The sequence below is a fragment of the Haematobia irritans genome, chromosome 2, assembly GCF_050003625.1.
Source record: "Haematobia irritans isolate KBUSLIRL chromosome 2, ASM5000362v1, whole genome shotgun sequence".
In the NCBI taxonomy this organism is placed as follows: Eukaryota; Metazoa; Arthropoda; class Insecta; order Diptera; family Muscidae; genus Haematobia; species Haematobia irritans.
In genome coordinates this window covers 95208364-95640626 of record NC_134398.1, presented here as the reverse complement: position 1 = coordinate 95640626, position 432263 = coordinate 95208364, and the positions used below count along the sequence as shown (strand labels likewise).

Genomic DNA, 432263 nt, shown 5'->3' with positions numbered 1-432263 from the left:
ACCTTTTTTTTTAACTTATTTTAATGGTATTAACTGAAAAATAAAGAAAATTTATCCTAACATAGCTTCCCTGATTTGATCCAAGAAAACATGCTACTCTAACCCACTGTGCGGCGGTTCTAAGTCGATCTATATTTATATCTAGCGGCTTAGGAAGAAACTTTCTGGCAAGTATATATTGAATTAGGTTCTGTAGTTTGACCATATAATAACAATCTGATAACCATCTGCCATTGGTGTACAAAAGTATCCCTATAAAAATAGAGAAACATTATTTCATGCCTTTGTAAATTGATCTCACATATAGATCAAAAGCCTTTGATGTTGGCACCTTTTGTATTTATTTTCGTAGTTTATTATGATTGTAAATCGTGCAATGTATTTATAAAATCTCAATATATTCTGCCCTTTCATTTAATATTGGAATTTGATTAGGGTAATAATAAAGAACGGTTGCACCAACAAACCAAACAATATGAGATTGCGACAACTAATGCAAAGTTGATCCAACATACTACCATGCAGTTACAATTGACAAGTGTTAGTTGTGCTGACAGATATCATTGATAGTTGATGGAACAACCTGCTTTCGGTTGGCAAATAATCCAGTTGAGGCAACGAATTTGTTTTCTGGGTGTAGAAATAAAATTTTGGTAGATTATTTTTGGCGATATGGACCAATTTTTGTGTGATTGGCGATCGGCTATATGGACCAATTTTTGCATGGCTGTTATACTAGCGCAATGTACCAAATTTCAACCGAATGGGATGAATTTTGCTCCTCCAAGAGGTTCCGAAGGTCAAATCTGGGGATCGATTTATATGTGGGCTATATAAAATTATGGACCGATATGGACCAATTTTTGCATGGTTGGTAGAGACTACACCCAAAGAAAAGCAGATTTCTAAAGTTAAGTTTCAAATTCTTATTTTTAGCCTTAATTCGTACTTAAAATTTTAAGTACGCAAATACTAAGTTTTGCTCATATTAAGTACAGAATATGCTTATTTGTGCAATTCAAGTACTTAAAGTTTGATTTAATCTTGTTTTGAGTTAAAACAAGAAAATTGTTACTTAATTCGTCTGTGAGAGTTAGGTGCTGAGAGCACAAAAGAGAGTTTTTTCTCCTCGATGCTCTCATCGAACCCCCGAGCATCGTGCGTGTGTGCTTACTGTTTGGCGTGCATTTGATTTGCTATCTTAAGCCGACTTGGCTTAAAATAAGAAAACTTTTACTTGACATTCATTTATGAGCCAATTGGAATGCAAAATAAAGTTTTGCTCTCCTTGTTACTCGCACAGATGTTTAACCTCCAAAAACTGGTTTTTTGATTGCATTTTGTTTGTCAAATTCTTTTAGTATTATTGTGTACTTAGAACCTAAGTGACATGAAAGCGAGAAGAACGAAAATTTATAAATATAAAGAAGTGAATGCATCACACAAATATTTAAAAGGTAAGTAAAAATAAAGTTTATTTTTTTAAACAATTAAATTCCGTTCCCTCATCTTTAAAGGAGTGCTTGAATTGAGTGTCGTTGGATTTGGCCGCCATAGTTGAATTTTATGTATTTTTCTTTTCATTACAAATGTATATATTGATATAAAAAAGAATAATAACAAATATTTTAAAAATATATGAACATATTTTTATTTTTATGGGATTTAAGCGCACATTGAGATTAAAACAAGTACAAATTACACTAAAATCAAGCCCATATAACATAATATTAAATACGGTAAAAGGTAAGTAAAAATAAAGTTTATTTTTTTAAATAATTAAATATATATATATTTAATTTCAATTCCGTTCCCTCAGCTTTAAAGGAGTGCTTGAATTGAGTGTCATTGGATTTGGCCGCCATAGTTGAATTTTATGTATTTTTCTTTTAATTACAAATGTATATATTGACATAAAAAAGAATAATAAGAAATATTTTAAAAATATATGAACCTATTTTTATTTTTATGGGAATTAAGCGCACATTGAGATTAAAACAAGTACAAATTAACTAAACTCAAGCCCATATAAAATAATATTATATACGGTTCGGGATTAAATTAAGAACAGATCGAACAAGCACATTATTGATCATTGAAAAATTCTAAAATTAAGAAATCTGTACTTAATATTTCCGGGATTAAATTAAGAATTTTCTTCTTGGATTTAGAAAATCCGTACTTACCGTACTCTTGACACCGCTACGGCTTAAATCAAGTAAACTTTTCTCCATTATTTTTTTGGGTGTATATACTAACACCACGTACCAATTTTCAACCGGATCGCATGAAATTTGCTCCTCCAAGAGGCTCCGGAGCTCAAATCAAATAACAACTACTTGTGCCAAGTTTCAAGTCGATAGCTTGTTTCGTTCGGAAGTTAGCGTGATTTCCACAGACGGACGGACAGATCGACTCAAAATTTCACCACGACCCAGAATATATACTTTATGGGGTCTTAGACCAATATTTCGATGTGTTACAAACGGAATGACAAAGTTAATACGAGTATATCCCCATCCTATGGTGGAGGGTATAGAAATATTTTAAAAATATATGAACAAATTTTTACTTTATGGGCATTAAGCGCACATTGAGATTAAAACAAGTGCAAACATACTCAAAGCAAGCGCATATAAAACAACATCGAATACGGTTCGGGATTAAATCAAGTACAGATGGTTCACCCAGAAAAAAGTGAAAAAGGAGACACACTTGTTAAAATATAGGAAATTTTCCTATATATCTTTTATCTGCCTGTAATCGATACCTGTCATCGATGTAATCGATATGTTTGCACGTGGGTTGTTTTTTTATACCCACCACCATAGAATGGTGACGGGGGTATAATAAGTTTGTCATTCCGTTTGTAACACATCGAAATATCGATTTCCGACTATATAAAGTATATATATTCTTGATCAGGGAGAAATTCTAAGACGATATAACGATGTCCGTCTGTCTGTCTGTCTGTCTGTCTGTCTGTTGTAATCACGCTAAAGTCTTCAATAATGAAGCAATCGTGCTGAAATTTTGCGCAGACTCGTATTTTGTCTGCAGGCAGGTCAAGTTCGAAGATGGGTTATATCGGTCCAGGTTTTGATATAGTCCCCATATAAACCGACCTCCCGATTTGGGGTCTTGGGCTTATAGAAATCGTAGTTTTTATCCAATTTGCCTGAAATTGGAAATCTAGAGGTATTGTAGGACCACAAATACGTGTGCTAAAAATTGTGAGTATCGATCCATATTTTGGTATAGCCCCCATATAGACCGAGCTCCCGATTTTACTTCTTGGGCTTATATAAACTGCAGTTTTTATCCAATTTGCCTGAAATTGGAAATCTAGAGGTATTTTATGACCATAAAGAGGCGTGCCAAAAATGGTGAGTATCGGCCCATAGTTTGGTATAGCCCCCATATAGACCGATCTCCCGATTTTACTTCTTGGGCTTATAGAAACCGCAGTTTTTATCCAATTTTCCTGAAATTTGAAATCTAGAAGTATTTTATGACCATAAAGAGGTGTGCCAAAAATGGTGAGTATCGGTAGATGTTTTGGTATAGCCCCCATATAGACCGATCTCCCGATTTTACTTGTTGGACTTACAGAAACCGCAGTTTTTATTCAATTTATCTGAAATTGGAAATCTAGAGGTATTGTAGGACCACAAATACGTGTGCCAAAAATTGTGAGTATAGATCCATATTTTGGTATAGCCCCCATATAGACCGATCTCCCGATTTTACTTCTTGGGCTTATAGAAATCGTAGTTTTTATCTGATTTGCCTGAAATTCTAAATATTCTGGTATTTGAGGCTCACAAAAACGTGTATCGGATTAAGTTTTTATCGGTCCATTTGGTAATGCCTCCATATAGACCGACTTCACTTCTTGAGGGTGTAAAAGGCCAAATGATCATGAAAATTTCTTGGAACTTAATGTAAAATTACCTTCTGTTTTCTTTTTGTAAATTCAAGCTCGAGCTCAGAGTTTTATTTTCTGTTTTATTTTTATACTTTTATACTGTGGTAACAGCAACAGAAATGAGAGGACAACACCAGTGACATAGGTTTTAATTGTATTTATTTATTTTATTCCCGTCGATGATTTCCGAAGGAGATCGAAATATCGAAGTATAAAAATAAAACAGAAAATAAAACTCTGACCTCGAGCTTGAATTTACAAAAAGAAAACAGAAGGTAATAAACAAAAAGGTCAAAAAAACAAAAACAACAAACGTACACTTAATGTAAAATTTCCAAATTTTACTTCTCGGGTGAAAATCTACAGATTTAAGATTTCAAATCACGACGTTATTTTATAATTTTCTTGCACACTTACAAGAGATGTTAATAATTCCTCTAAAACTCAAACAAAAATGGTTCTTATATATCCAGAATCTGATATAGTCCTCATAGATGAAATCTTTAAATTTATCTTCCGGAAGTGTCCTCAAGCCCTTTTGAAATTTCAAAGGAAACCTTAATATTTGTTTCATGGTGGTGGGTATTTAAGATTCGGCCCGGCCGAACTTACTGCTGTATATACTTGTTTTTAGTTGGAATCGCGTTGTTATGGTATAAGGAGAGATTGTTAAAAAATAATATAGTAAAATAATATAATAAATAACAAATAAAATATAAAATATTTGTTATTTTAAATTTGTGATAAAATTGTTCGTTTTTTTTTCAAAATTATTGAACATAAATAACAAACAATAAATCTATCAATGTTCGTGATGGTGTATAAAGAAAGAAAACGCCAACAGAATAACAATCCCTTCATTCGTCTTCATTTTGGGATCTTCAATTATCAGGTAACATTCATACAGTCACGCTAACCTTTGGTGAACAAATTGGTTTATGATTTTTTATATATTTTTAGGTATTGAAATTGTAAAAGGAGGACAAAATCGTTACGTAGCATCTTATTAAAAGTGAAAGGAACAAGAATTACGTTTTTACAGTTGGTTACATTACATGGAAATTGGAAATAGTGGAATAATAAAATAATATTTCAAGGCCAGTCGATGCTGTTGATTCTTAATAAATATATTTAATATATTAATAAAACATGTCTTTTATTGAAGAAAAAAAACTACATATATAAATAAATAAAATTGTATTTAAAAACGAAGGTAAGCAGTTCCAATTTTGAAGTAAAAGGTTTACCACAAATATGTAAGATTTGTCCAAATGAATGAAAAAAGTTCAATAAAATTATTCCATATATGAATTCAATTCAGTTAAATTTTTTCATTCTGTAGTATAGTGGTACATAATTTCTACGAAAATCACATCGTTCAAACAAATAAAAATGTCTTTGGCGCTATACGAAGTTCAACTTTCTTCACAATGAGTTCATTTTACCTTAAGGAAGTGGTCACTTTTTTCTGGGTGTTCCTGAATCAAATATAGTAGGATTATATTCAAAAATAAAAAAGATTCAAGCCTTGATTCCGCTTAAAACAAGTTAATTTTGGCTCAAGTTAAGCGCCATTGGATTTAATGTAAGCTTAAATGCGAATTGAATCAAGTACAGATTAGGATTAAATAGAGCTTCACTACGAATCAAGCACTTCCCGTAATTAAAGGAAGCACAAACACGATTGAAAATCTGTTCTTAATATTTTCAGGATTAAATTAAGAATTTTGTTCTTGGATTTAGAAAATCTGTACTTACCGTGCTTTTGACACCGCTGCGGCTTGAATCAAGTAAACTTTTCTCTATAAATTTTTTGGGTGAAGGTTGGGCATACACAGAAAAAAAGTAAACTAAAAATGAACTATCTCGTGCGAAAATTGTATTCCAAATTTTGAGATTCATTAAATTAATAAAATTTTGCCGAAATTTTTGGATTTTTAATTACCTTTTACGGAATGCATTTTTCTCGAGATTACCATTTTAACCACGCTGTAGTTCATTCGTACTATTTTTGACAATGTACGAAAAACTTCTTCTGTTTTAGTTAGAATTGAACTAATTTGTACGTCATTGAAATTTTACTGCCATTTAGTTCATAAAATTTTTGAGACATAGTATGAATAAAAAAAAACGTTGGGGTGGGGAAAACTTCTTACAAAATTGTGAAAATAAACTAAAACAAAATAAAATATTTGCAATTTCATTTTTAGCATCAGTTCTACAACAGACTTTTTTTTTGTATACTGGACAATTTTGTTATATAGGACCTACATATAAACCGATCCGAAACTATCATGTCTGGCGTTGCCAAAACCAGTGTTCGAAATGGCTCCGTAGCTCCGGCTCAGCACTTTTAAAACAAAAAGGCTGTTCTGTTTAAAAAAATGTTGTAAAGGGGGATTGGCGACGCACAGTGGGTTAGAGTAGCATGTTTTCTTGGATCAAATCAGGGAAGCTATGTTAGGATAAATTTTCTTTATTTTTCAGTTAATACCATTAAAATAAGTTAAAAAAAGGTTTTCTAAGTATATTTGAGTATAATTTTATTAAGTAATCCCAAATATCAGTGTAGGTATATAGTGCAAGGAGTACAGTATGAGAACTTAAACATTGCATTTTATACATCTTAAAGTTAATCATCCACATCATCCTCATTATCATCATCATCATTATCGTTATCATCATTATCATCATCCGCAGCATCAGCAACTTCAACATCACTGAAATAGTTCTTGTTCGGAGCTTCAGGTACAATTAAATCAATTGCCTCCTCTGGCAATCACTATTTGTCAAAACAAAGATTATTATTAAAATAAACAAAAACAAAATATTATTGTAACAAAGAATATTATTAAAAGAAACAAAAATAACAACATTAATATACGGAAAAGAAGAGCACAAATAAATAGAAAAAGTAACATGAAAAACAACAAAACACAACAACAGCACCAGTCGCGATATCAATGTGACTTTTAGCTAATTTGACTGCTGCAACACTTGTATTAAACAATGCATGGCTTCTAAAAAGCACAAAAGGGCAGCGTAAAATTTTGCAATATAACACAGATTTATGTCCTCTTTAATATAAACTACAAATTATGACACGACTGTGGACGAATAATAACCCCCATATTCATAAAAGTTAACGTAAATTTTAAACCTACTATTACCATACAAATTCCTTCGATAAACTGTCTGTAAATTATTATGAATATGGTATAACTATATATCCATTTAAAATATAAAATATTAATTTTTTGGCATTTTCAATATAAATAACTACATCTAAATCACTTCCACACATAATTTGAGATACAATTGTTAACGACGTATTTGCAAAATAACCTGAGCTTGATGGTTCCATTGAAAAATGTTCAACTTTTACAATACTTTTTAAAATAAATAAAATTTTCAACGGGAACGTTTTCACTTTTTTTCAGCCTTTTTTGCACAAAAATTTCTATGAAGTTTGACTTTGGAGTTTCACTACAAAAACACCAGACCACTTGTGACATTTATTTTAACGACAAGTGATGTAGAATTTTATATACTGTAACCATGTGCAAACAATTTTAACGATACTTAATTTTTGTTTTTTTAATTAATCCAAGAAAACAGGCTATTCTAACCCTGTGTGCGTCGTTGACTCGTCCTATGTGCTTAATACAATAAAAAAGCTCGCTTACCGTAACAAGTATTTGTGTTTGTTGGTGTATGAAGCCTGCAATTTTTATGGAAACTCTTACAATATTGTGTTTTTACTAAGTCGATACTATACTTACCTTAAGCCAAATTCTAGTTTACACTTGGTAATGGGAACATTATTACTCAATTTATTGCGGACTATTAAAAAGTAAATTTAGTGACGCTGTTCCCCGTTTTGTAAATTTTGTAGCGTCATACCATCTAAATTGTCAATGTTGATATTACTATTTACTTGTTGCACCAACTACCTTACGTACGTCCCATGATTGAACTAAAATTCGTTTAGTATACTCAACTTTTGATTATACTAACCATTTGTTGATTCCCTTGCTGTAGGTCGCACTGGTGGTTTGCTCAACAACATAAAACTAAATTGATCAGCATTGGTTATTGTAACCAATTTAATAGTTATAGGAATTGTTCTTGTAACAAAAATAGGTTACTGTTATTATCCCCTTATTGTAATGATCGAATTTCAACCAACCCTTTCTCTGGGTGTATAGAAAATGTTATCAAAATTTTATATCTATAGAAAATTTTGTCAAAATTTTATTTCTATAGAAAATTTTGTCAAACTGAATTATATACGTATTTAATCGACCTTTTTTGTTTAATATATACTCCGTATGGACTAACTTACAATTTAGAAGACGGTGTTACGAAGTTTTAAAATACCTTGCCATCGGCAAGTGTTACCGCAACCCAAGTAATTCGATTGTGGATGACAGTCTTAGGATACGTTTCTACGCAATCCATGGTGGAGGGTACATAAGATTCGGCCTGTCCGAACTTACGGCCGTATATACTTGTTTATTATTCTTTTTTTATATCGATACATACATTTGTAATGAAATAAAAAAAAATACGTAAAATAAGAAAATGCATTATACACATAATACACCTAGGTGAAGAAGTAGTTACATAGATTTATAATATATGTAATTGGTTCAAGTACAAAATACATGTTATTTGTTAATGCTTGAGCTCGTTTGCTCAGCGTATATTCTGGTGGTACACCAGAAAAAAAATGTTTATTGGTCGTCCTAGCCGGGTTTAAGATTCTTTACTAGGTGGTACACCAAGCTAAATAATCACATTAATTTATTCTGCATTATATACTAATAGTAAATACAAAGAAAGTAATAATAACAACAAAAAATAAAATAAAATATATAAAAAGAAAATAGTCGAATTATGTTTTGGCCGGAATTGCTTATACTGCAGTTGAACTCTTTTCCATATGAAGCCAATGACCGCTGTTGAATTTCATACTGTTGGGCTGGTAGCTTGAATAGCACACTGTTAGAAAAATATGTTTTTCATATGTTCCGATATAAACAAAATATGTTTCGGGCACAATTTTTAAACACAATATATTTAAGTGCAAGCATTTAATGTTCCTATACTAACACTAAATATTTGGGACACATATGTTAATATGTTAGAATATATTATGTTTTGGGCATGAATGTTTCATAAAAATAATATGTGTGAATGTAAACATATAAAACTTTACAAATTTCGAGTAGACATATATATGTTGTGATATGTTATTCGGAACCAAGAGAATAGACCAAGAGGAGTTGACGGACACCTTCAAGTAGAAAAGCAGACATTAAGTTCGAGTTTTGCAGCTAAAACAATTGAAAAAGATTATTTTCTTTAAAATGAATTATTAAAGAAAAGCAAAAGGCAAAACATTTCCATTTTAGAGTGATAATGCCAACTTAATACCGGCCTTAAAGGTAAAAATGAAATTATGTACAAATGTGTAAATTAAAAAAAAATTTAAAAAAATTTAATTTCTTCAACATTATTTGTATTACACAAAAAGGTGCCAAGAACTAAAAAATTTCGTGGAAGTGAAAATTATGTGAGGGTGCAACGCAAGGTAAATTTTCTTGCGTTTGCCATTCAATACTTGACGTATGAGTTACCACCTTTTGATTGGCTGAAATATGGGAAGAATGGGAATGAAATGGGAAGAAGATTTGAAATTCAATTTTTATTCTATTTGAGATTTATTTTATTTTGCCAAACAAAATAAACAAAATTATAGAGAATAAACATATTACGGCCCCTAGGGGGTCGTGAATAATTTCGAAAGGCTCGCATAAGCTAATTCCGGTTACGTAGAAGTTTTGAGTTAGGATGGGTCCACTGAAGTGTCTCATGTTGATCTTGGAGCAGGCTGTGGTGCTATACGCATGTTGGCTCTTTTCTTAAAAATGCATTTTAGTAATAAGACCACAACAACGATTGAAATAAGTTTCGTTGTTTGTGAGATTCATGAGTCTGCTGAGTTTAAAGTTTATTTTTTCAAAACTCTCCTGATTGCTTCATAAGGTTAAGGGTAGAGTCCAGAAATGAGGTTTGGTTTCGGAGTAGGCCTTGCAGTGGAGCTTCATCGGTTTAAATAATATTGATTGTGTCTGACATTTTCTCAGCATATTTTGAGTCCAGAACACCAAATAATGAATTTGCTACGTTGCCGACTATATCTATTGCCCCTCGTTTCTTACGTATAACGAGATTTTCGCGACTGGCCGGCAAATCTTTCTGGATATTGTAGAAATGGGTTTTTCGATCAATGTAGTGACCTGATCGCGGAAGTGTGAGTGATTGCATGTTTTCGCTAAGGCATTGGTTCCGTTGATCAAGAGATGCAGTTCTTTATGAAGAGGTGCTAGCTCGAAATATATCAGCAGTTTCCATTCTGATAGAATTGGCTTAATATTACCAATACACTCAAAATGTATAACCCTGGTATTAATCTGAGTATAAGAAACTTGTTGGCACATCACTAGTGAGAGGAATAATGCTAGGATCACTAGCATGCAGGTTGTGGTGAGGTTAGCATATTTTGGAGGTGGTGAACCATTGTAAAGGGTGATTTGTTAAGAACTTGATAACTTTTAAAAAAAAAAAAACGCATAAAATTTGCAAAATCTCATCGGTTCTTTATTTGAAACGTTAGATTGGTCCATGACATTTACTTTTTGAAGATAATTTCATTTAAATGTTGACCGCGGCTGCGTCTTAGGTGGTCCATTCGGAAAGTCCAATTTTGGGCAACGTTTTCGAGCATTTCGGCCGGAATAGCCCGAATTTCTTCGGAAATGTTGTCTTCCAAAGCTGGAATAGTTGCTGGCTTATTTCTGTAGACTTTAGACTTGACGTAGCCCCACAAAAAATAGTCTAAAGGCGTCAAATCGCATGATCTTGGTGGCCAACTTACCGGTCCATTTCTTGAGATGAATTGTTCTCCGAAGTTTTCCCTCAAAATGGCCATAGAATCGCGAGCTGTGTGGCATGTAGCGCCATCTTGTTGAAACCACATGTCAACCAAGTTCAGTTCTTCCATTTTTGGCAACAAAAAGTTTGTTAGCATCGAACGATAGCGATCGCCATTCACCGTAACGTTGCGTCCAACAGCATCTTTGAAAAAATACGGTCCAATGATTCCACCAGCGTACAAACCACACCAAACAGTGCATTTTTCGGGATGCATGTACAGTTCTTGAACGGCTTCTGATTGCTCTTCACTCCAAATGCGGCAATTTTGCTTATTTACGTAGCCATTCAACCAGAAATGAGCCTCATCGCTGAACAAAATTTGTCGATAAAAAAGCGGATTTTCTGCCACTGATTTTGGTAATAAAATTCAATGATTTGCAAGCGTTGCTCGTTAGTAAGTCTATTCATGATGAAATGTCAAAGCATACTGAGCATCTTTCTCTTTGACACCATGTCTGAAATCCCACGTGATCTGTCAAATACTAATGCATGAAAATCCTAACCTCAAAAGAATCACCCTTTATTTGTCGATGGATGCGGCGCTTTGGTTGAGCGAAAAGCGAATTATCTCCTCTTTCGTCATTAGGTTGTTCTAGAGGGAGAGGAGCGACTAGGTGGATGGCTCGCTTAATGATATCGGTTGATGTTTTTACCGCAGCTGTCCTGACGAAACCATCTGATCCTGGAAAGTTTTAATGACTTTACCAAGTCGTCAGTTCATGACAGGCAAGTTATCTTTAATTACGACTATAGTTATCTCTAATTACGACATTCAACCGTCGAACGGAACGGACGTGTTTTTTTTAACAGACTAACTCATCGTAATAAGTACCTACTACGAATTTCAAGTGTGGTGGCATATTAAGCCACCATGCAGCGAAATTCGAATTCATCGACGGGGTTGCTAACTTCAGGGCCCAGTATCGACTGGAGTTATAAATTTGGGCAATGACCAAGAGTTAGGCCCAATTAGTCGACCTGTAGACGGGTCGACAGGTGGCGACACTTTGAGAAGTTGAACCTTTTCTAAGGTAACGACATAAAAAGGAGGTAATCCCTCATGGAAGAGATTCAAGGAACGCAGAAATGCTTTGTTTATCCTAAAAAGTGGATGGACCAAGATGGCATGCAGTGTTTCTATCGAATACTCAGTCTTTGCCACATCTAGCAAAGTCCCAGGGCCGTGTATGTTATGGCTTTCGTTATATCGAAATGAAGGTATATAAAAACGATCAGCTGAAGGATTCGGAAATGGACAAGTCTCTGTCTGAATCAGAAATAAGCGGATCCTCTTTCGAAGTCAAGGGAGATACCAAAGATGCAGACATGGATAGACTCCATATGCGAGAGTAGGTTTCTACAGCCTCAAAACTCACCGAAGTAGAACCTATGGTTATTACGAGAGTCATCGAAATCTCCGAAGAGGACATTCTTGATGACTCGATTGAAGCGGCTGATGTGACGGTTGTTGAAAATCTCGATGGTCCTACGGATCCTCCAGATAAATTTCCACCATTGTAAGGCTGCATGTGCTGCCTTAAAAGTTCTCCTGATGAAAGGGGACATAGATATATGTAGTTCTTATTCAAGAACCATATGTTTATAGAAACGAAATATGTGAATTAAGTACTCCGGTGTTCAAACTATTACAGTATAGTGGTAATGATGTAAATCGAGCCTGTATAATTGCTAAAACGAGCTCAACTTGTTTCTGCTTCCTTCAATGTGCAATACTGGCACTGTCGTTGCCAGTTTAGAATTAGCCAAATGCAAATATTGGGTACCTTCGGTCTACATGGGACATTATAGGGAGATGCTTCCATGTGCCGTTAACACCTTAGTTGAGGTAGGAAAGCTGATTGGAATAGGTAAGGGAATCGTTCAATATGATGATACCGGAAATACCAGACACAAATATGAGCACTGTGCAAGACATCGAACATGCAGTGGAGAGGATTACTAAGGCCTTCAACATCTCACTGAAAGCTGCATGCCCTAGAGGGAAGCCGAGGGGAAAAATCTACTACGGAAGGTACTAGCAATTGGACAACGTCCAGTGAGGAGACGCTGGAGGTACTATTGGACACACATTTTCCTGGAAATCAGACGGTCGAACCATGTTCAGGCGGTGCCACAGGGGCTTAGCAGTCGTTTCCTATCGAGGAATTTGTATCGGAATCTAGAATAAAATGGGCGTTAAATTGCTTTGGACCATTCAAATCCCCCGGACGTGATGGAATTACTCCGGTTGTAGGCGATATATGTAGGATGTATCAACTTAGCATATATCCCAGGAAAGTGGAGGAAAACAAAAGTCGTTTTCATACCTAAAGCGGGAAAAACCTCTCACTCGAGTGCGAAGGATTTCCGACCAATCAGCTTATCCTATTCCTACTTAAGACTCGGGAGAGGATGATAGATATTTATCTTAGAACTAGCGTCGATTCAAGTTTGCACTCGAAACGGTAGCATGCATACTCCAAGGTAAGGTCTACTGAGGCCGCATTAAAGGGTGATACGGTCAAAATTTGGTCAATAAAAACTTGACGTATTTCTTTCAATTTTCCATTTAAAAAACCTGAACACCCCTCATTTTGAAGGTGTGTGTGTGTAGAATGTTGCTCCTATTTTGATTTTGGAATTCACTCTTCAGTTGTCAAAATGCTGTCCAAGCAAGAAGAGCATCGTATCAAAATTTTGCTCGCGCATCGCGAAAATCCGAGCTACTCGCACGCAAAGCTGGCAAAATCGCTAAAAGTTGCCAAATCAACCGTTACACATGTAATTAAAGTGTTTGGGGAACGTTTGTCGGCAGCCAGGAATCTGGAAAACCGGAAGCCGCTGAGACGACAAAGAGAGTTGCCGGTAGTTTCAAGCGAAACCCTAACCTCTCTCTCCGAGATGCCGCAAATAAGCTGGGTGTATCGTCTACAACCGTGCATCGAGCCAAAAAACGAGCCGGACTATCGACTTACAAGAAGGTAGTGACTCCAAATCGCGATGATAAACAAAATACGACGGCCAAAGCGCGATCCCGGAGGCTGTACACGACGATGCTGACGAAGTTTGACTGCGTGGTAATGGACGAGAAAACCTACCCCAAAGCCGACTACAAGTTTTAAGTAGTTTTATACGGCAAAAGGAAGGGGAAAGGTAGCAGATATTTGCAAGCACATAAAACTGTCAAAGTTCGCAAAGAAATATCTGGTTTGGCAAGCCATCTGTACCTGTGACTTTAAAAGCAGCATTTTCATAGCTTCCAGGACTGTCAACCAAGAAATTTACGTGAAAGAGTGTTTGAATAAACGTCAGCTGCCTTTCCTGAAGAAACACGGTTGTTCCGTACTGTTTTGGCCGGATTTGGCATCTTGCTATTACGGTAAAAAGGCCATGGAGTGGTACGCCGCCAACAACGTGCAGGTGGTTCCCAAGGACAAGAACCCTCCCAACACGCCAGAGCTCCGCCCAATTGAGAAATACTGGGCTATTGTCAAGCGGAACCTAAAGAAGACCAAAGAAATTGCTAAGGACGAGCAGCAGTTCAAGGCAAACTGGCTTTCTGCGGCGAAGAAGATGGACAAGGTGGTTGTACAAAATCTGATGGCAGGTGTCAAGCGTGAGGCCCGACAATTCGGATTTGGAAAAGCGAAAGCCTAACTGAATATTTTTCCTGACCGTATCACCCTTTATATGAACTAGTCAGCTTTATTAAAAGCACACTATCTGCCAAAGAATACACAATCGTGGCGTTTCTAGACATCAAAGGGGCGTTCAACAACATCCATCCGAGCTCGATTTTAAATGGACTGACAACTCTGAATGTTGATCCAGGTATACTTAGGCTGTTAGACGAACTTCTCACAAAGAGACGTATTTCAGCCATACTAGGTCACTATCTAGACCGATATATCAGGCTCACTTAGACTATTCAGTCCATTGTGACACCACAGTGGTGAACTTCTCTCTTATCACTGAGTGCTGCCCGATTCCATGTTAAGCTCAATGACAAGGACCTCCTTTTTATAGCCGAGTCCGAACGGCGTTCCATATTGCAGTGAAACCACTTAGAGAAGCTTTGAAACACTTAGAAATGTCACCAGCATTACTGAGGTGGGATAATCCACCGCTGAAAATCTTTTTGGTGTTCGGTCGAAGCAGGAATCGAACCCACGACCTTGTGTATGCAAGGCGGGCATGCTAACCATTGCACCACGGTGGCTCCCTGGTATTAATATGTACTCAGACAGTCAACCTGCAATAAAATCCTTGGACTCTGTGTTCCTTAACTCGAAAACGGCCATCTACTGCCGCAAATCTCTCAATGAGATTGCTGCGCAGCACAATATTCACCTAATATGGGTGCCTGACCATAGGAACATACCAGGAACTGCGAAGCATATGAGCTAGCAAGGCTAGGAACTACCTTACATATTCCAGGGGAACTAGAATCTGTTGGTATGCCTCTGGCTACCTGCAAGCTCTTACTGCGTGAGAAGGCTGTCATGATGGCAAATGTTCGATGGGAGAATATCAGGGGTTGTAACGACACCAAGCAAATATGGCCCCATTTAAACTTAAACCGCACAATAGATATGCTAGTATTCTCGAGACGCCAGATATCACTCCTGATATCTGTTATAACGGGTCGTTGCCTGATACGCGATTTTGCAAATACTATTGGCGCAAAGTATAATGACTATTGTTTGAGCTGTCATGATGCGGAGGAAAATCAATTAAACACCTCTTGTGTGCGTGTCAGTAATCTATAGCTTTAGATTACTGGCGGACCTGGAAAACATTAACTTAAGCAGTCTTCTAATGTTTTTGGAACAATCTGGTTTGTTCAACAGAAGAAAATAATCGAGAAGGTTAAGCGGTTAAAACTAGAAGTGTCCATATGTAATAGGTAGTTTTAGTTAATGTGGTATCACAATGGACTGAATAGTCTAAGTGATCCTGAATCTTAATCGGGCCGCCACTTTAACCTAACCAATAGTGCCCAATTGCTGATTTTGGGACTTAGTTTGCCATTTATTACGCTGCTGGAGTTCATTGAGATATTCCTGCGACCATCTGTTCTAGAATTGGTGTTTTATTCGGGATACTAACTCCCATCGTTTTGCCAAGGTTGATGATATTGCTTGGGCTGTGACGTCTACTTGAGCAGTTAGAGGTTCTCCTATCATAAAATGGCCCGGAGTCAATGCAGCGGAGTCATTAGGATTATTTGGTAGTGGTGTTGTGGCCTAGAGTTTAGTATTGCTTCAACCTCTATGACAATGGTTCCCATTTCTTCATAAGTCAAGCATGCGCTCCATATTTCCTTTATCAGAAGACCTTTAGCGGATTTTACAGCTGCTTTCCAAAGTCCACCGAAATGAGGAGATCGCGGAGGTATAAAGTGGTTGCGCATTCTCGTTGTATTTTTTCTTGAGCTGTCGTTGAGAATAACAAGGTTGAAAGTTCTGCGAGTTGATTTTTTGCTCCCATGAAGTTGGTAGCGTTATCACAATATAGGTTTTGGCAATAGCCCCTTCGACCAATGAATCTTTTCAACGCCCCAATGAAGGCATCGGTTGTAAGTTCCGTCACAAGTTCTAAGTGAACCGCCTTTGTTGAAAGGCAGCAAAATACCGCAACACCCCTCATTTTGAAGGTGTGTGTGTGTAGAATGTTGCTCCTATTTTGATTTTGGAATTCACTCTTCAGTTGTCAAAATGCTGTCCAAGCAAGAAGAGCATCGTATCAAAATTTTGCTCGCGCATCGCGAAAATCCGAGCTACTCGCACGCAAAGCTGGCAAAATCGCTAAAAGTTGCCAAATCAACCGTTACACATGTAATTAAAGTGTTTGGGGAACGTTTGTCGGCAGCCAGGAATCTGGAAAACCGGAAGCCGCTGAGACGACAAAGAGAGTTGCCGGTAGTTTCAAGCGAAACCCTAACCTCTCTCTCCGAGATGCCGCAAATAAGCTGGGTGTATCGTCTACAACCGTGCATCGAGCCAAAAAACGAGCCGGACTATCGACTTACAAGAAGGTAGTGACTCCAAATCGCGATGATAAACAAAATACGACGGCCAAAGCGCGATCCCGGAGGCTGTACACGACGATGCTGACGAAGTTTGACTGCGTGGTAATGGACGAGAAAACCTACCCCAAAGCCGACTACAAGTTTTAAGTAGTTTTATACGGCAAAAGGAAGGGGAAAGGTAGCAGATATTTGCAAGCACATAAAACTGTCAAAGTTCGCAAAGAAATATCTGGTTTGGCAAGCCATCTGTACCTGTGACTTTAAAAGCAGCATTTTCATAGCTTCCAGGACTGTCAACCAAGAAATTTACGTGAAAGAGTGTTTGAATAAACGTCAGCTGCCTTTCCTGAAGAAACACGGTTGTTCCGTACTGTTTTGGCCGGATTTGGCATCTTGCTATTACGGTAAAAAGGCCATGGAGTGGTACGCCGCCAACAACGTGCAGGTGGTTCCCAAGGACAAGAACCCTCCCAACACGCCAGAGCTCCGCCCAATTGAGAAATACTAGGCTATTGTCAAGCGGAACCTAAAGAAGACCAAAGAAACTGCTAAGGACGAGCAGCAGTTCAAGGCAAACTGGCTTTCTGCGGCGAAGAAGATGGACAAGGTGGTTGTACAAAATCTGATGGCAGGTGTCAAGCGTGAGGCCCGGCAATTCGGATTTGGAAAAGCGAAAGCCTAACTGAATATTTTTCCTGACCGTATCACCCTTTATATGAACTAGTCAGCTTTATTAAAAGCACACTATCTGCCAAAGAATACACAATCGTGGCGTTTCTAGACATCAAAGGGGCGTTCAACAACATCCATCCGAGCTCGATTTTAAATGGACTGACAACTCTGAATGTTGATCCAGGTATACTTAGGCTGTTAGACGAACTTCTCACAAAGAGACGTATTTCAGCCATACTAGGTCACTATCTAGACCGATATATCAGGCTCACTTAGACTATTCAGTCCATTGTGACACCACAGTGGTGAACTTCTCTCTTATCACTGAGTGCTGCCCGATTCCATGTTAAGCTCAATGACAAGGACCTCCTTTTTATAGCCGAGTCCGAACGGCGTTCCATATTGCAGTGAAACCACTTAGAGAAGCTTTGAAACACTTAGAAATGTCACCAGCATTACTGAGGTGGGATAATCCACCGCTGAAAATCTTTTTGGTGTTCGGTCGAAGCAGGAATCGAACCCACGACCTTGTGTATGCAAGGCGGGCATGCTAACCATTGCACCACGGTGGCTCCCTGGTATTAATATGTACTCAGACAGTCAACCTGCAATAAAATCCTTGGACTCTGTGTTCCTTAACTCGAAAACGGCCATCTACTGCCGCAAATCTCTCAATGAGATTGCTGCGCAGCACAATATTCACCTAATATGGGTGCCTGACCATAGGAACATACCAGAAACTGCGAAGCATATGAGCTAGCAAGGCTAGGAACTACCTTACATATTCCAGGGGAACTAGAATCTGTTGGTATGTCTCTGGCTACCTGCAAGCTCTTACTGCGTGAGAAGGCTGTCATGATGGCAAATGTTCGATGGGAGAATATCAGGGGTTGTAACGACACCAAGCAAATATGGCCCCATTTAAACTTAAACCGCACAATAGATATGCTAGTATTCTCGAGACGCCAGATATCACTCCTGATATCTGTTATAACGGGTCGTTGCCTGATACGCGATTTTGCAAATACTATTGGCGCAAAGTATAATGACTATTGTTTGAGCTGTCATGATGCGGAGGAAAATCAATTAAACACCTCTTGTGTGCGTGTCAGTAATCTATAGCTTTAGATTACTGGCGGACCTGGAAAACATTAACTTAAGCAGTCTTCTAATGTTTTTGGAACAATCTGGTTTGTTCAACAGAAGAAAATAATCGAGAAGGTTAAGCGGTTAAAACTAGAAGTGTCCATATGTAATAGGTAGTTTTAGTTAATGTGGTATCACAATGGACTGAATAGTCTAAGTGATCCTGAATCTTAATCGGGCCGCCACTTTAACCTAACCAATAGTGCCCAATTGCTGATTTTGGGACTTAGTTTGCCATTTATTACGCTGCTGGAGTTCATTGAGATATTCCTGCGACCATCTGTTCTAGAATTGGTGTTTTATTCGGGATACTAACTCCCATCGTTTTGCCAAGGTTGATGATATTGCTTGGGCTGTGACGTCTACTTGAGCAGTTAGAGGTTCTCCTATCATAAAATGGCCCGGAGTCAATGCAGCGGAGTCATTAGGATTATTTGGTAGTGGTGTTGTGGCCTAGAGTTTAGTATTGCTTCAACCTCTATGACAATGGTTCCCATTTCTTCATAAGTCAAGCATGCGCTCCATATTTCCTTTATCAGAAGACCTTTAGCGGATTTTACAGCTGCTTTCCAAAGTCCACCGAAATGAGGAGATCGCGGAGGTATAAAGTGGTTGCGCATTCTCGTTGTATTTTTTCTTGAGCTGTCGTTGAGAATAACAAGGTTGAAAGTTCTGCGAGTTGATTTTTTGCTCCCATGAAGTTGGTAGCGTTATCACAATATAGGTTTTGGCAATAGCCCCTTCGACCAATGAATCTTTTCAACGCCCCAATGAAGGCATCGGTTGTAAGTTCCGTCACAAGTTCTAAGTGAACCGCCTTTGTTGAAAGGCAGCAAAATACCGCAAGGTATGCTTTCTGAGGTCGTTTTCCTCTTGTTTTGAAATGTACCCAGATTGGTCCGCAATAATCTACCCCTGCGTCTATGAAGGACCTTGCAGGCGTTACTCTTGTTTCTGGCAAATTTCCCATAATTTGTTTCAGAAGCTTTGGTTTTGATCTTGCGCATTGTATACATTTGTGAACAGTTTCCCGAGCCAAATGCTTTCCTTTGATGGGCCAAAAGCGTTGTCTCACCATAGCAAGGAGAGCGGTAGGGCCGCAATGCTTATTTTCCTTATGTAACGATTCGAAAATTAATCGACTTATTGGGTCGTTGAATGGCAAAAGCATGGGATGTTTAGCATTAAAACTAAAAGTCGATTCTTCTAGTCTATCTCCAACTTTTAAAATTGTAGTTTCATCCAAGAACGGTGACAAACTTTTGATTTGGCTTGAACCTTTAAGTTCTCTATGCTTCTCCAGTTGTTGAACGTCTTCTTTGAAGTTAGAATGCTGTGCGATAAGAACTATGACGATAAATAATCTAAATATCAGTACATAAGCAACAATTCGTTGGAGTGTCTTAAAGGAATTCCTATGGTTTATTCTGTACAAGAAGTTTTCTGCTTCAACGACCAACATTAGGTTGTGTAAGTTCTGCTTTCTTTCAGTGATGATCGAATCAGGAGATGGAAGAAACGCAGGAGCCAATGTTTCTCGTCTCCATGAAGAAAGAATGGTCCGTGCACCATTGAGTTGTTTGTGGTAACTGATGTTGTTGTGGTAACTAATCCCCTTGATATGATGTCTGCTGAGTTATCCTTGGAACTAACGAGTCTCCATTGTTCAGGCGTCGTGTTATCTTGAACTGAAACTATACGATTAGCAACAAAGGTGTGAAAAAAGGATGATCTTGAGTTGATCTAATTCAACACCATTGTAGAATCAGCCTAATAAAATGTTGGTACTGTCATCATGTCTAAATCGTGCTCAACTTTAACCGCCAAGTTAGTTCCCAGCTGTGCAGCACACAATTCTAGCCTTGGAAGCGTTTATTGTTTAAGGGGTGCTACTTGGGATTTCGCGCAAAGGAGGTTTACAAGTATAATCATATTTGGTAAGATTGTTCTAAAGTATACCCAACAAAAAAAGCGTCGCCAAAAAAGTAGTGAAAATGTTCTTTTTGGATCCTGAAGTGGTGCAAAATTGGCGCAGAAGCGATTAATTTAACATGGGCCTGTCATAGGACGGATGTCCACCATTTCAACAGCCGTTGCACTGAATTTGCATCACTTCTTAAGGTGTTATGCGAATTTAGTGTTTTGGATGTGAATTAAGAAATTTTGCGATATTTTGACAAATAAAAAATTTTAATTTTTTTTATGATTTTTAAAGCATTCTAACGTTTATCTGAAATGTTTGACATCAAGTATTTTCAAAAACTCGCAAGTTTTCGAGAATGGATTCAAAATTTTTTTTTGGCAAAATTTAAGTAATTTGTATCATTTTATAAACTCTTGGTCTGTTTTTAATCAATTTGAAATAAAAAATTTAAAATTCCCATTAAAAATATGAAAAAAGCGAGTTTTAAAAAATTGACTCAAATGAACTTCCTGTGCAGTTAAAATAAAGAACTTCTTTGGGATAACATTTCTGGAAGTGCTTTTAAAGTTGTGCCTTTAGAAGAACTTCCACATTTTTTTTTGCTGGGATACTGCCGCCCCATATGCCTTTTCTGATGCGTCGCTGAAGATGTGAAGTTGAGTGTTTTGAGAAATATGTTCCTTATAGACATGTCGTTGAACGGGAAAGGTTTCAAGTGACTTGAGGTTATCTCTAAATTTCCGCCATCGATAATCGAATTCTGAAGGTACAGTTTCATCCCTTGAGAGATTTAGATTCCACAGTTCTTGGACAAATATTTTCGCCCTGACGACTACAGGAGACCGTCCTTGTGGTCACTGACTTGATCGGCCCTACACACAAATTTTTTTTTATTTCAATCACGAAAATCGCGGATTCAATCATTTTTTTTAATTGAAATGGCTTCAATCACAAAAATGATAGTATCAATCTCTCATCTTGATTGAAAACCAACACGATTTATACTTAAAAATATAATTGACTTTTGTCACGGAATCAATTAATTGTGTGATATAATCAATTAAAAACGTGATTGATTTTTAACATAAAATTCATCAATTAAAATTTTAATTAATTTCGCGACAAAAATCAATCAACTATTTGATTCATTCAATTAAATAATTAATTGAAATTGGCTATACATTTTAATCAAAAAATTACATATTGCGACCCCAAAATCGTATTTAGTTTTATTTGAAATAAAAGGAAATATGTGTTTCTTATAAAACATATTCAACATTTTATTATTTTTGGAATTATTTGTGTGTTTTGTTCTAAAACAACTTACACATACAATTACTATCAATAACAACTATAGGGTGAAAAAATAAACTATATAAATCATTATTTTCCTTATCATAATAACCATGTTCCTTCTAATATGTAGATGCGCCTAGATTTCCAATAAATCAGCAGCCTGTAAGTTAACCCGAATTGTGCTGTAATTATTTTTTCGAATTTTGAAATGTCAATGGTATGTTTATCAGCGATCAACACGAGAAGATTTAGTGATGGTCTAATGTATGTGACCATATGGTCACGCTAGGACAGCCCGGGTTAAATTAGTTTTTCTGAAAGTAAACAGAATAATTCGAATTTAATTTTGTTCAACTAAAACTTAATTTTTTTTAAACATTACCTGCATAGGATATGAAGCTCAATTCTTAGTTTCAGGTTGCAGATTTATACTCTTCTTTTGCAGTTGTAGTCTTTTAGCATAAAAAGGTGTATTAAGGAGCTCAGTAATTTAATATTAGTAACAATTCCTTTCCAAAATTTCCACACATTGAAATCGTCTATTAAAATTTTAACCAATCAAAGACAAAAAATGGCAAAGCAATGTTATATTTGGTGTTATATTGATGATACTTTGCAAATTCTGGAAATAGAAAAAATATAAATATAAAATACATATTTTATTATTTTCAGATATTTTTCATATTTTAAAATCCAAAAAAAAGAACTTTTTTACCATTACATAATTCAGCTCATTAGTTTATATATCAGATATACTGCTCTCTACCTGGGTTCAAATTGAAAAAGGCAAGTAAAACAAAAATGCAATTTAATGGCAACGCTACTTCGCAACTTCAAGGTGAATCTTCCAACAAACCCATACCGCTCTTGGTTTTAAGAAAACTAGGAGTGAAAAAAATTTATAATTTTAAAAGATCAATACGGTACCCAACTTTTGATTGGAAACATATTCTTATATTCTTATATATTTGATAAAATTATGGAGTTGATGGGATTGATTGGTAAATTTCACGAAATAAAATTGGTCACTAAAAGAAATGAATAAAAAATATATTATTTTAGTCCGTTTAATGTAAACAGGATTCAATGGAAAACGGTATTCACATTTCACAATTTCTTACAGTGTTGCCAACTCCCCAAGGCCAAAAAGCACCAAAAATATATTATAAATTCTAACATACCACCTTCCATCACAAAATCGAAAATTAAACGCTCTACTAAAAAAAAAAAAACTTCCGAAGATGTATTACTTTTGTGAATTGAATTTTAAGAAGTTAACGTGGGTATTAAGATCGAGTTTAGCTGCTAAAATTACCATTTTTCATAATTACTTTTCTTAAGTAATTCATTTTAAGGAATACAAACTTTGTGAAAATTTGCTTTTGGCTATTCCCCATCAAGTTCTAATAAAATTTGCAGCAAATATGCATAATTTTATGCCTTGTTTACTGATATAGTTTTCACATTAGCGGCAAAACTCGAACTTAGTACTCACCATTATGAACCGCTATACAAGTATACACTGTGATCAGTTTTAATGCTTTCGTCCAATTCATTTTGATCAGTGATGTTTTTCAACTTTCAAAATATTAATAAAGGGTGATTCTTTTGAGGTTAGGATTTTCATGCATTAGTATTTGACAGATCACGTGGGATTTCAGACATGGTGTCAAAGAGAAAGATGCTCAGTATGCTTTGACATTTCATCATGAATAGCCGAACGATCTGCCACAACGTCGAATTTTCAGTGAATGGGCCCTAGAAAAGTTGGCAGAAAATCCGCTTTTTTATCGACAAATTTTGTTCAGCGATGAGGCTCATTTCTGGTTGAATGGCTACGTAAATAAGCAAAATTGCCGCATTTGGAGTGAAGAGCAACCAGAAGCCGTTCAAGAACTGCCCATGCATCCCGAAAAATGCACTGTTTGGTGTGGTTTGTACGCTGGTGGAATCATTGGACCGTATTTTTTCAAAGATGCTGTTGGACGCAACGTTACGGTGAATGGCGATCGCTATCGTTCGATGCTAACAAACTTTTTGTTGCCAAAAATGGAAGAACTGAACTTGGTTGACATGTGGTTTCAACAAGATGGCGCTACATGCCACACAGCTCGCGATTCTATGGCCATTTTGAGGGAAAACTTCGGAGAACAATTCATCTCAAGAAATGGACCGGTAAGCTGGCCACCAAGATCATGCGATTTGACGCCTTTAGACTATTTTTTGTGGGGCTACGTCAAGTCTAAAGTCTACAGAAATAAGCCAGCAACTATTCCAGCTTTGGAAGACAACATTTCCGAAGAAATTCGGGCTATTCCGGCCGAAATGCTCGAAAAAGTTGCCCAAAATTGGACTTTCCGAATGGACCACCTAAGACGCAGCCGCGGTCAACATTTAAATGAAATTATCTTCAAAAAGTAAATGTCATGGACCAATCTAACGTTTCAAATAAAGAACCGATGAGATTTTGCAAATTTTATGCGTTTTTTTTTTTTAAAAGTTATCAAGCTCTTAACAAATCACCCTTTATATGGAAGGAGTCTATTGCTTATTTCAGTTGTACGTTTTTAATGACATCTTTACCAAATTCAAAAATTCGACACTCATCGCTCGACTTTCCTACAGAATACCCTAAATAACAATATTAATTAAAAAATAATCAATACCAACTTCATAACAATCAAATTCTATATTTGGCAATAAATTTGAGTTTTTTCGGCTCTTGAAAGTCTAATCAAAATTTTTGTATCAATTAAACTAATACTGTTCAAAATAAAAAAAGCACTAAATGAAAATGCCAGAAAGCACCAAGTTGGTGCTTTTTTTGAAAAGGCACCAAAAAGGCAATTTGGTGCGTTTTAGAAATCAAAAAGCACTAAATTTGGTGCTAAAAGCACCAAATTGGCAACACTGATTTCTTACCTTCAATAAACGTAGATTATTTTCCATTTTTACAATACCACAAAAAAGAGGTAATTTCAAATGCGTTCTGTCATATATTTTTTCAAACCTTTACCACGTGGCCATTTGTTGTTGCACACTTTATTTATTTCAACCCTTTGCTATGATTTGTAGTTGCGTTCAAAATATTTATGCACACATTTTGAATGCAGCAGACAGAATGTCGCCAATCATGTTTTTCAATTTACGCGAAAAACAAACAACCAACCGTTCGTTAAGAGTTACTTCCCCAGACTGATCTCTCCATCATACATTGTTGAATAGATACCCATTCTCTTGTTCTCTTTTCGCTCACTCCATAGCTCACAATTATAAGGTGATTGGATCAATCACATGTGTAATTGGAAACGGAAAAATTTTCAATCACGTTTGTAATTGAAAATTATTTCCGAATTGATTAACAAATTGATTGAATCAATTAATATTTTAATTGGAAACGTAACAAATATTAATCATTTTTTTAATTGTTTTTTCGGATTTGATTAAATAATTAATTGAATCAATTAACATATTAATTGAATCTGTTTCCAAATTAAATTAAGTGATTAATTGAAAAAAGTCAAGGCTAACTTCTTGGTCACACTAGCAGCTTGATATGATTGGCACTCCACTTTCGTAAATTAAATCCGTATCGCGCCATGACTTGTTGCAATTGGCGCTGGATTTCCAAGGCTGTATTCAAGCTGTTTGCTCCGCCCAGACCATCATCCACCTAGAAGTTCTTTTCCAAAAAACTGGCTGCTAAAGGAAAATGTCTCTTATTTTCCCGGTCTGTGGTAAACACGAAACGTGGCAATCTGAAGCGTAGCAAAATAGCAAACAGATCATTCTGTAGTGGTGGGCCAGTATGCAAAACATCGTTCAGTGACTTTCCAGGTGATGTTTTTGTTGAAGCATCGAATACAACTCGAAGTTTAGAGGTGCTGCTTTCGGGTCGTATAACGCAGTGGTGGGGAATAGAATATTGTTACGAATTTGATAATTATAGATATAAGTTTATTTAAATTGGTTTCCGTTAATTTAAAATTTCAAATTGTAACGATAAAATTTTGCTATCACTTGTTGGAATCATCTATTCATTTTCTAGTATTTTCCTGAATTTCTTTTATGTTCTTTTGTTTGCTTACCGAAATGTTAGTTCTTACTCTCTCATAGAATAGCAACCCCTTTGCTTTGTTATTCTGCATTCTCATTTCATCTCATTGTCTATTGTCATTATTGTTGTTGTTGTAGTAATGCGAGCATATATCTATTTGAGTGTGTATGTGTTTGGCAGCCACCAGGTAAACAACTTAATGGTCGTAGATCCTTCTAGCATATCTGGCGTTGCCAGAATATTGTAGTGCTACCAGAATGTTCTCGTATTGCCACACCGTGATATATAAAAGCGCTCGCATGCTGCTAACGAGTCAGTCTTAATTAAAGCGTCAAACGAATAACTTCAGTGTGAACGAATTGTAAAGTGTGAAGTCATAGTAAATAAATTGTAGATTGCCGTTATTTAAAAGAACTAGAAAACTGGAAGCAAATTCTCTAAAAATGGAAGAAAATTCTAGAAAATTGCTGGAAGAAAACGCTCTAAAAATGCAAGAAAATTCTAGAAAAATGATGGAAGAAAATTCTCTTCTTTTGGTGGAGAAATTTGACGAAAATTCTAGAATTCTTAATGAAAAGTTACAACAACTTTCTGAAGGTATGGAGAAACGCGTAGACCACATTGAAAGTCAAATTGTGGAATTGGATAAGAAATTTGTGGTTCACGATGAAAAATTTCTACACCTTGAGAAAAAAATGTCAGAACTAGAAATGAAAGGTGGTCCAGTGCGCGTAATCGAGGGCCCAAAAACCAAAACTCCTGTTTTTGATGGCTCATCTTCATTTGATGTTTTCAAATTCCAATTTGAGACGGTGGCATCCAGAAACATGTGGAATGACAACGACAGAGCAATTGAACTTCTGTTGGCATTGAAGGGTAATGCTGCCGATGTAATACAAAGTATCCCAACTTCTTCCAGAAATAACTATAAGGAAGTAATAGCTGCGCTACAACGCAAGTACGGTGGAGAACATAAGCAAGACATCTTCAGAATGGAATTAAGAGGAAGAGTCCAGAAATCAAATGAGACTCTACAAGATTTTGCAACAGAAGTTGAGCGGTTGGTGCTATTGGCATACCCAGGAGAGAGTCACCCACTTGTGGACCGCATCAAAATTGAGACCTTTGTGAATGGCATTCGAGACCCAGACATAAAATGTGCAACATATGCGTCACAAAAAGCTACATTTGTGGAAACTGTAACATTTGCCCTTACACAAGAGACAGCGAGGGTACTAGCACGTCCTCAAATTCACAAAGTACGTAAGGTGGAGACCGAGAATGACGAATCAAATTCCGTGATTGATTCAGTGAAAGAAGCCGTTAAGCAGGCAATGCAAGAAATGAAGCAAGAGGCAAATAAATCCCGGATCAAATGCTATAACTGTGATAAGCCGGGACATCTAGCTCGAGAATGCAAAGCACGACGCAAACGGTCAAGGTCCACATCACCATCTCCATTAAACAATAGCCATAAGAAGGTGACCCCACAGTCAAGTGAGTCACCTTTAAACTAAATCGAGCTAGTTCAGCGGGGCAAGAGCTGGCTCCCACAGACGATGGCCCCACCATCTCCATAGCAATAGTTCAACAGAAAAATAACAATTTAACTATTGCGGGTGTTATTAATGGCGACAAGCGTACTCTGACGTTGGATACTGGTGCATCAAAGTCTATCATTAGATCTGATTTAGTAAAAGGAAAAATTACACCACTGATTGGAGTCAAGCTACGCACGGCTACAGGGGAACCCGCAACCGTATATGGAAAGGTCGCCGTAAAATTAACTATTGCTAACAAATCCGTTACTTATGATTTCATTGTGGCCGATATAGTAGACGAAGTTATAATTGGAGCGGATTTCATGATTGCTTTTGGCCTCAATCTGGATATGAAGCGTCGTGTAATGACATGGTGCGATGCCGAAATAACGGTAAACGTGGGATACGACGAGAATACACCTGTCAGACGTTTGACAACGAGCCAGTCAGAGTCTATACCACCGAATGCCGAAGCAATTATATGGGTTTCTATGAATGGAGATTGTGAAGTCGGCCAATTGTGGGTTGTTGAACCAGCAGAAAATAAAAGCAACAACATCTTGATAGCAAATGCCCTGGTAACAACGAACGAAGAGAGACTAATACCAGTTCGTGTCTTGAACTTGTCTGACAATCATGAGCAAATTGTAAAATTTTCTGATATTGGAAAATGTACACCAGCCGAGGCAATAGTCAATTTGGAAGGCAACTCATCAAAGACACATGGAGCAGTGAGAAAACACCTAGAAGGGTATTTCGAGGCTTGGACACGTCATCTATCGCCGTCAGAGAGAAATAAAGCCAAGCAATTGTTGTGGAAAAACGCCTCTGCTTTTGCTTCTGAAAAGGGAAATCAAGGAAGAACATCTGTAGTGAAACATGAAATTAAAACCGCAGAAGAAAGGCCCATAAAACAGGCACCACGAAGTGTTCCCCTGGCAAAAAGAGACGAAGTTCAAAAGCTCATAAAGGAAATGGCGGAGAGTGGAGTGATCGAGCCATCATCAAGTCCTTGGTGTTCCCCAGTTGTGCTGGTCAAAAAGAAAGATGGAAGTACCCGATTCTGCGTGGACTACAGAAAACTGAATGATGTCACCAAAAAGGACAGTTATCCGCTTCCACGCATTGATGACACGTTGGACACACTAGCCGGAACAACATGGTTTTCCACGCTTGATTTGCAGAGTGGATATTGGCAAGTAGAGATCGCTGAGAAAGACAAGGAAAAGACGGCTTTTGGCGTTAATGGCGGTCTCTGGCAATTCAATGTAATGCCGTTCGGGCTCTGCAACGCTCCGGCTACCTTCGAAAGATTGATGGAGCGGGTACTGAAGGGGTTGCACTGGAAGTCGTGCTTGATATACTTGGACGACATCATAGTGATGGGCAAAACATTTGACGAGCACCTTAAGAACTTGAAAGACGTTATCCAGCAATTGTCAGCCGCTGGTCTACGCCTTAACGCAAAGAAATGCTCCCTTTTCCAGCGGGAAGTTAAATACCTGGGTCATCATGTGACTGCAGAGGGCATATCCACCGATGAAGACAAAATCCAAGCTGTCAGAGATTGGCCACGACCCCAAAATCTCCACGAATTAAGAAGTTTCCTTGGGTTATGTACATATTACCGACGATTCGTCCCAAACTTCGCCAGCATCGCCGCTAGTCTCCATAAATTGACGCAAAAAGGTCAGAAGTTCCAGTGGAGCGACGAACAGGAGGATTCATTCCAACATTTAAAAGAACTTTTATGTTCAGCTCCTGTTCTAGCGTATCCTATTCCGGGCGAAAAATTTGTTTTGGATACAGATGCTAGCGCGCATGGTATTGGAGGTGTGCTATCCCAATAGATAGACGGCAAGGAGAAGGTCATCGGATATTTCAGCCGAACGTTGTCCAAGCCCGAAAAGAACTACTGTGTAACTCGACGAGAGCTGCTAGCCGTCATAGAGGGTGTAAAACATTATCATAAATATTTGTATGGACAACACTTCTTGCTCAGGACTGATCACTCAGCTCTACGATGGTTGCTCCAATTCAAGAATCCGGAAGCTCAGCTGGCACGTTGGATCGAGAGGCTCCAAAGCTTTGATTTCAGTATCGAGCATAGAAAAGGTGGAAAACACGGTAACGCTGACGCTTTGTCACGTCGACCTTGCAGAATAGAATGCAAGCACTGCTCGAAAGCTGAACATAAGGAGGAGATTGTTGATATTCGGCTGTTACACATCGAATCTGGAGTGGACTGGCCAACAGAACAGCGTAAAGATCCCATTTTGAACAAAATTATTTCGGCAAAGGAAGAGAACAAGAAGCCCAGTAAGAAAGACATAGCAGCCGAAAGTCCACTTATGAAATCATACTGGGCTCAATGGGATAGTTTAGTTGTAGTCAATGGATCCCTGCAACGTAAATGGGAAAGCGAAGATGGCAAGAGCAGCCGAAATTTGATCATCGTTCCAGATTCCAAAATAAGAGACGTTTTGGCGGAGTTCCATAATGGTCCCAGTGGAGGTCATCTGGGAATAACCAAAACCGCCGAGAAAGTGAAGCAACGATTCTACTGGGTTGGATGCCAGAAATCAATTGCTGAATGGGTAGCCAATTGCGAGAAGTGCATGAAGGCGAGAGGTCCAACAAGGAAAAGTCGAGGTCCTATGCAAGAATATAGACCAGGAGCCCCGTTTGAAAGAATAGCAATGGACGTGGCAGGCCCTTTCCCAGTAAGTGATTCTGGAAACCGTTATGTCCTTGTGGTCATGGATTACTTCAGCAAATGGCCGGAGGTGTATGCAATTCCAAACCAAGAGGCAAAAACGATTGTGGATGTGGTCAACAAAAACTGGATATGTCGCTACGGTGTGCCGTCCGAGATTCACTCAGACCAGGGAAGAAATTTTGAATCGGCCATATTCAAAGAGATGTGTGAATCCCTTGGTATCAAGAAAACGAGGACCACGCCATTACATCCACAATCCGATGGCATGGTAGAAAGGTTTAATCGCACTCTGGAGGAACATCTTCGAAAAGTAGTGGACAACGGCCAGAGGGACTGGGACGAGCATATACCAAAGTTTTTGCTGTCGTATAGATCTGCCATTCATGATTCCACCTCTCGAACACCGGCCAATGTTCTATTCGGAACTGAGTTGAAGTTGCCTGGAGATCTGATATTCGGCGCTAAACCTAATGAGCTCGCCATGGAAGAAAACAGAAACGACATCCCAAACACTTTCGGTGAAGTTCACGAATCAGTGCGCAACAAAATAAAAATGGTCAGCAACAGAATGAAGGCGAGATACGATCGTGCTGTAAATACTGAGGGCTTCCAAGAAGAAGAATTGGTTCTGCTATTTAACCCGCAACGAAAGAAAGGATTGTGTCCTAAACTGCAAACACAGTGGGAAGGCCCATACAAAGTCATCAAGAAGATCAATGATGTTGTATACCGGATTCAGAAGGACGACAGCCCTAGATCAAAGATGAAAGTTGTACATCTGGAACGATTGGCTCCTTACGGAACAGGTTCTGTGCCTGTTCGGGACGAACAGGCTTAAGCGGGAGGCAGTGTTACGAATTTGATAATTATAGATATAAGTTTATTTAAATTGGTTTCCGTTAATTTAAAATTTCAAATTGTAACGATAAAATTTTGCTATCACTTGTTGGAATCATCTATTCATTTTCTAGTATTTTCCTGAATTTCTTTTATGTTCTTTTGTTTGCTTACCGAAATGTTAGTTCTTACTCTCTCATAGAATAGCAACCCCTTTGCTTTGTTATTCTGCATTCTCATTTCATCTCATTGTCTATTGTCATTATTGTTGTTGTTGTAGTAATGCGAGCATATATCTATGTGAGTGTGTATGTGTTTGGCAGCCACCAGGTAAACAACTTAATGGTCGTAGATCCTTCTAGCATATCTGGCGTTGCCAGAATATTGTAGTGCTACCAGAATGTTCTCGTATTGCCACACCGTGATATATAAAAGCGCTCGCATGCTGCTAACGAGTCAGTCTTAATTAAAGCGTCAAACGAATAACTTCAGTGTGAACGAATTGTAAAGTGTGAAGTCATAGTAAATAAATTGTAGATTGCCGTTATTTAAAAGAACTGTGTTTTAATTGTCGGGTAATTAAAAACGCCTAAATATAAAAACGTAACAATATTTTACTCCTGTCACATTGTCCATGTTGACTTTAGTCATATGGTCTAGTACTTCGTGTTCCTCCATAAATTGTGTATATTGTTGTTTTAAGGTACTGTCTTTGGATAATCGCCGTTCCAATGACAGGAAACGGTTGAAAACTATACTGTGTGACTCTACTAAATAGCTTGGTTCGGCACAAAATGGGAGCCTTACGATGAATCTTCCCTCTTTGTCACGTCCAGTATGCTGATTAAAGTGAGCTTCGCACTGTGCGTCATACATCGATAATTGTTTCTGTGTATTATGGACTTCTTCCAGTTTCCAGAATCGTTCGATTGTCTGGTTCATGATGTCTTCTTCAGTTAGTATCCCACATATTGATGTTTACAAATGTTGATCAGATACCTTCCCTGATGCTATCCACCCAAGTATTTTGTTTTGCAAGATTGGAGGGTTGTCTCCTAGTTGGATTTGTCCGATAGCGACTGATGATAATATTCTGCGCCTAATAGGATGTCAATTTTGCCCGGACGGTTGAAGGAAGGGTCTGCCAGCGTTACATTGATGGGAATTAGCCATTTATCAATGTGAATAAATTGAGCAGGTTGGGGAGTAATTATTTGTGGTAGTACGAATGCCTCCAAGCGCGTTGAGAAATTGTTGGATCTCGATTGGAGCGAAATGTTCACTTTGTGTTGAACCTTAGGTTAGGTTAAAGTGGCAGCCCGATTAAGATTCAGGCTCACTTAGACTATTCAATCCATTGTGATACCACATTAACTAAAACTACCTATTACATATGGGCACTTCTAGTTTTATCCGCTGAGCCTTCTGGATTATTTTCTTCTGTTGAACAAACCAGATTGTTCCAAAAACATTAGCAGACTCCTTAAGTTAACGTTTTCCAGGTCCGCCAGTAATCTGAAGCTATATGCCCCTAAAATTTGCTTACGCCTTACACAAAATGCAGGACACTCACAAGAGGTGTTTTATTGATTCCTTTTCCTCCGCATCATGACAGCTCATACAATAGTCATTATACTTTGCGCCAATAGTTTTGGCCTATCAGGCAGCGACACGTTATAGCAGATATCAGGAGTGATATCTGGCGTCTCGAGAATACTAGCATATCTAATGTGCGGTTTAAGTTTAAATGGGGCTATATTTGCTTGCAATTCTCGCATCGAACATTTGCCATCATGTCAGACTTCTCACGCAGTAAGAGCTTGCAGGTAGCCAGAGGCATACCAACAGATTCTAGTTCACCTGGAATATGTAAGGTAGTTCCTAGTCTTGCTAGCTCATCTGCTTCGCAGTTCCCCGGTATGTTCCTATGGTCAGGCACCCATATTATGTGAATATGAATATTGCTGCTCAGCCATCTCATTGAGAGATTTGCGTCAGTCGATGACCGTTTTCGAGTTGAGGAACACAGAGTCCAAGGATTTTATTGTAGGTTGACTGTTTGAGTATATATTAATGCCAATAATGCTAATATTTCAGCCTGAAAAACACTACAGTGATCAGATAATCTTTTCGCTATTCGAATTTCCAGATCTTTAGAATATACTCCGAAACCCATCCAATTTGGAGCCGTCAGTGTAGAAATCTATATATATTTTATTCCCCCTGTGTCTGTGTACACCACGCCTCACTATTGGGGATTAGAGTTTCAAACTTGTTGTCGAAAAGTGGTTTCGCCAGAGTGTAATCCACTACGTTAGGCACATCTGGCACTATTTTGAGGACCGAACCGTAACTTTTTTCCGACCACAGCGATAGCTCGCGCAACCGCATAGCCGTTGTTGCAGCTGACTGTTTGGCCAAAATGTCTAAAGGCAATAGATGCAGTATGACATTAAGGGAATCTGTTCTTGTTTTACTGAATGCGCCTGAGAAACACAAGCAAGCCATACGCTGAACTATATCTAAACTTGTCGGTTGCTGAAGTGCCAGCCACTAGACTATAAAACCATATAGCATTATAGGTCTAACCACTACCGTGTATAGCCAATGCACAATTTTCGGTTTTAGTCCACACTTTTTTCCTATTGCCTTTTTGCACGAGTACAAAGATATCGTGGCTTTTATCGCCCTTTCTTCAATATTAAGCCTAAAGGTCAGCTTCCTGTCTAGAATATCGCCAAGGTATTTTGCACACTCACCAAACGGAATTTCAATACCCCCTAAGAATATGGGCTTAACCGTGGGAGTTTTGCGATCTTTGCAGGATTTACTCCGTGACCATTCTCTTTCGCCCATTTCTCGGTCATACGGAGGGCTCTCTGCATAACATCTCTGATTGTGGATGGCAATTTTATCCTGACTGCTATAGCCACATCGTATGTGTATGCCACCACTTTTATCCTTTCTTTTTCTAGGGAAACCAGAAGGTTGTTTATAGCAACATTCCAAAGAAGAGGTGATAGAACTCCTCCTTGGGGAGTGCCTATGTTCACATACCTTTGTATGTTTTCTTGTCCTAGTGTGGCGGAAATACGTCTCCTCATTAGCAGTTCGTCTAGCAGCCTAAGTATTCAACATTCAGAGTTGCAAGTCCATTTAATATCGAGCTCGGATGGACGTTATTGAATGCCCCCTCGATGTTTAGAAACGCCACGATTGTTTATTCATTGACAGATAGTGAGCTTTCAATAAAGCTGACTAGTTCATGCAAAGCGGTCTCAGTAGACCTGCTCTTCGAGTATGCCAGCTGTCGTTTCGAGAGCAAACTTGAATCGATGCTAATTCTAAGATAAATGTTTATCATCTTCTCCAGAGTCTTAAGCTTAGTATTAAGTTCGAGTTTAGCCGCTAAAATCGCTAAAGTGAAAACTAAATCAGTAAGAAAAAGGCATAATATTATACAAATTTGTTGCAAAGTTTTTTATAACTTGATGGGGAATAGTCCAAAGCAAATTTTCACAAAGTTTGTATTCCTTAAAATGGATTATTAAAGGAAAGCAATCGTGAAAAAATGACGATTTTAGCGGCTAAACTTGAACTTAATGCCCACCTTTAAGTAGGAATGAGGATAAGCTGATTGGTCGGAAATCCTTCGCACTCGAGTGAGACTTTCCAGGAATATATGTTAAGTTTATACATCCTTTATATATCAAAGTCAACCAGGGAATAATTTCTTTCAGTCACTGCTTGTACTCCGCCGGAGTAATTCCATCAGGACCGTGGGATTTGAAGGGCCCAAAGCTATTTAACGCCAATTTTAACAGGTTGGCTGATACTTATCCCCCGGTCTGACACATAGATGGCGTCGCTAGTATTAAATGCATATTATTTTTATATAGTACCAACCTTCAAATGATTCGTGTCAAAATTTGACGTCTGTAGTCAATTAGTTTGTGAGATAGAGCGTCTTTTGTGAAGCAACTTTTGTTATTGTGAAAAAAAAATGGAAAAAAGGAATTTCGTGTTTTGATAAAATACAGTTTTCTGAAGGGAAAAAATACGGTGGAAGCAGAAACATGGCTTGATAATGAGTTTCCGGACTCTGCCCCAGGGAAATCAACAATAATTGATTGGTATGCAAAATTCAAGCGTGGTGCAATGAGCACGGAGGACGGTGAACGCAGTGGACGCCCGAAAGAGGCGGTTACCGACGAAAACATCAAAAAAATCCACAAAATGATTTTGAATGACCGTAAAATGAAGTTGATCGAGATAGCAGAGGCCTTAAAGATATCAAAGGAACGTGTTGATCATATCATTCATCAATATTTGGATATGCGGAAGCTCTGTGCAAAATGGGTGCCGCGCGAGCTCACATTTGACCAAAAACAACAACGTGTTGATGATTGTGTGCGGTATTTGCAGCTGATAACTCGTAATACACCCGAGTTTTTCCGTCGATATGTGACAATGGATGAAACATGGCTCCATTACTACACTCCTGAGTCCAATCGACAGTCAGCTGAGTGGACAGCGACCGGTGAACCGTCTCCGAAGCGTGTAAAGACTCCGCTGGCAAAGTAATGGCGTCTCACAGTGCCGTGTTTTCATATAAACGGCGGCCAAAAATAGAAGGAGTTATCGTAGAAGAATGAAAATTGGTACACATTATTATTATAAGTAGGAAAGGAAAAAAACGAAGTTTTGCGAAAATCGGCCCAAGGACTCGCGCACCTCCCATATATCCTGAAATGAAAAAACCTTATATTTTCCAAAATTGTTCTTGGAATTGAACCAAATTTGGCTCGATTTATCTCTGATATATTACTGATAACTGTGGTGAGTTATATGAAATTATCTCAAAGGACACGCCCACCTCCCATATATCCTGAAATGAAAAAACCTTATATTTTCCAAAATTGTTCTTGGAATTGCACCAAATTTGGCTCGATTTATCTCTGATATATTACTGATAACTGTGATGAGTTATATGAAATTATCTCAAAGGACACGCCCACCTCCCATATATCCTGAAATCAACAAAAAATTATATTTTCCAAAATTGTTGTTGGAATTGAACCAAAGTTGGCTTGATTTGTCCTTGATGAATTTTTGATTAGTATATTTAATTTCATTTAATTATCTTACAAAATACGTCTACATCCCATATGTCCTTGATACCAAATAAGAACATCATTTTCTATATTATAAATATATTTATTTTTTTTTTTTCATTTGCGAATTACTATTATTATATTTAATAAGAGAGAGGAAACAGATATTTTTCAAATTCATTATTATTGATTAACAAAATATTAAGGAAATGATTAAATAAATAAAACTAAATATTTTTCCTTATTCACTAAAGCTGTCATAATCACTCGATTCGTACTGACTCAAAAAATTTCCTGCAATTATAGTTTCAGAACATTCCTCAGTATTGGATTCACTTTGGATAAGAAATTGAGTTATTTCATTATAATTCTTAGCCTTCTTATTATTTGCTTTTCTATGAATAGTAATATTTGGTTCAGACTGCAAAATCATTCTTTCAATTAAATCCTTATTGGTTGACTCACGACTATTTTTTCTGGTATGATTTAATCGGGTCTTTCTAAAAACTTTATGAGTTGCTTCTATAGCTTCCTCCGACAGCATTCCAACAGGTATTTTTGAATGTTTTATGAACTCTACACCATGAACAAGAATTTTATGAACTGTGTCTGGCATGTAATACCAAGCGTACTTTGTCGAATTTCCACCTGTCTCGACACTGAAAATTTAAAGAATAAATGAAAGGGGGATGAACGGGGACGCGAAACTAAATTTTTTATACTCTACACACTTACCCAAATATTATATTAAAAACGTGTTTTTGGTGTTTTTTCCTTACACTCCACTGAACTTGAATGTTTTTAACAAACTTCGATTTTCGCTTTTTGTTTACATTCGGTGTAACGGTAAACCCCATATGATCCACTAAACGAGCCAAAATAGCGAGTTGCCATATCATTATATTCTAACACGTTTATCCAATCCTAAATTATACTGCCTTACCGACAATTTTTATTTTAAATTACCGAATTAAATTTGGGTAATTTTTATAATTTATATATAACGATATTTTTTTACTAGAACTATTAACTTTGAATGCTCATAACTTTTTGGAAATATAACATTTTTTAAAAATTCCTTTTGATTTAACATAAATGAAGTGTTGTTTGTAAAACGAAATCAACCTTGTTTAAAAACTAGTATAGTGATATTTTTGATTTTTGGCCGCCCTCACGACACTGTGCGTCTGTTTTTTTGGGATGCGCATGGAATAATTTGTATCGATTATCTTGAGAAGGGAAAAACCATCAACAGTGACTATTATATGGCTTTATTGGAGCGTTTGAAGGTCGAAATCGCGGCAAAACGGCCTCATATGAAGATGAAAAAAGTGTTGTTCCACCAAGACAACGCACCGTGCCACAAGTCATTGAGAACGATGGCAAAAATTCATGAATTGGGCTTTGAATTGCTTCCCCACCCACCGTATTCTACAGATCTGGCTTCCAGCGACTTTTTCTTGTTCTCAGACCTCAAAAGGATGGTCGCACGGAAAAAATTTGGCTACAATGAAGAGGGAGCCACCGTAGTGCAAAGGTTAGCATGCCCGCCTTGCATACACAAGGTCGTGGGTTCGATTCCTGCTTCGACCGAACACCAAAAAGTTTTTCAGCGGTGGATTATCCCACCTCAGTAATGTTGGTGACATTTCTGAGGGTTTCAAAGCATCTCTAAGTGGTTTCAGTGCAATTTGGAACGCCGTTCGGACTCGGCTATAAAAAGAAGGTCCCTTGTCATTGAGCTTAACATGAAATCGGGCAGCACTCAGTGATAAGAGAGAAGTTCACCAATATGGTATCACAATGGACTGAATAGTCTATGTGAGCCTGATACATCGGGCTGCCACCTAACCTAACCTAAGAGGTGATCGCCGAAACTGAGGCCTATTTGGAGGCAAAACCGATGGAGTACTACTGGTATCAAAAAATTGGAAGGTCACTACAATCGTTGTATCGCGTTTGAAGGGAACTATGTTGAATAATAAAAACGAATTTTGACAAAAAAAAATGTGTATTTCTTTATTAGACCGGGGACTTATCAGCCAACCTGTTATTCTAGATTCCGATACAATTTCCTCGATAGGAAATGACCGCTAAACCACTGTGGCACCATCAGAACATGGTTCAACCGTCTGATTTCCAGGAAAATGTGTGTTCAATAGTAGTACCTGCAGCGTCTCTTCACTGGACGTTGTCCAATTGCCTTTCGATATTTTAATGAAACCTGGAGCGGAGTTAGTGGATGCTAGTACCTTCCGTAGTCTGGAAGCCCCGGACGTATTCTCAATACTGCCGCAGTAAACATTCCAAGAGTTATGCTGAGCCTTTCTCAGTTCTCGCTTGTATCTTCTCAGATTCTTCTTGTAAGCGTCCCAATCCTTAGGAGCTCTGGTGGACTTTGCTTTACTAAAGAGCCTCCTGCAGGATTTCCTCATATTACTTAACTCCGTAGACCACCATGGTGGTCGATTTTCCCCTTTGGCTTCGCTCTAGGGCATGCAGCTTTCAGTGAGATGTTGACAGCCTTAGTAATTCGCTCCACTGCGTGTTCGATATCTTGCACAGTGCTCATATTTGTCTCTGGTATTTCCGATATCCTCATATTGAACGACTCCCTATACCTATTCCAATCAGCTTTCCTAACATTTGGCGGAAATATGGTCCTTGAAGTACGAACAGCCATTATGAAACTGATGTAGCGACTATCTGAGAAGCTATGTTCTCTCAAAACTTGCCACTCAGATATCTTATCATTCAGTTCCAGAGAGGCCAATGTGACTTCCAAAACCTCTTGCAGTTTTGGTGACGAAGGTTGGTACATCTCCCTTATTGCAAACTACCAGCTTAGTACGCAAAATAAACTCTATTAGCGACTCTCCCCTTGCATTAGTATCACTACTTCCGCAAATACTATGATTTGCATTTGCATCGCATCCCATAATGAGTTTTGTATTTGTTTTCAGTGACTCCTCAACTAAGGTCTTAACGGCACATGGAGGCATCTCCCTATCAGGTCCCATGTAGACCGAAGATACCCAATATTTGCATTTGGATATCTCTTGACTGGCTACGACAGTGTCTGCATTGCTCAATGAAGGAAGCAGAAACAAGTTTAGTTCATTTTTTGGCAATTATACATGCTCGATTTATATCTTTACCGGTATTATGCAAAAGTTTGAAACCCGGAGTGTTTAATTCACAGATCTTATTCTTATATACATATGGTTCTTGAATTAGAAATATATTTATGAGTTCTTTCATCAAGAGAACTTTTAAGGCAGCATAAGCGGCCTTACAATGGTGAAGATTTATCTGGAGGAACCGTAGATCCATCCAAATTTTCAACCACCGTCACATCAGCCGCTTCAAGTGAGTCATCAAGGGCTTCCTCTTCACAGATATCGGTAACTCTCCCAACAATCCGCGGTTAAGCTTTGGTGAGGTTTGAGCCTATATGGACTTCCCGCATACGATGTTCGTCAATGCAGTTTTTATGTCTCCTTCGGCTTCGCAAGATTTTTCTTCTTCTGACTCTACCGGAGGCTTGTCCGTTTCATGAAAGCCATAACTTACACGTCCTTGGACCTGGGCTAGATATGGCAGCGACTCAATGTTCAATATAAACACCGCATGTCGTCTTGGTCCATCCACCTCATCCAAACGACCAACCTTCCAATCGGCGGTTGGAAGATCTGGGTTACATTCCTTTAGTGTGTTTAGTATTGACTCAGTAGCAGGTGGGTTTGCAGGTATCCATGCATGTTCTCTAGGTTTAGCCGGTATGTCTCCAAAGCGGCTCCTTCCCAAACGTCACCAGTTAGCATCAAAGCTGCTTTAAATCAATCCATAGACCTCTGGTCCGCAAATGCTATTAACTTATATCGTCCTTGATACCATCCAGCATCTTGCCGTCGAGGACTTGGTCCGGGAAACTTTTTCGCACCTCTGAGGAGACCCCAGACATCGCGTTCTCAATTTCCCCCCATTTTTGCTTTGGAACCATACCGTCCAATGCTCCTTTATTATTGATAGCCATCACATGGCTGTCTTTTGCAACTGAGGCAAACGATCTTTGATCCCGTTTAGAGGATGGCAGTTAATGCGGTTATCGTTCCCTTTTGCCAGCTTCAAGAATTCCTTGAACCCATTTTAAGGAATCGCTTTGCTTAGCCGACAACGTGCTTGGGTCGACAGATCCCAATTTCTTTAGGATAAACAAAGCATTTCTGCGTTCTTTAAATCTCTGTCGTGAGGGATTACCTCCTTTTGATGTCGTTACCTTAGAAAAGGTTCGACATGCCAAAGTGTCGCCAACGGTCGACCCGTCTACAGGTCGACTAATTGAGCCTGACTCTTGGTCATTGCCCAAATTTATAATTTCAGTCGATGCCTGTCCACTGAGCCCTGAAGTTAGCAACTTTGAATTTCGCTGCATGGTGGTTTAATATTCCACCACACGTGAAATTCGTACTAAGTACTTATTGCGATGAAATAATCCGTTATAAAAAAACACGTCCGTCCCGTTCGACGGTTGAATAATGATTTGGATAACGAAACGAAACAGACTCCTAAGAGTAAGTCCGAGACTGGTTCATGAGGACCTGTCTATGGGGTGCTACTACTATAATGTCCCAGGACGTGTCCTTACACACAAAAAAATATTTTTTCTGATTCAATCACGAAATTAATTGATCCAATTAATTTTTTAATTGAAATGTCTTCAATCACGAAAATGATAGTATCAATCACAGTTTTAATTGGGCATAGAAAAAATCCTTGATTAAAAAATTAATTGATGTCATTAGCAATTTTCAATTAATTTTTTAATTGATTCAATTAAAAATTTAATTGATTTTGAATGCAAACCCCAATTAATTTTTTATTTAAAAAGGTAACTATTTTCAACTACTTTCTGAATTGGCTTAGAATTTTTATTTTGATTAAGAAATGTTCATCACTTTTTTTAAATGACTTCGTCTTCTGAATTTGATTAAAAAGTTAATTCTATCAATTAATTTTTTGATTAAAAATTTTACAATTTTCAATCATTGACTTAATTAACCTAATGTTTCTACCTTGATTAAAAAGTTAATTGTATCAATTAATTTATTAATTGAAAAAACATTCAACTTCAATTAACTTTTTAATTGGAAATATTCTGGTGATATTTTTTTCTGTGTAGGAACGAGTCCAAGACGTGTTCTAAAGTATAAATTTAACCCGGCAATGACTAACCCATGTTAAAGTGACCCGTCCCTTCTATAGGTCTTGACCAGAACTAGGACTGTTCCATACACACCAGGGACTAGTCCTGTATCGGTCCTGTGGTTGAACCATTTTCAATAGGGTATATTGAGTTTAAAACAGTCAGTCCGAAATACATTTTATTTACATTGGAACATATGAAAAACATATTTTTTATCCGTGCAGACATGTTATGTTTCTCACTAAGCATATCTTTGTCTAAGGTACCAAATGGTTAATTCCAGTTTCTAAACATTTGTTGGCTTGCAGCAAAATATTTTACAATATAGTCGTGTTCGAATACAAATAAGACATATGTTTGTAATTTATTTGAATATTATACCCAAAATATTTATTTATGTAAAAAATATGTAAATATGTTGTAATCAAATTTGCAGTTTTAACATATATTCCCCAATGTATTCTGTTTCAAGCATATGTATTTTCAGAATTTGTTAAAAAATTGTGTGTACTGTGCAAACATGTTTCTCCCTAAGCATATCTTTGTTTAAGGTTCCAAATAGTTAATTCCAGTTTCTAAACAGATTGCAACAAATTTTTTTAAGTATAATTGTGTTGGAATAAAATAAAGACGTATGTTTGTAATTTAGTTGAATATTACAACCCAAATATTTATTTATATACAAAATATGTACACATGTGGTCAAATTAATAAGTACAGTAGAGATTTTTTATGTTCCTTGGTAAATTTAAAAAATATATTTATTGAAAAGCTAAATAAAGTCTATAATACATATTAATGACATATATTTAACTTAAAGGTAAATAACTTTCTGGAAAATACAAGTGAAATGAAAAGCTAATCCATTTAAGGCAAAGTAAGAGTCAAAAATGAATGAACAAATAATAAGTACATCTACTAAATCGTGAAATATTCAGGTATACTTAAATTTTTTTTGTTTAAATTAAACATAATTGTGTTACATTATCAATAACCTGTGTATCCAACTTTATTTTGATAACATTTTATACTCGCTTTGACATACTGCTTACAAGCTTCCGACTGGTTTCATCTGAGTTCACATACCATGTTATCTGTTTAAGTTGTTGTTTATTTTTAAATGTTACATTCCCAATTCTGTGTTTTAACTCTCCCCAATGAGTTTAGGGTCTGGTGACTGAGTAGGCCAATATAGAAGGGTTATGTCATTGTCTTGGAACCAATTTTTAACAAAGCGAGAAGTTTGTTTAGAATCGTTGTCTTGTTGAAACACTCACCGTAAAGGTATGTTTTCTTCTGCGTACGGCAGCATTGTGTTCTCCAATATATTTGGCTCATTTTATAAATAATGCAATAAATTCGACCTGGGCCATACCAGAAACACAACCCCCTACCACTATGTTCCCGCTCCCATGCTTGGTCGTCATTTTTGTGAAGCGCATAAGAAACTCTTTTCCCTGGGGTCGACGAACATTACGACTACTACCATTTCGGAATATTTTTTTTAGTTTCCACAAGATATTGCGCAATTTTCTCACACTTACCGTTCCTAACCACCTATAATGTTTTCTGGCGAAGCATAGTCTCATCTTATACATTTTTTTCCGTGACATAGGAACTTTTCTGACTGTTCGGCCGGGTAATTTGGCATGCATTAATCACCGCCAAATAGATCGTGCAGATATCACATTGCCTATTTCAGCAAAAAATTTTCTGGATGATTTGAAAGGGTCTTTTTTTGGGAGAGTGACAAAAAGATTATCCCTTTTTCGAAGTGTCTTGCTGGGTTTTCCACGTGTTTTCGCAGAACTCTTCTTTTTAGGGCATTTTAGACACAAAGTAACGATTATTGAATTGTATAGTTTATTGAAGTGAGGTAAACTCAGTACATGAAAAATGTGTATAGCTATTTGGAGTAATTTAAAATACAAAGGTTGCTTACAAATATTGATTATTTAAACATATACTTCAACACTTCCCCTTATTTAAATGATTAATATTTAGAAGATGTATGAAGTGGTTCAAACGAATTTTTAACGGTTTGGTCATCGCGTCTGCAATTTGATTTTCAGTTGAGATTTGAGATACCAATATATCGCCTTCAATTACTTTTACCCTAACCAAGAAGTGCTTTAAGGAGATATGTTTTGTTCGTTTGTGAAACTCTGGATTTTGAGACAATCGTTTGTTGTTGTTGAAGAGTATACACGCGTTTTATTGTGGCTCCTGAATAACCTGTTGGTTTGCGAGATATAACCATCTTCACTGCTCGAAATTATAAAGAACACACTTCTTAACACTTATTGTTGTGATATTATTAAGTAGTGTCGTATTTTCGATAATAAATTTGAAGTTACAATTTATAAATATATGAAAACATTGGAAAGTTGAACGCAAAACTCTGTTAACCGATTAAAACACTTCACTCCGAAGAATAACAAAAGATAAATAAATTACCAAACAGCTGTGGATAAAAGTGTTAATTTACTCTGCGTTGCCAACGTAGATCCAACTATCACAACCTGTGTCAATTGATAACTATTAGTTTAGAAGAAAACAACTAGTTACAAAGGTTGTTAGTAGATGGCAGCAGTGTCGTGAGCTGACTACAGAACCAAAATAATTCTTAAAGTAATATAAAACTGTGTGAGCTACTTCGAGAAAGATACAAATAAATGAAGATGAATAAAAACAAATCAAAACAACAACGAAAGAGCGCGAGAAAAAGAGAGAGAAACTCCAATATCTCACAAGAGCAAATCGCCAAAAATTTTGCAATTATTAGAGCTTAAATTTGCAAAACAAAATGAACTGATGTTAGCTACACGCAAAAAAATAATTCTTTCCTCCCAAACGAAATTTTAGACAAACAAAGTTCGTTTCTCATTTGCTTTTCGCTGTAAGGAAGTGTATTTGGAAGAAAAGTATATACTTTTTGTGATAAACGTTTATTCTTTTCCAGGATGTAAAAACAATTTCATAAAGACTAACTCAAAAAAAAATTTTTTTCTGGCTAATTGCATTTTCCCTCACATCTTTCTCACTTCCACGATGATTTTTAGTTCTTAGCACCTTTTTCTGTAATACAAACAATGTAGAAGAAATTATACGATTTTATAAATTTTTAAATTTTTTTTACCTTTCGCCTGGACGGAGAATCGAACCGCGGACCATGCACTTTGTAAGCCAACACACTAACCACTGAGCTATGTACCTGTTATGGTCATCAAGAGATAAATATCCATATAAGTTATATTTATATAGTATAGCTTGCGGCGCCCACGAACCGAATAAACAAAGTTTATTTAACAGAAACAAACATTTAGTTTGGCACCGTGGAGCAGTGGTTGCTACGTCTGACTCTCATGCCAAGGGTCGTGGGTTCGATCCCTGCTTCGACCAAAGTTTTTTTTTTTTTTTTTTTACATACATTCTACATATGTTCGGAAGATTCCGAAAAAAATGTTCAACATTACATTGTACTATATTAAATTTTGAACTGTAAAATGTGTTTTATTAAAGACCAAAAGTCAGAAAAGAAGAGTGTTTGATATAAACGAAATGGACTCTGTTGTTGTTTCAAAAATAACTTTTTTTATTGAAAAAATAAAAACTTTGTAACAAACGAATTTTTTTGGTGATAAAAGTTTAAAATTTTCGTAGCAATTCAAAAAACTCTAACAAAAGAAAAACGTTTTCGGTACACGTTTTCCAAACGTTTTTTTTCTTTGCGTGTACCATTCAACAATGCGTCAAAGAAAGTGCCAGTGAAGCGTTAAGTGGGTTAGAAGAAAAGATCATGACATTGACTGATAAATGCAACGTACTCTCTGAGAGGCTTAAAAAAGTGGAAAGTATTCTACCACTATTTAATGATATGGAAAATGAAATAAAAACCTTAAAATCGAAATTAGGCTACCAAGAAAATATTAACGTATCTTCAAACCTGCGATTCGCTGGTATACCTTCTTATGATAACGAGAATTTGCACGAACTGTTTTCAAACTTTTGTTCAACTATGAATATGAAACAACTTTTTGTCAGTACAATACGTAGGCTGAACAATAAACGAGACCCCAATAACCTTGATGGTGTCATCCTTATAAAATTCATGTCTTCAGAAGACAGAAATTATGTATTGCGCTCTATTGCTAAATATAAGAGCGAAAATAAATCACCGATTACCCTGAATTGCTTCGGCTTTAGGTCAAATAAGCCTTGTTATATCAACGAAGACCTAACAAGTAACAATTATAAAATACTACAAGCAGCACTGAAATACAAGCGAAACAAACGACTGGCAGCCGCCTTTACATTACGCGGGCACGTACATGTTAGGCCAATTAACAGCGATCGAACAATACGAATGATGTCCTTAAAGGAATTAGATGAGTTTTTTCTGCGGAATGATATGTCGAATAATGATAAAAATTGTAGCGTTGCCACTGAATGTAATGCTTAGCCCACAGAGAGAAAAAATGTACTCAATATATTTCAAATTATTATCAGTAATAATATCATATTATTTAATATTTATTCTTTTACAACACTCTTAATTTATGTTAAACTCCTTTTACTAAAACCTCTCCATACAAAATTTGATAATTATATATCATTGCGTTGCTATATTTCCTGTGATAATTCTGCTGTGATAGCTGTTTACTTATGATCTGTGATAATAGTTTTAGACAGTACTTATAACATGATAAGAGTTTTATCGAAACAAAAACAAGGTCTAAAAATTGTACATTTAAACGCACAAAGCTTAAATAATAAGTTTGATGAACTTAAGCATATTTTTGTCTCATCTGGCGTAGATCTAATCTGTATATCTGAAACTTGGTTTCATGAGTCTACTAGTGACAGTATGTACAAATTGTCGGGTTACAGTTTGGTGCGTGCAGACAGGAAGACACATGGGGGAGGCGTAAGTATCTTTGTCAGAAATGGTATTAAATACAGCCTTATTACAAAATCTGATGCCGACAGTCAAATCGAATTTATATTCCTGCAGCTAAAATCATCTGAGAATAACAGAATACTTGTTGGTTGTGTGTACAGACCTAATCGTACTGTAAATATAGATAATCTAATGAATACTTTGGAAATAAGCACAATTGAATTCCAAGATGTAATTATAGCTGGAGATTTTAATAGCAACATCTTTAAAGAAAATATTTTACTTGATGCCATGCAAACTGTTGACTTGTATCCTGTGAATATTAATATGCCAACACATTATTTTAACACTGCAAATACATTATTATATCTTTTTTTTGTAAATAATCGATCAAAAGTCCTGCTGTATGATCAATTATCTGGTGCAATGTTCTCAAGAAATGATATTATTATATTAACTTATGACTTTAAAAACAAAACTGACACTGAGGCAATCAGCTGCAGAGACTACAAATCCACAAATTATAATCTTTTGCAGAATCTTATTTGCGATACTAATTGGAACTCTGTTTATGAATATGAATCTATTTTTGAGCAAATATCTTTCATAGAAAGCAATATTAATCGCATATTTGAGCTGTGTGTTCCTCTTAAACATAAAAGAGTCAAACATAATAATCAACCATGGTTCAGTGACTCAATTAAAATACTTATTAACAATCGTGATGATGCATACCAAGATGGAAAAAGTTTAAGACACCGGAACTACATGCTACTTACAAATATTATCGCCAAAATGTTGTAAAGCACATTGCAGATGCAAAAACCGCTTATTACAAGAACAAATTTTCTTCTGCTTAAAATAGTAAATCCAAATGGCGTGTAATTAGAAACATCGGCATTGGAAAAGGTCATTGCACTGATAGTCACCCAGAAATCGATTTGAATGAATTAAATGATTGTTTTGTTGGGGACCATAATATAAAACTTAGAGATAATGTATACAAACAATACTGCAATGTTCCTATTGAAAACATGTTTACCTTTCGTTGTGTTGGAGCAGATGAAGTTTGGAATAATCTGTTAGCAATAAAATCGAATGCCACTGGAATGGATCAAATAAACCCAAGATTTCTAAAAATGATACTACCAACACTCATACCGTATATTGCGTATATCTTCAACAATATAATAACCAAATCTACTTTTCCCTTATCATGGAAAACTACAAAGGTAATTCCAATACCAAAAGCTAACAAAGATTTCGCCCTATTTCAATATTACCTTTTATGTCAAAGGCACTTGACAAATTGTTGTACTCTCAAATTGAAAGTTTTCTCGTCCAGAAAAACTTATTATCGACATGGCAATCCGGTTTCAGACCTAAAAGAAGTTGTACAACTGCGCTCATTCAAGTTACTGAAGAAATCAGGAAAGATATTGACAAAAACTTAATAACATATTTGGTTCTACTTGATCATAGCAAGGCGTTTGACACGGTTAACCACTCCATACTTCTTACAAAACTTGAAAAGTTTTTCTTTTTCTCGTCTTCTGCATGCCGTCTCATTGTATCGTACCTGAATAACCGATCTCAAGCCGTTTGTTTAAATCACAACTTTTCAGATACTAGAGCAGTAACAAGAGGAGTTCCACAAGGTTCTACTTTGGGTCCTCTGCTTTTCTGCATATACATAAATGATTTACCAGATGTACTCAAACACTGCAAAATCCATGTGTACGCTGACGATGTCCAGCTATACCGTAGTGATACTGCTGATAATTGTTCTATGATTGTTGATTCTATAAACGAGGACTTAGAATGTATCAATACATGCGATTGTGAAGTAAAGCTAAATGGCAACACTATAAAATATGTGCCCTCATCTACTAACCTTGGAATAATAGTCAATGAAAAACTTAATTGGTCTAATCACATTAACTCAGTAGCTGGGAAAGTGTATGGGATGTTAAGAAATCCTTGGATCGTTCAATCTAATACCAACATTACTTTATGGTGCTGAAGTATTTTCTAATTGTAGCTACGCCGATTTCACTAAATTAAAAACTAAAGGGTGATTCTTTTGAGGTTAGGATTTTCATGCATTAGTATTTGACAGATCACGTGGGATTTCAGACATGGTGTCAAAGAGAAAGATGCTCAGTATGCTTTGACATTTCATCATGAATAGACTTACTAACGAGCCACAACGTCGAATTTTCAGTGAATGGGCCCTAGAAAAGTTGGCAGAAAATCCGCTTTTTTATCGACAAATTTTGTTCAGCGATGAGGCTCATTTCTGGTTGAATGGCTACGTAAATAAGCAAAATTGCCGCATTTGGAGTGAAGAGCATCCAGAAGCCGTTCAAGAACTGCCCATGCATCCCGAAAAATGCACTGTTTGGTGTGGTTTGTACGCTGGTGGAATCATTGGACCGTATTTTTTCAAAGATGCTGTTGGACGCAACGTTACGGTGAATGGCGATCGCTATCGTTCGATGCTAACAAACTTTTTGTTGCCAAAAATGGAAGAACTGAACTTGGTTGACATGTGGTTTCAACAAGATGGCGCTACATGCCACACAGCTCGCGATTCTATGGCCATTTTGAGGGAAAACTTCGGAGAACAATTCATCTCAAGAAATGGACCGGTAAGTTGGCCACCAAGATCATGCGATTTGACGCCTTTAGACTATTTTTTGTGGGGCTACGTCAAGTCTAAAGTCTACAGAAATAAGCCAGCAACTATTCCAGCTTTGGAAGACAACATTTCCGAAGAAATTCGGGCTATTCCGGCCGAAATGCTCGAAAAAGTTGCCCAAAATTGGACTTTCCGAATGGACCACCTAAGACGCAGCCGCGGTCAACATTTAAATGAAATTATCTTCAAAAAGTAAATGTCATGGACCAATCTAACGTTTCAAATAAAGAACCGATGAGATTTTGCAAATTTTATGCGTTTTTTTTTAAAAAAAAGTTATCAAGCTCTTAACAAATCACCCTTTACCTACAACAATATTACGCGATATGTATTTAACAAGAAGAAACATGAAAGAATCTCTCAATTCGCATTCAAAATATTCAACATTAGTTTTGAAAACTTGCTGCTACATAAACTAATTTATACCAAAGAACCTGGAAATCTATATGAAAAATTATCATTTGCCAGATCAAACAGAGGAAAGAAGATTATACAAACAAAATTTAAAAGTCTAATATCTGAAAGACAATTGTTCATTCCAACCATACGTCTATGGAACAATCTACCTCACCATATACAAACAATTAGCAACGTTTCTATATTTAAAAAGGAGTTAACTTAAATTTTTGATTAAAATTTTCAATTAATATTAATTTTCATAATAGATAGATAGCTATAATTTAATATTACGTTTATAAAATCCACCGATTGTAATTGTTATTGTTTAATCTGCAAATTACCCTAGCACATATCTGATAAGATTTAGTTCTTGTTGTGTTAGGTTTACAAATAAATAAATAAATAGCAGCTTTATTATCAGTGTGTAAAACGTGGACGCTGTTGTAATTATTTAAATCCTCACTTGCAGCTATGATTTCGGCTTCGGTTGTTGAGGTAGATACACACAAATTTTTTTTTTTTTGATTTCAATCACGAAAATCGCGGATTCAATCATTTTTTTTAATTGAAATGTCTTCAATCACGAAAATGATAGTATCAATCGCCCATTTTGATTGAAAACCAACACGATTTTTAATTAAAAATTTAATTGACTTTTGTCACGGAATCAATTGATTGTGTGATTGAATCAATTAAAAACGTGATTGATTTTTAACATAAAATTCAATCACAGTTTTAATTGAATCAATTAAAATTTTAATTAATTTCGCGACAAAAATCTATTTGATTCATTCAATTAAATAATTAATTGAAATTGGCTATAAATTTCGATCAAAAAATTAATATATTGCGACCCCAAAATCGTATTTAGTTTTTTTTTTCTTTTGAAATAAAAGAAAATATGTGTTTCTTATAAAACATATTTAATATTTTATTATTTTTTGAATTATGCAATAGACAAATAAATTTGGTTCTTGTCATTTGTGTTTTGTTCTAACATAACTTACAAATACAACTACTATCAATAACAACTATAGGGTGAAAAAATAAATTATATAAATCATTATCTTCCTTATAATAATAACCATGTCAGCATGTTCCTTCTAATATGTAGATGCGCCTAGATTTCCAATAAATCAGCAGCCTGTAAGCTAAATTTATTTTTCTGAAAGTAAACAGAATAATTCGAATTTAATTTTGTTCAATTAAAAGTTAATTTTGTTAAACATTACCTGCATAGAATATCAAGTTCAATTCTTAGTTCCAGGTTGCAGATTTATAATCTTCTTTTGCAGTTGTAGTCTTTTAGCATCAAAAGGTGTATTAAGGAGCTCGGTAATTTAATTTTAGTAACAATTCCTTTCCAAAATTTCCACACATTAAAATCGTCTATTAAAATTTGAACCAATCAAAGACAAAAATAATGGGAAAGCAATGTAATATTTGGTATTATATTGATGATACTTTGCAAATTCTGGAAATAGAAAAAAATATAAATGGAAAATACATATTATTATTATTTTCGGATATTTTTCATATTTTTAAATCCAAAAGAAAGAACTTTTTTATCATTACATAATTCAGCTCATTAGTTTATATACCAGATATACTGCTCTCTACTTGGGTTTAAACTGAAAAAGGCAGGTAAAACAAAAATACAATTTAATGCCAACGCTACTTCGCAACTTCAAGGTGAATCTTCCAACAAACCCATACCTCTCTTGGTTTTACGAAAACTAGGACTGAACATTTAAAAGATCAATACGGTACCCACTTTTTTATTGCAAACATATTATTATATATTTGATAAAATGATGGAGTTGATGGGATTGATTGGTCAATTTCACGAAATAAAATTGGTCACTAAAAGAAATGAATAAAAAATATATTATTTTAGTCCGTTTAATGTAAACAGGCTTCAATGGAAACGGTATTCACATTTCACAATTTATTACCTTCAATAAACGTAGATTGTTTTCCATTTTTACAATACCACAAAACACAAACACAGGTAATTTCAAATGCGTTCTGTCATATATTTTTTTCAAACCTTTACCACGTGACCGTTTGTTGTTGCACACTTTATTTATTTCAACCCTTTGCTATGATTTGTTGTTGCGTTCAAAATATTTATGCATACATTTTGAATGCAGCAGACAGAATGTCGCCAATCATGTTTTTCAATTTACGCGAAAAACAAAAACCTTACGAGTTACTCCCACAGACTGATCTCTCCATCATACATTGTTGAATAAATACCCATTCTCTTGTTCTCTTTTCGCTCTTTCCATTGCTCAAAATTATTCAGTTTCAATCACAAAGGTGATTGGATCAATCACATGTGTAATTGGAAACGGAAAAAATTCAATCACGTTTGTAATTGAAAATTATTTCCGAATTGATTAACAAATTGATTGAATCAATTAATATTTTAATTGGAAACGTAACAAATATCAATCATTTGTTTAATTGGTGTTTATTCGGATTTGATTAAATAATTAATTGAATCAATTAACATATTAATTGAATCCGTTTCCAAATTCAATTAAGTGTTTAATTGAAAAAATTTTGGTGATAATTTTTTGTGTGTACAGTTGCTTGTCTCTGACTAATCCATGATATTGGACCGTCGGCATAACATGCTACTACTCCAGTTGTAGATCGTCCTGTACTCATTAATCCTCCATAATCTGCATCGCTATAGCATTCAAGTTTCTTTATTCCACTATTTTTGTAAGTTCTCGTATTTCATAATCTAGTGTACCAGCAATATAACGAAAAACTCGTTTAATTCTTTGAATGTCTTCAATTGTATGGGATTCAATAAACCTTGAGAGCAAACCTACGCAAAAAGCCAGGTCAGGCCTAGCTCCCAACATTAAATACATTATAGCTTCAATTGCTCGTCGATATGGAAAATTATTTTCAGATTTTCGACTTTCTGCACTGGATGTTACATTTTCCATTGGTGTTGATACTGCTCTACACTCCGAGAAATTAAATTCCGCTAAAATTTTCTTGGCATATGATTTTTGGCTCATTTTTACATATTCCTTCGACTTTTCAATTTCTAATCCAAGAAACTAATTGGCGTCTTTGTGCGTAATTTTGAATTCGGGTTTAAGTTCGTCTAGAAAGATTTTCAAATCGTTCATCTCAGATGCAACAACTAAACCAACATTTACATAAAGAGCTAGAATTACTTTCTTTCCTTGTTTCTCTCTAATGTATAAACAACTATTAGCAGAACTTATCTTAAATTGCAATTTTGTTAAAAGATTTCGCATTCTGGTATTCCAACACCTTGGTGCTTGCGTAAGTCCATACAAACTCCTTTACATACTTTGTTTGTCCCATCATCAAATCCTTTAGGCTGTTTCATGTAAATTGTTTCATTCAGCTCCACATAAAGGAAAGCAATTGAAACATCAAACTGTGCCAAATGCATCCTTTCTGTTGCAGCAACGCTCAACAGCGATCGAATTGTGGACAGCCTTGCTACAGGACTAAAAGTTTGGTCGTAATCATGGCCTTTTGTCTGATTATATCCCTTGATAACAAACCTTGCCTTGTACTTATCCACACTGCCATCCGCAGTTGTTTTTACTTTGTAGACCCATTTTGATGGAAGTACCTTTGCACCCCTCTGAAGTTCGGTAAGCATTTAATGTTTTCATTTAATGAATTAATTTCCTTTTCCATGGCAGCTAACCACTCTGATCTTTGCTCACATCTTGTAGCTTAAGAATACGAATTTGGGGTGTGTATGCTATTACCAAACTCATGGGATTTTCAATTTTTTTTCATGATAAATCAGCTATGATATTCATCATGAGAAAAAATTTGAAATTAGTACTCTTTTATTTCTTAATTGCCTTCAATTGTTAATTTCTCCATCAGATTCTTGTATGTTGTTTCCTTCTGATAAAGCATATTCGAATCGTTCAAAATCATTGTCAGAATTTGCATTTGTTTCTGAAGTATTTTCCTGATTGTTGTCTGTTACATTCTGTTCCTCTATATTTGCAAATCTTCTGGTAGTTGATAATCTTGTAGATCCATATTTTGACCAATCTGCTCGTTTAGATCATTTTGAATTTCGTCATCTCTAAAGATATCATTTACACGTTCGATTGTTGACAAATCGAAGGTGTGAGAACTACTGTTAGCATTTTGACTTAATTTAATTGGTGATTTTTCAACGATATGATTGTTTCACATCTCTCGAAATATGAACGGATCTTTTATCTGGAATATATACGATATCGTTCGTCTCCATCATATCCTACCAAGTATCCTTATTCAGCTTTTTTGTCAATTTTCTTCATTTTTTGACTTGGAATGTGCATATAACAAACAGACGAAATGATTTGCAAGTGTTTAATTCTTGGTTTCTTGCCGTACCATTTTTCAAATGGGCTTAAATGAGCTTCTGAAGACTTTCCTGTTCTGTTTAGTATATAAATTGCTGACTTTACAAATTGGCACCATAAAGATTCCTGAAATTTGATTTCTTTATTTGCGTACTTCTTGCCATTTCTTCTAGGTTCTTGCCATTTCTACGATTGTTCTATTCTCTCTTTCAGCACATCCATTTTGTTGTGGAGTATATGGAGAAGTTAACTTATGATCGACTCCTTGCTGAGCAAGAATTTTTCTTACTTCCTCATTTTTAAATTCACCACCGTTGCCACTAATTAGAGTTTTGACTTGGTGTCCTTGACATTTGGCATGCGTTAGCATTTCTTTTATTGAATCTTTGGCTTCAGATTTTTGTCTCAAAAATACTAAAAGATACCTGTATGAAGGGCGGAAAGCACCGCATAGACCGTATAACTGTATCAATGATTTCTCCTCAAGTAATGAAATATTCTGTGTATGTGACAATGGGCGAAAATTTAACTTGTACAATGTCCCATTGACTTCTCGTTGGCCCTGTACTGCAAGTTCTCCATTAACAAACAACTTGCATTCATTTGAGGTAGATGTAAATTTGTTATTTGGATTTCTGTCGTGTGTAGGTTAGGTTAGGTTAAAGTGGCAGCCCGATTAAGATTCAGGCTCACTTAGACTATTCAGTCCATTGTGATACCACATTAACTAAAAGTACCTATTACATATGGGCACTTCTAATTTTAACCGTTGAACAACCAGATTGTTCCAAAAACATTAGCAGACTGCTTAAGTTAACGTTTTCCAGGTCCGCCAGTAATCTGAAGCTATATGCCCCTAAAATTAGCTTACGCTTTACACAAAATGCAGGACATTCACACAAGAGGTGTTTTATTGATTCCTTTTCCTCCGCATCATGACAGCTTATACAATAGTCATTATACTTCGCACCAATAGTTTTTTCAAAATCGCCTATCAGGCAGCGACCCGTTATAGCAGATATCAGGAGTGATATCTGGCGTCTCGAGAACACTAGCATATCTAGTGTGCGGTTTAAGTTTAAATGGGGCCATATTTGCTTGGTGTCGTTACAACCCTTACAATTCTCCCATCGAACATTTGCCATCATGACAGCCTTCTTACGCAATAAAAGCTTGCAGGTAGCCAGAGGCACACCAACAGATTCTAGTTCCCCTGGAATATGTAAGGTAGTTCCTAGCCTTGCTAGCTCATCTGCTTCGCAGTTCCCCGGTATGTTCCTGTGACCAGATACCCATATTAGGTGAATATTGTGCTGCTCAGCCATCTCATTGAGAGATTTGCGGCAGTCGATGGCCGTTTTCGAGTTGAGGAACACAGAGTCCAAGGATTTTATTGCAGGTTGACTGTCTGAGTATATATTAATGCCAATATTGCTTGGAGCATTACTTCTCAGCCAATTCACCACTTCTCTTATTGCTAATATTTCAGCCTGAAAAACACTACAGTGATTAGGTAATCTTTTCGCTATTCGAAGTTCCAGATCTTTAGAATATACTCCGAAACCCACTTGGCCATCCAACTTGGAGCCATCAGTGTAGAAATCTATATATCTTTTATTCCCCGGGGTCCGTGTACACCACGCCTCACTGTTGGGAATTAGAGTCTCAAACTTTTTGTCGAAAAGTGGACTCGCCAAAGTGAAATCCACTACGTTAGGCACATCTGGCATTATTTTGAGGACCGAACTGTGACCGTAACTCTTCTCCGACCACAGCGATAGCTCGCGCAACCGCACAGCCGTTGTTGCAGCTGACTGTTTTGCCAAAATGTCTAAAGGCAATAGATGCAGTATGACATTAAGGGAGTTTGTTCCTGTCTTGCTGAATGCACCTGAGATACACAAGCACGCCATACGCTGAACTTTGTCTAAACTTGTAGGCTGGTGAAGTGCCGGCCACCAGACTACAACACCATATAGCATTATAGGTCTAACCACTGCCGTGTATAGCCAATGTACAATTTTTGGTTTTAGTCCCCACTTTTTCCCTATTGCCTTTTTATACGAGTATAAAGCTACCGTTGCTTTCCTCGCCCTTTCTTCAATAGTAAGCTTAAAGTTCAGCTTCCTGTCTAAAATAACGCCAAGGTATTTTGCACACTCCCTAAAGGGAAATTCAATACCCCCTAAGGAAATGGGCCTAACCGTGGGAGTTTTGCGATCTTTGCAGTACATGACTAGTTCTGTCTTTGCAGGATTTACCCCAAGACCATTATCTTTCGCCCATTTTTCAGTCATCCGGAGGGCTCTCTGTATAATATCTCTAACTGTTGATGGGAATTTTCCCTGACTGCTAGCGCCACATCATCTGCGTATGCCACCACTTGTATCCTTTCTTTTTCTAGGGAAACCAGAAGGTCGTTTATAGCAACATTCCAAAGAAGAGGTGATAGAACTCCTCCTTGAGGAGTGCCTCTGTTCACATACCTTTGTATGTTTGCTTGTCCTAGTGTGGCTGAAATGCGTCTCTTCCTTAGAAGTTCGTCTAACAGCCTAAGTATACCTGGATCAACATTCAGAGTTGTCAGTCCATTTAATATCGAGCTCGGATGGACGTTATTGAACGCCCCTTCGATGTCTAGAAATGCCACGATTGTGTATTCTTTGACAGATAGTGAGCTTTCAATAAAGCTGACTAGTTCATGTAATGCGGTCTCAGTAGACCTGCCCTTCGAGTATGCATGTTGTCGTTTCGAGAGCAAACTTGAATCGACGCTAGTTCTAAGATTAATATCTATCATCCTCTCCAGAGTCTTAAGTAGGAATGATGATAAGCTGATTGGTCGGAAATCCTTCGCATTCGAGTGATAGGCTTTTCCCGCTTTAGGTATGAAAACGACTTTTGATTCTCTCCACATTCGTGGAATATATGCTAAGTTGATACATCCTATATATATCGCCGACAACCAGGGGATAATTCTGTCAGCCACCGCTTGTAACTCCGCCGGAGTAATTCCATCAGGTCCGGGGGATTTGAATGATCCAAAGCTATTTAGTGCCCATTTTATTCTAGATTCTGATACAATTTCCTCGATAGGAAACGACCGCTGAGCCACTGTGGCACCGCCAGTGCATGGTTCAACCGTCTGCCCTCCGATGTTTTAATGAAACCTGGAGCGGAGCTCGTGGATGCTAGCACATTCCGTAGTCTGGAAGCCTCGGACGTATTTTTAATGCTGCTGCAGTAATCATTCCAAGAGTTATGCTGAGCCTTTCTCAGTTCTCGCTTGTATCCTCTCAGATTCTTCTTGTAAGATTCCCAATCCACAGGAGCTCTGGTGGACTTTGCTTTGTTAAAGAGCTTCCTGCACGATTTCCTCATATTACTTAATTCCGTAGACCACCATGGTGGTCGATTTTTCCCCCTTGGCTTCCCTTTAGGGCATGCAGCTTTCAGTGAAATGTTGAAGGCCCTAATAATCCTCTCCACTGCGTGTTCGATAACTTGCACAGTGCTCATATTTGTCTCTGGTATTTCCGGTATCATCATATTGAACGATTCCCTATACCTATTCCAGTCAGCTTTCCTAACATATCATCATATTGAACGATTCCCTATACCTATTCCAGTCAGCTTTCCTAACAGTTGGCGGAAATATGGTCTAGGTGGTATGAACATCAAATTTGAAACTGATGTAGCGATGATCTGAGAAGCTGTGTTCACTTAAAACATGCCACTCAGATATCATTTCATTCAGTTCTTGCGAGGCCAAGGTGATATCCAAAACCTCTTGCATGTTTTTAGTGACAAAGGTTGGGGCATCTCCCTTGTTGCAAACTACCAGATTATTACGCAAAATAAACTCTATTAGCGACTCTCCCCTTGCATTAGTATCACTACTTCCCCATATACTATGATGTGCATTCGCATCGCATCCCATAATAAGTTTCGTCTTTGTTTTCAGTGACTCCTCAACTAATGTCTTAACGGCACATGGAGGCATCTCCCTGTCATGTCCCATATAGACCGAAGATACCCAATATTTGCATTTGGCTATTTCTAAATTGGCAACGACAGTGTCTGCATTGCACACTGAAGGAAGCAGAAACAAGTTAAGCTCGTTTTTAGCAATTATACAGGCTCGAATTACATCATTACCAATATACTGCAATAGTTTTAACCCCGGAGTACTTAATTCACATATTTTGTTTCTATAAACATATGGTTCTTGAATAAGAACTATGTCTATGTCCCCTTTCATCAGGAGAACTTTTAAGGCAGCACATGCAGCCTTACGATGATGAAGATTTATCTGGAGGATCCGTAGGACCATCGAGATTTTCAACAACCGTCACATCAGCCGCTTCAATCGAGTCATCAAGAATGTCCTCTTCAGAGATATCGATGACTCTCGCAATAACCATAGGTTCAACTTTGGTGAGTTCTGAGGCAGTAGAAGCCTCCTCACGCATACGGTATCTATCCATGTCTTCAACTTTGGTATCTCCCTCGATTTCGCAAGAGGATCCGCTTACTTCTGATTCAGACAGAGGCTTGTCCATTTCTGAATCCTTTAGCTGATCGTTTTTATACACCTTTATTTGGATATAATGAAAGCCATAACATACAAGGCCCTGAGACTTTGCTAGATGTGGCAAAGACTGAGTGTTCAATATAAACACTGCATGCCGTCTTGGCCCATCCACTTCATCCAAACGGCCAACCAAACGGCATTGTTTCAGTCTATTTAAAATAGATTCAGGGTCAGGAGGGTTTGCAGGTATCCACGCATGTGCTCTTGGTCTAGCCGGTATGTCTTTCTTCTCGACTAACTCTAGAGCAGCTCCTTCCCAAACTTCACCAATTAGTATCAGAGCAGCTTTAAAACATTCTATAGACCTCTGGTCCTCAAATGCGACTAGCTTAAATCGTCCTTGATACCAACCAGCCTCTTGGTGTCGAGGATCTGGGCCGGGAAACTTTTCCAGCACCTGCGAGTAGACGCCAGACAAAACATTCTCAATTTCCCCCCATTTTTGCTTTGGAACCATACCGTCCAGTGCTCCTTTATTTATGATAGCCATCACAAGGCTGTCTTTAGCAACTGAGGCAAACGATCGTTGATCCCTTTTGGAGGATGGCAGCTCATCCGGTCATCGTTCCCTTTTTCCAGCCTCAAGAATTCCTTGAGCCCATTTTAAGGAATCGCTTTATTTAGCCGACAACGTGCTTGGGTCGACTGATCCTAATTTCTTTAGGATAAACAAAGCATTTCTGCGTTCCTTGAATCTCTTTCGTGAGGGATTACCTCCTTTTGATGCCATTACCTTGGAAAAGGTTCGACTTGTCAAATTCTCGCCACCTGTCGACCCGTCTGCAGGTCGATTAATTGGGCCTAACTGTTGGTCATTGCCCATATTTATAACTCCAGTCGATACCCGTCCACTGGGCCCTGAAGTTAGCAACCCAGTGGATGTCTTTGAATTTCTCTGCATGGTGGCCTAATATCCCACCACACTTGAAATTCGTAGTAGGTACTTATTACGATGATTTTATCCGCTATTAAAAACCACGTCCGTTCCGTTCGACGGTGTGTAGCCAAAATTGAAAAAGGAGTTCGCGATATTGTTGGAACATACCACACGTCGTTCAGCGTTACAACTCTTTCCTATTTACCGATTTTTGCTACTAGTTCTATCATTCCTTTGTCAATTGCTCTTAAGCATTCTTTTCCTGCAGAATGTATGGAGTTAGGTTGATCAAATTCTTCATATTCAACTAAATATTTGTCTGAATTGGTCACATGCTTTGTTGCGCCGTTATCAATCCACCATTCCACACCTGAGTCTGCCATATTTATTACATTTTCCATCGTATTCCATGCAGCCTTACAATGATGAAGATTTATCTGGAGGATCCGTAGGACCATCGAGATTTTCAACAACCGTCACATCAGACGCTTCAATCGAGTCATCAAGAATGTCCTCTTCAGAGATATCGATGACTCTCGCAATAACCATAGGTTCAACTTTGGTGAGTTCTGAGGCAGTAGAAGCCTCCTCACGCATACGGTATCTATCCATGTCTTCAACTTTGGTATCTCCCTCGATTTCGCAAGAGGATCCGCTTACTTCTGATTCAGACAGAGGCTTGTCCATTTCTGAATCCTTTAGCTGATCGTTTTTATACACCTTTATTTGGATATAATGAAAGCCATAACATACAAGGCCCTGAGACTTTGCTAGATGTGGCAAAGACTGAGTGTTCAATATAAACACTGCATGCCGTCTTGGCCCATCCACTTCATCCAAACGGCCAACCAAACGGCATTGTTTCAGTCTATTTAAAATAGACTCAGGGTCAGGAGGGTTTGCAGGTATCCACGCATGTGCTCTTGGTCTAGCCGGTATGTCTTTCTTCTCGACTAACTCTAGAGCAGCTCCTTCCCAAACTTCACCAATTAGTATCAGAGCAGCTTTAAAACATTCTATAGACCTCTGGTCCTCAAATGCGACTAGCTTAAATCGTCCTTGATACCAACCAGCCTCTTGGTGTCGAGGATCTGGGCCGGGAAACTTTTCCAGCACCTGTGAGTAGACGCCAGACAAAACATTCTCAATTTCCCCCCATTTTTGCTTTGGAACCATACCGTCCAGTGCTCCTTTATTTATGATAGCCATCACAAGGCTGTCTTTAGCAACTGAGGCAAACGATCGTTGATCCCTTTTGGAGGATGGCAGCTCATCCGGTGATCGTTCCCTTTTTCCAGCCTCAAGAATTCCTTGAGCCCATTTTAAGGAATCGCTTTATTTAGCCGACAACGTGCTTTGGTCGACTGATCCTAATTTCTTTAGGATAAACAAAGCATTTCTGCGTTCCTTGAATCTCTTTCGTGAGGGATTACCTCCTTTTGATGCCGTTACCTTGGAAAAGGTTCGACTTGTCAACTTCTCGCCACCTGTCGACCCGTCTACAGGTCGATTAATTGGGCCTAACTGTTGGTCATTGCCCAAATTTATAACTCCAGTCGATACCCGTCCACTGGGCCCTGAAGTTAGCAACCCAGTGGATGTCTTTGAATTTCTCTGCATGGTGGCCTAATATCCCACCACACTTGAAATTCGTAGTAGGTACTTATTACGATGATTTTATCCGCTATTAAAAACCACGTCCGTTCCGTTCGACGGTGTGTAGCCAAACGTGCGAAAACGTCGTTCAGCGTTACAACTCTTTCCTATTTACCGATTTTTGCTACTAGTTCTATCATTCCTTTGTCAATTGCTCTTAAGCATTCTTTTCCTGCAGAATGTATGGAGTTAGGTTGATCAAATTCTTCATATTCAACTAAATATTTGTCTGAATTGGTCACATGCTTTGTTGCGCCGTTATCAATCCACCATTCCACACCTGAGTCTGCCATATTTATTACATTTTCCATCGTATGTAATGCTACGTTTGTATGATCCGTATTTGGTTTCGACTTTGAAGGATTTCCGTCTGCAATTCAACATTCTCGGTCTTCTTGAAATTCCGTTCATATAAACAAAGTTAAGTTCGTCTAACGACTTGTCCTCATCTCTACACACAACATTTTTTTTTTATTTCAATCACGAAAATCGCGGATTCAATCATTTTTTTAATTGAAATGTCTTCAATCACGAAAATGATAGTATTATTCACCCAATTGTTCTTCAACCGTCGAACTGAACGGACGTGTTTTTTAATAGCGGAGTATTTCATCGTAATAAGTACTTATTACGAATTTCACGTGTGGTGGAAATAATAAACCACCATGCAGCGAAATTCAAAGTCATCCACTGGGTTGCTAACTTCAGGGCCCAGTGGACGGGTAACGACTGAAGTTATAAATTTGGGCATCGACCAAGAGTCAGGCCCAATTAGTCGACCTGTAGACGGGTCGACTGGCGGTGACACTTTGGCAAGTCGAACCTTTTCTAAGGTGACGACATCAAAAGGAGGCAATCCCTCTCGAAAGAGATTCAAGGAACGAAGAAATGCTTTGTTTATCCTAAAGAAATTAGGATCAGTCGACCCAAGCACGTTGTCGGCTAAGCAAAGCGATTCATTAAAATGGGCTCAAGGAATTCTTGAAGCTGGAAAAAGGGAACGATCACCGGATGAGCTACCATCCTCTAAACAGGATCAAAGATCGTTTGCCTCAGTTGCAAAAGACAGCCTTGTGATGGCTATTATTAATAAAGGAGCATTGGACGGTATGATTCCAAGGCAAAAATGGGGGGAAATTGAGAACGCGATGTCTGGTGTCTACTCAGAGGTGCGAAAAAAGTTTCCCGGACCAAGTCCTCGACGGCAAGATGCTGGATGGTATCAAGGACGATATAAGTTAATAGCTTTTGCAGACCAGAGGTCTATGGATTGCTTTAAAGCTGCATTGATGCTAATTGGTGAAGTTTGGGAAGGAGCCGCTTTGGAGTTAGTCGATAAAAAAGACATACCGGCTAAACCTAGAGCACATGCATGGATACCGGCAAACCCTCCTGATCCTGAATCAATACTAGAGAGACTAAAAGAATGTAACCCAGATCTTCCAACCGCCGATTGGAAGGTTGGTCGTTTGGATGAGGTGGATGGACCAAGACGGCATGCGGTATTTATATTAAACATAGAGTCGCTGCCACATCTAGCCCAGACCCAAGGACGCGTAAGTTATGGCTTTCATGATATCCATATGAAGGTATACAAAAGCGATCAGCCAAAGGATTCCGAAACGGACAAGCCTCCGGTAGAGTCAGCAGTGGAAAAATCTCCTAGCGAAGCCGAAGGAGACATAAAACCTGTAGGCTATGGCGAAAATCATATGCGGGAAGTTTCTACAGGCTCAAGCCTCACCAAAACTGAACCGCGGATTGTTGCGAGAGTCACCGAGATCTGTGAAGAGGAAGCCCTTGATGACTCAATTGAAGCGGCTGATGTGACGGTGGTTGAAAATTTGGATGGTTCTACGGTTCCTCCAGATAAATCTTCACCATTGTAAATCCGCTTGTGCTGCCTTAAAAGTTCTCCTGATGAAAGGAGACATAGATATAGTTCTTATTCAAGAACCATACATATATATGAACAAGATCTGTGAATTAAGCACTCCGGGTTTCAAACTTTTGCATAATACCGGTACCGATATAAATCGAGCATGTATAATTGCTAAAAACGAACTAAACTTGTTTCTGCTTCCTTCATTGAGCAATGCAGACACTGTCGTAGCCAGTCTAGAGATATCCACATGCAAATATTGGGTATCTTCGGTCTACATGGGACATGATAGGGAGATGCCACCCTGTGCCGTTAAGACCTTAGTTGAGGAGTCACTAAAAACAAAGACAAAACTCATTATGGGATGCGATGCAAATGCACATCATAGTATTTGGGGAAGTAGTGATACTAATGCAAGGGGAGAGTCGCTAATAGAGTTTATTTTGCGTACTAACCTGGTAGTTTGCAATAAGGGAGATGCACCAACCTTCGTCACCAGGAACAGACAAGAGGTTTTGGACGTAACGTTGACCTCTCCGGAACTGAATGATAAGATATCTGAGTGGCAAGTTTTGAGGGAACATAGCTTCTCAGATCATCGCTACATCAGTTTCAGATTGGCTGTTCGTACTTCAAAGACCATATTTCCGCCAAATGTTAGGAAAGCTGATTGGAATAGGTATAGGGAATCGTTCAATTCGATGATACCGGAAATGCCGGAGACAAATATGAGCACTGTGCAAGATATCGAACACGCAGTGGAGCGGATTACTAAGGCCTTCAACATTTCACTGAAAGCTGCTTGCCCTAGAGGAAAGCCAAGGGGAAAAAATCGACCGCCATGGTGGACTACGGAGTTAAGTAATATGAGGAAATCCTGCAGGAAGCTCTTTAACAAAGCAAAGTCCACAAGAGCTCCGGAGGATTGGGACACTTACAAGATGAATCTGAGAGAATATAAACGAGAACTGAGAAGGTCTCAAAAAAACTCTTGGGATGATTACTGTAGCAGTATTGAGAATACGTCAGAGGCTTCCAGACTACGGAAGGTACTAGCATCCACTAACACCGCTCCAGGTTTCATTAAAACATCGGAGGGAAATTGGACAACGTCCAGTGAGGAGACGTTGGAGGTACTTTTGGACACACACTTCCCTGGAAATCAGACGGTTGAACCATGTTCCGGCGGTGTAACAGAGGCTCAGCGATCATTTCCTATCGAGGAAATTGTGTCGGAATCTAGAATAAAATGGGCTTTAAATAGCTTTGGACCATTCAAATCCCCCGGACCTGATGGAATTACTCCGGCGGAGTTACAGGCAGTGGCTGAAAGAGTTATCCCCTGGTTGACGGTGATATATAAACGATGTGTAAACTTAGCATATATTCCAGAAAAGTGGAGGGAAACAAAAGTCGTCTTCATACCTAAAGCAGGAAAAGCATCTCACTCGAGTGCGAAGGATTTCCGACCAATCAGCTTATCCTCATTCCTACTTAAGACCCTGGAGAGGATGATAGACATGTATCTTAGAACTAGCGTGGATTCAAGTTTGCTCTCGAAACGACAGCATGCATACTCGAAGGGCAGGTCTACTGAGACCGCATTGCATGAACTAGTCAGCTTTATTGAAAGCTCACTATCTGTCAAAGAATACACAATCGTGGCGTTTCTAGACATCGAAGGGGCGTTCAATAATGTCCATCCGAGCTCGATATTAAATGGACTGACAACTCTGAATGTTGATCCAGGTATACTTAGGCTGTTAGACGAACTTCTAATAAAGAGACGTATTTCAGCCACACTAGGGCAAGCAAACATACAAAGGTATGTGAACAGAGGCACTCCACAAGGAGGAGTTCTATCACCTCTTCTTTGGAATGTTGCTATAAACAACCTTCTGGTTTCCCTAGAAAAAGAAAGGATAAAAGTGGTGGCATACGCAGATGATGTGGCGCTAGCAGTCAGGGGAAAATTCCCATCCACAATCAGAGATATTATACAGAGAGCTCTCCGGATGACTGAGAAATGGGCGAAAGATAATGGTCTTGGTGTAAATCCAGCAAAGACAGAACTAGTCATGTACTGCAAAGATCGTAAAACTCCCACGGTTAGGCCCATTTCCTTAGGGGGTACTGAAATTCCCTTTGGTGAGTGTGCAAAATACCTTGGCGTTATTTTGGACAGGAAGCTGAATTTTAGGCTTAATATTGAAGAGAGGGCGAGAAAAGCCACGGTAGCTTTGTACTCGTGCAAAAAGGCAATAGGGAAAAAGTGGGGACTAAAACCAAAAATTGTGCATTGGCTATACACTGCAGTAGTTAGACCTATAATGCTATATGGTGTTGTAGTCTGGTGGCCGGCACTTCAGAAACCGACTTGTTTAGATAAAGTTCAGCGTATGGCGAGCTTATGTATCTCAGGCGCATTTAGTAAGACAGGAACAGACTCCCTTAATGTCATGCTACATCTATTGCCTTTAGACATTTTGGCCAAACAGTCAGCTGCAACAACGGCTGTGCGGTTGCGCGAGCTATCGCTGTGGTCGGAAAAAATGTACGGTCATAGTTCGGTCCTCAAAATAATGCCAGATGTGCCTAACGTAGTGGATTATACCCTGGCAAAACCACTTTTCGACAAAAAGTTTGAAACTCTAATTCCCAACAGTGAGGCGTGGTGTACACAGACCCCGGGGAATAAAAGATATATAGATTTCTATACTGATGGCTCCAAATTGAATGGACAAGTGGGGTTCGGAGTATATTCTAAAGATCTGGAAATTCGAATAGCGAAAAGATTACCTAATCACTGTAGTGTTTTTCAGGCTGAAATATTAGCAATAAGAGAGGTGGCGAATTGGCTGAGAAGTAATGTTCCAACAAATATTGGCATTAATATATACTCAGACAGTCAACCTGCAATAAAATCCTTGGACTCTGTGTTCCTCAACTCGAAAACGGCCATCGACTGCCGCAAATCTCTCAATGAGATGGCTGAGCAGTACAATATTCACCTAATATGGGTGCCTGGCCATAGGAACATACCGGGGAACTGCGAAGCGGATGAGTTGGCAAGGCTAGGGACTACCTTACATATTCCAGGGGAACTGGAATTTGTTGGTATGCCCCTAGCTACCTGCAAGCTCATGCTGCGTGAGAAGGCTGTTAGGATGGCAAATGTTCGATGGGAGAATTGCAAGGGTTGTAACGACACCAAGCAAATATGGCCCCATTTCAACTTAAACCGCACACTAGATATGCTAATGTTCTCGAGACGTCAGATATCACTCCTGATATCTGCTATAACGGGTCGCTGCCTGATAGGAGATTTTGCAAAAACTATTGGCGCGAAGTATAATGACTATTGTATGAGCTGTCATGATGCGGAGGAAAAAGAATCAATTAAACACCTCTTGTGTGAGTGTCCTGCATTTTGTGTAAAGCGCAAGCAACTTTTAGGAGCATATAGCTTCAGATTACTGGCGCATCTGGAAAACGTTAACTTAAGCAGTCTGCTAATGTTTTTGGAACAATCTGGTTGGTTCAACAAAGAAAAATAATCAAGAAGGTTCAGCGGTTAAAACTAGAAGTGCCCATATGTAATAGGTACTTATAGTTAATGTGGTATCACAATGGACTGAATAGTCTAAGTGAGCCTGAATCTTAATCGGGCTGCCACTTTAACCTAACCTAACCTAACCTTCACCCATTTTGATTAAAAACCAACACGATTTTCAATTAAAAATTTAATTGACTTTTGTCACGGAATCAATTAATTGTGCGATTGAATCAATTAAAAACGTGATTGATTTTTAACATAAAATTCAATCACAGTTTTAATTGAATCAATTAAAATTTTAATTAATTTCGCGACAAAAATCAATCAACTATTTGATTCATTCAATTAAATAATTAATTGAAATTGGCTATAAATTTCAATCAAAAAATTTATATATTGCGACCCCAAAATCGTATTTAGTTTTATTTGAAATAAAAGAAAATATGTGTTTCTTATAAAACATATTTAATATATTATTATTTTTTGAATTATGCAATAGACAAGTGGATTTGGTTCTTGTCATTTGTGTTTTGTTCTAACATAACTTACAAATACAATTATTATCAATAACAACTATAGGGTGAAAAATAAATTATATAAATCATTATCTTCCTTATAATAATAACCATGTCAGCATGTTCCTTCTAATATGTAGATGCGCCTAGATTTCCAATAAATCAGCAGCCTGTAAGCTAAATTAGGTTTTCTGAAAGTAAACAGAATAATTCGAATTTAATTTTGTTCAATTAAAAGTTAATTTTGTTAAACATCACCTGCATAGAATATCAAATTCAATTCTTAGTTCCAGGTTGCAGATTGATAATCTTCTTTTGCAGTTGTAGTCGTTTAGCATAAAAAGGTGTATTAAGGAGCTCAGTAATTTAATATTAGTAACAATTCCTTTCCAAAATATCCACACATTTAAATCGTCTATTAAAATTTGAACCAATCAAAGACAAAAATAATGGGAAAGCAATGTTATATTTGATATTATATTGATGATACTTTGCAAATTCTGGAAATAGAAAAAAATATAAATGGAAAATACATATTTTTATTATTTTCGTATATTTTTCATATTTTTAAATCCAAAAGAAAGAACTTTTTTACCATTACATAATTCAGCTCATTAGTTTATATACCAGATATACTGCTCTCTACTTGGGTTCAAACTGAAAAAGGCAGGTAAAACAAAAATGCAATTTAATGCCAACGCCACTTCGCAACTTCAAGGTGAATCTTCCAACAAACCCATACCGCTCTTGGTTTTAAGAAAACTAGGAGTGAAAAAAATTATAATTTTAAAAGATCAATACGGTACCCACTTTTTTATTGCAAACATATTCTTATATATTTGATAAAATGATGGAGTTGATGGGATTGATTGGTCAATTTCACGAAATAAAATTGGTCACTAAAAGAAATGAATAAAAAATATATTATTTTAGTCCGTTTAATGTAAACATGCTTCAATGGAAAACGTTATTCACATTTCACAATTTCTTACCTTTAATAAACGTAGATTGTTTTCCATTTTTACAATACCACAAAACACAAACACAGGTAATTTCAAATGCGTTCTCTCATATATTTTTTTCAAACCTTTACCACGTGGCCGTTTGTTGTTGCACACTTTATTTATTTCAACCCTTTGCTATGATTTGTTGTTGCGTTCAAAATATTTATGCACACATTTTGAATGCAGCAGACAGAATGTCGCCAGTCATGTTTTTCAATTTACGCGAAAAACAAAAACCCAACCGTTCGTTACGAGTTACTTCCACAGACTGATCTATCCATCATACATTGTTGAATAAATACATATTCTCTTGTTCTCTTTTCGCTCTTTCCATTGCTCAAAATTATTCAGTTTCAATCACAAAGGTGATTTGATCAATCACATGTGTAATTGGAAACGGAAAAAATTTCAATCACGTTTGTAATTAAAAATTATTTCCGAATTGATTAACAAATTGATTGAATCAATTAATATTTTAATTGGAAACGTAACAAATATCAATCATTTTTTTAATTGGGTTTTATTCGGATTTGATTAAATAATTAATTGAATCAATTAACATATTAATTGATTCCGTTTCCAAATTCAATTAAGTGTTTAATTGAACAAATTTTGGTGATAATTTTTTGTGTGTAGTTAACATCATCCAACTTGATTTGAACATTTTAAAGGATGGTGGTAGCACGTGCAGAGTTTTACAAATTAAAAGCAGTTCTGGAAGTTTCTGATTACCTTCTAATTCTAAACCAACATTAATTTCTGTGGAAACGTCCAAATCCTCTACCCACACAAACGAAAAAAAGTTCTGTGCACATCTTAAAAAGTTGGTCCTTGGATGTTGCTTGAAATTGTTGGTTCAATGCTTCCCAAACATCAGCAGCCGATTCTTTGTCCATAACCTTGACATATATTTCATCAGATATTGTGCTGGTAATTAGCGTTTTGGCAAGACTGTTGGTTTTCCTATAAAATTCGTACTTAGTGTTGTGATCTCTTATATGGGCATCCGAGGTTCCTTCTCTTAAAGGTTCTGGCTCTTTGATTTTTCTTGAAACCACATCCAGAGCACCTTCATAAAAGTCTAATACGGCGTTCTCACCAAGCATGTTTCGGGGTTTGAAATGTTTTCCCTTTATAAGCACTTCAAAACGAGTCGTTTTCGCCATACTAAAAAACAAGTTCAAAACACAATTTTTCCTCCAAAACACGTCAATTTTAGAATGTGAACCCACCTAATTTGGAATATACCCCGAATAACATACCCTATTCAAAATATATGTCAAAATATTAAAATAAGTTTCATAGAAAAAAGGAATAAACAAAGGATTATTATTCATTCAACCGTCGAACGGAACGGACGTGTTTTTTAATAGCGGATAAAATCATCGTAATAAGTACCTACTACGAATTTCAAGTGTGGTGGGATATTAGGCCACCATGCAGAGAAATTCAAAGACATCCACTGGGTTGCTAACTTCAGGGCCCAGTGGACGGGAATCGACTGCAGTTATAAATTTGGGCAATGACCAAGGGTTAGGCCCAATTAGTCGACTTGTAGACGGGTCGACAGGTGGCGACAATTTGACAAGTCGAACCTTTTCCAAGGTATCGGCATCAAAAGGAGGTAATCCCTCACGAAAGAGATTCAAGGAACGCAGAAATGCTTTGTTTATCCTAAAGAAATTAGGATCAGTCGACCCAAGCACGTTGTCGGCTAAACAAAGCGATTCCTTAAAATGGGCTCAAGGAATTCTTGACACTGGAAAAAGGGAACGATCACCGGATGAGCTGCCATCCTCCAAAAGGGATCAACGATCGTTTGCCTCAGTTGCTAAAGACAGCCTTGTGATGGCTATCATAAATAAAGAAGCATTGGACGGTATTTTCACAAAAGTTTATATTCCTTAAAATGGATTATTAAAGAAAAGTAATCGTGAAAAAATTACGATTTTAAGGTCATTTTTTTACGATTACTTTTCTTTAATAATCCATTTTAAGGAATACAAACTTTGTGAAAATTTGCTTTGGGCTATTCCCCATCAAGATATAATAAAATTTGCAACAAATGTGTATAATATTATGCCTTTTTCTTACTGATTTAGTTTTCACTTTAGCGATTTTAGCGGCTAAACTCGAACTTAATACTCACCTTTAGCGGCTAAACTCGAACTTAATACCCACCTTTAGGTGAAAGTGCTCCGTCATATGCAACAGTAAAAAATTGGGTTGCTGAATTTAAACGTGGTCGTACAAGCATTGAAGATGAACCACGTAGTGGACGTCCAAAAACAGCAACAACAGAAATTGTAGCCATAGTGCATGATATGGTACTAAATGATCGACGAATAAAAGTGCGTGAAATTAGGGATGTCAGATTTTGAAGAGGCAAAAAAGAGCACATTCAGTTTAAAAAAGAGCACACTTTTTCAAATAAAATAAAAACATTTAATTCCATAATAATTCATTTAAACATAAAAAAAGGTTCATAACATATACATAAAATAAACCACTTTCAACTCAAGCTAATTTTCTTACAATACTTTGTAAGTCATTTGTTTGGTGTTTTTTTGAAAAACGTTATTGAAAGAAGTTTGTTCGCATTTAGAACAGAGTACAAAGTGAAGAAGCAACATCGGCGTGCTATTCTTCGACTCTGATATATAAAGTAAAACCCCTGTCGTACATGTAGTTAACTTTAAAATAATTTAAAGCTAGCTGTTTCTCAATTAGTAGTGTATGAAACTTGGATTGATTTTATATGGACTCAACTAACTATTTTAACATGGCGATGCCCAACTCTGCACTACTTTTAATTAGCTTAGATTTACGTTAATTTAAAGTTAGTTAGTTTTTAATCAATTAAAGTTAGTTTACTAAAAGTTGTCCCTAAAATCTCTATTTTTCAGCTATCTACACTCATAGAAAAAAGTCTGCTAAAAACGGCAGTCGATGTCTGCTGTTATATTTTTGTACTTCAGGGCGTAATGAACAACAATTTATAAAATTTTTAGGTTATAAAATTTTCCCAAAGCCTATTTAAGAACCAAAAGTAGTTTTTGGTATATTTTTGCACTGTAATATACTTAGAAGCTCCTAAATACGATCAGCAAACATTTTGTTTGCTGTTATGCCTCAATTCGATAAATATTCAGATTTTTGGTCAAATACTATAGATATTCATAAAATATTGTGTTAATTATGTTAGGAGAGCTCCTAAGTTGACATTTTTATTTGTTTTAGCCAAAATAAAACATGTTTTAGTGTAATCGAGCTTAAAAAATAGCAGGAAATGTTTGCTATTTCAGCCAACAGTGACTACTGTCCCTTTTTCAGCAGACTTTCTGCTGTTTTAGCACACTTTTCTGCTGTCCCTACTAACAAATTTCTTTGGGTGTACAATAAAAGGGGATTTAAAAATGTATATTTTAATAAAACAAACATTTATTCATATACAAATTAAATAAGACACTTCAACTTCAAAATATAACGATACAGTTTTTTAGAGTACAGAACCCTTTCTTTCTTAAAAAGCCTTCTCCAATGCCGTTTGCTAACACCCTTCGTGTTCTTTTGTAAGAAATATTCAAATAACCACACACAATAATTTTAAATATATTTTAGTTATTAAAACACTTTATACTTTTTCAGTAATTCTCTATTTTAAGAAACAATTTTTTAACCCGGTATTGTTTTTCTAATGAGTTTAGCAAAAAACGACGATGTCTGCAATCGGAAGGCATCGGTTGCCGTTAGCAAAGTGTTCTATACACTTTTATTAATGTAATTTCTGCATTGCATAGTAGTTAGGTTAAAGTTGGTCTATACAAGCGAATTTAAAGTTAATGTTTTTGGTAATCAGCTACTCATTTGACGACAGGGACACTATTTAATTAGAAAATAACGGCATAGGAAAATCTCGTAGTGTAACATTTACGTATGTTCAGTTTACTTTTACCCCAAAGAAGAAAACAAGGAAGTGCCCCAAAGAAGGCAAAAACAATTCAATCGGCTGGTAAGGTTATGGCAACGGTTTTGTGGAATTTCAAAGGTATTTCATTGATTGACTATCTGCAAAAGGGTAAAACAATAAATTCAGAGTACTATTGCAACCTTTTGGATCAATTAAATGTACAAATTCCAGAAAAAAACATCCTCCCAGTCAGAAATTTACGATAGTTATAAATAGTGAGCGTTGTAACAGCGTTGGAAGCCAACGTTGAAACAACGCTTGCTACACTCAAAAAAAAGTGAACTCTCTATTTCACTAAAGCCTATTTAACTTTATTTTAGTTCATGGAATTATTATGTTTGGAGAAAGTTTCATTTATTCTAATAATTTTTTGCGTACGTTAGTTAAATGAACTAAAAAACGGGAAAAAAAATTATACTCAAATTAAACAAAAAGATTTACTAAATTCGGGCTTCCCACAAAATAGTTCATTATTTCTTTAAATTTGTAAATTTTACCAAAAATGCGTTCATAATGAACTTCGTATGTCACTAAAAACATTCTTGCATTTTTTTAACTCCAAGTTTTTCCTCCAAACTACAAAATTTGCTTTGACAAGTGAAAGAAATTAATTATACCTAATAAATTTTCTTGCATTTGTCGAAAAATATTTACTTATTTTTGTGACATCGGCAACATGTCAGCGTTTGTAATACTGTTTAGTTAAAATTTTCTAAAAATATTCATAATTTTCTAAAATTAACCCAAAATTTTCTTCCCGGTGGGTTCACTGTTTTTTCAGTGTAAACAAATTAATTGACGGTTTTTAAATAGTAAATTTAGTAAAATTGTCGTTGAAAATGCATGTTCCATCAATGTCCAATGGTTTTTAATGAGTAATGGAGGTATTATTGTTGATAGCAATTGATTTATAATAAGATAATGCTCCTTTATCATATAAAGTGAATATGTACATTAACAGTGAAACCACTAGGAACAACAATTTTGGTTAATTGTGCAAATGAGGCAATTGTAGAAAGTTTTAACTAAACTAAACGGTGACATCACGCCAAAACCCAAATATAAGTACTTATTTATCGACTAATTGAAGAAATTTTGTTAGACAAAATTACTTTTTTTCACATGTTAAGGTTAGTATTAACTTCGAGTTTAGCTGCTTAATTCGCTAAAGTGAAAACTAAATCAGTAAGAAAAATGCATAAAATTATACATATTTGTTGCAAATTTTATTATAACTTGATGGGGAAAAGCCCAAAGCAAATTTTCACATAGTTTGTATTCCTTAAAGTGGATTATTAAAGTAATCGTGAACAATTTGCGATTTTAGCGGCTAGTCATATGCCTTTATTATTTCCTATAGGTACACTGTTAGAAAAATATGTTTTTCATATGTTCCGATGTAAACAAAATGTGTTTCGGGCACAATTTTAAAACACAATATATTTAAGTGGGACATCTATGTTTGGGACATCTATGTTAATATTTTTTTTTTAATTAATATTTATTAATGCTATTTATCTTATCTAGATATTTACATTATTTAAGGCATTATTCTAAATAATTAATGGCATTTACCCATTGGCAAATCCATATTGTAAACAATTTTCAAGCATTTAATGACTTAGTGGAGTTTATGTAATATTGATAATTATTTATAATTATATTAAATCTTGCGGTGCTCTGCGTTTGAGTCTTCTAAGGGTTTCAGTGTTGGTCATTAGAATTGACGCTAATGGATTTGGATGGGCTTCAATTCTGGATTTGTATGCTGTTATTTGAGCCGTAATCTCCTCTTTTATTGTTGGAATATTTAGATCCTTGTGTAGTCGTTGGTTAGTTATATAGGTTGGAGCAGTGGCGATTTGTCGCAATGTTTTTGATTGAAATTGTTGCAAAAGTTTTATATTTGTGTTTGATGCAGTCCCCCATAACTGAATTCCATACGTCCATATAGGCTTTATAATACATTTGTAGATTAGAAGCTTATTCTCTAGAGAAAGTTTCGACTGGCGGCCAATTAGAAATTTCATTCTGTTTGACTGGATGCTTAGTGCTTTTCTTTTAGTCTCAATATGTTTTTTCCAAGTCAACTTTCTGTCAAGATAAATTCCTAGATACTTTGCTTCATTTTGCTGAGGAATTTGGATTTGATTCATGTACACCGGCGGACATGTACCTTTCTTGAGACTGAAAGTCACTTGAATTGATTTTTTTTCGTTAGATCTTATACGCCATTTCAAAAGCCATGATGATAACGAATTTAAATAGTTTTGAAGGATATCACTAGCTCCATTTACAGTTTTATTTACAGCCATTACTGCTGTATCATCAGCGAAAGTACCTATCAAAACTGTTTGAGATACTGGGAGGTCTGCGGTAAAAAGAACATATAATAAAGGGCCAAGTACGCTTCCTTGAGGTACACCTGCACGTATGTTTTTCAATTGGCTCATTTCACCATTTTCTTGGACGAAGAAATTTCGTCCTGATATATATGACTTAATGAACAAGTAAAAGTTTATTGGTAAAAGTTTTTTGATTTTGTAAAGAAGTCCATCATGCCAAACTGTATCAAAGGCTTGGGATATATCCAAGAATGCTGCAGTACAGTACTGCTTTGACTCAAATGCTGTGTTTATTGTTTCAACAAGACGATGTATTTGTTCTATTGTGCCATGGCGTTTTCTAAATCCAAACTGATGATGTGGAATAATTTCGTTTTGGTCAATGAGCGGCATTAATCGTTGCAGAAATAATAGTTCAAGAACTTTTGAAAGTACAGGCAAGAGACTTATTGGTCTGTAAGATTTTGCTTGGTCCGCTGGCTTACCAGGTTTAAGAATCATTGTAATTTGTGCTATTTTCCATTGAGGGGGAACAAAGCAATGTACCAAACACGCATTGAATATAAATGTAATGAGGTCAATTCCTTCTTTAGGTAATTCTTTTAGAATCTTCGGAGTAATAAGGTCATAACCAGGTGACTTCTTTAAGTTTAAGTCTTTAATAACTTTTTTTACTTCAGATTTTGTGAATTTCTTAATTGGTAAATCCAATTGATGGGTTTCATTCAGGAAGTCATAAATAAGGTTTGGCAAACTTTCATCAGAATTTGGTGTGAACACACTATGTAAATAGTTTGCAAACTCTTTTGCTTTTTCGAGGTTGGTTTTGGTCCATGAGTTATCGGCCCTTCTGATTGGGTGGTTTGTTTTTGGATTTTGGCTTAAGGTCTTTGACATTTTCCACAGAGAGTAATCAGTTGAAGCATCTGGACCAAGGTTTCGTATTTCTCTTTCAATTTTTGAGTTTCGAATATCTTGTAACAGTTTTTGCAGCGTTTTTGTAGCCTTATTTAACAGCCTTTTATCTTCAGGTGATTTACTTATTTGCCATCGTTTTTTTTGGCCTTTCGTTTTTCAGAAATTTTTTCCAATATATCTTTAGAGCATTTTGGAGGACACACAAGACTATTTTTCGGCGTTGAATTCCACGAAGCTTGTTGTATGGTCCGAGTTAAATATTCTACACTTTCTATAATTTCCTGTTCCGTTTTCAAGCTAATTTTTGTATTTAAGGTGGTTTTAATTAAATATCGAAAATAGTGCCAATTGGTCTTTTTACTATGAAGCTTACATATTGTTTCTTGGGGTATATGCTGAGAATTTAGTGTTAAAATGACTGGTGAATGATCCGAAGATAGTTCTAGACTTGTAGTGCATTTTTGTGAGCCAGGAGATATGCCTTTGCATACACAAAAATCGATCAGATCTGGTATTTTTTGGGTATCAGTCGGCCAATAAGTTGGTGTGTGTGGTGAGATTACATGAAGACGAAGTTCTTTAATGGCCCAGTTTAATTGTCTACCTTTTGGAGTTGTTAAACGAGATCCCCAATTAGTATGTTTGGCGTTATAGTCCCCACATGCTATGAACTTGTCCCCTAGTGTTTTGAAGAAATTTATGTAGAATTCTTTTTTGATATTGTGCCTTGGCGGACTATATACAGACGATATGATTAGAGAACCTTGCCAGTCCTCCACAATGACATTTGTCGCTTGTATTTCTTCAGAACAGTAGTGGTTTCCTGGATAGTGCTTTATTTTTTTCCTAATAAGAATTCCAGAACCTCCGCGTGCCTTTCCGCTAGGATGCATCACGTGGTAGAAATCGTAATCAGGGATACTGAAATAACTCTTTTGAGTGAAGTGAGTCTCTGAAATCAATAAAATGTCTATTTGGTTTAATCGAAGAAATTCTGTAATTTCCAAAGTGTGTTGAGATAAGCCATTGGCATTCCAGAAAACTATCTTAAGGTCTCTCATTTAAAGGAGTTTGAGTAAGCTTTGAAGTTATATTCAATAAAAGAGTTGTCATTTGTTGCATTAAATTGTTGAGATTGTTAAGCATATCATGTAGCTCCCCTGTTTGGGGAGTTTGAAATACAGAAATGTGTGGCTGATTATTTGTTAATTGTTGGCTCTGTTGCTGGATTACATTTGAGTTTTGTATTACTTGGGAGTATGTGGCATTTGTTGTTCGGGATGGTGCGTTTTCAGTTTGGAGTACGTTCGGTTGATTGTTTGTTCTGGGAGGATAGTGGGTTTTATAGATTTGTTTGTAAATAGTGCAACCTTTGTAATTTGCTGGATGATTTCCATTGCATAAGGCACATTTTACCTCATCTGCCCAGTTTTTACGATGACATGATTTAGATTCATGTTCTCCCGCACATTTAATGCAGATGGATTTTCGTTTGCAGTATTTTTTTGTGTGTCCGTATTGTTGACAATTTGAACATTGTGGAACAGTCTTTTTTGGACGAGGTGGTTCGAAAGATACCACGCTCGAAACTAGACGGGTTACTGAGTAAATCTCTTTGTTGTTGGGTTTAGTAGATAACTCGATTTCAAAGAGTGGGAGAGGCTCCTTAGTACGCTGATGTTTAATGTTCCAAATGTTTACTACATCATGGCCATGGCTGGAAAGTTCGTCCTTAAGCATTTGCGTATCTACAGTGGAGTGCATATTTCTCAGGATAACTTTAAACCCTCTTTCATGTTTTGGTCGGTAAGTATGATACTCAGTATTTTTCTTATCTAGCTCTTCTACAAATTTTTTATACGTGTCATGAGTCTTTGACATTATTTTGACTTGTTCGTTTCGCAGAACTTTAATTTCAAACTGTTGTGGAACACACTCATTTAGCAGAGACATTAATGGCTGGATGTTAGAAACTTTATCAACAAAGATAGATGGTGGTTTTACATTTTGATCCAAAGTATTAGTATTAGTAATTTCTTCTGTTTCAGTTTGAGAACTCAAAGCCGCAAATCGGTTTGACTGCGTGTTCGAATTAGGTTCTTTGCTAAGCCAATATTTATTCACAATTGCTTGTTTCTTGTTAGCACTTGAATTATTAGGACTAGCTCTGGGGCGTTTTTTGCGTTTAGCAATTTGCCACTCATTATTTGGAGTTGTATTTTGAGTTATTGTTTGATTACAGTCTATTGAGGTTACATCAAAGCATCCAACTTCTCTGTTGAGTTCATCTTCATCAGTTTCAAATGATTGATTATTCAGTTTCGACTTCAACAATTCAATATCTCTTTGCAATTGCAAACAAAGTATCTCATACTTTTGGTTTTTTTCAGTAAGCTCAGCATTTGCCTTTTCAAGTTGTTGCAGCTTGTTGATTCTCAGTGAACCAATGCTGTTTCTGGGTGTCATGACTGTATTCTCAGCCATTTGTTCTCCAACCATACTAATATAATTAGTCAATCATGCAGTACTAGTGCGTATTGTGAGTACGCACCATCATTAACTGCATTACCGACACCGTATATTGTATAGTACTATTTGGAGCAACTCTGTTGATCTCAACCACTATTTGAGAGACAAGACCAGCTGATACTGTCAGAATTTGTGATCAATATTCAGCAGCACAAGTGATTTTGCCGTCTCTATCTGGCTTTGAGTGTTTTTTAATAGTTTTCTTTTAAGATTCTTCAAATCTTAAATGTGTTAAATTAAAAATATTACACTTACTCAGTGTCACAAGTGAAATTTTTTTCAATGAGAGGATGCTGTGGATATGCCAATTTTAATCCAACACCCAATCAGATGGCCAAATTCAATGTAAACAAACGAAATTTTAGTTTTTCCTGGGAGCAACTATAAACACAGCCGTCGCAGTAGGAGTGCTAAAACGCCATATGGTAATATGTTAGAATATATTATGTTTGTGGCATGAATGTTTCATAAAAATCATATGTGCACGCACAGAAAAAAGATGTTTTGGCATGGTTGCCGCATCCATTTAATGCTTATTTAGAGTATGTAATTGTCGCGAAAACCATGTATTTTGTCTTTGTAAAAATAATTTTCGAGCGGAGAAAAATATATGTTGGCAATAAGCATTTAAATGGTTCTCAAATGCCGCAAACATGTTGTATTATTTAAATGATAGAATTTGACACCATTATATGGTCAGGAAAATCATGTACCTGACCATTCAATTTTTTTTTACTTTTTTGCAGTTACACACGATTTTCATTTTGCGCGTCAGTCGTGTGTTGATTGTTTCTTGGAATGGACGGAGAATACGGAATTATTGTGTTTTGTGTTAATTTATTTATTCAGAAATGGCACGTGGATTTATGTGAATACAAAAAAGGAAAGTGTAATTGAAAAGAATGTACCTGGTTTTTGTTCTGCATTTTGATATATGGTATAATTTATTTTTATTTGCAGTCACATCATGTCTGCGTTTGTACATTTGATGGGCACGAAGTAAATATGGAATGATTACTTATTGTTGAAATTGAACCAAACTAGTGTGTAAAAATATGTGATGTTTGCTTGCACGACATTATAAATACAAATAAACAATGAATTAGTTTATAAATAAATAAAAACAAATAAATAAAGTTGATTTTGTGTTTTCTTTTCTCAAGTGGCGTCCTTTTTTCGACGACGAAAAAAGTTTTTTCATAAAAATCAAAACATTTTAGGTTGTGACCATGTTCTTTTAACTAGAAGAAAAACATTTTTGACGAATAACATAACATTTTGGATCGTGACCATTGTCTTTTAATGGAAACAAATTTCTTTTTAACAATATAATAACATTTTAGACGAGGACAATTGTATTTTTCTTAGAACTATGTTCACTGAGCCAACATGGTTGCAGGTTAAAATGTTACATGGTCGCCGCAAAAATAGCTGCTATCATATTATTTTGCTCTTCGAATATGATTGTGACAATCATGTTTCTTCTCTGCGTGTGTGAATGCAAACATATATAAATTTACAAATTTCGACTAAACATACATATGTTGTGATATTTTATTAAAACCGACAGAGAGAGTAACATATATAGAAAAAATAGAGATGGAAACCGGGAGAGTTGACAAAAGATATCAACATAACACAGCGAAAGAATCAAAAGAGAACAATTTCTGTGAAACCGCTTGTATGTTGTTTCGGAAAACTGTTTTATGATAAGGCCAAAAATTTTATATGCTTAACTCGAAATATTATTTAATTTTTTATTATTTAATGGGCACAATTTTTGCTTGGTTCGTTAAAAGAAATCAGGGGTCTTCATAAAAATAACGAAAGGGCACTATACTCTTTTTAGAGTTGGGACAGTAAAATGAAATAAGGAGGAAATAGTGAAAAATTACACAGTAAAATGTATAAAAACAAAGTTTAGTTCCTCTTTATTAATAAGTAGTCCACGAGGAGTTGACGGACACCTTCAAATATAAAAGCGGGCATTAAGTTCGAGTTTTGCAGCTAAAACAATTTAAGAAGTTTATTTTCTTCAAAATGAGTTATTAAAGAAAAATTAAAGACATTTTAGATGGTGTTAAATGCTATTAAAAAACTGTTCACGCCTAAATAAATTTATGTTTATATTATAAAATTATTTATGTATGTTTATACTCGACTCCACGTTCTTCTTTTGTTAGAGTTTTTGAATTCCTTCCAAATTTTAAAGTTTTGTACCAAAAACAGTTTTTTGTTACAAAATTGTTATTTTTGCAATAAAAAAAATAATATTTTATCAAAAATCAGTCAATTTCGTTTATATCAAGCACTGTTACTGACTATAAATCTCTAATAACCCACATTTCGAAGTTTCATTATAAAAATTTAATATAGTATAAATATAAATGTGTAAATAAAAAAAAGTGTTCGGTCCGAGGCAGGGATTGAACCCACGACCCTTTGCATGCAAGGCAGACATGCTAACCACTGCTCCACGTGGCAAACAAATGTATTTTCTTTTAAATAATGTTATGTTTGCGTGGGCTCGTGGGCGCTGCAAACTATGCTATATAAATGTAACTTATAACGATAATTATCTACTGGTGACTATAACAGCTACGTAGCCCAGTGGATAGTGTGTTGGCTTACAAACTGTATGGTCCTCTGTTCTATTCTCCGTGCAGGCGAAAGGTAAAATTTTAAAAATTTATAAAAGTGAATAATTTCTTCAACATTATTTGTATTACAGAAAAAGGTGCCAAGAACTAAAATATTTTGTGGAAGTGACAACATAATAATTCCATGAACTAAAATAAAGTTAAATTGGCTTTAGTGAAATAGAGAGTTCCCTTTTTTTTGAGTGTATTCTCTTTCATTGGAAGGCTAAGAAGTTTCTGAACAGCCCTCGTATACAACACATACTTCGTACTTCCGTTGTAAAATCTATCAACAACAAAAAATAGACTCTGTCGACGCAGACACATGTACAAAAAAAGGTGCCAAGAACTAAAATATTTCGTGGAAGTGAAAATGACGAGTATGTTGGGGAATGAGTACAATCGTCTTTGGAAAATTTCTTCCAAGCATATAATATTTTTGGGCTCAAAATGCATCCAAACATATAATATGTTCACATAAAACAAACTTATTAATGTTTCGGCAGTATCCAATAATATATGTGCTTCCTGCAAAATATGTTTGGAACATATGTTAAGGAAGCGATTTTTTTTTTGAGGGTGTAATAGTTCAAAATTCACTCTTGGAAAATTTACTAATCATTTTTTTATAGATTTTTTGTTAAACAGATTTGAAAATGAGGCTGAGGCTACAATTCCTCTACTAGAGACGGGGCTGGAGGAATATTAAGAGGTATTTGACCTTGACGTAATATGATCATTTTTGACCATATTAAAATAATTTTTTTACCAATTAGAAATGTCAATCTTAATTATGTATTTTTCCTATTAATTGTTAAGTTTTCTGATGTTCCTTTGTAAAGTGTAAAACACTAATGTTGTTTTGTTTCAATAGCGGTTTTAAGGTACTGGAAAATTATAATTCTAACCCTCCTTAAGCATTCTAGAAACAATTGGAAAGACGTATGAAATGTTGTTTTTCAGTGCTTTTTAATGGTTGTAAAAGCGTTCGTTAAACCATCGGACAAGCGTATAAAATATTGTTTTCATGACGCTTTGACGCAAAGAAAAAAAACGTTTGGAAAACGTTTTTCTGTTGTTAGAGTTTTTTGAATTGCTTCGAAAATTTTCAACCTTTATCACCAAAAAAATTCGTTTGTTACAAAATTTTTATTTTTTCAATAAAAAAAAGTTATTTTTGAAACAACAACACAGTCCATTTCGTTTATATCAAACACTGTTCTTTTCTGACTTTAGATCTTTAATAAGACACATTTTTTAGTTCAAAATTTGCTATACTACAATGTAATGTTGAACATTTTTTTCAGAATCTTCCGCACATATCTGCAATATATGTAAAAAAAAAAACTAAAAAAACTTTGGTCGAAGCAGGGATCGAACCCACGACCCTTGGCATGCAAGTCGGACGTAGCAACCACTGCTCCACGGTGCCAAACTAAATGTTTGTTTCTGTTAAATAAACTTTGTTTATTCGGTTCGTGGGCGCCGCAAGCTATGCTATATAAATATAACTTATATGGATATTTATCTATTGATGACCATAACAGGTACATAGCTCAGTGGTTAGTGTGTTGGCTTACAAAGTGCATGGTCCGCGGTTCGATTCTCCGTCCAGGCGAAAGGTAAAAAAATTTTAAAAATTTATAAAATCGTATAATTTCTTCTACATTCTTGGTATTACAGGAAAAGGTGTTAAGAACTAAAAAACCTCGTGGATGTGAGAAAGATGTGAGGGAAAATGCAATTTGCAAGAAAACAATTTTTTTTTGAGTTTGTCTTTATGAAATTGTTTTTACATCCTGGAAAAGAATAAAGGTTTATCACAAAAAGTATATACTTTTCTTCCAAATGCACCTCCTTACAGCGAAAAGCAAATGAGAAACGAAATTTGTTTGTCTAAAATTTCGTTTGGGGGGAAAGAATTATTTTTTTGTGTGTATACACCGTGGAATGATGTTATCATTTTGGGGTTGTAACAACGCTCTTTCCCACCGTGTATCAACCGTTCAAAACGCTTTTCCGATGGTTTTTTTCTGACTGGGCTGGCTTACAACACAAAAATTTTTCAACAAGACAACGCACCAGCGCACAAGTGTTTTAACAATGGCTAAAATCAACGAATTATAGTATGAGTTGCTTGACCACCCACCTTATTCTCCTGATTTAGCTCCCAGTGACTTTTACTTGTTCCCAAATCTAAAAAAAATCCTTGCTGGTAAGCGTTTTACCTCAAATGAAGATGCAATTACAGTTGTAAACCAGTATTTTGAAGACCTTGAGGAAAACTATTTTAATCAAGGGATAGAATTGCTAGAAAAGCGTTGGACTAAGTGTATTGAAGTTTCAGGAGACTATTTTGAAAAATAAAAATATGTTTGAAAAACTAACTACACTGAAAAAACAGTGAACCCACCAGTAAAAAAAGTTTTGGTTTAGACAATTTTGAATATTTGTAGAAAATTTTAACTAAACAGTATTACAAACGTTGGCATCACGCCGATATCATAAAAATAAGTAAATATTTTTCGACAAATTCAAGAAAATTTATTAGACATAACTAAGTTTTTTCACTTGTTAAAGAAAATTTTGTAGTTTGAAGGAAAAACTATAGTGATATACGAAGTTCATGATGGACGCATTTTTGGTAAAATTTACAAATTTAAAGAAATTCTGAACTATTTTGTGGAAGGTGCGAATTTAGTTAATCATTATGCTTCCTTTGAGTTTATTTTTTCCTCGGTTTTAGTTAATTTAACTAACGTAAACAAAAAATTATTAGAGTAAAGGAAACTTTCTCCAAACATAATAATTCCATGAACTAAAATAAAGTTAAATTCCCTTTTTTTTGAGTGTATTCTCTTTCATTGGTAGGCTAAGAAGTTTCTGAACAGCCCTCGTATACAACACATACTTCGTACTTCCGTTGTAAAATCTATCAACAACAAAAAATAGACTCTGACGACGCAGACACATGTAGCTATGAAGTTGTAAATTTAAATTGGAGTATTAGTGCGTACTTTTTGTGTGGGAAAGTAATAAACATGAAAAATCTGGATTTTTCACTTAATATTTTTTTTATATTTCAAATATTGTGTATCAACTAATCCTCTAACTAACATATAACCGTTTAAATGGACTAATGCGGTTACATGGTTTTTCTATAATGGTAGCGACACTAATGGGACATAATCGTCTAGGGTAAGAAAAATGGTAGACCAACACAAAAAAAGTGAGCCAATTTAACTTTATTTTAGTTTATGGAATTATTATGTTTGGAGAAAGCTTATGAGCAAAACTCCACTTTAGTTGAGTCTTATTAAATATCAAAATGTTTCAATCGTACTCGAGTATAACCGTTTATCCGGTTTCTAATCTGTAACATAATACATAACATTGCAATCGCTTTTAACGACTTTTATTTGGTTACCTACCGAGGCCAACGTGAGTAACTTTAACCTATTTGTAGTAAAACACAAGTTTTCGCTCACATGTAGGAATTGTTTGATAAGACACGTGAAGTGAACATGCGCATTGCGTGCAACTTTTTAAAATGTACAATATCTAAACTAAATACAGTGAAAACATAAAATCATAATTTAATTCTTATATTTGCTAAATGCTGGCTTCGCGACGGTAAATCATACGAAAGGACATAAGAAAAATGAATGTTGAACAAAATATCGCAAATAATTGAGTATATTTTGTAGCGTAATACCAAAGCACTCCGAAATTCGCATAAATTCGAAATGAGCATAGAACTGTGAATACATTTTTTGGTGAGGTGTACTTCAAAGCAATTCGTATGAATTAATTGTATAGATTGTTAAACGTAAGTATATTTTCCACGGCATCCCCACACATTTATGATTCGTTTTAGTTATTTACATCAGTTTCGTTGACTTGTTTAGTGGTGTGTGTTTTTCTTATGGGGTGGAATAAAAGCATATTACTGCTGATGGTATTCATTTGATGCTTTGAGTGTCCTGTGGCAGCCTTTATTTATGTTGAGTACACTTCCACAAGAACTGACCTTGTCTAATAAGTGAATGTGAATCATAAACAACATAGCGATCAGATCAGCAGCGGTTGTAAAAATGTGATAAATTGTTTGTAATTTTCTATAAAGTACGGAATATGCAAACGCATCAAGGATATATAGAATATAATAGAGAGGTAGTACAGCAAACACCAAGAGCTGAGAGCAGAGTTGGCTATGCAGCTGACATAAAAAGTTTGCAAACGTGTATTGAATGGAGTCAATGAACTAATATCGATATATCGAAGTCATAAGATTCGTTTAGTAGTTTTTTATTTTCAGCTAAAAAACAAATGTATATGCTTTAATTTTCCAAATTTATTGTTTGTTTTGGATTTTAATGGAAGTATAAACATCATGGGAACATCTCTACAATGTAAAGATTCATATATTTATTAAGTACCACGTATTTTTATGAGAGATTTAATTACATATGATAGTGAAAAGGAAGAAGAATCTTTTGACATTTAACAAGTAGAATCACACTATTACTAAAAGGGGAACACATTGAATTTAATGAAATTGGTAAACATATTGCAATCACAGAATCCAGAATTCAAGCGAAAAAAAATACTGATGAGCCTCATTTTCACCCACAAATCTGTAAACCTAGAGGAAAACACCTGAGCTTTCATACAAAGAAAATTATGTTAATATCTTTATCCGTTCAAATGTTACATAATTTTTTAAAAAGAAGAGATTTGGAACCACTGTGCATCGGTCCGTCCGTTTGTGAAAACCACACTAACATCCTAACGAAACAAGCTATTGACTTGAAACTTGGCACAAGTAGTTGTTACTGATGTAGGTCGTATTGTAGGTATAGCCCCCATATAAAGCGACCCCAATATTTGCGGAGCCTCTTGTTGGAGCATTTCATCCGATCTTCCAACAACCTTGCACAATTTGGTACATGTCGGCTCATAATTACAATGTTAGAAACACATGTTTTTCAAATGTTCAGGTATAAACAAAATGTACTTCGGGCAGAATTTTTTAAACACAATATATTTAAATGCAAAAATGTAATGTTCCTAAACTAGCATTAAATGTTTGGGACACATATGTTAATATGTTAGAATATGTTATGTTTGGGACATAAATTATTCATAAACATAATATGTGTGAATGTAAACATATATAAATGTACACATTTCGAGTAAACATATACAGTGTTGTTCAAAACAATTGCAACTAGTTAATCTAAGCTCCCATAATAATAACTATATTGTTTAGCTTCCACTTAAAAAATAATCTTTATGGAGTGATATTTCCAAATTCTTATTGGGAAAATGAATGGGCTGTTACCGAATGGTAAAGAATCGGATGATCCGACCTGTTCAAAACATTTGCAACTACCGTGCGCTCTGTAATATGACCGACAATAAGCATAATCAACATAATAAAAAGCCAAATATCACGATTTTAAAGTTGAAGTATCGCAAAAATGCATTTTTGAAGAGTACACTGTACACTGGGGTAGAAGAAAACCTAAGACTACGCCAAAACAAGATCATACAATCAAAAGAGCTATGCAGCAATTCAACCAAATATCATCTAAAGAAGTAAAAAATTAAATTCAACTGCGTATATCAATCATAACGATCAGATGTATAGCATTAGAAGTCGCAGTGCGATTATTCAAACATTTTAAAAATAACTTATTTCCAAGAAGGGGCTACCAAGCAAAAAATATTTCAGCAGTAAAATTTAGTTGCGCTTTTTGGTATACAATAAAGTAGGCAGTGCATCCACACTGCATGTATCGGCGGCAATAACGTAAACGAGTAATCAAAATAGTTTATGATCATTCGTTTACGTTATTGCAACCAATTCATGCAGTATAGATGCGCGAAAGGTAGTGCTGTTTTCCTTCATACCAATAACAATATTGCTCACATTTGAGCAATATTTCTATTAAAATGAGCAATTATATCAGCGCTATATAGAAGCTGCTCTAAATCGGGACATCTCCCACAAAAATCAGCGCTGATTCGGTTGTTTTGTAAGCAGTTGGTACTGCCTCTCTCCCTTACAATCCTGCTGAAATAGTGCTCCATTTTTTGCTGGGTATCTAATGATAGTCCCTATCATTAGATAGAGATTAGAGATGCATTTGTTTACTTAGGATCGCCATAAAATCATTGTACTAGCTGATAAGAGCGCATGTGTGTGGGATCTTAATGTAACAAAAGTGCTGTTTTCTTTTAGAACTGTATGGGCTATCCAGAACATCGTTGCACTGGTGTTCTACCCAGAACAACCCATCAGTGCAAGTCGCGCCGATGTTGCCAGATTGTATTTTGATAAAGTGACGCTTCTTTAGCAATTTATTGTGACTAATTTATCGAAAAACATAAAATTCAAAGTGGTACAGTGTCATAAATAATCACAGCAGTAAATATTTATTACTATTTGAGCATTTCATACATTCAAATGCAAGATTTCACTTATTTTCTGTGATTGTTTTTAAACAGATGATGACAGTGTTGCATATTTTTTGAGATGTCGTGGATAAACGAGTACTCTGATTTCTTTTAGTCCTTCACGGCGTAGGGTATCCAGTGCTAAAAGAAAACAGGCCTAAAATAGATAACAGATAGCTGTGTGCGACGATCAGTTGGTCTGATGCACAGGCAGTTTAATTTGTAAATGTATATATGGAAGAATATTTTGGTAAATAAATCAGTATCAAAAGTGTACTCGTCTTGTTTGGTAATTAATCCAATATTTGGTCCTTCGAGCCGGATAATTGGTTAATATAAAACTGAGTTTTCCCCCTCACTCCGATAAACTATATCAGAGAAGAAGCATTCCCGTGGCTTCAACAACGGGACAGAAAAAATAACTTTCTTCCGAGAAAAAGATCAGAGAAGGAAAACAAAAATCCAAAAGCCAAAAGGGCGGAAGGAAAATTAAAATAAAACATAAACGCCAAAAGGGCAAAAATAGAATAAACGCCAAAGGGGCACAAATAAAAATAAATGCCAAAGGGGCAAAAACAAAATAAACGCCAAGGGGGTAAAAATAAACAAAATAAAGGCCAGAAGGGCAAAAATAAAAAATAAACGCCAAAGGGACAAAAATATAAAATAACGCCAAAAACGGCAAAAATCAACTTACGTCAAAAAGGCAAAAGTAACATTAAGTAAAAGGGGCTAAATCAAGTAAAGAAAAACCAGTGGACAAGCATGGAACAAATGGCGGCGCTAACCGAAAGGATGCAGCAATGGATGAGACATTAAGTGGAAGCTCAGTCCGTCGGAATTTGAAAATTCCTTCAATGGACTGGAGAAGAAAAATGAAAGTCGAAGAAATGAGACGATCACCAAAGTATGGAGCCAAGCAGAAGAAGAATTGCAAATCAAGCTAAGGAACCAACAGCAGCTCTTGATTGACCAAGCAAGAAAAGAAGTTCTTCAAAATGAAGATCCGGATATGCTGATTTTTATGTTAATTTGGAGCGAAAGCTACTGGTGTTGAAAGAAGAAAAGGCTGATCTTTTCCATGCCAAAGAATATTGTGAAAGCCTTGCACAGCCTCTTAACGAGGTATAGAATATCAAAAAGTTAATAGATTACCTCCCGTTGAAAGTGGAAGATCTGGCTCAAACAGAAAATATACACGAGAAGAATATCTCAACATTAAGAACTCCCTTAAAAAGAAAGGAAAATCAGATGGAGTCAGATGTTAACGAATATGCAAGCAGACATCCAACTAAATATCAACCAAATATAAAAGATGATGAATTGGACATTTCTAATTTGAACAAAAATAATTGGTTGGTGGAGACTAAAGAAGAAGAACAATCACTCGAATTTGGACTAAAGCGCAGGCTCATCTCACTTGCCGCCAAAGTGATGGATATGAGGGAAGGACGGCAAAACTCCATTCGCAAAGAAGGAAGAAAATCACTCACTGCCAGAGTGAAAAGTAGAGGGATGGTGATGCGATGGCGCCGGAAAAAGAAGATCCCGAAGGAGCCTGACCGTGACGGGCGTCTATACTTTGGAGCTCGCAACAGGATGACAGCGCAAATCCTATGCTCCAAACCTTTGAGCAGTGTTGGTTCTTTAACAAGAAAGCAGACATCAGAAGTTGGCTCTACGTCAATCTGCTAAAAATAACAATAGATTATTTCATTTCATACTTTATGGAAGTAAAGTCTAGATTTGGAAACATTGTTACCACAATGATTATGTAAAGATTATTTCTAAATTAGGTATTACAAAATAATACGTTAATGATTATAGATTCATTAGAATGTAATTATATAATACAGTCCACTAACTTAAGAATATGTTATAGCCCGGCAAAGTGTTGGAAGATCTGGGCACTTAGCATTTATTTTTATTATCCTAGTATTAAAAATTCTTAATTCTTATTTAAATATATGTGACACTTAATATTAGTTGCAAATGTTTTGAACAGGTGAAAACTCTTATTTTTAAATTATTTTATAAATTATCAAAAAGTCTTTGGCGATAGTTCCCTTATTCAATTAAATCTTCAAAATTGAACTAATTAGCATTGCATTAAAAGTTTGGTTTTAGTATTTTTATTTTCATTATAATTATGATTTATTTTCAACAGGGAATGTGGTTCCAAATGTTTTGAACATCAGTGTATATGTTGGGATAATTTATTCAGAGTGCGACAGAGAGAGAGAGTATAGAGAAAGAAATAGAGATGGAAACCGGGAGTGTTGACCAAAAATATAAGCGAGAGAATCAAAAGAGAGCAATTTCTGTGAAACTGCTTATATGTTGTTTTGGAAAACTGTTTTATGAGTTCATTTGTTTTGGCTATGCCCTTGGCATATTACCCCTTTCACTACTGATGTCCACTTAGAAGGACATTCGAAAAAGACACCAAATTCTATTTTCCCACTTAGTTTCGATTTATTTCTCGATGTTAGTTTAATGTAGAGGCTTTCATCTAAATCAGCTCCATATTGGTGAGGTCTGAAATACATTTTTATAAACTTCTTTAACAAGAAACGAAAAATACGAAAATTTGAGACAATTTTTGTACTGTATGTTTCTAGTAAATGGACATTTAAGGCCGGTACTATGTTCATTCTTGCGAAAAATTTTTACGGAAACCATTATTTCGCACATAGAAAGCGGCGTTTTTTTAGGTAGCTTGGAGCGCTATTTTACAGGGAGCGATATTGGATTAAGTTGGTGGTTGTTGCTTGTTTTTACAAAATAACATTTTATTTTTCCTTGGGCAATTGATCTGCTATTCCTTTGATCCTTTGTATAGTTTCGGAACAAAAATATGGTCCGTGTTTGATTTATAAACACGCACAAATAGTTTTTAATAAATAAATTATTTCTTAATTCACATTGCAAATGGCGCCGTGCTATAAACGTCAGTTTTTCAACACGAAAAAACAAAGTATCACAAATGGAAACAATTTTGCAAATTTTTCGCATTTTTTGGTTTTGTATGGAGTTTCAACGCGAAAACCGAACAGAGTACCGGCCTTTATACAAAAACTATAGCTGATATTTTTACGGGTTCTTTTTTGTATTTTTTCTCACACTTTGGAAGATATTATAGGCCAAATAGCGCTTATTTTCATAAGGCCATTTCGTAAGGTCACAATTCAAGAATCAAGTTTTCAGAACAAGCTCATATAGCTCTTGAAGTAATTGAGGTAGGTTTTCAAAATTACAATTTTTGTTCTACATGCTGTTAGTACAAGTAAAAAAAGAAGAAAAATAAAAGTTTTTATCATTAGGTTTATTTCGGTAGTGAAAGGGTTAATAAGGTTTCACCAACAATTTGATATGCTTAAGTCTAAATATTATTTTATTTGAATATTAAAATGAGTATTCGGAGCAAAGAGAATAGACATCTGAAAAAACAGCATATATTTTTGCCTTGAGAGCATAGACCAAGAAAATATAAAGACATCATTTGATAATTCACAATGATTTTGTTTATTTGCAGTGTGCAGTCATTCCGCTCAATTGCGCAGTCAAGTGACTCAATTTATTTTTGGAAAACGAGAATTACCGTGCAAATCATGTGTAGAATTTTATATGCTTTTACAATATTTGGTGTTACACCAATAAAACAAAGGAAAGAAAACAAATTAAAGCCAAATTAAAAAATCGTTCAATTGCAGACGAAAAAAGAGCCTTCCACGGTGTGCAGACAAACTATAGCGCTGTGAATTCACTTGAGATGTCTATACCTTAATTGGTCTATGAGTCAAATAACTCAATTTCTTTTTGGAAGACAAGAATAACTGTATAAATCAATCAATTTGCATTACAAAAAATGTGTGCATGTATAGAATTTTATATTTTTTCCCAATATTTGGTGTTTCATCAAGAGAACAAAGGAAAGAAAACAAATTATATCCAAATTAAAAAATCACCCAATTGCAGACGAAAAAAGAGCCATCTACGGTGTGCAGACAAACTACAGCACTGTGAATTCACTTAAGATGGCTATTAGGGTGTCCAAAACCGAAACCGAATAATGAAAAAATCGGCATTTTCGGTTAATCGCGAAAACCGTTTTGTTTTGACCATCGGTTAACCGGTCAACGAAATTTCTCTCTATTTTTCATATATTTCTTCCAAAAGTGGAACTTTTTGCAGAGATATACTGAAGGTGATAAACAAATGACTACCCTACGGGAAATTAGTGCAAATTGCCACTAAGTGATATTAAAATCTTTTTGAATCCACACTTTTACTACAATACAACTATCAGAATTACTTTTTTGTTCAACATATTCCTTTCTGGTGCGATACGGATCGAAACAGGGTCCTAAAAGTTTATCCCAGACTGTTTCATGAGCAGTTGTCTATAAGGTAGTCCTACTAAGTTCCAGGACGTGTCCTTTGGGATGACCCCAAGTTGTGTCCTAAAGTGTACATTTTCCCAGACAATGACAAACCCATGTTAAAGAGACCGGTCCATTCCATACGCTTGGACCAGAACTGAGACTGGTGCATACACACCGGGTACTAACCCTGTACCGGTCCTTGGGTTGATCCATTTCCCGTAGGGTACTTTCAACACAGTTTTACTAAGTAAATGAAGAGATTTTAGTCAAACGACATTCAACTTAATTGTAAAGTTCTTTCTTTGAGCGCAAATCAACCCGAATTTATTAGAAGCGTTGTGACATTGCCTCAAATCTTTTTTTATTTGCTTGTAAAGGCAATGTTGTTTGTCTAATGGCGTTTTCTTTTCTTGTTAAAAATGCGCACTTTTTTTGCATTTTGCCCCGAAAATTTACTTTTTAGGTTCTTTTCTAAAAAAAACTGGCAAAAGTGCGAAAAGGCTTCGAATTCTGTTGTGAAAATAGGGCCACGCATAGAGGCAAATTACGGGCATTTTCAGCACTGCCAACAAACGAGAGTGCTGCGATTGCTCTGTTTCATTCTTCGAATTCTTTTCTGCCCGCTGAAATGATAGCATTTTTTTAGGTTGCTGGTAACATTTTAAAAATGCGCATTCTGTACAGACAAAATGAAGGCAAAGCACTTTTTTCAGAAAAGAAAACACCATAAAATGTCGGTCCTCAGAAAAGAAAAATTTTCTTTTAGAAAACTATAGTCGGATATCTAAAGGGTGATTCTTTTGAGGTTAGGATTTTCATGCATTAGTATTTGACAGATCACGTGGGATTTCAGACATGATGTCAAAGAGAAAGATGCTCAGTATGCTTTGACATTTCATCATGAATAGACTTACTAACGAGCCACAACGTCGAATTTTCAGTGAATGGGCCCTAGAAAAGTTGGCAGAAAATCCGCTTTTTTATCGACAAATTTTGTTCAGCGATGAGGCTCATTTCTGGTTGAATGGCTACGTAAATAAGCAAAATTGCCGCATTTGGAGTGAAGAGCAACCAGAAGCCGTTCAAGAACTGCCCATGCATCCCGAAAAATGCACTGTTTGGTGTGGTTTGTACGCTGGTGGAATCATTGGACCGTATTTTTTCAAAGATGTTGTTGGACGCAACGTTACGGTGAATGGCGATCGCTATCGTTCGATGCTAACAAACTTTTTGTTGCCAAAAATGGAAGAACTGAACTTGGTTGACATGTGGTTTCAACAAGATGGCGCTACATGCCACACAGCTCGCGATTCTATGGCCATTTTGAGGGAAAACTTCGGAGAACAATTCATCTCAAGAAATGGACCGGTAAGTTGGCCACCAAGATCATGCGATTTGACGCCTTTAGACTATTTTTTGTGGGGCTACGTCAAGTCTAAAGTCTACAGAAATAAGCCAGCAACTATTCCAGCTTTGGAAGACAACATTTCCGAAGAAATTCGGGCTATTCCGGCCGAAATGCTCGAAAAAGTTGCCCAAAATTGGACTTTCCGAATGGACCACCTAAGACGCAGCCGCGGTCAACATTTAAATTAAATTATCTTCAAAAAGTAAATGTCATGGACCAATCTAACGTTTCAAATAAAGAACCGATGAGATTTTGCAAATTTTATGCGTTTTTTTTAAAAAAAAGTTATCAAGCTCTTAACAAATCACCCTTTACAATCAGTCAACAAGTATTTTCAGCGCAAAAGGAGCACCTTAACGACATTCATTATTACTGTCAATGTTCTATATTAATTTTATTATTAATTTTATTACAATGAATTTGAATGAAATGAGTATTTAAAACCCATTTTCACTAATTTTTATAATTTTGGTTTTAACCGGTTTTGAACAAAATTAATAAACCGAAAATCAGATAAACCGAAACCCGTCTTTTCAAAAAAAACCGGTTATTTGGACACCCTAATGTATATACCTCCTTGAAAAACGGGAGAAATAGTGAAAAATTAAACAGTAAAATGTATAAAAACAAAGTTTAGTCCCTCTTTATTAATAAGTAGTCCAAGAAGAGTTGACGGACACTTTAAAACATAAAAGCGGGCATTAGGTTCGAGTTTTCCCGCAAAAATTATTTTTCATTTTAGCGGCAAAATTCGAATCTCTACACTGTTAGAAAAATACGTTTTTCATATGGTCCGATGTAAACAAAATGTGTTTCGGGCACAATTTTTTAAACACAATATATTTAAGTGCAAACATGTAGTGTTCCTAAACTAGCACTACAAATTTGGGACATATATGTTAATATGTTAGAATATATTATGTTTGGGACATGAATGTTTCATAAAAATAATATGTGTGAATGTAAACATATATAAATTTACAAATTTCGAGTAAACATATATATGTAGTGACATTTTATTCAGAGAGCGACAGAGAGAGAGTATAGAGAAAGAAATAGAGATGGAAACCGGGAGGGTTGGCGAAAGATATCAACATAACACAGCGAGAGAATCGAAAGGGATCAATTTCTGTGAAACTGCTTGTAGGTTGTTTCGGAAAACTGTTTTATGGGATCATTTGTTTTGGCTATGCGCTTGGCATGTTAATGAGGCTTCGCCAAATCTTTGATATGCTTCAGTCTAAATATTATTTAATTTGAATATTAGAATGAGTATTCGGAGCAAAGAGAATATGCATTCGGAACCAAGAGAATAGAAATTTGAAAAAAACAGCATGTGTTTTTGCCTTGAGAGCAGCATTTTATGTATGTGTGGACATGTGTTTTGTTTATCATCTTGCTATTATGGGCGCAATTGTTTTTCTTGGTTCGTCAAAAGAAATCGGAACGTACGACGAGTAAGTTTATTGAGACAAATGAAATAAAAAAAACAGTGGCAAATATATAAAAATTAAAAAGTGATCTTCATAAAAAAATATCTTCAGAAAAATGAAAGAAGAGGGAAACAGTGATAAATTAAACAGTAAAATGTATAAAAACAAAGTCTAGTTCCTCTTTATTAGTAGGTTAGGTTAAAGTGGCACCCCGATTAAGATTCAGGCTCACTTAGACTATTCAGTCCATTGTGATACCACACTAACTAAAAGTATCTATTACATATGGGCACTTCTAGTTCTAACCGTTGAACCTTCTCGATTATTTTCTTCTGTTGAACCAACCAGATTGTTCCAAAAACATTAGCAGACTGCTTAAGTTAACGTTTTCCAGGTCCGCCAGTAATCTGAAGCTATATGCCCCTAAAATTTGCTTACGCATTACACAAAATGCAGGACACTCACACAAGAGGTGTTTAATTGATTCCTTTTCCTCCACATCATGACAGCTCATACAATAGTCATTATACTTCGCACCAATAGTTTTTTCAAAATCGCCTATCAAGCAGCGACCCGTTATAGCAGATATCAGGAGTGATATCTGGCGTCTCGAGAACACTAGCATATCTAGTGTGCGGTTTAAGTTTAAATGGGGCCATATTTGCTTAGTGTCGTTACAACCCTTACAATTGTCCCATCGAACATTTGCCATCATGACAGCCTTCTCACGCAGTAAGTGCTTGCAGGTAGCCAGAGGCATACCAACAGATTCTAGTTCCCCTGGAATATGTAAGGTAGTTCCTAGCCTTGCTAGCTCATCTGCTTTGCAGTTCCCCGGTATGTTCCTATGGCCAGGCACCCATATTAGGTGAATATTGTGCTGCTCAGCCATCTCATTGAGAGATTTGCGGCAGTCGATGGCCGTTTTCGAGTTGCGGAACACAGAGTCCAAGGATTTTATTGCAGGTTGACTGTCTGAGTATATATTAGTGCCCACATTTTTTGGAACATTACTTCTCAGCCAATTCGCCATCTCTCTTATTGCTAATATTTCAGCCTGAAAAACACTACAGTGATCAGGTAATCTTTTCGCTATTCGAAGTTCCAGATCTTTAGAATAAACTCCGAAACCCACTTGGCCATCCTATTTGGAGCCATCAGTGTAGAAATCTATATATCTTTTATTCCCCGGGGTCCGTGTACACCACGCCTCACTGTTGGGAATTAGAGTCTCAAACTTTTTGTCGAAAAGTGGACTCGCCAAAGTGTAATCCAATACGTTAGGCACATCTGGCATTATTTTGAGGACCGAACTGTGATCGTAACTTTTTTCCGACCACAGCGATAGCTCACGCAACCGCACAGCCGTTGTTGCAGCTGACTGTTTTGCCAAAATGTCTAAAGGCAATAGATGCAGTATGACAATAAGGGAGTTTGTTCCTGTCTTGCTGAATGCACCTGAGATACACAAGCACGCCATACGCTGAACTTTGTCTAAACTTGTCGGCTGGTGAAGTGCCGGCCACCAGACTACAACACCATATAGCATTATAAGTCTAACCACTGCCGTGTATAGCCATGTAAAATTTTTGATTTTAGTCCCCACTTTTTCCCTATTGCCTTTTTGCACGAGTATAAAGCTACCGTTGCTTTCCTCGCCCTTTCTTCAATATTAAGCTTAAAGTTCAGCTTCCTGTCCAAAATAACGCCAAGGTATTTTGCACACTCCCTAAAGGGAATTTCAATACCCCCTAAGGAAATGGGCCTAACCGTGGGAGTTTTGCGATATTTGCAGTACATGACTAGTTCTGTCTTTGCAGGATTTACCCCAAGACCATTATCTTTCGCCCATTTCTCAGTCATCCGGAGTTCTATCACCTCTTCCAAAGAAGAGGTGATAGAACTCCTCCTTGAGGAGTGCCTCTGTTCACATACCTTTGTGGCTGAAATGCGTCTCTTCCTTAGAAGTTCGTCTAACAGCCTAAGTATACCTGGATCAACATTCAGAGTTGTCAGTCCATTTAATATCGAGCTCGGATGGACGTTATTGAACGCCCCTTCGATGTCTAGAAACGCCAGGATTGTGTATTCTTTGACAGATAGTGAGCTTTCAATAAAGCTGACTAGTTCATGTAATGCGGTCTCAGTAGGCCTGCCCTTCGAGTATGCATGTTGTCGTTTCTAGAGCAAACATGAATCGACGCTAGTTCTAAGATAAATATCTATCATCCTCTCCAGGGTCTTAAGTAGGAATGATGATAAGCTGATTGGTCGGAAATCCTTCACATTCGAGCGGGAAAAGCCTCTCAGCTTTAGGTATGAAAACGACTTTTGATTCCCTCCACTTTCGTGGAATATATGCTAAGTTGATACATCCTATATATATCGCCGACAACCAGGGGATAATTCTGTCAGCCACCGCTTGTAACTCCGCCGGAGTAATTCCATCAGGTCCGGGGGATTTGAATGATCCAAAGCTATTTAACGCCCATTTTATCTATTTCCTCGATAGGAAACGGCCGCTGAACCACTGTGGCACCGCCAGTGCATGGTTCAACCGTCTGATTTCCGGGAAAATGTGTGTCCAATAGTACCTCCAGCGTCTCCTCACTGGACGTTGTCCAATTTCCCTCCGATGTTTTAATGAAACCTGGAGCGGAGCTCGTGGATACTAGCACCTTCCGTAGTCTGGAAGCCTCGGACGTATTCTCAATGCTGCTGCAGTAATCATTCCAAGAGTTATGCTGAGCCTTTCTCAGTTCTCGCTTGTATCCTCTCAGATTCTTCTTGTAAGCGTCCCAATTCTCGGGAGCTCTGGTGGACTTTGCTTTGTTAAAGAGCTTCCTGCACGATTTCCTCATATTACCTAACTCCGTAGACCACCATGGTGGTCGATTTTTCCCCCTTGGCTTCCCTTTAGGGCATGCAGCTTTCAGTGAAATGTTGAAGGCCTTAGTAATCCGCTCCACTGCGTGTTCGATAACTTGCACAGTGCTCATATTTGTCTCTGGTATTTCCGGTATCATCATATTGAACGATTCCCTATACCTATTCCAGTCAGCTTTCCTAACATTTGGCGGAAATATAGTCTTGGTGGTATGAACATCAAATTTGAAACTGATGTAGCGATGATCTGAGAAGCTATGTTCACTTAAAACCTGCCACTTAGATATCATTTCATTCAGTTCTTGCGAGGCCAAGGTGATGCAAAAATCTCTTGCCTGTTTTTAGTGACAAAGGTTGGGGCATCTCCCTTGTTGCAAACTACCAGATTAGTACGCAAAATAAACTCTATTAGCGACTCTCCCCTTGCACAAGTATCACTACTTCCCCATATAATATGATGCGCATTCGCATCGCATCCCATAATGAGTTTCGTCTTTGTTTTCAGTGAATCCTCAACTAAGGTCTTAACGGCAAATGGAGGCATCTCCCTGTCATGTCCTATATAGACCGAAGATACTCAATATTTGCATTTGGCCATTTCTAAACTGGCAACGACAGTGTCTGCATTGCACATTGAAGGAAGCAGAAACAAGTTAAGCTCGTTTTTAGCAATTATACAGGCTCGAATTACATCATTACCAGTATACTGCAATAGTTTGAACCCCGGAGTACTTAATTCACATATTTTGTTTCTATAAACATATGGTTCTTTAATAAGAACTACCCAGCAAAAAAAGCGTTGCCATAAAAGTAATGAAAATGTTCTTTTTGGATCCGGAAGTGGTGCAAAATTGACGCAGAAACGATGAATTTAACATGGGCTTGTCATAGGACGGAAGTCCTCCATTTCAACAGCCGCTGCAATGAATTTGCATCACTTCTTTAGGTGTGATCCGAATTCAATGTTTTGGATGTAAATTAAAAATTTCTGTGATATTTTGTCAAATAAATAATTTTTATAATTTTTTATAATTTTTAATGGATTCTAACACTTATCGGAAACGTTTGACCTCAAATATTTTCAAAAATTCATAATATTTTCAGATTGAATTTAGTATTTTTATCGACAAATTTTAAATTATTTGTACCATTTTATGAATTCTTACCCTGTTTTTAACATATTTGAAGCAAAAAAAATTAAAATTACTCATTAAAAGTATGAAAAAACCAAGTTAAAATAAAGAACATCATTGGGAGTGCATCTTCTGGAAGTGCTTTTAAAGTTGGGCCTTTGGAAGAACTTCCAAATTTTTTTGCTGGGTATGTCTATGTACCCTTTCATCAGTAGAACTTTTATGGCAGCACATGCAGCCTTACAATGATGAAGATTTATCTGGAGGATCCGTAGGACCATCGAGATTTTCAACAACCGTCATATCAGCCGCTTCAATCGAGCCATCAAGAATGTCCTCTGCAGAGATCTCGGTGACTCTCGCAATAACCATAGGTTCAACTTTGGTGAGTTCTGATGCAGTAGAAGCCTCCTCACGCATACAGTATCTATCCATGTCTTCAACTTTGGTATCTCCCTCGACTGCAAAACTCGAATATCTAAAAGCAGAATAACATTATAACTTTTTTGGCAAATTGTAATTATAACTAACGACAAGGATTTTTGATAATTTATAAAATTATTTAAAAATAAGGATTTTCGACTGTTCAAAACATTTGCAACTAATATCATAGACGAAGAAATTTATAGACGTCTTAAACCAGTTCATAGCGCTGTGTTTTGCTTGCCCACCGTAGATGACACTTTTCGTCTGCAAATGAGTGATTTTTTAATTTGTCTTTAATTAGTTTTCTTTCATTTGTTCTTTTGATAAAACATCTAATATTGTAAAAGCTTATAAAATTCTATACATCCACACCTTTTGTTAATGCAAATTGACTGATTTGTACGGTAATTCTCGTTTTCCAAAAAGAAATTGAGTCACTTGATTGCGCAATTGAGTGAAATGACTGCGTACTGCAAATAAACAAAATCATTGTGAATTGTCAAAAGACGTCTATACCTTTCTTCGTCTATGCTAATATTAAGTGTCACATATATTAGATAAAGTTTTTGTAACATTTAATGATAAATGTTAATATGCTATACAATAGCCATGTCGTTTGACTACTTCTGCGCATAATCGTCATAATCGCGCGGCATTTCCCGAAAACATTGGTGTTGGTTTGAGGGATAAACCGCATTTCCATATTTAAGAACATTAAGGGGTAATTTTTATGGGAGTTTTGGTACAATCTGAGCAGAAATGTCTGACATTATATATTGTTGTAGCTGTAGTTGATTTTGCACCTACTGGACGCAATATTAGTTAGTATATAACTAATATTGAGTCCTTTATTAAAAAAGAGGAAATCGCTCAATTAATGTGGGTAATAAATTGAGTAAGGTAAGCTAATAAATAAGGGTTCTATGGCCAAATTTGTGAAAATCGGGCTAGACATATATATGGGAGCTATATCTAAGTCTGAACCTATATCAATGAAATTTTGCACATATTGTTAGCAGGGTTGGCCTGTCACAAACTGTGACTTTTGCGACATACATTTGCGACGGTATAATACGTATGTCGCAAATGTCGTAAACCTACTGTAGAAAACCTAATTTTGAATAGAAGAAATCCTGAACATTTTTTTAATTTAGTTTGGCAGCATTCGTTGTGAGTTTCTGCAGAAATTTGTGAAAGTTTTCCCATGGTCAAGCCTATTTTCTTAGGTGGTATCGAAATTCCCGTTGGTGAGTGTGCAAAATACATTGGGGTTATATTGGACAGGAGACTGAACTCAAAGCTAAGAAAGGACGAGAAAATCCACGGTTACGTGCAAACGGCAATAGGGAAAATGTGGGGACTAAAACCGAAAATTGTGAACATTCCCAAGAATTGAAACTTCTTCGCACATACCATCGTCTTGGATATCATCGAATTCGCTGCCTAGCTGACGCGACTAAAGTATTTTCAGTTTGCGACCTTTGTTACTTTTTCTATATTTACGACGCGTATGTGACGTTTTCGACGTTTACAACTTTGCGACAGTCGCAAACCTAAAAAAGTTTGATACAGACCATCTCTGATTGTTAGTACTATAGAAGATTATAGTAAGCCAACTTTGATTAAGATCGGTTGATAAATAAGGTTTTATGGCAAAATTTGGGAAAATCTGGCGATATATATATAAAGGGTGATTCTTTTGAGGTTAGGATTTTCATGCATTAGTATTTGACAGATCACGTGGGATTTCAGACATGGTGTCAAAGAGAAAGATGCTCAGTATGCTTTGACATTTCATCATGAATAGACTTACGATCTGCCACAACGTCGAATTTTCAGTGAATGGGCCCTAGAAAAGTTGGCAGAAAATCCGATTTTTTATCGACAAATTTTGTTCAGCGATGAGGCTCAGTTCTGGTTGAATGGCTACGTAAATAAGCAAAATTGCCGCATTTGGAGTGAAGAGCAACCAGAAGCCGTTCAAGAACTGCCCATGCATCCCGAAAAATGCACTGTTTGGTGTGGTTTGTACGCTGGTGGAATCATTGGACCGTATTTTTTCAAAGATGCTGTTGGACGCAACGTTACGGTGAATGGCGATCGCTATCGTTCGATGCTAACAAACTTTTTGTTGCCAAAAATGGAAGAACTGAACTTGGTTGACATGTGGTTTCAACAAGATGGCGCTACATGCCACACAGCTCGCGATTCTATAGCCATTTTGAGGGAAAACTTCGGAGAACAATTCATCTCAAGAAATGGACCGGTAAGTTGGCCACCAAGATCATGCGATTTGACGCCTTTAGACTATTTTTTGTGGGGCTACGTCAAGTCTAAAGTCTACAGAAATAAGCCAGCAACTATTCCAGCTTTGGAAGACAACATTTCCGAAGAAATTCGGGCTATTCCGGCCGAAATGCTCGAAAAAGTTGCCCAAAATTGGACTTTCCGAATGGACCACCTAAGACGCAGCCGCGGTCAACATTTAAATGAAATTATCTTCAAAAAGTAAATGTCATGGACCAATCTAACGTTTCAAATAAAGAACCGATGAGATTTTGCAAATTTTATGCGTTTTTAAAAAAAAAAAAGTTATCAAGCTCTTAACAAATCACCCTTTATAAAGGGTGATTCTTTTGAGGTTAGGATTTTCATGCATTAGTATTTGACAGATCACGTGGGATTTCAGACATGGTGTCAAAGAGAAAGATGCTCAGTATGCTTTGACATTTCATCATGAATAGACTTACGATCTGCCACAACGTCGAATTTTCAGTGAATGGGCCCTAGAAAAGTTGACAGAAAATCCGCTTTTTTATCGACAAATTTTGTTCAGCGATGAGGCTCATTTCTGGTTGAATGGCTACGTAAATAAGCAAAATTGCCGCATTTGGAGTGAAGAGCAACCAGAAGCCGTTCAAGAACTGCCCATGCATCCCGAAAAATGCACTGTTTGGTGTGGTTTGTACGCTGGTGGAATCATTGGACCGTATTTTTTCAAAGATGCTGTTGGACGCAACGTTACGGTGAATGGCGATCGCTATCGTTCGATGCTAACAAACTTTTTGTTGCCAAAAATGGAAGAACTGAACTTGGTTGACATGTGGTTTCAACAAGATGGCGCTACATGCCACACAGCTCGCGATTCTATGGCCATTTTGAGGGAAAACTTCGGAGAACAATTCATCTCAAGAAATGGACCGGTAAGTTGGCCACCAAGATCATGCGATTTGACGCCTTTAGACTATTTTTTGTGGGGCTACGTCAAGTCTAAAGTCTACAGAAATAAGCCAGCAACTATTCCAGCTTTGGAAGACAACATTTCCGAAGAAATTCGGGCTATTCCGGCCGAAATGCTCGAAAAAGTTGCCCAAAATTGGACTTTCCGAATGGACCACCTAAGACGCAGCCGCGGTCAACATTTAAATGAAATTATCTTCAAAAAGTAAATGTCATGGACCAATCTAACGTTTCAAATAAAGAACCGATGAGATTTTGCAAATTTTATGCGTTTTTAAAAAAAAAAAAAGTTATCAAGCTCTTAACAAATCACCCTTTATAAAGGGTGATTCTTTTGAGGTTAGGATTTTCATGCATTAGTATTTGACAGATCACGTGGGATTTCAGACATGGTGTCAAAGAGAAAGATGCTCAGTATGCTTTGACATTTCATCATGAATAGACTTACGATCTGCCACAACGTCGAATTTTCAGTGAATGGGCCCTAGAAAAGTTGACAGAAAATCCGCTTTTTTATCGACAAATTTTGTTCAGCGATGAGGCTCATTTCTGGTTGAATGGCTACGTAAATAAGCAAAATTGCCGCATTTGGAGTGAAGAGCAACCAGAAGCCGTTCAAGAACTGCCCATGCATCCCGAAAAATGCACTGTTTGGTGTGGTTTGTACGCTGGTGGAATCATTGGACCGTATTTTTTCAAAGATGCTGTTGGACGCAACGTTACGGTGAATGGCGATCGCTATCGTTCGATGCTAACAAACTTTTTGTTGCCAAAAATGGAAGAACTGAACTTGGTTGACATGTGGTTTCAACAAGATGGCGCTACATGCCACACAGCTCGCGATTCTATGGCCATTTTGAGGGAAAACTTCGGAGAACAATTCATCTCAAGAAATGGACCGGTAAGTTGGCCACCAAGATCATGCGATTTGACGCCTTTAGACTATTTTTTGTGGGGCTACGTCAAGTCTAAAGTCTACAGAAATAAGCCAGCAACTATTCCAGCTTTGGAAGACAACATTTCCGAAGAAATTCGGGCTATTCCGGCCGAAATGCTCGAAAAAGTTGCCCAAAATTGGACTTTCCGAATGGACCACCTAAGACGCAGCCGCGGTCAACATTTAAATGAAATTATCTTCAAAAAGTAAATGTCATGGACCAATCTAACGTTTCAAATAAAGAACCGATGAGATTTTGCAAATTTTATGCGTTTTTAAAAAAAAAAAGTTATCAAGCTCTTAACAAATCACCCTTTATAAAGGGTGATTCTTTTGAGGTTAGGATTTTCATGCATTAGTATTTGACAGATCACGTGGGATTTCAGACATGGTGTCAAAGAGAAAGATGCTCAGTATGCTTTGACATTTCATCATGAATAGACTTACGATCTGCCACAACGTCGAATTTTCAGTGAATGGGCCCTAGAAAAGTTGACAGAAAATCCGCTTTTTTATCGACAAATTTTGTTCAGCGATGAGGCTCATTTCTGGTTGAATGGCTACGTAAATAAGCAAAATTGCCGCATTTGGAGTGAAGAGCAACCAGAAGCCGTTCAAGAACTGCCCATGCATCCCGAAAAATGCACTGTTTGGTGTGGTTTGTACGCTGGTGGAATCATTGGACCGTATTTTTTCAAAGATGCTGTTGGACGCAACGTTACGGTGAATGGCGATCGCTATCGTTCGATGCTAACAAACTTTTTGTTGCCAAAAATGGAAGAACTGAACTTGGTTGACATGTGGTTTCAACAAGATGGCGCTACATGCCACACAGCTCGCGATTCTATGGCCATTTTGAGGGAAAACTTCGGAGAACAATTCATCTCAAGAAATGGACCGGTAAGTTGGCCACCAAGATCATGCGATTTGACGCCTTTAGACTATTTTTTGTGGGGCTACGTCAAGTCTAAAGTCTACAGAAATAAGCCAGCAACTATTCCAGCTTTGGAAGACAACATTTCCGAAGAAATTCGGGCTATTCCGGCCGAAATGCTCGAAAAAGTTGCCCAAAATTGGACTTTCCGAATGGACCACCTAAGACGCAGCCGCGGTCAACATTTAAATGAAATTATCTTCAAAAAGTAAATGTCATGGACCAATCTAACGTTTCAAATAAAGAACCGATGAGATTTTGCAAATTTTATGCGATTTTAAAAAAAAAAAAGTTATCAAGCTCTTAACAAATCACCCTTTGGGTGATTCTTTTGAGGTTAGGATTTTCATGCATTAGTATTTGACAGATCACGTGGGATTTCAGACATGGTGTCAAAGAGAAAGATGCTCAGTATGCTTTGACATTTCATCATGAATAGACTTACGATCTGCCACAACGTCGAATTTTCAGTGAATGGGCCCTAGAAAAGTTGACAGAAAATCCGCTTTTTTATCGACAAATTTTGTTCAGCGATGAGGCTCATTTCTGGTTGAATGGCTACGTAAATAAGCAAAATTGCCGCATTTGGAGTGAAGAGCAACCAGAAGCCGTTCAAGAACTGCCCATGCATCCCGAAAAATGCACTGTTTGGTGTGGTTTGTACGCTGGTGGAATCATTGGACCGTATTTTTTCAAAGATGCTGTTGGACGCAACGTTACGGTGAATGGCGATCGCTATCGTTCGATGCTAACAAACTTTTTGTTGCCAAAAATGGAAGAACTGAACTTGGTTGACATGTGGTTTCAACAAGATGGCGCTACATGCCACACAGCTCGCGATTCTATGGCCATTTTGAGGGAAAACTTCGGAGAACAATTCATCTCAAGAAATGGACCGGTAAGTTGGCCACCAAGATCATGCGATTTGACGCCTTTAGACTATTTTTTGTGGGGCTACGTCAAGTCTAAAGTCTACAGAAATAAGCCAGCAACTATTCCAGCTTTGGAAGACAACATTTCCGAAGAAATTCGGGCTATTCCGGCCGAAATGCTCGAAAAAGTTGCCCAAAATTGGACTTTCCGAATGGACCACCTAAGACGCAGCCGCGGTCAACATTTAAATGAAATTATCTTCAAAAAGTAAATGTCATGGACCAATCTAACGTTTCAAATAAAGAACCGATGAGATTTTGCAAATTTTATGCGTTTTTAAAAAAAAAAAAAGTTATCAAGCTCTTAACAAATCACCCTTTATAAAGGGTGATTCTTTTGAGGTTAGGATTTTCATGCATTAGTATTTGACAGATCACGTGGGATTTCAGACATGGTGTCAAAGAGAAAGATGCTCAGTATGCTTTGACATTTCATCATGAATAGACTTACGATCTGCCACAACGTCGAATTTTCAGTGAATGGGCCCTAGAAAAGTTGACAGAAAATCCGCTTTTTTATCGACAAATTTTGTTCAGCGATGAGGCTCATTTCTGGTTGAATGGCTACGTAAATAAGCAAAATTGCCGCATTTGGAGTGAAGAGCAACCAGAAGCCGTTCAAGAACTGCCCATGCATCCCGAAAAATGCACTGTTTGGTGTGGTTTGTACGCTGGTGGAATCATTGGACCGTATTTTTTCAAAGATGCTGTTGGACGCAACGTTACGGTGAATGGCGATCGCTATCGTTCGATGCTAACAAACTTTTTGTTGCCAAAAATGGAAGAACTGAACTTGGTTGACATGTGGTTTCAACAAGATGGCGCTACATGCCACACAGCTCGCGATTCTATGGCCATTTTGAGGGAAAACTTCGGAGAACAATTCATCTCAAGAAATGGACCGGTAAGTTGGCCACCAAGATCATGCGATTTGACGCCTTTAGACTATTTTTTGTGGGGCTACGTCAAGTCTAAAGTCTACAGAAATAAGCCAGCAACTATTCCAGCTTTGGAAGACAACATTTCCGAAGAAATTCGGGCTATTCCGGCCGAAATGCTCGAAAAAGTTGCCCAAAATTGGACTTTCCGAATGGACCACCTAAGACGCAGCCGCGGTCAACATTTAAATGAAATTATCTTCAAAAAGTAAATGTCATGGACCAATCTAACGTTTCAAATAAAGAACCGATGAGATTTTGCAAATTTTATGCGTTTTTTAAAAAAAAAAGTTATCAAGCTCTTAACAAATCACCCTTTATAAAGGGTGATTCTTTTGAGGTTAGGATTTTCATGCATTAGTATTTGACAGATCACGTGGGATTTCAGACATGGTGTCAAAGAGAAAGATGCTCAGTATGCTTTGACATTTCATCATGAATAGACTTACGATCTGCCACAACGTCGAATTTTCAGTGAATGGGCCCTAGAAAAGTTGGCAGAAAATCCGCTTTTTTATCGACAAATTTTGTTCAGCGATGAGGCTCATTTCTGGTTGAATGGCTACGTAAATAAGCAAAATTGCCGCATTTGGAGTGAAGAGCAACCAGAAGCCGTTCAAGAACTGCCCATGCATCCCGAAAAATGCACTGTTTGGTGTGGTTTGTACGCTGGTGGAATCATTGGACCGTATTTTTTCAAAGATGCTGTTGGACGCAACGTTACGGTGAATGGCGATCGCTATCGTTCGATGCTAACAAACTTTTTGTTGCCAAAAATGGAAGAACTGAACTTGGTTGACATGTGGTTTCAACAAGATGGCGCTACATGCCACACAGCTCGCGATTCTATGGCCATTTTGAGGGAAAACTTCGGAGAACAATTCATCTCAAGAAATGGACCGGTAAGTTGGCCACCAAGATCATGCGATTTGACGCCTTTAGACTATTTTTTGTGGGGCTACGTCAAGTCTAAAGTCTACAGAAATAAGCCAGCAACTATTCCAGCTTTGGAAGACAACATTTCCGAAGAAATTCGGGCTATTCCGGCCGAAATGCTCGAAAAAGTTGCCCAAAATTGGACTTTCCGAATGGACCACCTAAGACGCAGCCGCGGTCAACATTTAAATGAAATTATCTTCAAAAAGTAAATGTCATGGACCAATCTAACGTTTCAAATAAAGAACCGATGAGATTTTGCAAATTTTATGCGTTTTTTTTTTAAAAAAGTTATCAAGCTCTTAACAAATCACCCTTATATATATATATATATATATATATATATATATATATATATATATATATATATATATATATATATATATATATATATATATATATATATATATATATATATATATATATATATATATATATATATATATATATATATATATATATATATATATATATATATATATATATACACCATTTGTCGAAATCGGTACATATATATGGGAACTATATCTAAATTTGATTCGAAAAAACACCCTGTACCAAATTTCATCAAAATCGGTTAATAATTGCGACCGGAATCCTGTAAGCAACAAATACATGGACAGACAGACGGACACCAAGCGCTAGAAAGACTCAGGAGATGATTCTGAGTCGATCGGTATATATTTTATATCAATATTTCCGAATTTCTTCGAAAATTTCAAACTATTACACCAAAAACATTTCTTTGTTACAAAAGTTTTATTTTTGCAATAAAAAAATAATATTTTATTCAACAGCTCAATCCATTTCGTTTATATCAATCGCTGTTATTTTCTGACTGCACCCGCAAAAAAAATCGCTTTTCTAACATATGTTCCAAACATATTTTGCAGGAAGCACATATATTATTGATACTGCTGAAACATTAATATGTTTGTTTTATATGAATATTATATTCTTGGAAGAATTTTCCCCAAAGAAGATTGTGCTCATTCCCTCACTTAATTTTCACTTCCACGAATTTTTTTAGTTCTTGGCACCTTTTTCTGTAATACAAATTGTGTTGAAGAAATCTATTTTATATTTTTTTTTTAATTTTACCTTTCGCCTGGACGGACAATAGAACCGAGGGCCATACAGTTTGTAAGCCAACACACTATCCACTGAGCTACGTAATGGTTATCAATTGACAATTATCGTTATAAGTTATATTTATATAGCAAAGTCTGCGGCGCCCACGAGCCAATGCAAACAAAACTTTATTTAACAGAAACATACATTAGTTAGCCACGTGGACCAATGGTTAGCATGTCCGCCTTGCATACAAAGTGTGGTGGGTTCAATCCCTGCTCCGACCGAACACCAATATTTTTTTTTTTAATTTACTTACTATTAAAGATTTACAGTCAGAAACAGTGCTTGATATAAACGAAATGGACTGAGATTTTGGATAAAATATTATTTTGTTATTGCAAACATAACAATTTTGTAACAAAAATCTGTTTTTGGTATAAAAGTTTGCAATGTTGGAAGGAATTCAAAAACTCTAACAAAAGAAGAACGTGGAGTTGAGTGTAAACATACATAAATAATTTTAAAATATACACATAAATTTATTTAGGCGTGAACAGTTTTTTACTACATTTGACACCATTTTAAATGCATTTAAAACTTATTGTGTTCTGTACTTAATTTCATTTTTACCTTTAAGGCCGGTATTAAGTTGGCATTATCGCTATAAAATTACCCTGTTTTTGCCTTTTACTTTTCTTTAATAATTCATAAAATTGAAAATAAACTTTTTCAATTGTTTTAGCTGCAAAACTCGAACTTAATGCCCGCTTTTATATTTGAAGGTGTCCTCTTGGACTACTTATTAATAAAGAGGAACTAAACTTTGTCTTTATACATTTTACTGTTTAATTTTCCACTGTTTCCTCCTTTTTTCATTTTACTGTCCCAACTCTAAAAAGAGTATAGTGCCCTTTCGTTATGTTTATGAAGAACCCTTAGTAATTTTTGTATATTTCCCACCGTTTTTTTAATTTCCTTTGCCTGAATATTTTGACATACTCCTCGTACGTTCCGATTTCTTTTAACGAAGAAGAAAAAATTGTGCCCATAATGCCAAAATGATAAACAAAACATACATAAAATGGTGATCTCAAGGCGAAAAACACATGCTGTTTTTTTCAAATGTCTATTCTCTTGGTTCTGAATGTCTATTCTCATTACTCCGAACCAGCATTGCCGTTTTGGTCCGATCGGACCAAAATTGGTCCAAAAGATTTCTAATTTTTAAATTTGGTCCGATGGTCGGACCAAACGAAATTTGGCCCATTTTGGTCCATTTTCATAAATTTGGTCAAATTTATAAATTGTTTCTAGTAATTAAAATTTCTATCACATATTCAATAGTATATGTGCACTATCGTGAAGCCAAAGAGTTCATGTGCTTAAAATACGAATGCGAATTTTGATTAGCATAGGACGTATTTCTCTGAAATAAAGTTGTTTCCTTGTCCAAAAGTCTATAAACTTTTCAATGAAGTCCTTATAGTTAATTATCCTAACATGAAAGAAAATTTCGTTTTACTAAAGTAAAAATGGCATTAATATTTCTGAAAAAATCTTCAAAATTAATGAAATCGTCTTTAATATTGTTGACGTTTTGCACTTTGACTGCAAAACTAAAAGCGTTTAAAAATATGAAATTTTTTTTAACACATTATTTTAAAGTCGTTTTTTACTTGAAACATAAAATAATTTTCACTTGTAGTAAAAGAGAAATGTGACGTAAATGTGTCCTCACTTCAATTTTCTGCTTCTGAAAAAACAGTGAACCCATCAGGAAGAGAATTTTTGGTTGATTTTAGAACATTTTTAAATTTTTTAGAAAATTTTAACAAAACAGTATTACAAACGCTGGAATCACGCCAATATCACAAAAATAAGTAAATATTTTTAGACAAATTCAAGAAAATTTATTAGACATAATTATTTTTTTCATTTGTTAAAGAAAATTTTGTAGCTTGAAGGAAAAAATTGGAGTTCAAAATTGGAAGAATGTCTTTAGTGCCATAGGAAGTTCATGATTGACGCATTTGTAGTAAAATTTACAAATTTAAGAAATAAAAATAAATAATGAACTAAGTTGTTAGAAACACGAATTTAGTAAATCTTAATGCTTAACTTGTGTATAATTTTGTCCTGTTTTTAGTTAATTTAACTAATGTTAAATTGGCTTTAGTGAAATATAGAGTTCACTTTTTTTTTAGTGGAGCTCGGAATCAATACAAAAATCATTAGCGTAAAGACAAAATTTTGGAGCCGTGAAAGCTTTTTTTCAATGCGGGATTAGATACCATTGCAATCACAGAAAATCGAATAAAAATTCGCGTTGATGTCAACTAAAATTGATTTTAAAATTCAACCTTTTGAAGTTGAAAAGTGGATGTTTTGATGTCAACCACTAAATCATATCACCCCTTTCTCATTTACTATAAAATATTTTTTAAAGCCTGTTTCTTCAAAATTGGAAATTTGGTCCGCTGAGGGAATTTTGGTCCGATTTTGGAAAAATTTTGGTCCAAAATAAAATTTCGTAATGGCAACGCTGCTCCGAATACTCATTCTAATATTCAAATTAAACAATTTTTAGACTTAAGCATATCAAATGTTTGGCCTTATCATAAAACAGTTTTCTGAAACAACATACAAGCGGTTTCACAGAAATTGTTCTCTTGGAAAACCTCCCGGTTTCCATCTCTATTTCTTTCTCCATATTATATCTCTCTGTCGCTCTCTGAATAAAATATCACTACATATATATGTTTACTCGAAATTTGGAAATTAATTATTTCTAATTTTATTATTATTTATTCTCAATCTTTTGCTTTCATAAACATTATAAACAAATCACATTCGTAAAACATAACATATCACGCTGCGTTGGCATAATTAAGATGAAAAATATATATGTATATTAACAGTAATACAAAATGTCTTTGAAATAAATTGAATCGAGTATGGTTCCAATTGTTAGGCAAAATATAAGACTGTAAAGCAAATAAATCGTCAACTTAGAGATATCACAGTTCTCCAAAAACAACAAATGCCCGTTAAAAAAATAATTTGTATAGAGCTTGGCTTAAAGATAATGCAATAACTTATTAACTTGAAAAGTGGCCCTTTCAGATTACAATGGCTCGCAAAGATTTTCAATAAATATGTAATCAATGACAAATAAAGTAAAGAAGTCAATGAAAATAGGGAACATAAATCAAATGAACTCAAATCCTTCATATTTTAGATCTGTATCAATGTGCTGTGAGTCGTATATTGTTTTTCCGTGTCGAATGCTGTAATGAATGTTGTAGTTTTGCCAATCAATTCCTCTGTTTTTAATGCTACAATAATGCGATCTTCTGTACCAGGGATAAATTTAAAACTTGAAAATCCATGTGTGGACTTTGTGTTGTTGGGATCCAGAATAGTCGTTTCTAATTTCAAATTTTCATCAGCAGAAATCAAGAGGTTACAACCCATATGTTCATCACGCGTCTCGTATTTTTCTTTAGAGCACCTCCGTGGCAAGAAAAACCACTTTTTATGAATATCCGACCATACACCACTTTCGTGTATCATATAACCAGGCCATGTGATTTTATAAGCTTCTTCTCTTAACCTTTTAAAATTGTATGACCAGTCTACAGACTTAACAGCACCTGAAGCGATTTTAACAAACATAGGATTTTCGTTTTCTAAATCGCCTATTCCCGTTGTCCATTGTTTTCCCATAGATCCGACATAAAGCAATCGATCTTTGACGGTAGCCCATTCAGATTTGAATCCTTTAGCATTATTTCCATTCCCATCAAGTAATATAACCCATGGGATTGGATTTTCGTTGTTCGTCAAATACTACACCTGTGCGATCATCGAAGCTCAAAAGCCGACCGTTGAAATTTCCAACTAGGAAAGTTCCATTCCACGCCCTTTTAAAGAAAACCCCGACTCTATAGCATTAGGCTCACCCACATCCCACGTAATTACAATTTCGTTCTTCGCCGCAATATAAGAGAGATGCCCTTTTTTCAAAAAACTTCGCCAAACGGTAGTGCCGTTGACCTCCACTTTTGATTAATGGTGATTTCGTTTGGAAAAAAAGTGTTGCATACAAATGGTACAACATTTTATGGTGTTACCACAGTGTTGCCGAAACCCCTTGCAATGACAACACCGTTTGAACGACGAACAAAAAAGGTGCAACACTAATATAAAATCAAAACAAAAGAAATATGGCGGAAATTTTTCGATTATTATTAACAATTATTATTGGAATCTCGACTAACACGCAAATTTTTCTTGAACTAAGGGAAATTGTTAAAACTTTTGATTTTATATTTTTTTAATGATCTTACTTCTACTTCAGAGTACAAATTACATCCCCTGTTGGTCATCTCGTCCAAGCAATGATGTTGTAACTTCTTCCTCGTCGTCAGAAGAACTACTCTCCAATAGCGCATCTTCAATGGTGTTGGCCAAAAAAAACGCATGTGCTTTTTACATTTTGCTATTATATTAAAAATATTTAATATCGAATTTTGTTGTCGCGGTACTAAATAATTGATATGCTTGTTCTTGGTAAATTAATCAGCTGTGTTGAAGAAATTGAAAAGCAACCACAATACATGCGTCACAAACTTTCTTTAGTATTTGCAACAAAAGCGTCTTCAACATCTGATTGAAAGTGTAACCATAGACCAAGGAAGGTATAGACATCTCAAGTGAATTCACAGCGCTGTAGTTTGTCTGCACACCGTAGATGGCTCTTTTTCGTCTGCAATTGAGTGATTTTTTAATTTGGCTTTAATGTGTTTTCTTTCCTTTGTTCTCTCGTTGAAACATCAAATATTGTGAAAGTTTATAAAATACTATTCATCCCCACCTTTTTTGTAATGCAAATTGACTAATTTATACGGTTATTCTCGTTTTCCAAAAATAAATTGAGTCACTTGACTGCGCAATTGAGTGGAATGACTGCGCACTGCAAATAAACAAAACCATGGTGAATTATCAAGGTATGTCTCTATATTTTCTTGGTCTATGGTGTAACCATAGACCAAAAAAATATATGGTGTAACCATAGACCAAGAAAATATAGAGACATACCTTGATAATTCACCATGGTTTTGTTTATTTGCAGTGCGCAGTCATTCCACTCAATTGCGCAGTCAAGTGACTCAATTTATTTTTGGAAAACGAGAGTAACCGTATAAATTAGACAATTTGCATTACAAAAAAGGTGTGGATGAATAGTATTTTATAAACTTTCACAATTTTTGGTGTTTCAACGAGAGAACAAAGGAAAGAAAACAAATTAAAGCCAAATTAAAAAATCACTCAATTGCAGACGAAAAAGAGCCATCTACGGTGTGCAGACAAACTACAGCGCTGTGAATTAACTTGAGATGTCTATACCTTCCTTGGTCTATGGTGTAACCCTCTGCACCGTAGACCAGCTACGGTGTAAAATGGGTTACACTTTTGCTCTTGCGATGGGTAACACTCCGCCAATCGAACGTGCACATTTTGGGTAGGCTGCACCGAATTTTCCAATCGAACAAAAATTTTCGATTTATGGGGGTAAGATGTAAAATATGCAACATATTATTTACCAATCGAAATCACCATTAGTGTCCAAATCTGCAACCATACCTATACGATATGTAACCATTCCCGGCCTTGCAGCCACCAGAGGAGTTAAGGGATAAATACTATTATATGGTAGAGAGGAAGCATCTAATGTAGAATATTTTACATCGTTATTACCAACAACATTTGCATTGCGATGTCCACTAATTGAGCTAGCTAGTTTTATAGCCAAGCCGCATCTGATGAAGAAGTGCTGCCCCCACGCATATAATAGAAGAGAACAATCAATGCACATGCTCCCACAAAAAGCATTGCTATGTGATAGTTGAAACGTACCGTCCTATTCCCAATACAATAGGGGGAGGAGTCCGTAGCGCGGATCGCCAGTCACGGCTATACATGACTGAACGTTGCTGCGAAGTTCTATTATGAGTATGCTGTTGTGTGGACACGGAAGAATATGATGGCGTGGCGAAGATTCTGTTTGCAGTATACGTGTTCTGCTTCATTTATCAATCACACAATGCCAAGCAACCGAAATACTACACATCGTCCTTTTCTTAAAAATAATCCTTTTCTGTAATAATTCGTACAACTAATATTGTTACACTGTGGTCAGACTATTCATTGCACTTCAATACGATATAGGGGCATTCCTCGCAATTCAATTCCTAAAATTGTTGTTGAAATTTCGTAGTGCTCAAACGTGAGATTCTCAAAACACAGATTCAGATTTGTAAGGCAATTAAAAATAAAATATTTTAATTTTTATAAATCACCCAAAAACGTGTCAGAGAACAAACGTTGGGAGTATTTGCAAAATAATTGACCCTTTTGAGCGTTGTGATTTATATATGTTTACATTCACACATATTATTTTTATGAAACATTCATGCCCCAAACATAATATATTCTAACATATTAACATAAGTGTCCCAAACATTAAGTGTTAGTTTAGGAACATTATATGTTTGCACTTAAATATATTGTGTTTAAAAATTGTGCACGAAACACATTTTGTTCATATCCGAACATATGAAAAACATATTTTTCTAACAGTGTGTAAATCATTAATAATCCACATTACGAAGTTCCATTGTAGTATAGTAATATGAAATGTCGAACATGTTTTCGGAATTTTTGGAATATGTGTAAAATAAATGTAAAAAAATGATGTTCGGTCGGAGCAGGGATTGAACCCACGACTTATCGTTATAAGTTATATTTGCAAAGAAAACATTATTCAACAGAAACATATATTTGTTGGCCACGTGGAGCAGTGGTTAGCATGTCCGCCTTGCATGCAAAGAGTCCTGGGTTCAATCCCTGCTCCGACCGAACAATTTTTTTTTATTTTTGTATTTATATTTATATATTATTGAATTAAATTTTTACAATGAAACTTCCAAATGTGTGTTATTAAAGATTTACAGCCAGAAAAGTACAGTGCTTGATATAAACGAAATGGCTTGATATAAACGAAATGGACTTAATTGCAAAAATAACAATTTTGTAACAATTGTTGCTTTGGTTTTACCGCTAAAATGAACTTAATGCCCGCTTTTATGTTTGAAAGTGTACGTCAACTCATCTTGGGCTACTTATTAATAAAGAGGAACTAAAATTATTTTTTTTCTAAAGATCCCTTTGTAATTTTTATATATTTTCCACTGTTTTTTTAATTTCCTTTCTTGCTAAATATTTTGACTTACTCGTCGTACGTTCCGATTTCTTTTGACGAACCAACAAAAAAAAAATTGTGCCCATAATGCCAAAATGATAAACAAAACACATGTCCACACATACTTAAATTGCTGTTCTCAAGGCAAAAACACATGCTGTTTTTTAAATGTCTACACCCAGAAAAAAGTGCCTTCGAAACTAAAGGAAAAAATTTTCATCAATATAGTTTATCCATTTTATTTCCATTAAGGTAAATTTTTGTGAAAAATAATAAAATTTGCTCGTTTCAGTAAAAAAATCCTAAACTGTAAGCAGTTAGGAATAGTTCATTAACTAGAATAAGGCATGGCATGTTACTCATACTATTTTCTTCGCTGGGTATAAGAATTTACTACTGAAAAAGAAAATTTTATTCACCGATAACAAAGCATTCGTAAAAATAAACAAAAACCGAACTAAAACCAAGTTTCCTCAAAATTAGTAAAATTTCTTATAAAATGATAATTGCGACTTCCTTTATAATAGAAAGTTTTTCATACATACGAACAACACTTGGCATAGAAAAATATTTTAGTTCATTCGTACTAAGAAGTATGCAATCCTTTCAAAACTTAAGGAAACACATTTGTTAGAATATAGGACATTTTCCTAAATTTCTATTGTCTACCTGTAATCGATACCTGTCATCGTAATCGATGTGTTTGCGCGTGGGTGTAATCGATATATTTGCGCGTCGGTTGTTTTTTAGTTGGAATCGCGTTGTTTTGGTATACGGAGAAATTGTTAAAAAATAATATGGTAAAATAATATAATAAATAACAAATAAAATATATAAAATATTTGTTATTTTAAATGAGTGAGAAAAATTTTCGTTTTTTTAAATAAATCTATCAATGTTCGTGATAGTGTATAAAGAAAGAAAACACCAGCAGAATAACAACCCTTTCATTTGTCTTCATTTTGGAATCTTCAATTATCAGGTAATATTCAGTGACGCTAACCTTTTGCAACAAAAATGTTTTATGATTTTTTATATTTGTAGATATTGAAATTGTAAAAGGAGGACAAAATCGTTAGGCAGCAACTTATTAAAAGTGAAAAGTACAAGAAGAAGAAGAAAAAGTGCGTTTTACAGTTGATAATATCACACGGAAATTGGAAATAGTGGAATAATAAATTAATATTTCAAAGAGATTCGATGCTGTTGATTCTTAAGAAATATATTCAATATATTAATAAAACATGTCTTTTATTGAAGATAAAATTGCTTATAGAAATAAATAAAATTGTATTTAAAAACGAAGGTAAGCAGTTCTAATTATGAAGTAAAAGTTTTACCACAAATGTGTAAGATTTGTCGAAATGAATGAAAAAATTTCAATAAAATCATTCCATATATGAATTCAAATTAGTTAAATGTTTTCATTCTGTAGTATAGTGGTATATAAATATAGGAAAATGTTAACTAATATATGGAATGCATTATTCCTAATTTCTACGAAAATCACATCGTTCAAACAAATAAAAATGTCTTTGGCGCTATACGAAGTTCAACTTTCTTCACAATGAGTTCATTTTAACTTAAAGAAGGGGTCACTTTTTTCTGGGTGTATTCTCCTGGTTCCGAATGTCTATTCTCTTTAGTCCGAATACGCAATTTAATGTTCAAATTAAATAATATTTAGACTGAAGCCTTATTAACATGCCAAGCGCATAGTCAAAACAAATGAACACGTAAAACAGTTTTCCGAAACAACATACAAGCAGTTTCAAAAAATTACTCTTTTTTGATTCTCTCGCTGTGTTATGTTTATATTTTTCGTTATTAAACACGCCTCAATATAAAAACGTAACAATTGGTGTCGGAAGTGAAATAACGAAAAAAAAAAATCTACAATGAAATTTAATCAGCTTCGAGTGGAAGACTTGAAGAAGGAATTGAGCAAAATGGAGCAGCCGACTACAGGAAATAAGGCTCAATTACAAAAGCGAAGGAAGAGTTCGAGCGGCGCAGTATTGATATCGAAACACATGAGTTCGTTTATAAGGAAGCAAGGCCGTAGCCAGGATTTTAATTCGGGGGGGGTTCAACTTAAAAAAAAAATATTCATATAATCTCATGTGTAGAAAATTTTATTTATGCATAGGTATGTATACAATATTTTTATAATATTAAATTGAGCCGACGGGCTTTTTGGGCAGCAAATAAATCAATGACTTCTTCAGTCGGCACATTTATTCGGCGATGAACCGACATTAATGCCAATCCATTGAGTATACTCTCGCTAGTCGAATTTCTAAGATACGTCTTTAATTTCATCATTGTTGAAAATGAACGTTCGGATGAGCACGTAGTAACTGCAGGGATGGAAAATGCAGTACTATAGTACTTTTTTCAATACTTTTTCAACCCGGTCAGTACCGTAGATTTAGAAAAAATAAAAAATAAGATTTAAATTAATATTGAATCTTTGGATTAAGAAAAGTTGACTTGGATATGAAGATGGATATTCCTTCAATGATTTTGTTTTTGATTCCGAGCCAAAGATAAGGCTTCTTTAAAATAAGGCATGTTTTTACGGAGCTAAACTGAAAAATATATGTACGTGATATTAAAGACCACGCAACCTAAATTTTAAAATATTAACGAAATTTCCACAATATTAAGGACTAATTTCTTTAATGTAATGAAATTTTAATTAAAATAAAGTTTACTATCATGACTTTAACAAAAAGTGTTATATGTAGGACACAAATTTTGGAAATTTGAGCCAAGGCAAAACTTCTTTAAAGTAAAGAAAAACATTTTTGATTTAAAGTAATCGTCCTTATCTTTTGAATCTTTGGTTGAAAGTTTTTTTTTCCTTTAATTAAAATCATATTTTTTTACTTCGAAGTATCCGGTATAATTTTTATTATTAAATTGGCATCTGTTTGTACATGTATCAATAACAAAATCCTTAGGGGAAGTTCAAAATCTTTGGATCCAAATAAATTTTTTTTAGTGTATCTAGCTTAAGATCTAGGCCATAGGCGTAGGAACGACTGTGGGGTGGGGACTTAGACCCCCCAGAAAAATTTTAGACCCCCACCCCCCAGAATTTGAAACCCTATTTACGAGTTTCCACTGTGGTGCAAAATCTGCGAAGAAGCGTTGAATTTAACGACGAACAAGTAATGAAAAGATTTAACTTTTTTTTCATATTTTATCAAATGATATCCGATCCAAAAGCTAAAATTTCAATGCTTAGTGGGATTTAGTACCTTTTGTGTAGACATTTTTGAATGATTTAGTACCTCTTGTGTAGACATTTTTGAGTCGATATCAGATTTATGGTACAATAGCTTTGACAAAATATTTTAATATTTTGAGAAAGTCTTTATCAACCTTATTTGCTAATATTCTTTTACAAATATGGCAAAACAGATATGTTCTGTGGGAAGAAAATCTTGATTTTGTAAAAGACATAGTCAAAAACAGGATTTTATTGAACTTCAAGAATGTTTTAGTCGAAAAAAGAATGCGATTCAATATTATCGATTTTTATTTCTATATAGAATTTTTGCAAAATTTTATTTTTATAGAAAATTTTGTCAAAATTTTATTTCAATTGAAAATTTTGTAAAAATGTTATTTTTATAGGAAATTTTTGAAAAATGTTATTTCTATTAAAAAAATTTTGCAACATTTTTTTTGCAAAATTTTATTTCTATAGAAAATTTTTGCAAAATTTTATTTATATAGAAAATTTTGTAAAAATTTTATTTTCTTTAAAATTTAGTTTCTTGACAATAATCTTCCAGTGAAATTTTTGTTGAAATTTAGTAAAAAGTACCTTTCCGCCCAAAAAATACCTTTTTTGTACTTTCTTAAAAATTGTATTTTCCATCCCTGAGTAACTGGCAAAGTGACCAAAATTTTTAAAAGAATATGCACGTTTGGAAATATCACTTTATTGCACTCTCCAAGTGCTTCCATCGCTGAATTAGGCAGGTTCTTTTCGCAGGTTTTACGCCATTTCATTTACACATGTGTGTTTGGCTGTTTCGTTGTTGTTGCTATGGCCAAACAAAGCGAGTCATGTTCACAAAAAGAACCACAAACACACATAAAAAGCAGAAAGACATTTTCCAAAAATGAAATTTGTGGTGCGAGAACAAAAACAATTTTTTTTTACCGTCGTTTGACGGGCTTTTCAACTAGTATTCTATGATTTGTGCAAGTTTTATAGGTACGCGTTTTTCAAAATAAAACCTCCAGCTTTTCTTCAACATCTTCGATAAGATTTTTCTATGCAGCTAAAAATATATATTTATTTATATAAAAATATTCATTCATTTCGGGGGGGGTTTGATCCCCCTCATCCCCCCCCCCCTGAATACGGCCTTGTAAGGAAGATCTTGACGAATCAGTAGTAGCAGGCGCCTTGGAAACTCCATCTGTAGCTTCTAATGTTGTTGATTACATATCGATGGTCAATATTTTGAGCAAAATGATGGAAGAAAATTCTCTAAAAATGCAAGAGAATTCTAGAAAAATGATGGAAGCTAATTCTAGAAAATTGGAAGAAAAATTCGACGAAAATTCAAAAAAGATGGACGAAAATTCTAGAATTCTAAATGAGAATCTTCAACAAATTGCTGAAGGCACGGAAAAACGTTTGGACCATATCGAAAGCTAAATTGGGGAGCTGGATAAGAAGATTATTTCTGTGGATGAGAAAAATTATGGTTCATGATGAGAAGTTTCTACACATTGAAAGAAAAATGTAAGAGCTGGAAATTAAAGGTGGACCAGTGCGTGTTATCGAGGTCTCGAAAACCAAACCTCCTGTTTTCGATGGCACAGCTTGATTTGATGTATTCAAATTCCAATTCGAAATGGTTGCTTCTAGAAATTTATGGAACGACAATGACAAAGCAATTGAACTTCTATTGGCATTAAAGGGCAATGCCGCTGATGCGATACAAAGCATTCCCGCTGCCTCTAGAAATAATTATAATGAAGTAATAGCGGCACTTCAACGTAAGTACGGCGGAGAACATAAGCAAGACATCTTCAGAATGGAATTAAGAGGAAGAGTCCAGAAATCAAATGAGACTCTGCAAGACTTTGCAACATAGGTTGAGCGGTTGGTGCTATTGACATACCCAGGAGAGAGTCACCCACTTGTGGATCGCATCAAAATTCAGACGTTTGAGACCCAGACATAAAATGTGCAGCATATGCGTCATAAAAGGCTACATTCGCAGAAACTGTAACATTTGCACTTGCACAAGAGACTGCGAGATTGCTGGTACGACCTCAAATTCACAAGGTACGCAGAGTGGAGACCGAGCAAGATGGATCAAAATCCGTGATTGAATTGGTAAAAGAGGCTCTGAGGCAGATAATGAAAGAAATGAAGCAGCAGGCAAATAAATCTAGAATAAAATGCTATAACTGTGATAAGACTGGACATCTTTCCCGGGAATGTAAAGCGTGGCGTAAAACGTCGGGGTCAATCTCGCCATCTCCATTAAACAATAATCATAAGAAGGCGACCATAAAGCCAAGCGACTCAAATTTAAATTTTGCGGATAATAGAAAAGATGACAAACAAGTTATTGATCAAGCCTTGACACGACGGCATTGCAATATAGAAAGCACACGCTACTCGAAGGCTGAACCAAAGGAGACAGTTGTAAATGGTCAACAGAGCAACGTAAAGATCCCATTCTGAGAAAAATTATTTCGGCAAAAGAAGAAAATAAGAAACTCAGCAAGAAAGACATCGCAGCCGAAAGTCCACTAATGAAATCATACTGGGCTCAATGGGACAGTCTATGTCTGGTCAACGGAACCCTACAACGTAAGTGGGAAAGTGAAGATGGCAAGAATAGCCGCAACTTGATAATCGTGCCAGATTCCAAGGTAAGGGATGTTTTGACGGAATTCCACAATGGACCTAGTGGAGGTCACTTAGGAATAACCAAAACAGCCGAGAAAGTGAAGCAACGATTCTACTTGGTTGGATGCCAGAAATCAATTGCTGAATGGGTGGCAAATTGTGAGAGGTCTTATGCAAGAGTATAGGCCAGGAGCGTCTTTTGAAAGAATAGCAATGGACGTTGCAGGCCTTTTCCCAGTAAGTGATTCTGGAAATCGATATGTCCTTGTGGTCATGGACTACTTCAGCAAGTGGCCAGAAGTTTATGCCATTCCTAACCAAGAGGCGAGGACGATTGTAGATGTAGTCGATAAGAACTGGATATGTCGCTACGGTGTGCCGACCGAGATACACTCAGACCAAGGAAGAAATTTTGAATCGGCCATATTCAAAGAGATGTGTGACTCCCTTGGTATCAAGAAAACAAGGACTACGCCATTGCATCCACAGTCTGATGGCATGGAAGAAAGGTTTAACCGCACCCTGGAAGAACATCTTCGAAAGGTGGTAGATAACGGCCAACGAGACTGGGACGAGCATATACCAAAGTTTTTGCTGTCGTATAGATCAGCCATACACCATTCTACGTCACGAACACCGGCCCAGGTTCTATTCGGAACGGAATTGAAGTTGCCCGGAGATTTGATATTCGGCGCTACACCCAATGAGCTCGCAACGGAAGAAATGAGTAACGACATACCAAACACATTTGGTAAAGTTCACGAATCAGTGCGAAACAAAATAAAAATGGTTAGCAACAGGATGAAGGCGAGATATGATCTTGCAGCGAACACTGAGGGCTTTAAAGAAGGGCAACTGGTTCTGCTATTCAACCCGCAACGAAGGAAAGGATTATGTCCTAAACTACAAACACAGTGGAAAGGCCCATATAAAGTCATCAAGAAGATCAATGATGTTGTATACCGAATTCAAAAAGACGACAGCCCAAGGTCAAAGATGAAAGTCGTTCACCTGGAACGTTTGGCTCCATACGGGCTCCATACGGGAACTGGTTCTGTGCCTGATCGGGACGAACAGGCTTAAGCGGGAGGCAGTGTTACGAATTTGATATTGCTAGATTTAAGTTTATTCAAATTTGTTTCCGTTAATTTAAATTTCAAATTGTAACGGTCAAATTACGTCATCACTTGTCAAAATCATTTCTTTATTTTCTAGTACTTTCCTAAACATCTTTTGTGTTCTTAGTTTCCCACTCGTTCGTTTTAAAGTAACCCCTTTTTGTTTTGTTATCTTCATTGCTTATGCCTGTGCGACATCTGCCATAGAGTAGAATGTTCCAGTTGATTGTAGCCAAGACAATGAGCATAGGCCGATAAATATGTGCGATGTCGCCCGTGCGACATCTACCAGGTAGTAGATTATTCAAGAAGGTTGTAGGCCAATTAGCGAGAACATTCGAAATCGTCATATCGCGGTAGAGCCCTAGCGGAGAGAGCTGTCAAGTCAGTCGTAAGATAAAAGTGATACAGTACACATCGTAGAGCAAATAAGTGAAACCTATCACTTAAGCAAATAAATTGTAGATTGTCGTTATTTGAAAAGAACTGTGTTTTATTAACGGGTTATTAAACACGACTCAATATAAAAACGTAACAATATGTTTACTCGAAATTTGTAAATTTATAAATGTTTACATTCACACATATTAGTTATGAAACATTCTTGTCCTAAACATAATATATTCTAACATATTAACATATGTGTCCCAAACATTGAATGCTAGTTTAGAAACATTACATTTTTGCACTTAAATATATTGTGTTTAAAAATTGTGCTCGAAACTCATTTTGTTTATATCGGAACATATGAAAAATATATTTTTCTAACAGTGTATTAAGTAAAGTAAAGAAAGATGAGAGGGAATATGCAATTAAGCAGAAATATTTTTGTTTTTGGAGCACAATCTTCTTTCGGAGAAAATTCTACCAAGCATATACAGTAATACCTCGATTTACGTCGTCAAATTTTTTGTTCCATCAAACTTCGATTTACGTCGTCGATGTTTTTGCCCACTTTATCAGAAACTCCATCCATAAGTAAAATAAGTATCAACGATGATGACATCGAAACATTTTTTTTCTGAAATTCTTACTAAAATTACACGCACATACATACATAAATGGACTTAGGAGTAAGTATGAGCAATTTTTAAGTTTTACGTCGTTACGATTAATGTCGTCAAATTACAGAACCAACCAGGGCTGTGGAGTCGGAGTCTGAAGATTTTGCTGGAGTCGGAGCCGGAGTCGTAGAAAATTTGCTCGACTCCGACGAAACAAACTTTGAAAAAATCTTCCTAAAGAAATATTTCAACAAATTAGATTCCATTAGGATTTTTAATCGAACAACGGAAAACGAAGTAATGGATTTCAGGCCATTTAAAGTGTATTTATATGAGTGAAATTTCACGGTGATATAAAAAGTAGGTTTTACTAGAATATGGGCTGAATTGATCAATTGTATTGTCCATTTTTAACATATTCAAATATCGATTTTTTACCATATATGTACTCTTGATAAAGGTACAATTTTAAGGTAATATAGCAGTAGAACCTAACGTTTTAATTTTTTTGGCAGGCATGTCGAGTTCGAAGATAGGACATACCGGACAATTTTGAGATATAGCACCTTCATATAAACCCATCTTCTGATTTGTTTTAAGAAGTTTTTCCCCAGTCTAAAATTTTCATAAGATTTGTCAGAAATTTTGAGTTATTTGAGATCCATAAATAGATGCGGAAATTTCCCGTCGGCACAGAGTTTGTATATGGAGATAATTACTTGAGAAATCTCCATATACACCCGATGTCCTTGGAAGCTGTAATTTTAAATTAAACCTCTGCCAACATGCCATCTGAGCTAGTCTTTTGGGAGAATGTTTGTTTCATCAAAGCCACTCGAAATTCTTTACATTAAATTAATGGCCTCGAATGTCCATAATTGATAGACCATTTATAAATCGAAGTTTCACCATTTTATTTCTATAGAAACAATATTCGTAACTGTCCAGCTATTCCTGTTATCTGTTGTATGGTAGTGGTTATTTAAAATTCCGCCCGTCCTAATTTTTGGCAGTTTATGTTTGTTTTCTATATCCGACACAACATCTAAACTTTCTATCTGATTAACCCGACATTTTGATTTCTGTGTATTTTTCTTTTTTATATAGATTTATTTTTTATAAAATGCCTATGTTAGGTCATCGTATAAACTTTATGTTTTGTATTTTTATATATTTCAATTTTTAATTTTTTCATTTCATATTTTTAATTTATTTTACTATGTTTGTTTTTGATTTTGTTATTTTTCATTGATATTTTATTTGTTTCGTTCGATTTCGTTTATATTAATTTGTTTATTAGTTTATGTTTTACATCATTTTCGTTTATTTTTTGTCGTTTAATTATTCTCATTTATTTTCATTTCATTTCTCATATATTTATTTCGCGATATTTATTTGTGCATACCTGTTGTTTTGTTTACCTCTGCCTCTATCGATGCTTTCTCTGCTTTGGTTATCTTAAGCAGAGTAAAAGCATCGATCGAGGCAAGCATACATATTGTCATTGTTGTTGTTGTTGTCTTCTAACTGTCGCTTAGAAGGCAAACAAACGAAGCAACCAATGAAGGGCACAAACATACATATTAACATACTATTTATTTTTGATTCCCTTTTTTGTCGTCATTCCCGCATAGGTAGAATTTTAAGTAATAACAGTTTTGTAACATTGTAATCGAGCAAACAACATCTCTCGTCTTCTTATTTTCGCTTTTCGGTTTCACACTGGCCCTTAATTATTTTTGCAGAGTTTTTTAATTTAATTAATAAAAGACTTGCCGGTTAGGCAAACGCTCCTAATCGTACCGTTACAGGACAGTGTGAAAATATTACAAACAATTTATCGTTTTCGTGGGAAAGTTTTCTATTTTTTCGTCGTTTTCGTGGAAAAATTGTAAAACAATTTGGAAATAAAAACACTTTCTCGTATTATCGCGAACAAAAAACAATTAAATAATCAAGTGCAGTGTACATTTTCCCAACAAAAAATAAACCCTAGTGTAATAACTCAAATAAACTTTTTGAACTAAATCAATCAAATTTATTGAAATATTTGTCTCGATTAACTACAATCAAACTATCCCAACTATAGTGAATCAAAATCAAGTTGCAGTGGTCAACAATAAAAATTAAACAAATTTGCCATTACTAATTCTGCTCCAATTGGTGTATAAAAAAGGAACATTTTTTAAACAATCAAATTTGTGAAATATTTTCCAATAAAACTGTTTTGTCTCGCAATTTCAACAAAAGTAATTATTTCAAATTTTTCTCAAAAGTGGTACAAACATAAAAGATTGTGATTTGTTGCAAATAAGGCAAATAAAAGTGTGTTGTCCCAAATTCAAGCCTTTGATTTATTTCATATTTTTTTTGCATTGGTCAATAATTGCACTACAAAAGAATTTAAATAAATTTTTGTTGTTGTACAAGTTGCAAGCGTCGTCTCCTCACTGTTACCTAATAATTTTACATACATTTGTGCGGTAATTTCTCCATTTTGAAAAAAACATGAGTTTGGAAGAATTAAAACAACAACGTACCATAACGAAGAAAAATATTTCTCGTATAAAAACAGTGATTGAGGCAAATGCCAAAAATAAAAATCTTTCTGTCGCGGATTTGAAGTGTCGCCTTGGAATCTTAGAATCATATTTTAAGCAAATTCTTTCGACCCAAACAAAAATTGAAAGTCTTGACCCTGATGATAGTGGTCGTGGAGACATTGAAGATTTGTATTGCTATATAAAGCTATGGTCACACTAGGCAAATATTTGACCAAAATGAGTGTCAAACATTTTTCCAGATCCATTTCCAAATATCTTAATACGGTTATTGGAAAATAATGCTACAACGATGTTATGTATCCAATATGAGCTAAAAATGTCTATTGGTTTGGTTGTGGCGACGGATTCTTTTTTGATATCTGTCAAATATTTGCCCAGTCTGACCATAGCATAAGTTCTACCATACAACAACAACTTACAGATGAATGACATAACACAACATTGCCTGAATCATCATTTTCCATACCTGTACCAACAAATAAACTCCCTCGTCTAAAATTACCTAACTTTAATGGGAAATACAGTGAGTACAAAAATTTCATTACCTCTTTTAAACAAATTATCGATCGTGAACATGGGCTCTCCAACATCGAAAAATTCAACCATTTGATAAACTGCCTCCAAGGGCATGCTCTCGAAACTGTGAAAGCATTTCAAATCACCAATGAAAATTATCCCAAGGCTTTAGAACGTTTAAAATCTCGATACGACAACAATACATTGATTTTTATGGAAAATATTTCAACTCTTTTTGAACTTCCTGATGTCTCAAAGCCAAATTCTGGTCAATTAAGAAGCATTGTGGATAATGTTTCAGCGCTTTACAGTTCATTACAATCGCTTGGTTCGGATAAAGATATTGTCAACGCAATGCTGATTCATATTGTTATGCAAAAGGTTGATGGCGATACCAAACGCAAATGGAAAGACTCTCTCGACTTTAGCCAATTGCCGACTTGGGATGATTGTTCCAAGGTTCTTGAAAGAAGATATCAATATTTAGAATCACTTGACACAAACACAACTTCTCGTCGTCCGGAACACCATTCTGGAAAATCTTCGCAAAAGCAATCCAAACTAGGATATTCTTTCTCGTGTACAAAACGTGTTTGTGCCCTTTGTTCTAAATCTGATCATTATATAGCTCAATGCCAACGCTTTAAAGATATGGATGTGCCCCTTAGGTTTGAAAATGCCAAAAAACTTGGTCTTTGCATTAATTGTCTTGCTAAAGGTCATCAAGTGACTAATTGTCCATCATCGTTTAAATGCAAAACCTGTTCTCGATCGCATCACACCATGCTTCATCGGTCCCAGTTGGGTCCAAGATCCACTACTCCAGAGCCAACGCCATCCACCTCCAGCGCTGTCACTAACAATACATCTGCCTCCGTCCATACACACATGGAAGGGTCGTCTCCTCATATACTTCTCGCAACTGCAATGGTTTTCGTTAAAGACGATTCTGGCTCATATAAGTTAGGAAGGGCTCTTCTAGATTCTTGTTCACAAGTAAATTTCGTCACAGATGAATTTGCACATCGTCTGAAACTACAACGGGTTAAAAAATAAGTTGAAGTTTCTAGCATTGGAAGCACTTGTATAAAAATCAAGCATAAGTGTTTCACAACTGTTAAATCTCGGATTACTGACTATGAAGTGCCACTTTCCTTTTGTATCACACCACACATATCGTATCAACCTGATTCGGAACTGGATGTCTCAACATGGAATCTGCCTCCTAATACACAGCTTGCCGATGAAAGTTTCTTTAAATCTAAGAAAATCGATTTGCTCATTGGTACAGAAACATTCTTCGATATTTTGTCAGTTGGTGAAATCAAACTTGGCCCAGATCTACCAAAACTACAAAAAACTTTATTTGGGTGGATTGTCACTGGCAAATATAATGCTGCCAGGGACAATAACTTCAATTTATCATATTTACTTTCAACTGAAGAAGAAATTAACATTAATTTGGAACATCTTTGGAAAATTGAGGAAATCAACGACAACGTAAGCGAATTTACACCAGAACAAATGGAATGTGAGAAATTCTTTCAAAATACTGTGTCTCGTGAATCATCAGGTAGAATTGTTGTTAAGCTACCATTCAAGGAACCTTCTAATTCTCTTTGTGCCTTTCGAAATACTGCATTACAACGTTTTGCTTCTCTAGAATGGCGTCTTAACCGTGATGCAGATTTGAAAGCAAAGTATGTCTCGTTCATGAAGGAGTACGAAGATTCGGGACACATGAGCCTGGTGAAAAATCCAAAATTACATGAACCACACTATTACATTCCTCATCACTGCGTCTTCAAACCAAATAGTACGTCGACTAAACTTCGTGTCGTTTTTGACGCCTCTTGCCCCACAGCAAATCACAAATCGTTAAATGAAATTTTAATGGTTGGCCCTACAATTCAAGAAGAACTGTTTTTGCTGCTTTTACGTTTTCGCTTGTATCGTTTCGCCCTCACTGCTGATATTGTAAAAATGTATCGGCAAGTTTTGGTTGATCAGAGGGATCGTAGATTTCAATATATTTTGTGGAGATACACAGATCAAGATGAAATAAAAACATACCAGCTAAAAACTGTCAAATATGGAACTTCAGCTGCCCCTTTTCTCGCGGTTCGCTCATTGCATTATATTGCTGATGAACTTTTGGATCGTTTTGAGCTTGGCGCAAAGGCTATTAAAACTTCTTTCTATGTTGATGATTTTCTTGGAGGTGCTGAAACTATCGAAGATCTAACCGAACTGACGTACCAAGTTACTGAAATTTTGAAAATGGCTTGTTTCGAATTGGATAAATGGCATTCAAATCATAAGAGCTTGATATGATAAAACGGTTAAAGATTTGAATTTGGACGAGTCCTCAGTTACAAGTGCATTGGGCATTTCTTGGGACCAGCAAACAGACAATTTCTTATTTTCGTTCTCGCCCAAGTCTTATCCTGGATCAGTAACAAAACGCACAATTTTGTCACTCTCGTCTTCGCTTTTCGACCCTCTTGGATTTCTGGCAACTCTTATAATAAAAGCCAAAATTATCCTTCAAGAACTATGGATACTCAACATTGCCTGGGATGAATCTATTCCACAAGACTTACACACTGCTTGGATAAATTTAGTTCATGATTTCGAGTTGCTGTCGTCTCTTCAAATTTCTCGCTATTGTTTGTCACCCAATCCAATTTCCATCCAATTGCATGGGTTCTGTGATTCTTCGATTCGACCTTATGGTTGTTGTCTCTATATCAGAGTCAAAACTATGTCTGGTAAAGTGCATTCACAACTTTACACAGCTAAATCTAGAGTTGCCCCAACCAAACGAAAGTCGTTGCCGAATTTAGAACTGTGTGGAGCGCAACTTTTGTCTCGATTATATATGAAAACACGAAATATTCTTAACATTCCAAAAAGTTCTGTATTTTTGTGGACTGACTCGCAGATAGTTCTTCATTGGCTCAAGCAACATTCTTCGACACTTTCTGTATTCGTGGGGAACAGAATTTCTGAAATACAAGATTCTACGAGTGATTGTAACTGGCGCCATGTACCTTCTAGTTTGAATCCTGCTGATATTGTCTCGAGGGGATCTACTGTTCAAGAACTACAATCATCAATTTGGTTTTCTGGTCCAGATTTTCCTACTCAGGAGTCTGAGAAATGGCCTCCAAACAGGTGTGATGAAATTGACCATGAAATCGTGAACAAAGAGAAACGGAAAACTACTCTGAATCTTCAGTTACAACCCAACAGAGTTTCACAATTTGTTGAAAATTGCAGCTCATATATAAAAATTATTAGAGTTGTTGCCTGGATATTTCGCTTTTTCTACAAATTGTCGTCTTCAAAATCGACTTTTGCCACTACTGAAACCTTACAACCACAAGAACTAGATCGCGCTGTTCTGTCTATTGTGTGGAATATTCAACAAACACATTTTAAAGATGATATAAAGCGTGCATTAAAGAAACAAGACCCTGAAGGTTCCCTAAAATGTCTCAACCCGTTTATTGACTCTTCAAGTGGCATAGATATTCTGAAGGTTGGAGGTCGATTGGAATTGGCTGATATTCCTGAGGCACAAAAGCATCCAATTATTTTGCCAAAGGACAACAACTTTGTTGTTTGTTACGTTCGCCATCTTCATATCAAAAATTATCACGCTGGCCCAAAGGCTTTGGTTTCGCTGACCCGAATGCGCTACTGGATATTCAACTTACGAAGTCTTTGCCGCAAGATCGTTAACTCATGTCCCCATTGCATTCGCTATCGGCCAAAACTTCTGCAACAAGTGATGTCGAATTTGCCTGTGGATCGTCTTAACCCATCCAGAGTTTTTGCGAAATGTGCCGTGGATTTTTGTGGTCCTGTCAATACTTACCTGCGCATTCGAGGTAAAATACCGTATAAAACTTACATCGCTGTTTTTGTTTGTCTCACAACAAAAGCTGTCCACATCGAAGCTGTCTCCGATTTGTCAACAGACGCTTTCATCGCAGCGCTTAAAAGAATGATTGGTCGAAGAGTTTTACCGACGGATATCTATTGCGACAATGGCACTAATTTTGTCGGTGCGAACTCAAAAATGAAGGACCTGAAAATTTTTCTCTTTGATCAAAATCATCAAAATGAAATAGTTAACTATTGTGCCAATGAATTCGTAAATTTTCATTTCATTCCGCCACGTGCGCCCCATTTTGGCGGACTATGGGAGGCTGCCGTCAAATCAGCCAAACCCTTTGAATCGAACCCTTTCGAACGCTCGACTAACGTTTGAAGAACTTGTCACAGCACTAGTCGAAATTGAATCCATTTTAAACTCAAGGCCGATTTCCCCGATGTCATCTGACCCCAGCGATTTTGAAGCCCTCACTGCAGGCCACTTCATCACTGGCAGTGCCTTACGCTCTCTACCTGAACGTGAAGTCACATCAATCAATATTAGCAACCTGGAACACTGGGCTCAGATTACAGCAATAAAACAACGATTTTGGAAGAAATGGTCTCATGAATACATTAATGAACTGCAAGTTAGAAATAAATGGACTGCCTCTGTCTCAAACATCGCTATTGGTTCTTTGGTTTTGGTTCACGAAGATAATATTCCTCCTCAAAAATGGCTCATGGGAAGAATCATCAACGCTGTTCCTGGCCGAGACGGACGCATTCGAGTCGCCGATGTCAACACCACAAAGGGAGTTATACGCCGACCTATTCACAAACTCGCTTTGCTATTAAATTGAAAGAACCCTTTCAATGGGGCCGGCATGTTAGGTCATCGTATAAACTTTATGTTTTGTATTTTTATTTATTTCAATTTTTAATTTTTTCATTTCATATTTTTAATTTATTTTACTATGTTTGTTTTTGATTTTGTTATTTTTCATTGATATTTTATTTGTTTCGTTCGATTTCGTTTATATTAATTTGTTTATTAGTTTATGTTTTACATCATTTTCGTTTATTTTTTGTCGTTTAATTATTCTCATTTATTTTCATTTCATTTCTCATATATTTATTTCGCGATATTTATTTGTGCATACCTGTTGTTTTGTTTACCTCTGCCTCTATCGATGCTTTCTCTGCTTTGGTTATCTTAAGCAGAGTAAAAGCATCGATCGAGGCAAGTATACATATTGTCATTGTTGTTGTTGTTGTCTTCTAACTGTCGCTTAGAAGGCAAACAAACGAAGCAACCAATGAAGGGCACAAACATACATACTATTTATTTTTGATTCCCTTTTTTGTCGTCATTCCCGCATAGGTAGAATTTTAAGTAATAAAAGTTTTGTAACATTGTAATCGAGCAAACAACATCTCTCGTCTTCTTATTTTCGCTTTTCGGTTTCACACTGGCCCTTAATTATTTGTGCAGAGTTTTTTAATTTAATTAATAAAAGACTGCCGGTTAGGAAAACGCTCCTAATCGTACAGCCTATATAGATTAATCCTTTCACTACCGATGTCCACTTAGAAGGACATTCGGAAAAGACACCAAATTCGATTTTTCAACTTAGTTTCGATTTATTTCTCGATGTTATTTGTAAGTAGAGGCTTTAATCTAAATAGGCTATAAATATTTTCCATATAAGCGAGCCCTAAAATACATTTTTATAAACTTATTTAACATTAAACGAAAAATACGAAAATTTGCGACAATTTTTCTACTATATGTTTCTAGTAAATGGACATTCATACAAAAACTATAGCTGATAATACTTCGAGTTCTTTTTTGTATTTTTCCCACACTTCGAAAGATATTATAGGCCACATAGCGCCTTTTTTGTAAGACCATTTATTTGGTCATAATTCAAGAATCAAGTTTTCAGAATAAGCTCATATAGCTCTTGAAGTAATTGAGGTAGGTTCTCAAAATGACAATTTTTGTTCTACGTGCTGTTAGTACAAGTAGAAACAGAAGAAAAATTAAATTTTTTATTTCGGTAGTGAAAGGGTTAATACCAGGATTTTACTTCTTAAACTTCTGGAAGCCTAATTATTTTTTGAAAAAAAAAATTTTTATAAAAACATACTGTGGAGTTCTTTACATCCCTGAAATGTTGAGGTTTGTGTCGAGTCGTATCAAAGTTTAAAATTAGTGTTCTTTAGGACATATAAACACATATGGCAAAATATAATACTTATATCGGTTTGGAACACTACACCTTAAAATTACAATTGGAATACTGTTAAAATGAGATTTAGGTACACCACCTGGAGTCGACTCCGGAGTCGGAGTCGAGGCTAATAAGAAATGCTGGAGTCGGAGTCAAGCAAAATTGACTCGACTCCACAGCCCTGGAACCAACAACGACGTAAATACTTGAATTGGTACCTGCTGCCGGAGAATCCAACAATTTCAGCAACCCCGGTCCATAGATAACAGCCAACACCCACAACAGACGACTATAAACTCTTCTCTGTCAACCCATTCAATAATTCGGACTGTCCCGTCCACTTCTGGGAACCTGTTGAGTGGTCTCAAGATCCTACAGTGGAATTGCAATGGACTGACAAGGAAGATCACTGAAATCACGGACGAAACGAAAACCACCCGACTCGCATAACGGCCACATGCCGAAGCTCCCCTGACATCACCATGGTTAGCTCTGACCTCGTGGCACAGACCTCATGGCATGTGGACATAGCCATGAACTCCGACCACCTCCCGATCACAGTGTCTATTGACTTAGGGACTGACAACGTAATTCCAGAGTAGATAACGTTTATGAACTTTGGTAAAGCTAATTGGGAGCTTTTTACCTCGCTAACCGAGTACGAGTTTGCCACTGCCCCCTGCCAACGTCAGCGCCGGCTGGAGAGAAATTCTTCAGGGATGTCTTGAAGAGGGCGTGTAAAAGATGCATACCAGCGGGCCGGATCCCCGACATCCGTCGGAATTTCCCCATGGAAGCATCAAGGTTGGCAGATAAGAGGGACGAGATCCGGAGAATAGACCCAGCTGACCCCAGGATCCCGAGTCTCGCTAAGGAGATCGACCGACTTGTTGCCACCCATAAGCGGGAAAAGTGGCACAAGCATTTGGAGGAGTCTGATCTCGGATCCAAACGGCTGTGGTCTACGATCAGGAACCTCTCGAACCCCAAACGTAGGGATAACATTTCCATATCGTTTGGGGGCAGACTCCGAAAGACGACACGCGTGCAGCGAATGCTTTCTGCAGACAATTTGTCGAGCACCCCCAAACAGTTGATCGTGCAAGCAGGAAGCAAAGGCGAGTCTTCCGTGCCCTCAGACAGGACAGCCCCCCTATGGTCATCAGTCAGGAGAATGTTCTCCGGGCGATAAAGGCCGCCAAGAGCTCCACAGCGATTGGTCCAGATGGTCTGCTACGAGGATGCTGAAACACATTGGAGAGAATGGTGTTAGATATCTGACCCACATCTCCAATACCTGTCTCAACACCCTCGAAATACCGGACATCTGGAAAATAGGGAAGGTTGTTCCTGTTCTGAAACCAGGAAAACAGGCACACCTTGGAGACTCGTATCGACCAATTACTCTTTTGTCCCCCGTAACGAAGATTCTGGAAGCTATTTTACTGCCCTGCTTTTCAGAACACCTAATGTTGGCAGAACATCAGCATGGTTTCCGCTCGGGCAGGAGTACAACCACTGCTTTGTGCGAATTAACAGCCAACATTGCAGAGGGACTAAACAGTAAGAGGCCGCATAAACGTTCGATTCTCGTGGCACTGGACTTGTCTAAAGCGTTTGATACGGTGAACCACACCACGCTCTTGGGAGATATTCTGGGAACCACCCTTCCCAATAATCTTAAGAGATGGTTGGCGAACTACATGGCTGGCAGACAGTCCTATGTGGAATTTAGAGGAAAAAGATCAACGCCCAGGAGGAATAAACAGGGCGTACCTCAAGGCAATGTATTGTCCCCCCTCCTCTTCAATTTTTATGTGGCTGGAGCTCCCCAACCACCACCAGATGTCCTCCTGATAACCTATGCGGACGACTGTTCCATAGTGACTACAGGTAGGGACATAAGGGAGCTTGAGGTGAGGATAAATGACTACTTACCTGCACTTAGGGATTTCTTTGTCGACAGGAATCTGAAACTTTCTGCCCCCAAATCTACGGCGACCATTTTCACATCGTGGACTAAAGAGGTGAACATGGAACTCGATATCCACATTCGTGGCCAGAGTATCCCCACTTCCAAGAACCCCAAGGTTCTTGGTGTGACGTTTGATAGCCTGTTCCTCTTTGGTAAACATGCGGAAATGGTAGCTAAGAAGGTTGGGAGCAGAAACAAGATCCTGAAGGCATTGGCTGGTAGCACCTGGGGGAAAGATAAAGAGACGATACAAAAGACCTACGAGTCTATTGGTCGTCCCCTTATCGATTATGCAGCCCCTGTTTGGACTCCAAGTATTAGCGAGACCCAATGGAGAAATCTCCAGACGGTGCAAAATACTGCGTTGCGGATTGCGACTGGATGTCACTCCAAGACCCCGGAACAGCATCTGCATCATGAGTCCAAAATCGGTGAGGCAACACTGCAACCTCCTCACCCAACAGCACCTGATAAAGTGCAGAAGTGTAAACCACCCAAACCATGCCACCTCCAGGAGGGCAACGACCGAGAGGGGTAGACCCATTCGGTTCGATTTTAGGAAGGATTTGCAGTCTATAGAACATGTGATCGGCGATGACAGTGATGAGGGAATAAGGACGGCATTGAGGGCAGTGCACACGGCAGCGGTTCAGAATGCGATCAACTCCTACCAGTGCAGTGTTGTACTGGGAGGTAGGCCACCGCCGATCAATGAAGACGAGAGACGGCTTCCTAGAGAAACCAGATCGGTGCTATCCCAGCTAAGATCCGGGATCTCTAGGTACCTGAATATTTACCTCTCCATTCTGAACCCGGCAATTCAGGATGTTTGCCCGAATTGTGGACATTCGCCTCATATCACGAGGCACCTCTTCGAATGTCCAGCTAGGCCGACGGACCTGACACCTGCTTCACTTTGGACACATCCAGTTGAGGCAGCTTGCTTACTTGAACTGGATGTGGATGCTTAAATGTCTAATCCCTGTATATGTTTGTAATTGTCTATCCTTTGTTTGTCTTGTCTCTTTTTTTTCTATACTATATTCCCAGGGGCTACAACAACAACCACGACGTAAATCGTGGGATTACTGTCATATTTTTGGGCTCAAAATGCATTCAAACATATAATATGTTCACATAAAACAAACATAATAATGTTTAATATATGTGCTTCCTGCAAAATATGTTTGAACATATGTTATGTTAGAGAATCAGTTTTGTTTGAGTGCGTAGGTGTAAAATGTGTGTAATTCCATACCCATGAAATTAAATTATGTTTTTAATATTACTAATAACCATAAGCGTAGGAAGGCCTCTGGGGAGGGAGCTAGACCCCCCAGAAAAATGTCAGCCCCCCTAGAATTTAAAAACCTATTAACGACTTTGCATTATGGTAGCCGTCGTCCGATAGCAATATATAATTTTATTTCTTAACACTGTCTTCTAAATTGTAAGTTAATTTCTTCATTATAAGGTTAATTAAAAAATTTTGTGATATTTTCCCGAATAAAATTTTTTATGATTTTTAATGCATTATGACGCTTGTCTGAAACATTTGACGTCGAAAATTTTCAAAAATTATTAAAGTATTAAAATTTTCTAGAATGCATTTAGCACATTTGCGGTAAAATTTTAAAAATTTTTACCGTTTTATAAACTCTTACTCTTTTTTAACCTATTAAAAAATTACCCATTAAAAATACGAAAAAAATGAGTTATAAAAACTTGAATTTAAATTTTTTTGCTGGGAAATAGTGTGGAACTACTTTTAGTTGCTTTTTTATAAATTATTGTCGAGTTATGTTGAAGTCTGATTTTTTTTTTTCATTTTTAACATTAATTGAACCTATAACTCCAGTCTATTAATTTTTTTCTAGGGGGGCTATAGACCCCCCCCTTAGGAAAATTGTCTACCTACGCTAATGATAATAACAAAAATAAAAGACTATCACGCTAGTTCGCTAACGTGAATATTTTCGCTAACCTGAACTCTCTTGGTTTTAATTAGTTTATGTTACCGCGAGTGTACTGAATATATATTTTTATTTGTTTTTATTTTTAATATCTACTAGCGTTGCGATATTAATAATGGTTGTGTTCTTCATACTTACAGGATGTAAATTTAAAGCGGATTTCAATGGTGCTAAACTGTACCATATGCTAAGAAGACAATAGTCAATTAAATGATGCATTCTATTTTACAACAACGGCAAATTCTGCGAGGACTACTACTTATAATTGCTTTTGTTTTTATTGGTGCTTATTCAGGTGAGTTTATTTTACACATATTTGGGACGTAAGAGATCAGTCTGTGGAAGTAACTCGTAACGAACGGTTGGGTTTTTGTTTTTCGCGTAAATTGAAAAACATGACTGGCGACATTCTGTCTGCTGCATTCAAAATGTGTGCATAAATATTTTGAACGCAACAACAAATCATAGCAAAGGGTTGAAATAAATAAAGTGTGCAACAACAAACGGCCACGTGGTAAAGGTTTGAAAAAAATATATGAGAGAACGCATTTGAAATTACCTGTGTTTGTGTTTTGTGGTATTGTAAAAATGGAAAACAATCTACGTTTATTAAAGGTAAGAAATTGTGAAATGTGAATACCGTTTTCCATTGAAGCCTGTTTACATTAAACGGACTAAAATAATATATTTTTTATTCATTTCTTTTAGTGACCAATTTTATTTCGTGAAATTGACCAATCAATCCCATCAACTCCATCATTTTATCAAATATATAAGAATATGTTTGCAATAAAAAAGTGGGTACCGTATTGATCTTTTAAAATTATAATTTTTTTCACTCCTAGTTTTCTTAAAACCAAGAGCGGTATGGGTTTGTTGGAAGATTCACCTTGAAGTTGCGAAGTGGCGTTGGCATTAAATTGCATTTTTGTTTTACCTGCCTTTTTCAGTTTGAACCCAAGTAGAGAGCAGTATATCTGGTATATAAACTAATGAGCTGAATTATGTAATGGTAAAAAAGTTCTTTCTTTTGGATTTAAAAATATGAAAAATATACGAAAATAATAAAAATATGTATTTTCCATTTATATTCAATATAATATCAAATATAACATTGCTTTCCCATTATTTTTGTCTTTGATTGGTTCAAATTTTAATAGACGATTTCAATGTGTGGATATTTTGGAAAGGAATTGTTACTAATATTAAATTACTGAGCTCCTTAATACACCTTTTTATGCTAAACGACTGCAAAAGAAGATTATAAATCTGCAACCTGGAACTAAGAATTGAACTTGATATTCTATGCAGGTGATGTTTAACAAAATTAACTTTTAATTGAATAAAATTAAATTCGAATTATTCTGTTTACTTTCAGAAAACCTAATTTAGCTTACAGGCTGCTGATTTATTGGAAATCTAGGCGCATCTACATATTAGAAGGAACATGCTGACATGGTTATTATTATAAGGAAGATAATGATTTATATAATTTATTTTTTCACCCTATAGTTGTTATTGATAATAATTGAATTTGTAAGTTATGTTAGAACAAAACACAAATGACAAGAACCAAATCTACTTGTCTATTGCATAATTCAAAAAATAATAATATATTAAATATGTTTTATAAGAAACACATATTTTCTTTTATTTCAAATAAAACTAAATACGATTTTGGGGTCGCAATATATAAATTTTTTGATTGAAATTTATAGCCAATTTCAATTAATTATTTAATTGAATGAATCAAATAGATTTTTGTCGCGAAATTAATTAAGATTTTAATTGATTCAATTAAAACTGTGATTGAATTTTATGTTAAAAATCAATCACGTTTTTAATTGATTCAATCGCACAATTAATTGATTCCGTGACAAAAGTCAATTAAATTTTTAATTGAAAATCGTGTTGGTTTTCAATCAAAATGGGTGAATAATACTATCATTTTCGTGATTGAAGACATTTCAATTAAAAAATGATTGAATCCGCGATTTTCCTGATTGAAATAAAAAAAAAAATTTTGTGTGTAGTGATAGGGACCAATTCTAAGATATTTTTATTTTCGCCTTTATCGCATTCATGTTCAAAAGATATTTATTTTGAATATTCTGCCGGCCGGAGCAAATAATGTCTAATATTGCCTCTTTTTGAGCATTGTTATAAAATGAGATTTTGAGAAGTTTTAATACTAGGATAATAAAAATAAATGCTAAGTGCCCAGATCTACCAACATTCTGCCGAGCTATATTCTTAAGTTAGTGGACTGTATTATATAATTAGATTCTAGTGTTTGAGTTATATAAATTTATGATCATTAACGTATTATTTAAGAATAACCTAACTTAGGAATAATCTTTACATAATCATTGTGGTAACAATGTTTCCAAATCTATACTTTACTTCCATAAAGTGTGAAGTGGAATAATCTGTTGCTATTTTTAGCAGATTGACCGTAGTGTCAACTACTGACGTCTGCTTTGTTGTCAAACAACCAACACTGCTCAAAGGTTTGGAGCATAGGATTTGCGCTGTCATCTTGCTGCGAGCTCCAAAGTATAGACGTCCATCATAGTCGGGCTCACGGGTCCCACTGTTGATCTCACAGGTTCACACATTACTCCCAAATGAGGAGCTATTTTTTCATTGAAGCTCTCTATTATGGTTTTTATTTTTTCGTTCATCGTCCAATTCTTCAACCACTTCTTCCATCCCGTACTCTATGCAGTTTTAAATACAGCTTCTTTATGTCATAGAATTGTTTCTCCCACGTAGCCTTCCTATTTTCCAATGCGGATTTAGAAACTCCAAAGGTCTCTACCTCCATGTCATCGGGCAGTTTTGTTTTCCTCTTTCGGAATTGATACAGCAACGCATTCTTCTTATTAATTCCTTGTGTGGGAACTATCACCGCTCCTTTGACCGCTGTGAGCTCCCTTTCTCCCACAAGTTCTTCTTTCTTCTTTTCCTGCAGCATCTGCATCATCTGTTCCATTATTTGTTGTTGTTTGTCTTCTTGCTGTCTAATCCACACACAAAAAAATAATTCATTTATTTTATGAATAGTGTTTCCAAACATTTTCCAAACACGGATTTCACAAATTGTATGAAAAAAGTTCATAAATTAAAAAATACAGGTTTTCGTTGACTACAAATGTATACATAATATTAATGAAATTTTTAATATTATAAATGAAGTATCCATAATTTACGACATTGAAAAATATGTATTTTTACGTAATATATACTAAAAACGTCGTGCATTAAATGTATTTTTTCTTTTCGATTTTTTCCCTAGTTCCTAATGCCTGCATAATTGGTCAAAATATATGAACCCATTTATTAAAAACCGCATTAAAGTTCTGCGAGTTAAAAAAAATGAAAACATTTTATAATATTTTTTATTACTTATAAATATGAGGACCAATGCTTCCAGTTAACTAATAAAACTGTTTTATTTCGCCAACCTTTTTCAGCAATAAATAATCTTCGAAATCCAACGGCGACTCAAACTGAACTGAAAATACCAAACACAGCAAAGCCACGTGTTGCCTCCAAGAACGTTATGTTTGGTTTTTTCTCTTGTATTATATGCTTGTATTGTATACATATGAGAGTAACTCTATATTGTGGCTCTCTCATGCTTAGAGAAAACCAGTATTTTTGGATATTTATGTAAAGTTTCATTAATATTATGAAATAATACATGCGCATTATTAAAAATAATAACAAGTATTTACGAATAAAAAAATTACGTAAACGTACATCTATATCATGAAAGTGTCCATAAATTTTCAAAAATGTGCACATTTATGTCCAAATTCATATTTTATTTTTTTGTGTGTAATTTATTTACAAAAATATTCTTCCTTATATACACTTACAAACTAAACTGCCTGTGCATCAGACCAACTGATCGTCGCCGTTATCGCATTCATGTTCAAAGATATTTATTTTGAACATGGGTTGATTATATAGAGGTAACAGGAGTTATAACATTGGACGTTTTGAGAATATTGGCACATCATGCTTGATTATTAAATTCAGATGGGGCCGATTTAACTCGGTTTCATAACAATCCTTGCATTTCTCCCATTTGGAATTCGCCACCATAACAGCTTTATCACTGGCACATACATTCATACAGACTATTCTAGACCCATTGGAATATATAAGGTGTATATTGTTAGCAAATAAATTTCTTTTCCACAAGCGTAGTCATTCTGCCTGGCACACCGAAAGCAACATGATCACCTCAAATATGCTTCAAAAGCAAAATGGTAGTTTTGGACATTTTTGTTTTCTCCGTAACCATAAAGATGGGTGCCGAAATCAGATATATAAATTCCGAGAAATTAGTATGGTTGCGACAAACATGTTGTATGTTCCCCGTCCAAAAATAACATTTTGCTCTTGAAATACATTTGAAGTGATCATATTCCTTCTCTAGGTGAAGGGCAACTGTTATTTGTAAACAGCGTTGCCGTTTTGGTCCGATCGGACCAAAGTGGTTCAAACGATTTCTAATTTTTAAATTTGGTCCGATGGTCGGATCAAACGGAATTTTCACAAATTTGGTCAAATTTATAATTTTTTCCTAGAATTTAACATTTCTATCACAATAGTTTATGTGCAGTGACTAAAGATAAAAAGCTTAAAATATAGGCTAATACCGATTTCACACTGAAAAAATATTGACGTGAGGTCAAAGATTTCATATGCTTAAAATACGAATGCGAATTTTGCTTGGCATAGAAGACGTATTTCTCTAAAATAAAAATTTTCCCTTGTATAAACGACTATAAACTTTTCAATGAAGTCGGTTTGTCCTTATAGTTAAGAAATGAAAGAAAATTTCGTTTTAGTAAAGTCAAAATGGCCTTAATAATTCTGAAAAAAATTTCAAAATTAATGAAATCGTCTTTAAGAACATATTGTTGACTTTTTGCATCTCGACTCTAAAACTACAAAGCGTTTAAAAACAGGAGATATTTGTTAAAACTTTATTTTAAAGTTGTTTTTTACTTGAAACATATAATAATTTTCAGTTGTAGTCGAGTCTGAACTTGGAAATTTAAGTAGTCGTTCAGACGTTTCCAATGGACTTTGATAGCACACGAAGAAAAACAAATTGATATATTCAAATTTGTTTCCTAGAATCAAGTACACAAAACTCAAATTTAAAAGAGAATTGTGACGTAAATTTCTCGTCACTTCTATTCTCTGATTCTTTGGCTTGGAATCAATACCCCAATCAAAATCGTTGCTTTTGTTTCAGTGTGGAATTATATATCATTTCAATCACAGAAAATCGAATATTTCGCGTTGATATCAACCAAAATTGACTTTAAAATTCGACCTTTCAAAAAGTAAATTTTTTTAAATTAAAAAAAAGTTGAAAAGTCGATGTTTTGATGTGAAGCGCTAAATTATATCAGTCCTTTCTGATTTACTTTACTTTTATAATAAAATCACTATGTGCAAGAACAAAATACTGTTTAACGCATTTTTCTTCGAAGTTGGAAATTTGGTCCGCTGGAGGGAATTTTGGTCCGATTGTGGAAAAATTTTGGTCCAAAATAAAATTGGGTAGTGGCAACGCTGTTTGTAAATCGAAACCTAAACGTTGTACATGTTAGTGTTGTAAATTTTGATTACTTTTGGGTACTCGTTACTTTAATAAAATTAAAAGCAAAACATTTTTGGTAATTTTTAATAATTTAATACTCTTCTTTTCAAAATTTAATAGCACCGTCTTTAAGTTTTATTCAAGTGTTATAAAATTTGCTGTTTTAGATATACAAACCTCGTTACTAACAGATATCCACCAATATCATTTTTACGATGAGAGCCAATGTTGAAAGCATTCAAAGGTTTTTGAATAAGCTTTGCAGCTTCTATGAAAAAATGTTTTGATGTCAACGACGTTATTATTCATACTATTCGCATGAGACGTTGCACAGTGGTTCCAAATCGCTTTTTTGGAAACAATTCTGCAACCTTTGAACGATTAAAGATGGCAATATAATTTTCTTTGTGTAAAAGCTAAGGTGTTTACCTCTAAGTTTGCAAGTTTGTGAGTCCCTACACGGACGAAAAAGATTGTTTTTCATATGTTTGGGTGTAAAAGTTATATGCTTGGAACTCAAATTTTTAATACAATATTTTTACCAGTGTATGCCTAAATTGAAACATAATATGTTTGAACAATACAAACACTATCTTGTTTGGACAAATTCTGAATATATATGATTTAAGCAAAATGTGTTTGGGGCATATGTTACAGAAGCGATTGTTTTTGAGGGTGTAGTTGATCCACGGGCAGACCTGTAGGGGTTGAAAGTTGATCACATCGGGGGTATCAAATTTTGTTTTAGCTGACAAATTCGCCATTATAATTTTTTAATACAATATTTTTTACCAGTGTATGCCTAAGTTGAAACATAATATGTTTGAACAATACAAACAATATTTTGTTTGGACCAATCCTGAAAATATATATGCTTTAAGCAAAATGTGTTTGGGGCATATGTTACAGAAGCGATTGTTTTTGAGGGTGTAGTTGATCCACGGGCAGACCTGTGGGGGTTGAAAGTTGTTCACCTCGGGGGTTTCAAATTTTGTTTTAGCTGACAAATTCGCCATTATGAATCGATGAATTTTTCCCTCTTTGCTGGATAGAACTTGTAAAACACTTCAAAAGAGGTCACGAGCGTGCGCGAATATATTTTATAGTTTACGATATATGGACCCCACAATTTTTTTGTCTGCAAAATTTTAACAAAGTGGCATTAGCATAGCTAGACAATTTTCCTAGGGGGGGCTATAGCCCCCTATCTAAAAATTTATAGACTGAACTTATAGGTTCAATTATTGTTTTACTTCATAAACAAGAATACAAAAATAGACATCAAAATAATATATAATAAAGCAACTAAAAGTAGTTCCACACTTTTCCCAGCAAAAAATTGGGATTTGTTTTAAAGGCACAACTTTAAAAGCACTTCCAAAAATGTCCTCACAATGAAGTTAATTATATTAACTACACAGGAAGTTTTTTCCTTCAGTTTTTTTTTCATATTTTAATGCGTAATTTTTGTTTTCTTTTTTCAAGTAGTTTTTCAAGTAAAATGGTAAAAATTATTCAAATTTTGCCACAAAAATGCTAAATCCATTATAGAAAAATCGATAATTTTTGAAAATATTCAAACAATCGTTAGAATGCATTAAAAATCATAAAAAATATAAAAATGATTATAAATTAATGTTTCTTGAAGCTCGAGGTCTTTATAAATATTTATATAATTCTAACAAAAGGTCGACCAACAATCAAATAAAAAACGAATAAATCAAAATTATTTATTTGGGAAAATATCACACAATTTTTTAATTCACATTTAAAACTCTGAATTCGGATCACACCGTAAGAACGGCGGTTGAAACGGTGGACATTCGTTCTATGACGAGTTCCTATTACATTCATCGCTTCTCCGCCAATTTTGCACCACTTTCGGGCCCAAAAAGAACTATTTCACTTCTTTTTTGGCGACGCTTTTTTGCAGCATTATTAAGATATTAATTTATGATAGAATAGTTTTAATAACAATTACTTTTATTTTTTTTTAATTAAGATGACTAAACCAGACTAAACATATAATAAAGGAGCTTTACAGCCTGTTTCTGTATGTCGAATGAGCTCTGTGGATCTACTAAAATTTATAACCAAAAAACAGCTGTTTCTATGCATTTCAGTCGATCGATTGAACTCGTTCGACATACAGAAACAGGCTGTTAGCTATTCAAGGGTGTGAAGTTAAAGTTGTTTTCTAAAGTTGTTTTAGAGAAGACACAAACCACTTTAATTTTTTTTTTTAATTTTCTTTTTTGTTGCGAATTTAAGACTTTTTTGCAACAAATTAAATATATTTTGCTTCATGACACATTTTCTGAACGAAAACGCGTGTATACTTAACATAATTTTGAGCAAAAAGTTATTTAGAGTAATATAAATGAAATTCAAAAAAATATGGAAAGATGTATTTTACATTCATTGGACTTTTTCGGGCATTTCTAGGAAGAGTTAAAAAGCAAAAGTGGGTATAGGGCAATAGCTCGGAGATAGGAGAACTACCCCGCAAAGAGGGCAGAGGCGTAGGTCGTCTAGTTAATGAGATAAAGGGGGGGCAAATTCATGTAAGTTCTAATAACTATAAAACCTTTCTGGGACATAGTTTTTAAACAAATTTAACTGATTCTATTAGCTTTAAGGGCGTAGAAGACTATTCTGGAAATTCCATGAGCGTAGCTGGGCTTTAAGTCTGAGGGGGGTCAATTATATTTAGGCCAATTTTGTGGGTCGATTTTCGGGCATTTCTAGGAAGAGTTAAAAGGCAAAAGTGGGTATAGCATATTAGTCCCGAGCTAGGAGAATCCTCTCCCCCAAACGCCAGAGGGGTAGGTCATCTAGTTAACGAGATAAAAGGGGGGACATTAATGTATTTTCTAAGAGCTAAAAACATTGATGGGTCGCAGTTTTAAAAAAAAATTCTATTGAATCTATTAGCTTTAAGGGCGTAGAAGACTATTCTGGAGACTCCATGAGCGTAGCTGGGCTTTAAGTCTGAGGGGGGTCAATTATATTTAGGCCAATTTTCTGGGTCGATTTTCGGGCATTTCTAGGAAGAGTTAAAAGGCAAAAGTGGGTATAGCATATTAGCCCCGAGCTAGGAGAATCCTCTCCCCCAAACGCCAGAGGGGTAGGTCATCTAGTTAACGAGATAAAAGGGGGGACATTAATGTATTTTCTAAGAGCTAAAAACATTGATGGGTCGCAGTTTAAAAAAAAATTCTATTGAATCTATTAGCTTTAAGGGCGTAGAAGACTATTCTGGAGACTCCATGAGCGTAGCTGGGCTTTAAGTCTGAGGGGGGTCAATTATATTTAGGCCAATTTTCTGGGTCTATTTTCGGGCATTTCTAGGAAGAGTTAAAAGGCAAAAGTGGGTATAGCATATTAGCCCCGAGCTACGAGAATCATCTCCCCCAAACGCCAGAGGCGTAGGTCATCTAGTTAACGCGATAAGAGGGGGGACATTAATGTATTTTCTAAGAGCTAAAAACATTGATGGGTCGCAGTTTAAAAAAAAAATTCTATTGAATCTATTAGCTTTAAGGGCGTAGAAGACTATTCTGGAGACTCCATGAGCGTAGCTGGGCTTTAAGTCTGAGGGGGGTCAATTATATTTAGGCCAATTTTCTGGGTCGATTTTCGGGCATTTCTAGGAAGAGTTAAAAGGCAAAAGTGGGTATAGCATATTAGCCCCGAGCTAGGAGAATCCTCTCCCCCAAACGCCAGAGGCGTAGGTCATCTAGTTAACGAGATAAAAAGGGGGACATTAATGTATTTTCTAACAGCTAAGAATCATTGCTGGGGCATAGTTTTTACAAACTTTTAATTGATTCTATTAGCTTTAAGGGCGTAGAAGACTATTCTGGAGATTCCATGAGCGTAGCTGGGCTTTAAGTCTGAGGGGGGTCAATTAAAATTTTAACTTTTCAACGAAAATTCACAAAAAATCAACCAAATTTCGTCGTGATTCGTTGCTGATAGACTAAATGCAATCAAATATGAACAAATTTTGTTAATTATTTTATATTTACGACTTTAAAATAGAGTGAGTTAAAACCCAATTATATGCCTAAACTATTCAAGCCTCTTTTTGGCTATTTCTGATAGACGAGAACGAACCAAAGGGGGTACACGTTGGTAACCCCAACTGTGGAGCGTACCCCACTGAAAATCCCATGGGCGTAGGTCATCTGTGAGAGAAGAAATCAGGGGGGTTCAAGTCAACTTTTATGTCCGTTTTTGAACGCATTATGGATACAATTTCTTTTAAATTTTGAAATAAATAGAAAGTCCCGATTGACAGGAAAGCTACCGTTATATTTCCATAAACGTTGCTTATTTCAATTTTAAAAGGGGGCTAAGTAATTTTATCAAAAATTTCGATATGGATTTTCACCTATTTACAACCCACAACAACGAACTAAAGTGGGTATACGTAGAAAGCTGCACCCTTGGAGCATCCCCCAGTGAAAGCCCCATGGGCGTATCTCATCTGTGATAAGAGAAAAGTCAAGGGGGTAAAAGTACTTTCTGTTACAATTTCAACTATTTTCAACACCGATTTTCACCTATTTACACCCCACGACAACGAACTAAAGTGGGTATACGTAGGTAGCTGCACTCGTGGAACATCCCGCAGTGAACGCCCCATGAGCGTACCTCATCTGTGAACGGAGAAAAGTTAATGGGGGTAAAAGTACTTTTTGTTAGAACATCAACTATTTTCAACACCGATTTTCGCCTATTTAGACTCCACGACAACGAACTAAAGTGGGTATACGTAGGTAGCTGTAACCTTGGAGCATCCCCCAGTGAAAGCCCCATGGGCGTACCTCATCTGTGAACGGAGAAAAGTTAAGGAGCGCTTAAATATTTTTTCAGTACTCTATAGCGGCAAATTTTTTTAACAAAGGTTTCATATGTGTACCAATAATATTCGTGTTCGCTTAGTCATGATTTTATCGAATCTATATATTATTATCCTTGAATCATTTATTTAAAAAAAATTTATATATATATTGTTGAAAGCTTCATATTTCTACTCGATCATTTTTGCAAAAAATGTTCGCGAACAGAACTATTGTCACTAGAGTTCATACACGGTGTAGATGCCAAGTAAGAAGGTGATTATTAAAATTGCGCGCTTTTGATACTGCGTGAAGTTTAATATAATTTTAAGCGTAAAAGACAAGGATGGCAATATAGAGCACCATGCCGCCCTTTTTTGTTTTGTAACATTTCAATATATCCAATGTGCAAAACAAGGACGGAGGTATAATTATAGCATTTTGCCGCCCTTTACCAACCCTACATTTTAATGCGAATGCCAACCCAGTAGAATAAATATACTTTATCTTTCCTAATGAAACTAATATTGTAATATTGTTTATGTAGTTGTTTTGTATAGGACTTCTATTATGATTCAACAAAATTTCATTAGCAAAATAAGGTATGCATTTTTTATGGGCAATGGTAATTTCGCACGACATTCGACAAATCTGTGGCGTCTGAACGGCACATAGTAAATATTTGATTGTCTAAAATTTTGTCTCTTTAAGTTGGCAACACTTTTCACATGAGTGTAACCTAGGGCACAAATATGCAAAGATAATCGAATTCTACTGCAAAACACCAAAAAGCTCAAAAAATATATATTTATTTCAAGTATTCTACATAAAAAGCCAAAAATACAAGTAATTGAATTTTATATGCAGAATTATTAGCACGCGCACAGCGTTAATGCCGGTATGCACCTCTAGCGAAAAATTTCATTCCCATTAGAAATGCATTGCTATTTATGCTAACGAAATTTTCGGTAGCGTTCAATTTCGTAGGCTGGTACGCACCTCTAATGAAAATAACAGGGTTGTCAAAAGCATATTTTGGCAGCAAACATTTAATTTATTACAATCATTGTATGCGTAATGCGCTTTTCAGACTATCAGTTATTCCGGACGACAGTGCTCGTGTCGAACATATCCCATATATTGTGCACATTATAAGTTAAGTCCGAAGGCATAATCGATACTGCTGCATGTTTATGGGATCGATAACACATTTACCGATTATTTAGTCACCGCCGACAAGTCGTATCGATCCGACACACTGTAAGATTCTTTACAAACACCGACATTCCGTCCGGAATAACTGATAGTCTGTAAAGCGCATAAGAGTTTTAAAAGGTCTGTAAATAATAAACAATTTATTTGAGGAATATTTGGAACATATATAACAATTTTTAAAAACGATTACCTGGTTTAAAATTTGTGTACACAGCCCTGTTTTTTTGTTGTAGATCACATTAACAACTGACAAAATATTTATCGATTTTTTAGTCATTCTGTACAACAACATTCCGTCCTGATAAACTTATAATCTGGACGCGGTATAATGCACATGTTAATTAAAAAAGTTGTACAACTAATCTTTTAATATGAACGCTTCTTCATATACATGTTTGCCTCCGTATAATGCGCTTTATGCGTTTTACAGACTATCAGTTATTCCGGACGGAATGTCGGTGTTTGTAAAGAATCTTACAATTTGTCTGTAAGATTCTTTACAAACTGTAAGATTCTTTACAAACACCGACATTCCGTACGGAATAACTGATAATATGTAAAGCGCATAACGCTGTGCACGTGCTAATAATTCTGCATATAAAATTCAATTACTTGTATTTTTGGCTTTTTATGTAGAATACTTGAAATAAATATATATTTTTTGAGCTTTTTGGTGTTTTGCAGTAGGATTCGATTATCTTTGCATATTTGTGCCCTAGGTTACACTCATGTGAAAAGTGTTGCCAACTTAAAGAGACAAAATTTTAGACAATCAAATATTTACTATGTGCCGTTCAGACGCCACAGATTTGTCGAATGTCGTGCGAAATTACCATTGCCCATAAAAAATGCATACCTTATTTTGCTAATGAAATTTTGTTGAATCATAATAGAAGTCCTATACAAAACAACTACATAAACAATATTACAATATTAGTTTCATTAGGAAAGATAAAGTATATTTATTCTACTGGGTTGGCATTCGCATTAAAATGTAGGGTTGGTAAAGGGCGGCAAAATGCTATAATTATACCTCCGTCCTTGTTTTGCACATTGGATATATTGAAATGTTACAAAACAAAAAAGGGCGGCATGGTGCTCTATATTGCCATCTTTGTCTTTTACGCTTAAAATTATATTAAACTTCACGCAGTATCAAAAGCGCGCAATTTTAATAATCACCTTCTTACTTGGCATCTACACCGTGTATGAACTCTAGTGACAATAGTTCTGTTCGCGAACATTTTTAGCAAAAATGATCGAGTAGAAATATGAAGCTTTCAACAATATATATATAAATTTTTTTTAAATAAATGATTCAAGGATAATAATATATAGATTCGATAAAATCATGACTAAGCGAACACGAATATTATTGGTACACATATGAAACCTTTGTTAAAAAAATTTGCCGCTATAGAGTACTGAAAAAATATTTTAGCGCTCCTTAACTTTTCTCCGTTCACAGATGAGGTACGCCCATGGGGCTTTCACTGGGGGATGCTCCAAGGTTACAGCTACCTACGTATACCCACTTTAGTTCGTTGTCGTGGAGTCTAAATAGGCGAAAATCGGTGTTGAAAATAGTTGATGTTCTAACAAAAAGTACTTTTACCCCCATTAACTTTTCTCCGTTCACAGATGAGGTACGCTCATGGGGCGTTCACTGCGGGATGTTCCACGAGTGCAGCTACCTACGTATACCCACTTTAGTTCGTTGTCGTGGGGTGTAAATAGGTGAAAATCGGTGTTGAAAATAGTTGAAATTGTAACAGAAAGTACTTTTACCCCCTTGACTTTTCTCTTATCACAGATGAGATACGCCCATGGGGCTTTCACTGGGGGATGCTCCAAGGGTGCAGCTTTCTACGTATACCCACTTTAGTTCGTTGTTGTGGGTTGTAAATAGGTGAAAATCCATATCGAAATTTTTGATAAAATTACTTAGCCCCCTTTTAAAATTGAAATAAGCAACGTTTATGGAAATATAACGGTAGCTTTCCTGTCAATCGGGACTTTCTATTTATTTCAAAATTTAAAAGAAATTGTATCCATAATGCGTTCAAAAACGGACATAAAAGTTGACTTGAACCCCCCTGATTTCTTCTCTCACAGATGACCTACGCCCATGGGATTTTCAGTGGGGTACGCTCCACAGTTGGGGTTACCAACGTGTACCCCCTTTGGTTCGTTCTCGTCTATCAGAAATAGCCAAAAAGAGGCTTGAATAGTTTAGGCATATAATTGGGTTTTAACTCACTCTATTTTAAAGTCGTAAATATAAAATAATTAACAAAATTTGTTCATATTTGATTGCATTTAGTCTATCAGCAACGAATCACGACGAAATTTGGTTGATTTTTGTGAATTTTCGTTGAAAAGTTAAAATTTTAATTGACCCCCCTCAGACTTAAAGCCCAGCTACGCTCATGGAATCTCCAGAATAGTCTTCTACGCCCTTAAAGCTAATAGAATCAATTAAAAGTTTGTAAAAACTATGCCCCAGCAATGATTCTTAGCTGTTAGAAAATACATTAATGTCCCCCTTTTTATCTCGTTAACTAGATGACCTACGCCTCTGGCGTTTGGGGGAGAGGATTCTCCTAGCTCGGGGCTAATATGCTATACCCACTTTTGCCTTTTAACTCTTCCTAGAAATGCCCGAAAATCGACCCAGAAAATTGGCCTAAATATAATTGACCCCCCTCAGACTTAAAGCCCAGCAACGCTCATGGAGTCTCCAGAATAGTCTTCTACGCCCTTAAAGCTAATAGATTCAATAGAATTTTTTTTTAAACTGCGACCCATCAATGTTTTTAGCTCTTAGAAAATACATTAATGTCCCCCCTTTTATCTCGTTAACTAGATGACCTACGCCTCTGGCGTTTGGGGGAGATGATTCTCGTAGCTCGGGGCTAATATGCTATACCCACTTTTGCCTTTTAACTCTTCCTAGAAATGACCGAAAATCGACCCAGAAAATTGGCCTAAATATAATTGACCCCCCTCAGACTTAAAGCCCAGCTACGCTCATGGAGTCTCCAGAATAGTCTTCTACGCCCTTAAAGCTAATAGATTCAATAGAATTTTTTTTTTAAACTGCGACCCATCAATGTTTTTAGCTCTTAGAAAATACATTAATGTCCCCCCTTTTATCTCGTTAACTAGATGACCTACCCCTCTGGCGTTTGGGGGAGAGGATTCTCCTAGCTCGGGGCTAATATGCTATACCCACTTTTGCCTTTTAACTCTTCCTAGAAATGCCCGAAAATCGACCCAGAAAATTGGCCTAAATATAATTGACCCCCCTCAGACTTAAAGCCCAGCTACGCTCATGGAGTCTCCAGAATAGTCTTCTACGCCCTTAAAGCTAATAGATTCAATAGAATTTTTTTTTAAACTGCGACCCATCAATGTTTTTAGCTCTTAGAAAATACATTAATGTCCCCCCTCTTATCGCGTTAACTAGATGACCTACGCCTCTGGCGTTTGGGGGAGATGATTCTCGTAGCTCGGGGCTAACATGCTATACCCACTTTTGCCTTTTAACTCTTCCTAGAAATGCCCGAAAATCGACCCAGAAAATTGGCCTAAATATAATTGACGCCCCTCAGACTTAAAGCCCAGCTACGCTCATGGAGTCTCCAGAATAGTCTTCTACGCCCTTAAAGCTAATAGATTCAATAGAATTTTTTTTTAAAACTGCGACCCATCAATGTTTTTAGCTCTTAGAAAATACATTAATGTCCCCCCTTTTATCTCGTTAACTAGATGACCTACCCCTCTGGCGTTTGGGGGAGAGGATTCTCCTAGCTCGGGACTAATATGCTATACCCACTTTTGCCTTTTAACTCTTCCTAGAAATGCCCGAAAATCGACCCACAAAATTGGCCTAAATATAATTGACCCCCCTCAGACTTAAAGCCCAGCTACGCTCATGGAATTTCCAGAATAGTCTTCTACGCCCTTAAAGCTAATAGAATCAGTTAAATTTGTTTAAAAACTATGTCCCAGAAAGGTTTTATAGTTATTAGAACTTACATGAATTTGCCCCCCCCCTTTATCTCATTAACTAGACGACCTACGCCTCTGCCCTCTTTGCGGGGTAGTTCTCCTATCTCCGAGCTATTGCCCTATACCCACTTTTGCTTTTTAACTCTTCCTAGAAATGCCCGAAAAAGTCCAATGAATGTAAAATACATCTTTCCATATTTTTTTGAATTTCATTTATATTACTCTAAATAACTTTTTGCTCAAAATTATGTTAAGTATACACGCGTTTTCGTTCAGAAAATGTGTCATGAAGCAAAATATATTTAATTTGTTGCAAAAAAGTCTTAAATTCGCAACAAAAAAGAAAATTAAAAAAAAAAATTAAAGTGGTTTGTGTCTTCGCTAAAACAACTTTAGAAAACAACTTTAACTTCACACCCTTTAGTTATTCAACTAAACCATAAGTTCAATCACAGCTCTATTTCATAAATATCAGACTTCAAACATTGCCATCGGCAACTGCTACCACAACCCAAGTAATTCGATTGTGCATGAAAGTCTTTAGCGAAACTTTGTGCGGTTGTATATACTTGTTTAATTTTTATCAAAATGTAAATAGGTTTTCAAATTCTGGGGGGGCTAAATTTTTTCTGGGGGGTCTAAGCCCCCTCCCCAGAGGCCTTCCTACGCTTATGCAAAGAGGGGTCAGTATTTTAAACCTACAGGGTCCGTTTTTGCGCCGATCCTTGTTTTCTTTTATTAACTGCAATTCCTACAAAATTCTTCTAAATTTAGGAAGAAAAAGTTGAAAACTCCACAATTTAGAATTTCAAACAAAAAACAACACAGAATTGTGACCATTTTTTTCGAAACAGACGCCTACATTCTTTCTGTTGCAATTTTTTTGTATATAGTATTTCCCAATCTTTTTTGTTTGTTTGTTTTTTATTGGTTTTAAGTCTATAAATACAATATCCTTACACACAAATTTTTTTTTTGGTTTCAATCACGAAAATCTCGGATTCAATCATTTTTTAATTGAAATGTCTTCAATCACGAAAATGATAATATCAATCACCCGTTTTGATTGAAAACCAACACGATTTTCAATTAAAAATTTAATTGAATTCTGTCACGTAATCAATTAATTGTGTGATTGAATCAATTAAAAATGTGATTGATTTTTGACATAAAATTCAATCACATTTTTAATTGAATCAATTAAAATTTTAATTAATTTCGCGATTGATTCAATTAAATTATTAATTGATATGGGCAATAAATTCAATGTATATATTGCGCCCCCAATATCTTATTTAGTTTTATTTGAAATAAAAGAAAACATGCGTTTCTTATAAAAAAATCTTCAATATTTTATTTTTCTTGAATTATGCTATAGACTAAAGAATTTGGTTTTTGTTATTTATGTGTTTTGTTCTAACATAACTTAGATATACAATTATGATCAATAACAACTAAAGGTTTAAAAAAAAATAAATTATATAAATCATTATCTTCCTTATCATATTAACGATGTCAGCATGTTCTTTCTAATATTTAGATGCGCCTAGATTTCCAATAAATCAGCAGCTTGTAAGCTTATTTAGTTTTTCTGAAAGAAAATATAATAATTCGAATTTAATGTTGTTCAATTAAAAGTTAATTTTGTTACACTTTACCTGCATGGAATATCGATTTCAATTCTTACTTCCAGGTTGCAGATTTATAATCTTCTTTTGCCGTTGTACTCGTTGTACTCGTAGCATAAAAAGTGTATTAAGGAGCTCGGTAATTTAATTTTAGTAACAATTCCTTTCCAAAATGTCCACACATTGAAATCGTCTATTAAAATTTGAACCAATCAAATACAAAAATAATTTTCGGATATTTTTCATATTTTTAAATACAAAAGAAAGAACTTTTTTACCATTACATAATTCAGCTCATTAGTTTATATATCATATAGATATACTGCTCTCTACTTGGGTTCAAACTGAAACAGGCAAGTAAAACAAAAATGCAATTTAATGCCAACGCTACTTCGCAACTTCAAGGTGAATCTTCCACCAAACCCATAACGCTCTTGGTTTTAAGAAAACTAGGAGTGAAAAAAATTTATAATTTTAAAAGATCAATACGGTACCCACCTTTTGATTGCAAACATATTCAAATATATTTTATAAAAAATATATTAGTTCATTCGTACTAAGAAGTATTCAATCCTTTCAAAACTTAAGGAAACATACTTTTTAGAATATAGGAAATTTTCCTATATTTCTTTTATCTATCTGTAATCGATATGTTTGTGCGTGGCTTGTTTTTTTAGTTGGAATCGTGTTGTTATGATATACGGAGAGATAGGTAAACAAATAATTTAGTAGAATAATATAATAAATAACAAATAAAATATATAAAATATTTGTTATTTTAAATTAGTGAGAAAATACCATTCGCAAGAGATGGGCCCCACAATTATTTTTTTTTGCAAAATTTTTACAAAGTTGGGTCATTATTTTGAACCTAGAAGTTTTATTTTCGAGTTTACATTTTTGATTAAAATTAATATTATTAATATTTCGGAGCGGAGAGTTTTTTGTTTTTGAAAATGCTCCGGACTTTACAAACCCGCTCAGCTTCGACAAAAAAAGGGTTCGCTCCACTCCGGATCCCTGATTTTTAACATACTAACGAATAATTTTGTACTTAATTTTATTTTTACCTTTAAGGCCGGCACTATCGCGCTAAAAAAGCCAACGCGGTTACTTTTCTTCAATAATTCATTTTAAAGGAAACAATTGTTGTTTTGCATCATTCCCCATCAAGTTATAATACAATTTGCCAAAATTGTTTATATATGCTTTTAAAGATTTATTTTTCATTTTAGCAGGAAAACTCGAACTTAGTACCCATTTTTATTTTTGAAAATGTCTGTCTACTCCTCTTGGTCTACTTATTAACCCTTTCACTACCGAAATAAACTTAACGATAAAAAGTTTTATTTTTATCGTTAGGTTTTAGTACTAACAGCATGTAGAACAAAAATTGTCATTTTGAAGACCTACCTCAATTACTTCAAGAGCTATATGAGCTTGTCCTGAAAACTTGATTCTTGATTCTTGTAACCAAATGGCTTTACGAAAAGAAACGCTATTTGGCCTATAATATATTTCAAAGTGTGAGAAAAAATACAAAAAAAGACCCCGAAAAAGTATCAGCTATAGTTTTTGTATAAATGAACATTTACTAGAGACATACAGTAGAAAATTGTCTCAAATTTTCGTATTTTTCGTTTATTGTTAAAGAAGTTTATAAAAATGTATTTTAGACCTCCCCTATATGCACAATATTTATAGCTTATTTAGATTAAAGCCTCTACTTTAAAATAACATTGAGAAATAAATCGAAACTAAGTGGGAAAATAGAATTTGGTGTCTTTTTCGAATGTCCTTCTAAGTGGACATCGGTAGTGAAAGGGTTAATAACGAGGAACTAAACTTTGTTTTACTGTTTAATTTTTAACGGTTTTGACATTTTTCATTTTACTTCCCAGCAAAAAAATGGAAGTTGTTCACCAAACATTTCTTTTAAAGCGCATCCCGGAATCTCCTATCGATTTGTTTTCAGTTCCGATGCAATCCTTTTTGGCAAATCTTAGAAAGTACGGAATTAAGACGTTTTAAGTGAAAATTTAAGTTTGGACAATTAAATGTCGCAAAAACAGAATAGAAAAATCAATAAAAAAGTGAAAAAATAATAACTAAAAATAATCATCCCCGATGGGATTTGAACCTGCGATGTTTGACTTTTTCACTTCCATGGAAGTTCTTTTGAGAGGGTTTTGCAAATTACGATAATTTTTTAGTTTTTGTTGATTGTTAATGGAAAAAATATATTTATACAAATATACATGAAGAAACAAAATAAAAACGATGTATAACATAAAAAAAAATAATTTTTTAGAAAGATACATGTAATGTTCCTAAACTAACTCTAAATAACTGGCATGAATGTTTCATGTGTGAATGTAAACATATATACATTTACAAATTTCGAGTAAACATATTTATGTTGTGATATTTTATTCAGAGAGCGGCAGAGAGAGATAGTATAGAGAAAGAAATAGAGATGGAAACCGGGAGGGTTGACGAAAGATATCAACATAACACAGCGAGAGAATCAAAAGAGAGCAACTTGTGTGAAACCGCTTGTATGTTGTTTCGGAAAACTGTTTTATGACAAGGCCAAAAATTTGATATGCTTAAGTCTAAATATTATTTAATTTGAATATTAGAATGAGTATTCGGAGTAAAGAGAATAGACATTTGAAAAAAAAAAAACAGCATATGCTTTCGCCTTGAGAGCAGCATTTTATGTATGTGTGGACATGTGTTTTGTTTATCATTTTGTCATTATGGGCACAATTTTTTTCTTGTTCGTTAAAAGAAATCGGAACGTACGTGGACTAAGTCAAAAATATTCAGACAAAGGAAATTAAAAAGAAACGGTGAAAAATATACGAAAATTACAAAGGGATCTTCATAAAAATAACGAAAGGGAATTATACTCTTTTTAGAGTTGGGACAGTAAAATGAAAAATGGAGGAAACAGTGAAAATATAAACAGTAAAATGTATAAAAACAAAGTTTAGTTCCCCTTTATTAATAAGTAGTCCAAGAGGACTTGACGGACACCTTCAAATATAAAAGCGGACATTAAGTTCGAGTTTTGCAGCTAAAACAATTTAAGAAGTTTATTTTCTTCAAAATGAATTATTAAAGAAAAATTAAAGACATTTTAGATGGTGTTAAATGCTATTAAAAAACTGTTCACGCCTAAATAAATTTATGTGTATATTATAAAATTATTTATGTATGTTTATACTCGACTCCACGTTCTTCTTTTGTTAGAGTTTTTGGATTCCTTCCAAAATTTCAAACTTTTATACCAAAAACAGTTTTTTATTACAAAATTGTTATTTTTCCAATAAAAAAAAAATAATATTTTATCCAAAAGCTCAGTCCATTTCGTTTATATCAAGCACTGTTTCTGACTGTAAATCTTTAATAACCCACATTTCGAAGTTTCATTATAAAAATTTAATATAGTATAAATATAAATGTGTAAATTAAAAAAAAATTGGTGTACGGTCGCAGGGATTGAACCCACGACCCTTTGCATGAAAGGCGGACATGCTAACCATTGCTCCACGTGGCAAATAAATGTATGTTTCTGTTAAATAATGTTTTGTTTGCATCGGCTCGTGGGCGCTGCAGACTATGCTACATAAATATAACTTATAACGGTAATTGTCTATTGATGGCCATAACAGCTACGTAGCCCAGTGGATAGTGTGATGGCTTACAAACGGTATGGTCCTCGGTTCGATTCTCCGTCCAGGAGAATAGTAAAATTTAAAAAATTTATAAAATTGAATAATTTTTTCAACATTATTTGTATTGCAGAAAAAGGTGCCAAGAACTAAAAAATGACGTGGAAATGAAAATTATGTGAGGGAATGAGCACAATCTTCTTTGGGGAGAATTCTTCCAAGCATATAATATTTTTGGGCTCAAAATGCTTCCAAACATACAATTTGTTCACATAAAACAAACATATTAATATTCGGCAGTATCCAATAATATATATGCTTCCTGCAAAATATGTTTGGAACATATGTTAGAGAAGCGATTTTTTATGAGGGTGTATATACATATATATATATATATATATATATATATATATATATATATATATATATATATATATATATATATATATATATATATATGCTAGTGTTCTCAAGGCGTCAGATAGCACTCCTGATATCTGCTATAACGGGTCGCTGCCTGATAGGCGAAATTGCAAAAACTATAGGTGCGAAGTATAATGACTGTTGTATAAGCTGTCATGATGTGGAGGAAAAGGAATCAATTAAACACCTCTTGTGTGAGTGTCCTGCTTTTTGTGTAAGGCGTAAGCGAATTTTAGGAGCATATAGCTTTAGATTACTGGCTGACCTGGAAAACGTTAACTTAAGCAGTTTGTTAATGTTTTTGGAGCAATCTGGTTGGTTAAACAAAAGTAAATAATAGAGAAGGTTCAGTGGTTAAGACTAGAAGTGCCCATATGTAATAGGTACTTTTAGTTAAATGTGGTATCACAATGGACTGAATAGTCTAAGTGAGCCTGAAATTTAATCGGGCTGCCACTTTAACCTAACCTAACCTTGAAGCTTGCGGCGAATTCGATTGCGTTTTTCAATAAGGTATAACGACAGATGAGAGAGTTTTTTATTCCACATATGTTTTTTGGCAATAGGTACTTTACTATCAGCCATTTGCATAATATTTGTTATTTTTGACAGAATATCTTTGACATTTAACGGTGTTATAATAGCATTTTTTAGGCTTTTGGCTTCAGTGGTAACATCATGTTGTATTGTTCTCCAATTAGCTTTATGGTAAAGGCGAATTTGGGTAGGTTTTGTAATCAGTGAGCCGAACATTTTACACGTTAATGGTGTGTGATCTGATTTTAGAAGATGAGGATGTGTTTCCAGCTGGGAGAATTGTAGGCTGGAGTTCGTAAGAAGCAGATCTACAACCGACGTAAGTTGTGGTGTTTGGCGCTGTGTATATCTGGTAAAATCAGGTGGAGCATGTATAAAAATGTTTGATTTTAATTGTTGTTGGTATAATTTCTTGCCGGCAGTGTTATTGGAATAAGAGTTCCAACTCGTATGTTGTGCATTTAGATCTGCAAAAACAAAAAAGTCTTCTCCATGTCGTGTCAACATTTTTATGTCTTTAATAAAAGTTCCTGTATATCTTGGGCAATAGGCTGATGTTAGCCTGACTGGTCTTTTATTTATATGTATTAAAATTGAAACATTTTCAATCGTCGCTGTTCGAAATTTAGCGAGTCGACGATGTGGGATTGAACTTCTGATTGCTATGAGAACTCCACCTCCATGGGTCTGTCTATCTTCTCTGTTTATCGTATAATTTCGAAGTTTAAATTTATGATTTGTACATAGAAATGTTTCGTTAATTAGTGCTACGTCTACTTTTTTCTCATTTACTAAATGTTCTATTTCCAAAATAGAAGATACATTTGTTATGCCTTGAGCGTTTACGTGAATAACATGAAGTTCATTTATATTTGTCTGATTATATGACATAACGAAGCATGTTACCTAGTACGCGCATTTTGTCATATTTATTTTGACATTTTTGCAAGGCATCAATGGCTTCAAAATAAATTTCTAAAATTTTTTCATTTGAGATATCATTACTATCATTCGAGAGATTGTCAGAATTGGCTTTTGCTGCATAAGTTGGTGCTGTTGTGTGGAACGGTCTGCTATGGTCACTTGGTAGCCCATTGCTACAACTTGGTTGATTGCCAGTTTCAGTATAATAGCCTTCCGGTACATACGATCTTATTACTTTGGTTGTTTTGTTCTTTGCAGTAACTTTGGCACGTATTTCTATATATTCGTTGCGTAATGGGCAACTTCTGTCATAGGCTCTATGATTAGCATTGTTTAATCCTTTGCTTATGCAATTGTGGCATTTGTAAATAACCGGCCCATTTGATGATGTTTTGTTTAATTGGCATGTGGAGTGATTATGAGATCCACCGCACAATAAAAAAATTGGTTTTCTGTGACAATTTAAAGATCCATGCCCATACATAGCACACTTTGAACATTGAGTTGGTCAACTTTTTTGTCTTAAAGGGTTTCTCCATCTCATAATGACATCATAAAATGTTCTTATCTTTCTGATTTTTTTTTTTGCTAACTTGGCTTTTATCGAATTCAATCATATAAAGAGCGTAATCCGTACTGCTACGTTGAGTGGCGATTTCTTTCACACTAATTGGTTCAATGTTAAATTTATTTTTAAATTCTGCCATTATTGTTTCCAAACTCAATCTAGGCAAACCATATAAGACCAGTTTAAAACTTTTACCATCACTCATAGGATGCGTAAAAAAGAGTATCTTGCCTTCTTTAAACTTCTGAATGGTATTTGGAAGTAATTTTGTTCCAATTGACATCCTTTTGTACTTACATTTTTGTCCAATAAGAGCCATAATCAGGGTCAGGCTGTGGTTTTTGTCCACTACAATTGATGGAATCTTACTTCTTGATTTTGCAATCTCCACATTCTCGATACTTTCCTCATCCTCGTTTTCAGAGAATTCTTGGAATCTATTGAAACTGATAGTGGCACCAGGTCTGAGTTGTTTGAATTTCGGGTTGTTACCCCAAGTTTTCCTCGTCTTCTGGGACATTATAATAAAATTACAATTTCTCAGAATATATTTTATTCACAATGTAGATTTTTTTTTATCTCAGCTGATCACTTGTTACGTCTTTATGATCCAAATGTCAGCAAACGAATGAAACATTGAATTTCACCGTAAATGTATAAAACTAACTGTTCGCCGAATGCGAAAAGTATGGAAATATAGAGAAAAATAAAAACACGATAGTTTAATATTTTCAATATATAACAAGAGCAGAAGGTTTTATTAAGGTGTTTTCTATTATAATTAATGCACCCTCAAAAAAAATCGCTTCTTTAACATATGTTCCAAACATATTTTGCAGGAAGCACATATATTATTGGATACTGCCGAAATATTAATATGTTTGTTTTATGTGAACATATTATATGTTTGGAAGCATTTTGAGCCCAAAAATATTATATGCTTGGAAGAATTTTCCCCAAAGAAGATTGTGATCATTCCCTCACATAATTTTCACTTCCACGAAATTTTTAGTTCTTGGCACCTTTTTCTGTAATACAAATAATGTTGAAGAAATTATTCAATTTTATAATTTTTTTTTTAATTTTACCTTTCGCCTGGGCGGAGAATCGAACCGAGGCCCATACAGTTTGAAAGCCAACACACTAGCCACTGGGCTACGTAGTAGTTATAGTCACCAGTAGACAATTATCGTTACAAGTTACATTTATATAGCATACTTTGCAGCGCCCACGAGCCCATGCAAACATAACATTATTTAAAAGAAACATACATTTGTTGGCCACGTGGAGCAGTGGTTAGCATGTCTGCCTTGCATGCAAAGGGTCGTGGGTTCAATTCTTGCTCCGACCGAACCAATTTTTTTTTGCAATTTAGACATTTATACTATATTAAATTTTTATAATGAAACTTCGAAATGTGGGTTATTAAAAATTTACAGTCCCCACATACATAAAATTCTCCTCTCAAGGCGAAAACACATGCTGTTTTTTTCAAATCTCTATGCTCTTGGTTCCGAATGTCTATTCTCTTTACTCCGAATACTCATTCTAATATTCAAATTAAATAATATTTAGACTTAAGCATATAAAATTTTTGGCCTTATCATAAAGCAGTTTTCCGAAACAACATACAACCGTTTCACAGAAATTGTAAACATATATATGTTTGCTCGAAATTTGTAAATTTATATATGTTTACATTCACACATATTATTTTTATGAAACATTCATACCCCAAACATAATATATTTTAACATATTAACATATGTGTCCCAAACATTTAGTGTTAGTTTAGGAACATTACATGTTGGCACTTAAATATATTGTGTTTAAAAATTGTGCCCGAAACACATTTTGTTTATATCGGAACATATGAAAAACATATTTTTCTAACAGTGTGGTAAACAATATTACCTATAATTTCCAACGATATGGATAAATTTGCAACCGCACCAATTGGCTTATCGATAACAAGTAAAGTGAGAGATGCTCTCAACCAAGATGGCGGAAGGCGGGGCTTTTGACAAGATAAATTAATATTCAAATTATGACATTTCTACTCTGGCAGGGATGTACCAAAAAGTAGTATACAAATTCTAACGAACACTATTAAGTCCAATTAATCTTTACTCGAACTTAAACATTGCCGGCCGCCATGCAACATCAAGGTATGTTGTAACTAAAACTAAACTTAAAATACAAAATGAGGCTAAGTGCAGTGCAAAGTGAGTTTCCTTCAGTTCATTTACCATAAATCCAATTTATTAATTCATTTATCTTTTCAAATTCAACCTAAGACTAGATATTACGTAAGGTCAGAAGGGGACCTGGTAGAACCCAAAAGGGGGGCTCTCGCGACAATATATCGATGGGTCAAAAGGGGACCCGTTAGAACCCCAAAAAGGGGGCTCTCGCGAAGAGATACAATAAACGATGGCCAAAAGGGGGCCGTTAGAACCCAAAAGGGGGGCTCTCGCGCATTTACCCTAGCAGTTACACAACCCGGACAGAACCCAACCGAAGATTGTATAATGAGCCACCGGGAGACCGGGCGACGTATACACCCTATGTGTTATGATTCGCCCATACACCTCAGGACCAAAAACGATCGCAACCCGTCCCACTCGGTAAAATTGCGGATCTGCCAAAGGTAATCCCAAAAAGGATTCCTTGATCCGTTCTGGCACGGCTTCGGCGGGGGTCAACACACGACCTAGATCGTGCACACGAGCAGTAAACGTCAGTCGCTGCTCTGGATCATAAGCGGACGATACTGTCAACCGGCAAAATTGGACCCCCTCAATATTTGTAACCGGTAGCCCTAAGTTCTCGACCATAGAACGACAGATTTGGCTTTGGCGCGCGCAGTTGTCGATTACTGCACGGACCGGAACGGACACACCATGGGGGGACACGCGGACTACGAGGCTGGGCGCCAGAGTAACGACATTCTGCAGAGGCAGAACTCCGACGCCGCCAAAATCGGAATATGACCGTGCCACAGCAAGATCGGACGGACGATTCGTATGGTTCCCACTACGAATCCGCTGAGCAGACCTCGAGCTCCCATGTTCAATTCGAGGCGCCACAGCCGCAGCGTGTAACAAAACATTGTGGTCCCCGGAGCAACTGGGGCACCTACGCCGGCTAGGACAATCCTTCGACTGGTGGGTCTGTGCTAGACATCTGTAGCAATAGCGATGTCGTACCACCATACGTATCCTCTTCTCAATCGAAAGAGAGAGGAACTTCCGACACCGCCGCAATGCGTGACGACCTCCACAAACCCTGCAAACCAATTGAGCAGGAGTTCGACCAACATCAGTAGCCTCTACTACAGCAGGCGCCACCACGGGCTCATCCACAACTACCGGAGGTGGACTCTCAATTTCTTGGGGCGATAGCTGAACCTCCGGAATGGCAGGCGACGGTATCGCCATCGGCTCCTCCAACAATGCCCGTTCGACCGCCGACATATCAAGGGGGCACGCAGTATCATCATCCGATTGATCCATAATAACCTCGAAATTTTCCAAGTCGTCAGCGAAGCACGAGGTATTTTCCATGATACTGCGAGAAAATATACGAATTACAAAGAGTTCGCCGAAGTGTCGGTCAATGAGACCAACTTAGCTATAGGTCGTCTTACAACGCCATTCTCCGTACGTATATCCGCGACCCGAATGTGACCATCTACGCCCGGGTGAACCGACACGACTCGACCTAATTTCCAAGAAGTTGGTGGAAGCTGTTCATGACGAATAACGACTAGGTCATTTACCATAACATCGCGCTGAGGAAATTTCCACTTATATCTCATATGCAGATTCTTCAAATATTCCTCTTTCCAACGTACACAAAACTGTTGTGCAAGAGCCTGTACCTTACGAAACCGATTCACCAACGAAAGAGGCTGTTCGGTTATAACTGGCTCAGCAGGGGCGAGTAGAGGGGCACCTATAAGAAAATGACCCGGTGTCAAAGCGTCAAGCTCCTGCGGGTTATCCGATTGGGGACAAAGAGGTCTTGAATTCAAACAAGCCTCAATACGAGCCAACACCGTCGAAAACTCTTCAAACGTGAAACGAACATTCCCTATTTGCCTTCTGAAATGCAACTTAAAACTCTTCACCCCAGCTTCCCAAAGGCCTCCCATATGAGGCGCACCAGCTGGGATAAATCGCCACGATAGGCCCTGGTGTGCAAACTTAGAGGACACGACATCACTGCTTCCCCTCATTACATCCCGGAAATTTCGTTCAAGCTCACGCGACGCACCGACAAAATTTGTCCCATTGTCCGAGAAAATGGTCGCAGGACAACCCCGACGAGCAACAAACCTATGAAATGCCGCAAGAAAGCCGGCAGTCGACAAGTCGGAAACCGCTTCCAAATGAATCGCCCTAGTAGCAAAACACACGAAAACGCACACATAACCTTTAGTTATGCGACAATAACGTCCGGTGAACGACTTCACCTCAAAGGGGCCTGCATAGTCTACGCCAGTCGTCGTAAAAGGTCTGTCGAGAACAGTTCTTTCCGGAGGAAGAGGAGCCATCACCTGACTACAAACCCGTTTCCTCTCCAAAAGACATGGTTTACACCTATGTATAACCGAACGAGTAAGATTCCTCACCCGAGGTATCCAGTATTCTATACGAAGAATACGCAACATCAACTGATTTCCTCCATGAATGGAAATCAAATGAACAAATTCCACCAAAAGCTTCGTGAATCGACAGCTGTAGGGCAAAATTATAGGGTGCCGCTCCGAATACGAAAGAATAGGCGAGCGGCTCAAACGACCATACATCCGCATTACACCCATTTCATCAAGGAACGGGTTCAAAGAAACAAGTGAACTGCCAGTACCTAACGAAGACCTATCCATCAAGTCCTTATATTCATTACCATAATTCATTTTTTGAGCAAGCACTATCAAGCGACTTTTAGTTGCCCTAATCTCAGACGATGATAAACTGTGATCCGCATAGCTACAATCACGCCTATGAGCGGGATGCGTCCGATAAAAGAATCTCATAACATATGAAATAACACGCAGCGCTCTATCCAGAGAAGAAAATCTATCGAGAACATCCTCGTATGAATTAACGAAAGAAGCATGTGCCTTCACAGACCGAATTTCTACGTCGGTGTCAAAAGAGGAAGTGTCACGAACCGGCCATTCCGATTGACTACACGATAGCCACTGAGGCCCATGCCACCAAAGTCGAGAGGCGGCCAAATCCGAAGGGGACACACCGCGGCTGCCAAGATCAGCAGGATTATCCTCCGACCTCACATGATACCAATTCGTACCACCGACGTTCTCCTGAATGCGACATACCCTATTCGCGACAAATGTTGTCCAAGCCGAAGGCGTTTTCTTTAACCAGGCTAGTACAATAGTCGAATCCGTCCAACAATAAATTCGACCAAAATCAATACCGATTTCTCGAATGACCGTTCTTGCGAGTAAAACAGCGCCGCAAAGCTCCAAACGAGGCAAAGAAACCGATTTCAACGGAGCAACTTTCGTCTTGCACGATAGCAAATTAACGACAATCTCGCCATTCGGGGCCAAAACTCGAATATATACTACCCCCGCGTATGCCTTAACCGAGGCATCTGAAAATACGTGAAGCTCGGCCGAAGTGCACGGTGTGTAACGAATCCACCGAGGAATATTTATCGAATTGACATCCGGATAACTATCTACAAATTTTTCCCACTCGGATGCCGTTGCCGAAGGCAGTATTTCATCCCAGCCGACGCGATCAAGCCAAACCTTCTGCATGATAATCTTTGCCACAATTATCACTGGACTTAACCAACCGACAGGGTCGAATAATTTCGCGATAGCCGACAACACTTCCCGTTTAGTGTATCCACACCTTTTTGCTATAGGCTCGACCGCGAAGTAGAATGCATCCAATTGAGCATTCCATCTCACACCCAATGGTTTCGAATTGCTAGCCTCGACAAATGCCAGCAATTGAGCATCAACCAAATATTCCGGCGGTAGTGAATCTAAAATTTCTCTATAATTCGATGTCCATTTCCGCAGTTCAAATTTAGCCGTCGCAAGCGCCGCGATTAATTGATCCCGAGCCATTATCGCAGTTTCAAGGTCATGAGTTCCGGTCAAAACGTCATCAACGTACATACATTTACGTAATATATCGGCCGCGAGTGGAAACTCCTCCTCAGTGTCTTCAGCTAACTGTAACAGTGTCCGTATCGCGAGATATGGTGCACAGTTTACACCGAAGGTCACCGTTTGTAGTTCATAGTCCTGGACTGTCCTTGTCGGAGAATCCCTAAAAACAATTCTCTGCAACGGAGCATGAGAAGAGTCCACTCGAATCTGCCTATACATCTGTGTAATATCGCAGTTGAACACGTATTTAAATAGTCGCCATCGCACAATAAGAAGGACTAAGTCCTGCTGCAAAGTGGGACCTACGTGAAGGATATTTTTTATTTTTTTTTTTTTTATTATTATTTTATTTATTGTACAATTTGCTATATATCCATACAATTTTGGCCCAGCGCCACAAGGCATTATTGGGCTAGTTGGCTAACAAAAATTCATGATTGTACAAAAGTTTGCAATAGTAATTCACACAATTTAAAAAACTTATGAAATCAATTAAACTACCTTAATTTAATGTAAAAGTGTTTCAACTGTGTCGAGAATATAATTTTTGCATGATCTTTTAAAACTTGAAATACTCGTAAGTGCTTTTATTTCAGGAGGAAGATTATTGTAAGCATTTGCTCCAATAAAATCAATTCGTTGCTTGGTCCTTTCTAGTCTACAAAGGGGTACTCTCAGATTCATTCTACCTCTCGTATTTACATTACTTTGATTTTGCGTAAAAGATATTGGGTGATTTCCAATATCCTTGACACACTTGAAAACATAGACTAAAAGCCCGTATGTATGCAGTCCATTTAATGGCAAAACAGAACTCGCAAATTCTTTGAATAATGTTAATGTAGAAAAGTTACGTGGAAGATTAAAAACAGCCTTCAATGCTTTATTCTGCATTCTTTGTAAAGCCTTGAGATTTTGATTAGCATTATTATAAGCGTAACTGGCTACCATATAGTTAAGATGAGATTGTATTAAAGCATGATATATCAGAAACTTAGACTTCTGGTTTAACTTATGGCGCAGCTTATATAATATTCCAACTGCTGGTGCAATTTTCCTCTTCAACTCACTTATATGAAGATTCCAACTCAAATTACGTTGTAAAATTACACCCAAATACTTAACATGATACGATTCAGTAATACGCTCCCCATTCAAATTTATCGCGAAATTACCGCTGGAGTTGGTAATATTTGGTCTAAATCTAATAAGTCGTGTCTTTGATGCATTTATAACCAATTTGTTCAGCCTCGAGAACTCAAAAACAAGCGATGCGTCCCTTTCCATCTGAATCTGCAAAACTAGGTCATTCTTATAAGGATATAACAGACATACATCATCTGCATATATGTAGAGTCTACCGGTCAGATCAAGATTCGCCAAATCATTTAAATAAATAGTGAATAATAAAGGCCCTAAACTACTACCTTGGGGAACTCCGTGTTGTACACCACCCATAAAACTTTGACAATCGTTTATTTGAACAAATTGCCTCCTATTTGAAAAATAACTTTTAAACAACATAAGTTCTTTGCCCTGAACACCGTAATAAGAAAGTTTATGTAATAAAATTTCATGATCAACAAGCTCAAATGCCCTCGTGAAATCATAAAATATTGCTGCAACTCCAATGTAACCATCATCTAGGCCCTCGCAAATAGTCCTTATCACATTCACAACAGCATCTTCCGTGCCACATCCCCGCCTAAATCCAAATTGTTTTTCATATAAGAATCTGTTTGCCTCCATATATGATTGAAGCTTATCACACAAAATTTTTTCCAGTATTTTGTCAATAGTAGAAAGAATTGCGATCGGACGATATCTATTAATATCAGTCGTATTGATCTCTTTTGGAATCGGAACTATTTTATGTATTTTAAATTCATCGGGGTACACAGATGTTGCAATAATCTTATTAAACAATATGACAAACACTGGCACCAATTCATCTCTGCACTCCCTTATGAATTTGGGTGAAACATTATCATATCCAGGACTCTTACTAACTGCCATGTTTGCAATAGCATCCATCACTTCACTGTTGTCTATGCTATGTAAAATGAACCGTTGACGCTGGCGAGAAAGTGTTCGCAGTGAGTTGAAATTATCCAAAGGGGTGTATTCTATCAGTCTTCTTAAATTTGAGATAGATTCAATAAAATGTTTATTGAATATATCCGCCTTAATCTGATCATCCGAGACGATTCTACCCAGAGGGTCTTTAAGGCTTGCGACAGGTTTACTACTCCGACCTAACGTTTTATTGATAAATCTCCACCCTCTTTTTGGATCATTCCCAATTTCTGACAGATTATCCTCATAATATCTATCCCTACAAACTTCATTCGCCAATCGTATAACCCTACTAATACGTCTCAGCAAGTTGTTAACATTATCCCTGTTTAGCAGTTTTCTTCTCCTTCTTAGTAGTCTTTCCTTTAATTGTATTAAAGCCTGTAGGTTTCTATTTATCCAAGGAGTCAGTTCAAAACGCCTCAGCCTTCTACATTTCATCCTAACAGTTGCATGATCTATTGCCTCCTCTAAACATTTTGATACTTTCCCTGCCAGATCAGGTGCGCTAAATGAACCCGGATTATCTGGCAAAATGTCATTCAAAAATTCCTTTGCCTTACCATAATCGCAAAATATCTTTTCATAATCGACATACTTCATGCGTGGAACATTGGATTTAACCATACAATGTATCATATTATGATCTGTCAATGAACATTCTACTGAACCAACAAATACATTCGGAATACTAGTAAATACATGGTCTATACAGGTTAGGCTACGTGGTCTTGTCACCAAATTGTGCACATTTCTGCAATCGTAACTTTCAATTACTTCCTGCAAATCAAAAAACGAAGGACTGGAAAACAGGTCTATGTTCGAGTCACCAATCATTATAATTGGGCTAGAAGCGCAATCATATAAAATAGAATCAATTACTGGTAGAAAATCAGCGAATCTACATTTCTGGGATCTATAATAAGAAACAAACGTCAACGGTTTCCGATCTATCCTTAAATTGTGTAAAGACACAGCGATCATTTCAACAAAATTATGGCTCCTGCAATGTTTAATTTCATGTTGCAAATCATTCCTTATGTATAAAGAAGTCCCCCCATAGCCGTCACCCCTGCAGCAATGAATGCTAAAATACCCCTGAATGTCATACAACTGAGTTAAATCCTCCTGAAACCACGTTTCCTGCAAAGCAATTAAATTCGGCAATTCGCCGAAATTACTTATAATAGACTTAAACTCATTAAATTTTTGTATAGATGAAACACTTCTAACATTAATGCTTACTATTTTAAAAAAATCATCTTTTAAATCTTCAATGTAATTTTTAAATAGTGAAAATTTTTCAAAATATCGATTTTGCATTATATTAATAGTTTTGTTTAAATAAATCATAAAAAATTAACAAGAGGGAAAGGAAGAAAAAAAGATATTAATAAAAAGTTATTTCTGTGCCGGTGATTCATAAACAGCATCATCATCATTTTCATCATCACCATTAACTTCATTAGAAACGTCATCTTCGTTCTCGTCGTTAGAAGTTTCACCATTCACATCTCTATTTCCTCTGCTAAGTACAACAGACCTACGCTGCCAATGCTTATTAGTTGTTGCATCGAGAAGCATTTTATCTATGTCTTCCTCGCATCTGATAAGCTTTTGTTTTGAAATATTATTTTTCCTGCAGTATACATTTCCATTCCTGGCATATATATATTGGAATCCTATTGATTTCAATGATTTGGCATATGAAAGCAAACTCATTGTTTCCTTACTGTTAAAATCGTTGATAAAAACATTCTTCGAATTTTCGATTTCTTTTAGTTTACATTTTGCCATCATCAATTTATCTTTTTCTTGTTTCGTTGTAAATTTCACAACTACTATTTTGTTTTTCTTATTGGAAGTGCTTTTGCCATTCATATAATAAGCATAATCGATTGAACGTTGTTCCAAAACAACACCAACACTTTTAGTTAGACTTAAAACAGCATCTACGGGATTAACATCGTCGTCAGTATGCATGCCACGTATTATGCATTTATTCTTCACGACCTCGTTGTTAGTTTCTTTCATACATGATTTATAATTTTTTAACTCATTCTTTAACATCTTGTTTTCTTTTTCAAGTTCCTTTATCTTCTTTTTATTTTCAGCAACGTCTTTAAACACTTCATCAAACTTGGCTGACATGAAGTTTATTGATTCAGCCAGCTGATCGAGTTTTTGCAATTGTTTTCTTTGTTTTCTTAGTTCAGATGTTATTGAAGACAAGTCACTTCTAATATCTCCTTCATCTCCTTTGCATTTCTGACATTTATAGATTTCACTCTCATCATCGCAGAGTCTCTCAAACTCTCTCTTGCTCAAGCCTGAACACTGAGAGTGAAAATGTTTCTCACAGTCATCACATTGCAAGTAATTGTCTGTTTCTTCTTTGATCACTTTCGTACATCGTACACAGACCAACTTTTTATTAACTATGCTGCGTCTTTTTGCTTCTTTAGGCATATTTATTTTACAAAATTTGACACAAGGCGCAATTGTTTTGTTGTTTTTTGTAAGTTCTGTACAATTCAGTTTGTTTTGAACGTATAAAAATGATTTTTACTACGGAGCAATTAGAACACGACAAAAAGATACGTCTTTATCGGAGGGTTGCCAACTTCTTAAGACTATTCCCGTTGGACGTTTTATTAGACGCATTAAATACGACGCGAAGTTTGGAAGTCTTCTTCTCGAGGTTAATGACAGGATGATGTGGAAGATAACACGAAAGTGTATCACTTGCAGAAATGGCGGATACTGGCCTCATGTGATCCAAATGCAAATATTCTTTAACAACACTATCATAAACTGATTTCACGTCCGGCCTTTTCGATAATGACGATTCATTACGATAAAATTGCCTCAAAGCCGTTGTTCGGGACTCACCCAAATATCCACGAGGACCGAGCTCTTCCTTTAGCGGAAGTGTAACTATATATCTACCTTCCGAATCTCTGCGCGTTGTCCGAACGTAATTTTCCTCACAGAACTTATCGGAGGGGGACAAAACCCCTTTACGTGGTGTTTCCTCCAACTCCCAAAACCGTAAAAGCGTTCTATCTAAATTTTCCTCTTCATCAACCGCTATAGTCGTAGTAAATGTTTGAATTTGCGATGTAGAAATCGGACCCGTTACTAGCCAGCCGAAAACACTGTTCTGTGCTATCAATGATTGAGCCGCAATCTGCCGGCAACCTTCTAATAGTATTCTCGGGTACAAGTCAGCGCCTAGTAGAATATCGACCGGTCTCGACACGAAAAGATTCGGATCAGCTAAGCGAATATCCGGAATCTGAGACAAAACTTCCTGCGACACCGTAAAGGAAGGTAAATTCCCGGATATAGATTGGAGCACTATAGCCATAGTTTCCAACAAAACCGACGCGTTGAGTGGAGATCCGATTTTCAAATTACACATTTTACTCGATTTGGCCGAAATTGCGCTATTTACCCCCGAAATTGTAACATTAGCCGCGTGAACCGGTAGTTTCACCCGATTTCGAAAGCGTTCCGTCAGAAACGAAGATTCTGAAGCGGGGTCAATCAAAGCGCGTGCCGGATATGAAACCCCATCGTGCATGATATTAATCATCGCAGTTCCCAAAAGCACGGCCCTATTTTGCGTCGTATGAAATGCCTGGCGAGGTAGGCACGCCGACGAGGTAGAAGGTTGCGGCTGATCAACCGAAGGCATAGTTCTCGGTTGAAAACTAGCCGCTGAACTCGACAAGGTGTTGGTCGAACCCGTCGCCGAAGTCGCGCTATTAGACGGCGTAGAATCGCGATGCAATAGCGAATGATGTCTCGAATTACATTTTGCACACGAATATTGTCTTGGACAATCCTTCATCTCATGACCTTTCATTAAGCAATTCAAGCACAACCGGTTACGTTTTACCACTATGTAACGTTCCGATACCGAGAGTTTACCAAATTTAACGCAAGCCGAAAGTCTATGATTATGTTTAGGACAAATAACGCACTTAGATTCCGACGAAGCACGCGACGATTTAGAAGAAGACGCATTGGTAAAATGCGCTTTTACCTTCTTTTCCTGAGAACGCTTCGAAGACGTGTCTTCCCGCAAATCATGCAAACACATCAACGTACGAACCCTTTCGGACAAAAAAGCGTCTAAATCCGCCCACGACGAAAGGGCTGATTTGTCCCTAACACTCTGCTCCCAAAGAGTCTGTGTGAGCCGCGGCAAACGTTGAAGGCAAATAAAAACGAGTATCTGGTCCCAATTATCGGTCGAAACTTCGTACGTATTCAATGCCGAAAGACAGCCATTGATTCCACGTTGAATCGATTTCAAACCCGCACTTGTCTCTACCGATACTGCCGAAATTGCAAAGAGAGACTTAAGTTGATTGTGAACTAGAACCCGCTTATTGTCGTATGCATCAACGAGGGCCTTCCACGCGAGGGCAAAACTTCGATGTGTCAGCGGAAACTTCGAGACAATTTCCCTAGCTTCGCCACTGGTCTTCCGCACAAGATGACACAAACGCTCGACGTCCGTTAATCTTGAATTGTTAACATAAACTGCTTGAAACAAATCCCGGAATGTAGGCCAGTCTAGAAAATTGCCCTCAAATACATCCGTATCGCACGGTGGCAACGCCAAATTGTGAACCATATCACAAAGTGGAGGGCCACTAACGGCCACTTCACCCCTAAACCCGGCTTTGCCATTAGGCAGCGACTGCCCATCCCGATCAGCCGGTATCGAAGTAGTCGCGTTATTAGCCAAAATCGCTTCGGATCCTTGAGTCGATTTATGAGACCCGATACTCCGTCTCGATGCTGCAACGACCGAAGACGCAGACGAAGTGATCGATGATCTACGTGACCGACGAAACTGGCCCAATTTTCGATTTATCGCGGACAAACAATTCATATAAGCCTGATGGGACGCGTCATATTTCCCGTCCACCGATTCAATATCGCTCGTTTGCGTTGTTCCGGCACCCTGTAAACTAGCCACGCATTCCTCAAAGCAATCCTGAACCTTTGTCCACAACTTCCCCAATTCCTCACTTCGAATCTCGAGGCTATAGACGTCTAACTCCTCATCTTTCATGGCATTAAAATGGGCGTGGAATTTAATAAGAGCGTCCGAAACGCGAATAAAGCGATCAAAGGGAGATACAGACATTCTAACTTTACGTTCAACTACCAAATTGAAGAATGTAACCAAATACGAAATTACAATATAGCCAAGAAGCAACGGCCAATAAAATTACCAAACTCAGACAAGGTTCCGTTCAATAAAAATAGCAAAATACGCAAAAGTAACTCAAATTCCGACCAAAACGAAAAAACACAATTTTCACTATCAAAATAAATCAATCCGTATCAAATATCAAAACGCACTTTATCTCGAGTTACAAAGATTAATTCGAGTCCACAACTCGCGAAAATCCGACAAAAGATCAAACGCTCCCAGAAACCGAAAATACTGAATGTAGGGTGCACAAAATATTACCCCCGAACGCTTGACACAAGAAAAATTATAATAATAATAATAATAAACAAAGGTATAAATAAATCAATAATAATAAATACCTGTCCAATAAATATTCAAAATTTACCAAATATTTGAATGATCGAATAATTTCTCTCAGTGTGAGAGCGTAAAAGTTTCAAAATATACCGAGTTTTAATTCAAGCCCCGATTCCAACCGGGAAATATTCAAACCTTTGAATTCAACTTGAATTCTAATGTGGGAATTACACGTAGTGTATAGCCCCCTTAAGAATTCAAATGATGATCGATATCCGATAACACGATAGTACGAGATGTGCCCGATTAGTCACTATACTATAGCAATCGACTAAGAGCGCAACACTGATGAGAACAAAACAAAATAAAAGCTTTTGTATGTTCTCAAATGTATGCAAATGAACGAAACAACAATTAATAAATGAAATTTCAGCACAGAAAACGCGAAAAAGTGGTGAATATACGAAACAAAGAGAGTGATATATGTGTATAGTGAATATTAGTGTACGAAAGTGGTGAAAATATGTACTTTAAGTTATTTCTCTCCGAAATTATTTGCACAGACGTCAAAATGGAAATACAAAAACAAAAACCTTGAATGCGTTTTGCCGTCGGCAAATGAAAATTTACTTAAAAACAATGAAAAACGATATTTTCACGCAAATAAAGGCAAATAAACCACTTTAAATAAAAAAAACACTAATATTCACTGATATCACTGAACTTGTACACCACTTTTAGGAATATTTATAATAAAAACCGATCGCGTAGCGTTGTAAAACAACCTTTTTTTTTCTTTAAATGGACGGACGACCACTATATTTGTTGTTGCACCGACCGCGAACTCACTTTATAAGGGAAAATGCACTGCACTTACCTTATAAAACGATGAAACAGATGTTGAGGATGATGAACTGATTGGTTTGAGTTTAAGGTGAAATTGATGACCAGGTCAGGTGGACTGTGTCTATAACAAAAACCAAGAAAAACACCGGTTAAACCAATTCTTCCACTCCGAAGTCCAATTATCCGGTACGAATGGATCAAAATGTTCGCCGAATGCGAAAAGTATGGAAATATAGAGAAAAATAAAAACACGATAGTTTAATATTTTCAATATATAACAAGAGCAGAAGGTTTTATTAAGGTGTTTTCTATTATAATTAATGGTAAACAATATTACCTATAATTTCCAACGATATGGATAAATTTGCAACCGCACCAATTGGCTTATCGATAACAAGTAAAGTGAGAGATGCTCTCAACCAAGATGGCGGAAGGCGGGGCTTTTGACAAGATAAATTAATATTCAAATTATGACATTTCTACTCTGGCAGGGATGTACCAAAAAGTAGTATACAAATTCTAACGAACACTATTAAGTCCAATTAATCTTTACTCGAACTTAAACACTAACCATGAATAACACAAATCGTTCCGTACGGATTTACCTTCCCCTTGCGAGTAGGTGTCTTGAGCTCAGCCTCCTCGTTATTAATGACGTCTGCAATTGGACTCCCCATGTCTTGGTCTGCTTCAGGGTACTCTTCCCTTGCAGCAGTAACTTTATCAGATTCATATGCTTTCGACTCAGCGCCTGATTCTGCCTCCTCATCTGCATCTGCAACATATTCGTCCGAAGATCCTGCGGAGAAATCTTCTTCGTCCGTCGTACCACGCACATAATCACTGAACATTTCTTCAGACAAGAAAGCCCTTGCCTCCCCATCTCCCGTCTCTGGAATGGTTTCATCCAAGGCCGTATTCAGGGGGGGGGGTGAGGGGGATCAAACCCCCCCCGAAATGAATGAATATTTTTATATAAATAAATATATATTTTTAACTGCATAGAAAAAATCTTATCGAAGATGGTGAAGAAAATCTGGAGGTTTTATTTTGAAAAACGCTTACCTATAAAACTTGCACAAATCATAGAATACTAGTTGAAAAGTCCGTCAAACGACGGTCGAAAAAAAAACAAATTGTTTTTGTTCTCGCACCACAAATTTCATTTTTGGAAAATGTATTTCTGCTTTTTATGTGTGTTTGTTGTTCTTTTTGTGAACATGACTCGCTTTGTTTGGCCATAGAACAACAACGAAACAGCCAAACACACGTGTGTAAATGAAATGGAGCAAAACCTGCGAAAACCTGCCTAATTTAGCGATGGAAGCAATAAAGAGATATTTCCAAACGTGCATTTATTTTTTTTGATCGGAAAGGTACTTGTTACTAAATTTCAACAAAAATTTAACTTGAATATTATTGTCAAGAGACTGAATTTTAAAGAAAATAAAATTTTAACAAAATTTCCTATATAAATAAAATTTTGCAAAAATTTTCTATAGAAATAAAATTTTCCATTCGTTTTGTTTTGTTATAGTTGGTTTTGATCTTTAAGCATTGTTGTTTTTTTGTTGCAGCTTAAAACCATACATTGACTAAACTACAAGTGTAGTTTAACCAACAGAGGAAAATAATGTTTGTCAAATTTATTTGGGCAAAGACCTATAGACTGCAAGATGGTTGGATGGTTTCGGAATTACCACATTCCTTATCAGCATCCTCTATTTGCAACAAAACTATCAACCAATTATCACTTGAACCCTCCGAAAAAAGGTTTTGTATGATAGCCGGCTTATGCCGAAATAATTTTGCAAAAAAAATCTATAGAAAAAAAATTTTGCAAAATTTTTTCTATAGAAATAAAATTTTGCAAAAATTTCCCATAGAAATAAAATTTTTACAAAATTTTCAATTGAAATAAAATTTTAACAAAATTTTCTATAAAAATAAAATTTTGCAAAAATTCTATATAGAAATAAAATGTTGACAACATTTTCTACCGAAATAAAAAATCGATAATATAGAATCGCATTCTTTTTTCGACTAAAACATTCTTGAAGTTCAATAAAATCCTGTTTCGACTATGTCTTTTACAAAATCGAGATTTTCTTCCCACATGAACATGTCTGTTTTGCCATATTTGTAAAAGACTATTAGCAAATAAGGTTGATAAAGACTTTCTCAAAATATTAAAATATTTTGTCAAAGCTATTGTACCATAAATCTGATATCGACTCAAAAATGTCTACACAAAAGGTACTAAATCATTCGCGGGGGTACTACGTTACTGACCGGGGTGAAAAAGTTTTGAAAAAAGTACTATAGTACTGCATTTTCCATCCCTGCAGTTACTACGTGCTCATCCGAACGTTCATTTTCAACAATGAAGAGATTCATGGCTGAACAAGAAGGTTAAATCATGGGGCCATATGATTACAATTTTTTTATTTCGACCAAATTTTAAGATGTCAAAATCATATGTTTATGGTGATTGCAGCTCTCCAAATGACACTGCATAGCTGGAGAATTGTTCAAAGATGACTTGAGTATCTTGATAACATATTCCAGACCCAAAATACCAAGCACATCAGTTTTTAAACTGCATCATAAACTGTTTTTGTTAATAGATGGCGAATATCCATTTGACTGACTTCCATTATTAACTTTGGTCTCATATCGGCGTTCCTCGGATGAATTATCCACTTCACAATAACTCATAGGTGACGCAATTAAATTTGAACCTTTATTTTTCTCTGGATTTGAATTATTTTTTCAGGACAATTGAAGGAATAAATAATTGCCACTTTTACCAATGCCATACGATTCTTTTATCAGCTGATTTTGACTTCTTAAAATTGTAAACAACGTATTGAAATTTGTTGTTTTTGTTATCGTGATTCAACCTCCTTATTCAGCCATGGAAGAGATTAAAGACGTAACTTAGAAATTCGACTAGCGAGAGTAGACTCAAATGATTGGCATTAATGTCGGTTCATCGCCGAATAAATGTGCCGACTGAAGAAGTCATTGATTTGTTTGCTGCCCAAAAAGCCCGTCGGTTCAATTTAATATTATAAAAATATTGTATACATACCTATGCATAATTAAAATTTTCTACACATGAGATTATATGAATATTTTTTTTCTATTTTTTCAATTGACATTTTGACCAACTTTGTGGAAGTAGAATTTTACCAAATTTTGACCAGATCTAGAATCGATTATGTAGAATCTTATTCTGCAATAAAAAATAATGGCGTATATTCGTATACGCTATTGTTTTATTGACGGGACGATATAGTATTTTTCTCAACATTGAGGTCCAAAACATAATATATTCTAAAATATTAACATATGTGTATTAAACATTTTTATTTTCGCATATATTGTGTCAAGAAAATCAGCCAGAAATATATTTAGTTTACATCGGAATGTATGAAACACATATTCCATCCGTGAGGAAATTAAAAAATAGAGCAATGCGTAAAAAAGGATCTTTATAGCAAATAACGAAAGCAATAGTGAATATTAATGGATTTTATTGTTCATTTACACATTATGTGGGTGCTTTTTATTCACATCGGCAATAACACAAGTCGAGACAAAAAGTGAAAAATTAAAATTAAATAAATCTTAGTCTTAAAAGGGAGATTAAGAGGAGTTGACAGAAACATTAAAAGTAAACGATTTAAACATTTAAATTAAAAAAAAAAATACTTTTGAATGGTTATCGGAGGCTATGGTTATAAAAACTATAGGATTCGATGGAAAATCCAATGTTCACAGAAAACAAAACATCATAATGTTTTAGAAAATGTCAAAAAATAGATGCGTTCCTGCAAAATATGTTTGGGATATATGTTAGAGGAGCGATTTTTAAGAGTTTTGAAATATATAATCTTGAAACAAAATGTGTTTGGGAGTATACGTTGCAGAAGCGAATTTATCGAGGATGAACATAACAATATCTAAAAACAGACCGATAATATGAAAGTAATAATTGTAACATACATTTTTTGCTTCTCTCTTCTTTACAGACATGGGAAAAAATTCCTCGCCTCAAAATCTTTTTAATACCGGCAGATCACAGTTTATCACAAAAAATAATTCACGAATTATTGTGCAAAAGGGCGGATTGGCCACTCTACCATGTGTCGTTAAACTTAATTCGGCGGCAACAGTAAGTAAACCCCTTGTGTACATTTCCACGTATATGTTGTCATCTCCAACTTGAAACCCACCGTATTATAGCCTATGTTTGGAAGAATAAAAACACACAACTGTTTTCTCGATATATCCAATTTTTCATGTTCTCAATTTCTAAGCAGCACTAATGTTGACATAAAGAGGTCTCTGTGGACACATTCATATATAAAAGTGATTTAAGGGGCTGTGAATATAATTGTATGAATATATAAACTAATTATTTCCGAGGAAAAAAATGTCAATTGTATTTTTCATTGGAAATATTTTTTTGTCTTAATTAAAATCTTAATTGGAATAATTTATATTTTAGTTAACAATTTGCAACCATTTTCTTAACTAATTTTATTTTTTACGTTGATGAAATTCCAAGCCCGGCCCGCGTACCTGGGCGCAAATTTTTCTTTTATTTTGAAGAAGAAAATCAAAATCAGTGATTTTAGTTATTAAGAATAGAAAAAATATTTTATTCCAGAATCCTGTTCCAATTGCACATCTGGTGGTGATCTTTCTTATTAAAGCTTTATAAAGATAAGAGGAGTATTTTGGAAGCAATTTAACTGTAGATACTATCCTAAAAAGTCTAAGTGATTCTAGATAATTCTTTAGGCTATGTTTGAAAATAATAAAACTTCTACACTCTTGTAAAGTAATGTAAATTCACGATTACCAGAAATTTCAATACTTCTATATTCCTCATCAGGCATAAGCGATAACCATTTTGGTTTTTGATATAATTGTCCTTGTACTTTAAATCTTGGCATGAAACTTCCAGTAACTAAAATGTCAGCACCATAATTCAGGTTGGCTTAGTTATGGCAGCTTAACTTTGTCATTTGCGGAACATAATTGTGATTCTCTTTTATATTTAGATGCTTTTGTAATGGACAAATAATTGCCCCTTCCTTCCGATATTAATATCGGGATACTTAACGCCACCATACCGATTAAGCACCAGAGAGTTTAAAAAATAGTAATGCCAATTTTTTACTATTTTTATTTATTTATTTATTTTATTCTAATTTCTTTGCTTATAATAACAATAAGTACATATGACAATTAACATACTTCATATTGGCTTCACAATTGTATTCTATATAAAGTATCTTTTAGAGGTCTGCATCGAATAACTTTTCACTACATGTATGCAATTCGCTGTCGAATATAGTACATACACTGTCTTTCTCTCAGAGCGCAAGTAGGTTAGGTTGGGTTAGGTTAAAGTGGCAGCCCGATTAAGATTCAGGCTCACTTAGACTATTCAGTCCATTGTGATACCACATTAACTAAAAGTACCTATTACATATGGGCACTTCTAGTTTTAACCGCAGAACCTTCTTGATTATTTTTCTTTGTTGAACCAACCAGATTGTTCCAAAAACATTAGCAGACTGCTTAAGTTAACGTTTTCCAGATCCGCCAGTAATCTGAAGCTATATGCTCCTAAAAGTTGCTTGCGCTTTACACAAAATGCAGGACACTCACACAAGAGGTGTTTAATTGATTCTTTTTCCTCCGCATCATGACAGCTCATACAATAGTCATTGTACTTCGCGCCAATAGTTTTTCAAAATCGCCAATCAGGCAGCGACCCGTTATAGCAGATATCAGGAGTGATATCTGACGTCTCGAGAACATTAGCATATCTAGTGTGCGGTTTAAGTTGAAATGGGGCCATATTTGCTTGGTGTCGTTACAACCCTTGCAATTCTCCCATCGAACATTTGCCATCATAACAGCCTTCTCACGCAGCATGAGCTTGCAGGTAGCTAGGGGCATACCAACAAATTCCAGTTCCCCTGGAATATGTAAGGTAGTCCCTAGCCTTGCCAACTCATTCGCTTCGCAGTTCCCCGGTATGTTCCTATGGCCAGGCACCCATATTAGGTGAATATTGTACTGCTCAGCCATCTCATTGAGAGATTTGCGGCAGTCAATGGCCGTTTTCGAGTTGAGGAACACAGAGTCCAAGGATTTTATTGCAGGTTGACTGTCTGATTATATATTAATGCCCACATTTTTTGGAACATTACCTCTCAGCCAATTCGCCACCTCTCTTATTGCTAATATTTCAGCCTGAAAAACACTACAGTGATTAAGTAATCTTTTCGCTATTCGAAGTTCCAGATCATTAGAATATACTCCGAACCCAACTTGTCCATCCAATTTGGAGCCATCAGTATAGAAATCTATATATCTTTTATTCCCCGGGGTCTGTGTACACCACGCCTCACTGTTGGGAATTAGAGTTTCAAACTTTTTGTCGAAAAGTGGTTTTGCCAGGGTATAATCCACTACCTTAGGCACATCTGGCATTATTTCGAGGACCGAACTATGACCGTACATTTTTTCCGACCACAGCGATAGCTCGCGCAACCGCACAGCCGTTGTTGCAGCTGACTGTTTGGCCAAAATGTCTAAAGGCAATAGATGTAGCATGACATTAAGGGAGTCTGTTCCTGTCTTACTAAATGCGCCTGAGATACATAAGCTCGCCATACGCTGAACTTTATCCAAAGAAGTCGGTTTCTGAAGTGCCGGCCACCAGACTACAACACCATATAGCATTATAGGTCTAACTACTGCCGTGTATAGCCAATGCACAATTTTTGGTTTTAGTCCCCACTTTTTCCCTATTGCCTTTTTGCACGAGTACAAAGCTACCGTGGCTTTTCTCGCCCTCTCTTCAATATTAAGCCTAAAATTCAGCTTCCTGTCCAAAATAACGCCAAGGTATTTTGCACACTCACCAAAGGGAATTTCAGTACCCCCTAAGGAAATGGGCCTAACCGTGGGAGTTTTGCGATCTTTGCAGTACATGACTAGTTCTGTCTTTGCTGGATTTACACCAAGACCATTATCTTTTGCCCATTTCTCAGTCATCCGGAGAGCTCTCTGTATAATATCTCTGATTGAGAATGGGAATTTTCCCCTGACTGCTAGCGCCACATCATCTGCGTATGCCACCACTTTTATCCTTTCTTTTTCTAGGGAAACCAGAAGGTTGTTTATAGCAACATTCCAAAGAAGAGGTGATGGAACTCCTCCTTGGGGAGTGCCTCTGTTCACATACCTTTGTATGTTTGCTTGCCCTAGTGTGGCTGAAATACGTCTCTTTATTAGAAGTTCGTCTAACAGCCTAAGTATACCTGGATCAACATTCAGAGTTGTCAGTCCATTTAATATCGAGCTCGGATGGACATTATTGAACGCCCCTTCGATGTCTAGGAACGCCACGATTGTGTATTCTTTGACAGATAGTGAGCTTTCAATAAAGCTGACTAGTTCATGCAATGCGGTCTCAGTAGACCTGCCCTTCGAGTATGCATGCTGTCGTTTCGAGAGCAAACTTGAATCCACGCTAGTTCTAAGATACATGTCTATCATCCTCTCCAGGGTCTTAAGTAGGAATGAGGATAAGCTGATTGGTCGGAAATCCTTCGCACTCGAGTGAGAAGCTTTTCCTGCTTTAGGTATGAAGACGACTTTTGTTTCCCTCCACTTTTCTGGAATATATGCTAAGTTTACACATCGTTTATATATCACCGTCAACAAGGGGATAATTCTTTCAGCCACTGCCTGTAACTCCGCCGGAGTAATTCCATCAGGTCCGGGGGATTTCAATGGTCCAAAGCTATTTAAAGCCCATTTTATTCTAGATTCCGACACAATTTCCTCGATAGGAAATGATCACTGAGCCTCTGTTACACCGCCGGAACATGGTTCAACCGTCTGATTTCCAGGGAAGTGTGTGTCCAAATGTACCTCCAACGTCTCCTCACTTGAGGTTGTCCAATTTCCCTCCGATGTTTTAATGAAACCTGGAGCGGTGTTAGTGGATGCTAGTACCTTCCGTAGTCTGGAAGCCTCTGACGTATTCTCAATACTGCTACAGTAATCATCCCAAGAGTTTTGTTGAGACCTTCTCAGTTCTCGCAAGTAGTGAAGTGAAAAGAACACTTGCTTGTCAAATACCACCAGGTACATATCCGAAACAATATGTGTTCCGAAAAAAAGGAAAAATACAAATGTAAGTACTTGAGAAAAAGTACAACATGGATTCTCTTCACTTCATGTGGTACCACAAGTATTTCTCAGTTATGTGCGAAGCAAAACTTTCCATTATTATTAATCATAAATATGTATGTATGTCACATATTTCATATATTTATGTATGTCACACACTTACCTTAAGGTTTGCCGTTCTTTATAACAAACCGAGAACATATATTGTAGAGAGTAACTGTTTTTATGTATTTCTGAAACTGCACATGGTACATGGAGTACTCTAAGAAGTTTTGTTCTCGACGTGATCACTCTGAGTATACTTCAATAAGAGAGAAAGAGGAATATGTGTTTGTTGTTAGTGAAGACATCAGAGTAGCAACAAGAAGTTACTCGTGGCTTTTGGTGTTCATCAAAATGTGTACCAATTATTGTGCGACTCTCTCAAATAGATGTACTCATGTCGCAAGTACACGTGTACTCTGCATTTACAAATGGAATTGTGCAGACCTCTAGTATCTTTGAATTTTTGTTCGAGAGTAGACGTGTTTTCAAATCGCTCTGATAAAATCTTTTATATCTTTATATATTAACATCGTCCAATGAGAAAATGCTCTTAGGATGTGTCTATAGGCCTCATAGACATATTGATTTTGCTTCTGTAGTAGAAAACATAAGAATTATTTCTTTGGATTATAACGACGTTGTCATTGCTGGTGACTTCAATAGTGATTTGTTGGTAGAAAACTCTCTTGCTAATGCAATGGAGGCAATCGGTCTCTTCCCAACTAATATTACTTGGCCAACACATTTCACAAGTACATCGACTACTCTGCTGGATTTGTTTTTTGTAAGTCAAAGATCGAAAGTGCTGCTATATGATCAACTTTCAGTTCCGGGATTCTCAAAACATGATCTAATCTTTCAAACATATGAATTCAATGTTTTTAGGAAGGAACAAGTTGTAACATATCGAGATTTCAAAAACCTCAACCAACATGAGTTAGATCAAGCTATTGATGAAGTTCCGTGGAATTTAACGTATGAGCTTGAATCAGTTAATGATCAAGTAAATTTCATACAAAATCATATAATAATGCTCTATAATTCAATTATTCCTGTAAAAACCATAAAAATAAAAACACAACAGCCACCGTGGCTCAACTCTAACATCAGAAAATTGATAGATGACAGAAATCTAGACTACAAACGCTGGAAACATTATAAAACTCCGCACTTACATAATATCTTTAAAAGCGCAAGAAAACTAGTAGTAAAACATATTAACATGGCGAAAAATTCATATTTTCAAGAAAGATTCCGGAAAGCCGTTGATTCTAAAAGTAAGTGGAAAGAAATTCGTAACATCGGCAGTGGGTCCGAAGTACATGTACCAAATAAATTTGAAATTGATATTAATGAGCTGAATAAACGTTTTGCTAACATCGAATCAACGCCACATTCTCCAGAAATTTATGACCAAATGTCTACTGCACCTATTGAAAATCCATTTATATTTCGATGTGTTGACCAGAACGAAGTTTATGAAAGCATCATGTCTCTTCAGATTATCAAATTTATAGAGAGCAACAACTTATTAACTGACAGACAGTCTGGCTTTCGGAAAAGGAGGAGCTGTACAACCGCTCTTATAGATGTAATTGAGAACATACGCCATAACATGGATGATAAAATGGTATCTTTCTTAGTTCTTCTGGACCACAGCAAAGCCTTTGATACTGTCGACCATCACATTTTAATTACTAAACTTAACAAACTATTTCACTTCTCTGACTCGGCATGTAAGCTTCTATCTTCGTATTTGTCAAACAGAACACAAGCGGTTACTTCAGATAACTTATGTTCTAGTATGTTGGAATTAACCAAAGGTGTCCCTCAAGGATCTATACTTGGGCCTTTATTGTTTTCTATATATATAAACGAACTACCAGACGTGCTAACCAATTGTAAAACTCAAATGTACGCAGCTGATGTACAATTATATACTGCTGCAAAACTGTCTGAAGTTCAGCATAGTAAACATAAATGAAGACTTATATTGCATCCATGCATGGGCAAAGAGTAATGGTCTATGTATAAATCCCATGAAATCTAAACTTTTAACAATTTACAAGCGAAAAACTACAGCACTGGATAACATCAGCGTTAAACTCAATAACAGTATCATACCCCGTGTAGTTACAGCCACAAATTTAGGATTAATGTTTAATTCAAATTTGAATTGGACCAATCACATAAATCGAAATATTGGAATGGTGTATGGGATGCTACGAAATTTATGGGCTGTACGCATGAGCACACCTTTTGAGATTCGAATGTTGCTGGCAAAATCTTACCTAATCCCTACTCTTTTATATGGCAATGAAATCTTCGGTAGCTGTAAATACAACGATAGTCGTAGATTTCAAGTTATCATCAATGACATAACTAGATACGTATACAATCGGAAACGGTACGAAAGTATATCACAATATACACATCAAATATTTAATGTGTCGTTTAAAAATTATTTGAATATAAAAAGCCTTGTTCTGCTACATAATATCATAAACACTAGTGAACCTGAATACTTACTTAACCGACTGAAATTTGCTCGCTCACAGAGAGGAATGAAACTTATAACACCTAGAATGGTATGTCTAAATTCAGAAAGACAATACATCTCTGGAATGAACTACCTCCAAACATACAGCGCATAAGCAACTCTACATCTTTTAAAACTGAGCTCTATAAATTATTTAATTAAATTTGTGTATCCATATTCATATCTATATTAAGTTAAGTTAAATATCCTAATATTGTATTTTACTCCAATGCGTCCAACACTTTCACATATAAGAGTTCTTCTTGTTGTGTTGGTTTACAAATATAAATAAATAAAAATAAAAAATAAATAAAAATAAAATAAATGTTGATTTCTTACAATAACTTTGAGTTGTCTGTCAATTCTCATTAGTCATGGTGACTGTTATTACAAAGGTAAATTTAGATATTTCATTTTAGTGTTTGTTTTTTTTTAGAATAAAATAAGCTTCACAGAAATATTTACATTAATATTGTTCGTTCAGTATACATTGTCTATACTTTAATGCACTATTCACATATGCATATAGTTTGCCCCAAGCATTTTCTGTATCTCCATTTAAGAGGCTTTCTAATTTGTTTTCCTCCAAATGATGATTACCAAAATGTCTAGCACGTAAGTGTCGCAATATTGGACATATGTCTTGTGTTGCATAGCGTACACTGTTTATTACTATTTGAATTGTACGAGTTGGTGTTTAAAGGGAGTATGCCTGCTCTAGTTTTGAAAATAACAATTTTATTTACATTCAAAACATCTTTCATGCAATTGTATCTCTATCTAATTTCGGTTTGTGTAATTGAATCCAGTTAACAGGTGTCGGTTTTGGACACCCTAAAATCACAAAAATGATAGTATCAATCACATAATTATTAAAAAATAAATAATGTACTCAATTAAAAACTTAATTGATTTCTTCCCGCACTTTCAATATATTGTTTAATTGGTACAATTAAAATTTAAAACATTTAATTAATTTTGGTCGACAAATTCAATTAAGTTTTTAAATGAGGTTATCAATTATTTATTATATTATTTATTTATAATTATTTTGCCGTTAGATGTTTATTGGGATAATTAATATTCTAATTAAATCTTTAAACATTTGCAATTATGTTATATACTTAATTGACATTATTTTTTTTGTGTGTATAAAGATATTATATTTGTTCTGTGTACGCACCGAATAAAATTAATTTGTTAAAGCATATACGATTTATATCCCAATAAACACAGGATGAGCGTTTTTCAAATACAATAACTTTTCAGTTTGAGGAAAAATATAATTTTCAACATAAATTCAACTTGACTTGAAACAGCTCATCTTCAATACATCTTCAAATTGTTTGCGAATTACGTCCAATTTGCCAAAATGTTGACAAAATCTTTGAAAAGGTATTGAAGATAATATGAGAAAACTTTGACAAAACACTACCCTAAAATGCAACGAAGAAACCATGTGGTTTTCAATACTTGTTTGTGCAACGAAGTTCGTGGTCAATTGGAAGAAATAAAAAACTTGGAAAATTTTAGACAAAAAACTGAATTTACTCCAAATAGTGTCTAATAATAGGTAAGTGGAAATAAAAAAATTAAATGAAATTTAGTTTTCTCTTTGCCTAAAACTAAATTATGGATTGTACGTTCTTGAAAACATTAAAAAGCTGACCGATGAAAAAATGTTGGACAATTAACTGGAACTGCTTCAAATAGTTTATAATAATTGGTAAGTCAATACGAAAAATTAAATCAACACTTTAGAGAAGTCACTAAATTTAAATCTCATTGCAGAAAACTAAAATATTTGTATGCTGCATTCTTGGAAACATTAAGAGGTTGACCGATGAAAAATGATGGTGCTTATCGAAAAGAGAAAGTTTCCATAAATCAAAGTGCAACGAATTAAACTTGGTATTTATGCTCTTCCACATCAACAACTACTGGATTCGCATCACATCGATAGTTTAATTTACATCGCATCATCGGTTTAATTTGTTATTAAATTGAAATTGCTGGAAATTCATTCTAACTCTCTGGTCATCTAGTTCCTTGCCCGAATTTTAATGAGTTACAACGAATTTACGAATTTTAATGAGTTTACAACAATTTTGTGACACCAACGTTCTTGAGGAAATCGCATTTTGTGGTTTTCAATACATTTTGTTCCACGAAGTACGTGGTCAGTTGGAAGAAATACAAAAAAATGAAATATTTTTGACATAAGACTGAAAATAAATACGTTTTCATTTCAAAATAAAAAGTGAAATGAAAACGTAATGGAAATCACAAAACTCGATTGTTTTGCAGAAAACTAAAATCATTGGATGTTATATTCTTGGAAGATGTTGACCGGTGAAAAAAAATGATGAAGGAAACAACAAAGAAAAGATTCCAGAAAACTTGCAAAGTCCAACAAATTAAAACAAAGTGCAACAATTCCCATATCCAGAACTTCTGGATGAAAATGTGCATTACATCAATTTACATTCCGTCATCAGTTTGATATTTTGTGAATTCTTTTTGATGGAGGCCGCAGGCCAGCAAGTTCCTCGATAGTAATTATTTTTATATTAAAATTGCCAGCATACTAATTAATAATTAATTACTTAATAGTTAGTGACACCAACATTATGGAGGAAATCGAATTATACATGTAAAAATGTTTAAGATATTTAAAGTTGTATTGATATTTTTAGTCAAAGATTATCTGAAATAACAAGATGTCTATATGCTTCCTCTTTTTTCCAATAGGCTCATGAGTTTAGGTCCATACATGAGAGAGTTGGAAAAAATGGGTATGATGTTACAAATCTAAAAAAGAAAAGAAAATGAAGAATTTTCAATTTGGTTAATAGGCCTGTTTCTGCACTCTTTTCATTCAACATTTATGCCAAAAGAAATTACTTCAAGTAAATTGTGTTTATTTTAATTTTGTTGTGTCTTTATTGGTACCGTATCTTTACAAATTACATTGCCATACAAGACATAATGACTAATATGGTTTATTTATAATTATATGATGATAAAAATGACAATTTTAACGGCTAAACTGGAACTTAATACCCACCTTAAGTCATTAAATCATTAAGAGATGTCTATTCTGGTGTTCTTTCTGCGTTAAGTTTTCTACAGTTTTTCTGAGAAAATAGGAATTTTTACTTTACAGTTTTAATTTTGGAAACACGCCTGTAGTAGCGGCCAATTCAAAATGTTTCCCTCATTTAACTTCTTTATTTGTCAATTGTTGTTTTTATCTCTTTTTGTTCGTGTTTTTGTCTAAACGAAAAATTTTCGAGTCACAAATTATTATACATTATTGGTCCCCCGAACACAGCTATTTACACACATGATTGCTACGAATACAATTTTAAAGAGGAATTGGAGAAAATGTTGCAAAGAAACCTTCCAACAAGCAAAATAGATAACGAACGTGTGTGAACCTAAATTCGTGCACTTTTATCTATTCAAGAACAAGAGGCAATTTGGACATCTTGTTATAATTACAAAGTCTTTGGTTTTAGTTATTAATACGTTTAATAAGTTAATTATGTTTTGATTGGTATTATATTATTATTTTTATATATTATTAATGTTATTTTTAATATTATATTTTTAACGAAAAAAATTAATAAAATTTACAAAATTTACTTTCATGCATATTGTGGTTAGAAAATATTCGCAACAATGTTAATTTTTAATTTGTCTCACATTAAAAACTGTTTGAGAAATTATTGAGTAGAGATACATTTCAATTCGAGGATTACAATTGAGAGATTATTGCTATTGTCTTGAATTTTACTTTTGAGGGTAATGTCTGTTTTTTGTTGAGAACGCGATTTTCTCAACAATTTCTCAACTAGAATATTACCCTAATCCTTTGAAAAAATTTTTGAAAAATTATTGAATTTTAGTATTTTTCAAACGTTTGTTTTTATTGGGATGTTATATATTAAAACATTCACGTGTTATGGTGAAATTACATACAACCCGGTCATACGTGCGTCCGTTTTGAGGAATTGTTATAAAAAGTTGAATTGTGGGAAATACTATTGTTTGAATTACACGACAACGTGACGGATGCATACGACGCATGCAGTTGAGGAACTTTTATCTTTTCAATGCGTTTGGTGTGTTGACAATAAATAAGCAAATCAACAGACAAAAAATAATCTAATATATGGACAAGGAATTATTGACAAAGCTAACAAACATAAAGTCCTATACATTAAAAGAGCGTGGAATATAAAAACATAATAAAAAGTGCATAGTGCGAATGTAACGTACACACAAAAAATGATCGCCGAAATTTTTGCAGTTAATCACTTAATTGAATTTGGAAACAGATTCAATTAATATGTTAATTGATTCAATTAATTATTTAATCAAATCCGAATAAATTGAAAAACATGATTGGCGACATTCTGTCTGCCATATTCAATATTTTGTCAATATTTTGTACGCAACAACAAATCATAGCAAATGGTTGAAATAAATAAAGTGTGCAACAATAAAAGCCACGTGGTAAAGGCTTGAAAAAATATATGACAGAACGCATTTAAAAATACCTGTGTTTGTGTTTTTCGTGGTATTGTAAAAATGGAAAACAATCTACGTTTATTGAGGGTAAGCAATTGTGAAATGTGAATACCGTTTCCATTGAAGCCTGTTTACATTAAACGGACTAAAATAATATTTTTTTTTATTCATTTCTTTTAGTGTCCAATTTTATTTCGTGAAATTGACCAGTCAATCTCATCAACTCCATCATTTTACCAAATATATAAGAATATGCTTGCAATCAAAAGGTGGGTACCGTATTGAACTTTTAAAATTATAATTTTTTTCACTTCCAGTTTTCTTAAAACCAAGAGCGGTATGGGTTTGTTGGAAGATTCACCTTGAACTTGCAAGTAGCGTTGATATTAAATTGCATTTTTGTTTTACCTGCCTTTTTCAGTTTGAACCCAAGTAGAGAGCAGTATATCTGGTATATAAACTAATGAGCTGAATTATGTAATGGTAAGAAAGTTCTTTCTTTTGGATTTAAAAATATGAAAAATATACGAAAATAATAGAAATATGTATTTTCCATTTATATTTTTTTCTATTTCCAGAATTTGCAAAGTATCATCAATATAATATCAAATATAACATTGCTTTCCCATTATTTTTGTCTTTGATTGGTTCAAATTTTAATAGACGATTTCAATGTGTGGAAATTTTGCAAAGGAATTGTTACTAAAATTAAATTATCGAGCGCCTGAATACACCTTTTTATGCTAAACGACTACAACTGCAAAAGAAGATTATAAATATGAAACCTGGAACTTGATATTTTAAGTAGGTAAAATTAAATTCGAATTATTCTGTTTTCTTTCAGAAAAACTAATTTAGCTTACAGACTGCTGATGTATTGGAAATCTAGGCGCATCTAAATATTTGAAGGAACATGCTGACATCGTTAATATGAAGATAATGATTTATATAGCTTATTTTTTAACCCTTTAGTTGTTGTTGATCATAATTGTATGTCTAAGTTATGTTAGAACAAAACACACAAATAACAAATAACAAAAACCAAAAAACAAAAATTTTTTATAAGAAACGCACATTTTCTTTTATTTCAAATAAAACTAAATAAGATTTTGGGGGCGCAATATATAAATTTTTTGATTGAAATTTATTGCTCATATCAATTAATAATTTAATTGAATCAATCAAATAGTTGGTTGATTTTTGTCGCGAAATTAATTAAAATTTTAATTGATTCAATTAAAACTGTGATTGAATTTTATGCCAAAAACCAATCACATTTTTAATTGATTCAATTACACAATTAACTGAATTGACAAAATTCAATTAAATTTTTAATTGAAAATCGTGTTGTTTTCCAATCAAAATGGGTGATATATTATTACGTTTTGATTTTTCCTGTCTCGTATTGTGTGCTTGTATTTTACGTATTGTATGTTCGGCATTTCTTTTGCCGCTTACCGATTTTCGATTTCTTTATTAGGGAAGAAATTCTAGGACTATATAATGTTGTCAGTTTGTCTAATGGCACTATCGCCATGGAATTTGGCACAGATTCCTTTTTTCGATATGCCTGAAATTAGAAATCCTAGGTCCACAATGACAAGCTCTGATTGCTCTTCTTAGTGTATCTAGATACAGTAATATTTATCCGAGTTGGAAATTGAGAAGCAGGATATATTTTGGGCCGGAAGGAAACTATTATATTTGATTCATGGTGGTCGGATCGGCGAACTAACGGTCGTATATACTTCATTTATTTTTTTCGAACAGCCAACTTTCCTAGCCTTCTAGCCATGAGGGCCACATCTCCAAAGCAGAGAATGAAGCCGACCCATTTTTGTCGGTGACGGCTGGCACTAAATTTTTGATTTGGCGGCTTGACGTCTAAGCCGATATAAATTTGTCCATTCGGCGGCGCACAATTATCCATTATAAAATTAATTTGAAGTTATTCGAATGGTAATGAGGTTAGTTGTACAACCAATCTTACAATCAAATTTACATTACGTTACGTATAGCAGTTTGAAATTGATTTCTTGTGGGTGGAAGGTTCAAAATGTTGGCAAAAATACGACAATTATTAATAATTTTTTTCTGATTTAAATTGATATTTTTGACTAATTGACGGCTAAATTTAAGTCGACATATTCGGCGTTTGACTGGCAAAAAATGGTCGGCGGCGACTGAAATCAGCGGCGCGACTCGGCGGCTTCAAAAGTTAGGTTAGGTATTTCAGGCTCACTTAGAGTATTCAGTCCATTGTGATACCACATGTGGTGAACTTCTCTCTTATCATTAAGGGCTCCCCGATTCTATGTAAAGGTGGGTACTATGTTCGGTTTTCGAGTTGAAAACCACTTTATTTTCGCGATTACTTTTCTTTAAATAATCAAAATTATAATTGATAACAAACTTATTGCTGTAACGTCTTGTCGAAATCTAGAGGAACAAGAAACTGCGCATCAATTGAGTCAATTTATCTGCTTAGTATTGAGCTGTTTTAATAAAGTAACCACGAAAATTTCAACGCGAAAAGCGAACATAGTACTTACCTTATAACAGAAAGAAAGTTTTATAGCCGAGTACAAACGACGTTCCACATTTCGGTGAAACCACTTTAGAAAACACTCAGAAATATAACCAGCATTACTGATAAACCGCCGCTGAAAAATTTATTGATATTTAGTTGAAACTGGGATTGATCCTATGCTAATCATTGCACCGCGGTGGCTACAAACGATTTGGAGATAATAGGCTTGTTTTCTTTTAGTACTGAATACCCAATCCGTGACGGACTAAAAGAAAACAGGGTACTCGTTTATCCAGGACATGTCCAAAAACACTGACATCAACTGTTTAAAAACAATCACATAAAACAATAAAATCTTACATGTTTATACCCCGCGCTATACTGTGGAACGGAGTATTATAACATAGACCATTTAAATATAAGTCATCTCAAGTGAATTCACAGCGGTGTAGTTTGTCTGAACACCGTAGAGGGCTCTTTTTGATCTGCAATTGAGTGATTTTTTAATTTGGCTTTATTTTTGATTTCTTTCCTTTGTTCTCTTGATGAAACACTAAATATTTCTTTCTTTATTTATTTGCTTTCCCATGCACAAGACCACTTGAGTCTCATATTTCAGCATGAGAAGTTTAAAATCATAATGTACAATTAAATAAATATAATATAATTACAATATTAGGTTTCATGAAAAAAATTTTTTTTTTTTTTTTAAATTTAAAAAATTAATCAAAATAGATCTATAAGCAAATAACCTTAATATTTTATATTGAAAAACTGATTACAGACTGAAAAAAAAAACACTATTAGAATTTAAGTTTGACAATTGTAAAAAGAGGAGAAAAATAACAACAATTAAAATAAGATTTATAAAATTTATAATTACAGATAATGGATAAAGAATATTAAAATTGAAAATATGAAAAAGAGAAACAAAAACAAAAAATTGAACGAAAATTTTATAACAAATAAAAGAAAGTTATAAATAAAAGTACATATTGCATAAAAATAAGGGTACATATTGCATGAAAACGAAAACAAATTTTAAGAATTAAAACTAGCTAGCAAACAGTTTAGAGTAAAATAAAACAAATGATAAAGAATCTTGTTTAATTATTACTCAAAAACGAGATAACATTTTTCTTAAAGGCATCTGCATTACTTATACATTGGATATTATAAGTAAGTGAGTTCCACAGACGGATGGAGTTAATAAAAAATTGCCACTCAGAGACCAAACAGCTATGACGAAGCAAAATTAATCTTTTTCCTCTATTAAATCTTGAAAAACGCAGGCGTTGAAATAAATGCACCGGGTGACCACTATAAATAATCCTATGCAAGAAAATAAGGACTCTTAACTTAAGTAGATTGTGAAATGTCATGTCATACAAGCATACTGAGAAAGCCGAAACACTGTCATATCTTCGTATACCATATACGTAGCGGGTAATGCTATTGAACGTCCTATTCATTCTCTGCATACTTAGGGCATCGCACTTCGCAAAAAGTTCACATCCGTAAAGCATAATGGACATCAAGAATGACTTGGCTAAGATAACCCTTATTCTTAACGGAGTACAACGTTGTGACTGCCATAATGTCCGAAGTATTGAATATACACGGCCACACATAGCGGTAATATGGTCAGACCACGTCAGAGTGCTGTTGAACATCACCCCAAGATTTCTGGCACGCTCCACTATCCCAATCGTCTGATTATCTATCCTTATGTCAACATTAACTCTAGACCTCACTGTTCGCCCTTTAATCACCAAACACTTAGATTTCATTGGGTTAATAGTAAGACCATTGGCCTGTGCCCACATTGATATCCTTCCAAGATCCTCATTCAATAGAGCCTCACAACTACCAATTGATGACGGTTCGCACCCTATATATAACTGAACATCATCAGCATACATTCGCATCCGACAATGTCTCACCTGCGTAGGTAGATCATTAGAGTATAGGGAGAAGAGCAAGGGTCCTAATATTGAACCTTGCGGAACACCTCTGTTTACCAACCGCACCTGTGATTGCCTTATTTAAAAGCTTATAACACACACCTTTTTTGTAATGCAAATTGGCTGATTTGTACGATAATTCTCGTTTTCCAAAAAGAAATTGAGTCACTTGACTTCGCAATTGAGTGGAATGACTGCGCTCTGCAAATAAACAAAACCATGGTGAATTATCAAGGTATGTCTCTATTTTAATTGGTCTATGATTATAACATACCAGTTCTACGATGTTCTATAGCTCATACAAGTGTTGCATCGAGTACTAAAAGAAAACAGGCTTAATTTTTGTTGTTGTGGAAAGTAACGAGTATTTGATTACATGTACTCGTTACTAGTAAATGAGTACTCAATATCTTCAATGCCTGTTTCTTTCTTCTGACGGTAAGTAAGTTGGCGGGTTGGAAGTTAAATTCTTGACTTCTTGGGTGTAGGTGCACCCAGAAAACAAATTCGTTGCCTCAACCGAATTATTTGCCAACCGAAAGCAGGAGGTTCCATCAACTATCAATGATATCTGTCAGCACAACTAACATTTGGCAATTGCAACTGCATGATAGTATGTTGGACCAACTCTGCATTGGTTGTCGCAATCTCAAATTAATTGTTTGGTTTGTTGGTGCAACCGCTCTCGATGTTATTTATTATTACCCTAACAAAAATCCAATATTAAATGAGATTTTATAAATTTATTACAAGATCTACAATCATAATAAATTACGAAAATAATTACGAAAGGTGCTTACAACAAAGGGATGAAATAATGTTTGTCTACTTCTATAGGGGTATTTTTGTAAACCAATGGCAGATGGTTATTATGTGGTCAAACTACAAAACCTAATTCAATATATACTTGCCAGAAATTTCCTCCCTAAAGCCTAGTACTAAGATAAAGTTTTCGCACGAAAAACTGTTATACTCCATATAAAAAACGTTAGCGCGGAATAAATGCGAAATCTTTGTTTTGAGCATTTTCAAACACATATTTATACAACCCTGGATTTTTCGCACGAAAAAATAGCCAGGTATATTATTTCGCATAAATAAGTTAACATCCCTGGGCTTGAGACCCTATTTAGTGTGTAAATATAACCATAGCGATACGAGGTAGGCGAACACTTATTTACGTGTATTTCTTATGGGAAGCCCAAAATCCGCGACGGAACACCGTGACGGCTAGCGGCGTGTCGCTAAATTAAAACTTATTCTAACTCCTTGGCGAAAACTGGTATAGTGTTGCCATCGCTTATCAATTTTTTTAACTCACCACTAGGAATTGCTGTTGCCTGGACACGTGTAGATTATTTTTTCTTGAAATAACTCAACAAATAACAAGCCATTGTATGTTTTTATTCAACTTCATTGTTTAATATTGTCAAAGCATGCTGTATTGACAACAAAAACGCTAGGAAACGTGAAAAAGGGAATTATTCGCCGTCAAGCTTATTGTATTTGCCGTTGCGGCAAAAATGTTTCGCCTACCGCCTATCGCTATGGTTATATTTACACACTTACGGAGATTAATGAAGATGTTCGTTTTTCGCAAAAACGAATTTAGTACTAAGCATAAGCCGCTAGTTATGTTATAAATACAGATCGACTTAGAACCGCCGTTGACTCGTCCTAGAATTTCATGTGTCTAATACAATAAAAAAGCTAGCTTGCCGTAAAAAGTATTTGTGTTTGTTGGTGGGTGAAGTCTGTAATTTTTATGGAAACTTCTATAATATTATGTTTTTACTAAATCGGTACGATACTTACTGTAAGCACTGCTGAAAAATAAACTTTGGGGATTAAAGAATTCAAATTTGAAAGGAAAAAAGAAAAGGAACCCTTTCGAAATATGTATGGGATAGAGAAAAATAAAATTTAATTTTGTTGAGAAATTGAAAATAAAAGATCGTTTCTTTAAAAAGTCTTATACTTACCTTAAACCAAATTCTAGTTTACACTTGGTAATGAGAAAATTATTATTCAATTTATTGCGGACTATTAAAAAGTAAATTTAGTGACACTGTTCCCCGTTTTGCAAATTTTGTAGCGTCATTGCCAGTTTTGATATTACCATTTATTTGTTGCAACAACTACCTTACGTGCGTCCTATGATTGAACTAAAATTCTTTTAATATACTAAACTTTTGGTTATACTAACCATTTGTTGATTTCCATGCTGTATGTCTAACTATGCTGGTGGTTAGCTCAACAATTTTATGGAACAAAAAACTAAATTGATCGGCATTGGTTATTGTAACCAATTGAATAGTTATGGGAATTCCTATTTGATTTTGTGAACTTTTTTACAGTTGTGTTGGACATATAATGGGAGAAATAATTAAAACATTGTTCTTGTAACAAAAAATAGGTTACTGTTATGATCTCCTTATTGTAATGATCGAATTGCAAAATAAAAATAATACCTAAGCGGTATTAATATTTATACCATAAAGTTATTGTTATATAAACAGTGGTATTACCAAATAATACCAAAACGGTATTGGGTATAATACAAACCCGGTATTTATTGTTATCATACATATTGGTTCAATAAAACACACATAACAATGGCTTTTCCTTTAATACATTTATAAAATACAATAAATGTAAATAAATAATAAAATACATACATAGTACATACACTTCACCACTTTTTTAATGCAAAGTTATTCTTCGAATTTTATGTCCCATCACAGGCTCTGTATGCCTCAAGCTGTCTGTTGTTAGATTTGGAAAGCTTTTGTATGTCTCTTACATATCTAATGAGAGAAAGGTTCCGAATTAGTGAACATTAATAATACTAAAACATTTTATACTTACGAATACTTCGCTCTATCCACAAATTTAGTTTTTTCAGTCATCATGTTTTCCAAGAAATATTGCAATTAACGCGTCTATTTACTTTATGTGAACAAACTAAACTACTAAGGCGACAACTTAGTTTTTAGCAACGGCGACATATCATATGCTACGGGTATGTGATAGTTAATACCATAATAATACCGGATGTAAATGATTTGGTAGAAAGTGGTATCAAAATTATAAGGTAACGTGAACCAATCAATTAATACCAAACGGTAATGGCCACGTACCGCCTTTTTTCTACTAGTGTAACGATTAAGACTTTTCATGGCCAAAGAAAAACGTATGCCGTTCATGAAATCGTGAACGCCCGTGGACGAAATCGTGAACATTCCGTTTTGATTTTTTGTGAACATTTCCGTTTCATTTTGACAACGTCCGTTCACGATTGTGAAACGCAATTTTTTCTATTAGTGTACAAACTATACGAACTTTCAACCCCGTATTGTACAATACCGAATGGTACAGCCGGTACGCAAAGCATAAAAGTACCATGTGGCCTTATGAAAGTAGGGTGAGTGCAGCAAATGTGGTATAGGTTGGTAATGTGGTATAGTAGCTTTTTTCTCTATCTAGCAACATACGAATAACTTAACCATGCTGAATAGATTGTGGCTGTCAGAGAATAAAGCAATCAAAGGTCAGTTTGATTTTTGCAACTCTTTATTTGTGCCAGATAGAAAAAAACTCATTTATATGTGCTCGAATGGTTTTTTTTTGTGGTTCTTAATCAATTATTAATTTTCGGATGTAAATTACTGACGAGTACTAAATAAACATAAAATGTATGCAAATGCGATACATATACAGTAATCCCTCGTCGTTAACCGAAACGACGTAAACCGAATTAAAAATTGCTCAAACTTACTCCTAAGTCCATTTATGTACATAATAAAAAACTTCAAAAATAAAGGCAATTCAGTAATTTCGGTAAGAGTTTCAGAAAAAAAATGTTTCGATATCATTGATACTTATTTTACTTATGGAAGGCGTTTCTGATAAAGTGGGCAAAAAATCGACGACGTAAATCGAATGTAGACGTAAATTGAAAAAAATGAAAAAATCTACATTATGGTGTACCACATTACCTGCACAATTTATGAATTCGTACTTAATGTGTTTTTTAATAAATTCGCAAATATATGCGATGTTATGGGTTTCTTATTTTTCGCTCATAGTTGCGTGGATGCCTAACACTAGTAAAATGAATGTGGTAAAATCTTAGCATCCTCGGAGAAAAACAAACAATTTGACTATCGAAAAGCAAATTGGTATACCACATTTGCGGCACTCACCCTGTCGATATGGTATTGAAAATAATACTTAAGCGGTATTATTATTTATACCAAAGGTATTGATGAATAAACAGTGCGGTATTACCAAATAAAACCTAAACGGTATTGGGTTTAATACCAACCCTCTCTATTCAACCGTCGAACGGAACGGACGTGTTTTTTTAATAGCGGATAAACTCATCGTAATAGGTACCTACTAAGAATTTCAAGTGTGGTGGGATATTAAGCCACCATGCAGCGAAATTCAAAGTCATCCAATGGGTTGCTAACTTCAGGGCCCAGTGGACGGGTATCGACTGGAGTTATAAATCTTGGCAATGACCACGAGTTAGGCCCAATTAGTCGACCTGTAGACGGGTGGCGACACTCTGACAAGTCGAACTTTTTCTAAGGTAGGTTAGGTTAAAGTGGCAGCCCGATTAAGATTCAGGCTCACTTAGACTATTCAGTCCATTGTGATACCACATTAACTAAAAGTACCTATTACATATGGGCACTTCTAGTTTTAACCGCTGAACCTTCTTGATTATTTTTCTTTGTTGAACCAACCAGATTGTTCCAAAAACATTAGCAGACTGCTTAAGTTAACGTTTTCCAGATCCGCCAGTAATCTGAAGCTATAGGCTCCTTAAAGTTGCTTGCGCTTCACACAAAATGCAGGACACTCACACAAGAGATGTTTAATTGATTCTTTTTCCTCCTCATCATGACAGCTCATACAATAGTCATTATACTTCGCGCCAATAGTTTTTGCAAAATCGCCTATCAGGCAGCGACCCGTTATAGCAGATATCAGGAGTGATATCTGACGTCTCGAGAACATTAGCATATCTAGTGTGCGGTTTAAATTGAAATGGGGTCATATTTGCTTGGTGTCGTTACAACCCTTGCAATTCTCCCATCGAACATTTGCCATTCTAACAGCCTTCTCACGCAGCATGAGCTTGCAGGTAGCCAGGGGCATACCAACAAATTCCAGTTCCCCTGGAATATGTAAGGTAGTCCCTAGCCTTGCTAACTCATCCGCTTCGCAGTTCCCCGGTATGTTCCTATGGCCAGGCACTCATATTAGGTGAATATTGTACTGCTCAGCCATCTCATTAAGAGATTTGCGGCAGTCGATGGCCGTTTTCGAGTTGAGGAACACAGAGTCCAAGGATTTTATTGCAGGTTGACTGTCTGAGTATATATTAATGCCCACATTTTTTGGAACATTACTTCTCAGCCAATTCGCCACCTCTCTTATTGCTAATATTTCAGCCTGAAAAACACTACAGTGATTAGGTAATCTTTTCGCTATTCGAAGTTCCAGATCATTAGAATATACTCCGAACCCCACTTGTCCATCCAATTTGGAGCCATCAGTGTAGAAATCTATATATTCTTTATTCCCCGGGGTATGTGTGCACCACGCCTCACTGTTGGGGATTAGAGTCTCAAACTTTTTGTCGAAAAGTGGACTCGCCAAAGTGTAATCCACTACGTTAGGCACATCTGGCATTATTTTGAGGACAGAACTGTGACCGTAACCTTTTTCCGACCACAGCGATAGTTCGCGCAACCGCACAGCCGTTGTTGCAGCTGACTGTTTGGCCAAAATGTCTAAAGGCAATAGATGCAGCATGACATTAAGGGAATTTGTTCCTGTCTTGCTGAATGCGGCTGAAATACACAAACACGCCATACGCTGAACTTTATCTAAACAAGTCGGTTTCTGAAGTGCCGGCCACCAGACTACAACACCATATAGCATTATAGGTCTAACCACTGCCGTGTATAGCCAATGCACAATTTTTGGTTTTAGTCCCCACTTTTTTTCCTATTACCTTTTTGCACGAGTACAAAGCTACAGTTGCCTTTCTCGCCCTTTCTTCAATATTAAGCTTAAAGTTCAGCTTCTTGTCCAAAATAACGCCAAGGTATTTTGCACCAGGGATCCGGAGCGGTCCATTTTTTTCGCTCCGCTCCGCTCCCGCTCCGGAGAAAAAAAACCGCTCCGCTCCGGGGAAAAAAAATCGCTCCGCTCCTCTTCGAGAAAATTATAGTATAAACATTGTATTATTTGTTCAATTGAGTTTTATTATACCCTGCTCCACACTGTGGAACAGTTAGAAAGTTAGTGCATATGTTTGCAAAACCCAGAAGGAGACGAGATAGACACATTGTGTCTTTGGCAAAAATGCTCAGGGTGGGCTCTTGAGTCGATATAGCGATGTCCGTCTGTCCGTGAACACATTTTTGTAATCAAATTCTAGGTCGCAGTTTTAGTCCAATCGACTTCAAATTTGGCACAAGTATGTGCTTTGGCTCAGAATAGAACCCTATTGATTTTGGAAGAAATCCGTTCAGATTTAGATATAGCTTCCATATATATATTTCGCAAGACATGGACTTATATGGCCCTAGAAGCCAGAGTTTTACCCTAATTTGCTTAAAATTTTGCAGAAAAAGAACAATTAGTACTAGAGTCAAGTGTGCTAAATTTTATTGAAATCGGTTCAGATTTAGATATAGCTCCCATATATATCTTTCGCCCGATATGGACTAATACGGTCCCAGAAGCTAGAGTTTTGTCCCAATTAGGTTGAAATTAGGGGTACAATTAGTAGTGTAGTCAAGTATGCAGAATTTTATCGGTTCAGATCTAGATATAGCTCCCATATATAGCTTTCGCCCGATTTACACTCATACGACCACAGAGGCAAATTTTTTGCTCCGATTTAGTTGAAATTTTGCACAGGGAGTAGAATTAGCATTGTAGCTATGCGTGCCAAATTTGGTTGAAATCGGTTCAGATTTAGATATATCGATTTACACTCATATGACCACAGAGGCCAATTTTTAACTCCGACTTAGTTGAAATTTTGCACAGGGAGTAGAATTAGCATTGTTGCTATGCGTGCCAAATTTGGTTGAAATCGCTTCAGATTTAGATATAGCTCCCATATATATGTTTTTCTGATTTCGACAAAAATGGTCAAAATACCAACATTTTCCTTGTAAAATCGCCACTGCTTAGTCGAAAAGTTGTAAAAGTGACTCTAATTTTCCTAAACTTCTAATACATATATATCGAGCGATAAATCATAAATAAACTTTATCGAAGTTTCCTTAAAATTGCTTCAGATTTAAACGTTTCCCATGTTTTTTTACTTACATTGTGTTCCACCCTAGTGCATTAGTATATGGTATTTAAATGTATGTATTTGGGACAAACCTTTATATATAGCCCCCAACACATTTGACGGATGTGATATGGTATCGAAAATTTAGATCTACAAAGTGGAGCAGGGTATAATATAGTCGGCTCCGCCCGACTTTAGACTTTCCTTACTTGTTTTTTACTAACTTTGTGTTCCACCCTAGTGCATTAGCCGACTTAAATTTTGAGTCTATAGATTTTGTAGAAGTCTATCAAATTCTGTCCAGATCGAGTGATATTTAAATGTATGTATTTGGGACAAACCTTTATATATAGCCCCCAACACATTTGACAGATGTGATATGGTATCGAAAATTTAGATCTACAAAGTGATGCAGGGTATAATATAGTCGGCCCCGCCTGACTTTAGACCGATTTCGATGATTTTTTGCACATATAGTTAGTGCTATAGAAGATTACATTTAGCCAACTTTGAGTAAGATCGGTTGATAAATAAGGGTTTTATGACCTAATTTGGCAAAATCGGGCGATACATATATATGGGACCTGTATCTAAATCTGAACCGATTTCGATGAACTTTTCAGACTTAAAGGGTGATACAGAAGATTATTTTGTGCTAAATTTGACGACGATCGGTTAGTAAAAAAGTGCAACGTGACCCCATTTGTCGAAATCGAGCAATACATATATATGGGAGCTATATCTAAATTTGACCCGATTTCTTCCAAATTCAATAGCGTTCGTCCTTGTGCCCAAAAAAAACTCCCTGTACCAAACTTCATCAAAATCGGTTAATAATTGCGACCGGAATCCTGTAAACAACAAATACATGGACAGACGGACGGATGGACGGACGGACACCAAGCGCTAGATCGACTCAGGAGGTGATTCTGAGTCGACCGGTATATATGTTATTGGGTCTAAAATCAATATTTCTGGTAGGCACATTTTTTGACAGATCAAACTTATTATACCCTAACCACTATGTGGTTTAGGGTATAATGACTTTAAAACAATGTGTTGAAACATTTCATTAATTTTGAATATTTTTTCAGAAATATTAAATCTATTTTGACTTCATTAAAACTAAATTTTCATTCATGTTAGGATACACATTTTTATGTCGAATCACTTAGCTATAAGGACAAACAGACTTCATTGAAAAGTTTAGAGACTTTTAGACAAGGAAAAAACTTTATTTCAAAGAAAAATGTCTTCTATTCTAAGCAAAATTCGTATTCGTATTTTAAGCATGTGAAATATTTGGCCTCCCGACAATATTCTTTGCGGTGCACCATCTACTATTTAATATGTGATAGAAACCAAATTTATGAAAATGGACCAAATTCTGTTTGGTCCGACCATCGGACCAAATTTAAAAATTAGAAATCTTTTGGGCCAATTTTGGTCCGAACGGACCAAAACGGCAACGCTGATTGGAATTGAAAGTCTGTACACAGAGTAGAAGTAACTACTCTCCGAAAGTTTTTTTGTTTTGCAACAGACGTAGAGAAGAGGTTTTGTTATATTTGTAATGTGTGTGTGTATGTTTATGTTTGCAACAACCTCCATCGAAATCAGTCCGTGGTATACCTACGAATATTCTTACTCAGATCTAGTGTTACCTAATTTCGCTTTTTTCCCTTTATTGTAAAAATACATTTTCGAACAGCGTTTTTAAGAAATGTTCGTTCTCAAAAAAAGTAGATAACATGCAATAATACAAATCAAGTCATTAGTTTTCAATGTGACAAAAAATTAAAATAAATGTATATGTGCACATTCAACCAAAATTGAAACTATCCATAATTTTAGTTAAATTTTCGAGAACTAATATCAGAAATAAGAGAATGCTAGGATATAGTACAATAGTAAAGCAAATATGAAAGTCCTTACACTGAAAAAAAAAGAATTTTTCTTAATTATTAAAGTCACGTTGACCTTACCTCAAAAATTTTATCATTCATGTTATGATACAAAATTTTAAGTAAAATCACTTAATTATAAGGACATTATAACTTCATTCAAAAGTTTATTGACTTTTGGACAAGGAAAAAAAATTATTTTAGAGAAATGCGTCTTCCATGTTAAGCAAAATTTGCATTCTTATTCTAAGGACATGAAATCTTTGACTTCACGACAATATTTTTTTCAGTGTAGAAAACTAAAAAATTAAATATAAATAAGATCGTTTAATTGCATTTATTTGACGTTCATTACAAACATCTTTGTAGTAATACGGGATGAAATTGATCGAAAGTACTGTTGTTACTTTTACAACACATACTAGAGATATATTTTGACATTTGCCGTTTATGAAAACAATTACTAAAAAAACACGTTGTGTTTTCCCCAATGTACGTACGTACAAAAATACATATCGTACATTTTAAACGTTTACTCACACTACGCTAAGTACTAGCTATATTTGAAATTACCTACACAGTGTAATTTCAAAGTTACACATTTTATTCAAGTAATATTTTATTCGGAGCGGAGCGGTTTTTCATTTGGAAACCGCTCCGCTCCCGCTCCGCTCCGGACTTTAGAAATGCCGCTCCCGCTCCGCTCCCGCTCCGGCAAAAAAAGGGCTTGCTCCGCTCCGCTCCGGATCCCTGTTTTGCGATCTTTGCAGTACATGACTAATTCTGTCTTTGCAGGATTTACCCCAAGACCATTGTCTGTCGCCCATTTCTCAGTCATCCGGAGGGCCCTCTGAATAATATCTCTGATTGTGGATGGGAATTTTCCCCTGACTGCCAGAGCCACATCATCTGCGTATGCCACCACTTTTATCCTTTCTTTTTCGAGAGTAACCAGAAGGCTATTTATAGCAACATTCCAAAGAAGAGGTGATAGAACTCCTCCTTGGGGAGTGCCTCTGTTCACATACCTTTGTAGGTTTGCTTGCCGTAGTGTGGCTGAAATACGTCTCTTCATTAGCAGTTCGTCTAACAGCCTGAGTATACATGGATCAACATTCAGAGTTGTCAGTCCATTTAATATCGAGCTCGGATGGACATTATTGAACTCCCCTTCGATGTCTAGAAACGCCACGATTGTGTATTCTTTGACAGATAGTGAGCTTTCAATAAAGCTGACTAGTTCATGTAGTGCGGTCTCAGTAGACCTGCCCTTCGAGTATGAATGCTGTCGTGTCGAGAACAAACTTTAATCGATGCTAGTTCTAAGATAAATATCTATCATCCTCTCCAGAGTCTTAGGTAGGAATGAGGATAAGCTGACTGGTCGGAAATCCTTCGCCCTCGAGTGAGAGGCTTTTCCCGCTTTAGGTATGAAAACGACTTTTGTTTCCCTCCACTTTCCTGGGATATATGATAAGTTGATACATCCTTTATATATCACCGACAACCAGGGGATAATTTTGTCAGTTATAGCTTGTAACTCCGCCGGAGTAATTCCATCAGGTCCGGGGGATTTGAATGGTCCAAAGCTATTTAGCGCCCATCTTATTCTAGTTTCCGATACAATTTCCTCGACAGGAAACGACCGCTGAGCAACTGTGGCACCACCAGTACATGTTTCAACCGTCTGATTTCCAGGAAAATGTGTGTCCAATAGTATCTCCTGCGTCTCCTCACTGGACGTTGTCCAATTGCCCTCCGATGTTTTAATGAAACCTGGAGCGGAGTTGGTGGATGCTAGAACCTTCCGTAGTCTGGAAGCCTCGGGCGTGTTCTCAATACTGCTGCAGTAATCATTCCAAGAGTTATGCTGAGCCTTTCTCAGTTCTCGCTTGTATCTTCGCAGATTCTTCTTGTAAGCGTCCCAGTCCTCAGGGGCTCTGGTGGACTTTGCCTTGTTAAAGAGCTTCCTGCAGGATTTCCTCATATTACTTAATTCCGTAGACCACCATGGTGGTCGATGATTCCCCCTTGGCTTTCCTCTAGGGCATGCAGCTTTCAGTGAGATGTTGAAGGCCTTAGTAATCCGCTCCACTGCGTGTTCGATATCTTGCACATTTCTCATATTTGTTTCTGTTATTTCCGGTATCATCCTATTGAACGATTCCCTATACCTATTCCAGTCAGCTTTCCTAACATTTGGCGGAAATATGGTCTTGGTGATATGAACATCAAATTTGAAACTGATGTAGCGATGATCTGAGAAGCTGTGTTCACTTAAAACCTGCCACTCAGATATCATTTCATTCAGTTCTTGCGAAGCCAAGGTCATGTCCAAAACCTCTTGCCTGTTTTTAGTGACAGGGGTTGGGGCATCTCCCTTGTTGCAAACTACCAGATTAGTACGCAAAATAAACTCTATTAGCGACTCTCCCCTTGTATTTGTATCACTACTTCCCCATATACTATGATGTGCATTCGCATCGCATCCCATAATGAGTTTCGTCTTTGTTTTCAGTGACTCCTCCACTAAGGTCTTAACGGCATATGAAGGCATCTCCCTGTCATGTCCCATGTAGACCGAAGATACCCAATATTTGTATTTGGCTATTTCTAAACTGGCAACGACAGTGTCTGTATTGCACATTGAAGGAAGCAGAAACAAGTTGAGCTCGTTTTTAGCAATTATACAAGCTCGATTTACATCATTACCAGTATACTGCAATAGTTAGAACCCAGGAGTACTTAATTCACATATTTTGTTTCTATAATTTCATATGGATCTTGAATAAGAACTATATCTATGTCCCCTTTCATCAGGAGAACCTTTAAGGCAGCACATGCAGCCTTACAATGATGAAGATTTATGTGGAGGATCCGTAGGACCATCGAGATTTTCAACAACCGTCACATCAGCCGCTTCAATCGAGTCATCAAGAATGTCCTCTTCAGAGATCTCGGTGATTCACGCAATAACCATAGGTTCAACTTTAGTGAGTTCTGAGGCAGTAGAAACCTCCTCACGCATACGATATCTTTCCATGTCTTCAACTTTGGTATCTCCCTCGACTTCGCAAGAGGATCCGCTTACTTCTGAGGCAGTAGAAACCTCCTCACGCATACGATATCTTTCCATGTCTTCAACTTTGGTATCTCCCTCGACTTCGCAAGAGGATCCGCTTACTTCTGATTCAGACAGAGGCTTGTCCATTTCTGAACACTTTAGCTAGTCGTTTTTATATACCTTCATTTGGATATAATGAAAGCCATAACATACACGGCCCTGAGACTTTGCTGGATGAGACAAAGACTGAGTGTTCAATATAAACACTGCATGCCGTCTTGGTCCATCCACTTTATCCAAATGGCCAACCTTCCAATCAGCTGTTGGAATATCTGGATTGCATCGTTTCAGCCTATTTAAAATAGATTCAGGGTCAGGAGGGTTTGCAGGTATCCACGCATGTGCTCTAGGTCTAGCCAGTATGTCTTTTTTCTCGACTAACTCTAGAGCAGCTCCTTCCCAAACTTCACCAATTAGTATCAGAGCAGCTTTAAAACATTCTATAGACCTCTGGTCCTCAAATGCGACAAGCTTAAATCGTCCTTGATACCAACCAGCCTCTTGGTGTCGAGGATCTGGGCCGGGAAACTTTTCCTGCACCTGTGAGTAGACGACAGACAGAGCATTCTCAATTTCCCCCCATTTTTGCTTTGGAACCATAGCGTCCAATGCTCCTTTATTAATGATAGCCATCAAATGGCTCCCTTTAGCAACTGAGGCAAACGATCTTTGATCCCTTTTGGAGGATGGCAGCTCATCCGGCGATCGTTCCCTTTTTCCAGTCTCAAGAATTCCTTGAGTCCATTTTAAGGAATCGCTTTGTTTAGCTGAAGGCGTGCTTGGGTCGACTGATCCTAACTTCTTTAGGATAAACAAAGCATTTCTGCGTTCCTTGAATCTCTTTCGTGAGGGATTACCTCCTTTTGATGTCGTTACCAAAAATGGGGGGAAATTGAGAATGCTCTGTCTGTCGTCTACTCACAGGTGCTGGAAAAGTTTCCCGGCCCAGATCCTCGACACCAAGAGGCTGGTTGGTATCAAGGACGATTTAAGCTAGTCGCATTTGAGGACCAGAGGTCTATAGAATGTTTTAAAGCTGCTCTGATACTAATTGGTGAAGTTTGGGAAGGAGCTGCTCTAGAGTTAGTCGAGAAGAAAGACATACCGGCTAGACCTAGAGCACATGCGTGGATACCTGCAAACCCTCCTGACACTGAATCTATTTTAAATAGGCTGAAACGATGCAATCCAGATATTCCAACAGCTGATTGGAAGGTTGGCCGTTTGGATAAAGTGGATGGACCAAGACGGCATGCAGTGTTTATATTGAACACTCAGTCTTTCCCTCATCCAGCAAAGTCTCAGGGCCGTGTATGTTATGGCTTTCATTATATCCAAATGAAGGTATATAAAAACGATTAGCTAAAGTGTTCAGAAATGGACAAGTCTCCGTCTGAATCAGAAGTAAGCGGATCCTCTTGCGAAGTCGAGGGAGATACCAAAGTTGAAGACATGGATAGATACCGTATGCGTGAGGAGGTTTCTACTGCCTCAGAACTCACCAAAGTTGAACCTATGGTTATTGCGAGAGTCACCGAGATCTCTGAAGAGGACATTCTTGATGACTCGATTGAAGCGGCTGATGTGACGGTTGTTGAAAATCTCGATGGTCCTACGGATCCTCCAGATAAATCTTCATCATTGTAAGGCTGCATGTGCTGCCTTAAAAGTTCTCCTGATGAAAGGGGACATAGATATAGTTCTTATTCAAGAACCATATGTTTATAGAAACAAAATATGTGAATTAAGTACTCCGGGGTTCAAACTATTGCAGTATACTGGTAATGATGTAAATCGAGCATGTATAATTGCTAAAAACGAGCTTAACTTGTGCAATGTGCAATGCAAACACTGTCGTTGCCAATTTCGAAATAGCCAAATGCAAACATTCGGTATCTTCGTTCTACATGGGACATTATAGGGAGATGCCTCCATGTGCCGTTAAGACCTTAGTTGAGGAGTCACTGAAAGCAAAGACGAAACTTATTATGGGATGCGATGCGAATGCACATCATAGTATATGGGGAAGTAGTGATACTAATGCAAGGGGAGAGTCGCTAATAGAGTTTATTTTGCGTACTAATCTGGTAGTTTGCAACAAGGGAGATGCCCCAACCTTTGTCACTAAAAACAGGCAAGAGGTTTTGGATATCACCTTGGCCTCGCAAGAACTGAATGAAATGATATCTGAGTGGCAGGTTTTAAGTGAACACAGCTTCTCAGGTCATCGCTACATCAGTTTCAAATTTGATGTTCATACCACCAAGACCATATTTTCGCCAAATGTTAGGAAAGCTGACTGGAGTAGGTATAGGGAATCGTTCAATATGATGATACCGGAAATAACAGAGACAAATATGAGAAATGTGCAAGATATCGAACACGCAGTGGAGCGGATTACTAAGGCCTTCAACATCTCACTGAAAGCTGCATGCCCTAGAGGGAAGCCGAGGGGAAAAAATCGGCCGCCATGGTGGACTACGGAGTTAAGTAATATGAGGAAATCCTGCAGGAAGCTCTTTAACAAAGCAAAGTCCACAAGAGCTCCGGAGGATTGGGACACTTACAAAATGAATCTGAGAGCATACAAACGAGAACTGAGAAGGTCTCAACAAAACTCTTGGGAAGATTACTGTAGCAGTATTGAGAATACGTCAGAGGCTTCCACTAAAACCGCTCCAGGTTTCATTAAAACATCGGAGGGAAATTGGACAACGTCCAGTGAGGAGACGTTGGAGGTACATTTGGACACACACTTCCCTGGAAATCAGACGGTTGAACCATGTTCTGGCGGTGTGACAGAGGCTCAGCGGTCATTTCCTATCGAGGAAAATGTGTCGGAATCTAGAATAAAATGGGCTTTAAATAGCTTTGGACCATTCAAATCCCCCGGACCTGATGGAATTACTCCAGCGGAATTACAAGCAGTGGCTGAAAGAATTATCCCCTGGTTGACGGTGATATATAAACGATGTGTAAACTTAGCATATATTCCAGAAAAGTGGAGGGAAACAAAAGTCGTCTTCATACCTAAAGCAGGAAAAGCCTCTCACTCGGGTGCGAAGGATTTCCGAACAATCAGCTTATCCTCATTCCTACTTAAGACCCTGAAGAGGATGATAGACATGTATCTTAGAACTAGCGTGGATTCAAGTTTGCTCTCGAAACGACAACATGCATACTCGAAGGGCAGGTCTACTGAGACCGCATTACATGAACTAGTCGGCTTTATTGAAAGCTCACTATCTGTCAAAGAATACACAATCGTGGCGTTTCTAGACATCGAATGGGGCGTTCAATAATGTCCATCCGAGCTCGATATTAAATGGACTGACAACTCTGAATGTTGATCCAGGTATACTTAGGCAGTTAGACGAACTTCTAATAAAGAGACGTATTTCAGGCACACTAGGGCAAGCAAACATACAAAGGCATGTGAACAGAGGTACTCCCCAAGGAGGAGTTCTATCACCTCTTCTTTGGAATGTTGCTATGTAGTCTGGTGGCCGGCACTTCAGAAACCGACTTGTTTAGATAAAGTTCTGCGTATGGTGTGCTTATGTATCTCAGGCGCATTTAGTAAGACAGGAACAGACTCCCTTAATGTCATGCTACATCTATTGCCTTTAGACATTTTGGCCAAACAGTCAGCTGCAACAACGGCTGTGCGGTTGCGCGAGCTATCGCTGTGGTCGGAAAAAAGTTACGGTCACAGTTCGGTCCTCAAAATAATGCCAGATGTGCCTAACGTAGTGGATTATACTTTGGCGAGACCACTTTTCGACAAAAAGTTTGAGACTCTAATCCCCAACAGTGAGGCGTGGTGCACACAGACCCCGGGGAATAAAGAATATATAGATTTCTTCACTGATGGCTCAAATTGAATGGACAAGTGGGGTTCGGAGTATATTCTAATGATCTGGAACTTCGAATAGCGAAAAGATTACCTAGTCACTGTAGTGTTTTTCAGGCTGAAATATTAGCAATAAGAGAGGTGGCGAATTGGCTGAGAAGTAATGTACCAAAAAATGTGGGCATTAATATATACTCAGACAGTCAACCTGCAATAAATTCCTTGGATTCCGTGTTCCTCAACTCGAAAACGGCCATCGACTGCCGCAAATCTCTCAATGAGATGGCTAGAACTAGAATCTGTTGATATGCCCCTGGCTACCTGCAAGCTCATGCTGCGTGAGAAGGCTGTTATGGTGGCAAATGTTCGATGGGAGAATTGCAAGGGTTGTAACGACACCATGTAAATATGGCCCCATTTAAACTTAAACCGCAAACTAGATATGCTAGTGTTCTCGAGACGTCAGATGTCACTCCTGATATCTGCTATAACGGGTCGCTGCCTGATAGGCGATTTTGCAAAAACTATAGGCGCGAAGTATAATGACTATTGTATGAGCTGTCATGATGCGGAGGAAAAGGAACAATTAAACACCTCTTGTGTGAGTGTCCTGCATTTTGTGTAAAGCGCAAGCAACTTTTAGGAGCGTATAGCTTCAGATTACTGGCGGATCTGGAAAACTTTAACTTAAGCTGTTTGCTAATGTTTTTGGAACAATCTGGTTGGTTCAACGAAGAAAAATAATCTAGAAGGTTCAGCGGTTAAAACTAGAAGTTCCCACATGTAATAGGTACTTTTAGTTAATGTGGTATCACAATGGACTGAATAGTCTAAGTGAGCCTGAATCTTAATCGGGCTGCCACTTTAACCTAACCTAACCTTACCCGGTATGATAATACATATTTAGTTTAACAAAACACACGTAAAACGTCTTTGTTTCTTTACTTCATTTAATACATAACATACATACCTAGTCATTTCTCCATGCAAAGTTTTTCTCCCAATTCAGTTCCATGTCACTCTTCAGGCACTGCATCCCTCAAGTCGTCTGTTGTGGTATTTGCCAAACTCATATTATCCCTCAAAAACAAACCCAGCCAACTACATTCAAATCGACGATTTGAGTTTGGCAAAGGAAAAGAGATGTGCTTGCCAATTTGTTTAGGCAGTAGTCGACTATCAAACCTTTTTTCGGAAGGTTCAAGTGTAGTTCACTTTGGGTTGAGTGAATTACCCGAATTTATTCTGATAATTGGTTCATAGTTTTGCTGCAAGTAGAGGATGCTGATGAGGAATGTGGTAATACCGAAACAGCTGTACATCCAACCATCTTGCAGTCTATACGGCTTGGCCCAAATAAATTTGACATGCATACTTTTCCTCTGTTGGTTAAGTTACACTTGTATTTTAGTCAATACATGGTTTTAAGCTGAGATCAAAAACAACAATAATGATTGAAGAGAAACCAACTATAACAAACAAAACGAATGAAAATAGAGGAAGCACGCTCAAAAACAAACCCAGCCAACTACATTCAAATCGATGATTTGAGTTTGGCAAAGGAAAAGAGATATGCTTGCAAATTTGTTTAGGCAGTAGCCGACTACCAACCTTTTTTCGGAAGGTTCAAGTGTAGTTCACTTTGGGTTGAGTGAATTACCCGAATTTATTCTGATAATTGGTTCATAGTTTTGCTGCAAAACATGTTTTGCACAGAAAAAACATGTTTTGACATGGTTGCCGCATCCATTTAATGCTTATATAGATCATGTAATTGTCGCGAAAACCATGTATTTTGTCTTTGTAAAAATAATTTTCGAGTGGAGAAAAATATGTGTTGGCAATAAGCATTTAAATGGTTCTCAAATGCCGCAAACATTTTCTATTATTTAAATGATCGAATTTGAGACCATTACTTTTATTGCAGAGAGAAAAGTATTTTTATAGGTTACGTATAGATATGTCTAGAACCATTACATGGCCATAAAGACCATGTACATTGTTTTCGTGACCATTTAATTTTTCAATTTTTTTGCAGCGAAAAGAATTTTATAAAAACATTGAGCAGGTACACACGATTTTCATTTTGCGCATCAGTCGTGTGTTGATTGTTTCTTGGAATGGACGAAGAATACGGAATTATTGTGTTTTGTGTTAATTTATTTACTCAGAAGTGACACGTGATTTTATGTGAACACAAAAAAGGGAAGTGTAATTGAAAAAAATGTACCTGTTTTTTGTTCTGCATTTTGATATACGGTATAATTTATTTTCAATTGCAGTTACATGATGTCTGTGTTGGTATATTTGATAGGCACGAAGTAAATATGGAATGATTACTTATTGTTGAAATTAAACCAAAATAGAGTGTGTAAAAATATGTGATGTTTGCTTGCACGACTTTATAAATACACATAAACAATGAATTAGTTTATAAATAAATAAAAACAAATAAATAAAGTTAATTTTGTGTTTTCTTTTCTCAAGTGGCGTCCTTTTTTGCGACGACGAGAAAAAGTTTTTTCATAACGATCAAAGCATTATTGGTTGTGATCATGTTCTTTTAACTGGAAGAATAATATTTTTGACGAATACCATAATATTTTAGACCGTGACCATTGTCTTTTGATTCAAACAAAATTCTTTTTGTCAATATAATAACATTTTAGATGAGGACAATTTTATTTTTCTTAGAACTATATTCGCTGAGCCATATGAAAATGTTACTTGGTCACCGCAAAAATAGCTCCCATTATATTATTTTGCTCTTCGAATATGATTGTGACAATAATGTTTCTTCTCTGAGTGTACAGGATGCTGATGAGGAATGTGGTAATTCCGAAACAGCTGTACATCCAACCATCTTGCAGTCTATAGGGCTTGGCCAAAATACATTTGACAAGCATACTTTTCCTCTGTTGGTTAAGCTACACTTGTAGTTTAGTCAATGCATGGTTTTAACATGAGATCAAAAACAAAAATAATGATTGAAGAGAGACCAATAATAACAAACAAAACGAATAAATTTTAGAAATTTTAAAAAATATTATACTTACAATTACTTTGCTACATTCACAGAATTCGTTTGTCCCAAAATATTTTTATTTACAAGCCACATGAAAAAAAAAATAAACTACAAAGGCGACCAATTATAATTAGTCGCAACGTCTACATATCTTGGGGTAAATCCTGCAAAGACAGAACTAGTCATGTACTGCAAGGATCGCAAAACTCCCACGGTTAGGCCCATTTCCTTAGGGGGTATTGATATTTCCTTTAGTGAGTGTGCAAAATACCTTGGCGTTATTTTGGACAGGAAGCTGAACTTTAAGCTTAATATTGAAGAAAGGGCGAGGAAAGCAACGTTAGCTTTATACTCGTGCAAAAAGGCAATAGGGAAAAAGTGGGGACTAAAACCAAAGATTGTGCATTGGCTATACACGGCAGTGGTTAGACCTATAATGCTATATGGTGGTGGCCGGCACTTCACCAGCCGACAAGTTTAGACAAAGTTCAGCGTATGGCGTGCTTGTGTATCTCAGGTGCATTCAGCAAGACAGGAACAAATTCCCTTAATTTCATACTGCATCTATTGCTTTTAGACATTTTGGCCAAACAGTCAGCTGCAACAACGGCTGTGCGGTTGCGCGAACTATCGCTGTGGTCGGAAAAAAGTTACGGTCACAGTTCGGTCCCCAAAATAATGCCAGATGTGCCCAACGTAGTGGATTACACTTTGGCGAGTCCACTCTTCGACAAAAAGTTTGAGACTCTAATCCCCAACAGTGAGGCGTGGTGCACAAAGAATATATAGATTTCTACACTGATGGCTCCAAATTAGATGGACAATTGGGTTTCGGAGTATATTCTAATGATCTGGAACTTCGAATAGCGAAAAGATTACCTAATCACTGTAGTGTTTTTCAGGCTGAAATATTGGCAATAAGAGAGGTGGCGAATTGGCTGAGAAGTAATGTTCCAAAAATGTGTGCATTAATATATACTCAGACAGTCAACCAGCAATAAATTCCTTGGACTCCGTGTTCCTCAACTCGAAAACGGCCATCGACTGCCGCAAATCTCTCAATGAGATGGCTGAGCAGTACAATATTCACCTAATATGGGTGCCTGGCCATAGGAACATACCGGGGAACTGCGAAGCAGATGAGCTAGCAAGGCTAGGAACTACCTTACATATTCCAGGGGAACTAGAATCTGTTGGTATGCCTCTGGCTACCTGCAAGCTCTTACTGCGTGGGAAGGCTGTCATGATGGCAAATGTTCGATGGGAAAATTGCAAGGGTTGTAACGACACCAAGCAAATATGGCCCCATTTCAACTTAAACCGCACACTAGATATGCTAGTGTTCTCGAGACGCCAGATATCACTCCTGATATCTGCTATAAAGGGTCGCTGCCTGATAGGCGATTTTGCAAAAACTATTGGTGCGAAGTATAATGACTATTGTGTGAGCTGTCATGATGCGGAGGAAAGGGAATCAATAAAACACCTCTTGTGTGAGTGTCCTGCATTTTGTGTAAGGCGTAAGCAAATTTTAGGGGCATAGAGCTTCAGATTACTGGCGGATCTGGAAAACTTCATTTTAAGCAGTCTGCTAATGTTTTTGGAACAATCTGGTTGGTTCAACAGAAGAAAATAATCGAGAAGGTTCAGCGGTTAAAACTAGAAGTGCCCATATGTAATAGGTACTTTTAGTTAATGTGGTATCACAATGAACTGAATAGTTTAAGTGAGCCTGAATCTTAATCGCGCTGCCACTTTAACCTAACCTAACCTAACCATCATATGTTCCGGCGATACGATAGTTAATACCATAGTAATACCGGATATCAATGATTTGATAGGAAGTGGTACCAAAATTAAAAGGTAAAGCTAACCAATTTATTAATACCAAATGGCCTTTTTTACCAGTGTACCGAAACTCAAATTGATTCGAAATCGAATGACTGCTTTTCTATCGACTGGGTTTTCGTTCGACATACAGAAACAGGGTATTAGATTTGATGAACTTAATTTGACAAGATTTAATAAAAATATACTCGTAATATGTGTACATTTCTAATTTATTGTTTTTTTAAAATAATGAAAATACAAATGTTGGCCAACGACAATATTTGGGCTGTTTTCTTTTAGCACTGGATGCAACATTTGTACGGGCTATCCAGAACATCGTTGCACTGGTGTTCTATCCAGAACATCTCATCAGTGCAAGACGCGCCGATGTTGCCAGATTGTATTATTGATAAAGTGACGCTTCTTCGATTCACAATAGCAATTTATTGTGACCAATTTATCGAAAAACAAAAAAATTGAAAGTGGTACAGTGTCATAAATAATCGCAGTATTAAATATTTATTACTATTTGAGCATTTCATACATTAAAAATGCAAGATTTCACCTCTTTTCTGTGATTGTTTTTAAACAGCTGATGACAGTGTTGCATATTTTTGGAGATGTCCTGGATAAACGAGTACTCTGTTTTCTTTTAGTCCTTCACGGCTTAGGTTATCCAGTGATAAAAGAAACCAGTCCTATTGTTGACAATATGTCATAACAAAACGATTGTTGCTTATTGCCAAACACGCACTTTTTGTCAAGACAAAAATAAATTTATTACATACCATTAATAGGTATTCAAACAACAAGATACAAATTTTTCGTTCAATTTCCAAAATATTTGTTGAGGGTTAAAAATAATGTTCTACAACAAATGTTTTCTAATATTTTTTCTTCAACAAATTGCTTACAAATTAGGTTGTTGAGAACTCAAATTATTTGTTGTCGTTCAATGACAAGGGACGCCATTTTTATAGCCGAGTACGAACGGCGTTCCACATTGCAGTGAAACCACTTAGAGAAGCTTTGAAACCCTAAGAAATTTTACCAGCATTACTGAGGTGGGATAATCCACGCTGAAAAACTAATTGGTGTTCGGTCGAAGCAGGAATCGAACCAACAACCTTGTGTGTGCAAGGCGGGCATGGTAACCAATACACCACGGTGGCTCCCATGGCAAGACTTGCTACAAACTTATTTGTAATACTGGTTGTTAAAAGTTTGTCGTTGGTTTTCCAACAAAAGTTATCGTTTTTTTATCCGTGCGGGAGGATAGAGGTTCGAAACTCCATTTGTATGTATTGTATTTTCTATTGATTGAAATACTTGTCTAAATTGTACCTTTTTTTAATTCAAAATTACAGGTATCTTGGATAAGGAGAAAAGACTTTCAACTATTAACCGTTGGTCTATCAACTCATAGCAGTGATAAAAGGTTTTTGGTTGAACATACTCGTCACATGGGACATTGGTCTCTAAGGATAAAATCTGTGCGTGAGGAAGACCGTGGCCTATATGAGTGTCAGTTGTCCGTGTATCCCACTCAGTCAATTTTTATAGAACTGAAAGTTGTAGGTGAGTAAACCTTAATCTGTAATATGAAAAATATATAAGAGTTCGTATGTTCGATGTGTATGAAAATTAGTATAAATTGATCAGAATAAAATCCTGAGCAAGATTCAGATGGCAAAAACTATCTAATCTTAAAGCAATTTAGTATGGTGTTAATACACACCCTCAAAAAAATCGCTTCTCTAACTTATGTTCCAAACATATTTTGCAGGAAGCACATATGTATATTATTGGATATTACCAAACATTATTGTTTTTGTTTTAGGTGAACATATTATATGTTTAGAAGCAATTTGAGTCCAAAAACTATTATATGCTTGGAAGCATTTTCTCCCAAAGAAGATTGTGTTCCTACTGAAATTTTTTTGTAGCAAGTCGCAAAAAAAATAATTCTTTCCTCCCAAACGAAATTTTAGACAAACAAAAACGATGAAAATTCTATGTTTTTTCGAGCTTGAGATCTATATGTTTTTTATTTATATTTTCTTCAATATTTCGCAATTTTCTTGAATTGCTTCTTCAGGAAGTATTGATCTATAATAAATTTATTATAATAAATTACATTAGTAGTATATACTAATTGCTACAATCTTATTCTAACATTTAGTACATTTTTAACATAAATGATAAACATCTCAATATGACACATTCTACTAGGCGAACATAACAAATGGGTAGATACAACTATCCTTCACTTACATCAGTTACAACAACTAAACACAACACATATTTTTGTTAGAGACAGCGAAACATCACTGCTCTCGTCTGTTTTTAATATTGCACTGAGTGTGGATGCTGCTACACGCTCACAAAAAATCGCTTCTGTAACATATACTCCCAAACATATTTTGCTTCAAGCATATACATTTTTGGGTATTGCCCAAACATTTATATGTTTGATCTCTTCCAATATATAATATATTTGAAAGCATATTGGTCTAAACAATATATGTTTGGGTAGTCTAAGTTCCAAACATTTTGTATTTTTGCATCCAAATTCAATAATGTTGTCTTCCAAAAAACAATATGTTATTATGTGAACATATAATATGTTTGGAAGCATTTTGCACCCAAAAATATTATATGCTTAAAAAAATTCTCCCAAACAATATTGTGCTCAAAATTTTATTTATTTATTTATTTATATATTTACAATCATAATGAATTATGAAAATAAACAGGTAATATAGGTGCTAACAACATAGGTTTTCGACCTGAATGCTCAAAATTTTGTTTCTGTCCAATTGTATATTCCCCACATCTTTCTCACTTCCACGAGATTTTTTAGTTCTTAGCACCTTTTTCTGTAATACAAACATTGTAGAAGAAATTATTCAATTGTATGATTTTTTTATTTTAATTTTACCTTTTGCCGGACGGGGATTCGAACAGCGGACCACACAGTTTGTAAGGATCAAAGAAGTAGCTGATCAATTGCCCAAGGAAAAATAAAATTTTAATTTTGTAATAACAAGCAACAACCACCAACTTAATTCAATATCGCTCCCTGTTAAATGGCGCTCCAAGCTACTAAACACATATATGTTTATAGGCTATTTCTAAATTAATATATGTTTGCATCCAAGCATATTATATTTAAAAACATTTTATGTCCCAAACATAATATGTTCTAACATATTAACATATATGTCCCAAACATGTTATGCTAGTTTATGAACATTATATGCTTGCACTCAAAAATATTGTGTTTAAAAATTTGTGTTCCAAACATATAATGTTTATAGCCAAACATATGAAAAACAGTCTTTTTCATCCGTGTTTGCAACCTGCGCGTTGTTATTTTTCCCATCTTTTCTCCATATCATTTGTCTGTATATGTGAGCGATGTTGTCCGTGTCCGTTTTGTAATTTATTCTCCTCGTTGTTGGTACGTTGTTGATGTGTAACATTTCTAAGGTGTATCTTTCGTTCGTGTTGCTCTCTCGTTGCAAAACACGAACTCTATCAAAGTTTGGTTGGTGGTTTGTTGCTGCACAGTGTGTCGCTAGCGCAGTTTTTTGTAGCTTGCTGTTGTTATTCCGTATTTTTATGTCGAATTTAAGTCCTGATAATCTTGTTTTTAATTTGTTTTTGGTAGTTCCTATATATATCATCTTTTTTTTTTTTTTTTTTTATTTAAGCAATTATTGTACAAACTTCATGCTTAACTTATACTACAACTAGTCTCTAGCTAACTAACCAGTAGTTCAAATGTTGGTGTCGATAGACGTAATAGTAAAATTATCTTAGTTCAAGAAATTATTGAATTAAGAAAATGCATGTAAAAAAAAAATATTTGGTTATGTAGTTCGGTTTTATGTAGTAAAACGTGTAATTAGATCTCGAGGATAAAATCGCCTTAGTCTTCTAGGTTGATCTGAAGGTTCTAGTAATTTTACAGCTTCACGGTTTACGTGTTGCTGAAGACGCATATAGTGTTTTTGGGCGTATCTTGAGATTTCCTCATTAACTGTACTTATTTGTAAGTCTCGATGCAGGTCCTTATTTCGGACATACCATGGAGCATTAACTGCTGATCTTATTGCTTTGTTCTGAAATTTTTGAATTTTTGCTATAGCACTATTTGATGCACAACCCCAAAGTTGAATACCAAATAGCCATATTGGCTTTAGTGTTTGCTTATATATTAGGAGTTTATTATCATTTGAGAGAACGGAATTTCTGCCCATTAACCATTGTAAGTTACGATATTTGATATCCAGTTCTTCACGTTTTTTATCGATATGGTCTTTCCAAGTTAATTTGGAATCCAGTATAAATCCAAGATATTTTGCGGAATTTGTATGTGGTACTTGTTCTGTGTTTATGTATAGAGGCTTATATTGCGTAGTGATTTTTGCAAAGTCGACGTGTAGAGATTTGCTGCTGTTCAATTTAAGACCCCATTCAGTTGTCCATTGATAAACTTTGTTGAGGCCTTCTTGGAGTTGGCTTATGGACTCATCCGTGTTTCTCCCCGAAGACATTAACACCGTATCATCGGCAAATGTTCCTATGAAGCACCTTTCGGTTACAGGCATATCATAAGTATATAATAGATATAATAATGGGCCAAGAATGCTGCCTTGTGGTACCCCTGAATATATTGGGTAGAGTTTTGTAAATTCATCGTCATGACGTACTCTATAAAAGCGGTTACTGAGGTATGAACCTAAGATTTCACAGTAATTTTTTGGAAACAACCTTTCAAGTTTGCTAAGAAGACCTTCATGCCACACACCGTCAAAAGCCTGAGAAATGTCCAAGAAAACAGCAGAACAAACTTGCTTATGTTCAAAAGCGTAATTAATATTTTCAGTTACCCTATGTACTTGTTCGATTGTAGAGTGCTGTTTGCGAAAGCCAAATTGGTGGTCAGGTATAATATCCCTCGAATGGACAAAGTACTCCAGTCTTTTTCGGAATAATTTTTCAAAGAGCTTCCCTATAACTGGTAGAAGTGATATAGGTCTATATGAGCTGGGATCATGAGGGTTTTTGCCCGGTTTTGGTATCATGACTATTTCTGCAACTTTCCAGCAGCTAGGCACGTATTTCAATTTTAGTACAGCGTTCATTATTGTGGTCAAGCGCGCGAAACCATGATATGGTACGTTTTTAAGGACATCACTCTTTAACTGGTCGAAACCACCAGATTTGTTGTTTTTGAGTTGTTTGACCTCATTCCACACTTCTCTAAAAGAAATGTTGTCAATAGGAATTTCGGCATGGATCGATTGTTGGTGAAGATTTTGATTTGCATTATTTGGTATTTGCGTATAATTTGAAAATATAGATTGTAGGTTTTGTGCGAACTCATCTGCTTGTTCAATGCTGCTCTTAGCCCATTTTCCGTTCCTTTTTAATATTGCTACTTTTTGTACTGCTGGTCTATTTTTTAGATTTACTGCCTTCCAAAGGGAGTGGTCTGAGTTTTTGTTTGGGGCAAGGTTTGACAAGAATCTATGGAAATTTTGATCCTTGTGTTTTTTTGTCAGCCTGCTTAATTTTTTGGTAGCATTATTTAACATAGTTTTGTCTTCAGGTGACCGTGTTTGTTGCCATCTTTTCCTAAGCATTCTTTTGAGTTTGATTTGATTTATTATATGTTGCGGATAAGAACACATATTAGTTACATTATATGGTTCTGGTGTACTATGCCACGCAGCATTTTGTATCAGGTTTGTGAACGCCTCCACTTCTTCTTCGAATTCATTCGAATTTGTAATCGGCGAATGACTAATGGACTTTGTGATTATGTGTCTAAAGTAATTCCAATCAGTTCTTTTGTTTGTCATTCCATAATTAGTTTGTGTAACTGTTGGTCTGCTTAAATAATACAAATAGATGGGTGAATGGTCAGAGCTAAGTTAATGACCATCTTCTATTCTAAGTTTACTAGGGGGAATTTTTTTGGTAATAAAAAAATCAATTAGATCTGGAATCACATCTGCCGGCCAGTACGTTGGCTTTCCCGTTGATACTACTGCACATCCAGTAAGCTGCACTGCGCGATACAGTTCTCTACCTTTGGGTGTTGTTAATCTAGAACCCCATTGGATATTCTTTGCGTTGAAGTCTCCTCCCATAATAAATGTATGTTTGTGTGAATTTAAAATATCCTTATATTGTTCAAATTTTATGTTGTGCCTTGGAGGACTGTATAATGATGAAACAGACATTAGTATTTTGTTTATATCAAGTGTTACGGTTGTAACTTGGAATTCTTCTAATGATATTGTATTTTCCGGCCAATGTTTAATAGATTTTTTGATCAAAATAGCACTTCCTCCCCTAGCTGTGTTGCTAGGGTGATCAGAATGAAAAAGGTTATAGTTTTTAATATTCAGGTATGAATCTTTAACAAAGTGTGTTTCGCTTATGAGACATATGTCAATATTTTTCTCATGTAAAATGAACCGAAGTTCGTCTATATGCCTTAAAAGGCCATTAGCGTTCCATTACATAATTTTTAGTGATGACTCCATCTAAGCAAGAGTACCGAAAAAATTCTCCTCTAGCATATTTAATCTAGTGTCAAGAGATTTATTAAAAGTTTCAATCGCCTCTAATTTCGCAAGGATTTTGGACAAAGTGTTTTCGTAAGAGCCTTTGCTAGCACTTATCTTCTGCGTGTTGTTTGATTTAGTCATCTCTGAATATGACTTCCTAGTTAATGGTGGAACGGTGGAATTTATTCCTGATTTGTGAATTACTTGTTGTGGTATTTTATTCGAATTTGCATTTCTATTTTGATTTTTTAGTTTTTGATTGCGTAGCTTTTGAAGTTCCTTTGCAACGATACAACCTCTGTAGCTGGCAGGATGTTGTTCGCCGCAGTTGCAGCATTTCGGGAGAAACACCGAAGGTTTTTCGCAAGTTTTAGTTTCGTGCTTTCCTGCACATCTAGCGCATCGGGACTGTTTAGAACAGTAATTTTTTGTATGGTTATACCCCTGACAGTTCTTACACTGTGGTATATGTTTTGGGAGTTTTATTGCTTCGATTTTTACAATCGTATTAAGAATTTGCTTAATATCATATATTTTCTGTATGTTTTCTGTAGGGTGAAAACTTAAGACAAATAAATCGAGAGGATCTTTTGTATAATAATGTGTTTTGTTAAAAGCATTTATAATATTGAAACCCTGTTCTTTCAAATCAGTAATAATATCAATAGGATCACAAGTGTGATGCAAATTCTTCGCTATGACACGTATAGGACGATCATGTTTATTTTCACATGAGTGCCATTGAATTTTGGCTTCGTTAAGAGCTTTCGTTACCTCTCTATAATCGTTAGCCTCAAAAGTCGAAATTTTTGGGATTGTTTGTCTATTTGTTTTGTAATAAAGCCATTTGCGGCTTTTGATTTAATTACATTTCGAAGTGCTCCGAAGTTTTCCATTGAGCTTACTATTATTGGCGGTGGACGAACAGGTTTTTGTTGCTTTTTCGATGCTGCTTCCGTTCCATCAATATCATCAGTAGGTACTGATTCAGTTATGGGTGGTGTAGATGGTTCTACATTTTTGTTTGAAATTTTTCGTTTTTTCATTTTTTCTTTTTTTCATAAGGATCCACTCAGTTTCCCTTGCTAATTCTTCCTCATCCGTTGCATAAACTGTTTGTTGTTCTATGCCCGATTCCATGTTTACTTCGTTGTTTGCGCTTGAAGGAGGCTCCCCTCTTTGTTCATTAGTTCCATAATTAGAATTTTTTGTTTGCATTCCTGCAAACTGAGATCGCAGTGCTTCATTTTCTTGATGGAGTTGGTTGCATACACTTTCCAATAGTTTTATTCTTTCTAAAAGTTCAATATTATGTTGTTCTAACTCTTTGAGTTTGGAGACTCTGAATTGGCTTATGCTATTCCTTGGATTTGCACTCGGTGTGCCATCCATTTTCAAAAGTAACAGTCAATACTTCTGTTTGTATTACTACCCGGTTCATTATATCATGTAACTGACAATAAACTTGGCAGCACTGTTCTTGCCACTATTATGCGTAACACGAACAGATGTTTGATTTTATATTTACTTTTCTGTCTCTGTCAGATTGTTTATCGTAAAAATCGTGTTTTGTTTATGTTATTATTTAATAATTTATTTTGCGATTTAATCAGTGTGTACCACACCAAAACAACTATCTTCACCACCAGGAGTTCAACTCGCGGCGCGATTTGTTTCAATAATTACTTTGTGTTGCAAAAGTTATTATTTTAGACAAAATTTCTTAGACGAAGTATGAGTGTTTATATGCAGGTATTACTACGAACAGTGTTCCGAATTATCATCTGACACTTTTCTTTTGATTTTCCATCGCACGGAATCTCATAAATGACGTTTGGGGTTTCGGATAAGGGGATGTTGTCTTTGGTATTGGTAAAAAGATTTTTTAGTGTATTGTTGGATTTCTGGCTAATTGCATCTTCCCTCATATTTTTTCTGGCTAATTGCATCTTCCCTCATATCTTTCTCACTTCCACGAGGGTTTTAGTTCTTAGCAACTTTTCTGTAATACAAACAATGTTGAAGAAGTTATTCAATTTAATTATTTTTTTTTTTAAATTTTAACTTTCGTCTGGACGGAGAATCGAACCTAGGAACCATACAGTTTGTAAGCCAATACACTATCCACTGGGCTACGTAGCTGTTATTGTCATCAACAGACAATTATCCTTATGGCCATCAACGCACAAGCATCGCAAACAGTCAAACAGGTCTATTTATATATCATAGTTTCCGGTGCCCACAAGTCGATGCAAACAAAAAATTATTTAACAGAAACATACATTTGTTGGCCACGTGGCGCATTGGTTAGAATGTCCGCCTTTCAACCTGCTCCGGTTGAACACCAAAAATTATTTTTATATCCTAAACCACATAGTGGTCGGGGTATAATAACTTTGATCTGCCACACAATGTGCCTACCCGAAATATTGATTTTAGACCTCATAAAGTATATACCAATCGACTCAGAATCACCTCCTGAGTCGATCTAGCACTTGGTGTCCGTCCGTCTGTCCATGTATTTGTTGTTCACATTATGCCGGTTGCAATTTTTAACCGATTTTGATGAAATTTCGTACAGGGTGTTTTTTGGGCACAAGGACGAATGCTATTGAATTTGGAAGATCTCGGATCAAATTTAGTTATAGCTCCCATATATATGTATCGCTTGATTTCGACAAATGGGGTCACGTTGCACGTTTTTCTAACCGATCGTCGTCAAATTTAGCACAAAGTAACCTTTACGTCTACAAATCGAAATCGGTTTATTTTATTTTTATTTATTTATTTATTTGTAAAGTCTAACACCTTAAGAAATTAAATTCTTATAATGTTGGTGTCAGTGGTTCAACACAATTTTGCTTGTAGTATATAATATTGTTTTACATTTATAAATTATGTACTATAATAGATAAAAAAAATATATAAATTTGTATAATATGTTGTTTTTTAGTTTCATATTGAAAAGTTTAAACTTAATGTAATTTTATAAAGGTTTTTAATATAGATATTCCATTTATTTTAAATGATTGCAAAGTTGCCTTTTAAAATGCAGGATATTGCTTATTAACTGTAAGTCTGTGGTGGGAGTTTGTTCCAAAGACGAATTGTTGGTATAAAAAAGAATTTTTCTGACTTAGAGCTTTTAAACCGTTTCTGTATAATTTTTTTACCTCGGTTTGAGCGAGCGAACGTTATCCTTTCGAATAAATATTTAGGTTCTTTGTTATAAACTATTTTATGCATGAAAACCAAGCTCTTATAATTTAAGTAATTTTCGAAACTCATATTGAAAATTTGATAAGAACAGTTTGATATTCTGTCTCTTCGTTTTAAATTGAAAATATATCTTGCAATATTATTAAATGTAATTTTGAGACGTTGCAAGTCGATAATATCGCAATTATGGAAGATTTCAGATCCATATAAGAGTGTAGGAATAAGGTATGTCTTAGCTAGCAACATTCGTATATCAAGAGGTGTTGATTGTTGTACTGCCCATAGATTTCGAAGCATGGCGTGAACTTTCCCGGAGACTTTAGCTATATGGTTAGACCAAGTTAATTTTTCATTGAAACAAATTCCAAGATTCATAGTACACAGATAAAAATAAATTTGAGAACCAATAACTTTTGTTGGAAAACCAATAACAAAATTTGTTAATTTTCCTGCAACAAATTAATTTGTACTTTTAATAACCATTATTACAAAAAAGTTGTTAGCAGTCGTTACAATCAGAAGGCAACAAATAATTTGTGTTCTCAATAACATAATTTGTAAGTAATTTGTTGAGCATCCAACAGTACAAAATATTTGTCGTTGAACGTTACGTTTAATACTCAACAAATATTTTTGAATTTGAACGAAAAAATTTGTATGTGGTTTGTTGGTGTCTGTCAATGCCCTGTAACAAATTTATTGGTGTATTGACAAAAAATTAAATTGAAATTGACAGAATTATTGCACAAAAATTGCAAAATTGCCGGAACGATTTTGGAGATATTTTGTTAAGTACACATAGAGAAGGAATATGACCAAAATGATACTTTTGGACGGGGAACATGTAACATTTTTGTGTCGAAAATCCTATAATCAGTTTTGTAAATGTATGACGATTTTAAATTTGAATGGTCCAGGGTCTAGCAATAATTTGACAACTTTTTGCCCAGTGATATATATTCTAGTTAATTACAATTGTAATAACCCTAATCCCGATATTAATATGGTTTTATTAATTATCTCATACAACAAATACATTTAAGAAACTACCAAATTTAAAAAAATATAAATTTTTCACGAACATTTATAAATGCTTTTCTGTATTCTCTGATGAATGAGCTCTTTGCTTGCTATCATACACGTGCATGTGCGCATACTCATTTTGTTCTAACGGTATTCTTCGCATACTTCTTTTAGCTTTCGTACATGTTCTCAGCGATGTGCGCGTAACCAGTCTTGTATTTTTGTTTTTGTTTTCATATCGATTGCAGTCAACTATTTTCGCAACAAAACAATTTGTTGAAAATTCAGAATATTTCTATTATTTCCTCTGTCAACCATCTACAAACACATTTCAACAACAAATGCCTTATATTCAATAGACAAATTTGTTGAGCATCAGCAGATTTTACATACAAATAAAGTTGTTAATATTTATTTGCAGTTATTTTTTTGTGTGTAGATGAGGTATAATCGATCAATGTGTTATCAATATGTAAACCCTGAATGTTATCATCTACATCTGATTTTCTTATATAAATGCACTTCGATTTACGCGGATGTATACATAGGTTATTTACTTCAGCCCAGTTGTTAATCTTGACTAAATCACTATTTATTTTCCTAACACACTCATTAATTTCACTAACATGAGAAGAGCGATACAGTTGCACATCAACTGCGTAAATGTGCATCTTGGAATTATCTAGAATATCCGGGAGATCATTTATATAAAGACAAAACAAAAGCGGTCCCAAAATCGAACCTTGAGGAACTCCTCTTTTCAACACCAAGGTTTCTGATACTTTACCATGTGAATGTACCCTCTGCGACCGGTTATCTACATACGAAGATAATAACCTACAAGCAGAGCTTGAGAAATTAAAAATCCTGTCAAGTTTTGTTAGTAATATCGAATGATCAACAGTATCAAAAGCTTTACTGTGGTCAAGTAAAATGAGGAAGGAATGCTCCCGTTCGTCCATATTAGCTCTCAGGTCGTCCGTGACATCTATAAGAGCGGTCACACAACTTCTATTTTTCATAAATCCCGACTGTCTATCAAATATCAGTCCATTATCTTCAATATATTTAGTCATTTGTTGATACATGAGCCTCTCAAGCACCTTTGATAAGTAAGGTAATATCGCGATCGGCCTAAAATCGTTGTAAGTCTTAGGTACAGGTAAAATCTTTGCCTTTTTCCATGCACTAGGAAAAACAGATTTCATTAAGGCTGTATTGTATAAGTATGTAACGTAAGGTAGTAATACTGGTAACACTATCTTAAACAATTTCGTATTAATTCCATCATCTCCCTCGGAATTGGATTTTATAGATAAAACAGCGGACAATACTTCTTCTTCACTTACACACCGGAATGAAAAGTCATTTTCCTTCCTGACACAGCAATAATCACGATAAACGTTTCGAGAGTTACTCATGACATCTCCGCCTATAAACTTCATATTTAAGAAGTCCAGATCAATATCATCTTGTGGATTGCTATTATCCTTCAAACCAATTCCAATTTTTCGTATTTCCTTCCACTTGGCCCTCGCCTTCGAAAATTTCTCCTTATAGAAACGAGATTTTGCTATTCTAATTTCCTTGGCAACTACACAACGCCAAAACCTAAAAGATTCGTATAATTGTGGAATTTTATATCGTCTCCATCGACTATAGTATGCATCCCGTTTTCGCATTATGTTCCTTATGTGATTGCTGAACCAAGGTTTCTCATTGTTTGTAACAATTTTAGTTTTCAAAGGTGCACACATATCGAAAATTTCATTTAATTTCGTCTCAAAAAATTCCACCTGATCATCTACTTCCGGAGTATCGTATAATGTATCCCAAGATACGTTACAAATAAAATCCTTAAGAACGTCATAATCTATATTCCTGAAATCGCGAAAAGAAATCGTCTGTGGTTGTATAGTAAAATCGCAGTCATATATAATGTAAAGCAAATCATGTCTGGAGAACATTGGTGCTGACAACTGATCATATAACTAGATTTTCGACATTTGATTAACAAAAATTACATCCAGCAGACTATTTGAGGAAATATTATAATGTGTTGGTACATGAGTGTTTGTGGGAAACAAACCTAGCACTTGAAATGCTTCAGATAATGTGTTATCATTAAACAGGTTGCAATTAAAATCGCCAGAAATTATAATATCACTGAATGGTACAGATATGTCATTTACAACAGATACCACTTCGGCAATAGGAATACGATTATTTGGACGATACACATTGCCATTGAGAACCTTATGTTTCCCACTCATATACATCTCTAAAAATATATATTCCATGGCATCACCTACTGCTGATTTCTTTATCACACGACATTTTAAACCATTTCTAACATATATGCATGAGCTTGCGGGTGGCTCATGTTTCTCTATCAGCACGAAATAATTTATACCCAGGAAGATTGTATATGCCATCCTGTAAATTAGAATGAAACCATGATTCTGAAACACAAATTAAATCAACACCAGACGATATAAAAATATATTTAAATTCATCGAACTTATTATTTAGGCTTTGTTCATTTATATGAATCATTTTTAAACCAGATTTCTGTCTCCCAATAATGCGAATCATATTAAACATTTCGTCTTTGGCATTTCTATTTACATTAACTAGCATTAATCAAGGTTAATATAACAATGAAATCCTGCCGCATACAATTGAAGATGAAATTATTTTGATAACAAAAAGTTTTATAAAAAACAGAAAGTGTATCAAGTTTAGTTAAACAAATAAAACATGTTTTTAAAACTAAAAAATAATTAGATATGTAGATATTTATAGTTAAAAAGATAATAATTTTTCTCTGTGTGGAATTTAATATGATTGGTAACGCAATAGCTGCGGTGTGATGTTTAATGATTGGTGTTGGCAATATCCATTTCTGGCTGGAGAGAGAATGACAAGTCAGTAGATATACGAAAGAGATTGTTGAGATCATCAGCTGACTCAATCCGAATAGCAGAAACATATTCTGATTGTTTAATGTAAACAACTCCACGAAAAGTGTAGGCTGCTACTAAATGTTTTTTCTTTTTAAGCTTTAACGCTGTTTGCAACAATTTATAGTTGGAGCTGGTTAGGTCTTCGTTGATGTAACATGGTGTGTCGGCATCAAAGCCAAACAAACGAAGTGAAAGATTTGATTTGTTTGCTCTCCTGTAATTATGCGTTGCTTTCATAATTGTGCTTCTATCTTGAGAGGTGAAAAACTTGACCAGAACAACACCATCTGCTCTATGATTTTTGTTGTTTTTAATTCTTTGGATATTTTTTATATTTGGTTGTGGAATATTTGAAGAGGCGCAAAAGTTTTGGAATAATTGATATAAATTTTCATGTTGAAGAAATGGGATGCCACAAACACGAAGATTTTTTGATACTTTCGTATTTTCCTTGTAATGAATTTGTTGTTTTATTTTATTTATTCCGATTTTGAGCTCATTTATTTCGGTTTGTTTTTCTTCTAGCTTGTTAATCTTGATATTAAGTTCATCCACTTTGTTCGATACTGCATTTAATTTGTCTTTTATTTGTTTCATTACCTCATCAACACTTTCTTTAACACATTTTTCAATGTTTATAATCATAAGCTCGTTTTATTTTGCAAATTTTGATTCTATGAGTTTAAGAATTTTTGGGGATTTGTTGTTGTGTGATAATGGTGTATCGTAAGTGCGAGTCACTTTTGTAGTTGGCGTAGAGAATACTTTTTTAGATTCTTTATTTATTATTTTTACTGACATCTTTGCTTTTAGATTTAGCTATAGCTCCCATATATATGCATCGCCCGATTTTACCAAATTTGGCCGTAAAATTTATTTTTATATCAACCGACTTATCTTATTTATAAACCGATTGTACTCAAATTTGTCTAAATTTAATCTTCTATAGCACTTAATGTATGTGCAAAATTTCATAGAAATCGGTTCAGATTTAGATATAGCTCCCATATATATGTGTCGCCCGATTTTCCCAAATTTGGCCTTAATAACCTTTCAGAGGCCTAATTTATTAACTTGTCGTACTCATATTTTGCACAAGGTAACCGTATTTGGTATCAATCATACCTGTAAAACATTATACAAATTGGTTCAGATTTACATATAGCTCCCATATATAAGTCCCCGGTCTGACACATAGATGGCGTCGCTAGTATTAAATTCATATTATTTTTATATAACACCAACCTTCAAATGATACGTGTCAAAATTTAAGGTCTGTCAGTCAATTAGTTTGTGAGATAGAGCGTCTTTTGTGAAGCAACTTTTGTTATTGTGAAAAAAATGGAAAAAAGGAATTTCGTGTTTTGATAAAATACTGTTTTCTGAAGGGAAAAAATACGGTGGATGCAAAAACTTGGCTTGATAATGAGTTTCCGGACTCTGCCCCAGGGAAATCAACAATAATTGATTGGTATGCAGAATGAATGACCGTAAAATGAAGTTGATTGAGATAGCAGAGGCCTTAAAGATATCAAATGAACGTGTTGATCATATTCATTCATCAATATTTGGATATGCGGAAGCTCTGTGCAAAATGGGTGCCGCGCGAGCTCACATTTGACCAAAAACAACAACGTGTTGATGATTCTGAGCAGTTTTTTCAGCTGTTAAATCGTAATACACCCGAGTTTTTCCGTCGATATGTGACAATGGATGAATCATGGCTCCATCACTGCACTCCTGAGTCCAATCGACAGTCGGCTGTGTGGACAGCGACCGGTGAACCGTCTCCGAATCGTGGAAAGACTCAAAAGTCCGCTGGCAAAGTAATGGGCTCTGCTTTTTGGGATGCGCATGGAATAATTTTTATCGATTATCTTGAGAAGGGAAAAACCATCAACAGTGACTATTATATGGCGTTATTGGAGCATTTGAAGGTCGAAATCGCGGCAAAACGGCCCCATATGAAGAAGAAAAAAGTGTTGTTCCACCAAGACAACGCACCGTGCCACAAATCATTAAGAACTATGGCAAAAATTCATGAAGTGGGCTTCGAATTGCTTCCCCACCCACCGTATTCTCCAGATCTGGCCCCCGGCGACTTTTTCTTGTTCTCAGACCTCAAAAGGATGCTCGCAGGGAAAAAATTTGGCTGCAATGAAGAGGTGATCGCGGAAACTGAGGCCTATTTTGAGGCAAAACCGAAGGAGTACTATCATTCCTCTTTTTAATAATGGACTCCATATTAGTAGCATACTAACTCTGTAGGTGCAAAATCAACTATAGCTCCTAATATGGGACATTTCTGCTCATGTTGTGACAAGACACGTACCCCTTTATGTTCTTAAATATGAATATGCGGTTTATCGCCCAAACCTATAAAGGGTGATACGGTCAAAATTTGGTCAAGGGAAAACGCGTGTAAATCGGTGAAATCGTTTATTTAAAAAATCAAATTAAATTTCTTTTTCAAGTTCAATTAGTATAAAATTCAGGAAAAATATTCAGTTAGGCTTTCGCTTTTCCAAATCCGAATTGCCGGGCCTCACGCTTGACACCTGCCATCAGATTTTGTACAGCCACTTTCTTCGCCGCAGAAAGCCAGTTTGCCTTGAACTGCTGCTCGTCCTTATCAGTTTTTTGGTCTTCTTTAGGTTCCGCTTGACAATAGCCCAGTATTTCTCAATTGGGCGGAGCTCTGGCGTGTTGGGAGGGTTCTTGTCCTTGGGAACCACCTGCACGTTGTTGGCGGCGTACCACTCCATGGCCTTTTTACCGTAATGGCAAGATGCCAAAACTGGCCAAAACAGTACGGAACAACCGTGTTTCTTCAGGAAAGGCAGCAGATGTTTATTCAAACACTTTTCACGTAAATTTCTTGGTTGACAGTCTCGGAAGCTATGAAAATGCTGCTTTTCAAGCCACAGGTACAGCTTGCCAAACCAGATATTTCTTTGCGAAATTTGACAGTTTTATGTGCTTGAAAATATCTGCTACCTTTCCCCTTCCTTTTGCCGTATAAAACTCCTGTCCCGGAAGCTGCTTGTAGTCGGCTTTGACGTAGTCAGCATCGTCGTGTACAGCCTCAGGGATCGCGCTTTGGCTGTCGTATTTTGTTTATCATCGCGATTTGGAGTCACTACCTTCTTGTAAGTCGGAAGTCCGGCTCGTTTGTTGGCTCGATGCACGGTTGTAGACGATACACCCAGCTTATTTGCGGCATCTCGGAGAGAGAGGTTAGGGTTTCGCTTGAAACTACCGGCAACTCTCTTTGTCGTCTCATCGGCTTCCGGTTTTCGATTTCCCCCCGATCCAGACTTCCTGGCTGTCGACAAACGTTCCCCAAACACTTTAATTACATTTGTAACGGTTGATTTGGCAACTTTTAGCGATTTTGCCAGCTTTGCGTGCGAGTAGCTCGGATTTTCGCGATGCGCGAGCAAAATTTTGATACGCTGCTCTTCTTGCTTGGACGGCATTTTGACAACTGAAGAGTGAATTCCAAAATCAAAATAGGAGCAACATTCTACACACACACACATTCAAAATGAGGGGTGTTCAGGGTTTTTAAATGCAAAATTGAAAGAAATACGTCAAGTTTATATTGACCAAATTTTGACCGTATCACCCTTTACCATTGATACCCCACAAACAATGTCTACTAATTCCGTAGGGATGGTTTAGGGTATGATATAGTCGGCCCCGCTCAACTTTCTTCTTTACTCACTTGTTTACTTATATTTTTACATATATTCCAAAATGTTCGGGAGATTCCGAAGAGGTGTTCGACATTACAAAATACTGTATTAAATATTTACTATTAAACTTCGAAATGTGGGTTATTAAAGATTTACAGCCATAAAAGTACAGTGCTTGGTATAAACGAAATGGACTGTGTTTTGGATCAAATATTATTTGTTCATTGCAGTTGTGGTGATAACAATTTAAAATTTTCGAAGAAACTCAAACCCTCTAACAAATGCAAAACGTTTTCGCTACACGTTTTCCAAAAGTTGTTTTCTTTCCGTGAAGTCGAGTATAAACATTAATATTTTTCCATCGAATCCTAAAGTTACTTAACGATAACCATTCAAAACCACATTATATTTAAACCCTATACAATATTTTACAACCCACACATAAAGTTATTTATGAGTGAACTATTTTTTACTAGCATTTAACACCATTTTAATTACATTCCAAATTTATAGTATTTAGATACACAAATAAATATGAATTTTTATTAACGAATAATTATGTACTTAATTTCAAAATATTCATCGTTTCACGTTTACTTTTCTTTAATAATCAATTATATTTTTGGGAAACCAGATAATAAATAAAAATAAAAATTGGTTAACAGTCTCTTTAAAATGTCGACGACTAAACTATTTTTAAATCAATCATTCCACAGTACGAGGGCAGTTCGGAAACTTCTTAGCCTAACACAAAAAGCGCGGTACAAACAGAAAAAATTTAAGCGTTTTGGAAACTTCCATCTCTGTTATGAACACATGTTAAATTTTGTTTCGATCTGGCAACTCCTTCATATAAAAACAGGTGTTCAAAAAAGATGCATCCGCAATTTTTTTACAATGGAAAAATTAGAAATTCGTGCTGTCATTATATATTTACATAAAAAAGTTATCGGGACAAGAAATTCATAAAGATATGGTAAATGTGTTAGGTGAAAGTGCTCCTTCATATGCAACAGTAAAAAATTGGGTTGGTGAATTTAAAGGTGGTCGTACAAGCATTGAAGATGAACCACGTAGTGGACGTCCAAAAACTGTTGATGAGTTGACATGGATCTACGACTATACTCCAGAGACATAAGAACAATCCAAACAATGGGCTGGAGGAAGTGACCCAAAGAAGGCAAAAATAATTCAATCGGCTGGTAAGGTTATGGCAACGGTTTTTTTGGGACTTCAAAGGTATTTTATTGACTGACTATCTGCAAAAGGGTAAAACAATAAAGTCAAAGTAGTATTGCAACCTTTTGGATCAATTAAATGTACAAATTCGAGGAAACGTCCTGGCTTGCAACACAAAAAAATAATTTTTCATTAAGACAACGCACCAGCGCACAAGAGTGTTTTAACAATGGCTAAAATCAACGAATTATAGTACGAGTTGCTTGACCACCCACCTTATTCTCCTGATTTAGCTCCCAGTGACTTTTACTTGTTCCCAAATCTAAAAAAATTCCAAGCGTCAAGCGTTTTACCTCAAATGAAGATCCAATTACAGTTGTAAACCACTATTTTGAACTAACTATTCTCTCCCTCGTACAGAGAAATTAAATAATTAAAGGAACAACAAACCGTTTTACTATTATGAATATTTTCATACATTAAAATTAAACTTTCTTTAAGCAAAAGTACTTTATTATAAAAACTTAAGATGAAAGTTCTTAATACAATGTTTTTTGTGAATAAAAATTATGACCACGTGGAACAGAGAGAGAGTAGTTCATTTGAACTCGCTGTTTGTACATTATCCTTTTTTTATTCATCGTAGGTAATTTTTTTACATATCTTGCTGGAAAAAAATGGAAGCAATAAAGAAAATTGTTAAAAATTAACACCACGTAGCGAAATATATTTTTTTTAATTCTTTATTTTAGCTTGGTGGCATTTGATCAAATGGTGTAAGGAATACAACTTTTCTTTAGAAAACGTATGGTAAATTTAAGTTATACTTCGACCGTTTTATGAATTTTTGTTTTATACTAATTAAAACCAAATTGAATTAGAAAATAAATTCAAGGTTGGTTCACTTTTTCGCTCACGATGAAAATTATATCGTCTTCAAATGAGCCGTAGTCAAAATGACGAAAGATGACGTTAATGTACAAAAAATAAGGATGACTGTCCAGGGTTAAACGAAAGTTAAAGAATTCTTACCAATTCACTATTAAATTACAAGCAAAGGAGTACTAAAAATTTTTCCAAATTTTAAGGGGTTATTCGGAAATTAAATATTTGTTTTTTACATCAAAAATGTTACATTGGTTTCCAACAAATTTGATAAAAGGAATACTAAAATAAAGTATTAATAACCTGTAAATAAACTGTAATGAAAACTTACCAATTCTCAATTTTGTAAATGTGTTCGAATCCATCTGGAGTTGCTCTGAAATTAAATATTGCTTTTACAACAAAGAAAAACATTAAACTGGTTTCAAAAAAATTAATTAACAAATAATAATATACATAAAAAATATACTTTTTAAAAGAAAGCCAAAAAATACTTACCAATTTATGACTAAACTACACGCTGAGATATAACAAAAATTTTCCAAATTCATCGGGAATTGAATATTATTTTTTTACCTTGAATAATAAAAATTTCAATACATTTTCAACATATTTTCCTAAATATTCTTAATAACTTTTTTCGAAACTACCGATAAAATCTTAATAACTTTCATTTAAAAGGTTTAATAAACAAACACCAATATATGTCTCAAAAATCCAAAATATTTCATGCCTTTATATTCCCTTTATACCTGCTTAAAAGATGCAACAGCCCACGCCAACGCCAACTATACAACTGAATAATGCCAAACAAAACCAAGCAAAGCCAAAACATTCCTACAACAACAAAAACACATGTGCCTTTATTGAAAACAACACCTCATCCAGCCAAATAAACCATCCGCGAATAACAAACACACAAACCACTAAATGAACAGAAATAAAAACAACTCCACGCTTATGTATACACAACATACCCAGCCAGGGCTGCCAATAAAATTTTAAGAAAAATCGTCACTTTTTTCCGAAAAAATCGTCATAATCGGCACTTGCATTATAAAAATCGTCAAAAAATCGGGAATTTAAATAATATTGTTACGAATTTGATAATTATAGATATAAGTTTATTTAAATTAGTTTCCGTTAATTTAAAATTTAAAATTGTAACGATAAAATTTCGCTATCACTTGTTGGAATCATCTATTCATTTTCTAGTATTTTCCTGAATTTCTTTTATGTTCTTTTGTTTGCTTACCGAAATGTTAGTTTTTACTCTCTCATAGAATAACAACCCCTTTGCTTTGTTATTTTGCTTTCTCATTTCATCTCATTGTCTATTGTCATTGTTGTTGTAGTAATGCGAGCATATATCTATGTGAGTGTGTATGTGTTTGGCAGCCACCAGACGAATTACTTAATGGTCGTAGATCCTTCTAGCATTGTCTAAGAATGTTCTGGCGTTGCCAGAATATTGTAGTGCTACCAGAATGTTCTCGTATTGCCACACCGTCATATATAAAAGCGCTCGCATGCTGCTAACGGGTCAGTCTTAATTAAAGCGTCAAACGAATAACTTCAGTGTGAACGAATTGTAAAGTGTGAAGTCATAGTAAATAAATTGTAGATTGTCGTTATTTAAAAGAACTGTGTTTTAATTGTCGGGTAATTAAAAACGCCTAAATATAAAAACGTAACAATTGGTGTCGGAAGTGAAATAACGAAAAAAAAATCTACAATGAAGTTTAATGAGCTTCGAGTGGAAGTCCTAAAAAAGGAGTTGAGCAAACTGGAGCTGCCGACAACAGGCAATAAGGCCCAGCTTCAAAAGCGTCTACTGGAAGAGTTTGAACGGCGTAATATTGACATTGCGACGCATGAGTTTGATTATAAGGAAGACATTGATGAATCAATACTCGTCAATACCAGCAGTATAGAAACTCCGTCTGTGGCTTCGAGTGTTGTGGACTACACATCAATGCTCAGTGTTTTGAGCAAAATGATGGAGGAAAACTCTAGGAAAATCATGGATGAGAATTCTAGAAAAATGGAAGAAAATTCTAGAAAAATGGAAGAAAATTCTAGAAAAATGGAAGAAACTTCTAGAAAATTGCTGAAAGAAAATGCCCTACAAATGGAAGCAAGTTCAAGAAAATTGGAAGAAAAATTCGACAAAAATTCTAGAATTCTCAATGAAAAACTACAACAAATTTCTGAAGGCATGGAAAAACGTGTGGACCATATAGAAAATCAAATTGTGGAATTGGATAAGAAAGTTCTTTCTGTGGATGAGAAAATTATGGTTCATGATGAGAAGTTTCTGCACATCGAGAAAAAAATGTCAGAGCTGGAAATTAAAGGTGGTCCAGTGCGCGTCATCGAGGGCTCAAAAATCAAAACTCCTGTTTTCGATGGCTCAACGTCATTTGATGTCTTCAAATTCCAATTCGAAATGGTTGCTTGTAGAAATTTGTGGAATGACGATGATAAAGCAATTGAACTTCTATTGGCATAAAAGGGCAATGCTGCTGATGTGATACAAAGCATTCCCGCTGCTTCTAGAAATAACTATAATGAAGTAATAGCGGCACTTCAACGCAAGTATGGTGGAGAGCACAAGCAAGACATCTTTAGAATGGAATTAAGAGGTAGAGTCCAGAAATCAAACGAGACTCTACAAGACTTTGCAACAGAAGTTGAGCGGTTGGTGCTACTGACATACCCAGGAGAGAGTCACCCACTTGTGGACCGCATCAAAATTGAGACCTTTGTGAATGGCATTCGAGACCCAGACATAAAATGTGCAACATATGCGTCACAAAAGGCTACATTCGCAGAAACAGTAACATTTGCACTTGCGCAAGAAACTGCGAGATTGCTGGCACGGCCTCAAATTCACAAAGTACGCAGAGTAGAGACCGAGTGTGAAGAATCGAAATCTATCATTGACTCGATGAAAGAGGCAATGAAGCAGGTAATGCAAGAATTGAAACAGGATGCAACTAAATCCCGAATCAAATGCTATAACTGTGATAAGACGGGACATCTAGCTCGAGAATGCAAAGCACGACGCAAACGGTCAAGATCCACATCACCATCTCCATTAAACAATAACCATAAGAAGGTGACCCCACAGTCAAGTGAGTCACCTTTAAACTAAATCGAGCTAGTTCAGCGGGGCAAGAGCTGGCTCCCACCGACGATGGCCCCACCATCTCCATAGCAATAGTTCAACAGAAAAATAACAATTTAACTATTGCGGGTGTTATTAATGGCGACAAGCGTACTTTGACGTTGGATACTGGTGCATCAAAGTCTATTATTAGATCTGATTTAGTAAAAGGAAAAGTTACACCACTGATTGGAGTCAAGCTACGCACGGCTACAGGGGAACCCGCAACCGTATATGGAAAGGTCGCCGTAAAATTAACTATTGCTAACAAATCCGTTACTTATGATTTCATTGTGGCCGATATAATAGACGAAGTTATAATTGGAGCGGATTTCATGATTGCTTTTGGTATCAATCTGGATATGAAGCGTCGTGTAATGACATGGTGCGATGCCGAAATAACGGTAAACGTGGGCTATAGTGAGAATACACCCGTCAGACGTTTGACAACGAGCCAGTCAGAGTCTATACCACCGAATGCCGAAGCAATTATATGGGTTCCTATGAATGGAGATTGTGAAGTCGGCCAATTGTGGGTTGTTGAACCAGCAGAAAACAAAAGCAACAACATCTTGATAGCAAATGCCCTGGTAACAACGAACGAAGAGAGACTAATACCAGTTCGTGTCTTGAACTTGTCTGACAATCATGAGCAAATTGTAAAATTTTCTGACATTGGCAAATGTACACCAGCCGAGGCAATAGTCAATTTGGAAGGCAACTCATCAAAGACACATGGAGCAGTGAGAAAACATCTAGAAGCGTATGTCGAGGCTTGGACACGTCATCTATCGCCGTCAGAGAGAAATAAAGCCAAGCAATTGTTGTGGAAAAACGCCTGTGCTTTTGCTTCTGAAAAGGGAAATCAAGGAAGAACATCTGTAGTGAAGCATGAAATTAAAACCGCAGAAGAAAGGCCCATAAAACAGGCACCACGAAGTGTTCCCCTGGCAAAAAGAGACGAAGTTCAAAAGCTCATAAAGGATATGGCGGAGAGTGGAGTGATCGAGCCATCATCAAGTCCTTGGTGTTCCCCAGTTGTGCTGGTCAAAAAGAAAGATGGAAGTACCCGATTCTGCGTGGACTACAGAAAACTGAATGATGTCACCAAAAAGGACAGTTATCCGCTTCCACGCATTGATGACACGTTGGACACACTAGCCGGAACAACATGGTTTTCTACGCTTGATTTGCAGAGTGGATATTGGCAAGTAGAGATCGCCGAGAAAGACAAGGAAAAGACGGCTTTTGGCGTTAATGGCGGTCTCTGGCAATTCAATGTAATGCCGTTCGGGCTCTGCAACGCTCCGGCTACCTTCGAAAGATTGATGGAGCGGGTACTGAAGGGGTTGCACTGGAAGTCGTGCTTGATATACTTGGACGACATCATAGTGATGGGCAAAACATTTGACGAGCACCTTAAAAACTTGAAAGACGTTATCCAGCAATTGTCAGCCGCTGGTCTACGCCTTAACGCAAAGAAATGCTCCCTTTTCCAGCGGGAAGTTAAATACCTGGGTCATCATGTGACTGCAGAGGGCATATCCACCGATGAAGACAAAATCCAAGCTGTCAGAGATTGGCCACGACCCCGAAATCTCCACGAATTAAGAAGTTTCCTTGGGTTATGTACATATTACCGACGATTCGTCCCAAACTTCGCCAGCATCGCCGCTAGTCTCCATAAATTGACGCAAAAAGGTCAGAAGTTCCAGTGGAGCGACGAACAGGAAGATTCATTCCAACATTTAAAAGAACTTTTATGTTCAGCTCCTGTTCTAGCGTATCCTATTCCGGGCGAAAAATTTGTTTTGGATACAGATGCTAGCGCGCATGGTATTGGAGGTGTGCTATCCCAACAGATAGACGGCAAGGAGAAGGTCATCGGATATTTCAGCCGAACGTTGTCCAAGCCCGAAAAGAACTACTGTGTAACGCGACGAGAGCTGCTAGCCGTCATAGAGAGTGTAAAACATTATCATAAATATTTGTATGGACAACACTTCTTGCTCAGGACTGATCACTCAGCTCTACGATGGTTGCTCCAATTCAAGAATCCGGAAGCTCAACTGGCACGTTGGATCGAGAGGCTCCAAAGCTATGATTTCAGTATCGAGCATAGAAAAGGTGGAAAACACGGTAACGCTGACGCCCTGTCACGTCGACCTTGCAGTATAGAATGCAAGCACTGCTCGAAAGCTGAACACAAGGAGGAGATTGTTGATATTCGGCTGTTACACGTCGAATCTGGAGTGGACTGGCCAACAGAACAGCGTAAAGATCCCATTTTGATCAAAATTATTTCGGCAAAGGAAGAGAACCAGAAGCCCAGTAAGAAAGACATCGCAGCCGAAAGTCCACTTATGAAATCATACTGGGCTCAATGGGATAGTTTAGTTCTAGTCAATGGATCCCTGCAACGTAAATGGGAAAGCGAAGATGGCAAGAGCAGCCGAAATTTAATCATCGTTCCAGATTCCAAAATAAGAGATGTTTTAGCGGAGTTCCATAATGGTCCCAGTGGAGGTCATCTGGGAATAACCAAAACCGCCGAGAAAGTGAAGCAACGATTCTACTGGGTTGGATGCCAGAAATCAATTGCTGAATGGGTAGCCAATTGCGAGAAGTGCATGAAGGCGAAAGGTCCAACAAGGAAATGTCGAGGTCCTATGCAAGAATATAGACCAGGAGCCCCGTTTGAAAGAATAGCAATGGACGTGGCAGGCCCTTTCCCAGTAAGTGATTCTGGAAACCGTTATGTCCTTGTGGTCATGGATTACTTCAGCAAATGGCCGGAGGTGTATGCAATTCCAAACCAAGAAGCAAAAACGATTGTGGATGTTGTCAACAAAAACTGGATATGTCGCTACGGTGTGCCGTCCGAGATTCACTCAGACCAGGGAAGAAATTTTGAATCGGCCATATTCAAAGAGATGTGTGAATCCCTTGGTATCAAGAAAACGAGGACTACACCATTACATCCACAATCCGATGGCATGGTAGAAAGGTTTAATCGCACTCTGGAGGAACATCTTCGAAAAGTAGTGGACAACGGCCAGGGGGACTGGGACGAGCATATACCAAAGTTTTTGCTGTCGTATAGATCTGCCATTCATGATTCCACCTCTCGAACACCGGCCAATGTTCTATTCGGAACTGAGTTGAAGTTGCCTGGTGATCTGATATTCGGTGCTAAACCTAATGAGCTCGCCATGGAAGAAAACAGAAACGACATCCCAAACACTTTCGGTGAAGTTCACGAATCAGTGCGCAACAAAATAAAAATGGTCAGCAACAGAATGAAGGCGAGATACGATCGTGCTGTAAATACTGAAGGCTTCCAAGAAGAAGAATTGGTTCTGCTATTTAACCCGCAACGAAAGAAAGGATTGTGTCCTAAACTGCAAACACAGTGGGAAGGCCCATACAAAGTCATCAAGAAGATCAATGATGTTGTATACCGGATTCAGAAGGACGACAGCCCTAGATCAAAGATGAAAGTTGTACATCTGGAACGATTGGCTCCTTACGGAACAGGTTCTGTGCCTGTTCGGGACGAACAGGCTTAAGCGGGAGGCAGTGTTACGAATTTGATAATTATAGATATAAGTTTATTTAAATTAGTTTCCGTTAATTTAAAATTTAAAATTGTAACGATAAAATTTCGCTATCACTTGTTGGAATCATCTATTCATTTTCTAGTATTTTCCTGAATTTCTTTTATGTTCTTTTGTTTGCTTACCGAAATGTTAGTTTTTACTCTCTCATAGAATAACAACCCCTTTGCTTTGTTATTTTGCTTTCTCATTTCATCTCATTGTCTATTGTCATTGTTGTTGTAGTAATGCGAGCATATATCTATGTGAGTGTGTATGTGTTTGGCAGCCACCAGACGAATTACTTAATGGTCGTAGATCCTTCTAGCATTGTCTAAGAATGTTCTGGCGTTGCCAGAATATTGTAGTGCTACCAGAATGTTCTCGTATTGCCACACCGTCATATATAAAAGCGCTCGCATGCTGCTAACGGGTCAGTCTTAATTAAAGCGTCAAACGAATAACTTCAGTGTGAACGAATTGTAAAGTGTGAAGTCATAGTAAATAAATTGTAGATTGTCGTTATTTAAAAGAACTGTGTTTTAATTGTCGGGTAATTAAAAACGCCTAAATATAAAAACGTAACAATATTAAAATAAATGCATCCAGATTTTATATCCTAACCCACATAGTGTTTAGGGAATAATAACTTTTATTGACTTTAGACTCCATAAGACATACTGATCGACTCAGAATCACCTTCTGAGAAACTTGGTTCAGTGCTTTTTGGACACAAGGACGGACGCTATTGAATTTGGAAAAAAATCGGATCACATTTAGATATAGCCCACATATATAGGCATCGCCCGATTTCAACAAATGGTGTCGTATTGAGCTAACTAGGTCGTCTTCAAATTTAATACAAGGTAAAGTACCCTTAAAGTAAGCAAAATTTAATCGAAATCATTTAAGAGTTCGATTTTTCCAAATTTTTGAACCGAGTAAATATCGTCATTTTCGAGACAAAAATCGGAAACCGCTATTTTTGAGTCAAAAATCGTCAAAATGCCCAGCCCTCGCTACCATTTCTCATTAATGCATTAATCTCACTCAAACAAAACTCAAGTAACATCATCTTTACATTAATCACATTCCACTATGCCGATAATTTGCAAAAACTTCACGAAATGTTATATACCATTTTTGACGAAAATGTCTATAAATTTAATTACATGTGAACTAAAAATATTTCATTGGGTAATTTTCTACCAACAATTATTAACTATAGGAATTATCAGTAAGAAATTGCTATCCACTTTCAAGTTCATTTTTCGTAAAAAAATATTTTCTCATACAAAAAAATCTTATAGTAAATTGCACTTATTAGTTTTATAGCATGACAAATGCATTTTTAACTACCAGTTAAGAATTTTTTTAAGGAAATTTCCATCGTATTTTGTAGGCCATGAACTAAACGATTATTACTTATAATTTGTAAAGTTTCCTTTCGAGTAGTTAATTTTCGTTGAAGATACGAAAAATGAACTAAAATTCTGGAAAATTCTTGTAATAAATTATTGTAAAAATCTTCTTAAATTTACGAGACACTTTCTTCTGTGTACTTATTAATAAAGAGGAACTAAACTTTGTTTTTATACATCTTACAGTTTAATTTTTCACTGTTTCCACATTTTTCATTATTTTACTTTTTTCGTTACTTTTTTATGAAGATCCCTTTGTAATTTTTATATATTTTTCGCTATTTATACCGTAAACCACATAGTGGTCAGGGTATAATAAGTTTGATCTGCCAAAAAATGTGCCTACCAGAAATAACATATTGATTTTAGACCCCATAAAATATATACCGATCGACTCAGAATCTCCTCCTGAGTCGATCTAGCGCTTGGTGTCCGTCCGTCCGTTTGTCCATGTATTTGTTGTTCACAGGATTCCGGTCGCAATTATTAACCGATTTTGATGAAATTTGGTACAGGGAGTTTTTGGACACAAGGACGAACGCTATTGAATTTGGAAGAAATATAGATATAGCTCCCATATATACGTATCGTCCGATTTCGACAAATGGGGTTACGTTGCGCTTTTTACAAACGGATCGTCACCAAATTTGGCAAAAAATAATCTTTTTCATCGCTCTTCAAGTCTGCAAAATTGCATCCAAACGGTTCAGATTTAGATATAGCTCCCATATATATGTATCGCCCGATTTTGCCAAATTTGATCTTACTCAAATTTTGCACAAGGTAACCTTTTGTGGTATTAATCAAACCCCCAGAATATTATGCAAATTGGTTCAGATTTACATATAGCTTCCATATATATGCATCGCTCGATTTTCCCAAATTTGGCCATTAACCAATGTTTATTAACCAATGTTACTCAAATGTCAAATTTTGATCCACTAACTCTGCTCCAGGTTTCATTAAAACATCGGAGGGCAATTGGACAACGTCCAGTGAGGATACGCTGGAGGTACTATTGGACACACATTTTCCTGGAAATCAGATGGTCGAACCATGTTCTGGCGGTGCCACAGGGGCTCGGCGGTCGTTTCCTATCGAGGAAATTGTACCGAAATCTAGAATAAAATGGGCCTTAAATAGCTTTAGACCATTCAAATCCCCCGGACCTGATGGAATTACTCCGGTGGAGTTACAAGCAGTAACTGACAAAATCATTCCCTGGTTGTCGGCGATATATATAGAATGTATCAACTTAGCATATATCCCAGGAAAGTGGTGGGAAACAAAAGTCGTTTTCACACCTAAAGCGGGAAAAGCATCTCACTCGAGTACGAAGGATTTCCGACCAATCAGCTTATCTTCATTCCTACTTAAATCTCTGGAAAGGATGATAGATATTTATCTTAGAACTAGCGTCGATTCAAGTTTGCTCTCGAAACGACAGCATGCATACTCGAAGGGCAGGTCTACTGAGACCGCATTACATGAACTAGTTAGCTTTATTGAAAGCTCACTATCTGCCAAAGAATACACAATCGTGGCTTTCTAGACATCAAAGGGGCGTTCAACAACATCCATCCGAGCTCGATTTTAAATGGACTGACAACTCTGAATGTTGATCCAGGTTAGAGGTGTGCACGTGACACGAAATTGTCGTGACTCACGCGTGAGTCACGCTGACGGCAACGGCGTGAGTGTGCGTGAGCGTGATTAATCAACCAATTGTCGTGCGTGAGCGTGAGTCACGAAAATAATATCTTCGTGAGTGTGCGTGAGTAACGAATTTCGGAAAAACACGCTCACGAAAATAATCCCGCTTACGAACATAAAATGCTTACGAGTTGAATTCATTTATAATTTTAGTAACATCCTAGGTGGTAAGAGTTTTATAACGCACTCGATTTTAACCATACTCATGTTTTCAGTCAGGTTCTATAGGTAAATCACTCATAAAATTATTCGTGAGTCACGAAGTTTTTCGTGAGGCACGACATTTTTCGTGAGTCACGATATATTTCGTGAGTCATAACATTTAAAAGATTTTCGTGCGTGAGTGTGCGTGAGTATAAATGTTCTTTTCGTGAGCGTGCGTGACCGTGAGTCCTACCAAAAAATATCGTGCGTGAGTGTGCGTGAATAAGATTTCTCCATCGTGAGTGTGCGTGAGCGTGAGCACAATATTACTCACGTGCACACCTCTAATCCAGGTATACTTAGGCTGTTAGACGAACTTCTAACAAAGAGACGTATTTATTTGAGCCACACTAGGACAAGCAAACATACAAAGGTATGTGAACAGAGGCACTTCCCAAGGAGGAGTTCTATCACCTCTCCTTTGGAATGTTGCTATAAACAACCTTCTGGTTTCCCTAGAAAAAGAAAGGATAATAGTGGTGGCATACGCAGATGATGTGGCGCTAGCAGTCGGGGGAAAATTCCCATCCACAATCAGAGATATTATACAGAGAGCCTTCCGGATGACTGAGAAATGGGCGAAAGATAATGGTCATGGGGTAAATCCTGCCAAGACAGAACTAGTACTACAAAGATCGCAAAACTCCCACGGTTAAGCCCATATCCTTAGGGGGTATTGAAATTCCCTTTGGTGAGTGTGCAAAATACCTTGGCGTTATTTTGGACAGGAAGCTGAACTTTAAGCTTAATATTCAAGAAAGGACGAGAAAAGCCACGGTAGCTTTGTACTCGTGCAAAAAGGCAATAGGAAAAAAGTGGGGCCTAAAACCAAAAACTGTGCATTGGCTATACACAGCAGTGGTTAGACCTATAATGCTATATGGTGTTGTAGTCTGATGGCCGGCACTTCACCAGCCGACAAATTTAGACAAAGTTCAGCGTATGGCGTGCTTGTGTACCTCAGGCGCATTCAGCTGCATCTATTGCCTTTATACATTTTGGCAAAACATTCAGCTGCAACAACGGCTGTGTGGTTGCGCGAGCTATCGCTGTGGTCGGAAAAAATGTACGGTCACAGTTCGGTCCCCAAAATAATGCCACATATGCCTAACGTGTGGATTATACTTTGGCGACACCACTTTTCGGCAAAAAGTTTGAAACTCTAATTCCCAACAGTGAGGCGTGGGGCACACAGGCCCCGAGGAATAAACGATATATATTTTCTACACTGATGGCTCCAAATTAGATGGACAAGTGGGGCGGAGTATATTCTAAAGATCTGGAACTTCGAATAGGGAAAAGATTACCTAATCACTGTAGTGTTTTTCAAGCTAAAATATTAGCAATAAATGTTGGCATTAATTTGCAAAAAATGTTGGCTTTAATATATACTAAGACAGTCAACCTGCAACCTGGACTCTGTGTTCCTTAACTCGAAAACGGCCATCGACTGCCGCAAATCTCTCATTGAGATGGCTGAGCAGCACAATATTCACCTATGGCGCCTGGCCATAGGAACATACCGGGGAACTGCGAAGCGGATGAGTTGGCGAGGCTAGGGACTACCTTACATATTCCAGGTGAACTAGAATCTGTTGATATGCCCTGGCTACTTGTAAGCTCATTCTGTGTAAGAAGGCTGTTATGATGACAAATGTTCGATGGGAGAATTGCAGGGGTTGTAACGACACCAATCAAATATGGCCCCATTTAAACTTAAACCCCACACTAGATATGCTAGAGTTCTCGAGACGTCAGATATCACTCCTGATATCTGCTATAACGGGTCGCTGCCTGATAGGCGATTTTGCAAAAACTATTGCCGAGAAGTATAATGACTATTGTATGAGCTGTCATGATGCGGAGGAAAAGGAATCAATTAAACATCTTGTATGTTTATAAGTGTTTGAACAATATTGGACATCATACAATCTCCTTCACAATAAATCAAACTTCATTCAATACTCGAAACAACCAGCAACTGAGAGTAGCGTTATGTCGTACGGAAAGGACGAAGCAACGTATTGATTTTTCAGGTACCCAAGAATATAATAATTTACCGCTACATGTAAAATCTTGCACTAGTCTCGCAACCTTCACCCAGAAAAAAGTGGCCCCTTCTTTAAGTTAAAATGAACTAATTGTGAAGAAAGTTGAACTTCGAATAGCGCAAAAGACATTTTTATTTTTTTGAACGATGTGATTTTCATTGAAATTAGGTAGAATGCATTCCATATATTAGTTAACATTTTCCTATATTTATGTACCACTACACTACAGAATGAAAAAATTTAACTGAATTGAATTCATATATGGAATGATTTTATTGAACTTTTTTCATTCATTGGGACAAATCTTTCATATTTGTGGTAAACCTTTATACTTCAAACTTAGAACTGCTTACCTTCGTTTTTAAATACAATTTTATTTATTTATATAGGCAAATTTTTCTTCAATAAAATACACGTTTTATTAGTATATTAAATATATTTATTAAGAATCAACAGCATCGACTGGCCTTGAAATATTAGTTTATTATTCCACTATTTCCAATATCCATGTAATATCATCAACTGTAAAACGCATTTTTCCTTCTTCTTGTACCTTTCACTTTTAATAAGTTGCTGCGTAACGAGTTTGTCCTCCTTTTACAATTTCAATACCTACAAATATAAAAAATCATAAACCAAATTTTTCACAAAAGGTTAGCGTCACTGAATGTTACCTGTTAATTGAAGATTCCAAAATGAAGACGAATGAAGGGGTTGTTATTCTGTTTTCTTTCTTTATACACCATCACGAATATAATTTTTTCTCACTAATTTAAAATAACAAATTTTTCATATATTTTATTTGTTATATTATTTTACTATATTATTTTTTAACAATCCCTCCGTATACCATAACAACGCGATTCAAACTAGAAAAACAACCCACGCGCAAACATATCGATTACATGGATGACAGGTATCGATTACAGGTAGATAAAAGAAATATAGGAACATTTCCTATATTCTAACAAGTGTGTTTCGGGCCTGTTCTGGTTTTCACATACGCAAAATTTTTGCGAATTGGCTTTTTTGGCGTGTTCTGGTCATTCGAATTCGCAAAATTTTGCCGAATTCAAATCGGTTGTACTTGAGGTTGCGAATTCAGAATTGTAGTGCTTTTTTTCTATGTAAAAACAACAAAATATGTTTAATATAATAAGTGGTATAGTGGAAAATACAGTTAAGATTATATTTATAACAATAAAACCCACATCCGAAACTTATTTTTCGTAAAACTAATCATTTTCAAACAGTCCGTAATTTTAGAGTGACACTACTCGGGTAATTGGCGTAAGTATGCAAAAGATTGGTAACCCTGTAAACTAATTTGTAAATAATTGACAACTCTGAGAATTTCAGAAACAACAAAAATGGCAGCAGGTTCGACGTAAGTATTTTTATAAGACTAATTTTTCATTTTTAATTCAATTTTTTTATTTTAGACGAAAACACAAAAACTTACAGCAGGAGGACATATTTCTCCAGTTTATGGATGAAAATCCGAACATCGCTAAAGGCTTTGTGAAAGGAGATCGCCTACACGCTGATGAGAAATGGGCAAGACTAACAGCGTCTTTAAATAGTGCTGGGCCACCAGTAAAAGATGTAAATAGTTGGAAGAAAGTAAGTTTTATTTAACAATAATAATTGTATAAAACATATACGATTAAGACTTCATTTGAATAGGTGTGGTCTGATTGGAAAGTAAACATTCGAAAGAAGTTGGCGCATAACAAACGCGAAACTTCTGCTACTGGTGGTGGACCGTACTCACAACTTGCCGTGTCACCTGTGGAAGACCGAATAGCCCAATTGTGCGGTTTATATAAAATGATTGATGGTGTAGAAGGCACCAAATCCTATGGTGTGTTTGAAGATAATGTTTGCGAGACGTCTCCCGACTCTCAGAAGGCGGTAAAAAAACAATTGCATTTTGAAAGTGACGAAAATGCTTCCATCAGAAGTCCAGAATACAAGCCAAAGCGCAGCCGTCGATCTCAGCCTTCTGTAGAGTTGGAAGATCTATGTACTGCTCAAAATGAAATGATGGAAAGAGTTGTCGATACTCTCGGCGAAGTTCATTTGGTTTTACGTGAGCAAAATGACATTTTTAGGGACATAAAAAATATACTGCAAAACAAATTTGGAAATTAATCGCATAAATAATTAATGAAATTGATCTCGTGAAAGTTATGTGTTGAATAGATAAAAAAAAATCCTTAAGATTTTTAATCAAACTATTTTTTTTTAAATGATTTGTGAACCTGAATTTGAGTTTGAAAAGAGTTTCCATGAAAGCTGCAATTAGCTTAGGTTATGTTTTTTTTATTTGTTTTTGTTTGTATGGAGCCTTGTTATGAATTCCTTATGGAAAAAAATCTTAAAACAATTGTACTTTCTTTTACTTTCTTTTAGTATAAAAAAGTGATCTCTAAGTATATTTAAATAAATGACAATATGTTCGACAAAATTGAATCTTTATTTTATTAATAAATGGAATTATATTTTCGTTATAAGGTGAGTATCAAGTTCGAGTTTAGCCGCTAAAATTGCTATTTTGTCACGGTTATTTTTCTTAAATAACTCAAAAAAGTTATAATTTTATTCTGCTTTTACAAATTTATTTTCGATTTCAGCGGCTAAACTCGAACTTGATACCCACCTATACATAATACTGCATTCTTACATTTAAACCAAGCTTTGAGCAATGCGATTTCTTATAGTAGAAGCTATTAAACCTTCTTCTTCTGTGGAACTTTCTTCTTCGTTTTCAAAATAAGGCAAAATAATAGGCACTGTTTCGTTATCAAAGAGGTCTTGCGGAATCGTTTTAAGCCTTCGACAAATATTGTGAAAAGCACAACACACGTTTATTAAACTGCATACGAATTTTGGGTCATAATGAAGAGTAGACTGCAAGCATCTAAATCTGCTCTTCAAAACACCTATAGTGCGCTCGACAATATTACGCGCTTCTGCATGTTTTTTATTAAATATATGTTGCATTGTACCATACTGTGCTCCTCTGTAGGGCGTCAAGACAAATTGTTCCAAAGTATAGGCAGAATCTGCCAAAACAAAACAATTTTGAATTCTTGATAAATAATTTCTAGCGTCGCTGTATTTCCAAATAAATGCATCATGGCATGCTCCAGGATGAGTGGCATCAATCGCCAGTATTTCTAAATTATAGTTGCAAACCTATAAAAATATATTAGATTTTTTACCCTGTCAGATAAATTCCATAAAGTACTAACCACCATCGCATTTAAACTAAAATAGCCCTTTCGATTCAAAAAAGTAGACTCGTCCTTTTGGGGCTTAACAATTTTTACATGCGTTCCATCAACACATGCAATTACACTAGGAAGTCGATATTGAGAGTAGAAGTATTCCTTGGATCTTGTTACTTCTTCATCTGTCATTTGCAATTTTATGTAATCACTGCAATAGTGGTACTCCAAAAGACCTATAACATTGTGTAGGATTTTAGAAAATGTGCTTCTGCCAATGCTAATCTGGTGGTCTTTTGCGATGGCCAATTGGTATGATCCGGTTGCTAAGAATCGAAGCACGGCTCCTAGTTGTATGTTGGGATGTATACTAGAGTTTAAGTGTGGTGCAATCGTGTCTGCTACCATTCGAAAAGTATCTTTGTCAATTCTAAACGACTCAATAAACCTACAAATAAAATAAATATAATTGTATCTATTGAAATCGAAAGGAAGCCTGATTTACTTACTGCGGTTCTAGTAATCCCATCATATTATTTGAACTTCTTAAGTTGCGATTTTTACGAATTGCATGAATTTTGCGTCTTCGTTTTATTTCTTCACAAGCAAATGCGTGAATGAAGGACATACATGTATTTTAAACAATGAATTCAGAAAAATAATTTTGTGAAATGTAAAATCAGCTGTTGCCTATCATCTGTTGCAAACAGTTTTGTGTTGCCATTTTTTTAATTTGAATTTAATTGTAAAACTCGCGAATGTGCGAACACGCAAATCTAATACGCGCGTTTTCAAATCACTTCAATTACGCGACAATATGTGAAAACCAGAACAGGCCCGTTTCCTTAAGTTTTGAAAGGATTGAATACTCTTCTTCTATGCCAAGAGTTATTCGTATGTATGATAAGCTTTCTATAATAAAGAAAGCCAGAATTATCATTTTATAAGAAATTTTACTAAATTTGAGGAAACTTGATTTTAGTTCATATTTTGTTTATTTTTACGAATGCTTTGTTATCAGTAGTAAATTCGTATACCCAGCGAAGAAAACAGTATTAGTAGAATTCCATGCCTTATTCTAGTTAATGAACTATTCCTAACTGCTTTCAGTTTAGGATTTTTCTACTGAAGCAAGTAAATTGTATTATTTTAAACAAAAATTTAACTTAATGGAAATAAATTGGCTAAACTAAATTGATGAACATTTTTTCCTTTAGTTCCGAAGGCACTTTTTTCTTGGTGTTTAAAATGCTATTAAATAAAAGAGTTTGTCTTATCAAATTTTGAAGATTTACTACTTTAATTTATAATATTTATTTGCTTCTGATATACATTTAGAGATAAATTTGTAGATGATTATTTTGTAATGTTTATACTTTAGGGATCTTATAGTGGAAAATAAAGCCTGATGGCGCTGAGGCGTTCATTTAATTTGAAATGTATTTACAATGAATTAATAAAAGAAATAAAAAACTTAATAAGTGCATTCACAATTAGTAGCCAAAACGTCCGACTGCGACCTCCCACTCCTTTTACCGTCTATCAAGCCTGTAGCCATTGTTTTTCCTCTATGCTCAAAAATTACTTGAGGAAAAACCCTATCTTCGACGTCCGTCCGTCCGTTTAGTTAATACTGTCCATGTGTCGTCTCAATCAGCTCCACCACACCTACTCAAATACAACACCTTATATCTTACAATTGCTCTACTCCATCATTTTCCTTTCCATACATTTCTAAACAAGAGATTTATTTTATAATTTAATGTAGATGTATTGTTTTCCATATTACTTACATAAATTCATTCATTCGTTCACTACTTTATTCAGAAGCTAAATAATAAAATCTATATAGTTAAAATTACAATTATACATTTTAATAGGTTTCCAATAAAGTAAAACGCACGTCTTCACTGTTCGGTTACAACTTTATTACTGACTTGTAGCAATAAGCTCTACCATGATGTATGTTACAATGTTCCCTTATAGTTTAGCTTAGAAAGAGACGAATGTTGATAGTACTAGTACTAAACCCTTGAGTGAAAATGAGAGACTCTATGATCTTTATATACGGTAAACGGGAGACTATATATGCTTAAATCTAGTTCTATGTGTTTAGTTAGAGTAAATATATATACGTACAGTAAAGAATAGAAATATAAGTATATCAGCGTTGCCGTTTTGGTCCGATCGGACCAAAATTGGTCCAAAAAATTTGTAATTTTTAAATTTGGTCCGATGGTCGGACCAAACGGAATTTGGTCCAAAATGAAAAGATTTTTAATTTTTAAATTTATGAAATAAATTTGATAAAATTTATAATTTATTTCTAGTACATATTTAAAATTTCTATCACATATTCAATAGTATATGTGCACTGAAAAAAATATTGTCGTGAGGCCAAAGATATCATGTGCTTAAAATACGAATGCGAAGTTTGACTAGCATAGAAGACATATTTCTCTAAAATAAAGTTTTTTTGCTTGTCAGTAATGCTGGTGGCTTTTCTGAGAGTTTCAAAGCTTCTCTAAGTGGTTACACTGCAATGTGGAACGCCGTTCGTACTAGGCTATAAAAAGGAAGTAAGAGAGAAGTTCACCAATGTTGTATCACAATGGACTGAATAGCCTAAGTGAGCCTGATACATCGGGCTGCCACCTAACCTAACCTTGTACTAAAGTCTATAAATTTTTGCAATGAAGTCGGTTTGTCCTTATTGGACATAAAATTGGGTATCCTACCATGAAAGAAAATTTCATTTTTCAAAATGGCTTTAATATTTCTGAAAAAAAAAACAGTTTAGTAAAAGATATTTGTGACGTCAATGTGTCCTCACTTCAATTTTCTGCTTCTTTGGCTGGGAATCAATATCAAAATCATTAACGTAAAGACAACATCTTTGGAGCTGTGAAAATTTTTTTTTCATTGTGTAATTAGATACCATTTCAATCACAGCTAATCGAATGACAAATTCGCGTTGATGTCAACTAAAATTGACTTTAAAATTAGACCTTTTCAAAAAGTCAATTTTTTCATATCAATCCTTTCTGATTTACTTTATTTTTTTTAATAAAATCACTATGTACAACAATAAAATATTTTTTAAAGCAGTTTTCTTCGAAATTGGAAATTTGGTCCGCTGGAGGGAATTTTGGTCCGATTATGGAAAAATTTTGGTCCAAAATAAAAATTCGTAGTGGCAACGCTGAAGTATATGCTCTTAAAATATATCAACCTAAGCTATCGGCTTCAATTCGGCCATCCTGACAATTGAGAGCCCCTGATCTCTATTATAAGCTACAACTGTTCAACCAAGGGCGCATATTGTGCACGGCCCACACGTCTTTATATGGATTTCTAGATTGTTGAAACCCTTCTACATCTTCCAATAAATACCTATCATTCTCCAAAACTTTTGATACTCTGTATGGACCTCTATACTTTGGCAATAATTTTCTACCTACCCCCGTATTTGAGTCAAAGTTTTTGACCATCACATCATCGTTCACCGAATATTGTGTGCCCTTCCTTCTTTTCTCATTAACATATCGTTCATTGTTTCCCTGAACAGTCTTTTGTTTATCCGCCCCTCTTTCTCTAATAACTACATGTCGCTCAGTATTCTCTCTTTCATTTTCCTTTGATCTGTTCTCCACACGTTTGTATCTATCATTTGACACTGTCCCACTACTGGAATCATATACCTCTTTCTCATACTCATTTTCTCTATCATTTGTAACCAAATCATCTATGGGGTCATCTACCGCGGGTTGTCTCACACCAAATAACATTCTACTCGGATGTCCTCCAATAGTCCTGTGTCGACTAGCTTCGCTATCATCGGGAAGAGGCTTCTTTTCACCCTCTCCACCTGCCCGTTTGCCTGTGGAGACCCAGTCGCTATTCGTATATGTGTTAGTCGTTTTCGTCGCGTAAAGTCTCACAAACTTCGTCCCTGCGTCCACAACAAGAAAAATATATTTCAACGACCGACTTTTATCTACAGGGCCATAGTGATCTATATGTATAGTCTCGAAAGGTACAGTACTTTCGGGATGTTATGTAAAAATCCCTCCTACTTCCCGCCCTTAGACGAGAATGATATACATTTCAAGCAATTCCTCAGATGATCTTTTGCCTTTTTTCGCAAACGCGGAAGCCAATGTACGTCACTGTGCGGACGTATATTTAATCGCTCTACCACTTTTATTGAAAATCTACTGAAAGTACTGTGTTTTAAATTGCTAACTGTGCTAAAATAAACATCAGAAGTGTTGCTTCATCGAATGGTGTATTGTGATTGACACTTCGTTCGGATTTAGCTGCATTATTTATTTATAAAAAGTTTATACAGCAAAGCTAAGTAAAGGGTGATTCTTTTGAGGTTAGGATTTTCATGCATTAGTATTTGACAGATCACGTGGGATTTCAGACATGGTGTCAAAGAGAAAGATGCTCAGTATGCTTTGACATTTCATCATGAATAGACTTACTAACGAGCAACGCTTGCAAATCATTGAATTTTATTACCAAAATCAGTGGCAGAAAATCCGCTTTTTTATCGACAAATTTTGTTCAGCGATGAGGCTCATTTCTGGTTGAATGGCTACGTAAATAAGCAAAATTGCCGCATTTGGAGTGAAGAGCAACCAGAAGCCGTTCAAGAACTGCCCATGCATCCCGAAAAATGCACTGTTTGGTGTGGTTTGTACGCTGGTGGAATCATTGGACCGTATTTTTTCAAAGATGCTGTTGGACGCAACGTTACGGTGAATGGCGATCGCTATCGTTCGATGCTAACAAACTTTTTGTTGCCAAAAATGGAAGAACTGAACTTGGTTGACATGTGGTTTCAACAAGATGGCGCTACATGCCACACAGCTCGCGATTCTATGGCCATTTTGAGGGAAAACTTCGGAGAACAATTCATCTCAAGAAATGGACCGGTAAGTTGGCCACCAAGATCATGCGATTTGACGCCTTTAGACTATTTTTTGTGGGGCTACGTCAAGTCTAAAGTCTACAGAAATAAGCCAGCAACTATTCCAGCTTTGGAAGACAACATTTCCGAAGAAATTCGGGCTATTCCGGCCGAAATGCTCGAAAAAGTTGCCCAAAATTGGACTTTCCGAATGGACCACCTAAGACGCAGCCGCGGTCAACATTTAAATGAAATTATCTTCAAAAAGTAAATGTCATGGACCAATCTAACGTTTCAAATAAAGAACCGATGAGATTTTGCAAATTTTATGCGTTTTTTTTTTAAAAAAAGTTATCAAGCTCTTAACAAATCACCCTTTATATTGTGTTCGTTTTTGTTGTGTTCCTTGTTATAACAACAAAGAGAAGAAGAATCATAAGCAGTGAGAAACAAAAACATTAACCAGCTGATTTTATTATCACCACCAAAAAGAAAAGCTTTTTGGTTGTTGTCTACAATTATTCACCACACCGAAGATATACACCTCTGTGATCAATAAGCTTTTGGTTGTTATCTACACTAACTGTTTAAACTCAACATTTAAATATATATATATATATATATATATATATATATATATATATATATATATATATATATATATATATATATATATATATATATATATATATATATATATATATATATATATATATTCAACAAAATATTTGCCAGAATCGCCATTTTCGAAATTCGACATTTTGACAGTTGTGCTGAGTTGTGCTAGCCGATTACATTATTGTGCCGTTTAAATAAAAATTCCAGAATCACCATTTTCGAATTTCGAAAATTTTAATATTGTATTAAGATCACCTTTATGAGATCACCTTTCTATCTCAAGCCGTTTCCGAGAAACAGCCAAATTAAAATTTTAAAAAAGTTCAAAAATATGTGTTTGAAAAACGCCAAAATTTAAATTTTCGAATTTCAAAAAACTGAATGTTGTGCCAATTTGTGCTAGGTTAGTACTCATTTGTGCCGTTTGAATCAACTTTCTATCTCAAACCGTTTTGGAGATATTCGCAAAAACTTTTTTTAAAAAATGCCAATTTATGATTGAAAATAGTCAAAATTTAAAATTTTGAATTTCAAAAAACTGAATGTTGTGCCAATTTGTGCTAGGTTAGTACTCATTTGTGCGGTTTGAATCAACTTTCTATCTCAAACCGTTTTGGAGATATTCGCAAAAACTTTTTTTAAAAAATGCCAATTTATGATTGAAAATAGTCAAAATGTAAAATTTCCGAATTTCAAAAAACTGAATGTTGTGCCAATTTGTGCTAGGTTAGTACTCATTTGTGCCGTTTGAATCAACTTTCAATCTCAAACCGTTTTGGAGATATTCGCAAAAACTTTTTTTAAAAAATGCCAATTTATGATTGAAAATAGTCAAAATTTAAAATTTTGAATTTCAAAAAACTGAATGTTGTGCCAATTTGTGCTAGGTTAGTACTCATTTGTGCCGTTTGAATCAACTTTCTATATCAAACCGTTTTGGAGATATTCGCAAAAACTTTTTTTAAAAAATGCCAATTTATGCCAAAATAGTCAACATTTCAAATTGTCGAATTTCAAAAAACTGAATTTTGTGCCAATTTGTGCTAGGTTAGTACTCATTTGTGCCGTTTGAATCAACTTTCTATATCAAACCGTTTTGGAGATATTCGCAAAAACTTTTTTTTAAAAAATGCCAATTTATGATTGAAAATAATCAAAATTTAAAATTTTGAATTTCAAAAAACTGAATGTTGTGCCAATTTGTGCTAGGTTAGTACTCATTTGTGCCGTTTGAATCAACCTTCTATCTCAAACCGTTTTGGGATATTCGCATACAAATATATACGTATATACGTATACAAACTATAACGGTTCGCTTTGAAAAGAGTATAAATATACTTCGGTTTCATTTTATTACAATTTTGTAACGAATCACTTAAATTTTTATACACGTTTGCGGACGGAGGGGCTACATTTCCTTTTGAATCAATCAAGTTGGAAAATTTGGGTTCACGAATAAGTTCTCTTAAATTTTCGATTTTATTATGAACTTGATTTGCAGACGATTTCTTCTCTTTACTAATTTCTGGAACGACGTTAGTTTTATTGTTATCAACGGATTCACTATTGATCGAACTCTTTCCCGAACTCATTTTAGATTTCACTTTTATAAAAATTGAAACAAAAATTGGCACAGAAACTTCGAATATAAGCACTTTTGATATGACTATGTAGGTGTTTACAGTTTGAGGTTACGGTTTTAATTGATTGGGAAAGTGTAAACCACGCTTCATTGAATAGGATAAATTCTTACAAATCATAAATGAGTGCAGGTACACTCTGTAAGTGGTAGATCACATGTGTTTTCAACTCTCACATTATTGGGAAATCCTATAATTCGATTTGTTACTTCTTATTCATTCATACACGCTCACAAAAAATCGCTTCTGTAACATATACTCCCAAACATATTTTGCTTCAAGCATATACATTTTTGGGTATTGCCCAAACATTTATATGTTTGATCTCTTCCAATATATAATATGTTTGAAAGCATATTGGTCTAAACAATATATGTTTGGGTAGTCTAAGTTCCAAACATTTTGTATTTTTGCATCCAAATTCAATAATGTTGTCTTCCAAAAAACAATATGTTATTATGTGAACATATAATATGTTTGGAAGCATTTTGCACCCAAAAATATTATATGCTTAAAAAAATTCTCCCAAACAATATTGTGCTAAAAATTTTATTTATTTATTTATATATTTACAATCATAATGAATTATGAAAATAAACAGGTAATATAGGTGCTAACAACATAGGTTTTCGACCTGAATGCTCAAAATTTTGTTTCTGCCCAATTGTATATTCCCCCACATCTTTCTCACTTCCACGAGATTTTTTAGTTCTTAGCACCTTTTTCTGTAATACAAACATTGTAGAAGAAATTATTCAATTGTATGATTTTTTTTTATTTTAATTTTACCTTTTGCCGGACGGGGATTCGAACAGGGGACCACACAGTTTGTAAGGATCAAAGAAGTAGCTGATCAATTGCCCAAGGAAAAATAAAATGTTAATTTTGTAATAACAAGCAACAACCACCAACTTAATTCAATATCGCTCCCTGTTAAATAGCGCTCCAAGCTACTAAACACATATATGTTTATAGGCTATTTCTAAATTAATATATGTTTGCATCCAAGCATATTATATTTACAAACATTTTATGTCCCAAACATAATATGTTCTAACATATTAACATATATGTCCCAAACATGTTATGCTAGTTTATGAACATTATATGCTTGCACTCAAAAATATTGTGTTTAAAAATTTGTGTTCCAAACATATAATGTTTATAGCCAAACATATGAAAAACAGTCTTTTTCATCCGTGTAGATAAGGAAGTCTATTCAGAATTTATGAATGAATCGGTGGATTCTTACCTGTATTGCAGTGGTACGGAGCACGGATTTCCCAAATTTACCTGTATATGACCTCGACCTACATTTTGCCTGTATATGACCACGTCTGAAATTGCCTGTTATCACCAACGAATTAAGTCATGGAAACCTGTGATCATACCAAAATAGAAGACGATAAATGATAATAAAATTATTGGACCATTTTAAACAATATGTTTGCCATTTCCTTTCCATTGGCACAACATTCAGTTTTTTTGAAATTCAAAATTTTAAATTTTGACTATTTTCAATCATAAATTGGCATTTTTTAAAAAAAGTTTTTGCGAATATCTCCAAAACGGTTTGAGATGGAAAGTTGATTCAAACGGCACAAATGAGTACTAACCTAGCACAAATTGGCACAACATTCAGTTTTTTGAAATTCGAAAATTTAAATTTTGGCGTTTTTTTTCACATATTTTTGAACTTTTTTAAAAATTTAATTTGACTGTTTCTCGGAAACGGCTTGAGATAGAAAGGTGATCTCATAAAGGTGATCTTAGTACAATATTAAAATTTTTGAAATTCGAAAATGGCGATTCTGGAATTTTTATTTAAACGGCACAATAATGTAATCGGCTAGCACAACTCAGCACAACTGTCAAAATGTCGAATTTCGAAAATGGCGATTCTGGCAAAAATTTTGTTGAAAAAAGTTTTTTCCAAATATCTCGGCTATTTGATAAAATTTAAAAAAACAAATTGCAGCACAAATCGGCACAAACCTAGCACAATCCAGCACAACTTTCAAATGTTCGAAATTCGAAAATGGCAATTCTACTTTCTTGGACATGTGTGATTGGGATAAACAGAGATGTTACGTTTTGTTGTGGGATGTGATTAATAATACAATGTATGGTCTGAAAATGGTATTGTGAGTGGTTTAATATTGGTTGTCTTTGGTAGAAAACGATACAACTAAAATGTTTTCATAGGTTATTGTTAAGTATGGATATTCTCTTACTGTGATTTACCATCTATGTGACTTGATGGTAATTAGATCCAATATAAACAATGAAATGTTTAATGTTTCATGGCACTGAATGAATAAAGAGTATGACTTACATTTGGAATCCAATGGGAAAAGCCAATGATGAGTGATGGTGTAAGCAGTTTTTATGAAATGTATGTTAGTGGTTTTGACTTCGTTTTTATTCAGGGAGCCGGGAATTTAGTCTCAGTTTTTAATTTTCTTTCATCCGTGTGGTGTTCAAATGTTTAATGTGAATTTTGGTGGCAATTCGTGTTTGGTGTACCTGAGGTTTTCGGCGTGTGTATTTGACGATTGTCAGAGGGGACTTTTTCCAGAAAGGTTATGCTCGAGTACAAATTGTCTACTTACAACGCAGTAATCACTGATTGAATTTGGGTTCTACAAATAATGAAAAGCTTGTAAAATTATTTTATATGTGAGATTCTAGAAAAAAATACAATTTTGTGTGACAAATCTAGAAAAGTTACCTATGGTATATTGTCGCCATATACCTGTGGTTGGCTTAACCATGTGTCTTATGAACTTTTTGTTGATCTGTACTTGTGACCAATATAGAGTACCGTTGGCCACACGTGTTCTGGAATGGTCATATATTTTTCTAGTGGCGGTCTCTATGGATTTCGTCTTCTTTAGTTTTCCGTGTTAATATTTTCGGTGCAAGTTTACAGTATGCTAAATACTGTCAGGAGATAAGTATATCCTATATTGTTTTAGCACCAGTTTATTATCCAAATTAATGAAGTAAAAAATGTGTTTGCTCAAATTGTCAGTATTAGTTCTGCCTTGTTGAAAATTGTATTTAGCGAGCTGTCAAATTAAATAGGGTTATCGTATTATTAGAAATAATTATTTTAGAGGTCAAACCATTTAGCTGTGTTCAATAAATGTTCGAAGGACCATGTTCAATATTGTTACGGGATTGTAAAAAATATATTTGTAATTAGGAATAAAATTATACGAAGAAAAATGTAGACTACGGAGTTGTAGTTATTTAAGTAAATTTGAACCGACAAAACTTGTAAACACAAAATTTTATAGAAATATTTCGAAAATGAGACATTCGAAATATTCGTTAAATGGAGAAGATTTATAATTTGCCTTTTGAAAGACGAGGAGGTATGAGTTCACAATTTATATATTCATTGAGTATGTTTGTGTGTACATTAGAGACTTCTTACTTACATATTATGAGATCAATGGTGAGCTGGTGAAGGAAATCAACCTCTATGTTGGGCGGTGATGATGAAAAGAGAGCGAGTCAACTTCGTTAATGCACCAAGAAGCCTCGGTTTCAACCCATCATCCTCCCAACAAGAGAGTGATTTGCTTCATTGCCACATTTACGCAATAAAATAATGGGATATTACTATTACATGGTTGAAATTCATACAACTTATTACTAAACATAGCTCAATACAATTCAAGAAAATTCAAAACAATTCATTAAAAAATAGGAGAAACCGCTTTAAACACTGGAAATGCTATTGATTTTGCGAAATATTGTGTTGCCCGAACTGATTATAACTTGGAGAATAAAAGATCTTATAAATTGCACATATCAAATGTAAAAAGTGAACTGAAACGAAACCCTAAAAGTTTTTATGGATTTATTAACTCCAAACGCAGTGTTAGAACTTTTCCTAAGTCACTTAAATTTGGAGCTGTTGTCGCAGATGATGATGCTGGAATTACTAATTTATTCGCAGACTTTTTTGAATCAACTTATTCAACTAAGCCCTATGATGAATGTAATTCATATCCTTACCCAATACCTCAATCCTGTCTTATCAATATACAATCACTGAATATCAATACTGTTTTTGAAAATTTGCGAAGCCTTAAAAACGACAATATTCCAGGTCCAGATGGTATTCCTGCTTGTATCTTGAAACAATGTGCTGATTATCTTTCTCTTCCTTTATGCGAATTATTCAACAAATCGCTTAGTTCAGGAATTTTCCCGCCATTATGGAAACAATCCTTTAATACACCGTTATTTAAATCTGGTAGAAGGATGGATATCTGTAATTATAGATGTATAGCTAAACTGAACGCTATTCCGAAACTTTTTGAGAAGATTGTGACTGAAACTCTATGTTTTCAAGTATCACCAATTTTGTCTAACTGTCAACATGGCTTTAGAAAATCTAGATCAACTGTGACTAACCTAATGGAGTTTACTTCATTTATAAATGATGGATTCAAAGAACGCAAACAAACTGATGTTGTTTATACTGACTTTAGTAAAACATTTGATAAGGTGAATCATAAGCTTTTACTACGGAAATTGGAGTTTATGGGTTTCAGTGATATGTTTTTAAAATGGTTTCGCTCTTACTTGACTGGTAGAACACAGAAAGTTAAATTTCGTGATACGCTTTCTAGAGACATTGCTGTATATTCAGGAGTGCCGCAGGGAAGTCACATTGGACCGATTCTATTCAACCTGTTAATAATTGATTTACCAGAATCAATATTTCGGTGCAACGTGTGAATGTACGCAGATGATGTTAAAATTTTTCATTCTTTTAACGATCATACTGGTCAAACTATTTTACAAGAAGATCTAGACAGATTATTTCAGTGGTGCAAGGTGAATCTGATGGAGCTGAACATATCGAAATGTAAACATATGCCATTTTTCAGAATAAAACTGTTGCACTCATGTTATGTCTTGAACGATCGTGAACTTGAATCTGTTAATTCTATACTAGACCTTGGAGTCACATTGGACCCACGATTGGATTTTCGACGACATATCTCCTTAACCATTAACAAAGCATATGGAACTCTTGGCTTCATCAAAAGGTGGAGCAAGGAGTTCTCTGATCCGGTTGTAACAAAACTGTTATATATTTCGTTTGTGCGCTGTATACTTGAATATGCATCTGTAATTTGGGATCCTGTTTATGCGATACACTCAAATTCAATAGAATCGCTTCAAAAACAATTTCTTTTGTTCTGTCTTCGCAGATATGGGTGGAATTCTAGTAACTTTCCCAGTTATGAATACAGGCTGAATATAATCAAACTCCCAACTTTAAAGAGTCGCCGTACAATGCTAAATATTAGCTTCTTGTCTAATGTTATTCACGGACGAACGGATTGTGTCTATATTTTGAATCGGATCCTTGTGAATGTTCCTCTGAGGCCGTCACGAAACTACCAGCTGCCTAAAATCCCTTGTTCTAGGTCAAATTATGAGAATAATAACCCAATACTTCGTTCTCTGTTCTGTTCTCCCAATTCAATAAGTATTTCTTCTTACTGGACCTATCTGAAGATCATACTACACTTAAGCGTAAAATAATACAATTGTTAAATGCATAATGTAAATATGTATTTATAGAATTAGTCTGTAAGGATTATTTAATCTATAGACTTAATAATAAAAAAAATACTAGTGGCACACTAACCCCGTAGGTGCAATATCAACTACAGCCAGTGTTGCTAGAAGTAGGGTAAATTCCCTATATGTAGGTTTTTTTCTAATATTTAGCGTCTTGTAGGGACGTACGGCCACCATTTAGGGACATTTTCACTCAACACAATTTGTAATAATTTTTACATTTTGGTGGCTCTGGAGGAGGAAATTAGAAGCCGGCAAGGCTTGATCTTTAACAATGTATGGTAACAACAGTTACCACTAGTGCCAAAAAAAACAAACAAAATTTAAAAATTACAACAAATCTACCAAACAAATATTTCTATAGAAATTTTTGTCAAAACTTTATTCTTGTAGGAAATTTTGTCAACATTTCATTTCTATAGAAAATTTTGTCAAATTTGTATTTCTATAGAATTTTTTTTCAAAATATTATTTCTATAAAAAATTTTCTTAAACCTTTATTTCTATGGAATTTTTTCTCAAAGTTTTATTTATATAGAATTTATTATCAAAATTTTATTTCTATAAAAAAATTTCTCAAAAAAAAAAAAAATTGTTTATAGAAACTTTTTCAAAAATTTTATTTCTATAGAGATTTAAAAAAAAAAAAAATACTATTTTTGGTAGAATTCTACCAACTGTGGCAACGGTGGTGGTATTACAAATTTATTTTCTACGTTATATACGTTGCATTTTCAAGTTTTAAGATAACAAAGCACTTACAACTTATTACTAAACATAGCTCAATACAATTCAAGAAAATTCAAAACAATTCATTAAAAAGTAGGAGAAACCGCTTTAAACACTGGAAATGCTATTGATTTTGCGAAATATTGTGTTGCCCGAACTGATTATAACTTGGAGAATAAAAGATCTTAAAAATTGCACATATCAAATGTAAAAAGTGAACTGAAACGAAACCTTAAAAGTTTTTATGGATTTATTAACTCCAAACGCAGTGTTAGAACTTTTCCTAAGTCACTTAAATTTGGAGCTGTTGTCGCAGATGATGATGCTGGAATTACTAATTTATTCGCAGACTTTTTTGAATCAACTTATTCAACTAAGCCCTATGATGAATGTAATTCATATCCTTACCCAATACCTCAATCCTGTCTTATCAATATACAATCACTGAATATCAATACTGTTTTTGAAAATTTGCGAAGCCTTAAAAACGACAATATTCCAGGTCCAGATGGTATACCTGCTTGTATCTTGAAACAATGTGCTGATTATCTTTCTCTTCCTTTATGCGAATTATTCAACAAATCGCTTAGTTCAGGAATTTTCCCGCCATTATGGAAACAATCCTTTAATACACCGTTATTTAAATCTGGTAGAAAGATGGATATCTGTAATTATAGATGTATAGCTAAACTGAACGCTATTCCGAAACTTTTTGAGAAGATTGTGACTGAAACTCTATGTTTTCAAGTATCACCAATTTTGTCTAACTGTCAACATGGCTTTAGAAAATCTAGGTTAGGTTAGGTTAAAGTGGCAGCCCGATTAAGATTCAGGCTCACTTAGACTATTCAGTCCATTGTGATACCACATTAACTAAAAGTACCTATTACATATGGGCACTTCTAGTTTTAACCGCTGAACCTTCTTGATTATTTTTCTTTGTTGAACCAACCAGATTGTTCCAAAAACATTAGCAGACTGCTTAAGTTAACGTTTTCCAGATCCGCCAGTAATCTGAAGCTATATGCTCCTAAAAGTTGCTTGCGCTTTACACAAAATGCAGGACACTCACACAAGAGGTGTTTAATTGATTCTTTTTCCTCCGCATCATGACAGCTCATACAATAGTCATTATACTTCGCGCCAATAGTTTTTGCAAAATCGCCTATCAGGCAGCGACCCGTTATAGCAGATATCAGTAGTGATATCTGACGTCTCGAGAACATTAGCATATCTAGTGTGCGGTTTAAGTTGAAATGGGGCCATATTTGCTTGGTGTCGTTACAACCCTTGCAATTCTCCCATCGAACATTTGCCATCATAACAGCCTTCTCACGCAGCATGAGCTTGCAGGTGGCTAGGGGCATACCAACAAATTCTAGTTCCCCTGGAATATGTAAGGTAGTCCCTAGCCTTGCCAACTCATCCGCTCGCAGTTCCCCGGTATGTTCCTATGGCCAGGCACCCATAATAGGTGAATATTGTACTGCTCAGCCATCTCATTGAGAGATTTGCGGCAGTCGATGGCCGTTTTCGAGTTGAGAAACACAGAGTCCAAGGATTTTATTGCAGGTTGACTGTCTGAGTATATATTAATACCCACATTTTTTGGAACATTACTTCTCAGCCAATTCGCCACCTCTCTTATTGCTAATATTTCAGCCTGAAAAACACTACAGTGATTAAGTAATCTTTTCGCTATTCGAAGTTCCAGATCATTAGCATTAGCGTAGCTAGACAATTTTCCTAGGGGGGGCTATAGCCCCCCTAGCTAAAACTTTAAAGACTGAACTTATAGGTTCAACTAATGTTTTATTTCATAAAATTGAATAAAAAATAGACATCAAAATAGCTCGACAATCAATTTATAATAAATCAACTAAAAGTACCCTACGGGAAATTGGAGCAAATTGCCACTGACGGACCTATCACAGAACTGGTACCTGTGCTCTAGTTAGTTGCAATTTTCACATTTAGTGAAATAAAATTATCAGAATAACCTTTTGTTCGACATATTTCAAGTTTTTTTTTCATTTCGGATTCGATAAGGAGCCCAAATTGAAAGAGATTTCTAAGAGTTTGTCCGAGACTGGTTCCTGAGGACCTCTTTATGGGTTGCTCCTGCTAAATTGTCCCAGGACGTGTCCTTTGGGATGAGTCCAAGACGCGTCCTAAAATGTAAGTTTACTCCGTCAATGACAAACCCATGTTAAAGTGGACGGTCCCTTCCATACGTTTTGATCAGAACTGGGACCGGTCCATACACATCAGGGACTAGTCCTGTACCAGTTTTGTGGTTGATCCATTTCCCGTAAGGTAGTTCCACACTTTTCCCAGCAAAAAATTGGGAGTTGTTCTAAAGGCACAACTATTTTAACTACACAGAAAGTTTTTTACTTCATTTTTTTATATTTTAATGCGTAATTTTTTGTTTTCTTTTTTTAAATAGTTTAAAAAAAGAGTAAGAATAAATAAAATGGTACAAATTATTCAAATTTCGCCACAAAAATGCTAAAAATCGATAATATTTGAAAAAACGTTTCAAACAAGCGTTAGAATGCATTAAAAATCATAAAAAAGAATAAAAATTATTTATTTGGGAAAATATCACAAAATTTTTAATTCACATTCAAAGCACTGAATTCGGATGACACCTTAAGAAGTGGTGCAAATTCATTGCAACGGTTGTTGAAACGGTGGACATTCGTTCTATGACAAGTCCATATTACATTCATCGCTTCTCCGCCAATTTTGTACCACTTCCAGACCCAAAAAGAACATTTTCACTTCTTTTATGGCGACGCTTTTTTGCAGCATTATTAAGATATTAATTTATGAAAGAATAAGTTCAACCACAGCTTTATTTCATAAATATCAGACTTCTACCACAACCCAAGTAATTCGATTGTGCATGAAAGTCTTTAGTGGAACTTTGTGCGTTGTACGAGTATATACTTGTTTAATTTTTATAAAAATGTAAAATCGTAAATAGGTTTTCAAATTCTGGGGGGGGCTACAATTTTTCTGGGGGGGTCTAAGCCCCCTCCCCAGAGGCCTTCCTACGCTTATGATCATTTGAATATACTCCGAACCCCACTTGACCATCCAATTTGGAGCCATCAGTATAGAAATCTATATATCTTTTATTCCCCGGGGTCTGTGTACACCACGCCTCACTGTTGGGAATTAGAGTTTCAAACTTTTTGTCGAAAAGTGGTTTTGCCAGGGTATAATCCACTACCTTAGGCACATCTGGCATTATTTTGAGGACCGAACTATGACCGTACATTTTTTCCGACCACAGCGATAGCTCGTGCAACCGCACAGCCGTTGTTGCAGCTGACTGTTTGGCCAAAATGTCTAAAGGCAATAGATGTAGCATGACATTAAGGGAGTCTTTTCCTGTCTTACTAAATGCGCCTGAGATACATAAGCTCGCCATACGCTGAACTTTATCTAAAGAAGTCGGTTTCTGAAGTGCCGGCCACCAGACTACAACACCATATAGCATTATAGGTCTAACTACTGCCGTGTATAGCCAATGCACAATTTTTGGTTTTAGTCCCCACTTTTTCCCTATTGCCTTTTTCCACGAGTACAAAGCTACCGTGGCTTTTCTCGCCCTCTTCAATATTAAGCATAAAATTCAGCTTCCTGTCCAAAATAACGCCAAGGTATTTTGCACACTCACCAAAGGGAATTTCAGTACCCCCTAAGGAAATGGGCCTAACCGTGGGAGTTTTGCGATCTTTGCAGTACATGACTAGTTCTGTCTTTGCTGGATTTACACCAAGACCATTATCTTTTGCCCATTTCTCAGTCATCCGGAGAGCTCTCTGTATAATATCTCTGATTGTGGATGGGAATTTTCCCCTGACTGCTAGCGCCACATCATCTGCGTATGCCACCACTTTTATCCTTTCTTTTTCTAGGGAAACCAAAAGGTTGTTTATAGCAACATTCCAAAGAAGAGGTGATAGAACTCCTCCTTGGGGAGTGCCTCTGTTCACATACCTTTGTATGTTTGCTTGCCCTAGTGTGGCTGAAATACGTCTCTTTATTAGAAGTTCGTCTAACAGCCTAAGTATACCTGGATCAACATTCAGAGTTGTCAGTCCATTTAATATCGAGCTCGGATGGACATTATTGAACTCCCCTTCGATGTCTAGAAACGCCACGATTGTGTATTCTTTGACAGATAGCGAGCTTTCAATAAAGCTGACTAGTTCATGCAATGCGGTCTCAGTAGATCTGCCCTTCGAGTATGCATGCTGTCGTTTCGAGAGCAAACTTGAATCCACGCTAGTTCTAAGATACATGTCTATCATCCTCTCCAGGGTCTTAAGTAGGAATGAGGATAAGCTGATTGGTCGGAAATCCTTCGTACTCGAGTGATAGGCTTTTCCTGCTTTAGGTATGAAGATGACTTTTGTTTCCCTCCACTTTTCTGGAATATATGCTAAGTTTACACATCGTTTATATATCACCGTCAACCAGGGGATAATTCTTTCAGCCACTGCCTGTAACTCCGCCGGAGTAATTCCATCAGGTCCGGGGGATTTGAATTGTCCAAAGCTATTTAAAGCCCATTTTATTCTAGATTCCGACACAATTTCCTCGATAGGAAATGATCGCTGAGCCTCTGTTACACCGCCGGAACATGGTTCAACCGTCTGATTTCCAGGGAAGTGTGTGTCCAAAAGTACCTCCAACGTCTCCTCACTGGAGGTTGTCCAATTTCCCTCCGATGTTTTAATGAAACCTGGAGCGGTGTTAGAGGATGCTAGTACCTTCCGTAGTCGGGAAGCCTCTGACGTATTCTCAATACTGCTACAGTAATCATCCCAAGAGTTTTGTTGAGACCTTCTCAGTTCTCGTTTATATTCTCTCAGATTCATCTTGTAAGTGTCCCAATCCTCCGGAGCACTTGTGGACTTTGCTTTGTTAAAGAGCTTCCTGCAGGATTTCCTCATATTACTTAACTCCGTAGTCCACCATGGCGGCCGATTTTTTCCCCTTGGCTTTCCTCTAGGGCAAGCAGCTTTCAGTGAAATGTTGAAGGCCTTAGTAATCCGCTCCACTGCGTGTTCGATATCTTGCACAGTGCTCATATTTGTCTCCGGCATTTCCGGTATCATCGAATTGAACGATTCCCTATACCTATTCCAATCAGCTTTCCTAACATTTGGCGGAAATATGGTCTTTGAAGTACGAACAGCCAATCTGAAACTGATGTAGCGATGATCTGAGAAGCTATGTTCCCTCAAAACTTGCCACTCAGATATCTTATCATTCAGTTCCGGAGAGGTCAACGTTACGTCCAAAACCTCTTGTCTGTTCCTGGTGACGAAGGTTGGTGCATCTCCCTTATTGCAAACTACCGGGTTAGTACGCAAAATAAACTCTATTAGCGACTCTCCCCTTGCATTAGTATCACTACTTCCCCAAATACTATGATGTGCATTTGCATCGCATCCCATAATGAGTTTTGTCTTTGTTTTTAGTGAATCCTCAACTAAGGTCTTAACGGCACAGGGTGGCATCTCCCTATCATGTCCCATGTAGACCGAAGATACCCAATAGTTGCATGTGGATATCTCTAGACCGGCTACGACAGTGTCTGCATTGCTCAATGAATGAAGCAGAAACAAGTTTAGCCCGTTTTTAGCAATTATACATGCTCGATTTATATCGTTACCGGTATTATGCAAAAGTTTGAAACCCGGAGTGGTTAATTCATAGATCTTGTTCTTATATATGTATGGTTCTTGAATAAGAACTATATCTATGTCTCCTTTCATCAGGAGAACTTTTAAGGCAGCACAAGCGGCCTTACAATGGTGAAGATTTATCTGGAGGAACCGTAGAACCATCCAAATTTTCAACCACCGTCACATCAGCCGCTTCATTTGAGTCATCAACGGCTTCCTCTTCACAGATCTCGGTGACTCTCGCAACAATCCGCGGTTCAGCTTTGGTGAGGCTTGAGCCTGTAGAAACTTCCCGCATATGATTTTCGCCATAGTCTGCAGGTTTTATGTCTCCTTCGGCTTCGCTAGGAGATTTTTTCACTGCTGACTCTACCGGAGGCTTGTCCGTTTCGGAATCCTTGAGCTGATCGCTTTTGTATACCTTCATATGGATATCATGAAAGCCATAACTTACGCGTCCTTGGGTCTGGGCTAGATGTGGCAGCGACTCTATGTTTAATATAAACAGCGCATGTCGTCCTGGTCCATCCACCTCATCCAAACGACCAACCTTCCAATCGGCGGTTGGAAGATCTGGGTTACATTCTTTTAGTCTCTCTAGTATTGACTCACGATCAGGAGGGTTTGCCGGTATCCATGCATGTGCTCTAGGTTTAGCCGGTATGTCTTTTTTATCGACTAACTCCAAAGCGGCTCCTTCCCAAACTTCACCAATTAGCATCAATGCAGCTTTAAAGCAATCCATAGACCTCTGGTCTGCAAAAGCTATTAACTTATATCGTCCTTGATACCATCCAGCATCTTGCCGTCGAGGACTTGGTCCGGGAAACTTTTTTCGCACCTCTGAGTAGACACCAGACATCGCGTTCTCAATTTCCCCCCATTTTTGCCTTGGAATCATACCGTCCAATGCTCCTTTATTAATAATAGCCACCAAAAGGCTGTCTTTTGCAACTGAGACAAACGATCTTTGATCCCGTTTAGAGGATGGCAGCTCATCCGGTGATCGTTCCCTTTTTCCAGCTTCAAGAATTCCTTGATCCCATTTTAAGGAATCGCTTTGCTTAGCCGACAACGTGCTTGGGTCGACTGATCCTAATTTCTTTAGGATAAACAAAGCATTTCTTCGTTCCTTGAATCTCTTTCGAGAGGGATTGCCTCCTTTTGATGTCGTCACCTTAGAAAAGGTTCGACTTGACAAAGTGTCACCGCCAGTCGACCCGTCTACAGGTCGACTTATTGGGCCTGACTCTTGGTCGCTGCCCAAATTTATAACTTCAGTCTTTACCCGTCCACTGGGCCCTGAAGTTAGCAACCCAGTGGATGACTTCGAATTTCGCTGCATGGTGGTTTATTATTTCCACCACACGTGAAATTCGTAATAAGTACTTATTACGATGAAATACTCCGCTATTAGAAAACACGTCCGTTCAGTTCGCGGGTGAATAAAAAAAAAATCTAGATCAACTGTGACTAACCTAATGGAGTTTACTTCATTTATAAATTATGGATTCAAAGAACGCAAACAAACTGATGTTGTTTATACTGACTTTAGTAAAACATTTGATAAGGTGAATCATAAGCTTTTACTACGGAAATTGGAGTTTATGGGTTTCAGTGATATGTTTTTAAAATGGCTTCGCTCTTACTTGACTGGTAGAACACAGAAAGTTAAATTTCGTGATACGCTTTCTAGAGACATTGCTGTATATTCAGAAGTGCCGCAGGGAAGTCACATTGGACCGATTCTATTCAACCTGTTAATAATTGATTTACCAGAATCAATATTTCGGTGCAACGTTTGAATGTACGCAGATGATGTTAAAATTTTTCATTCTTTTAACGATCATACTGGTCAAACTATTTTACAAGAAGATCTAGACAGATTATTTCAGTGGTGCAAGGTGAATCTGATGGAGCTGAACATATCGAAATGTAAACATATGTCATTTTTCAGAATAAAACTGTTGCACTCATGTTATGTCTTGAACGATCGTGAACTTGAATCTGTTAATTCTATACTAGACCTTGGAGTCACATTGGACCCACGATTGGATTTTCGACGACATATCTCCTTAACCATTAACAAAGCATATGGAACTCTTGGCTTCATCAAAAGGTGGAGCAAGGAGTTCTATGATCCGGTTGTAACAAAACTGTTACATATTTCGTTTGTGCGCTGTATACTTGAATATGCATCTGTAATTTGGGATCCTGTTTATGCGATACACTCAAATTCAATAGAATCGCTTCAAAAACAATTTCTTTTGTTCTGTCTTCGCAGATATGGGTGGAATTCTAGTAACTTTCCCAGTTATGAATACAGGCTGAATATAATCAAACTCCCAACTTTAAAGAGTCGCCGTACAATGCTAAATATTAGCTTCTTGTCTAATGTTATTCACGGACGAACGGATTGTGTCTATATTTTGAATCGGATCCTTGTGAATGTTCCTCTGAGGCCGTCACGAAACTACCAGCTGCCTAAAATCCCTTGTTCTAGGTCAAATTATGAGAATAATAACCCAATACTTCGTCTTTTCTCCCAATTCAATAAGTATTTCTTCTTACTGGACCTATCTGAAGATCATACTACACTTAAGCGTAAAATAATACTATTTTTAAATGCATAATGTAAATATGTATTTATAGAATTAGTCTGTAAGGATTATTTAATCTATAGACTTAATAATAAAAAAAATACTAGTGGCACACTAACCCCGTAGGTGCAATATCAACTACAGCCAGTGTTGCTAGAAGTAGGGTAAATTCCCTATATGTAGGTTTTTTTTCTAATATTTAGCGTCTTGTAGGGACGTACGGCCACCATGTAGGGACATTTTACTCACATTTTCATGTTTTAAGATAACAAAGCACTTACAACCATTTTATATTGTGTAAAATTTGTTTAAATATAACGAAAAATATTGTAGAGAAAATTGTTTGGTAATGTAGGGAACTTTTTTTCCTTGTAGGGTAAACCCAACATTTACCCTGACAACACTGACCATGAGCTATAGTCAGATTGAGGCAAAGCACCCATAAACATGTACCCTTTAATTTTCTTAAATATGCAACTGCGGTTTATCTCCCAGACCTATATCAGTGTTACCCCACAAATGCTTATGATTACTAATTCAGTAAGGGTGGTTTAGGGTATGATATAGTCGGCCCCACCCGACTTTCTACTTTACTTACTTGTTATACCCTGCGCCACAATGTTTTTTAATTACCTTTGTCTCAATATTTTTAATTACTCGTCGTACGTTCCGATTTGTTTTGACGAACCAAGAAAAAATTTTTGCCAATAATGCCAAAATGATAAACAAACCACAGATAACAAAAATGCTGCTCTCAAGGCAACAATACATGCTTTATCTTCAAATGTCTATTTCTTTTTTTCCGAATGTCTATTCTCTTTTTTCGAATGTCTATTCTTTTTATTCCGAATACTCATTTTAATATTCAAATTAAATAATCTTTAGGCTTAAGCGTATCAAATTTTTTTCCGAAACAACATACAAGCAGTTTCACAAAAATTGCTCTCTTATTATTCGGTGTGTTATGTTGATATCAATCGTCAACCCTCCCGGTTTCCATCTCTAATTCTTTCTCTATACTCTCTCTCTCTCTCTCTCTTGCTCACTGAATAAAATATCACAACATATACAACATATAATAACGACAGTTGCTTTAACCGTCTTTTATGCTTACAAATTCATATCAAATTAAATAATATTTGAAAAAAAAAATTAATAATTTTGCACTCAAAAAAAAGTGAACTCTCTATTTCACTAAAGCCAATTTAACTTTATTTTAGTTCATGGAATTATTATGTTTAGAGAAAGTTTTCTTTACTCTAATAATTTTTTATGTACGTTAGTTAAATTAACTAAACCCGAGGAAAAAAATATACTCCAATGAAGCATAAAGATGAACTAAATTAGTGTCTTCCACAATATAGTTCAGAATTTCTTTAAATTTTTAAATTTTACCTAAAATGCGTCCATCATGAACTTCGTATGTCACTAAAGACATTCTTGCAATTTTGCACACCAAGTTTTTGCTTCAAACTACAAAATTTTCTTTAACAAGTGAAAAAACTTAGTTATGTCCAATAAATTTTCTTCAAATTGTCGAAAAATATTTACTTATTTTTATGACATCGGCGTGATGCCAACGTTTGTAATACTAATTAGTTAAAATTTTCTACAAATATTCAAAATTTTCTAAAATTAACCGAAAGTTTTCTTCCTGGTGGGTTCACTGTTTTTTCAGTGTGGTGTGTATTGCTTGTAGACGACATTAAGAAATACTGTTAGAATTTACGTTTCTCTTCCTTTCGTTTCTCTTCCTTTGCACAACATTTTTTTTTTTGCAAAATGAGTGATTCCTGATGTGAAAAATAATAAGGACAGTTTTGCTTTTTTGTAGAAAAACGATACTAAAAATTAAAACCCTTTTTCTTTTTTAAGTAAATGCATAAAACACATTCATAGCTTCACATTAATTGCGAAATAAATTGCATTTCTGTAAACTTTTTGTGAAAAATGGGTAGAAATAAGCGCTACAACCGCGCTATTCAAAATAGTATTAAAAATTTATTAAAGGAGGACATTCGTACAGAAACATTACAAAAATGCTCGGTATATCTAAAACCGATGGCGCAAATGCTAATATATAGATTCACAAGGTTGAAACTCGTGGCAGAAAACTTAAAATTGCACATATTATAAAGAGAAGTATCAATTTATGCGAATTCATTTTGGCCTAAGCAAAAATGGCGTAATATTCTATGGCCCGATGACACAAACGTAAACTTGTTTTCTTGTGATGCAGGCGTCCACCATGTAAGAAGACCTATCCATTAAGAATTCAATACTAAACATTTTCGTATTATGGTGTTGGTCTTTTATATCGTATACAGAATATAATGAAATCAGCTGATTACACAGATGAGGTATTTTGTAAAATACAATGCTGCCGTATGCCGAAGAAAATATGCTACTCAAATGGATCTTCCAGCAGGATAATAATCCAATACATATAGCAAAGTACATAAAGATGTGGTTCCAAGACAATAAAATCAATGTGTTAAAAAGAGCGGTACAGTCCCCAGAATTGAACCCAATATATAATGTGTGCAACGAAGTTAAATGACCAATCAGGGGAAAGTGTACACCAATTAGCGATGAGCTCTGGAATCTAATACAGGATGCATGGAACGATATACCGCTATATTTTTGCCAACATTTGGTCGATTCAATACATAGAAGATGTTCTACTGTTCTGAATAACAAAGGATCCGCAAATAAGTACTAATGTAACACTACGGCTTTGTGGAACAATATTCAGTATAGATATCTATGTAGTTTCATTTTATGTTTTAAAATGGATTGGTACCAAAAAAACACAGCTTCTATACAAATTATGAACTACTTCTCAAGCCATCGGAAACGAATAATAATAAATATAGCAAAAAATCTGATCCATAGCGTATTATCCATTAGCGACCATCAATTTCAACAAGAAAAAACTACACGATATCTTGAAAAATAACAATTTCCCCTAAAATTCATGAAAAGTTTAATAGCGGCTTACAAACCATCATCAGAAACGAGGGACGATGGGAACGATTCAAAATCATTTAGATCCTTAACACAACTATCTCTGAAAGGATATCAAAATCCGATATCTTTAATAAAAATAAATATAACTTGGCCCATAAATCCAACAATAAAAGGTTGGCTGATAAGTCCCCGGTCTGACACATAGATGGCGTCGCTAGTATTAAATGCATATTATTTTTATATGGTACCAACCTTCAAATGATTCGTGTCAAAATTTGACGTATGTAAGTAAATTAGTTTGTGAGATAGATCGTCTTTTGTGAAGCAACTTTTGTTATTGTGAAATGGAAAAATGGAATTTCGTGTTTTGATAAAATACTGTTTTCTGAAGGGAAAAAATACGGTGGAAGCAAAAACTTGGCTTGATAATGAGTTTCCGGACTCTGCCCCAGGGAAATCAACAATAATTGATTGGTATGCATAATTCAAGCGTGGTGAAATGAGCACGGAGGACGGTGAACGCAGTGGACGCTCGAAAGAGGTGGTTACCGACAAAAACATAAAAAAATCCACAAAATGATTTTGAATGACCGTAAAATGCAGAGGCATTAACGATATCAAAGAAACGTGTTGGTCATATCATTCATCAATATTTGGATATGCGGAAGCTCTGTGCAAAATGGGTGCCGCGCGAGCTCATATTTGACCAAAAACAACAACGTGTTTTTCCGTCGATATGTGACAATGGATGAAACATGGCTCCATACTACACTCCTGAGTCCAATCGACAATCAGCTGAGTGGACAGCGACCGGTGAACCGTCTCCGAAGCGTGGAAAGACTCAAAAGTCCGCTGGCAAAGTAATGGCCTCTGTTTTTTGGGATGCGCATGGAATAATTTTTATCGATTATCTTGAGAAGGGAAAACCCATCAACAGTGACTAATATATCACGTTATTGGAGCGTTTGAAGGTCGAAATTCATGAATTGGGCTTCGAATTGCTTCCCCACCCACCGTATTCTGCAGATCTGGCCCCCAGCGACTTTTTCTTGTTCTCAGACCTCAAAAGGATGCTCGCAGGGAAAACATTTGGCTGCAATGAAGAGGTGATCGCCGAAACTGAGGCCTATTTTTGAGGCAAAACCGAAGGAGTACTACCAAAATGGTATCAAAAAATTGGAAGGGAACTATGATGAATAATAAAAACGAATTTTGACAAAAAAAATGTGTTTTTCTTCGTTAGACCGGGGACTTATCAGCCAACCTGTCACTTTAAGAAATCTGTTTAGTATTACAAAAGACCGTATCCCCTTATCCGAAACCCCAAACGTAATTTATGAAATTCCGTGTGATGGAAACTCAGAAGAAAAGTGCCAAAAAATATACATTAGAACCACTAAAAACAAATTAAAAACAAGTTTATCAGGACACAAATCTGACATCAAAACACGTAATAACAACAAACTAGGAAAAATTGCGTTAGTGACACACTGTACAGCACCATCCAAACTTTGATAGAGTTCGTGTCTTACAACGAGAGAGCAACATCATAGATAATAGAAATACATAGATGTCCCATGGGTGTCAAACTAAGTTTGACAGTTCCGAAGATTAAGAATAAACGAAGAAAATCAAGAGAATTGAGAGATTTTTGGTACTCTTTTTAACACAACAGGGTGTTCTGTAATAAAAACTCCTCATAAAAAATTAATTGTGAATGGACAACGAATACAAAAGAATCTCTCTTAACGAAAAAAAAAACAAAACGAAATGTCAGAAAATTAATTTTTGGAACTGACACATTTTTTTTTAAAGAGAAGAGTGGGACATCTATGTATTTCTATTATCTATGAGCAACATAAGCAAGAGATACACCTTAGAAATGTTACTCATAAACAACGTACCAACAACAATAAATTAGAAAATAGACACGGACAACATCGCTCATATATACAGACAAATGGTATGCGGAAACGATAAGCAGAAAAACGACGAGCAATTTACAGAGCAACATTTACATTCAGTGCAATAAAGAAACCCGACGAGAGCATTGATGTTTCGCTGACTTTAATAAGAATATGTGTTGTGTTTAGTTATTGTAACAGGTGTAAGTGAAATATATTTGTGTCCAAAGATTATAAATTATCCACCCAGAAAAAAGTGCCTTCGAAACTAAAGGAAAAAATGTTTATAAATTTAGTTTATCCATTTTATTTCCATTAAGTTAAATTTTTGTGTGAAATAATAAAATTTACTTGTTTCAGTAAAAAAAATCCTAAACTGAAAGCAGTTAGGAATAGTTCATTAACTAGAATAAGGCATGGAATTTTACTAATACTGTTTTCTTCGCTGGATATAAGAATTTACTACTGAACAAGAAAATTTTAGTCACTGATAACAAAGCATTCGTAAAAATAAACAAAATATGAACTAAACCCAAGTTTCCTCAAATTTAGTAAAATTTCTTATAAAACGATAAACCCCGAATTCCTTTATTATAGAAAGCTTATCATACATACGAATAACACTTGGCATAGAAAAATATTTTAGTTCATTCGTACTAAGAAGTATTCAATCCTTTCAAAACTTTAGGAAACACACTTGTTAGAATATAGGACATTTTCTTATATTTCTTTTATCTACCTGTAATCGATACCTGTCATCGATGTAATCGATATGTTTGCGCGTGGGTTGTTTTTTAGTTTGAATAACGTTGTTGTGGTATACGCAGAGATTGTTAAATAATAATATAGTAAAATAATATAATAAATAACAAATAAAATATTTATTATTTTAAATTAGTGAGAACAATTTTCCTTTTATGTTTTATTTAGCTAGTTGGACCTAAATTCATTGATGTAAAGAAGGAAACCTTTTTACATTTTTATCCCAACGTTTCGTCAATACTTGTTGACTTCTTCCAGGGGATTTCGTCTATTTGAAAAATAATAAATTTAAAGATTACACTTTTTTTTTTTTAATTGAGATTGTTAAACATTTCAACTTACAAATTATTTTCTCAAAATTTACATTTAAAGACTTATATTACTTATATCACAGTTTTTAAACATAAATTTTAAACAAACGATATGAATTTAAAATTAATATAAAATGAAAACAAAACACAGTTTAGATTTAGTATCACAGTCAATTAAGATATTGCAACTCTGTAACTAACGCTTAAATTGTCAGTGTCCTCTTTAACATTCATTGTTCTGTCAATCTTTTGTTGTATTCGTAAACTTTCTAAGGTTAGTCTCTTTCTCTCTTTATTTTCCCTCTCTAGTATGCGTACGTTTTCAAAATCAGCTGTGTGTCCATGGCGCAATATATGTTGTGATAAAGCTGTACTCTCCTTTTTCTTTTCTATGTCCATTCGATGTTCATTTACCCTTGTGTGTAAATTGCGTTTTGTTGTACCTATGTATAAGAGATCGCAGGGTTCATTGTTGTTGCCTCTGCATGGAATTTCATAAACAACATTGCTTTGTTGATGTTTGTCAATTGGGGATTTTACTTTGGAGAAGATGCAACTGAGTGTGGAGTTGGGTTTATATGCAAAACATATGTTTTTTGTTTGTATTATTGGCTTCAGATGTTTTTTGTCAGTTAGTCCAGGTACGTAACGTACACTATAAAAAACTTTTTCAGCTGTTGCGTCATTATGGCCTTTGATTACGTCAAGTTCTTGTGAGTCGTGTTTAATTTTCCCCTTTATTTCATTTATAAGTTCTTCAATTAGTTTCTTCGGGAATGAGTTTGTCGATAAAATTCTTGAGATTATTTTGAAGTTTTTTCCATGAAATTCCTCATCGCTAATTGAAAGTATTCGGCGAATTAAGCTTTTTGCTGTGTTAGTTATTTGGTTCCTTGGTTGTGTCGAATTAAAATTAATGATACGTCCAGATGACGTTTCTTTAGAAAACCAGTCAAATTTGATTTCATTTTCCCTGTGGTGAAGTTTGGTGTCAAGATATGCGATTTGTTTATTATGTTCCATTTCAATAGTGAATTGTAGTTTCGTGTGGTAGGAATTAAATACTTTAAGAATCTCATCTGTTTCATCCATCTTAATTATGGCTAATATGTCATCTACATATTTCGATATGTGTTTGATATGAATATTTTTTTCCCTTAGTTCCGTTAGTGCTTCGTCAAGTAAGTTGTCCAGTACAATATCAGCAATTGTTGGTGATAGAGGATTGCCCATGGGCATGCCGAATACTTGCTTATAAACGTGGTTGTCAAAAATGAAATAATTATTATCCATTAAGCAAAATTTGAGAATCTCTAAAAATTTGGATCTGGGGATTTTAGTTATATCATTAATGATATCCCATTTTTTCATAATGATTTGTATGGCTGTGTGGATGGGAATATTGGTAAATAGAGAAATGACATCAAAGGATACAAGAATTTCGTTCTTGTCCAATATTAAGTCCTTTAGATTATCCTTCAATTGTAACGAATTCTTGATATTATATTTTTCGGATACTAGTTTTCTTAATATTTGTCCAATGTATTTTGACAATCCGTAGCAAGGAACATTGATAGAGGAAACGATAGGTCTAAGTGGCATGTTTGGTTTATGGAGTTTTGGTAATCCGTATATTCTGGGTGCAGCAGCCGAGGAGCAATATAATTTCCTTTTTTCCCACTGATCAATTAGGTTATGTTTGAAGAGTTCGTTAACTAAGTTGTTATTCTCCCGCTGTAGTTTTGATGATGGGTCTACTCTAGATATTTTATAAGTGTTTTTGTCTGATAATAATTTGTCCATTTTTTCTTTATATTCCTTCTTCAACATAGCCACTGTTTTATTGCCTTTATCAGCCTGAATAATTATTATGTCCTTATGTCGTCTCAAGAATTTGCGAGTTTTCTCAAAAATCGTCAATATAAATTTATCTCTTGTCGTCTTTTTGAAGTTTCTCTTGAATGAAGTAATTCTATTAACGAGTTTTAACCTACTTATTTCTTTTGATTCCTCATCGTCCATGTTTTGAATGCATTGCTCTACATCTGCTATCACATGTAAAGTCGAAAAATGTTTTTCACTGACAGGCAAGGCAAATTTTCTACCAAGTGAAAGTATCCATTTACACTCAGTGGGGATTATCACGTCTGTTTTATTTACGAACCATTGTTCGTTAAATATTAACCCGTATTGTTTGAAGGTTTTTTCTTTCAGTGTTTCTATTTTTCTCTTTTGTGTATTTCTGATGTTTCGTGTTATTTCCTCCATTCTACTTTTTTGTTTGTGTATAAATGAGTTGTAGTCATCGGTACTCATTGAAGATCGTAAGCAAGATTGTATATGATACAATTTTCTGTTTATTATTTTAATATTTGTGTTTGTTTGGGATATTTCCAGATTGAGAATTTTTTTTTTTCAAAATTATTGAACATAAATAACAAACAATAAGTCTATCAATGTTCGTGATGGTGTATAAAGAAAGAAAACAGCAGCAGAATAACAACCCCTTCATTCATCTTCATTTTGCAATCTTGAATTATCAGGTAACATTCATACAGTGAAGCTAACCTTTTGTGAAAAAATTGGTTTATGATTTTTTATGTTTGTAGGTATTGAAATTGTAAAAGGAGGACAAAATCGTTACACAGCATCTTATTAAAAGTGAAAGGAACAAGAAAAAGAAAAGTATTGCACCGAAAAAAAGTTTACTATTTTTTTGAAAAATGAACTAACCCAAAGTAAGAATGACCATGATTTGGCGCCAAAGATTTTTTCATGTAGATAAGTTCATGACTTTCTTATAAATTAGTTCATGTATTGAATCGTATTTTAGTTCATTATTACTATGCTGTGGGAAGAATATACTTAAACTCATTCAAAATATCCGGACAATTTTTGAACAATTTTTTGGGAAACCTGTATTAAGAAATTGGTTTGAAATAAACTGTTTGTCAGTATAATTTTCAAAAAAGTAGAGAAATTGAGGAATCAAAGGTACAACAAGCCTGTATACAACTAAGAAAATGTTCGTACAAAACAAGTCAATTTTCTATAACCACCAGTATTTTATTTCAAAAAAGTATTATTATATTACACAAAACTATGGCTTATGATATACAATAAAGGAAATATTTTTAGTACGTTGGATGCAGTTACTTGTCGGTAGTTAGTAATTGCTTCTTCAAAAGAGTAATATTCTATGTTATTAGGACTAAATTAATTAATTTAAATTTCATGTTTTCTATCCATATGAAAGATATATGTGGCATAAGTTGCTATATTCATTGAATTGTTGTCCAATTTCATCGATTTTGGCTAACTTTTGTTGTGCAGATTTGTCTTATAAGCATCTGAAATTGCAAAGTTTTGCAAAATATAAGAAAAATATTATCAAATTCTATCGTTCATATTGATTTTTAACTTTCCTAGAGCCAATAAGGATATCAGCTTAGTTAGCATTAAACAGTAAGAATATTCAAAAAAAAAAAAAAAAAAAAAAATACCATTACAAGACCTGTCTACCTGCAAGTGAAAATAATTATTTTTAATAAATTGAAATTTTGGTTTTATTAAAAACGGACAATATACCGTGTATAGAAAAACTTACCACATTGAAAAATCCATCCAGTAGGTACATTATTGGAATCATATCCATGGACTAATGGACGTTTTTAAAATTATTCTCAGAATATATTTGAAATAAAAAATATTATAAAATTAGACATAATTTCCACTTGTCAGTATAGCATTTCTTATTTAAAGTGGATATTAAGTTCGAGTTTAGAGGCTAAAATCGCAATTTTCATGATAAGTTTTCTTTAATAATCCATTATAAAAAAATAATCTTTATAAAAAACTTGGATTGGGCTATTCTCCATCAAGTTACATTTAAATTTGTATCGAAGACGTATAATTTTATACTTTTCTTAGTGATTTATTTTTAATTTTAGCGGCTAAACTCAAACTTAGTACTCACCTGTAGGAATTGCTGTAACATAAAAAATATAGATTCAAAAAAATGATTGCATCTCCAACCTGTGATCCAGATGTAAAAAAATATAGATCATCCTATTACCACTCATGTTGTATATTTTTTATGCAAAGCAATTAAACATCCGCACTAATTTTAAACTATTAACAGAAATATACAGTTCCTTAATCTGTTATTTGTTTTTTTTTTTTATCAATAAAAAGCGTTTTTGATTTCTCTAACATCACATCATTCACTTCTCAGTTTCTAAAATGTTTCGAAATAAATGTATTTTCATTAATAAACACCAATACCGCACGTACAATTTTGCAAAATTAAAACCACGTGTGCACTTCATAAATGCATCAACAGAACTGAATGCAGCAATAAAACTCAAAGACACAAATATGTAGTCATAAAGGATACATCAGTGCTGCCGCTACTACTTCAATCGAAGTATTTTGCTTCATTTTCACAAAATTTACTACGTCACTCCTTCTTCCAAAAATCTGCTTCACTTTTGTTCAAACTTTTAAATTTTTCCCCATATTACCTAATTGTTTTACCTATTCATTTAATTACGATAAACATAGCTGTTTTAATCATTGAATTATTAACCGATGTGAACCAATTTTTTCATAGTTGTTAGAGACCATATACTTACACCATGTACCAAATTTCAGCCGGATCGGATGAAATTTGGTTCTCTTAGAGGCTCCGCAAGCCAAATCGGGGGATCAGTTTATATGGGGGCTATATATATTTATGGACAGATGTGGACCAATTTTTGCATGGTTGTTAGAGATCATATGCTGAAACCATGTACCAAATTTCAGCTGGATAGGATGAAATTTGCTTCTCTTAGGGTCCCCGCAAGCCAAATTTGGGGGTCCGTTTATATGGGGGGGGGGCTATACATAAAAGTGGACCGATATGGCCCATTTGCAATACCATCCGACCTACATCAATAACAACTACTTGTGCCAAGTTTCAAGTCGATAGCTTCTTTCGTTCGGAAGTTAGCGTGATTTCAACAGACGGACGGACGGACATGCTCAGATCGACTCAGAATTTCACCACGACCCAGAATATATATACTTTATGGGGTCTTAGAGCAATATTTCGATGTGTTACAAACGGAATGAGAAAGTTAATATACCCCCATCCTATGGTGGAGGGTATAATAAAATGAATTCTGTTGTTTTGTTTTCAAAAATGTATGCTACTTCAATTTTATTCTATCTAATCCACTTTTTTCCAAAATCTACTTCACTCAATTTTTCACTAGCGGCAGCACTGGGATACATACCTGTCGTAAAGAAAAACAACTCCATACACAGACACAAGAAAACAACTCTCACCACAAAAGATACCAACAACACACAAGGAACATTCCATTGTCTCTAGAATCAAAACAACCAACAACAGCATAAATGACGCAATAACAGACACAAACAATCATGCGAGATATACACAAAATGTCTCTAAAAACTCCCTCACATGATGCAATGATTTCATTACTCTCTTCTCACTTCATGTTCCACTAGCACGTTTATTGATTAGTTAAAATTCTATCTATAAGTTAAGGTAAAATATATACCAAATTTATGAGGAATCTATAAAAAATGATATACACCCGTCAAGGATTATATTAACTACTTTTTATTCTACTTTATCTAAAATTTTCAATATGAGAAAAAACACTCCAACATATAATAAAAAGGGAAATAATCTGTAGGTAGCCATCATACGAATCGGTAATGTCGTTAAGTTAATTTTTACTACAAATTTTTTTCCATACAAAATTTTTTCTTAGTAAATTGTTCACATTTCGTAGTAAAATTTTTATATTGCCCATGTGTTTTTATAATAGAATCAACGATGCATTAACTACTGTGTTGGAAATTTATTTAAGGAAAAATCCTTCCCATTTCGTAGTTAGTGAACTAAACAACATTTACTGAATTTTTATAAGTTTTCCTTTAGGTAAGTTAATTTTCGTTGTGGTTACGAGAAATGAACTATATTACAGTAAATTTGTTGAACTATGTGAAAAATGGTGCTTAAATTTACAAGACACTTTTTTTCTGTGTACGTTTTACAGTTGGTAACTCTACATGGAAATTGGAAATAGTGGAATAATAAACTAATATTTCAAGGCCAGTCGATTCTGTTGATTCTAAATAAATATATTTAATATATTAATAAAACATATCTTTTATTGAAGAAAAAATGCCTATATAAATAAATAAAACTGTATTTAAAAACGAAGGTGAGCAGTTCTAATTTTGAAGTAAAGGTTTACCACAAATATGTAAGATTTGTCCAAATAAATGAAAAAAGTTCAATAAAAACATTCCATATATGCATTCAATTCAGTTAAATTTTTTTCATTCTGTAGTATAAAGGTACATAAATATAGGAAAATGTTAACTAATATATGGAATGCATTCTACCTAATTTCTACGAAAATCATATCGTTCAAACAAATAAAAATGTCTTTGGCGCTATACGAAGTTCAACTTAATTTTAACTTGAAGAAGGGGTAACTTTTTTCTGGGTGTAGGAAGATAGGAAATTTGCTACTGAGGAGATCGAACCATTTACCAGATTAGTTTAATACTCGAACCAAACGCGTATACGACAAGTATTGACATAGCATTAAAATGCAAATAAAAAGAAATTAAGTGCACGAAATAAATTTCCATAAAGGGGAAATGTAATTTTTTTTGTTCCATAAAATTTAACATTGTTTCATTTACGAAAATTAAATTTTTCATTTAAAAAATAAAAACGAAAAACAACTAAAAGATTACAAACATGTATTAAACTAATATGGTAAATGCAACATTTGGTATGACGCAAGCCAATTTCCTATCTTCCTCAAATTTATAATCTTTGGTTGTGTCCACCTACTTGTTATGTTCGCCTAGTACAATGTGTTATATTGAGACGTTGATTATTTATGTTGTAAATAAATGTATTTAATGTTATTAAAAACAGATTGTTAGCATATAGTTTATGCTATTAACTTAATTTATTATAATATACTTATTATATCAATACTTCCTGATGAAGCAATTCAAGGAAAGTGCTAAATATTGAAGGAAAATAAAAATACATACAGATCTCAAGCTTGAAAAACAGAAAAATTTTTATATAGTTTTACTTAATTGTGTAATAGGTTAAACTTTCATAGTGTCCTTATTTTTTCACACGAAAATCATGTCAATTTATAACAAACCACGAAAATATCGAAATAGTCGTATAATAGAAACAAAAATTTTATTTCTAATTTTGTCTCTACATTGTTAGAAAAATATGTTTTTCATATGTTCCGATATAAACAAAATGTGTTTTGTTTATATTGTTAATGTTCCTAAACTAACACTAAAACACTTTGGGACACATATGTTAATACACATATGTTAGAATATATTATGTTTGGGGCATGAATGTTTCATAAAAATAATATGTGTGAACGTAAACATATATAAATTTACAAATTTCGAGTAAACATATATATGTTATGATATTTTATTCAGAGAGCGAAAGAAAGAGAGAGAGTATAGAGAAAGAAATAGAGATGGAAACCGGGAGGGTTGACGAAAGATATCAACATAACACAGCGAGAGAATCAAAAGAGAGCAATTTCTATGAAACCGCTTGTATGTTGTTTCGGAAAACTGATTTATGATAAGGCCAAAAATTTGATATGCTTAAGTCTAAATATTATTTAACTTGAATATTAAAATGAGTATTCCGAGTAAAGAGAATAGATATTCGGAACCAAGAGGATAGACACTTGAAAAACATACATGTGTTTTCATCTTGAGAGCAGCATTTTATGTATGTGTGGACATATGTTTTGTTTATCATTTTGGCATTATGGGCATATTTTTTTTTTTCTTAGTTCGTTAAGATAAATCGGAACGTACGAGGAGTAAGTCAAAATTTCAGGCAAAGGAAATTTAAAAAAAAGCGGTGGAAAATACACAAAAATTACAAAGGGATCTTCATAAAAATAACGAAAGAGCACTATACTCTTTTTAGAGTTGGGACAGTAAAATGAAAAAAGGAGGAAATAGTGAAAAATTAAACAGTAAAATGTATAACAACAAAGTTTAGTTCCTCCTTATTATTAATAAGTAGTCCAAGAGGAGTTGACGGACACCTTCAAATATAAAAGCGGGCATTAAGTTCGCGTTTTTCAGCTAAAACAATTACAAACGTTTATTTTCTTTAAAATGAATTATTAAAGAAAAGTAAAAGGCATTTTATAGCGATAATGCCAACTTAATACAGGCCTTAAAGGTAAAAATGAAATTAAGTACAAAACACGATAAGTTTTAAATGAATTTAAAATTGTGTTAAATGTAGTAAAAAACTGTTGATGCCTAAATAAATTTATGTGTATATTATAAAATTATTTATGTATGTTTATTCTCGACTCCACGTTCTTCGAAGTTCGAAGTTTCATTATAAAAATTTAATATAGTATAAATATAAATGTGTAAATTAAAAAAAAAAACATCGTTCGGTAGGAGCAGGGATTCAACCCACGACCCTTTGCATGCAATGCAGACATGCTAACGACTGCTACACGTGGCCAACAAATGTATGTTTCTGTTAAATAATGTTATGTTTGCATCGGCTCGTGGGCGCGGCAAACTATGCCATATAAATGTAACTTATAACGATAATTGTCTACTAGTGCCTACAACAGATACGTAGCCCAGTGGATAGTGTGTTGGCTTACAAACTGTATGGTCCTCGGTTCGATTCTCCGTCCAGGCGAAAGGTAAAATTTTAAAATTTATAAAATTGAATAATTTCTTCAACATTATTTGTATTACTGAAAAAGGTGCCAAGAACCAAAAGCATTGAAGTGAAAATTATGTGAGGGAATGAGCACAATCTTCTTCGGGGAAAATTCTTCCAAGCATATAATATTTTTGGGCTCAAAATGCTTCCAAGCATATAATAAGTTCACATAAAACAAACATATTAATGTTTCGGAAGTATCCAATAATATATGTGCTTCCTGCAAAATATGTTTGGAAGATTTTTTTGATGGTGTAACTTTTAAGAAGAAATAAATCGTTTAAACAAGAAAGGATATTCGATTTTTGTTCGGTTTTTAATGTGATCTAAATGTGAGTAGGTGCTGTCTCTATTATTTTTCACATAGCTGTATATCTTTACTCTTTACGAAATTTGTAAATTTATACATGTTTACATTCACACATATTACTTTTATGCTACACTGAAAAAAGCATGCCCGGTTCCAAAGATTTTGTCTTTCCTTTAAAAATTTTTGTATTGATTCCGAGCCAAAGAAACGGAGAATACAAGTAAGGATACTTTTAAGAAACAATTATCTTTTAAATTTGGGTTTTGTGTACTTGCTTTTAATTTTTCGTTTTTTCAGTTTTTTTTCTTCATAAGCCATCAAAGTTCCTTAAAAACGAGTTAACGACAACTTTATTTTCCAAATTCAGACTAGACTTCCAGTAGAATTTCTATTATGTTTCAAGTAAAAAACGTCTTTAAAATAAATAGGTGAAAAACATGTCCTATTGTTTAACGATTTTTCTCTTTGTAGTCAAGATGCACAAAGACAACAAATTTAAAGCCAATTTCATTAATTTTAAAGAATTTTTTCTGAATTATTAAAGTCAAGTTGACCTTACCCCAAAATTTTTTATCTTTCATGTTATGGTACCCATTTTTAAGGCAAATCACTTAATTATAAGGACAATACGACTTCATTGAAAAGTTTATCGACTTTTGGACAAGGAAATAAATTTTATATTAGAGAAATGCGTCTTTTATGCTGAACAAAATTTGCTTTCGTAGTTCAAGGACATGAAATCTTTGGCCTCACGACAATATTTTTTTCAGTGTAGTGTAGGAGCATTGCATTTTTGCACTTAAATATATTGTATTTAAAAAATTCTGGCCGAAACACATTTTCTTTACATCGGAACATATGGAAAACATATTTTTCTATCAGTGTGAGAACAACCTCCTCTACACTGAAAAATATTTACGTGATATTCAAGATTACGTAACCTAAATTTTAGGGTGCGAAATTTACAAAATATTAAAGACAAATTTCTGTAAAATAATGAAATTTTAATTAAAATTAAGTTTATAATCTTTGCTTCATAAATTGTTTTCATTAAATTTAGGACACAAATTTTGTAAACTTGCGTTCCTCCGTTAAAGTCATATGTCTTTGAACTAAAGCAAATTTTCCTTAAAGTATAGAAACGCTTTTTTCCTTAAAGACATTGTCCTTAAATTAACTGAAATATTGAAACTTTAGATTTAAGATAAAAATGCTTCAAATATAGGCTAAGGCTTATTGCGAGGATTTAGCGTCTTTGGTGGAACGTTTTTTTTTTTCTTTGGAATTAAGAAAACATTTTTTACTTTGAAGTAGCCGTTATAATTTTGATTTTTAAACTGCACTGAAAAAACAGTGAACCCACCAGGAAGAAAACTTTCGGTTAATTTTAGAAAATTGTGGATACTTTTAGAAATTTTTAACTAAACAGTATTACAAATGCTGACATCACGCCGATGTCATAAAAATAAGTAAATATCTTTCGACAAATTCAAGAAAATTTATTAGACATAATAAAGTTTTTTTCACTTGTTAAAGAAAAGTTAGTAGTTTGAAAGAAAAAATTGGAGTTCAAAATTGCAAGAATTTCTTTAGTGACATACGAAGTTCATGATGAACGCATTTGTAGTAAAATTTACAAATTTAAAAAAATACTCAACTATGTTATTTTGTGGAAGACTCGAATTTTGTTAATCTTTATGCTTCATTTGTGTATAATTTCTTACTCGGTTTTAGTTAATTTAACTAACCTACGCAAAAAATTATTAGAGTAAAGGAAACATTCTCCAAACATAATAATCCCATGAACTAAAACAAAGTTAAATTGGCTTTAGTGAAATAGTTTGTACGTGAGTACCTTTATTAATAAACCGCGAAAAGAGAATGAAATTTTGATAAATGAGATCTGTATTCTAATTTTAATTTTATTGGGCCTAGAGTTAAAGCCAGATAGGTCGTTAAAAAAATTTCTTTATTTTAAAGAAGCCACATCTTTGTCTCGGAATCAATACCAAAATCCTTAGGGGAAGGTCAAAATCTTTGGATCCAAGTAAACTTTTTTTTTAGTGTATGGAGGTCAATCGGTATTAAGATAAACATCAAGCTGGTTTCCTACATGGAAATAAATTAATATACTCGTAATCTTCAGAAAAAACTTCCAAACTCCGTGCTAAACATTTTCGCAAAGGCAAGATTGTTTTTGGAAGTTGACACCGAGGCACAGCGAAGTTTATGATTTTTGGTAAAATTTGTAAATGTTGAATATAGCAATTAATTCTTGTGATTCCATTTGTTGCTACTATAGTACTGCAGTATCATTTATAATTACGATGCAAGGCTAGCAGCATTTGTGTTTATTATCCCGATGCCCAGTAAAAAGAAACGATTGTGAAATGAGATTCACTAAATAAAACATTTATTTTGTTAACATTTTTCTATAATTGTTAAATAACAACGCGAACCACACTTGTATTATAATTTCATACAAATCATTTGAAAAAATAAATTATTTCTTAATTGACATAGCAAATTCATAAACTTTCATCCCGCACAAGAAATTGTTTTGAATGTAACTAATCTCAACATGTTTTGAAACAAACTAATCTCAACACATGGAAGGATTTAACATGATCTAATTAGGGACTGCGCGCTTTAAGTCAGTTTTTCAACTCGAAAAAACAAAGTATCACAAATGGAAAACATTTTGCTAGTTTTTCGCATTGTTTGGTTTTGTATGCAGATTCAACGCGAAAACCGAACAGAGTACCGGCCTTTAGCCGATAAATTTAAAAAATCAGTAAAAGCAGAATAAAAGTTTAATTTCTGTAAAATGATATGTTAAGCTATGGTGGTATGGAATCATACGTCATTTTACCAAAAGGAAAACTCATTGTAGTATAAGTTCGAAGAAAAATCCATCCCAATAACCAATTGTTTTATTTGTTTTCGATTTTGTGGTTGAGGTGAAAAATTTCTACTCATATTAAACCAAGAGATGTGTATCAAATAATATATGTGCTTCCTGCAAAATACATTTGGAACATATGTTAGAGAAGCGATTTTTTCAGGGTGCAATAAACAGCTGAGAAATATGCAAATTACAAAAAATAACGTTTTTTCAACACATGTCCCCACTTTGGGAATTTCTGATATAAATTTTGGGATGGTATATTCAGCAATATTTCTTAGAACAATTTTCCCTGCAAAAATCATAATGATATCACAATTAGTTCAAAAGTTATTAATTAATTATTATTCATATTTTTAATTTCCAAAAAATTGGAATTTTTGAAAAAGATTGTTCCGTGCCCCAAAGACTTCAAAATTTCGTATTTTTTCTTTTCAATTGCATACACGGACGAAAAAGACTGTTTTTCATATGTTTGGGTATAAACATTATATGTTTGGAACTCAAATTTCAACTTTAAAAAAATATTCATATATGTATACAATATTTTTATAATATTAAATTGAGCCGACGGGCTTTTTGGGCAGCAAATAAATCAATGACTTCTTCAGTCTGCACATTTATTCGGCGATAAACCGACATTAATGTCAATCCTTTGAGTCTACTCTCGCTAGTCGAATTTCTAAGATACGTCTTTAATCTCTTCATTGTTGAAAATGAGCGTACGGATGAGCACGTAGTAACTGCAGGGATGGAAAATGCAGTACTATAGTACTTTTTCAAAACTTTTTCACCCCGGTCAGTACCGTAGTACCCCCGCGACTGATTTAGTACCTTCTGTGTAGACATTTTTGAGTCGATATCAGATTTTTGGTACAATAGCTTTGACAAAATATTTTAATATTTTGAGAAAGTCTTTATCAACCTTAATTGCTAATAGTCTTACAAATATGGCAAAACATACATGTTAATGTGGGAAGAAAATCTCGATTTTGTAAAAGACATAGTCAAACACAGGATTTTATTGAACTTGAAGAATGTTTTAGTCGAATTTTTGCAAAATTTTATTTTTATAAAAAATTTTGACAAAATTTTATTTCAATTGAAAATTTTGTAAAAATTTTATTTCTACAGGAAATTTTTGCAAAATTTTATTTCTATAGAAAAAATTTTGCAAAATTTTTTTCTATAGAATTTTTTTTGCAAAATTTTATTTCTATAGAAAATTTTTGCAAAATTTTATCTATATAGAAAATTTTGTCAAAATTTTATTTTCTTTAAATTTCAGTCTGTTGACAATAATCTTCCAGTGAAATTTTTGTTGAAATTTAGTAAAAAGTACCTTTCCGCTCAAAAAATACCTTTTTTGTACTTTCTTAAAAATTGTATTTTCCATCCCTGAGTAACTGGCAAAGTGACCAAAATTTTTAAAAGAATATGCACGTTTGGAAATATCTCTTTATTGTTTCCATCGCTGAATTAGGCAGGTTCTTTTCGCAGGTTTTGCGCCATTTCATTTACACATGTGTGTTTGGCTGTTTCGTTGTTGTTGCAATGGCCAAGCAAAGCGAGTCATGTTCACAAAAAGAACAACAAACACACATAAAAAGCAGAAATACATTTTCCAAAAATGAAATTTGTGGTGCGAGAACAAAAATAATTTGTTTTTTTCGACCGTCGTTTGACGGGCTTTTCAACTAGTATTCTATGATTTATACAAATTTTATAGGTAAGCGTTTTTCAAAATAAAACCTCCAGCTTTTCTTCAACATCTTCGATAAAATTTTTCTATGCAGCTAAAAATATATATTTATTTATATAAAAATATTCATTCATTTCGGTGTGGGGGGGGGGTCTGATCGACCTTTGAAGATCTATAAAAACAAAGATTAGTTCCTCTTTATTAATGAGTAGTCCAAGAGGAGTTGACGGATTTTTTCGAAAATAAAAGCGAGCATTGAGTTCGAGAATAACATGACAATAACATTACAACATTATAACAGAATAACATTACAACTTTTTCCGGTAAATTGTATTATAACATGGTGGGGAAAGATCCAAAGCAACAATTGAATAAGTTTATTTTTTTTTAAAGAAATTATTAAAGAAAAGTAAAAGGGTAAACATGGCCATTTTAACGTGATAATGCCAATTTATACCGGCCTTAAGAATTAAATTAAGTACAAAATTATTCGTTAATAAAAAATCATATTTATTTGTATTTCTAAATTAATGGTGTTACATGCTAGCAAACAATTGTTCACACCAAAATAAATTTATGTGCTGTTTTAAAATTACTGTTTAGAATTTAAATATAATGTGCTTTTGAATGGTTATCGTTAACCTTAGGATTCGATGGAAAAATATTTATATATACTCGACTTCACGTTCTTCTTTTGTAAGAGTTTTTGAATTTCTTCGAAAATTTTAAACTTGTATACAAAAATTTATTTGTTACACAATTTTTATTGTTGGAATAAAAAATAATATTTGATTTGAACTCAGTCCATTTCGTTTATATCAAGCACTTTTCTTTTCTGACTTTAAGTCTTTTATAAAACACACTTTACAATTTCGTAGTAAAAATTGAATATAATAGTATGTAATGCTGAACACCTTTTCGGGAACTTCCGAACGTATCTGGAATATATGTTAAAAAATATATTAAAAAAATTAAAAAATGGCGTTGGTCGAAGCAGGGATCGAACCCAGGTCCCCTGTCACGCAAGGCGGACGACCAACCACTGCTCCACGCTGCCAACAAATGTATGTTTAACAATGTTATGTTTGCATCGGTTCGTGGGCGCCGGAAGCTATGCTATATAAATATAACTTATAACGATAATTATCTCTTGATGACCATAACAGCTACGTAGGCCAGTGGTTAGTGTGCTGACTTACAAACTGTGTGGTCCGCTGTTCGAATCCCCGTCCGGCAAAAGGTATAATTAAAAAAAAATTATAAAATATAATAATTTCTTCTAAAATGTTTGTATTACAGAAAAAGGTGCTAAAAACTAAAAAACTCGTGGAAGTGAGAAAAATGTGAGGGAATATACAATTAGGCAGAAAAAAAATTTGAGCACAATCTTCTTTGGGAGAAAATTCTTCTAAGCATATAATATTTTTGGGTTCAAAATGTTTCCAAACATATTATATGTTCACATAAGAACATATATTTTTTTGGAAGACAACATTATTGAATTTGGATGGAAAAATACAAAATGCTTGGAACTTAGACTACCCAAACATATTATATTGTTTAGACCAATATGCTTTCAAACATATTATATATTGGAAGAAATCAAACATATAAATGTTTGGGCAATACCCAAAAATGTATATGCTTGAAGCAAAATATGTTTGGGAGTATATGATACAGAAGCGATTTTTTTTTTGAGGGTGTAGAAATAAAGCTCTCTCAAAAACCTTTCCAACGATGTATTTATGGTTTTCCCCGGGAATTTGCTATATTTAAGGTCTCGCTTTCCCGGGAATGAAATGCGGGAATGCGGGAAAATTTCTTTACAATATTTTATATATAATAGAGGGTTTTATATAGCATATGACAGTTGAAATCTTGTTAAAGTGGATTTCGGAATTGTAATGTGAATGACTACAGTACCAAGCAGTAGTAGTTGCCTTGTGGGACATACACGTATTCGTGGGTTCTAGGACAGATTCTAACGGGCTGTCAATTGTTAAAAAGAAGATTGCGTTTCCCAATTTATGATTGTCATATTTCTAACCTTTATAAACAAAGGGACATTTGAACTCATGCGGCATGCGTTTGCAATGGCATAATTTCGTAATTATTACAGGGATGTTTTTATGATATATGAAAATTCCATCCTTTCTTAAGATAGTTTCTTTAATTTCAAATGTATACATCATTCACATTATTTAGGCGCGAAATCTATTAAAAGTGGATTTTAAATCCCTTATTTATAAGGGAAATGACAGTTGAAATTTACTTAAAGTGGATTTTGGAAGTGTAATGTGAATGAGGTATTACATGATAGTGACATCGAGGCCACTATGGTCAAAAATAAGGTTATTGGGGACAACATTTTCAAAATCGGGGGCTGCATATATATTATCTTTTACCATTTTTGCGAACGGTAATTGCACACGCACGAAGAACTTTAAAAGTTCTACCAAGCAAATCGAAATCGGTTCAAAATTGCTAAAACAAAATTTCATACCGGCGAGGTGATCAACTTTCAACGCGTACAGGTCAGCCCGTGAACCCACTAGGGACCCGCAAATTTGCAAACTTAGAGTAAAACAACTCAGCTTTCACAAACAAAATTATGTTGATATCTTTACCCGTTCAAAAGTTGCAGAATTATTTCAAAAAAAAGGTTTGGAACCACTGTGCGTTGGCGGTAGCGTTTAGCCATGAAAACAATGCAATAGCATAACAAATTCTGCTGGGATACACTGGGACAAAATGATTCCTAATAGTCATTACATCCTACTAGTCTATGATGGGTCGGTGCATAGCCATCATTATTATGGACCCCAAGGTTCCGAGTTCGAATACCAACGAAAATAGTTTTTATATTTAATTTAGTTTTTTATATATTTATTCAGCGAGCGAACCTAACAAGAACATTAGAAAGATCAACAAAAGATTTCCCATTATCAGAAAACGTCGTAGAAGGACAGCCTCTTCGAGAGAAAAATCGAGTAGGTTAGGTTAGGTTAGGTTGCAGCCCGATGTATCAGGCTCACTTAGACTATTCAGTCCATTGTGATACCACATTGGTGAACTTCTCTCTTATCACTGAGTGCTGCCCGATTCCATGTTAAGCTCTATGACAAGAGACCTCCTTTTTCTAGCCGAGTCCGAACGGCGTTCCACATTGCAGTGAAACCACTTAGAGAAGCTTTAAAACCCTCAGAAATGTCACCAGCATAATCCACCGCTGAAAAACTTTTTGGTGTTCGGTCGAAGCAGGAATCGGACCCACGACCTTGTGTATGCAAGGCGGGCATGCTAACCATTGCAAAACGGTGGCTCCCGAGTAAATAGAGTAAAAGCAGCAATAAAACAATCAGTCAACATATCATTTGTCACTTCCAAATTAATTGCCTTAATTCGCAAAGCAGACAAACACAAGCACATATTCTTTAGTGATAAGGCAGCCTCTACCAATATAGGTCTTAACATCAAAGGTACCTACAAAGTCGACTCCAGTGCTTGTAAATGGGCGAGACAATGTACTTTTCTTTTAAGGGGAAGAGCGGCCATAATTTAGGTAGTGTTGTATCACAATGGACTGAATAGTCTATGTGAGCCTGAAAATAAATAAGGCTGCCACTTTAACCTAACCTAATATTCATGAGCGTTCTATAACTTGTTGGCTGTGTGAATGTGACGCTCACTTAAAGTGTGCTAGACTTAATCGACAAGATATCGCTAAAATGGGCTCAGATGGTCCTGTTTAAAATGCAAACAATTGGACATCGACTTTTTCATTGAGACCAAAAGAGGGTTTTCGGAGTTTAACAAGGAATTTTGCGGTCTTTTAGAGAAATTTCGCAAATAGGAGCATATGTTTCAGAATTTTAAATTTGATAGTATTACATCTCTCAAACATAAGAAACCTGCTCCTCGGAATATGGTCCTATCGGACAACGCACCTTTACTTAGTCTATTTAATGCAATTGTTGAGGAATTGCCGGTTCAGACTGAGGTGTTGAATCTCTCAGACTGATCTGTTGAACCCTTTATCATCTATGGTGGTTGTATCTCCTTTATCACATATTCCTCCTACACACAAAAAAAAAAATTTTCTGATTCAATCACCAAATTAATTGATCCAATTAATTTTTTAATTGAAATGTCTTCAATCACGAAAATGATAGTATCAATCACAGTTTTAATTGGGCGTAGAAAAAATTCTTGATTAAAAAATTAATTGATTTTTTCAGCAAATTTCAACTAATTTTTTAATTGATTCAATTAAAAATTTAATTGATGTTGATTGCAAAACTCAATTAATTTATCAATTAAGAAAGGTAACTATTTTAATTACTTTCTGAATTGGCTTAGAGTTTTTATTTGGATTAACAAATGATTGTTTGAAATACATTTTTAATTAAAAATTTAAAAAAAAATCAGCACTTTTTTTAACTGAATTAGTCTTCCGAATTTGATTAAAAAGTTAATTGTATCAATTATTTTTTTAATTAAAAATTTTAAAATTTTCCATCATTGACTTAATTAACTTAATGTTTCTATCATGATTAAAAAGTTAATTGTATCAATTAATTTATTAATTGAAAAAATTTTCAACTTCAATTAACTTTTTAATTGGAAATATTTTGGTGATATTTTTTTCTGTGTACGAATGTTAATAATGTGAGCACTTCAGTTCCATCGATATCCGTTGCTCCAACCAGTCATGAGGTCAACCCTACTCATGGTGTCATAGGACCTAAACCTACTTCAGCAAATTATGTTATTGATTCTGATTTAGTAGTTGTACCGCCACGTAAAATCGTGTTTCTTTCTTGTCTTGCCAACGACACTTCCAAGTATGTTGACTTCAGATGATGTAACTGCAGTATCATTAAACTGAACAATCGACAACAGAGGAATATATCATCATTTAATATCATTGATGAGCTGAAAATGTTTGATGTTTGTCGAACTGCGGATAAACTCACAGCTGATGATATAACATACTTTCAGTATTTTGCGATTTTAACATACGGAGTTTGCACTGGCTCAATTCTGAGGATGATATGATTGTACCGACCAATATAGGAACTTATATATTTTGATGTTATTTCTTAATTATACCCCGTACAATTAAATTTAGTTATATATTGGAAAATTGTTGGATCTTATATTTTCTAATGTATAGGATATTAATCATGTCTGTTCTGGGTCTCACCGCAGTGTACACCACACTATACACTTCCTTCACACCACACAAAAAGTTTGTTGGTCTGGCTCACACCTGAGAATACTTTTTATGGACTTCTAATCGAAAAATTTAAACAGCTGACTTTTTCTGCAATGCATTTTATTTGTAGACAGAAACTAAAAACTAAACATATTTTGCTGATAAATGATTGTGGAATTAAACGTAAAAACACAGCCAGATTTTTGTTACCAGAGTGCATTTTATTTTACTTCTCAAATGCTATTTTTGACTTGGTTTTTATATTCGAGGTCTAAGCCACTCTTGAAGAAATAATCGCCGTGCCGTTCATTCATTTTTGACGACGGAAAAGTTTTTTACATTTTTAATTTAGTAATATATGTTTTTTATCCGGACATTTAAGTGTAATGATCAAAATTACAGTTTTGTTTTTCGGATTTCACACAATTTTGCTTCTAAACTATTTGGAATAATATTGCAAAAAATGTTTGATAGCCGACATGGACAGAAAGATATAGGCGGTGTTACCTTTTATTCATTAGCTCAGAACACTTCATTAGCCAAGAACACTTTGCAGAAGTGAAGATGCCATATTTTTCATGCAATAAATTTGGTGAAATTCACTTTTGTTAGACCATTGATTTTGTAGAAGTGATACTGGATTTTCATTAAGAAGCTAGCATTAGTATAGGAAAGCAGACAGTGTTCACAAAAATCAATCACAGTTTTGCCTAAAACTTTTTGTGTTAACTTTTAAAAATTGTGGCACCATTACAGTTTCGAACACGCTGAAAAACAACCAAAGTTTCAAATTTTCGATGGATTCCTTAAATCGTGTAGTCCACAACACCTTTGAAGTGTAACGCCACACAAAAATTATACATGTGTGTACCAGAACAGACACGAATATTTCTCGTGTTGATCCATTTGTGACTCCTGAAGATATATATCATCCTAGACTTACATTACTCCATGGTTCAGTAAAATATTAAGTAGTCTTTGAAATCGTAAGAACAGATTGTTTTAGAGATTTAAAATAATTAAATTAATTAAAACACGATAATTAAAACACAGTTCTTTTCAAATAATGACAATCTACAATTTATTTGTGTAACTGATTGGTTTCACTTATTTGCTCTACGATGTGTACTGTATAAACTTTAGGTTACGACTGACGTCACAGCTCCCTCCGCCAGGGGCTTATATACCATGATTTGACGATTTCGACTATCTAGATACAATTTATCTAACAGCACATATACAACTGGTTATCCTCATTGCCTACAGCCATCTGGAATGTTCTACTAGCGTCCGGCAGATGTCGCACATAAATTGCTGATTATGTTCATAGTCTTTCCTACAATTATCTAATCATTTTGTCGTTTCTGTTCATAGTCTTGCCTACAATTATCTAGAACAATCACTTTGTCGTTTCTGCCTATCTCGTAATTTAGCTGACATAGGGTTGTGCTCATATTACTACAACAATAACAAAACAAAAGGGGTTACTACAATCAAAGACAATAAACTCTAGGAAGATAGGAAATTGGCTACTGAGGAGATCAAACCATTTACCGTGTTAGTTTCATACTCGAACCAAACGCGTATACGACAAGTATTGACATAGCATTAAAATGCAAATAAAAATAAATTAAGTGCACGAAATAAATTTCCATAAAGGGGAAAATGTAATTTTTTTGTTGTAGCCTAAAATTTAACATTGTTTCATTAAGAAAATTAAGTTTTCCATTTAAAAAATAAAAACGAAAAATAAATAAAAAAGATACAAACATGTATCTTGGAACTAACATGGTAAATGCAACATTTGGTATGACGCAAGCCAATTTCCTATCTTCCTCAAGTTTATTGTCTTTGACTACAATTATTGTGAAACTAAGAACACAAAAGATGTTTAGGTAAGTACTAGAAAATAAAGAAATGATTTTGAATGTGATGACGTAATTTGACCGTTACAATTTGAAGCTTTAAATTAACGGAAAATAATTTGAATAAACTTAAATCTAGAAATATAAAATTCGTAACATTACGTTACTTGCATCAAGAATAGTCTAACGAATGCTACGAAATATATTTGTTACGTATGAGTTCGAACCTTAATGCAAATCCAAGATGTTTTTATAATTTTGTGAACTCTAGGAGAAATGTGTTTTCCAAATACACTTAGACAATCAGTGTTCGCATGTTTATGGGATTTCCAACTTACTTGCTGATTTTTTCTAGAAGACTTATGTCGTAGATTCCTTATAGGATTCGGACATTCGATACGATTCCCAATATGGGGTTGACAATCTGATGAGGTATTCAGTGCACCTTGCCAAATTAAGTGCTGTTCCGGAGCCTTTTGAGAGATTGGTAATAGGGGATAAACTCGTTCACTCAATAAAGTCTATATTTTCAACAAGGTGTCTCAACACGGTTTTATGAAAGGGAAGTCAACGGCGACGAATTTTCTTGAATTTACCTCATATATAAATGATTCATTCCCAAGACGTAATCAGATTGATGTTATCTATACTGACTTCAACAAGGCCTTTGATAAGATTAGTCATCGTCTCTTCCTTTATAAGTTATCTGCGCTAGGGTTTCCAAAAGCTGGATTTCGTCTTACTTGTCTGACACGGTTCAGTACGTTATGTTTAAGGGCCAGTCATCTCGTAAGGTATCAGTTACATCTGGTGTTCCCCATGGAAGTCATATCGGACCAGTACTCTGCTCTTTATCTTGACGATTTCCCATCGTTTATCCTTCATTCAAGTATATTAATGTATTAAGCCAATAGCTTTTTTAGTTAGTGCTTTAATGTTTATTATAAATTAATGTATGCGCAATGTTAAATAAATAAAATTAATGTATGCAACAATTTATTATTAACTCACAACAATTAACTTAACATTACTCGTAATGTGCCCTCACGTGTCACACGGCAATACGAGTATTTTCCATTAAAACTACCCGTCTGTAGAAATAATTACGAAAAACACGGTTTCTTTTATCGACTCTGTAAACATTATAATGATTTTAGCAACTCACCCGATACATACTGTTAAACGAGATTGCTACATGATGCCCAGTATCAAGTTAGTGTGTAAATATAACCATAGCGATAGGCGGTAGGCGAACACTTATTTACGTGTATTTCTTATGGGAAGCCCAAAATCCGCGACGGAATACCGTGACGGCTAGCGGCGTGTCGCTAAATTAAAACTTATTCTAACTCCTTGGCGAAAACTGGTATAGTGTTGCCATCGCTTATCAATTTTTTTAACTCACCATTAGGAATATCTGTTGCCTGGACACGTGTAGATTATTTTTTCTTGAAATAACTCAACAAATAACAAGCCATTGTATGTTTTTATTCAACTTCATTGTTTAATATTGTCAAAGCGTGCTGTATTGACAACAAAAACGCTAGGAAACGTAAAAAAGGGAATTATTCGCCGTCAAGCTTATTGTATTTGCCGTTGCGGCAAAAATGTTTCGCCTACCGCCTATCGCTATGGTTATATTTACACACTTAGGCGGTGTTCACGTTACCGCGAGTGCACTGTATGTGGTTTAGGGTATACAAATTCAGAAGTACACTGAAAAAATATTTACGTGATATTAAAGATTATGCAACCCAAATTTTAAGATGCGCAATTTAAAAAATATTTAGGAAAAATTTATTTAAAATAATGACACTTTAGTTAAAATAAAGTTTCTAATCATTACTTCAATATATATTATAGTTGTACAAAACTGGGCTCTTTGGTCGATTGGTTTTTGTATGAATTAAATAAAACTAATTTATTTCATATTTAACTCAACATTTCGTTGGTTCTTTCCAACTTCATCAGGAGTGTTTATTGAAAATCCTAGAGACAAAATTGCACAATTAAGGGTGGTTAAAATGTCAAGGGCCGATGTTGATTTTGAATAAAACACAAACTATTTAGGAAATTATTGTAATTTTATTTTATTATGATATATTGGTATTACTCAATTATGTATGGAACAAAATATAGGCCAAATAGGCGCCGCGACCTCGGTGACACACCTTCATCCGATGGTCCAAATTTTCGATGACGCTGAGGCATAATGGAGGTTCTATGCCGTTGATGTGCCGAATTATCTCATCCTTTAGGTCTTGAATTGTTGCTGGCTTATCGACGTACACCTTTTCTTTCAAATAACCCCAAAGAAAAAAGTCCAACGGTGTCAAATCACATGATCTTGGCGACCAATTGACATCGCCATTACGTGAGATAACACGGCCATTGAATTTGTTGCGCAAAAGAGCCATTGTTTCGTTAGCTGTGTGGCAAGTGGCACCGTCCTGCTGAAACCACATATCGTCCACATCCATATCTTCCAATTCGGGCCATAAAAAGTTCGTTATCACCTCACGATAGCGAACACCATTCACAGTAACTGCCTGACCGGCCTCATTTGGAAAAAATACGGCCCGATGCCGCCAGCCCATAAACCGCACCAAACAGTTACTCTTTGTGGGTGCATTGGTTTTTCGACAATCACTCTTGGATTCTCATTCGCCCAAATGCGGCAATTCTGTTTATTGACGAATCCACTGAGGTGAAAATGTGCCTCATCACTGAAGATGATTTTCATCGAAAATTGATCATCCACTGTTGCCATTTCTTGGAACCATTTAACACGTTGTTGGATTGTATATCTCTCCATGGTTCAAATTGAGTAAGTCTGAAATAGAGAAATGTCAAATAAAATTCGGAAAAAAACTTGGCGTTTAGGTGTGGTTACAATCAAAATCGGCCCTTACAATTAACCACCTTTATTTACATTCTTCATTACAATTAGTTTTACGTTTTCTTATTAATTAATATAAAACTGGACATCACCAGAAATGTCACCAGCATTACTGAGGTGGGATAATCCACCGCTGAAAAACTTTTTGGTGTTCGGTCGAAGCAGGAGTCGAACCCACGACTTGTGTATGCAAGGCGGGCATGCACCGCGGTGGCTCCCAAGTTCGACTCTAGAAATAAACAAAAAAACAATATTAAATAAGAAGACAATACGCAAAGCTAAACCAAGCTTCGTAGTTACTATATTGTACAAAAATTATTGAAGTAATTGCTGCTTAAGGCTTCTATATTTTTTCTCAAAATTAAATCACACCACTGTACTGTGCTGCTTGAGGTTCTGTAGAACATGCATAACCCACGCAAACCATTTATCAAAGAATATAGATTTGAGGAAGATGGGAGATTGGCTTGCGTCATACCAAATGTTGCATTTAACAGATTAGTTTAATACATGTTTGTAATCTTTTAGTTGTTTTTAGTTGTTATTTTTTAAATGAAAAAGGTAATTTTCTTAATGAAACAATGTTAAATTTTAGGCAACAACAAAAAAAAATACATTGTCCCCTTTATGGAAATTTATTTCGTGCTCTTAATTTCTTTTTATTTGCATTTTAATGCTATGTCAATACTTATCGTATATGGGCTTGGTTCGAGTATTAAACTAATGTGGTAAATGGTTTGATGTGCTCAGTAGCCAATCTCCCATCTTCCTCTTCTATAATCTTTGGTTTCGATCAAAGATTATAGATTTGATTATAGCCCTCTACACCTTGTAGAGGGCTATGAGAAAAATTTTTTTTATTTGTCAATTTTTTCCAAGGCAGCTCTGCCCAGGAATAAATTAAAACAGCAATATTCACATAAAATCATAATAAATATTCGCTTTAACAAACACATACGTTTTATTTTAATTTTCTATAATCGTTTCGGTATTGCTTTTGTGTTTTTTAATTAAGAAATTTATGAAAAACACAAATGTTATGATATTTTCCAAAGAAAACGGCAGTACATTTGAGAGACACGTCGACGCAAACTTTATGATATTTTGTTGGCAGAGTCATCTGGTGCTTCAGTTTTGCAATGACAAGACTGCGTCTTCTTCTAATTTGTCTATGGATACTACAAAGATTTGTGGCAGTGTTGCCAGGTTGAGGTTTTTCCCCCCAAATTTAGGGGTTTTTCTTACATTTGGGGGATTTTTAGGGGTAAAGTTTATTCGGGGTATTTTTGGGGGTAAAAAATATTTAACATCTAATAACAATTCTCAAAAAATCCGGAACAGTTCTCGCATGAGTTTAGAGAAAAACATTCGCGGGATATCAACACAAATCCCTAGATATAAGCAATTATGCATTAACATTACTTTCGCTACCCTTTTCATATGCTTCCTCTGAAAGGTAATTTTTGATATTCGACTTCAGCAGCTGAAGGCATTTTGAGAGTTAAATATTTCTTATATTATTCCTTAAATTCCTTACACCTACAGTGAAACGATTAAATTAGTTAATTCCAACAAATCGTACACTGCAACTGGAGAACATTTAAACATTTTAAATTTACACTGAAAAAAGAGTTTTCTTTTCAAAGGAACGAAATTTTAGACAACCGTAGTTTACTTTTAGCTTTAAAAAAACTTCTTTAAAGAAACTTCTTCTTTTTTTACTCTTCAAACAAAGTAAAATTTCATAGATTTTTGTTTATTTTAATGGGCTGTTTTGGTTAATATATATAGATGCAAATAAAAAAAAATTATTTCATCTTTTTTTTCGATGTTGCGTCGGCTTTTTTCCGGCCTTTTCCAGAGAATTTTTTTTATTTTTATTTTAAATATAATTGTTTTACATTTGTTTCATTTATAAATTATTAAAACTGGACATCACAAACAATAATAATAACTAAATAAATAAATAAAATGTAAATATTGCAGCAAAACTTAAAATCTATATCACAGAACTATGTATGTTTACTCTTTAAACTATTGCAATGGAAAGTAGAATTTCGTTTGTCTAAAATTTCGTTCCGGAGGAAAGTATTTTTTCTTTGGGTGTATATGCTGAAATTTACTTTAGTTGATTTTCGTTGATTTCCGTTTAAAACAGATTGAAATATCGATTTCCGACTATATAAAGCAAATATATCCTTGATCTGGGAGAAATACTAAGACGATATAACGATGTCCGTCTGCCTGTCTGGATGTCTGTTGTAATCACGCTACAGCCTTCAATAATAAAGCTATCTTGCTTAATTTTTGCACAAACTCATTTTTTGTCTCGAACCATGTTTTGGTATAGCCCCCATATAAACCGACCCCCGATTTGTGGTCTGGGGCTTCTAGAAACTGTATTTTCGATCCGATTTGCCTGAAATTGAATTGAATCTAGAGGTATTTTAGGACCATAAATATGAGTGCCGAAAATAGTGCCTATCGGTCCATGTTTTGAACTGATATAGTTTCCCAGCGGCGTAAATCGAGAGCACTTTCGATTTAAAGCATTTACGGAGCCCTTATTTTAGAGGCAATACTCATACGATTAAGTATTATAAAATAATCCCTTTTGTAAGACCTCTTCCTTCTTTACAAAAAAAGTTGATACTCATTCATCATTCATTGCCAAAACCAGGCCTTAAAAAAGGTCTTTATTTACTAAGATCGCTATCCCATACTTGTCGAGGCCTTTTGAAATGGCTTTTCTGGTACATGTGTTTAAAGACACATTTTAAAGAACTCCTAATAGGCCTTGTTTGGTATTGTGAATTACAATGTGTTCTTGCGAAGAGGCAAAATAAAACGATTTTTAAAAAGCAACTCATATTCTCATAGCAAGCTCTTATAATTTACGAGACCTTTGAAAAGCCCTTATGCCGTAAGCCAATTTATAAGTTTTGCAACCACGAGTCACAAACAATATAACGGCTTAAAAAAAAGAACAAGTCATATTCTCATATGTGCACTTCTTTAATCTAAGAGACCTTTGATAAGCCCTTATGCCGTAAGTTTATAAGTAACCGAAAGTTAAGAATAAAAATAATTTTGCACAATTTAAGGCAACACGTGTTTCTTCATTCGGGTTTGCGATTTCGTTGGAGCAAGTCGCGGTGTTTGTTGTTTTTTTAAGTAGCTGAAATGTCAAATATGCGGTAAGTATATATTTTTTGACGAATATTATACTATATTGAATTACATTATAATAATAATTTTATAATAATTTTACTTATTTATTTAGCGGCAACTTCTACCATGAAAGCCAATGTTCTGTTCAATATATGGAAATCAGACGTCCAATACGAAATCAGTTCCTATGAAGAAGGTGATTTATTTTTTATAGTACAATTTTATATAGTACACTCTTAGAAAAATATGTTTTTAATATGTTCCGATATAAACAAAATGTGTTTCGGGCACAATTTTAAAACACAATATATTTAAGTGCAAACATGTAATGTTCCTAAACTAACACTAAATGTTTGGGACATCTATGTTAATATGTTAGAATATATTATGTTTGGGGCATGAATGTTTCATAAAAATCATATGTGTGAATGCAAACATGTATAAATTTACAAATTTCGACTAAACATACATATGTTGTGATATTTTATTCAAAGCGACAGAGAGAGTATAGAGAAAGAAATAGAGATGGAAACCGGGAGAGTTGACAAAAGATATCAACATAACACAGCGAAAGAATCAAAAGAGAACAATTGCTATGAAACCGCTTTTATGTTGTTTCGGAAACTGGTTTATGATAACGCCAAAAATTTGATATGCTTAAGTCTAAATATTATTTAATTTGAATAAAGAGAATAGACATTCGGAACCAAGAGAATAGACATTAAAAAAACAGCATGTGTTTTCGCCGTGATAGCAGCATTTTATGTATGTGTGGACATGTGTTTTGTTTATCATTTTGGCATTATGGGCACAATTTTTTTCTTGGTTCGTTAAAAGGAATCAGGGGTCTTCATAACAATAACGAAAGGGCACTATACTCTTTTTACAGTTGGAACAGTAAAATGAAATAAGGAGGAAATAGTGAAAAATTACACAGTAAAATGTATAAAAACAAAGTTTAGTTCGTCTTTATTAATAAGTAGTCCACGAGGAGTTGACGGACACCTTCAAATATAAAAGCGAGCATTAAGTTCGAGTTTTGCAGCTAAAACAATTTAAAAAGTTTATTTTCTTTAAAATGAATTATTAAAGAAAAATAAAAGGCATTTTAGAGCGACGGTGTTAAATGCTAGTAAAAAACTGTTTACGCCTAACTAAATTTATGTTTATATTATAAAATTATTTATGTATGTTTATACTCGACTCCACGTTCTTCTTTTGTTAGAGTTTTTGAATTCCTTCTAAATTTTAAAGTTTTGTACCAAAACCAGGTTTTTGTTACAAAATTGTTATTTTTGCAATAAAAAAATAATATGTTATCCAAAAATCAGTCAATTTCGTTTATATCAAGCACTGTTACTGACTATAAATCTTTAATAACCCACATTTCGAAGTTTCATTATAAAAATTTAATATAGTATAAATATAAATGCGTAAATTTAAAAAAAAAAACCAATGGTGTTCGGTCGGAGCAGGGATTGAACCCACAACCCTTTGCATGCAAGGTAGACATGTTAAACACTGCTCCACATGGCAAACAAATGTATGTTTCTGTTAAATAATATTATGTTTTCATGGGCTCGTGGGCGCTGCAAACTATGCTATATAAATGTAACTTATAACGATATTTATCTGCTGGTGAGCCCAGTGGATAGTGTGTTGGCTCACAAACTGTATGGTCCTCGGTTCGATTCTCCGTGCAGGCGAAAGGTAAAATTTAAATAATTTATAAAAGTGAATAATTTCTTCAACATTATTCGTATTACAGAAAAAGGTGCCAAGAACTAAAATATTTCGTGGAAGTGAGAATTACGAGTATGTTAGGGAATGAGCACAATCGTCTTTGGGAAAAATTCTTCCAAGCATATAATATTTTTGGGCTCAAAATGCTTCCAAACATATAATATGTTCACATAAAACAAATATGTTAATGTTTCGGCAGTATCCAATAATATATGTGTTTCCTGCAAAATATGTTTGGAACATATGTTAAAGAGGCGATTTTTTTTGAGGGTGTACAAAATAAAATAAAAAGAATTCTGCAAAAATTTTGGGTTTCTTATTTATATATGAAATTTGGAGTAGGACCTATATAAGGTATGTAAACAGCCTTCATAAAAAGGCATTAAATTGGCATTATTTTAAACTCCTATTAAGAGGCCTCTATTTATATATGCTTCATAAAGCCTTTTGATGTATACATTATAAAAGGCCTTATTTTATCACACATTATAAAGAACTTATTTGAGGCAATTCCTAAAAGGCCTTAAAATAATGATCTTATATTAGCCCTTATGCTGTAAGTTGAAGTGGGAGCCCTTGGTCGGCTATGACACCCTGTGTAAAAAATCAATGAATATGTAATGGGAAGTCAATGCCTTATGTCTGCAAATAAATGCATTTTAAAAGCCCTAATGAAGAGCGATTTCCGCCGCTGGGTTGTATCGCTCCATTTGGTAAGGTTTCCATATAGACCGATTCCACTTCTTGAGGGTACAGAAGGTGCACTGAACATGAAAGTTGCTTGAAACTGAAAGTAAAATTTCCAAATCTATGGATTTTAGATTTCAAATCAAGGCGGTATTTAATCATTGCTATACATTATAAAGTAACCCGCTATATACTACCATGTAACATGCTACGACGAAGAGTTTTCAATGGTAACTGTTATATTTAATTCATGGTGGTGGATATTTAATGGTGTTTTCTGTTGTGAAAAAAGTGCTTTGCCTTCATTTTGTCTATACAGAGTGTGCATTTTTCAAATGCTGCCAGCAACTTAAAGAAATGCTACCATTTCAATGGGCTGAAAAGAATTCAAAGGAGCAAACAGGGCAAACGTAAAACGAAATAAAAAAATCGACAATAATATATAAAAAAACATTCACATCTCATCCGTAATTCTGTTTACCATTTTTTGTATAAAATATGGATGAAAACATTGAAATTAGTCCAAAACCATTTAAACAAGTACAAGGTAAGTGTTACAGACTACAAATGCAATTTTGTATTTCAATATAAATACATGTTTATTTTTAGTTTGGACTGATGGCGAGACACGGATGATGCTTTACCTCTTTTTTGGAAATTGCAAAAATGAAAGAGGAAGCCAAAGAACGTCGTCACAAGGAGAAAATGGAGGCAGAGAATACAATGCAAACTATTTTGCTTAGAATCTCTGAACAAAATGAAATTGAGTACAATTTTGAAGCAGTTTAATAAAAAATAGTAATATGCATTTGGTACCAATTTTTCCATTGATATGCATTCAAAAGGATATCATGAAGTGAATCAAAGATTTTCCTCGATATGAATGCCCTTGCAGATAATCCTTCAAATAAGAATCGTGTATTAAATAAGATACTTATTCAAAAAATACTGTTACGAATTTGATAATTATAGATATAAGTTTATTTAAATTAGTTTCCGTTAATTTAAAATTTCAAATTGTAACGATAAAATTTCGCTATCACTTGTTGGAATCATCTATTCATTTTCTAGTATTTTCCTGAATTTCTTTTATGTTCTTTAGTTTGCTTATCGAAATGTTAGTTCTTACTCTCTCATAGAATAGCAACCCCTTTGCTTTGTTATTTTGCATTCTCATTTCATCTCATTGTCTATTGTCATTATTGTTGTTGTTGTAGTAATGCGAGCATATATCAATGTGAGTGTGTATGTGTTTGGCAGCCACCAGATGAACAACTTAATGGTCGTAGATCCTTCTAGCATTGTCTAAGAACATTCTGGCGTTGCCAGAATATTGTAGTACTACCAGAATGTTCTCGTATTGCCACACCGTCATATATAAAAGCGCTCGCATGCTGCTAACGAGTCAGTCTTAATTAAAGCGTCAAACGAATAACTTCAGTGTGAACGAGTTGTAAAGTGTGAAGTCATAGTAAATAAATTGTAGATTGTCGTTATTTAAAAGAACTGTGTTTTAATAGTCGGGTAATTAAAAACGCCTAAATATAGAAACGTAACAATTGGTGTCGGAAGTGAAATAACGAAAAAATAAATCTACAATGAAGTTTAATAAGCTTCGTGTGGAAGACTTAAAAAAGGAATTGAGCAAACTGGATCTGCCGACAACAGGCAATAAGGCCCAGCTTCAAAAGCGTCTACTGGAAGAGTTTGAACGGCGTAATATGGACATTGCGACGCATGAGTTTGATTATAAGGAGGACATTGACGAATCAATACTCGTCAATACCAGCAGTGTAGAAAATCCATCAGTGGCTTCAAGTGTTGTGGATTACACCTCAATGCTCAATGTTTTGAGCAAAATGATGGAAGAGAATTCTAGAATACTGGAAGCAAATTCTCTAAAAATGCAAGAAAATTCTAGAAAAATGATGGAAGAAAATTCTCTTCTTTTGGTGGAGAAATTTGACGAAAATTCTAGAATTCTTAATGAAAAGTTACAAAAATTTCGGAAGGTATGGAGAAACGCGTAGACCACATTGAAAGTCAAATTGTGGAATTGGATAAGAAATTTGTGGTTCACGATGAAAAATTTCTACACCTTGATAAAAAAATGTCAGAACTGGAAATTAAAGGTGGTCCAGTGCGCGTCATCGAGGGCTCAAAAATCAAAACTCCTGTTTTCGATGGCTCAACGTCATTTGATGTCTTCAAATTCCAATTCGAAATGGTTGCTTGTAGAAATTTGTGGAATGACGATGATAAAGCAATTGAACTTCTATTGGCATTAAAGGGCAATGCTGCTGATGTGATATAAAGCATTCCCGCTGCTTCTAGAAATAACTATAATGAAGTAATAGCGGCACTTCAACGCAAGTATGGTGGAGAGCACAAGCAGGACATCTTCAGAATGGAATTGAGAGGAAGAATCCAGAAATCGAATGAAACCCTACAAGATTTCGCAATAGAAGTTGAGCGGCTAGTGCTTTTGACATACCCAGGTGAGAGTCATCCTCTTGTGGACCGCATCAAGATTGAAACCTTCGTCAATGGAATTCTAGACCCAGATATAAAATGTGCAACATATGCGTCACAAAAGGCTACATTCGCTGAAACAGTAACATTCGCACATGCACAGGAGACTGCGAGATTGCTAGCGCGGCCTCAAATTCACAAGGTACGTAAAGTAGAGGCAGAGTGTGATGAATCAAAGTTCGTTATTGAGTCGATGAAAGAGGCCATGAAGCAGGCAATGCAAGAATTAAAACAGGATGCAACTAAATCCCGAATCAAATGCTATAATGCTGTGATAAGACGGGACATCTAGCTCGAGAATGCAAAGCACGACGCAAACGGTCAAGATCACCATCTCCATTAAACAATAGCCATAAGAAGGTGACCCCACAGTCAAGTGAGTCACCTTTAAACTAAATCGAGCTAGTTCAGCGGGGCAAGAGCTGGCTCCCACAGACGATGGCCCCACCATCTCCATAGCAATAGTTCAACAGAAAAATAACAATTTAACTATTCCGGGTGTTATTAATGGCGACAAGCGTACTTTGACGTTGGATACTGGTGCATCAAAGTCTATCATTAGATCTGATTTAGTAAAAGGAAAAGTTACACCACTGATTGGAGTCAAGCTACGCACGGCTACAGGGGAACCCGCAACCGTATATGGAAAGGTCGCCGTAAAATTAACTATTGCTAACAAATCCGTTACTTATGATTTCATTGTGGCCGATATAGTAGACGAAGTTATAATTGGAGCGGATTTCATGATTGCTTTTGGTCTCAATTTGGATATGAAGCGTCGTGTAATGAAATGGTGCGATGCCGAAATAACGGTAAACGTGGGATACGACGAGAATACACCTGTCAGACGTTTGACAACGAGCCAGTCAGAGTCTATACCACCGAATGCCGAAGCAAATATATGGGTTTCTATGAATGGAGATTGTGAAGTCGGCCAATTGTGGGTTGTTGAACCAGCAGAAAACAAAAGCAACAACATCTTGATAGCAAATGCCCTGGTAACAACGAACGAAGAGAGTCTAATACCAGTTCGTGTCTTGAACTTGTCTGACAATCATGAGTAAATTGTAAAATTTTCTGACAGTGGAAAATGTACACCAGCCGAGGCAATAGTCAATTTGGAAGGCACTCATCAAAGACATATGGAACAGTGAGAAAACATCTAGAAGGGTATTTCGAGGCTTGGGCACGTCATCTATCGCCGTCAGAGAGAAATAAAGCCAAGCAGTTGTTGTGGAAAAACGCCTCTGCTTTTGCTTCTGAAAAGGGAAAACAAGGAAGAACATCTGTAGTGAAACATGAAATTAAAACCGCAGAAGAAAGGCCTATAAAACAGGCACCACGAAGTGTTCCCCTGGCAAAAAGAGACGAAGTTCAAAAGCTCATAAAGGAAATGGCGGAGAGTGGAGTGATCGAGCCATCTTCAAGTCCTTGGTGTTCCCCAGTTGTGCTGGTCAAAAAGAAAGATGGAAGTACCCGATTCTGCGTGGACTACAGAAAACTGAATGATGTCACCAAAAAGGACAGTTATCCGCTTCCACACATTGATGACACGTTGGACACACTAGCCGGAACAACATGGTTTTCTACGCTTGATTTGCAGAGTGGATATTGGCAAGTAGAGATCGCCGAGAAAGACAAGGAAAAGACGGCTTTTGGCGTTAATGGCGGTCTCTGGCAATTCAATGTAATGCCGTTCAGGCTCTGCAACGCTCCGGCTACCTTCGAAAGATTGATGGAGCGGGTACTGAAGGGGTTGCACTGGAAGTCGTGCTTGATATACTTGGACGACATCATAGTGATGGGCAAAACATTTGACGAGCACCTGAAGAACTTGAAAGACGTTATCCAGCAATTGTCAGCCGCTGGTCTACGCCTTAACGCAAAGAAATGCTCCCTTTTCCAGCGGGAAGTTAAATACCTGGGTCATCATGTGACTGCAGAGGGCATATCCACCGATGAAGACAAAATCCAAGCTGTCAGAGATTGGCCACGACCTCGAAATCTCCACGAATTAAGAAGTTTCCTTGGGTTATGTACATATTACCGACGATAATCTCCATAAATTGACTCCATAAATTGACGCAAAAAGGTCAGATGTTCCAGTGGAGCACCGAACAGGAGGATTCATTCCAACATTTAAAAGAACTTTTATGTTCAGCTCCTGTTCTAGCGTATCCTATTCCGGGCGAAAAATTTGGTTTGGATACAGATGTTAGCGCGCATGGTATTGGAGGTGTGCTATCTCAACAGATAGACGGCAAGGAGAGGGTCATCGGATATTTCAGCCGAACGTTGTCCAAGCCCGAAAAGAACTACTGTGTAACGCGACGAGAGCTGCTAGCCGTCATAGAGAGTGTAAAACATTATCATAAATATTTGTATGGACAACACTTCTTGCTCAGGACTGATCACTCAGCTCTACGATGGTTGCTCCAATTCAAGAATCCGGAAGCTCAACTGGCACGTTGGATCGAGAGGCTCCAAAGCTATGATTTCAGTATCGAGCATAGAAAAGGTGGAAAACACGGTAACGCTGACGCTTTGTAACGTCGACCTTGCAGTATAGAATGCAAGCACTGCTCGAAAGCTGAACATAAGGAGGAGATTGTTGATATTCGGCTGTTACACATCGAATCTGGAGTGGACTGGCCAACAGAACAGCGTAAAGATCCCATTATTTCGGCAAAGGAAGAGAACAAGAAGCCCAGTAAGAAAGACATCGCAGCCGAAAGTCCACTTATGAAATCATACTGGGCTCAATGGGATAGTTTAGTTCTAGTCAATGGATCCCTGCAACGTAAATGGGAAAGCGAAGATGGCCGAAATTTGATCATCGTACTGGATTCCAAAATAAGAGACGTTTTGGCGGAGTTCCATAATGGTCCCAGTGGAGGTCATCTGGGAATAACCAAAACAGCCGAGAAAGTGAAGCAACGATTCTACTGGGTTGGATGCCAGAAATCAATTGCTGAATGGGTAGCCAATTGCGAGAAGTGCATGAAGGCGAAAGGTCCAACAAGGAAAAGTCGAGGTCCTATGCAAGAGTATAGACCAGGAGCCCCGTTTGAAAGAATAGCAATGGACGTGGCAGGCCCTTTCCCAGTAAGTGATTCTGGAAACCGTTATGTCCTTGTGGTCATGGACTACTTCAGCAAATGGCCGGAGGTGTATGCAATTCCAAACCAAGAGGCAAAAACGATTGTGGATGTGGTCAACAAAAACTGGATATGTCGCTACGGTGTGCCGTCCGAGATTCACTCAAACCAGGGAAGAAATTTTGAATCGGCCATATTCAAAGAGATGTGTGAATCCCTTGGTATCAAGAAAACGAGGACTACGCCATTACATCCACAATCCGATGGCATGGTAGAAAGGTTTAATCGCACCCTGGAGGAACATCTTCGAAAAGTGGTGGACAACGGCCAGAGGGACTGGGACGAGCATATACCAAAGTTTTTGCTGTCCTATAGATTTGCCATTCATGATTCCACCTCTCGAACACCGGCCAATGTTCTATTCGGAACTGAGTTGAAGTTGCCTGGAGATCTGATATTCGGCGCTAAACCTAATGAGCTAGCCATGGAAGAAAACAGAAACGACATCCCAAACACTTTCGGTGAAGTTCACGAATCAGTGCGCAACAAAATAAAAATGGTCAGCAACAGAATGAAGGCGAGATACGATCGTGCTGTAAATACTGAGGGCTTCCAAGAAGAAGAATTGGTTCTGCTATTTAACCCGCAACGAAAGAAAGGATTGTGTCCTAAACTGCAAACACAGTGGGAAGGCCCATACAAAGTCATCAAGAAGATCAATGATGTTGTATACCGGATTCAGAAGGACGGCAGCCCTAGATAAAAGATGAAAGTTGTACATCTGGAACGATTGGCTCCTTACGGAACAGGTTCTGTGCCTGTTCGGGACGAACAGGCTTAAGGGGGAGGCAGTGTTACGAATTTGATAATTATAGATATAAGTTTATTTAAATTAGTTTCCGTTAATTTAAAATTTCAAATTGTAACGATAAAATTTCGCTATCACTTGTTGGAATCGTCTATTCATTTTCTAGTATTTTCCTGAATTTCTTTTATGTTCTTTTGTTTGCTTATCGAAATGTTAGTTCTTACTCTCTCATAGAATAGCAACCCCTTTGCTTTGTTATTTTGCATTCTCATTTCATCTCATTGTCTATTGTCATTATTGTTGTTGTTGTAGTAATGCGAGCATATATCTATGTGAGTGTGTATGTGTTTGGCAGCCACCAGATAAACAACTTAATGGTCGTAGATCCTTCTAGCATTGTCTAGGAATGTTCTGGCGTTGCCAGAATATTGTAGTGCTACCAGAATGTTCTCGTATTGCCACACCGTCATATATAAAAGCGCTCGCATGCTGCTAACGAGTCAGTCTTAATTAAAGCGTCAAACGAATAACTTCAGTGTGAACGAATTGTAAAGTGTGAAGTCATAGTAAATAAATTGTAGATTGTCGTTATTTAAAAGAACTGTGTTTTAATAGTCGGGTAATTAAAAACGCCTAAATATATAAACGTAACAATACTTTCTCCGAAACAAAATGAATAAAACACACTTTTTGTTTCGGACAAAATAACATTACTTTTTATATGAATGTATAAAAGACAAATTTTAATTTTTCTGTTTTTATTACTTTCTAATATGTACACCCTCACAAAAAATCGCTTCTGTAACATATACTCTCAAACATATTTTGCTTCAAGCATATACATTTTTGGGTATTGCCCAAACATTTATATGTTTGATCTCTTCCAATATATAATATGTTTGAAAGCATATTAGTCTAAACAATATATGTTTGGGTAGTCTAAGTTCCAAACATTTTGTATTTTTGCATCCAAATTCAATAATGTTGTCTTCCAAAAAACAATATGTTATTATGTGACCATATAATATGTTTGGAAGCATTTTGCACCCAAAAATATTATATGCTTAAAAAAATTCTCCCAAACAATATTGTGCTCAAAATTTTATTTATTTATTTATATATTTACAATCATAATGAATTATGAAAATAAACAGGTAATATAGGTGCTAACAACATAGGTTTTCGACCTGAATGCTCAAAATTTTGTTTCTGCCTAATTGTATATTCTCCCACATCTTTCTCACTTCCACGAGATTTTTTAGTTCTTAGCACCTTTTTCTGTAATACAAACATTGTAGAAGAAATTATTCAATTTTATGATTTTTTTATTTTAATTTTACCTTTTGCCGGACGGGGATTCGAACAGCGGACCACACAGTTTGTAAGGATCAAAGAAGTAGCTGATCAATTGCCCAAGGAAAAATAAAATGTTAATTTTGTAATAACAAGCAACAACCACCAATTTAATTCAATATCGCTCCCTGTTAAATAGCGCTCCAAGCTACTAAACACATATATATTTATAGGCTATTTCTATGTTTGCATCCAAGCATATTATATTTACAAACATTTTATGTCCCAAACATATGTTCTAACATATTAACATATATGTCCCAAACATGTTATGCTAGTTTATGAACATTATATGCTTGCACTCAAAAATATTGTGTTTAAAAATTTGTGTTCCAAACATATAATGTTTATAGCCAAACATATGAAAAACAGTCTTTTTCATCCGTGTATGTATAAATGAATTGCACTATACTACATGTTATGTTATTTATGTTATATAGAATATTCTAACTATTCTTTAGTACAAAACATTTCACAATAAAAATTATAAATTTGAATTAAACAAATAGTTCTTTAAATCATTTCTCCCAATATGTCCCAACTGTGATAATGAGATATCGCGTTGATTTTCATCGGATTATTCGTCCTCAGTTTCCATTGATATCTCTGGGACATGTTCGTCATGAAGGTCACATCTGTCAATACAAATGTTATGTAGAGCACAACAAGCTAATCTAAAAAAATCTAAATCTAAACGCATTAGTACATTTGAATGCACAATGCCTAAATAATAAACTGGATGAGTTTCGATTCCAAATTATCAATTCAAACATCGAGGTCATATGTGTGTCAGAAACATGGTTTCATTCGGAAATCGAAAGCTCAATATACAAACTACCTGTATATACTATTCACAGAGCTGATAGAGAAACGCATGCCGGCGGAGTATGCATCTATGTTAAAAGTCATATAAAATGCACAGTAAACTGCACGCAAAAAAATAATTCTTTCCTCCCAAACGAAATTTTAGACAAACAAATTTCGTTTCTCATTTGCTTTTCGTTGTAAGGAGGTGTATTTGGAAGAAAAGTATATACTTTTTGTGATAAACGTTTATTCTTTTCCAGGATGTAAAAACAATTTCATAAAGACAAACTCAAAAAAAATTGTTTTCTTCCAAATTGCATTTTCCCTCACATCTTTCTCACATCCACGAGGTTTTTTAGTTCTTAACACCTTTTCCTGTAATACCAAGAATGTAGAAGAAATTATACGATTTTATAAATTTTTAGCATTTTTTTACCTCTTGTGTGAGTGTCCTGCTTTTTGTGTAAGGCGTAAGCGAATTTTAGGAGCATATAGCTTTAGATTACTGGCTGACCTGGAAAACGTTAACTTAAGCAGTTTGTTAATGTTTTTGGAGCAATCTGGTTGGTTCCACAAAAGTAAATAATAGAGAAGGTTCAGTGGTTAAGACTAGAAGTGCCCATATGTAATAGGTACTTTTAGTTAAATGTGGTATCACAATGGACTGAATAGTCTAAGTGAGCCTGAAATTTAATCGGGCTGCCACTTTAACCTAACCTAACCTACCTTTCGCCTGGACGGAGAATCGAACCGCGGACCATGCACTTTGTAAGCCAACACACTAACCACTGAGCTATGTACCTGTTATGGTCATCAATAGATAAATATCCATATAAGTTATATTTATATAGCATAGCTTGCGGCGCCCACGAACCGAATAAACAAAGTTTATTTAACAGAAACAAACATTTAGTTTGGCACCGTGGAGCAGTGGTTGCTACGTCCGACTTGCATGCCAAGGGTCGTGGGTTCGATCCCTGCTTCGACCAAAGGTGTTTTATTTTTTTTTTACATATATTGCAGATATGTGCGGAAGATTCTGAAAAAAATGTTCAACATTACATTGTAGCAGGGATCCGGAGCGGTCCATTTTTTGCGCTCCGCTCCCGCTCCGGAGAAAAAAAAAACCGCTCCGCTCCAAGAAAAAAAAATCGCTCCGCTCCGCTCCTCTTCTAGAAAATTATAGTACAAACATTGTATTATTTGTTCAATTGAGTTTTATTTTATGGGGGCGCAGCGTGACCCCATTTGTCGAAATCGGGCGATACATATATATGGGAGCTATATCTAAATTTGATCCGATTTCTTCCAAATTCAATAGCGTTCCTCCTTGTGCCCCAAAAACTCCCTGTACCAAATTTCATCAAAATCGGTTAATAATTGCGACCGGAATCCTGTGAACAACAAATACGTGGACAGACGGACGGACGGGCGGACGGACACCAAGCGCTAGATCGACTCAGGAGGTGATTCTGAGTCGATCGGTATATATTTTATGGGGTCTAAAATTAATATTTCTGGTAGGCACATTTTTTGGCAGATCAAACTTATTATACCCTAACCACTATGTGGTTTAGGGTATAATGACTTTAAAACAATGTTTTGAAACATTTTATTAATTTTGAAGATTTTTTCAGAAATATTAAATACATTTTGACTTCATTAAAACGAAATTTTCATTCATGTTAGGATACACATTTTTATGTCGAAGCTATAAGGACAAACAGACTTCATTGAAAAGTTTAGAGACTTTTAGACAAGGAAAAAACTTTATTTCAGAGAAATACGTCTTCTATTCTAAGCAAAATTCGTATTCGTATGTATTTTAAGCATGTGAAATATTTGGCCTCCCGACAATATTCTTTGCGGTGCACCATCTACTATTTAATATGTGATAGAAACCAAATTTATGAAAATGGACCAAAATGGACCAAATTCTGTTTGGTCCAACCATCTGACCAAATTTAAAAATTAGAAATATTTTGGACTAATTTTGGTCCGATCGGACCAAAACGGCAACGCTGATTGGAATTGAAAGTCTATACACAGAGTAGAAGTAACTACTCTCCGAAAGTTGTTTTTTGTTTTGCAACAGACGTAGAGAAGAGGTTTTGTTATATTTGTAATGTGTGTGTATGTTTATGTTTGCAACAACCTCCATCGAAATCAGTCCGTGGTATACCTACGAATATTCTTACTCAGATCTAGTGTTACCTAATTTCGCTTTTTCCCCTTTATTGTAAAAATACATTTTCGAACAGCGTTTTTAAGAAATTTTCGTCCTCAAAAAAAGTAGATAACATGCAATAATACAAATCAAGTCATTAGTTTTCAATGTGAGAAAAAATTAAAATAAATGTATATGCGCACATTTTTCAACCAAAATTGAAACTATCCATATTTTAATTAAATTTTCGAGAACTAATATCAGAAATAAGAGAATGCTAGGATATAGTACAATAGTAAAGCAAACATGAATGTCCTTACACTGAAAAAAAGCATGCCCGGTTCCAAAGATTTTGTCTTTACTTTAACAGTTTGGGTATTAATTCCGAGCCAAAGAAGCGGAGAATACAAGTAAGGATACTTTAAAGAAGCAATTCTCTTTTAAATTTGGGGGTTATGTACTTGCTTCCAGGAAGCAAATGTTAATTTTTAATTTTTTTTTAGATTTTTTCATCACACTCAAAAAAAAGTGAACTCTCTATTTCACTAAAGCCAATTTAACTTTATTTTAGTTCATGGAATTATTATGTTTGGAGGAAGTTTCCTTTACTCTAATAATTTTTTGTGCACGTTAGTTAAATTAACTATAACCGAGGAAAAAAATATACTGAAATAAAGCATAACGATTAACTAAATTCCTGTCTTCCACAAAATAGTTCAGAATTTCTTTAAATTTGTAAACTTTACCAAAAATGCGTCCATCATGAACTTCGTATGTCACTAAAGACATTCTTGCAATTTTGAACTCCACGTTTTTCCTTCAAACTACAAAATTTTCCTTAACAAGTGAAAAAACTTAGTTATGTCTAATAAATTTTCTTGAATTTGTCGACAAATATTTACTTATTTGTATGACATCGACGTGATGCCAACGTTTGTAATACTGTTTAGTTAAAATTTTCTACAAATATTCAAAATTTTCTAAAATTAACCCAAAGTTTTCTTCCTGGTGGGTTCACTGTTTTTTCAGTGCAGTTGTTATCAAAATCCTTTAAAAACGAGTTAACGACAATTTTATTTTCCATATTAAGACTCTACTTCCAGTAGAAATTATGCTATGTTTCAAGTAAAAAGCGTCTTTAAAATAAAGTGTTGAACAACATGTCTTATTTTTTAACGATTTTTTGCTTTGTAGGCAAGATACAAAAAGGAAACAAATTTAAAGACAATTTTATTAATTTTAAAGAATTTTTCTTAATTATTAAAGTCACGTTGACCTTACCTCAAAAATTTTATCTTTCATGTTATGATATACATTTTTAAGTAAAATCACTTAATTATAAGGACATTACAACTTCATTCAAAAGTTTATTGACTTTTGGACAAGGAAAAAACTTTATTTTAGAGAAATGCGTCTTCCATGTTAAGCAAAATTTGCATTCTTGCATTCTTCCATGAAATCTTTGACTTCACGACAATATTTTTTTCAGTGTAGAAAACTAAAAAATTAAATATAAATAATATCGTTTAATTGTATTTATATGACGTTCATTACAAACATCTTTATAGTAATACGGGATGAAATTGATCGAAAGTACTGTTGTTACTTTTACAACACATACTAGAGATATATTTTGACATTTGCCGTTTTTGAAAACAATTACTAAAAAACACGTTGTTTTCCCCAATGTAGGTACGTACAAAAATACATATCGTACATTTTAAACGTTTACTCACACTACGCTCCGGATCCCTGCATTGTAGTATAGTAAATTTTGAACTAAAAAATGTGTCTTATTAAAGACCTAAAGTCAGAAAAGAACAGTGTTTGATATAAACGAAATGGACTGTGTTGTTGTTTCAAAAATAACTTTTTTTATTGAAAAAATAAAAATTTTGTAACAACCGAATTTTTTTGGTGATAAAAGTTGAAAATTTTCGAAGCAATTCAAAAAACTCTAACAACAGAAAAACGTTTTACAAACACGTTTTACAAACGTTTTTTTTCTTTGCGTGTGGTTTCAAACAAAGACAGCCCTATTGAATTTGTATTTTTAGAACTCTCAGTTACCAACTCGAAGTTACTAATTGGCTGTATTTACAGACGAAACAACAATACGAATTACGACAATTTGATTGAGAAAATTCAGGAATTATCTTTGAGTTACAATGATATACATAATAATAACAGGCGATTTCAACAGTAATCTATTAAAACCTAAGAACATTTCAGATGATATGTTGTCACTTGGTCTATTATCAGTTAATACAAATACGCCGACACATTACACCAGCCACTCCCAAAGCCTATTGGATATTTTCTTTGTAAATGATATATCAAAAGTACTATTGTATGACCAGCTGATAGCATCTGGTTTCTCCAAGCATGATTTAATATACCTTACATATGACACTTACGTAGCACCAGAAGAGGCATATGTAACGTATAGGGATTACAAATCAATAGACGTCGGTCATCTTCTTTATGAATCTTATGGTATACAATGGCAATTAATATACGGTATTGAGAGCGTCATTTATTCAATCCAACTTACAAAAGCTCACGGATATCTGCGTTCCTTTTAAAACCAAGAATAGTCGAAGTAAAAATGAACCCTGGTTTAATGAGAACATAAAAAGATTGATTGTCAAGAGAGACAATATGTACAAGGGTTGGAGACGTTACAAAACTCCGGAACTACACGATAAATTCAAGGTTCCTCGGTGCGAAGTTAACAATACTATTAAAATAGCAAAAAGTTCCTACTACCGATCAAAATTCTCAACTGCTATAAATTCACGAGCTAAGTGGAAAACTATAAATAACATAGGCATAGGACGCTGTAGTATTGCTATGGTTTCTTCATCATCGGATGATGATGACGAATCTAATAATTCGTCTATTATATGTCGCGCCACTAGTAAAGCCATGTTTTTATTTTCCATTTTCAAATTATAAATTTTTTGAATTTTGTGACAGCTAAGAAAATATGTGATAAAATGTTTTTTTTTTTACATCACAATCAACAGCATATACAACTATGTTTCTCAGGGCAATCGAAGCATTCTTGTTTGTCGGCAGTGTTGAAAATATCCGCAATTTGCCTGTATGCGTAGTATAATTTTCAACCTTTTTGCACTTTTGCCTTTTTTTAGAAAAGGCAAAATGCAAAAAAATGTGAATTTTCTACAAGAAAAGAAAACACCATAAGATTCGGCCTGGCCGAACTTACTGCTGTATACACATGGTTTTAAATAAGGTTGATCTAAAACATTTATACATTCAATTATTTAGTCCTATCTGCTTTTTAAATTGATATACATATCGTATTATTACATTTTTTTGTAAAATTGAACTTTTGAAGTGTTTACAAATTTTGGAAGCCCATTTTTACATAAATTGCTCAGAAAATGGCTTTTTTATGCCAGTGTACTATTTTCTACGGTTGATTAGGTCTGTAGAAAATATCACAACCTTAATAGTGTTAAGAGTTGGGTGTAGGAAACATTCAATGGGGCATACGACTGTAAGACTGGTGGCTTTTAGGAAGCGATTAGCTTGTGATTCATTCTTTGTTAACACTAAATAAATTGCCATCACGTAGAAATGTGACTACTTGTGGAGACTCAGATGAGATGCCTTGAAGGGCTTTGGAGACTAAGAAAATGTTGTGACTCCTTATTGGTTTTTCTGGTATTTTGCTTTTTAAAACAACGTATTTTGGTTGCTGGGGTTTGGATTGTGTGGCGAAAGGTTTTTTGACGTTTATGTTTGGGAAATCACGATCATTGTTTAAGTTGAGACGGTTATTGTTCCGCTTTCGCTTAGGGGACGGATTAGTGTCAAGGAGGCTATAATAATTCCCCCCGGAGGAGGATGCCATATTCGCTGGTTGTCAATGCAATGCACGATTTGTTATAATTATGAACCGAGAAAAAGTGAAAAGAAAATCTTTCAAAAAAGTAATGAAAGTGATAGCACCTTGACAGAAAAGCGAGAGTACAAAAAAACACAATTGTTTGTAACGAGCTGGTTGTAGACTAGTGCACAAATTAGAATATCAAAAATATATCGAATTTTTACCCTTTTTTGGGAAAAAAGCAAGTACATTCTTTCTGTCGTAACATTTTTTTTATAAATTTCTCCCAATCTTTCTAACTTGTTTCTTATAGAACACCAAATAAGGATACGTTTAAAGCTTTTATCGGTCATTTTGGTCCAGTAGTATATGAGTTCTTCTCCTCCTAAAGTCGGCAATTTCTCAAAAAGAAAAAAAAATTGTTTTCAAAAATTCTCATTTGGCAAAGAACCGATTGCTAAGCCGATGTATTTTCCAAAAAGCGCTATGTGTCCACTAACTAACTGTAACAGGTTTCAACATCATACCAATAAAGAGCTGAGAAATATGCAAATTACAAAAAATTACGTTTTTTCAACATATGTCCCCACCTCGGGGATTTTGGGAATTTCTGATACCAATTTTGGGAATGGTATATTCAGCAATATTTCTTAAAACAATTTTCCCTGCAAAAATCAATAAAAATCCTAATGATATAACAATTATTTCAAAAGTTATTAAGGTTTCAATTCATATTTGTAATTCCCAAAAAATTGGAATTTTTGAAAAAGATTGTTCCGTTCCCCAAAGACTTCAAATTTTCGTATTTTTTTCTTTTCAATTGCATAGAAATAAAGCTCTCTCAAAAACTTTTCCAACGATGTATTTAGGGTTTTTTCCCGGGAACGGAATTCCGGGAAGTTGCTATTTTTTCGATCCCGCTTTACCGGGAATGAAGTGCGGGAATTCCCGGGACATTTTCTTTACAATATTTTATATATAATAGAGAGTTTTATATGGCACATGACAGTTGAAATCTTGTTAAAGTGCATTTTGGAAGTGTAATGTGAATGACTACAATACCAAGCAGTAGTAGTTGCCTTGTGGGACATACACATAGTCGTGGATTCTAGCCCAGATTCTAACGGACTGCCAATTGTTAAAAAGAAGATTGCGCTTCCCAATTTATGATTGTCATATTTCTGTAAACCGACATTCTTATAGACTGAGTAAACCTTTATAAATAAAGGGACATTCTAACTTATGTGGCACACGTTTGCAATTACATAATTTCGTAATTATTACAGGGATGTATTTATGAAATATGAAAATTCCATCCTTTCTTAAGATAGTTTCTTAAATTTCAAATTTATACCTCATTCACATTAGGCGCGAAGTCTATTAAAAGTGGGGTTTAAATCCCTTATTTATAAGGCAAATTACAGTTGAAATGACAAATTGAGTATCCTAAATAACGAAAGTTTGAATAAAATTTACGTTCGATATAACGAAAAAGCTTTTAATCTTAAGGAAATAAACAACAAAAAATCAGCAATATTTCACGATTGTGAGAGTGGCTTAAGCCCTTCGGAAATGTCCACAAAGTACGGCATTCCAAAGATATTTAGATTCCATCAAATGTTTGGAAATACATATTCAATGGCCTAGTAACTAGGTACAGTTAGGTTTGATAGATTGGCAGCTTCGCTACGGGAAATTGATTAACCCCAAAACCGGTACAGGACTACTCCCTGATGTGAATGGACTAGTCCCAGGTCTGGTCGAAACGTATGGACGGGATCATTGACGGGGTAATTTTTCAGGACACGGCTTGGACTCATTCCAAAGGACATAACCTGGGAGAACTTAGTAGGACTACACAGGTCCTCATTAACCAGTCTGGGACAAACCCTTAGGAACCGGCATTATTTTTCGCATCCCAATTGAACCAGAATGGAAAAATTTTTGGAATATGTTGACCCATAGGCAAATGTCTAGATCCAATAAAATTTTAAAATCAAGGAAGTATAGAAATTAATAAATTATATGGAAATTTAAAAACTGATACAAACTAGAGCACTGGTACCAGTCCTGTGATAGGTGGCAATATGCACCAATTTTTCGTAGCATCGCCAGTTGGGCAGGTGGTGAATTTTTCTCTTATTAATGAGTGCTACACTCTTTTCAACCTAACCTAAATAACATATATCAAGTTGATCAGATTTTAAGGATTATTTAAAGCAATATTTTTTTAAATGCCTCTGTAGTTTAATTGTGCCACATGCTTCGTAAAAAAACTACGATTTTCTATAACAGTTAACATTTAATATTCCCGTTCTATTTAACGAATATTTCTAAATAATAATAAGAATCAAAAATCACCTGGCAACACTGCTCTTTCCCCACTTCAACAGTGTGTAAGTGAACGGACGTGTTTTCTAATAGCGGAGTATTTCATCGTAATAAGTACTTATTACGAATTTCACGTGTGGTGGAAATAATAAGCCACCATGCAACGAAATTCAAAGTCATCCACTGGGTTGCTAACTTCAGGGCCCAGCTAAGTAAAGCGATTCCTTAAAATGGGCTCAAGGAATTCTTGAAGCTGGAAAAAGGGAACGATCACCGGATGAGCTGCCATCCTCTAAACGGGATCAAAGATCGTTTGCCTCAGTTGCAAAAGACAGCCTTGTTATGGCTATCATTAATAAAGGACCATTGGACGGTATGATTCCAAGGCATAAATGGGGGGAAATTGAGAACGCGATGTCTGGTGTCTACTCCGAGGTGCTAAAAAAGTTTCCCGGACCAAGTCCTCGACGGCAAGATGCTGGATGGTATCAAGGACGGTATAAGTTAATAGCTTTTGCGGACCAGAGGTCTATGGATTGCTTTAAAGCTGCATTGATGCTAATTGGTAAAGTTTGGGAAGGAGCCGCTTTGGAGTTAGTCGATAAAAAAAGACATACCGCCTAAACCTGGAGCACATGCATGGATACCGGCAAATCCTCCTGATCCTGAGTCAATACTAGAGAGACTAAAAGAATGTAACCCAGATCTTCCAACCGCCGATTGGAAGGTTGGTCGTTTGGATGAGGTGGATGGACCAAGACGACATGCGGTGTTTATATTAAACATAGAGTCGCTGCCACATCTAGCCCAGACCCAAGGACGCGTAAGTTATGGCTTTCATGATATCCATATGAAGGTATACAAAAGCGATCAGCCAAAGGATTCCGAAACGGACAAGCCTCCGGTAGAGTCAGCAGTGACAAAATCTCCTAGCGAAGCCGAAGGAGACCTAAAAACTGCAGACTATGGCGAAAATCGTATGCGGGAAGTTTCTACAGGCTCAAACCACACCAAAGCTGAACCGCGGATTGTTGCGAGAGTCACCGAGATCTGTGAAGAGGAAGCCGTTGATGACTCAATTGAAGCGGCTGATGTGACGGTGGTTGAAAATTTTGATGGTTCTACGGTTCCTCCAGATAAATCTTCACCATTGTAAGGCCGCTCGTGCTGCCTTAAAAGTTCTCCTGATGAAAGGAGACATAGATATAGTTCTTATTCAAGAACTATACATATATAAGAACAAGATCTGTGAATTGAGCACTCTGGGTTTCAAACTTTTGCATAATACCGGTAACGATATAAATCGAGCATGTATAATTGCTAAAAACGAACTAAACTTGTTTCTGCTTCCTTCATTGAGCAATGCAGACACTGTCGTAGACAGTCTAGAGATATCCAAATGCAAATATTGGGTATCTTCGGGCTACATGGGACATGATAGGGAGATGCCACCATGTGCCGTTAAGACCTTAGTTGAGGAGTCACTAAAAACAAAGACAAAACTCTTTATGGGATGCGATGCATCCCTCTTTATGGGATGCGATGCATACTAATGCAAGGGGAGAGTCGCTAATAGAGTTTATTTTGCGTACTAACCTGGTAGTTTGCAATAAGGGAGATGCACCAACCTTCGTCACCAGAAACAGGCAAGAGGTTTTGGACGTCACGTTGACCTCTCCGGAACTGAATGATAAGATATCTGAGTGGCAAGGTTTGAGGGAACATAGCTTCTCAGATCATCGCTACATCCTATTTCCGCCAAATGTTAGGAAAGCTGATTGGAATAGGTATAGGGAATCGTTCAATTTGATGATACCGGAAATGCCAGTGACAAATATGAGCACTGTGCAAGATATCGAACACGCAGTGGAGCGGATTACTAAGGCCTTCAACATGTCACTGAAAGCTGCTTGCCCTAGAGGAAAGCCAAGGGGAAAAAATCGGCCGCCATGGTGGACTACGGAGTTAAGTAATATGAGGAAATCCTGCAGGAAGCTCTTTAACAAAGCAAAGTCCACAAGAGCTCCGGAGGATTGGGACACTTACAAGATGAATCTGAGAGCATATAAACGAGAACTGAGAAGGTCTCAACAAAACTCTTGGGAAGATTACTGTAGCAGTATTGAGAATACGTCAGAGGCTTCCAGACTACGGAGGTACTAGCATCCACTAACACCGCTCCAGGTTTCATTAAAACATCGGAGGGAAATTGGACAACGTCCAGTGAGGAGATGTTGGAGGTACTCTTGGACACACACTTCCCTGGAAATCAAACGGTTGAACCATGTTCTGGCGGTGTAACAGAGGCTCAGCGGTCGTTTCCTATCGAGGAAATTGTGTCGGAATCTAGAATAAAATGGGCTTTAAATAGCTTTGGACCATTCAAATCCCCCGGACCTGATGGAATTACTCCGGCGGAATTATAAGCAGTGGCTGAAAGAATTATCCCCTGGTTGACGGTGATATATAAACGATGTGTAAACTTAGCATATACTCCAGAAAAGTGGAGGGAAACAAAAGTCGTCTTCATACCTAAAGCAGGAAAAGCTTCTCACTCGAGTGCGAAGGATTTTCGACCAATCAGCTTATCCTCATTCCTACTTAAGACCCTGGAGAGGATGATAGACATGTATCTTAGAACTAGCGTGGATTCAAGTTTGCTCTCGAAACGACAGCATGCATACTCGAAGGGCAGGTCTACTGAGACCGCATTGCATGAACTAGTCAGCTTTATTGAAAGCTCACTATCGTCAAAGAATACACAATCGTGGCTTTTCTAGACATAGAAGGGGAGTTCAATAATGTCTATCCGAGCTCGATATTAAATGGATTGACAACTCTGAATGTTGATCCAGGTATACTTAGGCTGTTAGACGAACTTCTAATAAAGAGACGTATTTCAGCCACACTAGGGGAAGCAAACATACAAAGGTATGTGAACAGAGGCACTCCCCAAGGAGGAGTTCTATCACCTCTTCTTTGGAATGTTGCTATAAACAACCTTCTGGTTTCCCTAGAAAAAGAAAGGATAAAAGTGGTGGCATACGCAGATGATGTGGCGCTACCAGTCAGGGGAAAATTCCCATCCACAATCAGAGATATTATACAGAGAGCTCTCCGGATGACTGAGAAATGGGCGAAAGATAATGGTCTTGGTGTAAATCCAGCAAAGACAGAACTAGTCATGTACTTCGAAGATCGCAAAACTCCCACGGTTAGGCCCATTTCCTTAGGGGGTACTGAAATTCCCTTTGGTGAGTGTGCAAAATGCATTGGCGTTATTTTGGACAGGAAGCTGAATTTTAGGCTTAATATTGAAGAGAGGGCGAGAAAAGCCACGGTAGCGTTGTACTCGTGCAAAAAGGCAATAGGAAAAAAGTGGGGACTAAAACCAAAAATTGTGCATTGGCTATACACGGCAGTAGTTAGACCTATAACGCTATATGGTGTTGTAGTCTGGTGGCCGGCACTTCAGAAACCGACTTGTTTAGATAGAGTTTAGCGCATGGCGAGCTTATGTATCTCGGGGGCATTTAGTAAAGGTGGGTATTAAGTTCGAGTTTAAGGTGAGTATTAAGTTCGAGTTTAGCCGCTAAAATCGCTAAAGTGAAAACTAAATCAGTAAGAAAAATGCATGAAATTATACAGATTTGTTGCAAATTTTATTATAACTTGATGGGGAAAAGCCCAAAGCAAATTTTCACAAAGTTTGTATTCCTTAAAATGGATTATTAAAGAAAAGTAATCGTGAAAAAATGACGTTTTTAGCGGCTAAACTCGAACTTAATACCCACCTTTAGCCGCTAAAATTGCTATTTTTTCACGATTACTTTTCTTAATTAATCCACTTTAAGGAATACAAACTTTGTGAAAATTTGCTTTGGGCTATTCCCCATCATGCTATAATAAAATTTGCAATAAAATTTGTATAATTGTATGACTTTTTTACTGATTTAGTTTTCACTTTAGCGATTTTAGCGGCTAAACTCGAACTTAATACCCACCTTAAGACAGGAACAGATTCTCTTAATGTCATGCTACATCTATTGCCTTTAGACATTTTGGCCAAACAGTCAGTTACAACAACGGCTGCGCGGTTGCGCGAGCTATCGCCGTGGTCGGAAAAATGTACGGCCATAGTTCGGTCCTCAAAGTAATGCCAGATGTGCCTAACGTAGTGGATTACACCCTGGCAAAACCACTTTTCGACAAAAAGTTTGAAACTCTAATTCCCAACAGTGAGGCGTGGTGTACATAGACCCCGGGGAATGAAAGATATATAGATTTCTATACTGATGGCTCCAAATTTAATGGACAAGTGGTGTTCGGAGTATATTCTAAAGATCTGGAAATTCGAATAGCGAAAAGATTACCTAATCACTGTAGTGTTTTTCAGGCTGAAATATTGGCAATAAGAGAGGTGGTGAATTGGCTGAGAAGTAATATTCCAACAAATATTGGCATTAATATATACTCAAACAGTCAACCTGCAATAAAATCCTTGGACTCTGTGTTCCTTAACTCGAAAACGGCCATAGACTGCCGCAAATCTCTCAACGAGATGGCTGAGCAGTACAATATTCACCTAATATGGGTGCCTGGCCATAGGAACATACCGGGGAACTGCGAAGCAGATGTGTTAGCAAGGCTAGGAACTACCATACATATTCCAGGGGAACTAGAATCTGTTGGTATGCCTCTATCCACCTGCAAGCTCTTACTGCGTGAGAAGGCTGTTATGATGGCCAATATTCGATGGGAGAATTGCAAGGGTTGTAACGACACCAAGCAAATATGGCCCCATTTAAACTTAAACCGCACACTAGATATGCTAGTGTTCTCAAGGCGTCAGATAGCACTCCTGATATCTGCTATAACGGGTCGCTGCCTGATAGGCGAATTTGCAAAAACTATTGGTGCGAAGTATAATGACTATTGTATGAGCTGTCATGATGCGGAGGAAAAGGAATCAATAAAACACCTCTTGTGTGAGTGTCCTGCATTTTGTGTAAGGCGTAAGCAAATTGTAGGGGCATATAGCTTTAGGATACTGGTGGACCTTGAAAACGTTAACTTAAGCAGTTTGTTAATGATTTTGGAGCAATCTGGTTGGTTCAACAAAAGTAAATAACAGAGAAGGTTCAGTGGTTAAGACTAGAAGTGCCCATATGTAATAGGTACTTTTAGTTAAATGTGGTATCACAATGAACTGAATAGTATAATTGAGCCTGAAATTTAATCGGTCTGCCACTTTAACCTAACAGTGTGTAATATTCAAAAAAATTATAAACATGTGTGTTTATTTGGATTCCAACACAATTATATCTAAGACATCTTGCTGCAAGCAAACATATGTCTAAAAACTGGTATTAACTAAACAAAAATATGCTTTGGATGAAATATAATATATTTGCACAGTACAAAAACTTCTTTACCTGAACAAATTCTGAAAATAAATGTTCTTGAAGCAGAATGTGTTTGAGAGTATATGATATATAGGCGATGTTTTTAGGGTGTGTGTAGTGTAGTGTAGATTACAAAAACCCTGATTTAACAAAATATATTTTGCAATATATTGCTGGATATGACAAAGTGTATCAAAGACAACACACTTAGAAAGATGGGAAATTGGCATGCGTCACACCAAATGTTGCATTTACCATGTCAGTTCCATATATGTTTATAATTTTTTATTTGTTTTTCGTTTTTTTTTTTTAATGAAAAACTTAATTTTCTTAATGAAACAATGTTAAATGTTAGGCAACAACAACAAAAATACATTTTCCCCTTTATTTCGTGCACTTAATTTCTTTTTATTTGCATTTTAATGCTATGTCAATACTTGTCGTATACGTGTTTGGTTCGAGAATGAAACTTACACCGTAAAGGGTTTGATCTCCTCGATAGCCAATTTCCTGTCTAAACTAAGAATAAAAAGAAATTTATATCAGGGAATGACGTAGAACAATCGGCCAAAAGTTTCTCATTATTATTTACACAAAATTTAACATCATTTGTGAGTTTTTAACAAAAAATATTGCAAATTAAATATGAACGAACGTGTATGTATCGAACACCGTAAATGCAACTTTTGGTATGACGTCGCCCATTTTCCAATCTTCCTTTTCTATTGTTTTTGGTTATAATCAAAAACAATGGAAGATGAAGATGGGAAAATGGCAGCAGAGGGTATCAAACCATTGACGGCGTTCGATGCAAACGTGTCGTTTATGATTTTTTGTTCCACGAATTAAACTAAGAATAAAAAGAAATTTATATCAGGGAATGACGTAGAACAATCGGTCAAAAGTTTCTCATTATTATTTACACAAAATTTAACATCATTTGTGAGTTTTTAACAAAAAATATTGCAAATTAAAAATGAACGAACGTGTATGTATCGAACACCGTAAATGCAACTTTTGGTATGACGTCGCCCATTTTCCAATCTTCCTTTTCTATTGTTTTTGGTTATAATCAAAGATAATAAAAGAGGAAGATGGGAGATTGGCTTGCGTCATACCAAATGTTGCATTTACCAGATTAGTTTAATACATGTTTGTAATCTTTACGTTGTTTTTCGTTTTTATTTTTTAAATGAAAAATGTAATTTTCTTAATGAAACAATGTTAAATTTTAGGCAACAACAAAAAATATTACATTTTCCCCTTTATGGAAATTTATTTCGTACTCTTAATTTCTTTCTATTTGCATTTTAATGCTATGTCAATACTTGTCGTATACGCGTTTGGTTCGAGTATTAAACTAATGTGGTAAATGGTTTGATGTGCTCAGTAGCCAATCTCCCATCTTCCTCTTTTATTATCCTTGGTTATAATTATGTATGTGTTAAAACCTTATTATTTTTATTTTTACCATACCGATATGTTCGAAACACATCGAATCACACTCATATAATTATTTCTTGCAGAGGCAGAAGCTGACATAACGGGTTCTCCAGATGTGCACATAGACGAAGGTTCAACACTGAAACTAGAATGCAAACTAAAAAAGGCAACAGAGATTCCAGAATTCGTATTTTGGTACGTATAAAAAATTCCTTTAAGTGGGAATACTTCGAAAAGAAATTAATATTGGGTTAAACATTCAAAGTAGAGATGTGCGCGTGACACGAAAATTTTTTCCCTGCGAGCATCCTTTTGAGGTCTGAGAACAGGAAAAAGTCGCTGGGGGCCAAATCTGGAGAAAACGGTGGGTGGGGAAGCAATTCGAAGCCCTATTCATGAATTTTTGCCATCGTTCTCAATGACTTGTGGCACGGTGCGTTGTCTTTCCACGCTTCGGAGACAGTTCACCGGTCGCTGTCCACTCAGCCGACTGTCGATTGGACTCAGGAGTGTAGTGATGGAGCCATATTTCATCCATTGTCACATATCGTCGGAAAAACTCGGGTGAATTACGAGTTAACAGCTGCAAACACCGGTCAGAATCATCAACACGTTGTTTTTGGTCAAATGTGAGCTCGCGCGGCACCCATTTTGCACAGAGCTTCCGCATATCCAAATATTGATGAATGATATGACCAACACGTTCCTTTGATATCTTTAAGGCCTCTGCTATCTCGATCAACTTCATTTTACGGTCATTCAAAATCATTTTGTGGATTTTTTGATGTTTTCGTCAGTAACCACCTCTTTTGGGCGTCCACTGCGTTCACCGTCCTCCGTGTTCATTTAACCACCCTTGAATTTTGCATACCAATCAATTATTGTTGATTTCCTTGGGGCAGAGTCCGGAAATTCATTATCAAGCCAAGTTTTTGCTTCCACCGTATTTTTTCCCTTCAGAAAACAATATTTTATCAAAACACGAAATTCCTTTTTTTCCATTTTTTCACAATAACAAAAGTTGCTTAACAAAAGACGCTCTATCTCGCAAACTAATTGACTTACAGAAGTCAAATTTTGACACGAATCATTTGAAGGCTGGTACTATATAAAAATAATATGCATTTAATACTAGCGACGTATGTGTCAGACCGGGGACATATCAGCCAACCTGTTAGGAAATTGGCTTGCGTAATACAAATGTTGCATTTACCAGATTAGTTTAATACATGTTTGTAATCTCTTAGTTGTTTTTCGTTTTTATTTTTTAAATGAAAAATTTAATTTTCTTAAATGAAACAATGTTAAATTTTAGGCAACAAAAAATTACATTTTCCCCTTTATGGAAATTTATTTCGTGCACTTAATTTCTTGTTATTTGCATTTTAATGCTATGTCAATACTTGTCTTACACGTGTTTGGTTCGAGTTTAAACTAATCTGGTAAATGGTTCGATCTCCTCAGTAGCGAATTTTCTATCTTCCTACAATTTATAATCTTTGAGCATGCTCGCCTTGCATACACAGAGTCGTGGATTCAAACCCTTTTTGGTGTTTGGTCGAATGTTTGTTTCTCACTCTCTCAAACACTCTCTGTAACCAAAGACAATAAACTCAAGGAAGATAGGAAATTGGCTACTGAGGAGATCAAACCATTTACAACGTTAGTTTCATACTCGATCCAAACGCGTATACGACAAGTATTGACATATCATTAAAATGCAAATAAAAAGAAACTAAGTGCACGAAATAAATTTCCATAAAGGGAAAAATGTAATGTCTTTGTTGTTGCCTAAATTTAACATTGTTTCATTAAGAAACTTAAGTTTTTTATTTAAAAAATAAAAACGAAAAATATATTAAAAAATTACAAACATGTATGGAACTAACATGGTAAATGCAACATTTGGTATGACGCAAGTCAATTTCCTATCTTCCTAGAGTTTATTGTCTTCGGAACTAACAGGGTAAATGCAACATTTGGTATGACGCAAGCCAGTTTCCTATCTTCCTAAAATGTATTATCTTTGATCTCATTGCCTATTGTTATTGTTGTTGTAGTAATGCGAGCACAACGATATATAAAGGGTGATTCTTTTGAGGTTAGGATTTTCATGCATTAGTATTTGACAGATCACGTGGGATTTCAGACATGGTGTCAAAGAGAAAGATGCTCAGTATGCTTTGACATTTCATCATGAATAGACGAACGATCTGCCACAACGTCGAATTTTCAGTGAATGGGCCCTAGAAAAGTTGGCAGAAAATCCGCTTTTTTATCGACAAATTTTGTTCAGCGATGAGGCTCATTTCTGGTTGAATGGCTACGTAAATAAGCAAAATTGCCGCATTTGGAGTGAAGAGCAACCAGAAGCCGTTCAAGAACTGCCCATGCATCCCGAAAAATGCACTGTTTGGTGTGGTTTGTACGCTGGTGGAATCATTGGACCGTATTTTTTCAAAGATGCTGTTGGACGCAACGTTACGGTGAATGGCGATCGCTATCGTTCGATGCTAACAAACTTTTTGTTGCCAAAAATGGAAGAACTGAACTTGGTTGACATGTGGTTTCAACAAGATGGCGCTACATGCCACACAGCTCGCGATTCTATGGCCATTTTGAGGGAAAACTTCGGAGAACAATTCATCTCAAGAAATGGACCGGTAAGTTGGCCACCAAGATCATGCGATTTGACGCCTTTAGACTATTTTTTGTGGGGCTACGTCAAGTCTAAAGTCTACAGAAATAAGCCAGCAACTATTCCAGCTTTGGAAGACAACATTTCCGAAGAAATTCGGGCTATTCCGGCCGAAATGCTCGAAAAAGTTGCCCAAAATTGGACTTTCCGAATGGACCACCTAAGACGCAGCCGCGGTCAACATTTAAATGAAATTATCTTCAAAAAGTAAATGTCATGGACCAATCTAACGTTTCAAATAAAGAACCGATGAGATTTTGCAAATTTTATGCGTTTTTTTTTTTTAAAAAGTTATCAAGCTCTTAACAAATCACCCTTTAGTAATGTAAGTGTATATGTGTATGACAGCCACCAGATGCAGTGCTGCCAACTCCTCAAGTCCAAAAGCACTAAAAATATATTATAAATTCTAACATACCACTTCCCACCACAAAATTGAAAATTAAATGATCTACTAAAAAAACCGTCCGAAGATGTACTATAGAACTTTTGTGTATTGAATTTGTAATTTTATGAAGTTATGAACCGGTATTCAAGTATACACCTTGATCAGTTTTAAAGCTTTCATCCAATTCATTTTATCAGTAATGTCTTTCAGCTTTCAAAATATTAATATATGGAAGGAAAAAAGCACGCACAACTGAAATAAGCAATAGACTTATTTCAGTTGTGCGTGCTTTTGTGAATTTAATACAAACGTTTTTAATGGCATCTTTATCAAGTTCATAAATTCGGCACTCGTCCCTAGACTTTTCTACAGAATACCCTAAATAACAATATTAATTAAAAAATAATCAATACCACCATCATAACAATCAAATTCTATATTTGGCAATAAAGTTGAGTTTCTTAAGCTCTTGATAGTCTAATCCAAATTATTGTATCAATTAAACTCAATACTGTTGAAAATGAAAAAAAAAACCAAAAGCACTAAATGAAAATGCCAGAAAGCACCAATTTGGTGCTTTTTTTGAAAAGGCACTAAAAAGACAATTTGGTGCTTTTTAGAAATCAAACAGCACTAAATTTGGTGCTAAAAGCACCAAATTGGCATCACTGACCAGATGAATGACTAGCTATATGGTCGTAGATTATTCTAGCGTTGTCAAAGAATATTCCAAATCGTCATATTTGGGGTATATTAAAATCACTAACTTGGAGCTGCCAAGTAAATCAAACCGAAAGCTAACAACATCAAAGTGTGTACGAATTATAAAGTGAATTAGTGAAAAGTCTAAGTAAATAAATTGTAAATTATCGTTATTGGAAAGAAGAGCCTGTAATTAAAACGCCTAAATATAAAAACAGAATAATTTGTGTCGGAAGTGAAAAAACGAAAAAAGAAATCTGCAATCAAGTTTATTGAGCTTCAAGTGGAAGACGTGATGAAAGAATTGAGCAAAATGGAGCTGCTGACTACATGGAATAAAGCTCTATTACAAAAGCAACTATTGGAAGAGTTCGATCGACGCAATATTGATATCGAAGGAATGGAAAATGCAGTACTATAGTACTTTTTTCAATACTTTTTAACCCTGATCAGTACTGTAGTACCCCCGCGAATAATTTAGTACCTTTTGTGTAGACATTTGTGAGCCTATATCATTATGGTACAATAGTTCTGACAAAATATTTTAATATTTTCAGAAAGTCTTTAACAAAATTATTTGTTAATGGTCGTTTAGAAATTTGGCAAAACAGACAAATTCATGCGGGAAGAAAAACTCGATTTTGTAAAAGTCATAGTCAACGACACGATTTGCTTGAATTTCGAGAATGTTTTAGTCAAAAAAAGCATGTGTTTTTATATTACGCTTCCACACGAACACTTTCTAGATAAATAATTCGAACCATTACAGTCACGATCGAAACTTGAGACAAAAATAATCTACCAACATTTGGAGAAAATATTACCAAAAAAATATATTATTTTGCAAAAATTTATTTCTTCAGAAATATTTGTCAAAATTTTATTTCTACAGAAAATGTTGTCAAAAATTTTTTTTTGGAAAATTTTATTAAATTTTTTTTTTCTTTTGGAACATTTTGCTAAAATTTTACTTTTTTTCTCAACATTTTATTTCTGTAGAAAATTTGGATAGAAAATTTCTATAGAAAATTTTATTTCTATAGAAAATTTTGTCAAAATTTTATTTCTATAGAAATTTGTGTCAAAACTGTATTTCTATAGAAAATTTTGTCAAAATTTTATTTAGATAGAACACTTTGTCAAAATTTTATTTCGGTAGAAAATTTTGTCAAAATTTTACTTCGGTAGAACATTTTGTCAAAATTTTATTTCTATAGAAAATTTTGTCAAAATTTTATTTCTATACAATATTTTGTCAACATTTCATTTCTATAGAAAATTTTGTCAAAATTATTTCTATAAAAAATGTTGTCAAAATTGTATTTCTATAGAATATTTTGTTAACATTTTATTTCTATAGAAAATTTTGTCAAAATTCTATTTCTTTAGAAAATTTTGTTAAAGTTTTACTTCTATAGAAAATTTTGTTAAAATTTTCTTTTCTTTAAAATTCAGTCTAAAGGAGCTCTTGACGATAATCTTACAATTTTATTTCATTAGAAAAGTTTGACAAAATTTTATTTCTATAGAATATTTTGTCAACATTTTATTTCTATAGAAAATGTTAGCAAAATTTTATTTCTATAGAAAATTTTGTCAAAATTTTATTTCTATAGAAAATTTTGTCAGAATTTCATTTCTATAAAAATTTTTTTCAAACTTTTATTTCTGTAGAAAATTTTGTCAAAATGTTATTTCTATGGAAAACTAGACAGAAAACTTTGTCAAAATTTTATTTCGGTAGAATATTTTGTCAAACTTTTATTTCTGTTTGAAAATGTTGTCAAAATTGTATTTCTATAGAAATTTTTGTCAAAATTTTATTTCTATAGAAAAATTTTCAATAATTTTATGTCTATGGACAATTTTGTAATAATTTTATTTCTATAGAAATTTTGTTAAAAATTTTATTTTTATAGAAAATTTTGTCAAAATTTTATTTCTATAGAAAATTTTGTCAAAATCCTATTTCTATGGAAATTTTTCTCAAAATTCTATTTCTATATAAACTTTTCCCAAAAATTTATTTTTATTTATCTAACGTACAGAAAATTTATGAAGTACCATGAATTCTACCAAACAGTAGAATTCTACACCTACTGTGGCAACCCTGATTACAGTACAGTTAAATTGAAGAGTTGACAAACAGAATTTTATTTTCTTTAAAATTCAGTCCAAAGGAACTTTCGACAATAATCTTCCAATGGAATTTTTGTTGAAATTTAGTTAAAAGTACGTTTACGCTCAAAAAATACCTTTTTTGTACTTTCATAAAAATTCTATTTTCCATCGCTGATCGAAACACATAAGTTTGATTATAAGGAAGATCTCGACGAATTAGTAGTATTCAGCGGCTTGGAAACTCTACCTGTGCTTAATGTTTTGAGCAAAACGATGGAAGAAGATTCTAGAAAAATAATGGAAGGAAATTCTAGAAAAATGGAGGGAAATTCTAGAAAAAATGAAGAAATTTCTGAAAAGAAAATTTTTTCGAAAATTCCAGGAAGATAACGAAAATGCTGGAATTCTTAATGAAAAGTTACAACAAATATCGGAGGGTTTTGGGAAACCCGTGGATCCTATTGAAAGCCAATTGGAAATTTGTGATTCACAATGAGAAATTTCTACACATTGAAAAAATGTCAGAACTGGAAATTAAGGAAGGTCCAGTGCGAGTTATTGAGGATTCAAAAAGCAAACCTCTTTTTTTTTATAGTTCAGTTTCATTTAATGTATTCAAATTCCAATTCAACATGGTTGCTTCTCCAAATTTGCGGAATGAGTATATAAGCATTACCGCTTCCTCTAGAAATAATAATATTGAAGTGATGGTGGCACTTCAAGGTAGGTACACGGAAAAAAATTTCACGAAAATTTTTCTAATTAAAATTTTAATTGAGTTTAAAAAATTTTTCAATTAAAAATTTAATTGATTCAAATTTTTTAATTGAAACAAAAATCAATCACAAAAATTAATAGTATCAATTAATTTTTTAATTGGATCGATTAATTGTTTAATTGACCTTCAATTAATTTTGTTAATTGATACTATCATTTATGTGATTGAAGACATTTCAATTAAAAAATTAATTGGATCAATTAATTTCGTGATTTAATCAGAAAGAAAATTTTTTTGTGTGTACGGTGGAGAACATAAGCAGGGCATCTTCAGAATGGAGTCAGTCACCTTTGCACTTGCACAAGAACCTGTTAGATTACTAACGCGGTCTCACATATACAAGGTACGCAAATTGAAGACCGAGTTTGACGAATCAAAATCCGTTATAGAGTCAATGTAAGAGGCTATGAAGCAGGTAATGCAAGAAATGAAACAGGATACAAATAAATCTAGGATGATGTGCTACAACTGTAGGGATGCCAGACATGCTCTTTTAAAGAGCACATGTGCTCTTATTTACAAAATGTGCTCTAAAAACAGGATAGACAAAAAAGCATGCAAAAGTGCTCTATTTTCAGTTAAGTACTCTTTTTGTGCTCTTTTTATACATCACAACAAATATTACTCCAACGCGATTCAATAAATGGTAAAAGTAAACTGAACATACGTAAATGTCACACTACGAATTTTCCTACGCCGTTATTTTCTAATTAAATAGTGTATTACTTTATATATCAGAGTCGAAGAAGAGCACGCCGATGTTGCTTCTTCACTTTGTACTCTGTTCTAAATGTAAACAAACTTCTTTCAATAACATTTTCCACAAAAACACAAAAAAAGACTTATAAAGTACTGTAAGAAACTAAGCTTGTGTTGAATGTGGGTTATTTTATGTTTATGTTATGAACGTTGTTGTTATGTTTAAATGAATTATATTTCAATAAATTGGAATTAAATGTTTTTATTTTATTTGAAACGGTGTGCTCTTTTTTTCGTATGTGCTCTTTTTATGAGCTGAATGTGCTCTTTTTGCCTCTTCAAAATATGGCATCCCTATACAACTGTGATAAGCATCGATATCTTGCTCCCGAATGTAAAGCACGGCGCAAGCGGTCAACATCAACATCGCCATCCCCAGTTACACAACTAATTGGAGTCATACTACGCACGAATAAAGAGTAACACCCAACCTAATAAATCAGTGGATATGAGTTCATTGTAGCCGATATAGTATATGATGTTATAATTGGTCTCAACCTTGACATGAAGCATCGTGTAATGAGCTGGTGTGATGGTTGACAACGAGCCAGACAGAATTAATACCACCGAATACCGAAGTAATTATTTGGGTTATGGCTTTCATGAATTCCATATGGAGGATAGCCTCCGTTAGAGTCAGACAACGAGCCAGACAGAATTAATACCACCGAATGCCGAAGTAATTATATGGGTTATGGCTTTCATGATATCCATATGGAGGATAGCCTCCGTTAGAGTCAGAAGAAATAATCTCCTTGTGAAGCCGAAAGAGACATAAAAACTGCAGACATTGACGAATGCGATATGCGGGGAGTTTCTACAAGCTAAAACCTCGCCAAAGTTGAACCGCAGATTGTTGCCAGAGTCACCGAGATCTTTGAAGAGGAAGCCCTTGATGACTCAATCGAAACGGATGATGTGGCGGTGGTTGAAAATTAGGATGGTTCTACGGTTCCTCCAGATAAATCTTCACCATTGCACTATGGCTGAAATCGTGATTTCAGCAGCAAAAAGTAAAATTTTCAACTTTAGATTTTTAATATTTTGTAGATGGGTTTTCTAACGAACATATTGATTGTAAAAAATCGAAATAAATTGTTACTGTTGGCAACCCTGTTTATGCACAAATAGCCGTTAATATTGACAAAATTTTTATTGGTGGTAATAAGAGTAAAGCAGCGCAATTCTCTTAAAATTAAATGTTTTTTAGATAAATATTTTTATAAAAAATATGTAGGTATGAGTTCTAATACTCAAGGAGAGTAGTTTAACTATATAAAAATAGAATTCGCTAAATGTTTGTATATCGTAGTTATTTTGATGGTTATTTTGTGTGTATTTTTTGTGAAATTTTGAAGAGTTTTATCGTTTTTCTTACTCCACGAAAAACTAAAAATGTTTTGAAGTGTCATGGGAAATTTTTACATATTGTTACGAATTTGATAATTATAGATATACACAGAGAATACAGATTGGTTGTGACAATCGAATTTATTGCCAACCTCCTTTTGGCAGTTGTAGCAACTACCAGTTGGCAGTTGTGACACCCAACAAATTCGGTCGACTCAATCGAATGATGGGAAACCCAACTAATACTATGTATGGAGTTGGTTGTGTCAGACGATGAAATTGGTCGTTGCTCCCTTCTTCATTTGGTTGTATCTCCCAACTTTAACCCTGGACAGTCATCCTTCGTCAAAATGACGACGCATAATTTCATTTTCGATTTAAAATGCATTTTGGTCGATTGGGAAATGATAAATTTAAGTTATAGCAAAACAACAATTTTATGAATTTTTGTCTTATACTAATTAAAAACAAATTGAATTAGGAAATTAACTCAATTTTGGTTCTCATTTTTGCTCACGATGCAAATTATAGCGTCTTGAAAAAAGCCGTAGTCAAAATGACGAAGGATGACGTTAGTGTACAAAAAATAAGGATAACTTTCCAGGGTTAAAGCACCATGACCGAATTGAATAACAAAATCCCACAAAATACTGCATTTTATATATATTTTTTAGATGATAGGAAGGTACATATAATTAAATACAATATATTAATACATTATAAAAAATGTTCACCCATAAAAGTATACCCTCCAGCATGAATAGGTTGGGGAATCGACAGATAATGGAGCTAAATCTTTGGTACTCTTAGCATATTAGTATTTATAGATGGTGTCCGAACTGTCTATAGCCCATCTAAAACACACATTAAATTAAGTAAAGAAATTAGTGTGGAGTTTTAAAAACGACATACGAACCTATCCCCGATGGTCACTTTCTTGGGGTTTCATACATATAAGGCAGATGTAGAAATGGATTTTTTCAGAGCCGCCTTGTTAAACACAATGAAATTATACCATATTGAGGATGCGCACCGTAGCATTTAGTACCCTGAAGATATTTGTTTGCAATATAGCCAATATTGCTGTGTATTATTTTAGTTTCACAGCCAATATAGTGTACTAAGGCCAGTTTCGCACGGCGCGAGTTGTTCACGACAATATTTTATAGGCAGTCCACGGATAAGGCAGATAAACTTCGAAACGAATAAGAAATATTTCGTTTTCAGTTGTGGTTATTTGATATTAAAAAAACACACTATACTTCAACGTTGATGGTAATAATTTTATTGACATTTCAAAAATATATTCAAAGGAATTCGGCTGTGAGTACCAAACGAAAGTGCTGACTACTAAATGACAGTTACAAAGGTTTTATAAGGTTGGTTATGCCTATCGAATTCGATCAAAATTTTTCAAAAGAGAGGCATTTAGTTTAGACAACTAATTGTCTTGTATTACAAACAACAAATGGTTGAAGGAACGAAATAACGTTTGTAAATAAAGTAAAATGAATGACACAACTGTGATTTGATTGTAAATGTAGAATTTTCGTTACAATAATCGATTTTCAACCTATCTGTTTTCTGTGTGTAAGTTTATTTAAATTAGTTTCCGTTAATTTAAAATTTCAAATTGTAACGATAAAATTTCGCTATCACTTGTTGGAATCATCTATTCATTTTCTAGTATTTTCCTGAATTTCTTTTATGTTCTTTTGTTTGCTTATCGAAATGTTAGTTCTTACTCTCTCATAGAATAGCAACCCCTTTGCTTTGTTATTTTGCATTCTCATTTCATCTCATTGTCTATTGTCATTATTGTTGTTGTTGTAGTAATGCGAGCATATATCTATGTGAGTGTGTATGTGTTTGGCAGCCACCAGATAAACAACTTAATGGTCGTAGATCCTTCTAGCATTGTCTAAGAATGTTCTGGCGTTGCCAGAATATTGTAGTGCTACCAGAATGTTCTCGTATTGCCACACCGTCATATATAAATACGCTCGCATGCTGCTAACGAGTCAGTCTTAATTAAAGCGTCAAACGAATAACTTCAGTGTGAACGAATTGTAAAGTGTGAAGTCATAGTAAATAAATTGTAGATTGTCGTTATTTAAAAGAACTGTGTTTTAATTTTCGGGTAATTAAAAACGCCTAAATATAAAAACGTAACAATTGGTGTCAGAACCCTGCCAACATTTTTTGAATTTGGGGGCGCTTCAGAGAATCCCCACTACGTCGAAAACAGTCGTATACGATATCCAAAACTCCTCGGAAAAGCGCCGTCACTATTGAGAAGTTGTACCACGCCAAGTTACTACAAAAAAGTATCGCATGAGTGCGATTATTAGGAGCCCTTCTGGATACATTTAGAAGGACGCCAATAAGACCCCCTTCAAACAATCAGACAAAGTGCATTTTAAGATATTTGTAAAAGAATCATTGTGGTCAAGTAAAACACGATTGTTTAGATGTTTCTTAATATTATGAAACATTTATAAATTTTTATAAATAAATATAACATTTATACGGCTATCACATCACATTTAACACATTTTTATGCATTAATAAGAGATTGATGTTGAGTTACAAGTTGTAAGTTAAATGTTGTAGCGTCTATCAGCCAGTACTTTTATTCCCAATGGAGGCAGCGTGTCTGGAAAAATATTTGAAAAACTATCACTTTATTCCATTTGGAAAGTCAAAAATTGTTCACCAATTTACTTTTCACAATTTTAAGCGTAATAACTATGTTTTCAGCACTTTATTTTCGTTTTCATTGAAATAAATTATAACAAGCCAGTTGCGCTTGGTGATTCACAAAATATAAAATGGCTCTTGTAACAATAGTGATGGCAAAATACTTTCATGCGAATAGTGATGGCAAAATACTATCACAGTTGGCGATTGTTGCAGTGTCACTTACGAGTCTGTGGTAGCGATGAGGATGAAATGGAACATTGAAATGCTGGCAGGGAAGTGGGATAACGAAAAAATAAATCTACAATGATGTTTAATGAGCTTCGTGTGGAAGACTTAAAAAAGGAATTGAGCAAACTGGAGCTGCCGACAACAGGCAATAAGTCCCAGCTTCAAAAGCGTCTACTGGAAGAGTTTGAACGGCGTAATATGGACATTGCGACGCACGAATTTGATTATAAGGACGTCATTGATGAATCAATACTCGTCAATACAAGCAGTGTAGAAACTCCAAATGTGGCTTCGAGTGTTGTGGATTACACATCAATGATCAATGTTTTGAGCAAAATGATGGAAGAAAACTCTAGAAAAATCATGGATGAGAATTCCAGAAAAATGGAAGAAAATTCTAGAAAATTGCTGAAAGAAAATGCCCTACAAATGGAAGCAAATTCTAGAAAAATGGAAGAAAACTTAAAAAATGGCTTAAAGAAAATGCCCTACAAATGGAAGCAAATTCTAGAAAATTGGAAGAAAAATTCGACGAAAATTCTAGAATTCTCAACGAAAAATTACAACAAATTTCTGAAGGCATGGAGAAACGTGTGGACCATATAGAAAATCAAATTGTGGAATTGGATAAGAAAGTTCTTTCCGTGGATGAGAAAATTATGGTTCATGATGAGAAGTTTCTGCACATCGAGAAAAAAATGTCAGAGCTGGAAATTAAAGGTGGTCAAATGCGCTTCATCGAGGGCTCAAAAATCAAAACTCCTGTTTTCGATGGCTCAACGTCATTTGATGTCTTCAAATTCCAATTGAACTTCTATTGGCATTAAAGGGCAATGCTGCTGATGTGATACAAAGCATTCCCGCTGCTTCTAGAAATAACTATAATGAAGTAATAGCGGCACTTCAACGAAAGTATGGTGGAGAGCACAAGCAGGACATCTTCAGAATGGAATTGAGAGGAAGAATCCAGAAATCAAATGAAACCCTACAAGATTTCGCAACAGAAGTTGAGCGGCTAGTGCTTTTGGCATACCCTGGAGAGAATCATCCTCTTATAGATCGTATCAAGATTGAGACTTTTGTGAATGGCATTCGAGACCCTGAGATAAAATGTGCAACATATGCCGCACAAAAAGCTACATTCACAGAAACAGTAACATTTGCACATGTACAAGAGACTGCGAGATTGCTGGCACGGCCTCAAATTCACAAAGTACGCAGAGTAGAGACCGAGTGTGAAGAATCGAAATCGGTCATTGAATTGGTAAAAGAGGCTCTAAAGCAGATAATGCAAGAAATGAAGCAGCAGGCAAATAAATCTAGAATAAAATTCTATAACTGTGATAAGGCTGGACATCTTTCCCGGGAATGTAAAGCGTGGCGTAAAACGTCGGGGTCAATCTCGCCATCTCCATTAAACAATAGTCAGAAGAAGGCGACCACAAAGCCAAGCGACTCAAATTCAAATTTTGCGGATAATAGAAAAGGTGGCAAACAAGTTATTCATCAAGCCTTGACACGACGGCATTGCAATGTAGAAAACAGACGCTACTCGAAGGCTGAACCAAAGGAGACAGTTGTAAATGTTAGGCAGTTCCACATCGAATCTGGCACAGACTGGTCAACAGAGCAACGTAAAGATCCCATTCTGAGAAAAATTATTTCGGCAAAACAAGAAAATAAGAAACCCAGCAAGAAAGACATCGCAGCCGAAAGTCCACTTATGAAAGCATACTGGGCTCAATGGGATAGTTTAGTTCTAGTCAATGGATCCCTGCAACGTAAATGGGAAAGCGAAGATGGCAAGAGCAGCCGAAATTTGATCATCGTACCGGATTCCAAAATAAGAGACGTTTTGGCGGAGTTCCATAATGGTCCCAGTGGAGGTCATCTGGGAATAACCAAAACAGCCGAGAAAGTGAAGCAACGATTCTACTGGGTTGGATGCCAGAAATCAATTGCTGAATGGGTAGCCAATTGCGAGAAGTGCATGAAGGCGAAAGGTCCAACAAGGAGAAGTCGAGGTCCTATGCAAGAGTATAGACCAGGAGCCCCGTTTAAAAGAATAGCAATGGACGTGGCAGGCCCTTTCCCAGCAAGTGATTCTGGAAACCGTTATGTCCTTGTGGTCATGGATTACTTCAGCAAATGGCCGGAGGTGTATGCAATTCCAAACCAAGAGGCAAAAACGATTGTTAATGTGGTCAACAAAAACTGGATATGTAGCTACGGTGTGCCGTCCGAGATTCACTCAGACCAGGGAAGAAATTTTGAATCGGCCATATTCAAAGAGATGTGTGAATCCCTTGGTATCAAGAAAACGAGGACTACGCCATTACATCCACAATCCGATGGCATGGTAGAAAGGTTTAATCGCACCCTGGAGGAACATCTTCGAAAAGTGGTGGACAACGGCCAGAGGGACTGGGACGAGCATATACCAAAGTTTTTGCTGTCCTATAGATCTGCCATTCATGATTCCACCTCTCGAACACCGGCCAATGTTCTATTCGGAACTGAGTTGAAGTTGCCTGGAGATCTGATATTCGGCGCTAAACCTAATGAGCTAGCCATGGAAGAAAACAGAAACGACATCCCAAACACTTTCGGTGAAGTTCACGAATCAGTGCGCAACAAAATAAAAATGGTCAGCAACAGAATGAAGGCGAGATACGATCGTGCCGTAAATACTGAGGGCTTCCAAGAAGAAGAATTGGTTCTGCTATTTAACCCGCAACGAAAGAAAGGATTATGTCCTAAACTGCAAACAGAGTGGGAAGGCCCATACCAAGTCATCAAGAAGATCAATGATGTTGTATACCGGATTCAGAAGGACGGCAGCCCTAGATCAAAGATGAAAGTTGTACATCTGGAACGATTGGCTCCTTACGGAACAGGTTCTGTGCCTGTTCGGGACGAACAGGCTTAAGCGGGAGGCAGTGTTACGAATTTGATAATTATAGATATAAGTTTATTTAAATTAGTTTCCGTTAATTTAAAATTTCAAATTGTAACGATAAAATTTCGCTATCACTTGTTGGAATCATCTATTCATTTTCTAGTATTTTCCTGAATTTCTTTTATGTTCTTTAGTTTGCTTATCGAAATGTTAGTTCTTACTCTCTCATATAATAGTAACCCCTTTGCTTTGTTATTTTGCATTCTCATTTCATCTCATTGTCTATTGTCATTATTGTTGTTGTTGTAGTAATGCGAGCATATATCTATGTGAGTGTGTATGTGTTTGGCAGCCACCAGATAAACAACTTAATGGTCGTAGATCCTTCTAGCATTGTCTAGGAATGTTCTGGCGTTGCCAGAATATTGTAGTGCTACCAGAATGTTCTCGTATTGCCACACCGTCATATATAAAAGCGCTCGCATGCTGCTAACGAGTCAGTCTTAATTAAAGCGTCAAACGAATAACTTCAGTGTGAACGAATTGTAAAGTGTGAAGTCATAGTAAATAAATTGTAGATTGTCGTTATTTAAAAGAACTGTGTTTTAATTGTCGGGTAATTAAAAACGCCTAAATATAAAAACGTAACAATATGATTGTTTGTAGAAATCTCCAGTTTTATGGCATGGCAAAACTGTTTGCATTTGACTGCTAATGAATAAATGATCAGAAACACTCAGGTTTAAAAATTTTGAAATCTTTGAGTTTTTGTTGGCAAATAAGAGAAATGATTCGAATTATGTTATAGATATTACATATTGAAGTCTGACGGTTTGAGATATGAATAAGTCGTTTGCATGCGTAGACTTGGCAGCAAAAAAACTCAAAATTAAAAGAAAATGTTTTGGGCCATCATTTCGAAAAACCGAAATAAAATAGCAGTGGAAACGATGATGAAAACCATTTCTCGCACAAAAGAGAGAAGAGCATTTTCCGGCAAGGACCGTTTAGCATCTTTTGGTGGTATTAGTCTTGGTTTTTAAAACATTTACAGCCAACCTTAATTGCTTTCTCCTCGGAATTTGAAAACGGTACTCAAAAGTCTCGTCGTCATTGCATTAAAAATAGTGAAATATTTTTCACAAAATATGACTGGTCCCCGAAGTCTGCCACAATATACAAAATATTAGTATATTTATCTCAATAGTTACTATAGATTTCCTTACAGAAAATTAATCTGAGGCCCGAAGTGTTGAAAAAAGATCGAGCAGGTACCGCCCGTAAGGATTCAAAAGTGCACAATATAAATACTTCACATGCATCTCTGAGCTATGGATAGCTCTGGCTCATATATTTCTTGTTTACAACAACTAAAATTGCAAAAGATTTTGTTAAGGAGTAATCGTATGAAGTTAGTGTGAACTAGAAAGTTGTTAATAAATATATAGGCTACATTTCTTAACTTGATTGTTTGGTAAAATTTTCAATAGAGCTTACGCAGTAGGAAAGCCGAAAAAATCGGTGAAAACTTTTCATTTTTCGACATTTGTTGGTGTTTTGAGCATGAAGATGAAATTTTTCCGACTTAATATATTCAGCATTTTTATTTGCCTAGTCAAGAGCTACAACTTTGCTGAATGATGCAAAACAAATAACACAATTTTTCGAGGTATTTATAGCAATTACTCTAAAAGGGGCGTGGCCCGCCCATTTTTCTAAAATCTCTTTATAACTACAAATCTACTTACCAAATTTTATGAAACTAACTTGGTGGGAAGTATTTTTTGCCGCTAACATCGTGATTTCCCCCATAGTGCATTCTAAGGCTGATTGTACTGTCTTAAAAGTCCTGATGATAGGATGCATAGATTTAGTTCTTATTCAACCGGGGTTTAAACTTTGGCATAGTACCGGTAAAGGTATAAATCGAGCATGTATAATTGCCAAAAACGAACTAAACTTATTTCTGCTTCCTTTATTGAGCAATGCAGACACTGTCGCACCCAGTCTAGAGATAGCCAAATGCAAATGTTGGGTATCCTCGACCTACATGGGACATGATAGGGAGATGCCTCCATGTGCCGTTAAGACCTTGGTTGAGGAGTCACTGGAAACCAAGACAAAACTCATTATGGGATGTGATGCAAATGCACATCATAGTATTTGGGGAAGTAGCGATACTAACGCAAGGGGAGAGTCGCTAATAGTGTTTTTGCGTACTAATTGCAATAAGGGGGATGCACGAACCTTCGTCACCAAAAATAGGCAAGAGGTTTTGGCCTCTCCGGAACTGAATGATAAAATATCTGAGTGGCAAGTTTAGAAGGAACATAACTTCTCAGTTCATTGCTGCATCAGTTCCAAAATTGGAAGTTCGTACTCCAAAGGCGATATTTCCGCCAAATGTGAGGAAAGCTTTTTGGAATAGGTATAGGAATACGTTCAATATGATGATATCAGATAAAAATAAGTACTGTGCAGGACATCGAACAAACCGTGGAGCGGATTTCAAAGGCCTTCAACATCTCACTAAAAGCTTCATGCCCTAGAGGAAAGCCAAGGGGGGAAATGGACCGCCATTGTGGCCTACGGAGTTAAGGAAATCCTGCAGGAAAATCATTAACAAAGCAAAGTCAAAAAGAGCTCCGGAGGATTGGGATACTTACAAGATGAATCTGAGAGGATATAAATGTGAACTGAGAAGGGCTCAGCATAACTCTTGGAATGATTACTGCAGCAGTATTGAGAATACGTCCGAGGCTTCCAAACTACGGAAGCATCCACTAGCATCTAGCATCCACTAACTCCGCTCCAGGTTTTATTAAAACATCGGAGCGCAATTGGACACCGCCCAGTGAGAAGACGTTGGAGGAACTTTTGGACACACATTTTCCCGGAAATCAGACGGTTGAACCATGTTCTGGCGATGCAACACAGGCTCAGCGGTCATTTCCTATCGAGGAAATTGTATCAGAATCTAGAATAAAATGGGCTCTAAATAGTTTTGGACCATTCAAATCCCCCGGAACAGTACAAGCAGTGACTGGCAGAATTATCCCTTGGTTGACGGTGATATATAAAGGATGTATAAACTTAGCAAATATTCCAGAAAAGTGGAAGGAAAACAAAAGTTGTTTTCATACCAAAAGCGTGAAAAGCCTCTCACTCGAGTCCGAAGGATTTCCGACCAATTAGCCTATCCTCATTTCAACTTAATACTCCAGAGAGGATACTCGATATTTATCTTAGAACTAGCGTCGATTCATGCTTATTCGAAGGGCAGGTCTAATGAACTTTATTGAAAGCTCACTATCTGTCAATGAATACACAATCGTGGCGTTTCTTGACATCGAAGGGGCCACTTTATCCTAACCTAACCAAATATGGGTCACATGAATGACCATTGTGAAGTCACCAAATTGTAGGTGGTTGAACCAGCAGACAATAAGAACAACATTTTCATAGCAAATACCCTGGTAACAAGTAATAAATAGGGACTTATGTTATATCAGTTCGAGGTTTGAACTTGCCTAGCCATCAATAATAGATTGGAAAATTTCCTTGGCAGGCAATAGTCAACCTGGAAAGTAGTTCATCAAAGACACGTGGAACAGCAAAGAAATATTTAGAAGGGTATGCAGAGGCTTGGACAAGCAATTATTGTGGAAGAACGCATCTGTCTTTGCTTAAGGGAAATGCCGGTAAGTGGTATACTCGAACCATCATGAACTCCTTGGTGTTTGCCAGTTGTGCTAGTTAAAAAGAAAGATGACAGTACCCGATTCTGCGAGGACTACAGAAAATTGAATGATGTCGCCAAAAAGGACAGTTGTCCGCCTTCTCGCATTGATGGCACATTGGACACACTAGCCCGAACCACATGGTTTTTCCACGCTTGCAGAGTGTATATTGGCAAGTAGAGATCGCCGTGAAAAACAAAGAAATGGCGGTTTTCGAAGTTTATGGTGGTCTCCGGCAATTCAATGTAATGCTATTCGGGCTTTGTAATGCTTCGGCTGCCTTCGAGAGATAGATGGAGCGGGTGCTAAAGGGGAAGTCCTGCTTGATATACTTCGACGATATCATAGTGATGGGCAAAACTTTTGACGAACAATTGTCAGTTGCAGGTCTACGACTTAACGCAAATGAGTGCTCCCGTTCCCAGTGCGAAGTTAAATACCGGAGTAATCATGTGACTGCAGAGGGCATATCCACCGATGAGACCAAAAATCAAGCTGTCAGAGATTGGGTTATGCACATATTACCAACAAATTCTCCCAAACTTTGCCAGCATCACCGCTAGTCTCCATAAATTGACACAAAATGGCCAGAAGTTCCAGTGGAGCGATGAACAGGAGTAATCATTCCAACATTTTAAAGAACTTTTATGTTCAGCTCCAGTTCTACACACAAAATTTTTTTTTTTTTTTTTGATTTCAATCACGAAAATCGCAGATTCAATCATTTTTTAATTGAATGTCTTCAATCACGAAAATGATTTTTAACATAAAATTCAATCACAGTTTTAATTGAATCAATTAAAATTTTAATTAATTTCACGACAAAAATCAATCAATTTGATTCATTCAATTAAATCATTAATTGAAATTGGCTATACATTTCAATCAAAAAATTTATATATTGCGACCCCAAAATCGTATTTAGTTTTATTTGAAATAAAAGAAAATATGTGTTTCTTATAAAACATATTTAATATATTATTATTTTTTGAATTATGCAATAGACGAGTAGATTTGGTTCTTGTCATTTGTGTGTTCTAACATAACTTACACATACAATTACTATCAAGAACAACTAAAGGGTGAAAAATAAACTATATAAATCATTATCTTCCTTGTCATAAAAACCATGTCAACATGTTCCTTCTAATATGTAGATGCGCCTAGATATCCAATAAATGAGCAGCCTGTAAGCTAAATTAGTTTTTCTGAAAGTAAGCAGAATAATTCGAATTTAATTTTGTTCAATTAAAAGTTAATTTTGTTAAACATTAAAGTTCGCTTCCGCCAAACACGTTGACACTAGTTATTACAATTATAAGCTTGCCAACTGGGCACATTACAAAAGAAATATCGAAGCCACAATAGTATTACAAGACAATCATTTAAAAGAATCGATTAATTTTGAAATCTCAAAATTAAGGCATCTGATTTTTGAAGCAAGGGATACTTCTACCCCAAAAGTTGATAAATCTGATAACTACCACTTACCTACTAACATCATCAAATGTATTAAAGTGAGAAGGTCTTATAAGCGAAAGAGTCAACGTGCACCTAACGCTGCGGAGGCTAATTTGTATGGAAAATGTGCCAAGCTTTTAAGCAAATTAATTGACGAGCAGATTAGGATGTAACAGGTTGGCTGATACGTCCCCGGTCTAACAAAGAAAAACACATTTTTTGTCAAAATTCGTTTTTATTATTCAACATAGTTCCCTTCAAGAGCGATACAACTATTATAACGACCTTCCAATTTTTCGATACCATTTTGGTAGTACTCCTTCGGTTTTGCCTCAAAATAGGCCTCAGTTTCGGCGATCACCCCTTCATTGCAGCCAAATTTTTTCCCTGCGAGCATCCTTTTAAGGTCTGAGAACAAGAAAAAGTCGCTGGGGGCCAGATAGGGAGAATACGGTGGTTGGGGAAGCAATTCGAAGCTAAATTCATGCATTTTTGGCATCGTTCTCAATGACTTGTGGCACGGTGCGTTGTCTTGGTGGAAGAACACTTTTTCTTCTTCATATGGGGCCGTTTAGCCGCGATTTCGACCTTCAAACGCTCCAATAACGCCATATAATAGTCACTGTTGATGGTTTTTCCCTTCTCAGGATAATCGATAAAAATTATTCCATGCGCATCTCAAAAAACAGAGGCCATTACTTTGCCAGCGGACTTTTGAGTCTTTCTAGGCTTCGGAGACGGTTCACCGGTCGCTGCACAGAGCTTCCGTATATCCAAATATTTTTTTTATTATTAAGTCTATAGATTAAATAATCCTTACAGACTAATTCTATAAATACATATTTACAAATAACATTATGCACTTAAAAATAGTATTATTTTACGTTTAAGTGTAGTATGATCTTCAGATAGGTCCAGTAAGAAGAAATACTTATTGAATTGGGAGGACAGACGAAGTATTGGGTTATTATTCTCATAATTTGACCTAGAACAAGGGATTTTGAGCAGCTGGTAGTTTCGTGACGGCCTCAGAGGAACATTCACAAGGATCCGATTCAAAATATAGACACAATCCGTTCGTCCGTGAATAACATTAGACAAGAAGCTAATATTTTGCATTGTACGGCGACTCTTTAAAGTTGGGAGTTTGATTATATTTAGCCTCTATTCATAACTGGGAAGGTTACTAGAATTCCACCCATATCTGCGAAGGCAGAACAAAAGAAATTGTTTTTGAACCGATTCTATTGAATTGGAGTGTATCGCATAAACAGGATCCCAAATTACAGATGCATATTCAAGTATACATCGCACAAACGAAATATATAAGTTTTGTTACAACCGGATCAGAGAACTCCTTGCTCCACCTTTTGATGAAGCCAAGAGTTCCATATGCTTTGTTAATGGTTAAGGAGATATGTCGTCGAAAATCCAATCGTGGGTCCAATGTGACTCTAAGGTCTAGTATAGAATTAACAGATTCAAGTTCACGATCGTTCAAGACATAGCATGAGTGCAACAGTTTTATTCTGAAAAATGACATATGTTTACATTTCGATATGTTCAGCTCCATCAGATTCACCTTGCACCACTGAAATAATCTGTCTAGATCTTCATGTGAAATAGTTTGTCCAGTATGATCGTTAAAAGAATGAAAAATTTTAACATTATCTGCGTACATTAAAACGTTGCACCGAAATATTGATTCTGGTAAATCATATATAAACAGGTTGAAAAGAATCGGTCCAATGTGACTTCCCTGCGGCACTCCTGAATATACAGCAATGTCTCTAGAAAGCGTTTCACGAAATTTAACTTTCTGTGTTCTACCAGTCAAGTAAGAGCGAAGCCATTTTAAAAACATCACTGAAACCCATAAACTCCAATTTCCGTAGTAAAAGCTTATGATTCACCTTATCAAATGCTTTACTAAAGTCAGTATCAACAACATCAGTTTGTTTGCGTTCTTTGAATCCATCATTTATAAATGAAGTAAACTCCATTAGGTTAGTCACAGTTGATCTAGATTTTCTAAAGCCATGTTGACAGTTAGACAAAATTGGTGATACTTGAAACATAGAGTTTCAGTCACAATCTTCTCAAAAAGTTTCGGAATAGCGTTCAGTTTAGCTATACCTCTATAATTACAAATATCTATCTTTCTACCAGATTTAAATAACGGTGTAATAAAGAATTGTTTCCATAATGGCGGGAAAATTCCTGAACTAAGCGATTTGTTGAATAATTCGCATACAGGAAGAGAAAGATAATCAGCACATTGTTTCAAGATACAAGCAGGAATACCATCTGGACCTGGAATATTGTCGTTTTTAAGGCTTTGCAAATTTTCAAAAACAGTATTGATATTCAGTAATTGTATATTGATAAGACAGGATTGAGGTATTGGGTAAAGATATGAATTACATTCATCATAGGGCTTAGTTGAATAAGTTGATTCAAAAAAGTCTGCGAATAGATTAGTAATTCCAGCATCATCATCTGCGACAACAGCTCCAAATTTAAGTGACTTAGGAAAAGTTCTAACACTGCGTTTGGAGTTAATAAATCCATAAAAACTTTTAGGGTTTCGTTTCAGTTCACTTTTTACATTTGTGCAATTTATAAGATCTTTTATTCTCCAAGTTATAATCAGTTCGGGCAACATAATATTTCGCAAAATCAATAGCATTTCCAGTAATCTTAAATTTTCTATATAATTTATTCTTTTTTTTAGCCATTGCTTGAATTCCAAGATGGACCAGTCGAGTTTTTAAACGAAATTCTAGGGTCGGATTTTTTAATACAGTCTTTTAATATAGAATAAAACTTTTCAATCATTAAATCAATAGAAGATGCTGAAATTACTTCATGCCAATCAGTTTCACTTAAAAGTGAATTTAATTTTTGGAAGTTCGTCTTTGCAAAGCAGTAGTATAGTTTTCCACAGTTATTTTTCGGTTCCTTGCGATATAATGACAAAGGAATTTGAATACTTATTGTCGGATGATAACGATCCTCAGGTAATGTCAACGGAACAAATGAAAAAGGAACAATGTCTTTTTGGTTCGTAAATATCAAATCTAAAATAGTATTCCGGTAATTGTATACATTATTAATTTGACAAAGATCAGATTGGAACAACGACTCAATGAAGTTATTCCCAAACCCAGTTCCAGATGGAACTAATGCATTTGAGTTTAAGGATTGATTCCATTTAAGTGCTGGTAAATTGAAATCACCAAGGGCAATAAGTAAATCCATACAGTTAGATTTTTGAAAGACAGATAAAATAGCATTTGCATGTTTACTATACAGATCTTCATTTGAAGATGGTGGAATATATGAACATGAAACAAACATGTAGTTTCTATTCAAACGAACTTTAACTGCTACAAATTCAACTCATTCGAGATTAATTCAGATGGATATTCAGAAGAAACTGCAATAATAGGTTAAAAAATTAACCTATGGGAAACGCATTGAAGAGATACGTAACAAATCGATAAAATCGTTAAGGGCTTTGTGGCCGCTTTTGTGTAGAAAATCTCTGCTGAATCTTAAAAATAAGAATCTTCTTTTCAAAGGTATCATAAGACCTATTTTAACATATGCATGTCCAGTTTGGTACAACGCTGCAAAAACCCATTTGGAGAAGCTACAGATTGTACAAAATAAATTTTTAAACATTATAAATGGAAAGAATTGGAGATACACTACTTCATTACTACATAATGAAACTGGATAGGAGAAAAATTGTGATTTCATCAAAAGACTTAATTTAAATTATTTTTCCAAAATCGAAACTTTCCCTTATTGTTTGATAAGGTCTTGTGTAGAGCAAGTATATTAAACTATTTTTTTCATAGAATATCAAGTTCAATTCTTAATTCCAGGTTGCAGATTTATAATCTTCCTTTACAGTTGTAGTCTTTTAGCATAAAAAGGTGTATTAAGGAGCTCCTTTGCAAAATTTCCATACATTGAAATCGTCTATTAAAATTTGAACCAATCAAACTCAAAAATAATGGGAAAACAATGTAATATTTGGTATTATATTGATGAAACTTTCCAAATTCTGGAAATAGAAAACAATATAAATGGAAAATACATATTTTTATTATTTTCGGATATTTTTAAATCCAATAGAAAGAACTTTTTTACCATTACATAATTCAGCTCATTAGTTTATATATCAGATAGATATACTGCTCTCTACTTGGGTACAAACTGAAATAGGCAGGTAAAACAAAACTGCAATTTAATGCCAACGCTACTTCGCAACTTTAAAGTGAATCTTCGAACAAACCCAACTAGGAGTGAAAAAAATTTAGATTGCAAACATATATATTATATATTTGATAAAAATGATGATGGCATTGATTGGTCAATTTCACGAAATAAAATTGGTCACTAAAAGAAATGAATAAAAAATATATTATTTTAGTCCGTTTAATGTAAACAGGCTTCAATGGAAAACGGTATTCACATTTCACAATCGCTTACCTTCAATAAACGTAGATTGTTTTCCATTTTTACAATACAATAATTTCAAATGCGTTCTGCCATATATTTTTTCAAACATTGACCACGTGGCCATTTGTTGTTGCACACTTTATTTATTTCAAGCCTTTGCTATGATTTGTTGTTGCGTTCAATGCATTTATGCACACATTTCGCACGCAGCAGACAGAATGTCGCCAAACATGTTTTTCAATTTACGCGAAAAACTAAAACCCAACCATTCGCTACGAGTTACTTCCACAGACTGGTCTCTCCATCATACGTTGTTGAATAAATGCCCATTCTCTTGTTCTCTTTTCGCTCTTTGCATAGCTCAAAATTATTCAATTTCAACAAATTGATTGAATCAATTAATATTTTTATTGGAAACGTAACATATATCAATAATTTTTTAATTGGATTTTATTCGGATTTGATTAAATAATTAATTGAATCCGTTTCCAAATTCAATTAGGTGTTTAATTGAAAAAATTTTGGTGATAATTTTTTGTGTGTAGCGTATCCTTTTCCTAGCAAAACATTTGTTTTGGATACAGATGCTAGTGTGTACGATATTGGAGTTGTGCTATTTCAACAGATTGACGGCAAAGAGATGTTCATCGGCCTATTACATTACATTACATAAATACTTGTATGGACAGCATTTCTTGCTCAGAACTGATCACTCCGCTTTACGATGGTTGCTCCAATTCAAGAATCCGGAAGTTCAATTGACACGTGTGATAGAAAGATTCCAAAGCTACAATTTTAGTATCGAGCATAGAAAAGGTGGCAAACATGGTAACGCTGACGCATTGTCACGTTGATCTTGTAGTGTCGAATGCAAACGCTGAACATTAGAAGGACATTTTTGATGTCCGGCTGTTCCACATCGACTCTGGAGTTGACTGGTCAACAGAACACGAAAAGACCCTGTTAGTGGGGGAGTGAATTCCCACTAAATTTACATGGGGTTTTGATGGGTTTCTTGCTATATATCACTATAAGTTTTGAGGTCGACTTTCACCTCTAGAAATGTCACTGATGTCCGTCCGATTTTTACCACACATTGCCTTTTAAATGTATAACTCTTATTATGATTGTTTGTTTTATACTTAGTATGATATGATGATATGTACAATTACATTTCTTAATTTAATTATTATGTTTCACATTTGATTTGATTTTATACTAATTTCAAGTTCTTCATAACATATTTCATAGTAATATACTTACTATTTCCCTTCGGTTTCACTTATTTGTTTATGGTCATTGGTTTAATTAGTTCTAGAAGACCGGTGAAAATACTGACTAAACGACTACCCTTTTGTTCTGGCTGATCTTTGGTTTGGCAAAGTGTAGCAAAGAAGAAGTCAAAAAAAAAAAAAACAACAGGAATACAGTTATCCCTATTGAGAGAGTTGTTATGTTCCAAACATATTTTGCAGGAAGCACATATATTATTGGATACTGCCGAGACATTATTATATTTGTTTTATGTCAACATATTATATGTCTGGAATCATTTTGAGCCCAAAATTATTATATGCTTGGAAGAATTTTCTCCCAAAGACTGTGCTCCAAAAAATTTAAATTTAATTGCATATTCCCTCACATCATTCTCACTTCCACGAGATTCTTTTGTTCTTAGCACCTTTTTCAGTAACATAAACAATGTTGAAGAAATTATTAAATTTGTTAAATTTTACCTTTCGCCTGGACGGAGAATCGAACCGAGGACCATACAGCTTGTAACCCAACACACTATATAGACAATAGACAATCATCGGTATAAGTTATATTTATATAGCATAGCTTGCGGTACCCACGAGCCGATGCAAACAAAACATTATTTAACAGAAACATACATTTGTTGGCCACGTGGAGCAATGGTTAGCATGTCCGTCTTGCATGCAAAGGGTCGTGCGTTCAATAGCTGATCTGACCGAACACCATTTTTTTTACATTCATATTAATATATTACTATATTAAATTTTTACAATGAAACTTCGAAATGTGGGTTATTAAAGATTTACAGTCAGAAAAGAAAAGTGCTTGATATAAACGAAACAGACTGGGATTTTGGAAAAAATATTATTTTTTATTGCAAACGTAACAATTTTGTAACAAAAAAAATGTTTTTGTTATAACCATTAAAGAAAATAAACGTTTTCAATTATTTCAATATTTGCTCCTAATTTTTCGTATTTTGTTACAAAAGAATTAATAAACTGAAATTTCTTGAATTCTATTATAATTCAACTTTTACATAGAATTTTAATCACTAACCTGTGAATGCTAAGGGAGTTACGTTTGTGGCAAATATCACACTGAAAAAAAGCATGCCCGGTTCCAAAGATTTTGTCTTTACTTTAAAACATTTGGTATTGATCCCGAGCCAAAGAAGCGGAGACTACAAGTAAGGATACTTTTAAGACACAATTCTCTTTGAAATTTGGGTTTTGTGTACTTGCTTCTAGGAAACAAATTTTAATTTTTCGCTTCCTCAGCTTTTTTTCTTCATATTCTGTCAAAGTCCTTTAAAAACGAGTTAACGACAACTTTATTTTCCAAATTAAGACTCAACTTCCAGTAGAAACTATGCTAGTTTCAAGTAAAACTCTTCTTTAAAATAAAGTTTTGAAAAAAATGTCCTATATTTGAACGATTTTTTGCTTTGTAGTCAAGATGCACAAAGACAACAAATTTAAAGACATTTTCATGAAATTTAAAGAATTTTTCTGAATTATTAAAGTCAAGTTGACCTTAGCCCAAACATTTTTTTTTCATGTTATGATAACCATTTTTAAGTCAAATCACTTAATTATAAGGACAATACGATTGCATTGAAAAGTTTATCGACTTTTGGACAAGGCAAAAAACTTTATATTAGAGAAATGCGGTTTCTATTGCATTCGTATTTTGAAGACATGAAATCTTTGACCTCACGACAATAATTTTTTCAGTGTACATTTATCTATTCGCTTAATGCGAGTATCAATACCTTGTTTATCTATTTTTCTTGTTTATTATAACAAAATAGTTTTCTGTCAAAGTCATAGGCGCCCCATTATACTAATATGCCCAGGTCCTCTAAAAGAGGAAAGACGGCCCTGGCTAAGACTTATTTTGAGGATTTAGCATCTTTGGTTCAAAGTTTTTTTAATCAAGAAAACATTTTTTACTTTGAGGTATCCGTTAAAATTTGAATTTTTTAACATGTATTTGTTTGTACGTGAATATCTTTATTAATATAACGCGAAAAGAGCAACAAAATTGGATAAATGAGGTATGTATCCTAATTTTAATTTTATTGATCCTAGATTTAAGGCCAGATAGGTCTCTAGAAATGTCTTTATATTAAAAAACCGCATATTTGGCCAAAATCCTTATGGGAAGGTCAAAATCTTTGGATTCAAGTAAACTTTTTTTTGAGTATAGTTCTTCCCCTACTGTTTAGAATAGGAGGATTTTAGTCCCGGGGAAAATGAATTTCCAGAGAACGCATACATAGGTCATTTGTAGCCTAAGTTGTTGGTTACATATTTGGAAATGTAGCTCTTGATGAGAAAATGCATGTCTTTGGATAATCCAGGATCATGTCACCTCAAATGACTTTTATGACAAAATTAAGATTTGTATTTAGGTAATTCGGACTTGCATCCAAGTTTCGCAAAGCCATTTTTTAATAGTTATTTAAAACTTTCGGACTCGAGCCATGTTATGAAGTCTTCAGTTTGTGAAGTGAAAATGTCGACATTGGCGTTGGAGACAGATATTCTGAAGATTTTTAAAATTCTGGTGTATAAAAAGTTTTGAATTGACGTCCATGAGCGACTTGAAGTAAATTTTGTGAACCTTATGTGAAGTAAGTAATTCTTTGAAAAGTCGTTTGTATCTGCTTGGGGGATTTTATTGGCTAGTTTGAGATCAAGGTCTAAATTATGTACACTGTTAGAAAAACATGTTTTTCATATGTTTCGATATAAACAAAATGTGTTTCGGACAGAATTCTTTAAAAACAATATACCTAAGTGGAAAAATATATTCTTCTTAAACTAGTAATAAATGTTTGAGACACATATGTTAATATGTTAGAATATATTATGTTTGGGACATGAACGTTTCATAAAAATAATATGTGTGAATGTAAACATATATAAATATACAAATTTCGAGTAAACATATAAAGGGTGGTTAAAATTTCAAGGGCCGATGTTGATTTTGAATAAAACACAAACTATTTAGGAAATTATTATAATTTTATTTTATTATGATATATTGGTATTACTCAATTATGTATGAAACAAAATATCGGCCAAATGGGCGCCGCTACCTCGGTTGCACACATTCATCCGATGGTCCAAATTTTCGATGACGCTGAGGCATAATGGAGGTTCTATGCCGTTAATGTGCCGAATTATCTCATCCTTTAGATCTTGAATTGTTGCTGGCTTATCGACGTACACCTTTTCTTTCAAATAATCCCAAAGAAAAAAGTCCAACGGTGTCAAATCACATGATCTTGGCGGCCAATTGACATCGCCATTACGTGAGATAACACGGCCATTGAATTTGTTGCGCATTGAGCCATTGTTTCGTTAGCTGTGTGGCAAGTGGCAACGTCCTGCTGAAACCACATATCATCCACATTCATATCTTTCAATTCGGGCCATAAAAAGTTCGTTATCATCTCACGATAGTGAACACCATTCACAGTAACTGCCTGACCGGCCTCATTTTGGAAAAAATACGGCCCGATGATGCCGCCAGCCCATAAACCGCACCAAACAGTCACTCGTTGCGGGTGCATTAGTTTTTCGACAATCACTCTTGGATTCTCATTCGCCCAAATGCGGCAATTCTGTTTATTGACGTATCCACTGAGGTGAAAATGTGCCTTATCACTGAAGATGATTTTCTTCGAAAATTGATCATCCACTGTTGCCATTTCTTGGAACCATTTAACACGTTGTTGGATTGTGTATCTCTCCATGGTTCAAATTGAGTAAGTCTGAAATAGAGAAATGTCAAATAAAATTCGGAAAAAAAACTTGGCGTTTAGGTGTGGTTCACATTCAACATCGGCCCTTACAATTTAACCACCCTATATATGTTGTAATATTTTATTCAGAGAGCGACAAAACTCGAATCTCTAATAGCAGAATAACATTATAACTTTTTTGGCAAATTATATTATAATTTGGTGGGGAATGATCGAAAGAAACAATCGAAAAAGTTTATTTTCTTTAAATTAAATTACTAAAGAAAAGTAAACGTGAAAACATGGCCATTTTAGAGCGATAATGTCAACTTAATACTGGTCTTAAAGGTAAAAATTATTCGTTACTAAAAATTTGTATTTCTAAATACGATAAATTTTAAATACATTTAAAATGGTGTTAAATGCTAGTAAAAATGGTTGACGCCTAAATAAATTTATGTGTATTATATTGCAAAATTATTTATGAGTATACTCGACTTCACGATCTTTTTATACCCTCCACCATAGGATTGGGGTATATTAACTTTGTCATTCCGTTTGTAACACATCGAAATATTGCTCTAAGACACCATAAAGTATATATATTCTGGGTCGTGGTGAAATTCAGAGTCGATCTGAGCATGTCCGTCCGTCCGTCCGTCCGTCTGTTGAAATCACGCTAACTTCCGAACCAAACAAGCTATCGACTTGAAACTTGGCACAAGTAGTTGTTATTGATGTAGGTCGGATGGTATTGTAAATGGGCCATATCGGTCCATTTTTACGTATAGCCCCCATATAAACGGACCCCCAAATTTGGCTTGCGAGGCCTCTAAGAGAAGCAAGTTTCATCCGATCCGGCTGAAATTTGGTGCATGGTGTTAGTATATGGTCTCTAACAACCAAGCAAAAATTGGTCCACATCGGTCCATAATTATATATAGCCCCCATATAAACCGATCCCCCGATTTGGCTTGCGAGGCCTCTAAGAGAAGCAAATTTCATCTGATCTGACTGAAATTTGGTACATGGTGTTAGTATATGGTCTCTGACAACCAAGCAAAAATTGGTCCACATCGGTCCATAATTATATATAGCCCCTATATAAACCGGTCCCCCGATTTGGCTTGCGATTGCTCTAAGAGAAGCAAATTTCATCCGATCGGGCTGAAATTTTGTACATGGTGTTAGTATATGGTCTCTAATAATCATGCAAAAATTGGTTCACATCGGTCCATAAATATATATAGCCCCCATATAGACCGATCCCCAGATTTGGCTTGCGGATCCTCAAAGAGAAGCAAATTTCATCCGATCCTGCTGAAATTTGGTATATGGTATTAGTATATTGTCTCGAACAACCATGCAAAAATTGGTCCACATCGGTCCATAATTATATATAGCCCCATATAAACCGATCACCAGATGTGACCTCCGGAGCCTCTTGGAAGACCAAAATTCTTCCCATTCGGTTGAAATTTGGTACGTGATGTTAGTATATGGTATCCGACAACCATGCGGGAATTGGTTATTATCAGCCCATAATTATATATAGCTCCCATATAAACGATCCCCAGATTTTGGAGAAGCAAAATTCATCCGATCTGCTTGAAATTTGGTACATGGTGATCGTATATGATATTCAACAAGCATGCCAAAAGTGGTCCATATCAGTCCATAATCATATATAGCCCCATATAAACCGATCCCGAGATTTGGTTTTGGAGCCCCTTGGAGGAGCAAATTTCATCCGAGTGAGTTGAAATTTGGTACATTGTGCTAGTATATGGTCGTTAACAACCATGCCTAACTAGGTCCGTATCGGTCTATAGTTATATATATCCCTCAGATAAATCGATTTCCAATCACACAAAAATTGGTCCATATCAAGTTCATAATTGTATATAGCCCCCATATAAGACACCCCCATATTTCAATTCTGGCTCTCTACGTACCGTGCAAAAAGTCCATATAGATTCGTAATTATTTGTAGACTTAACTTTACATAACTTGTTTGTCTAATATATACTAGAGGTCTGCACAATTCCATTTGTAAATGCAGAGTACACGTGTACTTGATACATGAGGACATCTATTTGAGAGAGTCGCAAAATAATTGGTACACATTTTGATGAACACCAAAAGCCACGAGTAACTTCTTGTTGCTACTCTGATGTCTTCACTACCAACAAGCACATATTCCTCTTTCTCTCTTATTGGAATGTACTCAGAGTGATCACGTCGAGTATGTTGCGAGAACAAAACTTCATAGGGTACTCCATGTACCATGTGCAGTTTCAGAAATACAAAAAAAAGTTACTCTCCATAATATATGTTTTTGGTTTGTTTAAAGAACGGGAAACGTTAAGGTAAGTGTGTGACATGCATAAATATATGAAATATGTGAAATACATACATATCTATGATTAATAATAATGGAAAGTTTTGCTTCGCACATAACTGAGAAATACTTGTGGTACCACGTGAAGTGAAGAGAATTCATGTTGTACTTTTTCTCAAGTACTTACATTTGCATTGTTCCTTTTTTTCGGAACACATATTGTTTCGGATAAGTACTTGGTGGTATTTGACAAGCAAGTGTTCTCTTCACTTCACTACTTGCGCTCTGAGAGAAAAACAGTGTATGTACTATATTCGACAGCGAATTGCATACATGTAGTGAAAAGTTATTCGATGCAGACCTCTAATATATACCACGTATGGACTAACTCACAATTTAGAAAACGATGTTAAGAAGTTTTAAGATACCACAACCCAAGTAATTCGATTGTGGATGACAGTCTTTCGTAGAAGTTTCTACGCAATCCATGGTGGAGGGTACATAAGATTCGGCCTGGCCGAACTTACGGCCGTATATACTTGTTTTGTTTTTGAATTGCTTCGAAAATTTCAAACTTTTATACCAAAACATTTTTTTGTTACAAAATTGTTACTTTTGCAATAAAAAATAATATTTTATCCAAAAGTTCAGTCCATTTCGTTTATATCAAGCACTTTTCTTTAATAACCCTCATTCCGAAGTTTCATTGTAAAAATATAATATAGGCATATGTAATGTCGTGTGTAAATGTAAATGTAAAAAAATGGAGTTCGGTCGGAGCAGGGATTGAACCCACGAGCTTTTGCGTGCAAGGCGAACATACTAACCATTGCTCCACGTGGCCAACAAATGTATGTTTCTGTTAAATAATGTTTTGTTTGCATCGGCTCGTGGGCACCGCAAACTATGCTATATAAATATAACTTATAACGATAATTTGTATTTTATGTTTGTATTTATATATGTCTTTGTTAAACCAACACAGCAAGATTTACTCTTATATCTGAGAGTGTTGGCGTCGTTGGTGGGAAACACAGTGAATAAAAATGCCTCCGCTTTGGTCGAGGTTAATGAACACACAAATTTTATTTTAAATTTTTCGTTTGCTATCGAACAAAATATTTCTTAGCCTCTTGTTACAATACCTTATCTTCTAATCATAAGCGTAGTAAGGACTCTGGGGGAAGGGCTTAGCCCCCTCCAAAAAAAAAATTTACCCCCGCCCTATAATGTGAAAACCTATATATGATTTTCCATTATATATTGTTACTGTAGTATAAATAGTGGGGCTATAGCCCCCCAAATGTGTAGATACGGCAATGCTTCTAATCACTAAGTCAATACAAACTTTAAATACATTAAACTCTAGATAAGTCTAAATATATAATGCATTAGCTCGCTATGGTTATATTGATTATATTTACATAGGACAAATAGCACCCTAATAACACAACCAGAAACATCGACACACTATTGATAGGTTATCAACAATATTCAACTAATATCCACAATTTTTCCCAGCTACAACAAAATTTTTTTTTTTGATTTCAATCACGAAAATCGCGGATTAAATCATCTTTTTAATTGAAATGTCTTCAATCACGAAAATGATAGTATTATTCACCCATTTTGATTGAAAACCAACACGATTTTCAATTAAAAATTTAATTGACTTTTGTTACGGAATCAATTAATTGTGTGATTGAATCGATTAAAAACGTGATTGATTTTTAACATAAAATTCAATCACAGTTTTAATTGAATCAATTAAAATTTTAATTAATTTCGCGACAAAAATCAATCAACTATTTGATTCATTCATTTAAATAATTAATTCCAATTGGCTATAAATTTCAATCAAAAAATTTATATATTGCGACCCCAAAATCGTATTTAGTTTTATTTGAAATAAAAGAAAATATGAGTTTCTTATAAAACATATTTAATATATTATTATTTTTTGAATTATGCAATAGACAAGTAGATTTGGTTCTTGTCATTTGTGTTTTGTTCTAACATAACTTACAAATACAATTATTATCAATAACAACTATAGGGTGAAAAAATAAATTATATAAATCATTATCTTTCTTATAATAATAACCATGTCAGCATGTCTAATATGTAGATGCGCCAAGATTTTCAATAAATCGGCAGCCTGTAAGCTAAATTAGGTTTTCTGAAAGTAAACAGAATAATTCGAATTTAATTTTGTTCAATTAAAAGTTAATTTTGTTAAACATCACCTGCATAGAATATCAAGTTCAATTCTTAGTTCCAGGTATAGGGAGCCACCGTGGTGCAATGGTTAGCATGCCCGCCTTGCATACACAAGGTCGTGGGTTCGATTCCTGCTACGACCGAACACCAAAAAGTTTTTCAGCGGTGGATTATCCCACCTCAGTAATGCTGGTGACATTTCTGAGGGTTTCAAAGCTTCTCTAAGTGGTTTCACTGGAATGTGGAACGCCGTTCGGACTCGGCTATAAAAAGGAGGTCCCTTGTCATTGAGCTTAACATGGAATCGGGCAGCACTCAGTGATAAGAGAGAAGTTCACCACTGTGGTATCACAATGGACTGAATAGTCTAAGTGAGCCTGATACATCGGGCTGCCACATAACCTAACCTAACCTAACCTAGTTCCAGGTTGCAGATTTATAATCTTATTTTGCAGTTGTAGTCTTTTAGCATAAAAGGTGTATTAATGAGCTCAGTAATTTAATTTTAGTAACAATTCCTTTCCAAAATATCCACACATTGAAATCGTCTATTAAAATTTGAACCAATCAAAGACAAAAATAATGGGAAAGCAATGTTATATTTGATATTATATTGATGATACTTTGCAAATTCTGGAAATAGAAAAAAAATATAAATGGAAAATACATATTTTTATTATTTTCGTATATTTTTCATATTTTTAAATCCAAAAGAAAGAATTTTTTTACCATTACATAATTCAGCTCATTAGTTTATATTCCATATATACTGCTCTCTACTTGGGTTCAAACTGAAAAAGGCAGGTAAAACAAAAATGCAATTTAATGCCAACGCCACTTCGCAACTTCAAGGTGAATCTTCCAACAAACCCATACCGCTCTTGGTTTTAAGAAAACTAGGAGTGAAAAAAAATTATAATTTTAAAAGATCAATATGGTACCCACTTTTTTATTGCAAACATATTCTTATATATTTGATAAAATGATGGAGTTGATGGGATTGATTGGTCAATTTCACGAAATAAAATTGGTCACTAAAAGAAATGAATAAAAAATATATTATTTTAGTCCGTTTAATGTAAACAGGCTTCAATGGAAAACGGTATTCACATTTCACAATTTCTTACCTTTAATAAACGTAGATTGTTTTCCATTTTTACAATACCACAAAACACAAACACAGGTAATTTCAAATGCGTTCTCTCATATATTTTTTTCAAACCTTTACCACGTGGCCGTTTGTTGTTGCACACTTTATTTATTTCAACCCTTTGCTATGATTTGTTGTTGCGTTCAAAATATTTATGCACACATTTGGAATGCAGCAGACAGAATGAAAAAGGGAGGAAACAGTGAAAAATTAAACAGTAAAATGTATAAAAACAAAGTTTAGTTCCTCTTTATTAATAGTAGTCCAAGAGGAGTTGACGGACACCTTCAAAAATAAAAGCGGGCATTAAGTTCGAGTTTTGCAGCTAAAATTATTTTTCATTTTAGCGGCAAAACTCGAATATCTAAAAACAGAATAACGTTATAACTTTTTTGGGAAATTGTATTATATCTTGGTGGGGAATGATCCAAAGCAACAATTGAAAATGTTTATTTTCTTTAAAATTAATTATTAAAGAAAAGTAAAAGGCAAAACATTGTAATTTTAGAGCGATAATGCCAATATAAAACCGGCCTTAAAGGTAAAAATGAAATTAAGTACAAAATGGTGTTAAATGCTAGTAAAAAACTGTTCACGCCTAAATAAATGTATGCGTATATTATAAAATTATTTATGTATGTTTATACTCGACTCCACGTTATTCTTTTGTTAGAGTTTTTGAATTCCTTCCAAAAGTTCAAACTTTTATACCAAAAACAGTTTTTTGTTACAAAATTTGTTAGTTTTGCAATAAAAAAATAATGTTTTATCCAAAAGCTCAGTCCATTTCGTTTTTATCAAGCACTGTTCTTTTCTGACTGTAAATCTTTAATAACCCACATTTCGAAGTTTCATTATAAAAATTTTATATATTATAAATAAAAATGTGTAAATTAAAAAAAAATTGGTGTTTGATCGGAACAGGGATTGAACCCACAACCCTTTGCAGTCAACGCGGTCATGCTAACCATTGGTCTTCGTGGCAAACAATTGCATGTTTCTGTTTGCATCGGCTCGTGGGCGCCGCAGACTATGCTATATAAATATAAATTATAATGATAATTGCCCCAAAGTCTGTTAAAGAGTACATACGTGTTTTCATCGTGCTCCGTATGAGTTGCCCAGTAATTTGGCCAGAGGTGTATGTTGGTGTTAAAGCAGGTATTAAACAATACATGGATGTCGTGGGAATATCCAGATGGTGAAAATTGCGCATAAGGGCGAACAATTTATCTCCTGTTCAGGAAGGGGCAAATAGTCCGAAACTTATTAAAATGGATAATGATAACCAACGTGTTTCCGATTTGAGTGTAGTAACTCTAAAATCAATCATAAGAGAATGCAATGAGGAGGTATTAGGTCGTATCACAGTTCTAATCGAAGAAGTACAACAACTGAAGACTCAAAATGATGCCCTTATTCACGTGATGGAACTTTATGAAGCAGAAAACAGCATGCTTAAAATGCGCTTGACGGATCTGGAAGCGAGTGTTAAGGGTAAAAATTTAGTATTCAGAGGCATAGCAGAATACCAAGCCAATCTGAGAGAAATTAAGAAACTTTGTCAAGAAGTGGATTAATCGAGACCCACATAAAAGAAAATTAAATTGATAGATGGGGAAAATATTTTCAAGAATTTAATCTGGTTTGGCAATCTGCAAAGAGGAATAGAGCATATGGAAGAGCGAGTGGTGGAATAGTTTGCGGCATAAAGAAATCTTTACGAAAAGAGGGAATCACGCATAAAATTAAAATAGAAGAAGAGTTAATTATGGTAGAGATTGAATTACAAAGAGGCGTTTTAACATTTACCGCTGTATACATCCGAGGAGAAAATTGGAAAAACGAATTTGAAAAAATGAAAGAAGTATTCCAGAGTGTAAATGATGCCCGCATTATTCTGGCAGGAGATATGAATATAAGAATAGGAGAATTGCAACAGAATATTTCGGAACACATGGAAATTGAATTTACAGCAGGAAATGATTATAGAAGGTCCAAAGATGATATCGTAAATGCCAAAGGAAAACAATACATGGAATTTCGCGAGGATAATGAATTGATGGTACTAAATGGTAGAACTGTGGGAGACGATGAAGGCCACTTCACATATATAAACCATTTGGGGAGCTGTCAATGATATTGCGGCGGTATCCTATGATACTTTGAGTATGGTCAGAAGATATCAAGTTAACGAAAAAATGTGCTCAGATCATTTACCTATACACATAACGATTGAAATAAATAGAAGTCGTGAGATCACTAAACCAATGAATCTGTTACCAAAATTGCATTGGAAGGAAAATGAAAGAGATACATACAAACGAACTCTTAATAAAAATCTGGATGATGCGAAAAATAAAAACGGCCTTAAAGACTTGACAGATTTGGCAACAATAGTCCAAAAGTCAGTTCGAAACTCAACTTCAGGAACAAAATCTGATAATTATAGGCAAATCTGGTTCAATCACCAATCTTATACAGCACGAAAAGAATCATTCAAATGTCTTAATAAATACAGAAAAACAAGTCTATTGTGCGACAAAGCCATATACCTCGAAGCAGTAAAGAAATATAAGGTGACATGTTGGGAAAGGAAACTTGAATTTACGAAAGTCATTCAGCTAAAACTAAGCAGGACTACTATTGACAAAGAGTGGTGGAAATTGGCTAAACAAATAAGAGGGCAAGATAAACAAGTTTGCATGAACATATCCGCATCTGATTTCAAAATATACTTCGACCAGTTACTTAATCAGCCACAAACAGCAAACAGTATACAGAACGCTGCATTATATGTAAGGGACGAAGGCTTAGATTAAGATATAGAAGTTCATGAAATTGTCACAATGTTAGAGAGGACTAAACCAAATAAAGCTCCAGTTTTGGACCGTATACACTAGATAGGGTCACGAAAAAAAGTTGATGCGGTCACCCCCCAGTTTTGTAGCATATTCGAAGACAATTTCAGAACACCAAAACTTTTTTTTTTTTCGTGCACCCTACGACCCCCCGAAATACAATTTATTGTGCTGTGTCGTCATTTGAAGTCCGATCGAAAAGAAACGCATATCGTTGTTCGTGGTTGATCGGGGGCTATATTTCGTGCATTGGTCATTTTTGACTCCAACGTCAAATTTGATTTTTAATTTTTTTATTTCGCTTCGTATACCCCATTTCTAATAACCATTATAAAGATCTTAACAAAATATGAAACTTTTGCTTTTGAAGTATTTAATTATATTCATAAACAAAAAAGTTACAGAGATTTTAAAAAGTCAATAGATCACCCTACACAACACTAAATAGTTTTTGCTGTGTTGTCATGATGTCCGATCGAAACCACATGCATATCGTTATTCATATCTACGAAATTGATTTATAAGGCATTTAGAACACAAAACCCGTTTATCTGTAAATTTCTAACGGTACCTTTGTATACATACTCGTTGTTTGCACTATGGCATTTTCTGCGTTATGCATGTGTTTTTGCTAGAACAATTTGAGAGCCTACTGTTTTCATCACGTTTATTTATAAGGTTTATTAATAATTTTCTAATTGATGTATTTCCGACAGTTGGAATTTTCGTAATTTTCCACAATTCTGTTACCACTTTTATTGCAACTTTTATATAACATGTAAGCTTTTTATTTTTTTTTAACACTTGCGGTGCCTGCTTTCTTTAAATATAAAAGGAATTCAATATTTTGTTGGTAATTTAGTTTTGTCGATATCCCGAGCTTCGAATTTCATTTTGTTTTCACTTTTTTCAAATACTATCAACAGCCTTCTCTAACAAAAATATGGACAGACTTAAAAAATCATGTAGCGAAAGTGATTGTTAGAATTTTAAAACAGTAGGCTCTCAAATTGTTCTAGCAAAAACACATGCACTTTGCATAACGCAGAAAATGCCGTAGTGCAAACAACGAGTATGTATACAAAGGTACCGTTAGACATTTACAGATAAACATGTTTTGTGTTCTAAATGCCTTATAAATCAATTTCGTAGATATGAATAACGATGTGCATGTGGTTTCGATCGGACATCATGACAACACAGCAAAAACTATTTAGTGTTGTGTAGGGTGACCTATTGACTTTTTAAAATCTCTGTAACTTTTTTGTTTATGAATATAATTAAATACTTCGAAAGCAAAAGTTTCATATTTTGTTAAGATCTTTGTAATGGTTATTAGAAATGGGCGTCATAGGGGTATACGAAGCGAAATAAAAAAATTAAAAGTCAAATTTGACGTTGGAGTCAAAAATGACCAATGCACGAAATATAGCCCCCGATCAACCACGAACAACGATATGCGTTTCTTTTCGATCGGACTTCAAATGACGACACAGCACAATAAATTGTATTTCGGGGGGTCGTAGGGTGCACGGAAAAAAAAAGTTTTGGTGTTCTGAAATTGTCTTCGAATATGCTACAAAACTGGGGGGTGACCGCATCAACTTTTTTTTTCCTTTAGGCCGTGACCCTATCTAGTATACACCCTCAAAAAACATCGCTTCTGTAACATATACTCCCAAATATATTTTGCTTCAAGCATATACATTTTTGGGTATTGCCGAAACATTTATATGTTTGATTTCTTCCAATATATAATATGTTTGAAAGCATATTGGTCTAAACAATATAATATGTTTGGGTAGTCTAAGTTCCAAACATTTTGTATTTTTCCCAAAGAGGATTGTGCTCAATTTTTTTTCTGCCTAATTGTATATTCCCTCACATTTTGCTCACTTTTTCTGTAATACAAACATTTTAGAAGAAATTATTATATTTTATAATTTTTTTTTAATTTTACCTTTTGTCGGACGGGGATTCGAACAGCGGACCACACAGTTTGTAAGCCAGCACACTAACCACTGGGCTACATAGCTGTTATGGTCATCAAGAGAAAATTATCGTTATAAGTTATATTTATATAGCATAGCTTGCGACGCCCACGAGCCGATGCAAACATAACATTGTTTAACAACATAACATTGTTAAACATACATTTGTTGGCAGCGTGGAGCAGTGGTTGGTCGTCCGCCTTGCGTGACAGGGGACCTGGGTTCGATCCCTGCTTCGACCAACACCATTTTTTTTAAATATATTTTTTAACATATATTCCAGATACGTTCGGAAGTTCCCGAAAAGGTGTTCAGCATTACATACTATTATATTAAATTTTTACTACGAAATTGTAAAGTGTGTTTTATAAAAGACTTAAAGTCAGAAAAGAAAAGTGCTTAATATAAACGAAATGGACTGAGTTCAAATCAAATATTATTTTTTTATTGCAACAATAAAAATTGTGTAACAAATAAAGGTTTTTGTATACAAGTTTAAAATTTTCGAAGAAATTCAAAAACTCTTACAAAAGAAGAACGTGAAGTCGAGTATATATAATTATTTTTCCATCGAATCCTAAGGTTAACGATAACCATTTAAAAGCACATTATATTTAAATTCTAAACAGTAATTTTAAAACAGCACATAAATTTATTTTGGTGTGAACAATTGTTTGCTAGCACGTAACACCATTAATTAGAAATACAAATAAATATGAATTTTTATTAACGAATAATTTTGTACTTAATTTAATTCTTAAGGCCGGTATAAATTGGCATTATCACGTTAAAATGGCCATGTTTACCCTTTTACTTTTCTTTAATAATTTCTTTTAAAGAAACTAACCTTATTCAATTGTTGCTTTGGATCTTTCCCCACCAAGTTATAATACAATTTACCGGAAAAAGTTGTAATGTTATTCTGGTTTTGCCGATAAAATGAGAAATAATTTTAGCGGCAAAACTCGAACTCAATGCCCACTTTCATTTTCGAAAAAATCCGTCAACTCCTCTTGGACTACTCATTAATAAAGAGGAACTAATCTTTGTTTTTATAGATCTTCAAAGGTCAATACTTTCAATGAAGTCGTGTTGTCGTTATAATTAAGTGATTTGACTTAAAAATGGGTATCATAACATGAAAGAACAAATTTTGGACTAAGGTCAACTTGACTTTAATAATTCAGAAAAATTCTTTAAAATTAATGAAACTGTCTTTAAACTTGTTGCATTTTTGCATCCTGACTACAAGGCAAAAGTCATTCAAAAATGGGATATGTTTTTCAATACTTTATTTTAAAGACATTTTTTACTTGAAACATAGCATAATTTCTACTGGAAGTCTTGTTTTTAACGGACATTTTATAGCATATGAAAAAAAGCTGAAAAAGCGAAAAATTGAAATGTGCTTCGTAGAGTCAAGTACACAAACCCCCATTTAAAAGAGAATTGTGTCTTAAAAGCATCCTTACTTGTATTCTCCGCTTCTTTGGTTCGGAATCAATATCAAAATTGTTAAAGTGGAGACACAATCTTTGGAACCGGACATGCTTTTTGTTCAGTGTATAGTGCCCTTTCGTTAGTTTTTATGAAGATCCCTTTAATTACCTTTGTTTGAATATTTTGACTTACTCGTCCTACGTTCCGATTTGTTTTGACGAAACAAAAAAATTGTGCCCGTAATGCGAAAATGATAAACAAAACTCATGCTCTTTTTATACCCTCCACCATAGGATGGGGGGTATATTAACTTTGTCATTCCGTTTGTAACACATCGAAATATTGCTCTAAGACCCCATAAAGTATATATATTATGGGTCGTGGTGAAATTCTGAGTCGATCTGAGCATGTCCGTCCGTCCGTCCGTCCGTCCGTCTGTTGAAATCACGCTAACTTCCGAACGAAACAAGCTATAGACTTGAAACTTGGCACAAGTAGTTGTTATTGATGTAGGTCGGATGGTATTGCAAATGGGCCATATCGGTCCACTTTTACGTATATCCCCCATATAAACCGATCCCCCGATTTGGCTTGCGAGACCTCTAAGAGAAGCAAATTTCATCCGATCCGGCTGAAATTTGGTACATGGTGTTAGTATATGGTCTCAAACAACCATGCAAAAATTGGTCCACATCGGTCCATAATTATATATAGCCCCCATATAAACCGATCCCCCGATTTGGCTTGCGAGGCCTCTAAGAGAAGCAAATTTCATCCGATCCACTGTTTCATTCCATACGTAGCATATAGAAGATGATTTTCTTCCCATCGTTTGGTAGATGGTAAGGTTAAATGTCCACAGTTGACGTTTATAAAAGGGCCAAAGTAGACATTGGCCCTTTTAGCATTAAGGTGGGTATTAAGTTCGAGTTTAGCCGCTAAAAACGTCATTTTTTCACGAATACTTTTCTTTAATAACCCATTTTAAGGAATACAAACTTTGTGAAAATTTGCTTTGGGCTTTTCCCCATCAAGTTATAATAAAATTTGCAACAAATACGTATAATTTCATGCATTTTTCTTACTGATTTAGTTTTCACTTTAACGATTTTAGCGGCTAAACTCGAACTTAATACTCACCTTTAAGTTTTATAGATGAGTTCATAATGACATTGACCAGCTTTACGCTTATTTAACACCTTCTGGGTAAAATTTAAGATTGACTGTTTTATAATTATGAAAGAGAGCAAAAAAAGAAATCTAATGCAATGATTAACTCAAAACAGCAAATATTGACATTGGCCCTTTAAGCCCCAAGCCACAGATTTAAGTTACATTCAATGGGTTTATCCACAAAAATTGTGAATCTGATCAGATGTTTGTACCAAAATACCAAATCCGTAGTATGGACAGGCGATGAGCTATCCAAAAATTTCAATACCTATACAGGAGTGGAGGCAAGGGTGTCTGTTATCACCACTACTCTTCACGCTATACATAAATGATATTTACGATCGTCTGAAAGGAGGTTAATGGTGGATGAAGTGAATATTCGGGTGCTATTATATGCCGACGATATTGTGTTACTGGCGGATGAGAAAGAAATATTGCAAGATATGATATACAATCTAGAGAGGTATTGCAAACAATGGAACATGTTGGTAAACCTAGAAAAATCGAAAATAATGATATTTCGAAACGGTGGGCGTGTAGCAAAGGAGGAAAAATGACATATTTGAATCGAAATATAGAACTAGTGAACGAATTTTGTTATCTGGGAGTTATATTCACACCGAAAATGTCCTTCACAAAGCATGTTGAGAAACGCAATGCTTCCTCAAAAATATGCATAAATGCAACATGACAAGGGTTAATAAATAAACCTCACGTCTCTCTTTTCTCGAAATGGAAAATCTTCAAAAGTGTCTGCAGAGCAACTCAAGCATATGCTGCGCAAGTTTGGGGTTGTGCATGGTTCGAAGAAGTAGATAAGCTGCAAAGATATTTCCTAAAACGAATTTTAAAACAACCTACCTTTATATCGAACTATATTCTCTCATTAGAGACAGACATTGTAGACAACCATTTTTACACACTAAAACTGCATTCAAACTACATTTTTGATACAATTTTCAAATATAAAAACACAAGATTGCCACAATATGTCCCTAAAAGTTTGGTCAAAAAGAGTTTTTTGGGTAACAGCTATGGAATCCCTGGTTCGAAAGGTCAACATTATCATCAATGAAGACTTGATTCGGAGTGAACATGAATGGAGAACGACAATGAATCTGATGGACCATCAGGAAATATATATAAAATATCACTTCTAATGAGAACAAGAGCAGATATGCTTCCATTAAATGCAAACAAATACAATATCTCGGGGAGTATGGAGTGCTCTCTGCAATTCGGGCGAAGTGGAAAATTTACAACATTTCATCAACTCATATCCATTTTTAAGAGAAATCCGAATGTTAAATTTTTGAAAATCATACCTGGAAGAAAATGAACTTGTAAGCATATTAAACGGAGAGTTTGAGGGATGGATGGAACAGATTATATGATTATATTAGTTATGCTTTAAAATATCGAAATTATATTATGAATGAAAACTTTTAAAACAACAATTTGATTACTTATAAATTAAAAGGAACAGACTGGAATTAACTAAAATATTGAAAGTGACAGACAACTTTATGTTATTGTCATAAATACGAATTTATTTTGTTTATTTAAATTTAATTAATTATTTTTTTATGTATGCTAATACTGTATACAAGAAAATGAACAAAATAAAATAATAATAATAATAATGATAATTGCCTATTGATGACCATAACAGCTAGCAGACGTAGCCCAGTGGATAGTGTTTTGGCTTACAAACTGTATGGTCCTCGGTTCGATTCTCCATCCAGGCGAAAGGTAAAATTTAAAAAAAAATATAAAATTGAATAATTTCTTCAACATTATTTGTATTACAGAAAAAGGTGCCAAAAACTAAAAAATTTCGGAAGTGAAAATTATGTGATGGAATGAGCACAATATTCTATGGGGAAAATTCTTCCAAGCATATAATATTTTTGGGCTCAAAATGCTTCCAAACATATTATATGTTCACATAAAACAAACATAATAATGTTTCGGCAGTATCCAATAATATATCATGCAAAATATGTTTGGAAAATATGTTAGAGAAGCGATTTTTTTGAGGGTGTAGGACGAGTAATTCAAAATATTCAATCAAAGGAAATAAAAAAACCAGATAATATAAAAATTACAAAGGGATCTTCACAAAAAATAAAGAAAGGGCATTATACTCTTTTTAGAGTTGGGACAGTAAAATGAAAAAAGGGGGAAACAGTGACAAATTAAACAGTACGAACTACACCCAGAAAAAAGTGACCCCTTCTTTAAGTTAAAATGAACTCATTGTGAAGAAAGTTGAACTTCGTATAGCGCCAAAGACATTTTTATTTGTTTGTACGATGTGATTTTCATAGAAATTAGATAGAATGCATTCCATATATTAGTTAACATTTTCCTATATTTATCTACCACTATACTACAGAATGAAAAAATTTAACTGAATTGAATTCATATATGGAATGATTTTATTGAACTTTTTTCATTCATTTGGACAAATCTTACATATTTGTGGTAAATCTTTTACTTCAAATTTAGAACTGCTTAACTTCGTTTTTAAATACAATTTTATGTTTTTATATAAGCAATTTTTTCTTCAATAAAAGACATGTTTTATTAATATATTAAATATATTTATTTAGAATCAACAGCATCGACTGGCCTTGAAATATTAAAACTCATTTTTTTCTTCTTCTAGTACCTTTCACTTTGAAAAAGTTGCTGCCTAGCAATTTTGTCCACCTTTTACAATTTCAATACCTACAAATATAAACAAAAAAATCCTAAACCAATTTTTTCACAAAAGATTAGCGTCACTGAATATTACCTGATAATTGAAGATTCCAAAATGAAGTCGAATGAAGGGGTTGTTATACTACTGGTGTTTTCTTTTTTTATAAACCAATTTTCTCACTAATTTAAAATAACAAATATTTTATTAGTTTTTTATTATATTAATTTACTATATTATTTTTAACAATCTCTCAGTATACCATAACAACGCGATTCCAACTAAAAAAACAACCCACGCGCCAACACATCGATTACATCGATGACAGGTATCGTTTACAGGTAGATAAAAGAAATGTAGGAAATTTTCCTATATTCTAACAAGTGTGTTTCCTTAAGTTTGGAAAGGATTGAATACTTCCTAGTACGAATGAACTAAAATATTTTTCTATGCCAAGTGTTATTCGTATGTATGATAAGCTTTCTATAATAAAAGAAGTCAGAATTATCATTTTATAAGAAATATTACTAAATCTGAGGAAACTTGGTTTTAGTTCGGTTTTTGTTTATTTTTACGAATACTTTGTTATATGCACCCTCAAAAAAAAATCGCTTCTTTAACATATGTTCCAAACATATTTTGCAGGAAGCACATATATTATTGGATACTGCCGAAACATTAATATGTTTGTTTTATGTGAACATATTATATGTTTGGAAGCATTTTGAGCCAAAAAAAATATAATATGCTTGGAAGAATTTTTCCCAAAGACGATTGTGCTCATTCCCTAACATACTCGTAATTTTCACTTACACGAAATATTTTAGTTCTTGGCACCTTTTTCTGTAACACAAATAATGTTGAAGAAATTATTCACTTTTATAAATTTTTTAAAGTTTACCTTTCGCCTGCACGGAGAATCGAACCGAGGACCATACAGTTTGTAAGCCAACACACTATACACTGGGCTACGTAGCTGTTATAGTCACCAGCAGATAATTATCGTTATAAGTTACATTTATATAGCATAGTTTGCAGCGCCCACGAGCCCATGCAAACATACCATTATTTAACAGAAACATACATTTGTTTGCCACGTGGAGCAGTGGTTAGCATGTCTGCCTTGCATGCAAAGGATCGTGGGTTCAATCCTTGCTCCGACCGAACACTTTTTTTAATTTACACATTTATATTTATACTATATTAAATTTTTATAATGAAACTTCGAAATGTGGGTTATTAAAGATTTATAGTCAGTAACAGTGCTTGATATAAACGAAATTGACTGATTTTTTAATAAAATATTTTTTTATTGCAAAAATAACAATTTTGTAACAAAAAACTGTTTTTGGTACAAAACTTTAAAATTTGGAAGGAATTCAAAAACTCTAACAAGAGAAGAACGTGGAGTCGAGTAAAACCATACATAAATAATTTTATAATATAAACATAAATTTATTTAGGCATTTAACATTTGCCTATAGCATTTAACACCATCGCTCTAAAATGCCTTTTATTTTTCTTTAATAATTCATTTTAAAGAGGAACTAAACTTTGTTTTTATACATTTTACTGTATAATTTTTCAACATTCCCTCCTTATTTCATTTTACTGTCCCAACTCTAAAAAGAGTATAGTGCCCTTTCTTTCTTTTAACGAACCAAGAAAAAAATTGTGCCCATAATGCCAAAATGATAAACAAAACACATGTCCACACATACGTAACATAAAATGCTGCTCTCAAGGCGAAAACAATGCTGTTTGTTTTTCAAATGTCTATTCTCTTGGTTCCGAATGCCCATTCTCTTTATTCAAATTAAATAATATTTAGGCTTAAGCATATCAAATGTTTGGCCTTATCATAAAACAGTTTTCCGAAACAATATACAAGCGGTTTCACAGAAATTGTTCTCTTTTGATTCTTTCGCTGTGTTATGTTGATATCTGTTGTCAACTATCCCGGTTTCCATCTCTATTTCTTTCTCTATACTCTATCTGTCGCTTTGAATAAAATATCACAACATATGTATGTTTAGTAGAAATTTGTAAATTTAAATTTGTTTGCATTCACACATATGATTTTTATGAAACATTCATGCCCCAAACATAATATATTCTAACATATTAACATAGATGTCCCAAACATTTAGTGTTAGTTTAGGAACATTACATGTTTGCACTTAAATATATTGTGTTTTAAAATTGTGCCCGAAACACATTTTGTTTATATCGGAACATATGAAAAACATATTTTTCTAAGAGTGTGTGAATAAAATTTTCTTTTTCAGTAGTAAATTCGTATACCCAGCGAAGAAAACAGTATTAGAAAAATGCCATGCCTTATTCTAGTTAATGAACTATTCCTAACTGCTTTCAGTTTAGGATTTTTTACTGAAACAAGTAAATTTTATTATTTCACACAAAAATTTAACTGAATGGAAATAAAATGGCTAAACTAAATTGATGAACATTTTTTCCTTTAGTTTCGAAGACACTTTTTTCTGGGTGTACCGATTCGAGTTTTGCCGCTAATGCTTAGTACTAATTTCGTTTCTGCGAAAACCGAATATCTTCCATTATCTCCGTAAATAGGGTCCCAAATCCAGGGATGTTAACTTATTTATGCGAAATAATATGCCTGCCTATTTTTTCGTGCGAAAAATCCAGGGTTGTATAAATATTTGTTGAAAATGATGAAAACAAAAATTTCGCATTTATTCCGCGCTAACGTTTTTTATATGGAGTATAAAAGTATCTTGTAAATTTAAGGACCATTTAAACTTTCACATAGTTCAACAAATTTACTGTAATATAGTTCATTTTTCGTAACCACAACGAAAATTAACTTAGCTAAAGGAAAACTTAGAAAAATTCAGTAAATGTTTTTTAGTTCACTAACTACGAAATAGGAAGGATTATTCCTTAAAAAATTTCCAACACAGTAGTTAATGCATCGTTGATTCTATTATAAAAATACATGGGCAATATACAAATCTTACTACGAAATGTGGACAATTTACTAAGAAAATATTTTGTATGGAAAAAAATTTTTGTAGTAAAAATTAACTTAACGACATTACCGATTCATACAGATTATTTCCCTTTTTATTATAAAGTGGAGTGTTTTTCCTCACATTGAAAATTTTAGATAAAGTAGAATAAAAAGTATTTAATATAATCCTTGCCGGGTGTATATCATTTTTTATAGATTCCTCATAAATTTGGTATATATTTTAACTTAACTTATAGATAGAATTCCAACTAATCAATAAACGTGCTACTGGCAACTGAAGTGAGAATAGAGTAATGAAATCATTGCATCACGTGAGGGAGTTTTTAGAGACATTTTCTGTATATCTCGTATGCTTGTTTGTGTTTGTTATTGCGTCATTTATGCTGTTGTTGGTTGTTTTGATTCTAGAGACAATGGAATGTTCCTTGTGTGTTGTTGGTATCTTTTGTGGTGAGAGTTGTTTTCTTGCAATAGCGAGATCAGAAAGGGATCATGTGTGTGTGGAGTTGATTTTCTTTACGGAAGGTATGTATCCTTTATGACTATTTGTGTCTTTGAGTTTTATTGCTGTATTCAGTTCTGTTGATGCATTTATGATGTGCACACGAATTTTGTGTTTTACCGAGTTCCGGGGTTTTTTAAAAAAATTAAATAAAGGTGTACGTTGTGTTTCGATCAAATGCCCAGATCAGACTCATTCTTTATTTGTTTTCATTAAATGAACTTACTTCTTAATTTTACAATTTTGCTTACTATGCTAACGTTTGACTTAAATATAAATTCTGCTTATTATTTAAATTAAATGGAAATATTATGGTTTGCCCAATACCGGATACGGTATTGGGTTACTGTCTGGCTTTTGAATTTCTTTAAGCAATTCATCAATTTTATCAGGTAACTCATTTTTTATGTAGGTCTGGGGGTTTGCATATGTAACTACCCTCCCCTTTAGACCAGAATTCTCCTGAATTCTATTATTCAAGTTAATTTTAATTGTATTAAATTTTGTTTTCCACAAAATAATTATTAAGACAATTATAACCATGAGAAAAATATTACATGTGTATATGATTTTATTATGAATTTTTAGGTTTGAAATATTTTGAAAATTAATTTTATTTTCTTCATTTATTTGTTCAAATGTTAATTTTTCTGTAAAATTTTGTATATCATCGTATCGCAAACTCATAATATTTCCTTGTACATTTTCAATTAAGTTTGAATAATAATAATCATTTATTTTTATTGAACAATTATTAAATTGAATGATATAATTTCCACTTAAAATAGTATTATTTTTATTACATGTATTGTTTACAAATAAATTTACTGAATTTTTAACCATTATTGTTTTTTCATCTAAAAGTATAATTTCCAAGTCTTTATTTGTAACAAGTTTACAATTTTGTGTTATTATACAATGAGTGCTCGGTTTTAATTGTCTAAAATGTTTATTTTCTTCAAATCTCATAGTTTTATTTTTATATGTAAAAACTTCTTCTATTTGAGCATCTATTTCTTTTTGTTCTTTATTTGGTAATGGTATAATTTTTCTTATTTTTGCTTGTATAAATATTTTTGGAATTTTTATACCCAAAATTAAATAAGTATTATTAAAAGTTGCTATACCGAGTTGTAAATATTTTAATTTATTAAAATCAATATTGTATTTGGTTATTTCATTATTTGTTAAAATATTTGGGTGTATTAATCCGTACTTAGCAGAAACTACATTATCTTGTATTTGTTCTATTTTACTTTTTATCAATTGAATTTTTGTAATTTGTTGTAAATACATATGCTCTTGATATTCTTGATTTTCAAATTTATTTATTGCATTAAAACTTTTTTCAATTTCCATTCGATCATTTTTTACAATATTTTTAATTTGTTCTATAGCATATTAAAATGATTATTTATAGATATTTGTTTATTTACTGTGTCGTCCGTCTGTAGAAAATGTTTTTGTATAGTCTGTCTGTCGTAATCGTCCATTGTACCAAATGTCCATTTTGATAATGTTCCTATAGCATTTATTAGTCCTCTTTTTTGTCTAATTTGTCTAGGTATAAGCGTCATTAGTTTATTACGAGCTTCTAATAATTCTGATTGTAATATGTCTTTGTTACTAGCCTTCATTAATATAATATCGTCTGTCATTTCACTAATGATATTTTCTATTTCTTTAACGTCAATTATGTGTAGTACTATGTCACTGTCCAAAACTATATCCTGATTTTTCAATTCCAAGTCAACAAATCCTTTTTGGTCCACTAATTCTGTCAATGTCATTGCTGTTTCAGTCTGTCGAGTCATTATCATCATTAGTATCATTATTAATATCTGAAAATTTTAAAGGTTTTTTAATATTAATAGGATGAATATTTTGTAATTTCCCTTTTCTGAATTTTGGCTGTTCTTTATGCCTAACTGCTTTGTAATTTTTAATAAAACCTTCAGATCTGGTTTCTTCATAATCCTCTCTGTTTTTGTTTAATTTGCTTATGATTTTATATTTTGTTGCCTCTATATTATTTTTTACTATTGCCGGGTCCACTTTATTGTTATGCACTTCATTTGGAGTATATTTGATTGTGGAGTGAAATCTTTCATTGTAATTTCTAATAGCTTTCTGGATTAATTGTCTGATTGGTAAACCTTTTTCAGTTTTATATAAAATCCTAAATTTTTCCGCAATTGTATTATGGAATCTTTCAATGTCTCCGTTACCTGTATGGCTATTTGGTTTAGTCAAATGTAATTCAATGTTTTGAGTATCCAAAAATTCTTTTATCCTTGCAGCTTTAAATTCATTATCTGCTACTATTTTATTTGGTATTCCTAATTTAGTAAAATGATCTTCTAACTGTTCTATAATTGTGACATGATTTCTGTCATTTAACGGATAAGCTGCACCAAATTTCGAGAATTTGTCAATAATTGTTAAGAAATGGTGTCCTTTCATGACATATGTGTCTATATGTATAATTTCATTTTTCCTAGAGGGAGTTTCTGTAAAATTAAATTTTGGTTTAATAGGCCTTCTATCATATTTAGATTCTTGACAGATTTCACATTGATTAATTACGATTTGAATCAATTCCAGTAACTTTGGATAATATATTTTATTTTTTATTTGATTATACGTTTCTAATATACCTGAATGCATGCTTTCTCTTACGTGATACAACGAAATTTGTTTAACGGCTTCGACTTCTGTTTCAATGTCCTGTGCCCTCATTGTACACTTTATAAATTCAATTTGCGTATCATTTGAAACCATTGCAATAAGTTTTTTTTGGACTATGTTATAACTGTGTTCCGAAATTTCCGAATAAATGCTAATTTTTCCTTTTATAATATACCTTCTGAATATGTCTCCCATTTCTTGGAAATCACATTCGGCTATAAATATTATTCTTTTTCCATGTACTGTTTTAAATTCTTCGACTTTATTATTTGTTAAAATTATTTGTGTTTTATATTTATTAACTATTTCTTCTTTAATTGGAAAATGATCATTTAAATTTTCTTCCGCTGAGTGTACTGTTTGTAAGGATTCATTGTCTTCTATGTTATTAACTGCAAGATTTAATATATCGCTATTGTCACTGTCTATTTCTTCCACATTGTTATCGTCGTTGTTTTGTATCCTGCTTAGAAAATTTGCTACCCTATTTTCTTTGCCTTTCAAATATTCTATGTCAAATTGATATTCCCCTAATTTTAGTAACCATCTTTGATGTCTAGGTGACATATCTTTTCCTTTATATTTCGAATGCAAAAATTTAATTGGCTGGTGGTCTGTTAGAATTTTGAATTTTCTTCCATAAACATAAGGTCTGAAATAATTTACACTCCATAAAATTGCTAAAAATTCTTTATCTGTTGCCGAATAATTTCTTTCGTGATTATTTAACGTCCTCGAAGCAAAACATACAGGATGTCCTTCCTGAGATAATACGGCACCTATAGCGTAATTTGATGCGTCCGTTGTGACTGTAAATTGTTTATCATAATTCGGATAACGTAAAATTGGATGCGAGCTTATTAATATTTTTAATTTTTCAAACGCTTCTATATAAGTGGGGTCTTTTAGATTAATTTTAACACCTTTTTTCAAATATTTAGTAATTGGTTGTGCTACTTTAGCATAATTTTTTACAAATTTACGATAATAACCTGTTAGTCCTAAGAAGCTTTTTATCTGTTTCTCTGTTTTTGGTAACTCTAAATTTTGAATAACTTTAATTTTGTTGGGATTTGGTTTCATTCCGTCTTTCGTTAAAATGTGTCCAAGAAATTCTGTTTCTTTCCGCATAAAATTACATTTGTCAATTTGGATTTTTAAATTTTTACTTTCTAAAACCTTGAATATCGTCTAAATAAACTACGCATGTTTTATTTATAAAATCCCTCAAAATTTCGTTCATGAGCCGTTGAAATGTTGCGGGCGCATTCTTTAATCCAAACGGCATTCTTACGAATTCATATAAACCATGAGGTGTTACAAACGCAGTTTTTTTCTCTATCTTCCTGTTTTACTAAAATTTGGTGATAACCTTTTGCTAAATCTAATGTTGTAAAATACTGAGCTCGTCCTAATTTATCCAGGATTGAATCAATATTCGGGAGAGGATATTTGTCATCGATTGTAACTTCGTTTAATTTTCTATAGTCTACTACCAATCGGAATTTCTTTTGTCCAGAATTATCTATTTTCTTCGGCACTACAATTAATGGGCTTGAGTATCTAGAATAGCTTTTTTGAATAATCCCTTGTTCTTCCATTTCTTTTATTTGTTTTCTTACTTCCATTTCATGTTGAGGCGGATATCTGCATAATTTTGAATTAATTTGTTGTTGTGTTGTTGTTTTAATTTCATGTTGAATTTCAGTAGTATTTGTTAATTGGTCACCTTCTTTATAGAGTAGATTTTTGAATTGTTTTATTAAAAGTGAGATTTCCTTGTATTCTTCCTCGTTTAGATGATCTAGCTTTAATCTTTCTAAATCTGATCCCTCTAGCGTATAAATTTGCTCAAAATTAAAAGGTTTATTTATAAATTGAATTTCATTGTCATTTAAAATAATTTTTCTTTCTTCAATATTTATTTTCGCGTTCAAAAATTTTAATATATCCATTCCGATGATGAAATCATAATTTCGTCCAATGAGTGGAGCTGATTTCCATCTCACTCTGGCATTGTTTGGCAAATTAAATTCTTGTGGTGCTTTTGTAATGACTTCGTATTTTATTGAATCTTCATTTGTAATTGTACTAAATATTATTGGATTTCTTAGTTTTGTTTTAGGAAAATTATTAACTTCATTATTTATTAAACTAAAGCTTGCTCCGGTATCTATAAGAGCATTATATTTTTTACCGTCAATTATCATAATTATTTTAGGCAACCACTCCGATGTGGTTTCGTAAAAAAAACGCAATTATTTATTTCCCTTCCTTCATTATTTTGAAAAGTTCTTTCCTGGCTTTGCCTGACTGAGACTAAGCGATTTTGGCCAGTCTGCGTGTCAGGGTGTCCTGCCTGTTGGAAATTACTTCTACTACTGTGAATATTATCAACTTCCGTTGGTTCAACCTGACCTTGCCTGAACGCATTCTGGCGATATTGGCCAGAATTCTGCCCAGGGTTTCCTGCCATTGGTCTATGGAATTTTCCAGAATTATTGGGCCTATGATTGTATAAATTTCCTTTATAATTATTATTATCCCTATAGTTTTTATGCCAATTATTATTATTATTATTATTATTATTATTATTATTATTATTATTATTATTTCCTTTGTAGTAATTTTGGCCATGGTTATTATTATTATATTCGCGATAATTATTTTGCCTATATTGTCCTGATTCATTGTTATACCGTTGATACTGGTTTCTGTTTCTATAATCTTCATGAAATTGATTTTTTCTATTCCCTGCAAATTCTAATCTATTTTCTTTTGTTTTAAATTTCCTATATTCTGTCCGAATACAACTGTCTTCAAATCGCCTACTTGTCATGATTTTCAATATATTATTCAAATTAACGTCATTGTAAATTTTATCCAACAAAATTCCCTGCGTCATTTCCTTTATTGTGTTTACTAATATACTGTCCATATTTGATAGGTCAAGATAGTGGTCGTCCGCATAGTATACAGTCAGTTCGTCTGACTTATATTTAATGTCTTGAATTTCAATCATGAGTTCACTCACCGTATTTACTTTAAGATTTGCTACTTTTTTGTAAAGTTGATGGGGCTCTACATCTGGTCGATACCTCAGCTTTAGGGTTTCCTTGATCAGCAATCAGTTATCCGGTTCGGGGATGTTGATTATTACATTTTTTGCTGGTCCTTGAATAACTCTGTAGAATATAGTCCTGACTGCCTCTTTTCTAGTTTCATGGTTGGTGATTGTAGACAGCAAGTACTCTATGTTGCTAAAGAATGAATTTATGGTGATTTCTCCAACTCCGGTAAATGTGGGAAGGCTATTTATCATTTTTAGGATGCTTTCCCTTTGGCCTCCATCTACGTTGTTACGAAGTTCTAGATATGCCTGTCGCATTTGCTCCAGTTGTTGATCCTTCCTAGCTAGCTCCTCCACTAGCTCTACTGGTGGTAATTGAGTCTGTCCTTCGGTCATCCTGTTTTGATCGAAAGCTCGTTGCCTTTTATTTTTTGTGAAAATTTTGTTTGTTTTCTAACAATTTAGTGTTCACTGCACAGAAAATTTGTTTTCTGTGACTTTAGTTTCTTTGGTGGTACTGCACAGAGATCTTTTTCTTCTGTGGCTTCAGTTGATATTCTTAAGTTTTCACTTCACCAATTTTATTTTCTTTTTAGCGTTCTCTTTAATTATAAATGTTCACTGCACTTCTTTTTCGAGTGGTGTTCACTTTAATTATTTAGTAGAGTTCACTGTAAAAAGCTTTCTTTCTTTATTTTCTTTTTAGTGTTCTCTTAATTATAAATGTTCACTGCACTTCTTTTTGAGTGGTGTCCACTTTAATTATTTTTTAGAGTTCACTGTAAAAAGTTTTATATATATTTTTTTCACAATTTATTTATTTTTTTATAAACCCGATTCGTATCACTGGATCCTTAAATACGTTTTATTAAGGATCCTACCGACTGCGCCAATTTTGTGTTTTACCGAGTTCCGGGGTTTTTTAAAAAAATTAAATAAAGGTGTACGTTGTGTTTCGATCAAATGCCCAGATCAGACTCATTCTTTATTTGTTTTCATTAAATGAACTTACTTCTTAATTTTACAATTTTGCTTACTATGCTAACGTTTGACTTAAATATAAATTCTGCTTATTATTTGAATTAAATGGAAATATTATGGTTTGCCCAATACCGGATACGGATTTTTAATTGATTTACATAAAAAATATACAACATGAGTGGTAATAGGATGATCTATATTTATTCTACATCTGGATCACAGGTTAGAGATGCAACCATTTTTTTGAATCTATATTTTTTATGTTACAGCAATTCCTACAGGTGAGTACTAAATTCGAGTTTAGCCGCTAAAATTAAAAATAAATCACTGAGAAAAGTATAAAATTATACGTCTTCGATACAAATTTAAATATAACTTGATGGAGAACAGCCCAAACCAAGTTTTTTTTATAAAAATTATTTTTTTTTATAATGGATTATTAAAGGAAACTTATCATGAAAATTGCGATTTTAGCCTCTAAACTCGAACTTAATATCCACCTTAAATACTAAATGCTATACTGACAAGTGGAAATTATGTCTAATTTTATATTTTTTATTTCAAATATATTCTGAGAATAATTTCAAAAACGTCCTATTAGACCATTGATATGATTCCAATAATGTACCTACTGGATGGATTTTTCAATGTGATAAGTTTTTTTATAAACGGTATTTTGTCCGTTTTTAATAAAACCAAAATTTCAATTTATTAAAAAATTATTATTTTCACTTGCAGGTAGACAGGTCTTGTAATGGTATTTTTTTATATTCTTACTGTTTAATGCTAACTTAGCTGATATTCTTATTGGCTCTAGGAAATACTCTTGAAAACCGTAAGTTAAAAATCAATATGAACTATAGAATTTGATAATACTTTTCTTATATTTTGTATAACTTGCAATTTCAGATGCTTATAAGACAAATCCGCCCAACAAAAGTTAGCCAAAATTGATGAAATTGGACAACAATTCAATGAATATAGAAACTTATGCCACATATATCTTTTATATGGATCGAAAACATAGAAATTTAAATTTAGTTTATTCCTAATAACATAGAATATTACTCTTTTGAAGAAGTAATTACTAACTATCGAATAGTAACTGCATCCAACGTACGAATAAAAATATTTCCTTTATTGTATATCATAAGCCATAGTTTTGTGTAATATAATAATAATTTTTTGAAATAAAATACTGGTGGTTATTGAAAATTTACTTTTTTGTACGAAAAATTTCTTAGTTGTATACAGGCTTGTTGTACCTTTGATTCCGCAATTTCTCTACTTTTTTGAAAATTATACTGACAAACAGTTTATTTCAAACCAATTTCTTAATACAGATTTCCCAAAAAATTGTTCATTTTTCCGGATAGCAGGAATATTTTGAATGAGTTTTAGTATATTCTTCCCACAGGATAGTAATAATGAACTAAAATACGATGCAATACATGAACTAATTTATAAGAAAATCATGAACTTATCTAGATGAAAAAAATCTTTGGCGCCAAATCATGGTCATTCTTACTATGGGTTAGTTCATTTTTCATAAAAAATAGTAAACTTTTTTTCGGTGTATCTTTAATAACCCACATTTCGAAGTTTCATTTAAAAAAAAATTCATATAGTAATATGTAATGTAGAACGTTTGGAACGGAATTTTGGGTATATATGTAAAAGTATAAGTAAAAAAATGTTTTTAGTGCTCGGTCGGAGCAGGGATTGCAAGGCGGACATGCTAACTATTGCTCCACGTGGCAAACACACGCACAGAAAACACATGTTTGAACATGGTTGCCGCATCCATTTAATGCTTAGCTAGAGTAGGTAATTGCAGGTAGGTAAACCATGGATTTTATCTTTGTAAAAATAATTTTCGAGCGAAGAAAAATATATGTTGGCAATAAGCATTTAAAACGTTCTCAAATGCCGCAACCATGTTCTATTAATTAAATGATAGAATTTGAGACCATTACATGGTCGGAAAAATCATGTACATTGTTTTCGTAACATTCAATTTTTTTTGTAGTGAAAAGAATGTTATAAAAACATTGAGCAGGTAATATATATATATAACGGGCTTGCATTTTTTGTCACGTTATATATATATATATATATATATATATATATATATATATATATATATATATATATATATATATATATATATATATATATATATATATATATATATATATATATATATATATATATATATATATATATATATATATATATATATATATATATATATATATATATATATATATATATATATATATATATCCTGAGCAATATCGCCAAAGACACTATGTGTCTATCTCGTCTACTTCTGAGTGTTGCAAACATATGCACTAACTTATAATAACCTGTTCCACAGTGTGGCGCTGGGTATAAAAAGAATATAGTGCTCTTTCGTTGTTGTTTATGAAGATCCCTTTGTAATTTTTATATATTTTCCACTGTTTTTTTTAATTTCCTTGGTCCGAATATTTTGACATACTCGTCGTACGTTCCGATTGCTTTTGACGAACCAAGAAACAAATTGTGCCCACAATGCCAAAATGATAAACAAAACATATGTTCACACATACATAAAATGCTCAAGGCAAAACCAAATGTTTTTTTCCACATGTTTATTCTCTTGGTTCCGAATGTCTATTCTCTTTACTCCGAATACTCATTTTAATATTCAAATTACATAATATTTAGACTTAAGCATATCAAATTCTTAATTCTTAAATTAACATGCCAAGCGCATAGCCAAAACAAATGAACACATAAAACAGTTTTCCGAAACAACATACAAGCAGATTCACAGAAATTGCTCTCTTTTCATTCTCTCGCTGTGTTATGTTGATGTCTTTCGTCAGCCCTCCCGGTTTCCATTTCTATTTATTTTTCTATAATCTCTCTCGTCGCTCTCTGAATAAAATATCACAACATATATATGCTTACTCGAAACTCACACATATTATTTTTACGAAACATTCATGTGCCAAACATAATATATTCTAACATATTAACATATGTGTCCCAAACATTTAATGCTGGTTTAGGAACGTTACATTTTTGCACTTAAATATATTGTGTTTAAAAATTGTGCCCGAAACACTAAATTTTCTATTGCTTTACACAAATTATAGTAAAGTGATAGTAAATTCGATTACTCCGAAAATCTACCCATTAATGAATATATATTACTAGTGTTTATCATTTTATTAATAATTATATCTATATATTCTTTTCAAGGTACCACAATGACAAAATGGTTAATTACGACACGCAAAATGGTTTCTTTGTAAAATCATATTTGCATAAAGAGCATACTATTTTGGATACACACCTGGCTAAGTCGGAAGATACTTCTATTTCCAAAGCAAATAAAACAGGACATTCGTTTAAGTTCGGCCAGCAAGTTGGCTTCACCCTTCCAGCTTCAATAAGCATTCTAACAATACTGAAGGTTCGATTCCACCATGCTGGAAACTACACGTGTGCGCCTTCAAACGCAAAATCTGCAAGTACTTCAGTACATGTTCTACAAGGTAAGTAAGAGAAAAAAACGTTTAAAAAATCTATATTCTTAATCAATAATCTGTAATTTAACACTGAGTTTGACTCTGTCATAAAAATTGCATCGATCGTATCATTCACGAGTGAAGCAACATCTGTCGTTGTGATAAATATGGTAAAATATTGCTTTTTGAATATTAAAATTGAAGCGAAAGCGTAGCTCGAATGAAAAGGAAATCCACATAATGACTTCGAATGACCGTAAATTTATCCTTTGATCATGAATAAGAAGCGAGTAATTCGTTAAAAGTTAAAAAAAATGTATATGTACAAATGAGTGCAACACATTCCCTACTCCACGGCTTCGAATTAATTTCTTTACAAAATTATATATTATTCGCTATTACTCAAAAGTAACAATTTGCATTCTGCTTTGACAATAGTTTCGTTTAAATAGTGGTCTTTAAATGGGCGACAAGTTGAAATCCGTGTTGAGTTTATCTGGAAATATATGATAATTAGACATTATCACAAACAATTTTGAGGGTAAATTATCGTTTAGCTCCCTCCCAAAGATATTTGCCACATTCATTATGAACATAAAAATTCTTGCACTCCCACATGCTTCTCTGGAATAGGTACATTCGCCTTGTACTATGTTTTGGTCTTATTTACTTTGTCCAAACGTATGTTTATGTGTTGTTTCTTAAAATGTTTTGGGAAAGTATCAGAACGTCTATAAATTTGTTTACAACAAATAAACATCACAAAACAAAAGTACACTGAAAAAACAGTGAATCCTTTTCCATTGCAAAATGAACTAAACTGTAGTAATATTGACCATGATTTAGCCCTTAAGATTTTTTTCAACTTGTCTAGTTTATACTTCTCTTAAATTTTAGTTCATCTATAACATTGTATTTTAGTTAATTTTTACAACACCATACGATTTATATACCCCTACCAAGTTAAAAAGTCAGTATTATTTATTTTACTTGCTTATTTTTTGGGAAACCCGATAATAAAAATTGGTTAACAGTCTCTTTAAAATGTCGACGACTAAACTATTTTTAAATCAATCATTCCACAGTACAGAGAAATTAAATAGTTAAAGGAACAACAAACCGTTTTACTATTATGAAAATTTTCATACTATAAAATTAAACTTTCTTTAAGCAAAAGTACTTTATTATAACAACTTATGATGAAAGTTCTTAATACAATGTTTTTGTGAATAAAAATTATGACCACGTGGAACAAGAAAGTAGTTTATTTTAACTCGCTTTTTGGACATTTTGACTTGTCCTTAGTTTTTTATTCATCGTAAGTATATTTTTCACATATCTTGCTGAAAAATGGAAGGAATAATGAAAATTGTTAAAAATTAACATGTAATAAAATATAATTTTTTAGCTCTTTAAATTAGCTTGTAACTTACCATATTTGGGGGCATTTTATTAAATGGTGTAAGGAATTCAACTTTTCTTAGATAAACGTACCTCATAAAGTTTGTACCTGAAACAATTAGAGAAATAATAAATTAAGTAATATATTAACTCATAAAATTGTGTTGTTATCGATGTGAAGGACATAATACAATAAATATTCTTGTTAAAAGAAAGCCAAAGTTTTAATATAAAACTTACCAATACTGTATTACATTGTACGCTGAGGTTAAAAAGTTATCGAAATTCATTTGGGGCTACTCTGAAATTAAATATTTATTTTTTACATTAAATAAAAAACATTAACTGGTTAAAAGAATGTTAAAGAAAGCTTACCAATTCATAAAAATGTTGTTATTCTGAAATTAAATATTTGTTTTTTAAATTAAAAATATTAAATTGGTTTCCAAAAATATTTGATTAAAGTAATACTAAAATAAGGTATTGTCACGTTTTTATATTGAGGCGTATTTAATTACCCGATAATTAAAACACAGTTCTTTTCAAATAACGACAATCTACAATTTATTTGTTTAACTGATTGGTTTCACTTATTTGCTTTACGATGTGTACTGTATAAACTTTAGCTTACGACTGACTTGACTGCTCTCTACGCTAGGGGTTTATATACCAAGATATGACGATTTCGAATGTTCTCGCTAATTGGCCTACAACCTTCCAGATTAATCTACTACCTGGTAGATGTCGCACGGGTGACATCTCACATATTTATCGACTTATGTTCATTGTCTCGCTATCTACAACTTTCTATGGGGCGTTATTGTACAGGTGATATGGCACACACACTTTTAGGCTTATTCTCATCTTGGCTAGTGCATTCTACCATCTAGTAGATGTCATGCAGGCATAAGGGATTATGGTCATATTACCGATAATTAATGGGTGATGCGGTCAAAATTTGGTCAATATAAACTTGACGTATTTCTTTCAATTTTGCATTTAAAAAACCTGAACAAATCTCATTTTGAAGGTGTGTGTGTAGAATGTTGCTCCTATTTTGATTTTGGAATTCACTCTTCAGTTGTCAAAATGCCGTCCAAGCAAGAAGAGCAGTGTATCAAAATTTTGCTCGCGCATCGCGAAAATCCGAGCTACTCGCACGCAAAGCTGGCAAAATCGCTAAAAGTTGCCAAATCAACCGTTACAAATGTAATTAAAGTGTTTGGGGAACGTTTGTCGACAGCCAGGAAGTCTGGATCGGGGGGAAATCGAAAACCGGAAGCCGCTGAGACGACAAAGAGAGTTGCCGGTAGTTTCAAGTGAGACCCTAACCTCTCTCTCCGAGATGCCGCAAATAAGCTGGATGTATCGTCTACAACCGTGCATCGAGCCAAAAACGAGCCGGACTATCGACTTACAAGAAGGTAGTGACTCCAAATCGCGATGATAAACAAAATACGACGACCAAAGCGCGATCCCGGAGGCTGTACACGACGATGCTGACGAAGTTTGACTGCGTGGAAATGGACGACGAAACCTACGTCAGAGCCGACTACAAGCAGCTTCCTGGACAGGAGTTTTATACGGCAAAAGGAAGGGGAAAGGTACCAGATATTTTCAAGCACATAAAACTGTCAAAGTTCGCAAAGAAATATCTGGTTTGACAAGCCATCTGTACCTGTGGCTTGAAAAGCATCATTTTCATAGCTTTCGGGACTGTTAACCAAGAAATTTACGTGAAAGAGTGTTTGAATAAACGTCTGCTGACTTTCCTGAAGAAACACGGTTGTTCTGTTTTGGCCGGATTTGGCATCTTGCCATTACGGTAAAAAAGCCATGGAGTGGTACGCCGCCAACAACGTGCAGGTGGTTCCCAAGGACAAGAACCCTCCCAACACGCCAGAGCTCCACCCAATTGAGAAATACTGGGCTATTGTCAAGCAGAACCTAAAGAAGACCAAAAAAACTGCTAAGGACGAGCAGCAGTTCAAGGCAAACTGGCTTTCTGCGGTGAAGAAAGTGGACAAGGTGGCTGTACAAAATCTGATGACAGGTGTCAAGCGTGAGGCCCGGCAATTCGGATTTGGAAAAGCGAAAGCCTAACTGAATATTTTTCTTGAATTTTATACTAATTGAACTTGAAAAAGAAATTTAATTTGATTTTTTAAATAAACGATTTCACCGATTTACACGCGTGTTCCCTTGACCAAATTTTGACCGTATCACCCTTTATAACAGTAAAACAAAAGGTGTTACTTTTACAACGAACGATTGGAAAACTAAGAACACAAAAGATGAAAGTACTAGAAAATAAAGAAATGACTCTAACAAGTTATGACGTAATTTTATCGTTACAATGTTAAATTTAAATTAACGGAAACTAATTTAAATAACTTAAATCTAGAAATATCAAATTCGTAACACTGCCTCCCGCTTAAGCCTGTTCGTCCCGAATAGGCACAGAACCCGTTCCGTAAGGAGCCAAACGTTCCAGGTGAACAACTTTCATCTTTGACCTTGGGCTGACCATTTTTATTTTGTTTCGCACTGATTCGTGAACTTTACCAAATGTGTTTGATATGTCGTTACTGGTTTCTTCCATGGCGAGCTCATTGGGTGTAGCGCCGAATATCAAATCTCCGGGCAACTTCAATTCCGTTCCGAATAGGACCTTGGCCGGTGTTCGTGACGTAGAATCATGTATGGCTGATCTATACGACATCAAAAACTTTGGTATATGATCGTCCCAGGCTCGTTGGCCGTTATCCACCACCTTTCGAAGATGTTCTTCCAGATTAAACCTTTCTACCATGCCATCAGACTGCGGATGCAATGGCGTAGTCCTTGTTTTCTTGATACCAAGAGAGTCACACATCTCTTGGAATATGGCCGATTCAAAATTTCTTCCTTGGTCTGAGTGTATCTCGGACGGCACACCGTAGCGACATATCCAGTTCTTGTCGACTACGTCTACAATCGTCTTCGCCTCTTGGTTTGGAATGGCATAAACTTCTGGCCACTTGCTGAAGTAATTCATGACCACAAGGACATATCGGTTTCCAGAATCAACTACTGGGAAATGCCCTGCAACGTCCATTGCTATTCTTTCAAATGGCGCTCCTGGCCTATACTCTTGCATAAGACCTCTACTTTTTCGTCTTGGCCCTTTCGCCTTTATGCACTTCTCGCAATTTGCCACCCATTTCAGCAATTGATTTCTGGCATCCAACCCAGTAGAATCGTTGCTTCACTTTCTCCACTGTTTTGGTTATTCCCAAGTGACCTCCACTAGGTCCATTGTGAAATTCCGTCAAAACATCTCTTATTTTAGAATCCGGTACGATTATTAAATTTCGGCTGCTCTTATCATCTTCGCTTTCCCATTTACGTTGAAGGGTTCCATTGACCATACATAGACCGTCCCATTGAGCCCAGTATGATTTCATAAGTGGGCTTTCGGCTGCGATGTCTTTCTTCCTAGGTTTCTTATCTTCTTCCTTCGCCGAAATAATTTTGCTCAAAATGGGATCTTTACGCTGTTCTGCTGGCCAGTCCACTCCAGATTCGATGTGTAACATCCGAATATCAACAATCTCCTCCTTATGTTCAGCTTTCGAGCAGTGTTTGCACTCGACATTACAAGGTCGACGTGACACTCCAAAGCTATGATTTCGATACTGAAATCATAGCTTTGGAGTCTTTCTATCCAACGTGCCAGCTGAGCTTCCGGATTCTTGAATTGAAGCAACCATCGTAGAGCTGAATGATCAGTTCTTAGCAAGAAATTCTGTCCATACAAGTATTTGTGGTAATGCTTTACGCTTTCTATGACAGCATGCAACTCCCTTCTCGTTACGCAATAGTTCTTTTCGGGCTTGGACAACGTTCGGCTAAAATATCCGATGACCTTCTCTTTACCATCTATCTGTTGGGACAACACACCTCCAATTCCGAACGCGCTGGCATCTGTATCCAAAACAAATTTTTCACCAGGAATAGGATATGCCAGGACAGGAGCAGAACATAAATGTTCTTTTAGATGATGGAATGACTCCTCCTGTTCCTTGTTCCACTGGAACTTTGTACCTTTTTGCGTTAATTTATGGAGGCTTGCGGCGATGCTGGCGAAGTTTGGTACGAAACGCCTGTAGTATGTGCATAAACCAAGGAAGCTACGCAACTCGTGGAGATTCCGTGGACATGGCCAATCTTTTACTGCTTGAATTTTGTCTTCATCGGTGGACATGCCCTCTGCTGTAACATGATGACCCAGGTACTTTACTTCTCGCTGGAAAAGCGAGCACTTCTTAGCGTTAAGTCGTAGACCAGCGGCTGACATTTGCTGGATAACATCCTTCAATTTCTTAAGGTGCTCGTCAAATGTCTTGCCCATAACTATGATATCGTCAAGGTATATCAAGCAGGACTTCCAATGCAACCCCTTTAGCACCCGCTCCATCAATCGCTCGAACGTAGCCGGAGCATTGCAGAGCCCGAATGGCATTACATTGAATTGCCAAAGACCGCCATTAACGCCAAAAGCTGTCTTTTCTTTGTCTTTCTCGGCGATCTCTACTTGCCCATATCCACTCTGCAAATCAAGCGTGGAAAACCATGTTGTTCCGGCTAGTGTGTCCAACGTTTCATCAATGCGTGGAAGCGGATAACTGTCCTTTTTGGTAACATCATTCAATTTTCTGTAGTCCACGCAAAATCGGGTACTTCCGTCTTTCTTTTTGACCAGCACAACTGACGAGCACCAAGGACTTGATGATGGTTCGATCACACAACTTTCCGCCATTTCCTTAACGAGCTTCTGAACCTCATCCCGTTTTGCCAGAGGGACACTTCGTGGTGCCTGTTTTATGGGTCTTTCTTCTGCAGTATTTATTTCGGAGGCATTTTTCCATAACAATTTGCTCTTGAGATCAGATAAATTCAAAACTCGAACTGGTATAAGTCCCTCTTCATTTCTTGTTACCAGGGATTTGCTATCAAGATGTTGTTGTTTTTATTTTCTGCTGGTTCAACAACCCACAATTTGCCGACTTCACAATCTACATTCATAGAAACACATATAATTGTTTCAGCATTTGGTGGTACAGGTGTATTCTCACTGTAGCCCACGTTTACCGGTATTTCGATATCGCACCAGGTCATTACACGACGCTTCATATCCGAGTTGAGACCAAAAGCAATCATAAAATCCGCTCCAATTATAACTTCTTCCACTATATCGGCCACAATGAATTCATAATTAACAGATTTGTTTGCAATGGTTAACTTTACAGGAACCTTTCCATATACAGTTGCGGGTTCACCTGTAGCCGTGCGTAGTCTGACTCCAATTAGTGGAGTAACTTTTCCTCTTACTAAATCGGATCTAATGATAGATTTCGATGCACCAGTATCCAACGTCAAAGTTCGCTTGTATCCATTAATACCACCCGCAATAGTCAAATTGTTATTTTTCTGTTGAACTATTGCTATAGAGATTGTGGGACCATCACATGTGGGAGCCAGCTCTTGCCCCGCTGATCTAGCTCGATTTAGTTTAATTGTGAATCACTGGACTGTGGGTTCACCCACATATGGCTATTGTTTGGTGGTAAAGGCGATTTCGATCTTGATCGCTTACGACGTGCTTTACATTCACGAGCAACATGTCCAGGCTTATCACAGTTATAGCACTTTAATCTGGATTTAGTTGTCTCCTGCTTTATTTCTTGCCTTACCTGCTTAACGGCTTCTTTCACTGAGTCAATCACGGAATTTGATTCATCTTGCTCGGTCGCCACTCTGCGTACCTTGTGAATTTGAGGTCGTGCCAACAATCTCGCAGTTTCTTGTGCAAGTGCAAATGTTACTGTTTCTGCGAATGTAGCCTTTTGTGACGCATATGTTGCACATTTTATATCAGGGTCGTACTTACGTTGAAGTGCCGCTTTTTCTTCATTATAATTATTTCTAGAGGCAGCGGGAATGCTTTGTATAACATCAGCGGAATTGCCCTTTAATGCCAATAGAAGTTCAATTGCTTTGTCATTGTCGTTCCATAAATTTCTAGAAGCAACCATTTCAAATTGGAATTTGAATACATCAAATGAAGTTGAGCCATTGAAAACAGGAGGTCTGGTTTTCGAGCCCTCGATAACGCGCACTGGTCCACCTTTAATTTCCAGCTCTGACATTTTTCTTTCAATGTGTAGAAACTTCTCATCATGAACCATAATTTTCTCATCCACAGAAATAATCTTTTTATCCATCTCCCCAATTTGGCTTTCGATATGGTCCAAACGTTTTTCCATGCCTTCAGCAATTTGTTGAAGATTGTCATTTAGAATTCTAGAATTTTCGTCCATCTTTTTTGAATTTTCGTCCATCTTTTTTGAATTTTCGTCGAATTTTTCTTCCAATTTTCTAGAATTATCTTCCATCATTTTGCTCAAAATATTGACCATTGATGTGTAATCAACAACATTAGAAGCTACAGATGGAGTTTCCAAGGCGCTGGCTACTACTGATTCGTCAAGATCTTCCTTATAATCGAACTCATGTGTTTCGATATCAATACTGCGCCGCTCGAACTCTTCCAGTAGTCGCTTTTGTAATCGAGCCTTATTTCCTGTAGTCGGCTGCTCCATTTTGCTCAATTCCTTCTTCAAGTCTTCCACTCGAAGCTGATTAAACTTCATTGTATATTTTTTCGTTATTTCACTTCCGACTCCAGTTGTTACATTTTTATATTGAAGCGTATTTAATTACCCGATAATTAAAACACAGTTCTTTTCAAATAACGACAATCTACAATTTATTTAACTGATTGGTTTCACTTATTTGCTCTACGATGTGTACTGTATAAACTTTAGCTTACGACTGACTTGACTGCTCTCTCCGCTAGGGGTTTATATACCGAGATATGACGATTTCGAATGTTCTCGCTACAACCTTCCAGATTAATCTACTACCTACTACCTGACAATTTCGAATGTTCTCGCTACAATCTTCCAGATTAATCTACTACCTGGTAGATGTCTCACATATTTATCGACTTATGTTCATTGTCTCGCTATCTAGAACTTTCTATGGGGCGTTATTGTACAGGTGATATGGCACACATACTTTTAGGCTTATTCTCACCTTGGCTAGTGCATTCTACCATCTAGTAGAGGTCGTGCAGGCATAAGGGATTATGGTCACATTACCGATAATTATAACAGTAAAACAAAAGGTGTTACTTTTACAATGAACGATTGGAAAACTAAGAACACAAAAGATGAAAGTACTAGAAAATAAAGAAATGACTCTAACAAGTTATGACGTAATTTTATCGTTACAATGTGAAATTTAAATTAACGGAAACTAATTTAAATACACTTAAATCTAGAAATATCAAATTCGTAACAGTATTAAAAACATGTAATTTTGATAATAAAAAGGTCATAAAAACGTAAATATTCTAGTGAAAAGAAAGCCAATTTTTAAAAGAAAACTTACCACTTCTCTATTAAATTATACGCTGAGGAGAAATATAAAAATTTGCCCGAATCCATTTGGGGTTGCTCTTAAATTAAATATTCTTTTACAACAATGAAAAACATGAAACTGGTTAAAAAAATAATAATAATAATAATTAGCACATAATAATATACATAAGGAATATTATTTTTTAAAAGAAAACCACATTAAAAAAAGAACACTTATCTATTTATGATTAAACTATACGCTGAGGTGTAACAAACAATTTTCCAAAAATCATCTGGAGTTACTCTGAAATTGAATATTTTTTTTACATTGAATAATAAAAATTAAATTAGATAAAACAATTTCAATATACTTTCCATTTCAGCATTTTTTCCTAAATATTGAACATTCTTAATAACTTTTTTCTAAGCTACTGATCATGACTTCGCCATTGTACACCTCATCGCTAAAATATTAATAATTTTTTTATTGTTTTAATAAACAAACACCAATATATGTCTAAAAAAAAACAAAATATTTCATACCTTTATATTCCCTTGTTACATACTTGCTAAAAAGGTGCAACAGCCCACGCCAACGCCAACATACAACTGAAACATGCAAGCAAAACCAAAACATTTCTACAACAACAAAAACACATGTGCCTTCATTGAAAACAACACCTCATCCAGACAAATAAACCATTCGCGAATAATAAACACACACACAAACACACACAAACAACCCCACGCTCAGATATACACAACATCCCCATCACTCGCTACCATTTCTCATTATTGCATTGCATGCTCTCACTCTCAAAAAAATTTCAAGTAACATCATCTTTACATTAAACATATTCCACTTTGACGAGAAAGATCTCTGTACTATGCATTAGTTCATCGCATCTGTCCATAATTTACTCTAAAAACAATACTCTTAAATGCATATCAGTATAAGAACGATAAAACGTTTAACTTAAAATTAGCAAAAACTTCATGAAATGATATCTACCCATTTTTGACGAAAATGTCTATAAATTTAATTACATGTGAACTAAAAATATTGCATTGAGAAATGTTGTACCAACTATTATTAACTATAGGAATTGCCAGTAAGAAATTGCTATCCGCTTTCAAGTTCAATTTTCGTAAAAAAATATTTTCTCATACAAAAACTCTTTATAATAAATTACACTTATTATTTAGATAGTATTTTACATTTCATAAGTAGTTTTATAGTATGACGAAAGAATTTTTAACTACCAGTTTATGGAAATTTCCATCGTATTTTCTAGGCTATGAACTAAACGATTGCTACTTACAATTTGTAAAATTTCCTTTCGAGTAGTTAATTTTTGTTAAGGATACGAAAAATGAACTAAAATTCCGGAAAATTCTTGTAATAAATTATTGTAAAAATCTTCTTAAATTTACGAGACATTTTTTGTCTGTGTATCATCACTTTTATGAAAATTAACTTATTTTAAATGTTTTATACAATTCTTCATGCTTCATTTATAATTGGTAAAATATTAAAACAATGTATAGAACCCACCACAAAGTAATAATGCACCAAAACCAAAGACGAAAAATAAGGGTCACGCTGAAATAAAAAACAACACTAAGCAAAGTGATAGAAAAAAACCCAACTTGCAAATAAAGAAATTTTTCTGTCAGTTCAATTTTTTTGATGATATTTTTGTAATAATATCCGTACTTCTAGGGGTTGTTGTATAATTTCACAACATATTTTGCGAAACCATTCGTAATGTAGTAAAATTGAAAAAAGTTTTTTTTGTTATTAAATTTTTTAGTATAAATTTATGCCTTCGCTCAAAAAAATCAACGAAAATTTCTACAGCCAATTTAACTTTAGGTTTTAGTATTATTATTGTTTTCATTTCAGCTTAAATCCAATCTACAAGAGTAGCTTAACCAACAGAGGAAATGTATGTTTGTCAAATGTATTTAAACAAAGCCCACACCCAGAAAAAAGTGACCCCTTCTTTAAGTTAAAATGAACTAATTGTGAAGAAAATTGAACTTCGTATAGCGCCAAAGACATTTTTATTTTTTGAACGATGTGATTTTCGTTGAAATTAGGTAGAACGCATTCCATATATTAGTTAACATTTTCATATATTTATGTACCACTTTACTACAGAATGAAAAAAATTAACTGAATTGGATTCATATATAGAATGATTTTATTGAACTTTTTTCATTCATTGGGACAAATCTTAGATATTTGTGGTAAACCTTTTTACTTCAAACTTAGGACTGCTTACCTTCGTTTTTAAATACATTTTATTTATTTATATATGCATTTTTTTTCTTAAATAAAATACACGTTTTATTAATATATTAAATATATTTATTAAGAATCAACAGTATCGACTGGCCTTGAAATATTAGATTATTATTCCACTATTTCCAATTTCCATGTAATATCATCAACTGTAAAACGCATTTTTCCTTCTTCTTGTACTTTTCACTTTTAATAAGTTGCTGCGTAACGAGTTTGTCCTCCTTTTACAATTTCAATACCTACAAATATAAAAAATCATAAACCAAATTTTTCACAAAAGGTTAGCGTCACTGAATGTTACCTGTTAATTGAAGATTCCAAAATGAAGACGAATGAAGGGGTTTTTATTCTGTTTTCTTTCTTTATACACCATCACGAACATATTTTTTCTCACTAATTTAAAATAACAAATATTTTATATATTTTATTTGTTATTTATTATATTATTTTACTATGTTATTTTTTAACAATCCCTCCGTATCCCAAAAAAACGGGAATCCAACTAAAAAACAACCCACGCGCAAACATATCGATGACAGGTATCGATTACAGGTAGACAAAAGAGATATAGGATAATGTCCTATATTCTAACAAGTATGTTTCCTTAAGTTTTGAAAGGATTGAATACTTCTTAGTACGAATGAACTAAAATATTTTTCTATGCCAAGTGTTATTCGTATGTATGATAAGCTTTCTATAATAAAGGAAGTCAGAATTATCATTTTGTAAGAAATTTTAGTAAATTTGAGGAAACTTGGTTTTAGTTCATATTTTATTTTACGAATGCTTTGTTGTCAGTGAATAAAATTTTCTTGTTCAGTAGTAAATTCTTATACCCAGCGAAGAAAATAGTATTAGTAAAATTCCATGCCTTATTCTAATTAATGAACTATTCCTAACTACTTTAAGTTTAGGATTTTTTACTGAAGCAAGTAAATTTTTCTTATTTTAAACAAAAATTTAACTTAATGGAAATAAATTGGCTAAACTAAATTGATGAACATTTTTTCCTTTAGTTCCGAAGGCACTTTTTTCTTCGTGCATTAGACTACGAAATGGTTGGATAGACGATCGTTTCGGAAGTCCCAATTTGGGGATTTTTGTGGGGATTTTTTTTTCGAAAAATCGGTTTAATATTTTTTAACAAATTTGTATTTGTATAGGAAATTTTTTCGTGCGGAGTTATTTTTTTTTCTCTCCCATCGAACGACTCCCAAGGTGGTGGATAGGGGAACGCTCATCAGATATGGTGGGTATCGCAGAAATAAAATATGCGCGGTGAACCAAAACAAAAAAAAAACAAAGGAAAACCTCAACGTCTGATCTAAGATTGGCGGCTGCAAACAGCGTCTGAATTCCAGGAGGAAAACAGCGTCTGAATTCTAGGCTACACAGACTCTAAACCCTTCAGAAGGCCTCGGCAAACCAGTGAAGTATAATGCCAAGTAAAATCATACAATTACAATGAATACATAAAATAACCTACGGCCTTCAGTCTCTGGCAATCGGAGGGTGCTAAGAATCCCCGGAGGTAAAACCAAAACCAAACTTAGGGTAGAAACTTGGAATGTGAGAAGTCTTTATGAACTTGCAAAACTGGACAATACCATAAGCGAAATGGAAAGACTACATCTTGAAATCCTCGTGGTGGACAGAAGATGCAGAATTTATCTCCCAGAACGTAAAAATGTATCATTCCGGAAACAAAGAGCGAATTCACAGAAGGGGTGTCGCTATTATAGTAGGTTAGGTTAAAGTGGCAGCCCGATTAAATTTCAGGCTCACTTAGACTATTCAGTCCATTGTGATACCACATTTAACTAAAAGTACCTATTACATATGGGCACTTCTAATCTTAACCACTGAACCTCTCTATTATTAACTTTTGTTGAACCAACCAGATTGCTCCAAAAAACATTAACAAACTGCTTAAGTTAACGTTTTCCAGGTCCGCCAGTAATCTAAAGCTATATGCTCCTAAAATTCGCTTACCCCACACAAAAAAAGCAGGACACTCACACAAGAGGTGTTTAATTGATTCCTTTTCCTCCACATCATGACAGCTTATACAATAGTCATTATACTTCGCACCTATAGTTTTTGCAAATTCGCCTATCAGGCAGCGACCCGTTAGAGCAGATATCAGGAGTGCTATCTGACGCCTTGAGAACACTAGCATATCTAGAGTGTGGTTTAAGTTTAAATGGGGCCATATTTGCTTGGTATCGTTACAATCCTTGCAATTCTCCCATCGAATATTGGCCATCATAACAGCCTTCTCACGCAGTAAGAGCTTGCAGGTGGCCAGAGGCATACCAACAGATTCTAGTTCCCCTGGAATATGTAAGGTAGTTCCTAGCCTTGCTAACTCATCTGCTTCGCAGTTCCCCGGTATGTTCCTATGGTCAGGCACCCATATTAGGTGAATATTGTACTGGTCAGCCATCTCGTTGAGAGATTTGCGGCAGTCTATGGCCGTTTTCGAGTTAAGGAACACAGAGTCCAAGGATTTTATTGCAGGTTGACCGTCTGAGTATATATTAATGCCAATATTTGTTGGAACTTTACTTCTCAGCCAATTCACCACCTCTCTTATTGCCAATATTTCAGCCTGAAAAACACTACAGTGATTAGGTAATCTTTTCGCTATTCGAATTTCCAGATCTTTAGAATATACTCCGAACACCACTTGTCCATTCAATTTGGAGCCATCAGTATAGAAATCTATATATCTTTTATTCCCCGGGGTTTATGTACACCACGCCTCACTGTTGGGAATTATAGTTTCAAACTTTTTGTCGAAAAGTGGTTTTGCCAGGGTAATCCACTACGTTAGGCACATCTGGCATTATTTTGAGGACCGAATTGTGACCGTAACTTTTTTCCGACCACGGCGATAGCTCGCGCAACCGCACAGCCGTTGTTGCAGCTGACTGTTTGGCCAAAATGTCTAAAGGCAATAGGTGTAGCATGACATTAAGGGAATCTGTCCCTGTCTTACTAAATGCGCCTGAGATACATAAGCTCGCCATACGCTGAACTTTATCTAAACAAGTCGGTTTCTGAAGTGCCGGCCACCAGACTACAACACCATATAGCATTATAGGTCTAACTACTGCCGTGTATAGCCAATGCACAATTTTTGGTTTTAGTCCCACTTTTTTCGTATTGCCTTTTTGCACGAGTACAAAGCTACCGTTGCTTTTCTCGCCCTTTCTTCAATATTAAGCTTAAAGTTCAGCTTCCTGTCCAAAATAACGCCAAGGTATTTTGCACACTCACCAAAGAGAGAATTTCAGTACCCCCTAAGGAAATGGGCCTAACCGTGGGAGTTTTGCGATCTTTGCAGTACATGACTAGTTCTGTCTTTGCTGGATTTACACCAAGACCATTATCATTCGCCCATTTCTCAGTCATCCGGAGAGCTCTCTGTATAATATCTCTGATTGTGGATGGGAATTTTCCCCTGACTGCTAGCGCCACATCATCTGCGTATGCCACCACTTTTATCCTTTCTTTTTCTAGGGAAACCAGAAGGTTGTTTATAGCAACATTCCAAAGAAGAGGTGATAGAACTCCTCCTTGGGGAGTGCCTCTGTTCACATACCTTTGTATCTACTATCCGAAAGAAAACACCAAAGCGAAGAGTTAGCATTCCAAAACTAAACGATCCTTCCACTAAACAGTCCATGAAAGATCACCTTAATTCAGAACTATATAATATTGATGGAGAAGATATCGTAAATTTGTGGAACAGTGTAAGAAACTCCTTCCATACTATAACCTGTAACGACAGGTTGGGGTATACTCGCGGGGACAGGGTTCGTCACAGACAATTTATATTCGCTAGACCCGAGTAAATAAAAATATGTGGATTTCGTTTCTTTATATTCTTTATTGAGGAGTTCAGTAGCATTCAGTTACAATCCAATTTGGTTAACTCTAGGTTATAGGTTGGCGAGGCGGCGTCGTGGTCGTGATCTGGAGCAGCACTGCGCCACCGGTGATGCCCTTGGCTAGGCGGTCGTGATCGTTGTGTCAGGCATAGCTGGCTTAGCTGCTGCGAGTGGTCTGGGAAACGATTCGGCTTCTGGCTCGTAGTATAGGTGGTTGGTGCGGCTTCAGTCCGTCGTCAGTGTTGGGGCAACAGGTCGTGTCGTCTGAGGGTGGCTGCCTGATATGTCCGCGTAGAGCGTGAAAGAGTACAGCGAACTAGCGACGCGAAGGTAACCCTAAGTTGCCTACTGACGTGGTTCCGCGTAGGGTAATCGATGAGTCGGTGTATGCAATGAAAATGTTATGAAGCCTACCGGAGCGTATCCATGTAGGGTGCACGGAGGGTCGGTGTATGGAATGAAAAATATTATGATGCCTACCAGAGCGTATCTATGTAGGGTGCTCGACGCGTCGGTGTTTGAAATGAACAATGTTATGTTGCTTACCAGAGCGTATCCATGTAGGGTGCACGGCGGGTCGGTGTTTGAAACGAAAAGTATTATGTTGCCTACCAGAGCGTATCTATGTAGGGTGCACGGCGGGTCGGTGTCTAACTGAAAATGTACGTTGTCTACCGGAGCGAATCCATGTAGGGTGCACGGCGAGTCGGTGTCTAACTGAAAATGTACGTTGCCTACCGGAGCGAATCCATGTAGGGTGCACGGCGAGTCGGTGTCTAACTGAAAATGTACGTTGCCTACCGGAGCGAATCCATGTAGGGTGCACGGCGAGCCTGTGTCTAACTGAAAATGTACGTTGCCTACCGGAGCGAATCCATGTAGGGTTGGCTACCGGAGCGAATCCATGTAGGGTGCACGGCGAGTCGCTATCTAACTGAAAATGTATGTTGCCTACCGGAGCGAATCCATGTAGGGTGCACGGCGAGTCGAGATAACCAACGGAAGATAGTCACGGTTGTCACTATCACTGGCACTTATAGTATTCACTCTACTCACCTAGGCTTAAACTTGGCTATGTTCCTTGTTCACTCCTCAGACTCACTTGCCGATGTTTCGCTGTCAAATTATCTTCACTGACTGTCCCCCTTTCATAGTTTCCCCATCCTTTTATACCGGGCTGCTCACTTGTTTACTTGCATTGTCCCTTGTTGGGTGTTTTGATGCAAAAGTTGTAAAGAACTTTGACTCCCAGCATCGTTGTTGGTGTCCTGCAACGGTATGTTGTTTTGATCTTCGTTTGCACTGATAAACAACATTGGGTCGCTGTGATGTTTGTTGCTACGTCGTTTTGCTGTTCACTTGCATTGGCAGTAATAGATCAGCTTACTGTTCTTTTCAAATAACGACAATCTACAATTTATTTAACTGATTGGTTTCACTTATTTGCTCTACGATGTGTACTGTATAAACTTTAGCTTACGACTGACTTGACTGCTCTCTCCGCTAGGGGTTTATATACCGAGATATGACGATTTCGAATGTTCTCGCTACAACCTTCCAGATTAATCTACTACCTACTACCTGACAATTTCGAATGTTCTCGCTACAATCTTCCAGATTAATCTACTACCTGGTAGATGTCTCACATATTTATCGACTTATGTTCATTGTCTCGCTATCTAGAACTTTCTATGGGGCGTTATTGTACAGGTGATATGGCACACATACTTTTAGGCTTATTCTCACCTTGGCTAGTGCATTCTACCATCTAGTAGAGGTCGTGCAGGCATAAGGGATTATGGTCACATTACCGATAATTATAACAGTAAAACAAAAGGTGTTACTTTTACAATGAACGATTGGAAAACTAAGAACACAAAAGATGAAAGTACTAGAAAATAAAGAAATGACTCTAACAAGTTATGACGTAATTTTATCGTTACAATGTGAAATTTAAATTAACGGAAACTAATTTAAATACACTTAAATCTAGAAATATCAAATTCGTAACAGTATTAAAAACATGTAATTTTGATAATAAAAAGGTCATAAAAACGTAAATATTCTAGTGAAAAGAAAGCCAATTTTTAAAAGAAAACTTACCACTTCTCTATTAAATTATACGCTGAGGAGAAATATAAAAATTTGCCCGAATCCATTTGGGGTTGCTCTTAAATTAAATATTCTTTTACAACAATGAAAAACATGAAACTGGTTAAAAAAAAAATAATAATAATAATTAGCACATAATAATATACATAAGGAATATTATTTTTTAAAAGAAAACCACATTAAAAAAAGAACACTTATCTATTTATGATTAAACTATACGCTGAGGTGTAACAAACAATTTTCCAAAAATCATCTGGAGTTACTCTGAAATTGAATATTTTTTTTTACATTGAATAATAAAAATTAAATTAGATAAAACAATTTCAATATACTTTCCATTTCAGCATTTTTTCCTAAATATTGAACATTCTTAATAACTTTTTTCTAAGCTACTGATCATGACTTCGCCATTGTACACCTCATCGCTAAAATATTAATAATTTTTTTATTGTTTTAATAAACAAACACCAATATATGTCTAAAAAAAAACAAAATATTTCATACCTTTATATTCCCTTGTTACATACTTGCTAAAAAGGTGCAACAGCCCACGCCAACGCCAACATACAACTGAAACATGCAAGCAAAACCAAAACATTTCTACAACAACAAAAACACATGTGCCTTCATTGAAAACAACACCTCATCCAGACAAATAAACCATTCGCGAATAATAAACACACACACAAACACACACAAACAACCCCACGCTCAGATATACACAACATCCCCATCACTCGCTACCATTTCTCATTATTGCATTGCATGCTCTCACTCTCAAAAAAATTTCAAGTAACATCATCTTTACATTAAACATATTCCACTTTGACGAGAAAGATCTCTGTACTATGCATTAGTTCATCGCATCTGTCCATAATTTACTCTAAAAACAATACTCTTAAATGCATATCAGTATAAGAACGATAAAACGTTTAACTTAAAATTAGCAAAAACTTCATGAAATGATATCTACCCATTTTTGACGAAAATGTCTATAAATTTAATTACATGTGAACTAAAAATATTGCATTGAGAAATGTTGTACCAACTATTATTAACTATAGGAATTGCCAGTAAGAAATTGCTATCCGCTTTCAAGTTCAATTTTCGTAAAAAAATATTTTCTCATACAAAAACTCTTTATAATAAATTACACTTATTATTTAGATAGTATTTTACATTTCATAAGTAGTTTTATAGTATGACGAAAGAATTTTTAACTACCAGTTTATGGAAATTTCCATCGTATTTTCTAGGCTATGAACTAAACGATTGCTACTTACAATTTGTAAAATTTCCTTTCGAGTAGTTAATTTTTGTTAAGGATACGAAAAATGAACTAAAATTCCGGAAAATTCTTGTAATAAATTATTGTAAAAATCTTCTTAAATTTACGAGACATTTTTTGTCTGTGTATCATCACTTTTATGAAAATTAACTTATTTTAAATGTTTTATACAATTCTTCATGCTTCATTTATAATTGGTAAAATATTAAAACAATGTATAGAACCCACCACAAAGTAATAATGCACCAAAACCAAAGACGAAAAATAAGGGTCACGCTGAAATAAAAAACAACACTAAGCAAAGTGATAGAAAAAAACCCAACTTGCAAATAAAGAAATTTTTCTGTCAGTTCAATTTTTTTGATGATATTTTTGTAATAATATCCGTACTTCTAGGGGTTGTTGTATAATTTCACAACATATTTTGCGAAACCATTCGTAATGTAGTAAAATTGAAAAAAGTTTTTTTTGTTATTAAATTTTTTAGTATAAATTTATGCCTTCGCTCAAAAAAATCAACGAAAATTTCTACAGCCAATTTAACTTTAGGTTTTAGTATTATTATTGTTTTCATTTCAGCTTAAATCCAATCTACAAGAGTAGCTTAACCAACAGAGGAAATGTATGTTTGTCAAATGTATTTAAACAAAGCCCACACCCAGAAAAAAGTGACCCCTTCTTTAAGTTAAAATGAACTAATTGTGAAGAAAATTGAACTTCGTATAGCGCCAAAGACATTTTTATTTTTTGAACGATGTGATTTTCGTTGAAATTAGGTAGAACGCATTCCATATATTAGTTAACATTTTCATATATTTATGTACCACTTTACTACAGAATGAAAAAAATTAACTGAATTGGATTCATATATAGAATGATTTTATTGAACTTTTTTCATTCATTGGGACAAATCTTAGATATTTGTGGTAAACCTTTTTACTTCAAACTTAGGACTGCTTACCTTCGTTTTTAAATACATTTTATTTATTTATATATGCATTTTTTTTCTTAAATAAAATACACGTTTTATTAATATATTAAATATATTTATTAAGAATCAACAGTATCGACTGGCCTTGAAATATTAGATTATTATTCCACTATTTCCAATTTCCATGTAATATCATCAACTGTAAAACGCATTTTTCCTTCTTCTTGTACTTTTCACTTTTAATAAGTTGCTGCGTAACGAGTTTGTCCTCCTTTTACAATTTCAATACCTACAAATATAAAAAATCATAAACCAAATTTTTCACAAAAGGTTAGCGTCACTGAATGTTACCTGTTAATTGAAGATTCCAAAATGAAGACGAATGAAGGGGTTTTTATTCTGTTTTCTTTCTTTATACACCATCACGAACATATTTTTTCTCACTAATTTAAAATAACAAATATTTTATATATTTTATTTGTTATTTATTATATTATTTTACTATGTTATTTTTTAACAATCCCTCCGTATCCCAAAAAAACGGGAATCCAACTAAAAAACAACCCACGCGCAAACATATCGATGACAGGTATCGATTACAGGTAGACAAAAGAGATATAGGATAATGTCCTATATTCTAACAAGTATGTTTCCTTAAGTTTTGAAAGGATTGAATACTTCTTAGTACGAATGAACTAAAATATTTTTCTATGCCAAGTGTTATTCGTATGTATGATAAGCTTTCTATAATAAAGGAAGTCAGAATTATCATTTTGTAAGAAATTTTAGTAAATTTGAGGAAACTTGGTTTTAGTTCATATTTTATTTTACGAATGCTTTGTTGTCAGTGAATAAAATTTTCTTGTTCAGTAGTAAATTCTTATACCCAGCGAAGAAAATAGTATTAGTAAAATTCCATGCCTTATTCTAATTAATGAACTATTCCTAACTACTTTAAGTTTAGGATTTTTTACTGAAGCAAGTAAATTTTTCTTATTTTAAACAAAAATTTAACTTAATGGAAATAAATTGGCTAAACTAAATTGATGAACATTTTTTCCTTTAGTTCCGAAGGCACTTTTTTCTTCGTGCATTAGACTACGAAATGGTTGGATAGACGATCGTTTCGGAAGTCCCAATTTGGGGATTTTTGTGGGGATTTTTTTTTCGAAAAATCGGTTTAATATTTTTTAACAAATTTGTATTTGTATAGGAAATTTTTTCGTGCGGAGTTATTTTTTTTTCTCTCCCATCGAACGACTCCCAAGGTGGTGGATAGGGGAACGCTCATCAGATATGGTGGGTATCGCAGAAATAAAATATGCGCGGTGAACCAAAACAAAAAAAAAACAAAGGAAAACCTCAACGTCTGATCTAAGATTGGCGGCTGCAAACAGCGTCTGAATTCCAGGAGGAAAACAGCGTCTGAATTCTAGGCTACACAGACTCTAAACCCTTCAGAAGGCCTCGGCAAACCAGTGAAGTATAATGCCAAGTAAAATCATACAATTACAATGAATACATAAAATAACCTACGGCCTTCAGTCTCTGGCAATCGGAGGGTGCTAAGAATCCCCGGAGGTAAAACCAAAACCAAACTTAGGGTAGAAACTTGGAATGTGAGAAGTTTTTATGAACTTGCAAAACTGGACAATACCATAAGCGAAATGGAAAGACTACATCTTGAAATCATCGTGGTGGACAGAAGATGCAGAATTTATCTCCCAGAACGTAAAAATGTATCATTCCGGAAACAAAGAGCGAATTCACAGAAGGGGTGTCGCTATTATAGTAGGTTAGGTTAAAGTGGCAGCCCGATTAAATTTCAGGCTCACTTAGACTATTCAGTCCATTGTGATACCACATTTAACTAAAAGTACCTATTACATATGGGCACTTCTAATCTTAACCACTGAACCTCTCTATTATTAACTTTTGTTGAACCAACCAGATTGCTCCAAAAAACATTAACAAACTGCTTAAGTTAACGTTTTCCAGGTCCGCCAGTAATCTAAAGCTATATGCTCCTAAAATTCGCTTACCCCACACAAAAAAAGCAGGACACTCACACAAGAGGTGTTTAATTGATTCCTTTTCCTCCACATCATGACAGCTTATACAATAGTCATTATACTTCGCACCTATAGTTTTTGCAAATTCGCCTATCAGGCAGCGACCCGTTAGAGCAGATATCAGGAGTGCTATCTGACGCCTTGAGAACACTAGCATATCTAGAGTGTGGTTTAAGTTTAAATGGGGCCATATTTGCTTGGTATCGTTACAATCCTTGCAATTCTCCCATCGAATATTGGCCATCATAACAGCCTTCTCACGCAGTAAGAGCTTGCAGGTGGCCAGAGGCATACCAACAGATTCTAGTTCCCCTGGAATATGTAAGGTAGTTCCTAGCCTTGCTAACTCATCTGCTTCGCAGTTCCCCGGTATGTTCCTATGGTCAGGCACCCATATTAGGTGAATATTGTACTGGTCAGCCATCTCGTTGAGAGATTTGCGGCAGTCTATGGCCGTTTTCGAGTTAAGGAACACAGAGTCCAAGGATTTTATTGCAGGTTGACCGTCTGAGTATATATTAATGCCAATATTTGTTGGAACTTTACTTCTCAGCCAATTCACCACCTCTCTTATTGCCAATATTTCAGCCTGAAAAACACTACAGTGATTAGGTAATCTTTTCGCTATTCGAATTTCCAGATCTTTAGAATATACTCCGAACACCACTTGTCCATTCAATTTGGAGCCATCAGTATAGAAATCTATATATCTTTTATTCCCCGGGGTTTATGTACACCACGCCTCACTGTTGGGAATTATAGTTTCAAACTTTTTGTCGAAAAGTGGTTTTGCCAGGGTAATCCACTACGTTAGGCACATCTGGCATTATTTTGAGGACCGAATTGTGACCGTAACTTTTTTCCGACCACGGCGATAGCTCGCGCAACCGCACAGCCGTTGTTGCAGCTGACTGTTTGGCCAAAATGTCTAAAGGCAATAGGTGTAGCATGACATTAAGGGAATCTGTCCCTGTCTTACTAAATGCGCCTGAGATACATAAGCTCGCCATACGCTGAACTTTATCTAAACAAGTCGGTTTCTGAAGTGCCGGCCACCAGACTACAACACCATATAGCATTATAGGTCTAACTACTGCCGTGTATAGCCAATGCACAATTTTTGGTTTTAGTCCCACTTTTTTCGTATTGCCTTTTTGCACGAGTACAAAGCTACCGTTGCTTTTCTCGCCCTTTCTTCAATATTAAGCTTAAAGTTCAGCTTCCTGTCCAAAATAACGCCAAGGTATTTTGCACACTCACCAAAGAGAGAATTTCAGTACCCCCTAAGGAAATGGGCCTAACCGTGGGAGTTTTGCGATCTTTGCAGTACATGACTAGTTCTGTCTTTGCTGGATTTACACCAAGACCATTATCATTCGCCCATTTCTCAGTCATCCGGAGAGCTCTCTGTATAATATCTCTGATTGTGGATGGGAATTTTCCCCTGACTGCTAGCGCCACATCATCTGCGTATGCCACCACTTTTATCCTTTCTTTTTCTAGGGAAACCAGAAGGTTGTTTATAGCAACATTCCAAAGAAGAGGTGATAGAACTCCTCCTTGGGGAGTGCCTCTGTTCACATACCTTTGTATCTACTATCCGAAAGAAAACACCAAAGCGAAGAGTTAGCATTCCAAAACTAAACGATCCTTCCACTAAACAGTCCATGAAAGATCACCTTAATTCAGAACTATATAATATTGATGGAGAAGATATCGTAAATTTGTGGAACAGTGTAAGAAACTCCTTCCATACTATAACCTGTAACGACAGGTTGGGGTATACTCGCGGGGACAGGGTTCGTCACAGACAATTTATATTCGCTAGACCCGAGTAAATAAAAATATGTGGATTTCGTTTCTTTATATTCTTTATTGAGGAGTTCAGTAGCATTCAGTTACAATCCAATTTGGTTAACTCTAGGTTATAGGTTGGCGAGGCGGCGTCGTGGTCGTGATCTGGAGCAGCACTGCGCCACCGGTGATGCCCTTGGCTAGGCGGTCGTGATCGTTGTGTCAGGCATAGCTGGCTTAGCTGCTGCGAGTGGTCTGGGAAACGATTCGGCTTCTGGCTCGTAGTATAGGTGGTTGGTGCGGCTTCAGTCCGTCGTCAGTGTTGGGGCAACAGGTCGTGTCGTCTGAGGGTGGCTGCCTGATATGTCCGCGTAGAGCGTGAAAGAGTACAGCGAACTAGCGACGCGAAGGTAACCCTAAGTTGCCTACTGACGTGGTTCCGCGTAGGGTAATCGATGAGTCGGTGTATGCAATGAAAATGTTATGAAGCCTACCGGAGCGTATCCATGTAGGGTGCACGGAGGGTCGGTGTATGGAATGAAAAATATTATGATGCCTACCAGAGCGTATCTATGTAGGGTGCTCGACGCGTCGGTGTTTGAAATGAACAATGTTATGTTGCTTACCAGAGCGTATCCATGTAGGGTGCACGGCGGGTCGGTGTTTGAAACGAAAAGTATTATGTTGCCTACCAGAGCGTATCTATGTAGGGTGCACGGCGGGTCGGTGTCTAACTGAAAATGTACGTTGCCTACCGGAGCGAATCCATGTAGGGTGCACGGCGAGTCGGTGTCTAACTGAAAATGTACGTTGCCTACCGGAGCGAATCCATGTAGGGTGCACGGCGAGTCGGTGTCTAACTGAAAATGTACGTTGCCTACCGGAGCGAATCCATGTAGGGTGCACGGCGAGCCTGTGTCTAACTGAAAATGTACGTTGCCTACCGGAGCGAATCCATGTAGGGTTGCCTACCGGAGCGAATCCATGTAGGGTGCACGGCGAGTCGCTATCTAACTGAAAATGTATGTTGCCTACCGGAGCGAATCCATGTAGGGTGCACGGCGAGTCGAGATAACCAACGGAAGATAGTCACGGTTGTCACTATCACTGGCACTTATAGTATTCACTCTACTCACCTAGGCTTAAACTTGGCTATGTTCCTTGTTCACTCCTCAGACTCACTTGCCGATGTTTCGCTGTCAAATTATCTTCACTGACTGTCCCCCTTTCATAGTTTCCCCATCCTTTTATACCGGGCTGCTCACTTGTTTACTTGCATTGTCCCTTGTTGGGTGTTTTGATGCAAAAGTTGTAAAGAACTTTGACTCCCAGCATCGTTGTTGGTGTCCTGCAACGGTATGTTGTTTTGATCTTCGTTTGCACTGATAAACAACATTGGGTCGCTGTGATGTTTGTTGCTACGTCGTTTTGCTGTTCACTTGCATTGGCAGTAATAGATCAGCTTACTGGGTACATTGTTGCTACAAACAAACGGTATGTTGTTTTGATACATTTCGAATGTTGTAAACAACTACGTGGGTCGGTACGAGAGTTCAGGAAAAACATACGAGGGCCTTGTAAAAAATTCAAGTTCACTATATATATATATATATATATATATATATATATATATATATATATATATATATATATATATATATATATATATACATATATATATATATATATATATATATATATATATATATATATATATATATATATATATATATATATATATATATATATATATATATATATATATATATATATATATATATGTATGTGGTGCGTATACTTTGACGCCATTTTTTACATTTAATGTATAGTTCCGCGACATTTGCATACTTTGGCACCAGGTTCCATAATTTTCGTATATGTACCGCATACTTTGGCGACATTTAGCATTTTGGGCCATTTTGAGTTTTTAATACCAATTGTTGTTTTTAGGTACATTTTTACAAGCTCTTCACTTGTATGTTAACATTTTTGCATTTCAAACAAGGATTATTGAGAAAATTACGAAATAAAACAGACAAAAATTCCACATTTCCATTTGAATGTGCATGACAGTGTTACCACATTGACAATTTTGTAGTTTGCCTGAGTTCACTGCACTGGTAATACTAAACTACTGTTGCGTACATGTGGCATTCTATCATTAAAATATTGAATACAGGGTGCTTCATAATAAATTAATTGTATTTTCAGATGGCGGTAAAATTTAATACTGGATGTATCATAATATTACGATTATTTCAATCGTTAGACGCTATTGCGCTAACTCTGTAGATGGTGCAGTGTGTTAAGGCGAATGTTAATACGTGTAAAATAGAATACTCGGGTTCAAGCCATGGCGTAGAATATAATTTTAGATAAATAAAAGATTATTTTGTAATTTAAATTTATTGTAAAAATTAAAACATGTAAAATAGTGTGCATAATATGATTACTTTGAAGAAATTTACGAAAAAAAGAAATTTATTTCCCCATTTTTATACCCTCCACCATAGGAGACGGATATATTAACACATCGAAATATTGCTCTAAGACCCCATAAAGTATATATATTCTGGGTCGTGATGAAATTCTGAGTCGATCTTAGCATGTCCGTCTGTTAAAATCACGCTAACTTCCGAACGAAACAAGCTATCGTCTTGAAACTTGGCACAAGTAGTTACTATTGATGTAGGTCGCATGGTATTGAAAATGGCCATATAGGACCACTTTTACGTATAGCCCCCATATAAACCGATCCCCAGATTTGATCTCCGGAGCCTCTAGGAGGAGCAAACATCGTCCCATCCTTTTGGAATTTGGTACTTGGTGTTAGTATATGGTCTCTAAAAACCATGCAAAAATTGGTCCATATCGGTCCATAATTATGTATAGCCCCCATATAAACCGATCCCCAGATTTGACCTTCGGAGCCTCTTGGAGGAACAGAATTCATCAGATTCGTTTGAAATTTGGTACCCCAGATTTGACCTTCGGAGCCTCTTGAAGGAGCAAAATTCATCAGATTCGTTTGAAATTTGGCACATTGTGTTAGTATATGGTCTGTAACAACCATGCACAAATTGGTTCATATCGCTCTAAAATTATATATAGCCCCCTATAAACCGATCCTCAGATTGGACCTCCAGAATCTCTTGAAGGATCAAAATACATCCGGTCCATAATTACATATAACCCCCATATAGATCGATCCCCAGGTTTGGTACATTGTGTTAGTATATGGCCGCTAACAGCCATGCAAAAATTGGTCCTTATCGGTCTTTAGTTATATATAGCCGATGGCCAATCACACAAAAATTGGTCCATATCGATAAAAATAATCTACCAAAACTTTATTTCTATAGAAAATTTTGTCAAAATTTTATTACTATAGAAAAATTTGTAAAAATGTTATTACTATAGAAAGTTTTGTCAAAATTGTATTTCTATAGAAAATTTTGTGAAAATTGTATTTCTATAGAAAATTTTGTCAAAATTTTATTTCTATAGAAAATGTTGTCAAAATTTTATTTCTATAGAAAATGTTGTCAAAATTTTATTACTATGGAAAGTTTTGTCAAAATTTTATTTCGACAAAAAGTTTTGTCAAAATTTTAGTTCTATAGAAAATTTTGTCGAAATGTTATTTATATAGAAAATTTTGTCAAAATTTTATTTCTATAAAATTTTTTTTTTCAAGTTTTATTTCTAAATGAAATTTTGTCCATGTTTTATTTCTATAAGAAATTCTGTCAATATTTTATTTCTATAGAAAGTTTTATCAAAATTTTATTACTATAGAAAGTTTTGTCAAAATTGTATTTCTTTTATAAATGTATATGAATTAGGGCTGTCATTTCTAAAAATCTCGGGATTACACTTGAAGTAATAACAATCTACAGCGCCAAAAAATTGCTGTACATTAAACCAATTTTGTTTAATTAAATTTTATTAACAAAAACAAAAGAAGATAACAGTAAATTAAATTGCTTTTTAAATTGCTATCATACTTAAGAAAAACTTTGTCCAACTCAATATTGTGAAGAAAAGAAACACAACAATATTATGACAAAATTAATAAAATAAAATGCATTTTATATCGCTATCCTATCCCTATTTAATATACCTCTCGTATAATAAATTCTTACTCAAGGTGTACCATAAATGTTTTTTAACTCAATTTGTCAATTTGGATTCAAAATAAAATTCCCCGGGTGACTGCACTAATATGAATATAAGAAACTTTTTTTCTTATATGCAATAATTGGCTATAAGAAATAAAACGCATATAAGAAAGCCAAATGCGGGATTTTCTGACTTCCTAAGTTCGAGCTTAGCTTAGCTAAAATCATAACTGAATAAGTAAAAGCAGAATAAAATTATATAGTTTTGTTTATTTACTTCTAATTTCGGCTTAAGATTCTTTAAAAAATAATATAGTTTTGGTTAATTATAAAATTTATTTTTCCAATATTTCGACTAACATCGTCAGTCTTCGATTTAATTAAATCTCACAAAATAATAGGAAATCAATAAACATGTAAAAAATAATAAAAATTTTATCACCGCCGTTTAATTTTTTACTTCAATCGATGTTATTTTTGGAACGTTTTGAAAATTGCGTGCATTATCATTTTTTTGTAGACGTTAAATGGAAAAAACATAGCTATACAAAGATAAATACCGAAAATAATAAAACAACAAGTGAGTAAAGTAGAAAGTCGAGCGGGGCCGAATATATCATACCCTAAACCACACCTACTGAATTAGTAAACATAAGCATTTGTGGGGTAACATTATGAAAATTAAGGAGTACTTGTTTATTGTAATTTCATCACAATCTGAACCAAGTATAGTATTAGGAGCTATACTTGGTTTTACACCTACAGAGTTAGGTTAGGTCGATACATATCGATATATCAGCTCATTAGACTAACTTAGAACTTCCCTCTTATCACTGAGTGCTGCCAGATTCTATGTTAAGCTCAGTGACAAAAGCCGAGTCCGAATGGCGTTCCACATTGCAGTGAAACCACTTACACCCATAGAAAAAGTCATGAACGGCGTGGTCATTTCGAAACGATCCGTTCATGAAAGTGAATCAACATACATGTGTTGTCAAACTGAGAACAGATGGGGTCAATCTAACAACGTAAAAATGACACCATACGTTCACATTATTTAATTTCATTGATGAAGAAAAAAAGGAATAAATTCAAATTTGACTCGGAATCAATATCAAAATCATTAGTGTGCAAAATCTTTGGAGCCGGACATGCTTTTTTTCAGTGTATATAAGAAGTTATTAAGGAAATAAAGTTTTGAATCTGGTATTATTTTTATAACATCAAAAACTACAATAAATAAAATCGTATTCATAGGATCAAAACATTTTTAAACGCGCGATAAACAAATCTGTTATTTATTAATGGAGTGGATTTACATTTACCAAAATTGGACAACAATAGGTACTTCCAATAAAAGTTATTCAGTATAAACTTACAAGATAGTAAGAATGGGTTTTATTCTCTTGGGTACAATTAGAAGAAGTGGATACGTTCACGAATTTATCATTAATTCAGCGGTTTTAAACCAATTTAAACGAAATATATTGATATTTTCTAATGCACTTCTATGTGAAATTGTGCAATAAATCGCACATTGGATTTTTTGATGACTAACCAGCTGATAATAGCAAGTTTTTACTGGGAAATGTAAACGGCGGACTTCCAGTAAAAATTTGTGATAGTAATCAAAATGTATCGAGTACGCAAACAGAGCTCATATGGCTTAGATATTGTTACAGTCTCACAGAAGTAGAATTACAATGAATACAATAGAATTAAAATGAATACACTGAAAAAATATTGACCTAATATGGAAGACTATGCAACTTAAATTTAAGGAATCGAAATTTACCCAATGTTAACATAAGGACAAAATTTTTTGAAATAATGACATTTAATTAAATGAAAGTTTTCAATCCTTGCTTTAAAAATTTGTTTCATTAAATTTAGGACACAAATCTTGAAAATTTGCGTCTCTCTGCTGAAGTTGTAGGTCTTTGAAGTAAGGCAAATTTTCCTTAAAATAAAGAAAAAAATACCTTTATTAATATATCGCAAAAAGAGGATAACAATTCGATGAATGAGATCTGTATCCAATTTTAATTTTATTGATCCTAGATTTAAAGTCAGGGTGGTCCGTCAAAATGGTCTTTATTTTAAAGAAGCCGCATCTTTGGCTCGGAATCAATACCAAAATCCTTAAGGAAAAGTCAAAATCTTTGGATCCAAGTAAACTTTTTTTGAGTCTACAATTAAAATAATTTTAAGTGAAATAAAGCCTTTAAGTTTGTTAAATTTCAATAAATCAGGGCTTTATGGCCAAATTTCGGAAAATCGGGCGATACATACATATGAGAGCTATATCTTAATCTGAACCGATTTCGATGAAATTTTACAGACTTGAAAAGTTATAAAATATTAATTTGTGCTAAATTTGACAACGATCGGTAAGTAATAAAGCGCAACGTGATCCCGTTTGTCGTAATCGGCGGTACATATTAGGGCTGTCACCCGGGATAAATCCCGTCCCGAAATCCCGGGATTTTCGGGACGGGATTAATCCCGAATCCCGGGATTTTTTATTTTCAATCCCGGGATTTTTCGGGATCCCGAAAAAGTAATTGCAATTTGTTAAATTTGTGACTTTTTAGCATTATTTATTAATAAATTGGAATCTTCATTCAGTGCAAACGGCCCCTAGATTTCATAACCGATATATTGAGTTAATAAACATTTATGGTACACCTTGAGTAAGAATTTATTTTACTTGAGGTTTACTATAAAAAACGCAATTTCATCAAAAATCGAAGTAAACGATACGATCCTCCTTTGAACAATGAGCTTATGTGAAATGAAATTCCTGCCAAATAAAATAAAAAGCAATTATAAAAGGTCCGTCGACAATATAACAAGATCGCGTTTATCTAACAAAAATTTGGATACCTTGATACAGTAGAATTCATTTATAGCGACCTCGGTTATAACGACCATCCGTTTATAACGACGGATTTTCAAAGCAAGTTTGGTTCTTAATAGTTTGTACATGCACAAGCATTCGCTTAGAACGACTCCAGTTTTAGCGACCATCTGCTTTTAACGACCAATTTGCACGTCTGCTTTGGAATGGACATTCGGTTATAACGACGATGTAAGTTCTTTGTACCAATTTTTATTTTTTTCATTCCATTTTTGTGTCATCAGCCAATACTAAATAAAGAAACATATACATTCGGGGAATCACAGAATTTGGTTTCGACTATCCCAAACTGAGGTGCAAATGACAAAGAAGAAATATTCAAACCAGTTTGGGATGAGTTCGAGTTCAAACCAGGACTGGGATGAGTTCGTAAATGTCGATGACAACGTCGTGACATCAGAAGAGCCTTCATTGAGAGAAATAGTGGAGAACACAAAAGAAAATGATGAAACTCACAGCGATAATGAACCAGATGACAAAGATGTGCCAATCAAAATTCCAACTAGGACAGAAACCGTGAGTGCGGTGCACACATTAAAACAGTATTTACGATTTGGGGTTCTGATATATCAGAGAGTTTATATAGTTCAGTTGAAATTATTGAAAGTAACTTAAAAATATTGTGTACACTTATTAGGATACAACGACGTTCGGTTATAACGACGTATAATTTCGGTCCCTTGGCGGTCGCTATAACCGAATTCTACTGTATTTTTAAGAAGTTACTAAAACCGATGAACTACAAAATGATTAACACAAGTGTCCTAAAATATACCTAATCTACACTGAAAAAAATATTGTCGTGAGGTCAAAGATGTCATGTCTTTAAAATACGAATGCAAATTTTGCTTATCATAGAAGACGCATTTCTCTAATATAAAGTTTTTTTCCTTGTCCAAAAGTCGATAAACTTTTCAATGAAGTTGTATTGTCCTTATAATTAAGTGATTTCACTTAAAAATGGGTATCGTAATATGAAAGAAAAAATGTTTGGGCTAAGGTCAACTTGACTTTAATAATTCAGAAAAAATCTTTAAATTTAATGAAATTGTCTTTAAATTTGTTGTCTTTTTGCATCTTAATTGCAAAGCAAAAAATCGTTCAAAAATAGGACATGTTTTTCAATACTTTATTTTAAAGACGTTTTTACTTGAAAAATAGCATAATTTCTACTGGAAGTCGAGTCTGAATTTGGAAAATAAAGTTGTCGTTAACTCGTTTTTAAAGGACTTTCATAGCATATGAAGAAAAAAAGCTAAAAAAGCGAAAACTTAAAATGTGCTTCCTAGAAGCAAGTACTCAAAACCCAAATTTAAAAGAGAATTGTGTCTTAAAAGTATCCTTACTTGTATTCTCCGCTTCTTTGGCTCGGAATCAATACCAAAATCTTTAAAGTAAAGACAAAATCTTTGGAACCGGGCATGCTTTTTTTTCAGTGTAATCAAAATCCTTAAAATTTTTTGCTGAGTAAGATATTGATATGAAATCGGGTTTCAATCTATTTTTGTGATGTTTTGTTTTTCTTTTGTTCAATTGTTGAGTTGGACTAATTTTCTCTTACGTTCTTTTGTTTATAAAATTGAATTAAACTAAATTGATTTAATGTACAACTATTTTAGGCGCTTTATATGGTTATTACTTAAAATATTTAAAAAATTCCGAAAATTTCGGGATCTCGAAAAAAATCTCGGAAAATCCCGGGATCCCGGGATTCTATATTTTGAAATCCCGAATCCCGGGATTTATAAAAATCGATCCCGAACGACAGCCTTAGTACATATACATATGGGGGCTATATCTAAACTTGATCCGATTTCTTCCAAACCAAGGACACCAAGGGCTAGATCGATTCAGGAGGTGATTCTGAGTCGATCGGTATATACTTTATGGGGTCTAAAATCAATATTTTTGGTAAATACAAATCCAAAAACAATCTTTCGATAATCTATCTAATATAAATTTCGCCAAGAATTGAAACTGCGTTCTGTAATTTTTATACCTTGAAGCACATTGTGGTATAATAACTTTGATCTGTCCTACCAGAGATTTTGAAAATATATACCGACTCAGAATATCCTCCTGAGTCGTTTAATATAAATCTAAAGTTTCTTTCATGGTGGGTTTACTTTTTTCTGGGTGTAGTTTTCAGTAACAATCATCGAGTAAGATCGTGTAAGACAATAAGAAAGCCCTTTGCTCAAAATGGGAGAAAAGCATACAATACATACATACAATCATGTGTTCTATTTATAGAATAGTTTCAAAGGCAAAAACTAACACACATTTCCAAGAAGTTTAAATTCATCAACTACAGGGTGATTCATGCTTATTTAATTTATATTAAAAGTGGGCTTCGAAATAATGCACATTAAAAGTGTGGTATGGATATACAATGAACCCACGCAATTTATATAATATTAGGGGTAAATTTTTCTTTTTTAAATAATGAAATTTTTATTAAGAGAAAGTTTATAATCTTTGCTTCAAAAATTTTTTTTTCACTAAATTTAGGACACACATTTTGAAAATTTGCGTCCCTTCGTTAAAGTTACACGTCTTTAAACTAAGGCAAAATTTTCCTTAAAGTAAAGAAACACATTTTTGATTTAACCCAGACAGTCATCCTTCGTCAAAATGACGACGCGTAATTTAATTTTCGATTTAGAAAGCATTTTAGTCTATTGGGAAATGGTAAATTTAAGTTATACTAATTCGACGGTTTATGAATTTTTGTTTTATACTAATTAAAACCGAATTGAATAAGAAAATAAATTCAAGTTTGGTTCACTTTTTCGATCATGATGAAAATTATAGCGTCTTGAAATGAGCCGCAGTCAAAATGACGAAGAATGACGTTAATGTACAAAAAAAGGATAACTGTCCAGGGTTAAAGAAATCGTCCTTAAATTAACTGAAATGTTGAATCTTTAGATTTAAGATAAAAACGCTTCAAATATAGGCTAAGACTTGTTTTGAGGATTTAGGATTTTTGGAATTAAGAATCATTTTTTCATCAACTTATGTATTTTGAGCTGCTGAATTCGAAAAAAAGGTTTAAACAATTTTTATGGAACAGTTTTTCAGATATCCCGTTATTTTTAAAATTTCGCTCTTTTTTCACTTATCTCGAGTTAAAAATGTCCGATTATATCGTTGTTGTAATAAGATGACAAATAATCGTGTGTAATTAGATCTGTGAAAAGTTAAGTGGTTCAAAAAACATCAATGCGAAAATCAAAGTTTTAAAAAAAATCGTATTTTAGAATCGACCTTTTCCGCCAGAAAAGTATAAGCCACTTAAAAAGATTTTTTCTCTTCGTGGTCGTACATTTTTTTAAAAATTAAAAAATTTTCATCAAGTGTACATGACATTTTTTTTTTGTAGTGTAATAACATGAGAATTGAACCTGCTTTCTTTAATTTTTATGCCTTAGCCCACATAGTGGTCAGGGTTTAATAATTTTGATCTGTCCTGCCAGAGATATTGAAAATATATCCGATCGACTCAGAATCACCTCCTGAGTCGATCTAGTAGTTGATATCCGTCCGTCATGTTGCAGGATTCCGGCTGCAATTTTTAATCGATTTTGATTAAATTCGGTACATGGTGTTTTCTTTGCTCTATTGATTGCTATTTATTTTTTACATATATATGTATTGCCCGATTTCAACAAACGCTTATTTTCTAACCGATCGTCGCGAATTTTACCTCAAAAATACTTTTCAAGTGGTCAAAATTTCATTGAAATCGGTTCAGATTTACATATAGCTCCCTTTTTTATTAACTGATCGCAAATTTGGTAAACAGCAATCTTTTGTGCTATCAACCAAACCTTCAAAATATCGTTGATTTATACTTAGATGTAGTTCCCAAACAAATGTTTCTGCCGATTTTGCAGAATTTACCTAAGAACCGTATATTTGTTCATAATAATAAAGAACTACTGGAGAAGTAGTTATAATATTATGCTTTGATGCCGTAAACGAAACGTCAACTCAAATGCTTGTAGTATGTTCGTACTACAAGCATTTGAGTTGACGTTTCGGTTATAAGTGTTCGATGTTTTTTGTGGCTTAGTATGTTAAGGCTTTCTGTTAAGGAGCACCAGATCCAGGTTCGACCCTCGGTGGGGTTGGAAAACTTTTTTCAAATTGTAAAAATTAGACAATTTTTTTATTTCTTCATTCAAATGAACTACCAGAGTACAACTTCAACAGCAGCGCAAAATAGTACTTCCATTCTATGACAAGCTCATGTAAAATTTTAGAAGCCTTTTTGCTGGGTAGTTATGTTTGCGTACGCCCAGAAAAAATACAACGGAATTTCCTATAGCCGGTTTAATTAAATTTTAGTTCAGGAAAATCAGTTTATTTTAGTTCAATATTTATTGCCGAATGTGAGAAAATGTTTTAATTATTTTTTGCTTACTTTTAGACGTGAACTAAAAATGAGAACAAAAAAGTTTTATACAAATGATGTACACAATTTTACTAAATATGAAAATAGTTCATATTATCATAATAATTTTCATAAGTTTAAAAAATGATTAAATTTTACTTAAGTTGGCTTCTCTAGAACATCATATAGCGCTAAAGACATATGTATTTCAAATCTTTAATTCCAATTGTTTTCCAAATGAAACTTTAATGAACAACAGAAAAAATGTTTTATTTATATTAAATTATCTTCAATTTGGCAAAAGTTGTATAATGGTGCAGTTTCTAAAATATTCTAGTTAAACTTTTCTAATATAGACCTACACTGAAAAAAAGCATGCCCGGTTCCAAAGATTTTGTCTTTACTTTAAAAATGTTGGCATTGATTCCGTGCCAAAGAAGCGGAGAATACAAATAAGGATACTTTTAAGACACAATTGTCTTTTAAATTTGGGTTGTGTGTACTTGCTTCTAGGAAGCAAATTTTATTTTTTTTTGTTTTTTCCTTCATATGCTATCGAAGTCCTTTAAAATCGAGTTAACGACAACTTTATTTTCCACATTCAGACTCGACTTCCAGTAGAAATTAGGCTATGTTTCAAGTAAAAAACGTCTTTAAAATAAAGTGTTGAAAATCATGTCCTATTTTTGAACGATTTTTTGCTTTGTAGTGAAGATGCAAAAAGACAACAAATTTGAAGACAATTTCATTAATTTTAAAGAATTTTTATGAATTATTTAAGTCAAGTTGACATTAGCCCTAAAATTTTTTCTTTCATGTTATGATAGCCATTTTTAAGTCAAGTCAATTGTAAGGACAATACGACTTCATTGAAAAGTTTATCAACTTTTAGACAAGGAAAAAAACTTTATATTCGAGAAATGCTTCTTCTATGCTAAGCTAAATTTGCATTCGTATTTTAAAGACATGAAATCTTTGACCTCACGACAATATTTTTTTCAGTGTACGTTTTCTTTGATGGTGGATTTTTTTGGGTCTAGTTTTCAGTAACAATAATCGAGTAAAACCGTATAAGACAATAAGAAAGCCCTTTGATCAAAATGGGAGAAAAGTCAGTCTAGATGAGTACTCGTGTGATTCTGTATAACACTGTGACGCAAAATTCTACTTTCAAAAATTCACTTATACCAGCCGAAAGTACTCGATGAGAGCAGAAAAGTAATTTCTGGATTTTTCTAGATTGGTTGCCGTTCGTCGTTTATGAGCCTCTAAAATTAAGTCGCCAAATTCTTTGGGCACTTTTTTGCAATTTTTGGATGGCCATATCTCCAAAAATGCTGTGAATTCGTTTTTGATGTGTTTAGCAAAGTTGTAGCTCTTGACACGGCCAACAAATATGCTGAATACATTAGTTCGGAAAATTTTCATCTTCATTCTCAAATTCGCAGAAATATTGAAAAAATGACCGAAATCACCGATTTTTTCGTTTTTCGACTACATTTCTATTCCGAACAGTTTTTTCCGGAGCTTTCTGGAGGTTCAAATTTCTTCTGATCCGGTTGAAGTTGTACATGTGCACTGAAAAAAATATTGTCGTGAGGCCAAAGATTTCATGTCCTTAAAAGACGAATGCAAATTTTGCTTTGCATGGAAGACGCATTTCTCTAATATAAAGCATTTTTTCTCGTCCAAAAGTCGATAAACTTTTCAATGAAGTCGTATTGTCCTTATAATTAAGTGATTTGATTAAAAATTGTTATCATAACATGCAAGAAAACATTTTTGGGCTAAGGTCAACTTGACAACAAAGCAAAAATTCGTTTAAAAATAGGACATGTTTTTCAACACTTTATTTTAAAGACGTTTTTACTTGAAATACAGCATAATTTCTACTGGAAGTCGAGTCTGAATTTGGAAAATAAAATTGTCGTTAACTCATTTTTAAATGACTTTGATAGCATATGAAGAAAAAAAGTTGAAAAAAAAACGAAAAATTAAAATTTGTGTCTTAAAAGTATCCTTACTTGTATTCTTGTTTCTTTGGCTCGGAATCAATACCAAAATTTTTAAAATAAAGACAAAATCTTTGGAACAGGACATGCTTTGTTTTTGAGTGTGGTGTTACTATATGGCGTATATGGAGCAAAATTTCATCTCGGTTGAAATTGTGCACATTGTGTAAGTATATGGTCTCTAACAACCAAGCAAATATTGGTCCATGTCAGTGCATATTTATAAACATCCCCAAGGTAAGCCGACACCCATATTTCACATTTGGCTCTCTAATTCCGCTCAAACATTGGTTCATATCTGTTCAACATTATTTATAGACCCCTCAACAGCGTTGCCATAAGGAAGTTTTAGTTTGGACCAACATTTTATCACAATTGGACCAAAATTCGTACCAGCGGACCATTTTTTCCAAATTAAATTATGTACACTGAACAAAATTTTAACGTGATATTAAATTTCTTTAAAATGATGAAATGTTAATTATCAATTTTTTCCATTGAATTTAGGACACAAATTTTGTAAATTTGCGTCCCTCCGTTAAAGTTCGAACTAAGGTTTATTTTCCTGAAAGTAAAGAAACACATTTTTGATTTAAAGAAATTGTCCTTAAATTAACTGAAACTTTAGATTTATGATAACAACGATTCAGATATAGACTAAGACTTTTTTTGGGGGTTAACATCTTTGATTTAAAGTTTTAAGAAAACATTGTTTACTTTGAAGTATCCGTTATAATTTGGATTTTTAAACTGGCGTTTGTTTGTACGTGAGATCTGTATTCTAATTTAAATTTTATTGGTCCTAGATTTAAAGCCAGATAGGTCGCTAAAAAATGTCTTTCTTTTAAAGAAGCCGCATCTTTGGCTCGGAATCAATACCAAAATCCTTAAGGGAAGGTCAAAATCTTTGGATCCAAGTAACCTTTTTTTGAGTGTAATAGTTAAAAATTTGGAAAAAAATTACTTCGATAGAAAATTTTGTTAAATTTTTATTTCTATTCAAAATTTTTATTTCTATTATGCTGTCATTCGGGATCGATTTTTAAAAATCCCAGGATTCGGAATTTGAAAATATTGAATCCCGGGATCCTGAAATTTTCGGGATTTTTTAAATATTTTAAGTAATAACAATCTACAGCGCCATTTAACCAATTTACTTTAATTCAATTATAGTTCATCTCAACATTGTGAAGAAAATATTATGACAACAATAAATAGAAAAGCCATTTTATATCACTATCTTACTCAGCAAAACATTTTAGGGATTAGGTTGGATTAGGTGAATTTTCGTACACCTGTGGTAATCCTTTTATTCTTTGATTTAAGTAATAATATCAAGGCGTCCAAATTTTTATCAGATAAAAGCGAACTTTCCATATTTTCGACTGACCTTTTATTTACGTATTTATTCAGCTATGGTAAGCCAGATTGAAGATAAATTCATGAATACAATAAGTTTATAAATACATTAAAGTTAAAAAAAATATTTATTAAGAAAAAATTATTAAGGATTAAAAAAAAACTGGGTTTAATGATCAAAATAGATTTGTTTTAATAAATTGGTTTTTATATTGCTTTTTATATTATGTGGCACGAATTCCATTTCACATGAACTTATTATTCAAAGGACATTATGGATCCGTGCGCCTTCTACCCCCTTAAAGTAGTTAATTCGGGAGACTGCCGAATATCAGGATTATATCAAACCCTTTTCGATATAAACCAACTTTGAGATATCCTATTATTATATTTCAGCTCTTAAACAGTCCTAAAAATTACGTTTTCTGGAAGACCCATATGTTAAATGCGGAGGTGGTCCTTTATGGGGGCTATACCACGACATGGATCGATGCACATCACCATTCTGACCATTGGAGGGTCCAACATACCTCCAGATTTCATACAAATCGGATACAAATTGAGGTGTCTGGAAGCCAAGGAAGTCAAATCAGGGGATCGATACATATGTGGTCTATACTAAACCATGGACCGATATAAACCATATTTCGTCCATCTATTTATGGACATAAATACCCCTATATTTCCAATTGCATGCAATTTAGGTTTATATGGGGGCTATATCAAAACATGAACCGGCATACCCCATCTTTGGCCTTGATCTCCAAGTAGACAAAAATCAAGAATATATGAAGCTTACACCGAGAAAAACATGTTCGGCTCCAAATTTTAACTAACAGAAAATAATCTTTGCTTTAAAACATTTTTCTTTAAATTTAGGGCAGGAAATTTTTGAATTCGCATACGCCCGCTAAGTCATATGTCTTTGAATGAGGCCACTTCAATTATATGTTGGAGCTATGTCTAAATGTGGACTGATTTCAATCAAATTTGATACATACTATCAATTGTACTCCTTGTGCAAGATTTAAAGAAAATCACGACAAAAACCTACATTCTAGGGCCATATAAGTGCATATCGGGCGATATATGCACTGAAAAAATATTGTCGTGAAGTCAAAGGTTTCATGTCCTTAAAATACGAATGCAAATTTTGCTTAGTTTAGAAGACACATTTCTCTAATATAAAGTTTTTTTTCCTTGTCCAAAAGTCGATCAACTTTTCTTTGAAGTCGTATTGTCCTTATAATTAAGTGATTTGACTTCAAAATGGGTATCATAACATGAAAGAAAAAATTTTAGGGCTAACGTCAACTTGACTTTAATAATTCATAAAAATTCTTTAAAATTAATGAAATTGTCTTCAAATTTGTTGTCTTTTTGCATCTTCACTACAAAGCAAAAAATCGTTCAAAAATAGGACATGATTTTCAACACTTTATTTTAAAGACGTTTTTTACTTGAAACATAGCCTAATTTCTACTGGAAGTCGAGTCTGAATGTGGAAAATAAAGTTGTCGTTAACTCGATTTTTGTTGAAAAAAACCAATCTTGATTTAAACTTGTGAAACCGTTTATTCAAATTTTGGTATCTTTTGGTAGAAGTTTTTCAACAATTAAATTATTTTTATGTATACTGACAATATGTGAAAAGTTATACAAATTTCAATGATATTTTGATTTATATAAAATCTGGTATGCACAAGTAACAATTATTAACAATTTTAAAGGAGTTCGATAGCATATGAAGGAAAAAACAAAAAAAATTAAAATTTGCTTCCTAGAAGCAAGTACACAAAACCCAAATTTAAAAGACAATTGTGTCTTAAAAGTATCTTTACTTGTATGCTCCGGTTCTTTGGTTCGGAATCAATACCAAAATTGTTAAAGTAAAGACAAAATCTTTAGAAACGGGCATGCTTTTTTTTTTTGAGTGTGGGAGATACATTGAGGCGATTTCTTTCAAAATCAAAAGGGTTCTATGCTGCTGAAATTTTTAGTATATTGGAATAAAAGTCGATTAAGTCGATTGGAAAAAACTTTACATTGGTATATGTTTTTGTACTGCCCCATATAGCCAAATTTCCCGATTTGATGATATAAACGTCGCAACTTTTATGCGAGTTGCCTCAATTTAGAAACCTAAAAGCATTTTGTTAGTCCATAACAAGTAAGTAAAGTCTATATTATACACACCACTTTGTGGATCCATATTTTCGATACCATCTCAAATCCTTAGTTGCGTTATATACCCAATGGTATATGCTCCCAATTGGAATTTTTTTAAATCTACAGACATTTTTATGCAATTTCGAAAAACTTAATTTACGATTTATTAATCGAAAGATATGTATTAGAGGTATAGGAAAAGTTGATTTTTACTCATTTTTACATTTGCAGTGCCGATTTTATAAGGAAATGGGGGTATTTTGGCTATATTAACCCAATTCGGAAAAACAATAATATGGGAGCTATATCTAAATCTCAAACGATTTCAATCAAATGTAGCACCCTAGAGTATAATGCTAATTGTACTCCTTGTGCAAAATTTCAAGTAAAACTCTAGCTTATATATAAATATGTTAAGTCCATATCGGGTGAAAGATATATATGGGAGCTATATTTAAATCTGAACCGATCAATAGTGTCCTATTTTGATCCAAAACAGAAACTTGTGTCAGTCGATTAGAATAAAATTGCGACCTGGACTTTTATTACAAAAATGTGTTCACAGACAGACGCACGGACAGAGGGACATCGACTCAGGGACCAATACCCCATGTGTCTATCTCGCCAACATTTAGTTGTTACAAACATATGCACTACACTTCTATCAAAAGTTATGATTAATATTGTTTAATTAATTAGCCTATGACTAAAGTTTTAAAAAATATTCAATGTAAAACGATCAAAAGGCTTTGTTCGGTTAAAGTGGTCTAAGTAATTTTTAGCCATGTTCTATTATCATTATTTTGAGATCGTAAATACTAAAAAAACTATAATAAATATGATTTTAAGACCGAAAACAAGGGTATTTCTATCTTATACGGGGTTTGAGAAATTTCAAAAACAAAACTTTGAACTTGCTTCCTGTAAAATTCACTTTTTAGACTTAGCGTACTTTGAATGAAGCAGTCGATATATCAGATATACATGGACGAAAAAGACTGTCTGAGTATACAATTTTAACTGTACTTTTGGATGAAATATGTCTCACTATATGAAAATAAGTCATTATATGTGATCGTTGGCTGTTGGTATGATCCAAAATAAAAATGAACCAATACCAGTTTTGTAACAAAAGAAAAGTAATTTCCACCGCGTATGGAGGGGAAGAAGATTTGAAACATTTTGTATCTGCATGACCCATTTTGCACTTTATCTTCTCAATATACAAACAATTTAGAAATATTTATTAGAATTCATAATTTCAAAAAAAATTTACACTGCACCCCGGACGGAGGATCGAACCACGTACCATCAGTTTTCAAAACGCGAGTATTATGCACTGAGCCACATAGCCAACATCCGTACTGCTAACCAAATATGACTTTGTTCACCATTCATACATAATTATGTGTATTTGTATACAAATACATACAAGCATGTGTTCTATTTATAGAATAGTTTCAAAAACAAAAGCTAACACATATTTCCAAGAAGTAGAATTAAATTCATCTAACTACAGGGTGATTCATGTTTAATTAATTTATATTAAAAAGGTGGTCTTCGAAATAATGCACATTAAATGTTTAGTATGGACATATATTAAAGAATTAAATTACGTAGTTAAACTAACGCTAAATTTAACTTATTTTTATTGCACAAAAATATTTGTTTGTAAATAAATTGTTTATTTTTTTCCAAATTTTCTACAGCCCAATGAAATTTTCCGTTTTTGTCTCAAGTTTTATGAACTAAATTTAGGTATATAGTTCATTGACCGTACATATAAGTTCAATATGAACTAATTCAGAAGAAAATTTTCATATGATTCCCGCAAAAATAGTAAGAACGAATTACTTTATGGTTAAAAGGTCATGGTTTTTGTTCGTTAATTTTAGTTCATTTTTCTTCTATGAGAGGATGTAATTTCGTGAAGTGTAGTTAAAAAGTACTCCAGGGTATTAAATTCTACCTATAGTACAGTTTACCTTTTTCTGTGTATACTCTGTATTATACAGGTAAACTGTATATATACTATAGTATTATCGAGAATTTACGTATTCTTGTTAAATTTGGACACAAACGCACGCATCAATTGAGTAAAATTTAGTTTAGAATTAATTATTTTAAAAACCAAAATTAACTGCAGAAAGCGAACAAACAATCCGACTATTGAAATAAACTTTTCTACGCTGGTGTTTCGCAGGTGAAAATCAAAAAATTTGTTGTTACTTTTCTTTACTGTGCTAAAAAGTCGTAATGTTTACAATTGGTGTTCAAAGAGTAAAGGTTGTAATAACGAATTTGTACATCGGTTCATTGGTTTTGTATTACGAAATAAATAGAAATTGAATTGAAAAATAGTTAATAGCTCGACTATTTT

The 432263-nt window shown here is 35.1% G+C and overlaps 6 protein-coding genes, 1 long non-coding RNA gene and 1 pseudogene across 7 annotated transcripts; 3 read left to right on the top strand and 5 right to left on the bottom strand.

The window, feature by feature from the left end:
• Positions 1-15915: 15915 nt before the first annotated feature.
• Positions 15916-20442, bottom strand: LOC142224814 (uncharacterized). The gene is made up of 6 exons (XM_075294598.1): positions 20433-20442; positions 19712-20126; positions 19298-19421; positions 19096-19232; positions 16200-16365; positions 15916-16008 (listed from the first exon to the last, which is right to left on the bottom strand). The coding sequence occupies exons 1-6, from the start codon at positions 20440-20442 to the stop codon at positions 15916-15918; spliced, it is 945 nt and encodes a 314-aa protein (XP_075150713.1).
• A 63352-nt stretch (positions 20443-83794) lies between these two features.
• dpr19 (defective proboscis extension response 19) lies at positions 83795-389670 on the top strand. The gene is made up of 6 exons (XM_075294596.1): positions 83795-84160; positions 136022-136176; positions 177981-178123; positions 216220-216430; positions 330753-330864; positions 389367-389670. Exons 2-6 carry the CDS (start codon positions 136092-136094, stop codon positions 389668-389670), a joined length of 855 nt encoding a protein of 284 aa, XP_075150711.1. The 5' UTR covers positions 83795-84160; positions 136022-136091.
• On the bottom strand, positions 97902-98649 carry LOC142223364 (uncharacterized). Its single transcript, XM_075293250.1, has 2 exons — positions 98570-98649; positions 97902-98516 (listed from the first exon to the last, which is right to left on the bottom strand). The coding sequence occupies exons 1-2, from the start codon at positions 98647-98649 to the stop codon at positions 98279-98281; spliced, it is 318 nt and encodes a 105-aa protein (XP_075149365.1). The 3' UTR covers positions 97902-98278.
• On the bottom strand, positions 110234-113547 carry LOC142224813 (apyrase-like; annotated as a pseudogene).
• Positions 125243-130093, top strand: LOC142224812 (uncharacterized). The gene is made up of 5 exons (XM_075294597.1): positions 125243-125466; positions 125823-126858; positions 126913-128101; positions 128163-129054; positions 129118-130093. Exons 1-5 carry the CDS (start codon positions 125243-125245, stop codon positions 130091-130093), a joined length of 4317 nt encoding a protein of 1438 aa, XP_075150712.1.
• LOC142225814 (uncharacterized) lies at positions 161587-174327 on the bottom strand. The gene is made up of 3 exons (XM_075295628.1): positions 174281-174327; positions 173975-174064; positions 161587-162916 (listed from the first exon to the last, which is right to left on the bottom strand). Exon 3 carries the CDS (start codon positions 162910-162912, stop codon positions 161833-161835), a length of 1080 nt encoding a protein of 359 aa, XP_075151743.1. The 5' UTR covers positions 162913-162916; positions 173975-174064; positions 174281-174327; the 3' UTR covers positions 161587-161832.
• LOC142223362 (uncharacterized) lies at positions 196403-196867 on the bottom strand. Its single transcript, XR_012718697.1, has 2 exons — positions 196655-196867; positions 196403-196593 (listed from the first exon to the last, which is right to left on the bottom strand). It is a non-coding gene; the product is annotated as an uncharacterized LOC142223362 (long non-coding RNA).
• On the top strand, positions 247834-248884 carry LOC142223361 (uncharacterized). Its single transcript, XM_075293240.1, has 4 exons — positions 247834-247853; positions 247923-247950; positions 248006-248186; positions 248250-248884. Exons 2-4 carry the CDS (start codon positions 247934-247936, stop codon positions 248715-248717), a joined length of 666 nt encoding a protein of 221 aa, XP_075149355.1. The 5' UTR covers positions 247834-247853; positions 247923-247933; the 3' UTR covers positions 248718-248884.
• Positions 389671-432263: the final 42593 nt, after the last annotated feature.

Bases quoted from the DNA above. Each gene is read 5' to 3' on its own strand.
- LOC142224814 (XM_075294598.1), bottom strand. The intron at 19,422-19,711 runs GTCCTTCATAGA...TCTCAACGACAG, and splicing joins ACAAGAGTAACGCCTGCAAG to CTCAAGAAAAAATACAACGA. The intron at 19,233-19,297 runs GCATGCTTGACT...ACTAAACTCTAG, and splicing joins TGATAAAGGAAATATGGAGC to GCCACAACACCACTACCAAA.
- LOC142223364 (XM_075293250.1), bottom strand. From the start codon at position 98,649: ATGATATTAGTTGCAAATGTTTTGAACAGTCGAAAATCCTTATTTTTA. The intron at 98,517-98,569 runs GTTAGTTATAAT...TTCTGCTTTTAG, and splicing joins AATTATCAAAAATCCTTGTC to ATATTCGAGTTTTGCAGTCG.
- LOC142224812 (XM_075294597.1), top strand. From the start codon at position 125,243: ATGAGTTTGGAAGAATTAAAACAACAACGTACCATAACGAAGAAAAAT. The intron at 126,859-126,912 runs GTTAAAAAATAA...ATAAAAATCAAG, and splicing joins ATCGTCTGAAACTACAACGG to CATAAGTGTTTCACAACTGT. The intron at 128,102-128,162 runs GTTTCGAATTGG...AAACGGTTAAAG, and splicing joins TGAAATTTTGAAAATGGCTT to ATTTGAATTTGGACGAGTCC.
- dpr19 (XM_075294596.1), top strand. From the start codon at position 136,092: ATGATGCATTCTATTTTACAACAACGGCAAATTCTGCGAGGACTACTA. The intron at 178,124-216,219 runs GTAAGTAAACCC...TCAAAATTACAG, and splicing joins AACTTAATTCGGCGGCAACA to GTATCTTGGATAAGGAGAAA. The intron at 216,431-330,752 runs GTGAGTAAACCT...TATTTCTTGCAG, and splicing joins TATAGAACTGAAAGTTGTAG to AGGCAGAAGCTGACATAACG.
- LOC142225814 (XM_075295628.1), bottom strand. From the start codon at position 162,912: ATGGAAAATACCTCGTGCTTCGCTGACGACTTGGAAAATTTCGAGGTT.
- LOC142223361 (XM_075293240.1), top strand. The intron at 248,187-248,249 runs GTAAGTTTTATT...TCATTTGAATAG, and splicing joins ATGTAAATAGTTGGAAGAAA to GTGTGGTCTGATTGGAAAGT.